Source organism: Cetorhinus maximus, chromosome 14 (assembly GCF_964194155.1).
Source record: "Cetorhinus maximus chromosome 14, sCetMax3.hap1.1, whole genome shotgun sequence".
Lineage (NCBI taxonomy): Eukaryota > Metazoa > Chordata > Chondrichthyes > Lamniformes > Cetorhinidae > Cetorhinus > Cetorhinus maximus.
Window position 1 is genome coordinate 78,059,427 of NC_135892.1, and position 568,149 is coordinate 78,627,575.

General features: G+C 43.0%; 4 protein-coding genes and 1 long non-coding RNA gene across 16 annotated transcripts in view; 2 read left to right on the forward strand and 3 right to left on the reverse strand.

Moving 5' to 3' along the window:
- Nucleotides 1-119,349: 119,349 nt before the first annotated feature.
- Nucleotides 119,350-135,625, reverse strand: LOC144689752 (SERTA domain-containing protein 4-like). Of its 4 annotated transcripts, none has more exons than XM_078557124.1 (5): nucleotides 135,338-135,624; nucleotides 134,411-134,517; nucleotides 133,809-133,983; nucleotides 122,119-122,234; nucleotides 119,350-121,185 (listed from the first exon to the last, which is right to left on the reverse strand). In XM_078557124.1, the coding sequence occupies exons 3-5, from the start codon at nucleotides 133,966-133,968 to the stop codon at nucleotides 120,394-120,396; spliced, it is 1,068 nt and encodes a 355-aa protein (XP_078413250.1). In that variant the 5' UTR covers nucleotides 133,969-133,983; nucleotides 134,411-134,517; nucleotides 135,338-135,624; the 3' UTR covers nucleotides 119,350-120,393. The 4 variants fall into 4 exon arrangements, with proteins under 4 accessions (XP_078413250.1, XP_078413251.1, XP_078413253.1 ...); XM_078557125.1 differs by lacking the exon at nucleotides 135,338-135,624 and adding an exon at nucleotides 134,745-134,798; XM_078557127.1 differs by lacking the exon at nucleotides 133,809-133,983 and having other exon boundaries at nucleotides 135,338-135,625.
- On the forward strand, nucleotides 134,899-246,594 carry LOC144689755 (uncharacterized). The gene is made up of 3 exons (XR_013578699.1): nucleotides 134,899-134,982; nucleotides 231,599-231,721; nucleotides 246,352-246,594. It is a non-coding gene; the product is annotated as an uncharacterized LOC144689755 (long non-coding RNA).
- Nucleotides 222,973-487,205, reverse strand: LOC144689751 (synaptotagmin-14-like). Of its 3 annotated transcripts, XM_078557123.1 has the most exons (8): nucleotides 486,998-487,205; nucleotides 471,713-471,760; nucleotides 394,882-395,046; nucleotides 377,643-377,864; nucleotides 303,742-304,019; nucleotides 293,746-294,195; nucleotides 245,930-246,119; nucleotides 222,973-231,685 (listed from the first exon to the last, which is right to left on the reverse strand). In XM_078557123.1, exons 1-8 carry the CDS (start codon nucleotides 487,008-487,010, stop codon nucleotides 231,372-231,374), a joined length of 1,680 nt encoding a protein of 559 aa, XP_078413249.1. In that variant the 5' UTR covers nucleotides 487,011-487,205; the 3' UTR covers nucleotides 222,973-231,371. The 3 variants fall into 3 exon arrangements, with proteins under 3 accessions (XP_078413249.1, XP_078413248.1, XP_078413247.1); XM_078557122.1 differs by lacking the exons at nucleotides 471,713-471,760; nucleotides 486,998-487,205 and adding an exon at nucleotides 390,999-392,371 and having other exon boundaries at nucleotides 394,882-395,008; XM_078557121.1 differs by lacking the exons at nucleotides 394,882-395,046; nucleotides 471,713-471,760; nucleotides 486,998-487,205 and adding an exon at nucleotides 390,999-392,698.
- A 43,495-nt stretch (nucleotides 487,206-530,700) lies between these two features.
- On the reverse strand, nucleotides 530,701-559,956 carry utp25 (UTP25 small subunit processor component). Its single transcript, XM_078557120.1, has 12 exons — nucleotides 559,824-559,956; nucleotides 555,475-555,514; nucleotides 554,255-554,483; nucleotides 553,848-554,057; nucleotides 549,082-549,167; nucleotides 547,941-548,351; nucleotides 543,475-543,688; nucleotides 541,682-541,884; nucleotides 537,270-537,452; nucleotides 536,432-536,544; nucleotides 532,259-532,504; nucleotides 530,701-531,536 (listed from the first exon to the last, which is right to left on the reverse strand). The coding sequence occupies exons 1-12, from the start codon at nucleotides 559,931-559,933 to the stop codon at nucleotides 531,290-531,292; spliced, it is 2,292 nt and encodes a 763-aa protein (XP_078413246.1). The 5' UTR covers nucleotides 559,934-559,956; the 3' UTR covers nucleotides 530,701-531,289.
- A 256-nt stretch (nucleotides 559,957-560,212) lies between these two features.
- LOC144689754 (uncharacterized) overlaps nucleotides 560,213-568,149 on the forward strand; it is a 25,178-nt gene continuing 17,241 nt past the window's right edge. For all 7 annotated transcript variants that reach the window (XR_013578694.1, XR_013578695.1, XR_013578696.1 and 4 more), the window contains exons 1-3: nucleotides 560,213-560,379; nucleotides 563,451-563,484; nucleotides 564,546-564,719. Coding sequence is in view for 2 of the 7 variants with exons in the window: in XM_078557128.1 (XP_078413254.1) it covers nucleotides 560,370-560,379; nucleotides 563,451-563,484; nucleotides 564,546-564,719 (218 nt within the window). In the remaining 5 variants the exon portion in view is untranslated. The remainder of the gene's footprint in view (nucleotides 560,380-563,450; nucleotides 563,485-564,545; nucleotides 564,720-568,149) is intronic.

Below are 568,149 nucleotides of genomic sequence, written 5' to 3' on the forward strand. Positions count from 1 at the left end.
TACACTCAATGACCTGGCCTCCACAGCCTTCTGTGGCAATGAATTCCATAGACCACTCTCTGGCTAAAGAACTTTCTCCTCATCTCTGTTCTAAAAGGTCTTCCCTTTACTCTGAGGCTGTGCCCTCGGGTCCTAGTCTCTCCTATTAATGGAAACATCTTCCCCACGTCCACTCTATCCAGGCCTTTCAGTATTCTTTAAGCTTCAATCAGATCCCCCCTCATCCTTCTGAACTCCATCGACTATAGACCCAGAGTCCTCAAACGTTCCTCATACGTTAAGCCTTTCATTCCTGGGATCGTTCTCATGAACCTCCTCTGGACCCTCTCCAGGGCCAGAACATCCTTCCTGAGATATGGGGCCCAAAATTGCTCACAATATTTTAAATGTGGTCTGACCAGAGCCTTATAAAGCCTCAGCAGCACATCCCTGCTTTTATATTCTAGTCCTCTCAAAATAAATGCCAACATTGCATTTGCCTTCCTAACTACCGACTCAACCTGCAAGTTAACCTTAAGAGAATCCTGGACTAGGACTCCCAAGTCCCTTTGCACTCCAGATTTCTGAATTCTCTCCTCATTTAGAAAATAGTCTATGCCTCTATTCTTCCTACCAAAGTGCATGACCTCACACTTCCCCATGTTGTATTCCATCTGCCACTTCTTTTCCCATTCTCCTAACCTATCCAAATCCTTCTGCAGCCTCCCTGCCTCCTCAATACTACCTGTCCCTCCACCTATCTTTGTATCATCTGCAAACTTAGCCAGGATACCCTCAATTCCTTCATCTAGATCATTAATGTATAAAGTGAAAAGTTCTGGTCCCAACACTGACTCCTGCGGAACTCCACTAGTCACCGGCCGCCATCCTGAGAAGGACCCCCTTATCCCCACTCTCTGCCTCCTGCCAGACAGCCAATCTTCTATCCATGCTAGTACCTTGTCTCTAACACCATGGGCTCTTATCTTACTGAGCAGCCTCCTGTGCGGCACCTTGTCAAAGGCCTTCTGGAAGTCCAAGTAGATAACATCCATTGGCTCTCCTTTGTCTAACCTACTCGTTACCTCCTCAAAGAATTCTAACAGATTTGTCAGGCATGACTTCCCCTTGATGAAACCATGCTGACTTTGCCCTATTTTACCATGCACTTCCAAGTATTCTGAAATCTCATCCTTAATAATGGACTCTAAGATCTTACCAACGACCGAGGTCAGGCTAATCGGCCTGTAATTTCCCGTCTTTTGCCTCACTCCCTTCTTAAACAGGGGGGTTACATTAGTGATTTTCCAGTCCTCTGGGACCCTCCCTGACTCGAGTGATTCCTGAAAGATCACCACTAACGCCTCCACTATCTCTTCAGCTATCTCCTTCAGAACTCTGGGGTGTAATCCATCTGGTCCAGGTGATTTATCCACCTTCAGACCTTTCAGTTTTCCTAGCACCTTCTCCTTGGTAATGGCCACCATACTCACCCTTGCCCCCCGACTCTCTTGAACTTTGGGGATGTTAGTTGTGTGTTCCACCGTGAAGACTGACGCAAAGTACCTATTCAGTTCCTCCGACATTTCTTTGTTCCCCACTACTACTTCTCCAGCATCATTTTCCAGCGGCCCAATGTCCACTTTTGCCTCTTTCTTATCCTTTATATATCTAAAAAAAACTCTTGCAATCTTATTTTATATTACTGGCTAGTTTACCCTCATATTTAATCTTCTCCCTCCTTATTTCTTTTTTAGTTGTCCTCTGTTGGTCTTTGTAGGCTTCCCAATCCCCTGGTTTCGCACTGCTCTTCGCTGCATTGTATGCTTTCTCTTTAGCTTTTTTGCTGTCCCTGACTTCCCTTGTCGGCCATGGTTGCCTCGTCCTCCCTTTAGTATGCTTCTTCTTCCTAGGGATGAATTTTTGCTGTGTCTCCCAAATTACTCCCAGAAACCCCTGTCATTGCTGTTCCACTGTCTTTCCTGCTAGGCTCATCTCCCAGTCAATTCTGGCCAGCTCCTCCCTCATGCCTCTGTAGTTGCCTTTATTCAACTGTAATACCATTACATCTGATTCCAGCTTTTTCCTCTCAAATTGCAGGGTAAATTCTATCATATTATGGTCACATCCTCCTAAGGGTTCCTTCACCTTAAGCTCCCTTATCAAATCTGCCTGATTACACATCACTAAATCTAGAATTGCCTGTTCCCTAGTGGGCTCCACCACAAGCTGCTCCAAAAAGCCATCTCGTAGACATTCCACAAATTCCTTTTCTTGGGATCCACTACCAACCTGATTTTCCCAGTCTACCTGCATATTGAAATCCCCCATGATCAATGTAACCTTACCTTTCTTACACACCTTTTCTATCTCCTGGTGTATCTTGTGCCCCACATCCTGACTACTGTTCGGAGGCCTGTACATAACTCCCATTATGGTTTTTTTACCTTTGCAGTTCCTCAACTCTACCCACACAGATTCTACATCATCTGACCCTACGTCATTTCTTGATAACAAAGCAACCCCACCCCCTCTGCCAACCTGCCTATCTTTTCGATAGGATGTATATCCCTGAATATTTAGCTCCCAGTCCTGATCCCCTTGCAGCCATGTCTCCGCGATGCCCACCACATCATACCTGCCAATTTCAATCTGTGCCACAAGCTCATTTACTTTATTTCGTATACTGCGTGCATTCAGATACAACACCTTCAGTCCTGTATTACCCGTCCCCTTTCTCATTGTCGTCCCTTTATCTGATGTGCTTGAAGTTAGATTCCTAGCCCTTTCCAAACACTCTGTCCTATTTTGTGTTCTGGGGACTTTAATAGCCTCTCCTGGGCTCTTCTTTCTTTTCAGTTTTTTCATAATTTTCCATGAAATTGAATCCACCCCCCCCACACGCTAACCTGCTGCTTTGTTTCCCATTAGTCATACTTCTTGGAGTTTTACCCTTTCCTCCCCCCCCACTTTCTAGTTTAAGTGGAGTTAAGGCCACAATCAGATCAGTCATGATCTTACTGAATGGACCAAGCTCGAGGGGCCAAATAGCCTACTCCTGTTGCTGTTTCTTATGTTGTTATGTGTGACCAAAAACCTCTTGCTTTCCACCCCACCCTTCTTCACCTCAAAACTCCCCTTTTGCTTTTTTGCTTTCAGGTACCCAAGATTTGCCACTTGTCTACTTAGTGCAGCTTCACATGAAGGGCAAGATCTACAGCAGACCTCTGATGAAGAAGCATCATCACTTGATCTGATACTGCCACCAGCTCGGATTCTGGTACTGTGCATAAGTTAGAGGGTGACATAGAGTCGGAATCAGCACGTGGTGACTCACCGGGTATGAGTGGCAAGACTTGAGAGCGTGGGGTGCACAAGATGGAAAACATTGAGGCCTGTGCCCTATAGGGGCCCAGACTCCAGCAAATATTTTACACCTATCTGATTGATTGCCTCATGACTCAGGCAGTTCCATAATTTCCTGAATGCCTGGGCAGTGCAAGGAGGTTGGACGGACGGTATATGGCTGTCAATCATAGGGGTTCCCAGCGGCTTTGATTCAATTGGATCAAGATAAGGCAAAATTGACTACAATCTCCAGAATTCCGTGGGCCTTGATCCTCTCCGATGATAGGTCAATATGTGTGGGGATGGTCCAATCAGATGTGGAGGTCCAACCAGGACTTCAGGTTAGTGATGCTCCTATTCATTAGTTTTCTATCTCAGTAAGAGCATCCTGGTCTGTAAGGTAAGGCAACTAAATATGTCCAATAAAAACTAGATTTCAATTGAAGGGTGAGTAAAATAAACATATTTGGCTTCTTGATGATAAACATTATAACAAGGTGCAAGACCTCAATGTAACTGTTAACTCTGATCCGTCGAGTAATTAAATTAAAAACTTTTACATTAACAGCTCTGCCATGAACTTTACATCAGCCAGCTCATAATAAGAAAGTTCAAGCTGGACTTCAAGAGCATGACTTTCTAAGCTGCAGTCTATGGACCCTAGGAGGGAAGTGATTCCCAAAGAATCCAGGAAGTCATTAGCTTTCTATCTGGAGTTGAGCTCACGATGCACAGCAAACACAGACAGGTAAATCTTCAACTGTCCGCCCAGGCATAAAGCTGGTGACGTGGATTGGCAAATAAAAATCAGTGATTTCCATTAGGGCCGACCGATCGAATGGTAGACTTACACCAGGCAACCAGTAGAAAATCTAGAATTTCGCGCATATTTCTGTTGTTTACTGCTAATAAAAAGCAGGTTTTCTGCAATGATGGCAATGTTTTCTTTGGATATCTCATACTATCAATCAGGAATGAGGACAGGAGACCCTGTGAGGATATCAATATTTACAGAGCCTACCCTATACTGGAAACTTTGAAAGCTGCTCTTTTAAACTGTTGCAGTTATCCTGGTGTCTCAGCATCCACCCTGTAGCACTAAAATAATGTTTTCCAGGATTGGGTGGCTTAATGAAAGTATAAGGCTAGTTTGAAGTCCCAGTCTCAGTCCCCAAAGCTTTCAATGGAGCTGCTCTGGGTACTTTGTGATTTGCAATGCCATAGCAAGTACTTGCACATAGTTATTCAATTGGGTAAGGTCTCGGAGGTAAAGATTTGAGTTTTCAGAGATATGGCACTCATTTTTATAACAATCATTTTTTCATCAAATGGTAAAGTACTTTGAATAAAAAGTACCTTCTTCAAACACTGCTTCCTTTTTAAGCAGAATGGATTATAATAGTGTGTGGATTCTAATATTGGTTTCTCACATTTAAGGCTGAGGTAGACAGATTTTTGTTCTCTCAGGGAATCACGGGATATGGGTAGCGGTCAGGAAAGTGGAGCTGAAGACTAAGATCAGCCATGATCGTATTGAATGGCAGAGCAGGCTTGACGGGCCATATTGTCTATTGCTGCTCCTATCTCTTGTATTCATGTGTTATGATATCAAGAGGTATTGGTGAAGGATTTAAATGTGGACATTGGGATTATTGTAAACCTGATATGCTAATTTGTGGGGAGGTTTAATTAATTTTCTCACATGTAACAATATTGAATGCAGACATGATAAATGATGAAAAAGCATTGTGAAGATACACTTGATGATAGGCTTAATGATGATGGTAAGAAAAATAAACACATAATATATTCATGGTTTTTTAACCAAAACAACACATTTAATCTTAAATAAAAGCAAAATACTGCAGATGCTGGAAATCTGAAATAAAAACAGAAAGTGCTGGAAAAATTCAGTCAGTCTGGAAGCATCTGTGAGTTAATGTTTTAACTTCTTTAGAACTAAGGAAGAGAATGAGTTTAATCTATTGTATCTGAATTATGGCAAATCATAATGAGGGACAATGCATATCTCAAATTTAACACAGACCTCTGAAAACTAAATTAAATGGTTGTAAATTAAATACCATCTCTGTATTGCAGTCTGTTAGAATTAAAGACTTCAATAGAGTTCACATAGCAGGTTTTTTAATTCATTCTTGGGATGTGGGCTTCGCTGGCTGGGCCAGCATTTACTGCCATCCCTAATTGCCCTTGAGAGGTGATGGTGAGCTGCCTTCTTGATCTGCTCCAGTCCATGTGGTGTAGGTTATGTTAGGAAGGGAGTTCCAGGGTTTTGACTCAGCGACAGTGAAGAAACGGCAATAACCAAGTCAGGATGGTGAGTGACATGAGGGGAATTTCCAGGTGGTGGTGTTTTTCTAGATGGTAGTGGTCATGGGTTTGGAAGGTGCTGTCTAAGGAGCCTTGGTGAGTTCCTGCAGTGCATCTTGTAGATGATACACACTGCTGCTACTGTGCTTCAGCGGTGGAGGGAGTGAATGTTTGTGAATGTGGCACCAATCAAGCGGGCTATTTTGTCCTAGACAGTGTCAAGCTTCTTGAGTGTTGTGAGAGCTGCACTCATCCAGGCAAGTGGAGAGTATCCCATCACACTCCTGACTTGTGCCTTGCAGATGGTGGACAGGCTTTGGGGAGTCAGGAGGTGAGTTACTCATCGCACGATTCCTAGCCTCTGACCTGCTCTTGTAGCCACAGTATTTATATGGCTAGTCCAGTTCAGTTTCTGGTCAATGGTAACCCCCTGGATGTTGATAGTGGGGGATTCAGTGATGGTAATGCCATTGAACATCAAGGGGGCAATGGTTGGATTCTCTCTTGTTGGAGATGGTCATTGCCTGACACTTGTGTGGCGCGAATGTTACTTGCCACTTGTCAGCCCAAGCCTGGATATTGTCCAGGTCTTGCTGCACTTGGACATGGACTGCTTCAGTATCTGAGGAATCGCGAATGGTACTGAACATTGTGCAATCATCAGTGAACATTCCCACTTCTGACCTTATGATGGAAGGGAGGTCATTGATGAAGCAGCTGGAGATGGTTGGGCCGAGGACACTACAGTTAAGAATCCGCAAGATAACTTTATATATTGGAATTCAGTGTACCTGCAACATAATAAATGCTGGAGGAGGGTGCATGGCAAGGAGGCAGAGGTGCCAATATATCTGACGTCAGAATATAAAGTCTGTAAGGAAACAGACAATGCAAAACTGGTGGTGGTTAAAAAAAAAGTATATCCCTGAGCTTGTCAAAATTGGCTTAACATAAAAAGCAATCATGTTTTAGATATATTCACTTCAGGTTAAGATGTCAAACATAAATTGAAGAAAATTCAAAAAAATGAAATGGAATAATATGCATGATTGAGGGAGCTGACTAGAGTGGTGGGGGTGGGGGGAAATAAGGGGCCTGGAAGCTGGAGAAGCACCAGGGCCTTGGGCCATGATTTCAGACAGGCCAGGGTCACTGGAGGGCAAGGTTGCACCTGAATTCTGCTGCAGAGGGCATAGATGGGGACGTCGATGGGCTGGCAGACAGAAGAACACTGATGGTATGCACACTGAAAGCGTGCACTGGAGGGCCTGCATAGCATCTCTTGTCACAGTCAACGGCCATGAAGGAGTCAAACTTGGCACAGGATTTTGTGCAGAGCTTGGAGCCCATCGTTTCCAGCGTGGAAGTGGTGGGCATCTCCATGAGAATGCTTGCAGGCCCATTTGTGATGCAGCATCTGATGACCGATACCTCAGCTTCCATCCAGCTTCCAGCACAAGGAGAAACCACTCCAGGTCTCGGTGCTGTGGTGGAAGCTCAGACTGAGGTCATGAAATCCATGCTTGTTGCCATGCAAGCCCAGCTTGATCCTATGCAGACTCAGAGTGCTGCCATCATAGTTGCGGTACCAATGCTCAATAAAGATGTGCGGATTCTCAAGCAGTCCGGCAGTCTGACCTCCAACAGATTACTAAGATTGTTGAGGTGCCACCCCATGGGAGTGGCATGGGCTTGATGGTGTGCCCACCACTGCCATTCTGCTAGTGCACTTGTTGATGCCTTTCAGCCAGCCAGCCCATGCCGAAGTGAAGCCTAGCTGGACCCACAAGGCCCAGAGTTGCTCAACATCATTAGCCAGGTGTAGAACAGGTATCCTTTGTCAACCAGCAGGCAGCCTCTGGTTCTTTGTGCTAGGCCAAAGATGGTGAGTGCATCTGACTGGCACAGGATGAATATGTCATTACTGCTGCCAGGATAGGGGGCATTCATCACCAGGTTCTTCTTGGCATGAGTTCCACACCAACTGAACTAAGTGGAATGGTTGCCCTTGCGATTACAAAAAATCTCCCCATTATTATGCAGGGCCTACAGAGCCACATGTGTACCGTCAATTCCGCCCTGCAGCATTTGGAATCCCACTAACCTGGCAAAGGCACAGATTTATTCATAAATAAAAGCAGAAAGTGCTGGAAAACTCAGCAGGTCTACAGCATCTCTGGAGAGAGAAATAGAGTTAACGTTTTGAGTCCAATATGACTCTTCTTTGGAACATATCACTCCTCCTGCTTCCCTCTGGTCAGTGGGAAGATGATGAAGTAACCACTCCTTCTGTCACCTATCTGAAGCAGTGATGGACAGAGATGCTAATGTCCCCTGTTCCCACCTGGAATGATTCACTAGTGTTATGACCAGGTGAGAAGAGGTGAACTGGCTCCCCTCCATTCAACCTCTTTGGTTGGTCACAACAAAGGTTTAAGTTTCTTTTTACAAGGCTGTGCCTTTTCAAAATCAGAATACATTTAACTATTTAAGCTGTGAGCAATAAGGAGCCAATTAAACAAAGAACGAGCATATTTATTAACCTTTACCCCAAAAAAATAATAAAAATGTGACGTAAAGTGTTTGGCCCTCATGCAGTCATTAAGGCCCTCCCCCACACACACACACACACACACATATCAGAAATAAGGGGAGTAAGAGTCCAATGAAAGAGTAGAAGAATTTACGGTTAAGTGTCCTTTGATTGTCCTTGAGGCATGGTCTTAATAGATTTGAAATTTTGTGGCCAATTTAGGTTAGCTGGTTTCTTGGATGCGGTTAGATGTAGAAGATGTTGCAATTATTATGAGATCTCAATTAGCTGGTAGGTTTCTGGTAGAGTTGGCCTCTTGAACTGGGTGACATGTTTATTCCAAAAGAGAGAGAGGGAGAGAGAGCAGCCTTCAGCCTGTTTCCTCTGCTAAGGACTTTCTTGACACCACCTATGTCATTTACAATCTCTCTCTATTGCATCCATTGTGCAGTTCCAAGAGATTTTTGGGTGTGTCTCTCTGTGGCAGCCATTGTTTCAATATCCAGCACTTTGCATTTTTAATGTCTCTTCCTTAGACAGTTACAAGTTTCAATGGGTGTCAGGATTATAGGAAATATCTTTCTCTTCACACTCCCCTGAGGACGATTTGTTTGTTTATCACCTTCACCTTGGAATGTGGCCTTGTGTTTTTTGGCAGTTTGCTCTGTCTCAGTTCAAGTTGCAAACATTCCAGTCAGTTGAAAGTTGAAAAATCATATTTTCAAAATTAAAGGGGCATAGCCTCATAACACCTCCCATCACAAAGAAACAAAATGAGATTCACTCTCATTTCACTACAAGGCATAAAAACACAAAGCAAAAGAAAACACATTCACTCTGTTCACTCTCTTAGTTTATTGGTCTGGATTATCCCATCAGTTCTAACTTTAAGTTCTGGACAGGGTGTCCACAATCACATTTGATTTCCCTGCATTGTGGATGATTTTTAGCTAATATGATTGGAGAAACAAACTCCAACGGAATAACCTTGCATTCTGAGTTTTGAATTTCTCCACAAAGGTCAAAGGATTGTGGTCAGCATATACTGTGGGCTCTCTGTATCTATTTTGGACATATGTCTCAACATGTTTGAGAGCCAGTAATAAATCTAGGGTTTCTTTTTCTACTATGGAATACAGTTATTGGTGTTTGTTCAGGTTTTTGGAGAAGTACCCGACTGGTCTCTCTATTCCTGATTCACCCTCATGGAGAAGGGCAGCCCCTATCCTGAGGTCACTCGCAGCAAGAGCTGCTTTAAATGCTTAGTTAAAGTCCGGGGCTGCTAGCACTGGTTCATTTATTAAAATTGCTTTCAGCTTCTCAAAAGCTGCCATGCTACCTTTGCTATTTTCTGTAGTAGGTCTGTCAGCAGGACAGCCACCATGCTGAAGTTTGGGACGAACTTACGGAAGAATACATACATCCCTAAAAATCTCATGATTTCCTGTATTGTTGTGGGAATGGGAAACTGTACTACTGCTTGTACCTTTGCAGCTCTGGGCAGTACTAGTCCCTGACCCACCATGTGTCCTAGGTAGGTCACTTGAACCTTAGCAAATTCGCTCTTTGTGAGATTGACCACTAAATCAGCTGACTGCAATTTCTGGAAGAGGGCTTCCAGTTTCTCTAAGTGAGTTCCCCAGGAGTCACTGTACATTAGGAGGTCGTCTAGGCACCCTGCCCAATTGGAAAAGCCTGCCACTACCTGGTTCATCAGCCTTTGAAAGGTGGCTGGGGCATTTCAGAGTCCAAATGACATGACTCGACACTGGTATAACCCGTCCTGAGTCACAAAGACGGAGGCTTCGTTCGCACAGGCAGTCAAGGGAACGTGCCAGTATCACTTGAATAAATCTATCTTTGTAATGCAGGCTGCTTTACCTATCCTATCTATGTAGTCTTCCAGGTGGGTGATCAGGTAGGAGTTGGCTCTGGTCACTACATTAATCTTTTGTAATCAATGAAAAGCCTTGTGGAGCCATCCAGCTTGGGCATGAGCACAATTGGCGAGCTCCAGCTACTGCTGCTAGGCTCTATGTTGGTGCTCCAGCATGTAGTTAATCTCCTCTGAAGCATGGGCCAGCTTTTCTGGGCCTAGATGGTAGGGATGCTGTCTTATGGAAGGGGCCTCTCCCACCCACATCATGTAGAGCTAAAGTGGTGCAGCCTGGCTTGTCTCTACAGATGCTTTTCAATGCAGTGAGCAGCCTTGTCAGGTCTCCTCGCTGTTCTGCATTTAGATGGGTGAATATGGTGTCCAATTTCGCTAGAATTTCTGTGTTTGCTAGCTGGACTGTAGGGGGTTCATGCTAAGATAAAAGGAAAAAACTGTGGATGCTGGGAATCCAAAACAAAAATAAAAATACTTGGAAAAACTCAGCAGGTCTGGCAGCATCTGCGGATAGGAACACAGTTAACGTGTCGAGTCCGTATGACTCTTCAACAGAACTAGTAAAAATGGAAGAGAGGTGAAATATAAGCTGGTTTAAGGGGGGGTGGGGCAGGTAGAGCTGGATAGAGGGCCAGTGATAGGTGGAGATAGCCAAAAAATGACATAGACAAAAGAACAAAGAGGCGTTGAAGGTGGTGATATTATCTAAGGAATGTGCTAAATAAGGGTAGAAAGCAGGACAAACAAGGTACAGATAGCCCTAGTGGGGATGGGGTGAAAGGAAGGGATTGAAATAGGCTAAAAGGTAGAGATATAACAATGGATGGAAATGCATTTAAAAATAATGGAAATAGGTGGGAAAAGAAAAATCTATATAAATTATTGGGGGTAAAAAGGGGATCGGAAAGTGGGTGGGGATGGAGGAGAGAGTTCATGATCTAAAATTGTTGAACTCAATATTCAGTCCAGAAGGCTGTAAAATGCCTAGTCAGAAGATGAGGTGCTGTTCCTCCAGTTTGCGTTGAGCTTCAGTGGAACAATGCAGCAGGCCAAGGACGGACATGTGGGCATGAGAGCAGGGTGGAGTGTTGAAATGGCAAGCGACAGGGAGGTCTGGGTCATGCTTGTGGACAGACCGAAGGTGTTCTGCAAAGCGGTCACCCAGTCTGCGTTTGGTCTCTCCAATGTACAGGAAACTGCATTGGGAGCAACGAATGCAGTAGACTAAATTGAGGGAAGTGCAAGTGAAATGCTGCTTCACTTGAAAGGAGTGTTTGGGCCCTTGGACGGTGAGGAGAGGGGAAGTAAAGGGGCAGGTGTTACACCTTCTGCGGTTGCATGGGAAGGTGTTGTGGGAGGGGGTTGAGGTGGAGGAGGTGATGGAGGAGTGGACCAGGGTGTCCCGGAGGGAACTTTCAAAAACAGTTCCTCTGACATGTCTTCCTTCTTCCTTTACCGAGGTTTTCCACCCACGGTGTTTGACAGGGCCCTCAACAGTGTCCGGCCCATCTCCCGCGCATCCGCCCTCACACCTTCCTCTCCCTCCCAGAACCATGATAGGGTCCCCCTTGTCCTTACTTATCACCCCACCAGCCTCCGCATTCAAAGGATCATCCTCCGCCATTTACGCCAACTCCAGCATGATGCCACCACCAAACACATCTTCCCTTCACCCCCCCGGCGGCATTCCGCAGGGATCGTTCCCTCCGGGACACCCTGGTCCACTCTTCCGGGTATTTTTATTTTTGTGTAGCGGATTCATTGTGAGTCTCACCGATGTCACCCTCCAATTCATCCTTACTGTTCCTCTCGTCCTCCAGGCCTGTTGTTATTGGTCAGAACGTTACCTGTTTGTCCCCTTCTCGACTGTGATATTGTTTAATCATGTAGACATGACACAGCCTTTGCTTTTTCCTGTGGTCTGGGGTGTCTTAAGGCCATTAAAAAGGCAATTGATCCCAATTTTACATTGCCTGTGCGATTTCACACTGATCGCATGGGAAAACACGCAGGCAGGCAGCCACATTTTGCAAAAGCTCATCCAAGGGCAGGATAAAAAGGGTCAGCAGCATTGCCAGTGTGAGTAGTGAGGAGTTTAGGAGATAGTTTGCTGTTGCTTGCTTATTTGAACTTGACAGCTTCATCTCTGTTCTGAGCTTCATTCTTAGCATTTCTAGGCTTCATTTCAGGATTCATTGGTGTCTCCAAGGACCCCGGAGGATTTTGACCATGTGGACCCTTCCAGGTATCAGACAACCTTCTGTAACCCTGGTAATGGGGTTTGTGGTCTCTGCTGGAGGCACCTCCTCTGAGGAGGAAGAGAGGAGCAGAAGGGAGAGGAGGCCAGGTTTCCCATTGCAGTTCCAGGGAGGGACCTGTGGGAGGAGGGGAGCAGGCACAAGGGGCGCAGGGCCAGCAGGTAGTCCAAGCTGGAAGGGGCCATAGAACATGCCACTATCCTGCTGTCAGGATTTACAGGTAGCAATGCAGCTACCTCAGTATGTCTGAGGGGCAATGCCGAAGGAGGCTCCACCTCTCCAGAGAGACTGTGACCTCCATTTGTTATATGATAGGGCCTGAGATCACCTCCAACTGTGTGGGTGGACACCTGATGCCAGTGGCTCCGAGGGTCACAGTGGCCCTCAACTTCTATCCCTCCGGCTTTTTCCATTGGTCAGTGGGAGTAAACCATGTGAGCTTTTCCTATCAGCTTATTCGGCAACAGCAGGGACCAGTGTTTGACTGGCCTCTTTAACTGCTGTGCTACCCTTTCAAAAGGGATAAAGAAGGTGTCACTATTTTTCATCAAGCTTAGGGATTAAATGGGCAAACTTGAATACCTCAGCCCTTGAGTCTGAACTAGAGGTGGTTCCCTCACCAGGAATGGACACAGTGGGATCCTGCCTTCTCAGCACAAGATGTTTTAATTTAAACATCCTTTCCTTTTCTCTTTCCTCTTCCTGGAATTCTCCCTTCCATTCCTATCTCTCTCTCTGTTTCGCATTTCAGCCTCTCCCTGTCTCTTTCCTCAAACTCCAGTTCCAATTTCCGTTGCTCCAATCTTAATTTTTCTGCCACCAATTTTATCTGCTTCAGTGTCCTCAACTTCCATTTCTAAGGACAAAATTTTGCCCTTGGTGGAGGCGGTCGGCGGGGACGAGTGGGGTGGTTGGGAAGTCGCCCACTGCCCACAATCGGCACCGCACAGCGATTTTACGTGAACGAGCCAGCGTGGAACGCGAGTGGCAGCCCAGCGGGGGAAGGAGTGTGAGTGGGCTAGCATGAACTTCACACATGCACGCGAAAGAGCGCTTCAATCTCCCTGAGGCACAGAGCTGCTTCAGGGCGATGAAGAGCTGTTTAAAAAAACTAATGCACAAAATGCAAATATCATAAAACACGTCCCCTCATGTGACTGTCACATGAGCAGGAACACGGTATTAATTCATTTTTAAAACTTTAATTTTATTTTTATTTGCTTTAAGAAACCTCATCCCGCCCGTGGATGAGGTTTCCTAAAAAATGCAAAAGCCGCTTGGCCTTTTCGCCTGCCCATCATCTGTTAGGTTAAATGGGCAGTGGGAATTTCAGGACGATTGTTAATTTAATGGCCTTAATAGGCCTTTTAATTGTTGGCAGGTGTGCTGCCGACTCTGGCGCACGCCTGGCGGCCTAACTATCATGGGACTACGCGATGACGTTGGGACGCTCGTCCGACATCATCATACGTTATTTTATGCCCAGCCGGGTCAGGAGCGCGCCCACCACCACCACCACCCCACCCCACCCGAGCTCAATATTCTGCCCTAGATATTTCACCACTTCTAGATTTTTTTAAATTTCCGTTTTTCTGGCTTTTGGAAGGAACTCCACCTTTAAATGCCCAGCTACACCTTTTAATTCCTTCAAGGACAGTGCCCCTAACTACTCGCCAGTTATCTCATCCTGCTCTATGAAAGCATTGACATTAAATATGGATATTTTAGCACTTTAGCATTACAGACCCAAGAAAACATTATGCAGTTTTTAAGTTGCTTTCAAAGGAAAAATTTACTTTCCCCACTCCAATTCTTTCATCAGTCTGTGGGAACAATTCTGGATACAAACCCCCAATTTTGTTATGGTGAGAAGGGATGAACTGGCTACCCTCTATTCGACCACCTTGGTTGGTCACAACAAAGGTTTAAATCAGATTGCATTTAACTGTTTAAGCTGTGAGCAATAAGGAGCCAATCAAACAAGGTTTTTTTGTATCAAAGAAAGAGCAAATTTATTAACCATTACCTGAGAAAAATAATAAGAATGCAACGGCAAATATTTGGCCCTCATGCAGTCATTAGGGTCCACACACATACACACACATGTATCAGAAATAAGGGGAGTTAGAGTCCAATAAAAAAAGGTTAAAGAATATACGGTGAAGTGTCCTTTGATTGTCCTTGAGATGTAGATCTTAAACGTTGCAGCCAATTTAGGTTAGTTGGTTTTTTTGGATATGGTCAGATGTAGAGGATATGGCAATTATTACGAGATCTCAGTTCACTGGTAGGTTTCTGGTAGAAATCAGGCGACACTCTTATTCCAAAAGAGGGAGAGGGAGAGAGAGAGCCCTCAGCTTGTTTCCTCTGTTGAAGACAGAGACCTGTGTCACTTGCGATCTCTCTCTATTGGCTATTGAAATACTTCACTCATTGTGTATTTCCAAGAGGTTTTTGGGTGTGTCTGTCATTAGCAGCCATTGTTTCAATATCCAGTACTTTGCATTTTTAATGTCTCTTCCTTAGACGTACGAGTTTCAATGGGTGTCTGGATTATAAGAAATATTTCTCTCTTCACACTCCCCTCAGGGTGATTTGTTTGTTTCTCATCTTCACTTTGGAATGTGGTCTTGTATTTATAAGCAGTTTGCTCTGTCTCAGTTCAAGTTGCAAAAGTTCCAGTCAGTTGAAAGTTGGAAAATCATATTTTCAAAAATAAAGGGGCATAGTCTCATAACATTAGCACAGAAATCTAGGGACACAGTGGCAGCATTGCTGTCTTCTCCCTCCTGTGTGCTTGGATGTCAGGTTGCAGGGGGTGGAACAATGTAGTCACCAGCCCCTCGGTGAAGTGCACATGCCAGATGCACTGCTCCTGCAAAGGTGGAGAATTGAGAATTGCTCCTTAAAGATCCTTGTGGGAGGGCTTCTGCTGAGAATCCTCCTCCTTCCTCTCCTCATGCTTCACTTCAATGCTGCCTGTGCTCCATTTTTAACTCACGCTGCAGCTCAAGAGGCACCACGACTATGGTTCCCATTGCTGAAGCAGTCTTTCTCCTGAGAGACCTGCCAGCTCTTCTTCTAACCTCCTTGTCAAAATCCAGCCCCAATCCCTTCTAAATAGAAAAGTTTATAAAACTCCTCCAATGACAATCAACACAATACTTCCCCTAACTCTGCACCAGGAAAAGAAAAGGAGTGGGGCTGGGGGTTCCTAGGGCAGCGGAACACATGTTCATCTAGGAGTGTGTAAGAGAGGGTGCTAACAAGACATATACTATCCAAAATGGAAGATCATGCACCAGATCACTGATAGAAAGTAGTTAGGGTCATAATCTGTCCACTATGCATCTTTTTTTTTATTCTTTCGCAGGATGTGGGCATCACTGGCAAGGCCAGCATTTATTGCCCATTCCTAATTGCCCTTGAGAAGATGCTGGTGAACTGCCCTTTTGAACTACTGCAGTCCCTGTAGTGTAGGTATACCCACAGTGCTGTTAGGGAGGGAGTTCCAGAATTTTGACTCAGCGACGGTGAAGGAACGGCGATATAGTTCCAAGCCAGGATGGTGAGTGGCTTGAAGGGGAGCTTGCAGGTAGTGGTGTTCTCATGCATCTGCTGCTCTAGTCCTTCTAAGTGGCAGAAGTTGCGGGTTTGGAAGGTGCTGTTGAAGTGTCCTTGATGAGTTGCTGTAGTGCATGTTGTAGATGGTACACACTGCTGCCACTTTATGTCAGTGGTGGAGGGAGTGAATGTTCAAGGTGATGGATGGGGTGCCAATCAAGCAGGCTGCTTTGATATGGATGGTGTTTGGCACACACACAACATGACAATGCTAGTGTCCTTACAGTCCAGGCACACCTTGTGAGAAGTGACTGGAAGATTCTCAGCTGGCATTTTATGAGCTTAGGGCTGCTGTAACACTGGAGCTGGCGGCATCACAGAGTCCATTTTGAGGCCTCTAACTTCACTGTTGTAGAATTTCAACATCACACAGAAATTCTAATATCAAAATACCAGCCCCATAGATCGAGGTGATAAGTTGACCTGGCGTGTAAGACAACCCCATTTTTTGGTGCCAAAATTTATGTTTAGGCCTGTATTCTGCATATAAGTAACTCCCTTTCCTGCTATGAAATGCTGCCTGGGATTTTCCAGTCCCAACAGCAGCGGGTTTATTGGCGGGTGGGGTGGGGGAACAATGCAGCGGGAGCTGAAAAATGGGTTTCCTGCTAGCGTGAAATGACGGAGGGAACATGCGCTCCCGCCCGGCATGGCCGGTCACCATTCCCACCAGAGGCCAGTATGAAGCCGTTTTTCATCCCGTTAACGGAATGCAGATGAAGCCCCAACCAGATTTGCCCCCCCTGCCGTCCAATTATCAGTGCTGCCAGCAGGATATCACACCAGTCTGGAACACATCCAGACCAATGTGGCGTGAACATGTTGGAACTCACCTGGAAGAAGGCCTTGGGCAACAGGGGGAAAGGGTCCAGAGGGAGGGGTCCATGATGTCAAATGATGAGTCCTGGGGGTCATACTGAGGGAACTGTTGATAGGAAGGAATGATGAGGATTAAAGGGGGCAGTGGGAGCCAGTCGGGTGGGAAGTTGAGGGTCCTGAGATGATGGGTGAAGGGACCCTAAGGGTTGTTGGAGGGGACACAAAAATGAAACCGGATTCTGGGGGTCGGCAGGATGAGGAGGGAATGTCTTGTCACAGGGGTGGGCTCCTCGGGAAAATATGGGATGTGGACATTCACCTGCACAGGGCAGAGGGTTATGGGGGAGGGTTGTAGAGTGACTATGGAAAGGTCAAAGGTCACACCCGGAGGGTCAATGGTTATGAGGGGGAGGGTGTGGGTCACAGGGGGAGGTTGGAAAGCGTTGGACTCAACCTGAAAGGTCACGCACACCATGACCACTCGCAACTATCCAGAGCCTTGAGGTGGAACTCTCAAGATGCTGCATGCGAGTCGGTTCAGCATGGGTGGGCAGAATGGGAGGTCAGCTCAAGTGGACAACTGAAGGGGAACCCCAGCGTGTAGTACTGATAATGCTAAGCCGATTCAACAGATGAGCACATCCATGGGACACTTCTTGCACATGGCTCACAATGGCCCTGGCAAAGATCCTTGCCTTACTGTGCCTGCCTGATTCAGGGGTACATGAACCCAGCATGCCTGGGGTTGCCCCCTGAAGATGGGTGGGGTAGGGGTGCATAGGCGTAATGACTAGAAATCGCATTTAAGCCACATCAGACTTTATTAAGTGCAAGTGGAGACTGTGTACAAAAGTGTAAGAACATTAACAATTATAGTGCACCTGTGCAACCACATGAAATCATAACTTCTTAATGTTTCATTCCTTACCATTCCTTCTAGGTGCTCCCCGAAATCTGTAGCAGGGGTGGAGGCAGCCTGCTGACCAGTTTGCCCTGTTGTCTTGGATGACCATGGCGAGCCTCTGGAGACCCGATACCTCGAGGGCCCAAGCTTACTTTGGCTGTCCTGTTCTGGGGCAGCTGCTCCCTGTGGGGTCACAGAGAGCAAAGCTGAAGAGGTCACAGGTAAGGGTGATTCTGAAGGGCCGGACACCTTCAGAGAGTCCTGATTGGAGGTCCAAGGGGTGTCTAACAGCTACCCTTCCTCCCTTTGATTGCCCGAGGGCCCCTGCCTGACTCCTTGAGGAGAAGGGGCACTTGGACGGAGGTTGAGGTGCCCAACCCTGTCTCAGGTAGCCATAGCAAGATCTCACCCAGCAATGGAATGCAGATCTGCACACATCTCTGACAGAAACATGGCATTCTGGTGGACAAGGTTCTCCATGGCGTTCACCATCCCCCTCGTGGAGACCTCCATGCATGCACAGGTCAGAACAACTTCATCTGAGAGCAGGCAAATGGACTCTTCTGCCTCACGTGCCACTCTGCTGAAGGCCCCCATCACCTCTGCTTGATGTTTCCCTGCCTCTCACAGCATCTCAAGCGTCTCATGCAAGGCCAAAACCAGAGGCTCTTCATCCAACTTGGATGTTGCAGATGCCTCTTCCTCAGGAAACTTCCAAATGTTGGTGAATTTGGGTGACCCTGCCTCTCCCTGGTGCAGAGACGTGCCTATCCTATGACCACCAGAATGTGAGACCCTGTCTAAATTAGATCCAGTACCCACTGATGTGTGTGTCTCTGCACTAGTGGAGGGTGCTGCTGTGACTGCTCTATAGATGCACTTTCTTCTTCCTCCCCGACATCCTCGGCTCTCTGTGGGCTGTAGGAATTGCTGGACAGGGCTTCTTCTTCTGGCCTTCCCCTCTTCCTGCTGGCACCTGTAAATGAGAGAGAAGAGAGTGAGTGACTGCATGAGCAGTCTCCGACATGGAGGAACGTGTGACCCTTAGGTTTCTATGTGTTATGATATGGCAGGTGGCATTTGCCAGGCTGACCCAAATTGTAAAGGGAAACTTAACCATGCTATCACAGCGATTCTGCAATTTGTATTTATTACAAGAAGGCTTGAGCACTGAAGTCAGAAATAACGAGTCCGCTACCACCTTTAGAGATTTTAAGATTAAATTAATCATTTATTATCAAAAGAAAAGAAAATGTAAACACACAAGGCTACAGTTACACTGTCACATTTAGTTTTATAACTGTTCTCACAAGATTTCCATTTAACTCGACTCCCAACTACACACCCCTTCCAGGCAACAATCCAAATAGATTCTTAATCTTAATCTAATCAAACATCCAGCAATATTACCACAAGCACCCATGGTTGCTATAAGGTGGGTATTTCAAAGCATCTTTCTCCCTCTCACTCGACAATGGAATTCCAAAGGCTTTTAACAAAATCTTGATTACTGGAACAGCAAACTTCTCCAGGGGCAGAATTCTTTACTCAGCGTGCAGGCGCGGGCCCAACCCGCTCAAGTGTGAAATAGCACGTGATGACTGGGCGAGCGTCCTAACATCATTGCGCACTCGCACAACATTTCAGCTGGCAGGCATGCGCCAGAGTCGGAAGTGCACCCACCGACAATTAAAAGGCCTATTAAGGCCGTTAAAGTTGTAATTAACAGAGAATTTTCATTGCCCGCCCAACATTACAGTTGGTGGGTGGGCATTGCATTTTTCAGGAAACCTCATCCACAGGCGGGATGAGGTTTCTGTTAGTAAATTTTTTTTTAAATTTAAATGGGCAGAATTTTCATCTTGTATATGTTCAGGTGACTGATTCTGATGTGTGGACATTTTTTCCGGATTTTAACATTTGTTTTTATTGCATTTAAATTCTTCAGCTCCCTGAGGCAGTCCTCTGCCTTCAAGGAGCTTTCATTCCGCGCACCCCCGTGCCCCTGCTGACTTCAGCGCCCGCCCTCCTCCTGTTCCCATCCCGGCAGCGCTGAGCCTTTCAGCGTGTGTTTGGGTTGGGGGCCAAGCACGGCCGGGGGTCTGTTCTGGCCGCTCCTGAGCCCACCGATCGCACATGCCTGCCGAACAAAAGATCCTGCCCCAGGGTGGTTAAAGGCTTTTCCACGGGTCTGTTTCACACAGTGCACCTTCCAAGATCTCAAATGGCCACACATTACACAGCTTTCCATCTTTCTTTAAATATATGTTCTCCCTTTTGATCTGTAAATCCCATTGTTTCAACCTTTCTTTGGAAGTTACTTTTCCCAGAATATATAAAACCTTTCATTATCATTTCGATATCATTATCGCCAGCCCTTTCAAGAAAAATAAACTTCATAACTTTGCCTTATTTATTTTGCCAGTTATAAACATCTTTTGCCTTATGACCCTTTAAAAATCAAACAACCTCTCAATTTATCCAAAAATGCAAATTCCATCCACACTGTATCTGCTGAGAATTCATCCTAGCTTATCCACCTCCATTTCAAATGCCTGTTTTACACTTAACCCCTTTTTAAATTCAAACCGTGCAGCCTGACTGACTGCAGTTTCATTCAACTGGACACACACAGACACAGCCCCAAAGCCTGCTTCAAAGTATCCCACAGTAATATTAGGGAAAAAATGATCTTACCTTTACACTATGTGGCTACATTGTGCATGGATTCTTACTGGATGGCGGCCGCCCACTGATCTCTCCATCTGCACAGTCTTGGTCTGGTTCCTTCCCTACTCCACGCGGCCGCCTGCTTCCCGAACTCTGTAAGGTTCCTGAGTTCAGGTGGCACACCTCCCCCACCTCCCCCCCCCCACCCCGCGCCCCTCTCATCTCTCTCTCTCTCTCTCCCTCCCTCTCGCTCTCTATCTCCTGTTATATCATAAATTTTCCTGCACAAAGAGAGAATATGGGGCTGACAGCAATTGGGATTCAGGTATCTTTCTCATGCTTCCACTCTTACAAATAACCCACTGGATTGAGTGGAATGTGATTGATACACTGCAGGGTGTCCACAAGGGTCTGGGGCAGCACTCTCCAGAGCGGTGAGCCAATGAGATGGAAGGATAAGGCTCACAGAGGCATATCATTAGTGGTGCTTGCTAATGTCCTCAACACCTAACCCCCCTTCCCCCCTCAGCCCCCAAACAGCATCTGGTGTCAGGAACCCGCAATGGCCTCTCCACCTGCAGACTAGATGGACTACAGTTGGGCTGTGAGGCATCACCATATCATGTTGAGTAGCTCTTTTATGCATGGGCTGCACGGATAGTGTCCTTGCCACTGAGACCCACGACCCCTCTACCATTCAGTGAGGTGAGTGTGAGCAGTTGAGGATCCACTTACCTTGGCGGCATGGATGAAGTCATTCATCCGTTTTCAATGCTGCAGGGCAAATTCCTCCCATGCGGGCTTGGTCGCCTCCTTCCATCCTCGGGGTACAGTATGCCCCTCCTGGCCTCACTGAGTGCATAATTAATGAACCCAGCATTGCGTGATTTGGTATGAATTCCCACTGGTCTCCGCGGTGGGAAACACTCCCCGTTCCCGCCCCAGCCATGGGACTTAGGCCCGGATTAGAAAATCCCAGCTGCTATCCTCACAATAGGATTTGGCCTCAATTTTTCACATCAGAAATGCATATTTTACTGACCTTATAAGTTGGCGCAAGGGATCAAGCAGATGACATGGGCTGTATTGCCAAGAAGTTGTGTGGGAATTTAGACACGCCCACACAGAGCAGACCACACATGGCAAACACTGAAGAGAAATGGATCTTCCAGCAGAAAGAATGAAGTACAAAGTTGGCTTCAAACTAACAGTTATCACATTTGCTCACTCATCAAAAAACTGTGCTGCAGCCAGGGAATTCGGTGTTAGTGATAGACTGGTGTGAGAATGGGAGAAGACGGAATCCGCCCTGAAAAAGATGCCCGAAAACCAAATGCACCACGCCAGGGACCTGCCACCAGCCTGATCTTGAGACACGTGTATCAGAAAGGGTCCTTAAAAATTGTCAGAATAGTTACATTGTCACCAGAAATGCAATGCTTATATGCACTTAAGGGAGCCAAATCAAATCCTGAATCTAGCCAAGGTTTCAGACCAACAGCTAGTTGATGGAGCCACTTTATGGAATGAAAACATCTTGTGTTGTGACAGAAGACCAAGATCACTCAGACATTACCAAAAGACCTTGATGCCAAAATGACCAGTTTCCAGTGATTCATCATCAGATAGAAGCAAAAACACAAGTACCTGTTATGTCACATCGACAACATGGATGAAATGCCCATGAATTTTGTCCTGCCCCAAAACCAAGCTATGAAGTGGAAAAATTCGAGAAGAGTTCCATTGAAATTGACAGGTCATCAGAAGACAAGATTCATGGTGTCACTGATACTGTGTGGAATATGTGTCCCGCAGCCTATGCAAAGTATACAGCTTAGTGTGGGACATGTTCAGACCTCATGTAACTGATGAAATCAAGAGGCACCTGCGAAGAAATAACACCCAAACTGCAGTTATACCCTATCACCCAAAGTAACCTTTGGATGGGTGCCTCAACAGGCCATTCAAGTTTCATGTTCGTGCCAAATGGAATAGGTGGATGGTTGACGGAGAAAAGGCCTTCACAAGGAGTGGGAATATGTGTGCTGCCCTGCTAGATGTTTTGTGCGGTTTCATCATCAAATCGTGAGATGCTATTAATGCACAAACCGCTATCAGATCATTGAAAAAATGTGAAATATCTAATTTAATGGATGGAGACAAAGATGATTTGTTGTGGAGGGATGATTCTGAAACGGAAAACACCAAATCTGATCCAGAGTGGGATCCTTAAGATCCTCCATAGTCAAAGTGACTCAGAATGAATTTGGTGAACTCTGCGTCAGATGCTGAAGGTAAAGAATTTGACAGTTTTTGAAATGTTTTGATTTTGGCTAAAGGTATCATTGTAGAATCAATTCATTCAATGAAGCATGTCACGTTGATTTAATCTGAATTACTCTTGTTATTTTTTCCACATTTCAAAATGTTAAATACCTACACCAACAGTTCACATTTTGTACTCAGTGTATAAGTTGAACCCCATTTTTGGAAGGATTTTTCAAGACTTCACTGTTGACTTATGCACTGTGATTTACGGTATTTGTTATCTTCAGGACAGAGTATAATAGTAGCAATCTGTTTCAGAGTTTACGACTGAATTACCTTTCTTTGTGTTCTTTTGAATTGTGCTTTGGCTGATGAGTAGGGAGAGAGGTTGGGCAGAAATTATGGCCTGAATCTTCTGGTTGGCACGTGGGGGCGGGACCCGCTCACGACGAATAAAATGATGCGCAGTGACATTGGGCGGGCGTCCCGACATCTCCGCGCGTCATTCAGACCTTCAGTTCAGCGGGCATGCACCAGAGTCGGCTGCGCGCCCGCCGAACTGTTAAATGCTTATTAAGGCCATTAATAATCTAATTAAGCTGGTTGTCTGGGCTGCCCATCCAACCTTTGGGTTGGCGGGCAGGCGAAGAGCCCAGGCAGCCTTCACATTTATCAAGAAACCTCATCCATGGGCGGGATGAGGTTTCATGAAGTGTTTATAAATTATATTTTTATTAAAATTTATTGACATGTCACAGCTCACGTGACACTGTCACAGGAGGGGACATGTCTGAATATTTTTTTTTCTTTATTTTAATTCTTCATAATCAAACTAATCTCCCTGAGGCAGCTCTGTGCCTCTGGGAGATTTCTGCGCTCTTTTGCGCGCATGCGCGAAAGAGCACAGGCCCCGATTCAGCCTCCTCCCCTTGCCTGCACAGGGAGCACTCAGCGCTTCTGGGTGCACGTCACGCTGGGCAGGCCTTAATTGGCCTGTCCACGTAAAATGGCAGCGCGCAGCTGATCACAGGCGGCGATCGGCTGTGCGTCCACCTGCGCCCGCTCTCACTCCCACTCAGCACCCCCGACGGAGAGAAAATTCTCCCCTATGTCTTTCTTTCTGATTTCTGTGCAAGACTTATGTATAAAATTAAAAGCAGCACCAAAGTGACACGAAATCTTTGTTGGCACTCATGTTAAAAAAAAACAAACTGAGAACGAACTGTGAAAACTTCACAACCTGCACCTCCAGAAAATGACTTTCTCGTCTGCTTTGATAATCCATGAATATGGGAGATTGCATTGATTCACTTAACTACATCCCGTGCAATTTGATAAGTGCTCCAGATCGGACATTGCCTCAGGGGCAATTGGGGCAACCGTCCTTTGTACCACCTCCCCATGTATAACACTTCCAGAACAGCATGAACAAAAGGAACAATTTTCCACCTGTCCCTTCTTGCTGTCATCCTGAACTTCTATCAGCAAAACCTTCCATTGGCAATGTGCAGCTGTACTTTAACTGTGGGCAGCAGGCATTATAAGCTATTGAATTGTGAAATGCCTTATGCCTTTGTTATATTGTTACCTTATTCCAGAATGAATTACGAACTATATTGTCATACGCATGTGCACATGTATATCCACGATGCCACACCACTCACTAATATACTACCAAACCAAAATTGGATCATTCCGCCACACACATGAAGGGATCTGAAAAATGTACCTGATGCAAGCTCCAGTATCTGCGTTAAATACTGTAGTGTGGTTATTTCAGATTTCAGGATACCACAAGACATAACACTGTGCATCAGACAGTTTGTGCAAGTAACCAATGCCAAATTGTCAAATGAGCTGACTTCATCAAATAACATGAGGTGACTCTCCTGGTCACTCAATCAAAGTGAGCATGATGAATTGCAAGCCCACATGCATTGTAATAGGGTCACATAAATTAATAAAAACAAAAAACTACTGCGGATGCTGGAAATCCAAAACAAAAACAGAATTACCTGGAAAAACTCAGCAGGTCTGGCAGCATCGGCAGAGAAGAAAAGAGTTGACATTTCGAGTCCTCATGACCCTTCAGCAGAACTGAGTATAGTTAGGAGAGGGGTGAAATATAAGCTGGTTTAAGGTGGGGGGGGCGGCGGGGGTTGGTGGGGGGGCAGAAGTTGGGTGGGGGGTGGTTGTAGGGACAAGCAAGCAGTGATAGGAGCAGATAATCAAAAGATGTCACAGACAAAAGGATCAAAGAGGTGTTGAAGGTGGTGATATTATCTAAGAAAATGTGCTAATTAAGAATGGATGGCAGGGCACTCAAGGTACAGCTCTAGTGGGGGTGGGGTGGAAAGACTGACAAGGTATTAGTTGTAGATTTAAAAATAATGGAAATAGGTGGGAAAAGAAAAATCTATATAAATTATTGAAAAAAACAAAAGGGAGGGGGAAGAAACGGGGTGGGGATGGGGGGAGGGAGTTTAAGATCTAAAGTTGTTGAATTCAATATTCAGCCCGGAAGGCTGTAAAGTGCCTAGTCGGAAGATGAGGTGCTGTTCCTCCAGTTTGCGTTGGGCTTCACTGGAACAATGCAGCAAGCCAAGGACAGACATGTGGGCAAGAGAGCAGGGTGGAGTGTTAAAATGGCAAGTGACAGGGAGGTTTGGGTCATTCTTGCGGACAGACCGCAGGTGTTCTGCAAAGCGGTCGCCCAGTTTGCGTTTGGTCTCTCCAATGTAGAGGAGACCGCATTGGGAGCAACGAATGCAGTAGACTAAGTAAGGGGAAATGCAAGTGAAATGCTGCTTCACTCGAAAGGAGTGTTTGGCCCCTTGGACGGTGAGGAGAGAGGAAGTGAAGGGGCAGGTTTTGCATCTTCTGCATGGGCATGGGGAGGTGCCATAGGTGGGGGTTGAGGAGTAGGGGGTGATGGAGGAGTGGACCAGGGTGTCCCGGAGGGAACGATCCCTACGGAATGCCGCTGGGGGGGTGAAGGGAAGATGTGTTTGGTGGTGGCATCATGCTGGAGTTGGCGGAAATGGCGGAGGATGATCCTTTGAATGCGGAGGCTGGTGGGGTGATAAGTGAGGACAAGGGGGACCCTATCGTGTTTCTGGGAGGGAGGAGAAGGCATGAGGGCGGATGCGCGGCAGATGGGCCGGACACGAATTAATGTTCACACTCAGATTTGCCGGCCATTTATAAATGGTTCTTCAGATTTTTTATTTTTTTATTTTTGTGGAAATTTCTCTTTTATTTTGCAAAAAAAAGTCAGTTGAAAAATCAGAGGAAAAGAAATGTAAGATCTCCAAATAAAAATCGAAAGGGAAGTTTAATCTTTTGTAGCTTAGAATTTACAGCACACAGACAGACCACTCAGCCCAACTGCTGTATGCTGTGTTTATGCTCCAGATGAGTCTCGCCCCATACTACTTCATCTAAGCCTCTCTACACAAAGATTTTTAGGCCTCAATCTATGCCTACCTGACATGCCAGGGTGGGGTGAATAACAATGGGGGAGATGGCTGCTAATCCTGAGCCCTGGGGAGGAGGGGATTCTAGGATTCTCATCCTAGGTTCCACCAGGGAAGGTCAGAGGTTTTGGTGGAGGAGCTGGGAGGCTGCAATGGGGATTGGAGGCCTGTGGGTATCGGGGGAATCGAAACCCTTCGGTCGGGGTGTCGGGGGGAGGTTTGGATGCCTGGTGAGGAGATTAGAGACCTGGGAGCTGGATCAGAGACCTGGCTTGAGGGTGGTGGGTGGTGGGCAGGGTGGTGGTGGATATTGGTAGTGTCATGGGTAAGGACAGGGGCAGTAACTGTCCAGGAGGCATGCACACTGGATCCTGCAGTAAAGGCACTCAACTCTTGGATCCACCAGCTCTCACCTGGATGTAGCTCCCAGGGCTTGGGAAACACAGCCAGCCAGAGTTAAAGTTGAAAAGCTGGATAACAATGAGGCTCACAGCCTCATTATCATATTTAAAGTGGCAACCCACCTCTTTGGAGTGCCTCACCCTCCCACCTACCTCAGTTAAAGCAAGTTGGAGGCAGGTTTGGATCAGGATTCTGTTTTTTAAGACTTTAATCCCACCCATCACAACATGACTCAAATCTGCCCAAATTTCTAGTTCAAATTCCTCCCTTAAAATCAATTATTCTCATCACCAAGGAGAGGGATATAAGGGCTATAAAATGGAACAATGTTAGCATTTAGTATTAGTATGAAGCATGCCAAGATCAGCAATAGCATACAAACTTTTGGTCTGATATCGTGTTGGAGAGAAACAAAAACATTACCGATCAGACCAAATGTAATCTCTAACTGCAACTGAAAGAGACACAATGAACCAAACTCCATGGGATCCACTAAATGTTGGAAACTTAAATGGGTTATGTTATGACCACCTGAAGAGGGCTAAAAATGACTCCTCTGTTCTACCACTCTAGGTCTGACTGTAACAGGGATTTTTTTGTGAGCTTAGAGAGGATGTGATTTGCCAATTCTGCAGAAGTCCCACCATGTACGCTTTCAGATTATAAAGAATTAGTCGGACAGGTTTCCTGAGTTTAAACAAAGAGCAAGATAAGCTCATTGAACTACTTCCCAAATTAAAAAATAACTAGATAAACCGCAATCACTATTCATGTGTCACACACATTCCCACACACAGACCAGTACAGATGGTAGAATAAGAGGATAGGCTTAAAAGTTTTTTTTCACAGCTCGTGAAGAAGATAAAACAAAAGTTGGGATTTTCTGGTCCCACCCACAATGGGAAAGGTCACGAGCGGGATGGAAAATTTGGAGAGGCAGCCGAAAGTCCATTGACTTTCAGTGGCAATTTTTGGCCTAATGGAGTATACAGTTATCTGTCCTTTGGCTTGTCTCAATGTGGTGATTCCACGTTGTGGCCATTTTGTTCAGTTACCTTCCTGGGTGTAGTTGTATGGAGCAGATTTCTGCATTTTATCCGCAAAATATTTTGGTTTGCAATAGAACTCACTTCTCAGGATGGTTACTTTGCAAATCCGGGCACAATACTTTTGAGAGAGAGAGAGAGAGAGACAGCTTCTTTGTAGTCTTTCAGTTCAGCATTCTGATCTCATACCTCTCTGGCTTCTTAAACAGTTCTCAAAGTCCTGCTGGCTGTATATTCAAGATGAATTTGATTAATCCTTGTCTGCTGCCGTCATTGTTTTTAGAACAACTAATTGAATTTTGAGGTCTCATCTCAGAAACGTTTGAAAAGTTTTAGGATGGTGTAAAAGCCAACATGAGATAGGGTCATACACGCTCCCTAGGGGGTTAGAGTGCCCATTCTTTTTCATTCCACTTGGTGGAATGCAAAGTTTGTATATTGTAGCTGGTTGGCAGTTTGTCTTGACAGGATTTCAGTTTATTGTTTTTTAAATCCAGCAAGAGAAAGAAGAATTAGAAATTGTATCTTTTTAAAAAAAAATAACATCCTCATAACAGTTGGCAAGCCTATTTATTTTAGTTGAAACACAACAAGGGCTGATCTGTAATCATTTTCAATTCCAGAAATTTGTAAAAACTAAAAATCGCATGACTTCATGGATCACAATTCTGCAATCCCCAGTTAAGTAAGTAAAATTAACTGGTGAGGCTGCTGATTGGGGTATCGAGTTCAGGAGGTTCACATAATGGAGGTGAAATTCAACTTCAGCAGGAGCACAGAAGGTGCTGTAATGAATCAACCACTTGTTATATGGTCTGTCGGATTTTCCATTCCAATAAAATAAATTGTGCGGGTGTGTAACATGTGGCCAATTTTCTGTAGTTCATTTCATATCCCCACCAAAGTTGAACTTCACCCGTGATATGGTTGCATTACACCTCCTCTTCACCTTCAGGACTTTGGACGAAAATAAGAAATTATGATTTGCCCCTTTGGACAGAAATATTTGGGGAACTTCTAATAATCATACAGCCCTAAAAGACTGAAGTGATAAAAACAAAATAATAATTGAAAATACAGCACATTTGCCAAACCAAGTAGTGAATTGCAGGATGATGGCATGTGAATTTCACACATGTTGAACGATTAAGCCTGGCTGAGCTATTTTGGAAGTGAGAGGGGACATAAACAGGACAGTCTTTCTGGACCAATTTTGCATCCAGTTACAAGCAAGCTCTGGCAGAGGCCTGGAAACAGATTGCCTATTTACTCTCCCATTGGTCTGTGAAATATTGGATGTCCTAAAATGAAAATCACACTGCACATACACTGAATTGTACAAGAATGCAAGGTTCCAGCTGCAGCATCTAAAGGGTACATTATAGTTACTATTTAACATAAGAATGTGTGTGAAACGTTTGGGAGGGATCCTGAATACACCTCCTCCCATGAACATTGGAATAATTAATGAATAAAAAGGTGACAGATGTTAATAAAAGGAGGGCAGTGATGTGTAAATAGATTTCAGTACATCAACACAGTGAGAATTTGTTTATTTCCTTTCACTTTTGTGAATTGCTGACTTTTAAACTTGTTGAAATAATGAACAAGATAAAACATTGAGCTAAATTTTCCCACCCAAGGGTGAAGGGCTGGGAGGCAGGAGCCCAGTAATATGGCAGGAGAAGGCATCGGAACCCGACGTCTTCCCGCCACCATGGCATATCACCAGAGGTGGAAGCCTCAGTGGCAAGGCCCGCCCATTGGGACACTTGAGGGCTCCAGCATTTTCTCTGTATTGGGAGGGCCTGCCAACGTGTAGGGAGACCGCAAGGTGAACCCCGGCAGCCTTTCACTGGGTCCCCGAGTGGACCCTCCTTAATGACCATTCCATGGCCCATGGAGGGGCACCCCGGTGGCAAAGGCCGCCTACGCAGCTAAGGCACCACCACTGTAATATGAGCCACCAACCTCCTCCAACCCCACCCCACACGCTGCCACCATGATCACCGGGGCCTGCCTGCCTGGCCCTGGCTTGTGGGAAAAGTCTTATTTGGTCTTCAAGGCATTGAGGCCACTTAATCAATGGCCAGGATTTTACGCCTCAGAAACAAACGTCAATGGAGGTGGAGGTTGGGGTGGGGGAGGGAAGTCCATAAAATTACGTAGGATGGTGTCAGGTTGGGCCCACAGCATCTTCAAGCCAGGCCTGAATTTTACGGGCGATGGATAGCAAGCCGTGTGGGACACCATTTGCACTTCAAAATCAGCAATTGAAAGTTACTTAAGTTCATTAATGATGCAATGGACCATGATTTTATGGGCCTCTCTGGATTTAACAGTGAGTGCACGGGGGCCTTGGGGGTTGGAGCTATTGTGTTTTAAGCCTCAGATATATGCAGAGATAACTCTCACCAGGTTCCATGTATGAACAAGACTTTATGGCAAAAGCTTTTAAAACGACTGCAGCTACCAGCATATTTTCAGTTTCTCTTTCCCTGTAAAAACACCTATAGACTTGACTTATAGCACACCTCACTGAGAACAGTCAACTGACATACACAGTAAAACACCTAATGATTGAACACCACAGGAGCCTCAGCAGCTTTTAAAGGACAGCAACAGAGCAGCAGCTGTTGGTATTGCTGCACTCAGCAACTGAGCAGTGATCCTTTTCTCTTTACTTCCCTGAATAGAGCTGGGCAGTCATTGAAAAGAGACCCTTTTTATGAGATCACACTTTTGACAGGGGGTTCACTGGGAAGAGATCTGACAGGATGGGGGCACTGGGCAGCATTGTGGGCTGCTGGCAGAACTGGCCAGTTGTCCCAATCAGACTGGCAGTGCCCAAGTGGGCATCATGCATTCCCGAGGAGAGTGTGGGAACATGGATCAGGGCAGCAGCAACCTCCTCGCCACCTGCAAGGGCAGCCATGTGATGCTATCGGATAGCGGGAAACTCATTGTAATACATCTGCATATCGTTATAAGGCCAGCCTACCAGAATCATCCTCCCCACGCTGGATCGGCCGCCCACATCAACGATAAAACACGCCAGTACAGAACACGTCTTGACAAGTGTCAGCAGTCGGGACTTACCTCCAGGGCCTTGCTCACCTTGCGGACATCCGAGGAGCAGAAGATGCTGGAGCTCAACAGCAACGGCACACTGGAGGAACGTCCATGGCATGCTGGGTGGATTCTCATGGACATGGCTCTGTGGCGAAGCAGCTCGCAGAAGTTGAAAAGTCACTGTTGAGCGTCTGCTCACGACAGATGATGGTCGAGGGGGTGGAGAGGAAGGTCCAGCTGTGTTTGGAAAAGGAAGATGTACCAGGAGTGGAAGAGGAATGTCTAGGACTGACTGGGAGACAAAGAGGTGTCGGAGAGTGGTTGTGGGTGAGGTTGGGGGGCGCGGGGACTCAAAGGTGTTGGGTGGGTGAGGTTGGGAGGGGAGGAATCAAAGGTGTTGGGGGGTGAGTTTGGGAGGTGGGGAATTAAGGTTTCGGGGAGGTGAAGTTGGAAGGGGGAACAGAAGTGCCGGGGAGGGGAGGTTGGGAGAGGGAGGGAGTATGGGGGAGGAGGGGATAATGGGGAGAAGATGGCAACTGTAGAGGTAGGTGTAACAGGGGTGGAAGGTGTATGGGAAGGAGTTTGGAGAAGGGAAGGAGTGTGGAAAGGGGAGGAGTACGGGGGAGGAAGGAGTGCAGAGAGGGGAGAGAGTCCAGGGGGAGGAATGAGTGCAGAGGGGGAGGGAGTAAGGGTGGGGAAAGAAGTAAGGGCAGAGGAAGGAGTCAGGAAGGGGGCAGGAGTAAGGCTGCAGGAAGAGGTAAGGCTGGAGGAAGGAGTCAGGATGGGGAAAGGACTAAGGGTGGCGGAAGAAGTAAGTGTCTCTGAAGGAGTCAGGGATGGGGGAAAACTAAGTGGGGGATGAGGGACTTCGGGAGTCGGGGAGGAAGGAATTCTGGCAGGGAAGGAGTTCCAAGGTGAGAAGGGATTCCGAGGATGGAAGGAGTTCCAAGCAGGGAAAGGGTTCCATGGGAAATGAGTTCCGGGGGGGCAGAATGAGTTCTGGGGGAAAGGGGTTCCAAGGGGTCCGGGGGGGGGGGGGGGGGGGGGGCGGGGGGGGGGGGGGGGGGGGGGGCGGGATTTCCAGGTGAATGTGCAAGAGAAGGCTCTGATGAGTCCATGACTGACTCCTGGGGAGCGAACTGATAGTGGGCATGGTATGAGGGAATGGTGAGAAGGACTGAGAGCAGAGTGAGGCGGTAGGGTAAAGGTTTGACAGTATCGATAGACAGTGGGTGGTTGGTGGGAACTAGGAGGCAGTCACAGACCCTAGGCTGGGAAGGAGGAGGTCGGGGAGGTTAATGCGGATGGGGTGGAATTTTTGGGAAGGAAGGGAATGTGCATGTTCACCTGGACATCCCCGAAAGTAAAGGGTTGTGGCTGGTAGGTCATGGAGGAGAGATGAAAGGTGTTGCCAGGGGGGTCAACGGTGATGGGGGAAAGGAAATGGGTGACTTGGGGAGGGGAAAGGATGGGGGAGTGAATGAAAAACTGAATCACCACCATGCTGCTTAAATTGAAAGTGGTGGGCGTGATGAGGTGCTGCATGGGGGTGTGATCAGTGGGTGGGTGGAGATACAGGTCAGCTCAGGTGGACAACTGAAAGCGAACCCCAGCAGGCAGCATTGTAAATGCTCAGGACATTGAGATAGTTATGATATGGGAAGGATCCGCTTGTGTGGGAGAGGCTTGCACGAGGCTCCAAAAGGACCTCCCACAGACACACTTCTCCTTCCAGAATCACTGTTGGGCCAGCTACTCCCTCTGTGGTGACAGAGGACGAGGTTGAGGGGGGTCACAGGCAAAGGGGACTCGGAGGGAGAGGACAGACTCTGAGATTTCTGAGTGGATGACCCAGGCGTGTCCAGCTGCCACTCCTCCTCCGTTTGGGTGCCCGGGGGCCTCGACCTGACTTCTTGAGGGGAAGGAGCACCTGGAGGAACACTGAGGTGCTCCATTTCCCTCTCACGTTGCCACTGCAGTAACTCACCCATGGCTCCCGCGATGGAGGTCAGGTCTACACACCTCTCCGTGTTCTCCTGGACCAGGGTCACCATGACATCTGCCATTCTTCCCATGGAGACCTCCCAATGCACACATATGGGCACCACTTCATCAGAGAGCAGGCAGATGCACTCCTCCAACTCACAAGCCACTCTGTTGAGGGCTTCCAATAGCTCTGTGTGATGTCCCCCTACCGACTCTCCAGGATGAGTTAGAAGGCCAAATCCAGAGGTTCGTCATCTTACTCGGACAGATGCCTCTTCCCCAGCAGTCCTCCGAGTGTCAGGGAGTTCGGCCGCACCTGCCTCCTCCTGCTGCGGACACGTGTCCATGCGGTGACCACCAGATTGTGAACCCGAGCCTGCTCTATCTCTAGGTCCCACCGAGGTGTGTCTGCACTGGTGGAGGTTGTGGGTAAACACTATGACGGGTGTCCTAGGCTGCTTATTTCTAGCTCTTTATTGGAGGACGAGTCCTCTTGGCTGGAGGAGAGGACATAGATTGAGCTGAGGGACTGGCTGGCTGAGGACATCGGTCACTTGGCAGAGCTCCCTGTGAACCAAAGTAGAGATAATTAGTGCATGGCAGCAGAGTCAAAAGCAGGAGAGAGAACACTCACATTTGGATTGAGAGAGGGATGATATGGTGCAGGATCCTCATGAGGGTGTTCACTGCCGAACTCACTGTCACCGCAGGCATGGTCCATGTCCTCACCAGTCAACGTGATGGCACACTCCTCAAAGTGAGTGAGGGCCTAATGTGGGCCACTCCACCCCCAGTCTGAGACCTCTCCCTGCTGATGTGAGCAGGCTTCTCCTGCATGAAAACAGATGGAGAGAGTGTGAGCAGGATGCATGGTACTGCATGGAGTGATTGTGTGGTGAGTGGAGCCATGGACAGAATGAAAACACGAACTCCAGAGGGTATGAGTCTGATGGAGATGTGAGGGTGTGTGTGCGAGTTAGTGGTGTTGTCCCTTGAGGTGTGAGATCCCTGTGGATGTGTGATGGGTTTGTCAGTGTGTGAGTTGAGAGTGATGAGGAGAGTGACTTACCCTGGCGGAACAGATAAGACAATTCATCCTGTTGTGGCACTGGGTGGCTGTCCCCTTGCAGGGTATTGGCATTGACCACCACTGCCACCGCCTCCCATGCTGGATTGCTGATGTTGCTGCCCATCCTGCAGCTAGAGTGGGGGTAGAGGACATTACAGCGAGCCTCCACTGCGTCCAAAAGGCACTCAAGGGATGCGTCACTAAACCGGGGGTGGGGGGGAGGGGGAAGGCTGCAGTCTTTTTGCCTTTCGGGGCCATCTCTCTTCTCATCACTCTCAACTTACCACTGACAAACCCATCAGACATGTCTCTTCATCTTCATCTTCCTCCTCGTCTGAGCTTGCCTCACGCTCCACAATGAGCAGAATCGTCTCAGACTTGCACTAAATGCGGTAGTGGGCGGGAAAATCAAAGGTTTGCCCGTTGGCCACAATGGCAGCTTCTCACGCCATATTGCTCCAAACCCGCCGCATTAATTATGCAGTCCCGGGAAACACGCTGTTTTGATGGCGGGCGTGCTCTTATTCGCCTGCCACACCATCACCCCGCCGCTTCATCATGCCAAGCGCCACATTTAAAGTGAAGCCGCGTGCACACCTCTCAGTGCTTCCAGCCCAGGACTACTCCACAGAAGACAGGATGTGGTCTTCCCCCTTCACTGTCAGCTGTGGTGGAGGCAAGCTGCTGACCTTGATGCCTCATGGCCAGGGATGACTTTAGTGACTAATCTCTAGTTGCCTGAGGCCTGGAGAGCCCTGACATACTGAGGAATACTCATGTACAGGTGCAAGGAGCCTCCTCCGTCGTTGTGGTTACCTGAGGCACTGGTGACGCTAGGAGAGGAACTGAGGAGCTGCTGGACTGAGAGGGATCCCCAGATTTATAAGACAGCCACCTTTACTTGGATGTAAGGCAGACTTGAATCTCCCTGCTGACCTGAGAAGGACAAGGACATGGTGAAGACTCCTGGTGCCTCATACATCCCCCTCTCATCTTACCACTGCTCCCTTGAGCTCATAGACAATGCAACAGTTTGCAGATCTTAATGCAACTCTGGCATCCACCAACTGGTCTGCTGGATCTGGTTCTCACTGAGAGTCACCTAGATCTCAATGAAGGAGGGCATACATGCAAACGAGAGAGAGATTGCAGCATTCATTGCCTGGATGGACTCCTCCGCTGTCCGAATCAGTGTGCAAGTACCCTCTGGATGCTCTTCAAGCAACTGCCATCTCACGAATGACTCCAGAGGCACATCATCAGCCTAGGGCTCAGCATTGGCCTGGCAAGCCACACTTCTCCGGGTGTTGGTTTCTTCAGTTGACACAGCCTGATCAGGCACACATGTAGTGCTCGTACCAAATTGTAACCCAGAATCTAATTGCAAGCACATATTCACCGAGGTAAAAGGATCCGCTCTGGTGGAGGGTGTCGGGGAATGATGTGATGCTGCACCCTCTGAAATCCCCTCCTCCTCCTCAGAGGTAGATGCGTGTTCCCTGGAGATGACAGCTCTCTATTCTAGTAATTGACCTATGAGAGAAAACAATGATCAGCACTTCTTGCTCGCCTAGATAGGAGCCTGCAGGGCCAGCAACATCTGACATAGATGTCTGTACTTTGGAGGACACATCAACACCATCCCTCATGCTTGCCTGAGGCTCCCTTGTACCTGGTGATGAAGCTACTCATCCTCCTGCAACTTCACTCCGGCCTCACTGTTCCTGATGGAGCGGCCACCCTTCCAGCTCCAACTTCTCCTCCTCCCTGTGAGTCAGGACAGTGATGATTGGAACTCCACCACTGGTCCAGGCTCTCTATCTGGCATTCTGGGCTCTCTTTTTCTGCAGGAACACTGATCAATAATATTGGTGGCTGAACACAAGCAAACACACTGCTTAATAGCCTTGCATGCTTGTTGCTGTGCCTGCAGCCAATGGCATGCATGTGACATTGTGCCACTCTGGAGCCACCCTGTGAGGGTCAACAGTGCCGGGTCCCCGCGCTTTGACAGAATTACAACTATTCTTTTCCAAGGAGATGCTGCAGCCTCCACTCATTGCCACCGACATGGTGGGCTTTCCCTCTCCAGGTTCCACACCCTCAGACTCAATAATTTGCTGCCCCCAAAAATGGAACCGTGTGGTACTAACACTTAAAGAGGGGAGAAGGTCCTTTACCAACTTGTGGCACTGCAGCCAGGTTCTTCGATGAACTCATGGTTGCTGACCTTCTCTCTGACCTTCATCCAGCCATGCTTGGTTAGGTGTGGTTGTCTCCTCCCCCTGTTCCTGGGGAAGAGGACTTCCCGCCTTGCCCAAGTAGCCTAGAAGAGAACACACAGGAGTTATCACTGAACCATGGGGCCCACCTGGGATCTTGCTTTTGCCATGCCGACAAGTGCTTTTCCATTGTGATTTTCTTGCAAGGATGCTGGGAGTTGGGGTTGAGGGCTCCTGGGTGCTGACAGGCCTTGGTCTTCTCAGGATGTTTGCAGGGAGGATTGCTAAGGCATCAAAGCTTGGATGCTGGTGGCCCTTTAAACATGGCGCCAGCACGTCCTTCTGTGTCAGATGATGGTGCGGTTGCTGCCTCAGCACCTCCCTCTGGCTGCTGATTGGCCGGCCACTATGCTGTTGGCCATTAATTGGCCGACAGCACAAGTTTGTGCACGAGCGGAGTTGGACATTTGCCACTCTTTTCCAGTTCTGCCTCCCCATTCCCGCCAGTTCCAAAAATCCCAGCCACTGCCTCAAGTAGAGTTATCTACACCAAAATTTGTGCTTTAGTTGGTCAGGAAGTTACAAACACATTGCAGTTGAGGATTCTAATAAAATGTAGCTTTCCCCCAAGCTTTAAACAGTAACTTCAGTGTAGCAATCAGAGTATCAGAACATGTCTTAATTTTGTATTAGATATGTATACCAAGCCTTTCATTATCCACTTCATAAATCTTTGCTGCTATTACTCACCCTTATTCAACCTATCATTCCAAATTACATGGCATGTGAGCACAGATAACATGAATTCATAATCAGGCTAGCAACTTTGTTATAAAGACCTTTGCAGGTGTGAAATTATAATTACTGTGATATATGAGTTTCACACTTTCTGAGGTTGGTGGTTTTCTTCCACTGAGACTTTAATTCATGAAACCTAAAGCAAGAGATGTTGGACCAATTCTGTGAATGACCACTAGATATCCATCAAAAAGCATAAAACCACGTTGAGTAATCAATGAGAATTTATTGTCCAGAAAAATGAACGAAAATACCTGAAAAATAAACAACCACTAAAAATAAATTAAAAGTTGAAAAATATGTGGCATGCCAAGATACTTTATGATATTTAAGCATATTTAATCACAGAAGGAGACTCAATAATGACATTCACGCTGTAAGATCCTGTGCGTTGGTGCAAACTGGTTATTTTTTCTGAAAATATTTACAGCACATCAGTGTGAATGAGATGCCATATCAAATGGAATAAAGTTTCAGAACAAGTTGTCCCTGGTTGTTTTGTGAATAAACTTGCAGAAAAACTCCTCAATAACTGTGATATTGACACTAAAAATTTTGCTTCACAACAACACTGTGGTTATATTATAAATGTAGCCTGAATCTGGTGTCAGGGCCCAACTTGAAACTGGAATTAATGAGTGTGAGGCTCTTTGGAGGACATGGTGTTACTCTGATCCACTTTGAAGTCAGTTCGAATCTTGCCCCTAATGTACACTTCATTATAAACTCGTGGAGGTTAATTTTAGTTTTGGATGAGGTGCAAAATGGATGCCAGCCGGTTCTACACACCATAATATTTTCTTTTCCATTGAAGTCAATTGAAAAGGAATATAAGACAGAATGTAAATTTGGCTGCCAATTCTCTATCATCCATTTTATACCAGTATCACCAGCATGAAAACAAAACTGCTTGGCACAAATGCTAAACTTGTAGTGTGAATGGACTGTAAACTGTCAGGAGGCAGAAGTCTTACCTGTTCGGATTTGAAATGAAATCAGTTCTACATTTCCCATCTGGCTTGCTGTAATCATGTGACTATGCCATAAGGCAGTCTCTCTGAGACTACCATCTTGAGATCAGTTCAATAAAGACCTCTCACTGAGACAGACACTAATGGAGCACTGCTGTCTTTAAACATAAAACATGGGACAGAATTGTCCCCCCGTTGGGGGGGAAGTCCAGGAGCGGGTGCATGGAGACGTGCCTCCAATCGGCACCCCCGATCGGGGGCGCGCCGCAATTTTACGTGGGCTGGCCAATTAAGGCCTGCCCAGCGTGACATGCACAAGGAAGCGCTATGCGTTCCCTGTGTGGGCGGGGGACGGGGGGGATTCCCTGAGCATAGTGTGCACTCTTTCGCACATGCGCGCGAATGAGCGCATTCATCTCCCTGAGGCTAAGTGCTGCCTCAGGGAGATCGGCTCCACATTAAAAAATGTTAAAGACAGAAAAAAAAATTTCCCTGCCATGTCCCCTCATGTGACACTGTCACATGAGTTGGGACATGTCCATCACTTTTAGTTACACTTTTATTAAATTTTTTAAAAACCTACAAGAAACCTCATCCCGCCTGTGGATGAGGTTTCATGCTTTTTTCAATGCCCGCCAGGGCTCCTGGCCTGCCCGCCAACCTTAAGGTTGAACGGGAAGGTCCACTAATTACGTTAATTACTTTGTCAATGGCCTCAATAGGCCATTAACAGGTCGACAGGCACACAGCTGATTCGGCTGAGCCCCCGCCCACCTGAAAATTGAAATGAGGCGGAGTGACATCGGGAGTTCCGCCTCATTTTACATTTTAAAATGTGTCATTTTACATGTTGGCAAGTGGGCCCCGCCCCCCGCTCGCCGATCGGGAAATCCTGGTCATGGTGTCAGGAAGTGGAAATAAAACAGAGCTTTAAAAGTCCTGGAAATTCTGCGGAGAAGACACAGCTCAGACAGGCACACAGAAATGTTCAACTCTGCTAAAAGCTGCTGAAAAAGGAGAAGGAACAGCACATACTGAAGGCAACAAGTAAAATACTGAGTGAGTAACACGGTTGCTGTAAACTTGCCCCTCCCCAGCTCCAGTCAAAATGAAAGGTGATACATGGCAGAATTAGCAGTTTTCCCATTTGCAATGGCAAAACTATGAGCTAGCAACAGATTTAATTAACAAGCCAGAACAAATAAAAGCAGCCACATTTCTAACATTACTGGGGACGGACTGCTACAAATTGTATACCAATCTTTAACCTAACCAATTAGCAAAAAATTGGATGGCAGAGATTTTGAATGCCTTGAAAAAATGTTTTGAGCCCCAGGTGATTGTTACATATGAACGCTATGTATTCAACACTGGAGCTCAAGGTGAAAAGGAAATCATTCAACAGTATGTGATTTGTTAGGAAATAGAGATAGATAAGTGAGTTATATTTGTATTTGTGGGTGTTAGGAATGAGTTTTAGTTTTAAAGTTTAAGTTTGATTTGTATTTCTATATCTGTCTGTTAAGAGAGGTCAAAATGGAGTTTTAGTTTCACTTTAAAATTCTGCTTGCATTTCTAATGAGAAGTTTACGGCCCCTATAAAGTAAAAGTAAATACACGAGTAGAAAGAATAGTGCTGTTGCCTAGTAACAGTGAGGCCAGATAGGCAGGTTCCTCCCACATATAAACATAGAACTAAAGAAACAACAGTTTTAAGCTCAGTTGAAGCCAGGGGCCCAGAGAGACTGGACACTGGGAGAGGGAACTGCAGATTTCCCAAAAGAACAACAAGGTCCCAAGCTAAAGAAAAACCTGAAAAATTCTGGAGAGTGGAAGAGGAGAAAGCCCAAAGAAGACCTTCTAGTTAAAGGAAGGACAGGAACCTGGGAAAAGAGCCTGTTAAGTGAAGTTTAGAGTGAGGGGCAGAGAGAAAGGCTTCAAGCTTCAGATTTAAAGTAAGAACAGCTTGCAAGAAGCAAGATGGTTCAAAGAGAGAACTGAAGGTCTGTAATTCTTTGCTATGGGCATATAAAGCAGTGGTGTACTGTTAAGGCTGAGTTGGTGAGAGAGAGTGCATGGAAGACAGCTTGAATGTATGTAGTGACCCGAGGAAGAGGAACATCAGGAGAGTTCGAAACCCTGGAGGAAGGTGTCTGAGAAAGCATTGATTTGGTAGAGTGGAGATTGGAAACCCTCATGTGAAGGACGGAACTCAGTGAGACTGGTTGGCTCATGGTGTGACAAGGGTCTGGGGGGAGTTGAGGAGAGATCCATAGCATCTGGTTCAGATGGCATCTGTCACTTGAGGTCAGAGTGTGGTGTGTCTGACCACATGGTGCCATAGGTTTACATGGACTGGGTACTTACTGTGTAAATACAATGTAAGATAGCTTTTGCGACTTGTGTTACCCTTACAAATCTGTATATATCTGTAAAGGTATGGTTGTGAGTGAAGGCGTATTGTAATATAGTTCATCTTTTCTTGTTGAATAAATGTTTTATTCTTCTGTGTAAAAAAATGTTCATCAGCTGACTCCTGTGACTGTTCAGTAGCTACTCTGCATGTATTTAAACTAACAAATAAAAGTTAGGATATATCAGGCTGGGTTCCGCCCTGGGATCAGGCTTGTCCAGGGGTAATCTCAGCTGGGGATCATAACAGATTGCAGTAACACAGTTTGCAGAATCCTGTGAATTCAGACAGCTAAAAGATGATCTGATTAAAGATAGATTAATCTTAGGCATATGAGACCCCTTGGTGAGAGTCTACTAAAAGTTGAGAAACTGATGCTCAAGAATGCGATAGACATGTAGAAATGCAGAAGTAGTAAAACGTCAGTTAGAGCACACATATGGCAGAACAGACCAGGAGATACATTATGTCGCGAGACATGCTAGGTTGAAAGAGCAGTGCAATCGCAGACAAAGGGCAGGATGCAAATATGCGGAGGACATTATGCAAAGGAAAAGAATACTGTCCAGCATGGCAAAAGCAGTGTTTTAACTGCAAGAAGGCAAATCATTTTGTACACAAGTGCTTGGTTAGGAAGAAGCAAAACAAGCCTCTTGAGATGGCCACTGGATAGATATCAGAAGTGTCTGATCAAGAACTATACATGATACAATAGGTTGGTTCCATCAAGTCTATAGGTAATAAGTGTACAATGTTGCGATGATGACCACAGAATGAAAGTATCAAGTGAAGGAGTAGTGTCAGATATGCGCTGGTGTCTGATGCAACATCATGACTACAGACCTGTGCAAAGTAACTCAACACGGTGATCCAAAAATGAAACTTTTGAAAGTAAGGTCGAGGCTATATGATAGCACGATACTCATACCGAGAGGACAAATTAGTCTGAGAACCCAATGCAATGACAAGAAGGAAGACCTAGAGTTGCAAATCGTAGATGGGACACAACGGCCACTGATCTCAGCTGAAGCAAGTCTAAATCTTGGACTGATAAACCCTGAATGTGCCAACAGAGGTTTACAATGTGTCACAGCATACAAAATCATTGAGGGCAGAACAGATCCTAGAGGAGTGCGGAGATGTGTTTACAAGGCTGGGATGCCTACCTAGAGAATATCATCTAGAAGTAGGTGAGAGTGTAAGACCCATTCAGCATCTGCTGAGAAGTGTTCCAGCTGCCCTCAAGTCAAGCCTAAAAAACAAGATAGAAGAGCTGGAAAAGAGGAGAGTAATCAGGAAAGTGACAACTCCTACAGACTGGATTAGCAGCATGGCAGCAGTGAAACAACCTGGAAAGCTGTGGGCATGCTTAGACCCAAAGGATCTAAATAAAGCACTGAAAAGATCTCATTACCCCATGCCAACCATTGAATGAATTTTGCCACAATTTGCCAAGGTAAAGATCTTTACTACCCTAGATGTGAAGGATGGTTACTGGTAAGTAAAGCTGGATGAAAGTAGCAGCTTTCTAACGACATTCTGGATGCCGTTCAGGAGATAGATGATTGCACATGCTATTTGGCATTTTCACAGCTCCAGGAGGGTGTCAACGCAGACAGCATGAGATAGTCAGTGATCTTCCTGGAGTGGAAGCCATAGTGGATGATCTATGGGTGTGGAGACACAATGGAAGAAGCCATAGCTGACCATGCTTGGAACTTAATACAATTGCTGGAGAGAGCTCACCAGATGAACCTGAAGTTGAACAAGAAACAATTGCAACTGAAGATGCCTGAAGTCAAGTACATAGGTCATGTATTGATAGCAAAAGGCCTTTGCCCAGATCCTCACAAGGTGAGAGCTTAAGCAGTGATGCAGCGACCAGCAGATGTGAAAGTAGTACAACGATTTGTTGGATTCGTGAACTACATAGCAAACATTTTGCCTAATTTGTCATCAGAGTGTGAACCATTACGAAGCTCACTGCCAAGGAGGTGCAGTGAACAAGGAGCAGCATTCACTGAAATCAAACAACTAGTGGTGACGATGCTAGTGCTGAAGTACTATGATGTCAATGAGGAAGTCACCATTTTTGTGATGCCAGCGAGACAGATCTGGGAGCAACCCTAATGCAGCCAGGACAACCGGTCGTATTTGTATCCAGGGCACCAACACAAATGGGATTACATCGTGCTCAAATTGAGAAAGAGTGTCTGGCTATTGTTTTTGCTTGTGAGCGTTTTCATCAATACCTGATTGGGAGAGACAAAGTAACAGTGGAGTCCGACCACAAGCCACTTTAAAACCTTTTTCCTTAAACCGCTACTCTCTGCTCCAAAGCGCCTGCGCAGAATGTTACTTGATTTACAAAGATATCTAGGAATATGACAGACAAGCAAGGGAAACATGTATATCATTGGTGTGCCATCAAGAGCAGCGCTTTCCATGAAGAAAGTTGGGGATGTGAAATTTTCCAAATTTAACACGAAGCTGCAGCTTGATATGATCTGGTAGTCATCAATCCAGCAGCTACAGTGATCCTGACAGACAAGTACCTTGCTCAAATCAAGCGAACTACACAACACGACGCATCTCTCCAAGCGCTACAAGAAGTAGGAATGAAAGGGTGGCCTGAGAGCGTCTAGGACACACCTGTGGTCACAAAAGCATATTAGGCATACCAAGATGAATTGACAGCCCAAGATAGTATCTTGTACAAAGGAAATAGAGTCATCATCCCGAAGGAGATGAGAGGAGAGGTGCTGAAGCGCATGCATGCAAGCCATCAAGGAATTGAATTGAGTCTGAGGAAGGCAAGAGAAGTGCTCTACTGGCCAAACATGAGCAATGAAATTAAAGACCACACTGGCCAGTGCGATGCGTGTAATGAGTACCAAGCTAAACAAGCGAGAGAGCCGTTGATGACACATGGCATCCCAGACAGAACATGGATGAAGCTGGGAGTAGACCTCTTTACTATAGCAGAAACTGATTACCTTTTCATGGTAGACTACTATTCTGACTACTGCAAGGTAGCTGACTTCAACGACAATTGGAGAAATGGTAGAATGCCTGAAAGCACATGTCGATACTATATTTCAGACATTGTGATGAGTGACAATGGTCCTCAGATCATGTGTGAATAATTCAGTCATTTCACAAAAGTTTGGGAAATTCAAAGCTACAGATCATCTCCGCACTATCCCCAGTCAAATGGAAAGACTGAGGCGGCAGTGAGAATCACCAAAGGACTTGTCAAGAAGTCAAGCAAATCTAGCACAGCTGTACATCAAGACAATCCTCAAGTGGAGAACACATTGACTGAAGGCATGGAAAGTAGTCCAGTCCAAAGACTGATGTCACGCCACACACAAACTACTCTTCCAATAGCAAAAAAGCTACTGAAACCAGAAGTAGTAACAGGCATGAGTGAAAAAAAATCAAAGTTAAACAGCAGAAAGCCAAATTTCATTTTGACAAGACAGCCAAACCATTGCCAGAGCTGAACATTGGAGAACCTGTCAGGGTAGAAACCTTCAACGCTCTCAACAGGAGTTAGCCCACATGGAAACTTGGGACATGCATAGAGAAATTATCAACTCGACTGTACGTGGTGGAAGGGAATGACCAAATATACTGGTGCAACTGTGGCATGTACGCCAACTAACAAAGCTGTTCCTTCACAGCACGAAGCTGTCTCCTTCACAGCAATCGGCCAGCCAGGGACAAGGGATTTCACTAGCTGTGCACTTACTGAGTACAGAACTACCACCAATCCCAGAAGCCAATGACTCCCCAACAACTGCAATGGAACAACAACAGTTACCATGGCAACAAGTGCCACGGCAACAACACTCTCCCGAACAGGAACATCACCCAGATGAACAGCCAATCACAATGTGTACACGTACCATTTAAGAGACCTGCACAATTTAAAGATTATTGCGCAATGCAGAGGCAGATACTGACTGGTAGAGCAAAAATTTGTTAATACATGAGAACAGTGGGTAACTTGGGTAATTCACAGCTGCACATGATCGCACATGCAAATTTGTCTTTTGTTCGCTAGGAAAAGGGGGATATTTCTGTCTTTGTTTGGTAGGAAAAGGGGGTTGCTTGGGTTTGAAATGCAGTCAGTTATACGTGTCCTATCTGGCTTGCCATAGTCATATGACTATGCCATAAGGCAGTCTCTATGGAGGCTGCCATCTTGGGATCTGTGAAATAAAGACCTCTCACTGAGACAGACACTGGTGCACTATAATGCAGTAGGATTTGTCTCACACTTTGTGTGAAAAGTTTATTACAAAGGTTTAGAGAGCAATTTTTACTGGATATTTGGGAACTAAAGAGCCTCCTAAATAGCCAAGGTGAAATTTTGAGCTACAACACTAGCTTAGCCTGATCTTGGTAAAGGAATACTCGTTTGGTTAGTGCCAAGAATGTCTGCCCAGAGGCTTGTTAAATAGCTGAATGCAAGTTTAAAAAAAACTTCCTAGTCCCCATTAAAGAGACTGCAAGGCAGTTTTGGTAGCTCTCACTTCAACTAAGGTTGTCTCCTAGCAGCCTTTTCGGAGTAAACATGGTGTTGATGTTGGTTTCAAGTGTTGCTTAAAGGGCTACTAGACTTGAAAGGTTACTCGACTAATACCTGGAATGGGCAGACTGTCTTATGAGGAAAGGTTGGACAGGCTAGACTTGTATCTGCTGGGGTTTAGATGAGTAAGAGATGAATTGATTGAAACACATAAGATCCTGAGGGGTCTTGACAGGGTGGATGTGGAAAGGATGTTTCCTCTTGTGGGAGAATCTAGAACTATGGGTCACTGTTTAAAAATAAGGGGTCACCCATTTAAGACAGAGCAAAGGAGAATTTTTTTCTCTGAGGGTCGTGAGTCTTTGGAACTCTCTTCCTCAAAAGGCGGGAGGAAGCAGAGCCTTTGAATATCTTTAAGGCAGAGCTAGGTAGAGTCTTGATATGCAAGGGGGTGAAAGGTTAACGAGGGTAGGTGAGAATGTGGAATTGAGGTTACAATCAGATCAGCTGAGGAATATAACATCAGATGTAGGCCATTCAGCCCTTTGAGCCTACTTCACTATTCAGTAAGCACATGCTCCATGTGTTCCTCAACTCTGTTTACCTGCCTTTGTATCAATTTCCTTGATACCAAAAATCTATCGATCTCGGTCTTGAAGATCTCAGTTGACACCATATCCAAAGTCTAGGGGCATCAGTTAATTTAGTTGGCTAGATGGCTAGAGTGTGATTGTCACAGAATTTGTGTTTTATTATGCCCGTGATCAGTGTGCTCTATATGTGAGAGGTGTGTCTTTTCTTATCCTTATTTATTATCACACAATTGTGCTGGAGATTTAAACACAACATCTCACTCACCTGACTTGCTCACACTATCACTCACAAAGATTAGATAGATGAAGAAGAAAACAATATAATTACAATTTATGATTGTTTCATCTCTTTCATAGCAGGCCTGTAGTTTCTTAGATGAGTTGATGCTTTGGTTGAAGTGAAGATCATGTAAAGCAGAGGATTTTCAGTAAGCTGTAAAGCTTCTTCTAATTGATTTTCCAGGAGGTAAAAATGGTGTCACAGTGATAACGTCACTGGACTAGTATTCCAGAAGCCGAGGCTTACGATCTGGGGACGTGGGTTCAATTCCCACATTCCACCCAAACCTCCTGTGTATAAAATTATGACGGGAATAGATAGAGTGGACAGGATAAAATTGTTTCCCTTGATGGAGAATTCTAGAACCAGGGGACATAAATTCAAGATAAGTGGCAGAAGGTGTAGGGGGGACATGAGGAAGAACTTTTTTACGCAGAGGGTGGTGGGTGTCTGGAATTCGCTGCCCAAGTTGGTGGTAGAGGCAGTAACTTTAAACTCTTTTAAAATGTATCTGGATCTGCACCTAAAGTGCTGTAAACTGTAGGGCTATGGGCTGGGTGCAGGAAGGTGGGATTAGAAAGGGCACCTGGGTGTCCTCGGGCTGACATGGACAAGATGGGCCAAATGGCCTCCTTCTGTGCTGTAATTTTTCTATGGTTCTATGGTTGGTTCTCAGGTGATCTTGAAGTTGGAACATGTTGGGTAGAGTCCTTCTCCCACTTTCAAGGTGTGGCTGTTTATTTCCTTTGCTGCTTAGTTGATGTACAGCGTGTTTGATGGTTGTCTGGTGGAATCCTGTACAGAACAGTTTCTTACTGTTTTAAAAGCAGGCAGCAAACATGGCTGTCTTACCACATGACCTGTTACAAGTCCAAAGTCATTTCCAAATAAGATGGGTGTCTAGGTTGAATATGCATCCTGTGTGGTGACTTTCACTTGTTGAGAGTTTGAGACAGATAATGCCTTTGTATCTGAATGACCCATTCAATTTGAAATTACTCTTTTGAATTAGTTTTAGGAAAAGGCAGTCAACATCAGCCTGGAAAATTCCTTTTGTTCCCTCTGGAGACACGAGTGTTTCAATCCACAAGAGAAGTCAGGTGATCTTTGGGCAGCCATATTTTTCTAGCCTTTTGTAGCTTTTTCAAAATATAAAGTATTGACTGAAAGTCCATATATATACTGGACCATAACAGTGATACAGTTTGATGCCAAATGCATGGGTCCGATTCCCACACCAGCTGTGGTAGTTAATGGGGTTAGCTAATATAGCTAATTACCATAGCCACAGACTTCTGGGAGACAAAATTCCATATTTCCACAACCTTTGTGTGAAAAAGTGCTTCCTGATTTTAATTTTGAATGGTCTAATTCTCATCATTATTGCATCTAATGCTTCTACATACTGATTCTACACGCTAATGCACACTGCTGTTGATTTCCATTATACTAACCCTATCGGTGTAACTTTAGCCTTGCTCTTAGTATTATTTATAACTGCAGTTGTCGCTACATAACTATTCAGCAATTACAGTACAGAAAATTCCACAATCCATCCTGCAAGCCAAGTATTAGTTTAATTCATGTTTTCTGGTCACTGCCACTAGAAATTTACATCTGTTAAATCCATGTCAGAATTTGTAAATTGACATAAATACCACTAAAAGCCTTGCCTGCCATTTTCTGCATGACTGGAATGTTTTTAAAATAGCAGCCTCACAGTAACTCACTCTAATTAAAAATTAGGGGATTAAAATAAAATATTAAAAATGATACAACTTAAAACGGAGTTACAGAGAAATACATTAACCAAATCAAGTCTATTATTATGATACTAAATTGCTTCCTTTCCATCATTATTGCATTATTAGTCGTTATCATAATGGACATATGTCAGCTTTCATACATTCAGTTCTAAGCTGGTGATCTCAGTGAAGCTGGGTTGATTTCTGAGCTCTAGTATTTTAACACTGGCCTAGAGCCATTTTCACCCATCTGGTTCTACTAAACAGAGCAATACAGGCACACAAGGAATGAACTTTTTTTCTAGTCCATTGCTCTGTGTAGCTAGCTGTCAAAACTATTTAACTGGGTACCTGGATTAGTCATGCACTACCAATTGCACCCACAGCAGTTTTACTATGTTGCTCGCACATAGTGTGTACATGGGATTGGGCAAATATGTGAGTTAAGCATTACCTTTAAGGGTAACTTTATTAATGTTGCATTTATATTATGGAAATGTTCCATAATCTGCTGGCATTTTGAATACTCTAGATTTGCCTGTTTAAATCAGTTGCACAATGCAAATTACTGGAATTGTATTATAACAGTCTGGCACATATAGGGTTAACGTGGGACAGAGTACAGTACCACCCACACAGTGATGTAAGAGAACACAAGACCTGAACAGGGGTCAGTCAAATCACAAAAACAGAAAATGCTGGAAAAACTCAGCAGGTCCAACAGCATCTGTGGAGAGAAAAAAAGAGTTAACGTTTCAAGTCCATTTAACTCTCCTTCAGAGCTAAAGAGAAGTAAAATGTGGTGAAATTTATACTGTTTAAGGGGGGGTGGGGCAGTTGAAGCTGGATAGAAGGCCAGTGGTAGGTGGAGCCAAAGGAGAGATTGCCAGAGATGTCATGGACAAAAGGGAAAAAGGCGTGTTAATGGTAGTGTTACTGGCTAATAGAGGTGCTGATGGTGGCAGTAAAGTCAGAAAGCAGAATGAGATAATAGCAGGACAAGAGTAAGCACTCTGGAAAGACTTTAGCTCCAAAGACGAGTCATACGGATTCAAAACGTTAACTCTGTATTTTTTCTCTCCACAGATGCTGTTAGACCTGTCGAGCTTTTTCCAGCATTTTCTGTTTTTGTTTCAAATTTTCAGCATCCACAGTATTTTGCTTTTATCTTAGGGGTCAGTCTAGTGTTGGTCAGAGCTTTATATATGTATATAGTTCTTGTAGTTAATAAATATATACAGTTAACCTGCTCAAGACTACGAAAACTTCATTAAGATCAATCAAATGGTATCCAACACCCTACAACATGGCAGCAGTGAATGGAAAAACCCCCCAAAACCTCGCAAAAAATGCAGAGAAAAACCAAAATCCCGCAAGACTAAAGGAAAATTCAAAGAAGCATTCTGACCTGAGGGAAGCTTAAGAATCAGACGTGCAGAGGAAAATCACCAGGGGAAAGCTCCAAAGAAAGGCTTGGAAGCTGAAGGCAGAAATTTAAAACCCTTCACTGCAGCAGACGACTCCATAAGATCTCCTGAATGCCCAGCTTCAATTCCCAGGGTGCAGAGTCAGTACATCTAGCAGGGGGGAACTGAAGCTTTTAAATTCCAGGATAAAGTGAGTTGTGAGAAACCTTTAAATGGCTTCGTGGTCAGAGATTACCATTTAAAAACGCCGCCAGGGAAACCAGATTCCCGAGTTGGCACCTGAACACATGGGGCCTGAATTTTATGCTCCCCCGCCAGCGGGTTTTTACACAGGGGTAGCTTGAAGTGGAAGGAACGGGGTTCCCTCTGGGTTCCTGCCTACCCTGACCACACAGCGATTTTATGCTGGAGTGGGCAAGGCATCAGACGGGAAGCCTGCCCTTGTGCCATTTGAGGACCTTAAGAGGCCAATTATTGGTTTCTTAAGGGCAGTTTCCTGCCCAGCCTCAATCCTTAGGCTGGCGGGAGGATTGACCTTACGTGGGGGAAGCCCGAAAATCAACAGACTTAGATCTTGGGTGAGTGGTGGGGGAACGCCTCCATCAGGACCCCTCTTCTGAAGTCGGGTATCCCCCCACCCCCACTTAAGGTCCGGTGGCCTCTGGTTCCCTCTCTCCCCGCCCCGGCCTCTCCCCTGAGATCCCGATCGCCCCCTTCATGACCCCCCCCCAGGCCTTCCCTACCCACCCTGCCCTAGGACCCTTTAAACTTACCTGGGCCTCCGGTGCCCAGATTTAGTCTCAGGCATCCTCATGCATTTCCTCTTCTGTCCTCTACAGCTCTTGTTGCTACAGGGACTGGAGAGCTGCCAGCCAATCAGGTTAGCTGGCAGCTCTCTAAGGCGGGTCTTCCTCCTGAGTGAGGAGCGGTCGTCCTGCCTGCAGCCACTTAACGCTGGTTTAAGTGTGAAATGGCTGCGGGGCACAGAGTCAGCAGGGACTCTTTGAATGGCAGGAAGCGAGACCCTGCCATCCAAAAAATTCAGGCCATGTTGTCTGTGCTCACTTGGAAAAGGAAAAAAAATTAATTAATTTGGAATAATTATGATTAAAGAATCAGCTTTAAAGACCAGCAAAGACCAGGATTCAACGCTTTTGTGACCCTAAACCATAGCACTGAAACAGAAATCTGCAGTTAGTTAATCCAAACAGTCATTGTTTAAAATGTTTTCAAAGCTAAGTGCGAGAGCCATTGCAGCAGGAGCCCGCCAAAACTGGCAAGTGCAGTAAAACCCTTCAGCTTCAAATGAACGGTGGCGCCATCTTGAATTTCAGCAACTTCTCAAAGCTGAACCTACACTTTAAAAATTTTTTAACCATGGATCAAAAATCCAACTTAGCAGATCAGTATGGACTCATCCATACCTTTCCTCTAGGCCAAACCTAATGGAAAGCTGGGCACCCTGGAGAAAACTTTTTAACTACTGGAGTATATCAGGTCAAAGTAGAAAGTCAGAAAAAGTCCAGATTAATACCTTAGCTTGGTGACCTTACTGATGAAGTAATCCTAATGCAGTGCATTGACGCATCTTCCACCAGCTTCGATTAAATATTTAAAGCCTTTAATAGTGTTTTATCTTCAAGTTGTGGAGCATGCACAGCTTAAAAAGAGGTATGGAAAACCCCCAGTAAAGCACAATGGAAGGGTATAAAGACAATACTCAGGTAAACCACACAAGGACACCAGAGAGGCAGGGAACTTTCCAGAAGTCTCAAAAATATATCTTTTTAGAAATCCTGATACACGACCTGAACTGCAACAGCAGGTGACAGTGTGGAGCAAGCAGCTGGCTATGAATGAATGAAAGCTATCTGATGAAAGCCAAAATAAACAAACCCTGCAAAAGGAAGATGAAATAAGGTTGGAAAATGTTTGTATCAGAACTGAGTTGGAAGATTTGAAACTCAAGATTCAGGCTGAGTATATACTCTTGGAAATGCATGAGGAACTAAAGTCATCAATGAACCAAACTGTTCAAGATCTGAACAAACATATTTTTTGAGATTTCACAGAGGTACAAGAGACTATAGAGCTGAAGAAAATTGTTGGACATTTGGAAGAAAACCCGTAAAAAATATTACATTTCCAAGGAGATATATGGAAATATGAAGATCAAGAACTAGAATGGCAAGAGAAAAGTAGAAGTTCTCACAAAAGAGCTTGAGGAGTCTCAAAAACAATTAGCAGATGCACAATTACAGCATTCAAGCTTGAACGGTAGCACAGAGAAACTGTACTCTGCCAATGAAAAACTGATCAGTGTAGCGAATCAAGCTTCACATACAAAAGATGCATTTGATGAGGAAAAACAAGAACTAATGAGAACACTGGAATGTCGCTTCACAGGATGTAGAAGACTCGGGGCAGAATTCTTCTCTCGTTGGGCGGGCATGTGCCCGACCCGAATGGGAGTAAAATAGTGTGTGATTATGGCAGGCGAGCGTTCTGATGTCATCGCGCACTCTTGCGACATTTCGCTTGGCCCGTGTGTGCGAGAGGTGGCAGCACACCCACTGACAATTAAGAGGCCTATTAAGGCCCTTAATTTATTAATTGAATTGAATTTTTCGCTGCCTGTCCAACTGTTTGGCTGGTGGGCGGGTGAATAGGCCAGGCACCCTTTGCATTTTTAATGAAACCTCATCCTTGGGCGGGATGAGGTTTTGGACTGTAAATAAAAAACCAATAAAAAATTTTAAAACTAATTTTTAACATGTCCATTCTCATGTGACAGAGTCACATGAGGGGACATGTTTTCCTTATTTTGAAATCTTTATTTTTAATGTTAAAAATCTTCAGCTCCCTGAGGCAGCTCTGTGCCTTCAGGGAGCTTTCACTGAGTGCACCCCTGCGCATGCGCACACTTCAGCACTCGCGCTCCTCCTGCCCCCACCCTGATAGCGCTGAGGTTATCAGTGTGCGTTTCACGTTGGCTGGTGGTTAATTGGCTAGCCAGCGTGAAATCGCATTCAGGCCCGATTGCAGGCAGCAGACTGTTACACGGCTGCTCCCAGGCCAGCCCCCCGCACCCACCCAACAAGGTAAAAATTCTGCCCTTGAAAGGGGACTTGAAATGTTTAAATGATGAACTTGTAGAAACAAATTCAGCAAAAAAATGGATCTTCAATTAAAACTGAATGAACTTCAACCATCAGGAAGCATCATACAAAATGTTGGGAACAGGAGAAGGAATTTCTGATAAATCAGAAACATTGCTTGAAAGCAGAATTAACAACCAAAACTGATGGAACTTCTTGAACTTCAGTCCAATCTGAACAACATGAAGGATGAGATGTGCAGTATGGAAATGCAAATTCAGACTTTAAAAGCAGAAAAGGTGAATTCTATGGAACAGATTGAAGACCTAATGGCTAGAATTTTCCGGCTGACGTGCGGATGGCATAGTCCGTGCGTCAGCGCGTAAAATGCCGCGCACTGATGTCGCGCTAGTGTGCCGATGTCAGCGCGCACCATTGTGATATTTTGGTGGGAGGGCGCAATCAGTTCGCCCGCCATTAATTGAAGGGCTCGTTAACCCCTTAACTTGCCAATTGTGTACGATTTTGAGGGGCCCGTGCGAACTTCGGGTCGGAGCACGGACCCAACGGGAAGGCGGGTAGGAGATTATTTAAGAAAACCTTTGCAATGTCAGGATATGTGGACTCAGAGGGGTTGTTCATGTTTTTCACGAAGTTATAATTGATGAAAGTGTTTAAAACTTGCCTGTGTGATTGTTAGTAATTCTCATCGATGTCCAAGAGGTTTTTGTGTAAAGTGAAAGCATTCTGCAGACAGCATTCTTTTTTGACCTTGCAGCTTTCCGGAAGCCTCCATTTAGCCTGGGGCTATGGGTTCTGACCTCTCCAGTGGAGGCAGCTCCCCTGAGGAGGAAGGGAGGGATAGAATCAGGAGAAGGCCAGGACTGGACAATCAGCCTCCAGGGGAGCCACCTTTGGATGTCCAGGCGCAGGCACAAAGGGCACAGGGCCAAGAGGTTGTCCAAGGTACAAGGGGCCGCAGATGACGCCACTCTCCTGCAGCCAGGGTATACAGGCGGCGAAGCAGCTACCTCAATATGACTGAGGTGCAGTGCCGAAGGAGGATCCGACTCTCAAGGGAGACAGTCAACTATATCTGTCAGATGATTGGCCCTGAGATCTCCCCTAACTGTGTGGGAGGACACCCCATGCTAGTGGCTCTGAAGCTCACAGTTGCCCTCCACTTCTATGCTTCTGGCTCCTTCCAGGGCTCGGTGGGTGATCTTTGCAGTGTCTCCCAATCAGCTGTCCACACTTGTGTCAAGCAGGTTACAGACACTCTGTTCAGACGGGTATCCACCTTTATCCACTTCCGCTGCGACCATGCAAGTCAGGCACAGCGAACCAGAGGCTTCGCAGCCATTGCTGGATTCCCCGCGTCCAGGGTGCTATAGACTGTACACATGTGGCCATCAAGGCACCAGCAGGTGAGCCCGGTGCCTTCGTCAACAGGAAGGGCTTCCACTCCATGATGCAGATTCTGCAAGTCTGCGCAAGGTACCCAGGCAGCTCCCACGACGCCTATATGCTCAGACACTCCCAGGTGCCGGGGCTCTTCAGTGCTTCAGCTCAGCTGGATGGATGGCTGCTGGGTGACAAGGGCTATCCCCTCAGAAGGTGGCTCATGATGCCAGTACGCCATCCAAGAACAGAAGCTGAGCATCGGTACAATAGGAGCCAGGGCTCCACAAGGGCTGTGGTGGAGAGAGCCATCGGTCTTCTCAAGATGCGCTTCCGTTGCTCAGGGGGCGCACTCCAGTACTCCCCAGATCGCGTCTGTCTGATCGTGGTAGTCTGCTGCGCCTTGCACGATCTTGCGCTGCAAAGGGGGGATGCAATTGATGATGAAGACCTTGACGCCCTGGATGAGGCTGCACATGATGAATCCAGCAGTGCGTCAGAGGATGAGGAAGCACAGGGCGATGATGAGGGCCGCAACGACAACCCGCAATTACACCAAGGAGGCAGGGACACCCGGGACAATTTAATCCAAAGAACCTTCAGCTCGCTCCACACACATATATCAGCAGGAGCAGCATTGCCTGGAACTTCCACACGTGGCACTTAGGTGCTACATCTTCCACCTGTTCAGCTGCAAGTACAGAAACATCAATCTCCACTCTAACACTCATGAAAATTATGTGAAAATGAAAAAAGCACCACAATGAAAAGATGCTCAGTTACGGTAACAAAGGTGGACTTTATTCTGTCCACAATTAAAGCCCACGTGATTATTCGACAATGGTACAAGAAGGGGTCCCTATTCTAAGGCCAACACAAAATCACCAGTGACATACCCGGGGAGTGCCTAAGGTGCCTTATGTTTTTGTTTCCGTGTGCTACAGCTAGGTGCCGCCCCATTGCTCGGAGTGGCTTGTGAGACAGCCTGCTGACTCTGCTGTCCTATTGGCCTAGATGACCTTGGCGGGCGTCCTCTGGCCCGTGGAGCCTGTGATGGCCCCGCCTGGGAGGGAGTGGCCAGCTCCTAAACTGGCACCTCCCCAGTTGTCGCAGCCTCAACGGAAGCAACGTTGACTGGCAGAGGGACGGAGGAGCTGCTGCCCTCATCCGGAGCACCATGAGAGGAGCTCGCAGCGACAACAGGCAGCTGCTGCGCCGACGTGAGGTCCAAATCTACCTCCCTGCTCACCGCAAATGCATGGGCACCGAGTGCCGGCGCTTGGTGTCCACAACATCTCCCACAATGGAAAACACCACCTGTGACCAGAACCGCTGTGAGGGCTTGCAGGTCAGAGCATAACCCAATCATATTTTGATCCATTTGGTGGAAGCCCCTCTCTATGAGAGTCGCCAATCTCTCATTGCAGGAATCCTGATGCTCTGCCCTGAGGGCGGATTCTTTGTGTGCACTCTGCCTAGACTCCTCCGTCGCAGAGAGCAACTGAACCATTCCCTCAAGCAACCCTGTCAGATGCAAACGCACTTCCTGCCGCCTTTCCTGCAGCTGCTGCAGTGGGGACAACTCCAGAGGCACTTCATCAATGCCGGACTTAGCATGTGCCTCGTCCCCTGCAGCCCTCCGACTGCTGGAGCCATCAGCACTCTCTGCCTCTCCTCCAGCGATTGTGATGTGCCCTCTCCACTGTGACTCGGGACACTAGCCGATGGTAAATTCCCCACCGAGGTGTGCGTGTCTGCGCTGGTGCCTGGCTGGCTGAAATGATGTGCTGCAAGTTGCACATGTTGCCCCTCAGGTGTGGAGGGGGGGCCGCTGGGTCGAGGTGTGGGTCGCTCTGGTGGTGATGCTGAAATTAACAACAAGGACAGTGCATCAGTTAGTGTTCATTCACTTCAACCTTTCATCCCTTTCCCCCTCACCCTCATAAGTAGCTCACCCTTAAAGACCCTTAAAAGAAGAACATTGGTGAGGTCCAAATGAGTCAAGACGGGCCCCAAGCATTAAACGCACATGCAAACAGGCTGGTTAGATGGCCTCATGAATGGCACATGGCTTGTAAAGAACCAGAGGAGTGGGGAGAGTGCAGAGGTATCTGATGTGGATGTATTGTTGCCTGGATAGTTGCACGGCTGAGGAAACATTTCAAACAGTTGTGTCATTTTCCGCCGAACTCAGGAGACTGAGAGGTCATATTATTGCCCTTCATTCTGTGAGGAGCATAGATCGGGTGGCCAGAAGGTAACATTTCCCCTTGGCGCAGGGTTGAGTAACGTGGTGGCATTCATCTAAGTTGAGTGCCATGAGGTTCACAGCTGAGGTGCTGAGGACCTTCTGGACAAAGTAATGTGGGGCGCACTGACTGAAAGGGTGTAGGAGGTCCCAAACCCCCGAAAATGGAATAAGTTTTTGGATGTGCAGCGGCAATCCAATGGCATGTGAGACCATGATGATAATGGTCACAAATGGGATAAGGTGACTTTGGAAGGTGGTGGAGAGGCTATTCCTCAAGGGGACGAGGGTGCCTCCTGTATGACCCAGACGTCAGAATGTCTCAGTCAGTGAATGAGCATTGTTGCAGCATTAACAATTTCAGCAACCATCAGTGGCTTGGATGGTGGGCAGACAGAGTGGATGGGACTGGGGACCTCAAATACCTGCCCGCTTGTCCCCAGCCTCGCCACCCTGGCCTCCTGCCTCCTGCCCAGCAACATGGCCTGCTCCTTGAATGGAGTGAGGTGCTGGAGGAGGGCGCGCCCACCACCAGTCCTCAGGCGCTCCCGGGCATTGTGGTTACTGTTTGCCTGTAAAACACATAAGAGGATTTATTGGGGCGGGTCGCTCATGTACTCTGCACGCACACCCCGCACCCCAACCACAAGTGGGCCATCTGAGGCCGCCAGCGGCTCCTGTCCACACTACTAGTGATGAGTCCCAAAGATAGTACGGCTGGTCCCAAATCCCTCCCCCAACAGTCCCCTTGGACACATTCGGTGTCCATCACTTTGAATATCATACGGGTCCTAGCACCCATGGAAAGGAGGATCAAATAGGTGCGGCGCCGATGCCAGCAGATGGGACTTGCCCAAAAGACCTTGAGACACCCCTTGGACCATGTCATTACCATCAATATGACATGTGTTGGAGTTCTGAGTATGTCTCTACCGGCCTCCCCTGCAGCTTGCCCCCAAACTACTCAAATGCCACAGAAACCAACATATGCTGCGCAGAAAGCCCTTCTTCTCCTCAACCACTAAGGCTGATATAAGCATTGTCATTACCCATTTGCCCACCCAGCGTGTGACAGATGCCTTATGCAGTAACGGCAGCCATACATGGTGGGTGGGGAGGTGGGGGGGAAGGGGTGCAAGGGCTGAGGCTGCCTTTTGCCTCAAATAGCCCAGACAGACATGGTTCTCACCCGCTCACCCGTCCAGAGCACAGCAAATTATTGAAGCGTTTTCGGCACTATGTGCCAGTGCGTCTGACGTCATCAAGGGCACTTACAGCCTCACCCACCTCCTCCCATGCCTGGCTGGTAACATGGGGGGCCCTCCTCCTCCCATCTTCAGGATACAGAACATCACGCCGCTGGCCCACCTCTTCCAGGAGGACAGCAAGGCAAGCGTCTGAGAATCTGGGTGCACAGTGGCCCCCCCGCTGGCCTCTCCTGCAGCCTGCCCCCCTCCTCCTCCACCTCCTCCTCCTCTGCCCTCCTTGGAACATTTCTATCTCTCTGAGTGGCCATGGTGCACTGCTTCAAACAGGCTGCCTGGCCACTCTTTATACAAGCTGCCGGCTCCCCATTGCAACTGGCAGTCTGAGGCCGCCCGCCCCCCCGACTATTTTCCCGTTCCCCACGGGAGTCGCTTACCCATGGGATGGGCCTTAATTGGCCCGCCCGTGGAAAATGGCGGCGCGGCCCGTTTCGCCAGCGGCAATTGGCTGCCCGCTTGCCGCTGAGTTGGTCGGGCCCGCCTGACCGACGAACGTAAAATTCTGCCCAATGAGTGAATTGAAAGAATCCAAGGAGCAGTCAATGACCATGGAAGATACATTCCAGAAAGAGCTGAATGCCCAGGCAGACATGTTAAAATTTATATGAGTTCCACAGATGACTCTGAAACAAAAACAACTCAACTTACCAAAGTTCTTGCTGGGCTGAATGAAAAGATTCATAAGCTCGAAAAACAACTGGAAATAAAGAGAGTAATCAAAGGTTTGGCTACAATTGTGAAACAAGTGGGAATGATGAATGGATCCATTGCTGAAGTGTGGACCTCCATATGCGTCACAACAAGCCACAAAATGAAAGATGAGGTAAAAATGCTATGGGCACAAGCACAGCATTCGTCGACCCCATAAAAAAATGGGATAAATCAACAACTAGCTATCAACAAAAGTGCAGAATCAACAAAGAGCAGTTCAATACCAAGGAATGGAAAAAAGGATGAAAGGATACCCAAATGCCAAAACAACCTCCAAATCAACAGAATTTACTTGCAATGACAGAGCTTACCATTCCTCGGGCAGTAGTCCAAACTACCTGAATCTATGAACTCAGGGACTAGAAGGGGCAGATGGGGTAGTAATAATGATGTAAATACATGGGGTAAACTAGAATAACTTGAAATATATTGGATAAAAGCTTGGGGGAGATGTAGTATAAGGGTCTGGCACATATAGGGTTAACATGGGGCTGAGTACAGTACCATCTAAACAGTGATGTAAGACAACACATGACCCACACCTCGGGGTCAGTCTGGTGTTGGACAAAGCCGTGTGTACCAACAAGCATGGAGACAGCTCCCAGCTTGAACCCTTTACTATATATAAGCACATAATTCTTGTAGTTAATAAATACATACACTTAACCTGCTTAAGGCTACGAAGACTTCATTAAGACCTAGCAAACAGTATCCAGCATCCTACAACAGTAATGACATTAAAACAATTGCGCATGAATAAGATTGTAGCTAAGTTTATGGTTGCTAACCTGTTCCAATGTTGGAGAAGATCCATATAGGTCAGCAATTCAAAATTTGGATTATTAGCCTGTACTGTGTTGTATATGCCTGCATGTCATTGTAATGTAAAGAGGCTCGGCAGAGCAAAGGTTAATGTGGAACTGGAGAATAGCACCACCCATGGTATGATGCAGAGAGTCACATGATAATAGACTGAATGAACAATCTAGAGAGAACACTCTGGAACCAGCCTGCATGGAAGTAACAGCAGCACGCACGACAGTAACCTGGGATCTGGGAAAGTTAACAATAAAGAGTTCATGTTTAAATATACAAGTCTCAAGATCTCATCGTTAAGACACCACCGCGCATCATATTACAACATGATTGGCGGCGGTGGGATATCAGTGCTTTCAGAATACTACAACACAGTTGGCAGGGGTGATCACTTCTATAAGATATCACTTCAGAGATATCATCATGTCATATTATGGTACTCCGGGTGATATGAAATATGACAGCTAAATGCATGAACCCTGAATAGCATCCCAATGTATGAAAAACTGCAAGCAACTGAAGCCTAACTAGAGAGACATGCATCTAAGAAGAAAAACTTTTTTTAAAAGTTGAAGAAGTTTCACTACAGCTTTAGAAGTTGAGGAATCTACCAAAGTGAGTGGATGTTTATTGCAAGACCCGCGAGTGATGGAGAGTAAAAAGGAAAAAAAAAAGCCTGGTCAGATTGCAGAGACGGGTGAGCAAAAATACAGAAAAAACAAGATCCTGAGTGATGCAGAGTTAAGGAACCTGGCCACGGGACGGTGAGCAAAAATTATAAAAAAGTAGCTGTACTTACATTATAGAATTGGTAGCAGTTCCAAGGCTCAGCAGATTACAACAGTCATGGCCACGCTGCACTGAAATTAAAAACAAAAGCAGTTAAGTAAAAATCGGCGACAGGGTCAAAAGTTTAAGAAGAAAAACTGCAGAGTAATAAAGAAACTGCTGAAAAAAATTTGCCTGAAAGAAAAACAAAGGGCAGGCAGTGCAGAGGAGAAAGTGCTGTCACTTTAGGTTAAAAAAAAAAGAAAAAGAGAGCGAGAGAGAGAGAAAGGGCAACTCCCAATAAAGTGCCAAGAGCAACAAAAGACCCCAGAACAAGGGCAATAAAGGACTACAGAGTGAATGCGACAGAAGACCCTTGAGAGCGGGAGCCAAATGACCCAACAGCAAGGAAGACAGATGCCAGGGCAAAGTGAACAGGTGGCTATGAATGAAGCAAAGCTATGAGGTAACTCAAAAGAAGCAAAACAAAGTAAATGAAACTTTTCTACAGGAAAATGTTTGCATCAGATCTGAACTGGAAGATTTGAAGTGCAAGATTCAAGCTGAGCATGATAAACTGAAGTCTCCAATAAACCAAGCTGTTCAAGATCTAAACAAGCAAATTTCAGAGATGAGACAAAGGTACCAGGAGGAAATAATGACCCTCAATTCCACAGTTAGCAAATCAAAGCAATTTTGGAAAACTCAACCAGATGTGCAGCCAGGCAAAACAGCAGGCAGAAAAGGCATGCAAGGAAGTTGCAACCCTAAAAGACTCCTTGAAGAATCAATATATAGCCATGGAAAGACATGAGGAGCTACAGAGTAAGTTGACTATTACTTCAGAAAATGCTGCATTGGAATTATCAGTAGCAACGAAATGATGCACTGAAGGCCAGAGTGAGTTAGCAAGAGGTCAATAAGAAAATAAACAGTTGAAAGAACAGTTGCTTGTCCTTCAACATCAAATGCAAAATGAATGTATAACCATTCAGCAATGTGAAGAAATGAAGACCATCTTAAACAACACAGCTAAAGAAACTTGAGGAGACTCTACTGAATTACAGGAAAACTCAAAGTGAAGCATGCAAGCTTGCAAAGAAAAGGAAAACCTGTTGAAAAATCTTCACATGTTACAAAAATCCCTTAGGTCAAAGTTTATTCTTCTGGAAAATTATGAAGAAAAGGTTATGCACTTGGCAGGAAGAGTAGAGGAGCTGAATATTATTTAAATGGAAAAAGACTGCAGAAAGCTTCAGCGCAGAGGGATTTGGGACTCCTCATGAATGAATCCCAAAAAGCAAACATACATGTTCAGCAGGTAATAGAGAAGGTAAAGGCAATGTTGCCTTTATTTCAAAGAGATTGAGTATAAAAATAGGGAAGTCTTGCTAAAACTATACAAAGCACTAGTTAGGCCACACCTCGAATCCTGTGAACAGTTATGGTCCCCTATCAAAGGAGAGATATACTGACATTGGAGGGAGTCCAGTGAAGCTTAATCCCGGGTATGGAGGGATTTTCTTATGAGGAGAGGTTGAGTAGGTTGGGCTTGTACTCATTGGAGTTCAGAAGAAGCAGAGGTGACCTTATTGAAACATATAGGATTCTTGGGGGTGGGGGGTTTGACAGGGTAGATGCTAAGAGATTGTTTCCCCTTGTGGGAGAGTCTAGGACCAGAGGGCATAATCTCAGAGTAAGGGGTCACCCATTTAAGACAAGGATAAGGAGGAATTTCTTCTCTCAAGAGGGTAGTGAATCTGTGGAATACTTTACCGCAGAGGGCTGTAGAAGCTGAGTCATTAAGTATATTCAAGGCTGAAAGACAGATTTTTAATTAGCAAGGGAATCAAGGGTTATGGGGAAAAGGCAGGAAAGTGGAGCTGAGGATTTCCAGATCAGCCATGGTCTCAGTGAATGGCGGAGCAGACTTGATGGCCTGAATGGCTTACTTCTGTTCCTACGTCTTATGGTTTTATGGTCTTAAAAAAAATAAATTTAGCTTCACACTGAACAAACTGAAGAACCAATTGGCAGAGAAGACTCAGCAATGGTCAATATTCCAGGAGGAAGCCAACAGCTACAAGAAACAGACTGGAGAGCTGAAGAAGCAGTTGAATGGGAAAGAGGAGGCATTAAAAGGAAAAACCATAGAACTTTCCAAGCTGCAAGTGAATAATGAAGCCAAGAGTAGCACAATTACAGAACTGAAACAAGTTAAGACTTTGCCAGAGACAAACCTGGCCAACAGTGAATCCAGGATGAAAGACAAGGGGGAGAATTTTCTGTATGTTGGGTGGGCCAGTCGGGAGTGGGCGCGGGCCTGATCACTGCCCGCGATTGGCTGTGTGCTGCCATTTTACGTAGGCGGGCCAATTAAGGCCTGCCCAGTATGACGCACGGCTGGTAGCGCTCAACGCTACCTGTGAAGGCGGCGGGAGGAGGGAGGGTCGGGGCCTGCGCTCTTTCGCACATGCACGCGAAAGAGCACAGAAATCTTCCTGAGGCACGGAGCTACCTCAGGAAAATTAAGTACATAATAAAAGTTCAGAAATAATTAAGTTAAAAATTATTTAGACACGTCCACTCATGTGAGGTGGGACATGTTTATGAATTCTGCAAAAATATTTATTTATTTAATAAAACCTTCAGGATACCTCATCCCGCCCGTGGATGAGGTTTCCTGAAAAACGCAAAGGCCGCTTGGGCTCTTCGCCTGGCCGACAACCTTAAGGTTGGACGGGCAGCGTTTATAAGTATTTTAATTGGGTTTTTAATGGCCTTAATAGGCGCACGCCCGCCAAACATAATACCTAAATGCCCGACATCACCATGCGTCATTTTACACGTCGGCATACTGGGTCCACCGACGTCAAAATTCCGGCCAAGGCTAAAGTTCTGTTGTAGAGAGAGAAAGAAAAGACAAAAATGAGATCGGAAAATATAAATCCAACACTGAAGTGCAAAGCACTAGAAGAAGAAAAAGCTGAGCTGAATGAAAAGATTCACAAGCTGGCAAAAGGATTTGAAAATAAAACAGCAAACAAATGTTTGTCTGAAATTGTGAAACAAGTGGAAATGAAGGGAAGCCAACTGCTGCCCGCCCTCTGGGCCAGACTGTAATTTCATGCTGGCGAGCCAGTTAAGGCCTGCCCAGTGTGAAGTGTATGCTGCAGCTCTCAGCGCTGCCTGCATGGGGGGGGGGAAGAGGAGGGTGAGCGCGAACTTCCGTGCATGCATCAAAGTGCACGCAGGAAAAGTTCCCTGAGGCACAGAGCTGCCTCAGGGAGATGAGGATAGGAAAAATTAAAAGTAAAGCATTGTAAGAAGTTAAAAAACATGTCCGTGCATGTGACTCTTGTCAGGGACATGTTAGAAATTAGTATGAACATTTTTCTTGTTTGTTAATGATGGATCGAAACCTCATCCCGCCCGTGGATGCGGTTTCACAAAAAATGCAAAGGCCGCTTCGCCTTTTCGCCTGCCCACCAATAAGGTTGGACGGGCAGCGAAAAATTTAAATCAATTGGATTGTTGATGGCCTTAATAGGCCTTTTAAATGACGGCAGGCCCGCTCCCAAATCCCATGTGCGCCCGCCGACAAATATCGCGCGAGTACGCAATGATGTCTGGACGCTCGCCCAAAGTCATCGCGCCTCATTTTACGCTCGTTTGGGTCGGGCGTGCACCCCGCCCCCCCACCCCACCCACCCACCCCCCGATGAGCAAAAAATTCTGCCCTATGTTTAACTATATAAGTCTCAAGATCTCATCATTGAGGCATCTAAAAAACCCATAATATAACGTGCTGTACTGTTGGACTGAGAGCTCTACTTTTCTATTGCCAAAGCAAAATGGCAGCCTGAAAAGCTATTTAACTTTGCTGGCTCCGACAGTTGTCTCGAGCCACAACTTCTCTGTTGCACCAGAAGCATTTCTGCCCTCTTGTCTGTATTACAGCTGTGCTGCTAGAGCCAGGGTTCCCTCTGACAGTATCGCTGAAATATAAATGCTACATTAGGGAACAATATACTTCAACCTGCATTCATCAATAAACTCCTTTATCTAATGCGTTCAACTGTATACATTACGTTATAGAGCATCACCCAAGTGGTGAATTGACATAGTACTTCGTGTTCATGTTTCCTAGGTTAAAATGATGTCAGGTGGGATACATTTTTCAGGGTGGTTGAATGCAAAGTATTGTCTAGCCATCAATTAGCAGTCTCACCAGATTGTTACCCGCTACTCTGGTTACTGTATCCCAGATGGGACCATTTCTACTAGGAAACTTGACCTGATTTAGAAAGCTTAGCAGATCTGATAAAAAACAGATTCATGCAATTTATCTACTGTAGCTGAGGTCTTTTTCCTGCAATGGATCACTCGCAGAAAAATTTCATCTAACAGCTTGGCAGAAACAATGTGGATGAAGAGCTGTGCCAGTATGGGAGTGTGTGGGGCCAGGCATGTCAAGCAATACAAGATATGCTGAAACAACCTGACAGCAATGTGCATAGAGCAACAGAAGCCCCAGAGGTGTATAGAAAGTGCAGGGGGTTACTTAAAAAATAAATTAGGAAAGCAAAAAGGGGGTATGAAAAAACACTGGTGGGTAAAATAATGGAAAGTCCAAAGGTATTTTATAAGTATATTAGGGGCAAGGGGATAACGAGGAAAAGAGTAGGGCCCATTAGGGTCCAACGTGGCAATCTGTGAGAGGAGCTGGAAGATGTAGGTGAGGTTTTAAATGGATACTTTGCATCTGTATTTGCTATAGAGAAGGACAATGTAGGTATAGAAATCAAACAGGGAGACTGGGATAAACTTGAACAAATTAGCATTGAGCGGGAGGAGGTATTAACGGTTCTAGCAGACTTAAAAGTGGATAAATCCCAGGCCCAGATTAGATGTATCTCAGTTTGCTGTGGGAGGCAAGGGAAGAGATTGCAAGGGCCCTGACATTAATTTTGAAATCCTTTCAGGACACAGGAGAGGTGCCAGAGGACTGGAGGACAGCTAATGTGGTATGCTTATTCAGGAAAGGTGGTAGGAATAAGCCAGGGAACTACAGGCCAGTGAGTCTAGCATCAGTGGTAGGGAAACTTTTGGAAAAAATTCTGAGGGACAGAATTAATCCACACTTGGAGAGGTAAGGATTATTCAAGGATAGTCAGCATGGCTTTGTCAGGGGGAGATCATGTCTAACAAATTTGATTGACTTTTTAGAGAAGGTGACTAGATGTGTAGATAAGGGTAGTACAGCTGATGTAGTCTACATGGACTTCAGTAAGGCTTTTGTCATGAAAATATAATTTTCATAATATTATTGTGATTTATTCTAAACATACATCAATAGTGGATTAGTTTTTCCGTGTGTATGTGTGATTGGAGGGATTTAATTGAATTGGAGACAGCTGGTCTGGAACTTTTGGTTTATCAAAAGGGAAGCTAGGTATGAAATACTAAATACGTAAACATGGCTGAAGTTTTAGAATGTGAGGTGTGAGAATAATTTGCATCTTAGATAAATTAGGTTAGTTTGAATTTCAAAGAGATGGTAAGATGTTACACCTAGCTAAAAGAAGCTAAGCCAAACAGTGTGTTTATTATTCCCAAAGATTACCGATAATATGAGCACTATGAAAGATTTATATTATGAGAAAAGTAAAGATGCAAAGACATATTGGAACAATGGAATTTGCATTAGAAGGAAGAAGCATGTATAAAGGAGATGAGGTTATGGGTAGAATTTTAACCCTGTCGGGGTGTTGTGCGAGGGTGGGTGTGGGCGGGCGCAGACCCAATCGGCACCCCCGATCAGGTCCGTGGCACCGTTTTACATGGGTGGGAAAATTAAGGCCCACCAAGTGTGAAGTGCACCCAGAAGCATCCCTCCAGTGGATGAGGTTCCATGAAAAATGCAAAGGCCGCCTGGGCTCTTCACCTGCCCGCCAACCTTAAGGTTGGACGGGCAGCTCCGTTAATTATTTTAATTGTTAGTTATATGGCCTTAATAGGCCTTTGACAGTTCGGCGGGCGTGCAGCCGACTCAATTGCGCGCCTGCCGAACTGAAAATCTAAATGATACGCGGTGATGTCAGGACGCACCCCCAATGTCACCCCGGGTTGTTTCACGCCTCGGCAAGCGGGCCCTGCCCCCACTCGCTGAGCCAAAGATTCTCCCCTATGTGTAAGGGAGAAAGCATTCTAAGGACTAACAAGTGGGAAAAGACTCCAGCCTCTGTGCATCAAGTTGCTGTCTACAGGAACCAAAGCTAAGAAAACTCACTTTGCATATCACTGTCCAGGGTATTGTGTGTTTTGCCTGGGTCTGTTTAATCTATTTGTTTTTACTGTTGCCTTAACGGAGGTGTAACTAGGAGTCAGGTTAATTAGGGGATTTAGGAGTCATTATAGTAGTAATTTGTAGACCTAAGTATGCGCTTAAAATCTTTTCTTTTACTAATAAATGCTTAATTTGATTTTGTAAAAAACCTCTAAGGGCAGGATGTTACATCCTGTGGGCAGACGCGCGCCCAACCCGACTGGACGTAAAGTTGCGCACAATATTTCTTCGCTCGGCGGGCACACACGAGAGTTGGCAGCATGCCCACTGACAATTAAGAGGCCTATTAAGGCCATTAATTTATTAATTAAAAGAGATTTTTCATTGCCAGTCCAACATTTCAGTTGGTGGGCGGGCAAATCGGCCAGGCATTCTTTGCATTTTTGAAGAAACCTCATCCATATGCGGGATGAGGTTTCCGACATTAATTTTAAAAATATAAAAATGTTTTGACTTAATTTTTATTATGTATATGTTCATGTGAGTGAGTCCTATGTGGGGAAATTTGTTTCAGATTTTCTAAGTCTTTATTTTTGATTTTAAAATTCTTCAGCTCCATGAGGCAGCTCTCTGCCTTCAGAGAACTTTCATTGGGTGCTCCCCCGCACCCGTGCAGACTTCAGCGCTTGCCCTCCTCCCACCCCCACCCCGGCAATGCTGAGCCTTTCATTGCAAGTTTCACTCTGGCTGGCGGTTAATTGGCCAGCCAGCGCGATATCGCGGCCAGGGGCCAATCGCAGGCGGCTGACTGTTTCCCGGCCACTCCCGGCTCGCCCAATGCACCCACCAGAAAGTCCTGCCCTAAATCTCGGTTTGGGATTGGTGAATCTTAAGGTTACGAGTACAAGAAGTACTTTGAATTCAGGAGCTGCTGTGAGACTTTTTTTTAAAGTGATGAGACTGCGACATGGCTTTGGCAGTTGACTCAGACATGTCTGGGAGTTGAAGTTATAACTTTGGTTGGTTTATAAAAGGTAACTAAAGCTAAGTTAATGAAATTGGCAGATAAGTTACAATTAGGATTACCTGCAGGGGTGAGGAAATCAAACATAATTGAAGGTATAGCACAGCATTTGAAATTGGAAGGAATAACCGAGAGATCAAGTTCTCCCAGGGGTGGGTTGTTGGAATGGGCTCAAATTCAGTTGCAAATGAAAAAATTGGAACCAGAAGCAGCAGAAAAAGAAAAGGAAAGAGAAAGGGCATTTTGAAGGGAACAGGCAGAAAGGCAGGAGAGAGAAAGAAAACAGAAAAGGGAATCAAAAATGGTGAGATTAGAAAAGGAGGAAAGAGAAAAAGAGACAGCGAATTCCAGTTTAAAATGCTTGCAGTTAAAAAAGAGACACCAGAAGGTGAGGAAGGAGTTATTTCCAGATCAGAACCCAGTTGGGAGATGTTTAAACTTGTACAAGCTCTTCCGAAGTTTGAAGAAAGAAAAACAGAAGCATTCTTTATTTCATTTGAGAAGATAGCTAAGCAGATTAAATGGTCACAGGAAAACTGGACATTGTTGTTGCAATCTAGCTTGGTGGGTAGAGTCATGAGGTTTATGCTTCATTGTCAGAAGAAGTGTCAGTGAACTATGATGTGGTAAAAAAGGCTATTTGTAGTGCATATGATTTGGTTCCTGAGGCATACAGGCAGAAATTTAGGAATATGAGAAAACAGCCTAGGCAAACTTTTATTGAGTTTGAGAGAGTAAAACAAAGTAATTTTGACTGGTGGATATGGGCATTAAAGATAGAGATGACATATGCAGCTCTTAGAGAAGTAATTCTTCTGGAGGAGTTTAAAGATTCAATTCCTTTGGTAGTGAGAACTCATGTGGAGGAACAGAGGGTTGAAATGGTAAGACAAGCAGCAGAGATAGCTGATGATTATGAGTTAGTTCATAGATCTAAACCTTTTCATCGGCACCCTTTTAAATCCGAAAAGGAAAGAAAGTGCGGAGCTGAAAAGAAGGTGGGTAGTCAGAGAAAATAAGGAGTAGGCAGAAAATCCCAGAAAGTTTTTTCTCGGAATAAAAAGGAAGATGCTGAGGGTAGAAGTGACACTTGAAAATGGAGGTGTTTTCATTGTAAGGAAGTTGGGCACATGAAGTCAGTGTGTTGGGTATTACAAGGAAAATCTGTTGGGATTATTGGGGTGCAAAAATGTTCTGGAAGTATAAGTACTGTGGGTTCTGAGGTTGGACACAGGAATAGCCAGTAGTTTGTGTACAGGTAAAACAGGAAGAATCAGTGATAGGTAAAGAAGTGGGTATGGGTTCATAATTTACCTAAGGGAGTTTTGAGGAGCAAAAATGGTTGCAGAAATGTTTAAAGATTTTGTATGTGAAGGGGAAGTCTTTCTACATATACAGGGTGGAATAGATTAAGATCTTAAAATTTTAAGAGACACAGGGGCTAGTCAATCCTTAATGTTGTGGGATAGTGATATTTGTTGTTCAGAAGGAGTATTGCAGGAACAGGTGATAATAAGTGGGGTTCACAGAGATGCTAAACCTATTCCCTTGTGGAAGGTAAATTTAAAAAGTAAGTGGGAAACAGGTGAGGTGATTGTTGGAGTAGTGGAGAAATTGCCCATTGCAGGGGTTCAATTTATTTTAGGTAACAATATAGCTTGGTCACCAATGTGGGTGATGCCTATGGCAGTTGGGCAACCTGTAGAGGTGTTTTCCACAGAAGTGTTGCAGTGAGAGTTTCCTGGATTGTTTCCAGATTGTGTGATAACAAGATCACAGGCTCATAGGTTGAAACAGGAAGAACAGGAAGTTAAAAGGCAGGGAGAAGATGTGAAATATTACAATAAAGAGAATTGTGGAAGAGTTGACTAAATGTTTTACAAGATATGGTTTATCTAAAGAAATGCAAGCAGATCAGGGTTCAAATTTCATGTCACAGTTGTTTGAGGAAGTAATGAACAGTTTGGGGATAAAATAGCTTAAGTCAACAGCTTACCATCCTGAGTCAAGGGGATTTGGAAAGATGGAATCAAACTTCAAAAACTATGATCAGGGTGTATAGTCAGGACTATCCACAGGATTGGGATAGGGGAATTCCATTCTTGTTATTTGCTATTAGGGATGCTCCCAATGCATCGGCGGGTTTAAGTCCTTTCGAATTAGTTTATGGTCATGAGGTAAGAGGACCACTGAAATTGATTCATAAGAAATTGGTGGGTCAAAATTCAGAAACTACTCTCCTGGATTATGTATCATACATCAGAGAAAGATTGGACAGAGCATGTGAGTTAGCTAAGGAGCATTTAAAGATATCACAATAAGTGATGAAAGTGAAGGAAAACAGGAAAGCTACAGCTCATAGTTTTGTTGCTGGGGAGAAAGTGCTAGTTCTGTTACCAGTACTGGGTGACTCATTAAAGGCAAGGTTTAGTGGGCCTTACAGGATTGGAAAGAAATGAGGGAAGTAAATTATTTAATAAATACTACAGATAGAGGCAGAGGTTGTGTCATGTAAATATGATTAAAAAGTACTTTGACAGGGAAGAGGATCAAAAGGAGGTATTAGTGATGGTAGATAAGGAGAAAGAGATAGAAATGAAGGATTCTGAAATTGAATTACCTCTAATCAAATTGGATAATGAGGGGGTACTTGAAAATTTATATGTAACATTGAGTTACCGTCCAGACAAGTGTCAAAGTGATTTGCAGAAGCTATTGCAGTCACACAAACCTATTTGTGGGAATAAGCTGGAGAGGACAAATTTAGCTATACATGATGTGTATGTAGAAGTTTCATCTTCAATAAGGCAACATCCTTAATCTGGCAAAGTTATCACCAGCACAGAAAGGAATTGAATTCATGCTTCAAAATGACATAATTGAGTCTAGTTGCAGTAATTGGAATTTGTCCATTGTGCTGGGACCAAAACTGGAGGGAACAAAGACTGTGTGTATTTTTAAATGTATTTCCATCCATTGTTTTGTCTCTACCTTTTAGCCTATTTCAATCCCTTCCCTCCACCCCACCCCTACTAGGGCAATCTGTACCTTGCTCATCCTGCTTTCTACCCTTAATGTCACCTATTAGCACATATCTTGGCTAATGTCACCACCGTCAACACCTCTTTGTCCCTTTGTCTATGACATCTTTTGGCAATCTCCACCTATCACTGGCCCTCTATCCAGCTCTACTTGTCCCACCCGTCGCCCCCTTAAACCAGCTTATATTTCACCTCTCTTCTATTTTGCTTTAGTTCTGTTGAAGAGCCATACGGACTCGAATCGTTAACTGTATTCCTCTCCGCAGATGCTGTCAGACCTGCTGAGTTTTTCCAGGTATTTTTATTTTTGTTTTTGTTTTGGGTTTCCAGCATCTGCAGTTTTTTGCTTTTATTAAAGAAGGGTTTGATTTCATTTACAATGCAGAATTTTCTGCATTGTGAACAAGTTATTCAATTTTAACTCAAAAGGACAATTCCTTATCGAGGATGGTTGGATTTCCCTCTGGGGTGGATTCACCACTGAAAAATCAGGGTGGATTTCACCCTCGACCTCAAAAAAAAGCAATTGAGATATGAGGAGAAACTTTTTCACACAGCAAGTGATTAAGATTTGAAATGCGCTGCCTGAGAGTGTGATGAGGCAGGTTCAATCAAGACATTTAATAGACAATTACTCTCTGAAATACAATGGCAAAGACTGCCAATCTTGGCCAGAAAATAAGCAATTATAAATGTGGTGTCTCATTTATTTCAGTTGTGAATTGTATTAGGAGATTTTTAAAATGACACATTGAGCATTTTTACTTTTTTTTCTTATTTTTCCTTCCTGTCTCTTTCTCTCTCAAGCCAATCTTCTTTCCCCCTCTTTATTTTTCTCTCTGTGCTGATTGTACAACACCCATTCAAATTCACCCTCCTTCTCAGTCCTCCCTCTGTTTATTTCTCAATCTTTTAACCTCATTGTTAAGGCGATACCATTGGTTTCATTACCTTCCAGTGCTCTGTTGACCTCCCAATGCTGTTATCAACTCTCACTTCCAGCAGCTCAATGGACAAAATTTTTTTTAAATATAAACATCCCATTGTAAGTTTAATAAACAGCAGACTGCAAGATGCCCTGCAAAATCTGATCCCTTGTGTATTCCTTTTTATTGTTTGACAGGAATGTTCAGATACCCTGAAAAATAAAGCAGCTATTACCACTAATTTGAATGTTATATTTGCCAAAACATCGCTGTCTCTCTCCAAGCAGGTCTCTCATCAGCTCATGGAATTAAGAGAAAATGATTGGCCTGGTTAGGAAATTGGCTGAGTGGCAGAAGACAGAGAGTAGCTATAATGGGCAGGTATTCTATTTGGCAGGATGGGACTAGTGGTGTGCCACAGGGATTTGTGTTGGAGCCTTAACTATTCATGGTATTTACTAATAAATTACACGGCAGGATAGAGAGCCACATACCCAAGTGTGCCAATGACACAAGAATAGGCAGCATTGTAAGCAGTGTAGATGGAAATATAAAGGAGGCTAAATTGAATAGCCCTCCAAATCAGGCAAAGGGATTGTGATATGTGAGTACATCAAAGTGGTACACGCAGTTCACAAACTTTATGCTACCAGCTCATTTCCATGTTTGTGGCATGTAGACCAGTGCTTAACGTGCTGTTCAGTGGATACACATCTCAGCTGGTGGCCCAAATTTGTGCGAGGCGAGCACCACTTAAAGCTCTCCAGCACTACTTAAAATCAGACTGTTCTACTTAAATACAATATCTGAACAATGCTTTATCTGCTCTGAAACTGAAGCTGGCTTCAAAAAAGTAGTTCAGTTTAATGCAACAATTTATATAGTGCTCCTCACTCCTGTGGAATACCTTACAGAGCACCCTACAATAATGAGGGAAATGATTCTATGGACACCAAACATATGCAAAGAGGGGAGAAATGAAGGAACCAGCTTGGCAATGCCATGATTGAAGGGGAGGGTTTCGAGGAGGTTTTAAAAAGCAGGGAAGAAAGTGGCAGTGTATGCGGTAGTGAACTGGATTGAGAATCCTAGGACTGTACTGATTGAATAAGTGGGTCCCAATGGTGAAGCGAAGAAAGAAAGGGATGAATAGCCTTGTATTGGAAGAGTAGGGAGCATGTGCAGAGACATAAAGGAAGAGGGGATTACTAACATAGGATGGTGTTATGTTTGGGACTGATTTACAAACAAGGTTAAGAACTTTACACTGATACATGGGGATCCAATGTTGCATGACAGGGACATGGATATGGAAGTTTAGTGCAGGTCAGGGGCAGGCTTCCGTACTATGGTTAAGATAAAGCTTGTTGAAAATTGATATGAGAAAGTCAAGCCTTTGAGGGAATGGATTAGGATTTTGGCAGCAGAAAGCGAGAGAGACAGAGATATAGGCAACATTGCAGTGATATAAGAACATGGTTTTAGTATTGAATTCACATTTGAGCAGTGTTGCTCAGGTTGTATAATTTCTGGTTTACCTTGAGATGTATCCCATGCGACTGCTGGAATCAGGATCAGAGGTATGGAGCTGAAGCTTGGATGTACAGAGGATGGTTTTGGTTTGACTAAAATTAAGCTGGCAGATGCTTTGGTTCATCCAGGTTTTGATAGCAGCCAAATAGTTTGAGTGTATGGCAAGGTAGTTTGGGTCATTGGAAAAGTACAATATGCTGTCACCAATGTACATATGGAAGCTAATCCCATGTTTCTGGAGAATGTCACCAATAGATATCATGCAGCTTATAGGGAAGAGAAAGGAGCCATGGAAGGATATTTAGGGTGCACCTGAGGTAGCGTGGGCGGCAGAAGAGAAGCTGTTATGACCAATGTACAATAGTCTCCATGTTGAATTAGATAGGAGCAGAAGCAGAAGAAATCAGTATCCTGGAAGTGGACTGAGAAGAAGAGGGATTGGAGGAAGATGGAGTGGTCAGTAATGTTAAATTTGACAGATTAGCAAAGGAGAATAGTAGGAGAATGACAGAATGCTGTTTAGTTTTGACCATTGCACTCTCAGTACTGTGGATGGGCAAAAGTCAGATTGGAGTGTGGTCTAGGATTCAAGAGTAGAGCCACAACTCAATAATATGGTCCAAGATGTTGAAAAGAAGAGAACATTGGAGACGGGATGATAGCTGGATAAAGAGAAGGGCATTTTTTGAAAAGGGCAATAATGGTTTACAGTTTTAAAGAAGGTATGAATGTTGTCAGATAAGAAAGAGAGGTTATTGACGTCATCAAGCATAGAGTCATAGAGTCATAGAGGTCTACAACACAGAAAAAGGCCCTTTGTCCCATCAAGTCTGCGGCAGTCAAACAAGTACCTAACTACTCTAATCCCATTTTCCAGCACTAGGCCCATAGACTTTTATGTCATGGCATCACAAATGCACATCCAAATACTCCTTAAATGTTATGAGGGTTTCTGCCTCTACCACCCTTTCAGGCAGTGAGTTCCAGATTCCCACCACCCTCTGGGTGAAAAAATTCTTCCTCACATCCCCTTTAAACCTCCTGCTCCTTACCTTAAATCTATGCCTTCTGGTTATTGATCCCTCCACCAAGGGGAAATGTTCCTTCCTGTCTACCCTATCTATGCCCCTCATAAATGTATACACCTCAATCATGTCCCCCCTCAATCTCCTCTGCTCCAGGGAAAATAACCCCTGTCTATCTAATCTCTCCTCATAACTAAAACTCTCCAGCCCAGGCAACATCCTGGTAAACCTCCTCTGTGCTCTCTCTAGTGCAATCACTTCCTTCCTATAATGCGGATTCCAGAACTGCACGCAATACTCTAGCTGTGGCCTAACCAGCGTTTTATACAGTTCCAGCATAACCTCCCTGCTCTTATATTCTATGCCTCGGCTAATAAAGGCAAGTATCCCATATGCTTTCTTAACCACCTTATCTACCTGTCCCGCTACCTTAAGGGACTGGTGGACATGCACACCAAGGTCCCTCTGATCCTTGGTACCTCCCATGGTCCTATCATTCATCGTGTTTTCCTGTGCCTTGTTTGTCCTGCCCAAGTACATTACCTCACACTTATCCAGATTAAATTCCATTTGCCACTGATCAGCCCATCTGACCAGCCCATCTATGTCCTCCTGTAATCTAAGGCTATCCTCCTCACTATTTACCACTGCACCAATTTTCATGTCATCCACAAAATTACTGATCAACCCTCCTACATTCAAGTCTAAATCGTTTATATATACCGCAAACAGCAAGGGACCCAACACCAATCCCTGTGGAACCCCACTGGACACAGGCATCCAGTCAGAAAAACACCCCTCGACCACCACCCTCTGCTTCCTGCCACTCAGCCAATTCTGGATCCAATTTGTCAAATTGCTTTGGATCCCATGGGCTCTTACCTTCGTTATCAGTCTCCCATGCGGGACCTTATCAAAAGCCTTGCTGAAGTCCAAATAGACTATGTCAAATGCATTGCCCTCATCTACACACCTGGTCATCTCTTCGAAAAATTCAATCAAATTGGTCAGACATGACCTCCCCCTTAACAAAACCATGCTGACTGTCCTTGATTAATCCCTGCCTCTCCAAGTGTAGATTAATTCTGTCCCTCAGAGTTGCATCCAAAAGTTTCCCTGCCACTGAGGTTAGACTGACTGGCCTGTAGTTCCCTGGTTTATCCCTTCCTCCCTTCTTGAATAACAATACCACATTGGCTCCAGTCCTCTAGCACCTCTCCTGTGGCCAGAGAGGTATTGAAAAATTTTTGCCAGCGCCCCTGCTATCTCCTCCCTTGCCTCACTCAACAGCCTGGGATACCTTTCATCTGGGCCTGGAGATTTATTTACTTTTAAGCCTGCCAGACCAGTTAGAACCTCTTCCCTTTCTATGCTAATTTCTTTAATTATAACACAGTTCTTCTGCCTGATTTCCATACCCACGTCGTCCCTCTCACTTGTGAACACTGACACAAAGTATTCAAAGTATGTCTTCCGGCTCCACACACAAATTACCACCATGGTCCTTAATGGGCCCTACGCTTTCCCTATTTATCCTCTTACCATTAATGTAGTTGTAAAATAACTTTGGATTTTCCTTTATTTTACCTGCCAATGTTTTTTCATGCCCCCTTTTTGCTCTCCCAATTTCCTTTTTAAGTTCCTCCCTACATATTCTATACTCCTTTAGGGCTTCTGCTTTTTTGAGCCCTCGGTATCTGCCATAAGCCTTCCTTTTTCTCTTTATCCAATCCTGTATATCCCTTGATGTCCAGGGTTTCCTGGATTTGTTGGTCCCACCCTTTGTCTTTACTGGAATGTGTTGGCCCTGTGCTCTCCATATTTCCTTCTTGAATGAGTCCCACTGCTCTGACGCAGATTTACCTAAAAATAGCTGCTCCGACTCCACGCTGGCCAAATCATATCTGATCTTATTAAAATCGGCCTTCCCCCAATTTAGAACTCTGATTTCTGGCCCATCCTTGTCCATTTCCAATAACAACCTTGAATCTAACGAAGTTATGATCACTATCCGCAGGATGCTCTCCCACTGATACCTCTACTACTTGCCCAGCTTCATTCCCTAAAATTAAGTCCAGGACCACTCCCTCTCTTGTAGGACCTTCTACGTACTGGCTTAAAAAGCTCTCGTGGATGCATTTTAAGAATTCCGCTCCCTCTAAACCTATCACACTATGACTAACCCAGTTAATGTTGGGGAAGTTGAAACCCCCCACTATTACTACCCTATCATTTTTACACTTCTCTGAAATTTGCCTACATATCTGCTCTTCTATTTCTCTCTGACTCCCAGCAATGTGATAGCTCCCTTTTTTGTTTTTCAGTTCTACCCATATGGCTTCATTTGAGGAGCCTTCTAAGATGTTTTCTGAGATCTTCTAAGACCAACAGAAAGCAGAGAGTTGGGATAAATGGGTCTTTTTCTGGATGGCAAGCTGTAACTATTGGGGTGCCACAGGGTTCGGTCCTTGGGCCCCAACTATTTACAATCTATATTAATGACTTGGATTCAGGGATAGAAGGTACTATAGCTAAGTTTGCAGATGACACCAAAATAGGTGAGAAGGTAAGTTGCAATGAAGAAATAAGAAATTTACAAATGGATATGGACAGGTTAGATGAATGGGCCAAAATTTGGCAGATGGAGTTTAACGAGGATAAGTGTGAGGTTATCCATTTTTGTCAGAAGAATTAAAAAGGCAACTTATTATTTAAATAGTGAGAAACTTCAGAATGCTTGAGTGCAGAGGGATCTGGGTGTCCTCGTGCATGAATCGCTGAAAGCTAGTATGTAGGTACAGCAGGTAATAAGGAAAGCAAATGGAATTTTGGCATTTATTGATAAAGGAATAGAGTATAAAAATAAGGAAGTGTTGTTGCAACTGTACAAGGCATTGGTGAGACCGTACCTCGAGTACTGTGCACAGTTTTGGTCTCCTTACTTGAGGAAGGATGTAGTTGCATTGGAGGCGGTTTAGAGGAGGTACACTAGATTTATTCCAAAGATGCGGGGCTTGTCTTATGAGGAGAGATTGACCAGTTCAGGCCTATACTCGCTAGAGTTTAGAAGGTTGAGAGGAGATCTAATTGAGGTATATAAGAGGCTAAAGGGGATAGACAAAGTAGATGTGAAGCAGATGTTTCCCCTAGTGGGTCATTCTAGAATGAGAGGCCATAGCTTTAGGCTAAGGGGTGGTAGATTTAAATCAGGGACGAGGAGGAATTACTTTTCTCAAAGGGTTGTGAATCTGTGGAATTCACTACCTCAGAGTGCAGTGGACGCCGGGATGCTGAATAAATTTAAGGAGAAGATGGACAGATTTTAAATTAGTAACAGGTTGAAAGGTTATGGTGAGAGGGCGGGAAATTGGAGTTGAGGTTGAAATGAGATCAGCCATGAACATATTGAATGGCGGGGCAGGCTCGAGGGGCTGAATTGCCTACTCCTGCTCCTCGTCCTTATGTTCTTATGTCATCCCTCCTTACTGCTGTAATTGATTCCTTGATCAATATTGCGATACCCCCTCCTCTTTTACCTTCTTCCCTATCTCGCCTGAAGATCCTATATCCTGGAATATTGAGCTGCCAATCCTGCCCCTCTCTCAACCATGTCTCTGTGACAGCAATGACATCATATTTCCATGTGTTAATTTGTGCCCTTAACTCATCTGCCTTATTTGTCAGACTCCTTGCATTAAAATAAATACCATCCAACCTTGCCAAATTCCCTTGTGCCTTAACTGGCCTATAATTTCTATGCCTTCTAGACTCACTTGCTCTCTCTTCTAATTTTGGCTGTGCATCTAACACTGCTGAACCTCCTCTCAGGATCCTATTCCCCTGCCAAGTTAGTTTAAACCCTCCACAACAGTACTAGCAAACCTCCCCACGTGGATGTTGGTCCCATTCTGGTTCAGGTGCAACCCGTCCGCCTTGTACAGGTCCCACTGCCCCCAGAAACAGTCCCAATGTCCCAGAAATCTAAAGCCCTCCTTCCTGCACCATCTCTCCAGCCACGCATTCATCTGGAATAACCTCCTAATTCTATACTCACTAGCGTGCCACACCAGTAATCCAGAGATTACTACCTTTAAGGTCCTGTTTTTTAATCTGTTTCCTAGCTCCCTAAATCCTGCTTGCAGGGCCTCATCCCTCTTTCTACCTATGTCGTTGGTACCAATATGTATCACAATCTCTGTCTGTTTGCCCTCCACCTTTAGAATGCCCTGCAGCCGTTCAGTGACTTCCTTGACCCTGGAACCAGGGAGGCAACACACCATCCTGGAGTCATGGGATGAGGTGGTGATTTTGGCCCATCAGAAGCTGGAACGGTGGGACCTCAAGATTGAGTCTAGAAGCTGTAACATCATGCTACTCAAAATCTGAGCCTGTAAATTCCTATTTTCCATTTAAATGTATTATTCTACTATTATCAGCCCCCTCCCACCACCTCCACCAATTCATTACTACGCAGAACTGGCTGTGTTGCATTAACCTTACCCCACAGACTTCATCTGCGAAGACACTATGGAATTCAAAGTTTAAAATTAAAAATATCTGTTTTCCCTTCTCCACCACATACTATTTTTCATGTCCCTTACTTACATCACAGTGCCTGTATTACCCTCATTAACTTGTTTGGTTAAATTCAGCTGTCACAGTAAAAGATGCAAGCCCTTGGAGGGAAACCAGATGAACAGTGACATACAACAGCTAAACCTTGAAACACAGAGCTAGGCTAATAGAAACTTTAGAAGTTGTCCTTTGTCCAATAAGTTTGTAGGTCATTAAAGAAACACTGTGTGAAAAAGTTGCAGTCTCACAAGAAGCTCCAGTAATGTACAATTCTTACATGGAACCCATTTCCGGGGTTTAGGGTTTTACGTTAGTCAGGTTTGAAAAAAATGATATTTCCTACAAGTGACCCTATTCCTTTTGCAATATTATTAACAAAATACTTTTCTCAGTACTGCCTTGGGAGCTGTAAGTGCCTGGAAGAAACATTGGAATCTGGCATTTGTTTTGACTCTCCCATCTGCTTGACAGGATCCAGATGATGTTGTTGCTGAACAGATTTATTGTTCAGACAATAAAATCAGAAGAACTGAATAGTTCAACAGCCTATAATGGTAAGATGTTGATGCAAACAGTAAAAAATATGTTCTTAAATAACCCCGCTGCATAAATCCTGTTTAGAACAGGATCGGAGGTTGTGGGAACAGGTTTTCGCTACCAGGTCAGTTAACAGGAACTTTAAAAATGGTCACCTGCAGTTGGGATTTTCATTCCTGCGTACGGGGTGGTTTAGAGGTTTGGCCCACTGCCCCTAGAACAAGTAGAGTGGCTGCTGGGTGCAGAGGTGGGCTGGACAGAAGGCCTGCCTCTGTGCTAGGGCACTTCGTTAATTTAAATTTTAAAACGCCTTCACTCCGCACCACCTCTCACCACCCCCCCACCCCCAACACACACGCTCCCTCTACCCCATCCATGCAAACCTACACCACCTCATGCCCCCAGCCATGCCCATGGCCTCTTGTACACCCTATATCCCCACATCTTCATGGTCCTATATAGCCCCATTCCAACTTAATGCCAATTCATACCAACCCATGCTCCCCACCCACCAGCCTTTGCGCTTACCCCCTCCATGGCAACTATCCAATATCCTTTCACAGCTCTGATAGTTTCTTGACAGATTTGACAGTTCCTTGACAGTTTCCAGTTCCTTGACAGTTCTGCCAGATTTCAGAGTTCCTTTACAGCTTTGACAGTTCCTTGGCAGCATTGACAGTTCTGACAGTTCTTGACAGCTTTGACAGATTTGACAGTTTCACAGTTCCTTGACAGCTTTGACACTTCCTTGACAGCTTTTTCAGTACATTGACAGCTTTGTCAGATTTGACAGTCCCTTGACAGCTTTAACAGTTCCTTGACAGTTCTGACATAGTTGAGAGCTCCTTGACAGCTTCAACAGATTTCAGAGTTCCTTGACAGCTTTGGCAGTTTTGATAGTTCTTTGCAGCATTGACAGCTCTGACAGTTCCTTGACAGCTTTGACAGTGCCTTGACAGCTTCAACAGTTCTGACAGTTCTGACAGATTTAACCATTCCTTGGCAGCTTTGACAGTTCCTTGGCAGCTTTGACAGTTCCAATGAGTTTGTGCATAAAAAGTGCACAATCATGTTTGCTTTTAACTTCCCCAAAGGATGCTTTATCTCTCCCAAAGGGTGCCTTTCCACTCCCAAAGATGTCCTGGGACCATATTCAGTGGGGTACCCTGGCTATCCAAATTAATCCACCAAGTTCAGACTAGCTCTTCCCTGGTCTAATCTGCATACTGTGGGTTTCACACTCCTGGCTTACCAAAATCCTGCTTCGATAGAGGCAGCTGGTGATTCTGCCTCCATTTAAGTGGGATTTTGGTAGCTGCCTCCATAAATCACACATGCACATGCTCTGACTCCAGTCTCACCCTCACGAAAATTGGAAGTGCTCTGTTCAGGGGCGGGACTTAGAATTTTTAGCCACTTCTGCCATTTTCATCATGATGGAGAGGATTTCCATCATGGTGAAAATCTGGGCCTAGAATGATCAAACAGTGTTTTGGATGCACTGGTCATCTGCAACTCTTTCTATTTAAATATTATTGGAAGTCTTGCAAATGGAGCATGTTTCCTGTTAATAAACCTTACTTCTGCCTTTCATAATTTTTGAGTAGTGCTTTTTATCTCAAGTTTTTAAAAATTCATTCACGGGATGTGGGCTTCGCTGGCTGGGCCAGCATTTATTGCCTATCCCTCGTTATCATGGCAATTACTAGGTAGCTGTTTACATTGGGGAAAGCTATTAAAGACCTTTGAAAATTATTTTATAATGGGAAAAACCTATCATGTTGCATTGCAGGACTTCCACTGCAGTTTTTCTTTTTACATAATTCCTAGCCCCACTCTCACCTGTGAGTCATAGGGTCCATCCCCTGGCTGGCTGCTGGCAATTTGTTTCATGTTTGACTCCACTCAGCAGAGATCTCACTCGTAGCTTAGCTCTTCAATCCAGCTTGGCCTCATTGATTACATTCTTCTGCCTGCAGAAGCCCAGCCCAATGCCTTTCGTGTTTTTTATAATGATATAAAGGTGCCAATCACTCATAAAGAATGGTGTAAACATGTTGTGCGTTCATCTATTAAGACTAGGCACATGAGAACATATATACATGGATAGAAAGCTAGAAGGCATCAGCAGCAGGCTCTGTGTGCTGTGTTCTGCTCACAGGCCAAAGTGAAACTGAGGTTGGATCACATGACACACTTTCCTTCTAGTGATGTCATGCTGCTATTCCTTAAAGGCATATTGCAATAATGTCCTTCAGCTAACTAAAAGAAAGTAAGAGGTTGCATTTATACATCACCTTTCACAACCTAAAAAGTGCCCAAAAGCGCTTTACTACCAATCTGGTGGAATGCCAGGAAGATTTCTTTTTGTAAATTCACAGCCTATTTTATACAGCGACATAAGGGTGGAGGGGATAATGAGGATTAGGAATCAAACGTGGTGATAGGTGTTGAAGGAAGCAGGGTAGGTGGGAATGGGAATGGGAATGGAAAGGGCTCTGGGCTCTTGAGGGGAGATGGGGGATTTGGGCGGTAGTTGATAAGGCAGAGGATGAATTTAATTGACAAGGGGGAGGATCAAGTATATGACGGCATGAGTTAGGGGAATTAATGAGACAATTCAGGTGGTTAGGTAGAAGAGGTGGGAAAAGGTGGCTGGGTAATGGCAAGGAAAGTAAGGGGAGTGCCTTAGAACCCACCAGAATTTTGGGCCCTGTGGATCTACTTGTATCTCACCCAACATTTTCTTTGCCTTTGTAACTGCTGGTTCATATCATGAAATCCCTTAACATTTGATCAAATTTAATTCCAGGGACTGAATTTTCCTTGTGGGCTTCTGAGCCACAATTTGGGCTAAAATGTGGGAAGCAGTCACTCACCTTGATTTTCCTTGAGGAAGGCCAATTAATGGCCAGAGGGTGGACTTGCCATCCAATTAAAGATGGTGTGTGGGCTCTTGAAGTTAGAGAGCCAACCAGAGGCCACTCAGTTTGAAAAGTGCAGCAAGTTGCAATGCAAGTTAAGCGAGGGAGAGGACACTTCAAAAAGGAGGCACCCTCTATCCCACTTTTTAAAATATAAATTTAAAAATGGCTTTTGCCACTGTAGTGGGGTGTATGGTGGCAGTGGGAAGCAGGGTTGAGTCCCTCTGCAGAGCAGCCAATGGCTGCTGCTGCACCCAGGCGAGCAGTGAGGCCTCTAGCCTTTCCTATAATGCTGGCACCCCCCCGTTCTGCCACCGAGAAGCTGCTTCCAGGCAGTTAAACTGGCTCACACCTCCTGCGGGGGAGCGAAAGCGACTGGAAAATCCCAGCCCACCTCCTTTAATTGGCCTTAAGAGACTCTTAACGATCTTAATCAGCTACCCACCGCACGTGGATGGAGAGCCCTGCTGCTCCCTCATCCCTCTGCAAAAATGGCCTGGGGGTGGGATGGAGTAGGGGAACTGGCACACAGACCAATAAAATCAAACCCCAGGCCTTTTTTCCTGAATCACATTTTTTAGTATTAATTGCTCTTTATTTAGTATTCTTTTTGCTATTTTAAAATTGGTATATTTGACTCAACATTTCTCAGTATTAAATAGTACTCATGATGTTGTCCAATTTACTGTTCCTCCTCCATCCACAAAAATGTTCACATCAGCCACAAATTCTCGTGAGGTATTTTGTCAAATATCTTCTGAAACTCAAAGCATATAATACAATATTCACAACATTACTGAACCATTATCTACAAATCTGTTGCATCATCAAACAATCCCAAAGAATTTGATCTGCTTTTCTTAAAACCACATAGAATTAGATTTATTAGCTTCATTCCTGTTTAATAGTCCTATATTGCTTTCATTATAACAGACGCCAATGACTTTACTATTATAATATGATTTGCTTAGGGACAATCTCTGCTGGACTGTGGCAATAATCATGTTAAAACCAAGTCCGCCGTGTTTTTTTGGTGTTAGGCTTTTATGTTTCCCATTTCTCACATTCCCCTCCTTTCTAAAAGTAACAGACCTCAACTCATTCACTCAATGGTTCCTTTAAAAGATTTTCATTACATTCCAAAAAATGCATTGCTATCCCCCATCTGTTCTGCTTCATCTGTACACTATCCTATTGCTCCAATATATCCTGTCATACATGTTGTTATGTTCATGCTATTCACTGCTCTACCCACCACAGTTGCCTCCCCTGCCATTAATTCCTTACATAAATTATTTATTGCATTTTTTAGAGCTTACATTCACATTTATATTTTATGAATCCGCTCTGCATTTTGATTAGTTTGCTGTAGCAGTACATTATTTTTGCCTATGGGGATCTTGCAGACTTAAGTTCGAAGCATTTTTATCATCTCTAGGGTTTAATTGCTCCTGAAGATTAGGTCCCAGTCCTGGCTGGAGATGGATTATTTCCTCTCCAATATTGGTCCACTTTCTTCTTCAGGAAAATGATTTGAATTGTACACCTCTAGTGGCAATGGCCACCCCACTGCAATAAGTTCCCGCCCTCGTCAAGGCCTGCCTGGCTGGCCCCAGTGGCCTCCGACCTCACTTACCTTCTTGCTGCAGGGGTGGCGTCCATTGCTGGATCTCTGGGCTGGGTGCAACCCCGTCAGTGATTACTGCTTCCAGTGGAATTGTTGAGACTGAAGAGCTGCCAGCTTCCAATTGGCCAGCAGCTCTTGGAGGTGGGATATCATCCCTGAAAGGGATGGGAGATCCTACGGCAGCTCAATTGCTGTTTGATATACATAAAAAAAAGGTTGGGGCTCCTCCAAATGTCCGAGGCGGGGTTGCCCTCAGTTTTATGGCCCATTGTTGGGGACACCAAAATCCCAACCATCTATCCTTTCAAGCCCTTTCATAATATTAAAGACCTCCACCAGCACACCCTTTGGCTTTCTAGCTCTTACCACAACATGTTCATTCTTTACTAAGAAGTATTTTTTTTATTCATTCATGGGATGTGGGCTTCGCTGGCTGGGCCAGCATTTATTGCCCATCCCTAGTTGCCCTTGTATGTACCCCATAGTTTTGGTATCATCCTTGTGAATTGTTTTTGCACCTTCTCCAGTACCTCTACTAGAACTGTCCACAATACTTCATTTGTAGTCTATCTAAGATTCTATACAAGCTTAACATAATTTCTCTGATTTTTTTAATTTCTTCCCTCTAGAAATGAATCTCAGTGCTTGGTTTGCTTTTTTTTATGGCCTTATATAACATGAAAGGAAAATCATGTTTGACAAACCTACTGGAGTTTTTTTGAGGAAGTAACTAGCAAAATAGTTAGGGGAGAGCCAGTGGACTTGGTGCATTTGGATTTTCAGATAACTTTTGATTAAGTCCCGCATAAGAGGTTACATGGGATTGGGGGTAATATATTGGCATGGATTGAGAATTGGTAGCAGACATGAAACAGAATAGGAATAAATGGATCTTTTTGGGAGTGGTAGGCGGTGAGTAGTGGGGTGCCACAGGGATCAGAGCTTGGGCCCCAGCTATTCACGATACGTATCAATGATTTGGATGAGAGAACCAAATGTAATGTTCCCAAGTTTGCTGACAACACAGAACTTTGTGGGAATGCAAGTGGTGAGGAGGGTGTTAAGAGGCTTCAAGGTGACTTAGACAGGCTAAGTGAGTGAGCAAATACATGACAAATGCAGTATAACGTGGATAAGTGTGAAGTTATCCACTTCAGTAGGAAAAACAGACTGGCAGAGTATAATTTAAATGGTGATAGATTGGGAAAGGTTGATGTACAAAGGGACCTGGGTGCCCTTGTACACCAGTCACTGAAAGCAAGCATGCAGGTGCAGCAAGCAGTTAAGAAGACAAATGGTATGTTGGCCTTCATTGCGAAAGGACTTGGGTACAGGAGCAAGGATGTCTTACTGCCGCTATCGCTATACAGGGCCTTGGCAAGACCACACCTGGAACATTGTGTGCAGTTTTGGTCTCCTTACCTAAGAAAGGGTATACTTGCCATAGAGGGAGTGCAGCAAAGATTCATCAGACTGATTCCTGGGATGGCAGGATTGTCGCATGAGGAGAGATTGGGCCGACTAGGCCTGTATTCACTGGAGTTTAGAAGAATGCGAGGGGATCTCATTGAAACATATAAAACTCTGACAGGGGTCGACAGACTGGATGCAGGGATGTTGTTTCCCCTGGCTAGGGAGTCTAGAACAAGGGGTCACAATCTCAGGATACAAGGTGGACCATTTAAGACTGAGATGAGGGGAAACTTCTTCACTCAGAGGGTGGTGAACCTGTGGAATTCTCTACCACAGAAGGTTGTGGAGGCAAAGTCATTAAATATATTTAAGAAGGAAAAAGGTAGATTTCTAGACGCTAAAGGTGTTAAGGGATATGGGGAGAGAGCGGGAGTATGGCGTTGAGATAGAGGATCAGCCATGATCATAATGAATGGTGGAGCAGGCTCGAAAGGCCGAATGACCTACCCCTGCTCCTATTTTCTATGTTTCTATATGAGATTATGTGTGTCTATACGTCAGATTCCTTTGCTACTCTACTTCATTTAGACTCTTAGGCCTGAATTTTTCAGCTGGCGGGCAGGCTCGGTGGGGGCAGGCGGGGGCGGCCACGGAGCTGATCGCCGCCCACGATCGGCTCCGCGCCGCCATCTTACATGGGCAGGCCAATTAAGGCCCACCCGGCGTAACACTCGAACTGTAGCACTACCTGTGCAGACAAGGGGAGGAGGGTGAGTCAGGGCCTGCGCTCTTTCGCGCATGCGCGTGAAAGAGCACTTCAATCTCCCTGAGGCACAGAACTGCCTCAGGGAGATTGAATTGATGTTGAAATAATTAAATAAATGGTTTAAAAATGTATTTAAACCTGTCCCCTCATGTAACAGTGTCACATGAGATGAGACATGTTTTTACACTCAGGTAAAAAAAATTATTTATTTAATAAATACTTTAGGAAACCTCATCCCGCTCGTGGATGAGGTTTCCTAAAAAACGCGAAGACTGCTTGGCCTTTTCGCCTGCCCGCCAACCTTAAGGTTGGAAAGACAGCGTTAACAATTACATTAATTACTTTCTTAATGGCCTTAATAGGGTGCGCAGTAGACTACGGTGCACGCCCGCCTAATGAAATACCGCAGGACAGCGCGATGATGTCAGGACACACGCCCGACGTCATCGCGCGTCACTTTACGCATCGGCGTGTCAGGCCTGCCCCCGCACACTGACTGAAAAATCCTGCCCTTATTTTCCAAGCAGCTTGTAGTCTCATCTTTTCTACCAAATGCACCACCCCACACTTAGCTTGCTATGCTTCCTGTTACTAATCCCCAGACTCCAGATGCTCTGTCATTGTTCATGAGTCCACTATTTGGTCCCATATCAAAGGCCTTTTGGAAATCCAAATATATTATATCTACTTAATTACTGTTGTCTTCTAAAAATTATCTCTTAAGACTGGACACTACAAAGGAATACATAATTAAGAGTTTCACTCCGGGGTGAATTCTGCACACCACCACACTTTCCCCCACCCCCACGGGAGGAAATGTCAGTCCTGAGCTGATCGACGTTAAAAAAGGCCACCCTGCAGCTGTAATGCAATCCAGGCAGCCTAAAGTAGGCGACAGTGAGGCTTCCGCATCTCAGTGGGAGGAAGTGAGAGCTGCCGGCCAGTCTTAATGGCCGCCAGCACTCCCTGCAGCACCAGAACCCAGTAGTGGGTGCTGCTGGGACTGCAAGTAGGGCCTGGGGTTGAAGACAACATGGATCCTGGAGAGAGGTGTGTTGGGGTATTGGATGGGGAGGGATTGGGAGACGAGGGAGGGGTTTGGGTGGGTGGGTTTTGGAGACCAGATGGGAAGTAACAAAGGGGCGGTAACAGTTGAGGAGGTTGCCCCCAAATCACATAGGACAACCCCCTGAAGGACGTACATACCCTCCCCCCATCTTTCCTGCCCTTTAACCAGTTTGGTTAAAAAAATGGCCTACCCACTCCAACCCGCCTGTCCAAACCACCATAAAATTTGGGTCAACTGGCTTGTTAAGCTCAATTGCCCGTTAATTATCTTTTTAAAAATGGCAGGTAGGTTGCTGAATTCAGTGCCCTCATGCCTACCGTTTTAAGGGGAATAGGTTGGGGGCAGGCAGGAAGGTGTTGGGGCTAGCTGCCCATCATTTTTTATGTGCAACCCCACTGAAAATACACCCGAGGCCATAAAATCCACCCCTCTGTTTCTCACACTCTCTACATGAGTGCTTAATTAGCCATTTAGCTAATTTAAGGCTACCTTTGGGGGAGGGGGAGAAAGGGTTAAAATGTTTTCATCACATTTTTTTGCAAAATGATAAGCTGCTCATGCAAATGCTGAGTAGTACATGGGGATTAGAGAAAAGTGTTGAGAATATGTAGCCCAGGATTCTGTGGAGAAAATTGAATCCTTCATTTTTGATCTAGTGCATAAATGCTACTGAAGCCTATGAATAATTACTCTGAAAAGACATCAAAGTTTTCCTGCAGCTTGCTCGCAATATAACACAGTTCTCTGCAGCCATGTGTTTGTGTAATATAAAGGGGCACACACTGCCCATGTATACATGTTTAGAATATACATGATGAAGCAGAACATGAAGATGCTGGGGGCAAAGACCTGTGAGTTTACAACATAGTATTTAAACTGACAACTTTATACAGAGGATGAGGTGGTTGTTTTAATATTTTTAAAATTACTGCATTGCACATTTTCAACGTAATCTTCTAATTCAGCTTCTAAACTTTGTTGCAGCAATCCTTAAATGTTAACAAATTAGTGTGGGAAGGAATTAACCATATTAACCCTACTAAATGGATTTTGGTTCCCATGAGGCTATACCAAGTTTCTAAATAGACAATATACATCACTTAACTGGCCACAATTTTTGTGGTTGTCTGATTTTTTAAATGCACTGAGGTTTTCCTATTGCAATGAAAATTCCTCTTATCAGAAAATAATATGGTAAACTCACAGAAGAATTTTTGAGAGGACTATTCTTGCCTGTTTCAAAGTTCACTGTACAATGACAAAACACTTTCTGATTAAAAAGATGATTTTTCTATGATGAAGGATTTAACTTAGGAAATAGGAGCATGAGTAGGCCATTTAGCCCCTTGAGCCTGCTCCTCCATTCAACCAGACCTTCTGCCTCAATGCCATTTTCCTACACTATCCCCATATTCCTTGATATCATTAATATCTAGAAATCTATCAATCTGTTGAATATACTCAATGATTGAGCCTCCACAGCCCTCTGGGGTAGAGAATTCCAAAGATTTACCATCCTCTGAGTGAAGAAATTTCTCCTCATCTCTGTCCTAAATGGCCTACCTCTTATGCTGAGACTGTGTCCCCAGTTCTAGAATCCCCAGCTAGGGGAAACATCCTTCCTGCATCTACCTTGTCAAACCCAGTAAGAATTCTGTAGACTACCACTCATTCTTCTAAACCCTGAAGAATATAGGTCCAGTCTTCTCAATCTCTCCTCACAGGACAATCCTGCCAATCCATGAATCAGTCTGGTGCACCTTTGTTGCACTCCCTCTATGGCACATATCCTTCCTTAGATAAGGAGATCAAAACTGTACACAATAATCCAGGTGCAGTCTCACTAAGGCTCAACACAATTTCAGTAAGACTTCTTTACTCTTGTATTCAAATGCTCTTGCAATAAAGGCCAACATACCATTTGCCTTCCTTATTACTTGCTGCGCCTGCGTGTTAGCTTTCAGTGACTTATGAACAAGGACACCAAGGTCCCTTTGGACATCAACACCTTTTCCCAATCTCTCATCATTTAAGAAATACTCTGCATTTCCGTTTTACCTATCAAAATGGATAACCTCACATTTTTCCACATTATATTCCATCTGCCATGTTCTTGCATACTCACTTAGCCTTGAGGCCTCTTTGCATCCTCCTTACAGCTCACATTTCCACCTAATTTTGTGGTCATCAGCAAACTTGGAAATATTACATTTGGTCCCCACATCCAAATCTTTGATATAGATTGTAAATAACTGGGACCCTAGCACAGATACTTGCAGTCACCTCACTAGTCACAACCTGCCAATCTGAGAATGATCTGTTTATCCCCACTCCCTGTTTTCTGTCCTTTAACCAATCCTCAGTCTGTGCCAATATATTACCCCCAATCCTACATGCTCTAATTTTCCTACTAGCCTCTTTGGTGAGACCTTATCAAAAGCTTTCTGAAAATCCAAATACACCATATCCACTGGTTCCCCCTTTTCTATTCTGCTAGTTATAGCCTCGAACATGGTTTCCCTTTCATAATTCCATGTTGACTCTGTCCAGTCCTATTATTATTTTCTAAGTATCCAGTTGCCACATCATTTATCATGGATTCTCGCATTTTTCCTACTATTGATGTCAGGCTAACTAGTCTGTAGTTCCCCATTTTCTCTCTCCCTCCTTTCTTAAATAGTGGGGTTACTTTTTCTAATTTCCAATCTGCAGGAAGCATTCTAGAATCCATAGAATTATGAAAGATAACCACCAATGCATCTGTAATCTCTACAGCCACCTCCTTCAACACTCTGGGATGTAGATCACCAGGTCCAGGGGATTTATTAACTTTTGGTCTCATTCATTTCTCCAGGACTACTTTTTTACTAATACTAATTTCCTTCAGATCCTCATTCTCACTAGTCCCTTAGTTCTCTAGTATTCCTGGGAGGTTTTTTGTATCTTACTTTGTGTTTGTCTTCACAGAGGATTTGTCTAGTTCCTCTACCATTTCCTTATTCCCCATTATAAATTCTCTTGTCTCTGCCTGTAGTGGGCCTGCATTTGTCTTTGGTAAGCTTTTCCTTTTTACATATCTATAGGCCTGAATTTTTCCCGCGTTGGGCGGGCTCAGTAGGAGCAGGCGGGGGGGGGGGTTGGGGGGGGGGGGGGGGCGACCGCCACCTGCGATCGGCTCCACACCACGATTTCACGTGTGTGGGTCACTTAAGGCCCGCCCTGTGTGGATCGTGAGCAGCAGCGCTGAGTGCTGGGGGGAGGAGGGAGAGCGGGCTGCCTCAGGGAGATTGAAGTGCTTTTTGAAAAATTATTAAAGACAATAAAAATTTAATGTGTGACTGTGTCACATTAGATGGGACACGTTTTTAAATTCAAAATAAAGCTTTTATTTAAAGTAGAACACAAAGCAAATAATGAAAACGAACAGACACTTAAATGTTGATTACACCCTTATTAGATGTAAAAATGAAAATATCATTTCTGCTGAACTGGTTTCTAGGGATGGTATTCAATCAATGAAGTGCCATTCCTGATGGTGGAACCAGAAATGGGCACCACTTCTGTTTTTGTGTCAGGAACTGGCTCCTGCACTACAAGCCTCCAAACAGTCAGGGGGAGGTAAAGGAGCAGATGTGCATGCAAATCTCAGAGAAGTGTAAAATATTAGGGTAATAACAGTAGGGGATTTCAACTTTCCCAACATTAACCAGGATAGTCTTAGTGTGAAAGGCTGAATGGGGGCGGAATTCTTAAAGTGCATCCAGGAGAGATTTTTGAGCCAGCACGTAGAGAGTCCTACAAGAGGAGAGGTGGTACTGGACCTTAACCTTAGGGAATGAAGACGAGCAAGCGGTGGAAGTGTCAATGGGGGAGCATTTCGGGGTTGGTGGCCATAACTCTGTAAGATTTAAGGTAGTTATGGAAAATGACAAAGATGCACTGGAAATAAATATGATAAGACAGGATCTGGCCAAAGTGGAATGGGAACAACTACTTGTAGGAAACCTTACATCAGACCAGTGGGAGTCATTCAAAAAAGAAATAGTGAGAGCTCAGGGCCAACATGTTCCTGTAAAGGTGAAGGGTAGGACCAACAAGCCCAGGGAACCTGCTGGGGCAGGAGGTTTAGAGGGGAAATGAGGAAATAATTTTTCACCCATAGGGTGGTTGTAATCTGGAACACACTGCATGAGGGGGTGGTAGAGGCAGGGACCCTCACAACATTTAAAAAATATTTAGATGAGCACTTGGAACGCCAAAGCATACAGGGCTACGGGCCAAGTGCTGGAAAATGGGATTAGAATAGACAGGTGCTTGATGGCTGGCATGGACACGATGGGCTGAAGGGCCTGTTTCTGTGCTGAGTAGTCTCTCTTTATCCCCTTTGCCATTGATTCCATTGCCTCCAGTAGGTGAGGCCAAGGAGGATGCTCCTGCACCAGTGCAGGACACACCCAGTAGATCGGAGCTCTCAAAGCCTTGGGCTTCCAGAGGTCAGAAAACCAAGATTTTGGCTCCTGCCTAATTAAGTCACCCCGCCTGCCACGTTTCCCACTCATACATGCTCTATTAAATACCACTCTTGGGTGGTGTGCTTTTTCTCTGACTTTGTCTATGAGTCACCTCTTCATCTCTTCTGTAAATGCAAGCGAATTCTGGTTTACCCTTTCATCATTTTATTTCTGATTTCTGGGAAAATTCTATGATCCATAATTTCTTTTTTTTGGTCCCTATTGTGTGCCTAATCTAGCTGTCTGTATATCCTTTCAGGTCTCTCCTGAGTGCCTGCTTCTATACGGTTATTTGTAAAGAAGCATTTTTATGTTTGTAGCAGTACTATACTTCACAAAACATATGTATGTATTTTTTTCTGAATGTAAGTTACAAAATGAGTCCATATCCATTGTTTCTGTATCTTAGAAAGAAAAAGATGATTGCAAAAGCCTAATTTCAATATCATTTTCATGCCATCGTGTTAATATTAGACGGCAAAAAGTATTTGCAGTAGGATAGAATGAGATCTGCACAATCTTGTTCTGCCTGTTTGCTCCCATCCAACAGGTTTCAATGAATGCATTTTACTACATGTGAAATCATGTCTTTTCCTGTGCTGCATGTCCACCAAACCAGCTTTAATAATAAGTAATTCCTGCTTCTGTAAACCTCATTTGCAGATCTCCTCTTAAATAGCGGCAGTGCTACTTTCAGCTTCTCTGTTCCATTGTAAAATGAGTTTGCCTCAACAGAAAAGCATATCTTTCCAGTGTTTGTGATTTTAATGACTTGTTGCAGAAGTTTATCTTTCAGTCCAGCACCTGTTTGTAATCGATAAGACTGTTGCCTAATGTTAGTTAGAAACAAGTAATCATTGCCCTCTGTCTTGCCAAAGGACATCCCTCCAATCGCTGATTGCTGCAACTATTAAACCAGAAAGATTTTGCATAAACAAATGGCTTGTCTCGATTACTAGGTAATCTGTGCAACGTAACTGAGATGTACAGTTCTGTTGAATATTTAAAGTATATTTTCAGTTCTGTTGAAAGAGACTTTTTATTGTGAAATTGAAATTTTACACATCTGCTATCAGTCTTCTCTGCAATACTAGCATTGTTGACACTCGGACATTGCTTTTTCCATGAATCTTTGAACTGCATTCTCCCAGACAACAAAATATTTTTAAAAGTAAAGTTTATCTTTGGATGAGTTCCATGTTATTAATGGAGCACCCATGACAAACATGTGCAATATTGGCCTGAGGCAAAAAAATTAAGAGTTTGAATTTTGTGTTATTTTTGGATGAAAAGCAGAATGGCTGCTGAGGTTTTACAATGCAGGGGGGGTTTAAATAAATATTTGGAATTTCCATTTAAGCCGACAGAACTCAGTAAAGTACCATGGACAGTAATAGCTCAGATGTGTAACTAAGGTTTGTTCTCCACTCTGCTAGGTTACCTGAAGTCATTTGGGACTACAAAAGGATGCAATTGGCCTCAGTGCCTCTAAGCTTAGAAGGGGAATATTTGCCAACATTTCTGCTCCTGATTACTATCACTGACTAATGCTGGAAAATGCATGTCTGCGTAACAGGTAAGAACAGAATTGAGCTTGGTTGTCTCCACATTTGAATAATCTTCTCACATTCATTCTCTCAATGAAGAGTTGGCAGTTAGATGAGATGCTGGAAGGTGGTTGTTATCAATGGAAACATATGAGCCAGTGCCTTTAGGGAAGAGAGGGTGTAGACAAGAAAGAGTTTATTTTTAAATACATAATTTCATTGTCATTGATAGCTGGGATTTTGGCTGACGTGGTCAGAGATATATTTATATTTTAATATAATCCATATCTCAAGTTCACAGCATTTAGGATTTGGTTTCTTTAGATCATCATTTAATCCCCACAATCATCTGGAGGCGATTGGTTGGAATGAGCCCATATGAATAAGGAAATGATGGGCAATACACAGCTGAAAATTATTGTTGCACTCGGTGAAATAGTGGATGTGTCCATGCACATTTGCACACAGAATGGAAAATGTTGCCTCAGGGCATTTCTAGGCGGAGATCAAACACTGGCACTCTTTGGAGGAAAATAAAAACTTATCACAAATATTCAAGTTCGCACATCACAACTACATGCTGGCTATTATCAGTAGCATTCAGGGAAAGAGATTAAATATGTATCATTTAAATCAAATTTATATAACTGTGTCAGTTCTTAAGTTACAAGGCAAAGACTGTAATGAGCCAAGAAGGACTGCATTATTAACAAAATACTAGTTCCCTGCATGGTTTTGAAACATGAAAAGGCAAATTATTAAAACAGAGACTCAGAGAATAAAACAGTGGGTTTTATAGCACAAAAAGAGGTCATTCACCCATTGGGAAATATTTTAGCTGCCAAGTGGGGCGGTTTCGGGTGAAGGTGGGGCAGCTTCGGGTGACGGTGGGGTGGTTAAACGCACAAAAAATGCTGATATTTTGGTAACCTGAGATCCTGGTCACTTCCAACTTTAACCAAAACATGCTTGGAAGTGTTGGGTCTGTAATTTAAATGTAAAGTGCCATTAATTCTGCCTTTGACTGAGCATTCTGGCTTTAACATTTAGTGCACGGATTTCCCAAGTAATGTGGAACCCGCCAAGGTCAACAAGGCAAAAGAACAGCTGGGAACCACTGATCAGTGAAACTGATGGGCTGGAGTGAAACTGCATAGCTGCATTCCTACCTATGTGAAAGGGCTTTGCTCACAGCACTTTGTTTGAAAGTCTGCTTTTTAGAAGTCATTTCACCCATCTTGGACTTTGTCCACTTTAATCTGCACTTTCCTGCCATCAGCCATCAGTGCAGCTTGGAACAACTTATGCAGCTATCCCACGGACCTCTGATGAATAATAAGAGGAGAAGCAACAGCAACATGAACAGCAAGAGCAGCAACAAAAGCAACAATGGCTGTCTTCTCCTCAGCCACATGTCACCCCACAGGACAGAGGGGATGGACACACAACTTCAGCTCGAAGGAGGTGATACCCCGGCACAAGGTGTACAGGCAGAGTTCCACGACATGATGGAACAACGATGCCTTAAAAAGCTCAGGCTTTCATGGCAGGTAATTGCTGGCATTTGCATCCTCCTGAAACAAGAGCTCCTTCCAAGGGGGCCACAGGGGTATGCATTGCTAGAGGCTGTCAAGGTCACCACAGCCTTGAATTTTTTCATCTCTGGCTCCTTCCAGAGATCTGCTAGTGACATCTGTAGGATTTCACAATCTGCTGCCCACAAGCATATCTCCCAAGTGACTGATGCCATGGTTGTCAAGGCAGGTATTTAAGTCCACTTTGACACGAATGAGACCAGTCAGACCCAAAGGGCTCTTGAATTCACTGCAATGGCCGGATTTCCACATGTAGAGGGCAATCAAGGCACCCTGAGATCATCCAGGAGTATTTATCAATTAGTAGGGTGTCCACTCCATTAATGTTCAGCTGGCATGTAACCATCAGGTTTTCATTCATGTCAGCACGTGACACCCTGGAAGCTGCCATGATTCCTTCATTGTGCAACAGTCACATCTCCCGTAGATCTTTGTACCTTCAAACAGAGTGAGCATGTGGATTCTTGGAGCCAAAGACTACCCACCAAGGACCGGGCTGATGATGCCTGTGACAGTCCTTACCACTGATAGGGGAAGATACAAAAGGAGCCATGCAGCACAAGGGCCATCATTGAGCAAGTCATTGGGTTGCTGAAAATGTGCTTCATGTGCTGGGAAAATCTAGGGGTAGCCTTCAGAATGCACCTGCAAGGGTATTGAGAATGGGAGTGGTTTGTTGTGCCTTGCACAATATTGCTCTGCAAAGAGGAATTGAGGTGTGGTAGGAATTGAGGTGCAGGAGGAAGATGCTGATTGCTCTGCATTCTTTGATAAGGGAAAGGTGGAAGAGACAGGTGTGGCCATTTTTTACATGCCTGGTTGCCAGAGAAGTACGTCTCAGCTAACCTGAGTATGTGAAACCACATGGCACCCCACCTCAGCCACCACACATTTCACTATCACAGTCAAAAATCTCTCCATCACATTCACATCCTTTGCTTAACTTCCACTCTGGTCATACCATTCTCCTGAAGGCTAATGTCCATTTGGAATTCAAGAGGCAACAATGGAAATTGCAGGATGACAAAGATTTCAACTAAAATGCTTGATTCATTGAAATATATACATAATATTGTCATACAGCTGAGGCACCTTCCTCTTTCGCTTTCTATTACTCCTACATGGTGTTACCTTCAACAAGCAGGCTGTTCGTTTCCCTGCTCTGACTGCTGTGATGCCCATGGTGGATCCCTCTGCCAGCAAACACTACCCCCACCTATCCTGTGCAGGGCCAGACTTGATCATTGGGGTTAGAGGTAGCATGTGGGACTCTGTCTGCAGACAGAGGGTGGGGGATGCAAGGGATGAGAAGTGGCAGCACATTGAGAAGAGTCCCTATTCCCATGTGCCCTTTCTCTTCTTTGTCTAGCCCAACTACACTTCCTGCTAGCCAAGCACTGGAAAGCATTTTGCTGCACTTTGGTGAGACAATGAAAAAGGTGAGGTATTGCTCCATCCTGTTTACAATGGCAGACCTTTGGTCAGTGTCAGCATACACTGGGTTGCTTGCTGTGTTTGATGCTCCATGCATCCCTTGGAGGTGGATATCAGCACAAATCCCTGAGACATGATGGCGCTCATGGTGGAGGAGGACTCTTCCAACCTCTCTCCAAGAGTATGCAGTGCCTCTGGAAATACTGACAGAACAATCACAGTTTCCTGTAACTGCTCCAGAAGTTTGCTTTACATGGTGACCTCTAAGGCACAGCATTTGGTTAGCTGAGTAGAGCTTTGTGTGCACTGCTCCCTCTGAGGGGCCCTCTCTACTGCTATCCCTGTCCCCAACAGCTGCCCTGCTCACTTGTTCTGTGCACCTCACAATGTGACAATCTAACTATCTCTATTGGAGTCTCCACCAAAGCCTGTGTTTCTGAAATGGTGGAGGGTACACATGAATCATGTTACAGTGCTTCCTCTGAATGCGGAGCCTCCTCCTGCACCAGCTCCTGTGTCACACTTGAAGGACCTGTGGGAGATTAAATAGGACTGACATGGGGAAAGGGTTCAAAGTCAGCATTGTGCAGCTGTTCACGTTTCAGTTAATGGTGACAGCAATTCAACATGATTGTTATGTGTCATGTGGCAGTGCCATATCTAATTCTGTCACCAGGTGTATGGGACTCTCCATTGCCAATGATCATCAAATCTGCCACCCTGCCCATCGCCATGGCCTCCTCCTCTGCAGCGGTCAGGGTGGCTATGACTGGAGGGACAGTCTTGGTTCACAGCCCCTAGGTGGAATTGTGCGCTCTCCTCCTATAAGGAGAGAAAGCAAAGAGCTGTGAATGTAAGAAATAGAATGCTGGGAGAGGATAAGAGGGCAACATTGGTGGAGGGTGACTGTGAGGAATGGCTCTGAGATGGCATTAAGATGAGGGTGAGTGTGTGTGTTGACTTTTCAGATGGGAAGATGGTTCAAGAGAAAGGAATGAGTGGAGCACCGAGGTTCTGACCTCTGCTGTGCAGGAGAATGCTGAAGAAACCAGAGACTAGGGGTTGGTATCAAAAGCCACTCATCTTTCCTGCCCTCATGAGTTCACTAACTCCAGGTTCTAGGGACCACATTCTTACTGTTCACTGTTTCCACGACTTCCAGCCACACCTGCTTGTTCTGCAAGGCTGGCCCCTTCCTCCCTTCCACTGGAAACAACACATTTCTGCGGACCCTCACAGCCTTCAGCATCCTCTCCAGAGAAGAGTCAGAGAACCAGTGGGGAACAGCCTTCCCACATTTTGCTTCTATGTTCTTCCTTCCTGAAACCAATAGAGCCAATGTAGGATGCAACTGTTCTGACCCCTGCCAGTGTCCCTTTAAATAGAAATCTTTCCATTGACAGGTGTAGGTGACCATCTTAGAGATGGGACTCTAATGACATGGCTGAGTTAAACAGCCACAGCAAAGCCCAGTGATACACAATTGGGTTCCTGAACCGTTGATGGAAGCCCCCCTCCTTTCTCCACTGTAAGCGGTTGGCAGCTAAGCATATCCCTGCTTTCTCCCATGGATTTGTATCTCTTTTGCCAGAACCTTATATCCTTCTCCCACTTTCTTTCTGTTTGTCAATCAATCTCTTCTTTTCCTCTCACTTGCCAATATGAGCCTGGGGGTGGAATGAAGTGTTGGACCTGGCAAGTACGTGGATATTCCTCTCCCTCTGATGGGTGATCTGTTTTTGTAGTTGTGGATCTGGAATCGTGTCACCTACATCACCTATATACCTACATACATAGAAGATGGGTTGCTGGATAAGAAATGTAGAAGTGTGCTGATATTGTGCATCTGTGGCATATTGCTATTACTATTCCATGGAAAAGCACCACTCTAACACATGATCATATAATCTAGGCTGACACATCAGCGAAGTACTGATGGGGTGCTGTACTGTCAGATGAGATATTAGACCAAAGCACTGTCAATCTTTTCAGCTGGTATGAAAGATCCTATGCCATTGTTTGAAAAAGAGCAAGGGAGTTCTCTGGGTATCCTAGCATTCTTCTCCCAATCAACACCACTAAAACAGATTAACTAATCCTTTACAACAAAGACTTATGTTTATATGGTGCCTTTAATGCAGTAAAACGTCTCAGGGTGTTTCACATGTGCATTATCAAATAAAACTGACACCGAGTGTCAAATTTTAAATTTTGGTAGATGACCAAAAGCTTTGTCAAAGAGTTAAATTGAAAGGAGCATCTTAAACTGTAAAAGAGAAAGAGGGGTGCAGAGGTTTAGGAAAGGAATTCCAGAGTTTAGGACCTTGGCAGCTGAAGGGCTGGCCACCAATGATGAAATGGTTAAAATAGGGGATGCTCAAGAGTCCAGAACTGGAGGAGTGCAGATATCTCAGAGGGTTGTGGATTACAGAGGTGGAGAAGGTCAAGGCCATGGAGGGATTTGAAAATAAGGATGAAAATTTTAAAACCAAGCCAATACTGGTCAGTGAGCACCAGGGCAACAGACTTGGTGTGAGCTAGAACACGAGCAGCAGAATTTTGGATGACCCAGAATTTACAATTTTACTGTGTACAGTTTGACATGCTTGCCAATTAAACAATAGTGATTATATTTCAACAGTGATTCTTTAGCTGTGAAGATTGAGGTGTCTTGAGAATTTGAAAATCAGTTATGCGATTAAAAGTTGTATCTTTAATAACTGCAGTGTGAAGCTGGTTTGTACCAACAATACAGGTGTAATGCAAATTCATTCTTAAGATATCTTTCACTCATTCAGTTTCCTTAGGCCAGAATTTTTCAGGTGTCATGGCGGGCCCGGGGTGGTGGGGGGGGAACAATATGGTGAGAAGGCCAAAAACTAATCGTGAAACCAGTTTGCAATCGTGCGTTCCACCCGCCAATGATGAACCGTGTTTCCTGCCGCCAGGTGTCAGGAATGTCATTTTAATACATTTGCATCTAATTATAAGCCCTGCTAGCAGGAATCATACCCCCATGCCAGATCATCTGGGCACGTCAGCATGATGGCACACTGAGGTATTTCACAACTGTACATAAGTAGCATGCACCTAGCAACCTGAACATCGAGGGGAACTTGGAGGTGAGTGCACACAACCTTGTGCAGCGCTCATGAGATGCTCGTAGGACATCAAGGAAGTGGCGCCGCGCATTCATGGGGGGCATACGGAAGTTACTTTTTCCCAGTTGACTTTCAGTGCAGTGCCAGGGTAAGGGCTCCAGTGTGGGTCAGGCCGTGTGGGGGTGGGGGGGATGGCGGTGGCAAGGCAGCACAGACTGAAGGAAATACTCAAACATATGCCGGGGGGGTGGGGGTAGAGGGTTGAGGGAAGCGGTCACGCACTTGGAAAAGCTTGTCAAAAGTGAGCATTTTTCTGCAGCTGAGACTGTTCAGCTGCAGCTCCATTGACATGCTGGGAGTCGGGCCTCTGAAGTATATCTGCCCACTCAAGCAATGCAAAAGCATGAAAGTGCCACCAAATGCTCCAGCACTTTTCGCCCCTCGGGGGCAGACTGCAAATTAATGTACGTTTTAGGGGACAGTAGCGCAATCGGCCGACTGGGCAAGTTGTAGAATCCCCTTGCAAAAGGTGGCCATGGAGCAGTAACTGGTGGAGGTGCTCACAGCCCCTTGCAATGTCTTTATTAAGTGTGGGTTAGGAGAGTTCCTACTCCTGAGTCGAGAGCGTAGCACACTGTCCAGTGGCTGAAGCTGCTGCCAATCAGTCAAATTGAGTGGGGCAGGGGTGGGTGGGGTTTCAGACAGCCAATGGCAACACTACACACTGGCCATCCAAGTGGTGGCCAACACTCTCCTGCATGCATGAAGGGGCTAACCCACACATCTCGCTCTTTGATCCTGCAGGAGAAGAACATCAGGATCATGGAGCCTGGTGAGTTAGCAGTATGCCTCATGCTTTACAGGCAGCAGAGAAGAAGAAGAGAGAGGCAGAGATGCCTGGCTCAGCAAAGGGAGGAGCACCTCCCTCTTCTAAACTCCAGTGAATACAGGCCTAGTTGACCCAATCTCTCCTCATATGACAATCCTGCCATCCCAGGAATCAGTCTTCACTGCACTCCCTCTATGGCAAGTATGCCCTTTCTTAGGTAAGGAGACAAAAACCGCACACAATATTCCAGGTGTGGTCTCATCAAGGCCCTGTACAGCTGCAGTAAGACATCCTTGCTTCTGTACTCAAGTCCTTTTGCAATGAAGGCCAACATACCATTTGCTTTCTTAACTGCTTGAAGCACCTGCATATTTTCTTTCAGTGATTGGTGTAGAAGGACACCCAGGTCCCTTTGTACATCAACATTTCCCAATCTATCAACAGTTAAATAATACTCTGCCGTCCTGTTATTCCTACTGAAGTGGATAACGTTACACTTATCCACGTTATACTGCATCTGCCTTGTATTTGCCCATTCACTGAGCCTATCTAAATCACCTTGAAGCCTCTTAACACCCTCCTCATCGCTCGCATTCCCACCAAGTTTTGTGTCATCAGCAAACTGGGAAATATTACATTTGGTTCCCTCATCCAAATCATTGATATATATTGTGAATAGCTGGGGCCCAAGCATTGATCCCTGTGGTACCCCACTGGTCACCACCTGCCACACTCCGAAAAAGACCCATTTTTCCTACTCTCTGTTTCTTGACTGCCAACCGATTCTCAAACCATGCCAATATATTGCCCTCAATTCCATGTGCTTTAATTCTGCACACTAATCTCTCATGTGCAACTTTGTCAAAAACTTTCTGAAAATCCAAAAATCCACTGTTCTCCCTCATCTATTCTGCTAGTTAGGTCCTCAAAAAACTCCAGTAGGACAACATTAAATAAATGTAATATTACTTTAGGTGGAATTGTCCCAGATTTGCACTAAGTGCGGTAGTGGGCAGGTAAAACATTGTTTTATCCGCCAGCGGCTTTACACGCCATATCGTCCCAAACCCACCGCATTAATTATGCATTGCCAGGGAACATGCCATTTCCATGGTGAGCAGGTTGTCATTCGCCTACCACGCCATCGCCTCGCTGCTTCATCACGCCAGGCATCACATTTAAAATACAGCCACGCTCAATGCTTCCAGCCTAGGACTGCAGCAAAGAAGACATGGCCCTGATAGGCAAGAAGACTGCAGCTCTTTAGTGCCTTTTGGATGTCATGGAGGCCGGCTGTGATGTTCTTTACCCCCACTCTGGCTGCAGGACGGGCAGCTACATTATCACTCTGGCTTGGTAGGCGATGGCAGTGGTGGTCAGTACCAATGTTGCACAGAAGAGGTCGGCCATCCAATGCAGAAAGAGGATGAATGATCTCATCCGTGCAGCCAGGGTATTGCAACCATCTCATCACTCTAAACTCACACACTCAAGCCCATCACACATTCACTGGCATCTCACTCACTGCCAGCTCAAGGGACATCACCACCCATTCTCACACATATACCCTCACATGTCCATCTGGCCTCATCTCCTCTGGAGACTGCCTCCTCAGCCCTCACCATCTTGAGGCCACTTGCACAAATCAGCATGTGCCCCCACACACACACTTCCCCAGTACATCAGTCGTCCAGCAGCCTCTTCCCTTGCCTGAGGCCACTTCTCTCCCTTCCCCAAACAAGACCTTGCCCTGCAGCCATGGAAAAGCCACCCACGTATGACTGATCTTGTAGGTAGAGACCTACCTGTGAGACCCCTAAAAGTGATGCGGTGCTGTCTGTGAAGCCTGGCACTGATGACTGCGAGTGCTGACCAAAGCAAGGTAGGCAAACAAACCTCGAAATCCCAAGCAAAGTGTAGCCCACCAAGTGCACGCCTTATATATGCTGTAGTGAAACACATCAGCGTGTTTTCCCACTGACGTGGGTAGACAATCCAGTGTGGGGGGATAAGTCCAGCGGGCTGGCCTTATAATAATATGCTGATGTATTACAATGAGGTTCCCGATGTCCGATGGCGGAGAACGCAGCCCGCCATCGGCAGGCGGAGTGGATGATCACAAACTGGTTTCACGACATCAGGAAACCGACTTTTGGCCTACTCATCATATTGTCCGCTCATGACACCGAACACATCCGACGCCAGCGTGCACGGAAAATCCCGGCCTCTGAGTATGAGAATTTGTCGATGTTCCCTTAGCGTCAGAAAATATTTCAATTCGAATAAAGGAAGTATAAGAATAAAAGATATTCTCACAATCTTGCAGTTAAGGACAACCAGTTCAAACCAGACTGGAGAAATTGTTCAATCTGCCAAATGGAGGCTGTAAACAAATATTTAACCACTGCAATAAATCTAGTTGTTATTCCGTTATCATTCAATGCTGGAATGGCAGAAACTTTTAATGGTCAAGATTTCCTGACTGTGTTTAAGATCAACACAATAAGCAATTGGCAGTGATGCAATACTTCATTAAGGCCCAGGATACCAATCCATAAATACTCACTATATTTGCCTAAAGGTCCACTCCACTATTTTAGTTGTTTGACCCTTTAAAGATACATGGATTTACATATTTAGTAAAATAACAGAGAAATTTCGAACTCATGGGCTAAAGAGTTGTACATTTGTAATCTGTGGTATGACATTAATATCACAGCTTCAATTTTCTCCTCTATGTGGCTGATTTTACAATCCAGTTGCAGTGTTAAGCTCTCCATTATCACTGCAACCTAATGTGAGGTCAGGTCATTAACTTCCAACACTCATCTGATAATGCAATTGAAAATGCATCCAAGTCAATGAGCGAGATATCCAACACCATAAATGTTTAAAGGGCTGCTGGTTGCCCTTAATGTTGTCCTGCTGCCTTGTTGGGAGAAATGGCACGTCATCCTGAAAGGAGAGAAGTTATACTTAAAGCTACAACTTTAGAGGTCCTGCTGGAGGAAGCTACTGGAGGCGGCTGAGTAATTGTGGTAGTAGATGAGCAATAAATTTAATGGTCTCCACATGATTGCCAATGTAAATATGCTCATAATCATGTCTTGTATTGTTTGCCAACACTTCACTGTAAGATTGGTGCAGCTTCACAGAAAAATACTCAGCCCTCGGGCAGCAGGTAACCTGCTTTCTTGATTTGTTCAGGCATGCCCATGTTTCTGTGTGGAACACTGTATTTCTGTTATATAAATGTGCTGATACCTTGCAAAGTGGTAATACCAAATATGCCCCCAACTTAAGCTATCTTCATACCTACATAGATGGTTAATGGGCCAAGTAACTGAATTATATTGATCTTCTCTTCCCTTCTTAATTGTCCTTTTATCTGTTCTTGAACAAAAGGGCCACACACTTTAATAATGAAAGGAAAAAAGCTTGTTCAGATAAGACCTTTGAATGTTTATAAGGAAAGGATACTCCAGATCCTGGACCTGGAGACAATGAGAGAGTGAGGAACAAAATGCCTGTTATTTTTATTCCTCATCTAACTCACTCATTAACTTTTTCACGCATGCATACACTGCAGTGCTAATACACTATCAACTCTGCTTGATAGAATGTCAATAGAATATTATACTCTAAATATTCTAAAATATAATCTCCTTATGATGTTGTAGATTCCCAACCAAAGGAAGAAGTATAAAAACACTGTACTCTGAACTCTAGACTGAACATTGCACAGGATCCTGCGTCAGTCAATCCTGGAGTAGCTAGCACCAGCAGAAATGTACCCCTTCTAGCAGCAACACTCAGGAGTCATTCAGCATGAATGAGAAGGAGCAACTGGAGGTGGAATGGCAAGAAAAGCAACTTGCTGCCTGAAACCAACTAGAAGACTTTTCCAGCCACTCCAAATGTGGTTTGACTTTTCAGCCTCAATATCTTATCAGTTAATTGATGAGTGTTTCAGGTGGCATTTCAAACTGGGTGACACCTAGGCAGCAATTCACAGCCTGTATCTATCTAATCTGCAGCCCATATGGAGACATGCCTACTCTTGTGCTGTCTACAGTTGAGCCCTTCATGACTGAGTTGCTAAGCTTGGACATGCTTTACATCATAAGTTCCCAAGGATTTTAGAGACCTTAGGCTCCAATTTACAACAGTCTATCTTGACTGGATTTATTATATGGTGGAATCAGATAGAAATAGCCATAATGTTGGGGTTTGGCAACCTTATTGTTTTCTAGTGACGACTCTAACGCAGCTCTGGACATGCTAAATGAGTGTCCAGCAACAAGGAAGTGGCAGCTGCTGGTATGGTAGTCACAGATGTCTCTCAAACTGACTGTACAGGACCAGTTTTCTTGCCTCCCCTGCACCTGGATGCCAGGCAGTTGAAACACAGCTGAAGTGCATTCTGCCTGATCTGACACAAACCCACCTCTATTTTTCAGTTGAAGTCATAAGCACATAAGAACTAGGAGTAGGAAGGAGCAGGAGTTGATCATATCATCCTTCACAAAAACAGAATTACCTGGAAAAACTCAGCAGGTCTGGCAGCATCGGCGGAGAAGAAAAGAGTTGACGTTTCGAGTCCTCATGACCCTTCAGCAGAACTGAGTAAAGTTAGGAGAGGGGTGAAATATAAGCTGGTTTAAGGTGGGGGGTGGGGTGGGGGGGAGAGAAGTTGGGTGGGGGTGGGGTGGGGTGGTAGTAGGGACAAGCAAGCAATGATAGGAGCAGTTAATCAAAAGATGTCACAGACAAAGGAACAAAGAGGTGTTGAAGGTGGTGATATTATCTAAGAGAATGTGCTAATTAAGAATGGATGGCAGGACACTCAAGGTACAGCTCTGGTGGAGGTGGGGTGGAAAGACTAACAGGGCATTACAGGTATAGATTTATAAGACTTGAAACGTCAACTCTTTTCTTCTCCGCTGATGCTGCCAGACCTGCTGAGTTTTTCCAGGTAATTCTGTTTTTGTTTTGGATTTCCAGCATCCGCAGTAGTTTTTTGTTTATATCATCCTTCACGCCTGCTCTGCCATTCAATGCAATCATAGCTGATAGTCGGCCACAACTCCACTTTCCTGCCTGCTCCCTATATCCCCAATTCACTGAAAGACGAAGGGCGGAATCCTCCATACCCACTGGCATCAGGCATGCTCGGTGGCATGAGCAAACAACATGGCGAGAAGGACAAAAATCGTTTTCACGATGTCGTGAAACCAGTTTGCGATCGTCCGCTCTGCTCATGGATGGCAGGAACCTCATTGTAATATATCTGCAAATAATTATAAGTCCAGCCCGACAGAATCGTACCCCTTCCCCCTGCACTGGATCACCGCCCAACCATGCTGACATGTTTCACAACGGCATATAAAAGGGGGGCTGCACTTTGAGGGGAACTTGGAGCTGAGTACACAGTAATGTTCCAGAGCGCCCGCCTGGGTCGCCTGTTGGACTTCAAGGCTGAGGTACTTTTGGGGGGGGCAAGAGCTGCCCTGCGGTTGAGGTGACTTGGGGGTGGGAGTGGAAGGGCTGCCCTATGGCTGAGGCGCGTTTTGGGGTGATGGGGCAACGACTGCCCTGAGGTTGAAGGTGGCACACAAGAATGTGTGGGGTTGGGGGGGGTGGTGGTGGGTTGAGCAAGGGAAGTGGCAACGCATTAAGGAAACCTTATATAAAGTGACCATTCCCCTGCAGCTGATCCAGTTCAGGCGCAGCCACATTGATATGATTGGAGTCAGGCCTCTAACTTCGCTGCTCATTCAAGCAATGCACAGGGATAAACGTGCCACCAAGTGCTCCAGAGCTTTTTACCCCTTGGGCACAGACTACAAACTAATGAGTGTTTTAGTGGACTGCAAAACACTTGGACAACTGGTACAATCTCCTGCTAAAGCTGACCATGGAGCAGTCACTGGTGGAGGCGCTCACAGCCCTTTGCAATGTCATCCTCCCGGCTTGGACCAGTCTTCCCCATAGTTCAAACTAACAGGGGAGCCTTGCAGCGCAGGTCAGGAAAATGCCTGTGCCTGAGCTGAGAGCACAGTATGCAGTCCAATGGACAAAGCTGCCGCCAATCAGTTGGGTGGAGTAGGGCAGAGATGGGTGGGGTGACTTAATCAAGAGAGGTTCTTCGTACACCAATGCTAACTCACGCATCCTTTTCTTTCATCCTGCAGGAGGAGTACATCAGGATCATGGAGCCTGGTGACCTAGCTGTATGACTCGTGGCTTACAGACAGAGAAGACACCTGGGAAGAGCACGACTGAGGTGCTTGGCTGCGCAGAGGGAGGAGCAGCACCCACTGGGAGAAGGGGCGGCTGAGGCCACCGAAGAGCCACAGTGAGCCATCACTGGTCAGCGTCTAGCTAGACCCAGGGTCTAAAGACGCCACCTTTCATTCCTGCAGATGACCGAGAACCAGTGTCGCCGAAGATTGTGTATGTCTAGAGAACTGGGCAATCACATCTGCAGGATTTGATGCCCCAGAGACATGGAGGGCATCCACTACCAGTGGCCATGAAAGTGACCGCGGCGCTCAATTTCAGCATAGTGGTTCCTTTCAGGGCTTCACAGGCGGCCTCTGTGGGATATCACAAGCCTCCACCCACAACTGCATCCATGAGGTCATGGATGCCATCTTTGCGAGGGCACACAACTTTGTGCAATTCATCCAGGACTAGGGCAGCTGGGATGCAAGAGTGATGGATTTGTCCAGATCTCGAGTTTCCCAGAGGTGCAGGGTGCCATCGACTGCACTCATGTGGCGCTCAGATCTCCATCGCAACATGTGGTCAACTATGCCAACCACAGGGGATTCAATTTGCTGAATGTGCAGCTGCTGTGCGACCACCACAAACACATCCTGCAGGTCTGCGCACAGCTTTCAAGGAGCGTGCACGACTCCTACATTCTCAGTTGGTCACAGATCCCTGACATCTCCCAGGATCCAGAGAAGCTGCAGGGATGGCTCCTCAGGGACAAGGGCTACCCACAGAGGACATGGCTGATGACACCCGTGCGGTGGCCTCAGGCTGCAGCAGAGTGAAGGTATAATGAAGCTCATGCTACAACTCGCAACTTGGCGGAGCAGACCATCGGGTTGCTGAAAATGAGGCTCCGGTGCCTGGACCGGTCTGGCGGGGGCCTGCAATATAGTCCACAGAGGGTGTCACATATCGTCATTGTCTGCTGCATCCTTTACAACCTGGCGCTGCAGCGGGGAAAGGAGATGGCTGAGGAGGAGATGGAGGAGCTGGAGGTCTCCTCCAATGAGGAGGACAGCAACGGGAATGAGGGTGAGGAGGTCCTCGAAGGCGACGATGATGGGGATCAGGCCCTCGCACTGGCCAGATGGGGTAGGCATGCTCAGGAGGCCCCTATCAGCTGCTAGATTTGTGGAGGATTATAACGAAAAGGAGTGAGGAGACACCATAGATCCTCACATTGCACCTATGAATGTTTGATTCCAGTTTGGCTTATAGCAGCGCACATACCCTCTGTGATGATGCACCTGTCACGGAGATGCAGTGGAGGCCCTAGTAGTCACTTGATTGCAGGAGGATGAATATAACATGCAGTGAGGACACGCCATAGATCTTCACATAGCCTCTGAGAATGACTCCTGTCTGGCTGAGGGCAGCTCGCTTGCACTCCATGATCAGGGCCATCTCAGAGACGCAGCCATGAAACTTTAAAAGCATCTGATCCTTTGTCCGTCTTCAGCACCTGAGCCCTTCAGGAGCACAGTGTCACTGGTCACAGAGGCTGAAGAGTTGAGGGCCAGCCCCAACTTAAAGCTGCTGAGAGCACACACGGAGAATGAGAGAACTCTGTGACGCCTGCCCATGACATTCTGGCAGAAATGACAAGCCACATCGAGGTGCAGGCATCAGTAATGTGTCCAGTGAGTGTGAATCCGGACCATCACTTTGGTCTGAATGCTGCACAAAGCACAGGGGAGAGGCCCTGGACTGAGACACCTGCCTTAATCTTGTCCCGAAAGGTTTCACCTCTGAGTGACATGAACACTGCTCATCAGAACAAGGAGGCATAGGCAGGGTGACATTCCTGGGAGTTTATTGACAATAGTGAACAGTATGTACAAGTGATTAACATCTATGCCCAGGCTGTGCAAATACATCTTCTTAACTTTTCTAACCCTGCTGCTAAGTCTTGGCGCTCCCCGACCATCCACAGTGAAGGTGGAAGCAGCCTGCTGACTGCTACACACTGTCTGTCATGACCTTGGCGGGCGTTCTCCGGAGGGCCGAGACCTAGAGGGCCCCAGCCTACTTTTGGGGTCCTGCTGTGTAGCAGTGGCACCCTCCTCGGCCAGTGAAGCTGGAGCTGCTGAGATCACGGGAAGAGGGGATTCAGGTGGGCCTGACACTCCTGGAGTCACCTGGATGGATGGCTCTAGGGGATACACCTGCTGATCCTCCTCCCCATGGGTGCCCAAGCTGACTCCTTGAGGAGAAAGGGTAGCTGGAGTGAGATCAAGCTGCCCCGCACCTCTCTGCTGTTGGAGGCCAACTATGGTGTCAGCGATGGAGTTTAGCTACAGTGCAGGAGCGATGTCCTGGACCAATGTCTCCATGGCAGCTGTCATCCTACCAGTGTTGACCTTGGTGCATTGGTATACTGGCGCTATCACCTCAGCCTGAAGGTGGACGGACTCTTCCATCGTACCTTGCAATCTGACTCCGAAGCTATTGTAAAGCTAAGTCCCACAGAGGTATGTGTCTCTGCGCTGGTGGAGAGTCTGGGTGAGCGCTGTGACGGGTCTTCAAGGATTGTGTCTCCAGATTCCTCTTCAGAGGTTTCTTTGGGGCTTGATTGGAGGCCCTAGGTCGTGGACTCTCTTGGCAGTTTCCCAGATGTGCCTGCGAAAGCAAGGGGAGATAATTAGTGCATGGCAGTGGCCTGTGAAACAGGACATATCACTCACAGCATGGTTGTCTGATGGATGTTGCACTGCTGGATCCTCACTTGGTAGAGCACCGCCGACCTCACCGTCAGCACAGGAACGATCCAGATTCTCACCAGCCAGTCTAATGGCTCTGTTTTTAAAGTCCATGCGGACCTTGATTTCAGACTCCACCAGTCTGCGACCTCTCCCTCTTGTGCACCAGCTTGTCCTGCATGAATAGAGATGGAGTGAATGTAAGCAGGACTCCTGCCAGGCCAGATTATAAATATGTCTGGCATGTGTGGGCGGTGAGTGATCCCATGGTGGGATGAGGACAATGAAGATGTGTGTGAGAGAGTGAATTATGATGTCCCTTAAACTGGCAGTGAGTGAGGGCCCTGTGGATGTGTGATGCGTTTTATGAGTGTGTGAGTTGAGATGATGAGAGGAGTGACTTACCCAGGTGGAACGGAGAAGATCATTCATCCTCTTTCAGCACTGGGTGGCTGTCCTCTTTTGAAGGACGTTGGCACTGACCACCGCTGCCACTGCTTCCCATGCTGGATTGGTGATGTTGCTGCCCCTCCTGCAGCCAGAGCTGGGGTAGAGGACATCACGGCGAGCCTCCACTGTGCCCAACAAGCGTTCAAGGGACGCATCATTGAACCTGGGGGCTGCAACCTTCTTGACTTTCAGGGCCATATCTTCTTTGTGGCAGTCATGGGCTGGAAGCACTGAGATGTGTGCGCACAGCTGGACTTTAAATATGGCGCCCAGCATGCTGAAGTGGCGAGGTGATGGCAAGTGGGCAAATGAGAGCCCGCCCGCCGTGGAAATGGCATTTTTCCGGGGAATGCATAATTAATGCACTGGGTTCGGGACAATATAGCGTGAAAAGTCGCCATTGAGGCTGGCAGGTAAAACGTCATTTTACTACCACACTTGGTACAAATCTGGAACGATTCTGACCCAAACGTCTGTCCACCTCGGCCTTAAATATATTCAAAGATGGACCATCCACAACCCCCTGAGGAAGAGGATTTCAAATTTTCACAGCCTGTTGAGTGAGGAAATTTCTCCTCATCTCAGTCCCTATGTCATTTACATAGACCATAGGCTTTGCAAAGGGCCTAGCATCTGGATGTGAGAGAAGAAAAGCAGCCATTGCTGCTGGCTGCTACCCAACACGCAGTCAAAGGTCTCTAGTAGCAAACTCAGTCCTAGAAGGAAATAGAGACTTATAATGGGTCCTGTTGCGTTTGTTGCCAGCATCTTTACAATCTTCTAATTGGAGAGAGCTGTGCCAAAGGTCTAAGACCTACTTACTTGGTGCACTTGTGAAAATCAGGTGGGGGGCCATAAATGCCTCCCACCTGCCTTATCTTGAAGACAACATTTAGCCCACTCTTCAGTGGAAGCTCACAAATATCCCAGAGCAATAGAGGGCAGAATTTTTAGGCCACTCGAGCGTAAAATAGCGCATGATGACGTTGGGCGAGTGTCCCAACATCATCCTGCGCTTGCACAATATTTCAGTTAGCCGACGCGCCCAGAAGTCAGAGGGCTGCATCTTCCAGTCAGCGAGCGGGGGGCCGGGGCCCGCTTGCCAACGCGTAAAGTGATGCGGGGGGGGTGACATCGGGCGTGCGTCCCGACGTCATTTAGACTTTCCATTCGGCTGCGCGTCCGCCGAACTGTCAACGGCCACTTAAGGCCTTTGAGAAACTAATTTAAGCCAATTAATGGACCTGCCCATCCAACCTTAAAGTTGGTGGGCAGGCCGGGAGCCCAGGCAGGCTTCTGAAAAAGCATGAAACCTCATCCACGGGCAATTTAAAAATTTCAGAATATTTTATAGTAAAAGTTATGGACATGTCCCAACTCATGTGACAGTGTCACATGAGGGGACATGTCAGTAAAATTATTTCTATTCTTTAAATTGCTTTTCACATTTGAGTCGATCTCCCTGAGGCAGCACTTTGCCTCAGGGAGATCTGTGCGCTGTTTTGTGTGCATGCGTGAAAGAGCGCACCCCCGGCTCAGGGAATCCCCTCCCACACCCGCACAGGGAGCGCACAGCGCTTCCGAGCAGACGTCATGCTGGGCGGGCCTTAATTGGCCTGCCCACGCAAAATGGCGGTGTGCCCTCGACTGGGGGCGCCGATTGGGAACCTGCCCACTCACACCTGCTCCCACACATCCACCCCAATGGGGGGAAAATGTTGCCCAGAAGCATGCCAGCCGACAATTAAGAGGGCATTTAAGCCCATTAAAGTCCCAATTGTCCCTGATTTTTCGTGGTCTATCCAACCTTATGGTTGGCAGGCGGGCAATTCTGCCAGGCGGGCTTTGCATTAATAACGGAAACCTCATTCAAGAGCGGGTTGAGGTTTCTGTTATTGAATGAAAATAACTATGGACAGAATTTTCATCATGTATATGTTCAGGTGACTGATTCTGATGCGTGGACATATTTTTCTGGATTTTAAGATCGTTATTTCTTGGTTTTAAATTCTTCAGCTCTCCGAGGCAGCTCTCTGTCTTCAGGGAGCTTTCATTCCGCGCTCCCACCGCGCTCGCACTTACTTCAATGCCCGCCCTCTTCCTGTCCCCACCCTGGCAGCGCTGGGCATTTCAGTGCGCATTTCCCCACTGTTGGGGATCAATCGCGGGCGGCAGTCCGTTCCCTGGCCGCTCTCGGGCCCGCTGATCACGCTCGCACGCCAACCTAAAAATCCTGCCCATAAGATAGATGCAGACCAAACATCACTAGCCCGTAGTGTGTTTTCCAGTGCTGTCTGCCCCTAGAATAAGTGTTTCCCAAGGACAATGCACAGAAAATGAGCTCTATCCTTGTAGCCTCAGTCACCTTGTTTAAGTTAAACTACGGGCAGAATTGAATGCCCCCCACCCCACCAGTTGGGGGAGGGCTGTAAAATGGGGCAGAAAGGCTCGGAGTGGAGAATCCATCATCTTCCAAACTCTCCTCAATTAAGTCTGGGTGGGAAGGGTTGAGGGTGGCCTTCATGCCTAGATGCCAAATGAGGTCCTTAACGGCTGTTAAGGACTTCATCCTGCCACTGTTGGTATTCAACCAGCAGCGGGGTGGGGGCCACGCCATGCGGCAAGCCACCAGGTAAACCCTGCGGACATGCCTTTGGCCTGGTGGTGCAGCCTGCAAGGGCTGCACTCATGGTAAGATACCCCCTGACCCCCTTACATTGGCCCCGCCACCCCCCACCCCATGCCTGACTGACTGCAGTGACCCTGCCCTATTCCTAGGGCCTACTACAGTTCCAGCAGTGGCCACCAGTCCCGGTGGTGCTGTCAGCACTGGAGAGCTGCTGGCCTTTGATTGGCCGGCAGCTCTTAGTTGTGGGAAATTTCCCATGCAGGACCCAGGCACCCCAAAGACAGCCAGCAGAGTGCCTGATTGGCATTTAATATCTTTTGGACTCCCAGAAATGGTTGTGGCAGGGTCGCCATTGGCTCTCCAGCTGGTGGTTGGGCCCACCACTGCAATTATTAAATTCTGCCCTAGATGAACAAAATAGCCTATAGGTCCAGGAACCCATCAAAGTTATCTTTGCTGGACAAACGCCCTACTGACTTATGCCATATTGAATATTTTCAAAAATTGTTGCAACATAATTTTATAAATGAATATAATTAATAGCAACAATGCCTTGCTGTTCTAACAGGTCAACTGTCAAGTATAGGGACATTAGAACTAAAGATTCTTCTTTTGAAATGTTTTTGATATCCATGAAAGCTTTTATTCAAAAGAACTCTAAAAACTAGTTGAAAATGAACATATTTTCCAGGTGAAAATCAAAATGTAATCTTAAATAAGAATTAACTAGTATTTTTGCACAATGCTTCTTTTTCTTATAGTTTTATTTAAGGTGCATAGATCCAGAATTGTCACGATTCAACATAAATCTGGTAACATCCCATATCTTCTCTTATTTAAGAATGAGCTACTCGTTTTTCCAACTTTGGGGCTGACCAAGTGGACTTCAAGCTTTCCTTCAGGCCCCATATATTTTCATCTCCCTATAAAATGCAAAGAGTCTGGATGAAGACAGCACAGAGCACCACCACTGACCACCCTTTGCCCTTACACCATCCATGCCAACTCACCCAGTATCCACCATGGGCAGACCTCAGGAATCATGTTGAGATAACGTAAAATAAAGGTCTAAATATATATTAAAGCCTTTATTATAGTAAAGAAAAATGTGTCCATGAAAACATTTAAGTCCCCTCAAGTACTTCATCCTTTACAAAAGCAACCCAACAATCCCACAACAAACATAGCTAATCCTTTAATAACATCTTTGAACTATCAGTCAAATTAAGAACTTCAGACCCTCTACTGAGATAATGATAGGTTGTGGGAAACAGCCAAGCATTAATAGTGGCATAATGATAGTCTTTGGGATGATGTCAGCAAACATCTGTTCTAGCAGTCACAATGGCTCTCTTTCAACTCTCACTGAGATTTTAGAATTGTTGTAAATGCTCTTGAAGAATGAATGAGGGCAGATCCAGCCTTTTGAAATGATTAAAATAACTTTACAGCTTGAGTTTTTTTTCCCCTCACTGACAAAAGCAGGTTTTTTAAGTTTTCAAAGGCTGGGGATTTAAATAACTTCACAGCTTGGCAGTTCTACAGGCCTTACCTGCTCTTCAAGAGCATTTGTGACCACTCAAAAATTTTGTAACTCCCACACTTTGGGATGGGACTTCCAGAGTTGGGTCTCACCCGCCATTTTTAAAGGTCCACGGGGTCTCCACAACCCTCTGAAAATCTGGGCCTCAGTGTTAACAAGCTGAAAATTAAATCACAAGAATTCACACTTTCCTAACAAGTGATTGTGGGATTGTGATTTCATTAAGACAAAATGATGTAGTAAATCATCACACATCTGCAATAATGATACCAAACGCTCAACCACTATAAGTGTCCCAAAGATTGATAGTCCAGTTGCAAAGTGTACCATTTGTTGAACAGAAGGTTTGAACAGGGAAAATGTAGTTTTAGTAATGAAACCCTGGTAAACACAGTAAGAGTGAAATGTGTCACAAATGTGTAATCATGATATTACAGATTTTAAGGACAACTATTTTAAAGGTACTTATCTGTTTTCAAACCTTTAAATTGAGTTTAAAAGTCTTTTTCAAAATAGACAGACAACCTGGCACCTTTCCGTGTTTGTTCAAACCTTGTCTGACTTTTATCTTTAGGATAACCACCCCCACCCCCACTAGAGATGTACCTTGAGTGTCCTGCCATCCATTCTTAATTAGCACTTTTCTTAGATAATATCACCACCTTCAACACCTCTTTGATCCTTTTGTCTGTGACATCTTTTGATTATCTGCTCCTATCACTGCTTGCTTGTCCCTACAACCACCCCACCCTCAACTTCTCTCCCCCCGCCCCCCACCTTAAACCAGATTATATTTCACCCCTCTCCTAACTATACTTCAGTTCTGTTGAAGGGTCATGTGGACTCGAAATGTCGACTCTTTTCTTCTCCACCGATGCTGCCAGACCTGCTGAGTTTTTCTAGGTAATTCTGTTTTTGTTTTGGATTTCCAGCATCCGCAGTAGTTTTTTGTTTTTATCTTTAGGGCTGACTATGAAGAGTTATTAAAATGCAAAGACCCCTCCAGGGATGTCCATTGAATCTTTTGAAAGGTGTGAAAACCCTTTGGCTTTTACGGGAACAGGAGACAAGAAGGGACTTCAAAGGACCCCAACCTAATTAACTTCCTTGTTTGTTTGAAACAATGGCTTACTGAAATGTCATCTTTGTAGAGTATCTATTTTCCTTTATCTTCATTTTGACCTTTGGGTCTGTATTTTAGTTATTAACTTTATCACTTCTACTTAAGTAACTTTCAGCAGTAGTTTTGTAATAAACTAACCTTTACCTTGCTTAAGGATAAAACTAGACTGCTGGGTTATTTTTAAATTGAATCACTCAAGAATTATAAGGGCTCTTCATACACACACAAATTCTTAGCTCATGGGCCACTTTGAGCTTTTATATGGTCATGAGAATTTGAGTGCAGGTTTGAAAGAGGAGAACCCAATCAGTAGCAGAGGTGTGTACTGTGGCAATATCTGATGAACAGTGTTTTCATCACTTTGGTAACCAAACAATTGTCCAGAAGAAATATATTATTGAATGAAGAGCGCAAAGAAAAAGCACCAATACTAATGTAAATTAGGAGCACAACTTATATATATACGAAAGAAACTAGGGGTCATGAAAGATATATCAAAAGCTCTGCTGGTGCAGGGGAATGCTAACAAGGATATTGAAAATCAGGAGTGAAAGATAAAGACCAGGATTTTCTGGCTCCGTTCCAGCGGCCCATCCAAAAGTCCATTGACTTTCCGCAGAACCAGACAATGCCGGTGGAGGGCGGGGCCGGAAAATCCCACACGAAAGTAGCAAGTTTATACAATCTGCAACACATACGAAAATTATATATTTTGAAAGGGTACAGATGTCCTGAGCAAAATCTAGACAGATTCCCCCAATTGATTCCACCACACGTTTTTTTGCTGGAATGTGAGTGCCCAAGCATTTTCAATATGTTTCTATGAAAAATAAATCGGTATTGAATAGTATTTGCATCATTACTGGATGCATCTGCATTAAGATTAATATGTTTTAAGTATAGTAGGACCTACAATGATGCTAGTTTCTTTTTTTTGGCACTGTAACAAACTGACACTGTAAGTGTCAGTTTGGCTCATGGGTAGTATTTATGGGCCAGAATTTTACGGCCCTCTGCTGGGCATACGCCCGACCCAAATGCTCCTAAAATTGTGCAGGGTTATGTTGGGTATGCGTCCCAACACCACTCTGCATGCGTGCCATATTCAGATAGGTGGGAGTCAGAGCCGTACCCGCCGTCAATTAATGGGCCAATTAAGGCCATTAAAAAGCCTATGAGCACAGATTTTGGGTTGCCCGTGCGATTTTACGCTCGTAGCACGGACAAAAAGGGCAGGCGGGCATTAAAAGTCCCCTGGAGCACAAGCACTTTCATTTTATTTGTGATTTTGCTGCTGTCATATTTCTGGGTTTTGCCAGATTTCCTTTTGATTGCACTAGCTTTCTAAGCTGGTCCACCATAAATCTGTGCCAAAGTTCTAACAAAATGGATCAGCCTGTACAAACCATGGGGAACATTGATGTTTACAAAACATCAAAAAAAATGGAAAATCCATGGCCATTTAGCATATTGCCACTGCAATTATATGGAGAGGTGAGTGGGTCGGGATGGTTGAGCTGAGAGTAGGGGCTCACTGAACGTCAGACTCTCCATAACCCAGACCTTCATTATGACCCAACACACAGATACTGCAGGTTTGTCATCGGAGGTGTCCCAACTGACCCAGCAGTAGATAAGAAATATGATCAGATCCCTGCATAATTCAGAACAGTTTTTGAAAAAGGGTTCCCCTACATAAGGGAGCAACCACACTTCATTTGCAGCCCCCAGCACCCCCTCCCTCACTCCCACCCCCCCCCCTCCCCCGCCCTGCCCACTGACCCCCCACCCCACCCCCTCCCACCATGGCCACAAGTCCTAGCTGCATCACCTCAGCCGGGCACTCCAGAGTTACTGCAATAGCAGGTAGACCAGATGCATCCTTGATGGCATGGGTGTCTACCACTTGAAGCATTCTGCTCTTTGGAGTTCAGTAGGTTGAGTTCAAGTCCCACTCCAGAGAGCTGAGCACGTGGGCTTACAGTCCCAGTGCAGTCCTGAGAGAGTGCTGCACTGTCTGTGGTGCCAGTGTTCAGGTGAGATGTAAATCTGAGACTACTTCTACCCTCTCAGATGGGTGTAAACGATTCAAGATTGTTGTCTGTAGGAGCTTGCTGTGCACAAATTGGCTGGCCAGCACATTTTCCACATTATAGTACTGACTGAACTTCAAAAACAGTGAGGCCCTCTGGGATGTCCTGAAGTCATGAAAGGTGCTGGAGAAATGGTTATTCATTATTTTTTCCTTTCTTCACTGATATAAGTAGATGAAGGGAACCTCTTCCCCAATTCTTTCCCCCATGCACCCCCCCCACCCACAGCTTCCTCACTGCTGCCACAAAGTTTAGTTGGATCAGTGACAAATGCTGGGCATGACCTGTAGATCTTCGAGGCATATTTCAGAGCTACTGTGTACAAATACATTGAGTCAGTGAAGGTTTTAGTCAGGATCAGTTCATTGCCGAAAAGCCGCAGTATTAACACCAAATTCGTTTCCATGTTGTAGGACTTCTCTGTTTTTCCACTGAAAGTTTAATTGAAGTTACCGAAGTCCTGGGGGATACCATTGGACCCGGCACCCTACTCATTTCCCTGTCCGCATTGTCAGACCAACCGGAAGACATGTTTCATGCTGGGCGGGACTTAATTGTTCACCAAATGTGAAATTGCATTGAGAACACGATCATGCCCGGGATTCTACGTTCATTTCCGGGCCCTTTGATTCGTGCACACGCCAAGTGTGAAATTCAGGCCATGGGTTCACTCCACATTCCAGGACTTTGGTACATAATCTAAGCTGACACTTCGATGCAGCATTGAGAGTGCATTACTGGAGGTGCTATTCTGCAGATGAAATATTAAGCAAAGGTCCTTTCAGCCTGTTCGATTAGACATCAAAAACAATGTTTGGTAGCATTGGGATTTGCTAGCATTTATCCTCAACCAATATCACCAAAATAGACTTACAGGGTATCCATCTCATTGCTGTTTGTTGCATCTTGTCATGAACAAGTATTTCACCAACAAAGCAACAGTGACTACACTTCAAAACTAATTAATTGGCTGTGAAGTGCTTTAGGATATCCTATGTGAAAAGTGATACAAGAATGCAAGTAATTTTTTTGTTTTTCTATGAACTTAGAAAGTAAGTGTGACCTAAAACACCAGTAGGATCTCCAATGGAAGGTCAGTGGGTGGAATTTTGACTGAATAGACCCGCACAGAGCAGGGAGGCTGGTAGCAGGTTGGGAACTCATTTACAATTGATGTAAACGTTGCTGTGGGACTTTAACTCAGCCACGGCACTAGCATCCCACTTCTGGTTTTCCTGGACAATCAGAGAGGGCAGTAGGATGGCTCACCAAATCTGTCAAACAAATGACTTCTAGTTAAAAGAGTTTTAAATGACTGAACAACAACAATGATTTCAGAAACTACTACAGTCCCCAGGAAAGCTGGCCCCTGGCCTCAGACTCCTTGAGGCCCTGCTATGGGATCTGAGAGACTGAAGGGAGGTGATGTTTACCAAGGGCAGGAGGAAGAGGCCAGATTCTCCAACTAAGCAGGTATGGATGGAAATGGCCGAGGAAGTGAGCTGTAGGAGTGTGGTCCTCGAACCTGGAGACAGTGCCTCAAGAGGTTCAAGGATCTAAGAAGCCAATGACAGGTGAGCATACGCTTTAAGGTGCCAAGGCCACACTCTGACTTTACCAGCATTCTCCTGCCTAGCACTCCTCAGAACACACCTTGTAGCTACAGTCATTCCTCTCTCTCCAGGCAACTCCTCACATCCTCATTCGAAGATCCAATACTCACACTCATTTTTGTGCTATCTCATACCCACACCTCTACAATGTTGCTCTCCCTCGTCTCCACACAATCTATTTCTCACACTCACAACTCTGTGCATTGGCTTCTTTCTGAAGAAAGTGCAGAGCTTCAGGGGAGCAGCAGAAAATCAGTGTGGCGGCCCTACAATGATAAGTCACCTAGACAGCTAATGGCAATGCACATCCTCCTGCTCCATTGGGAAGGAGGTCATGGGGAGGTTGCAGATGTCAGTAATGACCTGCCATGAAAACCCAACTCTCCTGAGGTACTGGTGCTCAGACATGTCGAGCGCTGATCCTCTGCCTGTAGACCCGGTATTGGGGGTCTCGTCTCCTTTGACCTGTATCTCTGTGTCCATCCCCTCTGTCCTGTGGAGTGGCATGTGGCTGAGGAGAAGGCAACCGGTGTTGCTCCTGCTGCTCCTAAAGTTGTTGCTATTGCTGCTCCTCCTGTTCCTCAAAAGAGGTCCAAGGGAGAGCTGCAAAAGCTGCTCCCATGCTGCAGTGAAGGCTGACAGCAGAGAAGTGCAGATCAAAGTAAGTGAAGTCCAAGACAGGTGAACTGACTTCCAAGAAGTTGGAAATCAACTATCAAGCAGTGGGAACACAGTGTCTGAAGAAGTGCTGGGAGCACCAGTCTCTCACCTAGGTATGGCTGCAGCTCTTCAGTTTTACTGTTTGAAGGCTTTCCAGCCTGTCAGATTCATGAAGAAGCACTCTCCTTTGTACACTATCCTCATTGTTCATGGTGAATTGCAGAGAGGTTGGAAAACCTGCCCGCTAGCTGTTAAAGTCAGAATGAAAAGTTAAATTCAAAATTAATTACTTGTTTGCGCATTATAGTAGCTTTCCTGACAACTACATGGGGATTCCCTGCTTGCCTGCAAACATACCCAGGTGAATGACCAATTCATACAACTCATTGCATAATCAAACAATGGCAATGGATGATGACAGTATTAGATGCATTTTGCTTGTTTATGTTCTTCTTAGAAATTAAGTCATACAAATGGTTAGAAGTTGCTATTTTCAAATGTTGACATAGATGGGTTAACAGACTGGGGGATAGCTAAATTCAGTTACTCTGGTAAATGATTCATTAAAGGGAAATATTTGCAAAAAGACAATAATATGCCATATTCTGCAGGCTCTGAGTTCTACTGAGTTTTCAGATTGCCTGTCGACTTCAAAGCCATGTTTATAAATTTGCCATGCCAATAAATCAAGCTCCATGGATTAGATATTACATCAAGTATAATTTTGCACTACGAAGGTCTAAGGAAGACCATTTCATCCTGCCCTGCCGTTTATCAAGCAAGAAATATGTAACTTGCAAGGTTTGGTAGATTTTACAAGAGGGTCCCAACGCAATCATTTTCTGGATGGGAATGTAGTTTGCAGAATCAGGCCTATAATGTAAGTCACCTATCTGAACAAAGCCCCTGTCCAGCAAGGCTCCATGTTGCAAACCTCATCTTTCAAAATTCACTCTGACATGTTTTATGGCTTTTGTGTATTCGTGAATAAATCTGAATATTGATTTTAGCCTATATGCTTTAGTTTGATGTTGTGGTGTTTTTCCCACCTTTCCAAAGTAGCAGGAAGAATATAGTGAGCACCTCATGTGATCGACAGTGGGTGATATCACAATGAAAGAGTAGCAATTAAAGCTGCAAATACTCTCTCAGGCACAGCATGCATAGGGTTCAGAGGAGACTGGATCCCCTATTGCAATTTGCTTTCTTCACTTAAAACAGGACAAAACGATTGTGATAAAATCAACATTGTATCTGGCACACCCTATTAGTGTCCACTCAAAAATCAGAGGTCCTAATGAATTGTTTTCACCCATAATTTGTTTTTGGATTTTTTGATTTATTTATACCAGGAATAAATGCAAGTGCTTTCTCAAACCAATCATGCTGTTTCTTAACAAGTGAACTCGTCCAGGAGAAAACCTGATTAACTGTCTTTAATAATTTTCCATTCTTTCTCGTAACCTACTGATTTAGTATTCCATGTATCCCAAGAACAATTAATATCAAAGTACTCAGCCTGTGTAAGATGTTCTACTGTTTAATAAATATTTTACATGTAAATCACATTTTACTGTAAAACACTAATATGTACCAATTTATCATACCACGTGGAAAAGGACCCCATATATTTTTGTTTTTTTTTGATTGTAAAAAAAGCATGTACAATTTGCATTGGAAACATAAATGTTGGCCACGATCACAATAAAAAAGCTTAAGGTAAAGGATACAGTCATTTTGAATGCAAGTGTTTTATGGGGAGCATTTTCCATTTCTCATAAGAACTCGTACTTCTCCCAAAGTTTTAATATCCAGTTACAATTGAAGGTCTCTACAACCAAGACATCATGCTACAGTCCTCACTGATGGCTATGTCATTAAAATGGTTCGGGATTTTCAGCAAATAGCAGGATATTAGCTTAAAAAATTGTTAACTTTTGAGTTCAGAAGTTGAATAGAATATTGCAGTTAAAAGAAATGTAGATGAAATATAAAGTCAGCCAACAATTCACAGACCTTACAAAACAAAATTCATTCTCTGCAACAGTCTATCTGTTGCTATGGAAATACTCAAGCAGCTAAATGCTTGCTCATGGGGAAGATCACTCCATTGTTGGATTACTGGAGAATACTGTCCACAGAATAAATTGAAATTATACACATCATCTGTTCAAATGTGAATTTTAAAATAAAGTCAAAAATTTTTCCTCTGAATGCACTGGATCATCTTACATTCTATGGCAAGTCAACATTTAAGAAAATAGTATAAAACCTCATACAACTAACCCCAACAGATGACTTGTATTGTCCTGCAAACTTTAACACTGTCATAACAAATTTAAGGCACCTTTGATCATATGCTTGTTACTTTCAGTATAAACCAGTTTATTATGTAAAATCTCAACACGCTGTTTAGACAATCTGAGTAAACCAACCCACAATGCGCAGGTTCATTTTCTTTTGTGATTATTTTTCTCTTCAGGATTTTGTCTCCATAATAGCATAAAGTGCATCAGCATGATGATAAAGATTCAACTGATTCAAGTTTTTGTAATGGGCATTTATGCTAATATGTGTCACTGACTCGGCATGTGCTCTTTGCTATACTTGTTAAACTGCTGGCCCCTGCCATCACAAAACAAGATGATTCGAATTTTGCTTCCTTTACAGAACAAAGTTTGCGATCACCTACATGTTGCTTTAATATGTCAGGATCTAACGGAGATTCGGCTGGATTCATTCCATCGTTTCTGAAGCCAGTTGTACTACAATCAACCTCCTTATCACTGCACACAAGGGGGAGGGCCCTTTCACTGGAAGTATGTTTTGCTGAGCTGCTTCCCTTTTGATGCTCATCTTCCTCATTGATTTCCTTATCATATAATTTTCCAATGTTCTCATAAATGTCAGATACTGCACTGGTTGCCACATCAATCCTGGGATGCGCATTATGGGCTCCATAAACTTCAGAACAGTCCATGCCCTGGCGAGAACAGCTAGGCAGGGAAGAGGGAGCCCCCTCCCCATTATAAACAGAGAAAGGCATCACTGAATATTGATTACCACAGTCTTGGTAAAAGCAACAATCATGCAGGCTGCTGTCATACTCTTTGGCAATCCTCAGTCGCTTCCTATAGGCTGATTCCTGTGATCCGAACCAATCATTAGGTGGTGTCTCACCAAAAGAGCAGGCTGACAAGTACCAGTCGTTCTGCATTTCCCCTCGAATCCGTTTCAGTAAATTGTTGATCAGCACTGATCGTCGCAGAAACACTTCTGGATCTTCAATAAACCTTAATTTTTCCAGTGATAAACGAAGTATGTGGGTGCGATCCTCAGGAACAGGCAAGGTCCGCGCCTAAACCACAGAAATAAGTCAACAAATATTGCAAAAAGCTATTTATTCTCTACGATATGGCAACAATGAAACTTCTGGGCTATCATTCCCATGCCTATGTTTATTGCACAAATTTAAGCCATTGTTTTTAGACAATCCAATTATAATTGAGATCAAATATGTAAATTCAGCATCCACCAATTATGGACATCTATATAAACTCCAACGTTTTTCTGCAACAGTAGGTGGAAAGGATAAATATATATCAAAATATTATATTTTTCTTTGCTTCTGAGAGTATGTTTTCATCATAAAATATGTTGTCAGTTCCCAACCCCTACATAATTTCCTTTTGTCAGTTGCTCACACCTTAAATACCGCCTGCATTCGAGAAGACCCAAATAAATGCTTCTCTTGATCAGGTTTTGGAAGATGTGTATAAGTAGCAGAATAGAAACTCCTCATATAATAACCTTCTTCATTTAAGTCTCTCATGAGTAATCTAGTCTAGTCTCACATTATTGGTTTCCAAAAAATGGAGAGCTCAGTGGAGTCGTGATGACAATTACTAAATTAACCAGACTAAATGTTGACTTAAATATTGACACTTAATATAGTTAATATCCTGTTTCCTTGAGTTAATTCCAAGAATGTTGAAATGTTCAGTTATCTATAAAATACTTTTTCACTTACATATTCTATTAGCATATTAGTTGGAGAAACAAAAGCACATGTGAAATTTCAGTAATGATAGGTACACAACAAGAACAGGCACAATAATTTATATTATTGTAAAGGCCAAGTAACAGCCATAGATTTAATATAAGCCCCTATTCTATTCCCAAGAGATGTCGATAGAAGAAATAAAGAGGCGGCAAAATGAAGCTGTATGTAAGCTAATACCAAGCTAGAAGTTAAATTAACATGGAATTGTAATGAATTTGTGTAACCTACTCTTTGGCAGCAAGTGTGAGCAGGTGGATGAAGATCTCCATCTTCCACATATTTCCGTTTGAAGTATGCTATCTTGGACGTTGTTAGAAAATTTGAGATACCTTTGCAAGGTGATTCTGTGGAAATAAATCAAATATAGCTGCTACATATGTTTGAAAACTTTCTCACATTTTAATTTTAATTTCTTCCCATACAAAATGATTGACAATACAGTTAATCTCATATTTCCTTGGGTTCATTCCAAGATCACTGAAATATTCAGATGCCTATAAAATAGTTTTTCACTTATATATTCTATTAGCATATTAGTTGGAGGGAAAAACATATCTAAAATTTGAGTAATGATATGTACACAACAGTAAGAACAAACACAATAATTTCTGGTGTTTTAAAGGCCAAGTAACAGGGTTACATTTCAGTATAGATGTAATTATTAGGCATTCCACTTAATTATAATAGCAGCAATCTTTTTCATTTTAATATTTTATTTGAACAGTATTCCAAGGGGAATTTGAATGAGTCGGTTCTACTAGGCCACTTTTGTCTCAAAGAATGGGAGGCAAGACAAAACATTGGCTCTTTATTATGTACTCCTTTAATTATAGTATCTATTGTCAGTTAGGCCAATTTAATAGAATTTACTATAGCCTGCAAGGTGGATCCAATATTGTTAACCTCCGATCTATTTTGAACAGCTATGCCTCGTGATGAGATGCTTGTTAACAATGACAATGGCATTTCAAATGGCACAGAACGATAAATACAGATACTCATTTTCATTACTAATATAACTAGTATAAGGCATTAGTGGCAGGTTTTTTTTAACTATTCTTTACTAAGCATCAAAGATTCCAAGGGAGAAAAATTGCTTTTAGCTCACTGGGAACGTTAGGTGAGGGTTAAAATCTATTTGTTGTGCACACACTGGAAAGCACTATATTACTCATGACTTGCTGCATGATAGGATGTGTTTCATCCAGTGTTAAAGGAAAAAAGAAATTGCAGTTATGTAGTACCTTTCACAACCTCAGGACATCCCAAAACACTGTACAACCAATTAAGCACTTTAAGTGTAGTCATTATTGCAATTGAGGAATCCTAGCAGCCAATTTGCACACAACAAGCTCTCACAAAGAGCAATAAAATAAACAACAAGATCATCTGTTCACATGTTGGTTGCAGAAAATATGTCAACCTGGACACCGGAACAACATCCTTGCTCTTCTTCAAATAGTGCTTTAGGATCTTTTAGAGGATGATGACTCCTCAATTTAACATCTCACCCAAATGAAAAAAAGTAAATCCAACATGTAATATAGATTGCTAAAGTAAAACAACGGGACGTAGATTCAAACTGGTAAAATGCAAATGTAGGACTGATATCAGGAAATTCTTCTTCATAAAGAGTAATGAATCTCAGGATTGGGTTCCTAGATAAAGGATGGAGGAAAGGTTCCTTGCATCATTCAAGATTGGATGCTAGTGAGGGATGTCTTTGGGGTACTTCTGAATAGATAAATTAAGATATCCCAATCCTCCTTAAGCCATAAATATCTTTTACTCTTGTGAATGTCAAATTTAGTAAATTTCAGTTGATCTATTAATGATGTACTAACTCAGTGTACACAATTATTCATAATACAATACCATGTTTAGAGAACTATTTGGTACTTTTCATTAGCCCAGCCTTCTCTCGTGCAGATCACAGCAATATAACTAATGGCCATAAAATTATTGCTTGCACATTCTTTGGATTTAAATGTGATATGTGAAGTGGAGGACATCCTGCAGTTTTCTGCAATTTCCTTTTTACTCAAAACATTGCATCATCTTCCTTGTCTATTCACATGCTGGATTTAGTCTTTTCAGGTCATTTTAAACACCTTTTAATTCTGCCCACTGTTCCAACAGTCTCTCCCAGGCATTGTGTAAGACTAAGATAAAATACTGTGGACGTTGGAAGTCTGAAATATAAACAGAAAATGTTGGAAATACTTATTAGGTCAAGCAGCATCTGCGAAGAGTGAAATTGAGTTTGTGTTTCATGTTTTTTTCTGGCCAGTTTTTATGATTCATCACTGACCTGAAATGTCGAAACATCTATTTTCATGGATGCTGCCTGACCTGTATGCATTTTCTGTTCATATGGCTTATATGCATTCATCATTATGATTTCAGGGAATAAAGGTTTTAATTATGAGGACAAGCAGCAGAACCTAGGCATTTATTCCTTTCACTTTAAGCAGTTGAGGGGTGATCAAAGTGAGACCTCAAGCTGTTAAAAAGATTTGATAGAGTAGATACTCAGAAACTAAAAACTCTGATGGGGGAGGATCCAGAACAAAAGGGCATAATCAAAAATGAAAGCAAGGCCTTTTAGGAGTGGAATCAGGAAGCATTTTTTAGACATGAAAATATGGAAGTCACTTCCCTAAAGGGCTGTTGATGCTAGGTCAATTGAAATTTTCAAGATTGTGATTAGTAGATTTCTCTTAGGCTACATGTGACTCCAAACTCTCTTGGCCTACATGTGACTCCAGACCCACAGCAATGTGGTTGACTCTTAAAATGCCCAAGAGCAGTTAGGGTTGGGCAATAAATGCTGGCCTAGCCAGCAACGCCCACAACCCATGAATGAATGAATAAATAAACAAATAAATAAATGGGATATAGAATTGAGGTACAGGTGAGCCATAATCTGATGGAATGATGGAACAGGCTCAGAGACTGCCTAGCTTATATCTCTTTCTTCGCTCCTAAAATACTTTCTCTTATGTGATAGAACACTTGTAATGCGATAGACTAAACCCCCAATATTATGAAACTCTGCGAAATCAAGTTTCATTGTCAAGCAACCTTATTCTGCAGTGGTCCCAACTTTTCAGCCATTGAAGGAATAGCCAGAAAAATGAAAGCTTCATGTGTTGGGCGCACTGACCTAGATGCCTGTTTCTCTGATCCGTGCTCCCCATGCGAAGACGCTGTGCCCGGACCAAATCTTTCAACTTCAGGCCTTATTTATTTGTACTGGTGAACTGGAGGTTCAGAATGCAAAAATTGAGTCACATAGAGATCACAGTACACTCTACTTAAATGCACATTTTTTTAAAAATAAAAAGGCTAAAACTTCCATTCATTTGTTTAACAGCCTACTCTATTAACCAAAAAGCATAATGTTTTTACCCTATTTCTTCCCATTTTCTCCCTTCCTTTCCTGAAGATGTTGATTTGGACTAGAGTAACAGTACCATACAAACTAGCCATCCATCAGGTAGACTTACTGAAATCCCCGTTGTCTGTGGGTAAAGCTTGTCTCAACGCACTGGAAGGCTGAGATAGCAAATCACTGAAACCAGGCTTATTCTCACGAAAAATCAATGTGTGAAAATATCTTGCACAAGTTGTTAGACAGCAGTTTCTGCTTCTGCTTTAGTTGTGACGGCATCATAGACCAATACCTGCATTCCACCAACATTTATATGGGTAGTGCTAGCTAAACCAGGGATGACCTGCTGAAATGGTCGTCCTGATAATGAAAACTTTCAAATGGAAGTAATCTAAAGGTGGATCTTGAAGATTTCAAGTGATGGGGCTGTGATCATTTTCGCTGGCAGTTTGTTTCATTGTGGGATTGTCGTTGGGAAGAAAGACTGTTGAGACACTGTCTTGGAAATAAGTGGTCTTTGTTTGGATGCCTACCTCCTGTTGTCATTGTCGGAGAGCACCAGGTTTTCTGTCAATTCCCACCAGTCCATTCCATATTTTATAGAACATGGTCAGTCTGTTTGTTTCCTCCTTTGCTGGAGTGATTCCCGTTCCAAATCTTTGAACACGGATGTGACACTGGTGTATTTCCCATGCTGATTCATGGAGAATTGTTGGATTGCTTCAATCTTATTTATATCTCTCACCATATTAGGATACAACACACAACTTGCATACTCCAGGACTGGAGGAACAAATCTTTGGTAAGCTAAAACTCTGAATATGTTGGTGCAATACCAAATATTCCTCCTCAGAAATCTAAAAACCCTGTTTGCTTTGGAGGTTATCTGCTGAATCCCAGCAGTGGAATTCTACTTGATATTTCTGTTCAGGAGCACAGGACCAATTATTACATAACTATTAAGTGCATAAATTTGCAATCCACATCTGAATTCTCACTGTTCCAAATGATGATTTGTTTGCTCACTGATAGTTTCCACTAGTCCTAAATTATACTAACATTGCACAAGTTTGAAGATTTTATACCTGAGCCATGTTTTCATTTTATGGTAAATTAATTTATCACTTAACAATGGAATGCAAGGTGAATGCAACATGCATATGGACACTTTTATTTTGTTTCCTTATTCTGAGTTATAATTGCTGAATACACCAGTAATGCTCACAGAATACAATGAGAATGACATGACAAAACTGAGGATACCTCCAGCTGAACTATAAGATTCCAACTGAGGCATTCAGAACATTTTGTAAACTATAAGAGAAAAGATGAAACAGTTTACATTAGTCATTAAAGCATAAAATTCTAGAAGTGCACAGAAGCCCACTCACTGATAAAATAAGTTAACATTGAGATGGGGCACTATATCAAAAGTGGTTAACCTGAAAAATTGGCCTATAGTAATTATTTCAGAAGATGACTGACCTCCTGTGCATTCCTATCAGTTTTCGATCCTATTTCAGATTAAAAGCATTTATAATTATTCCTTTTATCACCGTTTATTTTTATTCTGGATACTAAGATCACTGCCTTAACTTCACTGAGAGTATTCAGGTTAGTGAGCTTCTTTGCTGTTAATTATAATTAACCATTTGGTGTCAAGGCTATTTCACAATGTTACATGATGGAGAATCTGAGGGAATAATGGATCTGTCATATAGTACAGTGTATTATTATTCTGACAGATAATTATGTATTATTTATAGATGGACAGCGTAAATTGCAAACACATTCATGACCTTGTGTGTACTTGACACCAGACCATAGAATGAAGAGCAACATGCAAATCTTTAATTCGCCTCCTGACCATCATATATTGTATATTGCACTCTGTGTACACTTCTCTTTTTTGCTGAGGATCCAGTGATAAAAATGCAAAGGACATTGAAATGAAACACAAATTTACGATGTCCAAGATGAAGTATAACAATAAAAATCTTCCATCCCGAGGGTACAAACACAGAAACCACAATCTACTTCAAGGGCACATATTATAAAGTTATAATTTCCATAGAATGCAGAATATAGTACCAAGCATATATTAAACAATAGCTCACTAGTTATCGTCAGCTATGGCTTGTTTATTATGAATTTGAAAATTTATAATGAATGAGTTAAAATGGATTTTCATACTAATGAAATGGTGCATTAAACTGACCTGCATCAGGAAGACATTCAAGTCCTGAACTTCCACAGGGTTTTCCCCAACCTCCTATCATAGGAGATAAGCAGAACCCTCAAGATGCAGTGTAGGTTGCTGGTTTAAGCCAAATATATCTCTTCTCCAGGGATTTTGTCAATCTCAGACTGGAGGACCCAACAGAGATTCCAGGTTTCACAAAGCTCCGACTGTAAATTTAAGTGCATTTTCAATGGCTCCTGGAACACTGATTGTGAATTATAATTTTGTAACTTTCAAACAGGTGGAATCATGTGAAATACAGAATAATAAATACCTAGGCCTTATTACAAGAAAATAATCATTTTAGCCTGAAAATTATTGGGCCACTATTCATGGGTAAAGAGCAGGTTACTGAAAGTTTCTGGAAAAATTTACTCCTTCTGCCATACCCAATATTAATGTTTTTCAGCCTGTGGGCAAAAATGTAAGCATTCTCTCCCAGTGAGTGGGCCAGTCAATGAGAAGGAAGCAGCAACAAATCAGCTGTAAGTTGTAATGAAAAGTTAGTTTGATTTACCAGCAGCTATAAGCCTTGTCCAAGTGCTAAAGAGAGAAGGTAAACAGTTAAAGGGATGATAATCTCCCACAGAAGGTCCTGGTGCACCAAAAATGGTAGGAGGTAACTTGAAGCTGGGAACACTAATCAGTCAACACAGTCATAATGTAGGTGGCTCACCTACAGAGCAATCACAATATATAGTTCAGGGAAGTCTAGGCCAACAGGAAAGCACTGTAATCTTACAAACTGCCAAAGTACTTTGGGCGGAATTTTCCACTCAGGTTACTAAGTCCACTGGCAGGCGGGAAAGTCGACGGGAGGTGAGTGAACATGTGCCATCTTCCACTTTTGAGCTAATTAATTATGCATCAGCAAGAAGCTTGGTGAATCTCGTGGTGGGGACAGGCAGGAAATCGCCTGCCCCACAGTTACTTCATGGGGTTGAAGGCCCTGGCACCATTTTTAAAGGGCACTCGGATAGACAGTCACTCATTCCAAGTCAGGAGCTCAGCACTACTTGTCCAGAGTTGCTGTGGCTGCAGGTCGTACCGGAGAAGCTGGCAGATGTGAGCAACCACAACCCAGGACAAACGAGGGAGCTTCTACCCATTGCCTTGCACTCATCTTTAGACAAGAGCACCACTGTACAAGACAATGCTTGCCGTTCCAGAGGTCCATGTTCGCCAGCATCTTGGCGTTCTAGAGGCCCTGCTGCCTCTTGCTCCTCCTGGCCCTGTGCCAACTGGCAACGGGCCCTCCTCCCCTCATCTGAATGAGAGCCATTACCATGGCAGCCTGCATCATCGATGCCTCAGTGCATGTGTGAACGATTTGAAGCGATGCTTTTAGCAGCCATGTCCTTTACAGGTTTCCCTCCATCTCAAAGCCAGCAGGCCGGTGCTGAGCCCTTTGCCTGGCCTTTGTCTAGACATGGCAACCCCACCTCACCCCTTCCAGGTAAAGAGCATCCTGAAGGACCAGAGATGGATGTCCCTCCTGTTCGTACATGAATGCGCATGGAGACATTGCTCTTTGACCAGGGTGATAAGAGCCATGTGCAAGAAGCTTCAAGTGGACACTTATCCGTTTGTCCCCATTACCCTTGAAATGCAATAGAGAGACACTGACATTGCCTTGGCAGCATAGAAAGACTAACTGCATGATGTCAGCCGTGACCATTCACCCGGGAGGATGGAGGTTTGGAGTTGCAAACTGGCTGCTGTCCACCAGTCATGCCCCTTGGAGTCATCCAGTTCCCTCCCTCCTTTCACCCCTGCCTCTGATTGCAGCCAATGGTAAATGGCACAGAATGATTGGCAGCTCCAGACCTTGCTGGGATCTCGATGTTATAAAACCCATGAGTCGGTAACAAACCAGCTGCATTGCAGGCTTAACCAAAGAGAGGAGAACACAAGTGACCACCTTTGACATCCAGGTGCCTCATAATTATTAGGCTGTCCCTCTAGTCGGCCACTTGTACTGACCTTGAACTCCACCCACCTGAAAAGACCATCCTCCCATCTGGAGGGATCCCATTGGCTAACTAACTGCGTGGTCAAGGTCAGTTTGGAAAAATGGTGCGCATCATTTTTCAAAATCACTCCACCGCCTTCTACCCTCCCCTGCCATCCACCAACCTCCCCCCACCACCATAGACCCACCCAATATCACCATTCCTCTCTCTTCTGTCACCCCTGAACCTCTCTCCTGGGCCCTATCTTGCTCCACCTTCACACGCCTTTCCTCCCCTCAGAGCCAACACTCATTACTATCCCCATGCCCACCCTGACCCTGCCCCCTCCTGTTATCCGAGCCACTCGTCTTACCCCACTCTGTGGCCTACCCCATGAGACCTTCACCTACCAGACTCTCACCCTGGACCCTATCACATCCTACTCCCCGCTCTGACCAAGACTGTTCCTTCCAATCACCCCACAAGTTCTCCCCTAGGACTCCGCTGTCAACACCACTGACGCCACCCTCTAAGACATTCCCCTGCTCCCCCTTCCCCATACACTCTCCACGCCCCTCCTTCCCTGGACACTCTCACCCTTCCCCTGAAAGCCTGCTTCCCCTGTTCAGCCTTTGCTCCACCCTACTCCTCCCCTCCCAGCCTTCACCTGCCTCCTTATCCAGCCTTGGTGCAGCACTTGCCAATGGCACTCGAGTGAAGTTATGCGAGATCCCCAAGAAGGGGAAAGCAGCATCTATGGAACTCAAAGTAGTGGAAGAGGTGAAGCGCACTAGATCGATGCCACGTATATATAGTCGTAAAACTGAATATTCGAAATTCTCACTGATGGGGAACTTAATTTCAGCGAGGTGGCTTTTTAATGAGCGTGCATGAGATGCTAATGCATACAAATAGGGTTCCCAACATTGTTTGTTGGGGAGCTTAACCTGCCTTGAAAGTCAGGAGAACAGAATTCCAACAGATTATCCCAGCGTTGAGAAACAGATTTTTCACCTCCCGCCAAATTAAGTGACTGCTCCCGCCATGATTCCCACCGCTGGCAGGAGTGGAAAATTCCGCCCTTCCTCTTTCCAAAACGATTCACATTGGAGGAAAGATAGTCTAGGTGTCACACAGCTAAAAGATAGTACAACCTCCAAGAAGCGGCATGATGCTAAGCCAATCTGCCAACATTCATCTACTATGCAATGGAGAAAATAAATGTCTTGCAGTTGTCGTGAATGTTGTGCTGGATATTTATGCCATTTCCAAAAGCACAAAAAGACAATAAATAGAATTTGAAGAACTAAGTATGAAACGGCCATTTTTGCATGGTTATGGTTTACCGCTTTAAGAAATGTTGAAGCAATGAAATAGGTCCTGGTATGTCAGTCTTCCTTGCTGCATTGCTGGTAGTGCTGTTAATTTCATATTAGTGTTTTCACCCTATTATGTCATCCTGGTGGTCAATGTGAAAGCCAAGGCCTTGACATGGAGCATGAAGCTCTGCTTCGAGGTACGCCTAACAAAACTGGAGTCAATGGGAATCAGGGGGGAAACTCTCCGCTGGTTGGAGTCAAGGAAGATGGTTGTATTTGTTGGAGATCAATCATCTCAGTTCCAGGACATCACTGCAGGAGTATCTCAGGGTAGTGTCCTAGGCCCAACCATCTTCAGATGCTTCATCAATGACCTCCTTCCTTTGGCTGACAAGTGGCAAGTAACATTCGTCCCACACAAGTGCCAGGCAATGACTATCTCCAGCAACAGAGAATATAACAATCACCCCTTGACATGCAATGGCATTTACATCATTAAATCCCCCACTATCAACATCCTGGGGTTACCTGTGACCAGAAACTGAACTGGGCTAGATACATGAATACTGCGGCTACAAGAGCAGGTCAGAGGCTAGGAATCCTGTGGTGAGTGGCTCACCCCCTGACACCCCAAAGCCTGTCCACCAACTACAAGGCACAAGTCAAGAGTTTGATGGAATACTCTCCACTTGCCTGGATGAGTGCAGCTCCAACAACATTCAAGAAGCTTGACAACATCCAGGACAAAGCAGCCCACTTGATTAGCACCCCTTCCACAAACATTCACTCTCTCCATCACCGACAAACAGTGGCCGCAGTGTGTACCATATACAGGATGCACTTCAGAAACTCACCAAGGCTTCTTAGATAGCACATTCCAAACCCACAGCCACGACCGTCTAGAAGGACAAGGGTAGCAGACACATGGGAACACCATCACCTGGAAGTTCCCTTCCAAGTCACTCACCATCCTGACTTGGAAATCTATTGCCGTTCCTTCACTTTTGCTGGGTCAAAAACCCGGAACTCCATCTCTAATAGCAATGTGGATGTACCTACACCACATGGACAGCAGCAGTTCACGAAGGCAGCTCACCACCATCTTCTCAAGGACAATTAGTGATGGGCAATATATGCTGGTCTAGCCAGCGACGCCCACATCCCATGAATAAATAAACCCAACCTCCATGTTTTATAAGTCTGAAGCAGCATAAGCTTCACTGTGCCTTGTGCTCTGCTTCCACACATGGTAGATGCATGGGTATCATGAGCATTTACTGTATAATGCAGCCTTGGTCTCCTGATGTCATCCTTCATTCTCTTTCAAATAAAATGGTAGCTAGGAAATAAAAGGATCCTGAGCACTTCTGGGGAAGCAGGCATTCTGCACGGTTCTGTGCTACTCATTATGTATAATATCCTCACTGAAATATTTTAAAAATCACTTTAGGAGGGTCAAACAATGCTCAACATTGTGTGCAGGAGCTTGAATGGCAACTAAAGAAGCAGTCACTGATCCTCTACACCCTAGGTGCTACAGAATTGTGTTGCCCTCTCAAATTGCTGCTGTTGGTCAGTGGCAAAAATAATACAATTATTGGCTTGCTGAATAAAGCAAATGTGACATCCTTGATACATTGTAGGCTGCCAACCGGCTGACACTGTGTGTTGAGTTGGAAAAGCTTTGAACATACCAATTAAAAACTAAAGAACCAAACTGACTTTGCTGGCCACAGGCAGTGTTATTATGATGTTACATGTTCTACAGAGGTCTTGATGAAAGCACTGTTTTGCCACAGTGTCCCTATTAAACCTAAATTTCATGGTCTTATTATCATTACTGGAAAGCTGTGCCTGATATGGGATAGTTGTTGCATAACAGTGGTAGAACTTGACAGTCTACAACATTTGCCACCCTGGTATCACAAGCAGTCTTTCCTTGTTCTTGCAGGCCCTGCAATGCCAAATCCAGTAATACTGAAGCCCCATTGTGTCATACAGCTGGAAAGTGGGAAAAAAATATTGATCCAAATTACCTTTAAATGAGGACTCCAGCTTGCTTCCTGTAACTTCACATCTGTTCCATGTGGATGAGATAAACACTTCGCACCAGTGGTGGTTTCCAACAACAATATGGTGTGACTGCCCCTTAGGTATCAATCCAACCAGTTAACTACTTGATTGAACTAGCTGATTGCAACAGCGCTCCTATTAGGATTTCTCCCTCCAGCAATTTTGGCTAGGTCAGGAAAAAAGCAGTAGACTAGAACTACGTTCCACATTACTGCCCCCTCTTGTTCAGTTGGCACTGGTGCAAATGTATTATGGCACCAGAAATTTCCAGACAAATATAAGGTTTAAATACAGTGAGGCTGAAACGAAAGTCATTTGAATCCCATCATGATATTACGGGCTTGAAGTCCCTGCCTGGGATTCTTTTATTAACACATTTACTGTGAACCTAATTTTATTATGAATCACATCTGTCTTTGTGTTGAAACTGGCTGGCAATGTGGGTACCAACTTCCACTGCCCATTTTGCTGTTAGTGTATGATGCTGTTTGAAATGAAATATTAATGACTGTGACATTATAACTGCCGTTTTATTCAGAAGTAATTTGCAACTGGTTCCTGCAGAATTATATGCCACACAATAACATACACATGTAACAGAAATTGGATAGGTATCCAGTAATATTTTAAAAACATGCATATACATCTGTGAAGACTAATTACAAGCAACACATCAGAAGTTGAAACCCTTTAAAACGTACAGCAGGCCACTAATGTAAACAGGCAGTTGTAAGATGCCAGAGAAAGCAAAGTCTGTTTTCTCCTGTGAAAAGCACATTTTTTTTTTCTGCCCATCTCGGCCCTCCCACTCACCCCTGCTTATAAATTGTGGTTGACTGGCGCAAATTCACAGCTTGGAGTGTACACAGACCCGCACTCACACATACACACGATTAGAACCCAAAAGAAAAACACAACCGAATCAGATGTCTGGGTACCTGCTGCTGAGTGACCTGTGGGCTCTCCGTATTTAGTCTGGTTTGAGATCGCTGCGGTTTTGCTGAAAGATTCTTCCCAGATGGGGACGTACTCCGGGATGTCTGAGGGTTCTTCAGTGGGAAGATCGCATAGTCTGCTCATCGAAATCACCAATGTCATTTCTCAACCGCGGTACTGCAGAATCAAACAACCACAATCGGTTGGTCCACTTTATATGTGGAGAATATGCTACTGAATAAGGAAAAGATCTCTGCATTTTATTTGCTGCAACGCCTCGGGTTATTATAGCTCCCTACCTACCCCCCCGCCCCTTTGAATCCCCCCTTTCATTAAAAAACCCCGATTCAGTCTTTTCTCAGTGGGGCGATTCCCTCCCCCCGCCCCCCTTCCCCGTCCATTAACTTTAAACCCTAGGTCAGAAACCATTCGATTCGCGCGGTTCTGATTGTTTCCATCGTTAACACCACAACTACATTTCAGGATTTTTTTTTTAACATTTTGCATCTGCCGAACTGGAGGGAAACGTATCTCGTCGCCTTCCCTGGAAACAACCCCCCACCACCAAACCCCTGCAAAAAAAAGAGAACCTTTAACATCTTACCAGTCATTCAGAGTCCACTCCGGCTGGCAGTTCAGCTTGGGAAAACTTGAGAGAAATCGATCGGATGTGAAGCGACCAGCAAAGCCCGGAGTCCTGGAGTCACAACACTGAGAATGGGACAGGAGAATTAGCTCAGAATTGGTTGTGTGAGAGTGTGTGTGTGTGTGTGTGTGTGCCGAGTCCCGGAGGAGCCAAGCACAACGTCAAAAGCATGCAGATTAAACAAGCATTGGTATTTGGGGAGAAAGAGCTACCCTTAGATCGAAGATAAACAAAACACATTATATCATCCGTGTCCTTTTTCAGCGACACGTTCTGCAAAAGAGTGAATAACCTGCTGTAAATAACTGGATTTCCAGGGGCTTCCGCCCCAGAGATTCCTTATTTTGTCCTATTTCACCACCAGCTTCCCCCCACCCCCCCCAGCAATGATTATTTTTTTTTATAATACAGGCTACATCCTGCATTCCGTGAGGAGCACTGGTGCCAAATATACTTTGCAATCCAGTTCGTTCTGGCGTGGAATATTTTTTAAGCAGGATGCGTTTGGAATTCCAAACCACAGGCAAAAGGTAAATCCATTTTAATGTGAGTTCAGCTTGAGCAGAGAGGAAAATTAAACTTTTAAACTGGATCCCAAAGCAGCTGGGACAGGTCTCTCAGGAGGGGGGGTTGGGGGCACACACCGGACTATCGCCTCGCCTGTCTGGTCAATGATTTAAAATGGTCAATGAATTGCGAACAAACTTTTATTTTCCGGTTCTGCTGCAAAAAAGAAAAAAAAAAACACCTTCCCAATAAGCACACATTGGGTGGGAGGGGGTGGGGGGCTGCAACGCAAGCCATGTTTTTTTTTCCCCCCTCTGTCCGAAACTACTTCAAACATGATGGTAAAAAAGGTTTTAATTAAAAATCCCAAAGACATACCTAATTGTGTCAGCAGTTCGCTTGGTAAAACTGGCCTGGGACGCGGGGAGCTAATACCAACATTTCTGAGTGCTTACACTCATATCCCCAGGAATCCTACCTACAGTATCCATTTCCCCATAGAAGGAAAAGCCGAATGAATGCTCCCAGTATTTGTGTGAGGAATGGGGCGGGGCCGCTCTGAGGATTGGTTCCCAAGGAGTCCAGCCATGCACCAACCCTTCATTGTCAAAACCACTGGAACGGGCTCCAAGAAAGCAAGCTCTCCGATTCCTTTTATAGAGCATATTTTATACCCGCCTGTGACCACGCGGTCAGACGTGGCAACAAGAGGTTTTTTTTTTAAAAAAATATGTAACTTGCTTGCGTCTCTGTCCGATCTGATTTCCGGATATCAGACGCCTCAGAGATAAATAAAAACAGACCAGGGATTCAACCCTGCGCTCGCTTCCCTCAAGTCTCTCAGCTTCAGCCCATCATTTCTGTTTGCACTGCTGGATCTTGCAATCGAACTGCACTCGATCCAGCGCGATTTGCATCAAACGCGGCCAGCGCATAAAAGGCTACATAACAGGCATCTCCGTGCAGCCGTAAGAAAGTCTGGGAGATTACAACAGACCCACCTCCCCCCCTCGTCAAATCTTCCACTCAATGCTGTGGCGGACATGCATCAACAGAGGCTTTTGTGCCGGCACAGCACCTCCTTCCAACACCTTGTGCTTCAGGGGATGGCCGTCTGGATCACACTGGATCCAATGTGCATGCAACAATCCCCACTGGCTCACATCTGGAATGCATGTTTGAAGTGACCCAGACGCACAACGTTAATTCCCCGCCTGCCGTTTACTCACGGACCTGGTGTCCTCGGTCGGCGAATGTTGTAAAACATTTACGGTTTCGCCCAGATTTCTGCAGATTGACATGCAGGGCGTTTATTATTGCTTCACATTCAACACTGCCTTGTTCAATAAGCCTGACAGACCGCACCTCGCCCTCTCATGTTCTTTTACATGCTCGAGCAAGTACTCGGATTAGGGCGGCCAAATTTGGGTCTGGCAACCGCTCCCTTTGAGAGGTTATTTCACTATCTTAAAGGCGCTACATAAATGCAAGCTCTGGCGAAAGGTCACCAGCCTGTAGCATGAACTGTTTCCCTGTCCACAAATACTGCCAGAACTGCTGAGTATTTCCAGAATTTTCTGTTTTTATTTCAGATTTGGAATCGGCCACTTCACCCATTAATACTCCAATTGACACAATAGTTTCAGTTAAAAATCTTGCAAGACAGCCAGCACAGAATTGGAATTGTTTGTGCCCACTTTGGGTGCTACAAGTGCTCTTAGATGCCCAGGATGGCATCCATGGTCCGTGCATACACTATTGGGCACATGGTGCTGGACTCTATATTGGTGAGGCCAATGGCACGTGTGCAGTGAACATCTGTCAGAAATGTGCTGAACTAGGCAGATCGTGATGTCAAGCGGTGTGCCAGTGGTGTCACTTTGGAATGCAACATTCCAGGTAACACCTCTAACTTTGCACAGGTGAACACAGGTTCAGCTTAGTGACCCCCTCCCCCTCCCCTCCGTGTCCCCCACCAGCATGATTGAAAGGGGCCATGTTTGCTGGATGTTTTCTTCTGGCTGTTGGTTTGATTCTACAGACATTTGCTGCTTTCTATAGTTGCTTAAAGTTGTTGAAGTCTGCAGTGAGCAGTGTGGCAGGTGCCAAAAGAGTTTATGCTGAGTTTAGGTTTCTGCACTAAGCAGTTGGTCGTGGACATGAGTGCACTAGTAGGCATTTTCTTTATTATTTGTTCATGGGATGTGGGCATCGCTGGCTGGGCCAGCATTCATTGCCCATCCCTAATTGCTATGAAGCAACCTCATTGCTGTGGGTCTTCACCTGTAGGCCAGATCAGGAAAGGATGGCAGATTCCCATCCCTAAAGGACATTAGTGAACCAGATGGGTTTTTATATCAATCGACAATGGTTTCATGGTCATCATCAGACTTTGAATACCGGATTTGTATTGAATTCAAATTTTACCATCTGCCATGGTGGAATACAGTGTGACTTGAAGAATGATTAGAGGCATATAGAGCAAGACAAGCTGCTGGAAGAGGAGGGGAAGAAGGGCTCTCAGCAGAAGGCCATATATGCCCTGGGTTTTCAGGAAGCAATTCTACCTGAACCTCAGCAAATGAACATCGTGTGCGATGCCTGTATTTCAGTAAGGATGTCCTCACTGAAATCTACCACATGTTGCAGCCACAATAACAACCAAGGATTGCCCTGCCTGTGGCTGCAAAGGTGACCTTTGCTATGAACTTTTTATGCATTGCACCTCTTTGTGGCCGGAGCTGGAGATATTTGCAACATCTCTCAGTTTGCCATCCACTGTTGCACAAAGGAGATCACTAAGGCTCTCTATTCATTGACAGTGAATTATCTTTCATAACAAAAACAAAAATACCTGGAAAAACTCAGCAGGTCTGGCAGCATCTGCGGAGAGGAATACAGTTAACGTTTCGAGTCCGAATGACCCTTCAACAGAACTAAGTAAAAATAGAAGAGAGGTGAAATATAAGCTGGTTTAAGGGGGGGGTGGGACATGTAGAGCTGGATAGAGGGCCAGTGATAGTTGGAGATGACCAAAAGATGTCACATACAAAAGGACATAGAGGTGTTGAAGGTGGTGATATTATCTAGAGCAGGACAAGCAAGTACAGATAGCCCTAGTGGGGGTGGGGTGGGGTGAAGGAATCAAAAAAGGCTAAAAGGTAGAGATAAAACAATGGATGGAAATACATTTAAAAATAATGGAAATAGGTGGGAAAAGAAAAATTTTTTAAAATTGGAAAAAAAAGGGGGAGGGAATCGGAAAGGGGGTGGGGATGGAGGAGAGAGTTCATGATCTAAAATTGTTGAACTCAATATTCAGTCCGGAAGGCTGTAAAGTGCCTAGTCGGAAGATGAGGTGCTGTTCCTCCAGTTTGAGTTGAGCTTCACTGGAACAATGCAGCAGGCCAAGGATGGACATGTGGGCATGAGAGCAGGGTGGAGTGTTGAAATGACAAGCGACAGGGAGGTCTGGGTAATGCTTGCGGACAGACCGAAGGTGTTCTGCAAAGCAGTCACCCAGTTTGCGTTTGGTCTCTCCAATGTAGAGGAAACCGCATTGAGAGCAACGAATGCAGTAGACTAAATTGAGGGAAGTGCAAGTGAAATGTTGCTTCACTTGAAAGGCGTGTTTGGGCCTTTGGACGGTGAGGAGAGGGGAAGTAAAGGGGCAGGTTGCATGGAAAGGTGCCTTGGGAGGGGGTTGAGGTGTAGGGGGTGATGGAGAAGTGGACCAGGGTGTCCTGGAGGGAACGATCCCTGCGGAATGCCGCCGGTGGGGTGAAGGGAAGATGTGTTTGGTGGTGGCATCATGCTGGAGTTGGCGGAAATGGCGGAGGATGATCCTTTGCATGCGGAGGCTGGTGGGGTGATAAGTGGGGACAAGGGGGACCCTATCATGTTTCTGGGAGGGAGAGGAAGGTGTGAGGGTGGATGCGCGGGAGATGGGCCGGACACAGTTGAGGGCTCTGTCAAAGCACGGAGACGAAGGCAGCGGAAGAAGAGTTCAGCATCGTGCCGAGCCCGAAATTCATTGAGGTCAGGGCATAAGGTTATGAAACTAAGTCCTTTGCTGAGCGCTGAACGTTCAGCATCGGAGAGGGGTAGGTCAGGGGGTATGGTGAATACACAGCCGGGGCTGGGCAAAGGACTTAGTTTCATAACCTTACGCCCTCATCTCAATGAATTTCGGGCTCGGCACGATGCTGAACTCTTCTGCCGCCTTCGTCTCCGTGCTCATTTCTTTGGGCAGGAGTCCTCTCCCCGTTCAACAGATCCTTTTACCCACCTCCAATGTTCTCCCTCCACCTGGACCCCTCCCTCTGGATTCTTACCTTCTCTTGATCTTTTCATTGAGAACTGTCGGCGTGACATTAGTCGTCTTAATTTCTCTGCTCCTCTCACCCATTCTGACCTGTCTCTCTCTCAACTTGCTGCACTCCGTTCTCTCAGGTCCAACCCTGACATTGTCATCAAATCCGCTGACAAAGGTGGTGTTGTTGTTGCCTGGCGCACTGACCTCTACCTCGCAGAGGCTGAGCGTCAACTCGCAGACACTTCCTCCTGCCTCCCCCTGGACCATGACCCCACCACTAAACATCAAGCTATTGTTTCCAGGACTGTTACTGACCTCATCTCCTCTGGAGATCTTCCTTCCACAGCTTCCAACCTGATAGTCTCCCAACCTCGGACGGCCCGATTCTACCTCCTACCCAAAATCCACAAACAGGACTGCCCCGGCAGATCAATCGTGTCAGCCTGTTCCTGCCCCACGGAACTCATTTCTTGCTATCTTGACTCCATTCTCTCTCCCCTTGTCCAGTCCCTTCCCACCTACATCCATGATTCCTCTGACACCCTACATCATATCAACAATTTCCAGTTCCCTGGCCCCAACCAGCTCCTCTTCACCATGGACGTCCAATCCCTCTACACCTCCAGCCCTCACCGGGATGGTCTGAGGGTTCTCCGCTTCTTCCTCGAACAGAGGCCCGAAGAATCCCCATCCACCACTACTCTCCTCCATCTGACTGAACTTGTTCTCACACTGAACAATTTCTCCTTAAACTCCTCTCACTTCCTCCAAATAAAAGGTGTGGCTATGGGTACCCGCATGGGCCCCAGCTATGCCTGTCTCTTTATGGGGTATGTGGAACATTCCTTGTTCCAGTCCTACTCTGGCCCCCTCACACAACTCTTTCTCCGGTACATCAATGATTACTTTGGTGCTGCTTCATGCTCTCATCCGGACCTGGAAAAATTTATTAATTTTGCTTACAATTTCCACCCCTCCATCATTTTCACATGGTCTATCTCTGACAATTCCCTTCCCTTCCTTGACCTGTCTGTCTCAATTTCTGGTGATAGACTGTCCACCAATATCCATTACAAGCCTACCGACTCCCACAGCTACCTCGACTACAGCTCCTCACACCCTGCTTCCTGTAAGGACTCCATCCCATTCTCTCAGTTCCTTCAACTCCATTGCATCTGTTCTGATGATGCCACTTTCAAAAACAGTTCCTCTGACATGTCTTCCTTCTTCCTTAACCAAGGTTTTCCACCCACGGTGGTTGACAGGGCCCTCAACCGTGTCCGGCCCATCTCCCGCGCATCCACCCTCACACCTTCCTCTCCCTCCCAGAAACATGATAGGGTCCCCCTTGTCCTCACTTGTCATCCCACCAGCCTTCGCATTCAAAGGATCATCCTCCGCCATTTCCGCGAACTCCAGCATGATGCCACCACCAAACACATCTTCCCTTCACCCCCCCGGCGGCATTCTGCAGGGATTGTTCCCTCCGGGACACCCTGGTCCACTCCTCCATCACCTCAACCCCCTCCCACGGCACCTTCCCATGCAACAAGAGAAGGTGCAACACCTGCCCCTTTACTTCCCCTCTCCTCACCGTCCAAGGGCCCAAACACTCCTTTCAAATGAAGCAGCATTTCACTTGCACTTCCCTCAATTTAGTCTACTGCATTCGTTGCTCCCAATGCGGTTTCCTCTACATTGGAGAGACCAAACGCAGACTGGGTGACCGCTTTGCAGAACACCTTTGGTCTGTCCGCAAGCATTACCCAGAGCTCCCTGTCGCTTGCCATTTCAACACTCCACCCTGCTCTCATGCCCAAATGTCTGTCCTTGGCCTACTGTATTGTTCCAGTGAAGCTCAACGCAAACTGGAGGAACAGCACCTCATCTTCCGACTAGGCACTTTACAGCCTTCCGGACTGAATATTGAGTTCAACAATTTTAGATCATGAACTCTCCTCCATCCCCACACCCTTTCCGATCCCCCCCTTTTTTTCCCAATAATTTATATAGATTTTTCTTTTCCCACCTATTTCCATTATTTTTAAATGTATTTCCATCCATTGTTTTATCTCTACCATTTAGCCTTTTTCGATTCCTTCACCCCACCCCACCCCCACTAGGGCTATCTGTACCTTGCTTGTCCTGCTGTCTACCCTTAATTAGCACATTCCTTAGATAATATCACCACCTTCAACACCTCTTTGCCTTTTGTCTGTGACATCTTTTGGTTATCTCCACCTATCACTGGCCCTCTATCCAGCTCTACTTGTCCCACCCCCCTTAAACCAGCTTATATTTCACCTCTCATCTATTTTTACTTAGTTCTGTTGAAGGGTCATTCGGACTCGAAACGTTAACTGTGTTCCTCTCCGCAGATGCTGCCAGACCTGCTGAGTTTTTCCAGGTATTTTTGTTTTTGTTTTGGATTTCCAGCATCCACAGTTTTTTGCAATTATCTTTCATTTCCACTTACCAGAGAGAAGCAGGCAGAGTAAGCACAACCCATGCACACATGGGCAGCATGCATACAACGAAAGCCATGCTGCCATATGAAATGTGATAGTGCATTGTATTGGCATTCTGAAACTTTTCCACTGTCTGGACTGCAGCATGGGTGTGAAGATTTGTGGTGATCTGCTGCATGCTACACAACCTTGTGAGTGACAGCCTTTGCCACTAGCTGTATGATGACTGGTTGAGGAGCAGGAGTATGAGCATGAGGAGGCACGGAGAATGGGGAGTAGGAGGAACAAAGGAGGCAACCTAGACAGAGCCCTTTTCCCCAGGCTGTCCATAAAGAACTCACCTGAGTGCAATATCAGTAACTGGAACTCAATTTCCCATTCACTACACCTTACCCTCAATCTGTAGCTGACCATCACAGAGTCACGATGTAAAAATAACTAGCACAAAATTAATATTTCAAACCAAATTTATTAATAAGATCATTCTATAAGCATATAAACATCAACTAATCGTTTCTGCATTCCCTTAATGCCTGCCTACCATGTGCCTTTGACTGTCTTAATGTTCCTATGCAGTGCTAGCCTGGTAGCTACAGCATGGTTGGTGGAAGGCTGCTGACTTTCAGTAGGAAAAACTGCAGGTGGCCATAGAGGATGACCTCAAGCAGCTCTGCCATGGACTGCACCATCTGGACAGCAAGGGCACTGGTGGGGTGGCAGTGGTGCGATGATGAATGCTGTCATCCTGAGAGAGGACAGCAGGTTCATCATATATAGAGCCACTGCCTTTCCCCTAAGCAGCAATCCTAGCAGCCTGAGGACAGATTGCTGAACTTCTGTGACGCCATCCAAACCTCTTTGAACACTGGTATCCACTGGCACAATGGCAGCAGTCTGATCTTAGATGGCAGCAAACTGACTTTGCATAATTTCGGGCTGAACTTTCACTCTTGGTGGCAGTTGCCTGTACTGTAATGGAAGCTGAGGGATTGACTACGGCATGCTGCAACCTGGCTGGGCCTACAAGTGTGTTGGTGGAGTTGGCCACCACCTTCAAACTGGAAAGGATAGGCCCCAAGCTCTGCTCAAAGTCCTGTGCCAAGTTGGTGCCCAACTCCCCCATGCTTCTTGACATTGACCAAAGGCTGTCTGCCAGATTTCCCAATACATTGTCCATAGCCATCAGCTTTGTTCTGTAGCCTGGCCAATCAAAGTCCTTGTCTATGTCCTCCACAGTAGAATACGTGTGCAATCTCACCTCCCTGTGTTATCCTTTTCCCCTGCCCTGGCAGCATTGTACCTGTACTCGATGTCTCACCACATGCAGTTGCAGCCTCTAGTCCATCCTCTAAAATATGCACAGTGTCAGGATCTGAGCTGGTGGCAGTGAGTGTGAAACCATGTACTGGCCTTCATCATCATCACTGTCTTCTTTGTCTTGCCCCACTATCTGGCCAGGCTGCACTTCTTGAGTATCTGAAAGAAAAAAAGGATCAAATGTAAAGCTGTGATGAGGGGAGGGGGAAAGTAATAGGTGCATTTTTATCACAGCGAAAACAAAAATACCTGGAAAAACTCAGCAGGTCTGACAGCATCTGCGGAGAGGAATACAGTTAACGTTTCGAGTCCGTATGACTCTTCATCAGAACTAAGGAAAAACAGAGGTGCATTTTTATGCCATTTGCAGCTTGCAAACTAGAAGAGAGTGTGGGATAAGGGGAAGGTGAAACATGAGAAGGAGGATTACGTACGAGTATACTGTCATCTGCTATAGTTTCAGCCCCAGTGCTGACCATGGCCTCAGCAACGGCCATCCCAACAATGGCCAGCACATTCACCTCCATGGGGTTAGGCCCTGCAGGCACTCAGCAGGGAGAAGGGGAGGAGGGATTAGCTCCTGCTGTCTCCAGTTGTGCACCACCTTTAAAATGAGACAAAGAGAGGGAAGTGTGTCAGTGAGTGTCGTGCAATTTGTTTGCACTATGTGGCTGTCAATGTGGAGTAGTTTGCAGTGTTTTCAGACTGTGAGATGTTGGTGTGAGACTTGCAATAGTGCTAAGTGCCTGAGGATGCAGCCAATCATATGAATGTTAGGTATGAGTCGCAATTCATAGAGATGGTTAGCAGCTGAGTAATGAGGGTGTGGTAAATTGAGCAGTGTTTGAGGCTAGTAGTGCAATTGGTAGGATTTGACATTTGAAGGTGCACTCACTGACCTTGATCACTTACCTACGGGTGTCATTGAACTTCTTGCATTCAGGTCCTTGGGGTTTGACTCCTGACAGTGACCTCCAAGGCTATCTGCTCCTACTGCCTTCTGAGCATGTGTCTAGAAGGCCTTCAGAACATCTCTCCAACATTCCACGTCCTCCAACACGCCACCAGTACATATTATTTATAATGGCCTGAATCTTCCAAGGATCGGCAATCATCATTGGATTGAGCTGGTAGGTCGCTGAAGTGGTAATCGGGTCTAGGGGGTGGTCGGGGGGATAGTCAGGCCGGGTCCAGAGGGTTGTCAGGTCAGTTCAGGGGGTTGTCGGGTCGGGACGGAGGCCAGATGGGTCAGGTCGGGGTGGTAGCCGGGTGTTCGGGGTGGTCAAGTCAGGTTGGGGGTTAGTCTGGTCGAGTCAGGAGGGTAGTCAGGTTGGGTCAGGGGGTTTGTTAGGTCGGGCCGGGGGTGTAATTGGGTTAGGGGGTATTCGCATCAGGTCAGGAGGGTAGCTAGGTGGTTAGGGGGTAGTCGGGTGGTCGGGGGGTAGACAGGGAGTCAGGGGGGTAGTTGGGAGATAGTCGAGTGGTCAGGGGCTAGTTGGGTGGTCAGGGGATGGTCGGATGGTCAGGGGGGTAGTCGGTTGGTCGGGGGGTAGATGGGGAGTCGGGGGATAGTCGCGTGGTTGGGGAGTAGATAGGGAGTCAGGGGGTAGTCAGGTGGTTGGGGGGTAGTTGGGTAGTCAGGGGATAACTTGGTGTTGGCCAAGGGGGTAGTTGGGTGGTTGTGGGTGTAGTTGGGTGATCGGGAGCAGTTGGGTTGTCAGGAGGTATTCAGGTGGTTGGGGGATAGTTGGATGATTGGGAGGGTGGTCGGGTCTGGTCAGGTCGGGCGGTTAGGGGTTGGATAGTCGGGTCAGGTCAGTGGGGTAGTTGGGTGGTCTGGGGGAACAGTTGGGTCGGGTCAGGAGATAGGTGGTTTTGTTGGGGAGTTGGCTGTTCGAGTGGAGGTAGTCGGGTCAGGATGGGTCAGTGGGGTAGTTGGGGGGAGTCAGTGTGAGTGAAACTTCCAGGGCAATTCCCACATAGGTCAGCACACCAGGACTTCCACAGGGTCCTGACGCACATCTCAGTCATACATCCGGTATCCAATGATCCTATCTTTCAGAGACCGAAAGATTTGGGCCAATATTTTGATATATACACCCTGGAGGTCATGTCTTACCTGTGTTCTTACCTGACTGTCTGGATTGTAATTGTAATGGTTTAAGATTTTATGTACAAAGAATGTTTCTTTTCTCTGGAAGGTACGTTGATTGCAACTTCTACAGATCATACAGAGAATTGCTTCGGTTGCAAAGATTTTAGAAAAGTAGTAAGTCCTGTTTGGTATATTGCTCAGCGTTCTGTGATAATTTGATGGACCAAGTGTAGTTGTCTTCAGCATCTCCTCAGAATGGCTGTGCTCAGTGGCTGGTGAGCTCTGCTTTGTGCATTTGAGAGGGGAGGACAGAGAATAGAGTTGCAAAATGGGTCAAAGTGAAAGGTTTGCTCTCCTAAGGGCTCAGTTGGGTAAGGTAGTTAGTGTTGTAGGGTTTGGATACAGGTTGATAAATCTAAAGAAGTCTTTGTAGTCATTAGTAGGTTAACTGTAAGTCTTTATTGACTCTGATAATTATTTACAAATATACAGTAAAGGGTACCAGTTAGGAGCTGTCTCCATGCTTCCTGGTACACATGGTTCTGTCCAACACTAGACTGACCCAGGGTATGGGTCATGTGCTCTCTTACATCACTGTCTGGGCGGTACTGTACTCAGTCTTATATTAACCCTATATGTGCCAGACACTTATAGTACACCTCCCCCCCAAGTCTTTATCCAATGCATTTTTAGTGATTATAGTTTACCTTTTGTTTTACATTGTTATTACTATCATACATTTACATTGTCATTATCACGACCCCATTTCCCCCTTTCAAGTGCTTGAATTCAAAGGTTCAGGCAGTCTGGAGGCCTAATAACCCTTCCATATCTTGCTCCCACAACTGTCAGAGGTGGTGTAGACTCTGTCCCTGCTGGTTCTCCCTGTAGGTTTAGAGGTTGTTCTGGCATCTGGGTATATTTTTATCCTTCTCCTCCATTCTTTCGTGTTCAACCGCACTTGGTCATTTCGGCTGTTGCCCTGGTCAGTGGTTGCTACCCTAACTTGTCTTTTGTGGGGTGGACGAACATTGTGCTCATCTCCTTGTCAGTCTTTTCACTTCTTCTGTCGTCGAGTGAGTGGTGGCAATATCCTCTGTGGCGGAGGATGAGCATTCCTATGACTAGAATGAAGTTTAGTGGTACATTCAGCTCTGCGTTTCACTGTCAGCAATGGATGGCTGCTACCAGGTTTCAGCATCTTATGTGGCTTTGGCATGCTGACTGGGAGTTGCAGCATACGTTCAGTGGTTGCAGTGTTGACCTGCTGTACTGTCATTGGGGCCGGAAGTAGAGGGTCATCAGACTGCTGGTCGCGCTCTTTTACATCCTCCACTGGAGGCATCATGGTTACCTCCTGGGTGGTTGGCTGGCTGACCATTGAAGGTTTTCCAGCACCTATGACAAGAATGGACAAACCTGCTCCGCAAAGAGAGAAGACAGTTCTTAGCTGAAATCCCAGTCAGGATACTCTTTTTTGTTTGAGTACTTGGGAACTTGCTGTTCTTTATGATTAACAACAACCATTGTCTTGACATCTTCTGCCGTTTGAGAAGATCCAGGGCTACACAGGCATCCCTGCTCATGAGAGAGAAATGCTGGTTATGGATAACGTACATCAGCTCGAAGATTTGTTAGCCGCCATACCTTAGTGGTTCCAGAATCATGCCTATGACTGAAAGTCGAATTCCTCCAGGCCCATAGAGTGGTGTGTCTGTTGTTCAATGCCAGAGGTCTTTTAGCCACAGTTCTTTGTCTGTCAGAACTGTTATGCTGGCTCCTGTGTCTAATTTAAAATTTGTTAAATTAACATTGACTGAAATGTCCACATTCCAAAATGAGAAACCAAGATCTTTGACTTCACCAAAGAAGCGTGACTGTGTGACTTCCAGGCATACAGTCTCAACCTCGTGGATAATCGTTGGACCTTGCATGCGTTTCAGAGTTTTTGTCTTGCACGGTTTGCCGTAGTGTCCAATCCTGTTGTACTGAAAGCTTTGGGCTGAAATTGCAGGACATTGGTCTCACCTGTGTGGATGCTTTGCTTCACAGCATTGACATGGTCGTTCTGCTGGCTGGTCAGGTTCCCTGGCCGAGAGTGTCCCTGTGACTTTGTTGCTTAAATAGCTGAACTGTGGGTTGGCCCTTTCACCAGGGTTTATTTTCTCCCCTTTAAATGGTTCTGTGCTACTCACGGAGTTCTGGCTGCCTAATTATCTGGATTGCCTTTTCCAGAGTTAGATCTTCCTTTGCTAGCGTGAGGTCAGAAAATGAGTCGTCCGCTACTCCTGCCACTATTCTGTCTCTGATGAGTTCAGATTTTAAGTCACTGTTTTTGCAACCTTCTGCCATCCTGTACAGATCATTGATGAATGAATTAACAGGTTCTCCTGGCTGTTGGATTCGCTTGTTAAATTTAGCTCTTTTGAATATTTTGTTGCTTCTTAGATTAAAGTGAATGTCAAATGATTTTCATACTTCTTCAAATTTAGCAGATGATTCATTGATTCTCTGTCTTGAAATAATGTCATTCGCAATCGGGCCTAGCGAGTGAAGCAGTGTTTTAACCTGCTCTGCTTCTGACTTTTTGTCCAAACCTGAAGTGATGCTGTATCTTAGGAATCTTTTCCTCCAAATCCCCCAATTATACGAACATATGAATTAGGGGCAGGAGTAGGCCACTCGGCCCCTAGAGTCTGCTCTGCCATTCAATAAGACCATGGCTGATCTGAATGTAATCACATCCCCACATTCCTGCCTACCCCTGATAACCTTTCAACCCCTTGTTAATCAAGAATCTATCTAGCTCTGCCTTAAAAATATTCAGACTCTGCTTCCACTGCCTTTTGAGGAAGAGAGTTCCAAAGACTCGCAACTCTCTGAGAGAAAACATTTCTCATCTCTGTCTTAAATAAGCAACCCCTTACTTTTAAACACTGACCCCTAGTTCTAGATTCTCCCACAAGAGGAAACATCCTCTCCACATCCACCCTGTCAAGACCCCTCAGGATCTTAAAGGTTTCAATTAAATTGTCTCTTAACTCTTCTAAATTCCAGTTGATACAAGCCTAACCTGTCCAAACTTTCCTCCTAAGACACCCCGCCCATTCCTGGTATTAGTTTAGTAAATCTCCTCTGAACTGCTTCTAACACATTTACATCTATCTTTAACTAAGAAAACCAGTACCGTACACAATACTCCAAATGTGGTCTCACCAATGCCCTGTACAACTGAAGCATAGCCTCCCTACTTTTGTAATCAATTCCCCTCACAATAAATGATAAAATTCTATTAGCTTTCCTAATTACCTGCTGTACCTGCATACTAACCTTTTATGATTCAAGCACCTGGATACCCAGATCCCTCTGAATCTCAGAGCACTGCAATATTTCACTATTTGGATAATAAGCTTTTTTATTTTTCCTATTTCCCCTATGATCCATGCATCTATTGTTTAAAGCTTTTACAAGGCTGAGTGCAAGCACCATTGCAGCAAGAGCCCACCAGGGCCGGCAGACATCAGTAAACCCTTTGTCTTCAAACAAATATTGGTGCCATCTTCAATCTCATCAACTTCATAGCAGGAACTACGTTTTAAAAATTTAACCATGGATCAGAATTCCACACTTCCAAATCAATTCAGACTAATCCAAGGCCCAGCTATTATTAAAGATGTTATGGCAGGGCATTTAAAAAAATTCAAGACAATGAGGCAGAGTCAACATGGTTTTGTAAAAGGGAAATCATGTTTAACCAATTAATTGCAGATCTTTCAAGGAGTAACATGTGCTGTGGATAAAGGGGAACTGGTGGATGTACGGTACTTAGATTTCCAGAAGGCATTTGATAAAGTACCACAATCAAAGGTTATTGCAGGAAATAAAAGCTCATAGTGTCGAGGGTAACGTATTGGCATGGATAGAAGATTGGTTAGCTAACAGGAAGCAGAGTTGGCATAAATGGATCTTTTTCTGGTTGGCAGGATGTGACAAGTGGTGCGCCACAGGGATTAGTGCTAGGGCCTCAACTTTTTACAATTTATATAAATGATTTGGATGAAGGTACTGAAGGAATGGTTGCTAAATTTGCTGACAACACAAAGATAGGTAGGAAATTAAATTGTAAATAAAACTATAGGCTAACTGGCCTATAGTTTCCTGCTTTCTGTCTCCTTCCTTCTTTGAATAAAGGAGTTATATTGGCTATTTTCCAATCTAGTGGAACCTTCCCCGAAAATAGGGAATTTTGGAAAATTAAAACCAGTGCATCAACTATGGACCTTAGGATGAAGTCCTTCCAGACCTGGAGATTTGTCAGCCCGCAGCCCCAACAATTTGCTCAATACCGCTTCCCTGGTGATTGTAACTTTTCCGAGTTCCTCCCTCCCTTCCATTTCCAGATTTACAGCTATTTCCGAGATGTTACTTGTGCCCTCTTTTGTGAAGACCGATGCAAAATACCTGCTTAATTCGTCCGCCATCTCCCTACTTTCCATTATCAATTCCCCAGACGCGCTCTCTATAGGACCAATGCTCACTTTGTTAATTCTGTTCTTATTTAGATATCTATAGAAACCCCTGATATCTGTCTTTATATTACTAGCTAGCTTTCTCTCATACTCTAATTTTTCCCTCCTTATTAATCTTTTTGTCATTCTTTGCTGTCCTTTATATTCTTTCCAATCTTCTGACTTGCCACCTGTCTTATGTGATTGATCTGGGCCTTGAATTAGTCTGAATTGATTTGGAAGTGTGGAATTCTGATCCATGGTTAAATTTTAAAAAGTGGGTACTGCACTCAGCCTTGTAAAAGCTTTAAACACTAGCTACAAGGATCAAGTGGCAGCAGACTTCTCCATCACAGCACTATGCTTTAGGGTGTGACAGAGTCAAATTCTGGCCTTTGCTGGTTTTCAAAGCTGATGCTTTAGTGGCAATTTTTCTGAATTACTTAATTTTTTTCCCTTTTATGAAGTGGGCATGACTCGGGGATTTGGCTTTTCCAATGGAGTTTTTAAATGGCAATTTCTGCCCACTGAACTATTTAAAAGTTTCTCAGGACTTGCTGTAGCCTGGAGTTTTAAAAGATTTAGCTCACCCCCTCTTGGACAGCTGACTCTGCACTCTGGGATCTGAAGCTGGACTTCCAATGGAGGCTTCTGCTGCAGTAAGGAATTTTAAATTTCTGCCTCCAGCTTCCAAACCTTTCTTTGGAGATTTTTTTTCCTGGTGATATTTCCTCTGCCCCTCTGCTTCTGGAGCTTCTTTTCAGATCAGACTGCATTGCTGAATTTTTTCTCACTCTTCCAGCATTTTAGTTTTTCTCTGCATTTTCTGCAATGTCTTGGGTTTTTCCACCAGCTCCCACCATGTTGTGGGGTGTTGGAAACAGTTCGATAGGTCTGAAGAAGTCTTCATAGTCATATGTAAGTTGACTATAAGTTTTTATTGATTCCTAGAACTATTTGCAAATAGATAGTAAAGGGTACAAGATAGGAGCTGTCTCCATGCTCGCTGGTACACACGGCTCTGCGTGCGGGTCATGTGCTCTCTTACATCATTGTGTGGATGATATTACACTCAGTCCCATATTAACGCTATATGTGCCAGAGACTTATAGTACAGTCAGTAGCCAAACCTTTCAGAGCAGGGAGGTCCTTACTTTCATCTATCCTAAATGAGTTGATTACAACTAGGGTAATGGAGGCGATATTAAATTTGCCCTCAGTCTTTGGGTTTAAGAGAGGCACTGTTCAGTGACGTCTATGAGATTAGTTCAAGGACAAAATCAGATTTGGCTTTGGTACCTGCTATGACCCATCAATCTAGTAACACTCAGACCTAGAAAACTTTCAGGGACTCAGTGACAATGGTGCCTGGATTGCACCCACTGATGGCTTTCATTGAGTCAGTTGAAGTATACGGAGCCATTGGGATGTCACCAAATCTGCATCCAATACCTTTATCATTAGGTGTCAATTCTGGGAGTGTCAAGCCACTGCCCTAACCTGGACCCCCAAGTTGGTCCCCACATACACCAGGAAGGACACTACTATGCCTCTTTTTACTGGAAGTGCCCAGCTTTGAGGATTTCCCAACCATTTTTGAGGCTGAGGTTGGGGGAATTCTCAATGTAGGAAGTTCCCATTCTTGAGGTCACCCTTGCTTCCTCTATGTCAGCGGCTTTATAAAGAATGGGTGCAAGACTCATTCCTGGTAAGGCTGAATAGGAATTCCAACATTAGGCTGGGATGTGATGAATCCTGGGCATATCCTATTTGCCATTTGTCCTCCCGCATTCCCATTTGAGGTACAGTGGTACTGCACCTGATGGGTTTAGGATTTTAGCACCTGACTGTGAAAGGTCACAGGAGGAATGATTGCTTGAATAATGTACTAGAAGGTGTCTGTTGTCTACTGGAGAAATATTCTGTAGGCCAGTCTGCTGGTGCAATCGCTGAAGGTATCAAGTTCCTGCCAGTAATTGTTTTAGGACAGGCATTAAATCTGTTATTTTAAACAGGCTAACACTGGCATAAAAATAGCTTACACATGATTGTGTATAAGGAAATTAAAGATTTGCATTAAAATCTCTACCCTAAAATTTTAAGGCCACAAATTCAGCTCCTGAGCACCTGGTTCAGTGATTTATTGGCTGTTTTGTCTCCAAAATGACATCGACAGCGCATGCATGATACTCATGGTGTGAGTAGTACTGGATACCACTTTGGTGAGGGTGTTAGTGGCATACACGGCCAGAGGTATACAGAGTAGGAAGATCGTGACATAAATCAGCATGTAACACTTTACACCAGCACTGTCACTTTGGCGCTCAATGCTCAAGCTAACGCCATCTCTTAGACACGTCTTCAGCAGCAGGAACGATGCCACCCAGCCCCCACCCCACCCCACCCCAGCAGTGCTATTTATAGAGATCATCCACTGCTTTCAGGTCATTGCTGATTGATTTCTACTGGCTCTTGCTGCAATTGTAGTAGCCTTTAATGGTTTCTAGAATTGTTAAAAGTTTCTGAAGTCCACAGCGAGTGATGTAGCATGTGCTGAAGAATACTGTCCTGACTTAAAGGATTCTACACAAACCCACCTTCTCCCAGATATGGGTACAGTGGTTTACATTCCCCTTGGAGTACAGCTTGACACAGAGAATGAGTGGAGACAGTGCAGTGCAGGACAACCTGCATGGAGAGGAAGGGGTTGGGCAGGAGAAGGTTTCTCAGCAGGAGGCTATATCTGGCTGGGGTCTTCAGAAAGCAATTCTCTTACCGGAATTTCAGTGATGAACAGTGTATAAGACATCTACGTTTCAGTAAGAATGTCTTCACTGAAATCTGTCGCCTGCTGCAGCCACAACTGCAATCCTGGAGTGTGGCAGGGTAGCATTGCCAGTGGCTGTGTAGGTCACTGAGGCTACAAATTTTAAGCGTCAGGGTCCTTCAAGACTGAAGCAGGCCATATTTGCAATATTTTCCAATTTGCTGCCCCCTGTTTTGTAAGGGAAGTCATTGTTTTCCAAGAAAGCTGAATATATTTCATTCTCTCTAGTCAGAGAGAAACATGTGGAGAAAATGCAAGGATTTCAGGCTTCCCCATGGTGCAGGGTGTTAATGACTGCAAGCGCATTGCTTTGCAGCGCCACATGCAAACTCTCCAATTCGAAAGAATTCCACGCCCTCAACATGTAGCTGATGTGGAACCATACACAATATAACATGTTCAGTATTCTGGCAGTACTCATGATGCCTTCCTCTACAGCAGTCCACTGTGCTGTCTGAATTTAAGCCATCACAGCAAACCAGAGGCTGGCTATCAGATGACAAGAGGTATCCTTTGATGACATAGCTCTGAGCTTCGGCAACACAAGATAAATATTCCAAACCAAATTTATAAGTCAAATCATGCCATAATTCAAACAAATGTCAACTAATCACCCTTGTGCATTTCTTTAGTTACTGTCTTCTGTGTGCCTTTGTCTGACTTAGCACTCCTGTGCAGTGCTAACCCAGTAGCTGCAGAATGGTTGGTGGAAGGCTACTGTCTTTCAGTAGGGGAGACTACAGATGGCCTTGGAGGGTAACCTTGAGCACCTATGGTCCTAGAAGTTCTTTACAAACTGGACAATCATGGCATGAGTGGCAGCAATCAGGGCTAGCTGGCAGACTGGCAATAGCATGGGCACTGGCGGAGCGACAGTGGTGGGAGGACAAAAGCTGTTATCCTGAGAAAGGACAGCAGATTAATGCTTCATGGAGTGACTGCAACTCTTCCAGAGCTGAGCCTCAAAAATCGTAGTAATATGTTGGAGACAGATTGCTGCACTGCTGTCCTACCCTGAAAGCCCCTTTGATACTGGTATCTGCAGCCACAATGGCAGCAGTCTGAGCCTGCATGGCAACAAGCTCAGCTTGCATGAAATTAGTCTGAGCTTCCATGGCAACAGCCAGACGTACAGTGGTTTCTGCTTGTGTTGCAATGGAAGCTGAGACATTAGCCATCAGGCACTACATCATCGATGGACCCATGTGCTAATGGGGTTGATCACTGCTTCCACACTGGAAAGAAGGGCTCCAAGCATGACACAAAGTCCTGGACTTTTCCATATTCCTCGACATTTCACGCAGGCTTTCTGGTAGTCCAGCCAATGCGCCAAGCATTTCATTGAGCAGAGCCATCAGCCTTCTGCCGTAGCCCGCTCCATCGAAGTGCCCATCCGAGTCTGAAACCTTAGCCTCCAGCAAGCTGGCAGTTGCAAGTGTGACAGCAAGTGTTGTTGTTTCTTATTCATCACTGTATTTCTTCCACCATTACCTGGCCAGGTAGCAGTTCTTGGGTATCTGAAAGAAGAAAGGCAGAAGGGTAGGGTTGTAGTGGAGGGAGGGGGAAAGGCAAAAAGATGCATTCTACCCCATCTGCAGCTGGTAAATCAGAGGAGATTACGGAATGAGGGAGAAGTAGGATGCGAGAATGTGGATTAGATAGGAACTAACTGTTCCCCTGTATGGTTTAACCCCATGCTGGTCATGACCTCAACAATGGCCGCTTCAATGATGGCAACCATCATCCCCTCCACCAGGGAAACAATATGGAGCCATGCCTGTCCCCCACTGGTTAGTCCATGCTCCCTCCAGTTATGCCGAAACTTGTCCTGCAAGAGGGAGGGGACTGTGTCATTGAATGTGGTGCAATCTGCGTGATGTATCAAGGTTTAATAGCTGGCAGTGTGTGCAAGCTGTGAGATGTGGGTGAGAGGGATGCAGCAGTGCCAAGTGTATGAGAGTGAGGTGAAGCTATGAATGTTAGCTATCAGTCGGGATTGATAGAGATTGTTGGTAGGTGAGAGATGGGGATGTTGTGCATTGAGCATCGTGTGAGGCCAGTGATGTAGCTGGTGTGATATGAAATTTGAAGACATATTCATTGTCCTTGATTATTCGTATGAGGTCACTGAACGTCCCGTGACACTGCATCCTGGTTCACAGTGCTTGACTCCTGGTACTGACCAGCATGGCTATCTGATCGCATTGTCTTCACAAAGTGTGACTGGAGGGTCCCCTGTGGATAGATCACATCTCTCCTCTTCTCTGCCTCTTCCACCAAAGTATCTCTAAGTGACAGGCAATGACCATCTCCAACAAGAGAGAATCTCACCATTTCCCCTGGACATTCAATGGCATTACCATCACTGAATCCCCCACTATCAACATCCAGCTATTAAACCTTGATACATCACACAAACAGTTTGTACCACACTCAATGACACACGTCCCTCTCGCTTGCAGGACAAGTTGCTGCATAAGTGGAGACAGCAGGAGCTAACTGTTGGCGGACAGGCATGGCTGCATATTGTTAGCCTGGTGGAAGTGATGATGGTCACCATCATTGAAGCGGCCATTGTTGATGCCATGACCAGCAGTGGGCTGAAACCATAAAGGGGAACAGTTTGTTCCTATCTAATCCACATTCTCACGTCCCACTTTTCTCTCATTCCACAATCTCTTCTGGGGGTTACCATTGACCAGAAACTGAACTGGACTAGCCATATAAATACTGTGGCTGCAAAAGCAGGTCAGAAGCTAGGAATCGTGTGACGAGTAACTCACCGCCTGACTCCCCAAAGCCTGTCCACCATCTACATGGCACAAGTCAGGAATTTGATGGAATACTGTCCACTTGCCTGGATGAGTGCAGCTCCAACAACATTCAAGAAGCTTGACAACATCCAGGACAAAGCAGACCCCTTGATTGGCACCCCTTCCACAAACATTCACTCCCTCCACCACTGACAAACAGTAGCAGCAGTGTGTACCATCTACAAGATGCACTGCAGAAACTCTCCAAGGCTGCTTAGGCAGCACCTTCCAAACCCACAACCATTACCATCTAGAAGGACAAGGGCAGCAGATACATGGGAACACCACCACCTGAAAGTTCCCCTCCAAGTCACTCACCATCCTGACTTGGAAATATATCACCGTTCCTTCATTGTCACTGGGCCAAAATCCCGGAACTCCATCCCTAACAGCATTGTGGGCTGCAGCAGTTCACGAAGGCAGCTCATCACCACCTTCTCAAGGGCAATTTGGGCTGGGTAATAAATGCTGGCCTAGCCAGCAAAGCCTACATCCCATAAATGAATAAAAAGAAAATAACATTAACGCACACTCTCTCCCCTGTTGTACCACCTTTTCCTGCTACCATAAAGATTTCCAGCACCTGCTCCAGCCAGAATGCACCTTCTCTTAAAGAGGTGTAGGCTGGCTTTAAATAGTGCAGGCTATCTTTAAGTGCTGCTAGTCTCACATGGACTTGGGCTGCTCAAAATTGGCAAACTGCCGGCGTCAGAAGAAACAGGCACAGCTTGATCACCATGCCCGTTTTCATGGGCTGTCCAAAGGCCCCCTAAATGTTTTATTTGAAAGGGTTGTCACAAGGAGGAGTCTCAGCTATCAGGAGTTGCAAAATTACAGAAAAAAAACAGTAAGATGATTGAGCAAAGTAGAGAAATGCCAAACATCACCATAAACCATTTAAAATTATGTTACAAAGTAACTGAACTTTTGACATATTGGACTGTAGGCACTGACCCAAGACTGATAGCTGTAGTTTGGTTTTCAGCTGGGCAGTAGCCTGTCAACAATGTTTAGTTGAAACATTGCCCAAGAGAGAGCTATTGCTTGCATGCTTACTCACTTGTACCGAGCTTTTCTCCCATGTTTCAAGGATGTGTTTGCATTATCTACATAATTAAATTAATTGTGGGTAGGCTTAAAAGTGTCCAAGGTTCTCCAGCACACATCTTACACCCAACCTAATGGATTAAAGGCTACTTTACAATGTTGCTTTAGGTATAATATAAACACTTTCATGTTTAGACAATATAACATAAAGCAGCATATTAAAAACATTGAACTTGGGAATTTTTAAAATATCAACTTAATATATTTTCCAATATTGTGAGAATAGACCTCGTAAAACTCACTTAATGTCGGTGACATCTGCTGTCTCTGTTGTAATTTATTAAATAAATATAGAGAGTCAAGCTATTGGTAACCATTTGGATTAGCTTAAGATGAAACTTAATATAGGAGCAAAAGACTAGGCAATATCTTTGAATCTGCCATGAGCAACCTGTAGCAGCTGACAGAGAATGTCAACTTCCACTATCACTACAGTCATGCAGGAGGAACATACTAAAATGCAAAATACCACAGAGCGAGTGGCACTTTCAGAGCCATCTGTAGGTTTGGGGGCGGGGGGCTCAAATCACAGAGGGAACAAATACAGAACAATGTTTTCCCATGAACAATGTAACTGACACCACTGAATCCTTGGGCATTCAGTTCGAGGAATGTTACTCCACCAGTGCTTGGAGCACTAGATCATTGAATTATCTTAGTTCAGACTCCAAAATGGATCAACATCAAACTTGTTTTAAGAGACACTGCAAAGCAGGAGAAACCTGTTTAACCTGCTCTGCTTTTCACTTTTTGTCCAAACCTGAAGTGATGCTGTACCTTAGGAATCTTTTCCTCCAAATCCCCCAATTATACGAACATATTCACAAACATATGAATTAGGGGCAGGAGTAGGCCACTCGGCCCCTTGAGCCTGCTCCGCCATTCAATAAGATCATGGCTGACCTGAATGTAATCACATCCCCACATTCCTGTCTACCCCTGATAACCTTTCAACCCCTTGTTAATCAAGAATCTATCTAGCTCTGCCTTAAAAATATTCAGACTCTGCTTCCACTGCCTTTTGAGGAAGAAAGTTCCAAAGACTCGCAACTCTCTGAGAGAAAACATTTCTCATCTCTGTCTTAAATAAGCAACCCCTTACTCTTAAACAGTGACCCCTAGTTCTAGATTCTCCCACAAGAGGAAACATCCTCTCCACATCCACCCTGTCAAGACCCCTCAGGATCTTAAAGGTTTCAATTAAATTGTCTCTTAGCTCTTCTAAATTCCAGTTGATACAAGCCTAACCTGTCCAGACTTTCCTGCTAAGACACCCCGCCCATTCCTGGTATTAGTCTAGTAAATCTTCTCTGAACTGCTTCTAACACATTTACATCTATCTTTAACTAAGAAAACCAGTACTGTACACAATACTCCAAATGTGGTCTCACCAATGCCCTGTACAACTGAAGCATAGCCTGCCTACTTTTGTAATCAATTCCCCTCACAATAAATGATAAAATTCTATTAGCTTTCCTAATTACCTGCTGTACCTGCATACTAACCTTTTATGATTCAAGCACCTGGATACCCAGATCCCTCTGAATCTCAGAGCACTGCAATATTTCACTATTTGGATAATAAGCTTTTTTATTTTTCCTATTTCCCCTATGATCCATGCATCTATTGTTTAAAGCTTTTACAAGGCTGAGTGCAAGCACTATTGCAGCAAGAGCCCACCAAGGCCGGCAGGCATCAGTAAACCCTTTGTCTTCAAACAAATGGTGGTGCCATCTTCAATCTCATCAACTTCATAAAGCAGGAACTACGTTTTAAAAATTTAACCATGGATCAGAATTCCACACTTCCAAATCAATTCAGACTAATCCAAGGCCCAGCTATTATTAAAGATGTTATGGCAGGGCATTTAAAAAAATTCAAGACAATGAGGCAGAGTCAACATGGTTTTGTAAAAGGGAAATCATGTTTAACCAATTTATTGCAGTTCTTTGAAGAAGTAACATGTGCTGTGGATAAAGGGGAACTGGTGGATGTACGGTACTTAGATTTCCAGAAGGCATTTGATAAAGTACCACAATCAAAGGTTATTGCAGGAAATAAAAGCTCATGGTATAGGGGGTAACGTATTGGCATGGATAGAAGATTGGTTAGCTAACAGGAAGCAGAGTTGGCATAAATGGATCTTTTTCTGGTTGGCAGGATGTGACAAGTGGTGCGCCACAGGGATTAGTGCTGGGGCCTCAACTTTTTACAATTTATATAAATGATTTGGATGAAGGTACTGAAGGAATGGTTGCTAAATTTGCTGACGACACAAAGATAGGTTGGAAACTAAATTGTGAAAGTAAATTGTAAATAAAACTATAGGCTAACTGGCCTATAGTTTCCTGCTTTCTGTCTCCTTCCTTCTTTGAATAAAGGAGTTATCTTTGCTATTTTCCAATCTAGTGGAACCTTGCCCGAATATAGGGAATTTTGGAAAATTAAAACCAGTGCATCAACTATCTCACTAGCCACTTCTTTCAAGACCTTAGGATGAAGTCCGTCCGGACCTGGAGATTTGTCAGCCCGCAGCCCCAACAATTTGCTCAATACCCCTTCCCTGGTGATTGTAACTTTTCCGAGTTCCTCCCTCCCTTCCATTTCCTGATTTACAGCTATTTCCGGGATTTAACTTGTGCCCTCTTTTGTGAAGACCGCTGCAAAATACCTGCTTAATTCGTCCGCCATCTCCCTACTTTCCATTATCAATTCCCCAGACGCGCTCTCTATAGGACCAATGCTCACTTTGTTAATTCTTTTTCTTATTTATATATCTATAGAAACCCCTGATATCTGTCTTTATATTACTAGCTAGCTTTCTCTCATACTCTAATTTTTCCCTCCTTATTAATCTTTTTGTCATTCTTTGCTGTCCTTTATATTCTTTCCAATCTTCTGACTTGCCACCTGTCTTATGTGATTGATCTGGGCCTTGAATTAGTCTGAATTGATTTGGAAGTGTGGAATTCTGATTCATGGTTAAATTTTAAAATGTGGGTTCTGCTTTACGAAGTTGATGAGATTGAAGATGGCACCGCCATTTGTTTGAAGACAAAGGGTTTACTGACGCCTGCCGGCCTTGGTGGGCTCTTGCTGCAATGGCGCTTGCACTCAGCCTTGTAAAAGCTTTAAACACTAGCTGCAAGGATCGAGTGGCAGCAGACTTCTCCATCACAGCACTATGCTTTAGGGTGTGACAGCATCAAATTCTGGCCTTTGCTGGTTTTCAAAGCTGATGCTTTAGTGGCAATTTTTCTGAATTACTTAATTTTTTTCCCTTTTATGGAGCGGGCATGACTCGGGGATTTGGCTTTTCCAATGGAGTTTTTAAATGGCAATTTCTGCCCACTGAACTATTTAAAAGTTTCTCAGGACTTGCTGTAGCCTGGAGTTTTAAAAGATTTAGCTCACCCCCTCTTGGACAGCTGACTCTGCACTCTGGGAGCTGAAGCTGGACTTCCAATGGAGGCTTCTGCTGCAGTAAGGAATTTTAAATTTCTGCCTCCAGCTTCCAAACCTTTCTTTGGAGATTTTTTTCCTGGTTATATTTCCTCTGCCCCTCTGCTTCTGGAGCTTCTTTTCAGATCAGACTGCATTGCTGAATTTTTTCTCACTCTTCCAGCATTTTAGTTTTTCTCTGCATTTTCTGCAATGTTTTAGGTTTTTCCGCCAGCTCCCACCATGTTGTGGGGTGTTGGAAACAGTTCGGTAGGTCTGAAGAAGTCTTCATAGTCATATGTAAGTTAACTATAAGTCTTTATTGATTCCTAGAACTATTTGCAAATAGATAGTAAAGGGTACAAGATAGGAGCTGTCTCCATGCTCGCTGGTACACACGGCTCTGTCCAGTACTCAACTGACTCTGCGTGCGGGTCATGTGCTCTCTTACATCATTGTGTGGATGATATTACACTCAGTCCCATATTACTGCTATATGTGCCAGAGACTTATAGTACAGTCAGTAGCCAAACCTTTCAGAGCAGGGAGATCCATATTTTCATCTATCCTAAATGAGTTGATTACAACTAGGGTAATGGAGGCGATATTAAATTTGCCCTCAGTCTTTGGGTTTAAGAGAGGCACTGTTCAGTGACGTCTATGAGATTAGTTCAAGGACAAAATCAGATTTGGCTTTGGTACCTGCTATGACCCATCAATCTAGTAACACTCAGACCTAGAAAACTTTCAGGGACTCAGTGACAATGGTGCCTGGATTGCACCCACTGATGGCTTTCATTGAGTCAGTTGAAGTATACAGAGCCATTGGGATGTCACCAAATCTGCATCCAATACCTTTATCATTAGGTGTCAATTCTGGGAGTGTCAAGCCACTGCCCTAACCTGGACCCCCAAGTTGGTCCCCACGTACACCAGGAAGGACACTACTATGCCACTTTTTACTGGAAGTGCCCAGCTTTGAGGATTTCCCAACCATTTTTGAGGCTGAGTTTGGGGGAATTCTCAATGTAGGAAGTTCTCATTCTTGAGGTCACCCTTGCTTCCTCTATGTCAGCGGCTTTATAAAGAATGGGTGCAAAACTCATTCCTTGTAAGGCTGTATAGGAATTCCAACATTAGGCTGGGATGCGATGAATCCTGGGCATATCCTATTTGCCATTTCTCCTCCCGCATTCCCATTTGAGGTACAGTGGTACTGCACCTGATGGGTTTAAGATTTTAGCACCTGACTGTGAAAGGTCACAGGAGGAATGATTGCTTGAATAATGTACTAGAAGATGTCTGGTGTCTACTGGAGAAATATTCTGTAGGGCAGTCTGCTGGTGCAATCGCTGAAGGTATCAAGTTCCTGCCAGTAATTGTATTAGGACAGGCATTAAATCTGTTATTTTAAACAGGCTAACACTGGCGTAAAAATAGCTTATACATGATTGTGTATAAGGAAATTAAAGATTTGCATTAAAATCTCTACCCTAAAATTTTAAGGCCACAAAATTCAGCTCCTGAGCACCTGGTTCAGTGATTTATTGGCTGTTTTGTCTCCAAAATGACATCGACAGCGCATGCATTATACTCATGGTGTGAGTAGTACTGGATACCACTTTGGTGAGGGTGTTAGTGGCGTGCAGGGAGCATCGGCCGGAGGTATACAGAGTAGGAAGATCGTGACATAAATCAGCATGTAACACTTTACACCAGCACTGTCGCTTTGGCGCTCAATGCTCAAACTAATGCCATCTCTTAGACACGTCTTCAGCAGCAGGAACGATGCCACCCAGCCCCCACCCCACCCCACCCCAGCAGTGCTATTTATAGAGATCATCCACTGCTTTCAGGTCATTGCTGATTGATTTCTACTGGCTCTTGCTGCAATTGTAGTAGCCTTTAATGGTTTCTAGAATTGTTAAAAGTTTCTGAAGTCCACAGCGAGTGATGTAGCATGTGCTGAAGAACACTGTCCTGACTTAAAGGATTCTACACAAACCCACCTTCTCCCAGATATGGGTACAGTGGTTTACATTCCCCTTGGAGTACAGCATGACACAGAGAATGAGTGGAGACAGTGCAGTGCAGGACAACCTGCATGGAGAGGAAGGGGTTGGGCAGGAGAAGGTTTCTCAGCGGGAGGCCATGTCTGGCTGGGGTCTTCAGGAACCAATTCTCCTACCGGAATTTCAGTGACCAACAGTGTATAAGTCATCTACGTTTCAGTAAGAATGTCTTCACTGAAATCTGTCGCCTGCTGCAGCCACAACTGCAATCCTGGAGTGTGGCAGGGTAGCATTGCCAGTGGCTGTGTAGGTCACTGAGGCTACAAATTTTAAGCGTCAGGGTCCTTCAAGACTGAAGCAGGCCATATTTGCAATATTTTCCAATTTGCTGCCCCCTGTTTTGTATGGGAAGTCATTGTTTTCCAAGAAAGCTGAATATATTTCATTCTCTCTAGTCAGAGAGAAACATGTGGAGAAAATGCAAGGATTTCAGGCTTCCCCATGGTGCAGGGTGTCATTGACTGCAAGCGCATTGCTTTGCAGCGCCACATGCAAACTCTCCAATTCGAAAGAATTCCACGCCCTCAACATGTAGCTGATGTGGAACCATACACAACATAACATGTTCAGTATTCTGGCAGTACTCATGATGCCTTCCTCTACAGCAGTCTGAATTTAAGCCATCACAGCAAACCAGAGGCTGGCTATCAGATGACAAGAGGTATCCTTTGATGACATAGCTCTGAGCTTCGGCAACACAAGATAAATATTCCAAACCAAATTTATAAGTCAAATCATGCCATAATTCAAACAAATGTCAACTAATCACCCTTGTGCATTTCTTTAGTTACTGTCTTCTGTGTGCCTTTGTCTGACTTAGTACTCCTATGCAGTGCTAACCCAGTAGCTGCAGAATGGTTGGTGGAAGGCTACTGTCTTTCAGTAGGGGAGACTGCAGATCGCCTTGGAGGGTAACCTTGAGCACCTGTGGTCTTAGAAGTTCTTTTCAAACTGGACAATCATGGCATGAGTGGCAGCAATCAGGGCTAGCTGGCAGACTGGCAATAGCATGGGCACTGGCGGAGCGACAGTGGTGGGAGGACAAAAGCTGTTATCCTGAGAAAGGACAGCAGATTAATGCTTCATGGAGTGACTGCAACTCTTCCAGAGCTGAGCCTCAAAAATCATAGTAATATGTTGGAGACAGATTGCTGCACTGCTGTCCTACCCTGAAAGCCCCTTTGATACTGGTATCTGCAGCCACAATGGCAGCAGTCTGAGCCTGCATGGCAACAAGCTCAGCTTGCATGAAATTAGTCTGAGCTTCCATGGCAACAGCCAGACGTACAGTGGTTTCTGCTTGTGTTGCAATGGAAGCTGAGACATTAGCCATCAGGCACTACATCATCGATGGACCCATGTGCTAATGGGGTTGATCACTGCTTCCACACTGGAAAGAAGGGCTCCAAGCATGACACAAAGTCCTGGACTTTTCCATATTCCTCGACATTTCACGCAGGCTTTCTGGTAGTCCAGCCAATGCGCCAAGCATTTCATTGAGCATAGTCATCAGCCTTCTGCCGTAGCCCGCTCCATCGAAGTGCCCATCCGAGTCTGAAACCTTAGCCTCCAGCAAGCTGGCAGCTGCAAGTGTGACAGCAAGTGTTGTTGTTTCTTATTCATCACTGTATTTCTTCCACCATTACCTGGCCAGGTAGCAGTTCTTGGGTATCTGAAAGAAGAAAGGCAGAAGGGTAGGGTTGTAGTGGAGGGAGGGGGAAAGGCAAAAAGATGCATTCTACCCCATCTGCAGCTGGTAAATCAGAGGAGATTACGGAATGAGGGAGAAGTAGGATGCGAGAATGTGGATTAGATAGGAACTAACTGTTCCCCTGTATGGTTTAACCATACCTCATCATGACCTCAACAATGGCCGCTTCAATGATGGCAACCATCATCCCCTCCACCAGGGAAACAATATGGAGCCATGCCTGTCCCCCACTGGTTAGTCCATGCTCCCTCCAGTTATGCCGAAACTTGTCCTGCAAGAGGGAGGGGACTGTGTCATTGAATGTGGTGCAATCAGCGTGATGTATCAAGGTTTATTAGCTGGCAGTGTGTGCAAGCTGTGAGATGTGGGTGAGAGGGTTGCAGCAGTGCCAAGTGCATGAGAGTGAGGTGAAGCTATGAATGTTAGCTATCAGTCAGGATTGATAGAGATATTTGGTAGGTGAGAGATGGGGATGTTGTGCATTGAGCATCATGTGAGGCCAGTGATGTAGCTGGTGTGATATGAAATTTGAAGACATATTCATTGTCCTTGATTATTCGTATGAGGTTACTGAACGTCCCGTGACACTGCATCCTGGTTCACAGTGCTTGACTCCTGGCACTGTCCAGCATGGCTATCTGATCCCATTGTCTTCACAAAGTGTGACTGGAGGGCCCCCTGTGGATAGATCACATCTCTCCTCTTCTCTGCCTCTTCCACCAAAGTATCTAAGTGACAGGCAATGACCATCTCCAACAAGAGAGAATCTAACCATTGCCCCTTGAAATTCAATGGCATTACCATCACTGAATCCCCCACTATCAACATCCAGCTATTAAACCTTGATACATCACACAAACAGTTTGCACCACACTCAATGACACACGTCTTCTCGCTTGCAGGACAAGTTGCTGCATAACTGTTGGCGGACAGGCATGGCTGCATATTGTTAGCCTGGTGGAAGTGATGATGGTCACCATCATTGAAGCAGCCATTGTTGATGCCATGACCAGCAGTGGGCTGAAACCATAAAGGGGAACAGTTTGTTCCTATCTAATCCACATCCTCACATTCTACTTTTCTCTCATTCCACAATCTCTTCTGGGGGTTACCATTGACCAGAAACTGAACTGGACTAGCCATATAAATACTGTGGCTGCAAAAGCAGGTCAGAAGCTAGGAATCATGCGACGGGTAACTCACCGCCTGACTCCCCAAAGCCTGTCCACCATCTACAAGGCACAAGTCAGGAATTTGATGGAATACTGTCCACTTGCCTGGATGAGTGCAGCTCCAACAACATTCAAGAAGCTTGACAACATCCAGGACAAAGCAGACCCCTTGATTGGCACCCCTTCCACAAACATTCACTCCCTCCACCACTGACAAACAGTAGCAGCAGTGTGTACCATCTACAAGATGCACTGCAGAAACTCTCCAAGGCTGCTTAGGCAGCACCTTCCAAACCCACAACCATTACCATCTAGAAGGACAAGGGCAGCAGATACATGGGAACACCACCACCTGAAAGTTCCCCTCCAAGTCACTCACCATCCTGACTTGGAAATATATCACCGTTCCTTCATTGTCACTGGGCCAAAATCCCGGAACTCCATCCCTAACAGCATTGTGGGCTGCAGCAGTTCACGAAGGCAGCTCATCACCACCTTCTCAAGGGCAATTTGGGCTGGGTAATAAATGCTGGCCTAGCCAGCAAAGCCTACATCCCATAAATGAATAAAAAGAAAATAACATTGACGCACACTCTCTCCCCTGTTGTACCACCTTTTCCTGCTACCATAAAGATTTCCAGCACCTGCTCCAGCCAGAATGCACCTTCTCTTAAAGAGGTGTAGGCTGGCTTTAAATAGTGCAGGCTATCTTTAAGTGCTGCTAGTCTCACATGGACTTGGGCTGCTCAAAATTGGCAAACTGCCGGCGTCAGAAGAAACAGGCACAGCTTGATCACCATGCCCGTTTTCATGGGCTGTCCAAAGGCCCCCTAAATGTTTTATTTGAAAGGGTTGTCACAAGGAGGAGTCTCAGCTATCAGGAGTTGCAAAATTACAGAAAAAAAACAGTAAGATGATTGAGCAAAGTAGAGAAATGCCAAACATCACCATAAACCATTTAAAATTATGTTACAAAGTAACTGAACTTTTGACATATTGGACTGTAGGCACTGACCCAAGACTGATAGCTGTAGTTTGGTTTTCAGCTGGGCAGTAGCCTGTCAACAATGTCTAGTTGAAACATTGCCCAAGAGAGAGCTATTGCTTGCATGCTTACTCACTTGTACCGAGCTTTTCTCCCATGTTTCAAGGATGTGTTTGCATTATCTACATAATTAAATTAATTGTGGGTAGGCTTAAAAGTGTCCAAGGTTCTCCAGCACACATCTTACACCCAACCTGATGGATTAAAGGCTACTTTACAATGTTGCTTTAGGTATAGTATAAACACTTTCATGTTTAGACAATATAACATAAAGCAGCATATCAAAAACATTGAACTTGGGAATTTTTAAAATATCAACTTAATATATTTTCCAATATTGTGAGAATAGACCTCCCAAAACTCACTTAATGTCGGTGACATCTGCTGTCTCTGTTGTAATTTATTAAATAAATATAGAGAGTCAAGATATTGGTAACCATTTGGATTAGCTTAAGATGAAACTTAATATAGGAGCAAAAGACTTTAGGCAATATCTTTGAATCTGCCATGAGCAACCTGTAGCAGCTGACAGAGAATGTCAACTTCCACTATCACTACAGTCATGCAGGAGGAACATACTAAATTGCAAAATACCACAGAGCGAGTGGCACTTTCAGAGCCATCTGTAGGTTTGGGGGCGGGGGGCTCAAATCACAGAGGGAACAAATACAGAACAATGTTTTCCCATGAACAATGTAATTGACACCACTGAATCCTTGGGCATTTAGTTCGAGGAATGTTACTCCACCAGTGCTTGGAGCACTAGATCATTGAATTATCTTAGTTCAGACTCCAAAATGGATCAACATCAAACTTGTTTTAAGAGACACTGCAAAGCAGGAGAAACCTGTTTCCCCATCAGATGTCAATTTTATGTGCTCATGGTCAGACCCTTACACAAACTTACAAACTTCTGTGTGGGGTCCAATTTAAATAATTTAGCATTGGAAATATGAGTTCTGTGTGTCTACAGCTCTGACTCTTAAATCACAAATTTGATAACTGCTTACCACCATCTAACTCTCTATGGATCTTGTGAGCCATGAGCCAACTAACACCCCTAAACCTAGATTTTCCTATAACAATATTCAGTTGGGTGGGGGTGGGAAATGAGGCAAATGGTCTTTTATCCAATGACTGACAATCAATTGCCAAGTACATAAAAAAGACTTGAGGTGGGCAAGACAGGCTAAGTGTCAAGAGCTGACTACTTTAATAGCTCCCCTAAAAACTGTGTGTATTTAAGTGAGGCATAATGAAGCAGTGGCATCAAAAGTTCCACTTTCTGTTATCACAGCCATTTACATTTAGCAGTAATCTTCTATCTCTACATTGGGCATTGTGTATTCTAAGCACCCAGGGAATGTAGAAATGCATCCACAGTGCAAGCTCAGATATTTAAAAAGTTAGCAGAATCCTTTCTCTTTCAATTATAGGTTTATTTTTTGACTTCTGTCAACTAATTTATCATCTGCTTTTTTGCTCTTTGGCGTGGAGCAGCCTCCCTGCCTCCAGGTGGGTTACAAAATGGGTATCACACTGGGGAGTCCTTTGCATCCTGGAATTAACAGGAGGAGATATGGAGGGAGGCCAGGCTGGACAGTTTCCACTGAAAACAAATGGCATCTACCCACTGACAATACTGGTACCAGCGTGTAGAATGTAGGGGTAGATTGTCCTCATGCCTGACTCCTAATCTGGCAAAGCAGATTATACATCCGCTGTAGAGTCCACCTGATTTTCATTCCAATGAAATGAATGGATTGAAAATTGTGAGGTTCCGTAAAGGTTAGGCAATCCATTCCTACTCCTCTTTGGTGCAAGTGGCAGCAATGAATGTGATGGCTGACTGTTTTATATGAATTTGAACTTCCTAGGCCTGCTTCTCACAGCAGCTAAGACCTGATGCAGCTACTCAGGTTGCACCTCTTGAGCTGCTCTGTGAACAGCCTGACTGCTACCTTTCTGCCTCATGTGTAATAATCTGAGGGGACTGGCAACAGAACTGATATCTGCTGCTATCCTGAGAGAAAGCAGTGTCGTGTGAGCACATGCTTTCCACTAGCACAGAACTCTGGCTCTGCATATCCATTCCCCTGCATCCCCACCTCCACCACTACACAAAGTAAATCTAATGGCACCATAAGATCAATGAAGCTTCAGAAATATTTGTCTGTATCCTAGGTCCAATCATTTGAGGCAGGAAGAGGCAGCCTGCTCCAATTTGGTACTACAGCCATCCCTAGAGGAAGTATGGACTATTTTTGGGGTCTCTGTTGAGGGATCTTCTGTTGCAGGTCTGCTTGGGGCTGGCACACGCCCCAGGGTGGCTTGCAGTGCTGAGAAGCCATTTATCAGAGTACAGTAAATATACTGGATTCCTCCAATTGAGCTGCCACCTGCTGTATAGTGTGGGACACTGTCTCTCTCCCTGCTTGTATATTTTATGCTCTGCAGAGTTTGTTTTTTGAAAAGTAGGTCCCACCATATCTGGGTCTACAGGGTTTCCCCAGAGCCCGTCAGTACCATTAGGATAACCAGTTGGATAGCCAGGAAACATTAAGTGAGCTCCCTAAAAGGAACAGTATGGCAAATAGTATATTTCTTTGTTTTCAACTTAACTATAAATAAATGATTAAATAAATGTTCAGAATTATTAATAACGAATGTAAAACTTAGTTTAAAAAAAGTGGGCAGAGAAACCAATGTAAGGGAAACTCTGAAAATGTGAGGACAGAGTGAGCACCGAGGAGGATCTCTGCAGATGAGTAAATCAGGTGAGTAAACTGTAAGTAATTTTCAAACAAAAGTATCTATCTAATTTTAATTCAGATTATCAATAACCAAGTAAATAAAAAAACTAGAGATGGTAAGACAAGGCCACCTGTCAGGGTTGTGGAGTTAGTAGACAGTTAGACTGTCCCAGATTCCTACTTTTGCAGTGTCTCTGTTTTGAGTCCCTCCGGCTCAGAGACATGCTGCAGTACAAGTTCTGGATCCTCCAAAACACAAGGGAGGGGAGGGCTACCTTTGTATTGTTTTATACAGAATACAGTTACACTAAGAGAAAATCCCAGGTTGAGGAAGGAGAGGTAAGTGTGACTCTCAGAAAGCCGGATAGAAGGACCTTAGGAGATGTTAAGAAGGAGGACCCACAGAGATTGGTCCTTTCGTACACGTATGATTGTACTCGCTACCTGTTAGGACAAGGTTAGGACGTGGGGAGAACAGTCACAACAATGCAAACCAAGGCTGTCCAAGGGGAAGGAAGAGCAGAACAGAAATGTGGTACTGTTAGGAGATTCTATAATTAAAGGGGTAGAGAGCATTCTTGGCAGTCATGAACAATAGTCCCAAGTGCCTAACTGATGCTATGGTAAGGGCTATCTCAAGGCAGTTGGTGAGGAACTTGTAAAGGAAGGGGGGCAGATTAAGTTGATGTGGTTCATATTGGAACAAATAGCATTGGTAGAAACAGGTCAGCGGTCATGCTGAGGGAGTATCAGGAGTTAGGAGTTAAAAAGCAGGACCTTGAGGATTACTGACTGAACCAAATTGGCATAGAAACATATAGATCAGGCAAATTAACACATGGATAAAGGTGTGAGAAAAGGGGGTTCTTTTTCATGGGAAACTGGCACCAACACTGCAACAGGCAGGAGCTGCACTAATAGGACAGGCTGCAACTGAACGTAGTGGAACCAGTGTCATAGCAGAAGGGGTAAGTAGGGAGTATAGGCAAAGGCTTTAAACTAGTAATATGCAGGAAGGGATCTAGAAGAAATGAAACAAACATAAATATAAATTAAATAAAAACAGAAAGTGTTGGAAAAACTCAGCAGGTCTGGCAGCATCTGTGAAAAGAGAAACAGAGTTAACATTTCAAATTGAATATTACTTCTTCAGTTTTGAAGGGGAGTCATATTTAACTCAAAGCATTAATTCTGTTTTTGTCTCCACATATGCTCAGATGCTGCCAAACCTGTTGAGCTTTTCCAGCACTTTATTTTTATTTCATATTTCCAGCAGCCGCAGTATTTGGCTTTCATTTTAGTAAATATAAATGAAACAGGAAAGGAAAGCATAAGACAGACTAAACAAAGAGAGGACATAAATGGCCAGGAAATAAATAGAGTTACAGCACAGCACCACATAAAAAAGATGTTTAAAAATAAAATGAGAAGAACTGATTTAAAAATTAGTTAAACTGCCTTTACAACAATGCAGACAGTATCCGTAATAAAACAGGGGAATTGGAGGCAATAATGCATTACAAGGAACAAGATATAGTTGGGATTACAGCAAGCAAATAGGAAGGCAAATGGCACATTGCCCTTTATTGCAAGGGGAATGGAATACAGGAATAAAAAAGTCCTGCTGCAATTGTACTGGGTTTTAGTGAAACCACATTTGGAATATTGTGTACAGTTTTGGTTTCCACATGTAAGAAGGGATATACTTTCATTGGAGGCGGTACAGTGAAGGTTCACTAAATTAGTCTCTGGGATGAGGGGGTTGTCGTATGATGAGAGGTTGAGTAAATTGAGCCTGTATTCTATGGTGTTTAGAAGAATGAGAGGCAATCTTATTGAAAAACACAAGATTCTGAATGGGGCTTGATAGGGCAGATGCTGAGAGATTGTTTCTGCTGGTCAAGGAGTCTAAAACACGGGGGCACAATCTCAGGATAAAGGGCCAATTATTTAGGACTGAGATGAGGAGAAATTACTTCACTCAAAGGGTTGTGAATTTTTGGAATTCTCTATTCAGAGGGTTGTGGATGCTCCATCATTGAATACATTTAAGGCTGGGATAGACAGATTTTTGTTCTCTCAGGGAATCAAGGGATATGGGCAGCGGGCAGGAAAGTGAAGTTGAAACCTAAGATCAGCCATGATCGTATTGAATGGCGAAGCAAGCTCAAAGGCCATGTGGTCTACTTCTGCTCCTATTTCTTGTGTTCTTGTGTTAATAAATTATTGAGGCATGGCTACAGAGACATCAGGACTGGGAATTTAACATTCCAGGATATAACATATTTAGAAAAGATAGATTGGGGAAAAAGGAGCTGTGGAGTAGCCATGTTTATTAGAGATAACATGATGGCAGTAGAAAAAAAGTATCACAGCCATCAGTAAGACAGAAATAGAATCCATGTAGACAACAATCAAAGATAAAAAAGAATTAATCATACTAATTGGGGTAGTCTACAGACCATTTAATAATGAATAATAAATGAGTAACAAACACAGAATAATAACATGGGGGATTCAAATACACTGAAACTAATTGGCCAGAAGAGATAGGGAAAGAGATAAGAGAATGGAGTTGCTACCATGTATACGGGAGTCATTTCTAACCCAGTGTGTTATAAGTTCAGCAAGGGAGGATTCACTACTGGATCTGGTAATGGGGAATGAACCAGAGCAATAGATATTATGAACAATATATAATTTGTAAGTTGAATATTTGTGTGTTAAGAAAGGTAAAATGGTTTCAGTATCATTTAGGTTGTTTGTGACCCTTGGTGCCTGGAAGTCTGGATAGATTCCTGACTAAAAAGTCAGGTCTTTTGTGTTTGTTTGTGTGTGTTTATACATTTTTAATGCAATTTTACAACCCCTGAAGTTAAATAGATGGGCTAAAGGGGGTTATAAGTTTAGTGATTCTGGAAAAAAAACAATGTAGAAAAACTTTATTGTTGCTTAGTGACAGTGGTCAAGTGACAGACACACAGAGAAAAGACAGGGAAAAAAGAGAGCTCAATGTGTGTCAGAGAGAGGGGACAGGAATTTTAAGCTCTCTGGTAAGAAAAACTACAAGGCTGTTGGGACAATAGTTAACTGAGTTATCAATTATAGGATTCAGTAAAGTGATCAGTTTAGCAAAGGTACTACTGGAAAATTGAGTTTAGGGAACTCGTCTGTTTGCTCTGCAGTTGAAGGAAAAACCACTAGTGTGGTTTTTGGGTGCCTCAGAGGGAGATATGAGTTCAGTGAGAAGCATCAAGTAAATGCTCAGGAATTCACTGGAAGAAAACTATTTGCAACTGTGCCAGTCCTAAGTGAGAAGCCTTTGTGCCAAGCTAGTGGTAACTTTTCACTGGTTTATGTGGCTGTAAAGATATTGCTGGGGTAAAGGAAGGGGATTTGAATCATCTTTCCAACTTTTTTGCCTGGTGTAATATAGTTCATTTTTCTTGTTCAATAAATATTTTATTATTTGTATTAAAAGTTCATGAACAGACTCCTATGAATTTGTTCAGTAACTTACCTACATGGTTTCTAAACAAAAAGTTAGGATCTATCAAGCCAGGTTTCACTCTGGAACCTGACTTGTCCAGTATTAATATCAGCTGGGATCGTAACATAAAGGAGGAAGAAAGTTAGGGGAACACCTAAGCATTAGTGACCAGAATATAATACAAGGCGGAACTTAATGGAACCTGTTGGAGAGGGAAGTAAGGTCGGATGAGACGAAGGGAGTGCAGAATCACCTGGGAGGTCCTTTGCCCAAAGTCTGACGCAAGGAACTCTGGGCCATATTATACCAGCGGCAGGGAGGAAGCGATGTGGAGATACTGCAAGGAGTAGTGGGAAGGCAACTAAGCTTGTTAAATTGATAATTATATCTCATTTGCATACATCTGAATGGAATTTAATGTTACCTTGTGATTTAAATGTGCAGCACATGGGGATCATGGGCCATCAGACCCCCAACCATTCAACGGTGGTGGTATCCATGTGAAGCAGAATCTGAGCGGGAGGTCAACCATTGTGTAGCTGTCTTCCATTGAAGTGGATTGGGGAAGCGGTTGAATAGTGGTAATATCATTGAATTAGTAATCAGTAGTCTTGGTAATGATGATCATGAAACCATCGTTGATTGTTGTAAAAACCCATCTGGTTCACTAATGTCCTTTAGGGAAGGAAATTAGCTGTCTTAACCTGATCTGACATACACGTGACTCCAGACCCACAACAATGTGGTTGATTCTTAAACACCCTCTGAAATAGTCTAACAAGCCACTCAGTTGTATCATCAATAAGGAATGAAGCCAGACTGATCACCCAACATCGACCTAGGAACCAGAAACAACAACAGCACACCCAACCCTGTCGACCCTGCGAAGTCCTTCTTACTAACATCTGGGGGCTTATGCCAAAAATAGGAGGCTGTCCCATGGACTAGTCAAGATGTCCATCACCAAGAGTGGCTTGGTAGCATCACTATTGATGAGTTGGCCGAGTCCTAAAGGACATAGCTTCTAGGCTAGGTCTGTGGCAGTGGCAAGGGAATCAACAAGACCTACGAAAAACCTACTTGACCTCATCCTCATCCACCTACCCGTCACAGATGCATCTGTCCATGACAGTATTGATAGGAGCGACCACTGCACAGTCCTTGTGGAGCTGAAGTCCCATCTTCACATTGAGGACACCCTCCATCGTGTTGTGTGGCACAACCACCATGTTAAATGGGATAGGTTTCCAAGAGATCTAGCAACTCAAAACTGGGCATCCATGAAGTGCTGTGGGACATCAGCAACAGCAGAATTATGCTCAACCATAATCTGTAACCTCATGGTCAGGCACTCTGACATTACCATCAAGCTGGGGGATCAACCCTGGTTCAATGAAGAGTGCAGGAGGGCATGCCAGGAGCAGCACCAGGTATACCTAAAAATGAAGTGTCAACTTGGTGAAGCAACAACATAGGACTGCTTACATGTCAAACAGTGGAAACAGCATGTGATAGAGCTAAGCCACCCCACAAACAACAGATACAGATCTAAGTTGTGTAGTCCTGCCTCATCCAGTCAAGAATGGTGGTGGACAATTGAGCAACTAACCAGAGGAGGAGGCGCCACAAATATCCCCATCCTCAACGATGGGGGAGCCCAGCACATCAGTCCAAAAGACAAGGCTGAAGCATTTGCAAATATATTCAGCCAGAAGTGGGATGATTCATCTCAGCCTCCTCCTGATGCAGCCTTCAGCAAATTCGATTCACTCCACAAGATATCAAAATGGGTGAGGCACAGGATACTGCAAAGAAGATAGGTCCTGACGATATTCTGGCAGTAGCACTGAAAACTTGCACTCTGGAACTAGCCATGCTATTCCAGTACAGCTACAACATTGGCATCTAACCGGCAATGTGGAAAATTGCTCAGTTATGTCCTGTCCACAAAAAGCAGGACAAATCCAACCCAGCCAATCAGTCCTCAATCAAATCCCATCAGTCTACTCTTGATCATTATCAAAGTGATGGGAAGTGTCTTCAGCAGTGCTATCAAACAGTACTTAAAGAGCAATAACCTGCTCACTGACGTTCAGTTTGGGTTTTGTCAGGGCCATTCAGCTCCTGACCTCAAAATAGCCTGGGTCCAAGCATGGACAAAAGAGCTGAACTCAAGAGGTGAGGTGAGAGTGACTGTCCTTGACATCAAGGCAGCATTTGACTGAGTGTGGCAAGAAGGAGCCCTAGCAAAACTGGAGTCAATGGGAATCAGGGGGAAACCTCTCCATTGTTTGTAGTCATACTTAGCACAAAGGAAGATGGTTGTCATTGTTGGAGTCAATCACCTCAGTCCCGGGACATTGCTGCAGGAGTTCTTCAGGGTAGTGTCTTAGGCCCAACCATCTTCAGCTGCTTCACCAACGACCTTCCCTCCATCATAAGGTTAGAAGTGGGGATGTTCGCTCATAATTTCACGATGTTCGATGCCATTCACAACTCTTCAGATACAGAAGTAGTCCGTGTCAATATGCAGCAAGACCTGGACAACATTCAGGCTTGGGCTGATAACTGACAAGTTACATTTGCACAGCACAAGTGCCAGGTAATGACTATCTCCAACAAGGGAGTATCTAACCATCACCCCTTGACATTCAACGGCACTACCATCACTGAATCCCCAGCAATCTACATCCTGGGGTTACCATTGACCAGAATCTTAACTGGACCAGTCATATAAATACTGTGGCTACAAGAGCAGGTCAGAGGTTCAGAATTCTGTGGCGAGTAACTCACCTCCTGACTCCCCAAAGCCTGTCCATCATCTACAAGGCACAAGCCAGAAATATGTTATACTCTCCACTTGCCTGGATGAGTGCAGCTCCAACAACACTCAAGGAGCTCAACACCATCCAGGACAAAGCAGGCCACTTGATTGGAACCCCAAGCACCAACTTAAACATTCACTCCCTCCGCCACCGACCCACTGTGGCTACCCTCTACAAGATGCACTGCAGCAACTCACCAAGGCTCCTGTGACAGCACCTTCCAAACCTGCAACCTCTACCACCTAGAAGTACAAGGGCGGTAAATACATAGGGACACCACTACCTGCAAGTTCCCCTCCAAGCCACACGCCATCCTGATTTGGAACTATATCTCCATCCCTTCACTGATGCTGGGAAAAAATACTGGAACTCCCTTCCTAACAGCACTGTGGGGGTATCTACACCACATGGACTGCTGTGCTTCAAGAAAGGGGCTCACCACCACCTTTTCAAGGGCAATTAGGGATGGCAACAAATGTTGACCTTGCCAGCAATGCCCATATCCCAGATCCCAAAGAATAAAAAAATACATTTTCTCAATCTTAGCTTTAAAATCGTCCCTCCCTTTTGCCTCTTTATTTTCTACTATTCTTGGGATGTTTTTTGTGTCTTCTACTGTGAAGACAGATACAAAATACTGATAAGAATCCTCACTTTCCTGATTTCTGAGTAGAGGCTGGGAACTACTAATCCCATCATGCCCTGGAAGTTTCCTCACAAGCACAGATTGGGAGTGGGCTGCGCATGTGCTGTCCAGCGTTCCAGAGATCTTCAGGCCAGGAGCAAGTGCCCAGTGCATGTGTGTAGGAGAAAACAATGCGAAAACCTCATCACAAGGCCTAGGAGTGGGATGCCATACCAGAGAGGAGTCCATGGATAGGGGATACGGAGAGGGAACAGAAAAGAGGGAACCCAGAGAGGGAATCAGGTGTAGGGAACAGAGAGAGGTCCCAGAGGGAGAGAGAGAAAACCTGGGGAGAAGCCATGGCGGGAGGAGGGGGGAAAGGGAGGAGGAGACAACCACGGGGGGAGGAGCAGAGAAAGAGTCTCCAAGTAGTATAAGTGCTGTGGTTGAGATGCTCCAAGTAATGAGGGATCAGGAGAAGCCCTGGAGAGTGAAGAGTCAGTGGAAGATTGGTGACTCCATGTTGCAGGCTGTGGGGGCAAAGGTAACCCTTTGGAGCAGTGATGTTCAGCTCAGCATGGCTGAAGAGCTGAAGTTTTGCTTGCGAGTTGGTGCTGGAGTGTAGACTTGGGAATCAAGGGAAAGATAGTCTCAGATTGAAACCTTGGGAGGTGAGCTGTTGTTGAGGCTGTCTGAACAAGAGTGACTTTTGGAGGGAATTCCAAGTCTAGATCTTCGAAAGGGAAGAGTGAAGACTTGCAATCCCTCATAAGGGAGACAGAGGTTTACTGATGTCTGGGTGAATTGCTGAGAAATCCCTGGGATCTGTCTTGGTGACATCTGCCATTTATTATGCAGTGTGGTGTGTTCAACCATAGTTTGCCTGTTAATTTACATGTGCATCATGTTGATTCTGAATGCTAGGGTATAAAATAGATATTGTAAATTGTTTTACTTTTCTGACTGTGTACATTAAAGTTTATTTTGTTTGTTCAATAACTATGGAATCTTATAGCTTAGTTCTCTTAGCAAATACCTGGGATCCCAAACTTTGTCTGCTCTAGACAAAAAATTACTGGCCTCTAACCGGATCGCACCAAAAATTTGGAGGTCTGGTCCATGATCATAACAATACTTGTTCAAAGTCTCTGCCATTTCCTTGTTTCTCATTATTCATTTCCTAGTCTTATACTCTAAGGGATTAACACTTACTTTAGCTACTGTTTTCCATTTTATATACTTGTAGAAGCTTTTACCGCCTGCTTTTATATTTCTTGCTACTTTACTCTCATACATCAATTTCTCCCTCTTTATTATTTTGTAGTTATCCTTTGCTGGTTTCTAAAAATTTCACAATATTCTGGCCTACAACTAATCTTTGTAGCATTGTGCGCCTTTTTTTTCAATTTGATACCATCCTTCACTTCCCTAGTTAGCCTCAGATGGCGTATCCTTCTCATAGAATCTTTCTTCTTCAATGGAATATGTCTTTGTTGGGAATTATGAAATATGCCCTTAAATGTCTGTCACTGCTTCTCTACCATCTTACCTTTCTACCTATTTTCCCAATCCACTTTAGTCAACTCTGTCTTAAGACCCTTCTAACTGCCTTTATTTAAGTTTAAGACACTAGTTTCATACGCCAATTTCTTACCTTCAAACTGAATATGAAATTCCATCATATTATGATCATTCTTGGCTAGAGGTCATTTATTATAATATCATTACTATGAGGTCATTAATTAATCTTGACTCATTATTAGGTCCTAAGTCCTATGTTCCTATTTCCTATGTAGGTATAAATAGCCTGCCTCCTGGTTGGTTCCAGAACATATTATTCTAAGAAACTGCCCCAAGTACACTCCATGAACTCAACCCCCAGGTTACCTTTGCCAATTTGATTCATCCAATCATTATGGGCATTAAAATTGCCCATGATTATTGCAATATCTTTCTTATATGCTCCATTTTTTTCTTGATTTGTACTCTGTTCTACAGCGTTCTTACTGTTCAGGGGCCTATAAACTACTCTGACCAGTAACTTCTTTCCTTTTCTGTTTCTTATCTCTACCCAAACTGATTCTGTATCTTGATTTTCTGAGCTAAGATCATTTCTCACTACTGTATTGATCTTATCCTTTATTAAAAGAGCCACACCTCCTTTTCCTTTCTTACTATCCTTCCAAAATGTCAAATTCACTTGAATATTCAATTCCTAGTTTTGGTCACCTTGCAACCAATTGCTATCATATCATATTCATTTATTTCTATTTGTGCTAACAATTCATCTATCTTGTTGTGAGTGCTGTGTACATTCAGAAAAAGGGCCTTTAAATTTTGCTGCCATTTTCCATACTCTGACCCTATCTGCTAGTGCTCTCTTATGTTTGCACACTTGGGCCAGGATTTACCGTGCCTACCGGCAGGGGCATATTCGGTGGCATCAGGGACAATGTGGCGTGATCGGTTTCACGGCATGAAACTAGTTCACGATCGTCCGCTCAGCCTGTCAATGGCGGGCCATGTTCTCTGCCATTGGACGTCAGAAACCTCATGGTAATACATCAGCATATCATTATCAGGCCTCCCCACCAGAATCATTGCCTCCCCCCACACCCCTGCCCACTTGCTAGATCGTCCGCCCACACTGGTGGGAAAAGATGCTGGCCTGCTGATGTAGAACATATCTTGACAACTGTCATGCGCAGAAGTCGGGACTTACCCGCCAGGGATTTGCTCATATTGTGGACATCCAAGCAGCAGAAGGTGCTGGAGCCCAACATCCATGGATCCCAACATCCTTCCTCCAGGGGGAGGAAGGGGTGTGGATAGGGGAGGGTGTCCGAGGGGAGGAAGGAGTGTGGAGAGGGGAGGGATTAAGGGTGGAGGAAGAAGTAAGAGCGGAAGGTGTCAGGAAGGGGGTAGGAGTAAGGCTGAAGGAAGAAATGAGGCTGGAGGAAGATGTGAGACTAGAGAAGGAACATTGAGGGGCAGAGACGAAGGGTGGCAAAAGAGGAATATCCGTGGCATGCTGGGTAGATTCTCATGAACATTGCTCTGCTGCGAAGCAGCGCACGGAAATTGGATAGTCACGGTTGATGCTCACAATGGATGATGGTCGAGGGGGTAGGAGAGGAAGGGCTAGGATCGGCTAGGAAAGGAAGAGGTATCAAGGAGGGTGAGGTTGGGGCGGGGGGATGAAGGTGTCAGGATGGGGTGAGGTTGAGAGGGGGGAAATGAAGGTTTCGGGGGAGGTTTGGTGGGAGGTAGAATGGGGGATGAGGGGATAACGGGAGAAGATGGCAACTGGGGAAGTAGGTGTAAGGGACGTGGAAGATGCAACCAGGGGAGGGAGTGCGGAGAGGGGAGGGATTAAGAGTGGAGGAAGGTATCAGGAAAGGGGTAGGAGTATAGCTGGAGGAAGAAGTGAGGTTGGAGGAAGAGAGAAGGCTGGAGGAAGGAGTAGGGAGGGGGCAGGGACAGAGGGTGGCGGAAGAGGTAAGGGTGGAAGAAGGGGGAGGGACTAAATGGAAGGGGAATCTGGGGGGGTAGGGGTGGGAGGACTTGGGGGAGGGAAGTGGTTCCGGGGCGGAAAGGATTCCAGGGGCGAAGGGGTATGAAGGGGGGAAAGGGTGTGAAAAGGGAAGGGGTGCGGAGGGGATGGGGTGCAGAGGGAGGATGTGCAGGCAAATGTGCACAAAGGGCTCGGATAGGTCTATGTCTGCCTCTTGGGGGGTGAACTGAGGGTGGGTGTGGTATGGAGGAAGGGTGAGAATGACCAAGGGCAGATAGTAGGGTGGGAGGCTGAAGGGTTCAACGGTAGCAATAGAAGAGACGGCAAGGGTGAATGGTGGGGACTGGGAGGCAGTCAGGGATCCTTAGGGTGGGAAGGAGGAGATCGGGGAGGTGAATGTGGATGGGGGTGGGATTTTTGGGAAGGAAAGGAATGTGCACATACACCTGAAGGATGAGCTGGGGCTGGTAAGTAAGGGAGGGGAGGTGGACTGTGATGCCGGCTGGGAGGGGGGGTCAACTGTGATGGGGGAAAGGAAATGGATGACTAGGAGAGGGTAAAGGATGGGGGAGTGAAAATAAAACCGAATTAGCACCATGCTGTCTAAATCGAAAGTGAAACAAGAGTTGTGGTGGACGAGATCATGTGCTGTATGGGAATGTGATCAGTGGGTGGGCAAAGATGCAGGTCAGCTCAGATGGAGAACTGAAAGCGAACCCCAGCAGGCAGCATTCAAAATGCTCAGGACATTGAGATGAGTGTGATACAGGAAGGATCTGCATGTGTGGGAGAGCGCTTGCATGAGGCTCCAAAAGGCCCTGCCCCACACACAATTTTCCCTCCAGAATCACTTGTGGGCTGGCTGCCTCCTCTGCGGTGACGGGTCTTTCAGGCTTCTCATTTCCACCTCTTCACTGGAGGAGTCATCTTGGCTGCAGATGAGGACGTGGATGGAGCAGAGGGACTGGCTGGATGAGGGTGTTGGTCCCTTGGCAGAGCTCCCTGTGAACCAAAGTAGAGATAATAGTGCATGGCAGCAGAGTCAAAAGCAGGAGAGAGAACACTCACAGTTGCATTGAGGTTGGGGTTGGGTGAATTGAGTTTTATTCAAGCTTTAAAACAGGGGTTTACCTTGGAGATCCTTGGAGCTGCAGCTAGTTAATTAGATAAATGGCTTAAACTGGTTTTCGGAAGCTTGAATAAGGGAGCATAAAAAGAGACCTACTTCATTGCTGCTTCTCTGCACTGGAGTGCTGCTTTGGATGCATTAGGGTGCTAAGTTGGAGTTTGGCGAGTGAGGGAATTCGGTGAAGTGGGGAAGGAGGTGCTCCTTCCTTTTTCTACATGTCATCAGCCTCCAGTAGTTGGCTGTTACTTTGCTACTGGGGAAGGAGGTGATTGAATGTCATCCATAAAACAGCAGAGAGAAAGAAAGTCTGGAGTTTACAGATAAAAATCTAAAAGTGACATCACAGGAGTCCCGTAAGTTGATTGGTTGATAAGTATAGGCCTTCCGGACCCGGCACAGAGGAGATGATTGGTGAGTGACACGTGAGGTTTGTATTATACCATGCTGTAGTTTAAGGTATGTCAATGCAGCTTGACCATGTGGAATGTGCATCCTGCAGGATGTGGGATGTTGTGCAGGCACAAATTGCCCTCAATGACTACATCTGCAGGAAGTGTCACCAGCTGCAGAAACTTGAGCTCCAGGCCTCAAGTGGCAATTGGACTCGCTATGGTGCATCCGCTTTTCTATTTTGGATACTAGTGAGTGAGATGGTTCCTCAGAAAGCTGTAGCAAGAGCCAAGTTCGTGGCACAATGGGTGGCTCAGCTGCCCAGGAGAGGAAAAGGAAAAGTGGAAGTGCTATAGTGGTAGGGGATTCCATAGTTAGGGGAGCAGACAGACATTTCTGTGACCATAGGCTTGACTTCAGAATGGTATGTTGCCTCCCTGGTGCCAGGGTCAAGGATGCCACAGAGCGGCTGCAAGGCATTCTTTTGGGGGAGGGTGAACAGCCAGAGGTAATGGTCCACAATGGGACCAATGACATAGGTAGGTGTCCTGAAAGCAGATTTTAGGGAGCGAGGAAGGGAATTAAAAAGCAGGACCTCAAGAGCAGTAATCTCAGGATTACTCCCAGTGCCATGTGCTCGTGAGCATAAGAATAAGAAGATTGGACAGTTCAACAAGTGGCTGGAGAAATGGAGTAGAAGGGAGGGCTTTAGATTTCTGAGGCATTGGGACCGGTTCTCGGGTAGATGGGACCTGTAGAAGAAGGACGGGTTATGCTTTAACAGGATGGGACCAGTGTCCTCGCGAGGAGGGTTGCTAGTGTTGTTGGGGAGGCTTTAAACTAAACTGGAGAGGAGAAAAAGTGGTAGTGGCAAGTAGAGACGTTTTCATTGATAAGGAGGTTATATCAGACAGTAATATCAAGGTAAATAGAACACTTGGAGAGTTCGATAGAATTAGAGTAGGCAATAACAAGTCATTAGATGGGGTTAGATTAAGGGGGAAAAGTGAAAAAGCCTAAATTAGGGCTAATGTGCATGTATGTGAATGCATGGAGTGTAGTTAATAAGATTGATGAACTTCAGGCACAGGTTGACAAATGGAATTATGATATTATTGCTATAATAGAGACCTGGCTCAAACAAGGGCAGTACTGGACGTTTCTGGGTACAAGATGTTTAGGAGACACAGGAAAGGAAGAAAAGTGGGGGGAGTGGCAATATTGGTTAAAGGTGGCATTACAGTACTGGAGAGAGAGAATGTTCCAGAGTGACCAAGGGCAGAATCTCCCTGGCTAGAGGTAAGGAATGGGAAAAACGCAATAACATCGATTGGTGTAGTACATAGACCACAAACTAGTGCAAGGGATGTGGAGAAACAAATTTGCAAAGAAATTACAGAGAGGTGCAAGAGTAAAAGAGTACTTGTAATGGGGGACTTCAGTTATCCAAATATAGACTAAGATAGGAATAGTACAAAAGGACAAGAAAGGTGAGAGTCCCTGGAATGTGTTCAAGGTAATTTTCTGCAGCAGTATGTTTCCAGTCCAGCGAGAGGACATGCACCTTTGGACCTGGTTCTGGGGAATGAGTTGACCCAAATGGATCGAATATCAGTGGGAGAGCATTTAGGGGACAGTGATCATTGTATCATAAGGTTTAGGTTGGCCACAAAAAGGACAAAGAACAATCCAGAACAGGGAGAATTAATTGGGAGAAAGCCAACTTCAAAGGGATGAGAATGCATCTGAGTTGAATGAGTTGGAATCAAGTGTTGGCAGAAATGACAGTGGCTGAACAATGGGCCACCTTTAAAGAAAAGGTATTGCAGACAATGTCAAGGTATATTCCCTTGCAGGGGAAAGGTAGGACAAATAAATCCAGAGCATCCTGGATGACAAGAGAGATAGAGGTGAAGATGAAAAGGAAGAAGTGCGCATATGACAGATGTCAGGTAGAAAATACAATGGAGAATCAGGCTGAATACAGAAGGACCAGAGGGGAAGTGAAAAAACTAATAAGAAAAGTAAGGCAAGAGCATGAAAAAAGACCTACAGCTAACATAAAGGGGAATCCCAAGGTCTTCTATAAACATATAAATAATAAAAGGGTGGTAAAAGAAAGAGTAAGGCCAATTAGAGATAAAGAAAGGGGATTTGCACGTGGAGGCAGGAGAAATAGCAGAGGTATTAAAAGGGTACTTTGTATTTGTCTTTACAAAGGACGAAGATGCTGCCCAGGCTGAGGGAGAGAGGAGGTAACTGGTACACTAGATGAATCTACAATTCAGAAGGAGGAGATGTTAGAAAGGCTATCTATACTTAAAATAGCTAAGGTACCAGGACCGGATGAGATGCATCCAACGATGCCGAGGAAAGTGAGAGTGGAAACTGTGGAGGTACCAGTGATAATCTTCCAGTCTTTCTTAGACACAGCAGTGGTGCCAGAGGATTGAAGAATTGTGAATGTTACACCCTTGTTTAAAAAGGGGTGCAAGGATAAAGCTGGCAACTACAGACCAATCAGTTTGACTTCAGTGTTAGGGAAACTTCTGGGAAATATATCTTGGGACAAAATTAATAGTCAATTAGGCAAGTGCAGGATAATTAAGGAAAGACAGCATAGATTAATTAAAGGAAATCATGTTTAATTAACTTTTTTGAGGAGGTAACAGAGAAGGTTAATAATTACAAAAGGCATTTGCCACAGTGCCACACAACAGACTTGTGATTAAAATTCTAGCTCATGGAATAAAAGGGAAAGTCGACACTTGGATAAGAAATTGACTGAGTGACAGGAAACAAGAGTAGTGATAAACGGTTGCTTTTCAGATTGGAGGAAGGTTTGTAGTGGAGTTCCTTAGGGGTCAGTATTGGGACCCTTGCTCTTCCTGATATATATTGATGACCTAGACTGTGGTGTGCAGGGCATGATTTCAAAATTTGCAGATGATAAAAAGATTGGAAAAGTTGTCAACTGTGATGAGGATAGTCTTGAACTTCAAAAGGACATAGACTTTCCATATAGGTGGATTGGGCAGACAAGTAGCAGATGAGGTTCAATGCAGGGAAGTGTGAAGTGATTCATTTTGGCAAGAAGAATATAGTGAGACAGTACAAAATAAAGGGAGAGGCCCTAAAGTAGGTGCAGGAACAGAGGGACCTCAGTGTATATGTACATAAGTCATTGACGATGGCAAGGCATGTTGAGGGAGCAGTTAATAAAACATATATCTTAGGCTTTATTAATAGGGACATTGAGTACAAGAGTAAGAAGGTCATGTTGAACTTGTATAAGACACCAGTTAGGCCTCATCTGGAGCACTGCGTCCAGTTCTGGATACCATACCTGAGGAAGGATGTAAAGACATTGGAGAGAGCACAGAGGAGATTCACAAGAATGATTCCAGGGATAAAGAACTGTACCTATGAGGATAAATTGGAGAAGTTGGGACTGTTTTCCTTGGAGAAAAGAAGGCCGAGAGGAGACTCGATAGAGGTATTCAAGATTCTGAGGGATATGGACAGGGTAAATAGTGAGAAACTGTTCCCACTCAAGAAAGCATCAAGAATTAGAGGGCACAGATTCAAAATAATTGGCAAAAGGAGTAAATGTTTTGTAAGGAAAAGGTTGTTCACCCAGAGGGTGGTTGTAGTCTGGAATGAACCCCTTGGGAGTATGGTGTAGGCAGGTTTGATCGAGGTATTCAAAAGAGAATTGGATTGCTATCTGAAAAGAAAGAATGTGCAAGGTTATGGGGATAAGGCAGGGGAGTGGGACTAAATAGAATGCTCACTCAGAAAGCCGGTGCAGACTCGATGAGCTAAATGGCCCCCTTCTGCACTGTAAAGTTTCTGTGATTCTGAAGGAAAGGGACATCACTAAGTGTGTGGACAAGAGGTAACCACGGCAAGGAAAACATTCAGAGATTAGGAGAGAAGTCAAAAAAAAGCAACTAGGAAGACAAAGGGGAACTATGAAATTAAATTATCAAGCAACATCAAACAAAATCGTAAAATATACTACAGGCACAGAAATAAAAAAAGGAAAGTGGGGTTGGGAATAGGAACACAAAGTGGCAGCCAGGCTGGAATTTTCCCTGAATTGCACTAAATGCAGTGCCGGGCGTGAAAAAAGACGTTTTTCTCGCTAGCCGCAATGGCAGTTTTTTTCCCCATATCACCTATTTCCTGCCTCATTAATTATGCAGCCACAGGAAACATGCCGTCTCACTGGCGGGTGGCCTCTGAATCGCAAACCACGCCATTACCTCACCGTTTCCTCACTCTGGGTGCCATATCTAAACTGCAGCCCCACACACAGTTCTTAATTCTTGAAACCCAGGACTGCTACAGTGAAGACCTGGCCCTGAAAGCCAAGAAGAGTTCAATAACCCATCACTGGAATGTCTTTTGGAGACCCGCTGTGATGTCCTCTACCCCTGCTCTGGCCACAGGAGGTCCAGCAATCTCACCAGTCCGGCTTGGAATGCGATGGCAGTGGTGATCAGTGCCATTGCTGCACATGAGAGATTGACCATCCAATGCAGAAAGAGTAAGTCAACCATCTCATCACTCTAAACTCTCACAAGGCCATCACACATTCACTGGCATCTCACTCACTGCCAGCTCAAGGGACACTAACCACTCACTCTCTCACAGACAACCTCACATCTCCGTCTGGCCTCATCTCCTCCGGAGACTGCCTCCTCAGACCTCATCATCTTGAGGCCACTTGCACAGACCAACATGTGCCCCTATACATGCCCTGGGATACCCCCCTCTCCGCAGTACAGCTTTTGCCCTGCAGTCTCTTCCCTTGCCTGAGGCCACTTCTCCCATTCCCCAGTGCAGCCCTAACCCTGCAGCTGTTGAAAAGCCAACCCCGCCTTACCTCTGGTCTGGTAGGTAGGGACTTGCCTGTGAGCCCCCCTAAAAGTGATGTGGTGCTGCCTGCGAAGCCTGGCACTGATGACCATGAGTGCTGCCCGAAGCAAGGTAAACAAAGCTTTAAATCCTGAATGAAGTGCCGGTCTCCAGGTGCACATCGCTTATGTACCATTGTGAAACACATCGGCACGTAATCATGTCGATGTGAGCTCATGATCCAGTGTGGGGTGGGGTGGATGATTCTGGAGAGCAGGGCTTATAATGAGATTCTAATGTATTGAAATTAACTTCCTGATGTTCGGTGGTGGGAAATGCGGCCGCCATTGACAGGTGGAGCAAATGATCACAAACTGGTTTTACAACGACATGAAACCGATTTTTGTGATCTCTCGATATTTTCCACTCCCACCCACTATGATGCCCACCACAAACAGGAGTGGAAAACCCTGGCTTCAAGATAAACTCTCAGGCATTGATAGCAGAGTGCCAGAAATATTAATATGAAATAACTATTTTGCCTCAGTATTTGCCAGAGAGATGGATCATGTGGATATGACATCTGAAGATGAGATAGAAATTATATAACTGCATTTAAAATATGAGGAGGAGAAATATTAAATAAACTAATCAAACTCAAAGAGGGTAAAATCCCTGGAATTTAGGGCAGAGATAACAGATGCACTATTAGACAGATTTAATAATGTTAGAAAAAAGGTGTCATGCCAGAGAACTGGTGGACAGCTATCACTATACCTATGTGTAAGAAGGGCGACAGAACATGTCCAGGGAACTGTAGGTTGCAGGGAAAATAATGGAATCTCTACTAAAGGTGAAAGATAGAAAAACATCTCCAAAGCAAAAATATAATAATGAATAGTCAATGTAAGGCTTGACAAATCTCATTGAATTCTTTGAAGAGGTAACAATGAGAGTAAACATGGGAATGTGGTAAATATAATATATCTAGATTTCCAAAAGGCCTTCGATAAGATATAATGTTATAAGCAATGAATAAGGTCAGAGTACATAGATTTATGAGGTAATTAGCTGAATGAAAAGTTAGCTGGTTTGAAAGACAGAAAACAGACAGCTGGGATAAAGGATAGCTATGCACAATGGCACAAGATGAAAAGTAATGCCTCATTAGGATCAGTGCTGGGATAGCTGTTGTTCCCAATTTATATTAGCAATTTAGTCTTTGGAATAAAAAGCACAGGAATAGAGATACATCTTGGGCAGTGGCGGGAGCAAAATGAGTAGTGTCAGATTGGCTACCCATTATGTGCAGTGTCTGATATTTAATTTCATTGACTGCAATGGAACTGAAAATCAAGCGGTACATGTAACAGGCAGCCAATCCAATACATCTGCTTTGCACCACTGCTTGAAACAAATTTCAACCACACGATTCTAAATATCCAGACATCAAATTGGCAGGGAAAATCAGCACTGAGGAGGTCCGCAACAAATTATAAGAAGACATTAATACATTTGAAGAATGGGTATATAATTGGCTGGATATTCTATTTAAGCTTATGTACTGCAGGACTGGGGCCATTGGTTGCTGTTTCTTACACAGCCCTCCATTTTGTTGCCAGTTAATGCTGTCACAATCATGCAGCACCGTACAACGTTTTGTGCCCTGATTTGGAGTGAACACTGATTTCCAGGTGGCATGACTTGTCTTGCTCAGAATATTTAAAACAGCTGAACCTGTTAAAAAAACAATTGTGTTCAACCAAAGGCAAATTGAGAACTGACTTAAAGTGCACCAACTGAAGCTAGGGAGAAAAATCAGTCCCAGATAGAACCGGTCATGATGGATGACATTCTACTGATCCATTCTCAAGGTTCTTATCATTTTGTGTGTAAACTATTTTTAGTTTTTCAGCTTCAATTCATTTCCATCCTTAAGAGATCTCAATTCTTCTTTGATAATTCTTTTGCTTCTGCATTACTAAAGGTATTTCTTGTTGATTTGTTTGACTTTTACAACAATGCTCATTTCTAACTCCCTCTTAACCTCCCTGATTGCCTTTGGTACAGTAGTTATGAAAGTTCCTGTACTTATCCCAGTTTTCTATTTCACATTTCTTCCAATAGGCTTTATATAGTTTGTTTCTCCTATTTATTTTGCTTTGTACTGTTTTATGAATCTATTTTGGGTGTCATTTCTTTAACATTCACTCACTAGTCCAATCCTGCATGCTCAATACTATGTCCTTAAAGGTACTCTATTTGTTCTTGGCTGATGTTTTTCTTGCGCACTCTCCTCCTGAGCTTGTTCCTAGAAGTCACTATGTCAGGAAGTAGTCATAAATTACAATAACTAACTCAGATGCTAAATCACTTGAGTTGTCCAGTTTTATATTAAAAGTATATATTGGTTTACACATACAGTCACTATCTCTTCATAAGTAACCTGTCCATTTTTTAACCCGCTTGACAATGGGAAACCTCTAGAAATAGTTATGCTTTTTTTGCAGTTATAAATTTCATCAAGACTACTTCTTTGGAAATTTTATTATGTACTGATGGGCTCACTTTCTTTTATCTCCCAGGTGTTCCTGGCATATAGAACTACATCATTTCCTATAACTCCATCTCCTTTCCTGTCTAGTCTTTCCTTAGTGTATTGGAATCATCAGGCAGTGCTTTCCAAATCTTAAGCACCCATTGCATAAAAATATTTTTCTTCATGTCGTCTCTGGTTCTTTTGCCAATCACCTTAAATCTGTTCCCTCTGGTTATTGACCCTTCTATGATTTTGAAACCATTTCTCTTTATTTACTGTATCTAAATCTTTCCTGGTTATTAAATCTCAGCCTTACAAACATCCAAGCATATGCATTAGGAGCAGGAGTAGGCCACTCAGCCCCTCAACCCTGCTCTGCAATTCAATAAGATCATAGCTGATGTGATTGTAACCTTCCACCCAGGCCCGATAACCTTTCATCTCCTTGCTTATCAAGAATCTATCTACCTTTGCCTTAAAAATATTCAAAGACTCTGCTTCCACTGCCTTTTGAGGAAGAGAATGCCAAAGACTCACGACCCTCTGAGACAAAAATATTCTCCCCACCTCTGCTCAAAGGAGAACAACCCAATCGTCTCCAATATATCCAGGCAACTTTAGTCCCTCATCACTGAATTCATTCTAGTGAGCCTCTTCCGTAGCTTCTCCAAATCTTTTATATTCTTCCTAAAATGCGGTGCCCAGAATTGGGCACAATACTCCAGCTGAGGCCGAACTCATGTGTTACATAGGTTTAGCATAACTTCTGAGATTTTGTACTTTATGCTAGCAGAATCCCATATGCATTATTAACTGCTTTGTTAAGCTGTCCTTCAAAGATATGTGCACAAACACCCCCAAGTCCCTCTGTTCTTTCACCTCCTTTAACATTTAATATTTATGTTTTCTCCCCATTCTTCCTACCGAAATGAACTCACACTTTTTTTGCATTGAAGTTCATCTGCCATATGTCCGTCCACGCCACCAGTCTGTTTATGTCATCTTGAAGTCTATTACCATCCTCACTGCTCAACCATATTTCCAAATGCCTTTTCATCTGCAAATTTAGAATTGTGCCCAGTACCCCCCAAGACCAAGTCATCAATATGTATTAAAAACAGAAACAAAAACAAAAATACCTGGAAAAACTCAGCACGTCTGACAGCATCTGCGGAGAGGAATACAGTTAACGTTTCGAGTCCGTATGACTCAGTTCTGTTGAAGAGTCATACGGACTCGAAACGTTAACTGTGTTCCTCTCCGCAGATGCTGTCTGACCTGCTGAGTTTTTCCAGGTATTTTTGTTTTTGTTTCGGATTTCCAGCACCTGTAGTTTTTTGTTTTTATCTTAGTGTATTAAAAACAGTACTGGTCCAATTACTGAACCTTGGAGAAATCCACTGTAGACTTCTCTCTAGTCTGTAAAACAGCCATTCACCACAACACTGTTTTCTATCCCTTAGCCAACTTTTGTACCCATGCTGTTGCTGCATCCTTTATCCCTAGACTTCACTTTTCTGAAACATTTATTATTTCAAAGTTCTCAATTGTACAACAGCCTTAGGTTTTTCACTACCTTCCTGCAAATGCTTCTGGTGTGCATCTATATGGGTTATGCCTTTTTTAGGAGCATTCCTTTTCTTATCTGATTTTTCTGCTTTAAATTTCTTTTCCTTTTTGCGTCTAATTGCTTTTATAATACATATTACCATTTATATTCAATAGCTCATTACAAACTGATCAAATTGACCAATGCCATATAAGGAGAAATTGATTTGAATTAATTAAAATGCTTATTAATCTATCCAGTTTTGATTTATATCTTACTCTGGCCAACATATTTTGTTGTCAATGTTACCTTATCAAAAAGTGGTGATTTACCTTAGAATATCACTTTATTCTGGAATTTCATTACATTCATTGTATACATGAAGCCATTGCTCCTGGGATCTAATTGTTCTCTAAGCACAGTGAGAGGAACACAAGTGCCCAGATTTATCAAATGATGTCATCGAGAGTCTTTACATAATCCCTTCCAGATATCCTTTTTTCTTCCTTTATTAAATTCAGTGGCACTCACCTAGGACAAGATTGATTATTTTCAGACTGCTTTTCCTTGGTGTTAAGAAGTGTGAAAATCACCAATAACAAGTGATATAACAAAGGAAAGCAACAATCAAATGCACAGATATGAAACAAGACATTCTGAAATAATTTCTTCCACCATTAGATGCATCCACATCTACCTTTCTACAGATAACTGGTTTTAATGCAGAACTGTCAACCTAATTTTGCAATATATCAATTAAAAAAGCAATGCCAAAATCAGGATCCCTTTTAAAAATCAAAAATTATGAAAAATAAGTGATTGATATTCTAATATTTTCTTCTGTCCAATTTTGGCAATTATTTTAACTATTTTTGTTTAAACAGTAATGATATCATCAGGCGTGCGGACATGGGAGAGCGATTGAGTCCTGTGGTGTGATCGGCTGGTTGAACACACACAATTTCAGGCTGTATGTCTGTTTATAATTTAACATTTTTAACAGTTGTTCTCTGTAACTCATTCAAACCACCGTCCTCAGTGATGCTATCCAGCACTCCGTAAAAATATTCAAAAATTTGACAAAAAAGGATGCAAAAGAAACATTTTTAAAGACTCCTGTGGTGAATGCTTCTCCTTAATGAAGAGCTGCCAGCCTTAGCTCTTTTGTTGCACTTGGTTTCTGAATAAGAAGGTCATCCATACACCTGAAACTTGATCACATAAGAAGATTAAGAGGTGATCTAATTGAGGCATGCAGGTTGATCAAAACAGTTGATAGGTAGACAGATGGAAACTATTTCCTTTGATAGAGAAGTCCATGAACTTAAAATGAGAGCGAGGCCATTCAAGGATAATGCCAGGAAGTGCTTCTTCACACTAAGTCGAGTGGAAATCTGGAACTCTTTCCCTGGAATAGCTGTTGTGGTCGACTGAGGCCAGAATTTTCCGGCTGACATGCAGGTGGCGGAGCCCGCACATCAGTGCTTAAAATGTCGCGTGCTGATGAGCAAGCATGCCGACGTCAGCGTGCGGCATTGCGATATTTCAGTCGGCGGGCACACTCAGCAATTCGTCCGCCATTAATTGAAGGACTCGTTAAGGCCCTTAACTTGCCAATTGTCCTGGATTTTGAGGGGCCCGTCCGAATTTTGGCTCTGCGCACGGGCCCAACGGGCAGGCAGGTAGGAGATTTTTTAAGAAAACTAATGCAATGTCGTGATATGTGGACTCAGAGGGGTTGTTCATGTTTTACACGAAGTTTTAATTGCTGAATGTGTTTAAAAGTTGCCTGTGTGATTGTTAGCAGTTCTCATCGATTTCCAAGAGCTTCTTGTGTACTTTGAAACCAGCCTGCAGACAGTAATCTTTCTCGGGCTTGCAGCTTTCCGGAGGCCTCCATTTAGCCTGGGGGTATGGGTTCTGACCTCTCCACTGGAGGCAGCTCCCCTGAGGAGGAAGAGAGGGATAGAATAAGGAGGAGGCCAGGACTGGACAATCAGCCTCCAGGGGAGCCACCTTTGGGAGGCCAGGCGCAGGCACAAAGGGCGCAGGGCCAAGAGGTTGTCCAAGGTGGAAGGGGGCCACAGAAAACACCACTATCCTGCTGCCAGCGTATACAGGCGGAGAAGCAGCTACCTCAATATGACTGAGGTGCAGTGCCGAAGGAGGCTCTGACGCTCAAGGGAGACAGTCAACTACATCTGTCAGATGATTGGCTCTGAGATCTCCCCTAACTGTGCCCCATGCCAGAGGCTCTGAAGCTCACAGTTGCCCTCCACTTCTATGCCTCTGGCTCCTTCCAGGGCTCGGTGGGTGATTTTTGTGGTGTCTCCCAATCAGCTGTCCACACTTGTGTCAAGCAGTTACAGATGCTCTGTTCAGATGGGTATCCACCTTCATCCACTTCCGCTGTGACCAGGCAAGTCAGGCACAGCGAACCAGAGGCTTTGCGGCCATTGCTGGCTTCCCCCACGTCCAGGGTGCTATAGACTGAACACATGTGGCCATTAAGGCACCAGCAAGTGAGCCCAGTGCCTTCGTCAACAGGAAGGGCTTCCACTCCATGAACATGCAGATAGTGTGTGATCACAGGATGTAGATTTTACAAGTCTGTGCAAGGTACCCAGGCAGCTCCCACGACGCCTATACCCTTAGACACTCCCAGGTGCCGGGGCTCTTCAGTGCTCCGGCTCGGCTGGATGGTTGGCTGCTGGGTGACAAGGGCTGTCCCCTGCGAAGCTGGTTCATGACGCCTCTCCGCCATCCAAGAACAGAAGTTGTGCAGCGGTACAATAGGAGCCAGGGCACCACAAAGGCTGTGGCGGAGAGAGCCATCGGTCTTCTCAAGATGCGCTTCTGTTGCCTGGACTGCTCAGGGGGCGCACTCCAGTAGCCCCCAGATCGCGTCTCTGTGATAGTGGTAGTCTGCTGTGCCCTGCACAATTTTGCGCTGGAAAGGGGAGATGCAGTTGACGATGAAGACCTTGACGCCCTGGATGAGGCTGCACATGATGAATCCAGCAGTGCCTCAGAGGATGAGGAAGCACAGGTCGATGATGAGGGGCAGAACGACGACCTGCAATTACACCAAGGAGGCAGGGATACCCGGGACAATTTAATCCAATGAACCTTCAGCTAGCTCCACACACATGGATCAGCAGGACCAGCATTGCCTGGAACTTCCACACGTGGCACTTAGGTGCTACCTCTTCCACCTGATCAGCTGCAACTAAGGGCTTAGTACAGAAACATCAATGTCCACTCAAACACTCATGATAAATGTGTGAAAAAGAAAAATGCACCACAAACAAAAGACCCTCAGCCATGGTTACAAAGGTGGACTTTATTCTGTCCAAAAGAAAAGCAAACAACACTCCATTGCAATAAGAAAAATTTTGGTCCCTATTCAAAGGGCAACACAAAATCACCAGTGACATACCCGGGGAGTGCCTAAGTGCCTCATGCTTACGTTTTCGGGTGCTACGTTTAGGTGCCACCCCATTGCTCGGAGTGGCTTGTGAGACAGCCTGCTGACTCTGCTTTCCTGTTGGCCTCGATGACCTTGGCTGGCATCCTCTGGCCTGTGGAGCCTGTGATGGCTCCGCCTGGGAGAGGGTGGCCAGTTACCTGAACTGGCACCTCCCCAGTTGTCACAGCCTCAACGGAAGAAACATTGACTGGCAGAGGGGCGGAGGAGCTGCTGCCCTCATCCGGAGCGCCCTGAGAGGAGCTCGCAGCGACGACAGGCAGCTGCTGCGCCAACGTGAGGTCCAAATCTACCTCCCTGTTCACCGCAGATGCATGGGCACCGAGAGCCGACGCTTGGTGCCCACAACATCTCCCACATTGGGAATGACCACCCGTGGCCACTACTGATGTGAGGGCTTGCAGGTCAGAGCGTATCCCAATCATAAAATGTTCCATTCGATTGAAGCCCCTCTCTATGAGAGTCGCCAATCTCTCATTGGAGGAAGCCTGAAGCTCTGCCCTGAGGGTCAAACCTTCACGTGCACTCTGCCTGGACTCCTCCGTCGCAGAGAGCAACTGAACCATTTCCTCATGCAACTCTGCCAGATGCAAACGCACTTCCTGCTGCCTGTCCTGCAGCTGCTGCATTGGGGACAACTCCAGAGGAACGTCATCAGTGCCGGACTCAGCATGTGCCTCGTCCCCTGCAGCCCTCCGGCTGCTGGAGCCATCGGCACTCTCTGCCCCTACCATCTCCTCCAGCGATTGTGATGTGCCCTCTCCACTGTGACCCGGGACACTAGCCGACGGTAAAGTTCCCACCGAGGTGTGTGTGTCTGCGCTGGTGCCTGGCTGGCTGAAATGATGTGCCGCAAGTTGCACTTGTTGGCCCTCAGGTGTGGAGTGGGGGCCGCGGGGTCAAGGTGTGGGTCGCTCTGGTGGTGATGCTGAAAGTAACAACAAGGACAGTGCATCAGTTAGCATTCATTCGCTTCAACCTTTCATCCCTTTCCCCCCCAGCCTCATAAGTCGCTCACCCTTCAAGACCCTAAGGAGACGAACATTGGTGAGGTGGGAAAGAGTCAAGAGGAGCCCCAACCATTAAACACATGCAGACAGGCTGGTCAGATGGCCTCAGGAATGCCACAGGGCATGTTATGTACCATTGGAGTGGGAAGAGTGCAGAGGTACCTGACCTGGATGCATTCTGGCCTGGATTGTTGCGGGGCTGAGGAAACATCGCAAACAGTAGCGACATTTGCCGTGGATCACAAGAGATTGAGGGTCACATTATTGGCTTTCATTCCATTAGGAGGGGCATAGACCGGGTGTGCAGAAGGCAACATTTCCCCTTGGCGCAGGGATGAGTAACGTGGTGGCATTTATCTCAGTTGAGTGCCATGAGGTTCACAGCTGAGGTGCTGTGAAGTAATGTGGGGCGCACTGGGTGAAAGCGTGCTGGAGGTCCCAAACCCCCTAAGATGCAATAACTCTTTGGCTGTGCAGCAGCGATCCAATGGCATTTTAGACCATGGCGATAGTGGTCACAAATGGGATAAGGTGACTTTGGAAGGTGGTGGAGACGTGAATGCTCAAGGGGTCGAGGGTCCCTCCTGTATGACCCACACGTCAGAATGTCTCAGTCTGTGAATGAGCATTGTTTCAGCATTAACGATTGCAGCAACCATCAGTGGTTTGGATGGTGGGCAGACAGAGTGGATGGGACTGTGGACCTCAAATACCTGGCCGCTGGACCCCAGCCTCGCCGCCCCCGGCCGCCATGGCCTCCTCCCGAACTCCATGACCTGTTCTTCAAAAGGCGTGAGGCGCTGGAGGAGGGCGTGCCCACCTCCAGTCCTCTGGCGCTACCGGGCATTGTGGTGAGTTTTTGCCTGCAAAACAGAGAAGAGGATTTATTGGGGCTGTTTGCTCACGTACTCTGCATGCGCATGCCGCACCCCAACCACAGTGGCCCATCTGAGGCCTGCAGCGGCTCCTGTCCACACTACTGCTGATCAGTCCCCAGAAGATAGTACGGCTGGTCCCAACCCCCTCCCCCAACGGCCACCTTGGACACATTCAGCATCTATCACTTTGAATAGCACACGGGTCTTAGTGCCCATGGCAAGGAGATGCAACTAGATGTGGCACCGATGCCAGCAGATGCCACTTGGCCAAAACACCTTGAGGCACCCCTTGCACCATCTCATTACCATCAATATGACATGTGTTGGAGTTCTGAGTATGTGTCTAGCGTCCTCCCCTGCAGGTTGCCCCCAGACTACTCAAATGCCACAAACACCAACATATGGTGCAGGGAGAACCCTTCTTCACCTCAACCACTAAGGCTGGTGTAAGCATGGTCAGTACCCATTTGCCCACCCAGCGTGCGCCAGATGCCCTATGCAGTAACGACAGCAAGACATGGTGGAGGGGCTCAAAGGTTAAGGCTGCCTTTTGGGTCAAATGGCCAAGACAGACATGGTACTCACCTGTCCAGACCGCAGCAAATCATTGAATCTTTTTCTGCACTGGTTGTCAGTGCACCACACATTATCATGGGTGCTTACAGCATCACCCACGTCCTCCCACGCCTGGCTGGTGACATGGGGGGCCCTCCTCCTCCCCCCATCCTCCGGATACAGCAGGTGCCAACGGATAGACACCTCTTGGAGGAGGGCAGCAAGGCATGCATCTGAAAATCGGGGAGTACAGTGGCCCCCCGCTGGCCTCTCCTGCAGCCTGCCCCCCTCCTCCTGCTCATGCTGCTCTGCACTTGCACCTCCCTCCCTCTCTCCACAAGTGGCCATGGTGCATTGCCTCAAGCAGGCTGCCTGGCCACTCTTTATACAGGCTGTCCGCTCCCCATTGGAACCGGCAGTCTGAGGCCGCCCGCCCCCGCGACTATTTTCCCGTTCTCCACGGGAGTCGCTTACCCGTGGGATGGGCCTTAATTGGCCCGCCCGTGGAAAATGGCGGCGCGGCCCCTTTCGCCAGCGGCAATTGGCCACCCGCCCACTGCCAAGTTGGTCCGGCCCACCCGACCGACAAACGGAAAATTATGGCCCTGAAAATTTTAAAACTTGATTGATAAATTTTAAAGGTTACGGAACCAAGGCGAATAGATGGAATTAAGATACTGATTAGTCATTGTCTGCTTGAATTGTGGGACAGGCTCAGGGAGCCGAAAAGCCTACAACTGTTCTCATGATCCTGATCTTTGCTGACACTGAAGGAGTGCTGTGCTGTCAGAGGTGCCATCTTGCAGATCTTACGTTAACTCGAGGCCCTGTCTACTCCAGGTGGATGTGAAATATCACACGGATATATCTGAAGACCAGCAGTGGAATTATCCTGGCTAATGTTTATCTCTCAGCCAGTATTACTAATAAAAAAAGTTAATCTGGTTATTTATTTTATTGCTGTCTATGGGACCTTGCTGTTGTGTTTGTCTTTGGCTGGAATTTTCCTTCCACATTGGGCGTTAGACGTCATGGCAGGCGTGAGCCAACAATATGGCAGGAAGGCCAAAAATCTGCTTCATGACATCGTTAAACTAGTTTGCGATTGTCCACTCCACCTGTCAATGGCGGGCCACGTTTCCTGCCACCGGACGTCGGGAATGTAATTTTAATACATTTGCATATTATCATAATTCCTGCCCACCGGAATCATTCCCCCACACTGGATTATCCGGGCACATTGATGTGATTGCACACCGACGTGTTTCACAACTGCAACATGCACCTGGCGAGCTGCACTTCACTCGGGACTTCGAGGTTTGTTTGCCGACCTTGCTTCGGACATCACTTACGGTCATCAGCGCCAGGCTTCGCAGGCAGCACCATGTCACTTTTAGGGGGGCTCATGGGCAGGTCCCTACCTACCAGACCAGCCATAAGGCGAGGGTGGTTTTTCAACAGCTGCAGGGCTAGGGCTGCCCTGGGGAATAGGGAAGAGTGGCATCAGGCAAGGGAAGAGCTTGGAGGGCAAGGGCTGTACTGGGGAGGAGGTGTGTCCCAGGGTGTGTGTGGGGGCACATGTTGATCTGTGCAAGTGGCCTAAAAATGGTGAGGGCTGAGGAAGCAGTCTCCAGAGGAGATGTGAGGGTGGGTGGTGATGTCCCTTAAGCTGGCAGTGAGTGAGATGCCAGTGAATGTGTGATAGCCTTGTGAGTATGAGAATTTAGAGTGATGAGGTGGTTGCCTTACCCTGGCAGCACGGATGAGATCATTCATTCTCTTTCTGCACTGGATGGCCAACCTCTTCTGTGCAGTGTTGGCACTGACCACCATTGCCACCACCTCCCAAGCCAGAGTGATGAGATTGCTGGACCACTTGTGGCCAGAGTGGGGGTGAAAGACATCACAATGGGCCTCCAAAAGTCATTGCAGTGATGGGTCACTGAACACTTCTTGATTTTCAGAGCCATGTCTTCACTGGAGCAGTCCTGGACTGCAAGCATTGAGAACTGTGTGTGTGTGGCTGAAGTTTAGATATGGCATCTGGAGTGAGGAAATGGTGTGGTAATGGCGGGCAGGTGATTCAGTGGCCTCCAGCCAGTGAAAAGGCATGTTTCCTATGGCTGCATAATTAATAAGGTGGGAAGCAGGTGATACGACGTGAAAATCCGCCATTGTGGCCGGCGGGTAAAATGCCCTTTTTCCCACCTGCAACTGCACTTGGTGCAAATCTGGGACAATTCCACCATATGTTACAATAGTGACTGAACTTCAAAAATGCTTCGTTGGCTGTGAAACAATTTGGGATGTGCCAAGGTTGTAAGCGGAGCTACAAAATACATGCTCTTTTGTCTAATCCTAGGTGTTATTGCACCACATAAAGTAGATGATAAGACACTAAAGTAACGTTTTAAAAAATCAGCAGCAATGCAGCAATATGTTGTCCAAACTGCAATACATCAAAAAACCAATTGCGTGTAATGTGGCTTTCTACTGGCAGTAGCAATAAACTAAGTACTTCCTGCACAGGGAGCGAAAATGATTTGCAGCTACAGGAAGTAAGTTGCATGCTCCCCTCAGCTGGGAAGTGGTGATTGGCACAGAGGGATATAAAATAAATGGTTTAATACACCTTAAAATAGCAGAGGGTTGTCATCCGATAACTTAATCAGCAATAGTAATTTCTATCCACAAATTACTTTGGATTTAACATTACTTATTCATAACATTTTAAGCTTTGTGCATACCAACAAAACTACATTATGCCTTTTATAATTTATAAAGAAAGGCTCTGTATCTACAGCACAATAACTGTGCGTTCCCCATTCCCATCATGCTTGAACGATTTCCAAAATTTTTCAATGAACCTTTCTTGCTCTTTTGCCTGTGTTGTGTAACATGATTGTATCTCTTTTTGGTTTTAACTTCATGAAATGTATTAACACAAGTCACTTTAATTGGCCCAAAACAAATACACTAAAATTTTTCTTTTGAACCTCTGCCAAAAATAGAGTGAGGCCAGAATATCTAGGGAAAGTTTTATTGGAGAACACTTGCAATTTTATTTTTTTGTAATCTTGTTAAATTGCATTCCTACTTCAAAAAGTTTACATCGGATGTGTCACTAATAAAGGGTATGACATTCCATGAGGACTCACATGTTCACTATAACTTTGGTGTCTACTGCATGTAACCCCAATGGAAATTCATCCTCAATAGTTTTATAAAAATATTTATATGCTGAGATGTTTTAATTACTATCCAAGATAATATATCTAGCCCCTGAAACTAGTATATGCACATACATAAGGATGGAAAACAGCTGTCCAGTTCATCAAGCTTATCCCAATCCTGCAGCTATGTACACTATTGGTCACTACCCCACACTGCGACTCCCAACCACCACCACCACCTAATCTGCTGGAGAGGCAAAACAAAATCATCTGAGTCTAATTTAGAAAACCTCCGTGAAACTCTTATCAACTCCCTAAAACAATCAAGCAAAGCTTCAGGAGACCATGGGGTTTCAAGAATTCCAAAATTCCAAGCCACCTAGCAACAGAGGTGCTTTGGGTACATTTCCTCGAGGGGGAAAGGTAGGAAAACAAAGCCAGAGTTCCCTGGATGACCAAAGAGATAAGAAAGTAAGATGAAGCAGAAAAAGGATATGTATGGCAGATGTCAGGTTGATAATACAAGTGAGAACCAGGACAAATAAAGAAAAGGGGTTGAAAAAAGAGAGGCAAAAAGAGAATATAAGAAGGGACTGGCAACCAACACAGAAGAGAACCCAAAAGTCACATAATAGGAACATAAATAGTAAAAGGAAGAGTAGAAACAAAAAGCTAAAAGCTACTGCGGATGCTGGAAATCCAAAACAAAAACAGAATTACCTGGAAAAACTCAGCAGGTCTGGCAGCATCGGCGGAGAAGAAATCAGTTAACGTTTTGAGCCTTCATGGCCCTTCGGCAGAACTGAAGCATAGTTAGAAGAAGGGAGAAATATAAATTGGTTTAAGGTTGGGGGGGGGCGGGGGGGGTGGGGGTGGGGGGGTGGAGGGAGAGAGACACATTGAGGGTGTGGTGATTGTGGAGATGAGCAGATAATCAAAAGATGTCACAGACAAAAGGATCAAAGAGGTGTTTTGTCTGAGAAAAGTGCTAATTAAGAATGGAGGACAGGATATTCAAAGTACAGCTCTAGTGGGGGTGGGGTGGAAAGGCTAACAAGGTTTTAGTTTTAGATTTAAAAATAATGGAAATAGGTGGGGAAAGAAGAATCTATATAAATTATTGAGAAAAAAAAAATTAAAGCGGGGGGTGGAAGAAACGGGGTGGGGATGGGGGGAGGGGGAGTTTAAGATCTAAAGTTGTTGAATTCAATATTCAGCCCGGAAGGCTGTAAAGTGCCTAGTCGGAAGATGAGGTGCTGTTCCTCCAGTTTGCGTTGGGCTTCACTGGAACAATGCAGCAAGCCAAGGACAGACATGAGTAGGGCTGGTTAGAGAACAAAGGGTGTGTGTGGAGGGGGGGGGGGGGTGGGGGGGCGCACATGGCGGAGGTACTAAATGAGCACTTTGCATTTTTATCAAGGAAGAAGATGCTGCCAAAGATGTAGTGAAAGAGGAGGTAGTTGAGATATTGGATAGGATAAAAATTGATAAAGTCATTTTAGAAATGTTGGTTGTACCTAACGTTAATAAGTCACCAAGACTGAATCAGATGCATCCAAGGATACTGAGGGAAATAAGGGTGGAAATCATGGAGGCACTAACCCTAATCTTCCAATACTCCTTAGACAGATGGGTGGTGTCAGAGGATTGAAGAATTGCCTTGTTCAAAAAAGGCTCTAAGGAAATGCTTAGCAACTACAGACTAGGCAGTTTAACCTTGGTGATGGAAAAGCTTTGTGAAACAATGGCCTGGGACAAAATTAACAGTCATGTGGACAAATGTGGATTAATTACGGAAACTCAGCCTAGATTTGTTGAGGGAAAATTGTGCTTAACTAATTTGATTGTGTTTATGATGAAGTAACAGGGAGGATTAATGAGGGTAATGCGTTTGATATGGCGTACGTGGACTTCCAAAAGGGGTTTGATAAAGTGCTACGTAATAGACTTGTCAACAAAGTTGAAGCCCATGGAATAAAAGGGACAGTGCAGGATGAATATGAAGTTGGCTGAATGATAACCACCCCATGCCAAGTTAGTTTAAACCCTCCCCAATAGCACTAGCAAACCACCCTGCAAGGAGATTGGTCCCGCCTCTGTTCAGGGACAACCCATCTGGCCTGTACAGGTTCTATTTCCCACAGAACTGGCTCCAATGTCCTAGGGATCTAAATCTCTCCCTCCTGCACCATCTCTCTAACCATGCATTGATTTTCTCCATCCTCCTAATTTTATACTCAGCAATGTCATAAGCTCCAGTTTATGTTGCTGGTGCTGATAACACTTCCTGCACATGTGGTTGCCCAGGTTATAAGAAGTATCATGGAGGGAAAAGTATGTGCATTCCACCGGACTGAGATGCCCTGCCATTGCTCCCTTTCTTAGACCAACGCAGTCTTCAGGAAACTAATAATAGGTTTGTTTTTGGTCCCTTTGACGATGGTGGAAGCAGACTGATAGAGGTCAACTGTGTCCAACACATTTCCCGCACTTCTGCCCTCACCCCTTTCCCTCCCTCCTAGAACCACAAAGGGTTCTCCTTGTTCTCACTTTCCATCCCACCAGCCTCCATACTCAAAAGATCATCCACTACCATTTCCACGACCTCCAGCATGGTACCACCGCCAAATACATTTCCCCTCCCCCCGCCTTTCAGCATTGTGAAATAACCATTCCCTCCACAACGCCCTGGCCCACTCTCCTATCTCCCCCAACACCTCATCCCCTTCTCATGGCACCTTCCCATGCAATCACAGGAAGTGTAATACTTGCCCCTTTACCTCCTCCCTCCTCATTGTCCAAGGCCCCAAACACTCCTTCCAGGTGAAGCAGCAATTTACTTGCACTTCTTTCAATTTAATCAATTTAATCACTGTTCACAATACAGTCTCCTGTACATTTGGGAGACATCTCCACTCAGTCCAGAAGCTTGACCCAACCCTCCGATTACTTGTCATTTCAATTTACCACCTTGCTCCTATGCTCACATTTCTGTCCTTGGCCTGCTACAATGTTGAAGTGAATGTTGAAGTTAAGCTTCAACAGTGAAACCTAACGCAAGCTGGGGGAATAGCACCTCATCTTCCGATTAGGCATTTTACAGCCTTCTTGCCTCAACATTGAATTCAACAATTTCAGACTAAGAACTCGGCCTCCATTTTGAATGTTTTTTTTCCAAATGCCAGTCTGTATCTCATTTCCGCTTTCAGACTGAGCTAACCTTTATTCTGCTATTAACACCTACTCTGGGCCTAGGCTTTGTTTCTTTACTACAACCATTACCACTCCTTGCCTTTTTTACCATGACATCTTTGGTATTTAATCTCCCCACCCTCTAACCCATCCCTGACTTTCCCTTTTGTTCCCCCTGACTCTCTCCCCTTTCTCAACATCACATTTCTACCTCTCTTCAGTTTCAAAGACGAGTCATTTTGGACTGGAAACATTAACTGTTTCTACCTCCACAGATGCTACCAGGCCTGCTGAGTTTTTCCAGCACTTTCTGTTTTTATGACAGATGTATAGTTGGCCCTGTTCTCTCTGACTAGCAAAATCCACCCTATGGCTGTGAAGCCCAGAACTGAGAGGAAATATGCAAAGAAATCCACAATTATCAGCCACTAATATTTCCCACACTGCAGTGTGAAAGCTGTTAATATCGTTGTTTCTTTATCCCAAGCCTGCACCCAGAGTGACCAACCCAGAATTTGTGTTGCTGTCCTGAGTTCCACATGGTTGATGCGGGGCTAGGTAGTCCCACAGGCCTGGCTGGACGCCGGTGGTAGTGGGGTTGTCGGGGGGTGTCAGGGTGGGTGAGGGTGTCCAGTGGCCACGTGGGAGAAGGTGTGGGGCATCCAACAGGCCGGGGAGTGCGGGATGACATGCTTGTGGATGCAGGAGATCCAGCAGACCCAGGGGTGCAGGAGGTCTGGTGGACCCAGGGGTGGCAGGCTTGGGAATGTGAGGGTCCAGCTGGCTCCCTTGAAGGCCCTGCCCTCGCCTCCCAGCCCAGGTCATTAGTGTCAGCAGCATCCCCCCCACCCCAACAAAGCGTCCCATATTTTTTCCAGCAGTTTGACCCGCCTCCACCTTTCAATCCAATTAATTCAACTGGCACAGCACAATCAGATTTGCATAAGACAACTCAAATTCCCAGGAGTCTGTATAGCTTCTGCAGAAAATGCTTCCCTGACCCTGCCCAAATTCTCCACAATGCACTAGTACTACTTCTTCTAGGCCATGTGGCTGCTGACTGGATGCAGCTCCAGGCTGGCTTTTAAAATACTCAGTACAAATTTCAAGTATTTTGGACTGAATTATGTTAGACCATAAAATGCAAGAAGCCTCACTGTAAACAAAAAAAAACTTCTCTCTATTCTGGTGTAAATACAACAAACTCTTTAAACAAATTAGAATTTGAATTCCCTAGATACAATTTTCATCTTGAAGTTTTATCAAAGGAAAAAGCTGGCTGTTCTATCTGAAGGGTTTAATAGACTATGGGGAGTGGGTTTTTGAAAAAGAGTCATTTTTTTTATTCTTGGGATTTGGTCATTGCTGGCAAAACCACTTTTTTTATTGCCCATCCTTAGCAGGCATGAAAAGGTGTTGATGGTGGACCTGTTCCTTGAACTATTGCAGTGTTTCTGTTCCCATGATGGCTTTCGGTAGAGATTTCAGGATTTTGACCTAGACTTGATGAAGGGTCAATGGAATATGTACAAGTCACTATATAAATTTGAAGGTGATAAATGTTCCCATGATGCTGCTGCTCTTGCCCCTTTTAGTGGTGGCAATCACAGGTCTAAGAACTGGTGTTGATGTAAGACTTGTAGCAGTGCATCCTCTAGATAATACATTCTGCAACCACAGTACACCACTGGTGGAGGGAGTTCAGTGGCAGAGGTGCTAATCAAGTGGACTGCTGAAAGTTGTCAAACTTCTTGAATGTTGTTACAGCTGCATCCATCCAGACAAGTGGTGAATATTCAATCATACTCCCAACTTGAGCCTCATAGCTGCTGAATTTGTGGATTCAAGATGTGAATCATTCATCCCAGAGTACTCAGCCTCTATCCTGCTCTTACAGTTAAATTTTTGATACAGCTAGTTAAGTTTCTACTCCATTTTCAGTGCCCTAAAATTTTTGATGGTGGTGGATTTGAAGATGATGGTGCCATGGAAGGGTGGAGGCGGGAGTTGGACATTATCTTGTTTGAGGTGGCCATTATATGGCTTAAAGGTTACTTGCCACTTGTTAGTCAATAGAGTCAAGGGTTATGGAATGGGAAGGGTGGCGGGTTGGGGGGGGCGGGGTGATTGGGTAGACAGGAAATTGGAGTTGACATCACACTAAGATTAGCTATGATCTCACTGAATGGCAAAGCAGGCTTGAAGGGCTGAATGGCCTACTCCTGCTGCTATTTCTTATGTTCTAGTCCAAGCCTGGATGTTGTCCAGATTCAGCTGTAAGCTGAAATGGACAGTTTAATTATCTATGGAATGTGAATGGAGCTGAGAACAGTGGAATTATCGGAAAAAATATGACTCCCAATGTTATGACCAGGCTGAATACATTCTTTTGGTTTTAAAAATTATGCTATTTTATTATCTTGTTTGTCTTCTTTCTCTGAACATTATATTATCTATAAATAAATCTTTCTAAATAGTTTTAGCTTGTTTACATTTATCTGATACATTGGCTGGAATTTTGTCAGGCTGATGAGGGTCTTGTCCACTTGTCAAGAACCAACAGGGAACCCTGTAAGGGGGAGGCCCAACTGGCCACCATCAGGCCTTCCCCACAACATGAGGTGGAAGTCCTGCCCACCTAGAGCTGCTGTCTAATCAAAGGCCAACGGGAGCGGTGGCTGCTGGAGGCACTATACCCACCCAAGGTCCAGAATTGTGGAGCAACCCAGGCCACAAATGAGTGAAGGTGGGATGGGGCGGGTTCACGGGAGAGGGAGGGAGGTCAAAGGCAAGGGTAGCTTTCAGTGCCACCCCCTTGTCCGATGCTGGGTCACTCAATCAGGCAAGTGCCTGATAGTGAGGGACTCTCCTTGGGAGGCCACTTGCAAACCTTACAGGTTTTGCTGGGCAGCTTTCCAAGGGCGCAGGAAGCCCATGCAGTCTCCAGTTAATTCCTGAGCCACCACTAATTGTGGTGGGCTAGGGATAATGGGTGTCAAGTCCAGCTTTGGTTTGGTCAAGTCAGAATGTAGTTACAGCTACAGTCAGTATTTTGCACCCAAGCTTAGCATGATACAAATGCTTCAGTTTCCTTCAGTCATCTGTAAAGCTTACGATTTGTTCATTTGTATGTAAAACAGCCAAATGTTTTTGAATATGACCAAAAATTTCTCAAATCCAGAAAATCCCAATAATTTTTCAGCATTATTTAAGGAACTTTGGCTGTTCGACTCTTTGATCAGATTTGAAATTCTCAGGGGAATAATTTAGGTCACTCTCAGCTCCTACACAGGTAAGAACTACAAAAAAAGGCATATTTCAGGTATAAAAGCATTCTACAAAAGAATAGCACTCATCAGGACACTCGTAAGTTTACCAATATAAGGGGGAAAACAACAATTTCTACTGCATGTTAAGAGAGTGTGATTGGTTGGCAAGTAAATAGGGCCCGAACCATTTGCTCACCATGCAAGCTTGATGCTAAAATAGGGCACATCAAAGGCATCCTACAGGATAATAGCTACCCTGATCAGATCATTTTGTGCTGTATATCATGCAAACTCATGGACAGGCCTAAAGCCGTCACTTTCGGCCCTGAAAAGTGCCCAGTTAACTCAGATTATTCTGGAAGGGCAAGGTATCTCAAAAAATTTGAGCAACAGGTGAAGCTAGCTGTTTCACGCTGCTGCTATGCAGTAGCAATGCGAGTGGTATTTGCGACTACAGGATGCTGCTGTCGAGCCAAAAAGATGTTCTATCTATCACACAAATGAGTAAGGTGGTATATGAATTTCAGTGCCAGTGTGATGCTAGGTGTGTAAGCCATATGTCCAAAAGACTGGCGATCGTATCCAACAGCATGTCCCAGCCACTGTTCGCAACGGGCAGGGTACAGACCGTATCCAACCAGCCCGTGCTTGTTAAATGCAAAACACAGTGTCCAACATTAGATGTAATTTCGTGATTGGACAACATTTGCTAAATAATCCTCAATGTGCTAAGAATTATGCTGATAACGAATTTAAGATTGTCAGTCGGGTTCGCAATGTGGTGCATTTGCATGTACTGTAAGCTACATATATTAATACACAAGGCCCTGCTCTTTACAGACAGAAAGAACATGTATATACATTGTCAACAACAACAACATTGTTTCAGCTAAACAAAATAAGTGGCAGCTATTCGCTGACTCATTCCTCAGGGCAATGCCTTTACCGATCAGGGTCAAGCTGCCTGGTTTAAATTCAAACAATGCTTGACAGTTAACTGTCAGTCACCATCAGCGGTGCATTTTCCATGGCAATGTCACATGCCAATCAATCAACACTTTCTTCACATACAGTATAAATTGCTGTTTTCCCCCTTATATTGATATTCTTGCCAGTGTCCTGATGAGTACAAGACGAAAAGCTTAGACATGTCTCTTTTTTTCAGCAATACTCAAGTTCAGTACTACCAAATGCCTATTATTTAATCTCATTTGTCCATAGTTTACAGATACATCTTACTTACTGAGTAAAATAGAGTATTTATTTTAGAGGAAAGGACTTGAATTTATATAATGCCTTTCACAAGCCAAGGTCATCCCAAGGCATCTTGCAACCAAGTCACTCACCATTCTGACTTGGAATTATATCGCCGTTCCTTCATTGTCGTTGGGTCAAAATCCTGGAACTCACTTCCTAACAGCACTGTGGGCGTACCTACACCACATGGAATGCAGCTGTTCAAGAAGGCAGCTCACCATCACCTTCTCAAGGACAACTAGAGATGGGCAATAAATGCTGGCCTACCAGCAAAGCCCACATCCCGTGAATGAATTAAAAAAAACAATGAAGTACTTTCACTTCTGTAATGCAGGGAAATGTTATCATATCAAGATCCCACAAACAGCAATAAGATATGTGACCAGATAATCTGTTTTTAATGATGTTGGTTTAGGGAAAAATATTTGCCAGGAGAGCTCCCATGCTCTTCTTCAAATAGTGCTATGTAATTTTTTACGTGCATCTGAGAGGGCAGAAAGAACCTTATTCAAAAAATGGCACCTCACAGTGCTGCATTAGAGTATCAGCCTAGATCATGTGGTTCATCACTGGAGTGGGACCTAAACTCATAACCTTCTGACTCAGAGGCAAAAGTGCTATCGCTGAGTCAAGTCTGACACCTTGGACTGTATTAACTCCTACCATCGCAGCACCCGCTAGGTGGCCTGGAAGCTGTTGGGGATCTGGTGCGGGTTTGCTGAACTCCGTTACGTAGCAGCAAGATCAGGAACGCAGGTGACACGGACGTGGTGAGGGGACGGCTCTGACATCAGGAAGCCGCATCACCTGATGGCTGTGTAGGAACTGGTACAACAATTAAAAGGCAGCCAGCCCTGTGGTGGAGTCGGAAATTTTCTTGCAGGCTTTTTAAGAAAGCTTTGCAATTTAAATTTCCTGCATCTGAATTTCTGTGGCTTCAGCACAAATAGATGTGACAAAATCCAGGGATAAGTTTCTTCAGCCATCACACAAAATCATTTGGTGGCATCAATGGGTTCAACTGAGGTCTGAAATGTCACAGTCCAGCGAGCGTATCCCATCCAGCACTCAAGAATGAACAAGGACAGAGTGGATGATTCCCATGATGCTATTAACTCTCAACTGGCAGCCTCTTTTTTTATACATTCATGGGATGTGGGCATTGCTGGCCAGGCCAGCATTTACTGCCTCCTAAGTGTCTTCTCCTTAGGGACTCAGATCTGTGATATCACTTTAAAGGATGGCCCCTCTGCACTTCAGTTGTGCGCTACCCCTTTAATTTTGGATCCAGTACTGCTGGGTTCTGAATTTCCTGCCTGAGGCTCCACCCCTCAGAGTGTTAGCTCAGCAGGTTTTTATGCAGCGAATTTGTTTCCTGGAAGTCCAAAGGACTCTCACAGTGAGTCATGGAAGCCACATATAAGTCGCCAGCTTTCGTGGGTTACTGAGGGCATGACAGACACGTGAGTTTCACTAAATCAGGGAGGCAGGATTAAATCATGTCCAATTGCATTTAAATTATATGCAAATGACCAATTAAGCATATTAATTAGTTTTCCGCCACTAACAGGTGAGTCTCCCGTTTTCTTACCTTGCTGCCACTGACTTAATCACTTACAGTTTCCCTGCCACCAGGAGCCTGATGCACAGCCTCCCACGCAATTCTCCTTGCCCCCCGCCATCTTGCCTGCTCCAGTGTGCTCTACAAAACTCAGCCGTTTAATTGCAAATTTACACGTTACCAACGCTTTAAAGGTCTAATATGAATCAAAATAGCTAGCCTGTGGCCAGAATGTATGGTTTACATTCTTTTCCAAAAATAAGGGTAGAAGTTATTGTTTGTAATGTTATTGTACAAATGCTTAATCATCTTATATCAAATTCATACTTCCATTAAAATAGAAAAGAAAGGAAGTGACAAGATCTCTGTTAAAATAGCAAACAGTAGATTTTGGTACAAGAATGATAAATGCTTGTATAAAAACGTGAACAATAGTAATTTCAATCCTTACGTGCTCAACCTCATTGTGAGGTTAACATGAATAAAGCATAAAGCTTCCATAACTTTGCCAGAGGTCATTGCTAGGTCATAACAGAAAAGGTGAAAAACACAAGCATCATTCTTAATTAATACAAAAACTGATAAGGATTTAACTCCAAAACCATCACTTAAAATTACTGTTTTATAAAAACAAATTATCAACCTAAAAGGTCATCTTCATTTACATCTAAATCTAAATCAAACCAACACTAACTGCAGAACAGAATTGTGTTAGAATTGCTGGTAGGATGTGAGTTGACTTTCATCTTGGTCATGCTGGATGAGGGAGAGGAGGCATTTTTACATAGGAAGCGAGAAAAATCAACAGATGAGCCATAGAACTGTATTATGCAGTTCTTAGAGGGCGGCTACTGAATGCCATTAGCAGAAGCCTGCTGAAGGGCACGTCATCTGTCAATTCTTACTGGGGAATAGTGTACAGAGCAGGAAAAGGGAGAGTGCAAATATAAAATGGGTGAAAATAGCATTCTGCAACGTCATGAAAAGTTTTGTATGCTCACAAGCATAATTTGTTGGATATGAAAGCTTCTGACAGATTTTTGATACTGAACCTTAGAATTAAATACAAAGTATAATAGCATCTGTATCATTAATTATAACCAAGAAAAGTGAACAATTTGAAACAGTTATATTCTGTTTAATTCAAACAGCACTTACATTAGGTAAGAACATCTCGGACATGAAACATATCCATTACAATAGTAAGAATTACAAGATTAATCTTATCCACTGCTTTCCAGCCCTTTAAGATGCAAAGAACAAAGCAAAATATTTTTGGAACTAAAGCAAAGTTAAATCTTTTTGGGGTATATTCTGTTTTGTTAGGAGAAAAAGTTTGATTACGCTTTTTCCTAAATATAAACACCCACCAAATTAAAATGGTGTCTAGTGGTGATTTCCCTGCCATCAAATTCATTAAATATGATTTGTTAGTGGGGAAATGGCAGAATACTGCCAAATCCCCATGGACAGCTGATAGTGCTTAATTCACATTCCACAATCACCTAGATTGCATAATAATAGGTATAAATGCCAAAAGTTTTGTTTAGCCAACTGTGGAGTGCACATTAGAGAGCAAAGTTTTGTCCTCATGACTAGTCATCAAATTTTATAAGCCCAATTTACTGATTGGGCATGGAAGCAATGGTCAATGTCATTCTTGAAAAACAAACAACTTTTTTTCAGCTTTGTGCAGCAAAGATAATGAACACAGCAACACATCCAAAATCAGCTGAACTTGTAGTCCTAATTGGCTGAATCAGGCAGGAAGTACCAATTATATTCCAGAAAAGACTCCCGGAAAATAAAACTCAGTGTAGGTTATAGTTTAACAATGTAGTATCATTAAAAGACATGTATGGATATGATGGGTTGATATGGTGTAAAACTGTATTTATGATTAACATTAAAATACTAATGGCCCAGAGTTTGTGGTCAGTGGTGCAGTGATGGCGCTCACCGCTGACCATGATGAAAGTTGATCACAAAGATCGAAAGTATAGATTTCCCTTTTCCCAACATCAGTTTGCATCTGGCGCCAAGTCAAGGAGATCTTCAGGAGTCCAGCAACACTGATGTCACCAAGCAGGGTAAGCAGCCAATCACATTAAAGCATTCTCACAGACAGCAAACCAGAAAATAAAATGGACTGAATTTTTCACATTTTTAAAAATCTTAAAGAGAATGAAATAAATGATTGGGACATACACAAAGGGTTAAGGTAGAAGCTGCAATGTCATAAACAAACCTTTAAAAATAACGATTTTAGTTTAAAAATGATTTTTTTTTATCATCATGAAGACATTGGACATTCCACAAATATAAAGTTAGTTTTTCAGGGACAATGAGGCTGCTCACCAATAACTATGAACATTGTACACTGTTAGAAACCTAGTTATACCTTATTCAAACAAGGTGTAACTTTTCAAGGGTTTTTACAGTGAAGCTAATGGTATAAATGGGCAAGTTTTCACCAGTTCAATGATTTCTATTTGATTGCAGTCTGGGTGAACTTCAACAGCACACCCAAACGTGTAAGCGTAGAATCACTGATAGCAACTTCTGATTTCTGTGTTTAACAGCATATGTGCAGACCTCAAAAGTTGCTGCCAGTCACAGAGGTGCAATGATGGTGAATACCTCCAGTTTTACCATCATTACCACCACAAAATCTGGGCCAATGTATTTGAATATACCAAATAACCTCTATTGAGATGGACAGAAAGGGCTGCAATGAATATGGAATTGACTCACTGGGAGGGAGTGGGAGTGGGGATTTTTGTTTTGAGGTCGGTAAAGCCAGAAGTACTGCAGGGTGTCTTAAAAATGTGTTTTCGTAGGTTACCAGCCAACGGCCTGCCTGACTGACAGAGGTGGACCATCGAGATCACCGAGTGACAGAGATCACGGGAGTGGGTTTGTATTCCGGGTTCTGATTGTGGGGGTTGTGTCCAATCAGTCGGTAGGATCCAATTGTCGGGGGTTCCAATCAGGGGAAGGTGAAGCAGACAGATTCAGGGAAGTTTACTGACTGGGTTGTTGGCCCTGGGCGAAACACTTCTGCTCTCCTGACCTAAGCAGTGCTATAAAGGCACTTACCGCATGGATTCAGCCCTTCTTGCCATCTTTCACCTGCCAGGTTTCCTGAGGCCAGGGAAATCCGGCTGAATGTAATTAAGAGTAGTTTCACTATTAAAATGAAGGTGTGCACACTCATTACATTATTTAAATGATCATCCAGGCTCCTGTGAGCAGATTGGTCACCCACGACTCGTCTTGCCTCCGTCAAACCCGGAAGTGGGCCCGTTTGAGGCAGGTTGGGTTCCCTGTTTAAGACTTTTAGCTTTTCAAATTTCCAACTAGAACAAACCCATCTGTTTTTTGGGATTAAATCTCTTCCCATTGAGACTAACTGAGAAATGAATGAATTTCATCCTGTCAATTCACCCTACTTTAATTCATACAGTTCTTCTAGGCAAGAGTTGTACACAATAGGAGGACAAAAACTGCAAGGGGTTGTAGGGCTTCCCAGAAAAATCATTGAACATTCATTGGGAAGGAAGTCCTTTGAAAGCTTTGGCCCAGTGCAGTTTGAGAGAAGCACAGATGTGTGAACCAACTGGTGTGTACTACAATAACTTTGTATTATATGATGTTTCTACTTATGTTGCATCAAAGTGTCAGTAACATTGTTGTGCACAAGTGCTTAACAATTCATACAAGGACAATACAGGACGCAAATGGATGAGGTTGCTTATGCATTCACAATGTTCCCTCTGCTCTCTTTGCAGAGCTATGGGAATAAAGTGTTTGCAGCACTCAGCAGCACCGAACAATCAGAACAGCAACAACTGTCAGCACACAATCTTTACCAAACACTTTGCAACATTTAGGTGGTTACATCTTTCAGGAGACACTGGATATAACACTGAATACTGAAGGTGAAGGGACAGAAGTACAAGATGATGAACGACAAGTTGGTACAGGGCAGAGGACCCACGGGCTGTCTAACCTCCTTTAGTTATCACAGGACATAGACATTTTGGGGCCTCCTGGTATACGCAGAATGTTAGAATACAGACATAATTGAAAAGTCACTTCTCCATACAATCAGTAACTATATCCATAGAAAAGTGAAATGGATATTTTACCCCAAGCAATCATGGCCAGCTTCAGCTCACTTGGAAAATGCAGAGAGGCGACCATAGAGGAAGGGTTCATAGGATTCATGCTCAGAAAGAGCAGGAGGCCTTATGAGGGTGATCCCCCTCCCAGCAGTGGCTTGCGTGCAGAAGCACAGGAGCAGCCAGTTGGCTCTTGTGTCAGCAGCAATTCTGGGCGATTATGTAATTCTGCACAAGGGATGGCAAGTAATACATCCGGAATCACTAAGCCCACACATTCAAACAAGTTGCAGCAATTCAGTAGGTTTTACAAATCACATACAGCTGGCCAGTTTTCTAAGGGAAAACCTACTACCTCTCCCTCAGCTTTGGAAGCATATAGGATCAAACACCTAGAGAAGTGGCACAAAGCAGTGTATGATTCAAAAACAATAAGTGCACAGAAAAATATGCTGAACACCTAGTAGAGCACATGCACTTAAATAGCACATGTACTCAGACATCACATGCATTGAAAGACAATATAAAATTCTGTTACTTTGAAGATCTATTGCAGTCTGTCATTCTTATTTTTGTGCAGTAAAGAGTCAGCTGTACAAAAGCAAAACAAACTGAGTATATTCAATTCTGAGCAAAAACTATACAAGAAAGATAAGTAGCTACTCTGAAAAATTGAAAAATGCCCAATAGGAAGTAAAAGATAGTGAAATTGGTCCTCGGTGAAAGCATAAGACAGTCGACAGCAAATCAGCAGCATGTTTTGCACTATTCTTTTGTGGAAAAATGAATCAGCTGTCACCTATTTTGCACTTTTGCTGAAGATCAGCTTCACCACCATTACATCAAAATGTAGTGCTCACTTAGATTGGAGAAAGAACTGAGTAAAGAGACCCTTCCACACACTCATCTCCCTGTCTACAAAATCTGGTCTGAGATTGGTGGTTTTTGAATACCATTGTCTTCCTTGTCTTTCATGGCTTGCTGCTGCTTCTCATTGAAGTCCATAATTTGTGTCCATGGCAATATAATGTAGCATGCAGTATACTGTTTTCATTTCCTGGTCCTCTAGGAGTCATATTTTAAGATCTTCCTGGTCTTCCATAAGAAGTCCAAATACTGAAGCATTGCTTCAGCACCCAAAAAAAAATCTCTTCAATGAGAAACATAGTTCTTCCATATAATCTTTATGGAAGAACTATTTAGGATATGGGGTTGGGGAAGCCACCAAATTTGAAAATTGTTCACTCGCTCTCCTCCTTATACTTTCTGCTAAAACGTGTGTAGGTAGGTGAGTGCATGATGGAACAGGGTTTCAGCTACGTACCTGCTCAATAGTGACAAGACTGTTGTGATGCCCTTTAAGAGTGATTCTATAGTGTATGAATAGAGTGTAGTTATGACCTTTAGCATCATTAAATGAACTAATGAATGATTGACTGCACATGCAAATCTTTGTGGATCAGGTAGTATGCCTCAGTCAGAGTGCTCCTCATGTGCCTCAGCCTCTTAATACTCCACATTTATGAGTCAAGTTCTCTAACTCTTGCTGCAATACCATCAATACACCTATTCTGTGGGGCTGAAAAATCCTCTATATAATTCACTTTTGGAAATGGTGTACTAGTACTTGCAAATCTTCTCCTTTCAGAACTCTAATCCCAGTTCTGAATGCAAATTCAGAACACCCTTTTTGTTTATCTGCACCATGCTCAAAAAAGCACCTGTTTTTCTAACATAAATCTTTACCAAGGCATTATACACATTAACAAGACTTTAAGAAGCACTTTTTCTCTTGTTCTTTCACCAGTCTCTTTACAAACATTTTACTTAGTGAGCAAACTGATACAGGTAACAACAATAGAAGAAAAACCTGTTGCACATTTGTGGACTAGTTATATCTATTTTTCATTCCTATTAACACAAGAAGAAAAATATACCCTTTTATTCCTTTTGGTTGGGCAACAAGAGCAACAAATAGTGCATTTAAAAGTTATCAAAATATCTGCTGCCTAATACCCATGTTTGTTCGCTCTCCTTGTGAGGTTATATTTTGTTCTGTTATTTTAACATTTATTAATAGTAGCAATAGAGGAACAGAACAGTTTTTGATCCTTTCCTCCCGGGAAATATAATATCACTGCTTTGCACAAAAAATGTCTACAATGGACAATGGGTTGATGTGAATGCTTTGAATGAAACAATTTTTCAAAGTAGTTATTCAAAAACAAAATACCATGGATGCTGGAAATCTGAAATGAAAACAGGAAATGCGGGAAAAACTCAACAGGTGAGGAAGCAACATTCTGACGAAAAGTCACAACCTTAAACGCTAGGTGGAATTTTCAACTTAGTCCCTGGTGAAACAGTAGAACCTATTGTGGGTCAGGAATCTCCAGCAGGATTTATCATGGCGTTTTAACTGAGCCATGGTATTAGCATCGCGCTTCCAAGTTCCCTGACCAATGAGGGAGAGTGGGTGGGTTCACACACCAGATCTGTTAGAGGAAAAATTTCTAATTAAAGGGACTTCAACAATGTTCAGAAAGGTTCAACTGCACATGATTTTTTGAAGCTGCAGCTACCACAGGAATAGAAAGGAGACCTGGGAAAGCTGCTCCTAGGGTTTCTGACTCTTTCCTGGAGGTGCTGCTGCGAGGTCTGAGGGGCTGCATTTAGTTGACCTCTCCCAAGGATGGGAGGAAGAGGACTACCTTTCCAACCAAGCAAGAATGGATGGAAAGTGCCAAGGAAGTCAGCAGCAGAGTATAGTCCCTCCAATGTGGAGACAGTGCACCAAAAGGATCAAGGACCTCAGGAGGGCAGGAAAGGTGAGTGGCACAGCACTTTCAGGTGCCAAGTCACACAGCATTCTGCTGCATGCTACAGAAGAACATGGGCTGAATTTTATGGGCCACACGCGGGCAGGAAAACAGGCATGTGGAATCATAAATTAGGGTGCCAGGCCATCGGTGGCATACCCACCATCATTCCACTCACCCTCAGCCCCTGCCACAATTTTACAGGCAGTGGGGTAGGCATCAGCTGGGCACCCAACAAGGCCCAATTGAAGCCCTTAAGTGGCAGTTAATGCCCAATTAAGGGCCTCATTCCACCGCTGCTCTGATATAACAGGCAGCGGGAGAGCCCTGCGCCCAACTTGCAGCTCAGCAGGTTGCTGGCTGTGGGCTGCTGGCCAGTGGAAGGAAGGGGTGCCTCATTCAAGAAGCCTTGTGTCAATCGGAGGCTCCCCCCCCCCAACAGTATTGCCTCCCCGTATCCACTGTCCCCGACTTCCCTGTCCAACATGCCCCACAACCCATCCCCTCTTCCCCCTGCCCTACTGGGGCCTGTCAGCCTGGTCCCAGAGCGATCTCGGACTTACCTCAATGTCTAGGTCCATCACTGTACATCATCTCCTACTACGGGCAGCATCAGCAGAGGCCACTGCTGCTGTTTGGGCATGCAGAGCTGCTGGCCTCTGAATGGGGGAAGAAAATTCAGCACAGTGTTAGCTGAGGGAATTCTCAAAGGAAAGGGTAGGGTGCTTGGGGGAAATTAAATCCTCTTAACGTGACGTCAGGGTTGGGATCCCAACATTAGCCCAGCCTCTTCCAGGTTTCACATGCTTCACATGGGTTTGAAGATGAGCAGTGAATGCTCTTGGAGCTGCTGGGGAGGTTAATGGATTATGTAAACAGGCAATTAAGTATATCTTTAATCTTGTACTTTGACTTTACCAGTCTTCAGACCTATTTCCTGAGCTGTCAGCAAGTCACCAGGTCGACCAGGTGAGTGTTTTTTCAGTGAAACTGACAGACCAAGGAGCCTTTGATCAGTGAAACTGAAGAGCTGGCCAGGTGAGAGGCTGCTACTCACAGCTCTCTTCCTCAGCGAATGCTTTCATTGTTTGACAGGTTATTATTCAACTTATTTTAAGTCACTTCACACCTGTGTAACACTTCACTCACCCTCAGCTGCATTTCCCTGCTGCCAGCCTTCACCACAGCTGCATATGCTGTTCCTTCACCTCTGATGAAGAGCAAGAGGAGCAACAACACCAATAGCAGCAGGAGCAACCCCAATACCACTGCCTATCCTTCAGCCACATGCTGCTCTGCAGGGCAGAGGGGGTGGGCATAGAGATTCAGTTTGGTGGAAGGGGAAAATCCCAACACCGAATCTACAGGCAGAGGATCAACACTCTCAACATGTGAGCACCAGTGCCTCAGAGGACTCATGTATTCATGGCCGGTCATTGCTGACATCTGTAGCCTCCTGGAACAAGACCTTCTTTCCAGTGGAGCAGGTGGTCACCAGGTGTCCAAGGACACAAGGTAAGGCTTCCCACTGCCGAGACCGAAAGTGGAACCCAACCCCGAGCCAGAGAGTGGCTGGACCCCATTGGGGTCAAGAACCTGGGCCAGCATTTTACCAGCAGTGGTCAATTAAGAGGCTGTCACCAGAACTGCTATCCAATTGAAGTCAGCAGCCTGCCTCCCTGAGCTGCTTGGAAACCTTGGCAGCACCACTGTTAGAGGTAGCCACAGCTGAGGCTGCAGGACAAAGGAGCCTTCATGCTGAGGCGCACATGAAGATAAGTATGTTTAAGTTGAGTACTGGGGCCAGGCAGGCAGACCCTGGCAATGGGAGGCAATGCACTGATCATCAGCAACACCATAGCCACATTGATGATCACTGCTGCAGGGGGAGCCACTTCTTTGGGTCATAGAATGACCAAAGAGGAGCCCCCTCGCCCCACCCCAAGAACCTGCTGGACAGCAGCAGGGTTTACTTGGCAGACTCCCCACACAACAGTGGCCTCTTCTGATGTTGGTAAAATGCTGACGGGTGTGGGATGTGGCCTTTCATTGCCTCAACTGGCCACCCAGCGGGCGACCGTGCCTCTTAAGGTGCCCGTCACTGGTAATATGACATGGCAGTGGGAAGGCATTGGGCTCCCTTCTCATAGGCTTTCCCTGCCATTTTATCAGCCATCCTGCCTCCCAGACACCCTCTCTGGGCTGGTAAAATCCAACTTTCTCTCTCCACAGATAATGCCAGACCTGCAGAGTATTTCTAGCATTTTCTGTAAAAATGGTTATTTCTTGTTTGAAATTATCCTTAATATAATGTTCTAATTATTTTTTTAAAACAAATGAATACAACAAATATTTACTGTTAATGTTATAACATCCCCCCTCCCACATAGGTAGAGGAGAAAAAGACAAAGAGGTAGCCTGTCCTGAAATTTATGAAGGTTTCTTTATCCAATGAAATAGCAATAGCACTGGCTTCAGAAATGTGCCTGCAATAATTTTATTGAATTATCTTGTCTGCCAAATGCAGCCAATTATGTTGTTTGGATCACTTTTTTGGACAATCAATTTTTGCAGCAGAGTCAAATTTACTATAATATTCCATTCACAACTATTCCTTTAAAAATATTCCCCAGTTTGTTAAGTAGCTTATATAGCTATTCTACATGAGACTGTTCACACCTCTGTTCAGCCCACATAGCCCAATCAAAAGGATGGAGGATGAAAGAAAAGATAAATTTAACATTTCTGTTGTTGTTCATAAGCAGTATCAACACATCCTTCAGAAGCAAACTGTAAACTAACCAGGTATAAGCTGAAAATAATATTTACAATGTAAACTGAACATAACATGCACATGATTTAGATTGCCAAATCCTTCCCCATTAAGTTGTAGCCATTAGAAATGTCTGGATTCCACAATAAATCTATATAAATTTATATTAAATAAATTTAAGAGCTAAAGACACCATTACAAATAGATAAGTCTTTAGATTTACATTTCTAACACACACCATTGTAAAGTTTTATTTACTATGATAAAAATAAGGCACCGATAAGATCGGTGTTTTGTAGGCATTAAAATGTGAGAGAACACAGGAATTATATAATGTGAATTTGTACTTCAATATAAAATTCAAACATACTCAGCATTTTATCTATTGTGTTGTGTGTTACTGTGCCATGAAATGTGCTTCTGACATTGATACCACAACAAGCCACAATGTTACTTTGTTATTGCATCCATGATGTCAAATTATTCGTTAATCATAACATTTATAGAAGTTGTGTGGTAATACTTTTAAAAAGAGGTGAAGTTATAAAAATATGATTACACCCATTCTTATTGGAGCTATTTAAAACATGTGCTTGTAGGACAAAGAGCAAAGCCAAAAGCACATTACTGCACAGCACTCCACATGATGCAGAAAAGATTATCTTTAAAAATGTTTATTTATTATTCTTTTAAAACAGTCATTATTTTACACTTATGTAGATTGAACCAGATTCTTAATAGGGAGTAGCAACTTAAGTACAACTTATTACAAATCTTATGTGAGTTGATAAAATTTGGAGAGCCAACTTTAACCTCTCTAGAGGATTTTGAGAATGCAAAGTGCACTCTCTGACCTAAGTTTGAGGCCTGGGGTATTTGACATGCTTACTGGCAAACATACAGGTTTTGGGGAGGGATTTAAGGGAGGGAAAGGGCAGGGAGGCTGTAGCTTTCCTTGTGAGGTCCTCTCTCCTCCTGCTCAGACACAGAAGCTTTCCACTTTCCTTGGAGGGTCTTTTATTCATCTTGACAGTTGCCAACTTGCTTTCATCTAACAGGAAAGCCACAGCAACCTCTTACTTAAAGCCAGAGTTAAAATGAAATTGGAGTCCTATTGATATAATAAATTCATGAAGCCCCTGCCTGCTTAAGGTGGGCACCTTAGGTATCAGTAGATCCTTACAGGTTCAGATCACAAGTGACATGAAAGGACCAAGCTTAGAGTGAGTAACTAATCTGCTTGGTTTTAACTGCCCCCACATCTGGTTTCAGCCTGAGCTAGTAGAGTAAAATCTTCCCTGTGTTCAACTACTCCCTATTAGGAATTTCCTGTTAATATATTATAATTTCAGTTCTGGTTGCATTTTGTGTAATAACAAAATTTATCTAGAGGTTATAAATTGTTTTAATTATGCTCACTATATCCTTCACAACATCAGCATTTATGTTTGATCATTGGATGATGAATCTGTAATTATCAAGTAATATCAGAATCTGTAACAAGGGTACAATAAATATTTGATTATATGTTAATGATGGCTATGGATAAACTCCTATTTCAACATGGTTGTTACAAGGCTAGTGGTGCTTTTAACTTAAAATGCATCATTCATCCAGACTCTTTCAGGCTATTTGCATAAAGGCACTACAAGTAAACCTGACAGCAAAATATTGTAAATTTAAATATGATGTTCTTCAATCCTATTTTTCTATGTTGCCAGTAGAATTTTGTTTAATAATGTATTGTTTCATCTTATTTGATGCAACTATATGACTCTAACTGGCAACAGGACAATGTAGTAAATGTGTTGAGGGTGTTTAAGATGTTATTGTCCTTGAACATATTACAGAAAGGCTTATATTTGAATGAAAAGGCACAATGATACATAGTCATACGTTAGCAACTATACAGTACATTGTACTCCAGCAGAAAAATCAGTTAGCACCTTGGTTTCTTTAATTTCTTTCCATCATTTTCTTGTCTCCCTTAAAGATTTTTTGCTCTTTTCCTTTTTTCTGTTTTTGATTTCAGTTTTACTGTTTTTCTTATAATTTGATTAATTTATGTTTTTGGGTTATATTCAGTTTCTTTCACTGTTCTTTTCTAATCTATTTCTGTTCTTTCCACATTTTTTTTGAAATTTGTGCTGGCCTACATGAGGAATGTTGGGACTGAGAATTAGAACTCTGCCCATTTTGGTATACAGTATCAGCATCAAGCACTTCCAAATATAGATTGACTAGGACATGTCAAAGTTCTCATTAATCTCTTAACAATATGCCTCAACATCTGAAAAATACACTATCCCTGATGCATCAGTATATCATATTTTACACAAAAGCCTTTCCTGTGGCAAAAGCAAAATACTGCAGATGCTGGAAATCTGAAATAAAAACTGAAAATGTTGGAAATACCCGGCAGGTCTGGCAGCATCTGTGGAGTGAGAAAGAGTTACTGGGCAGAATTTTACATTGTGCCCCTCCCTCCGCAGCATAAGCGTCAGGGGAAAACACGCCCCCACTCAGGTGGGTTGCCCCACCGCCATTTAATGCTCAGTGGGGCATTAATTGGCTCAGGGCAAGACTTTTGCCCCCACCTGGGGGAGGAAGTCCCGCCTCCAAGAGCTGCCAGCTAGTCAAATGGCCAGCAGTTCCCTGGTCCTAGAAGTGTCACTGGGAGCGGTGGCCACTGCTGCGACTACATGCATCCCCAACAAAAAACGTCTCTGAAGCCAGATATGGAGGCATGTGGAGGTTTATGGTGGGGCCAGGCTAACAGGCCTTGATGAAGGGGGAGGGGGAAGGGGTGGGGGTGTGGTGGGGGCCAGGGTGGATAGGGAAGAGGTGGAGGGGAAAATGGGGAGGGAACCCTGCAATGGATCAAGGGGACCTCTAAAGGTGGTGTCCCCCACTTACCCACCAGCAGCCCGAACAGTGAAAACTGCTGAGCTTCTCATTCAGCACCAGCCTCTGCCTGACATGGGAAAATTTGCAGTGGGGGCAGCAACAGGCCCTTAAATGGCCATTATCGCTCATAAAGTTGGGGTGAGAGCAAGTGGGTTGCTCCGGGGATGGCACCCATAGTATTATGCTCAATTTTAAACCCCCTGCCTGCCTGCCAATCTGCCCCAGGGAAGTGTACAATTCTGCCCAACGTTTCATGTTGATGAGCCCGTTTCTCTCTTCACAGGTGCTGCCAGCCTTGGTGAGAATTTCCAGTGCCTCTGTTTTTTCCTGTGGTCTGTGATTGCTAAGTCAGTGCCAACTATGGGCAATGTTGTGCTGTGGGTCTATTCTCATGAGGTATTGGATTGAAACTGCCCAAACAATTTTATATGTAGGACCCTTACAGCTACAGACAAGCAAAACTTTCATCCTATCAGTCTGACCTGGTTTTGACCCAAGTGATCCTTAGGCCTAGATTTTCTCCATGATGGGGAATGGCACTTCCCATTTTTGCGAAGGTGGGAATGGGGATGGGGTGTGTTTCATGCATGCATGGTTTATGGAGGCAGCTGGCTATTTACATTACCAGTTGCCTCCACTGAAGTGGGATTTTGGTAGGTCAGGAGTGTGAAATCTGATGTTGCAGGTTAGATCAGGTGGATTTGTTTGGATAGCCCTTGGGAAAGGTAAGGTACCCCTTTGAATATGGTCCCAATGCACCTTTGGGGAGATAAGGTGCCCTTTGGTAGAGGTCAGATGCCCCTTGGAAATGTTAAATTAGGCATAAATGTGTGTAAAAAGTGCATAAACTCATTATTGTCAAGCTTATTGGAACTGTCAACAGAACTGTCAAAACTGTCGGAAGCACCTGTCAAACTGTCAAGGCAGTTAAAAGTCCAGCCCTTTAAATTTTGGGGAAAAAAAATGTCTGCAGTGTTAAATAATAAGTGGTTGCTATTTCATAAGCCTGAGGGTTTCTATTACTGGATTACTGCTGCATGGCAGATTTTACAACCATCTTTTATCACAAAGGGCAGAATCTACGGCTTGACGAGTGGGGGCGGGGCCCGCTCGCCAAGGCATAAAATGATGCGCGGTGACGTGGGGCATGCGTCGATGTCACCGTGCGTCATTCAGATTTTCAGTTCAACAGGTGTGCACCCGAGTCGGCTGCGTGCCCGCCGAACTGTCAAAGGCTCATTAAGGCCAGTTAACCATCAATTAAATCAATAAACTGAGCTGCCTGTCCAACCTTAAGGTTGGTGGGCAGGCAAAGAGTCCAAGCGATCTTTGCATTTTTCATGGAACCTCATCCATGGGCGGGATGAAGTTTCATGAAGCTTTTTAAGGTTTGAAAAAATTTTTAATAAAATTCATAGGCATGTCCCAGCTCTTGTGACAGTTTCACATGAGGGGACATGTCCTAAAAATTTTTTTTTTCCTTTAGTAAAATTTTTTAACTTAAATTAATCTCCCTGAGGCACGGAGTTGCCTCAGGGAGATTTCTGTGCTCTCACACGCATGCACGAAAGAGCGCAGGCCCCGACTCAGGCAACATCCCCCCGCCCGCACAGGGAGTGCTCAGCTATGTGCATGCCCGTGCCCGCACAACCCCCCAAATGGGGAGAAAATTCATATCACAGTTTTATTGACAACTATAAGTGGTTATAGACTCTCTGATGTGGGACTCTAAACTCCAATGTTTTTTGTCATGAGGGAATGTGCACTTGAATGAAATGTTTGTTGTTATAAGATTTTATTTAGTTGAAGGGATGCAAGTGTAGTAAATGTTTTTAATGAGATTGTTTTACAATTTACTGAAGTCTGCAATAGATACTCGGAAATTCAAAACTTTATTTTATCTCATTTTTGCATGGGTCCTGTAGTCTGCCTATGCTGGATACTAGACGAGTCAGCATGGTAGGTGTAAAGGCAAAGGGTGGTGGATGAGGGGAATGGGTTAGCATGAGTTGGCACTAAGTTGCCACAGAGGATATAAAGGGCTATGGGGGTGGGTAAAGGGGCATAGACTGGCATGGAGGGTTTGAGAGGCCATGGGGAGTGGTTACAGGGGCATAGGGACTACAAAGGTCCATGGGGGTGGGCACAAGGCATGAGGTGGCATGCATTGGCATGAGAGTGGCATAGGGAGTGTGTGGGGGAATTGAGGGGGTATAAGGGGTTAAGGCTGGAGGGATGTTTTATGTTTTAATCTTATTATTATTTTTGGACACAGTGCCGGAGCCCCAAAGCAGGTCTTCTGCCAAGTATGCCTCCACCCTTGGCAGCCTCCTCACTTCTTCCAGGGTCACCTGCCCCACCTCCTATTCTAGCCCCCCCCCACCAACACCTTACCCCCATCCCCCACCAACCAAAAAGCCAATGTCTGGGCAGCCATTTTTAAAGGTCGGGTGTGCAGAACTGGGAATTTTCCTGACTCTGTGCACTTGACCTGGGAGCAAAAATCTGGACCTTAATGTTTCTTATGTCTTGCTTTCACTTGGCATCTCTATATATTTTGGAAGTTTACTAAAATTTCTTCTCATTTATTTCTCTTCTTTCTTATATTCCTTTATTTCCTTCTCTATTTTTCAGAATTTCATTTCCTCAGGTATCTATATTTAAGTTTCTCTTGTCTCTTTCATTACTAAGAATATATTATATTGCTAGACAAGCTCATCCAGTACTTTCACCTTACCTAGAGTCTAATTCCTGTTTTGGGATATTCAGCTTTTCGTCCTATTGCCATGTCTTTATTAGCTTTCAGTTTCTCCAAATTGCTTTTCTTTTTCTAAATGTTTCCTTCACTTATTATTTTTTATTTATCCCCATCTCATCTTTCTGCTTCTATTATTTCCTAATTTTTTTTCTTTCTTTCTTTTCTTAGCATTTATAATGATACACTTCCAGGGAATTCTGTACACACTCAACCTGGCCATTTTAAAAATTCATATCCATGAGGCTCAAAAATCATTTAATATTACATATTAACATAATAATATTACTAAGATATCTGCAGTAGCGTTAGTACTATAAAGTTAACATATATATTTATGGGTGTGTAATTATATGTAGAAATAATTATTAAATCATTTTCTCTTTTCATCCACATTTTCTGTTCTCTCTTCCACATTCTCATTTCTGTCAACAGCAAATTATTCTCCTGTAGCATCTTTGACTTAATGAAATATCGCACACTGCTTCAATGATAAAAGGCCAAAAAGGAATTGGAAGAGTTCCAATGAAGCAATCAAAGAAGTGATTAAATATACAGGTTTTAAAGGTGGACAGAGATGTTCAAGGAGATTTAAGGAAGGAATTCCAGAATACAGTTCTGTGCTGAGTAAAGGCAGCAGGATGAATTTCCTATGTAGTAAATGTTTGAGTACTTTCTAAAGGTTTCAGTGAGAATATTGTCTGTTCTCAGCTGGCGTAAGTACTACTGAGGCCTGAGGGTCCTGCCCGTGAACATAATGGGTATAATTCCCAAGGAAACTGATATCTCTTCCAGCCACTCTGCCTTGAGTGCTGATGGAGCCTGGCCAGTCGCCCATGGATCCCTCCCCACCTAGAGTTCCTAACCCTCCCATTTTCGATGGGAGTCTACCAGAATGGGTGAAAGAGACAGAGAGAGAAGAGCAATACAAACTGGGGATGTGAATTAATTTGAACCTATGATGTGCTTTGTTCTATAATATGTTTTATTACAGGTGTCAGGCAGTTCTGCTGCTTCTTTCTGAGGACTGAGCCTCACCTCCATGAAGATACAAATCAGGGGTTGAATGTGGGAGTCAACAAAATGTATGCAAATTGAATTAGGTTAGGTTTATTATTTTTATAACGTGCTGTGGATTGTGGGAAAATATCAGGTGTTTAAATGTCATGTGATTAAGTTTTACTGAGTGGTGTCACATGATTCACTGACATTTGTCAAATGTCACTTGATCAAATCTGCAGGGATATATTAAACCTACTTGGCAGCCCTCATCTCCACTCAAATTTAAATAAGCAGTGCAAGTGAGGTAGAATCTCGACAGAAGAAACATGTTGGATGGAATTTATTCCAGGTCACTGAGGTCTCGCCCACCGGCTGAAGAAGAGCTGGTGAGAACCCCACATTACGTCCTTTAGGGAAGGCCCGCCATATAAGGAGCCAGTCAGGCACCTAAATGTGTAGGCTGTCCTTGGGATTGGAAATTTCACCACATGACAACTGCCGGCCAATGAGGGGCCAGCAGCTCCTCATTGCCATCAGTGCCACCAGGACAGCGGGGTTGCTACCGGCAATACACCCTCCGACTAGGCCCAGGCCACAGGTGAGGGAGGGCAGAATGGAGGTGGTGGGGAGGGGATTGCAGGCTGTGGGCAGAAAGAGGGGGGCGGGTCAGGTGAAAGGGCAGGGGGTGGATCTCAATGAGCCCCTTTCCAATGCTGAGTCCCTAGCTCAGCCACTGCGTGCCTGACAACGAGGGACACCGCACACACCCCCTCACCTCCCAGGAGTCCAAAAGCAAACACAATAGGGTTTGCTTTTTGAGCTCTCTGCACAATGGCTGCCCCATCGCTGCCCCATCTGCTGCTGGTTGAACACCAGCGGAGACGGGATGAGGCCTTTAAGTGGGCATTCATTGGAATTTATCAGGGCTGGGGCGGGAACGGGGTGGGGTGCCTACTCGGGACCCTCCTACCCAATTAAATGTCTCCCCACCTCCAAACATGTCTTGGGGGAGGGTATTAAATTCTGCCATCAATGTTTCTAAACTGAAAAACCTGACAGTACTTGAGTGCACTTCTTATTTCCTGCCCTCTCTAGCCCCAGGCATTTCAAGGTCTATATGTTCTCTCACACTGAATCTGTTGCTTCTGCGTATGGAATGTGGAGAGAGCAAGATCATTTACCAGCAGACTCCCTATAATGAATTATCTTATTGGAAGGAGGGGCAGGATAATTGCTACTCTTTCCGTAGTTTTAATTCCTTACATCTATATTATGGGTTATTTAATTTCTTTCATCTGTGTATTTCTTTCTATAGCTTCTGCCATTATCTTCTTTTTCTTTGTTTCTCTAATCCTCTGTACTTATTTATCTTACATTCCTGCTTTACCCTTGTCCATTTCTTCATTTATTTAAACTTTTTTCTGTTATAACCTTTTTTGATTTGCATGTTCTTTTTCTTCTGTTCCACTTATTTTTCTTATTTTTGACTTTCTATTGGAATCTTTCATAATTTCTTTCCACTGATTTGCATTTCTTCTAAGCCATTTTATTTTCAACCTTATTAACCTGCCTCAGCAATTTCCTAACACTGTGATTAATTATTGTCCCTGAAGTTAGGTCTTAGGCTGCTACCTGACAGTCTTTTTAACCCTTGGTCTGCTGGTTTCTAGAAAGAAAACATTATTCTCTTATGCTATGTGAATGGTGATACTGACGTCATTCTTGTCATTTTATCAGTGTCTTCAAGATAAACAGTCAGCCAAGTTTCTTCCTTGAGTGCTTGCTTAACATGCTGACAGTGTTCCCTTTCCTCTTACACCCATACACATACCACCATGCTCACTGTACTACAGCACAGACGGGTTTATCACAGTACTTTGTGAATCAATTAGCCCTGTACTGTAAATAGAGGGGAAATGTTGGAAACTGCAGCCTGGCATTGCCAGAAACTCCAAAGATTGGGGCTATTGCTGAGAAGAAAGCAATTTCCAGAAGAGGGCACTTAGGTAATAAGAGCAGAGGTTCAAGCTCTTTCTGGTATTGTCATTGCGACCTGCATGAAAACCAGTGTGTAGACTATTGGTGGGATTTTTCAGCTTGAGGCTGTTAACTTCAGCTTGACAACATTGCAACACATTTTTCTTAACTTTATTTAAATTACATTCCAAACAGGTGTCACATTAGAACCTTTAGACACCCTTTTAATGTGTAGTTTACTAACCTATAATACACTCTATGACATTACAAATTGACAATAATTAACTTTAAACTGAGTAATAGAAGACTTAACAATGTGAACATGGTCATCATACAACTTTTCGTGCGTTAAATTTCATTTCTTTGCCCTAAGGTCCCCCAATTTGTGTACTATTAGCTGCTTGAGCAGAGTCAAATTGCTCACTTTTCTCCATACATAGAGCTCTGTGAGCATTCATGCAGCTACAAGGAGATGTGGATTGGCATCAGTCATCTATCATTATCCCTTCTTGTGCATGAGCACCTGGCTACTAGTTTAGTCACACTAGGATATAATTCAGCTGAAATTATGGGCTAGACTTTCATGGGCCAGGATATTGAGGTCGGTGATTGGGGGGGCGGGGCCCGCTCACCAACACGTAAAATGACACGGGATGATGTCGGGCGGAACTCCCGACGTCACCCCGCGTCATTTCAATTTTTGGGTCAGCGGGGGCACAGCCAAATCAGCTGTGCGCCCGCCGACCTGTCAACAGCCTAGTGAGGCCATTTAAAAACTAATTCAAGTAATTAATAGACCTGCCCGTCCAACCTTAAGGTTGGCGGGTAGGCCGGGAGCCCTGGTGGGCTTCAGAAAAAGCATGAAACCTCATCCACGGGCGGGATGAGGTTTCATGAAGGTTTTAAAAAATTTAATAAAAGTTTGATTAAAAGTGATGGACATGTCCCAACTCATGTGACAGTGTCACATGAGGGGACATGTCAAGGAAATTTTATTTTTGTGCATTGACCATTTTTAAATTTGGCACTGATCTCCCTGAGGGCAGCACTTAGGCTCAGGGAGATGAGTGCGCACTTTCGCACGCATGCGCGAAAGAGCGCACTCTCGGCTGAGGGAATCCCCCCCCGCCCGCACAGGGAGTGCATAGCGCTTCCTGGCGGACATCACACCGGGCGGGCCTTAATTGGCCCATCCATGTAAAATGGCGGCCAATTGAAGGCGCGCATGCACGTGCCCACTCTTGCATTCCCTCCCCCTGCCGATGGGGGAAAATTCTTCCCATGAAGTTAGAGGACTCCATGGAGGGGTGAAAACGTGGCCGGGACCCGATTCTGGGATTCCCGACCCCATTCCTGGGGTTTCTGATTTTCAGAAGAGCCTTTTAAGGGTGTGGGTTAGATCAGTTGCATGACCGCATCTGGCACTCCCGACCTGACTGGCTCCATTGTATGGATAGGCATGTCCTAGTCTTCCACAACTTTCATGGGCCAGAATTTTACCTTCGGCATGCAAGCGAGCGCCCGACACGTCAGAATGTAAAATGACATGCGATCACCGTCGTGTTATTTTGTTCGGCGGGCACGCGCCAGAGTCAGCTGCACACCCACCAATAATTAAAAGACCTATTAAGGCCATTAACAAGGTAATTAAGTTGAAGTTTACATTTTAGGACACCTCATCCATGAGTGGGATATAAAAACTTTCTTTTTGAAATTAAAAACATATCCCATCTCATGTGACATAGTCACATGAGGGGACATGTTTCACTGAATTTTTATTGTATTTATTAAATTTTTCAAAAAGCACTTCAATCTCCGTCAGGCAGTTCCGTGCCTCAGGGAGATTGAAGCGCTCTTTCACGCACCTACGCAAACTGCATACCAGGCTCGCTGTCCTTCCTCCCTCCGCCTACACAGGTAGCGCTTGTGCTACCGCTCGCGATCCATGCAGGGCGGGCCTTAATTGGCCCGCCCACGTGAAATCACGGTGCGGATATGATCGCAGGCAGCAGTCAGCTTCCCAACCGCCCCTGCCTGCTCCCACCGAGCTCGCCCAATGCGTGAAAAATTCAGGCCATGAAGTCGGGCCAGCCTTTCAAAGAGTCGTACTTCACGGCAAAGAATGCATAATGAGGCTTGGCTGAGAGCCCAGAAATTCATTAGGCTGTTGAAACAGCTGAGCCACAGGGAAAACATTGCTTGATTGGCAGCTCTGGCTCTTTGTGCAATTGACAGAAGAGGTCAATGTTTATTTACACAACTTAAAGAGGTTTCAAGTGCTTGCAGTTTCTCCCTTTGATACTTTAAAGGGTCCAGATGATTGACGCTTGCATTGGCCTGTAGTAATGGAGTTTCTTTAAAGAAAGTGGAAAGCTATCAATGAATGACTTTTTAAAAGTGTTTTTTTATACATCCTATTGTCACTATAGGGTTCATTGGTTCTATACAGTGTATAATGGGTGAATGCACATGGAAGTGCCTAAGCCTGGTATGGGAGGCATGAGGGGTCATGTATAGAGGGTGGCTGGGGACATACCTTGGCATGGGGGCATGAGGGGCCATGGGGAGTGTGTAAGGAGTTTGAGGGGACCTTACATTTTTCATTACAACCACAGAACCAAGGCAGACGTATTAAACAGCTCAACTCAGCACCCGGCAGCCCCTGTAGCTGCCTCCGAAGTTTTTCCCGGGTTGGTTGGCCCAGCTGCAGCCCACATCTGCGCAACCCCCCCTCCACCCGCCCGCCATGATGAAAATCCTGTCTTTCCTGTCACTTTTTCCCAAGCTGGGTGGGCTGAGCCAGGAATTTTCCTGACTCCCACTACCTGCTTGAGGATGAAAATTCTGCCCTATATCACACATAACTAGCTGGGTATATGAGATGCCAACAAAAAAAATTACGCAATTTGGTAGAAGTTCAGCGGTAGTGACCAGTTACAGAGATTAACATGCATTTGATAAAAATGGCAAACGGGGTGGAATTATGTAGATTTTATTATTTCACCCATCCTTACCCACATAAATCTAAATTGTTTGGCCAACAGTCTGAAAGTGCCTGGATTTTCTTCCAAATAAAATGATCAAATCAAACAGTTAAAACATTTGTGTTTTTTTTTTAATGCCGGAGCTAAAAACTGAGAAGCTTACACACGGTACGGATAATTAGTACCTAAATATAAAGTCCAAAATGTCAAGGTGAATTCTGGCTTCCAGAATTATTAAAGTACTCAGTAAACCCACAATGCAAATAATTTCTAACATGGTCTGACAATGTAATTGTAGTTATTCCTATACTAGAAAGGACTAATACAAATTGGGCATATTTTTCTCAGATAATTTGCATGTACCTAGCAGCTACTTTCCCAGTGTTGCTACCAATACAAATCAATAACTGGCCAGATATCTAAAAGTGATTGCTCATATACTATTTCTCTCTGTTTTTTTGGCGCAGTTTACTAAAAAATCGCATTTACTCAGATCTTAAGCAGTTGCTTTGTTGCTCCAGCCAATGTGCTTTAAAAGAGTGGCTGCCAGATAGCAACTGCTTATCATATCAAAGTATGAAATATTGAAGTTTGTTGCGATATTTGATAATTATATTAACCCTGTATAAAAAATCTGAGTCATATTTCAATGCAGCTTAATAGAGGATAAATTCAACAGTGCTGAGTAAAACTGATCTTATTTGATGTTCCTATAGTGTTTGAACACACTATTCGTATTTTTTATAAATGGTATCCCATTGACAATTTCTTTGAAAGATATGAACTAAATCTGATTTTATCCCCCCCCTAAAATTATGTACATTGAAATATGGTGTTATGAACTTGCTTTGTGCTCATAGAATTAACAATGCTGGTGATGGGAAAATTAATTTCCTCCAGTGTCATATTATGGCAGTCTATGCTACATCTAGGTCATGTACAGAATGATGTGGGTGTAGGTCAGTTCTCAGTAGACATTGTGGAAAAGCTGGCATTGGTAAGTACATATCTATCATAAAGAGGCTGTATATCATTTGTGCAGCAAATGCACACTGTTTATGCAACTGCTATATCTATCTGAGATACTGGATAAATGAATACTAGTGCTCCCCCATCAGCAATGTACCATGTCCTGCTCTCAAATAGAAGTTTCTTTGCTTTGGTGACCAAATATAATGCCATTTTACAGCATCCATGTACAGGAAGGTACATGGTCAAGACATCAGCCATAGGGCACAGCTACAAAGAAATTTTCAGCTTTTAGTCCAGTGAGTACTAAAGGCACCTTCACATACCATATAACTAATTATTCTGGCGAGTGGTTATTTTTCATTGTTTAAATGAATCAATTAAATTACCGAGAAATTTAATTTTAGCATAATTAATAATTATTTTAAATTAATAATTGTGGCCAATTAGTTTCTAATACATTGACCATTCAAAAGTATTACTGTGCTTGCATTCTGTGGTACTGGCATTTGGCGCCCTGCTTTGAATGCAATTTCTCCCTGTCACAAAGTTTGCAGTGGGCAGCTACAGGAAATCAAGAGGAACTCACTTCAACAAATATAAACAGATTGCAACATTGGTGGCTGGACATAAAAAATGTTAAGAGCTGAATTTCTTACTTTTGAAATCACTAAAAGATGATATACTAATATTTCACTGTCACATCCATTTGACAGTAAAATCGCTAAATTTATGCCTCACCAAAATAATTTGCTATATGGTAGTTTCATTTATTATGTAGCCTACATTCCAACATCACAGAAACATCTTGTGTCGTAAGTTATGACCACTATCTTACTGCACATCCTCAACTAATGGTTTGAATGCTGTAGACCATGTTATTTGGGCTTTTCAAAAAGTATATTCTTTCTCTAATTCTCTAAAAACTTTTGTGCCTCATCCTATATGTTGCACTGATAGTAAATGATACACATTATACAGGAAATTGTGTTCCCTCACATTTTCCTTAAAGTCATTTCCAGCATTATCATGAACTGAACCAATAATGAGGCAATTGTAGTGTTTTGCAACCGTTAGTTTGGTTAAGAAAGAGTCTGAAAGATTTGTTTTGAACCCCTGAGCCAAAGCCCACTGCAGTCCACAGCATATTCATTAGGATTCCAATAATGAATGCCACCGACAAACTTGCTGTCCCTTTGATTCTTTCATTTCAGTCCAATGGTTCAGCTCTTCCTCACCTGAGCTGTTGAGGCCTAGTGAAATCCAGCCAATCATTTCTTTGCGTTTCATGCTCCGTTTGTTATACACAGATAGTATGAGTGTCACATCAGAAAGCTGAAACAGTGCTACCTGGAAAATGAATGTTTCTTTGTACACAGGATTTGGTTGGCCTCGACGGATGGACGTCTTACATTTGGACATCTCCTGACCCATAGAATTCAGCAATGTTAACTTCACATATGTGTCTGGAAAAGCAATTCGGTTTAACAGAGGCATCAGAGGCAAGAAAATACTCTTCTTATAATCACTATATGTTACCAATATCAAACACTTAGCAAGCTTCCACTAGCCACAACACTTTGTAAGCATACTAGTCAGTCTCCATTGCGGAGTATACAGTACGTAGAAGAAATGAAAAGGTATGCCTAAAAGACAGCAGAGGTGATGAAAATGAATCAGGAACAAGGGGCAACAGGGAGCACAAAGAATGCCATCAAAACAATTTGGCATGGGATGGACATTAAGTATAGCAACAGCTGGAATAACAATCTCTCCATTTCGTTTTGTTTAAATTCTGAACTAGCTAGCAACATATATGAGAACATAAATTTGTTATGTGAAAATAACTGAACCTGTTTGAGAAACATCATCAACTTGAATCTCGGTGAATCTGAATGTCAGGCATAACCTTTTTTCTTGCAGTAATTTGTTTACCTTTTTTTCCCAACTTTGTACTGACCAGGGTGAGGGTTGACAGTGTTCAAAATTGTTAAAATATTCTCTTTGTTGAAAGTGATATATCATCAGGCATTCACAGGCTATAGTCTAGGCTTCATTCAGTATACAACTCCTTTCCTGGCTCAACAATATATGTCAATCCCAACTTCAGATGAACACTGCAAAATTTTCATTTATGATGAGCTTGCTGACTAAGATTACCTGTATTGTGCCAATCACTCCTGATTTTCAGGCAGAATTTTTGCTGTGGTCTCTTATCTATGCTATATTGAAACTGCTAAGTTGACTTCACGTAGAACTGATAATAGCAATCAGTCTATTCTGGATTTAAAAACAGATCCAAGAATTAAAAAGATGGTATACTAACATAACACGCCCAGTAGAGCTATCTTTACTTAAAAAAGGAAGAAAATCTATTTTGTCTTTAATGCTCCTCAAGCATAGTATTACGTTGAAATTACTAAGCAGAAACATCATTCAGTCCAACCAGTCTGTGTTGATGGGCAGAATTTTCTGCCTGCCGGGCGGGCGGGCCCAACCCAATCTCCGGCGGGCAGGGAGCCGATCCCCGCCGGAGAAGAGGGCCCCGCCGCCATTTTACGTGGGCGAGCCAATTAAGGCCTGCCCAGCGTGACGTCCGGTGGGAAGCACTATGCGCTTCCTGTGTGGGGGGGGGGGGGGGGAATTCCCCAAAAGCGAGAGTGCGCTCTTTTACGCATGCGCACGAAAGAGCGCACATCTCCCGGAGGCAAAGTGCAGCCTCAAGGAGATCGCTGACACTTTTCAAAAGATTAAAAATAGAACAAAAAATTCCTTAACATGCCCCCCTCATGTGACAATGTCACATAAGATGGGACATGTTCATAATTTACATAATAAGTTTATTAAACTGTTTTAAACCCTACATGAAACCTCATCCCGCCGCTGGATGAGGTTTCATGTTTTTTCTATTTGCCGCCGGGGCTCCTGGCCTGCCCGCCAACCTTAAGGTTGCACCAGCAGGTCCTTCAATTGTATAATTGATCTGTCAATGGCCTCAATTGGCCATTAACAGGTCAGCGGGCCCGCAACTGATTTTGCTGCGGGTTCACCTTTCTGAAAATTTAAATAGGCCAAGATGACGTTGGGGGTTCCGCCCGACATCATCCCGCGTCATTTTATGCGTTGGCAAGCGGGCCCTGCCACTGCTCGCCGATGGCAAAATTCTGCCCGATGTGTATCTCCACATTAGAGCACACTGTAGTTCAAGTCCCTTGAGCCTCTTTCATCCTCTTTCAAAATCACCGCTTTAGCCTTAAGTATTAACTTTGTCACCTAATGGTCAACTGGAAGAGCAAAGTCTGTGGGCACCTTGGACAATCATTTGCATGCATGATTCAATTTTCAGCAGGTCTTTAATGGGTGTGCAGCACTCCCATCCCATTCAATTGGTGGGACTCTGTTTAAATATGCAAATTAAGGTTTAAGGTAAGGGGCAAGAGGTTTAGAGGGGATGTGAGGAAGAATTTTTTCACCCAGACAGTGGTGGGAATCTGGAACTCACTGCCTGAAAGGGTGGCAGAGGCAGAAACCCTCATAATATTTAAGAAATATTTGGATGTGCAATTGTGATGCCATGGCATACAAGGCTATGGGCCTAGTGCTGGAAAATGGGATTAGAATAGTTAGGTACTTGTTTGACTGGCGCAGACTCGATGGGCCGAAGAACCTTTTTCGGTGCTGTAGACCTCCATGACTCTATGACTATGTCTAAATAGGAATCCAGTTATACAAGGCACGAAGGTGTCTTACCAGTGATTCTTAAAGGAACTACTAAAGACCACTCAGGATATTTTTTAGAAAGATATTTGTGCAACAAGGAGCCATGTTCCATTCACTGAAGGCTCAATGTCATCATTCCTCCAGGATCCACAGCCCCAAAATAGGCCCTACTTTTTGGCTGGCTAATTTTCTGTCACCCAAAACTGCTGAACTGCGGTGTAGTGTATGTTTGGTGATTCTAGCTCATCAGTAATATTCAAATAAAGCCTGAACCCAAAAATAGTTTGAGCCTCTTGACCGTGACCTTGAGTGAGTGCCGCAGGTGCACTTATTTTTGCCAAAGCTGAAAATCTGTTCCCATCACTAATTTTGATAGTGTATTCCATAGCCTTATGGCCATCTGTGTAAAAAGAATTCCCCTGATTTTTATCCTTAATTCCTTACGTTTCAACTTTTATCTATGTCCTCTCATTCTAGATCTTTCAGTCACTTGAAACAGTTTGCTTCTATTTACATTGATCTATTCCTTCATAATTTTAAATAGCTCTTCATCTGTACTGTTTAGATGGTAGATAATAATTGAACTAAATAATAGTTTGCCATTGTCAAAACATAAATATTACTGTGATATTTTTATTGAAAATCAGGAGAATTAGAGCAATAATATCGATAGAAAAAGCTTTTCTGTTTGCCTGATTTGCTGGAGTTCAATTATCTACTTGAATTGGTTTTCAGAATGTGAGCAGAGTTAATTTAGTATAGCCACAGTTTAGTGGCAAATTGTCACTTCCTCTACTTGGATCTAGTGTGATGTGATTAACGTGGTTTTCTCAGATTTACCTGCAATTTCTTAATTTTGATACCATTTCCCACAATATGTCACAGAGTTAATTATAAGGTGAATTTGGATTTAATTTCTGCTGCTTTCAGTGTTATGTCGGTACAATTATCCCTTGGGGTCAATTTTCTGGATGACTGATTCATCCAGATTATCTGGTAATTTTGTTTAGAGTTCCAAATGTTATATTTTGCAATCTTTCACTATTAAAAGTAAATTATCATTCATATTTATCATGCATGATTTCAAGGCATAAAACTCCAATAAACCAGATCACATTATTTCTATGAAATCTTGATCTAGGCCCGGATTTTGTGGTCAATGGTGAAGCGATGCCACTCGCTACTGATCTGGAAGAAAGCCACCCACCAAGGTCTAGCAATCTCTGTAGCGTGAATTTCCCCTTGGCTGACATTAGTGGTGCCAATTCAAGGGGATCTCCAGGCATCCAACAACAGTGATGTCATCAAGCAGGGTAAGCAGCGAATCACATCGAAGTATTCTCACAGACAGCAAACCAGGAAATAAAATGTATTGATTATCCTTCACTTTTAATGAAATTTTATAGAGCATGAAATAAATGATCGAAACATATACATGGGGTTAAGGTAATAGCTGAAGTATCTTAAAAACTTTTTAAAAATATATTTTAAAAATGTATCGAACTTTTTTTTATCATAATGGTGAAATTTGACATTCCACAAGGATAAAGTGAGTTTTTCAGGGCCAGAGAAGTTTTCAGCAGTGATTATGAACATAGTACACTATTAAAAAATAGTTAAACCTCATTCCACAGGATTTACAGCCAAACTAATAGCATAAAAGGGCAACTTCTCCTCAGTTCAGCGATTTCTAATTGATTGCAGTCTGGGGGACTTCAAAAGTGCACCCTATGGAAAAGCACAGAATCGTTGACAGCAAATTCTGGATTTCTGTGTTTAACTGTGCATGTGCAGATTCCAGAAGCTGCTGTCAGTTTCAGAGGAAAAATGACGGTGAACACTGATAGTTTTGCCATCATTACGACCTCAAAATCCGGGCCTGTACTTAAGTGGAAGGTCTGGATCTAAGCATGAGTCATTGCCAGTTCTTAATTTTCAAAATATTAATTAGGAGCTAACAACTGTCAAGCATCACCCACCGTGAGCAGTACGTTTTACAAATAGTATTAAATATATACACAATGGCATTAAATGTTTCAGTTTTACTTTGGCAACTATTAAACAGTTAAATAAATGATTTGTTGACTAATAATTAGGTAATAAAAGATAAAAATCCAGATCAAAGCATTCAATCTTTTGGCAAAGCAAATATGTGTATTTATCAGGGTTCAACAGCACCCTTCACTTCATATCCTCATACTATACACAGCAATGATGGATAGAATATTATACCTAGTCTGAATGACCTTTCCCACAGCTTTTTTCCTTAAGGAGAGATGGTTAGTTCCAGCAGTATAGATTATCCTGATCACAGGAAATAACATTAGTTAAAAGTCTCTTAATAAGCCAGCACGAATGGTGGACAGCTTCACTGCTGGCGGGTTTCTTTCACATGAAAGAGACAAGAGCCACTAATAGCGTTCCTGTACTGCAACTCACCTCGGATTATATAAACCTGCCCACCTATCAAGTGTTTTAGACAACAGAACAGTCCATCTGACAACAGGGGGTGGAAAGCAGTAAAAGAAATAATGGCCAGATGTCAATAGTTGGGTGAGAAAGGGTCATAGGTCAAAAGTTAAAACGAGGAACACTGTTTACTACAGTGGTAAAAGTACAAGAGATTTAACAGTATAATAACAAGAGAGGGTTCAACAGAGAGGATTATTAGTTTTCTGCTGTTATAACTTAATTTTTCATTATCATGCTACAAAAGTGTACACTTACAATTTTTTAGAAATCTAATTACATTGCAATATCAGTATATTACTATCCCTTCCCTCTTCATAAACGAGAAAGTCAAAGGTCCTTGTTTTCCTTGTACTGCATAGTGACATTGCATTGCCCATTTTATTGACCATTATGTCTGGAATTGATTTGCTTTGTCATTCAACTAAGTTTGTGAATTGCAAGACAACAATTATCAAATGAAAACATTAATTTATCTGTGAATATGTAGGATGGGCCTTCAAATATCACTTGAAGTAGGTTAACAATTCCTTTTGAGATAAATACATTTTCAGAATTAGCTTCTTGTCAAGTGCAGTTTGTCAGTTTGTTTTCACACAAAGTCATTGTGCAACAATTACAAACCTTAATGGTACAAGCAGTGGGAAAATATTGTTAACTTTTTTTTTAACCTCTGGTCATGTAGTATATACTGTTATACTGCAACCAAACCAACAAAATAGGTTTCAAAAAATGTTACTTCAGATACATGACTGAAAAAAATGTTGCAGGAATAAATTATGATGATCAAATTTAAGTCATATATGCAATTGTAGACAAAAGTGGTGTTTTTAGTAAGAAAATTGTTACACTTCCACTGCTTTTAACATGGTAATTATGTTTATATAATAAAATGATACAACATTATTACCTACAGTCCAATGCATACAACTTTTGTTTTATGAACTTCCTGCGGTTTTACCTCTGAGTGCCAATATAACATGTGAAATCAATGTTTTTTGTGAAAGGCAAACATTTTCAAAATTTCTGCTGATCTACCAAAGCTCTTTTTTCAAAAATTTGCCTGAGAAGTTATTTCCAAAATTATTGCAGAAAAATCTAATTATATGCAAAAATTGGCAATTTTGTAGATTTGAAAACCATTTTTTCAGAATCAGAGCCAAAGCTAGTAAAAGTCAATGGATTTAATGATACAGCTCAAATGCTATGCCAGCAACAATGGTCCTGCTCAGGCACATTATCTGGTCGATGCTTCATTTATATGGAGCTTTGGTGGCTTAATGAACCTAGCATAAAATTGTGAGCAGAGTTGTGAATTGTTTTTGTTTAATGTGAAGTTACTGAATAATAAAAATGATTGTGTTTGGAGGTTATTATTTTATAATATATTTTACACCTCGTTAGCAAATGCCAGCAAGAATACCTTTTGAATACATTTTTTTAGAAGTCACTTTTTTAAAATGTGGGATTTCAAAGCATATGAAGGACCCAAAAATGTTTACAAGCTGATCCTAAAATCAATTATTGCTTGAGGGCTTATGCAATTAAGTAATATCGTGTAAACTTAGTTTAGTTTTGGTCATTCTGCAACAGAATGTGACTTGAAAGGAAAATATTAAATTAATATATACAGAACTTTTATTGATATTTTTCCGGATCCGTTTAATAACGTGGGCCAGGAACTAGCTCAAACAACACAAGATTTAGGCAAAATATTTTCCCCCATGAGCAATTGTACTAACTGTAGAAAAGTATGCAATATTTAAATAGTAAAAGTTCTAAATTGGGGGAAGACAAATTTTACAAAGCTGAGAGGTGAACTGGCGAAAGTGGACTGGATACAGCTACTAGGAAGGAAAACAGTGTCAAATCAGTGGGCGGTATTCAAAAGCGGGATTCTATTGGCACCTTGTAGACATATCCCCACAAAGAAAAAGGGTGGTACTGTCAAATCTAGAACCCCCTGGTTATCCAGACGCATACAGGGTAAGATAAAGCAGAAAAAGAAAGCTTATCACAGTTACAAAAAGCTTAATACTGTAGAAAAACTAGAGGAGTATAGAAAGTACAGGGGTGAAGTAAAAAAGGAAATTGGGAAAAAATATTGGCAGGTAAAGTCAAAGAAAACCCAAAGATGCTTTACCAGTACATCAAGAGCAAGAGGATATCTAAGGAAAGGGTGGGGCCTATCAGAGATGTACATGGTAACGTGTGTTGATGCTGAAGGTGTGGGCAGGGTTCTCAATGAGTACTTTGTCTCTGTCTTCACTAAGGAGAGGGATGATGCAGACATTCTAGTTAAAGAGAAAGAGTGCAAATTATTAGATACAATAAGCATAATGAGAGAGAAAGTACTGGAGGGACTGGCATCCTTGAAGGTGGATAAGTCACCATGGCCGGATGGATTATATTCCAGGTTGTTAAAGGAAGGCAGGGAGGAAATAGCGGATGCTCTGAGGATCATTTTCCAATCTTCACTAGATACAGGCGAGATACCAGAGGATTGGAGGTCTGTGAACATTGTACCAATATTTAAAAAGGGTGCAAGAGATAGGCCAGAAGAAAAGAAGCCAGTCAGCCTGACTTCGGTGGTGGGCAAATTATTGGAATCAATTCTGAGAGACAAGGTAAATTGTCACTTAGAAAGGCACAGATAAATCAGGGATAGTCAGCAAGGGGAAGATAGTGTCTTACTAATTTAACCGAAATCTTTGAGGAAGTAACAAGGAGGATTGATGAGGGTAGTGCAGTGGATGTTGTCTACATGGATTTTAGTAAGGCATTTGACAAGGTCCCACATGGCAGACTGGCCAGAAAAGTGAGATCCTATGGGATATAGGGGAAGGTGGCGAGTTTGATCCAAAATTACACTACCCTCTGATGTCCTTTAGGGAGCGAAATCTGTCGTCCTTACTGGTCTGGCCTACATGTGACTCCAGACCCACAGCTGCTGTGGTTGACTCTTAAATGCCCTCTGAAATGGCCTAGCAAGCCACTCAGTTGTAACAAACTGCTACAAAGACACAAAAAAGGAATGAAACTGGACAGACCACCCAGCATCGACCTAGGCACCGGAAACGACAATGGCAATCACAGCCCTGTCGACCCTACAAAGTCCTCCTTACTAACGTCTGGGGGCTAGTGTCAAAATTGGGATAGCTGTCTCACAGACCAGTCAAGCAACAGCCTGACATAGCCATCCTCACAGAATCCTACCTTACAGATAATGTCCCAGACTCCATCATCACCATCCCTGGGTATGTCCTGTCCCACCAGCAGGACAGACCCACCAGAGGTGGTGGCACAGTGGTATACAGTCGGGAGGGGGTTGCCCTGGGAGTCCTCAAAGTCGACTCCAGATCCCATGAAGTCTCATGGCATCAAGGCAAATATGAGCAAGGAGACCTTCTGCTGATTACCACGTGCGCCCTCCCTCAGCTGATGAATCAGTGTTCCTCCATGCTGAACATCACTTGGAGGAAGCACTGAGGGTGGCAAGGGTGCAGAATGTTCTCTGGGTGGGGGACTTCAATGTCCATCACCAAGAGTGGCTTGGTAGCACCACTACTGACCGAGCTGGCCGAGTCCTAAAGGACATAGCTGCTAGACCGGGTCTGCGGCAGGTGGTGAGGGAACCAACAAGAAGGAGAAACATACTTGACCTCATCCTCACCAGCCTGCCTGCTGCACATGCATCAGTCCACTACAGTATCGGTAGGAGTGACCACCGCAGTCATTGTGGAGACAAAGTCCTGCCTTCACATTGAGGATACCCTCCATCGTGTTGTGTGGCACTACCACCGTGCTAAATGGGATAGATTTCGAACAGATCTAGAAACTGATCCATGAGGCGCTGTGAGCCATCAGCAGTAGCAGAACTGAACTCGAACATAACCTGTAACCTCATGGCCCGGCATATCCCCCACTCTACCAATACCATCAAGCCAGGGGATCAACCCTGGTTCAATGAAGAGTGCAGAAGGGCATGCCAGGAGCGGCACCAGGCATACCTAAAAATGAGGTGTCAGCCTGGTGAAGCTATAAAAAAAACAGGACCACTTGCATGCCAAACAGCATCAGCAGCAAGTGATAGGCAGAGCTAAGTGATATCAGATCTAAGCTCTGCAGTCCTGCCACATCCAGCCATGAATGGCGGTGGACAATTAAATAACTCACTGGAGGAGGTGGCTTCACAAATATCCCCATCCTCAATGATGGGGGAGCACAGTGCAAAAGATAAGGCTGAAGCATTCGCAACAATCTTCAGCCAGAAATGCCGAGTGGGTGATCCATCTCGGCCTCCTCCGGAGGTCCACAGCATCACAGATGCCAATCTTCAGCCAATTCGATTCACTCCACGTGATATCAAGAAATGGCTGAAGGCACTGGATACTGCAAAGGCTATGGGCCCTGACAACATTCTGGCAATAGTACTGAAGACTTGTGCTCCAGAACTTGCTATTCCCCTAGCCAAGCTGTTCCAATGCAGCTACAACACTGGCATCTGCCCGGCTATGTGGAAAATTGCCCGGGTATGTCCTGTACACAAAAAGCAGGACAAATCCAGCCCAGCCAATTACCGCCCCATCAGTCTACTCTCCATTATCAGTAAATGGAAGGGGTCATCAACAGTGCTATCAAACAGCACTTGCTTAGCAATAACCTGCTCACTGATGCCTCATTTGGGTTCCACCAGGGCCACTCAGCTCCTGACTTGGTTACAGCCTTGGTTCAAACATGGACAAAAGAGCAGAACACCCAAGGTGAGGTGAGAGTGACTGCCCTTGACATCAAGGCAGCATTTGACTGAGTGTGGCATCAAGGAGCTCTAGCAAAACTGGAGTCAATGGGAATCAGGGGGAAAACTCTCTGTTGGTTGGAGTCATACCTAGCACAAAGGAAGATGGTTGTGGTTGTTGGAGGTCAGTCATCTCAGCTCCAAGACATCACTGCAGGAGTTCCTCAGGGTAGTGTCCTTGGCCCAGCCATCTTCAGCTGCTTCATCAATGACCTTCCTTCCATCATAAGGTCAGAAGTGGGGATGTTCGCTGATGATTGCACAATGTTCAGCACCATTTGCGACTCCTCAGATACTGAAGCTGTCCATGTCCAAATGCAGCAAGACCTGGACAATATCTAGGCTTGGGCTGACAAGTGGCAAGTAACATTTGCACCACATATGTGTCAGGTAATGACCATCTCCAACAAGAGAGAATCCAACCATCGCCCTTTGATGTTCAATTACGTTACCATCACTGAATCCCCCACTATCAACATCCTGGGGGTTATCATTGACCAGAAATTGAACTGGACAAGCCATATAAATACTGTGGCTACAAGAGCAGGTCAGAGGCTAGGAAAAGTGTGACGAGTAACTCACCTCCTGACTCCCCAAAGCCTATCCATCATCTCCAAGGCACAAGTCAGGAGTGTGATGGAATATTCCCACTTGCTTGGACGAATGCAGCTCCTACAACAATGAAGAAGCTGGACACCGTCCAGGACAAAGCAGCCCACTTGATTGGCATCACATCCACAAACATTCACTGCCTCCATCAATGACGCACTGTAGCAGCAGTGTGTACCATCTACAAGATGCACTGCAGGAACTCACCAAGGCTCCTTAGACAGCACCTTCTAAACCCATGACCACTACCACCTAGAAGGACAAGGGCAGCAGATAGATGGAAACACCACCACCTGGAAGCTCCCCTCCAAGTCACTCACCATCCTGATTTGGAAGTATATTGCCGCTCCTTCACTGTCGCTGGGTCAAAATCCTGGAACTCCCTTCCTAACAGCACTGTGGGTGTACCTACACCACATGGACTGCAACGGTTCAAGAAAGCAGCTCACTACCATCTTCTCAAGGTCAACTAGGGATAGGCAATAAATGCTGGTCCAGCCAGCGAAGTCCACATCCCGTGAATGAATACAAAAAAAAATTGGCTCAGTGACAGGAAACAAAGGGTAATTGTCGATGGATGTTTTTGCGAGTGGAAAGTGGTTTCCAGTGGTGTTCCACAAGGCTCAGTGTTGGGGCCTTTGCTGTTTGTCATATATATTAATGATTTGGACTTAAGTATGGGAGGCATGATTAGGAAATTTGCAGATGATACTAAGGTTGGCTGCGTAGTTGATAGTGAAGAGGGTAGCTGTTGTTTCCAAATGATATCAATGGTTTGGTTGAGTTGGCGGAAAAGTGACAAATGGAATTCAATCCAGAGAAGTGTGAGGCATTTGGGGAGGGCAAACAAAGCAAGGGAATACTCAATAAATGGGAGGATATTGAGAGGGGTCAAGGAAATGAGAGACCTTGAAGTGCATGTTCACAGGTCCCTGAAAGTGGCAGGACAGGTGGATAAGGTTGTAAAGAAAGCATACGAAATGATTTCCTTTATTGAACGAGGTATTGAGTACAAAAGCAAGGATGTAATGCTGGAACTGTATAAAATGCTGGTTAGGCCATAGCTGGAATTTTGTGTACAGTTCTGGTCACCACATTACAGGGAGGATATAATTGTTCTGAGATTTACAAGAATGTTGCCAGGGCTTGAAAATTGAAGCTATGAGGAAAGATTGGATAGGCTAGGGTTGTTTACCTTCGAACAAAGGAGGCTGAGGGGTGACCTAATTGAGGTGTACAAAGTTATGAGGGGCCTAGATAGGGTAGACAGGAAAGACTTGTTTCTCCCAGCTGAGGGGTCAATTACCGGTGGCATAGGTTTAAGGTGATTAGCAGAAGGATTAGAGGGGACATGAGGAAAAACTTTTTTCACCCAGAGGGTGATGGGCTTCTGGAACTCACTGTCTAAGTTGCTGGGTGAAGCTGAAATGCTCAACTCATTTAAAAGGTACCTGGATACGCCACCTGAAGTGCTGAAACCTGCAAGGCTATGGACCAAATGCTGGAAAGTGGGATTAAAACTGAGTGGCTAGCTTTTCACTCTCTTTTTGTGGCTGGCACAGACATGATGGGCTGAGTGGCCTCTTTCTACGCCGTAACTTTTCTATGGTTCTATTACCCTGTAAAATGATGGGTATGCAATGGGAAGAAGTGTAAGTTGGACCATAAATTACATTTTTCCCACATTTGCCTTTAATTTTAGTTTATTTAATTTGCTCATATAAAGTTCTACTTTATTGTAAGTGTAATTACAGATAATGACACTAGCATGAATAAAGACTACATATCTGGCTGACACAAGGCTAAAAATTACTGTAGGCATCAGTGGATGAACTATTGTATTTGTGTGACATTATAATGTTCACTGTTTTAATGGAGCTATTACCCATTTACAACAAATATCACCAGTAGTGATTTCTAGCCTGTAAAGAAATTATTGGGCAGACTTGAATATTACTGGCTGGAGTTTCATCCTTGAGATGGGGAATGGGAGTCGGAAAAACTCCCGGCTTGGCCTTCCTGCCTTGGGAGAAAGTGCCAGGAAGGATAGGATTTTCATTCAGGTGGTGGGTGCAGGCTGCAGTCGAGCTAGCTGATCCAGGAAAAAGTTCAGAGGCAGCCACAGGGGCTCCTGGGTGCAGAGGTGGGCTGTTTAAAAGGCCTGCCTTGGTGAAGTGGGACTTCGTCCCAGTTACAATAAAAACAAAGTCCCTCCAGCCCTCACGCCTCACACTCCCAATGCCTCATCTATGTCACCATATGCCTTCCACCCACTCCCTATGGTCTCCCATGCCCAGCTATGCTCACCAACCAACTGCTATGGCTCTTCATGTTCCCCAAATAACCCCTATGGCCCATGTAAAGCAATGTTTTACCTGGGGGCTCAGGTGTTTCAACAGTCTAATGAATGTCTGGGCTCTCAGTCAAGAATGCATAAAGAGGGAAAACATTGCCTTATTGACAGTGCTGGTTTTCTGATCTATGCTGCCAATTGCATAATGTTTATTTACATAAGGTAAAGAGGTTTCAGGTGCTTGCAGTTTCTGCTAATTATACTTTAAAGGATATGATTATTAACACTTTCATTGTGCTGGAGTAAAATGGAGTCTTTTTTACGAAAGTAGAAAGCTTTTAATGAATGACTGTTTTTTTAAGCTTTTTTATGTGTCCTATCTTCACTACAGGGTTCATTGGTTCTATACAGTGTATGGTGGGAATGAGCATGGAAGTACCATAATTTGGCATGGGGGGCATCAGGGTACACTGATGGCCCACACCCTTAAAAAGCCCCGGTGAAAATCAGAAACCCCGGGAATGGGGTCGGGAATCCCGGAGTCGGGTCCCGGCCACCGCCTTTAAAGGTCCACAGAGACTTGCCAACTTCGTGAAAATCTAGTCTTATGCTTTTTCTTGGTTAGTCAAAAAATGAATATTGCAGTAAGGCCTTCATGGGCATAAAGTGTCATTTAAATTGCAAATTAGGCAGCAACCTAAAGAAGATTTGCATGTATGTACAAATGTAACAGAATATTTAGCTCTCTACTTTATTCAGTAGGGGAATATATCATTACTGTGGAATGAAACACTTACTGCTTTGGGCATCCAATGTTACAGCAAGTAGGTCAGGTACAGGACAATCAGCTACAGATTAAAGTTCTTTCTACACTTCCCCAATACTATATCTTCATCCCAATTTCATAGGATCATCCATTACTGCACTAATCTAAGTCTTTCCACTTCTCTCACCAGTCATCTCTTAGGGACTGAGAATACCCAGTTAGTGACAAATCATTGACAGTGTTGTGTCAGTGATTACCATTTACTTGTAACTGATATTGAGAAAACCGTTTATTTTAAGATTATTAACAGGCTCCAAAGAGCAGGGACTTTCATCCCATCAATCTAAACTGTAAACTTGAGCCTTAGAAGCAAAAGAGGACAGTTTTAAATCAAAGCAATTAATGAATCCATTCTATGCCAGACACTTCTATATGGATCAAATGTAATTCAATAAGTAGTCTGAAATCTATTTTTGTATTTTTATGGATCTGACTATTGAGAAGCAAAAAGAATGTCAACTACTCATTAGTTATAATCTAGTACATAATATTATACTGTAATATGAAATTTTCAATAAATGATGAAGTGGTTACTCTCTTTTACTACAAAACTGTGTGCAGGATCTGATACTGGTAAAATGTGGAAGTAATAACAATTTAACACATATAATTAAAAGCAATCATGAGGAGAATGCTGATTAATATTTCATCAATGTATAGACCCAAATAGCTTTTAAGCACTAATGACAGTCTTCCTATTGAAATAAGAGTTGGGACTTTATTCCTGACCATGTGTTATTCAATACATATACTTTACTAAATCGGCATTACTAAAGATGAAAAAGTCAGGATTTCTCTACTGCTATACCCAATTTCCAATGAACATTATATATTTTTTTTAATTAATAACAGAGGAAAATATATCTTCATTTGGTGCCCAACTGAGTGCCTGCACCATTTCAATGAGGTTTTTTTTAAATTAAATGTTTTATATATTTTCAGTCTACACAAGAGTCATTCATCATTTTTGGATTCTAGACAAGCCTTGTACTCACTAGGTGGTCTGTTCACTGCCAAGTTTTTGAAGTGGCTTCCTTTTATGACTTCAACTGACAGTCTGCCAGTGGTGGCATTATACAGCAGACCAACTAGGATTTCTGGTGTTGAGCCATGTGCCAGAGACTGGCAGGAAGAAGTGCTTTCACTGCAGGACATCTCAGACATGCTCATCTGGGAGTCACAGCCCTAGGAGCAAAATATGAAAATATTACTATTTAAGGTATATGCACGAAACAAATGCACTGAAACATTGTCTTCACCTTACAACTAATTAATCAGAATTCCACTTTCCATAGTTTTTTTTAAGCATGTTTTTACAAGACCTCATTAGCTGCTGACTGAAATTAGTGTGTTTGCACCATTTTCTGTTTTTCTTTTAGATTTTTAGTAATTATATGTTTTTATACTTCTTTCATAGGCCATCAATTCATTAAAAAGTTACACACTGAAGCAAGAGGAATTTTGGCAAAAAGACTCTTGAAAACCCTTATGCCTGCTTTTCTCTGATCATTGTTAATTACTATTTTCCTTCAAAATAGGAATACAAGATTCACCAGGTTTTATCAACGCAATGAAAGTGGCATTAAAGAGCAATCACATAACATGTATATTTTTCAGGACAACTCATACAGATGCATTGTAATTCTGTTACTTGGTTCAGGAAACATGCTATAGTTTTAAAGGCAAAGTTAACTCTTCTTTTTGTGTTGAAATGGATATTGTAACAACACATTGACTACACTGATGGAATTTCGATTGTTAATCTCCAGCTATAAATAAGTGATCTTGTACTGTAATAAAACCTTCGACTGTTGCCATGGTACATCCCTATTCCCTAATAATGGTGCTAAAAACAATTCATAGCGATGTGAATGTAGCACAAGTAAACAGGCAGCTTTATAGATATTAATAGGCATGAGCTGATCAAACAGCATTTGTCATCCAGTAAGAAGAGGTGCTTAGCCTAATGGCTTCTGACACTGTGGTCACCAAAATGCACTCTCAGACATTCCAGGAGCCTTGGGGATAATAATCTTGCTTTGTATCATTAAATATTGTCCACTAGTAAAATAACTCACATCAAACTTAAAAGTGATCTGTATCTCCTCACAGATTCTGCAGCTTTTAGAAGTATCTTAATTATCATGTAAGTTAAAACAGAACATGAGAAAAGTACTTTTATATTACAGTATTCAAAAGTACATATTGTATTTGTTATCCTCTCTTACTTTAGGCCTTCCCACAGTTTGAAACTAAATGGGAGAAGTCTGAAGGCAGTCTTTCAGTTGATTGTTATGAGGTCCACAAGAGTGGCCCGGTAGCATAAACTGGGGTCGGTTTGATTTTTGGTGAAAGTGTAAAATGGGTGTATCGATTTGGCCACTTGATTTTCGGGAGAGATGAATAACTGGCAGCTGAACAGATATCATCCAACATCAAAATTACCCTCACCATTCTTCCCCAAAAAATATTTTGAATGAATGAGAGATAAGTTTTGAAAAACATGAGGCAGAATTTTACACTCCCCTGCTGGCGAGTTTGTAGGTGGGGGGTGAGCGTAAAATTCTTTGGATGGGCTTCCTGCTGAGTTCCCACGCATCCCAACCTCTCCACAATTTCATGCTGGGGAGGGTGAGGCCTAGGCTGGCCTTCCCGCTCATGCCCCAATTGAGGCCCTTAAGTAGCCAATTATTGACCACTTAGGAGCCGTTTCCCACCCAGCCTCGATTTCCCAGCTGGCGGGAGGAGTATCGGGGTGTGAGGGAAGCCCAAAAATAAACTGGGTTCAGGTCACGTGCGGGAAGTGGGAGGAGCGCCTCCATCAGCAGCCCCCTTTTAAAATCAGGGCCCCCCCCCACCCATAAGGTCCAATCACTGAAGGTCTTCCCTCCCCTCTCCAGCCTTTTAGCCAACACCCCAAACCCCTCTTGTCCACACCCACCCCCTTCCCCCCCAGGCCTCACCTTCCCTCCCTGCCCTGAAAGCCACACACTTGCCTGGTCCTGGACACCTGGGACTTAGGCTCTGGGAACTGCTTGCAGACCCAATTCTGTCCACTGCATCCTCTGGCGCTGCTGGATAATCAGATTGGCCAGCACCTCTCTGAGGTGGGACTTCCTCCCAAGTGAGGGGCGAAAGTCCCGCTTCCAGCCAATTAATGCCTGTTGGAACGTTAAATGGCTGCGGGGCCAGGATATGTTACCTGCCAACTCTTCAGATGACAGAAAGGGAAACCCTGTCATCCTAAAAATCCTGACCATGGAAATTTATGTGGCTGCTTTCACTCCAATTATACCAATGACATTAGCAAATCCATAAATCATTTCAAGTTTCTTCCCATTCACATCAAAATATTAACTTCAAAGAGAAAAAATGAGAACGTCAGTAGGTAGCAGGTGAGGCTATAGGCTAGACATTTGGGAAACCAACGTGTCAAGGGCTCAAAAGATAAAAACAAAAAACTGCGGATGCTGGAAATCCAAAAAAAAACAGAATTACCTGGAAAAACTCAGCAGGTCTGGCAGCATCGGCGGAGAAGAATAAAGTTGACGTTTCGAGTCCTCATGACCCTTCAACAGAACTGAGTAAAATTAGGAGAGGGGTGAAATATAAGCTGGTTTGGGGGGTGGGGGGGGTGGGGGGCTGGTGGTTATAGGGACAAGCAAGCGGTGATAGGAGCAGATAATCAAAAGATGTCACAGACAAAAGAACAAAGAGGTGTTGAAGGTGGTGATATTATCTAAGAGAATGTGCTAATTAAGAATGGATGGCAGGACACACAAGGTACTGCTCTAGTGGGGGTGGGGTGAAATGAGGCTAACGGCATAAAAGGTATAAATTTAAAAATAATGGAAATAGGTGGGAAAAGAAAAATCTATATAAATTATTGGAAAAAACAAAAGGGAGGGGGAAGAAACGGAAAGGGGGTGGGGATGGAGGAGGGAGTTCAAGATCTAAAGTTGTTGAATTCAATATTCAGTCCGGAAGGCTGTAAAGTGCCTAGTCGGAAGATGAGGTGCTGTTCCTCCAGTTTGCGTTGTGCTTCACTGGAACAATGCAGCAAGCCAAGGACAGACATGGGGGCAAGAGAGCAGGGTGAAGTGTTAAAATGGCAAGCGACAGGGAAGTTTGGGTCATTCTTGCGGACAGACCGCAGGTGTTCTGCAAAGCGGTCACCCAGTTTGCGTTTGGTCTCTCCAATGTAGAGGAGACCGCATTGGGAGCAACGAATGCAGTAGACTAAGTTAGGGGAAATGCAAGTGAAATGCTGCTTCACTTGAAAGGAGTGTTTGGGCCCTTGGACGGTGAGGAGAGAGGAAGTGAAGGGGCAGGTGTTGCATCTTTTGCGTATGCATGGGGAGGTGCCGTAGGTGGGGGTTGAGGAGTAGGGGGTGATGGAGGAGTGGACCAGGGTGTCCCGGAGGGAACGATTCCTACGGAATGCCGCCGGGGGGGTGAAGGGAAGATGTGTTTGGTGGTGGCATCATGCTGGAGTTGGCGGAAATGGCGGAGGATGATCCTTTGAATGCGGAGGCTGGTGGGGTGATAAGTGAGGACAAGGGGGACCCTATCATGTTTCTTGGAGGGAGGAGAAGGTGTGAGGGCAGATGCGCGGGAGATGGGCCGGACACGGTTGAGGGCCCTGTCAACGACCATGAGTGGAAAACCTCGGTTAAGGAAGAAGGAGGACATGTCAGAGGAACTGTTTTTGAAGGTAGCATCATCAGAACAGATGCGACGAAGGTGAAGGAACTGAGAGAATGGGATGGAGTCCTTACAGGAAGCGGGGTGTGAGGAGCTGTAGTCGAGGTAGCTGTGGGAGTCGGTAGGCTTGTAATGGATATTGATGGACAGTCTATCACCAGAAATTGAGACAGAGAGGTCAAGGAAGGGAAGGGAAGTGTCAGAGATGGACCATGTGAAAATGATGGAGGGGTGGAGATTGGAAGCAAAATTAATAAATTTTTCCAGGACCCGACGAGAGCATGAAGCAGCACCGAAGTAATCATCGATGTACTGGAGAATTTCCGCCAACTCCAGCATGATGCCACCACCAAACACATCTTCCCTTCACCCCCCCGGCGCCATTGCGTAGGGATTGTTCCCTCCGGGACACCCTGGTCCACTCCTCCATCACCCCCTACTCCTCAACCCCCACCTACGGCACCTCCCCATGCATACGCAAAAGATGCAACACCTGCCCCTTCACTTCCTCTCTCTTCACCGTCCAAGGGCCCAAACACTCCTTTCAAATAAAGCAGCATTTCACTTGCATTTCCCCCAACTTAGTCTACGCATTCGTTGCTCCCAATGCGGTCTCCTCTACACTGGAGAGACCAAACGCAAACTGGGCGACTGCTTTGCAGAACACCTGCGGTCTGTCCGCAAGAATGACCCAAACCTCCCTGTCGCTTGCCATTTTAACACTTCACCCTGCTCTCTTGCCCCCATGTCTGTCCTTGGCTTGCTGCATTGTTCCAGTGAAGCTCAATGCAAACTGGAGGAACAGCACCTCATCTTCCGACTTGGCACTTTACAGCCTTCCGGACTGAATATTGAATTCAACAACTTTAGATCTTGAACTCCCTCCTCCATCCCCACCCCCTTTCCGTTTCTTCCCCCTCCCTTTTGTTTTTTCCAATAATTTATATAGATATTTCTTTTCCCACCTATTTCCATTATTTTTAAATTTATACCTTTTATGCCCTGTTAGTCTCATTTCACCCCACCCCCACTAGAGCTATACCTTGTGTGTCCTGCCATCCATTCTTAATTAGCACATTCTCTTAGATAATATCACCACCTTCAACACCTCTTTGTTCTTTTGTCTGTGACATCTTTTGATTAACTGCTCCTATCACTGCTTGCTTGTCCCTACAACCACCAGCACCACCCCCCCAGCCCACTTCTCTCCCCCCACCACCTCCCCCACCTTAAACCAGCTTATATTTCACCCCTCTCCTAATTTTACTCAGTTCTGTTGAAGGGTCATGAGGACTCGAAACGTCAACTTTATTCTTCTCCGCCGATGCTGCCAGACCTGCTGAGTTTTTCCAGGTAATTCTGTTTTTGTCAAGAGCTCAGTCGTTTTATCTAGATAGAAATTAAAGTTTATTTTCATATTTTTCAAACCTTAGATAACTTATTCAAGCACAAAGTCTGTGTGCACTATGCTGTCTGCTCTTTCATAAAATTTATTGCATGGCTTTTGATCAGTGCTGGACATGGAATTCAACTTCAGCAAGGGTGAAAAACAACAATAATGGATCAACTGCCTGTCATACACACTGTCAGGTTTCCCCTTCCATTGAAGTCAATGGAAATTAAAGTCAAGTGGAATGTATAATGAGTGGCCAATCTGATACCATCTGTTTGGTTCTCCTACAAAAGTGGAATTTCATTCCTGCTGAGTTCAAATTTCACATAAATATTCCTGCGAGGTGTGGGGGCTGTTCTTGTTCATTCATTTAAATGTGCTTTTTAAAAAAACTTCCTAGCATTGCAGATTCTTTTTGTCATTTATATACATTACATGTTTCAGAAACCATGCTTCCCATAATTTGGAATATCACAAATTTTTCATCCCAATCTATGTGTTAAGTATGTGATTTGTTTGAAAAAGAAAATAATTATTAATTTGTGGTGAAGGATTTTTGAACTTGTAGATTGAGTTAATTACTTTCCCTGTCCTCCTTTAAAATTCACCTTCATTTGTACCTCAATTAGTCCTGAAAATGAGGTCAGATTTCTCAGAAGTCATATCTGGACCCATCGCCTGTTCCCCTCTTGCTTTGTGCATTCACTCCATTTATACGAAATAGGGGAGGTCTTGTGGCATCCCAACCTCTGGGCCAGAAGCTCCGGGTTCAAATCCCACTTCAGGACTTGATGGCCAAGGAAGGTGCGTACATAAAGTGTCCAAACAGGTTGATTACTAGCCTGTAACTCCTTCTAATACACCTGATGGCAGTCAGTAAGGGCAGGAGTGTTCCCTGGTCAGCCATACTGCAGAAGGAAACAGAAGACAATACTTTGCCAAGCATAACCGTGGACCAATCCAATGGAAATCCATGGTCGCAATGCCTTCTTAGGGCATAGTACCCAAAGAAGGAGGATATGATGCAGAGCAAATGGCGGCCAAACCATGGTTACTTCAAAAGCTGTCTCATTCCCCTGTACAGTGGATGGAATGTTCCATGCCCGCTGGCGTCGGGCGTGTTTGGCGATATGAGCGGACAATATGGCGAGAAGGCCAAAAATCGGTTTCATGCCGTTGTGAAATCTGTTTGCAATCATCCATTCTGCACATCAATGCTGACATGTTTCACAACTACATATATAAGGTGTGCAGCTGGCAGGCTGCACTTCAAGGGGAACTCGGAAGTGAGTGCACAGCAATGTTGTGCAACACTCATGAGAGTTACCTGTTGGACCTCAAGTTGAGGCGCTGTACATTCAAGCGAGGACTCAGGAAAGTTGCTTTTTCCTGGGTGGCTGACAGTACAGTACTGGGGCAAGGGCTGCACTACAGTTGATGGAGTGAACAAGCATGTGCTGGGGTGGTGGTGGGGGGGTTGGAGGGAAGTGGCCATGCATTAGGGGAACCTTGTATAAAAAGTGACCTCCACAGCTGAGACAGTTCAGTCGCAGCCACATTGACATGCTTGGAGTCGGGCCTCTAGCTTATCTGCCCACTCAAGCAATGCAGAGGCATGAAATCGCCAGCAAATGCTCCAGAGCTTTTCACCCCTTGGGCACAGACTGCAAACTAATAAGCGTTTGAGTGGAATGCAGAACAGTTGAATGACTGGGCACATTGTACAATCTCCTTGCTAAAGCTGGCCATGGAGCAGTCACTGGTGGAAGCGCTCACAGCCCCTTTAATGTCATCATTCAGGTTTGGACCAGTCTCTTCCTTGGTTCAAGCTAACAGTGCAGCCTTGCAGTGTGGGTTAGGAAAATGCCTGCGCCTGAGCTGAGAGCACAGCATGCAGTTCAGTGGATGAAACTGCCGCCATTTGGTCAGGTGCAGTGGGGAGGAGTTGGGTGGGGTTTCGGGCAGCCATGCAGCGCACTAAACTCTGGCCATCCAGGTGGTAGCCAGCTCTCCGAGATGCGTTAAAGAGCCTTCAGACTTAACCAAGAGGGGTTCCTAGAACACCCATGCTAATCCACACATCTCTCTCTTTCATCCTGCAGGAGGAGTATATCAGGTTCATGGAGCCTGGTGACCTAGCTATATGCCTCATGGCTTACAGGGGGGAGAGACGAAGGAGAACAGAGCGACAGAGACGCCTGGCTGCGCAGTGGGAGGAGCAGCACCCTTAGGAAGAAGGGGCGCTTGGGGCTCCCGCACACGCTGCTGAAGAATGACAGTGAGCCATCGTTGGTCAGCACCTAGCTAGACCCAGTGTCTATAGGCGCAGCCTTTCATTCCTGCAGATGACTTAGAACCAGTGTTGACAAAGACTGCGCATGCCTAGGGAACTGGTCAGTCACCTGCTGCAGGATTTGGTGCCACAGGGATATGGAAGGCATCTACTGCCAGTGCCCCTGAAAGTGGCTGCAGCGCTCAATTTTTATGCCAGTGGCGCCTTTCAGGGCTCCACAGGTGACCTCTGTGGGATAGCACAAGCCTCCACCCACAAATGCATCCATAAGTTCACAGGCGCCATCTTCACAAAGGCACACAACTTTGTGCATTTTGCCCAAGACCAGGAAAGGCAGGATGCAAGAGCGCTGGGATTTGCCCAGATCACAGGTTTCCCACAGGTACAGGGTGCCATCAACTGCACTCACGTGGTGCTCAGATCTCTGTAGCAACAAGCGGTCAACTATGTTAATTGCAAGGGCTTCCCCTCGCTGAATGTTCAGCTAGTGTGCGACTGTCACAAACCCTGCATCCTGCAGGTCTGCACACAGTTCTCAGGGGTTGTCCACGAATCCTACATTCTCAGTTGGTCACAGATCCCGGATGCCTTCCAGGGTCCAGAGGCTGCAGGGATGACTCCTCAAGAACAAGGGCTACCTGCAGAGGACGTGGCTGATCAGAGCCGTGCGGCGGCCTCAGACTGCAGCAGAGCGAAGCTACAACAAGGCTCATGCTGGAACTTGCATCTTGATGGAGCAAACCGTTGGGATGCTGAAAATGAGGTTCCTGTGTCTGGACTAGTCTGGTTGAGCCCTACAATATAGTCTATAGAGGGTGTCACGCATCGTCATTGTCTGCTGCGCTCTTTACAACCTGGTGCTGCAATGGGGAGAGGAGCTGGCTGAGGAGGAGATGGAGGAGCTGCACATCCCCTCCAATGAGGAGGACGCCGATGGGGATGAGGAGATCCAGAAGGCAAGGATGATGGCAATAAAGCCATCGCCCTGGCCAGACAAGGCAGGCGCGCTCGGGAGGCCTTCATAGTTGCTAAATTTGTGGAGGATGATAACGTCATGCAGTGAGGAGCCACCACAGACCCTCACATTGAATCGGTAAACGTTTAACTCCAGTCTAGTTCATGGCAGTGCACATATCCTCTGTGATAATACTTATGTCATGGCAATGCAGCGGAGGTCCTAATATTCACTCAGTTCCAGGAGGATGATGATGACATGCAATGAGGACACTCCATAGATCTTCTCATAGTCTCTGACAATGTCTGACTCCTGTCTGATCGAGGGCAGCTCGCTTGTACTCTGTGATTAGGGTCATATCATGGGGACACAGAGTGAAACTTTAAATGCACCTGATCCTTTGTCTGCCTTCAGCACCTGAGCCCTTCAGAAGCACAGCATCATCGGTCACAGATGCTAAAGAGATGGGGGCCAGCCCCACCCTCAAGGTGCTGAGTGCACACAGACAGAACGACAGAATTCTGTCCACAACATTCAGGAAGCAATGACAAGCACCATCAAGGTGCAGAGGTCAGTAATGTGTCCAGTGAGTGTGAATCCAGACCATCACTTTGGTCTGAAGGCTGCACAAAGCACAGGGAAGAGGCCCTGGACTGAGACACCTCAGGAAACAAGGTTTCACATCTGAGCTGACTCAGAAGGGGAAGCTGGAGTGAGATCGAGCTGCCCCGCACCCCTCTCCATTGACACTGCTGGAGGCCAACTATGGTGTCGGTAATGGAGTTATGCTGGAGCAGCAGTGCAGAACTGATGTCCTGGACCAAGGTCTCTATGGCGGCACCATCCTTCCAGTGTTTACCTCGATGCATAGGCATGCCGGCGCTATCACCTTGGACTGCACTCCTCATGAGGCATGATGTTCTCGAGCTTACCTTTGCAGCTCCAGCAGCTGAGGTATGACCGAGTCTAGAAGTTCATTATCTGACCCAGACTCAGTAGATTTCTGGCCTCCAGCAGTCCTCCGAGTGCCGGAAACCTAAGAAGCCCCTGCCACCGCCTGCTGTGGATCAGACAGCGCGATGTGCTCAACAGATTGTGACCCTGAGGCCACTCTAGAACTAGGTCCCACCGAGGTATGTGACTCTGCAGGGTGCAGGGTGAGCACTATGGCGGGTCTTCAATGAGGGTGCCTTCAGATATTTCTTCCGAGGTGTCATCGGGGCTTGACTGGAGGCCCTAGGTTGTGGACGCCCTTGGCTGTTTCCCAGATGTGCCTGCGAAAGCAAAGAGAGATATTTAATGCATGTCAATGGCTGTGAAACAGGGCACATCACTCATAGCATGGTTGTCTGATGGATGTTGCACTGCTGGATCCTCACTTGGCAGAGCATCGCCAATCTCACCGTCAGCACAAGAATGGTCCAGATCTTCACTGGCCAGCTGGATGACTTGAATTTCAAAGCCCGTGAGGATCTGATTTCAGGCATTCCTTCACCAGTCTGCAACCTCTCCCTCTTTTTGTGTGCCAGCTTGTCCTGCATGAATACAGATGGGAAGAATGCAAGCGGGACACCTGCCAGGCTAGATGATAAATATGCCTGGCATGTGTGGTTGGTGAGTAGTCCCATGAATGGATGAGGACAATGAAGGTGTGTGAGAGAAAAAATGAATGGTGATGTCCCTTGAACTGGTAGCGAGCGAGATCACTGTGGATGTGTGATGGGTTTGTGATTGTGTGAATTGAGAGTGATGAGAAGAGTGACTTACCCTTGCAGAACGGAGGAGATCATTCATCCTCCTGTGGCACTGGGTGGCTGTTCTCTTTTGCAGGGTGTTGACACTGACCACCGCTGCCACTGCCTCCCATCTGAGATTGGTGATGTTGCTGCCCCTCCTGCGGCCAGGACATGGGTAGAGGATATCATGGCAGGCCTCCACGGCGTCCAAAAGGCACTCGAGGGACACATGACTAGACCGGGGGAGGCTGCAGTTTTCTTGCCTTCTGGGGCCATGTCTTCTGTGCAGCAGTCTTGGGCTGGAAGCACTGAGAGGTGCGCATGTGGCTGTACTTTAAATATGGCGCCCGGTGTGAGGAATTGACAAGGTGATGATGTGGCAGGCGAATGACAGCCTGCCTGCCATCAAAACAGCATGCTTCCTGGGAACGCATGATTAATGAGGCGGGATTGGGAGGATAAGGCATGAAAAACCGCCATTGCGGCCAGCGGGTAAAACATTCTTTTTCCCGCCCGCTACCGCACTTAGTGCAAATCTGGGATGATTCCGCCTAGTGTCTCCAATTTCCCTAGCATTCTTGCTGCACTAATACCACCTAAAGAAAATGCCAAAATAACACCTGCATAAATTTATGTATGTCTTACATACACTGACACTTTCTGTGCTCACAGGAAATATTACTTTGCTTACTTTTGCCTTGCCGAGTTGTCACACCCTGGAATCAAGTTTAAACTATTAGGTTGAAAGTTCTAATATACCTAATGGGTATTTATCTTTTAGTTCTCACAGCTTCCAGTTTACATCCGCAAGGTAGATGGACTTACTTCAAGTTTATTTCTTCCTGACCTAAATGCTCGGGCTCCCTTGTGCCTGAGGACAGATCTCTCCTTTTACCTGTGACCAGAAAGTTGGTCTGCAATTCCACCACCCCAATTTTTTTTTTTTTTTATTGATCTATGCATGGAATGTGGGTTTCGAGCATTTATTGTCCATCCCTAATTGCCAAACGAGAAGATGGTGGTGAGCCACCTGCTTGAACCGCTGCAGTCCCTGTGGTATAAATACACCCATAGTGCTGCTTAGGAGGGAGTTCCAGGATATTGACCCAATGACACTGAAGGAATGGCGATATATTTCCAAGTCAGGATGATGTGTGGCTTGGAAGGGAACTTGCAGGTAGTGGAGTTCCCATGCATTTGCTGCCCTTGTCCCTCCAGGTGGTAGAGGTTGTGGGTTTGGAAGGTGTTGTCGATGGAGCCTTGGTGAGTGCTGCAGTGCAGCTTGTAGATGGTGCACACTGCTGCCATTGTGCATTGGTGGTGGAGAGAGTGAATGTTTAAGATGGTGGGTGGAGTGCCAACCAAGCAGACTGCTTTGTCCTGGATGGTGTCAAGCTTCTTGAGTGTTGTCAGAGCTGCACTCATCCAGGCAAATGGACAGTATTTCAACACACTCCTGATTTGTGCCTTGTAGATGGTGGACAGGCTTTGGGGAGTCCAGGAGCGCATTATCCACCGCAGACTTCTCAGTCTTTGACCTGCTCTTGTAGCCATAGTATTTATATGGCTAGTCCAGTTCAGTTTCTAGTCAATGGTAATCTCCAGGATGTTGACAAGGGGGATTCAGTAATGGTAATGCCATTGAATGTCAAGTGGAGATGGTTAGATTTTCTGTTGTTACAGATGGTCATTTCCTGACACTTGATTGGTGTGACATGTTACTTGCCACTTATCAGCCCAAGCCTGAGTATTGTCCAGGTTTTGCTTCACATGGACACGGACTGCTTCAGTATCTGAGAAGTCGTGAATGGTGCTGAACATTGTGCAATCATCAGCGAACATCCCCACTTCTGACCTTATGATTGAGGAGAGGTCATTGATGAAGCAGCTGAAGATGGTTGGGCCTAAGAAACTACCCTGAGGAACTCCTGCAGCAATGTCCCCGGACTGAGATGTTTGACCTCCAACAACCACAACCATCTTCCTTTGTGCTAGGTATGACTTCAACCAGTGGAGAGTTTTCCCCCTGATTCTCATTGACTTCAGTTTTGCTAGGGCTCCTTGATGCCACACTCGGTAAAATGCTGTCTTGATGTCAAGGACAGTCACTCTCACCTCACCTCTTGAGTTCAGCCCTTTTGTCCATGTTTGGATCAAGGCTGCAATGAGGTCAGGAGCTGAGTGGTCCTGGCAGAACCCAAACTGAGCATCAGTGAGCAGGTTATTGCTGATAAGTGCTGCTGGATAATAGCACCAGTGATGCCTTCCATCATTTTGCTGATGGTCGAGAGTAGACTGACGGGACAGTAATTGGCTGGTTTGGATTTGCCCTGCTTTTTGTGGACAGGACGTACCTGGGCAATTTTCCACGTTGCCGGGTAGATGTCAATGTTGTAGCTGTACTAGGACACCTTGGCTAGGGGCACAGCTAGTTCTGGAGCACAAGTCTTCAGTGCTATTGCTAGTACTAGTCCCAAAGAAACCAGAAAAAAAGTAGAGAAAGACAGAGAGATAAGCAGAAGACTATAGAACGAGAGAGAATAACAAGACAGAGATAGAAATAGGTGGTAAGAAAGAGAACAGGACAGAGATAGAGACAGAAGTAAATGAGAAGTGGGACAGAAAAACATTAGAGATTACAAAGAGAGCCAAGAAACAAAGATGGGGAGAAAAATACAAGACAATAATACAGATGGGAAAGGAGCTCAGATTGATGCATCCTCCTCCCCCAATCATGAAGATGCCAAAAATAGGTAAAGAAAAGAAAGAAAATCCTTCAACTTGTGGTCATCATCGCCAAGAGAATCATAAATATTAGTTTTCTTCAGCTGGTAGCGACAGGTATGAAAAGAATCACTGTACTGAGAATTGGAATAGTGACTGATTTGATGCACGTGCTTCAAGGTTTGGGTATGAAGTCATAATAGCTGCTCTCTCCAATCTCATTGAACTAGACCAGAGCTCAAACCTAGATTAGAGCCAGAAACATGTGGCATTCTCCAGGTTTGCTATAGAAATTAAAGTTAGATAATCCAAATTTACATACGAATTAAAATTTGTATTGTATAGTAAACAAGGTATTATTCTCTTTTCACTTGGAGGCCTTTGGAAATAAGCCATGGATTTTCAATGCCAATATAACTTTGGAACCAGCTTGCACAGGAAAATTTTATTTTGCCAGAGAAATTATGCCCATTTCCTTCAAACTTCCTTCTGAATCAGGTTTGTATCTGGGCCAATACCCCTGCTGGTGCATATTTTAGCACTATCAGTATATTCTGCACTTTGTAAATCTTCCTTCACAATTATGCTTCTAAAAATTGAAAACTACTGGTAGAAATTGGATCAACTCATGCCGGTTGTAATATGTAAAGGATAATTTATGGAATTAAGTTCATTTCCAAATATATTTTAATTAGTCACATTCACATAACCCATAAGTCATCACGTTCAGCATTGAACTGTTTTCTTGTAGCTCAACACAAAAGTCCTGCAATTTGTTGTATGAGGCATTGAATATATGATCACCTTCAAGTGATTTGCTTAATCAGAATTTGTTGAATTAGTGTTTTGTATAAAAATGCACATATACTTGCAGACACCTCCATGTTTACATTTTGCTGGAATATTTGACAGAGTTTTAACTGGAAAGAGAAATGAGTTATGGTGGGGAGGAGAGGGGTTAAATTGCCAAAAAATGCTGGCGTGTTGGAAACCTGACATGATCCGGTTTACTGCTGGCTTTCACCAGAGAGCATTCAAGGCATATGGGAAACATTTGAGGAGATATAAGGTCTGTCATTTAAGTATACTAAAAGTCAACTAATTCTCTCTTTAACAACCAGCACACGAGTTTCCTGAGCTGTGTGAAATTGCCACGGTCAATAAGGCAAGAGCACAGCAGGGATTGATCACCCTGTGAAACTGACAAGCTGGAAAGCCTTTAAAGGTTGAAACTGCGCAGCTGGTTCATTGCCTGGATGGAAAGGCTTTGCTCACAGGATTTGATCTGAGAGTCTGTTTTCACCATTTTACATGTGGTTTTCAAAACTTTGGAAGTCATTTCTGCTATCTTGGACTTTGTTCACCTTGATCTGCACTTCCTTGCTGAGAGCCTTGATTGCAGTACAGAAGCAGCTTATGTGTTTCTACCTTGGACCTCTGATGAGGAACAAGAGGAGCAGCACAAATGCCAGCAGTTTCTCCTCAGCCACCTGTCAGTCCACAGTATGGAAGAATGGGCAGATAGCTCCAGCTCAAACGAGGCAACACCCCTACTTAAAGTATACTGGCACAGGATCAGCTTTCTCAACGTGAGTGAGCAACAGTGTCTCAGAAGGCTCAGGCTTTCAAAGTAGCTCATTGATAACAACTGTTGCCTCCTGGAACAAGACCTTCTTCCCAGTGGACCAGGTATGCACATGCATTGCCAATGGCTCTTGCCTCCAGCTCCTTCCAGAGTTCTGCTGGTTACATCTGCAGAACTTCACAATCTGTTACCCATAAGTGCATCTCACAGGTGACTGATGCCATACTTTCCAGGGCTGCCACATACACCCACTTTGTTACTTGGATAAATGTGAAGTTATACGCTTCGGTGTGAAGAACAGAAAGGCAAAGTATTATTTAAATGGTGATATATTGGGAAATGTGGATGTACAAAGGGATTGGGTGTCCTTATATGTCAGTCAATGAAAGTAAATAGGCAGGTGCAGCAAGCAATTAGGAAGGCAGATGGTATGTTGGCCTTCATTGCAAGAGGATTTCAGTTCAGAAGTAAGGATGTCTTACTGCAGTTATACAAGGTCTTGGTGAGACCACACCTGGAGTATTGCGTGCAGTTTTGGTGTCGCTACCTAACAAAAGATATACTTGCCATAAAGGGAGTGCAGCAAAGGTTCACTAGGCTGATACCGGGGATGGCAGGATTGTCGTATGAGGAGAGATTGGTTCAACTGGGCCTGTATTCACTAGAATTAAAAAGAATGAGAGGGGATCTGATTGAAACGTATAACAGGGCTAGACAGACTGGATGCAGGGAGGATGTTTCCCTTGGTTGGGGAGTCTAGAACCAGAGGCCAGAGTCTCAGGATACGGGGAAGACCATTTAGGACTGAGATAAGGAAAAATTTCTTCATTCAGAGGGTGGTCAACCTGTGGAATTCTCTACCACAGGAGGCTGTGGAGGCCAGGTCACTGAGTATACTCAAGAAAGAAATTGATAAATTTTTGGATATTAAGGGCGTCAAGGGGTATGGAGAGAAAGTGGGAATATGGCGTTGAGATAGATGATCAGCTGTGATCATATTGAATGGCAGAGCAAGCTTGAAGAGCTGAATGGCCTACTCCTGCTCCTAGTTTCTATGTTTCTACGTTGATGAAGGCAGCTCTCACATTTACTGCAGTAATTTGATCTCAGAGGTATAGGGAGTCAAAGAACTGCACACATATGGCAACCAAGGCACCTTCAAATCAACCAACAGTCTTTGTCAATCAGAAAGGATTCTACTCCATCAGTGTTCAGTTGCTATGTGGCCACCGAAAGTGAGGAGCCTACCATTGATGCAGAAACTTACAACTGGAGCCATATGAGCATAAGGTCACTTATTGATCAAGCCATAAGGTTACTGAAGTTGCAATTCAGGTGCCTGGATAGATCTGGGGGTGCCCTTCAGTGTGTACCAGTAATAGTATCCAGAATCATACTCCTTGTGGCCTTGCACAACATCGTGCTGCAGAAAGGACAGGAACTTCAGCAGGAAGAAGATGAGGACTGCTCTGCATTTTCAGAGGAAGAAGAGGCAAGCAGGATGAGAAGGAGCCTGATGTGTCCAGGATGCCTGCAGCTACATTGACAGAGAAACTCCCCTCACAGAGTTGCCAGCCAATCAGAGATTGGGAATTCTTCAGTATTGGCAGTGTCACAGGAACGATGGCCACTGCCGGTCCTGTACCTGAGGTTTGAAGAGACAAGCTGTGCTGGATCCAGCCCATAAGTGAGTCAGGGGTCATCCTTATCTAAGGAAAGATATACTGGCATTCCACAGAAGCATCGCGAGGTTAATCCCGGGTATGGAGGGATTTTCTTATGAGGAGCAATTGAGTATATTTGGTCTGTACCCATTGGAGTTTAGAAGAATGAGAGGTGACGTTATTGAAACATATAACGCCAGCCTTCACAGCCAAAGTTGCGTGGCTTCCTGCATGGTGTGAGCCTCCCACTGCTGTGGCTAACATACGAGTAGGAATGGGATCATGCCCTAAGTGGCTACTAATTTTAAGGGCTTCAATAAGCCCAAGAGTGAGCAGGATGTCCAACGACTCTCTTGCCCCCCACCACTTAAAATTTCAGAAAGATCAGAGGGGAGCAGGTAGGTGGCAGGAAGGTCACCCACTGGGTTTTAACAAGCCCCACTAGTGGGAGAGAGTAAAATCCAGCCCATGGAATAGAAGTCATGCTTCAGCTGTACAAAGCTCTGATTAGACTACACCTGGAGAATTGTGAGCAGTCCTGGGCACCACACCATAGGAAGGATATATTGGCCTTGGAGAGAGAGTGCAGTGTATGTTTACTAGAGTAACACCTGGACTCCAAGAGTTAATTTATTAGGAGAGATTGCACAAACTAGGACCGTAACCAATGTTCCTTCTAGGCTGTGCAGCCAAGCTGCAACCCAGAGGTTCCCATGCAGGCTGTGCACTTGTTGGACCCTTTAAGATATCATGTGTGTGCAGCCATGCAAAAAAAATTAAAGGCCTCTCACTTAAATAAAATCACCTGCACACTACGAAAAAAAATACAGAATTTGTTAGCTGTATCCCCTGGAGTTTAAAAACTCAGGGGATCGTTTGACTGAGGTTTTCAAGGTATCAAGGAGAACAGATGGGGTGGATGGAAAGAAATTATTTCCATTTTTTTGTGTAAAAATTAGAGCCAGATCTTTCAGGAGTGAAAGTAGAAAACACTTCTATATGCAAAGGGTGGTAGAAGCTTGGAACGTCTCTGCAAACAGCAATTGATGCAAATCAGTTGTTAATTTTAAATCTGAGATTGATAGATTTCTATTAATCAAAGGTATTAAGTGATATGGGACAAATGCAGGTATGCGAGACTGGATACTATGCTCCGCTGCCAGTAGGTTTGTAGGCGGGAAGCATGTAAATTCCGGCAGGCAACCTGCCTGCCCCTTTCCCTACCACAACTTTACCAGCAGTGGGGGTGTTGTCGGGCCAAGTTTCCCTGCACGGTCTGGTGACAGGTGGGATGGGCCTCCTAAATGGGCCCCATGGGCCTAGTGGAGGACACTCCCCCCATGCTGTTACACCGCCTCCCCACCCCCCCCAGTTCCCTTCCCCTGCACCTCAATGGCCTCTTAAACCCCAGCCCCCCACCCCCTTCATCAGGGCCTGCCAGCTTGGTACCTGGCAAAACGCCTAGACCATAAGACATAGGAACAGAAGTAGGCCATTCAGCCCATCGAGTCTTCTCCATCATTCAATGAGATCATGGCTGATCTGATAATCCTCAACCTCACTTTCCTGCCTTTTCCCCATAACCCTTAATTCCCTTACTGATTAAAAATCTGTCTATCTCAGCCTTGAATATACTTAACAGCCCAGCCTCTACAGCCCTCTGCGGTAAAGAATTCCACAGATTCACTACCCTCAGAGAAGAAAGTCCTCCTCATCTCTGTATTAAATGGGTGACCCCTTACTCTGAGATTATGTCCTCTGGTCCTAGACTCTCCCAGAAGGGGAAACAACCTTGCAGCATCTACCCTGTCAAGTTCCCTAAGAATCTTATATGTTTCAATAAGGTCACCTCTCATTCTTCTAAACTCCAATGAGTACAGGCCCAACCTACTCAACCTCTCCTCATAAGAAAATCCCTCCATACCCAGGATCAACCTAATGAACCTTCTCTGGACTGCCTCCAATGCCAGTGTATCTTTCCTTAGATAAGGGGACCAGAACTGTTCACAGTATTCTAGGTGTGGTCTAACTAGTGCCTTGTAAAGTTTTAGCAAGACTTCCCTATTTTTATACTCCATTCCCTTTGAAATAAAGGCCAACATTCCATTTGCCTTCCCTATTATCTGCTGAACTTGTATGCTAGCTTTTTGTGATTCATGCACAAGGACTCCCAGATCCCTCCGTGCTGCAGCTTTCTGCAGTCTTTCTACATTTAAATAATATTCAACTCCTGTATTCTTCCTGCCAAAGTGCATAACCTCACATTTTCCCACATAATATTCCATCTGCCAAGTTTTTGCCCATTCACTTAACCTGCCTATATCCCTCTGTAGGCTCTTTGTGTCATCCTCACCACTTGCCTTCCCACCTATTTTTGTGTCATCTGCAAACTTGGTGATAGCACATTCACTTTCCTCATCTAAGTCCTAAGGGCCTCATCCTGCCACTGCTGGGATTTAACTGGAGGCAGGAATGGCCCATGCCAAGCTGCCAGCCCAGCAGGTTTCCCTGAGCAGGCTAGTGGTGGGCAAGTGGGGGGTGGAGGAGAATCCCCCCCAGGTAAATGATGTCATTTACATCATTTGGCTGTCTTTTTTGGCAAGTAGAGATCTTGCTCCTCATACAAGAGTGTGAATGGCACGACAGAGTTTGTGATGATGCAAAGATGCATCAATCCAGAATGTGTAATATAACTGGCCTTCTGGAATACATGAATTTGAACCACAGTACTCAGGGTTCTTTCCTTAAAGAAAAACACAAGAACGTTCTGAGCTGCTTAGCTACATGATTTCACAAAAAGATGATTTTTCATTGCAAGGGGTTGTCAACATGTTTGGATAAATTTAAAATTGCAATGCCAACTATAATACATTTAGTGAAATATCATTTTGCTTATAGCGTTGTAATGTATTCCTGATAGACAAAATAGATTGGATATTTGCATGAGTTACATTCAATGTTGGTGAAGGTTTCAATTCTATCCAAAAATATGTCACTTGCCAGATTATGTAAGAAATATAATCTAAAAATTTAATCACTTATGGATTAATTCTAACTTTATCATTTTATATATTTCAAATAATTTGCTATGCCTTACTAATTATGTGTGCTATTATACTTCTAAATAAATCTTTTTAGTTTTAGCCCATATGCTTTAATTGGATGATGTGAACTTTTCTGCCTTTTAGAGGAAGCAGGCATCCTATGGGTATTCTACATAATCTCCAAAGGCCAGTGTCCTAATAAAAAGCTATTTGCCAAACCTGGGCATATTATTTTAGACATGGCATCCACAAGGGAACTGGTTTCGGTTTGTAGGAGAGTTGGACTTCTGATGAAAACTGTTCCAAGTGGTGGATCAAATGGCTTCTGCTCTCAAGTCTTTATACACTAAGGATGAAATCAGAAGTTACATGACTATGGCAGGCATATGGTCATCACGTATGTTCCAAAAACTGGTCATTCTAGTCTGACCCACTTTTGTCTGTCCCTACACACGCATTGCACACATAATCTTTAAAATGTTCAGGTCTTCTAATGGTACGTGTGTGGGTTGCTTTTGGCTACTTGTCTGGTGCCTGCTTATTACTGGGCTGATGTTTTCTCTCTGGGGAATTTTGGCGAGTGTTGCTGCTGTGGTAATTGTTGTTGCTCATCCGTTGCCTTTGTTGGGGAATGGTTGATCTTTGGGAGTGATGGTTGTTTAGTTCCTTGTTCAGTTGGTGAACTCACATCTTCTTCATCAGATGTCTGCTGTGAAGGAGCAGCTTCTCTAGTTGTACGTATATGTCTGCAGTTACAACAATACATTTGATCGTTCATTTTCACCGTGTATGATCGAGGTGAGAACTCCTCTACAGAGGTAACTGCCAAGTTGCCAAGTGGGCTGACTTTTGTTAAGAGTGTTGAATGTTTGCACTCTGACCGGCTCGCCAATTCTCAGCTCTGGCAGTGATTTGGCAGCTTTATCAAAGTGAAATTTGGCTTTCTGACGTTTCATCTTGATTTTGTCACTCACACCTGTTACCACTTATGGCTTCTTTACATGCCCTCAGCAGGTGTGTTTCTCCACTCTAGGATTCCATGTACACATCTGTGCTGTATCTACTCAATTTTTTGACAGTCCCTTTCTATTTCCAGTTTCCATTTGACTGGGGATAGTGTGGAGATGATGTATAGTGCTGAATTTCCCAATCATTTATGAAGCGCCTGAATTCTTCACTCGTGAACTGAGGACCATTGTTACTCATCACAATGTCAGGAATGCCACAATGCTGGAAGTGTGCTTTCAGGCATTCTACAATTTCACTGGTGGTCATCAACATCAGCTTTTCTAACTTCGAGTAGTCTGCATAATAGTCAACGGTAACAAGATAGTCAGTTCCAAAGAGAGTGAAGAGATCTACTCCATGCTTCATCCATGGTCTGTCTGGGACTTCATGAGTCATGAGTGGCTCTTTCGCTTGCTTAGCTTGATGTTCATTACAAGCACTGCTTTGACTTATATGGTTAGTGATCTCATTGTTCATTTTTTGGCTAGTAGAACACTTCTCTTGCCCTCCTCAGACTAGACTTGATTCCTTGATGCATAGATGCACTTCAGCATCTCTTATCTCATCTCCTTAGAAATAATGACTCTAGTTCCTATGTACAAGATACCATCTTGGGCAATCACTTTATCCTTGTATGCCCTATACTCTCTTATAATAGATGTGTCCTTGAAGGCTTCAGGCCATCCTTCATCCCTACTTCCTGCAGCACCTGGAGAGTTGTGTCCCGTTGTATAGTTTGCTTGGTCTGAGCAAGATGCTTGTCTGTCAGATTCAATGTCTCTGCTGGGTTGATGACTTCCAGAGCATGGCATGCTGTTGCTTCTCATTGAATCTGGAAGATTTCACACTCTGTACCAGCCTCATCAATGTTTTTCAAAAGGAGTGCAACTCTTGACAGCATATTGGCAATATACATCCACCTACCCCGATTGTCCTTCACTTCCAAATGGTATCTCTGCAAAAGAAGTAATATCTTTTGCAGACACTTTGAAGCAGATAGAAGTGGTTTGAGAAAGATGTTTTGAAGTGGCTTGTGGTCAGACTCTATCATCACTTTATCTCTTCCAAACAGGTACTGATTAAAATGCTCACAAGCAAAGACAATAGCCAGGCACTCTTTCTCAATCTGTGCATAGCGTTGTTCAGTTTGTGTTGATGCTCTGATTGCAAATGCAACTGGCTGTACATGAGGATTGCTCCAAGTCCTGTCTTGCTGGCATCACACTTCAGGGTAACCTCATCATTAATACTGTAGTACTTCAGCACTGGCATTGTCATCACTAGTTGTTTGACGTAAGTGAAAGCTGCATCTTGTTCTGTGCCCCAATACCACTGAACATCCTTTACAGTGCAAAAGATTAGGCTGAGGCATTTGCTACAATCTTCAGCCAGAAGTGCTGAGTGGATGATCCATCTCAGCCTCCTCTGGAGGTCCCCAGATGCCAATCTTCAGCCAATTCAATTCACTTCATGTGATATCAAGAAACGGCTGAAGGCGCTGGATACTGCAAAGGCTATGGGGCCTGACAATATTCCGGCAATAGTACTGAAGACTTGTGCTCCTGAACTTGCCGCGCCCCTAGCCAAGCTGTTCCAGTACAGCTTCAACACTGGCATCTAACTGGCTATGTGGAAAATTGCCCAGCTATGTCCTGTACACAAAAAGCAAGCCAAATCCAACCCAGCCAATTACCACCCCATCAGTCTACTCTCGATCATCAGTAAAGTAATGGAAGGGGTCATCAACAGTGCAATCAAGCGGCACTTGCTTAGCAATAACCTGCTCACTGATGCCCAGTTTGGGTTTCGCCAGGGCCACTCAGCTCCTGACTTGGTTACAGCCTTGGTTCAAACATGGACAAAAGAGCTGAACTCCCAAGACAAGGTGAGAGTGTCTGCCCTTAACATCAAAATAGCATTTAACCAAATGGGGCATCAAGGATCCCTAACAAAAATGGAGTCAATGGAAATCAGGTGGAAAACTGTCTGCTGGATGGAGTCACACCTAGAACAAAGGAAGATGGTTGTGGTTATTGGAGGTCAGTCATCTCAGCTCCAGGACATCACTGCATGAGTTCCTCAGGGCCTAACCATCTTCTGCTGCTTCTTCATGATGTTCCTTCCATCAAAAGGTCAGAAGTGGGGATGTTCGCTAAATGTTCAGCACCATTCGCGACTCCTCAGATACTGAAGCAGCCCATGTCCAAATGCAGCAAGACCTGGACAATATCCAGGCTTGGGTTGACAAGTGGCAAGTAACATTCGCAACACAATTGTCGGGCATTGACCATCTCCAACAAGAGAGAATCCAACCATCACCCCTTGATGTTCAATGACATTACCATCACTGAATCCCCTACTATCAACATCCTGGGGGTTACCATTGATCAGAAACTGAACTGGACTAATCATATAAATACTGTAGCCACAGGAGTGGGTCAGAGGCTAGGAATAGTGCGACGAGTAACTCCCCTCCTGACTCCCCAAAGCCTGTCCACCATGTACAACGCACAAGTCAGGAGTGTGATGGAATACTCCCCAGCTGCCACAACACTCAAGAAGCTTGACACCGTCCAGGACAAAGCAGCCTGCTTGATTGGCACCACATCCACAAACATTCACTCCCTTCACCATCGACGCACAGTAGCAGCAGTGTGTACCATTTACATGATGCACTGCAGAAATTCACCAAGGCTCCTTCGACAGCACCTTCCAAACTCACAACCACTACCATCTAGAAGGACAAGGGCAGCAGATAGATGGGAACATCACTACCTGGAAGCTCCCCTCCAAGCCACTCATCATCCTGTCTTGGAAATATATTGCCGACCCTTCACTGTCCCTGGGTCAAAATCCTGGAACTCCCTTCCTAATAGCACTATGGGTGTATCTACACCACATGGACTTCAGCGGTTCAAGAAGGCAGCTCACCACCACCTTCTCAAGGGCAATTAGGGATGGACAATAAATGCTGGACCAGCCAGCGAAGCCCACGTCCCGTGAATGAATCATTTTTTAAAAAGTAAGCTTGCATAGAGGTTCACACTCTGATGACAAATTGGGCAAGAACTTTGCTAGAATAAAAACAGAAAACACTGGAAAAACTCAACAGGTCTGGCAGCATCTGTGGAGAGAGAAACTGGGTTAACGTTGAGTCCGTATGACTCTTCTTCAGAGCTAAAGAGAGGTAGAAATATGATGTATTTTATACTGTTGAAGGTGGGGGGGGTGGAGCAGGTGGAGCAAAATAGAAGGTCACGGATAGGTGGGAGCTCAGGAAAGATTTGACAAAGGTGTCATGGACACAAGACAAAGGAAGTGTCAATAGTAGTGTTAAAGACTAAAGAAGGTGCTAATAATGGCACAAAGGTAAGATTGCAGAACATGTTCATGGCAGAACAAGGGTCAGCGCTCTGTGAAAGCAAAACATAAGAAATTGTGAGGGGAGGAGGTTGGGGAAAAATTTTTTAAAAGATCAAAATGGAGGACAGCGTTCATTGTCTGAAGTTGTTAAACTCAATGTTAGGTCCAGAGGACCGTAAAGTGCCTCATCGGAAGATGAGGTGCTGTTCCTCCAGTTTGCGTTGGGCGTCAGTGGAACATTTGAGCAGGTTAAGGACGGAAATGTGGGCATGATGAGAGCAAGATTGTGAATTGAAATGGCTGTTTGAATTGAAATTCTGTTTCTTTGGCCAAAATTTTCCAGCCCCCCCCCCCCCCCCGCCCCATAGCGGGCTTCCCCACGGCAGGGCCAGTGAGCCATTGAAACCTTCGTTCACCTCGGCAGGACCGGAAGATCCCACCGGCATGAGGGGCTGGAAAATTCCAGCCTTTCTCCACAGATGCTGCCTACCGCTGAGTTTTTCCAGCATTTTCTGTTTTTATTTCAGTTTTCCAGCATCCACAGTATTTTGCTTTTATTTAAGAACATCGCTAGGTAGTTCACAAATCCAACAAATCATTGCACCACCTTCACATCTGTTGGTTGCTGCATCTCTGCTATAGCTCTCACCTTACCAGGATCAGGGTAAACCTCTTTCACTGTCAGTACATGACCTATGTACTTGAATTCAGTCATCTTCAGTTGCAGTTTCTTCTTATTCAGCTTCAGGTTCATCTGTCAATCTCTCTCTAGCAGTTTCATTAGATTCTGATCATGGTCTGAAATGGCTTCTTCCATCATACCTCCACATCCATAGACTAGCAGATCATCCACAATCACTTCTCCTCCTGGAAGATCATTAACTATCTCATGTTGTCAATGTTTTTACTCTTTCTGAGCAGTAGAAATGCTGAACAGCATGTATACCTTCCAAATGGTGTCCAGAAAATAGAAAGCTTCTATTTTCATCAAAATTCACTTGCCTGTATCCACCCTTCATATCTAGGGTAGTAAAGAACTTTGCGTTGGCAAGTTGTGGAAAAATTCCTTAATGGTTGGCATGGGGTAGTGAGATCTCTTCAAAGCTTTATTGAGGTCCTTTGGATCTATGCACAATCTCAGCTTTCCAGGTTGTTTCACTGCTACCATGCCTCTAATCCAGTTCGTAGGAGTTGTCATTTTCTTGACTACTCCCATCTTTTCAAGCGCTTCTATCTTGTCTTTCAGGCTGGACTTGAGAGCAGCCTGAAAGTCTCCTCAGAAGATGCTTAGTTGATCACACACTCTCATCTACTTCAAGATTATATTCAACAGGAAAACATCCAAAACTCATAAAAACATCTTTGTAAATTTTTAGGACTTGTTCAGCAGTCAATGGTGTTGTGCCATGTGAAATGCTGCAAACCTCTTCTGGTACATGGCGGGTTACCAGTCCAAGCTTTTGAATTGTTTCAACTGAGATGAGTGAATTTTGATTGTTGTCTACGATTTGGAATTGAAAATCTTCTTACTTCCCACTATATTGGGGTCTCAGCTCAGTTTTCCCTTTTTGGGGTGAGCATTGGTCAATAATACAGCCTCAGCTTTACCTTCAATGGCTTTGTATTTGGGTCACCACCTTGAGCAACTTCACTTAAGTCTGCGAAGCTCATGATGTCGCACAAAGCACTAGTGCCTATCTGACGCTTCATATTGACTTGATGCTCTCCTTCTGAAGTCATCATTCCAATAGTCATAAGCCATTTTTTCCCTTGAGACTTGAGGGAGCCAACCTGTTCTAAGTGATTTGTCAGGTTCACCGTCCGACATCTCTCCAGCAACCATCTTTATAGGCTTGTTTTTCATCTTTCCAACAAAGCACTTGTGTGCAAAGTGATTCAGCTTCTTGCAGTTAGGCACTGCTATCCCCATGCTGGACATGTTTCCTTTTCTTATGCATGGCGTCCTCCACAATATTTACATCCAGCACTCCGGCCATGACCTTTCTGCTGGCCTTTCTGCAAATAATTCCTCCTTCTCTCCATTGTTTTCTAAATTGCCTCTCAGCAGAGTGCAAAGCCTTGTCAGTTCTTCCATCATTACTCTGCAGCTGATGATTGACCACTTCAGAGCTTCTGCACATGTCAATAGCTTTCTTGACAGTAAGTTTCTCTTCTCTCAGCAGACGTGCTCTCACAGTGTTCTTGTTTTGTTCCTAGGACAATCGTGTCTATGACCAGATCATCCTTCAATTGCTCAAACTCACAAAATTCAACTAGGCATCTCAATGCAGTCACATACTGATCAATGTTCTCCCCGTCTTCGTGACCTCTGGTGTTGAATATGTAGAGTTTATAAGTAACATTAGTAGGGGTCGCAAAGTATGTCCCGAAGGCCTCCAAATTTCACAAGACTGGCTTTTCTGCTGCTTAGTGAGGTCTAGCCTACAATATAGCTTGTAGTACCCTCCCCCAGCACTGATAACAAAGTTGCTATTCTTATTTGTTCAGGTTTCTTGTTTAATGCTGTGGCAACTTCTTAGTTTTGCCACTAAGACTGGAAGAATTTCCAATTTATTTTCAAACCTGCCTTTCCATAGCAGCGGGCACTGAAATATTCAAAGCCATACTGACTTACCAAATGATCAATGTCCTATACAAAGTTTCAGACTGAAGTTTTAATTATTCTCTGCTGTTTCTTATGGCTATCAAAATCAACTCAATTTCAGCTGCACACTACTGACACCATGTTCCAAGTGGTAAATCAAATGGCTTCTGTTCTCAAGCCTTTTACACCAAGGATGATATCAGAGGTCACATGACTACAGCAAGCCACATTACACAAAGGCACTTCTCCAAACAGAAACTACCTTTTTACTGTAAAAACAAGGTAACATGGCGGCTGGAAGCCTGAAGTGCACAAACATTAAAAAAAAACTAAATGAAAACCAGATCTTGAAATTCCATTTATGGTTTATTTTCATTTAGTTTTGATTTTTCTGTGTGTTTGAAGGTGAGTTAGGTTTTAATTCCTCTTGTGGCATAGTCTTGTGTATTTCATTCCCTTAGCTTATTTATGGTCATAATGATGAAAATTTGTCCTAACATCTATTATACAAAATTAATGAATCTTAGCTGCAGCACCTCAATTGAGATTCACTCCATGTAATAGTCCTGCAATTGAGCCGCCTTATACTGTCTCTAGTATATAACAGCTTGAGAAACATTATGGATATATGTTCATCTGATCAGTGCTGGGGTGGCCACCAGATGGGAGAGACAATCCATTTTGAGGACCAGGTCTTATTAGCATAGGACAATGGTTCAGGGTATTTTTTGTGAATCTCAGAGGAACATTTCTACTGCAGAATGTTTCATGCAGTTTTTTTTTATTCATTCACAGGATGTGCGCTTCACTGGCTGGGCCAGCATTTATTGCCCATCGCTAGTTGCCCTTGAGAAGGTGGTGGTGAGCTGTCTTCTTGAACCGCTGCAGTCCATGTAGTGTAGGTACACCCACAGTGCTGTTAGGAAGGGAGTTCCAGGATTTTGACCCAGCGACAGTGAAGGAACGGTGATATATTTCCAAGTCAGGATGGTAAGGGACTTGGAGGGGAACTTCCAGGTGGTGGTGTTCCCATCTATCTGCTGCCCTCATCCTTCTAGGTGGTAGTGGTTGTGGGTTTGGAAAGTGCAGTCTAAGGAGCCTTGGTGAATTTCCTAAATTGTCCTAAAATAGTAATCAGGGGTCTACATGTGTCATAGGACCTCAATTTGCCTATTAAAAGAGCCTAGCACCTGACTCAGGTGGGCACTCCAGCCTGCCTAGTAGCAATAGAGATGATACCATAGGCAGTATTAGGGTGATAAGTCATTCCCCATCATCGTTGGGGCAAGACCATCTCATTTACATTATACGGGAAGCCTTAAAACCTCCCACTATACTTTAGGATACAATACATAACAGAATATAACACCATGGCATACATTAAAAATACCATATAGCTCACCAGTGTGCACCTGAATTCTTCATTTCAATATATGGTATAATAATAGTAGTATGCTTGTTGGAAACACTGGCAACTTCTAAAATGCAGAACACTACACTCAGATTCAAAGTACTTTTAAAATGGCATTAGCAACATAGTAAAGCCATTAGGGAAGCTTTTCCAGTTTGACTGTACACATTTATTGGTTAAGTTTCCGACCAATTGATACATTTTCTGCCGGTACAGAATCTTGATGGCTGGAAGCACATGTTAAAAATTTGTCTTAAAGTGGTGGCAGCTAAGATACAGCATGAATGGAGCGGGAAATGCCTACATTGATTTTATCTGTCTGCCTGCTTCATTCCAGTGGGTAGGCAAGGTTAAAATCATCCCTAGAGCCTGATTTTCAATCCGGGATTGGGAAACCAACACCATGATCATTCTTACGTCCTGACCTTGAGCCACTACTTTGAAATGAAAACCCACTAATTAGGCCACAGGCAAGCTCACTGCCCAATGAATGGCCCTGGGTGCTGTATGGAGGCAGGAACTGGCTTGCAATGCCCAAAGGCAGACAGCAACCATGACAGGGCTAACCATTGTCTTACATAATGGGGGAGCCAGGAGATCAGAGAGGTGCATACAGTGGTCAATTGAAAGGTACTTCACTCTCTCTATTTATCTTACCCTATTTCCCCATGGCTCCCTGTATTACTCTCAACAGCTAAGCACTAAGTACTGAGTTTTTCCCAGTTGTTACGATCTCGGTAGAGGCCAGTAACTTTTTTTAAAATAGAAGAAATACGAAATCCCAGTTATTTATTAATGGAATGAAACCACAAGATGCCATAGTTTAAAACAAGAATTTTTACTATATAGGTCAATAAAGCCAACACTAAATACTATCTATCTTATATTCTAACATTCAGAATTAACATGAGTTAAACATGAATTAACAGGAAAATTCTGGTCAAATATTAGCTATAAATTGCACTTTAAATGGCAGGTACAACTAAGACAGATCTTACAAATTGGCTCAGCAGTCCACTCAGATTTTAGTGATCACAGTGAATCACAAAGTCTTTCAAACTCTGTCTTCCTCATGAGGTCTTTCAGTTCTTCTCCTTCTCGGAGCTCATCTGATCCCCAGCAAACAGCACAACTGACTCAAGTTCCACGGACATAGTCTTCACCACAAATGGCACACATCTGCAGAAACTGTTCAACACAGTCTGGATGGCGTAGATCCATCACTGTTATCTTTAAGTAACAGAAACAGCTGCAGCAACTTATTCTCTTTGCTTATTTTCAGCTTCTGGATTGAGCCTCTTCTTCTTGAGTCTTCTTCAGCTTGTCTGTTCTGTTCCAGTGGACTCAACATCCGCTACTGCACAGCTTGGACTGGTCTTTCAATAAGATTTCAGTTTCGATTTCTAAACCTCAGTTTGTTTTGGGTTTCCTTAGAAACTGGGAAGTTCAGTTTCATATCTAGGTTTATCTTCTCTGCTTGTCTTTCATTTTCAGTTCAGCTTCTAAATTGAGGGAGGGTCTGCCTCAAAAACATACAAATTAACATACACAGTCTTCACTTTGAAAATCTCCCTCTGGCCCTCCCCAGGCCATTAACAAGCTCTTCAAGGAGTTAACAGGCCATTAATTGGAAGCAAATGGGTTGCAGGCTACCCCCTCCCCCTACCCTTACTTTGAGAATAGCAGCACATCCCAGGGGCATCGGAAGACTGACATACCATCCAGGAGCACTATTTTCAAAGCGTACCCACACCTGACCTTGGCCCCACGAGAAACATCAAACCCCTAATGTCTTATCTTTAAAGAAAGAAAAGGAAGAAAGACTTGCATTTATATAGCAACTTTAATGGCCTTGGAACATTCCAAAGTGCTTTACAACCAACTAAGTGCTTTTGAAGTGTAGTCACAGTTTTAATGTAGGAATTTTCAGCAATTAGATGGCCAGAATAAGGAATGTAATCAATCTACACTGAGATCAGTTATCTTTCCTAGTGCAGTCCTGGGACTTTTACCAGGACTTCAAAAGAACTCATGTCCATTTTCCATCCTTATGGACAATGGAATTTCAGCCCCTTTGAGTTTAGAGAAGTCCATCATGTCCATACTGATTCTTTGTTGGGCAATCCAAAATTAATCTAACTGTCCAACTCTCTCCCCATAGCCCTGCATCTTCCTCTGATTCAACTATTTATCTAATTTTCCCTTAAAAGGGATTGTAGGCTCTGATCAAATATTTTCTTTAGCAAAGCTTTCCATGCTCCAACAATGCACTGCATGAAGAATTTTATTCTCAAATCTCTCCTTACTTTCTTAGTAACAATTTTAAATTGATCATTCATCCTCACTGACTCTCCATCAAAAGGAAAATCCCTAGTCACCAGTAAGCTCTTCCATAAATTTAAAATCCTTGAATAAAGTGCATCTTAGCATTCTTTTCTTTGTTCTTCAGCATCCTGTTGCAATTTTAATCAAATTCTTATGCCAGTATGTATATATCCACATTTATTGTTGCCTTGACCAAAAGCTCAATTCCCTGCATATTTTAGAAAATAATTATTTCCATGTATTAAGTTCAGACCTGACTATTTCTGCAAAGCAGCAGTACCAAAATGTCTTTGAGCATGTAGAATTACAGTTCATTGGAATGCATCAACATTGCTTATAAGAATTCAAATTATAAGTAGATTTTTATCAATTACAGGCATACCAAGTTAAGCACGCTTGTCTTGAAACATATGTTGTTGTACTGTTTTCCATAATTGTTACCATAATTAAGCTCAATGTTCACTCTTCTGCTTTCACAGAAACTGGAACTATTATCACAGTAAAGGCTACACAATAACACTGTTTTATTCACTTTTCTGTGTCAAGTATTGAGCTCAACAAGGATGAGAGTGCTTCTGTTAGGAAATGGAAGAGTTTTCTATTTTAGGCCCCAGTCTTGAACACTCTTAACTCAGATATAACACCAATAGATGCAGTATAAAGGATTCTCTTGGATAACAGGCCAGATATTTGTCGAGTTGTGGAAATTCCAGGGACCTTTAAAAATGGCGGGTAGGAACCAGATGAGAAGCTCCCACCCCACCGTCGGCCATTTCCAACAGGTCCCGTTTTTGCTGGGAGAAAGAGGATGGGACGTGACTCCCACATGAGGGAAACCTGAACTCAGCTGGACCATTTGAACTCAGTGTTGAGTTCAAAAATACCTCATTTTCACTAGAGCGTGGCCTTATCCCACAGTGTGGGGGTTACAAATCTTTGGAGGATGGATAAGGTCTGTTGAACTGTCAAGTTGCGAAGTTATTTAAATGACCAGCTCTTTAAAAATTAAAAAAAGTTGCCCGCCTGTGTCTGTGAGAATTGAAAATTAAATCTGTTCTAGCAGTTTCAATAGTTATTTGTTGACATATCCATTAGTGTTATTATAGTATTATGAATACTTGGCTGTTTTCCACAACCCATCAGTATCACAGTGGGGGGTTGCAAGTTTGCAGCTTGACTGACAGTTCAATGAAGTTATTAAAGGATTAGCTGTCTTTGATGTGGAGTTATGAATATATATGTTTGTTTTTATAAGGGGTTAAGTACTTGAGAGGATTTAAATGTATTGAATAGGCTTTCATGAATGTTGATGTTTTTTAGATAGTGAAATCCATAATAGATATTTAGAATTTCATTTTATTTCATCTCAGCATGTCTCATGAGGTCTGCCTATGGTGGATACTGGATGTGTTGGCATGGAGGCCAATTCCATGGGCAAAGGGCGGTGAGTGGGGAGCATGGGTTGGTATTAAGTTAGCATAGGGGCTATAAGGGACCATGGAGATGGGTGGGGCATAGGTTGGCATGAAGTGACATGTTTGGGCATGGGAAATGGGGGAGATAAACGGGTGTGAGGGATAAAGGCTAGAGAGCCTAATGTTTAACTAAACAACTGGAAGGAAGTTGCAGAGAATTGAGGCAAGCTTTTTAAGCCATCTGCCTCGGCACTTAGCAGCCATTGTGGCTGCCTCTGATCTGCGTCTGGGGGCAGCGGGCGCAAATCTATTGTGCACCCCCTACCCCACCCCAGAGCAGAAATCACGCTACTTGGGGCACTTTTTTCTCGAGGCAGGTGCACCGAGCAGAGAAATTTCTCAACTCAAGCTACCTGCTTCGGGAGTGAAAATCTGGCCTGACATGTCTAAAACAGAAACTTGAAATGTCAGGTGATGTTGTCACACAGCAGATTAAGGTATTAACATGCTGTATCTTGGAACATAAAATTGTACCTGATAACATATGAGTGGGGATAGAGGGAGGGTTAAGTTCTCAATCTTATCCATGGAAGATTTTGGTTCAGATTTTGCAATTGTAATGACTATAAACTGGCAGTGTTTGCTGTCATTACCCAGTGAAACTGACAGCAACTTCTGGTCTCTGCATATTCACAGTTAAACACAGAAATCTAGAAGCTGCTTTTAGTAGGTTGGGCCTGTATTCATTGGAGTTTAGAAGAATGAGAGGCAACCTCATTGAAACATATAAGATTCTTAGGAAGATTGACAGGGTACATGCTCCTTGTGGGAGCGTCTAGGATCAGAGGGCATAACCTCAGAGGGCATAACCTCAGAGTAAGGGGTTTCCCACTTAAGACAGAGATGAGGAGGAATTTCTTGTCTCAGAGGGTAGTGAATCTGTGGAACTCTTTACCGCAGAGGGCTGTAGAGGCTGGGTCATCAAGTAGATTCAAGGCTGAGATAGACAGATTTTGAATCAGTTAAGGGAATCAAGAGTTATGGGGAAAAGGCAGGAAAGCGGTATTGAAGATTATCAGATCAGCCATGATCTCATTGAATGGCGGAGCAGACTCGACAGGTCGAATGCTTCTACTTCTGCTCCTACGTCTTATGGCCTTATAGTAATTCCCTGCTCCACCACTGGGCATGCTGTTAAAGTCTCCACAGGAGACAATCTTTAGAAATCTTTGAACCGACTTGAAATTCCCCCTTTATGGTGGAATATCGCTATTAAAAATCCCTGAAAATATCATGCCTTGTTAATGAGCTGTCACTTGGTTTTTCACAGCCAAGTCATAACTACTCCTGAACAGCCTCTCTGGCTTTGGAAAGCTAACCTTTGAATTGTATAATGTCACATTTTCCATTTTCATAAAAAATTCCTTGTTTTCAACACAATAAAAAAGTTTGTTTATATTTCAACTTCGAATATGCATGCCGCAATATATATTTCGCTCTCTGTAAAATTTATGAAAAGTGAAGAATAATCATTGCATTTTCTTCCTGGTATGTGGTCTGTTAGAATACTTCAATGTAATTGACTGCTTACCCTTGTTATGATCAGACAAGGAGGGTTCGAGTGGCTCCCCACTTTTCCCTCCTTGTATGACTGCAACAGGATTTTTAAAAAAAACAGATATGCTTACCCATTCTGAGTGTTTAACTATACTGTACAAGACATGATCAGATAGGTTTTCTTGAGGTTTTTTTAAAAAGATAATTTTTATTTTACTTAATCCAGTGTCAGGAATGTGCAGTTATGTTATATCATCTTGCTAAAAAAAAAAGCATTAAAAAAACTTTTGTTCAGAAAAAGGGTTTATGGAGATACAACTTTTCACCTTTCTGTGTTGGTTCTAAAATCTTATCAAACTGCTTACCTCAAGAAGGATCACAAAAGACTTTACTCAATGAGTGTTCTACAAGTGTAAATGAGATCCTTCCACTTGCTGGTCTTCTTTCAGAACAAAGACAATTACTGATAAGGATCTTAATGAAAAGCGAAAAAAGGACCCCAGGTGGGAGAAAGGCTGTTTGAATGGCCAATACCTAATATGGAAGCATGAATCATCAGTTTGGGAGCAGCCATCTTTGAGTTTCATAGTATATGAAAAGGCTAGAAGCAGCCTAAAGAAAGAACCATCTTGAACATCATGAGAGAGACCTTTGAAACAAAAGCTGCTCCTCAACAGGGAGAGACTAAGAAAGGTTTCCAGAAACAGCTATTGGACTGCTGTACTAAATCAATCAACCAGGATGGTGAGTGACTTGGAAGGGAACTTCCAGGCGGTGGTGTTCCCATGTGTCGTCTGCCGTTGTCCTTCTAGATGGTAGCAGTCGTGGGTTTGGATGGTGCTGCCTAAGGAGCCTTGGTGAGTTCTGCAGTGCATCTTGTAGATGGTGCACACTGTGCATTGGTGGTGGAGGGAGTGAATATTTGTGGATGGGGTGCCAATCAAGCGGGCTGCTTCGTCCTGGATGGTGTCAGGCTTCTTGAGTGTTGTTGGAGCTGCACTCATCCAGAGAAGTGGAGAGTATTCCATCCCACTCCTGACTTGTGTGTTGTAGATTGTGGACAGGCTTTGGGAAGTCAGAAGGTGAGTTACTCGCCACAGAACTCCTAGCCTCTGACCTGCCCTTGTAGCCACAGTATTTACATGGTTAGCAGTGCTAGAAAAATATAAGTTGTTGTTGTTGTTGTTATTAATATATCTGGACCCCAAACCTCTTTCGACCTCCAGTGTTTCTGGCACCATTTAGAAAGTACCCTGCTCTCTCCTTTTTAGGTCCAAAGTGGATGACGTCACCTACTTTGAAGTGTGTTTCCCACAATTCAGCCCTCAATATATTAATATCTCTTTGTAATTTGCCACCTAGCTTTGTGTCATCCATAAAATTGGAGATGGCTTTCTATCCCATTATCTAAGTCATTAATAAAAATGGTGAATAGTTCAAGTCTCAACATAAGAACACCATTAGTCACATTTTGGAATGATATCATTATGGTTATGTTATTAGACTAATGGTCCAGAGGTGAGTTCAAATCCTACCACGGCAGCTGGGGAATTTAAATTCAATGAAAAGCTAGTATCAACCATGTGACCACAAAACTACCAGACTGTCATAGGGGGAGGTAGTGGTGTAGTAGTCATGTTACTGGACTAGTAATCCAGAGGCCCAGGCAGTCAATTAATAAATCTGGAATTAAAAACTAGTCTCAGTGATGGTGGCCATGAAACCTCTTCCTGACGTCCCCAGCAACACAGATGCCAGTCTTCAACCAATTTGAATTTGATTCACTCCACGTGATATCAAGAAATGGCTGAGGCACTGGATACTGCAAAGGCTATTGACCTGACAACATTCCGGCAATAGCACTGAAGACGTGTGCCCCAGAGCTAGCTGCGCCTCTAGTCAAGCTGTTCCAGTACAACTACAACACTGATATCTACCTAGCAATGTGGAATGTTGCCCAGGTATATCCTGTCAAATAAAACAGGATAAATCCAACCCAGCCAATTACTGTCCCATCAGTCTACTTTCGATCATCAGCAAAGTAAAGAAAGGGGTGCCAACAGTGCTATCAAGCGACACTTACTCAGCAACAATCTGCTCACTGAGGCTCAGCTTGGGTTCCGCCAGGGAAACTTAGACAGACTTCATTACAGCCTTGGTCCAAACCTAGACAAAGGAGCTGAATTGAAGAGGTGAGGTGAGAGTGACTGCCTTTGACATCAAGCAGCATTTGACTGAGCATGGAATCAAGGGCCCAGCAAACACTGAAGTCAATGGGAATCAGAGGTAAAACTCTGTACTGGTTAGAGTTATACCTAGCACAAAAGAAGGTGGTTGTAGTTTTTGGAGGTCAATCATCTCAGTCCCAGGGCATCGCTGCAGGAGCTTCTCAGGGTAGTGTCCTAGGTCAAACCATCTTCAGCTGCTTCATCAATGACCTTCCCTCCAGCATCAGCTCAGAAGTGGGGATTTCGCTGATGATTGCACAATGTTCAGCACCATTCGTGACTCCTCAGATACTGAAGCCGTCTGTGTCCATATACAGCAATAGCTGGACAACGTTCAGGCTTGGGCTGATAAGTGGCAAGTAACGTTCACACCACACATGTGCCAGGCAATGACCATCTCCAACAAGAGAGAACCTAACCATCTCCCCTTGACATCTGTAGGAGGCCACTGTATTTTCAACAGACTTATACCTAAGTTTATGAACTAATTAAACCTGAGGACAATTTAGCTGACCTCAGTAAACCACAGAAAGAGCTTTGACCCCAGAACAAAAGGACATTGCTAAACCATTTAGCATTATCAAACACCAATACTGTACTGTTTCAGCCATTGCTGTGCCCTATTATAATAAATAATCAATCATTTCTAAACATAAAGGCCAGGACTTAAGTTGCTGAAGTACTGAAAAAATTAGATCACACTGAGTTAAGGCCACAATGGACGAGGACACCCACCAACTGATCAGATCACTGTGGTCACACAAAATCCTGCCTACATGAAAAGAACCCTGCAGCAAAGAGCCTGTCACCTTTAAGTCAGAGAAGGGGAAAAGAAGAAGAGAGAGAGAGAAGAAAGAAGGCAGCTGATCTGCAGGCAGATGTAGGAAGAGGGGTTTGGCTGGTCACTGGTTCCACAGAACCCACTTCACCGACGGAAGTCAGACCGGGCGGGTGATAGTGAGTATAACTGAACACTAAATAAATTCTGTCCATTGTATTTTTACTCAATAAAGAGCATTGAGAACAGGTTTGCAACCAAATTCAGGTGTTGGTGTCTCATCTTATAATTCTAGTATTTAAGAACTAAAAATGGGAATTAAACGGCCACATGTCAGGGCTGTGTAATCAGAGAATACAGCCGCACATCAGGGATGAGTAATCCAGGGGATACGGCTACAGGTCAGGGATGTGTAATCCAGGGGATTTGGCCACAGATCAGGGATGTGTAAACCAGTGGGATATTGGAATTGTTCCCACACATTCAATGGCATTACCATCACTGAATCGCCCACTATCAACCTCCTGGGGGTTACCATTGACCAGAAACTGAACTATACCAGCCATATAAATGAGGTGGCTACGAGAGCAGGTCAAAGGCTGGGAGTTCTGTGGCAAGTAACTCACCTCCTCGACTCCCCAAAATCTGTCCACCATTTACAAGGCACAAGTCAGAACTTTGATGGAGTACTCTCCACTTGCCTGGATGAGTGAAGCTCCAACAACACTCAAGAAGTTCGACACCATCCAGGACAAAGCAGCCTACTTGATTGGCACCCCATCCACCACCTTAAACATTCACTTTCCCCACCCGTACAGTGCCAGCAGAGTGTACAACCTGCAAGGTCCACTGCAACAACTCACCAAGGCTCCTTCGATAGCACCTTCCAAACCCACAACCTCTTTCGCCTAGAAGGACAAGGGAAGCAGATGCATGAGAACACCATCAACTGCAAGTTCCCTGCCAAGCCACTCCATCCTGACTTGAACTATGTTGCCATTCCTTCACTGTTGCTGGGTCAAAATCCTGGAACCCCCTTCCTGTGTGAAGGAATGTAGCTATAAATATGAATATATAGAGAATCCAGCTATAAATAAGGAGTTATAAGTTTAAAAACAGTGATTTTCCTATGAAATAGGAATTAAAAATTAAAAACAGAGTTCATCTGCTGGGCAAAGGTTCAGAAGTTTATAAACATGTCTGGGCATAATTTTGTGCTCAAGGACACTAAAATCCTGTGGCATAGGATGTGGCATATCCTCTAACACAAGGCAGTTCCTGAAAACACACAAAATTGCTTCTATATCACATCAGCAAGGCACTGATGAATTGTTAAGATACCACAATCTAAAAATGGATAACCTTAGAATGCCCCTAAATCACTTGTTATCTGAATCCTGGAAACTGAATGACCATCATCGGCACCTCTCAGTATCCTGGTTGCTTGAAAGATGTTGACTAAAACAAAGCATGTTGTCCAGCATGTATGCTCAAAATGCTTCCTGCTGGTTTAGCTCTTTTATGGTATAAATATTGGAACCACACAGTAGGATTTTTAGATTTGTTGGAGTCACTCCAGTATCTCTCAAGGGAAAGATATGGCTGCTGTAGTGTTGAGATGATAGTTCTCCCCTTAATTGGTATAGAGGTATCTCACTAGACTCGGTAGCCTTCTGCTCAGAGATTTAAGGTAAATGCTACTTCAAATATTGATGGCTATCTTAAATATCTCTCCGTAACATTATTAAGACCTGGATTCTCTCAGAAACAAGACAATACTTTCTTTTCCTAGAACTATCAATGTTGTGATCGACTTACCATCAAATGTGAATTGCATGTTCAGTTCTTTAATAAACTTTTATATAATTTAGTAAATATATTGTCTTATGTAGTCCTTTGTATCCAAACTTGAGAACCCATCTCCATACACACTTCAGTGGAGAGGTCCATTGTTGAGGAGAGATGGCTAGACCCTTATAGTATCCGGCTTGTTATAATCTAGCTAAAACTTATTAAAAAGGTTATATGGAAGACAGTAATATTCTTTGGTGGTTCCTTTCCTTTGGGGAGAGTTAGATCAGTTCTTTAGACCCACTTAAGTGCCTGTGAGGCCTGTCTTTCTCAACCATAAGTGACAACAATCATCTGGGGAGTACGCCTGATCCGGAATAGTCCCAAAAAGGAGCTAGGGTTATAATACGCTTCAACAGGACTGTGGGTGTAGCTTCACCACATGGACTGCAGCGGTTCAAGAAGGCAGCTCACCACCACCTTCTCATCCCATGAACAAATAAATAAAAAAAAAAACATTTTGTTTACTAATCTCCTTTAGGGAAGAATATCTGCCATTCTTACCAGATCTGGTCAATATTGTATCTGGCGAACATGTCACACCAAACCCGCAGCAATGTGGCTGACTCTTAATAGCCTTCTGAAATGGTTTAGCAAACCATTCAGTTGAATGGAACAGCAATGAAAAAGTCTCATAAGAATAAACTCAAAATACTATGCTGCATCAACCAAGCACCAGACAAAGCAAAGACACACCCAGTCGACCCTGCAAAGTCCATTGTCCTACAAACTAGTCAAACAACAATCAGAAATATTCATTGTCACAGAATTATAGCCTTCAGTCAAAGTCACAGACTCTTACATCAGCAGGACAAACTCATCAGATGTGGCAGCACAGTGGTATATAGTTGGGAGGGAGGGGCCCTGTGAGTCCTCAACACTAACTCAAGACCCCATGAAGTCTTTGGCATCAGGTGAAACATAGGCATGGAAACCTCCTGCTGATTGCCACCTACTGTCCTCCCTGAGCTGATGAATCAGTGCTCCTTCATGTTGAACACCACTTTGGAGAAGTAATGAGGGTAGCGAGGGCACAGAATATACCCGGGATGAAGGATTCAATATCTATCACCAAGATAGTAGTGCCACTACTGATCCAGCTAGATGGGTCCTGAAGGACATATCTGTGCAAATTGGGAGTACCAGCCCAGAATCCCTACTCTCTGTCCCCTGTCACTCAGCAAATTTCCTAAACAGGTTTACCTTCAAATGCCTTCTGCAAGTCAATATAAGTAACATCCATAGACATTTCTCCTGTCCACTACTTTAGTTACCTCAATCAGCTTCATCAGGCATTACCCAAATGTTTATAAATCCAAGCTGGCTCTCTCAGGTCAGCTGAAAATTTGCAACGTGTTCAGTTACCCTATCCTTAATTAGGGACAGTAGTAATTTCCCAACACCAGATGTTAGGCTGACTGGTCTATAATTCCCTGGTTTCTTTCTCTCACCTTTCTTAAATAGTGAAGAGATATGTGCATTTTTTCAATCTAAAGGAACAGTAACTGAATTAAGAGAACTTTGGAAGACTGTAGTTAGGGCATCTGAAGTATTCTCACTTATTTCCTTCAAAACCCTGAAAAATATGGATGAAAAATCTCTGATCCTGAGGACTTGTCATTCCTTAGTGTAATTATTTTCCATATTATTGTTACTTATGTTAAAATCAGTGAGTCCCTGATTCAGTATTAATTTATTTGGGATATCTGGCATATTAACCTCTTCCTCTGCTGTAAACACAGGCTCAAACTAATGATTAAGCTTGTCGTCATTTCCTTATTTTCATTAGCAATAGCACTGTTATCAGTTTCCAATTGCTTTTGGCCATTCGCTTTAATATAATTGTAAAAAATGTGCTGAATTTGATATCCCTCGTAAGTTTCTTTTCATATTACCTTTTTGTACCTTTTACAATCAGTTTTGTCACCATTTGCTATTCTTTGTATCTCTTCCATTCGCCAGGATCTTTCCTTTCTTGTTGCATTTATGTATGTATTTTTCTTTTTGTTTTATGTGGTCTCTTACCTCTTTTATTGTTTTTTTTTGCAAGTATATCTCTTATCCCTTAGGAGTATAAACTAGTTCTATATCACATTATTTTTTTGGATACTTCCATTGATCTGTTTTTTTACTCATTTAGAGTCTTGCCCGGTTTACTGTGAACTTTTCCTGCCTCATTGCATTGAAGTCCACCTCAACTAAAATTTGAATCTTGATAGCTATTTCATGTTTCTCCTTTTCAAACATTATGTTGGACACGATCATATTATGATCACTATTAGATAGGTGATCACACAGCATTGGGGTGTTAACTAAATCTGGCTCACTACCCCTTAGTAAATCTAATATGGTCCCCCTGTTGATTCTAGGATATACTGCAAAAAAAAAATTACTCTGAACAAACTCAAGAAATTCATGATCTTTCTGACATATGTTAGGCTGCTTATCCCAATCTACATGAAAATTAAAATCTCCCATTAAAAACCCTCTACCTTTGCTGCAAGCATGTATAACCTCTTTAGTTATACATTCTCCTACTTCACAGTTGCTACCAGGGAATCTATGCACAATTCCTACAACAGTCTTATATCCTTTTCTAATTCTTATTTTGAGCTATTGAGCAGAATTTAATGCCCTCCCTGTGGCGAGTTTGGTGGAGAGGGGGCATTTAATTAGGCAAGAGGGTGACAAGTCTTGTCAACCAAGGGCTGCCGGCTAGGAGCAGAGTGGGGATTCTGTCACCTTCCTACCTCAACCCCTATTAAGCCTGTGGCAGGAAGGCTGATGACAGACTTCCTGCCCCGCCATCAATTGAGGCCCTTAAATGGGCAATTAATGCCCAGTTATAGGCCTCATCCTGCTACTGCTAGTATTAATCCAACGGCAGGCGAGAGGCTCACCATGTGGGGAGCACAAGCAAACCCATGCGGGGTTGCTTGCTGGATCCCAGGGGGTGTCCCTTGTTGAAAGGCGCACAGTGCCTGATTGGGTGAGTCTCTGTCACCTCCTTTACATCCCATCCATAAAGTCTCCGCTCATGCCTACCACTCATTATATCCTTTCTTATCATTGATGTGATTTATCCTTAATCAACAAAGCTACAGCATCCCCCCCACCCTTTAGTATATAAGGCCTACTGAGTAGGCCTTATAACCTGGTGTATTTAGTTCTCTGTCCCGACTGTCTTGCAACCATGTCTCAGTAATGGCTACCAGGTCATACCCTCCATGTTCAATTTGTACCTGCAATCTATTCAATCTTTTCCTTACACTCCATGCATTTGTATAAAGAACATTTATTTGAGCCATACACACTAACCTGTCTTCAGCTGTCTTTTTCATTCACATGCTTCTTATTTCTTTCTCCTGCTTTAATTACTTTGTACCTTTTAGTTTTCTCTTTATTGGTTAAAGCACTATTTCAGACTGTCATTCTGCTATCTTTCCTTCTGGTTGTTTTCAAAGTATTATTTATGCTACCTTTGTCACATTAGCCCTCACCCACATTTCCTAGTTTCATGTCCTCATGACTGTTTCAGGATAGCCCATGTCAGTGTACTGTCCAGTATTATGCCACAGTCCCATGAAATGGAACACCTCTTTCCTACACTAGTCTTTCTACGAATACAAGTTCAAACGGCTAATTCACTTAACCCTTTGCCAATTTGCACATAGCTTGATTAATAATCCAGAAATCATAAACCCTGAGGTCCTGTTCTTTATTTAGATCCCAGTTCCTGGTACTCACCAAAAGGACCACCTACCTAATTTTTGCTATATTGTTGGCCCCAACATGAATCACAATGACTGTCTCCTCCCACTCCCTCTCCAGTATCCTTTCAAACTGGTTTGAGGCGTCCCTAACCTGGCACCAGGAAAACAACCCTAGTTGTGACTCCCGATCCTGTTTACGAATGATATCCCTCCCCTTATTATTGAATCCCCTACAACCACCACATTACCTTTCAGTACCACCTCCCCACCCCCCACCCCGCCCCCCTCCTCTCCCTCCACCTTTAGATAGCCTAATGCTTCAAGATGCCAAAGTCAGTATTCTGGTTGTCCTTCCAACAGTCTTTATCCTTATCCTCATAGGTAGCAAGTGCATTCCTAGTGGATGGGATCAGTTTTCTGCAGATCCACATTCCCTATCTCACCTGGCTTCTCCTTACTCTCTACACGATCAGTCACACCAATCACATTTTGATTCTGCACCTCTCTACAGTGTGTGACCAAGATCTGAAGCAAACTTTCCGTGTGCTTCTGCCTCTCTTTTATATGTCAAAGTATCTCCAACTCGAACTCCAGTTCAATGGCTCTGAGCTGGAGAGTTTTACTCTGTTCCCTCAGAACAGCCTCACTGTCCTCAAATCCCCAAATACTGCAGTCCAGACACATAATCTGCTCTGTCATATCTTAGTCTAGATTATTTATATGTACTTTTTTGTTTGGTTATAAACTTTTTTCTACACACTAACTTGCACTAAGCACTAAAACACTGGGTAAAAATTTTAAATATTTACTGCCTTTAGCTTACAAAGCATTACAAAGTATTGGAGGTAAAAAAGCAGCACCTCATTATACTGCTGCACTAAATTCCCACTCTCAACAAATTTCCAACTTTTACACTCAGTTTATAATTAACCATGTTTGCAACCAATATGCATCAGTAGATACTGTTTACTTTTATACACTTTTGTGCTACACGCAAGTTACAAGTGCTCACCTAGCTTCCTGCTCACAGCAATTAGCCTTTATTCAGGCAATTGATAGTTAGCTGCCACTAACTGGCAGTTTCTCTTAACTAGCTTAGTTTCATTTACAGTTTTTAAAGTTCCAAGTTATATTCAAAATGTTAAACTAAATTTCTGTTTGAGATCTACTCGTCAAACACTTACCAGAGAATTCCACTCTCACAAAATTCCCAGCTTCTACACTCTGTTTGTGATGAACTTCGTTTATGATCACTCTGATGGGTATAAGTCTAAATGCATTAGTTTCCTTCTCTCTGAAACCCAAAACATGGATAGCCCTGCTAGAATAGGGTAGGAATTGAGAAGGGGCATAAGGCATGAACATACAACTCTATCTTGAATGTTCTTGGTGATTCAAGATGCAATGGCCTCAATAACACCGGCCCATGATGTGGAGCACCGTCTTCTCCAGGGAGCTCTGTCAATATGGCGTGCCTGCCCCTTGCCTGTTCTCTATAGTTATGTAAAGATACCTTGCCTTGCAAATAGAGGAGGAGAATAGCAGCGAGTGTTTTGCAATGTGTTTAGGTGAGATGCCTGCTATAGTTAAACAGCTGGAGATATGTGGAAGCAGTGAGAGGTGGATGTGAGAATGGCAGAATGAGTATGTGTGTCTGTGAGAGAGTGAAGCGTAGTATCTGAATATTCAACATGAGTCCAGATTGAAGAGTGAGTGACAGGGTGTGGTGCATTGAGCAGCATGAGATGTTGGTGCAGTGGTAGGTAGGAGATGCCATGTGAGGATGCTTTCACTGATCTGGACTACCCACGTGAGATCATTGAACTTTTTCCCGGCACTCATGCCAGGTCCTTGGGTCCAGACCTGCTGCCATCCCCTTCTCTGGGTGTGCCACCTGGCCCCCTTCAGGATCATGGCATCTTTTCTCCTCTCCACCTTCATTATTGCCTCCAGGTCGGCATCAGAAAACCTGGGTTGCTCCTCCCTTTTCTTGCTTCATTTGCTGTGCTTTTCCTTCCAGCCAAGTTTTCCAGAGATAGACTTCAGCAGCTCCTGTTGCACGAATGCAGCTCACCTTTAAGAGGGGCAGGTTGCCTTTAAGATGCCTAGGTTAACCATGCACACCGCTGAGCTGCCTATTCAGCTAGTCAGCAATGCATTCTGCGCTGGGCTGCACGCTTGAGAAGGCAGCGTTTAGATGAGGAGGCAGCACATTTATGCTACCTGCCTCAATGGGACTGAGTGCAGGGTAATCGCGCATTGTGGTTAACCTCTAGCTGCAATTTTTCCCCCTACATTTCAATAATTTGAAATAAGGCACCAGCCTACATTTCTATTTCTACTAGCCCTTTAACTTAAATACGTATTTGATTCTTTATCTCATTTTTCCCCTTTTATTTCCCACCTCCCTTGAAGGTGCTTACTTTTGGTTCCACCGGTGCTACAACCTTCTGGTACCTCACCCAAGTCGGCATTTTTTTTGTGAGCCCAATGAATGTAAGTAAGCTCTCTTAACATGAAGAGTTTCACAATTAGGCCTGGTCCATACATTCTAACCTAGAAAACTAACAAAAGCTGACCCCCAAGAAGCTGAAAACTTGAAAACACTCCTGAATATAGTCCTATGATTTGTGAAAAACAGTAACACTGAAAGTGCAGTGGCAGCATTTCCTTTTTGTAGCTTAAGCTACAAATACACCCAGCATTTGTTACTTATGTTGCAGAGACGAAAAGAAAAATGCTCCAATTTTTTTCGAAAAAAATCTGTGTAGGGAGGTGTATTTGTTAATGCAGAACAGGTACTACAAATTGATGGGCACCAAGTTAGAATCATATAAGCCATTTATCTCTTCTGCTATGATTTACAGGTATGACAACTGTTAGCCTTTATAGAATTTGATGACTTGTTTTAAATTTAAGAACTTTCACGAGCTAAAATTTCTATATATTTGATGTGGATTTGACGTCTGTATCTAAAGAGGTGTAGACTACAGACATGCACATGCCATTTCTAAAATATCTAGGCTATTTTAAATTGACATTAGTTAGAACTTGCGTTAATGGGGCATTGTTTATCAACCCCAAAACCCACCTCATTAATGCTGATTTTGGCTTGCTTAAGCTTGATCTGTACTACTTAATAGAGAAAATGTACGGGGGAGTCTAACAAAAGAGAAACAAGAACAGTTAGAAAAAACAGAGGGAAAATGAGAAGTGAAAAATAAGAGAGAAAAATTAAGGAGCATGGGAAGATAGATGGAAATAAATGATGAAGGTAAGGGAAAAAGAGCTAGAAGGGAGGGAAATTAGAGTGATGGGGAGAGAAGCCTGGGGTGTAGATCCACCTCATTAGTTATTGTGACACTGTTTTTAATTTGTTCAAGCTGCAACATCACATCAATGAGTGTGTTGGGAATACTGGAACAGTAAAGAACAATAAGTGCTGGTCCCGCTTGGAAAATAGAAAGATGGTATGAAATTATTTGCTCCCATAATACACTTATTCTTTTAAATTTGAATTGGAGCAGCCAAAGAAAATATTATCTCCCTATATCACTGTTACTCTATTAGCTACCTGCCAACTGTCCATGTTTTAAATGGATAGTCAGTGTTTCAACCCAGTGTTGGATTGTCTTGTTTGCATCTGAAGATCTGTGGGGCTTCAAATGGTATCTTATGAACCAATGTGGCTCTTTTGTAATGTGCATGCACTGCTACTTCCTGTAACTCCTGCACTAAATGGGTCAGATCTAGTTACGGATTGTGATTGGATTTCCTCTTTGGAGTGGCTATATGTAAAACAGGGGCTACAGCTTTAAAGTTAAATTACTGCTTGGCTAATTCTTTCTTCTATAATTGCATGCTATAAACTATATTTAATGTTTTTTGTGAATTGTCAGCTTTTTTGGGTTGTGCCTTTAGTCAATCTCTGCTTTTTTTTTTGGTTTGCATGTATGTATACACCTAATGAGAGTCATCATCATTAGAAAATGCAATGATAATTTCTAGAAATGGCCAGCTTTCCCAAAGTACGAGGCATCATTGATGAATACACGTAGATATCTGCAAGCTTGCTATCTACCATTTTGGCATATGTAACTGGAAAGGCTGACTATCCATGAACACAGGAAAACAAAAATGCACCAGATTGCACAACTCATATGCAATATGGATTTTGCTTTTATTTCGAAACATAGCCCTTTGAAAGAGCAAAGCAGGTTTAACTCTTCTAGTAGCTGTGGGCTACAACTCCTGTACAGATACAACAAAGCATATATGCAAACTAGAGCTGTCATTAGCATGCCAAAGCAATATTTTAAATCCTTGAGCTAATCAAACAGGAACTTTGCAATATATGCAGCGAAAGTCTGATTTTGCAAAATGTTGCTGTAGATAGAGGGCCCACATATTGTCATGAGCCACAGAGTTTATCACGACAGCACGTTATATGTTGTACAATATTGCCATGGATAGTGAGCGCACCACTGACTGAAGATGACCTGCTATCTTGGACCTGCTATCTTGGACGATATAGCATCCTTGTTTGGTTTTTGATATATAGCACAGTTAAGTTAAGCTACGAACTTGAGTTAATTTAAGGGACAGGTAATAATGCTCTCTGAATTTCCCTTAATAAAGGATCCCATTAGATGAGTTTATCATAAATGTTCTGACAATGAACTATGCTATCAGTAAGCCACTACTGAAATTATGAACTTAATGATATTTCAATATGTGACACAAGATATTCTCATTGATTGTATTCATATTTTTAACTGAAATGGCATGAATATTCCGTCCTCTTCTCATCTTCTTTAATTCATTCTCAGAATATGGATGTTTCCGGGAAGGCCAGCATTTATTTCCCAACCTTAGTTTTCCTGGTGGTTGAATCACTGCAAGCAGTTTGGTGCAATTGAGTGACTTGCTAGGCCACTTCACAGAGCAGTTAAGAGTCAACCACATTGATGTGGCACTGAAGTCACAAATTGGGCAGACTGAGTAAGCATGGTATGTTTCCTTCCATACAGACAGTAGTAAATCAGTTGCATTTTTGCAATAACACGTGGTGGCTTCATGGTCACTTTTAATGATATCAGTTCTTTTTTTAATTTTCAGATCTTTTAAAAACTGAATTCAAATTCTCAAATTGCCATGGTGAGATTTGGACTCATATTCTCTGCATTACTAGTCGTCTGGACCAGTAGTCCAGTCTCATAGCCATTACATGTATTGTGATAAAAGCACTAATAAAGGGCCAAAGATATAGAAAAATTATTTTACTTCAGCAATTGTTCCAGCACTATCTGAAGATGACAAATGGACCCCCTGGTGACTAACTGGTTGATCATAAGGTGTAAGCTAAACAATACAGTCGCAAGATTCTTGAGGATTATTTTAATCGTCAACATGAGGTGCTATCTTCAGGACATAAGAAGCGAGTGAAAGAGGGAAAAATGTAATACATAACATAAGATTGCTAAATAATGGAAAAATAAACATTTTGTGACTTAATATTACTTAACTCATGTTTTTCTTTGACCAGTCAGCCTTGGTTCACTGATGAGATCTGGGAGGGTAGACCTGTCACTCAATGCTAGGATTATGCCTATTTAAGGTAACTTGGCCAATCAACTGCATAATGGTTAGGATACATCCTCATTGACAAGCCATACAAAGCTTATAAGTGTCCTGTGCAGAATTAGTTGCTTACATCTCAACAGTACCCTGAGTTCACTAGGGAATCCCTAAACTTTGGCTTCTGCAAACTTTCACTTGAATTCCATGGGATTGGATAAGTGGGGTATGTCCTTATGAGGAGAGTAGTGTGTTCCAGAAAAACAGTTATCACAGAATCACAGAATTGTTACAGTGCAGCAGGAGGCCATTCAGCCCATCGTGCATGCACCAGCTCTCTGAATGAGAAATTCACTTGGTGCCATCCTACCTTAGTGCCTTCTCCCCATAACCCTGCACATTCTTCCTTTTCAGATAACAGTCTAATTCCCTTTTGAATGCTTCAATTGAACCTGTTTCCACCACACGCTCAGGCAGTGCATTCCAGAACTTAACCAAGTAACTGCGTGAAAAGATTTTTCCTCGTGTCTCTTTTGCAAATCATTTATGGATTTCTTAGCAGTTTATGAATTTGTGTATGTCATGAAATATTATAATTTAGCTCACACAAATATATCTTTTAGCATTCATGAAAACCTATGTAGTCTGATTATTTTCTATAGTTTGTCACTTGTCAATTTGAAGGCCATATGTTGCAGAAAATCAAATCAAAATATAACCTTTGTTAAATGGCATGTAAGAAGGTAACACAATTGTTTTCATGTTCAAACATTATCCAGTGGCTCTGGTAGCCTTATTGTATTGCTCATTTAACCAATAACGTAGTAGAACACAGCAAATTTACAATTACTACAACCATTTCATTTTATTTGAATTACTTACAGTGAGGCTGCCACAAGGCTCCAGCACAATTGGAACGGACATCTTGCCTTGTAGATTTAGCTTGGTGAGATAGAATACCTTTTCACCAACAATCCTTTCTTTTTTCATCCGACGTATACTGTAGAGCCTAAATCGCACTGCATAATTACCAATCATCTCAGACTCAATGCGATTAAACCTAAAGGCCTCTGTGAAGACAGGGCAAGGCCCTCGCTGGACACTTGTTTTTGATCTTTGTTTCTTTGTGGGAAGAAGCACAAGATGTACTTGCCATGAGCTGTTGCCAGTTCGGTTATGTGTTGGAATGTCTGTAACAGCTGTTACTGTTACCATAAGTTTCTGTGCTTGCGAGTCAAAATCAAAAGTGACATCCAGTGTGCCATACTTTGATATAGGTTCTGGATCGTAAGCTTTTGGTAGCTGTGCAGAAGATCCTCTAGCTGACATGTCCTATGGGGTATAAAAAAAATACAAATAACTTCAATCCTCACAAAGCCAAGTTCTTTTTTTGGCACAGATTTAACCTCCCTTCCCACCAACATAAATATCAGCTCCTTAATCTCTATGTTTCCAGCAAGTCAGTACACTAACTGTTGTAGGTGAACTAGTGAACTGTGCTCAGCTTTCCAGTAAAAGTTAATGTTCATAAGCTTTAACCCTGTGAGTGTGACTGGGTCTTCTTACTGATCATAACAATACAGTAAAGTTCCGCCTTTCGCGACTTCCTTGTTCGCATATTCACTTATCCATCCCAAAGCCTTTGTACACTGCACTGCCCATCACGTGAGCAATTGTTTGCTTATCCGTGTTTTATTTCCCCTCTCTCCTCTTTCCCTGAGATGACAGCCATGACGGAGCAGAGACGTCAACATGTTTTAACGTCGAAGTCTCTGGAAGTGGATTCCTCCATTAGTCCTGGCCATGGACATTTAATTCTCTCTTTTTTAAGCTCCTTTCTGAGAGGCATGAGAAGCAGTGCCTGGAATGGTTGCAGCTGAAGTGCAGCCTGAATGGAGAGATTAACCTGGAAATGTCCAAATCTTAGTCCAGAGCTGCAATAATAGCTCTGTTCAATTTTGAAATGTTCATCAATTTTGTCAGCCAGTGTTGGAGTAAATCATGTTTTTCTTAAATGAGGATTGTCTCTTTTGAAAATTTTCAATGTGTGTTGTATTGCTCAGAGGCTCGCCCCCCGCCGTCTGTCATATACAGGTACCACAATTTGCTGTACAGTAACTGCACAAATCAATGTTGCCCTCGCATTGCTGGAACTTATCTGACTCCCATTGAAAAGCATGTTCGTTGTTCACAATTTTGCCATTTGCGAGATTTTGCGGGAATGTAATCCCTGCAAACGGCAGGACTTTACAAAAAAGCATGATTTCTCATAATACATTTTATTTGAATGTGAACTATTTCTTTAAGTGTGAATACTTTGTAATACAACATATGAAAGAGTACTAGAGTCAATGTTCTAAAAGATACCATACCCCCATTTTTCTTTTTTTGGCACATCCATCTTTCTCTTCATTGATGCATGCCCCATCAAGTCTGTTCAGTAATTCTCCTTTGCTGTTCAATGCCTTAAGAGGCCATCAGTACTTTCGCCCCCCCACCCCATTTTCCCTCATATGCTCCTAGACCCCAGCTCCATCCTACATAATCCTAAAAACGCTTTTTCTCCTTAGTGTACATAGACCCCTCTGTCAGTCATTGCTTCTACAATCCAATCTGAGTGCCTCACCATTCCTAGTACCCCCACAACATAGGTACCATCTTACTCCTACACGCAGCCTTCTTCAATGTTCACAGGTCTTCTGTGTCCCAATCTCCCCTTACTCCAACAGTGCTCTAAACCCTCAGCCTCTTCATTTCCCTCAGACCCATAACCTCTGAATCCTTTCAGTCTGTAGGCCTTCTCTTAAATGCACTTTGAAAATTTCACTACAATTTCTTCCTGCTAACAATTCCCATGTCTATGTCCAACCTGGTACATGTTGCCTCTCATCCTGCTGCATATCATAGGTCTTAGAAAAGTATAAGAGTTAGTACTGGATATATCAGTAAAGGAATATAGATGGAATCTGCTGCTCTCGCTCGTGGCGCGCTTGCAGGCGGGAATGGCATTTACTTAGGCAGCATGGTGGCGTAACTGAACTCCGCAGCCAATCAACCACCAAAATTAAGTTCTGGGTGGGAAGACCAATGGTCTACCTTCTCACCCTGCCGCCAAGTGAGGTCATAATGTGGCCAGTTAGTGACTACCTAAGGGCCTCATCCTGCCGCTGCTGAGATTAACTGAGCTGCAAGTAGGCCTGTCATCATGTGGCATGTACGACAGGTGAACCTGTGCTGGTCGCTTGTCACCTCGGGAGGGAGGGTCCTTCAATCAAAGGAATCAATGCCTGCTCAAGTGACTGGACAATGGGAGAGGGCGGGGTCTCGCTGAGAGCCATCCTCCTGACCTTGCTTCAAAGCCCCTTGTCCCCCTCTCTCTGTCATCCCCGCCCCATGAAACTCCTCCCCCTCCACATTACTTACCTGTAGCCTGGGTGCTCTGCAATCCTGGAACTCCGGGTGTCTTTCTAGCAGCAGCCATGGCCTTCTCAGTGGCATTGCTGAGCACAAGAGCTGCAGGCCTCTGAATGGCCAGCAGCTCTCGCTAGGCGGGACTTCTGCCCCTGGGGTCTTGATTCCATGGAAAGGCCCGTTGGTGGCCTCGCCACTGCCTGATGGGTATGTGTTTCAGCGGGCCATCCTGTGAAGAGGCACCATGGGTTTCTCGCCGGGACTCCATGCAGACGAGACCCTGACACCACAACAAGACTTCGCTCTGAATGTGAATGCCACACAGTGACATTGATGACATAACAAAGAGGGAGGCGATGGAAGGGGAGAGGACACTTACAAAATCAGTTCATCAGAAACAATGTACGAACAAATCAGAAACAGAAATTAGGTCATTTTGGTATTTGGTGTTCATTGGGAAGGCTGTGGGTGGGGTAGTAAAGCGTCAAATGTTGAAGTATTAATACTTAGCAAAGGTTGAAAAGAAATACAATATGAAATATATTTATTCATTATAGGTCTGTAATCAATGTAATGTTGTATTCAAGGTTATTTAAACACTGAAACAATTCCAAGGGCACTTGATCAATTCAAACCAAATACCTGTATATGCCTTTTATAAATGGGTGGTAAGTGAAAGCCAAATCTGAAACATTGGATGTCATTTTGGACATTAATTCTCATAATGCCAACTATGCCTCAAAAATTAGTCATGGGTTGTGAAGCACTTTGAAACACCCCAGGTCTGTGATAACACATTTTATAAATGCGATTTATTTTCTTCTCAGGGATATTGTTATATTAGGGATGCTTCAGAGAAAAGCAAAGAGGATGATTCTGGGACTCAGAGTTTTAAGTTATGAAATGAGGCCCAAAGAACTGGACTTATTTGTTAGAACATGGATTTAGATAACATTATTCAGGTCTCCAAAATGTGAAACAGCATCAATAATGTGAACTGTATGCAAGCTTTTAACTTAAACCTTGAATGGTGAACTGGAGGATGCAAGAAATAATATTAGTAAATCTCAAGCAAAATAAGAATTTAGCAATTTTTCTCCCACAGAATAATGGATATGTCAATGCAACAAAAGTTCTTAATGGTTTGTCAATTAATTGTTTCAAAAAAAAACCTTTGTATATGTATTGTTAGGATTGGGATTTTAAGTTATAAGGGTAGAAAGAGAAAAAGATAATCAAATATGCCAAATAAACCAGTGAATGCATGGAAGTCCATAAAATTGTATGGAATACAAAAAGGCCATTTGACTAATGAAATCCATTCCTTCCACTAATCATGTGGAATTTGCCAATTGCTTCTCTGGCTTCCCTCAAGGCAATTGAATGAAACTCCATATTATTTATCTAATCTTACAAAATTACATTATTATTGCTTGATTTGTTATTTTTTGTGGAATTATTTAGGCCACAGTAGGAATATTGTCTGCCGTTCTGAGCACCTTATTATAACAAATATATACAGTAAAAACAATGGAAATGTTACAGCAGATATTCATCATGATGTTACTAGGAATGAAGAGAAACTTGAGAAGTTGGGGCTTTTTTTTTTCTCTAGGACAAAAATGGTTAAGAGATATACGAACATATGAACATGATTTAGGAGGAGTAGGCCACTCAGCCCTCGAGCCTGCTTTGCCACTCAATAAGATCATGGCTGATCTGACTGTAACGTCAACTCCACATTCCCATCTACCCCCAATAACTCCTTTCACCCCCTTGCTTATCAAGAATCTAAGACCCTCAGAGAAAAAAAATTCTCATCTCTGTCTCGAATGAGTGACCCCTTATTTTAAAATAGTGACCCCTTAGTTCTAGATTCTCCCACAAGAGGAAACGTCCTTTCCACATCCACCCTGTCAAGACCCTTCAGGATCTTGATCAGATATCTTGATAAAAGCTATCAAAATTACGAAAGATTATAAAGTACATTGTCTGCACTGACTGATAAAACACAAACAAGGAAGCACAAATTTAGAATACATCTTCAGCACTGAAAAGGTGAATGGCTCCTGATGTACACAGGTGCTTCTTAAATAATTTTATGGATACAGATATAACTGTTACATTGAATATTTCACACATCTATAAATGTACATGCATAATTAGGGACAGTACAATATCTATGTAAGTAATTCTCTCTTCTAATCCCAATCTGGTACTGTATATTAATCATTAAAATTATGAAACTAAAATGAAATATTCCAAAGTGAACAAAGTCCTTTTCCAAGTTTTAAGAAAAATAATTTGTAGGTGCTTATGGGCCCATCCAGAAAAAGGGTAATGGCGTTTGATATATCAAAAATAATTATATTGCATCAGTTTGAAAATATTAGGAAGTCTTAAATTTGATGCAGAGGTTAGGTGCAACACAGATGCCCCATTACATAATCACAATAATATGTCTCAATTCACAAAGATTGACCTGCAGTCTCTAATACTCCCACATAATATAATTGGGAACAGGACTGAATCCGTCAAAATCCAATTCATTTCGACTGTCTAACAGTCAGCAGGAAGGACGTTTTTGTTTCATCTCTATAGTTTGGATTGGAATCAAAGTCCCAGATGTGAAAGGGCGAAGTCCTGATCCCAACACCACCCATAAGACCAAAACCTCAAAAGCTTTCAGTAAATTTTACTTTGGTCAAAAAAAACTATTTAATCAACTTCTCTTTGCCAAACTTTCTATTTTTATTCTCTATTATAAGAGTAAACATTAGATATGCAGGATTAGTCAGTACTCCTACATTATTGCTGAATGATACACTAATAAGATTTTAATCGAAGATTATTCCAAGTCAAGTTCTACAGGTTTGTTGGGTAAAATAACCTAGACTTTTCTTGGATTGCTAAGCTTATTGTCTGGTTACTGTCATTCTGAGAGGAATAAAATACAATTTGTCCTGCATAAACTGCAAAATGTTGAAGGTTCATAACAAAGAAGGTCCTCCAATAACATCAGATAATTGACCAAAAGTAATCTACCCATAGTTAATTTTGTATTTAAAATATAACCTGAATAGGTAAATATATTTGGCCAAAAACATAGTGAATTTGAAATCACAAGATATTGTTAATTGTTGTCCATTATTTCCGTAAGTCAGCACAATGTAGTCCTACTTACTGAGGTTTTATTCATTGATGGTTATGTTAACTTCATAACCTGCTACAATTTACAGCTATATATAAAACCTCCCTGGGAGTATGACAGATATTAACTGATGTATCGATGCTTCAGCAAAACACTGCTGTTATGTCTGTCTTCTTCCTTATCACTGTGCACAGTGATATGCAAGGGAACAACTATGTTCACAATCACATTCCTGCTCCAAGATCAATCAATAAATCATGTCTTTATAAGAATATCAGACAATGGTGTAACCCTGGAGCTTAATGTGAATATTATACGGTTGTACCACAGCATTGGTGAAAGCCGTTGTATCCAGTTCAGTATCAGAAATAGATAGATCCAAAGCTGCTAAATTTAAAACACAGTAATTGTTTTTTGCAATTCAATTTGCAAAGAATTTTGTTTCACCAGGTTACATTGGAAATATTTTATCCACATTATAAACTAGTGACATTATAATCATTTGAATCAGCAAGGTTAATAGAGAATTCTATATGGCACAGTTATAAGATTACATTGTTAATGAAGATAAAGATATCACATCAAACCTCAAGAATAAATAACCTGTAACAAGGCAATGTTATCCCACAAAAATGCCAAGTAACAATGCAATTGATGTGGCGACCTGATGTCATGGCACTTTGGTATAGTTGTGCACAGTACAAAAAGATGATGAAATTTAGGTTTGTACTCATGATTCCCCACAGGTCACGTTCTCATCTATTTAGGTCATTTAAACAGCCACTGAGCAGAGATGAGGTATCTCAAAAAAAAAGACGGAGGGAAAAAAATTGAAAGAGGAATCAACTCATCTCTCTTACTCACTTTTCACTGACCTGCACAATGTGACTTTGATTAAGGACTGAGGCAAAGTCAACTATCTTTCCATCATAGGCTGGGAAGGGAGTAAAACAACAATAGTCTCATGTGCTGAATTATTTAAAACAGGAAATGCTGAAAATATTCAGCAGGTCAAGCAACATCTGTGGCGAAACAGAGGTGAATGTTTTAAGTTGAAGACCTTTCATTAGAACTGGAAAATGTTGGAGATGTAACAGGTTTTAATCAAGTACAGAGACAGGGAAAGGAGATGGGGAGGAAAGAACAAAATGAAAGATCTACGGTAGGGTGGAAGGCAGAAGAGATTACATGACAAAACGGAAGATGGTGCAAGTCAAAAGCAGAAGTTATTGCAACTAGTAAAGAAACAAACAAAATGGTCTAGAGAATTATTACCAGTAACTATTGTCCTAAAATTGGGAGCAGTAGCTATGATCTGAATTCAATGTTGAGTCCAGAAGGTTATAAAGTGCTTTTGAAAGATGAGGTGTCCTTCATTTAGCTTTTGTTCAGCTTAATTAGAGCAGTGTAGAAAGCCAAGATCAGAGTGGGACTGGAGTGAAGAATTCAAAGGACAAGCGATTGGTAGCTCAGGGTCATGCTTGCAGTCTGGACAGAGGTGCTCCTGGATATGGGAGCAAGTGATTTAATGACCTTATCAGGGCAGAAAAGGTCAGTGGCATGGTCGGTTCAAGTACAAACCAATGTTTCCTCTAAACTGTGCAGCCATGCAGCAATCTGGAAATTCCTGCACAGGTATGGGTTATCTTTTTGTACTGTGCACAACTACACCAAAGTGCCATGACACCAGGTCACCACATCAATGGCTTTGTTACTTAGCATTTTTATGGGGTAATATTGCCTTGTTACAGGTTATTTATTATTGAGGTTTGATGTGATATCTTTATGTTCATTAGCAATGTAATCTCATAACTGTGCCATATAGAATCCTCTATTATTCTTGCTGATTCAAATGATTATAGTGTCAATTCCCAAGCACAAGTTGGCTCCTTTAAATTACAACGTGTGCACAGGCATTCAAAAAAATTTAAAGGTCTCATGCGCTTAAATAAACAAACAAAAAATTTAGTGGGAACATTGGTACAAGTCCCTTTATTTTGCCTTCCCCAGCCTTCTCCTGCACATCACTCTTTAGACCAACAAACCTTGCAGGTATACTCGTCCCTCTGTCTTGGGGCACCTCCTCACACCCCACCTGATCAGCCACCACTGACACTCACCCACATCTTGTTACAAAATCACATTCATCCCTCACAGTGATCCTACACAAATGCTGTTTTTCCATCCTATTAAAACACTGCTCACATCTTGTTTGAGTATTTCATAAAATCAAAGGTGAATACAATAATCTTGTCTCAGTGCCAACTCTTTTTTCCTCTTTGATATATACATAGTTTGTATATGTTATAGTTAATTAAGTAGACATAAATGTTATATGCATACCATCCACTAATATCGTAATGTTAAGCTAATGCTCTGCTAGTTGTCTAGGTTGATGTCTGTTGTAGAACAGTGTTGCCCAATACATTAGCCATAAGCCTCCTTTGGCTAATTGGGATTCCAGATGTGGTTAATTACATTTTTGATTAGTAAATAAAAAATGGCTCGTAGACACTGCTGTTGGGCATGTGATGCACGTATACTTTAACTGTTTTTTGTGTGTGTTGGTAAAACGGTAAGATGAAAAGCAGATTGTGCGAATTATTTTTCATTACGTGATCTTTACTTCTTTGATTACTGCCAATTGACTATTACAATAGTGCATATCACAGATGAAAATGTCGGACTTCAGCATTATGGAAACATCAGCAACATTGTATGGAGAAATGAGTAACAACAGTGGTTAGCTTGGCAAATCAGAATAACCGTTCCAAACCAGCAGAAGAAAGCAAGCCCAACAAATAGCAACTCCAACATGGCACATAATGGCAAAGGATAAGCAGTAATCCAATTATGTTCTGGATGGAGAGCAGGGGTAGGTTTGCCACATCTCATTGTGCAAGTCAATATTCTCAGCAATAATGCTAATGATGTTAAAGCCCTGATTGCAGCTAGCAGAGAAAAATCTAGAATTTTCACTAAAATGTGGTGTATCTGATAAATTCATCCCTACTTTGGTGAAAGAGGAAGACTGCAGAGTTTTTCCACTGTATGGTTAGTAATAGATGTTTATTGAGTAAATATACAAGTACATTTACCTATATTATTTGTAAGACAATTTCTACTAAAATTAGTGAATGTGGCTAAAATGGTGTGGCCGAAGCCATACCTGTAACACTGGTTTATAATCTCTGCACAAATGGAAACCATTTGGCCCGTCAGGCCAATGAATGGTACTATCTTTAAATCAGAGCTAACTAACCCAATCTTACTACCCTCTCTGACACATATCTTTTAATAGTTCTCGTCTCCAAGGATCAAGAATTGTTTTGATTTCTATATGTAGTGACACTAAAAACATAATCTTTTTTAATTCACTGACAATATCCTTAAGGATAACAAGCCGAGCAATTCTTTCCCTAAACAAAAACAGAATTACCTGGAAAAACTCGCAGGTCTGGCAGCAACGGCGGAGAAGAAAAGAGTCGACGTTTCGAGTCCTCATGACTCTTCAGCAGGAACCTAACTTCACTCAGTTCTGCTGAAGGGTCATGAGTACTCGAAACGTCGACTCTTTTTTTCTCCGCCGATGCTGCCAGACCTGCTGAGTTTTTCCAGGTAATTCTGTTATTGTTTTGGATTTCTGGCATCCGCAGTAGTTTTTTGTTTTTAATTCTTTCCCTACCCGTTTATATAATTCTCTTTTAAATGGGGTTACCGAATCAGCTTCAATAGCCACTTGCAGATTCTCATAGGAAAACAATTCCTTTAAACTCTTCTTCAATGATTTTAGTACTAATCATAATCTTATGTCCCCTTCATACTGATTCACCAATCATAGAAAATATTGGTTAGGAATCTCCTCAGAAATGCTCCTACTCCACTGCTGTAAATTTGCTGGAAATGCAGCAGAAAACTGCACTTATGGTGAAGTGATGGTGGCAGAGCAGAAGCAGTTCTGAGAAAATTTCTGTCCATTCTTTCACTATTTAATCTAAAGATAATTTTGAAACATTTCTATTGGACCCTTGCTTAAATGTTGAAATCAGGGAGAGAAGGGAATTCAGTTTGGTTGCTGGATGAGGGTCTATCTTTTTAATAATTGAAAATGCATGAGGAGATGAAGTATAAATACATGGACTACAGAACAGTATGAAGGTAAAAAATCTTTTTAACTCGAGGAAGGATAAACACGTGCAGAAAACAGTACAATGAGGTATTTCAATTTGTTTGCAAATCATTGCAACTCCTGTATTATGGTTATTTTATATGAAACATAACTCAGTAAACCAGGAGAATACCTCCATTTCTATTACCTCTGGACTCAGGATGGCAGTGCTGTCGCTTGGAACATCTTCCTCGTATCCTTTGTGATGGTAGCTTTCTGTCTCATGGCCTACACTTCCCTCGCTAGGGCACTTACTGTATGAACAACGTGGACTGTTGCAATCTGCACTGGAATGAGACAGTTCACACTTGTCATCCAGTTCTGATGGTGTGTAGGAAAGATGTGGTGATCCATTATCATCCTGATAGGGGGGAGGTTGAAGTTCATCAAGTGGGGGTGTCCTCCTCATCCTCTGAATACAGTGTTCTAGTTAGAATATAACATTATAGATTAATAATAAAACACTTTTACAAGTTATATATTTTTTTAAATGCTGATAGAATGGTGTGTTACTAACCAAATGATTAGTTGGCACACATTTTATTGTACAGAAATATGTAAGTGGATATTAACAGAGTCAGGTTACGTAGAAGGTGGGGGAGGGTTGGAGGCAGAGTTTCAGTTAGGAAACCCAGACATTCAGGTCTCCATGCATTCTGTGGAGTTTTAACTCTAAAGCATGGATCTTCTGATCCTGACAGGTTTCCTGTCTGGAAATGAGTCTGCTTGACTTCGAACCAGATGGAGAGCACACAGGGCAAGCCACCGTAGTACAGTCCAACACACGACCACAGAGGGAATTGGGGATTCCAATATCCAATTCCTGACCCTAGAGGCCTTTGTATGGATGGAGTGTCTGGTGGGCAGGAACTTGGAGGGCCAGGGGAGAGCACTCCATTCCTCCTGGCCCACCTGCAGTGCTGTGAAGACACTCACCTTTTCCCTGAGGCTGTCCTCTCCTTGCTTCAGCTGCAAAGTTTCCTGAGGCCTGTGAAATCTGGTTGCCCAGGCGTAAACCTGCACAGCAGCTTAAATCTGAGGCTGTCAGCTCCATTAACATATTTAAAATGCAAGGCATCCTCCTGGGAGTTGGTTGGCACCCGTCCCTTGTCCCATCCCCAGAAGACCTGGAAGACGGTGGGACTCTTAATCTTCCTCAGCTTAATCCCCACCCACACCTAAACCTACCTGTTCATCTATGTTAAAATGCACACCACATTTTCTAAACTTTCCAGAGCATTTAGCCTTGCTACTCTTTTTGTATTCTAAGCAATTTTTAATCCATTTTTATTAATGTTTAGCAGTTGTTCCATATTTTGGTAATGATGCATGATAAAGCATGTGTAAACTCAAGCTTTTACCATGTTAGCAATTATTTTGCCTTAAGATTTGATCACTGTTATGGAGAACACCTGACATATTCAATGACCCTGGCTGGTAATGCATCGTTGTTGGGAGAGGACAGATTTAAACTCAGCTTTGCAGCTGAAAAGTCATTAAATACAAGCAGACAAGATAGTTATGGATGAGGATGGTCCTTAGCAGAACCATCTTCATTCATCCATTCTGAAAGATCTATTCTAACATCTAATTGTTTCTTAAATTATTCCAGAGCTTTTGCCTCCACTGTGCGTGGAAGTTTATTCCGCCTGTTAATTGCTCTTTGTCTGAACAAAAATTTCCTGATATTTATCCCGGAAATTATCTTTTACTGGTAAAAATACCTTTCTTCTATTCCCGAAGTTTAATGTAAAGTAATATTCCAAGTTAACCCTGTCTATACCTTTAACAGTTTTATATAAGCTCTATAATATTACAATTTAAATGCCTATTGAGGCTGAAATGCCCAAGTTTTTAGTCTTTCTTCAAAACTCAGACACTAACACTGGGGTTCAGCCTGATGGGTTTTCTTATACTACCTCCAGTGCTTGAATGTCTCCCTCATTTCTTGGCAATGAGAACTGGATGCAGTATTTGAAGTGCAGTCCAACCAGGGTACTATAAAGTTTTATCATTACCAGCTTTGACACATATTCTGCTATTCTGATTATGAAATTCAACATCCTCTTGGTTTAAAAACAAAAAACTACTGCGGATGCTGGAAATCCAAAACAAAAACAGAATTACCTGGAAAAACTCAGCAGGTCTGGCAGCATCGGTGGAGAAGAAAAGAGTCGACGTTTCGAGTCCTCTCGACCCTTCAACAGAACAGATGGGTCGTGAGGACTCGAAACGTCGACTCTTTCCTTCTCCACCGATGCTGCCAGACCTGCTGAGTTTTTCCAGGTAATTCTGTTTTTGTTATCCTCTTGGTTTTGTTGATTGCTATCTAGGTTCAGCACCAAATCCACTAAAGACCTAAATCTCTTTCAGCTTCATCCAAAACTATTTCAACACTATTCATGAAGTACACGTATCATGTAGTTTTCCTCCCGATGTGGAGCATCTTACACTTATAATAAATAATCAGAAAACGGCAGATAACATTTCGCTTTGGGGGCAGGAAACAGGAGCTACAGCTTTTTCTGGGTCCCAAATCTGCCCCCAGGGGGAAGACAGTTACTCCTTGGAATTTTGACTGGGACTACAGAGGTTCCCTGTCTAATTCAGGCAGTAGGTGGGCCCTTGAAGCTGAAGGGCCAATCAGAGCTAAATAAAAAATAGAAAAAACAGCCAGGCCACCAGTTTTGGGGGGAAATCCCTGTACAGGGTGGTTTTTGGCTGCACCCACATGCAGGACCTGTAGGCCTGCCAGAAGCATTGGCACCTAGCGGTTGAACTGCCACCTTTCACATTAGGAAACTGGAGGCCAACTCTAACATCCCAGTCAGCCTCCTTTAACAATCATTAAAAAGGCTTTTAATGAGCCTAACTGACGTCCACCTCATCAGGAAACCAGCACACCAGCCAGCGCCAGTATTTTCGGGTTCTGTCTACCAACGTTCCCAAACTTACCAGGACCCAAAACCTTGCCCAATTTGTCTAATTAATTCCATAATATTTGAGCTGCTACCTCCAATTCCACTGACTTCTTAGTTTGGTTTCACCTGCAAACGTGGCTTCTTTGCATTGTGTATTTGAATCCATGTCATTCATGTAAATTAGAAACAGCAGCAGTCCACAATGTTGACCTCCAAGGCACCTCACTTAGTATTTCACTGCACTCTGAAATAACAACTAATCATTTCCTACCCTGCAGTCAATTTCTCATCCATTCCAAGGGTTTGCCCTAAATCCCTGTAGCTATGATTTTTAATGAATAGCCTTTTGTATGGAGATTTATCAAAAGCTCTTTTGATATTAACTCAGCATTTAGGCTCACAGATGACGAATAGCCAGTCGGCTAGGTGTTGGAACACTGCCAGCATCCATGGTGCTCTGAAATGAGACTCTTAAGAAGCAGAATAAGACAAAAAAATTGGAAGACACAGATTTGCCCATGCCTTGTTGTTCATTATTGCTGATTGCCAATTCTTTTTTTGTTGTCAATAATGTTTAAAAGGTTCTGCTTCACATTTTTACCAATTAAATAAGAAAACTTAGTTTAGTCACAGTCACGCAGCAGTGGAAACAAGAAGCAAGCAGAGTGAATGATGAAATTCAAAATGATTACAGTAAAATGCATTAGCATTTTATAGCACTTTATCACTGTATCTCACTGAATGTTTTTGTAAAAGGAAAATAAAATAAATTTTAAATTATTTTTTCCTTTCTCATAGGTAGTAATGATACATTCTTGCCACAAACCATTAGTCCAGTACATTAGAGGAAAGGTATGATTGCACTGGAACTGTATAAAATGCTGGTTAGGCCATAGCTAGAGTATTGCTTGCAGTTCTGGAATCTGTGTTATAGGAAGGATGTGATTGCACTGGAGTGAGTGCAGAGGAGATTTACCAGGATGTTGCCTGGGCTGGAGAGCTTTAGTTATGAGGAGAGATTGGATAGACTGGGGTTATTTTCCCTGGAGCAGAGGAGATTGAGGGGGTATATGATTGAGATGCATAAAATTATGAGGGGCATAGATAGGGAAGACAGGAAGGAACTTTTCCCCTTGGTGGAGGGATCAATAACCAGGGGGCATAGATTTAAGGTAAGGAGCAGGAGGTTTAGAGGGGATGTAAGAAATATTTTTTTCACCCAGAGAGTGGTGGGAATCTGGAACTCACTGCCTGAAAGGGTGGTAGAGGGATACCCTCATAACATTTAAGAAGTATTTGGATGTGCACTTGCAATGCCATGGCTTACAGGGCTATGGGCCTAGTGCTGGAAAATGGGATTAAAATAGTTAGGTACTTGTTTGACCATCGCAGACTCGATGTGCCGAAGGGCCTTTTTCTGTGCTGTAGACCTCTATGACTTTATGACACTAGAGACGGTACAGGGATTTAAGAGGACTGGAAAACTTTAGCTATGAGAAAAAATTGGATAGTCTGGCACTGTTTTCTTTGCAACAGAGGAGGCCAAGAGGAGATTTCATTGAGGTTTATAAAATTATGAGGGGCCCGGATAGAGTAGATAGGAATGATCTATTCCCATTATCAGCAAGGTCAATACTGGGGTGCACAGATTTCAACTAATTGGTAGAAGGGTTAGAGGGAGCTGAGGAGAAATCTTTTCACCCACAGGGTGATGGGGGTGTGGAATTTATTGCCTGAAGGGGTGGAAAGCACAGAAAATCCTCATTGTACTTAATAACTACTTAGACATACACTTGAAGTGCCATAACCTGCAAGGCTCTGGACCAAGAGCTGGAAAATGGGTTTCGGCTAGAAAGCTCTTTTCCTGCCAGTACGGACACGAAGAGCTAAATATCCTTCTCCTGTCCCATAGAGCTCTGTGACTGTGTTTATATTACTAACTATATAAGCATTATTCTGATTTCTGTGTCATGATTTTTGAATAATACTTTCTTACCAATTACAGTGGGAAAAACCCATATTAGCATTTGTGTGCCAATTTGTAAGTTCAGGCCTTCCACATATTATTATGCTCTTTCACCCAGCTTCCCATTTTTTTTTTAAACCTGATCCTTGGGAAGCTGACCTATTTCTGGCTGCATGATTCCAATTTGGTCCTCTAGTCAGAGTTCATCTACTCTTCACCAGTCCTATTTCCTTTCTTCAGCTCTACTGACTGGGCTTATACCTAACCCGTGGGCCCATCTGCCCAACCCAATTCCAGCTGGAAACTAGTGTTGAAGCTTTCTCCTAATTCCCCAAATCCCTGTTTCATATAGCTATCAGAAATTGTTGGACCTCAAACCTACTACCTCAGACCCTACACTCCCTTGCATCACAACCCCTGACCTTCCATCCTCTCATATTGATTGGCACCCCATTCACCACCTTAAACATTCATTCCCTCCATCACCAATGCACAGTAATGCCATATACAGATGCAGTGCCGCATCTCACCAAGGCTCCTTCAACAACATCTTTCGAACCTATCATCTCTACCACCTAGAAGGACAAGGGCAGCAGATGCATGGTAAAGCCATCACATGCAAATTCCATTCCAAGCCAAACATCATCCTAATTAGGAATTATATCACCTTTTCTTCATCGTTGATGGGTCAAAATCTTGGAACTCCCTCCCTAACAGCACTATGGGTGTACTTACACCACATGGACTGCAGCAATTCAAGAAGCAGCTCCGCACCACCTTCTCAAGGGCAATTAGGGATGGACAACAAATGTTGACCTAGCCAGTGTTGCCCACATCACATGAAAGGATAAAAATAAAATTCCTTTTGACCTTCCTTGCCATTTGGAACTCTTCTCTGCATTCCTGTCCAAATACTGGCTAAACCAGCACCAATTTCTCATAAGGAGAATCCTTTATAACCGCTTAATCTAATTATAATATACAAATATTAACTCTTTAATATTAACTCCTTAATAAACTAAATACCTTTTTTAGCTCACAGCTTTTAGGCACTCTTTTAGGTTTTTTTTTAAACTTAGTTTTAAAATCATGCAAGTGGCACAATGAAATCTACCAATGGGAGACAATTAAAATGACCAGAAGGACAGCAAAGCGGCCACTGCAGATCTGCTAGTCATATATTGAAAGTAGTGAGTGTGGTATGCAATTCATAAATGCATTGCCCTTAGTTCCACAATTTTCAGCTAACACTTTTTATGTTGCCACATAATAGGAAAGCCCTTTGCCAACATTTATACAGTAATGGAAATAATGTCAATTATTACAAAGGAAAATCACATTTATTGACTGACCCAAAGTATAACTGCAGCAACTTAGAACTAAAAAGATAGGAAATGTACAATCCAAAAGTAGGGTAAAAGGCTAGAAATCTCCCGGTGAGACACAACTAAGGACTTATAGGAGTGAATTTTACTGCCCCTCCACGGCATATTTAAAGGCGGGGGACACACAAAATAAAGTAGGTGGCCAGCCCACTGCCTTCTCTCCCACCAACATGTCCCCCATATTACGGTGGATGGGTAAGGCATCAGGCAGCCCGCCCGTCTTCAGGCCTATTAAGGCCCTTAAATTGACGATTAAAGGCTACTTAAGGACACCATTTCACCTCCACTACCATAATACGTTGGTCAGGGGAAGGCAGAAGGAAGGTGGCCAGCCCACAACTTCACCAACTCAGGGCGAAAGGCAAGAAGGGGGGTGGTACCTCCTTTGGGGGGGGGATCCTCAGTTTGTGCTTCCCTCCTCTGCCCTCAAAACCCAACAGACCCATCCATCTCCCTCCCTTCACTAAGGTCCCCGATCCCTCCCTAAACAAAATTCCTGGACTTACTTCTAAGTTCGGTATCCATGGGGAGAATTTTCTCCCCGTCATGGGGGTTTGTGCGGGGATGGGCGCCCAGCCGAACGGTGGTCCTAATCAGCTGGGCGCCGCCGTTTACGTGGGCTGGCCAATTAAGGCCCACCCAGCGTGACACGCGCCCAGAAGTGCTGAGCGCTCCCTGTGCGGGCGGGGGGGTTGCCCGAGTCTGTGCCTCAGGGAGATTACTTCACATATAAAACATTGAATAACGCCAAAAAAAAATTTTAAGGACATGTCCCCTCATGTGAAACTGTCACATGAGCTGGGACATGTCCATTAGTTTTATTAAAAATTTTTCAAACAGTTTAAAAACGTTCATGAAACCTCATCCTTCCTGTGGATGAGGTTCCATGAAAAATTCAAAGGCCGCCTGGACTCTTTGCCTGCCCGCCAACCTTAAGGGTGGACGGGCAGCTCAGCTAATTGCTTTATTGGCTTGTTAAATGGCCTTAATAGGCATTTGCCAGTTCGGCAGGCAAATCTAAATGATGCATGGTGACGTAGGGACGGACGCCCGATGTCACTGGGTGTCATTTTATGCCTCAGCGAGCGGGACCCACCCCCACCCCCACTCGCCAAGCCAAAGATTCTACCCCATATGTTCTTCCTTCTCTGGACTCCTTGTAGCCCCAGCAGCGGCCACTACTGTGTTCTGGCACTGCTGGGACTACTCAGCTTCCAGCCAATCTAATTGGCTAGCAGCTCTTGAAGGTGGGACTTCCTGTGCCTAAGGGGTAGAAGTCCCACTCTCACCTTGTTAAGGCTGTCCCCAGCATATTGTCGTTGGGAGGCAGTCCATTTTAAAGTCAGTGAGCTGCCAACCAACTTATCAAATGGGGCAAGGAATACACCCCCTCACTCCCCCTAGTATTAGGGTGTTCGGGGTAGTATGTAAATATTATTATAAATAAATTTGGATAAAGACGGGGGGGGAGGTGTAGTGCCAGGGTGTTCAGATCTCTAAGGGTTAATGTGCAACTGGGGAAACAGTACTGCCCACATTATGATGTAGAGTCACATGGGAGTAGTAGAGTATGGGAGTGAGTCTGGTAGAAGTTGGCATGAAGGACTGTATGCTGTATATATGTCTATAGTTATGTATTATTAATAAAGTTATTGTTCAACCATACAAGCCTCTAGACCTCTTCATGAGGCAACACAACCGTACAACACCCAACCACCACCCCCCACCCCCCCCCACCTCTGTAATCAATCCTGAAGGACAGTCTGGAAAACTTACTGATACTTGAAAAAAAAAGCTGAACTAACCAAATTACTTCAAGCGAAATTGGCTGCCATTTTTTTGAAAGTCATTGAAATTTCTGGTTTAAAAAAAATCAAAAATTAAGTATTTCATTATAAAATGATTAAATTAACCCACTAAAATGGCCTTTGTGTTTTTAATGCTATCACTAAATTTTCCACTTAAAGTCAACGTTTTCCAAAAGCCTTTTCTTGAACTTGATATTTCTGCCCAGAGCTGTGACCCTGTTAACTGAAGACAGATATTGCTATCTGACCATGTGCAGTATGCACAATTTCCTAATGGCATTTAGCCACCTCTATTGATGTAACATCTATCTTCAGTTTCCAACAATATTTACTTAGTTGTTTTTCAAATTATTTGAAGAAAAGCTAGAGGAGAAATTGCACAAGCTCTATTTGGGAAAAGTTTATATTAACTGTTCTTTTATAAAATAGAGGCGCTGTCTTTATAAGTAAGAAAAAGAGAGAAAAATACACGATCATTTCAAAATAATTAATTACTGTTTACGCATGTCATAGTTTTGGTTAATGTTCCAAAATATAAACAGTGTAGTATTTATTTTTCAGTGGAAAAATCACTTATGTCCTTAACAGTTTCTTATTCTACTGCCTGGCAGGAAGCTGGCAAGAACAGATAGCAATTCCATGTGGGAGTCTACTAGAATGCCATCAGTCAACTGTTCACTGGTTTTAGTGAAAAGCAGTAGCTAGCAGCAAATGTTAGGGGTGTGTGTGTGTGGGCATGGTGGGAGGGGGTTACGGAGTGATGGTGGTAAAGATCAGTAGCCTGGAGGATGCCTGCTGGCACCAAAAAAAGGCTGTCAGCAGTAAAGTAAACTTGCAGGTGATTGGTGTTGCATTGGCCTCATAGCTGAAAGGCAAACCCAGGGGACCAAAGGTCCACACATTCCTTGTGCTGCACTGGGCCCCATTAAGGAAAGAATTGCAACTCACTTAGACTTCCAGAAAGCATCTGATAAGGTGCCACATTAAAGGTTACAATGCAAAATAATGGTGTAGGGGGTAACATATTAGCATGGATAGAGGATTGTTTAGCTAACAGGAAACAAAGAGTAGGCATAAATAGGTCACTTTCAGGTTGGCAGGATGTGACGAGTGGAGTGCCACAGGGATCAGTGCTGGGGCCTCAACTATTTACAATTTATATCAATAACTTGGATAAAGGGACCGAATGTATGGTTGCTAAATTAGCTGATGACACAAAAGTCAGTAGGAAGGTAAATTGTGAAGAAGACATAAGAAGATGCAAAGGAATATTGATAGGTTAAGTGTGTGGGCAAAAATTTGGCAGATGGAGTATAATGTGGGAAAATGTGAACATGTCCACTTTGGCAGGAAGAATAGAAAAGCAGCAATTTATTTAAATAGCGAGAGATTGTAGAACTCTGAGGTGCAGAGGGACCTGGGTGTCTTGGTGCATGAATCACAAAAAGTTATTATGCAGGTACAGCAAGTGATTAGAAAGGCAAATAGAATGTTGTCGTTAAATGCAAGGGGAGTGGAATTTAAAAGTAGGGATGTTTTGCTACAATTGTACGAATCATTGGTGAGACCACATCACGAGTACTGTGTGCAGTTTTGGTCTTCTTATTCAAGAAAGAATATAATGCGTTAGAAGCAGTTCAGAGAAGGTTCACTCGACTGCTACCCGTGATGGGGGTTTATCTCATGAGGAAAAGTTGGAATCCATTGGAGTTTAGAAAAATGAGAGGTGATCTTATTGAAACAAATAAGATACTGAGGGGACTCGACAGGGTCCCTGCTGAAAGGACATTTCCCCTTGTGGGAGAGACTAGAACTAGGGGACACCATTTAAAAACAAGGGGTCTCCCATTTAAGATGGAGATAAGGAAAAATATTTTCTCAGATGGTCATGAGTCTGTGAAAATGTCTTTCCCAGAGAGCAGTGGAGGCAGGGTCATTGAATATTTTTAATGCAAAGGTAAATAGATTCTTGACTAACAAGAGAGTCAAAGGTTATCAGGGATGGGTGGGAATGTGGAGTTGAGGCCACAATCAAATCAGCCATGATTTTACTGAATGGCGAAGTAGGCTCAAGGGGCCAATTGGCCTAATCATGCTCCTAATTTGTATGTTCTCATATATATTTGTATGTTCCTAGGGCCTTGGTTGCCTCCCAACAATTTTACTCAGCATTGTTACTGCTACGGAATCCCACTCCTGTGTCTGGCAGTGAGTTTGTAGATGTTGGAACTCCTAGTGTAGCAAATTTCTGGCCCACCCACAATCACAAATTTTGAAAAGCACCATATTTACAGAATTATTTGCTGTTAATGAGCTCCACTCATACGAGCAGCATGACTCAATTTTGCCTCCAAAATCAATGCCTGAAAGTAAAGCACTATGAACTGCATTCCCTGCTTGCAAAGCTCCACATCATGGGTGGGGTCTCAAATAATACCCCTTTAATGTCATATCAAAATTTATTCATCTAGATTGAAGAGCACAAAATGCATAGCAATGCAGATGCCTACCTGCTCTCTGGCTATGGCATCGAACCAACAAGTCAGCAAGCATGAGCTTATATCTTCACTATAGCAAATTGTGAAATTAAATTCAATAAATGTGGTCATTTGTCAGCTAATACGAGAAAAATGACTTTATATACACACACACATACATACACAAACTACAGTTTCAAGCAGCTTACTTTGCGAGAATAGACAAGCCACAAAGAACCCCATCTAGACCTGAACACATGATGAAACATGGTGGCAGTGGACAGTGAGTAAAAGATGCAGAAAAGATTCAAAGAAGCAGCTGCAGACCTGGCAAGTCAAGAGATCCTTAAAATGAGGATGAAAAGAACAGATTCAAAAACTCACCAAAAAGTCGGAGCATGGCGGATATAGTAGATGCAAGCTGAGACACAGGCCCAGAGTCCGGACAGCAGTGAGCACAGACTAGAATCAACAAGCAACACCAATGAAACAGCAACTATTCTGGGGCTAGATACAAGGATGCAATCTACGCTATCACTCCCAGAAGCATTCCAGAGCACTGAAGGCTTGCAACAGGCTCAGCACTTGGACAACTGGAGAAAGAGGTTTTCCAGGTGTAGAACCGCTTCTGGTTTGCACAAAAAAGGACAAAAGGATTGGGTCAGTACATTGCTCTATGCAGTTGCAGCTATTGCTGACGATGTAATAGTGAGGCAGTGAGTCAATAAGACTTCAACTTCTTACAAAGAAGTCCTGTTAGCATTTGGTTCATATTTCAGCATTCACAAAAATTTCACTGTAGAAAGGGAAAAATTTAACAAGCAAAAGCAAAGACCAGGTGAAAGCATGGATTCGTTCATCAATGATCTATACAGGTTAGAATAAATACGTGAATATGGAATATTAATGGAAGAACTGATTCGTGATTGCATAATAGTTGAGGTCTTAGATGAAGCACTGTCAGATCTCTTGCAAATGAGAGAAGATTTAACTCTAATCAAGGCAGTACAAATCGCAAGACAACCTGGGCTCAGAAAGCAAAATAAAGAGTTTGTTCATGGGGAAGGCAAGGTCCCATGGAAACAAATGAGTGAGGCCTTTCAGAATATAGGCCAGAAGAGGGAAAGTGCACCAAAGCAGAAGCCGACGAAAATGGGGAAAAGCCAACCTCCACCTTGAAATGGCCTGAGTGTGGTGTGAAAAGCCTGCACCAGCAGGAAGAATGCCCAGCTGGGGAGCAGAGTACCACAACTGTGGAAAAATAGGACATTTTAAAATTGCCTGCCGATCTAAAACACAGGTAGCCTGCAAAAAGGACAAAATATTAAAGCCAAAACACATACAAGAAGTGGAGGAGCCACGTAAAAAGGAAATAACTTTCCTAGGGGAAGTAAATGAAAAATAAAATAAATACTGGAGTATTAAACTTGAAGCGGATAGACATTAAATTAGATACAGGGACAGGAGTTTCTGTCTTATCTGACAAAGTAAAATGGCTTAAGTACATTACACTACAGGCTACACTACAGCCTTCATCTATCAACCATAGGGTCCAGATGAAACTACACTGAAAGTCCTAGGCCAACATATGGCAAAATTGAAGTACAAAGATAGAGAAATTATTAAATCTCTGTATGTCATAAAGAATCAAGAATCTTCTTTACTAAGCAGAAAGTCATGCTTAAAATTGAAGCCAATCTATAAAGTTGATGAAGTTGCTGTTGAACATTGCAGCAATACATTCAGGAATGAATTTCCAAGATTATTTACAAGCTTAGGAAGACTGACGACTGAGTACGGTGTTACCCTAAGAGCTGACGCTTAACCAATTTGCCTCTTCACATAAGGAAAGTCCCTCAACCACTCTTGGAGAAAGCAAGGGTGAAATTGAGAACATGCTATAGCAAGGGCTATCTCACCAGTAACCATGCCAACAAAATGGTGTTCAGGAATGGTCACAGTCCCAAAGCCAAACGGCTCAATTAGAATTTGCATGGATTTAACTCATCTAAACAAATTAGTGGAACATAAGATCTACCCGATGGCCTCAGTGAATGAGGGTCTTGCCAAACTAGCCAAGAGTACACTATTCACCAAATTGGATGCAAACAGCAGATTTTCACAGTTATCCCTGGGCAAAGAATCCAGATTGCTGACCATTTCTATAATACCATTCGGTCATTATTGCTTTAATAGATTACCATTCAGAATTGCATCTGCACCTGAAATTTTCCACAGAACAATGTCTCAAACCCTTGAAGGCATGGAAGGAGTAATGTGCCATATGGCTTATACATGGCTCCACTATAGAAGAGCATGACTGTAGAGTCAGAGCAGTCCTGAAAGTTTTACAGGATGCAGGCCTGACATTGCATGAAAAATGTGAATTCACCAAACCTATGATTAAATTTCTATGTCACATTGCACAAGCCTCTGGAATAACAAAGGTGATCAGAGAGTTCCCACAACCCAGGAACATTACTGAACCTCAGAGATTCCTCGGGATGGGTCAAGCAAGTATACAGTTCCTACCAAATTTGGCAGAGATCAATAAGCCTTTGAAACAGCTCTTGAGACTTTTGAGAAAATGGAAAATTTTTAATTTCCTTTCAGATTTTAGCATATATTACAAACCAGAGTTATTGATCATAGTAGTAGTAGATGCATCATCTACAGGTCTAGGTGCAGTATTATTTCAAGTAGAGAGAGACGGTAAACACAAACTAGTTTACTATGCCTCAAGGTCACTCAGAGACACAGAGAAAAGATATGCTACAATTGAGAAGGAAGCATTGACAGCAACATGGACATGTGAGGAATTCTCGAACTTATTGATGGGATTGGGGTTCAAAAGTGAAACAGACCATGTGAGGAATTCTCGAACTAAATGATGGGATTGGGGTTCAAAAGTGAAACAGACCATAAACCACTCTTCTGAACATAAAAGAAATTATAAAAATGCCACCTAGAATGCAATGATTCTGACTGAGGCTAATGAGGTATGACTCCACAATCGAGTACATTCAAGGAAAGTACCAGATGACAGCAGATGCATTATCAAGGATACCAACTGAAGAACCCAATCTAGAAGACTTGGATTTGATCAAGGAGGTGAATTCCTTTACATCTCTGATTACTCAATACCTACTGGCTACTGCAAAGAAGTTGCAGGAGATAAAACAAGCACAGCAGGAAGATGAAGATGAATGTGTCCAGAGAAGAAAATGCAGTCTGTAAGGATGGCCAGACTATACTCCTAATAATCCAGTACTGCTGCAGTACTTCAGACAGAGAAAGCATCTCACAATCATTGATGATTTCCTAGTTTTTAATTACAGAAGTCATTAAAACTGAAAACATTTCAGTTTGATATTATTCAAAGACGTCGCTAAGGTCACTCCAGGATAGCAAAATGTTGAGTGAGTCCAGCAATCAGTCTGGTGGCCAGGCATTACTTGTTCTATAGAAAAAATGATTTCAAATTGCCTTACATGTGCAGTGAACAGCCAAGAGCAAAAAGAACCACTGTCACCTTCTACTTTTCCATCAAGATAATGGGAGTGCCTGGGAATGGATTTATTTGATTTTAAAGGCAAGATATTCCTTACTGTCATTGATTGCTACTCAAGTGGACAGAAGTAAACAGATTGCACAGCATCACAGCAAATGTAGCCATTCAATCACTGAAGGGAATTTATGCAACACACAGCATTTCAGACATTGTGGTGTCAGATAACGGTCTTCATTTGCTAATGAATTATTCCAAAATTTTGCATGGAATATGGATTCATTCACATAACCAGCTCACCTCAATATCCTCAAGCTAATGGAGAAGCTGAGAGAAGAGTGCGAGCTATCAAAGACTTGATGAAGAAGAATGAAGGTCTTAATTTAGCTTTACTGAGTTACTGAACCTCACTGCTACAAAATGGTTTCTCACCATCAGAGTTGTTGATGGGAAGGAGACTAAGAACACAACTTCCAGCTTTGCATCAGAAACTAAAACTCAACATTACCTCGAATGACCATGAGAGAGTAAAACAGCATGAGGAAGAACAGAGAAACAAACAGGTTCCTAACTTTAATGTCAGGCACAGAGCATGAAACTTACCAGTGCTGAAGCCCAGGGAAAGAGTATGGATGGAGTATGGAGAGAGTATGGATACAAAGAAGGTATAATAATTGAAAGAGCTCCACAACCAAGATCATATAGGGTTGTGACAGACCAGCAAACTATAAGGAGAAACCTCTGCACTTTAATATCCTTGGGGAAAAAAGCCAATAGAAACTTGGATTTACTACTCAGATCTTATGCAGATAAAGAAGAAACAACAAGACAAAGCTCTAAGCCACCCAGGAGAGGGACACTCATTCGGATAGAAGGGAGAGTGTGGAATGTCCCTGACCTCAAAAATAGACCAGAACAAGGTCAGGGAAATTGGCCAAAGCACCTCAGAAACTAACCCTGCAAAGTCTAAGATTTTGTGGGAAGATGTAGGAGGATGTATATAATTGGGATAAAGACTTGAGGGCAAATGTAGAGTAAAGGGTTAATGTCAGAAGCACATGGTACAGATGTAATACCGCATGATTAAGTAACAGAGATCTGGAGGAAGGAGAATTTCCAACCTCGTACAGAGGACTGAATATATATGGTAGCTGTAAATAAAGAGAAAGCTTTAACTGAGTGTAGTCTTGGAGTCGGCAGGGGCGGGGGGGTGTTTGAAGTGTTTTGTTCTTAAATTTTGCTCTTAAAATCTAATCTAGTCTGTAATAAGCAGTAACTGGAAAGTAATGTTTAAGCAAGTTAAGTTCTTTCTTTCTTTCTTGCAGCTTAGACAGGGTAAACTCACTCTCTGCTATGTGAGCTGAGTAGCTAAGTAGCTAACTGATTGAATCTGGTTACTCTAGCCCCAGTTCAGTTGGCTAAAAATACAAGCCTCTTTAGTGCGGCCTTGGCAAACAAATGCACCTGAGGAAACTGAGTGCAGATTTAGGCCAGAATTTTACGTCCCACGGTGGGTGTGTGCCTAACCTGTCCAGCCGTGAAATAGCGCGAGATGATGTCGGGCAAGCATCCCGACATCATCTCGCTCAGTGGGCATATGCAGCAGTCAGAAGCGCACCTGCCAACAATTAAGCGGGCAATTAAGCCCATTAAGGAGGCAATTGAAAGCAATTTTTCGTGGCCCATCCACTTTTATGGTTGGCAAACGGGCCAATCGCCCAGGCAGCCTTTATATTTTTGCTCAAGCCTCGATCCAGGGTGGGATGAAATCTCCGTAGAGAAATAAAATGGGATATCAGGGGACTATTTTTTTATGAGGTATGCTTTCAGGTGCTTGATTGTGCTGCATGGACATATTTTGCAAAATGTTTGTTGTTTTGTTTATTCTATGGAGGTCTGCAGCTCCCTGAGGTAGCTGTCTGCCTTCAGGGAGCTCACTGGAAGCGCTCACCAGCACTGGCAGTGACGTCGGCGCCCACCCTCTTCCCACCCCCACTGGCAGTGCTGAGCCTTTCTCAGCACGTGTTTCACACTGACTGGCCGTTAATTGCCCAGCCAACGTGAAATTGCAATCAGGGGCCGATCGCGGTTGGGGGCTCGTTTCCTGTCCGTTCCTGGGCCCACCGATTACACGTGCCTGACGAGCGAAAAATTCAGGCCTTGGAGTATCGTAAGAGGGGGAGTTCGGTGAAGGGGGGAAAGGAGGTATTAATTTCCTTGTTCTATATTTCTTGGTTCTTGCTCTTCTACAGGGAAAGGAGCTAGCTGTTTGGTGAGTACCTGGTGAGTGGCTAAGATCTATTCTATTCCTAAGGTTTAAAATAGTATACAAATTGGTGGTAAAGTTAATAAAATATATAAAAAAGCAACATAACTAAGTGAATAATATAATTAAGTAATTATTTAAAACACATTAAGGATGGCAGGATAGGTGATATTTCAAGGCAGCAGGATGTGGGAGCTCCTGGATAATATTGTAATCCAGGACAAACAGGTCTGCAGTAAATTTTTGCAACTCGAGGAACTTTGACTCAGAGTTATTGAGCTGGAGGCTGAGCTGCAGACTCTGCAACACTTCAGGGAGGAAGAAAGTTACATGGATGCTTTGTACCTGGAGGCAGTCACAGTACTTAGGATAGTGTATTTCGATTTGGTCAGTGGTCTGGGACAGGAGGGTGTGACTGCGAGTGAGGCAGGTAGGGGGACCCAGAGGGCAGGAGTGCAGAAATGTGATCCTCTGCAACTGTCCAATAGGTCTGAGGTTCTCTCAGCTTGTTTGGAGCGGGAGCTGCAGGGTCTCTGACCATGGCACCGTGGTACAGGAAGCCATTCAACTGGGGGGAGCAAAAAGGAATGTATTGGTAGTAGGGGACAGTATAGCGAGGGGGATTGACACTGTTCTCTGCAGCAAAAATAGAAAGTCCAGGTGGCTGTGTTGCCTTCCCAGTGCCAGGGTTCAGGATATCTGCTCAGGGCTGGAGAGGAATTTGCAGTGGAAGGGGGATGATCCGGTTGTCATGGTCCATGTAGATGCCAACGACATAGGTAGAACTGGGAAAGAGGTTCTGCATAGAGAATATGAGGAGCTAGGTACTAAATTGGAAAGCAGGATCCCAAAGGTTATAATCTTTGGATTATTACCTCAGCCGTGTAAAAATTGGCATAGGGTACATAAAATTAGCAAGTTGAACACATGGCTCAAAGACTGATGGGCAAGAAGTGGGTTCCAGTTTGTGGGGCGCTGGCACCTGTACTGGGGAAAGTGGGGGCTGTACCATTGGGATGGTCTACATCTGAGCCGTGCTGGGACCAGCGTTATTGTGAACCACATAACTAGGGAAGTAGAGAGGTTTAAACTAAATAGTGGGGGGGGGGGGGGGGAAATGAGGGTCGGAGAAGGGCAGGGAGGGACAGAAAAAAACCTAAGAATGCACCAAGAATCAAGACTAGATGTCGCAAAGATAACAAAAAGACAAAACTAAAGGTTCTGTATCTGACTGCGGGTAGCATTCATAACAAACAAATTGATAGCACACATTGAAATAAATAAATATGATCTGATAGCCATTTTGGAGGCATGGCTTCAAGATGACAAAGACTGGGTCCTGACTATTGAGGGGTATATGACCTTCAAGAAGAATAGGAAGCTAGGTAAAGGTAGAAGGGTAGCACTGTTAATCAGGCATGACATTTGTGCAATAGTTAGAGATGACCTTGGTTCAGGGAATCAGGATGTAGAATCAGTTTGGGTGGAGATGAGGAATAGTAGAAGAAGTCACTAGTGGGAGTGATCTATGGGCCCCCTAACAGCAACCACAATGTAGGACAAAGTAAACAAGAAGAAATATTGGATGCTTGTGATAAAGGGATAGCAATAGTCATGGGTGATTTTAATCTACATATAAACTGGAAAAATCAGACTAGCAGTAGCAGCTTGGATGAGGAGTTCATAGAATGCTTTCAACATAGTTTCTTAGAGCAGCGCATTCTGGAATCAGTCAGAGAGCAGGTTATATTAGACTTGTAGGTTTACTTGTGGCTGAAGGAGTATTGTAATATAGTTCATCTTTTCTTGTTTAATAAATGTTTTATTATTTTGTTAAAAGTTCATTAGTTGACTCTGGTGACTCTGATCAGTAGTCCCTCTCCACGTATCTAAGCAAACAAATAAAAGTTAGGATTGATCAAGCTGGGTTCCACTCTGGGATCAGGCTTGTCCAGTGGTAACCTCAGTTGGGGATCATAACACAACATCGTGACACCAGTTTGCGATCATCCGCTCAGCCCGTCAATGGCGGGCCACGTTTCTCGCCATCAGACATCAGGAACCTAAATATAATACATTACATCAGTATATTGTTATAAGGCTAGCCCGCCGGACTCATTCCCGCACCCGCCTTGTGGCTGGATCATCCACCCACGTCAGTGTGCAATGTTTCACAACAGCATATAATAGGCATGCAGTTGGCGGGCTACACTTTGAGGGAAACTCGGAGGTGAATGCACAGTAAAGTTGTGGAGCGTTCGCAAGGGATGCCTGTTGGACTTCAAGGTTGAGGCGTGTTGTGGGGAGAGGGCAAAGGCTGCCCTGTGCTTGAGGCAACTTTGTGGGGCGGGGGGGGGGAAGAGGGCAAAGGCTGCCTTGTGTTTGAAGGTAGCTCACATGCAAGTGCGGGGTGCGCAAAGGAAGCGGCCACGCATTAGGGAGACCTTGTATAAAGTGACCATTCCTCTGCAGCTGAGATAGTTCAGGCACAGCCACATTGATAATGATTGGGAGTCGTGCCTCCAGCTCATCTGCCCACTCAAACAACGCAGGGGCATGAAAGTGCCGCCAAGTGCTCCAGAGCTTTTCACCCCTCGGGCACAGACTGCAAACTAATGAGCATTTTAGTGGGCTGCAGAACAGTTGGACAACTGGGCACATTGTACAATGTCCTCGTTAAAGCTGGCCATGGAGTCACTGGTGGAGGTGCTCACAGCCCCTTGCAATGTCATCATCCTGGTTTGGACCAGTCTCCTTCATGGTTCAAGTTAACAGTGCAGTTTTGCAGAGTGGGTTAGGAGAATGCCTGTGCCTGAGCTGAGAGCACAGCATGCAGTCCAGTGGGCAAAGCTACCGCCAATCGGTCAGGTGGAGTGGTGGCTAACACTCTCCGGGATGCGTTTAGGGGCCTTCAGACTTAACCAAGAGAGGTTCTTAGTACACCCACGCTAACCCACATGTCTCTCTCTTTAATCCTGCAGGAGTACAACATCAGGATCGTGGAGCCTAGTGAACCAGCTGTATGCCTCGTGGCATACAGAGAGCAAAGACGACGGAGAAGAGAGTAACTGAGGCGCCTGGCATCGCTGAAGGAGGAGCAGCACCTTCTGGAAGAAGGGGTGGCTGGGGCTCCCGCACAAACCGCCGGAGAGCCACAGCGAGCCAACGCTGGTCGGTGCCTAGCTAGACCCAAGGTCTATAGACACCGTCTTTCATTCTTGCAGATGACCGAGAACCAGTGCCACTGAAGACTGCATGTCTAGGGAACTGATCACGTCTGCCAGCTACTGCAGGATTTGGCGCTACAGGGACATGGAGGGCATCTACTGCCAGTGGCCATGAAAGTGACAGCAGCACTCAATTTCTACGCCAGTGGCTTCTTGTAGGACTCCACAGATGACCTGTGGGATATCACAAGCCTCCACCCATAAATGCATCCATTAAGTCACAGTTGCCATCTTCGCAAGGGCATACAACTTTGTGCATTTCACCCGGGACCAGGAGAGGCAGAATGCAAGAGCGATTGGGTTTGCCCAGATCTTGGGTTTCCCACAGGTGCAGGATGCCATCGATTGCACTCACGTCAGATCTCCGTCACAATACACAGTCAACTATGTCAACTGTGAGGGATTCCATTGGCTGAGTGTGCAGCTAGTGTGCGAGCACCACAAATGCAGGTCTGCATGTGGTTTCCAGGGAGTGTGCAAGACTCCTACATCCTCAGTTGGTCACAGATCCCTGACATTTTCCAGGGTCCACAGAGACAGCAGGGATGGGTCATCGGGGATAAGGGCAATCCGGAAAGGACGTAGCTGATGACACCCTTGCGGCAGCCTCTGACTGCAGCAGAGCGAAGGTATAATGAGACTCATGCTGCAACTTGTAACATGGTGGAGCAAACCATTGGGATGCTGAAAATGAGATTCCAGTGCCTGGACCGATCTGGTATAGCCCTACAATATAGTCCACAGAGGGTGTCACACATCGTCATTGCCTGCTGAACCCTTTACAACCTGGCGCTGCAATGGGGTGAAGAGCTGGCTGAGGAGGAGATGCAGGAGCTGAAGGTCTCCTCTGATCAGAAAGATGTCACTGGTGATGTTAAGGAGGTCCTCAAAGGCAGCCTTGATGGCGATGAGGTCCTTGCACTGGCCAGACAAGGCAGGAGCACTCGGGAGGCCCTCAAAGCTGCTAGATTTGTGGACGATGATTATGACATGCAGTAAGGAGACACCATAAGATACTCACATTGCATCTATGAGTGTTTAACTCCAGTCTGGCTTCTGGCAGCACACATATCCTCTAATACTCCTGTCATGGAGATGCAGCAGAGGCCCTAATATTCACTCTATTCCAGGAGGATGATGACAACATGCAGTGAGGACACGCCATAAATCTTCACATAGCCTCTGTGATTATCTGACTCCTGTCTGGCTGAGGGCAGCTCGCTTGCGCTCTGTGAACAAGGTCATATCATAGAGACACAGCCATGAAACTTCAAAAGCATCTGATCCTTTGTCCGCCTCCAGCACCTGAGCCCTTCAGGAGCACAGCGTCACTGGTCACAGATGAAGAGATGGGGGTCAGGCCCACCTTAAAAGATGCTGAGAGCACACAGAGAATGACGGAATTCTGAAGCCTGCCAGCCACATTCTGGCAGCAATGACAAGACCGTGGAGGTGCAAACATCAGTAATGTGTCCAGTGAGTGTGAGGCCAGACCATCACTTTGGTCTGAAGGCTGCACAAAGCACAGGGAAGAGGCCCTGGACTGAGACAGCTGCCTTTATCTTGTCCAGAAAGGTTTCCCATCTGAGTGACATGAACACTGCTCATCAGAACAAGGAGTCATAGGCAGGGAGATATTCTTGGGAATTTATTTACAACAGCGAACATTATGTACAAGTGATTAACAACCGTGCCCAGGCTATGCAACTATATTTTCTCAGCTTTCTTAATCCTGCCAACTACATCTTGGTGCTCCACGGACAACCGCGGTGGAGGTAGAAGGAGCCTGCTGAATACTACGTCCCCTTGTCTGTGATGACCTTGATGGGTGTCCTCTGGAGGGCTGAGATCTGGGGGGCCCTGCTGTGTGGCAGTGGCACCTCCTCGGCTTGTGGAGCTGGAGCTGCTTGGATCACAGGAAGAGGGGATTCGGATGGGCTGGACACTCCCAGAGTCACCTGGGTGGATGGACCCGGGGTGTGCACCTGCCGATCCTCCTCCCTATGGGTGTCCTGGCTGACTCCTTGAGGAGAAGGGGTAACTGGAGTGAGATCGAGCCGCCTGCATCCCTCTTGCGTACACCCTGTTGGAGGCCAACTATGGCGTCAGCGATGGAGTTTAGCTCATGCAGCAGTATGTCCTGGACCAAGGTCTCCATGGCGGCCGCCATCCTACCAGTGTTGATCTCAGTGTGCTGGCATGCCGGCGCTATCACCTCAGCCTGAAGGTGGACGGACTCCTCCATCATGTCTTGCAATCTGAGGAGTGCCGCGGACATCCCTTCCTGATGTTCCCGAGCTTGCCTTTGCAGCTCCAGCAACTGTGACATGACCGAGTCCAGAGGCTCATCATCTAAATGACTCAGCAAATTCCTGGCTTCCAGCTGTCCTCTGAGTATCAGAAACCTGGAAAGTCCCTGCCACTGCCTGCCGTGGATCAGAAAGTGTGTCGTGCTCACCAGATTGTGATCCCGAGGCTACTGTAAAGCTAGGTCCCGCCGAGGTGTGTGTCTCTACGCTGGTGGAAGGTATGGGTGAGCGCTGTGACAGGGCTTCAAGGAGGGTTCCTGCAGATTCCTCTTCAGAGGTTTCCTCCGGGCTTGATTGGAGGTCCTTGGGTCGTGGACTCCATTGGCTGTTTTTCAGATGTGCCTGCGAAAGCAAGGAGAGATAATTAGTGCATGGCAATGTCCTGTGAAACAGGACACATCGCTCACAGCATGGTTGTCTGATGGATGTTGCACTGCTGGATCCTCACTTGGTAGAGCATCACCAACCTCACTGTGAGCACAGGAACAGTCCAGATCCTTGCCGGCCAGTTGGATGGTTATGTTTTCAAAGTCCGTGTGGATCTTGATTTCAGGCATTTCTCCACCGGTAAGCGACCTTTTGTGAGCCAGCTTGTCCTGCATAAATAGAGATGGAGAGCATGTAAGCAGGATGCCTACCAGGCCAGATGATAGGTATGCCTGGCACGTGTGGGTGGTGAGTGGTCCCATGGATGGGATGAGGACAATGAAGGTGTGTTTGAGAGAGTGAATGGTGATGGCCCTTGAATTGGCAGTGAGCCCAATGGATGAGTGATGGGTTTGTGAGTGTGTGAGTTGAGAGTGATGAGAAAAGTGACTTACCCTGGTGGAAAAGAGATCATTCATCCTCTTGCAGCGCTGGGTGGCTGTCCTCTTCTGAAGGGCATTGGTGCTGACCACCACTGCCACCGCCTCCCATGCCGGATTAGGGAGGTTGCTGCCCATCCTCCGGCCAGAGCGGGGGGTAGAGGACATCACAGCGAGCATCCACTGCATCCAAAAGACACTCAAGGGACACGTCATTAAACCTGGGGCTGCAGTCTTTTTGGCTTTCAGGGCCATGTCTTCTTTGCAACAGTCTTGAGCTGGAAGCACTGAGAGGTGTGGCGTGCGGCTAGACTTTAAATATGGTGCCCGAGGTGATGGAGTGGCGGCAGAATGAGAGCCCACTCACCATGGAAATGGCGTGTTTCCCAGGAATGCATAATTAATGTGGCAGGTTTGGGATGATATGGTGTGAAAAACTGCCATTGCGGCCTACGGGCAAAATATTGTTTTACCCACCCACTACCGCACTTACTGCAAATCTGGGACAATTCCTCCCAGGGAGTTTGCAGATGGATATAGATAAGTTGGGTGAGTGGGCAAAAATCTGGCAGATGGAGTATAATGCGGGAAAATGTAAAGTTATTCGCTTTGGCAGGAAGAATAAAAAAGCAGAGTATTACTTAAACGGAGAATGACTGCAGACTTCTGAGGTGCAGAGGGATCTGATAGAGGTATATAAGATCCTGAATGCTCTTGACAAGTTATACATGGGAAGGATATTTCCTCCTGTGAGTGAGTTCAGAACTAGGGGGCACTGTTTTAAAATTAGGGGTTGCCCTTATTGGACAGAGATGAGGAGAATTTTTTTCTCTCTGAGGGTTGAGCGACTTGGGAACTCTCTGCCTCAGGGTCACTGAATATTTTTAAGCAGAGGTAGATTGATTCCCTTGCCTAACAAGAATCTAAGGTTATTAGGGTAAATGGGAATGTAGAACTTGAAACACAGGCAGATCAGCTATGATCTTACTGAATGGCGGAGCAAGCTCAAGGGGCCAAATGGGCTACTTCTGCTCCTATTTCGTATATATGTTCAGAAGGAAAATCGGACACAGGAAATTCAAAATTCAACTCCTTATCCTTGTTTTATCCATTTTTTAAAGAGTAAAATAAATGTTGAATTTCTACCCCCCACCCCAAATAGTTCAAAAGCATTTACTCAGGTTTTAACAGACTGACAGACTATTTCTAACCACTGTGTAGATATACAGACAATGAAGTATAAGCTTGTCTGTCAGATATAACAACCCCTGGCTGCAAGACTCTTTAATATATAACAAACTTTGATATCACATGAATTATTTATGGCCCTAAATCCTGGAGAAAAAACGGATAAAGCATCCTGTTTATAACAAAGTCCTTACTATGAAATATTTGTTGTTTCACTCTTAGAGACTATTATGAAGCAGTCAGCTGTATGCAGATTTATAACAACTAAGGATTTATTGTAGAAAAGACTGTTTATGTGTCCCTTGTGAAATCTTTTTTTAGTCCTTCCTTGAAAGAAAACTCTCCAAAGTAATGCTTCATAATGCAGTAAAAAATTAAGTTTGGTTCACGCTGGTGTATTCACAATTTTGTATCCTAACAGCATTCTATATCTGAGTCTACCAGCCACATGAGTTTCACTTTTCATCAATGTCATGAGGCAGTGTCCATGTAAGGGGAAACATGCTAGCTTGTTGATCCTAAGTTTCAGTGTCTCCCTGAATATGATAAGGATTATGTTGAAGTTGCAAAGAGATTTACTACTGGTTTGTGCAATTTCCAGGTTAAAAGGAGAATGCAACAAAATGAATTAGTGACTCGACAAGTGGCAAGTAACATTCTCGCCATGCAAGTGTCAGGCAATGACCAAGCATCCTCTCCAACAAGAGAGGACCTGTCCATCACCCCTTGACGTTCAATGGCATTGCCATCACTGAATTCCCCACTATCAACATCCTGGGGATTACCATTGACCAGAAACTGAACTGGACTAGCCATATAAATACTGTGGCTACAAGTGCAGGTCAGAGGCTAGGAATCCTACAACAAGAAACTCACCTCTTGACTCCCCAGAGCCTGTCCATCATCTACAAGGCACAAGTCAGGAGCTTGATGGAATACTCCCCACTTGCCTGGATGAGTGCAGCTCCCACGCCATCCAGGACAAAGCAGCCCACTTGATTGGCACCACATCCAAAAACATTCACTCCTTCCACCACTGATGCACAGTAGTAGCAGTGTGTACTATTTACAAGATGCACTGCAGGAATTCACCAAGGCTCCTTAGACAGCACCTTCCAAACCCACAACCACTACCATCTAGAAAGACAAGGGCAGCAGATAGATGGGAACACCACCACCTGCAAGTTCCCCTCCAAGTCACTCAACATACTGACCTAAAATATATCCTTCACTGTTGCTGTGTCAATATCCTGGAACTCCCTTCCTAACAGCACTATGGGTGTACCTACACCACATGGACTGCAGCGGTTCAAGAAGGCAGCTCACCACTGCCTTCTGAAGAGTAACTAGGGATGGGCAATAAATGCTGGCCCAGCCAGCAAAGCCCACATCCTGTGAATGAATTAAAAAAAGGATTGCAATGAGATTTGTTCTTAATCGAACCATGAAGTATTCGGTATGAATTACAAACATGTGAAAGTCCATTTCATGATGGGCAAAGTGTATATGAATGGAAATTATAAATGGTCAAAATAGTGCCAATGGTCAACAGCAACAAAATCTTACACTTTTATCTCATTCCTCATGAGGGGGGTTGGTTATCTCAGTTGGCTAGATGGTTGGAGTGTGATGCAGAATGCTGCCAACTGTGTGGGTTCAATTCCAATGCTGGCAATGGTAGTTCATGGCGGCCTGCTTCCTTACCTTACTCCATGTTTGCAGAGTGGTGTCCCTCAAGCTATATATAACCAATTGTTTCTCTCTAAGGAAGAGTTCTTGATGGACTATAGCCAATTACCTACAAATAGAAAAACATCTAAGAGAACTTTAGATGAAGTGAGGAGGCCACCAAACAGGAGATAGGAAGCATTAAGGGTAGCATCAAATGCATAGGTGAAGACAAAGGTTATTAAGTACATAGAGTATACAGTATAGAAATTGACCATTCAACCCAACTAGTCTGTGCTGGTGTTTACACTCCACACAAGTGTCCTCCCATTCCATCTGCCTCAGCTCAGTCTTTCAGCTTATCTTACTATTTGCTTTATTCTCATGTACTCATCTAGTTTTGTTTTGAAAGAATTTAAGCTACTTCCTCAATCACTTCCAGTAGTCATGAGTTCCACATTCTAACCAGTCTCGGAGTAAAGAAATTTCACCTTGACACCTTATCAGTTCCATTAATAATTAACTTGTATTCTTGGATCCTAGTTTTGGATTCTCTCAAGTGAAAACATTCTTTACACATTTACCCTGTCTAACCCATTCATAGTTTTAAAGATCTCCATCAGGTCCCCTCACATCTCTTTTCTCCAGAAAAAGTCCCAACATGTTCAGACTTTCCCAATTGCTGTCATGTGCCAGATCTGGTATCATCCTTATAGGTATTTCATTACAATTTTTCGGGTGCTTCTATGACCTTTTCATAAAATGGAGATCGGAACTGTGCACAGTACTAAGAGCAGCCTGATCAGGGTCCCATACAAGCTTAACATAACTTCACTACTTTTGCTAAATTGCTTTGTTGACCTAATTTGCTACTTTTAATGATTTGTTCACTTGTTTCCCTAGATCCCTTTGCTTCTCTATACCATTCAGATTTTATTTTCTAATGTTAAGGTTTCTATTTTTTGAACCGAAGTGCATCGCCTCACATTTATCTGTGTTAAATTTCACTTTCTATTTAACAGCCTAGTCTGCAAGTTTTCTAACATCTTCTTGTATTATGTTCTGCTCTTCCTCAATGTTAGCTATAACCCCCAGTTTGTTTTTATCTATATAAGCTGATAGTTATTTGTTCCTAAATTTAAATCATTAATGTAATTTATGGATAACAGTACTGAACCTCATTGAATACCACTTACTATCTTCCTCCCATCTGTATAATTATCCTTTCCCCATGTGCTTTGCTTTTTTATTTTTAGCTAATTTGCCTCCTGGGGAGCGAACTGAGAGTGGGTGTGGTAGGAAGGAATGGTGAGAATGACCGAGCACGGAGTGAGCCGGTAGGGTGGGAGGGTGAGGGTTCAACAGTATCAGTAGAAGGGATGGCAAGGGTGGTTGGTGGGGACTCAGAGGCAGACACGGACCCTGGGGGCGAGAAGAAGGAGGTCACATGGCACTGCATGGAATGTTTGTGAGATAAGCGGAGCCATGGACAGGATGAGGACATGAGCTCCAGAGGATATGAGCCTGATGGAGATGTGAAGATGTGTGTAATAGTTAATGGTGCTGTCCCTTAAAGTGTGAGATTCCCGTGAATGTGTGAATGGGGTTTTCAGTGTGTGAATTGAGAGTGATGAGAAGAGTGACTTACCCTGACGGAACGGCTGCGACCAATCATCCTGTAGCAGCACTAGGTGGCTGTCCTCTTTTGCAGGGCATTAGCGCTGACCACTGCTGCCATTGCCTCCCATTCTGGATTGGTGATGCTGCTGCCTCTCCGGTGGCCAAAGTGGGGTTAGAGGACATCACGGTGAGCCTCCATGGCATTCAAAAGGTGCTTGAGGTACGCGTCACTAAACCAGGGAGCTGCAGTCCTTTTGCCTTCCTGTCTTCTGTACAGCGGTCCTCGGCTGGGAGCATTGAGAGGTGTGCGCATGGCTACACTTTAAATTTGGCACCCACATGATGAAGCGGCGAGGTGATGGTGTGCCAGGCAAATGAGAGCCTGCCCACCATTGAAACGGCGTGTTTCCCGGGAATGCATAATTAATGCGGCGGATTTGAGACGATAGGGTTTGAGAAGCTGGCATTGCCGATGTTTTCCCTGCTGCTACTGCACTTAGTGCAAATCTGGGACAATTCCACCCTTAGTCTAACAAAGACCAAGCTTTTTTAAAATTCTTTTTTCTGTCTCTAGATGCTCTCCTATCACTTCTTTAGTATAGATTCCAACCTCATTCCTATTACTGATGTTAAGCTGGTTGGTCTATACTTACCAGGTTTTTTCCCATTTCCCGTTTAGTATATTGGAACAAAATTAGCTCTCTGTCAGTCCTCTGGTACTACCTTCTCTTCAATGGAACTTCTGAATATAGTCGTGTCTCTCTCATCTCATCCCTAGATTTCTTGAGAATAAGTAGGTCCATACCATCTGCATCTGGGCCCAGATTTTTATCCCTCCATCCAGGTCAGAACAGAGGCAGGGCGACAAAAAAAAATGGCGGACTGGGTGCAGAGGTCCTGTCCACATCCTGTCTTTGTGTGCAAACCCACACCCTGCACTCCCAATCTGTCCGGTTCCATTGTGGGTGGACCCCTCCACAATTTTTGTGGAGTTGGGCCAGTTTCTGGATGACTCATGGTTCACGACTTCTCAGAAGAGCTGTGAACCATAGTCTGCATTCAGAAGCCTTTTATAAGATATGTTAAAAAGGTCTTACCCATGCCCCCTACTCCTCCCCCACGTCCCCTTTGCCTCTTCCATGCCCTCCATAACCCTTCCATGTCCATTTGGGGAAACAGGTGTCTAGTCATCTGTCTCTTGATACAGTTCCCAGATAACCTCATTGTGAATGCTTGGTTGAGCTCCAAGACTCCCAAATGGATTAGCTCAGCAAGGTTCTGTTTTGACAGGTATGCTTTGATTGATTGACATCTTTATGAAATTATACTAAGTTATTCTTTCTTAGCTCTTTTTTGTCAATGTCTATATGTCTATTTGGACAAGATTAAGAGGTATGAAGTGAGGGAAAACTTGTGTTATTGATACTATGAATAGTTCTGTCTAATTGATAGGCCACCTGGCATTCGACCAAGGCACTGGAAACGTCAACTACAAACCGAGTCCTGTCAACTGTGTAAAGTCCTCCTTACCAATACCTAGTGGTTTGTACCAAAATTGGGAGAGTTGTCCCACAGACTAGTCGAGCAACAACCTGACATAGTCATACTCACCATACCTTACAGACAATGTCCCAGACACCACCATTATCATCCTTGGGCATGTCCTGTCCCACCAGCAGGACTGGCCCACCAGAGGTGGTGGCACAGTGGTATACAGTCAGGAGGGAGTAGCCCTGGGAGTCCTCAACATCGACTCCAGTCCCCCTCAAGTTTTATGGTATCAGGTCAAACATGGGCAAGGAAACCTGCTGCTGGTTACCACCTAATGCAACCCTCCTGAGCTGATGAATCAGTACTCCTCCATGTTGAACGCCACTTGGAAGAAGCACTGAGGGGGTCCAGAGCACAAAATGTACTCTCGATAGGCAACTTCAATACCCATCACCAAGAATGGCTAGGTATTGCCATTACTGACCGAGCTGGCCGAGTCCTAAAGGTCATAGCTGCTAGACTGGGTCTGCAGCAGGTGTTGAGAGAGACAAGAGGGAAAAACCTAATTGATCTTATGCTCTCCAATCTATCTGCTGCAGATGCATCTGTCCATGACAGTATTGGTAGGAGTGACCACAGCACCATCTTTGTGGAGACTAAGTGCCATCTTCACACTGAGGATATCCTCCATCGTGTTGTGTGGCACTATTACATGCTACATAGGATAGATTTTGAACAGATCGAGCAACTCAAAACTGGGCATTCATGAGGTGCTATGGGCTATCAGCAGCAACAGAATTGCATAGAACTACAATCTGTAGCCTCATGGTCTGTCATATGCTCCACCCTACCATTATCATCAAGCCAGGGAATCAGCCTTGGTTCAATGAAGAAGGTATGCCAGGAGCAGCACCAAGCATACCTAAAAATGAGGTGTCAACCTGGTGAAGCTACAACTTAGAACTACTTGCTTGCCAAACAGCAAAAGCAGCATGCAATAGACAGAGCTAAGCGATCCCACAACAAACCGATCAGTTCTAAGCTCTGTGGTTCTACCACATCCAGTCATGAATGGTGGTGGACAATTAAACAACAAACAGGAGGAGGAGGCTCCACAAATATCCCCATCCTCAATAATGGGGAGACCCAGCACATCAGTGCAAAAGAGACCGCTGAAGCATTTACAACAATCTTCAGCCAGAAGTGCTAAGTGGATCATCCATCTCGGCCTCCTCCTGAGGTCCCCAGCAACACAGATGTCAGTCTTCAGCCAATTTGATTCACTCCATGTGATATCAAGAAAAGGCTGAAGGCACTTGATACTGCAAAGAGTATAGGCCCTGACAACATTCCAGCAAAAGTACTGAAGATTTGTGCTCCAGAACCAGCTGCGCCACTAGTCAAGCTGTTCCAGTACAGCTATAACACTGGCATCCACCCAGCAATGTGGAAAATTGCCCAGGTATGTCCTCTATGCAAAAAACAGGACAAATTCAACCTGGCCAGTTACAGCCCCATCAGTATATTCTTGAGTGATGGGAGGGGTCATCGACAGTCCTATTAAGTGGCGTTTACTCAGAAATAACCTGTTCACTTACACTCAGTTTGGGTTCTGCCAGGGCCACTCAGCTCCTGACCTTATTACAGCCTTGGTCCAAACATGGACAAAAGAGCTGAACTCAAGAGGGGTGAGGTGAGAGTGACTGCCCTTGACATCAAGCAGTACTTAACCAAATGTGGCATCAAGGAGTCCTCGCAAAACTAAAGTCAATGGGAATCAGGGGGAAACCTCTCCACTGGTTGGAGTCATACCTTGCACAAAGGAAGATGATTGTGGTTGTTGGAAGTCAATCATTTCAGTTCCAGGACATTGCTGCAAGAGTTTCTCAGGGTAGTGTCCTAGGTCCAACAATCTTTAGCTGCTTCATCAATGGCTTTCTCTCCATCATAAGTTTAGAAGTGGGGATGTTCACTGATGATTACACTATTTTCAGCACCATTCACAACACATAAGGTACTGAAGCAGTAAGACCTGGACAACATTCAGGCTTGGGCTGATAAGTGGCAAATTCACAACACACAATTGCCAGACAATGACCATTTCCAACAAGGGAGAATCCAACCATTACCATTACTGATTCCCGACAATCCACATCCTGGGTTACCACTAAGCAGAACCTGAACTGGGCCAGCCATATAAATACTGTGGCTACAAGGTCAGGTCAGAGTCTGAGAATTCTGCAGTGAGTAACTCGCCTCCTGACTCCCCAAAGCCTGTCCACCATCTACAAGGCACAAGTCAGGAGTGTGATGGAGTACTCTCCTCTTGTCTAGATGAGTGCAGCTCCAATAACACTCATGAAGCTCAACACCATCCAGTACAAAGCAGCCCGCTCAATTGGCACTCCATCCACCACCTTCAACATTTACTCCCTCCACCACTGGTATACTGCGGCAGCAGTGTGTACCATCTACAAGATGCACTGCAGCAACTCACCAAGGCTCTTTTGACAACACCTTTAAAACCCGTAATCTTTACCACCGAGAAGGACAAGGGATGCATGGGAACACCACCAACTGCAAGTTCCCCTCCAAGCCACACACTACCACCATCCTGATTTGGTACTATATCACCGTTCCTTCACTGTCACTGGGTCAAAATCCTGAAATTCCCTTCCTAACAGGACTGTGGGTGTACCTATACCACATGGACTACAGCGGTTCAAGATGGAGTCACACCACCACTTTCTCAAGGGAAATTAGGGATGGAAAATAAATGCTGGCATAGCCAATGATTCCCACATCCCGTGAAAGAATTTTTTAAAAGCCCCAATAGCCAAGGTTGGAACTGCCCATCTGAAGATAGAGAAAGAAGGGGCAGGCAACGGTAAGTTTGTTTTTATTTTCTAAAAAGCAGCTGCCTGACCATGATCCAAGAGGGGCAACTACCCCCACAGGGGACACCTAACATTTGTGGCCCTGTGGCCATTACAGATCAGTTGGGGGAATTCCAGTCAGCATGGGAATGTAACTTAATTTATTGGCCTCAATTAGCTGTCGACTGCTCCCAGCAGGAAATTGCCTGCAAATTGGCTGCCGCATATCCTACATTACAACAGTAAGTACATTTCGAAAGCATTTCAATGGCTGTTTAGAGTTTTGAGACTCCTGGTGGTCATGAAAGATGCTATATAAATGCAAGTCTTTCTTTTTTTCTGCTTGGCATCACTGTTTAATAATTTCCAATGGACCCATTAATTAGTGTGTGTAGTGAACTTTTACGAATGGCTAGATTTCCCCAGGTTCAAGATGCAATCAATGGAACCCTTATCTCAATAAAAGCTCCACATGAACACCCACTAGCTGGATCACATCAACAGGAAATATTTTCCCTTCAGCTGAAGTGTAATGCCAGCTGCAATATTCTTCATGCGAATATATACTATCTGGGAGGTTGCCACAATGGTTTTGTGCTTTGCCTGTTTATTATCTCAGGATTATTCAGCCAGAGGCATGTATCTAGATAGTTGCTCAGTGACCTGTGCAACCATGGCTACCTTCAAAAGTTCTTCATGATTGCAATGTGTTTTGGGATGTTCTGAGATCAGGAAAGATGGTTATGTAAGTACAAGTCTTTCATTCTTTCTTTTACAAGTAGCAACCCTTCCTGCATATTGATATCATGTAGGCAGCAGCGAGCTATAATGATTCTGGACACACTTGTTGGACTTTACTGCAGGGGTCCACCAAATTAACCGTGGCACATAAAATTAGACTTCAATTCAATAGGTTCCATTAAAATTCTTCTAGTCCTGTAGACCTCACTGTATTTGTTTCTTTTTTAATTCATTCACAGGATGTGGATGTCACTGGCAAGGCTAGCATTTATTGCATATCCCTAATTGCCTTTAACTCAGCAGCTTGCTGGGCCATTTCAGACGATAGTGAAGAGTCAACTACATTGCTGTGGGTCTGGAATCATATATAGATCGGACTATATAAAGAAGGCAGTTTCCTTCCTGGGAAGACATTAGTGAACCAGATGGGATTTACAATAATCCAATAGTTACATGGTCACCATTACTAATACTGGCTTTTTAATTCCAGATTTTATTTATGAGTTGAATTTAAATTCCCCAGCTGCCATACTGGGATTTAAACCTCTGTTTCCAGATCATTAAGCCAGGCCTCTAGTAAAGTAACCACAATGCTATCATTCTTTCTCTATGTTCTGCAGATACCTACTGGAGTTTTAATGCAGGGGTTATCCATAATCACTAATTACTATCCTGAGACATGGCTCAGAGTCCTCAAGGCTGGCATGATTAATTTTCACAATATAAATGCGTCATGACAACTAGGAATTAACATGCATTATATGGCGATTGACATCAACTTTGAAGTTTATTGAATGAAAATCTTTCTTATTAACAACGTTAAGAGGGTTATCAAATGGAGCTTTCAATGCCACACTGGTTCCATCAATTATATTTTGCACCGGTGGAAATCTTGTCTATCTATAGAATTAAACCATTTGTTCTCTTTGTTTTGCCAAATCCATGGAGAAGGTAATGAACTGCAAAGCCCCCCTAAACTCATACCCTTCCTTATGCAATCATATGCAGCTACCTGACTAATGTGACAAAAGTCACCTGAAGTTGCCTGAAAAAATCTGAGGGCAAAAAATTCAAGCTCACTTTTGTTGCCATATAAGACACTAATATCTTGATAGAAGTGGGGCTACAAGTCTTTGGCTTGCAGCTACCCTAACTGCCCTTAAGCCTCTGATTTGAATTGCAGCCTTTTGAGGCAATGTCAAGCAAAGACAACTAAATGGGGAACAGCTAGATCTATAAAGCCCAGGGAGTGTGTATCAGCATGTTGGATTGGTGCCTCAGTATATCAGGGCACCTCACCCTATGTGGGAACAGGACTGCTGTAACATCACAAATCATCTTAAAGGGTGTCCTTTTATGCGCTTTTCCTAAAATAATAACTTATATTTATGTAGCATCTTCAACATAATGAATGTTCCAAGGCGCATCACAGGAGCATTATAAAACAAAGTATGACACAAAGTCAGGTAAGAACACATTGACTTGAATCTTCCAATATGGGAAGTGGCAAATGACTCATCTTAAGTCGTTGATGTGCCTCGGTACCCTGAGGAAGTCTCGATTCGCACACATATGCGGTACGCGGGAAGCTTAAACTTCCAATTGCTGGTTTTACCCTGCCCGGACTGCTGCACAATTCATTATGACGGTGAGATCAGATGGCCATAGCCACACAGACTTGAGTTGTTTGCCTATGCTTACCCTGGTTTTCACACTGACTTCCTTAGAGCATTTCCTGATAAAAAGCCTGCTGAACAGTGCAGCTCAAAGTAAATTAGTTGGAGTGTCAAAGCAATACAGCACCCACAGAAACTCCTGACTATGCTCAACTGCCCCATCAATCCCCCCACCACTGACATTGCTCACCCCATCCTGACAATGCTCAACAGCCACTCCTGACAGTGCTTTTCCCCTCCTTGGACAACGCTCGACCCCCATTGACTGTGCCCACCCCACTTCCCACTCACCTTCTGAAATCCCTGGTTCCTGTTTAGCTGACATCGGAAGAGTCAGATTGTCCGGGATGTGCAGGGAGTGGGAATGAGCATTGTTTGGGGTTGAGGGGTGGGGTGAACCAAGAGGAGGTGAACGGTGTCAAGGGGGGTGGATGAGGATTGTCAGAGGAGGTAGGGAAGGGGTGAGAGCTTTTGGGGTGTGAGGGAGGAGGTGAGCATTGTCAGGGGTTGAGGGAGGGGGATGATCATTGCCAGGGGTAAGACTGTGCACTTTCAGGAGGTTGACAGGTCCATTTAAAACCAGTACAAATCAATGAATTTGAAGGCAGGCCTTAAGAGTTGCATCGTCAGTTCATGACGTGGCTTCACTGGAATTACACTCACCTCGAGTCCCAAATCAGTTCATTGCAGGATTCAAACTGGGGCCAGAACCAGAAAGAGTAAAGGCTCCTGCATAAAATGTTAACTGGTCAATTTAAATCTCAATCAGCTGTGGGTGCACCCGCTCTACCACTGACCAGAAAATCTGGGCCATTAGGTCAGAAGACCAAAAGTCAAAGGGGTAGGTTTTTTTAAAATTCTTTCATGGGATGTGGATGTCACTGGCTAAGCAAGAATTTATTGCCCATATCTAATTGGCCTTGAGAAGCTGGTGGTGAGCAGCCTTCTTGAATCGCTGCAGTCCATGTGGTGTAGGTACACCCACAGTGCTGTAAGGAAGGGAGTTCCAGGATTTTGACTCAATGACAGTGAAGCAGTGGCGATATAGTACCAAGTCAGGGTGGTGCGTGGCTTGGAGGGGAACTTGCAGTTGGTGGTATTCTCATGCATCTGCTGCCATTGCCCTGCTAGGTGGTAGAGGTTTCAGGATGGAAGGTGCTGGCGAAGAAACCTTGATAAGTTGCTGCAGTGCATTTTGTAGATGGTACACACTGCTGCCACTGTGCATCAGCAGTGGAGGGAGTGAATGCCAAAGGTGGTTGATGGGGTGCCAATCAAGCAGGCTGTTTTGTCCTGGATAGTGTCAAACTTCCTGGAAGTTGTTGGAGCTGAAAGTGGAGAGTATTCAATCACACTCCTGATCTGGGCCTTGTAGATGGTGGACAGGCTTTGGAGAGTCAAGGGGTGAGAATTTCCAGCCTCTGAACTGTTCATGTGGCCACAGAATTTGTATGGCTTGTCCAGTTCAGTTTTTGGTCAATGGTAACCCGCAGGATGTTGATAGTGGGGGATTCAGTGATGGCAATGCCGTTTAATGTCATGGGGAGATGGTTAGATCTTCACTTGTTGGAGATGGTCATTGCCTGGCACTTGTGTGGCATGAATGTACCTTGCCATTTATCACCCCAAGCCTGAATGTTGTCCAGGTCTTGCTACATATGGACATGGACTGCTTCTGGAGTGCCTTAAAGAAGGAAAGCATGGTTGAGAGGTGAAGGGAGGGTATTCCCGAGTTTTGGGCCTAGGCAACTGAAGTCACAGCCACCAATCATGGAGAAATTAAAACTAGGGATGCAAGAGGCCAAAATTGGATGGGTGCAGATATCTCGGAGGGTTGTGAGGCTGGATGAGGTTACAGCGATAGGGAGGGGTGAGGCCATGGAGGGATTTGAAAACAAAGATGAGAATCTAAAATCAAGGCAATACTCCCAGGAGCCAATGTAGGTCATCAAGCATAGTGTTGATAGGTGAATGGGACTTGTTGCGAGTTAAGACATAAGCAGCAGAGTTTTAGCTGACCTCATGTTTACAGAGGGTAGAACGTGGGGGGCCAGCCAGAGCTGAGTTGGAATAGTCAAGTCTAGAGGTAACGAAGGCATGAATGAGGGTTTCAGCAGATGTGCTGAGGCAAGGTAGAGTCAAGGAATGTTGCGCAGGTTGAAATAGGTGGTCTTAATGATGGCACGAATATAAGGTCAGAAGCTCATCTTGGGATCAAACATGACATAAAGATTGCAAATAAACTGGCTTAATCTCTGAATGTTGCTTTGGAGAGTGATAGATTCAGTAGCTAGGGAACAGAGTTTGGAGGGGGGCCCTAAAAATACTGGCTTCAGTCTTCCAAATATTTAATTGGAGATAATTTCCACTCATCCAGTACTGGATGTTGAATAAACAGTCTGATAACTTGGCAAAGATGGAGGAGTTGAGGGTGGTGGTGGTGAGGTAGAACTGGGTGTCATCAGCATACATATGAAAATTAATGCTGTGCTTCAGTTTATGTCACTGAGGGGTAGCATGTAGATGAGAAGTAGGAGGGGGGCCAAGGATAAATCCTTGCAAAACAGTGTTCCTATTGTTGGAGCACCCTGACAGTGTATTGAGGATATGATCTGTAGATGAACGTATTTTAAAAATTCAACATGTACTTTTCTCCTGAATTATTTAGCATCCTCTAAGCTTCCTACAGACAGTCATGTGAAGCAAAAATTGAATTTTCATGTTTTATGAGCTGCACTAACACTGACTACAGCTCATAAATCATATCAAGTGTGCCCCACAGGGCAACAGAAAAGCCCAGTAACAACATAAACAAATCAAGAATCATGATTTACAATTGCCTTCTCTACATTTATATATTTTTTAAAAAATCATGCGACTACATTGGCCACAGTGGGTGTTTAATTCTTTTGGAAATTACTAAAATGCAACCAGTTGAAATAATTAAATATTGTAAATTAAATGTTTCATGCTTTGCAATGTTAAGTATTTACAGTATGCACTTAAAAATTGTACTTTTAGCCAATTACCCATACATTTATCAACAGCCTAAGAAATATTATTGTCTACTACAAAAAGGGAAGTTTCACCTAAAGTATTGTGTTAGTCTAAATGACCTTATTTTTATTTAAAGTTTTGAATTCACTTTAATTCTCAAATAAAGTTATTGCAAAAACACAAAACAAAATCAAAATACTTAAGATGCTGGAAATCTGAAACAAAAATAAAAACAAATGCTGGAAACACTCAGCAGCTCAGGCAGCATCTGCAAAGAAAGGAAAAAAAGTTATGTTTTAGATCAAAATGGATACAAAATAACCTACTGGTTTCACTCCTGAGCTATTGCACTCAGCTAGATAATGGATCTAACCCTAAAGTTATACTGTCACATTTAGTAATAAATAAATAATACGTGTATTTATATAGAGCATTGAAAGTGTTCAAAGGAATTCATAAAGTAAAAAATACAGTGACTGTTGTTATGTAGGTAAATGTGGCAGATATTCTGTGCCAGTAATATATCACAAGCAACAAGATTTTTAAAAACTTCATTCACAGGGTATGAACACTTATTGCCCATCCCTAATTGCCCTTGAGAAGGTGGTGGTAGCTACCTTCTTGAATAAAACTGAGTGGTACTCTAGGGTAGCAACCATATTGCTGAGAGTCTGGAGTCACATATGGGCCAGACTGGAAAAGGGTGGCAGATTTCCTTTCTAAAAGGACATTAGTCAACTAGATGGATCGTTATAACAATTTGGTAGTTTCATGGTCATCATTACCAATAGTAACCTTTTATGCCAGATTTATTTAATTGAATTTATATTCCCCAGCTGGCCTCTGGATTACTAGTCTTATAACATAACCACTATGTTACTGTATACCAGGTAAATGATAAACTATCAGTTCCTCTCTTGTTTTAGTCATATTAGTTGATGGAGAAGTATGAGAAATGCAGCTGTGATTTTTAACCAGTTTAGAACTGTTTAAATAACACCATGGCAGCATAATTCCCTGTAAATTGCTTTTAATTTTATGATCTAGAATTTCCATATTCACACTCCAGTGTTCTCACTTTAATGGAAGTGCAACAGAAACTCAATTTACAAGAGTTGTCAAAGTTATTGTTGTTGCAATGTAAGCAGCTCTCAGAAAATTCCAGGCCTATCTCATTTTGCTAGGGTAAAACTAAGACATTTTGAATGTGAAGTACTTATTATATGAAAATATTTATTTACAGGTATGCAATATTACTTTTAGAGCACATCTATTCAATCATTTTTTGTTGAAATTCTCCCTGTCTCCTGCTGAGGTATAGTTTCATAGATGTCAGCCACTTTATAAAATCTCACCCAAGTGGGCATTCATCACATGGGAGCCTAGACAGGGAAAAGCACCAGCTAATTCAACAACAAGGCACATCACAGTGAGCTTAATCCTGTACTCATTCAACATTCATCCATAAACTCTCCAACAGAATTCCCAGCAAGGTTCACTGGATATGAATTACAATTGTATCTTTAATTGCAAAAATAAATAAAGCAAAGCAAAATACACTGGTCACAACAAACAAAAGTGAATTTGAACCTATTTGGCTGGTGAAATTTAGCCCAGAATTCTGAAAGAGACTGGGAGATTTGTGAGGAATTTCCATTCTTCATGAAGGAGTCACTGCACTGGGCAGTGGGGGCAAGGTTGGAGCATTGGGGGGGTGATGGGAAGGAAAGGTGTACCAGTAGATTCCAGAAGAATAACAAAATAAAAATAGATGACCCCAAACTCATTAGTTTCATGTAAAATAATGGAATTGATCAACAGAAGTAAACTTGAGGATTATCTGTAGATAAATAGTCATTTGGTAGTACAGAACTTGAGTATTGCTGAAAAAAAGAGACAAGTCTAAGCTTTTCATCTTGCACTCATCCGGACACTCGCAAGAATACCAATATAAGGGGAAGAACAACAATTTATACTGTATGTGAAGAGTGCTGATTGGTTGGCAAGTGGCATTACCATGGAGAATGCACCACTGATTCTCCATGGCAATGCCACTTGCCAACCAATCAGCACTCTTCACATACATATAAATTGTTGCTTTCCCCTTATATTGGTATTCTTGTGAGTGTCCTGATGAGTGCAAGATGAAAAGCTTAGACTTGTCTCTTTTCTCAGTGATTATCTGTAGAATAATCGGGGTAGAAATTGGACCTCTTTGTGTCCATTTTGTTAACGTACCCCACCTATGGACGCCCCACCAGACACTGGGGCAGGCATTTTTCATCTAGCAGCCACCTGGGATAGATGGTGGACCCCTTACATGTATACATTTATAAGGTCATTTACAAGATATTCAATGACATGGATGAGGTTAATCCAGAGCACTGCTTCAAGGTACACCAGAATATGAGAACAAAGGGGCATAGGTTAAAATGGGTGAAAGGAAAATTTTAGGACAGATTTCACAAAGAACCTCTGCATGTAAAGAGTGACCTTCCTGGTGGGGACTAACAATGAAGTTCTTAACAACTGCTCAAGAAGGAGTTAGAATGATATGATGGTGGGGAATGACATTTTTTTCAATTAAGGTGAAGGAGCTAAGAACGGCTCAACGACTTCCCTTGTCTCCATCAATCTTGTGAATTAAGGCCGCTTAATCCTGTCTTGGAAAATATCACCCTTTCTTTTAAATGAAAGGTATTTTCTGTAACCAAATAGAGGCATCAGGTATGTTGTTTTAAATGGCTTAGATTGGGTTCCAAGGAAAACTTACAATAGAAGAGGGACAGAGAGAAAAATGTAGTGAAAATTAAGCATTCTCTATCAGGTAGGGGATCCACTCTGCCAGATTACTACTCATCAGATGAAAATGAAAATTTATCTCACCATGTCAAACAGGAGTCAATCCTTCATTAATTTGGCTGGTATTCATAAATATACACAAGGAATTAAAAAACCATGGAAACACATTATTCCAGGTAATTAAAAGGAGAAATATTGACACTGCAACAAGAACAATTCCTAATAAATGACTCCAAAGCAATTCTGAAAGCTCTTAGAGCAACTGGCACATGCCAAGAGAAGATGAAAAGTACCCAAATGTAGGCTGATTAAAAATGCTCAAGAATATCAAGTCTGATATTGAAAGCCCTGAACTGAGTAAAAATTTGTCTAAAACAGTAGCTGTTACAATATATATCGTACACTTTCAATGGTGAATTGAAGTATAATGGTCTAAACATTTTAGAAATTGCAATATTATTCCTAGTAAATCAAGAATGATGGTTGCCAGCTATCAAACCACCGAGATCTAAACCTGAATCTATTCTGTTGACAGGGAGAATGGAGGAGCTTTTAAGCCACTGACTGTGTGATTTGTTGCTTAGCAACCCACAGATGCTGTTAGCATTTGTGGTTCCAAGTGGTTAATCTTGGGTAAGTGCCAACCGTAGATGGAATAGTTGTAGCATATGTAATTGATGGGCTGCGAAGAATCTGCCTCTTCAAAAACAAATACTGTAACTGACCATGGAAAGTGGCAGAAGATGTTTGTCTTTTGACAACTCCTGAAATTTTTTCTTCTTTTCACTGGTGAATAATGGGAAAGATTTTTCATTACCTGAAATTGTTCCAGATTAGAGGAATATGGAGTGGAATTTAATGCCCTCCCCCGCGGTGAGTTTGGCAGCAGAAGGCATTGAATCAGGCAGTATGGTGGCGGGTGGGGACCCACTTTCCTAGCTCCGCCCTGATTAAGTCTGTGGCAGCAAGGCCCATGGATGGCCTTCCTACCCAGTCACTAATGAAGGCTTTGAGTGGGCAATTAAAACCCACTTAAGGACTCATCCCGCTGCCCCTGGAGGGGTGGGGGGGGTGGGGAGGAGTGTAGCACCTTGCCATGCTGGGAGCATGACAAACAAACCCATGAGGGGTTGCTTGTAGGCTCCTGGGCAGGGAGGTCCCTCATTCAAAGACACTCAGTGCCTGATTGAGGGACCTGTCATCGGGGGGGCTTGGGGGGCTGCTGAGAGCCATCCCTTGCCCCACAACCCCTGCGATCCCCAGCCCACAACACCCCTCCCGCCATCACTCACCTGTGGCCTGCGATCCAGCAATGATATTCGGCCTGAGGTGGGTGTCATATCGGCGGCAGCCACCAACCATCCAGTGGCACTGCCGTTCAATATAGCTGCTGACCTCTGATTGACCAGCAGCTCCTAGCAGGTGGGACTTCCAACCTCAGGCAATTAATATGGCGAGCATTCCCTAAAAGAGGCGACATAGGGCTCCAGCTGGCTCTTCAGCCTGCAGCCAAGAGCCCCTTCGCCTCCATTAAACACCACTCATGAACTCTTTTGTTAGTTAGCTAATACAGTAACAATAACTTATTTTTAACTTTAATGTGGTAATCCTCACATGACACTTTGCAGAAAAGGAAGAAAATGATAACTAGGAATAGGTAAGGAATGTGGTTGTAGACTGTGTTGAAAATATGTTTTTAAAGGCTTTTAAAGGTGAAGAAAGAAGTAGGGTGGTGAGGCATTAAAGGAGGAAGAACTGAAAGTATATATGAGGCAGCTGAAAGTTATGTCATGGATATTGGGATAACAGGAGAGGGCTACATAAAAGGAGGACCTAAAGGTGTGAGAGGGATTATAAGACTGAAGGAGGTGCATAGATAGTGCGGACAAGGAAGGGATTTGAAGACAAAGACTATTTCAAATTTAATGGGTTGCAGCACTGGGAGCCATTATAGCTCTTTGAAGATGGGTGTTAGGGAAGCAAGACTTAATGCAGGTCAGAATACAGATGACTGCACTTTGGATCAGCTAAAGTTTAGTGAATTTGGAGATAGGGGTGCCAGCACAGAAGATCTTAATGAAATAACTCTTGGGGTGACTAATAAAGATTTCAGTGGTGGTGCTGGGTGGGGGGTGCTGGTCTAGGGGTGAAGGCAGCAAATATTGCAGAGTACCTGTGTTCCCAGCCCAAATTTCAGATACAAGATTCATGCCAGAGGAAGGTCTGTGCCAAGGTGTAACTGAATATATAACTGAATCCAGCCCAATAAATGTGGGTACTCCATGGCCTCGGTAGGCATAGCACATTTTAAATACACTACTTGTGTCTCACCCAAGGGGAAGAGGGTTAGGATATACATCATGGCCTATGTTTGGTGTTAGTTTGACATTGTTGGTATTCTTAAAATGAAAGAGCTTTTTTCTCTATTATTTTTCCTATTTTGCAGGTGTTTACTCTTGCTGCAGTTCAGATCCAAAAGCACCAAAAGACGCCCAGAACCTTAAATAGTGGTTAATCTCCATTTGCAATAAGTATGGGCTTGTTAGTTAACTATTTAGGCCACCAAAGCCAAGTGCAATCATTACCTTTCCCAACATTCACACACAAATGCGCGCACACACTTTGTAGGTTACTGGATATTGACTAAGTGTATGAACCCTAGCTGGTGTTGCCACTCTGTACCCAGGAATGCTGCAGAAATTGTAGTATCCCCATATCTGTTTCAGCCCAAATGTGGAACTTGCATGGTCTGTATGGGCCAGGAGGACAATATACACAAGGTTCGCTTTAATACTGTTGTGCAGTATTTAGCCTCTTATGTAATTATATTTAAATTTATTTTCATTCTATAGTAACTTAGTAAATGCAATAGAACTGTAGACAAGTTGGTTTTAAGAAAGGTCAGAAAAAGAATTTGTGCAACATGGGCGAATATTTAGGTAATCATGGATTTGTTTCCCATACTAAGGCATTACTGCCTACCTTTCTAACAAGTAAAAACATTTTCCTAAATAATACTTGCTGCTCTGCAAAGATCTAAATAAAAACAAACTTTCAACACTTACTAGGTTTCTGGCTTGATTTAAAAATGCTTTTCAGGTATTGCTATATCCACAAATTAAATCAGATAAATAGGTTTCAAACATCATTGTGATTCTATTATTATAGCAAGTACAGTACTACAGCAGGTTGTCAGGTTATTCCTTGAAGCTTTTAGTTACTATAGTTACAGAAACAGGCACACACACATAACACATGAAAGGTATGATCCCTGGGTTTATACGTTACATATCTAACAAAATGTTGGTAAGTTATCAGGTTATTTTTTAAACATAATTTATAGGGGTAAAATTGAATTAGGCCAGTAATTGTGTACAGGAATTGCTATTTGCAATTAACTAGTGCCTGTTCATAACGACGCAGGAAGCACCCAAATTTCATGCTGCCTGATAAGTTAAATGATATTGACACAAAGGCCAGTGCTAAGCATGTTGCCGAATGGCTGCATACCTCAGCAGAAGGTACAAGTTGTGCAAGCTAGCCCCACTTAAAGCTAGCCCGCACCTCTTAAAGGTGCAGTGAATTCTGGCTGCAACAGCAGGTGGAATTAGTTCAAGAAGGGTCTCTGAGCAGAAAGAGACTAGAAATGGCACAACAGGCCAGAAAGTGTGCCCCTAGGTTCTCCAATGCAGCACCGAAGGCCTTGGTGCAGGAGGAGAGGCGATTTTCCCCCTGAGGCCCTCCAAACAGACATAATGAAAGCAATAGGAGTAGATAGCCATCCCAGTCAATGCCATTTTCCATTTCTTGCTCCACATTGCTATTTTGCAAAAAAAAATTGTGGCTTTAGGCTGTAAATCTCTGATCATTGCAGTAATATGTAACATTTCAAAGGGATTTGGATCGAATTCAAATACAAAAGAAGCTGTAGATTTATTATTGCCTGTGGATCCCTCAGGAATTTGTTGAGTGGACAATGTTTGCATATTGATTACTAACTGGCATCCTTGACAATACTTTTCCCATATTCATATTTCATATTGCTGTTTTGTCCAAGAATCCGAATTTCTGTTATAGCACCTGAATAGCCCAACACAAAATTGACTTTTGGGATGTCATGGCATTTAAACTTGCATAATATTATTCAAAGTTTACGTTAGTATACAATATTCCATGATACTGTCCCTCCCTTGGACAGCACCTTCCAAACCCACTACCACAACCATCTCGAAGGGCAAGGGCAGCAGACACATGGGAACACCACCACCTGGAAGTTCCCCTCCAAGCCACTCACCATCCTGACTTGGAAATATATCACCATTCCTTCACTGTTGCCGGGTCAAAATCCTGGAACTCCCCCCTAACAGCACTGTGGGTGTACCTAAATCCCATGGATTGCTGCAGTTCTAGAAGGCAGCTCACCACCATCTTCTCAAGGGCAATTAGGGACTGGCAAAAATGCTGGTGTAGCCAGTGATGCCGACATTCCATAAATGAATTTTTTTAGTTGTATTGATAAAGGTTTATGTGCTTACAAAGATAAATAAAAAGCTGTTTATTCACATTATTTAATTCAGAAAGATAAGGAATCACTGCCATAACCTTTTAAAGTTCTGCGTTAAATAGTATAGAATGATGGCACAATGCAATTGATCTGTAAATTAATTTTAGTTTTGTTTTAAATAAATGACCATTACAAAAAAGCTTGCAGTGCAAATTAAAAATATTACAATTTTCTCCTTTCTCTGCCTCTCTCTTATAGGCCTTATCCATCTTGAATTTCCAAATAGCTTCTTTTAAATATTCCAGACTTCTCTTGTCATATTGCTCATCCATGGATTATACTCTTCCCTCTCTTTTCCAGTCAACAGGAATCTGATTTAAGTGAACCTCTAGCCCACTTCAATCACAGTGTTCCTAGTTGTCATCAACTCATCACATTTACAAAGACAGAATACAAGAAGGTCTAAATTAAGTTTACAATGCATATATGTAAATATATATGCAAATGCACAAAGCATGGTAAATGAGAACTGCAAGTACAAATTGACAGGTGGGAATTTGATGCTGTGGCGATAACAGAAAGCAGGTTCAAAAAAGGGCAGGAATGGGTACTAAATATTCCTGGATGTAAGATGTTCAGGAAAGGTAAAGAAAGAAAGAAGAGGGCTGGCAGTATTGATTAAGGAGAACAAAAACAGAATTACCTGGAAAAACTCAGCAGGTCTGGCAGCATCGGCGGAGAAGAAATCAGTTAATGTTTCGAGCCTTCATGGCCCTTCGGCAGAACTGAAGCATAGTTAGAAGGGAGAAATATAAATTGGTTTAAGGTGGGGTGGGGGGGGGGGCGGGGGGGGTGGTGGGGGGAGAGAGAGAGACATTGAGGGTGTGGTGATTGTGGAGATGAGCAGATAATCAAAAGATGTCACAGACAAAAGGGTCAAAGAGGTGTTTTGTCTGAGAAAAGTGCTAATTAAGAATGGAGGACAGGATATTCAAAGTACAGCTCTAGTGGGGGTGGGGTGGAAAGGCTAACAAGGTTTTAGTTTTAGATTTAAAAATAATGGAAATAGGTGGGGAAAGAAGAATCTATATAAATTATTGAAAAAAAAGCGGGGGGGGGGGGGGGGAATAGGGATAGAAACGGGGTGGGGATTTTACAGCCTTCCGGGCTGAATATTGAATTCAACAACTTTAGATCTTAAACTCCCCCTCCCTCCATCCCCACCCCGTTTATATCCCCCCCCACCACCCCCCGCTTTTTTTTCAATAATTTATATAGATTCTTCTTTCCCCACCTATTTCCATTATTTTTAAATCTAAAACTAAAACCTTGTTAGCCTTTCCACCCCACCCCCACTAGAGCTGTACTTTGAATATCCTGTCCTCCATTCTTAATTAGCACTTTTCTCAGACAAAACACCTCTTTGACCCTTTTGTCTGTGACATCTTTTGATTATCTGCTCATCTCCACAATCACCACACCCTCAATGTCTCTCTCTCCCCCCCCAGCCCCTCCCCTCCCCCCCCTCCCCTCCCCCATCCCCCCCCCCCCCCCCCCACCTTAAACCAATTTATATTTCTCCCTTTTTCTAACTATGCTTCAGTTCTGCTGAAGGGCCATGAAGGCTCGAAACGTTAACTGATTTCTTCTCCGCCGATGCTGCCAGACCTGCTGAGTTTTTCCAGGTAATTCTGTTTTTGTTTTGGATTTCCAGCATCCGCAGTAGCTTTTAGCTTTTTGTTTTTACCTTGATTAAGGAGAACATTACCAAGTTAGAGAAATTCCTGGAGGGGGCCAAGGACAAACTCTATTTGGTTAGTATTAAGAAAGAATGGAGATACTATTACACAACTGTCTGTATCCTATAGGCCAGCAACTAGTGGGAAAGATACATAGGAGCAAATTTGCAGGGAAATTACAGAGAGATGCAAGGGCTATAGAGTAGTGATTATGGGGAACTTTAATTCCCCTAATATAGACTGGGATAATAGTGTAAAGGGCAGAGAGATAGAAAAGTTTCTCAAAGGTGTTCAGGAAAATTTTCTTAATCAATATGTTTCCTGCTCAACAGAAAAGGAAGCACCGCTGGATCCGGATCAGGCCAGTTAGCTTAACATCTGTCTAGGGAAAATGCTGAAATGTATTATTAAGGAGATTATAACGGGGCACTTAGAAAATCTCAATGTAATCGGTCAGAGTTAACATGGTTTTCTGAAAGGGAAATCCTGTTTGACTAAAGTTCTAGAACTAGAGTTCTTTGAGGGAGCAACAAGCAACGTAGATAAAGGGGAACTGTAGATGTGGTGTATTTAGATTTCCAGAAGACTTTTGACAAGGTGCCACATTAAAAGTAACTGCACAAAGTAGGAGCTCACAGTGTAGGGGTAACACATTAGCATGGATTGAGGATTGGTTAGCTAACAGGAAACAGAAAGGAGGCATAAAGGGGTCATTTTCAGGTTGGCAAGATGTATAGAGTGGAGTGCCACAGGGATTGGTGCTAGGTCCTCAACTATTTACAATCTTATATTAATGACTTGGATGATGGGATCGAATATATAGTTGCCAAATTTGCTGATGACACATAGGTAGGAAAGTAAATTGTGAAGAGGACATAAGGAGTTTGCAAAGGGATATAAATAGGTTAACTGAGTGGGCAAAAAGTTGACAGATGGAGTATACTGTGAGAAGATGTGAACTTGTCTACTTTGGCAGGAAGAATCAAAAAGCAGCATATTATTTATAAAGAGAGAGACTGCAGAACTCTGAGGTACAGATGGATCTGGGTGTCCTGGTACATGAATCATAAAAAGCTAAGTGTGCAGGTACATCAAGTGATTAGGAAGGTAAATGGAATGTTGTCCTTTATTGCAAGAGGAATAGCATATAAAAGTAGGGATGTTTTGCTATGGTTGTAAAGGTTATTGGTGAGACTACATCTAGAGCGCTGTCTACACTTCTGGTTTCCTAATTTAAGAAAGGACAAAATTGTGTTAGCAGTTCAGAGAAGGTTCACTTGGCTGATTCCCGGAATTAAGGGGTTATCCTATGAGGAAAGGTTGGACAGGTTGGGCCTGTATCCATTGGAGTCTAGAAGAATGAGAGACGATCTTATTGAAGCATACAAGATCCTAAGGGAACAGGGTGGTTGCTGAAAGGATGTTTCCCCTTGTGGGAGAGACTAGAACAAGGGTACAGAGTTTAAAAATAAGGGGTCTCCATTTCAGACAGAGACGAGGAAAAAATGTTTCTCTCAGAGGGTCGCAAGTCTGTGGAACTCTCTTCCCCAAACAGCAGGCAGGTTCACTGAATATTTTTAAGGCTGAGTTAGATAAGATAGATTCTTGATTGACAAGGGAGTCAAAGGCTATAGGGGGTAGAAAAGAAAGTGAAGTTGAGGCCACAATTGGATCAGGCATGATCTTATTGAATTGCATAGCAGGCTCAAGGGGCCGAATGGCCTACAACCTGCTCCTAATTCGTATGTTCTGGGGAATGAGGTGGGTCAACTGGGTCAAGTATCAGTAGGGGAACATTTAGGAAACAGTGCTCATAGTACCATAAAGTTTAGATTAGCTATGGAAAAGGACAAGAAGCAAACTAGAGTAAAAATGCCTAATTGGAGGAGGTCCAATTTCACTGCATTGAAAACAGATCTGCCTTGGGTAAATTGTAATCAAAGATGGGCAGGCAAAATTGGGATTTAACAATAGGCTGCCTTTAAAGATAAGATGGTGTGGGTATACTCAAGAACATTCCCACGAGGGGGAAAGATAGGGCAACTAAATCCTGAGCTCCCTGGAGGATGAAAGGGATCGAGAGTAAAATAAAGCAAAAAAAGGGGGAGTATGACTGATATCAAATTAATAATACAACTGAGAACCAGGCCAAATATAGAGAGTTTACAGGGGAAGTGAAAAATGAAATAAGGGGGCAAAGAGAGAGAGTATGGGCTGGATTTTTCCAAGGCTTCGAGACCCTTACGTTGGGACCAACTGGAGGCCCCGAGCCTGCACTTGCCGGCATCAAGATCACAGCACAATCTTCCAGGGGGCAGCTCCCTAATTGGCCACCTCCAGGTAAGCTCCCAATGCTGCTGGCAGCTCTACAGCCCCACCAGGAGAGGTGGGAACTGCTGAGGCAGACTGGGGACCACAATGACACCTCAACATCGAGGAGCCCTCACTGACCAACACAGAATCATTCAACTGAAGACTCATAAGGGCAGAAAGGACATCAGGATGGAGGGAAATCCTTTCACCAGCCTTTCATACCCCAGATCTGTCACTGGGGCATTGAGTCTCTGGTTCCATTGGTTTCCAAGCCTGCCATCGTAAGGCCAACTCGATTGGGTCAGCAGCCTCAGCACATGGCAAGGGGCTGCACCAATGTCAATAAAATAATGGAGCTGGTTCAAAATAATCCATAAATGGGCCTTAATGGGACTAATTTGGCTGACCACCTCCACGGAGCAGGCAACTGACCTAGTTGCCAGCCTGCCCCTAAGAAAATTTATCCACCCTCCTTGAAAATCCAGCTCTGTGAAGGAGACTGGCAGCTAACATAAAAGGGAATCCAAAAATTTTCTATACACCTATAAACAGTAAAAGGGTAATAAATGGAGAGGTGGGGCAGATTAGGAACCAAACTGGAGACCTAAGCATGGAGCCTGAGGATATGACTGAGGCACTAAAGAAGTACTTTGCCAAGAAAGGGGATGCTACCAAAGTCATAGTGAAAGAGGAGGTAGTTCAGAACATAAGAAAAAGGAGGAGGAGGCCATCCGGCCCCTCAAAGCTGCAACCCAGTCAATAAGATCATGGCTCATCTGATACGGCCTCAACTCCACTTACCTACTTGCTCCCCCATAATCCTTGACTCGTCTGTCCATCAAAAATTTGTCCAATTCAAATTGAATATATTCAATGATCCAGCCTCTACTGCTCGTCTGGGGAGATAATTCCAAACACTAATAACCCTCTGAGAGGAAAAATTCCTTTTCATCTCAGCCTTAAATGGAAGATCCCTTATTTTGGAACTGTGCCCACAGTTCTAGATTCCCCCACAAGGGGTAACATTCTTTCAGCATCTATCCTGCCAAGCCCCCTTAGAATCTTATATGCTTGAATAAGATCATCTCTTATTCTTCTAAACCTCAATGAGTATAAGTCCAACCTGCTCAACCTTTCCACATAAGACAACCCCTTCATCCCAGGAATCAGCCTACTGAATCTTCTTCGAATTGCCTCCAATGAAAGCAAGGTGGAAAAAACTGCACACAGTACTCTCACCAATGCCCCCCCCCCCACCCCCAACATCTTCCCGACATCGAGTCCCTCGATCAGGTATTGAGTGCATTTGATTGAGGGAACCCCAATCTCCTACACCCCTATTGGTAACAAGCTGGCTGCACAGTTTTACCTATAATGCACGCCGCATGGCAACAGGCCCACCTGCAGCTGGGTTAATACCAGCAGCGGCCAGGTTGAAGCCCTTAAATGGTCATTAGTTTGCCACTTAAGGGCTCAGTTGGCAGCGAGGTGGAAGGTCGCCCATGGGCTATCCCACCCGGAACTTGATTCTGGCAAAGGCGGGGGGCGGCAAGGTTCCAGCACATTACCATCCCGCCTGATTAAAAGCGCTCCCGCATCCAAGCTCGCCACCAGTGACAGCACAAGATTCTGGCCAACCTATCTACATCCTTTTGCAGACTCTTTGCATCCTCCTCACAACTTGCTTTCCAACCTATCTTCATATTGTCAGCAAATTTGGCTACCATATAGTACTAAGGGATATAGCCTGGTAGTAAGAATGAGGTCAGGCAATATAAACTAAAGGGTACAATTCTAAAGTGGGTACAAGAGCAGAGATTGGGGGTTTATGTGCACAAATCATTGAAGGTGGCAGGGCAGGCTGACGAATTGGTTAAAAAAGCATATGGGATCCTGGGCTTTATAAATAAAGGCATAGAGTACAAAAGAAAAGGCATTACAATGAGCCTTTATAAACACTGGCTCAGTCTCAACTCTAGTATTGTATCCTATTTTGGACACTGCACTTCACAAAGGATATGAAAGCTTTGGAGAGGGTGCAGAAAAAAATTACAAGAATGGTGGTAGGTACAAGGGACTTCAGTCACAAGGTTAGATTCAAGAAGCTGGGGTTGTTCACCTTAGAGAAGGCAAGGTTGAAAGGAGATTTAATAAAGGTGTTCAAAATTATGAGGGGTCTAGACAGAGTAGATAGAGAGGAACTATTCTCATTAGCAGATGGGCCGAGAAACAGATTTAAAGTGACTGGCAAAAGAACCAATGACAATACGAGGAAAACTTTTTTTTATGCAGCAAGTGGTGATATGATCTGGAAGGTACTGCCTGAGAGAATGGTGGAGGCAGATTCAATCATGGCTTTCAAGAGGGAATTAGATAAGTACATGAAGGGAAACATTTTGCAGGCCTATGGGAAAGGTCAGAGGAGTGAGGCTTGCTAAATTGCTTTTGCAGACAATAGGCACGTGCTTGACAGGCTGAATGCTGTATGCCATAACCATTCTATTCTATTCTTTATGGCACTTTGGTTCAACAGTGCCCTTTAATCACTTGGGCTCCACTGGTTTCTGTGGTTTACTCTATTTTAATGTTTTTATTTTCCATGTAAGTCACTAGCTGGTGTATATAGTGAATGGATACATTTGCTAATGCAATGAGTTGTAATTAATGTAATGATTAGAATCTTTGCAGTTCTCAGCATATTCTATCGATGATATTTCAGCACATCAGTATTTTTCAAAATGAAAGCAGTTAAACACTACTATTGTAGGGATTGATTTACATCCTTTCCCTATAAGCTTGAGGATGCCTTCTTTTACTGAAGGCTGATGCAGCTCGAGGCATGGCTATCTGCAATATCACAGCAACTATGCAATTAACACTAGAACCCATCTAACAGTCTTCTCCCGATAAGGAAAAATGCTTTGCAACTGTGAGGAATCTTATGGAGAGTCTCAGATCAGAACAATCAAATGACATCACAACTGTGGTTAGTAGATTCAGTGACAGATAGATCTGGGACTTAAATCTGCAGCTTTCAAATTCATTAAATGATAAATAATAAGGTTCCATGGTCAGTAAAAAGTAATAACTACAAAGATATGTGAAATAAGTTTGAACAGTTCCTAACTGATATGCCCACAGGAACATGGCACAGAATTGGCCCTAATTTTAATTAAATTGGTAAATATCCAGGAAAGGATCACCAAAATAATTGGTATAAGAAATGGAAAATAGTCAAGCAATACAGGTAAAAAAAAGTGTGGCACATTTTGAGGCTGAAAAGAAGAAAAGTGCATCCTAATGGAAATACAGTATTGCAGAAGTTGGAAACCCAAAATAAAAAACAGAAAAACACACGCAACAGCTCAAGCAACATCTGTGGAGAAAGGAAAGTAGGGTTCATGTCTTATGACTGTTCACAAATATTAACCCTACCTATCTAGCTCTCTCAACAGATGCTGCCTGACCTGCTGAGTATTTCCAGGGTTTTTTTCTGTTTTTATTTCATGCTGTGTCTGACTTGGGAGTACATGATGTTAACATTGGTGCCTGAAATAGAAAGTGTTTCATTCCCCAGCAATAACAACTTTTACCTTGACAACCACAGAATTCACAAAATAATTTCTGATTTTTTGTTTTAATGAACATGTTTTCTTCTAGGTCAACAGTCAGAGTGCAATCCCAACTGCTTGTAAGAATTATCACTTATCACCAAGTGGTTTAACAGGGTTTGAATTGAAGAGCTAAACTTGTACTCAGCTATTTTTAACTTGCCAAGTGTTTAGTATATTTAAAATTCAGAGCATGTTTAAATTCTCCATCTAGAAGGGTAATGGAACTGTGACTCAGGCAGGCATGCATAATTCAAATCAACATCCTCAGGCTTATAACTTGATGCTAAGGTTGGCTTTGAATGAATTGAAATACGACTGTACCATTAAAACCCATTATATAAATTTGGTAAAGATGCTTCTTTTTCAACATGCAAATTAACAACAACTGACTGTTTGGGTGGGAATACCAAGTATTTTGTACAGAGCCTCTGAATTACAAATGTTCTACTTTGCACATATACAATGCAAAATCAACAGGGGGAAGCATTCTCCACTAGCAGCATTTTGCAATAAAGTATTTTTAAACAATTTTTATGGGATCTTTATTTACGATAAACTAATGTTTCATATCTACTGGATATTCGTTACAACAAAATATCACCACTATGCTACAGATTCCTCATTTATTAAGTGGGGAACAGTACGACTAGAAGATTATCCCTGCCATTAGAAACTAACAAGCTAACATAAAAGCAGTTCTCTGAACATAAGTATGACATGGAGTGTGGCACTGTCGTGGGTTGGCCATCCCCAAGCAGCATAACAGCTAATATTTCACCATTTCATTGCAAGCCAAAAACTCAACAACTCCATTTGCACTACTACTTGAATCCTTTTGATGCTGTTATTTAACTTGTTACTTACACTATCACTTGGGAAAGAAAGAGATTCAGAGCAGACATCTCAGGATTTGACATTGTGAGAGGCATGTCTAGACTTCAATGTGCATAGCCAGCCATCCTGGGTTGTCTAGTTCAATCTCTGAGGAATGATTGGTACATCATGCTGCAGGTCAAATCAAACATCTGCAGAGCAGGCACAGATCTGGGACTTACAAGAATCCTTATTCAACTGTAGGGTCACAAAATTCAATCACATAGCACCATTTCAAGCAGCACTACAGAGGCTCACCTTCATTCCCAGGAGCAGGCAGTGCTGCAGGCTGCTCCCTGTGTGATGTTCATCTTTTGATATGGGTGCATGCAGTTATGTCAGTTCATGCATCTTAACACATGGAAATGACAGCCAAACCAGTTGATATTGTGCCAGGATACTAAAGTGGACAGTGCAGATTCTGGCAAAGCTTGCTATGTCCACTCTTGTGTGAAACAGCAAGATGGACCATGCAGTAGCAACCTGATTACAGGTAAATACAATTTATGGAACTTTTTCTATTAAAATGTGCCTAAAAGTAGTCTGGGGTGGTTTTGGAGGTGGTTTGGTGTACTTGTCGCATTTTTACTGGGATGGCAGAGTAGTCCACATAAAGGCTCCAATAGGTATAGGGCCAGCAGTGAGAGTGCCTCTGGGTCTGCAGCACAGCCGAGAGATATGGCAGTGGCTGCAGGGAGGGCAAGCTCCGTGCCATGCCCTCTGACAAGTTTGAGCTGGATTCGTCCAAATTCCTTTACAGTGATAGGAGGCTATGAATGTTGAAAGCAGGAACTCAAGGAAAAAATTGGTGTGAGGGGAAATGGGTGGGGAGGGAAACAGAGATCCATGGTCATATCTTTAGCAGTTTGCTCATCATGTTAGATATCAGGATAAGGGTGTGTTGGTAATTCAGAGGGACATAAGGATGGAAGGTGCTGTCATCCTCAATGTTCTCAACAATGTTGGACTGAGGTGGGCAATGTTACAGCAGTGAAAGTAGCCAATTTTGATGGAAACTAGGATATGGAATTTAAGCTCAACTCAGGATTGAACAGAAAGCTAAGTTCAGTCTGAGAGAATGACTGGGGAGGGGAATTAAGTCAGTGCTGAAGGAGTGCAATTTTTTTTTTGGAAAAATTATTTCTCTCCCCATAAGGTGTCACCAAGGCAAAAACTGCTCCACAGTTGACTGGTCTGCTAGGAACTGATTTAAAATCCAGTTTTCTCTCCTCTGGTGTGGAAAGTCCGCTTCCCCTGACAATGGGGATGGACAATTTATCATGGGGATTGGTTATGGGCACAAACCTATGTCCTATTATTCAATGACAGTGCACTTTTTGCACCACTGCATAATTAACTTGGCACAGGGTGGTACAGAACTTGAGTATTGCTCTAAAAAGAGATGTGCCATCGAAGCTTTTCATCTTGCACTTAAGACAGAATCGCAAGAATGCCAAATTGCAAAGGGAACAACAATTTCTACTGCATGAACAAAAGGGTACTGATTGGTTGACAAGTAGGCTCTGATTGGTTAGGGTGTTGCCATGGAGAATGCACCAGACAACAGTTATTCCCAAGCTTTTGTTTAAATTCAACTAGGCAAGTCAATTCTGATTGGTCGAGCTGTTGCCATGGGGATTGCTCAGGGAGAAGTTGCCCCCAAACTTTTGTTTAGTTAAAAAAAACACGATGCTTAGACATGTTCTTTCTGTTTACAGAGGACAGGGGGCCCTGAGTGTGAATATGTGTAGTTTCCAACAAGCGTAAGTGAGCACCACTGCGAGCCCGACTGATAATCCTGAATTAGTGGTTAGTGTAATTCTTAGCAAACTTGGGATTGTTAATTAAGTCATAGAGTCATAGTCATAGAGGTCTGCAGCACAGAAAAAGGCCCTTCGGCCCATCGAGTCTGCGCTGGTCAAACGAGTACCTAACTATTCTAATCCCATTTTCCAGCACTAGGCCCATAGCCTTGTATGTCATGGCATCACAAGTGCATATCCAAATACTTCTTAAATGTTATGAGGGTTTCTGCCTCTACCATCTTTTCAGGCAGAGAGTTCCAGATTCCCAACACCCTCTGGGTGAAAACATTCTTCCTCACACCCCCTCTAAACCTTCTGCCCCTTACCTTAAATCTATGCCCCTTGGTTAATTATCCTTCCACCAAGGGGAAAAGTTCCTCCCTGTCTACCCTATCTATGCCCCTCATAATTTTATACACCTCAATCATGTCCCCCTCCCTCAATCTCCTCTGCTCCAGGGAAAATAACACCAGTCTGTCCAATCTCTCCTCATAACTAAAACTCTCCAGCCCAGGCAACATCCTGGTAAAAGCAAAAAACTGCAGATGCTGGAAATCCAAAACAAGAACAAAAATACCTGGAAAAACTCAGCAGGTCTGGCAGCATCTGTGGAGAGGAATACAGTTAACGTTTCGAGTCCGCATGACTCTTCAACAGAACTAAGGGAAAATAGAAAAGGGGTGAAATATAAGCTGGTTTAAGGGGGGGGTGGGACAAGAAGAGCTGGATAGAGGGCCAGTGATAGGTGGAGATAACTAAAAGATGTCACAGACAAAAGGACAAAGAGGTGTTGAAGGTGGAGATATTATCTCCACTGCTGAGTTTTTCCAGGTATTTTTGTTTTTGTTTTGAACGTCCTGGTAAATGTCCTCTCTAGTGCAATCACTTCCTTCCTATAATGCGGATTCCAGAACTGCACGCAATACTCCAGCTGTGGCCTAAACAGTGTTTTATACAGTTCCAGCATAACCTCCCTGCTCTTATATTCTATGCCTCTGCTAATAAAAGCAAGTATTCCATATGCCTTCTTAACCACCTTATCTACCTGTCCCTCTACCTTAAAGGACCGGTGGACATGCACACCAAGGTCCCTCTGATCCTCGATACTTCCCAGGGTCCTACCATTCATCATGTATTTCCATGCCTTGTTTGTCCTGACCAAGTGCATCACCTCATACTTATCCAAATTAAATTCCATTTGTCACTGATCAGCCCATCTATATCCTTCTGTAATCTAAGGCTATGCTCCTCACTATTTACCACGTCACCAATTTTCGTATCATCCGTGAACTTACTAATTAACTCTCCTACATTCAAGTCTAAATTGTTTATATATACCACAAACAACAAAGGACCCAACACCGATCCCTGTGGAACCCCACTGGATACAGGCATCCAGTCACAAAAACATCCCTCAATCATCACCCTCTGCTTCCTGCCACTCAGCCAATTCTGGATCCAATTTGCCAAATTGCCTTGGATTCCATGGGCTCTTGCCTTCGTTATCAGTCTCCTATGCAGGACCTTATCAAAAGCCTTGCTGAAGTCCAAGTAGACTACATCAAATGCACACTCTGCCTGTTGCGAACGGTCAACAGGGTGTGCTGTTTGATACAATCCATTAGTCGTTGGGACCTATGACCTAGATACCAAGCATCACACCAGCACCGAAATTCATACACATTACTCATTTGCGTGGTAGGCAGAATGTCTTTATGGCTTGTGGGAGCATCCTGTTAGTGCAGAATACCACTCGCTTTGCTACTGCATAATAGCAGTGAGAAATGGCTAGCTTCAACTATTACTCAAATTTTTGAGGCACCTTACCCTTCCAGGGTAATCTAAGGTAGACTGGGCATTTTTCAGGACCAAAAGTGGCAGCCTTCGGCTCCTTCGTGACTATGCACAATACACAGCAGGCAATGATCTGATTGAGGTAACCATTATTCTAGAGGGTAGCTTTGATGCGCCCTCTTTCAAAATCAAGCTTGCATGGTGAGCAAATGGCTTGAGCCCTATTTACCAAGCTGCCAAAAGTGCCAATCTTATAACACACACAAATGTACGAGTCCCAATGCATATATTGACCAGTGAAGGTAGGTTTGCAGTAGAGGGTAATAACCCATGAGCAGATTTCTCAATTAGCAATTGAGTAAAGGGAACTCATTAGGCTGTTCCATTTCAAAGGTGAATTTGAGCATAGGGTGGACCCCATTAAGGTGTGTAAGGAAATTCTTACATGCAGTTGCAGATTCAAATATAGCAAACTTATCAACATATTGAAAATATGCAAGGGGAGGAGGTTAAGGGCCATTCCATCGAAGACTTATTTCTCGTGGAAACCGACAAAAATGTTAGCGAAAGCTGGGCCTAGAGGGGATTCCATGGCAACACATCTATTTGGGCATACATAGTGTCATTAAAGCTGAACTGTGTTGCTAGGTTCATAAGTCAAATGAATACAGATTCAGAACATAGTGGAACTGCTAGATTACTATGATACAATGATGTGGCGCAAATATCTATGGCTTCCTTGAGTGGCACATTAGTGAACAAGCTAGCAATGTCAAACGAGCACATGGACACAGCATTGTTATTGATATGCAAGTCTTGTATAGTCTTTGCGAAGGTGAAGGAATCCTTCTCCGTGTATGTGGAAATCTCACTCAGAACTGGTTATAGCAACTCATTCAACCAGTTGGCAAATTCATGCTGTGCAGAACCAGTCATTGATAAGATAGGGCATAAAGGGACATCACTGTTCACAACAGGCAGAGTACAGGCAGTACTCAACAGTGCTTGCAAAACACAGAACATAAGGTCTAACAATTGATGTGATTCCCCAATTGGGCCGCACTTAACAATCCCAAGTGTGCTAAAAATTACACTAACAACCAATTCAAGATTATCAGTTGGGCTCACAATGGTGCTCACTTACGCTTGCTGGAAGCTTCATATATTCAAATGCAGGACCTTATCCTTTGTGGAAAAAAAACATGTCCAGGCATTGTACCTTTTTAACCAAACAAAAGCTTAGGGGACAATGTTTCTCTGGGGCATTCTCCATGGCAATACCTTGACCAATCAGAGTCCGCTTGCCAACCAATCAGCACCCTTTTAATGTACAGTATAAATTATTCCCTTTGAAATTTGGTATTCTTGCGAGTCTGTCCTGTTGAATGCAAGACGAAAAACTTCGACAGCATGTCACTTTTTACAGCAATATGCATAATTAACTCCATAATTAACATTTTTCAGCCCCCTTTCAATTGTTGTAACATCAGAGTACCAGAATTATGTCCTCACTGCCAATCTTTGAACAGTGGATGCAGGGCTGAGCAGGCACTTTGAATCTGCACTCAAATTAAGAAAATGTGGGCACCCCAGTGAGTCACACTCTAAGCTGGAGACTTGCAAGGAAGGCTTTGGTTGGTTGTTGCAGCAATCGAAAGAGGCAGCTAGTTCAGGAATTTTTTTTAAGGAGGCTAAAAAAAAATGTTAATTCTGGTACTGAAGCCTGTGCATTGCTGCACCCTAAGAGCACTCTTCTCTAGGCACCCGAAAGTTCCTGCCATTAATCTTTAGATAGTGGATGAAGAGCCTAGCAGGTTGCCCCTGCATCAAACATTCGAATTGGGAAAACACAGGAAGCAAAAAAGAAAGCTACGTTTCTCCCATTTGCACCATATTATCATGTGGCCACCGACAAAGAGACAGGAATACTTGAGCCCACTGCATCTGTCCCAAGAAGCAGCATATCCATCAATTGATTTCCACCTCTGCTGCTCAGATCTGCTAAAAAATATTGCCGGAAACCTAGGCCTGTATTTGGCATTTGATTTGCTATCCAGCATAGAAATACTGATTGAAATCATATCTATCTGCACAATAACAAACAACCCAAAAGTTTATCATTTTTAGCAAAACAAATTGGGCTTGACACCAGATACATTAGATATTCTGAAAATCCAGGAGGTATAATTTGTTACAAATACCAATTACAAATATTGTGTTACAGGCATCCTTTCATTAGCATGAGATATAACATTTCACATGAATAAATAAACCTATACAATGTGGTCTTAATAGTTTAATATTCTATTGATAAATATTAGTTTGTTAGTACAAAATTTAAGTATTGCTGAAAAAAAGAGATTTTTTGTCAAAGCTTTACGTCTTGCACTCATCAGGACAATTCGCAAGAAAGTACCAATGTCCTGGGAAACAACATATTTATACTGTATGAAAAGAAAGTGCTGATTGGTTAGCAAGTGGACTCTGATTGGCAGAGGTGGTGTCATGGAGAATGCACCAGTTGATGGTGACTGACAGTTAACTGCCAAGCATTGTTTGGAATTTAAACCAGGCAACTTGGCTATTATTGGTCAAGGCATTGCCCTGGGGAATGACCAAGCGAATGACTGTCACTTACTTTGTTTAACTGAAACAGGCGCAATGTGTGTACATGTTCTTTGTGTCTGCAAGGAACAGGGCCCTAATATATGCAGCTTCCAGTACACGCAAATGCACCACACTACAAGCCTGACTGTCAATCTTAAATTGCTTGTCAGCATAATTCTTAGCACACTGAAGATTACTTAGCTAATGTCATTCAATCATGGAATAACATCTAATGCTGCACACTGTGTTTTGAGTTTTGCAAGCACGTGCTGGATGGGTACAGTCCGTACCTTGCCCGTTGCAAACAGCAGAAGGGACATGTTGTTTGATACGAACTGACAGTCTTTGGGACGTATGGCCTACGTACCTAGCATCACACTGGCACTGAAATTCATATACCACATTACTCATTGTGTGATAAGCAGAACGTATTTTTGGCTTGATGGCAGCATCCTGTAGCAACTTGTGTTGCAACTGCATAGTAGCAGCATGAAAAGTTTCGACAAAAAAAATGTCTCTTTCTTCAGCAATTCTATTGGTATACCCTTTTAAATTACTACTGAAATATAAAGTACAATACAGGTCTTTAAGTGGCAACTAACTAGTTAGATCTTACTTGTATTTTCAGGTTGGTCAACTATCATTTTAAAAGTTAGTGATAACATCATTAACTGTTATATCAAAAATATGAATAAATTACAAACTTTTCAGCAAATCATGACAAATCATCTAGGATAGTTATTCAGAAGACTTATTTTCATACTGGACCAGAGTGTTTTGAAAGCCACTGAAATAAGTGGCTTTCAAAATTACATGTACAATAAACCAAAAAGGCTTATATTATGCAAACTATTTAGTACTTGCGGACATAGCTTATACATACATTTACCTATCTATCTATTCCCAGCGGGTTTGAAACAAATTCTTTAAACCCTATACACTGTAAATAACTTTTATTGAAGGGATCATATAGAATGACTTGCACCTTAATCAGTTTGCTGTCATGCAGTGCATTATTACAGCTTGCACTTACAATTTCTAGCTCCTTTGTTTTGTCTTTCATTTTTTTACTTCATGATCTCCTGAACTACCCCTCCAGGAGCAGGTTATTTTGATTGCAACCTGGATGGTTACGAGAAACTTGTACATATGTGGCCACCTAGTGGATAAAATATCATCTGCATATACTGCCAAATCTTATGTCATATTTTCTTTCATAGCACAGATGACATATGGATCGGGAAAGCTACTCAGCTCAAATTAAATTATTCACTTAGAAGGAAATTATACAATACCCCACTCTCACCATCTGTTTTCCAAACGATTCAAATTGGACCATATAGCACCTGTTTTCCAGGTGCTACATGGTTCCCTAAAAAAGAGGGGTTCCAAAAAGGGGTACAGGAAGTGTGCGCACACTCGGCTAGAAGCACACTGTATACCATATTAGATGTCTTTTAGCTTGACATAAAGAAGCAGATGTTAGAAACTTTGCAAATACAAATAAGGGGCCTAATGCCTCCTTCATGCCCCTGCTGCAACTTTGGTTTGTCCCAAGGCATTACTGGCTACCTCAGGAAAAACCAACCCCAAGCATCAGCTAAATAGTAAAAAGTAAATAATCACCACAGTCAGCACCTCATTACCATTGCTGGATTCCCCCAGATGTAGGGCAGCAATGATTGCACCCATGTGGCCATCAAAGCACCCAGCAACTGCCCACTCATTTATCAAGGGGAAGGGTTTCCACCACTTCAACATCCAACTGGTCTGTGACCACAACAAGAGCTTCCTCCATGTGTGCACTCACTTTCCTGCCAGCTGCTACAACTCTTTCGTCCTCAGCCAATCCAGGCTGCCTCAACCTCCAAAGTGTGTGCATGGATCCTAGGGGGAAGGGATATCCCTTGAAGACAAAACTATTTACTCATCTACGGGCGCCCCAAACAGAGGCACAGAGGTGATACAACCAATGCCACCAGTTCAGCAGGACAACCACTAAGCAGGCCATCGGGCTACTGAAGATGAAATTCTAGCTCCTGGGCCAGCCAGGTGGTGCCATTCAATACCCTCCTGCAAGGCTCTCAGTCACTGTGGTGGTCTGATGTGCTCTCCATAACATGGTCCTCCAGAGAGGTGTGGACCTTGAGGACAGTGAAGCCCTGAAGGAGACAGCTCATCCAGGGAGGAGCAGGAGCAGGTGGGTGAGAGAGGAGGAGGAAGAAAAGATACATGGAGATGATGCTGAACAGAGAGGTGCCCCTGCTGCTCTACAAGTTAGCATCCTCCTGCCACCCTCCAGGAAAAAGACCTCTCTCCTACATTAGATCCAGATTGGCATCAATAAAGCAAAGGGTTTCATTTTTAGGTAAGCCTAGCGCTGCACCTGGCATGCTTTCCTGCACTCATCATTGACCAGGGATGATTCCCCTGGCTTGATGTTAATGGTGGAGTGAGGGGTGAGGTTATAGTTAATGGTTGAATACAATTCTGCTGCTGCTGATGGCTGACACACCTCATGGGTTCTCAGTTTTGAGCTGCTAGATTTGTTATGAATATATCCCATTTAACATGTTCATAGTGCTACAGAAAATGATGGACAGTATCCTCAGTGTGAAGGCAGGACTTTGTCTCTACAAGGACTATGTGGTGGTCACTCCTGCCAATACTATCATGGACAGATGCATCTGTGACAGGTAAAATGATGAAGATGAGGTCAAGCAGGTTTTCCCTTTTGTTGATTCCCTCACCAACTGCTGCAGGCCTGGTCAGGCAGATGTATCATTGTGTTACTAAACCACTTTTGGTGATGAGCATTGAAGTCCTCCATCCATAGTGCATTCTGTGCCCTTGCTATCCTCAGTGCTGCTTCCAAATGATGTTCAACATGGAGGGATACCCATCATCAGTTGTAGGAGTGTAATATGTGGTAATCAGCAGGAGGTTTTATTGCCTATGTTTGACCTGTTGCCATGAGAAAGGAGCCCTGTCAACACTGTAGGATCTCCATTCCCTCATCCTCTTTACTTAGCTCTTCTGTCCAATTAATATTGGGGTAATTGAAATCCCCCAAGATTATTATTCTATGTTTTTCACTCAATTCCCAAATTTGTCTGCATATTCCTTCCTCCACCTGTCTTCTACTATTAGGGGCATCTACAAGATACACTGCATTAATGGGGGAGGCAGTGGCATAGTGGTACTGTCACTGGACCGGTATTCCAGGGACCCAGGGTAATGCTCTGGGGACCCGGATTCGAATCCCACGACGGCGGATGGTGAAATTTGAAAGTCTGATGATGACCATGAAACCATTGTCAATTGTTGTAAAAACCCATCTGGTTCACTAATGTCCTTTAGGGTCTGGCCTACATGTGACTCCAGACCCACAGCAATGTGGTTGACTCTTAACTACCCTCTGAACAAGGGCAATTAGGGAAATGAATAAAAACTCACCAAAGCTTCTTTAACACTTTCCAAACCCGTGACCTCTACAGCCTAGAAGGACAATGGCAGCAGATGCATGAGAACAACAAGTTCCCCTCCAAGTCACACACCATCCTGACTTAGAACTATTTCGCCCTTCCTTCATTGTTGCTGGGTCAAAATCCTGGAACTCCCTTCCTAACAGCACTGTGGGTGTACCTACACCATATGGACTGCAGCAGTTCAAGAAGGACTGGAATACCAATGCCACTATGCTCACCATCACTTTCTCAAGAGCAATTAGGGATGGGTAATAAATGCTGGCCATTGATGCCCACATTCCATGAACAAATAATAAGATGGTCTGTAGACTGAACCTATTAGGGTGTTTGGTCCTTTGTTATTTTTTATCTCCATCCATATGGATTCTGTTTTTGTCTTGCTGATAGTTATGTTTCTTTTTTCTACTGCCATTAGGTTATCCCTAATAAGTTTCTCCATCCCCCCTTTTCCAACTCTGTCTTTTCCAAATATGTTATACGTTGCAACGTTTAATTCCCAGTCCTGATTTTTCTGGAGCCATGTCTGTGTTTTCCACTTGGGTGTGACTGTATTCCAGATAAGACTATCCAGAAATTCCTCTCCCTCTTTTCTGTGTCAGAGTTACTCCAGCTCAATGTCTCTGAGCCGGACAGATTTGAGATGGAGACAATCTGCAGACGTGTTTGCTTGGGACAGTCTCACCAGCCACAAACGCCTAAATTCTGCAGTCCAGATACACCACCTATCCTGCCATATCTTTGACTAGCCTTATTTTACTTATTTGTATCTCAAGCTGTTAAGGGAAGCAAGGGAGGAAACAGCAGAGGCTTTTATGTTTCCAATCCTGTCTGGGTACAGGCACGGTGCCAAAGATTGGAGAACTGCTAATGTAATGCCACTGTTTAAAAAGAGAGAAAGAGATAGACTGATTAATTGCAGCCAGTCAGCCTAACCTCTGTGATGGGCAAATTATTGGGAAAAATTCTGAGGGGCAGTATTAATTGTCATTTAGAAGGGCATGGATCAATCAAGTAAATCAGCATGGATTTGTTAAGGGAAGGCCTTGTCTGACTAACCTGATTAAATTTTTTGAGGAGATAACAAGGAGGGTCGATGAGGGTAGTGTATTTGGTTTGTTCATCTCTCACCCTCATAATGAACAAACTCTAATTACTGTTAAGCTTTGAACCCTGGTAACGGGGAGAGCCTAATCTAATGAAAGTTATGTTGCGTTACTCAGTATCATTTTTGTATTTTTATATTTTACTTGGAAATACTGATTACAAAGCTCACCTCATTTCAGTCCCTGGTTGCTACAGAAATTGATTCTTAAATAAATAAACTTTTGATTATTATTATTATTAGTCTAAATGGGTTTTTAGCAAGGTTTTTGACAAGGTCCCACATGGTAGACTGGTCAGAAAAGAAAATGCCAATGGCATCCAAAGCAAAATAGCAGTTGGAGCCAAAACTGGCTCAGTAGCAGAAAGCAAAGGGTAATAGTCAAAAGGTGTTTTAGTGATTGAATGACTGTTTCCACTGGAGTTCCATAGGGCTCAGTACTAAATACTTCGCTTTTTGTGGTATATATCATTAATTCAGATATAAATGTAGGGGGCATGGTTAAAAAGTTTGCAGATATTGGATGTGTGGTTGACAGTGGGGAAGAAGCTAAAGACTGCAGGAAGATATCAATGGACTGGTCAGGTGGGTAGAAAAGTAGCAAATGGAATTCAATCGGGAGAAATATGAGGAATACATTTGGGGAGGGCAAACAAGGCAAGGGAATGCACAATACTGAAAATTGTGGAAGGACTCCAAGTTGGCTCTGCAAGGATTTTAATAAGATCTGGGGGCTTGTGCCAAGATTGGGAGTCCTACTGAATAGTAAAGCGACAGGCTAACATAGTCGTACTCACTGAATCATACCTTACAGCCAATGTCCCAGACACCTCCATCGCCATCGCTGAGTATATCCTGTCCACTGGCAGGACAGACCCAGCAGAGGTGGCGGCACAGTAGTTTACAGATGGGAGGGAGTTGCTCTGGAAGTCCTCAACATTGATTCCTGATCCCATGAAGCCTCATGGCAACAGGCCAAACGTGGTACCTACACTACATGGACTGCAGCAGTTCAAAATGCAGCTCACCACCACCTTCTCAAAGGCAATTAGGGATGGGTAATAAACGCTGGCCTAGCCAACGACATCTACATCCCACGAATGAATTTTTAAAAATCACCTGTTGATTACTACCGATCACACTTCTTCAGCTGATGATCAGTACTCCTCCATGTTGAATACCATTTGGAAGTGGCACTGAGGATAGCAAAGGTACAGAAAGGTATGGGTGGAGGACTTCAATGCCCATCACCAAGAGTGGTTTGGTAACACACGGATATATCTGCCAGACTGGGCCTGTGGCAGTTGGTGAGGGAACTAACAAGAGGAAAAAGGCTATTTGACCTCATCCTCACCATTCTGCCTGTCGCAGATGTATTTGTTGATGGCAGGAATAGCCACCACACAATCCTTGTGGAGACAAAGACCCATTTTTACAGAGAATACCGTCCATCATGTTCTGTAGCACTTAGGACCATGCTAAATGGGATGAATTCACAACCGATCTAGCAGCTCAAAACTGGGAATCCATGAGGTGCATTGGGCCAACAGCAGCAGCAGAATTGCATTCAACCATAATCTGTAACCTCTTGGCCCATAATATCACTCACTCTACCATTAACATCAAGCCAGACGAATCAACTCTCGTTCAATGAGGAGTGCAGGAGAGCATGCCAGGCATATCTAAAAATGAGCTGCCAACCTGGTGAAGCGACAACACAGGGCTACTCACATGCCACACAGTGGAAGCAGCATGTGATAGACAGGGCTAAGAGTTCCCACAAGCAATGGATCAGATCAATGCTCTGCAATCTTGCTTTATCCAGTCATGAATGGTGATGGGCAATAAACAATTCAATAGAGGAGGAGTATCCACAAACATCCCCATCCTCAAAGATGGGGAAGTCCAGCATATCAGTGCACAAGACAAGGCTGAAGCATTTACAACCATCTTCAGCCAAAAGTGTTGAGCGGATGATTCATCTTAGCTGCCTTCTGCGGTCCCCAGCATCACAAATGCCAGTCTTCAGCCAATTCAATTCACTCCATGTGAGATCAAGAAATGGTTGATGGCATCGGATACTACAATGGCTACGGGCCCTGACAACATCCTGGCAGTAGAATTGAAGACATGTGCTCCAGAACTGCTCTGCCCCTAACCAAGCTGTTCCAGTATGGCTACAACATTGGCATTTACCTGACAATGTGGAAAATTGCCCAGGTATGTCCTGTCCACAAAAAGCAGAACAAATCTAATTGGCTAATTACTGCCCCTCAGTCTACTCTCGATCATCAGCAAAGTGATGGAAGGTATCATCAACAGTGCTATCAAGCCACACTTACATAACAAGAACCTGTTCATTGATGTTCAGTTTGGGTTTTGCCAGGGGTCATTCAGCTCCTGACCTCATTACAGCCTTGGTCCAAACATGAACAAAAGATCTGAGGGATGGGATGGGATTGACTGCCCCTGACATCAAGGAGAGTCACTCTTACCTCATCTCTGTCGTCATCGTAGGAGGCCATTTGGCTCCTTGTGTCTATGCTGGCTCTTTGAAAGAGATATCCAATTAGTCCCACTCCCCTACTTTTCCTCATAGCCTGCAATTCTTTTCTTTTCAAGCATATATATCCAATTAACTTTTAGAATTTCCTTTTTTTGATCACCATCTTCAATTTCACTATGAGGGGTTAATAGTGAGTGACAAAGAGATGAGGTGATAGTGACTGCCTTTGACATCAAGGTCAGCATTTGACCAAGTGTGGCATCAAGGAGCCCTAGCAAAATTGAACCAATGGGAATCAGAGGTAAAACTCTCCACTGGTAGCAGTCATACCAGCACAATGGAAGATGGTTGTGATTGTTGGAGATCAATCATCTCAGTTCCAGGACATCACCACGGGAGTTCTTCAGGGTTGTGTCCTAGGCCAAACCATCTTTAGTCGCTTCATCACTGATCTTCCCTCCGTCATAAGGTCAGAAGTGGGGTTGTTTGCTAATTATTGCACAGTGTTCAGTATCATTCACGAATTCACAAATACTGAAGCAGTCCATGTCCATATGCAGCAAAACCTAGACAACATTCAGGCTTGGTTTGGTAAGTGGCAAGTTACATTCGCACCACACAAGTGCCAGGCAATGTTCATTGATCCGTTCTGTTGTCACTGCCCATGATGTGTACTGCTTGGACACCATGAAGCAGTCTTGTTGAAGTTACAAAGAAGTATTTGTTAACATTGCTGAATTATGTATATATTTACAGTACAGGGCAAATGTATAGCGGCAGATCCTTCCTGATCATTGTGGATTACTACTCCAGATGGGTGCAGGTAAAGAAACTCCACACAACCATAACGAAGGACCCCATTCTAAGTCCTTACATGTTGCTACCTATCTCTGGACTGACCTTAGTTCTAGGTCATCTGCCATCTAACATCACTGTGTGGGTGGTACTGTACTCAGTCCCATGTTAACCCTTTAGGTACCCAATCCTTTTACTTCACCTCTCCCCAAGTCTTTATCCCCTGGATATAGATTTACATTAGTTCATTTACATTTTGCTTCAAGTCTCACATTACTAGAAGTCTCGTGTACTTAACGTTAGTGTTGCAACTATAAACTATTCTAACTCTAAACTACTTCATGATTAACATTGCAGCATTAACAGCTTGCATTAATGATGTTCTTACTACTCCATCTGCTCCCTTCAAGTCTTTGACCTCAGAGATTCAGGCAGTCTGGAGGTCTTACAACCCTTCCGCTTCTCTTTCGCCATTCATTGGGAGAGTGGTAGGCTCTGGAGGTGCTTGCTCTTGCCATTGGCTTGGAGGTGGCTCCAGCATCTGGGCATCCTCATGAATTGTGCTGCATCTTGCAATGGGTAAAGTCTGGCCATGGAGAGGGCGGAGGCTTCTCCTGTTGTGCCTGTGCTCTCTGGTGTACCGATTTGGTAGGAACGCGGTTGTTCCTCGTTTAGGCCTTGTCGTGCCTTGGTCCGGGATCCAAACATTGTCACCCTGGTGTGGCTGTGGTAGGTGCCTGGTGTGGTGTTGCCTATTGTAGGTGGAGGCCTGCCTCTGCCTGTAGGCCAGTTCTTTCTCCCATACGGCCGGGTAGTCTTTGGCGACAAACCCTGGTAGGAGTTTCTGCGGCAGGACTGGAAGTTGAGTGTGCAGTTGCCTACCCATCAGGAGCTCTGTATATAAGCAGGACAGTGGGAAAGTCCTCATTCTTCTTCAAGAGGGCACTTACCATGCGGACCCAATGTTCTGCTTTGCCACTGGACTGCAGGTGCTTCAGGGAGCTGGTTCGGAATCCAGCAGCTGCAGTAAAATTCACAAAGCATTCGTCAGCAAACCGGGGACCATTATCAGAAATGAGCTTGTCTGAGATGCCGTGACTTTCAAACATCTCCTTGAGTGCCTTGATGACCATCTTCGTTATGGTTGCGTGGAGTTTCTTTATCTGCACCCATCTGGAGTAGTAATCCACAACGATCAGGAAGGATCAGCTGCTATACACGAACAGGTCCACTGCCAGCCTTTGCCATGGCCTGTCAGGTAACTGTGAAGGAATTAGTGACTCTCTCTGGTCCTGGCGGTGCAATGTGTGAGTGTGACAGTGTCTTCCATTGCCTTGAAAATACCTGGCTACCAGACTGCAGATTGGGTTCGTGTCCTACATCATGAGATGCCCCAGGTGCATCCTCTGGAGGACTGCCGCCCACAGACGGGGGTGGAATGACTAGCCGCTCCGCATAGATCAGCAGGTCATCTACGACTGTGAAGTGGCCCTGTCACTCAAACCATGCTTTGGCTGACATGCCACTTGGTCGCTAACAAGGCCATCCTTGTAAGCAACAGGAGTGGGCGCGGGCGCATTCTTCATCGTGGAGCTGTTGCAGCCAGGTCATGGATTCCGGAAGGAGGATAATCGTGGTCTGGGAGAAGGCCTCCACTGCATTGACAAAGGTGATGTCATGGCCGATCACGCGGTGGCCCTTGAAAGGGCATCAGCTGTTGTCTGGTTCTTTCCCTGGACATAGAAAGTCTCATAGCAAAATGCCTGAGGCATAGACAAAACCACTAAATCCAAGGTGGCATCTTTTCCAGCTCCTTCTCATTTAGCGGGGAGACCAGTGGCTTGCGGAGTGTCTCAATGGTGATGTTAGGACCGATAATGTAGTCTGAGGACTTTTCACAGGCCCATGTGACCGCCAAAGCTATTTTGTAATAACAGCAACAAAGTTTCCACGTCAGATAGTCCTCTTGAAGCATAGTAGACCAGTCGCCACGTGCCGTCTGATTGCTCCTGAAAGAGGACTGTTCCGAGGCCTGTGGAGGAGTCATCAGCTCCAATTGGTGGGTAGGACGGGGTCATAGTTGGCCAGGATGTCGGTAGGGAGCAGCATTTCCTTGATGGGGTTGAACACCTGTTTCTGTGGGGAATCCCACACCTAGGCTTGGTCCTTCCTAAGTAAGTGTCACTGTGGCTCCGTGACTTGTGCCAGGTGAGGCAAAAACTTTGACAGCTGGTTCACCGCGCCCAATTCCCAGCAGTGATCACCTTGGTTTTCTGGGGATCTGCTGTCATACGGCTGCTGCTGATGACATGGCGCAGGAACCAGATGGAGGTTTTGAGAACTTGCATTTCTCATTCAGCATTAGACCTGCCTCTTGTAGCTGTTCCAGGACCACTGTGAGCCACTCGACGTGCTCTTGCGCCTTGGTCTCGTGGACCAGTTTGAAAAAACGGTGCTGCATGAAAACTTGGTAGGGTCTCGTCCACCGAAGCCATGTGGTGGACCTCCCTGGCCACTGCTTAGTTAAGCTGTGTGAGGTTGAAACAAATGTGGAGAAAGCTGTTCAGTTTACGAACCAGAACCAACCCCAAGCACCATGTGGTGGGTTACTTCACTGAGGAAATGATTCCCAGAATCACCATGTTATCGAGCTAGCATTGTACCTCATCCATGAGGTGGTGAGGAAACTTCCTCAAAGTGAAGAGGCACACTAGCTTGGCGTCACTGCTGAGCGTAATTTTGTCGGCGGCCCAGTGCTGAGAAGGAATTTGGGATCTGCTGTCTGCAATTTGAGCCTGGCTGTAGCTGGTTGACTTCACCGATGCATTGTAGGAGGTTAGGATCAATGCGGGCGTCTTGGCTTAGTAGTGAGTAGTCCTGGTTGAGGACCATGAAGAGGGTTTGCGTGAATAGATTTGCCCCCATATTGCCGTGTAGCTTGGAGAGTACACCCTTGACCATCAGGTGGAGTCCTCCCGCTGTGCGGAGCAGGGTGCTCATTGGTTGGCGCTGTAGGTCCTTAAGCTTTGGTACTTTATCGGAAAGGACAGATACCCTGGCGTCAATGTCTAACTTAAAATTGGTCAGATGGCCATTTATCAAGATGTCCGTGTTCCAGAATGAAGCATTGCATCATCTGATGCTGCCCAGGAGGAAAGGCTGGGTTGTCTTCTGGGTCAGCAGCTTCTACTTCATGGGTGGCTGTCAGGTTGTCTGTGTGGTGCTGAGGTCTCAAACAACACAGCTTATTGAAGTGTCCCTGTCTGTGGCAGTGGAAGCATGTGGCAGCATTCGCAAGACATTGGTCCTTCCTGTTCGTGTGCTTTGCACCGCAGCACTAGCACAGTCATTCGGCCTGGTGGTTGGAGGATGGCTTACCCTAGCTCAGATGGTCCCTGCACTCGTGCACTTTGATGTGGTGGACCGAAGTGTGGCTTCTTCTCCATGAAGCACTTTCCCCTCTGAGAACGGTCCTATGTTGGCCTCGCAGATTGGACAGCTGGACAGTCTTGTCGAGGGTAAGGTCATCTTGGCTTGGAGAAGGTCGGAGAGCGAATCATTTGCGACATCGATCATGATTCTGTCTTGGGAGAGTTTGGATTTCAGGTCACTATATTCACATCCTTTGCGGTAAAGATCATTGATAAAGAAATCAACAGGTTCTCCATGCTGCTGGGCTCTCCTGTTAAATTTGGCACATTCCAAGATCTTGCTAGATCTCAGGTTGTAGAAAAGGTCGATAGATTTTAAAACATTGTCAAATTTAGGTGATTCATCCAAGGCTTAATTGCCTGGCGATGATGTCGTCTGCAATCAGCCCAATAGAATAAAGTAAGGTGCTAATTTGTTCTGCCTCTGATTTTTTATTTAATCCTGCAGCAGTGCTATACCTCAGGAACCTTTTCCTCCAATAACTCTAATTGTGAGATTAGTCAGGGCCATAGGCGAGGCCCATTGGTGATGATTGTGAAGAATTGTGTTCCATCTTTAAAATATTTTAATGTGTGGATGCCCCTTTAAGAATTAAGGGGATTTCAACATGGCATTGGCAGTATTAATAAAGACAGGATTTTCATACGCTTCACAGTTTTGGCACGAAATTCAAAATGCCGGTAACAGTCCGCTGGGGAAGAAGCAGCCTCAAAATGGCTGCGGGTTGGGTTGCTGCTGAGGGTCATTTTAGTTGTAATGGTGCGCTGAGGGTCAGGGATGGGTCAGGAGGCCAGAATTCTCGCTGGCCAGGAGACCCAAGAATCGCAAGGCACTTGATTAGTATTTTAAGAATTCTTCTGTGTTCAATCTCTTTTTATTCGTTATTTTTTCTTTTCTTACTTTCCGGACTTAGGGCACCATGTGGGAAGGGCGGCGTCAGAGATCGAGCTGGCAACAAAATGCACAATGGAGTTTCCATCTTACTGACTTTTTTAAAAAATGATTCACAGGACTGGCTTGCCTGGAACTTTGAAAGAATTTTCTCTCACCCTGCAGGCTGCTGGCTCTGCTTTGTGGAAGTTGATCTTCCACAGGATTAGGTGGAGACTTTTGCTTGAGCTTAACTTCTGTCTTTTTATTGCTGCCAGGCTCTCGTGTCTCTGGAGCTTCTGAGGTGAGATTCCTCTGGGTCTTGCTTCTTGAGTGAGGTTGTTTCAGTGCGGAATCGTTGCAGGTGTCCTTTTCTTGAGAGTTCTTCAGTCTTTTAGAAAAGATGTGGATTTTTATCTCCTGCTGCCACCATGATCTGTTCTATTGTCACTACCCATGATGTGTATTGCTTGGACACCATGGGGCAGTCTTGTTGAAGTTACAAAGAAGTCTTTATTAACATTACTGAACTATGCATTTATTTACAGTAGAGGGTAAAGGTATGGAAATGACTCCATTCTAGGTCCTTACATGTTGATACCTATCTCTAGACTGACCTTAGCTCTAGGTCATGTGCCTTCTAGGTTGTGTGGACGGAACTGTACTCAGTCCCATGTTAACCCTTTATGCACCAGATCCTTCGACAACAATCATCTCCAATAATAGAGAATCTAACCATCTCCGCTTTCAAATGCATTAGCATAGTTAAATCCCCCACCATCAACATTCTGGGGGGCTACCATTGACCAGAAACTTGAACTGGACCAGCCATATAAATACTGGGGCTACAAGAGCAAGTCAGAGGCTAGGGATTTCACAGCGAGTAACTCACCAGCCCGCCCACCACCTACAACACACAAGTCAGGAGAGTGATGGAATAATCTCCATTTGCCTGGATTAGTGCAACTGCAACAACTCTCAAGAAGCTGAACACCATCCAGGACAAAGTAGCCTGCTTGAGCAGCACCCATCCTCCACCTTAAACATTCACTCCCTCTACCATCTACATACAGTGGCAGCAATGCGTAGAAAATGCGCTGCAGCAACTCACCAAGCCTCCTTTCACAGCATCTTCCAAACACACGACCTCTACTACCTAGAAGGACAAAGGCAGCAGAAGCATGGGAACACCAGCAACTGCAAGTTCCCCTCCAAATCACACACCATACTCACTTGGAACTACATCACCGATCCTTCATTGTCACTAGGTCAGAAACCTGTAACTCCCTTCCTAACAGCACTGTAGATGTACCTACACTACATGGACTGAAGCGGTTCAAGAACGTGGCTCACCACCACTTTCTCAAGGACAATTAGGGATGGGCTACAAATGTTGGCTTAGGCAGTGACACCCACAGCCAATGAATTAATTTTTAAAATGCCTTCTTTGGTGCTGTAAATGTTTTGGATTCTATAAAAGTAATGCTTACTATTTCACTGAACATAAAACTAGAAATATGAAAAGAACTAAATCAACAGCAAATTTTTAACATTTTATGTTTTAGGTTGAACCTCTCCTTAATCTCTCTCTATTAATCCCTCATAGTGAAATTGAAGATGGTGATCAAAAAGAGGACATTCCAAAAGCTAATTGGATATATACTTGAAGAGAGAAAAAAATATAGGCTATGAAGAAAAGTAGGGGATTGGGACCTCCTTCGGTGCTACAAAATGCTACGGTTTGTTGAATTTAAACACAGCCTGCCTGGTGCTTACCAGGCATCCGGGCACTGAAAATCATCTGGTGTACTTACCCACCAATGGCCAACTCCCTCCCTGCAAAAATAGGTGGGAAGCTTCTTTAAATCTGCAGATCGGACTCTGGTGATAAAATTGGACTCAACTGTTATTTTAACCAAGGGTCTAAATGGTGAAGCATTTGTGGCTTTCCCACCAAGTTAGCCTAGCATAAAGAGGAGCCAAGGCCAAGAGGTCAAAGATGCACATTTAATTAACATTTTTCTACCTTCCTTGTGTGGCTAGATGGAGCAAGGATGCCCATCTGGACCCCACAACGAAAATTTAGGTCTTTGCTGCTCTGGGCTTCCCACTCCTGACCGCTTACTCACTAAAATCTGAAAAGTTATGAGTTAGTTCTCTAAATTTAAATTAGTGCTGATTAAATCAATGTAACTTTATAATCACATTTCCAGTTCAGATAGAATATCTAATGTTGAGTTCTGTTAAATAAATTTCATGTCCAATAATTTACCACAAAGCATTCCTCAAAAAAGAAATACCAAACATATTTAACAATGCGATATGTATATATGAGAAGTAACCAGTTTAAAAAGTAATAAAAATACAGGGGTAAGCCTTTTTTTTAAATATTATTAACAAAATATTGTATATATTGGATATCAATGTGTATGTATATATATATATATTCTATATACATAGAATATATATATATATACACACAATGATATCCAATATATACAATATTTTGTTAATAACATTTTTAAAAAAGGCTTACGTAAAATATACATAGAATATATATAAAAATTGAGAAACAGTAACTAATAGTAACTAACATGAACCTATTTCAAGCACTGACACAGGCCAATTTTGCTTTTTTTCTTCATAGAGTGGAAAAGTGATTTGTAATGAAATAATACAATTGACAGACACATCGTATTACTGAGTTATACAGTAAGAAACCTCGTCATCATTTGCTTTAGGTAACTACAAGTGTTCTACAATTGGCTGAACATAAATAAAAAATTATACCTGAAGTAGGTAATTTCTCAATATCTCAAAATATGTAACATTTTTATTTTTAGCTATAGCTGTGAAATGATATGATTCATCTTACCTTCATCTGCAGATGCCTCACTGCTGTATCCATCATATTCTGCTGACAGAGGACTATATTTGAGTCTGGATTCCCACATGTACCCTTTCTGATGGTGTCTGTTGTCTGATGCTGCACCAGAGGCGATCTGTGCTTTGGACAATGCCTCGTGGTATTTGCCAAGCACCTCATCTTCACTGTCTGATGAGGAACCATGGTGGTCTCCATCACCATAGCTGTTATCTGGTCAACACAACAATGACAGTAAGCATCAGACACCAACCCCAGACACACCAGAATGATGAACAAGAATAAGTCACCTGCTTTGTATGATATTTGTTATTAAATGTCTCAAGGTGTTATCCCTTTTTTAATATATCTTTTTACCAGATTTGATTAGCTCATTTGAGAAATATTTCAGACACTAATAACAATAATCATATTTGTGGCTTTGATTAGGAATAGATATGATGGGAGCAAATTTCCATGAGGTTCCCTTGTTCATTTGCTATCACTTCAGCAGATGAAGAAACCCTAGGAAAATGGCTCAGGTTACAGGAGATTCCTCCTGTTCCACAGTGATATCATCCAAAGACATGGCAAGAGGTTCCATGCTCTGCTCTAGTTCTCAACTACTTTTCTAGTCAGCTCCACAGCCCCATGCTGTCAGTCTGCTATTCTGACATTTTGTTCTGAATGAGTTCCAACTTTCGCCAGTTAAATTTAGGAAGACAGAAGCTATCATCTTCAGCTAATTCTGCCACAAACTCAGTACCCTTGCCATTGATTCCATCTCTTCCCCAGCCATGGTCTCAAGTTGAAGTCGACTGTTCTCATCTTCAGTGTCCTATTTGGCCGAGGTTGAGGTTCTGATCCCATATTCTCTACATTACAAAGACTATCTTCTTCTATATTCATAACATTGCCTGCCTTCATCCTTGCTCAGACCATCTGCTGCCAAAACCTTCATCCATGCTTTTGTCGCCTCCAGACTCAACTATTCCAATGTTCTCCTCGCCGACCTCCTACCCAACGTTCCATAAGATTCCACTTATTCAAAACATTTCTCCTACTTTCTAATCCTACTCACCCATCATCCCTCTGTCACTAACCTACATTGGCTCATTTTCCCCCAGTGCCTCAAATTTAAAATTCTCATTGTGAACAGTTCTGGTGAAAAGTCATCATCTTAAATGGCAACTGTTTCAGTCTCTCCATGGATGTTATCTAACCTGCTGAGTGGTTCCAGCATTTCCTGTTTATTTTTCTTTAAATAGCTTCCCAAACTTTCCTCCCAAATGTGCAGCTCAGAAACTGCTAAAGAAAAAAAGAAGTGAGCACTTTTATGTTGTTTCATTCATTGCTCTTAGCTCAAAATTGTCATTAAATGTTTATGCACTCAATGTGCTGGTAAATACCCATTGGACTAATGATGAGGAACCTTGCCCACTGCTAACGGTTATCAGCAAATTGCAGGTGCATTGTCCACAATTTTCTATCCACATGAATGAAAATTCACAGGCAGTGGTTTTATAATACGACACTATATGCAGGCAATGGACAAGCTTGTCACCAGCACATCAAAAATTTAGATTGAGAATTAACCTCAAGATTAACTAACTAACACAGTTAACTAATTAAGGACAATCAGCAACTCATTAGTAACATTATTTTTCATTTAGATGTTAGATGGTACAGATTAAACAACATTATGATTAAGACAATTTTCTTTCAATAATGGAGAACTGCCATTCAATGATCAATACAACTGAACTGTATTGACACCAAGGGAACTGTCTGATCATCTCTAAATAGTACCATTGTGGAAGTAGAACAAGTAGACAGAGCTCTAATTAACTTTTTTTCAGTAATGATAAGGACAGCCTGTAACTAACATCTTTTATTAGGATGAACACAGAAAGTGAAATAATTACAATCCATCTGCCTCAATGCTATAAAGCAGAAGGCCGTGGGTTCAAATTCCTCCAGGAATTTTAGCATGTCATCCAGGCAGACACTTCATTGTAGTACACAGGGGGCATAAAATTGTTGATAGTGATTTCCTTTGAACTACATGTTCAAAAAAGGCCCTATGCTTGTTTGGGATCATATGGAGAAGGGCAGATAGTACTCCTGATTTCCTGGCTGACAATTACAACTCAATTTCGACCATCAAAATAAGTTAACTGATCATTTATCTCAATTACTGTTTGTGGAAGGTGATACTCTTTCGAGTTATCAACAGTCACAGATTGCAACTCTTTTCGAGTACAATCACAGTTCTTGGTTTCCGGGAGTGGGACATGAACCCACAACCCTCTGATTCAAAGGCGAGGGTGCTATGAACTGAGCCACAGCTGACACCATGCACAAATTAGTGTTGTATTTGCCTACATAACAATTGTGATTACACTTCAAAACCAATTCATTGGCTACAAAGTGCTGTTGGATGTTTTTAGAATATGGAAAGTGCTATATAAACGCAAGTTCTTAAATTTAAGATAAAACTGTTAAGAGTGTAGATCACATTGTAAACAGGCTTCTTGAAGAAGATGAAGCTCCTGTTTTCGCTTTAAAAAGCAGACACAGGTATAAAGTAATGGAATGCACTTGCAGTAAAATTAGCGAAGACAAGAATTTCACCTTGAGTATGGTAATAAAATTAAGAATCCTCAAGTGAAACCCTAAAGTGGAAAATGCTGTGCCCAAGGAAATGTTTCATAAGTAAAAATCGGGGGCATCCAAAGAAGTTAATGCTACATGAATTGATTTCTTTCAAAAAGAAACGTATAATTGGAAGTGAATTGCAGATTATACTGGTCAGGGCAATCCGAGACAAACAAGTGCTTTAGAAAGTAGGATGCTTCCTGTGGCATTGAGAACCCTTTAAAAATGGGGGGCAGTTCATCTGGTGGGAAACTGACAAGATTGGGTTTGACGCTGGTCTTGCACTGCGCCTGATTTTACTCTTCACTGAAGTCAATGGAGTTGAATATCAGGTGGGTTGTAAATCTAGTGTTCTACCTATTCCCGTCAGTTTCCCACGAGGCGTGTAAGGTTAAAGGTGCTCCCCAAATCTCTGGAAAACAACCAGTTATGGTTAAACAATGCAGTTTGTAATTTTGTAATGCTGCCTTGAAGTTTCACTAGATTACCATAGAGGCTTTGTGAAAAGGCTTTACAGAGATTTGTCATCTCAGGGGTTTTGGACTTGATCATGAATTACAGCTGATTTATTTTGTTGGTCAGAATCCATGATAGCACAAATTGCACGATTAGTGGAAAGAAGGGTCTTGCTCTTCTTGTTCATGTTGAGTTTCACATTTTTTACTTCAAAAGATAACAAATACCATGCATGAATTGCATTTCGTTCCTTATTGTAGCAAACAATGCCACCTAATATTTTCTCGAAGTAGCACTCAGAATTAAAGTTATCCTAGTATATTTGCTACCAAGGTAGTCTTAGAAGTCAAAGTGCATATGAGCCAAAACTACAACACACAGCATAAATATATATATATATATATTTATGACAACAGTATGTAATTCTTTACTTTGGTGTTAATAACCTATTATTTATCACAATGTAACAGAATTTCACGTCAACTGTTACGCTAAAAAAAACTTCTGTTTCTGCTTGAACAGCCTTCTACCTCCTGTGAAGATTAAATAGTGCTTGTCATTTCTACTCTTAAGTGATAACTAGGAATCGAAGGATACAAATTATAGTGCAATTTGAGTAAATGACATTAGTGACTATTTGATATCCATATTAAGTAGCATTTTGTTTCTTTTCTAACTCATATAGCTCTATTGCCATTAAAAAGAATAGTGTTTACTAGTAATTAATGACAAATTGCACTATCTTTAAAAACTTAAAGACTGAAATGGTATCATTAATTTGGGAACGACATTCAAACAGTAATATGCCGCTTAAAAGACTCAAGCTTAGAGAATTAACTGAAAGGTTAGAAAAACACCTTAGAAAAAATGCTTTTAATAGCAAAAACATTAAGCAAAGGAAGAATCAATAGTGACTGGTCGCATAAGTACTACAGAGTTTTCTGAGTGAATTATTACTTGGACTAGGATTGCTAAATGAATTACAAATAACAAGTATGAAATTTATCCACTAACATCAGAAAGCCTGTCCTTTGAGTGGTGACCTGTGCATGTGGATTCACATGAGCCTTTTGAGTCCCAAATTCCACCCCTCTCCCAATTGCTTTTTAAGAAAATGAGTTTGGTTTTAAATATACATTACTAGATAGATCATCAGTGTTAGATTAGTAGGATGGGGCAACAGACAGATATTTCCTGTTGAACAGAATGCAAAAATTGTGGGAGTCCATTTGGTAAGCTTTTGAATCCCTTTAAAAGTTTATCACAAAGTAGTATTAGCAGACAAAAGGAACTTCAAATACCAAAATGTCTGAAGTAAAAGTAGAAAGATAAAGAGATCTCTTAGCATCTAAAAAGACAAAAGTTTAGGTTAAATTTGAGATAAAATCCTTCATCAAAACTGGAAAGGGAAGATAGATGTACTCCTTTATAGGACTCAATAAAATAAAGTGCAAAATTACAAACAACATAGAAGACACTAGTAACATACAATAAGTGTGCACACAAATAAACTGTTTTATTAGCCTGTGAATTTTCTTCTTTAAACAAATTGGAGATGTGTGAAAAATGATGGATTATATTCAAACATCATTTTAAACAGCCTAGGAAAAGACCTAGGAGGGCAAATATCAGCAAAATGGAAGGGGTTAAAGTGAAATATCAATGAGAGAACAGAGAGAAAAATAGCAGAGATATTTGAAGTTGAAGCTGCTGAAGTCAATGCTCAGGTCAGGAGGTTGTAGAGTGCTCCAGAGGAAAATCAAATACTCTTGCTGAAATCTATGTTGAGCCAATTTAGAAGGAAAGATCAAAATAGTGAATTGAAAGGGTCAGCCACGGGGGGATTAGATTATTCTCGAGGATAGATCAGAGGTATTCACAAACAATCTTGATACATATGACCTTCAAACCTTTTTGGCAAAATTATGATCTACAGTGTCAGGGATACAAGAGAGAAAAATGAGGGAAGCAAATCTATTTGATTAAAAATATTGCATATAACACATCACATATTAAATGCACATTAAAGTCCCCACGGCATGAAAAACCCTGTTAGCAGTGTTGATTAAATCAAATGTAGACAGGTACAAACAGCTGCCAATTATATACAAGCTACTAACCAAAAGTGAAGAGCTCACACAGAACCAACCAATTCAATCATTCAATTTATTTCCAAACTGGTACGAGCAGCCACCACCCACAAACCAATTACATTGCTCAAGTTATTTTTTTCAAATTGATTTCAGCTGCCATTTTAAATTCCAGTCAAATTAAATTATAGTCATATTCATTAAACAATTAAATGCAAAAATTAAATCATTGAGAGAAAATACCGTTCATATGATAAAATCAACGTTAGAAAAATCTCTAAAGAGTACCCTCGCACAATCCAGTTCCTTTAATTAACTTTTAATCTGTGTGTTTTTGTATTCAGTGGTGTCCTCCACCACTGACCCAGTTAGAGTTTGCAGGGATCAAATAGAAGTGTGTTCCAATTTACTTCTGTGTATAGTAAAGAAAAATATATGCCGACTAAAGCAGAACATCATGATATTGTTCAGGAATGATCAGGTCATGGTGTTTTAAATGACTGTTACTCTTATCAAAAAGAGCAGATTGAGAAAGGGCTACAATTGTACTATATAGTTTAAAAAACAATGCCTGTTAATAGAGCTGAATTCAATGCTAATACACAGTAGAAAGCTGTGCACCAAATATTCGATAAATCTCAATAACATTGCCACCTACAGGTATAACAGGTATACTGCAGGTACATGTTGGCATTTTTAAAATGGGTTTTCCATGAGAACATAACAAGTAGGAGCATACAGGCCATTGAGCCTGCTCCATTCAATATAATCGTGGTTGATCTTCTGCCTCAACACACTTCCCTGCCCAATATCCATAACCCTCAATTCCCTGAGAGATCAAAAATCTATCCCAGCCTTGAATATACTCAAATAAAAGCAAAAAACTGCAGATGCTGGAAATCCAAAACAAAAACAAAAATACCTGGAAAAACTCAGCAGGTCTGGCAGCATCTGCAGAGAGGAACATGCTGCCAGACCTGCTGAGTTTTTCCAGGTATTTTTGTTTTTGTTTTGAATATACTCAATGTTGGAGCATCCACAATCCTCTAGGCTACAGAATTCCAAAGATTCACAATCCTCTGAGTGAAGAAGTTTCTCCCCTCCTCAAACCTAAATGATCAACTCCTTATCCTGAGACTGTGCCCCTATGTTCTAGATTCCCAACCAGGGGAAACAACCTCTCAGTGTCCACCCTGTCAAGTACCTTCAGAATCATGTATGTTTCAATGAGATCACCCCTCATTCTTCTAAGTTCCAGAGAGTACGGACCAACTTTACTCAACTTCTCATCATAGACCAACGATCTCATCTCTGGAACAAGTCCAGTGAACCTTTACTGAGCCAACTCCGAGTTGGTTATGAATCATGCACAGCATTTCAGCTATGGTATCACCAAAGCCCTCTACAATTGTAGAAATCCTTCTTTATTCTGATATTCCAATCTCCTTGCAATAAAGACCTACATGCCATATGCCTACCTAATTACTTGCTGTACTTGACTGCTAACTTTGTGTTCTTTGTATAAGTACACCTAAGTCTCTTCGGACATCAACATTTACAAGTTTCACATATTTTTAATAATACTCTGTTCATCTATTCTTAGTACCAAAGTGAACATCCTCACATTTCCCAAAATTATATCCATCTGCCCACTCACTTAACCTGTCTATATCTCCCTGTAGTCTCTGTGTCCTCCTCACAGCTTACGTTCCCACCTAGCCTGGTATCATCAGCAATCTTGGATACACTATTCTGTGTTTCTTCGTCTATGTCATTAATATAGATTGTAAATAGCTGAGGCCCCAGCACTTGCGGCATTCCATTCGTTACAGTCTGTCAATTTGAAAATTGCTTGTTTATCCCTATTCTCTGCTTCCTGTTCATTAACGAAATTTCCATCCAGGCTAATATATTACCCTCTACTTCATGGGTTGAATTTTATACTTCCTCGCTGGTGGGTATGAAGACGAGAGCATGTAAAATTCAGTGTGTGGTCTTCCTGTTGCCTACCCGCCCGCTCCAACCTGTCTTAAATTTTACCGGAGGCAGAGTAAGCGTTGGACACCCTGCCCATCCTCAAAAAATCCTAATAAATTGGTCAGACATGGTTTCCATTTTGTAAAACCAAGTTGACTCTGTCTAATCCACCATGATTTTCTGAGTGCATTATTAAGACTTCCTTAATAATACCTTCCAGAATTTTCTCGACGACTGATGTCAGGCTAGCCTATAGCTCCCTTTTTTCTCTCTCCCTCTTATCTTGAATAATGACATTATATTTACTACCTCCCAATCTGCTGGGACTGTTGTAGAATCTAGGGAATTTTGAAAAATCATAATCAGTGCATCTGCTATTTTTGTAGCTAACTCTTTTAGAACCCCAGGATGTTTTTATTTATTCATTTACGGGACATGGGCTTCGCTGGCTGGGCCAGCATTTATTGCCCATCCCTAGTTGCCCTTGAGAAGGCTGTCTTCTTGAACCTCTGTAGTCCATGTGGGGTAGTTACACCCACAGTGCTGTTAAGGACAGGAGTTCCAGGATTTTGACCCAGCAGCAGTGAAGGAATGGCGATATATTTCCAAGTCAGGATGGTGAGTGAATTGGAGGGGAACTTCTGGGTGGTGGTGTTCCCATCTATCTGCTGCCCTTGTCCTTCTAGATGGTAGTGGTCGTGGGTTTGGAAGGTGCTGTTGAAAGAGCCTTGGTGAATTTCTGCAGTGCAAACCATCAGGTCCTGGGAATTTGTCAGCTCCTAGTCCTTTAAGTTTCTCTAATACTATTTCTCTTTTATTATTGTTCATCACTCTCATTAGTCCCTTGGTTACCCTTTATTTCTGATTTGTAATTTGTGTCTTCTACTGTGAAGACAGACACAAAATATATGTTCAATGTCTCTGCCATTTCCTCATTCCCCATGATAGTTTGTCCTGTCTCTGCCTCCAAGAGACCAAGTTTTGGGAAAGGATGGGTTGGGCTGCCAGGATCATCATCCTAGAAAGTTGTCTAACTAGGGCATTGGATGGGGCAGTGGTGGGGGGGGATCAGATCAGAGGAAAACTTAGAAATCCAAAGAGAAAAATGAAGGCAATAGGGTAGTGCAGCAATTTAGGTAAAGACAAGCAGAGTGGGACAGGAAGGGACACAGAGTTTAACGATAATAGTGTATCAGTGAATAAAATTTATCACAGAACTTAAAAAATAGTGTAGAAATAGTTCAACACTAAAGTCACTGTCTCTGAGCCATTCAGGTCAGAGAAGGTTTAATGCAATCCTTGGGTGAAGTCAGTTCATTGGTCTCAACTGAGGTGCTACAGTAAGTTACAGACAAAAGGCTGGGTTTTTATCTTACCAATTTACATTAAAAACGACTCAATATTAGGTGCTACTTTATATATTAAAAATGCTGAGTGAATTGCAAAATTCAATCCAAAATGCATTGAATGCTCCTGTGTCAGGTTTTGTCCATATGTCATTCAAGTGTGGGGAGTAAAAAAATATGGTAGTGGTAAACAAAAGTATAGATGGAAGAACATGCAAATAATAGTGGATAAAAAAATAAAAATACTCTTTATCAGACTGCAGGAAGCATTTAAAGTAGGATAGACAAACTAGTGGTACAAATATCGATAAATGGGTTTAATCTAATCACTAATACAGGGATATGGAGCTGGATTTTTATTTGTCGATAGAGGCAGGAATGGGTGAGGGCGACATTTGAAAACTGCATTTCTGGAGGGTGTCACTGGATCCTGCTACCTCAGGGACAGTTTGCAATTTTGAAAAGGCCTGCAGTGGGGAGGGAATGGGAAACCCAGTCACTGCCAATTAGCAACATTTTAAGCTCCTTAAGGAGCTTGTTAAGGGGCCTGTCTAGAACAGAATGGGATTTTCAATCTTTTTTCCAGATGAAGCTAAACAAACTGGTGCATGTTAGTACACAGCTGTTCGAGTCATCACGGGGAAAAAGGAAGTTAATTTCCAGCTGTATGTTTTTGAGAAATTATGGGGGTCAACTAGCACTTGGTCGAGCACTTTACGTCAACTTGGCGTCCATGATCATTTTGTGCTAGCTTTATCCCCCTGGCCCTTTCATGAGCCGCCTGATCCCCTCAGCAAGACAGCTGCAGCCTCCAACTTAGCTACTGCCTGCCTTTGCTGCTGGCATCAGGCAGGCAGCTCCTGCCTACTGGTGGTGCCCAGCACCTCTAATCGAGTGCTGAGTTTGCCTGCTTCCCAATCAGCAGGTTAACATTTAAAATTAGCTTCACAAAAGTGATGCAATTTAGGCACAGGGTCTGGACCTAGAATTCATTTGGGTGTTGGGCTCCAATCCCACTTTGAAAATCCAGCCCATGGCTGAGGTTGGGAAATAAACATTCCAGGGTACACAATTTCAAAAAGACAGACAGCATGGAAAATGAGGACGAGGATCCCTGATAGTAAAGGATGACATAAGGACAGTAGTGAGAAAGGATCTTGGCTCGCAAGGTCAGGAAGTAGGATCAGTAGTTACAGATTAGGCGGAGAATTTTTTCCCCGCCGGTGGGGGGGGGAGGGGGGGGTTTGGGGCGGGAGCGGGCAGGTGCGCAGCCGATCACCACCCGTGATCAGCTGGGTGCCGCCATTTTGCGTGGCCGGACCAATTAAGGCCCGCCGAGCATGACGCGCATCCAGAAGCACTGAGCAATCCCTGCACGGACGGGGGGAATAGGCTGAATCGGGGCCTGCGCTCTTTCACGCATGCAAGCGAAAGAGCACAGAAATCTCCCTGAGGCACAGAGCTGCCTCAGGGAGGTCAGTTTGATTTTTTTTAATTTTAATGAAGTAAAGAAAACATTTTTAAGACATGTCTCCTCATGTGACAGTGTCACATGAGCTGGGACACGTCAACGAATTTTAATTTAAAAATGTATTTAATTTATAAACCCTTTATGAAACCTCATCCCGTCCGTGGATGAGGTTTCATGATAAATGCGAAGGCCGCCTGGGCTCTTCGCCTGCCTGCCAACCTTAAGGTTGGACAGGTAGCTCAGTTAGTGATCTTAATTGGAATCTAAATGGCCTTAATAGGCCTTTGACAGTTCAGCGGGCACGCAGCCGACTCCACTGCGCCCCTGCCGAGCTGAGGATCTGAATGACGCGCAATGACATTGGGATGCACGCCCGACGTCACAGTGTGTCATTTTACCCGTCGGCAAGCGGGGCTCATCCCTGCTTGCCGAACAGAAGACTCTGGCCTAGAAATAACAAGGGTCAGAAAATGTTGGTGTGAATAGTTAAACTGGTAGACAGAGCATTAAGCAAGAAATAATTGAAGTTTGTGATAAAAGTGAGGTCCTTAATTTTCACATAGATTGGTAAATTAAATTGGAAAAGGTAGCCTGGAAGACAAGTTTTGACAGTTTCCTAGAACAATACATTGCAGAACCAATTAGCGATAAAGCTATTGTAGATCTACTGTCATGTAGTGAGGCAGGGTTAATTAATAATCTCATGGCAAAAGATTCTCTGGGAGAAAATGATCATAATACAATTGAATTCCATATCAATGTTGAGAGCAACATAGCTGAGTCCAAAACAAGAATTTTAAACTTAAACAAGCCAATTATGTAGGTATGAGGGGAGAGCCGACTGAGACCAATTGGGTAAATAGGCTAAAAGGTGTGGCAGTAAATTAAGAGTGGGAAACATTCAAAAGTTTCAACATAAGTACATTCTATTAAAAAAACTCAGCAAAAAATATCTAACCATGACTTACTCAGGAAGATAAAGATGATATTAGATTAAGAGAAGAGGTTAATAATGTTGCAAAGAACAGTAGTAAGTATGAGGATTGAGAAAGTTTTAGATACCAGAAAAGGGCAACCAAAAAGTTAATTAAAAAAAGAAACAAAATGAGAGTAAACTAGCTAGAAATATAAAAACAGATTGAAAGAGCTTTTCCAAGATAATAAAAAGGAGAGCAGCTAGAGTAAATGTTGCTCCATGAATCAAAACCCTTCTTCCCACACCACTCTTTAAGCCACTTATTTAATACTCTAACCTGCTTGATTTTATACTAATTTGGCTCTGTTAGTAATCCAGAGATTATTACCCTTGGGGTTCTGCATATAATTTAAAACCCAGTTCTACATATTCCCTCCACAGAACCACATTCTTAGTTTTGCCTATAATACTGGTTCCTACACAGACCATGGCAACTAGATCCACCCCTCCCACACCAAGGGTGAAATTTTATGGCCCTCCCAAGAGTGGACTGGCAGGCAGGGGGCATAAAACCAGGTACCATTGCAGCAGCATTTTGCCCATTACCTACCTGACTCTGCTGGTATTTTACCAGCAGTATGGAAGGCGCATGCGACCTTCCCACCTTTGGGCTAATTGAGGCCCTTAATAATGGCCATTTAAGTGCTTCTTCCTGCCATCATTGGTATTTTACCAGCAGCGGGAGGTGTCTATGCTACCTGGCAGCCTTTTTGAGGGCTGAGAGAGGGTTTCTCTAGATCGGGCACCTTGTGCCCAATGGAGACCTCCCACCAAGGCAGTCTCCTGCCATGACCCCCATGTTCCCTCCACCCCTGCCCAACCCAGACCCCAATTCCCTCATTGGCGACTACCACCCTAGCCCCTGTTTAACCCGACTTACCTACATGTCCAGCAACATGGCTCCTCTTCATTGGGGACTGCCTGTAATCCCAGCAGTAGCCTCCGCTCCCCATGGCGCCGATGGGAATAGAAAGCTGACAAATCACTATGGGGTGCCAGCCATGCAGAGGGAGGGCACCCCCAACTTTTCAATTAGAGGATGGGACCACTGCCTCTGCATAATATTCCAACCCAAGCTCTTCTCCAGCCAAAACCCAAACCCTGGCACCAGGCAGGTAACTAAACCATTGAAACACCCAAGCTGGAATTCTCCTGTCCCAAATCCAACAGGAACGGAGGCAGTACAGCAAACAAACAACGCGGTCAGAAATTCCGCCTCCATTTCCGTCCTCCACCATTTTCCCCAAAAGTGGGAGAGGAAGCAGGCCCTGAACAGTCATGCTCCTATCAACAACCTCATTTAAATCATGGGAGGCTCATCAAGAGTGAAGATTGGATGGGTGAGGGCTGGGGAAAAATATATTTAAATTTAAAATACTTCTAAAATGCTTTTAAAATGCATTTAAATACTTTTTGAGGCCTTCCCAATAGAGTTCTACGTTCACTGCATATCCAAGCCAATGTATTTGGGAACAGGTGAAAGGAAGCATGTCTTTTGACCTGCCCTCTCTGGAATTAGCCCACCTCCAAACCTGCCTCGGGTTTGCTTAGATGGGCAGCAGGCCCACTCCAGGCTAAGTAAGGCTCCAGTGACTGCAAAGTTGTGCTCCCTGGCAGCCTGGAGACCGAGGCAGGAATGCAACTCTGGTTCGGTACCGACTCCCACCTCCCATGGGAAAATTCCGACCCTGGTCTCGGCTCCAGAGAACAGTGTCTATTCCCATGACTATACCATGCCTTACCATTATCATATTTCTTTTTAGACCCCAACTTGAATGGGTTATTAACAAACAATCCAGTGCATTTTGAGTTTGAATGTTGCAACTCACTCAACATTTTTAAGATAAAATAAGTGTTTTCATTGAAGTAGCACCTGATATCCCACAGTTTTTTTTATGTAAATTGGGGGGATAAAACCCCAGACGACTTTGGTCTAAAACTCAAAGTCTACAACTTACTGCAGCACCTTGGCTGAGATCAATGAGCCAAATACAGACCAAGGATCACATTTAGCACTGTATGACCTGATTAGCTCAGAGATAGTGACTTTACCAATGAACAGTTTCTACACAATTTTTAAGTCCTGTACTTCTCACATAATGCTGCAGACATGAATAATGATTTCAATTGCATATATAATGTTTGAAAGAATTCTTGCAAAACATCATCAAAAGTTGTACAACCTGCTACATGGAAAAAATTTTACTTTAGTTATCCTTGAAAAGTAGGGAAAATGAAATAGAGAACTTCTCTAACACAAGGTCAGAAATAGGAATGTTGCCACGGTTCCAAAAGTTAGATTAGAAGGTTCGGGAATCTTTGGATAGTACTGATGACAGCAGAGTAGTTCAGGCTGAAGTTATAGAGCAGATCAAGTTGAAAAAATGCTCTCACCTTTGTCTGAAGTTTTCTTTTCTTTTTTTTCTTTCTTGGCCTTTTTGTTTTTTTCTGATATTTTGGTACAAGAGACTTCACTTTCTCCTTTTTTATTAAGTTCTTTTTGTATTTGTAACTCATTTTTAAGATCTGTGGAGTGTTTTTTAACATTTGAAAGGCTTTCCTCATGCTTTTTAGACAATTTTTCTGAAGTATCAGGCTTATTAATGGCTAATTTTTTTGCACCTTGTGATAGCCAGGTAGATAGGGACTTTTTCCCTTCATTATCTTTTTTTTGCCCTTCCATGTCCAGTACTACAGCAGTTTGGTTAGTTGCTTTGTTATCCCCAATATCAATTACTGATGACTTCCTTTTGCCCTTTTTATGCACCTGCTCTTTCTGTTTATTCATAGCTAAATATTCATTGTTGTGCATTTTACTATTTGAGGCTTCAGTATTAAGTTTGCTAGACTTGGCTGAACTATTCCTTTTGTCTTGTAAAGGTGGATTATTAACTTCATTGTTGGTCTTCAAAGCTACATCAGATGACATGCATTTGAGCTTTTTGGTCTCTTCCTCTATTGTTTGAGATTCTGATGCTTGTGCAGCACTGCTGCAATCTGAAATAGTATAATTAACTTTCTCGCATGGTAATCTTTTAGCATCTTCATGATTCTGTCCTTTCTGCTTTAGGCTGTTCTTGATTTCTGTGTCTTTTAGCTTTTCTGATTCCGTAAGGTCACTTTTTGATGTTTTGTGCTGCTGAGCTTCCTTTTGTCCCACAGTAACATCTGAAAGATCTATGTATTGTGGAGAGGAAATATTTTCCACTGGTTTAAAATTATAATCTCTTGCACTTGTCTCTGCAGAAACACCACTTGTTAAACTACTAACTGAAGATTGGTGTTGTAACTGCTTTTGCCTTTTTTCTTTTTTAACTTCTGATTCAACGTACCTTGCAGTATCTTGCAACTCTCTTGAGTTAACACTATTTGTTGCATAGATTTTTGTTTCTTCGCCTTCTTCAGCAGACAGCGTCTTTGTTTCAACTTCCGAGCTGCTACTTGGAGATGCTGCACCATCGTCTGCATAAACTTCAGAAGATTCCCCTTCTGCACGCAAACCATTTAGCATTTGTGTTACCTGCTCTGTGACTGTATCAGCCACAGTGCACCCAGCCTTCTCAACTGCATCACTCAGGTCCCCTACAACATTGCTAAGCTGCTCGACTAAAGAGGACATTGATGGCAAAGTCACACTTTGTTGAAAACTCTTGAAAAACGACATTTAAATCAAGCAGTCTTTCTATCCCCAAGAAAGCAAAACCCCATTCAGATGCATAGAGTAATTGGTTAACGTTGCCAAATTGGTCATCCTTTTCAGCTTACCTCTGTCAGTAAATAAATGCAAAAGGGTTTAAAATTAATTATATATGATATATAATAAACATTTAAGTACAAATTTTCAACAATTAGCCTAAAATCAGCAATGGCACATTTATTCATAAGCCACTGGCCTAGGGTCCTTATTGCGGATTTAAGAAAAAGCTGTTTTTGTGGAAATAGGAAATATGAGCTCCACAGACTAATACAGAAACTTGGATTTGCAAGCAGCCTGTATGTCCATCTTGAGGTGCCACAAACAAGCACTTAAGTATCAGCATTAGGGACAACGTTCTTATCTTTGTATTATGGGAAGAAAACCTTGCCTGCCAAGTGCATAAATGGGGAGTCAGGCACCTATCCCATGATTTTACATCCATTGGTTCCCCAGTGCCAACCCTAAATTGGAAAATTAACACTCCATTACCCTTCCCCCCCACCACACTGCTGAGATTTTTTTTGGGCATTAGGAAATCTGTAGATAAGGAGTTCTCAGGTATTTGTTTCTTAGAAACATGCAAAATATAGGAATCCACATAGCAGTAATAGAATAGCATTAGGTGTAATGATTATTGAGTAAATTATTTGGAGCACTGAATTACGACTCACTATTGTGATGTAATTAAAGTCATCTTGAATTCACAGAATCACACAGTGCAGAAGAGGCCCTTCAGCCCAGCGAGTCTGCACCGACACATGAGAAACACCTGACCTACCTACCTACCTAATCCCATTTACCAGCACTTGGCCCATAGCCTTGAATGTTATGACGTGCCAAGTGCTCATCCAGGTACTTTTTAAAGGATGTGAGGCAACCCGCCTCCACCACCCTCCAGGCAGCGCATTCCAGACCATCACTACCCTCTGGGTAAAAAAGTTTTTCCTCACATCCCCCCAATTTTGAATCCACCTTATCAAATTACCCTGTATCCCGTGTGCATTTGCCTTCTTTATAAGTCTCCCATGTGGGACCTTGTCAAAGGCTTTGCTGAAATCCATATAAACTACATCAACTGTAGTACCCTCATCTACACACCTGGTCACCTCCTCAAAAAATTCAATCAAATTTGTTAGACATGACCTCCCTCTGACAAAGCCATGCTGACTATCCCTGATCAAAACTTGCCTCTCCAGGTGGAGATAGATTCTCTCCTTCCGAATTTTCTCCAATAGTTTCCATACCAATGACGTGAGACTCACTGGCCTGTAGTTCCCTGGCTTATCTCTACAACCCTTCTTAAATAGCAGGACCACATTAGCTGTTCTCCAGACCTCTGGCATCTCCCCCGTGGCCAGAGAGGAGTTAAAAATTTGGGTCAGAGCCCCTGCGATCTCCTCCCTTGCTTCCCTCAGCAGTCTGGGACACAAATCATCTGGACCTGGAGATTTCTCCACCTTTAAGCCTGCCAACACCTCCAATACCTTGTCACTCCCTGTATCGATACCTTCATCCTCATTCTCTTGGGTGAAGATGGATGTGAAGTATTCATTCAACACTCTTGCAATGTCCTCTGGCTCCATCCATAGTTTGCCCCCTTGGTCCCTAATGGGCCCTACTCTTTCCCTGGTTATCCTCTTCCCATTGATATACTTATAGAATATCTTGGGATTTTCCCTACTTTTATCCGCCAGAGCTTTCTCATATCCCCTCATTGCTCTCCTAATTGCTTTCTTAAGCTCCACCCTGCACTTTCTGTACTCCACTAATGCCTCCACTGATTTGCTTCCCTTGTACCTGCTAAAAGCCTCTCTTCCCAGTCTACCATAGCCAGATCCTGCCTTATTTTACTAAAATACACTCTCCCCCAGTCCAAAACATTTTTTTGCAGCTTGTCTATTTCTTTGTCCATGACAAACTTAAACTGTACCATGTTGTGGTCGCTATCACAAAAATGCTCCCCACCACCACCTCAGCCACCTGTCCGGCTTCATTCCCCAGAATTAGGTCCAGCACTGTGCCGTCCCTTTTTGGACCCTCTACATATTGACCTAAAAAGTTCTCCTATACACATTTCAAGAAATCCACTCCATCCAAGCCCTTAACACTTTGTCTATCCCAATTAATGTTGGGAAAGTTGAAATCACCCAATATAATTACCCTATTTTTATTGTCTTTACACACCTCCGCAAATTGAGCACATATTTGCTCCTCAATTTCCTGTTGACTATCTGGGGGTCTATAATAAACACCTAACAATGTGGCTGCCCCTTTTTTATTACTAAGATCTACCCACAAAGCTTCATTCATTGAAGTCAAGGATTGAATAGAATAAAAATGGCCTCTAGGTTATCAATGATTTTATTCAGAAGAATTATAGAATTCAAAATAATTTCATTCAACTGGAATCTGACACTGACATTTTAAAAGAGTTAATAGGATATTTTATTTCTAACAACTTTGCAAAGAAATTGAGTTAATAAAAGTTCAATTTGCTCATTCTAGTCTTTTTCTAGCATAGTGAACATATTTCTACTGTCAGAAAACTAAAAAGGTTAAGGCCTAAAATAAAGCACTTACGGGTATTGTCTTGTAAATCTTTGTTGGCCCTGTATTCTGCATCAAGGCACGGAAACTCTCCTATATTCTCAATACACAGTCTTTTGTTGATATATAGAAAGAGAAGGATCATGAGAATGACAATCACCCCAACAGCAGACAGGAACCCAACCGCCTCTGGAGATACTGAAAGAGAATGAAAGATATTAAAATAATAACTCTAAAGTGACCCCATGGGCACTGCAAACAAATGTATATTTATACAAATATCAATTGTCACCAAAAAGTGTCAGCTTTGGCTCAGTGGTAACACTCTCACCTTAGTTGGAAAATTGTGAATTCGAGGCCTATGCAAGAGAATTCACCACCGTAATGCTCTGTGCAATGGGGGTTGGGAAGGGTGATCAGTGGTCAGGGCTGGAGAGCCTAGAGGTTGGGTACCTCAGGTTCTGCAGAAGGAAGATCGAGGACCTTGGAGCCAAGGGGGCTGAAGTGGCAGCAATTGGGTATGAACTTCCATATGGATCGGGTACAGAACTTTTACTACTCCCGGCTCCACGTTCACTGGGAAGTAACTTAACTCTTTTGTTGTAGGTGATCTGTGGAGTTCGATTGCCTGAGTACAGAGAATTCCCTGATCCCTGATGGTGCTGGGATCTGAAGCAGGAGCCAGTCCCTTACTCACATTTGCAAACATCCTAAAACTTGCTTCATGTTTAAATAAAGAACACCAATTTTCTTTTCCATCTAAGTCTATGGAAAAGAAAATCAATAGCGGTGAAAAGTGGGTTGTCAATTTGTTACACAATTGCGTGTTAGGTATCAAAAGGTAAAGCCACAACATCTATGGAAGGTATAATTATTTCCAGGTCCTACTATACATACAGTTGTTATTTTGTGAGAAACTTCAAAGTGCTAGATCGTCACACATGATGCTGCTGATGGGCAGGCGTGGAAGTTGGGCTATGTGTCTTATGATTTGGGAAGTGCGATTTTACACTTATACAGCGTCCTAATACATCTTTAAGAAACTTCCTACACAATGGGCAGAATTTTTCTGTCGGCGAGCAGGGGGCGGGGTCCGCTCGCCGACACGAAAATGACATGGGATGACGTTGGGCGGAACCTCCGACATCATCCTGCCCCATTTAAACATTCAGGAAGGCGGGGGGACTGTGCGATCAGCTGTCCGCCTGCCGACCTGTCAATGGCCAATTGAGGCCATTGACAGGATCATTAAGCCAATTAAAGGCCCTGCCCGTCCAACCTTCAGGTTGGTGGGCAGGCCAGGAGCCCCAGCGGGCTTCTGAAAAAATATGAAACCTCATCCACCGGCGGGATGAGTTTTAATGTCGGTTTTAAAAATCTTTAATAAAGTTTCTGTGATATTTATTAACATGTCCCATCTCGTGTGACATTGTCACATGAGGGGGACATGTTAATAATTTTTTTATTTTTCTATTTTTACACTTTCAAAAACTTTCAGCACTCTCCCTGAGGCAACACTTAGTCTCAGGGAGATGTGCACGAAAGAGCGCACTCTGGCAGTTGGGGAATCCCCCCCCACATAGTGCTTCCAGTCGGGTGGCCCACTGGGCGGGCCTTAATTGGCCCACCCACTTAAAATGGCGGCAGGGCCCGTTTCAACGGCGGCGATCAGTTGCTGGCCCGCCCATCAAGGGCAAAATTCTGCCCAATAAGTTACTTTGGAGTGCAGTGACCACCTTTACGTAAACAAAGATGGCAAGCTTTTTATGCAGCAAGGCTCCATAAACAGCAATGAGATGAATGGCCAGCTCCAACCATCCCACTGAATGCTTTTGTTGTACTTGACTGAAACAGGAATGCTCAATATTAATAATCTCAGGGAACTGTTGATATGAAAGCAGAGAAAATTACCCTTGTTTGTTTCAAATTGTTTCCTGAGATCTTTAATATCTACTTTGACATTTCATCTGAAGGAACATCCAACAATCCAGAACTCATTACAATAGCACTTAAGTGTCAGCATACATTATTGGCCTGGAATTTGCAGGTGGCAGCTAAGGAACTGTGCTCGCCATTCACCTTGCTGCCAGCTGCACACAAAGTTTTGACAGGCTTTTGAAAGGAGACTTGCTCTAGTCCAGCATCTCGTCCAGCATGCTGCCCTCTACAGAAGATCTGTGGTTTCTGAGAGCATAGCAAGAGTCAGCCAAGCTTTTCAATCAATCAGATTGATGAATCCTCACTAACATATAGAGTATAAAATTAGAATTAAATTAATGTGCAGAAAGTGGAATGAAGATTGCAGAAGACAATTGGGATTAAGGAAGGAGAGAGATAAAAGAGACAAAGACCCAGATCGTCTGGTCAGCGGTACAGTGAGAGCACACAGAGATGACAGTGTTCAAAACTGTGACCTTACCTTTTCACTCTGGAGCCTTTGGACCTTCCTGTCCTGGCTGCAGAGTGGATCCATCAGCAAGGTGAATTGGGAGGCAATTCCAGCAACGCCACGCCCATTCAGGTCATAAACTAAAGACATGTCTTTTGAGGTCAGCCTTCAGTTCATTGAACTTCACTATTTTTAAATGTACCTATCATCTTTTTTAAATTCTAGGTACCCCCACCCCGTTCAACTCCATCATTGCTGACACAGCTCATCCCCCTGCATCGCAACACTGCTCACTACCCCCAGCATCCCTGACACTGCTCACCCACAGCCCTGCTCCACCCCACCCCTCACTCCTAACACTGCTCATCCCCTGCCAACATTGCTCATCCGATACTGCTCAACCAGCCCCTACACCCCCAACACTGCTCACCCTATCCCAACATTGCTCACACCCCAACACTGCTCAGTCCTCCTCCCATACCCCAACAATGTTCACCTAATCCCTCATTCCTGATACTGCTCCCACCCCGCACCACTGACACTACTCAACACCCCCACACCCCCAACACTGCTCATCCCCTCCCACACCCAAAGGAATTCCATCCAAGCTCATCCTTGATAAGCCCAACAGAACCTATGCTTAGAGAGCCAATGCAGTTTGCATTCTGGACCTTCTGAAGGCCCCAATACTTAAGAAAACAAAGGCAATTAGATCATCTGGGATTGATTATCATTTTAAGGCTGGCTCTATACATCCTGCCTAAAATTCTGATATTATCTTTCATAACTTCGGTTTGCTTCAAACCTCAGGCATCCCTTTTCAAAGTTACAAGGCTCCATTGCAACAATCACAGCAGAGCAGGCACCTCTGATGCACCACTTTGGCACAGCTGCTCATTCTCAATATTAAAATAACCCCATCTTCAAGACACTGAATCTGGAGTGAACAACGGCTCAACTGAAGACATACACTGGAGAATCTATACAGGTAAATGGCATCGCCTGTGTCCTATAGGCAACTAACAGCCCAGCTTCCAGTGATCATCATGACAGGTGAAGGACCTAATTTTCTGGGCCAAGACTGATTACAAAAAATTAAGCTCAACTGGTCTGAAATATTTCACTTGAGAACAGAAGGAGTTCCTAAGCTTCTAAGGAACTACAACAGTGTATTTTGTCACAAATTAGGAGAGTTAAAAGGCTTTCAAGCAAAAATATATGGGGATTCTCAGGCAACAACTCATTTCTTTAAGGCCAGACCTGTGCCTTATGCTTTAAAGGAGAAGGTGGATGCAGAACTATGCCGGTTAGAAAAGCTAGGTAGTCATTTGTATTGATCTAGACCTCTTGTGTGTGCTGATGTATACTTCTTGAAATCAACACTCAGGTGCATTTGCAAAAATGCCTGTGATAGGTCCAGCTTTGTGAATAATTCCCCTCCATTCAGAACAGCGAACAGGTGCTCAATTTTTGGTAGTGTGTACTGATGTACTTCCAGGAAAGGGTTAATGGTGATTTTATAGTCACCACATATTCTGATAGACCCATCATCCTTCACTACTGGGACTATTGGAACTACCCATTCTGCATAATCAGTTATCTGAAAGTTTTCAAGTCATTCTAGTTCCTGCTCAATTTTCTGTCCCATTGTGTAGGGAACTGAATGTGGTTTGAAGAACCTTGGAGAAGCTTCAGCCTTCACAGCAAGTTTGGCTTCAACGTCTTTAATAACTCCAAGACCTTCTTTGAAACCATCAGTGTGCTTGTCTAACAAGGACTGCAACATGGGATTGCAATGCACTTTATTTTATTCCAGTCCAGCTGAATTTCTTTTAGCCATTTCCTGCCCATAAGCAATGGATAATCCCCTTTCACAATGATAAGTGGCAACCTTGCTATTTGATCTCCATAATTAGTTTGAATGGACATTTTTCCAAGTATATTCACAGGCTCGCCTGTGTAGGTGCTAAGCTGGAAGAGGGTTTTCTCCAATGGGCATTTCTTGAAAATTTTCTCCCATGACTTCTCTAAAGCAATAGAAACAGGTGCTCCAGTGTCACCCTCCATTTCAACCATTTTACCATTTAAGGCAATGCCAACTTTTAGTCCTTCATCTAGTTTCAGATCAAACTGAATGCAATACAATTGCTCTTCTGCATTGTTGCTGTTAGTTTCACTTTCTGTCTCGTTATGCACATTACTTCTGTATTTGTTTTCAAGTAATGCGTCTGTTTAAACTGCCTGTTTATTTTCAAGCGTGACTTGTCCGTGTGCTCCTCATAATGCCCTTTTCTTGGTGGTACTGCTTTACTGTGATCAGCCTTTGACCTACATGCACGCTGTATGTGTCCTTTTTTTTCCACAGTGGCGACGATCAATGGTTTTCCACTTACAGGCTTCTGCATTATGTCCTATTCCATTACAGCGGTAACATGTTTGAAAGCGATATACCCTGACTTTACTATTTTAACTTTGGCATTGCTAGAATGCGCTTTCAAATCTCCAGCTTGTTTTTCTGTCATTTCTATTCTTTGTGCAATCTCAAATGCTTTCTTCAGTGTTAACTCTTGCTCTGTGAATAATCTACGCTGAATTCTTTCATTTTGGTCCACAAACCAAGCGATCACGCAAAGTTTCTTCCAGGTAACCTTTGAAGTCACAATATTCTGCTAATTTTCTCAACTCAGCCAGGAACTGGGAAACGTACCCACTCTCATGCTGCTCTCTTTGGTGAAACTTGAATCTCTCGGCAATAATTGCTGGGTTGGGATCGAAGTGCTTTTTTAAAATGCCCACAAGCTCTTTAAAGTTTTTATCTGCTGACTTGTCAGAAGCAATGAGGCTTCTCAGTAAAGTGAAATTTTTCATTCCGTTGACTGTAAGAAACACTGAGGCCTGCTTTTCCTCTTCAATCTCATTCGCAATGAAAAACTGTTCCATTTGCTAGACATAAACCACAAAGTCCATAGTAGCTGGATCAAAAGCATCCAAAGCCCCTAATAATGATGATCCCACCCTTGTCGCCATTTGAAGTGTTTTGTCACTTCTTAACAACTAAGAATACACACACAGATATCTGCTTCTGAACCCCAGCTTCCTGTGTAAAAAACAAAAGGTTCCTTTATTCCTTATTCTACACCAGTGGGCAATACATCCGGGGCTTAGCACACCCTACTGTCAGAGTTTTTTATATAACACTTCTATTAAACTAAAATGCCCTTTTACAAAAAAAGCATAAATGTTAAACACAAACATCACATGGGCCTTGTGGGGGTCCTGGTGCAATTGTCTCAGAAACTGGTCCCTTGTCATTCCAGGTGGAAGTGGAAGACCGAATTGTTCATAAATATGTGGATCATTTTAGGAGTAGAGGGACATTCCAACAACCAGCTATTCCGCCTGAGATTAACTTCAAACCATTAATCCCTGAGGTAACAGATCAACCTAGTATATACGTGCCTGATGTCTCTGTAGAGTTGCCAATCCCTGAACTGCCACTTTGTAATGATGTATTTGGTGGTGCAGATCCTGGTCATGTTGATCCAGTGGAAGAACCTCAAGTGGTAGAGCTGTGCCATTCTAACTGAATAAGGAAACCACCTCAGAGACAATCCCTAATCACCTGAGTTGAATATATGTGTATGTCGTAGGATATTCAAATGTTCTCTGTAAATAGAAACTGTAAAAAAACTAAAGGGGCAGGAAATGTAGTAATTGAAGCCTTTCCTACTGCCTATCAGGGGTCCCGTGATTGTCCTTGGAGGCTCCGACCAATGAGCCCTAAGCGTGGATAATCATGGCGGGGGAGGGGGGCTTTTCTTGTCAAGAACCTGATTCAAACATGTAGCTTCTGAAGTAGCTTCTGAAAAGTTCTCTATGATAAAGTCATCTGTTTCAAGTAGAAACCTGCCTGGTATGTCAAGTTATTACAGGCATCCAAAAGCAACTGGAAAATTCAATCAAGATATCTGGCAATGTCAGTGATCCTTTAAATACCTTTGGAACAGGCCATTTCTCAGCCTGTGTTATCATGGTTTGTGAGCAGGTTTAGAAAGCAATATTGGTAGAGCTGACTGACAGGAAAAGACATCTGGATCCTAATCACATTTATTAGATTCTTGCCTGTTTGCAGCAGGAGCAATAGTCACCTTAAGCAAGGCAGACTTGAAATAACAAGGAGGCCTCCGGCAGAAACACAACGATTTTGTTCATAATTTCCATTGTATTATTGCCCTCTTTACACAAAAAAAAGGGACAGTAGGCAGATGAAAACTGGCCCTATATTAGTGCATGAATTTTGAACTACTTCCAGCAAGATCATTGTGGACAGTTATTTCATGGACCTATTTTCAATTAATTAATTTCCCTGGAAAATATCTTCATATGTAACATAATATTTTGTATTCAAAGCTGAGCTGAATTTTTAATAAACACTGGGAAATTTTCCATGTAGTTGCTCATGGCAATCCAAGACCTGCAGTGCAGTTTCTGATGGTTACCATGGTTCCAATGCATTCAAAACGTGATGTCACTGTAATACAGCACATTTAATGAGGAAATATATCACATATCTGAGTGAAGGTAAAATATTACATGCCTTATTGATACTTAATTCAGTATTGTTCACCTATCAATTTGCTTAAGATGTAATTAACATTGATCTTCCCAAATACTCTTATCCCTGGTTACTTACATGAACATATATCTATATTCGTTAAAGCTGCAAGTACTTTATTTGTTTATGCTTTCCTCTTCCTTTCCAAGATCTTCTTTCTTTCTCTATTATTTACATAATGCAAAACACTCAAGTTTTTGTGTCTCGATGTAAAGAAACAAAAGAAGTGATGTGCAACATACAGGAGAAACGGCCCAGCAATAGAGAACTTGGGACTTTAAACTCCATTCACCATGCATTACACCACATCTGATAAAAAAACTGGACAGGAAAGGCACTTAAAAAAGACTAGGAATTTCACTGGCTGGATTTTGTGCTCCCCACCTCACCTTCAAACCCGCCGGTGGGTAAAATCCAGTGGGCAGTATCTCACCGCAGACCTAGCCACCCTGACCTGTCTGAAAGTTGACAGGGGTGTGGACACCAAGTGATGTTGAGCGACCCACCCTAGGGTCAATTGAGATCTTTAAGTGGCAATTAACGGCCACTTAAGTGCCTTTTACCACTACGGGTGGTATTTTACCCACAGCGGGGGAGAAGGCCCCCGCCATATAGGAAGGATGGCAGCTTTAGCTGTACAAGCTGCTATCGGCCAAGGGGGAGTGACCTCCTTTGCGGGTTCCCTTGGCCCATCAGAGACATCCCTCTGTCAAGGACATTCCCCCACTTTATCCTAAACCCTCGGCCTCTTGAACCCAGTTCTCTCACTCCCTCGCCGAGACACCCAGCTCCAGACTTATCTGGGCTCCTCAGCTTGGTGTGATCATGGCTGGCACTGCTGTCCTATTGGCCTTCAGCTCTCTAAGGCAGGACCTCCTCCTGAGAAAGGGTCAGAAGTTTCACCTAAAAGCAATTAAAGCTACCACCTAGAAGAACAAGGGCTGCAGGGACATAGGAACATCACCACTTGAAAATTCTCCTCAAAGTCATATACCATCCTGACTTGGAAATATATCCACCATCATTCTGGATAGGGATATTTCTCTGCACATTACCTGTTTAATTGTCTGGCACCATTCACAACTGAATGTGGCATGGCTGCAGAGGTTTGATCAGATCCATTGGTTGTGGAATTGCTTAGCTCTGGCTATACTATGCTGCTTCCACTGTTCATCATGTTTGTAGTCCTGTGTTACAGCTTCTCCAGGCTGATACTTCACTTTTAGGTACAACTGATGGTGCTCCTGGCATGCTCTCCTACACACCTCATTGAACTAGGCTCAGTCCCTTGATTTGATGGCAATAGCAGAGTGAGAGATATTACAGACCATACAGATTGTGGTGGAATACAATTCTGCTGCTGACGATGGCTTACAGCACCTCATGGATGCACAGTTCTGAGCTGCTAGATCTGTTCTGAATCTATCCCATTTAGCATGGTGGTAGTGCCACACAACATGATGGCGGGTGTCATCAAGTGTAAAGACAGGACTTTGTCACCACAAGGACTGTATGGTGGTCACTCCTGTTATTGATAGATGCATCTCCAACAGGTAGATAGGTGAGGACTAGGCCAAGTAGATTTTTCCCTCATGTTAGTCTCCCGCCACCTACTTCAGGCTCAAACTGGCAGCAGTGTCCTTCAGGCCTCAGCTATGTCAGTAATAGCGTTACCGAGTCAGTCTTGGTTACGGACATTGAAATCCCCCACCTGGAGTACACCCCTGGCTACCCTCAGTAATTATTCCAAGTGGCGTTCAACATGGAGGAATACTGAATCTTCAATTGAGGGACGACGCCAGGTGGTAATCAACAGGACATTTTCTTATCCATGTTTGACCTGATGCCATGAAACTTCATGTGGTCCAGAGTCAATGTTGAGGACTAATAGGGGCCACTCCATCCCAACTGTATACCTGTGGTAGGTCTGTCCTGCTGGTGGGACAGGACATACCCAGAGATGGTGATGAAAGACAACAGCCATAACTCCTCCATTAACAATCTCCAGAATGCCTCTACAAGGCAGACAAAAATGTCAATGGGTCGCTTAAGGCTCTGTTTACACTGCTGCTCTGGCTTCTGTCATCTTAAGTATGTTCGTGAGTTGGTCAGCTAGAGTACTCATCTGGTTCAGGTGCGAGACCTCTTGCAATACGCAATATAGATTACCTGTGATGTACATAGGACTCTGATTGCAATAGGTAGTGAGTAACCTAACCACAAGTCCTTGAAGAGAGGAACTGCCGGATCTGGCTCAGGGGAATGAAGTGGGTCAAGTAAATGAAGTGTCAGTAGGGGAACATTAAGGAAATAGTAATCATAGTATCCTAAGGTTAAGATCAGCTATGGAATAGGACAGGACAAGGAGCAATCTAGAGTTTAAAAAACGATTAGAGGAGGTCCAGTTTCAGTGGGTTGAGAAAAGATCTGTGCCGGGTAAATGGAATCAATGATTGGCAGGCAAAACTGTAAGAGAACAATGGGCTGCAATTAAAGAGGCGATCACAGAATCACAGAATTGTTACGGCACAGAAAGAGGCTATTTGGCCTATCAGCACCAGCTCTCCACATGATCAATTCACTTAGTGCCGTTCTCCCACCTTCTCCCTGGAATCGTGCACATTCTTCCTTTTCAGATAATAGTCTCATTCCCCTTTGAATGCTTCGATTGTACTACCTGCCTCTACCACAATCTCAGACAGTGCATTCCAGGCCTTAACCATTCACTACATGAAAAGTTTTTCTCATATCACATTTGCTTCTTTGCCAATTACTTTAATTCTGTGCCCTCTCATTCTCGATCCTTTCATGAGTGGGAATAGTTTCTCCATATCAACTCTGTCCAGACCCCTCATGATTTTGAATACCTCTATCAAAACTCCTCTCAGCCTTCTTTTCTCCAAGGAAAACAGTCCTAACTTCTCCAATCTATCTTTGTAACTGAACTTCCCAATCCCTGGAACCATTCTGTAGTTGCTGGGCTTATCTTTACACCCTTTCTTGAACAGGGGTGTAACATATGCAATTCTCCAGTGCTCTGGCACCACACCTGAGTCTAAGGAAGGCTGAAAAATTATGGCCAGTGCCTCCGCAATTTCCACTCACACTTTCCTCAGTATCCTTGGATGCATCGCATCCAGATCTGGTGCCCTACGAACTTTAAGTACAGACAGTCTATCCAATAGCTCCACCTTGTCAATGTTAAACTCTTCTAGCATCTGAATTACCTCCTCTTTCATCATGGCCTGGGTAGTATCTTCTTCCTTGGTGAAGATAGATGCAAGCTGTTCATTTAATACCTCAGCTATGCCCTCTGCCTCCATGCGTAAATCCCCTTTTTGGTCCTGAATCGACCCTACTCCCCTATTTACCACCCTTTTACTATTTATGTGTCTATAGAAGATTTTGGGATCATCATCTTTTATGTTGGCTGCCAGGCTCTTTTCATACTCCCTCTTTGCTTCACTTATTTGCTTTTTCACCTCCCCTTAAACCTTCTATATTCAGCAGGATTCTCAATTGTATTCGCTACCTGATGTCTGTAATAAGCACACTTTTTCTTCTTTATCTTAATTTCTATCTCTTTTGTCATCCAGGGAACTCTGGATTTGTTTGCCCACCTTTTCCTTTAGAGGGAATATCTCTTGATTGTGCCGAACTCTCTCTTGTTTGGAGGTAGCCTTGATTCCTTTGATTACAACTTATTTGGCCCAGATCCATTCTTACCTCTTCGCCTTTGAAGTTGGCTTTCCCCAGTTAATTATTCTTGCTCTGGATTGTTCTTTGTTCTTTTCCATAGCAAGCCTAAAACTTATGATATAATGATCACAGTCCCCTAAATGTTCTCCTACTGGCACTTGATCCACTTGGCCCACCTCATTCCCAAGAACCAGGTCCAGCAGTGCCACCTTTCTTGTTGGACTGGACACATAACTGCTGTAGAAAATTTTTCTGAGTACATTCTAGGAACGCTTTCCCCTCTCTGCCCCTTTCACTGCTACCATCCCAGTCTATGTAAATTGCCCATCCTAACTACTCTATAATTCTTGCACCTCCCTGTAATTTCCTTCCAAATTTGTTCCTCCGCATCCCTCCCATTAGCTAGTGGCTTATTGACTACACCAAGCAATGTAATTGTGTCTTTTTGTTCCTTAGCTCTAGATGAATAGATTCTGTCCTTGAGCCCTCTGGAACATCTTCTTTCTTCAGCTGCAATGCTCTCCTTAATCACTTTTCTTCCCACTTTTCTTCCTTTCCTATCTTTCCTAACACATTGTATCCAGGAATATTTATCACCCGATTTTGCCCTTCTTTGAGCCAGGTCCCTGTCATAGCCACATCATCATACTTCCAGGTGGTAATCTGCGCCCGTAGCTCACCAATCTTACTTACCACACATTCATATAGATGATATAGACTTTATTACTTTCTCCCTTACTCTGACCCCACCTAATAACATGCTATTCCCATTTCTAGCACTATCTATATCTCCCAGTATTCTGTGCACCTTGGTATTCCTCAGTCCTGGTTCTATTTTGGGGCAAGCCTTCCGGCCTATTCAGGTCCCATCTCACCCAGAGCTGGGGCCAAAATCCCAAGAATTTAAAGCTCTCTCTCCTGCACCACCTCTCCAACCATGCATTAATCTGCTTTATCCTCCTATTTCAATACTCACTTGTGCATGATATTGAGAGTAGTCCAGAGATTACTACTTTAGAGGTCCTGCTCTATTTTCCTACCTAACTCCCTAATTTCTGACCGTAGGATCGTATCCCTCTTTCTGCCTATTTTGTTTGTACCAATGTGTACCACAAGTGCTGGCTGTTCGCCCTTGCAGCTTTTTTCAAATTCATTAACGGGATCTGGGCGTCACTAACTAGGCCAACTTTTGTTGCCTATCCTGAATTGCCTTTGAGAAGGAAATGATGAGCTGCCTTCTTGAACTGCTGCAGTCCCTGTAGTGTAGGTACACCCACAGTGCTGTTAGGGAGGGAGTTCCAGGATTTTGACCCAGCGACAATGAAGGAACAGCGACATATTTCCAGGTCAGGATGGTTAGTGGCTTGGAGGGGAACTTCCAGGTGGTGGTGTTTCCATGTATCGGCTGCCCTTGTCCTTCTAGATGGTAGTGACTGTGGGTTTCGAAGGTGCTGCCTAAGGACCATTGGTGAGTTTCTGCAGTGCATCTCGTAGGTGGTACACATTGCTGCCACTGTTCGTCAGCGGTGGAGGGAGTGAATGTTTGTGAAAGGGGTACCAATGAAGCAGGCTGCATTGTCCTGGATGGTGTCAAGTTTCTTGAGTGTTGTTGGAGCTGCACTCATCCAGGCAAGTGGAGAGCATTCCATTACAGTCCTGACTTATGCCTTGTAGATGGTGGACAAGCTTTGGGGAGTCAGGAGGCCAGTTACTCGTCACAGGATTCCTAGCCTCTAACCTGCTCTTGTAGCCACAGTATTCATATGGCTAGTCCAGTTCAGTTTCTGGTCAATGGTAACCCTCAAGATGTTGATAGTGGGAGATTCAGTGATGATTCGGTGATTCAGCTCAGGGTGCTCTGTAGCTGTTCAGAGGCATCCTTCATCTTGGCACCAGGGAGGCAACACACCACCCTAGATTCACATCTGAGGCCACAGAAACACCTGTCTATTCCCCTATCAAATCATCTATCACTATTGCTCTTCCTGTCTTCCTTCCACACGCAACCTCACACCCACCTCCATACAGCTAAGCCACGTGTAGTGCCATGGACTTGGCTCCACTTCCCAGATGAACCATCACTCTCAGAACTGGAGAGTGGGATGCACTCAGGGGACTCCTGCACTACCTGCCTATTTCTACTTCACTGCCTGGTTGTCACCCATTTTCTCTCTCCCTGCATAATCTTAAGATGCAGGTTTACCACATCTATAAGCATGCTATCCATGAAGCCCTCAACCTCACGGATGCACTGCATTGACACCAGCTGCTGCTCAAGTTCCAAAACCTGGAGCTCAAGCTGCGGCAACTGATGATACTTCCTGCACAAATTGTTATCCAGGAGGTGTCCTGGATTCTGACATAGCACAGGATGTGCACTCCAGAGGGATGGATCAGCCCTGCCATTCTATAATCTATCAGTTAATAACCTTGCTCCTGCTAATAACCCTTACTAATGCCTTTATCAATACTAATAAATCTTCCCAATACTAATAACCCTTACTAAAGTCGATAAACCCTAATAATACTTGGCAGTAATAAACTTTACTTTAAAATAAAACAAAGATAAGACTCACTAATTTATTCCCTAGTTTAGATAAGATAAATAGGAAACATTTATCTACAACAACTACAACACTGGCATCAACCCGGCAATGTAGAAAACTGACAGGTATATCCTGTCCACATAAAAGCAGGACAAATCCAACCTGGCCAAATACCGCCCATCAGTCTACTCTCGATCATCAGCAAAGTGATGGAAGGGGTCGTCGACAGTGCTATCAAGCAGTACTTATTCAGAAATAACCTCACTAACGCTCAGTTTAGGTTTTGCCAGGGCCACTCAGCTCCTGACCTCATTACAGCCTTAGTTGAAACATGGACAAAAGAGCTGAACTCAAGAGCTGAGGTGACAGTGACTGCCCTGGACATCAAGGCAGCATTTGACCAAGTATGGCATCAAGGAGCCCTGGCAAAAGTGGAGTCAATGGGAATCAGAGAAAACCTCAATACTGTTTGGAGTCATAACAAAGGAAGATAATTATGGTTGTTGGAGGTCAATCTTCTCGTCCCAGGACATCACTACAGGAGTTCCTCAGGGTAGTGTCCTAGGCCCAACCATCTTCAGCTGTTCATCAATGACCTTCCCTCCATCATAAGGCCAGAAGTGGAAATGTTTGCTGATGATTGCACAATATTCAGCACCATTTGTGACTCCTCAAACACTGAAGCTGTCCGTGCCCAAATGCAGCAGTACCTGGACAACATTCAGGCTTGGGCTGATAAGTGGCAAGTAACATTCACACCACACAAGTGTCAGGCAATGACCATCTCCAACAAAAGAGAATCTAACCATTTCCCCTTGACATTACCAAAGTTAAATCTCCCAGCATCAACATCCTGGGGTTACCATTGCTCAGAAACTGAGCTGGACCAGCCATATAAATACTGTGACTATAAGAACAGGTCAGAGGCTCAGAATTCTGCAGCAAGTAACTCATCTCCTAACTCCCCAAAGCCTGGCCGCCACCTACAAGGCAGAAGTCAAGAGTGTGATGGAAGACTCTCCACTTGCCTGGATGTGTGCAATTCCAACAACACTCAAGAATCTCAATGCCATCCAGGACAAAGCAGCACTCCATCCCCAACCTTCGACGTCCACTCCCTCCACAACCACCACACAGTGGCAATAGTGTGTACCATATATAAGATGCACAACAACAACTCACAAAGGCTCCTTCGACAGCACCTTCCAAACCCACGACCTCTGCAACGTAGAAGGGCAAGGGCAACAGATGCATGGAAACACCAGCACCTGCAATTTCCCTTCCAAGCCAGACACCTAGAACTACATCACTGTTCCTTCACTGCCGCTGGGTGAAAATCCTGGAACTCCCTTCCTAACAGCACTATGAGCTGCAGCAGTTCAAGAAGGTGGCTCATCACCACCTTCTCAAGGACAATTAGGGATGGGCAGTAAAAATGCTGGCCTAGCCAGCGTCGTCCACATCCCATAAAATAATTTTTAAAATACTTACAACCAATCACCTACCTACTTCTCTGTGATGTCACACCTCAATTTTTCTTTCCAAATGTGAGCTCTGAACATAAAGACTGTTTCCTGTGGAGTATAGTCCTGCTGAGTCTCCAAAGTCACTAGCGCTCTCTCTCGCTCCTTTAAGCCCCACTGTATCTTTGAAGTCTCTCTAGCTCCGTGAGTCCCCACTGTCCCTCCAAAGTCTCTTGCACACTCTCTCATGCTCCTTTAAGCCCCACTGTGTCTCCAAAGTCTCTCTCTCTCTCACTCCTTTAAGCCCTGTTGTGTCTCCAAAGTCTCGAACATTTTCTCGCTCATTAAAGCCTCAGTGTCTCTCTGAGGTCTCTTGTGCTCTCCCGTTCCTTTAAGCCCTGCTGTGTCTCCAAACATGGTTCGACAACAGTCGAGTTACATTCCCATGAAGAGGAAAGATAGGGCAACCAAAGAAAAAACTCCCTGGATGATGAAAGAGGTAGAGGGTAAGACGAAGCAGTGAAATGGTGCATATAGATAGCAGGTTGATAATGCAAGTGAAAACCAAGTTGAATTTTTTTTTACATTCATGGGATGTGGGCTTCACTGGCTTGGCCAACATTTATTGCCCATCCATAATTGTCCTGGAGGTGGTGGTGATGAGCCATCTTTTTGAACTTCTGCAGTTCATGTGGTGTAGGTACACCCACAGTGCTGTTAGGAAAGGAGTTCCAGAATTTTGACCCAGCAACAGTGAACGAACAGCAATAAAGTTCCAAGTCAGGATGGTGTGTGGCTTGGAGGGGAACTTGCAGGTGGTGGTGTTCCCATGCATCTACTACTCTTGTCCTTCTAGTTGGCGAGGTTGGGAGCTTGGAAGGTGCTGTCACAGGAGCCTTGGTGAGGTACGGCAGCGCATTTTGTAGATAATACACACTGCTGCCATTGTGCGCTGGCGGTGGAGGCAGCGAATGTTTAAGGTGATGCATGGGATGCCAATCAAGTGGGCTGCTTTGTCCTGGATGGTGTCGAGTTTCTTAATTGTTGTTAGAGCAGCACTCAACCAGGCAAGTAGACAGTATTCCATCAAACACATGACTTGTGCCTTGTAGATGGTAGACAGGTTTTTGGGGGAGACAAGTGGCAGGCAATGTTCAGAAAAGAAGTAAAGTTCAGAAAGGAAATGAAAAAGGAAACAGGGAAGGCAAAAGGAGTATGACAAGAGACTAGTAGCTAACAGAACAGGGAATTCAAAAGTCATCTACTGACATTTAAATTGTATAAGGGAAGGGAGGGGAGAGGTGGGGCTGATTAGGGACTAAAAATGGGATTTACACATGGAAGCACAGGACATGGCTGAGGTACTAAATGAGTACTTTGCATCTGTCTTTAGAAAAGAAGATGCTTCCAAAGTCATAGCGAAAGAGGAGATAGCTTAGATACTAGATGGACTAAAAATTGATCAACAGAATGTACCGAAAAGACTGGCTATACTTAAAGTTGATAATCATGAGGACCAGATGAAATACATCCGAGGATGCTGAGGGAAGGGTGGAAATTTCATAGGCACAGGCCATAATCTTCTGATTCCCCTTAGATACAGGAATGGTACCAAAGGATTGGAGAATTGCAAATATGACACTCTTATTCAAAAAACAAGTTTAAGCATAAACCCAGCAACTAAAGGTCAGTCAATTTAACCTCAGTGGGTGGAAAAGCTTTTAGAATTGATAATCCAAGGCAAAATTAATAGTCACTTCAGCAGGTGTCAATTAATTAAGGAAAGCCAACATGGATTTGTTAAAGGCAAATGCCGTTTAACTAACTTGATTGACTTTTTTGTTGAGGTGACAGAAAAGGCTGATAAAGGTAACGTAGCTGAAGTAATGTATGTGGACTTCCAAAAGACATTTGATAAAGTGCAAATAGGTTTGCCAACAAAGGTGAAGACCATTCAGCTTGCAAAGAACCAGCAAAGGTTCGAGGAGCCAGTACCATCATTTCGTGTTATAACGATTTTCTGATTCTATGGCCTGAATTTTCCCAATTCCACATAAGTGGCTTTGGAAGAAAGGGCATGGAAATTCCGATGGAATTGCTTCAGGACAGCTCCATGACTGAGCGTTTTTCCCAAAGGCTGGCTCCCAGCAGCGACAGCTCCTGACCAGCTGCAGCAGGCACCCACTTAGGCCACTTAATAGGATAGTCAGTCCCTATTCTTAGTGGATTGAAATTTTCACAACAGCGCAAAGGCCTCCTGCTGTGTCAGAAATCCAGCAATGCAGTGAGGTGGCTTTTGAGCAGGAGGTCCAAGATGCAATCCATTTGAGGCCTTTTCTTAATTTTCTGGCAGTAAGACACGACCCAGGATGAAACAGTTAAGAACTGGGAAGTAAGAATACTGGTCCGAACTGGTTATGTATACCTTAAAATGGAACACCAGCAAAAACTGGGAAATAAGGAATACTAGTCTGAAATGTTTTTCCTTCTGGGAATGCTCAGGTAGAGCAGACATGCCATTGCAGCCACTTTACGGAGACTCTGCTGTCTTGACTAGTGCTGTTTCAGCTACACTAGTTCCCCTCCTACTCCAATGGCACCACTGCTGCTCCTGCTGCTGGCCCTCAGCAGCACCCACTTTTTGAAGGAGGCTGGCAGCTCTATCCACAGACCACATTGTACGGACCTCCCAATGCTGGAGCCACCTCAAGAAAGACTGCGACCAATGGCCCGCCATAGGTCCCCAACTCCCTACTGAGGCTACGTGGAGATTATGACCCACCCACCAAAATTCAGTCCAACGATTCTATAATGCATGGAACATAGAGCTGGAGCAATGATGGGGCAAGATCACAGTATACCTGATTTATGATTCCCATCATTCAAATTGTGCCAGCAAGAACTGTGCCATTGATTAGAAAATACACCCCCTTGTAAGAAGTTGCTGGAAAGTTTGCCTAAACAGCTGATATGCAAAGTGTAATCTGAGAGTTATAATATAGCTGACAGTGAGCTAGCTATCCTTCTAGTTCCTGCAAATTAAGATTGCACACAGTGACAGAGCATACCTCATTTGCTGCTGAAACCCTCAATAATGCCTTTGTTACCTCTAGTCTTAGCTATTCTGATGCTCTCCTGGCCAGCCTCTGATCTTCCATTCACCATAAACTTGAGCTTATCCAAAACTCTGCTACCTGTATCCTAATTCACACCAAATGCCATTCACTCAACACCCCCGAGCTTGCTGACCTACATTGGTTCCCAGTCTGGCAATGTCTCAATTCAAAAATTCACATCTTGGCTTTCAAATGCCTCCATGCCCTTGCCCCTCCCCATCTCTGTAACCTCTTCTAGCCCTACAACCCTGCGCTCCTCCAGTTCTGCCCTATTTTGGATCCCCGGTTTTTACGACTCCACCAATGGAGGCCATGCCTTCAGCTGTCAGGCCCTAATTTCTGGAATTCCCTCCATAAACCTCTCTGCCTCTCCACCTCGCTCCTCCTTTAAGCCTACCTCTTTGACCAAACTTTCAGTCATCTGTCCTAATATCTCATTATGTGGCTCAGTGTCAACTTTTTTGAATATTTCTTGTAAAGCACTGTGGGGTACTCTACAAGGTAAAGGTGCCATATAAATGCAAGCTGTTGTTGCTGTAAAATGTCCCAAGGTGCTTAATAAGATCAATTGTTAAACAAAAATTGTGAGCCCCGCAGCACACCAGGACTTGTATGGTATAATCCTTTATTTATTATACTGAGGTGCAGTGTCCAATTTATCATTCTGCATGCAATTTTACCAACTGCTAATGTAAAAAGGACCCATCAATTTGCTTTGCAACAATATTAAAACAATTTCAGTTTACTGTATGGAATTCAGGATGGAAAGAAGCAAACTGTTTTACCAAACGGCAGCTGGAGAATTTGGTATTATATTCCAATTTTTAATCTTTAAAGCACAGATAAATATTCATGCTACTCCTATGCTGCAATCATTGTACTGGAGTTAACAAAACTTCATATTTGCCAAGGGGATTTTCAACATAGTGGCTGTTTCCATCTGGAGTGTCAGGGATGAAATGCAAAGGAAAGTTTGAAAATACCCCAGAGCTTTAAGAATGTCTATTTTTCATTTGAATGGATTATACAAAATTAGTATGAACAGAAGACAATGCTGTACAGTGAGAAGCATGCCATTCTCACCAGAGCAGCAGGATTTTTTGGATGGCAGAATATCCCACTCTGCCCCCTGAAGAGTCGATGGGGAACCCATCCCCACTGATGCCAGCTTCCATGCAGCCATTTGACATTTGGCAGGGCATTTATTGGCTAGGGGTGAGGCTTCCGCCCCATTTGGGAAGGTAGTTCCACCTTAGAAAGCAATCCGATTGGCCAGCAGCTCTGTAGTCCCAGCAGCGCCATGTTCAAGTGGTGGCCACTACTGGCAAGGGGAGGAGAGTTAAAGGGGGATATGACCTTGGGGGATGCCTCCGATGGGCACAGACAACCCTCCAAAGAAGGTGCATCCTGTTTGCCCAACAATGCCCACACAACTAAAGTTGCTGGGTTACCCACATGGATTGGGCCTCCCCCTGCCGCAGGTAAAATAGCAGCAGGAGCAGGATGAGGCACTCAAGTAGCCTTTGATTAGCCAATTAAGGGCCTCAATTGGCCCAAGGTCAGGGGCCTGCCTGACACCTCCACTGCATTCCTGTAAAATGGGAGAAACATCAGGGGTGGGGGTGGTAGGTGATAGGCAGGCCTCACACTGTATTTTACTAGCTTCAACCTCACCAGCAGGGGATCGTAAAATTTCACCTGAGGAATAACTTGCTTCTCTGGTCTACAGTTTGCCTTTTTCGTGTATTTGTTATTAAGATACTGATACTCTGCTAACTCTATATTAAAGACATTTTTAGGTCACATTTGATCTTATACAATGTTGCATTATTTTTTAAACATGTTTCATAAATACAAGTAGTCTAAGTATTCAATATTTTGATCTGATATGTTAATATGTAATGATTGAAGAAATGTACATTTCATAATATTTTGAAATCATGCATATTTTTCAAACAATTTAAAGGCTCAGAATGATACCTCTTAAACAATTTTGGTCACTTAAGATATTTTTGTAATAATTAGTGAATTTGACCATTTTCGTGTATTTGTTATTAAAATATTGATACTCTACTAACTCACATAGTGACCATTATGGGCAGCCATATTTTAAAGAAAAGTTCTGAATTTCTGATAGAAACCTCAAATGGCATGCATGTAAGTCATTTACAGTCAGCCACCATATAAAATTTGTTACTCTATGTTACTCATCCTGATTTTATTTTTCCTCTTACTTTCAAATCTTAAATTTTCAGTTGCATACCCTAAGTTCTGAGACATTCAATAGCACTTCCTCAATTGTTTCAGTTTGCTGTTTGTACTCATGATTTGATATTTGAAAGACAACAGTTCATTAAAATATTTTGGTTTCAAATTCAAAAATTCTCTTTAGCAGTCAGATGTCAGTAAAAGGATGTCTTTGCCTACAATATTATGGAACATGTACTAAATACACCTAAAATTATTTCCAAAATAAAATGACGAGCTTGTTTCAAGCCTGTTGTAACCAGAGGTCATCTGTTAGTGAACCATACACCCTTCTGCTGTATTGGGTGACACCATATGGTTAACTGCCTTTATGTCAAGGAATATGAATTATTTATGTGATTGCTGCAACATTATCCTATTCATACACAAATGAGCAATCAAGAAAGGGAGCTGAAGTAATGAAAATAAATATTCCAGATACCACTTGAGGTACTTTTATAATTAGCTACTGGAGGCAGGTGTGCAGAAAATGATATCGCTTCCACTTCTTCTTTTATAAGCTTTGCTCTATGTAAAATTTTTACAGAACTGGTAATTTTATTGTGAAACAAATAGTAAGATTTTTGTGGGCAATTATATCTTCAAAGCTCTTAAAACATGAGCTGTGCAAAACCTGAAGATAAATGATGCAGGAAAACATGCAAGGACATAAGAACTTAAGAAATAGGAGTAGGCCACATGGTCCCTAGAGCCTGCTCCAGCATTCAATAAGATCATGGATGAACATCTGCATCAGTTCCGCTTTCCTGCCATATCAAAATATCCCTTGATTCCTTGAGTCCCAAAAATCTATTGATCTCAACTTGAATGTACCAATTGACTGAGCGCCCACATCATCTGGGATAGAGAATTCTGAAGATTCACAATCCTCCGACTGAAGATATTTCTTCTCAGTGCTAATTATCCTTATCATGAGACTCTGACCTCTAGGGCGGAATTGTCCCAGATTTGCGCTAAGTGTGGCAGAGGGCATGAACAAAGACATTTTTTCGTCCCCTCCTCGCTTCAAAGCACTGAGGGCATATCTGTAGGAAGCCCTTGTGGTTGACATAGTTTTTTTAACTCATTCATGGGATGTGGGCGTAGCTGGCCAGGCCAACATTCCTAGTTGCCCTAGTATTTAAGAGGTGGGTCTGGAATCACATGTGACTACATAAGGACATTAGTGAACCAAGTGGGTTTTTACAACAATCGACAATGGTTTCATGGTCATCATTTAGGCTTGTAATTCCAGATTTTTATTGAATTCATATTTCATCATCTGCCATGGCGAGAGCCGAACCCAGGTCCCCAGAGCATTACCCTGGGTCTCTGAATTACCATTCCAGTGACAATACCACTACTCCATTGCCTCCCCACTGCTTGTTGCCACAGAGATCTAAGCGCGACATGAGTGCAGTCGATGGCACCTTGCGCCAGTGGAGAACCAGAGATCTGCGCAAATCCCAGCACTTTTGCTTCCTGGTTTTCCTGGTCCCAGTCGAAATGGACAAATTTCTATGCCTTCGTGAAGAAAGCGTACATGACCTCTGGATACACTTGTACATTAAGGCTTGTGAGATCCCACAAAGGTCATCTGTGGAGCCCTGGAAGGAGCCACTGGCGTAAAAATTGAGCACTGCAGTCAAGTGGAGTGGGGTGGAGGTGGGTGGGATTTCGGATAACCATGAAGTGCACTACACACTGGCCATCCAAGTGGTGGCCAGCACTCTTCTGCATGCATGAAGGGGCCTTCAAACTTAACCAGGAGAGGTTCTCAGGTCACATATGCTAACTCACTTGTCTCTCTCTCTCTCTTTGATCCTGCAGAAGGAGCACATCAGTATCATGGAGCCTGGTGATTTAGCGATATGCCTCATGGCTTATAGAGACCAGAGAAGAAGAAAAAGAGAGTGGTGGAGGGGCCTGGCTCGGTAAAGGGAGGAGCACCTCCCTCAAGATGAAGAGGCAGCACGGCCTGCTGCGCAAGCAGCTGAAGGTCCACAGAGAGCCATCACTTGTAGGCACCTCGCTAGACCCAGAGCCTATAGATGGCGCCTTTTATTCCTGCGGATGGCTGAGAGCCAGTATCGCCGAAGTCTGTGCATGGCTAAGGAACTGATTGGCCACATATGCCACTTGCTGCAGGGTTTGGCGCCAAGGGAACATGGAGGGCATCTACTGCCAGTGGCCGTGAAAATGACACGGCGCTCAATTTTTACACCAGTGGCTCCTTCCTGGGTTCCACAGGTGGCCCCCGCGGGATCTTGCAAGCTTCCACAAGGAGGTAATGGACATCATCTTCGTGAAGGCACAGAACTTTGTGCATTTTGCCCGGGGCCAGGAAAGCCAAGAAGCAAGAGCACTGGAATTTGCGCAGATCTCAGGTTTTCCACAGGTGTAGGATGCCATCGACTGCACTCACGTGGCGCTTGGGTCTCCGTGGCAACAAGCAATCAACTATATCAACCATAAGGGCTTCCACTCATTGAATGTTCAGCTAGTGTGCGACCACCACAAACACATCATGCAGGCATGCGCACAATTCCCAGGGAGCGTCCAAGATTCCTTAGTAGGTCACAGATCCCGGACATCTTCCAGTTTCCAGACAGGCTGCAGGGTTAGCTCCTCAGGAACAAGGGCTACTCACAGAGGCTGATGACGTCAGTGCAGTGGTCTCAGACTGCAGCAGAGTGGTGGTACAATGAGGCTCATGCGTGACCCAGACTTTAGTGGAGCAAATAGGCATTTATCTCTACAACTGGGGAATCAGCAAAGGGCGATTCAATGCCAAAGAATGGAAAAAGAGGATGAAAAGACACCCAGATGCCAGAACAACCTCCATTTCAACAAAGTTTACCTGCAGCGACAGAGCCTACCACTCCTCTGACACTAGTGAGACCAAGATATGGAAGGGTTATAAGGTGTCCAGACTCCCTGAACCTATGAACTCAGAGATTGAAGGGGAGGAGATGGGCTAGTAGTAATGATGTAAATGCATTAGGTAAACTGGGATAACTTGTAAATACGTTGGACAAAATCTTGGGGAAGGCGTAGTATAAGGGCCTGGCACATAAACGGTTAATGTGGGATTGAGTACAGTACCATCCACAGTAATGTAAGAGAACACATGATGTGCACTTAGGGGTCAGTGTCGCATTGCACAGAGCTGTGCGTAGAAGCAAGCATGGAGACAGCTCCTAGCTGAGACCTTTACTGTGCCTATGTGTATAGTTTCTAGTAGTTACTAAATGCTTACTGTTGAAATACCGAAGACTACAAATGCATTAATAAGACCTACCAAACTACCCCCAACATCTTACAACAGTCTCTGTAACAAGTAGGTTACATGGGTTTGTTACCAGGTAGTTTTAGTAAGAGGTCACATCTCCCTTTCCAAACTAGCTCATTTTACCTTGAATTAAAGGAGACAGTGTAGAACATGTCTGTCTCATAAAGCCCAGTGGTCATAACAACACGCAAATCATTCGAAGTGTTAGGTGATAGACAAAAAATTAGACTTGTGTTGCCCATGGTTTCCTATTATGTGAAGTCTGGGAGTGCAGAACTGGCCCTAATATGAACTCCCAGGGGTAAATAATAACTTTGTGATAGTGTAAAACATGTTAGGAAGCTCACTTTACATCTCTTCATTTTTATTTTCAATGAAGCCAATGAAAGGTAATTATGATTAGTGATCAGTACTTATTAGAAGAGTTCCTACTTTGTTACAGAGTTGATGAAACTTGCAATTCTAAAAAAAAGTATAGATTCACTCCTCAATGAATACTCTAAACATTCATTTGTGAAAACAGGGGGGTGGATTTTGTGAACCGTGTGCCATTCCTACCAATGTAACCAGAAGAGCGTGCCACTTCTGCTCTCTTCCTTTTTGTCATTTCCCACGCGATTACATTTAAATCTTAAAGTGCTGGCAGCGTGCTTGAGAGACACACACCATCAAGCATGGTGGGGGATGGTTTTCAGTGATGAAACTTGCCATCAACTGACAATGCTGCAGCTAAGGGTGAGCTATAAAAGAGCCTCCTGGTCAAACAGGGAGACTCTTCTTCATGCCATAACAATCTTGCCCCACTCCATTGCCATTAACATAAGACTTGAGAGCACAAAGGTGTTTTTCAAAACTAAATTTCACTTGTAAATATTTCACATTACATGGTTTTACCTTATTCATATGTGCATCATCGTTATTTGTTGAGACTAGCTTAGTCAGAAAGCTAACTGTACTGACATGCCTATTGGTTGACACGCATTGATGGTTTCAGGGAGTTAGGGACAATCCTTTCATTGTGAAAGCAACAAAATTGGGTTTTTTAGTTCACTCTTATTGAATGTTCATGTTAGTGCCAGTGTTGTACTCGCCACTCTGTGGGACATGACCGAACTTGCAGGCTCAACTGGACTTCCCTTCTATGTAATATAAAAGAGATTGTCTGAGATCACTCTCAGCAGAAATAATTGAAATGTTGTAGGTGAACTCAAAGATTGTTAAGAACTCTGCCAGCCAACACCCTGAAATGGACCCACATTTGGACAGTACTGACACCACCCTTTAGGCCCCTCGTTTTCTTACCTTAACTGACTATTCCCACCACCCTTCCCCTCACCACACTCAATTCCAGGCCCTTCACATTTCATTCCTCCTTGCCCCCAACCCCATCCTCTGACCTCCCCTGCATCCCTCTTCCATTCCTCTATGCCCCTGACCCTACTCCTCACCCCCCGCCCCCATCACCAACTCACCCTTGCTGGCCCAAGCCTCCATGCAGCCTACCATTCTCCTGCTCCCCTCTCCTATGCTGTAGAGTTAAACAAGGAAAACTACTGACCTAACTGCACAAAGCCGATTGGGGCACACCGCCTTCAAATAAAGGTGAACCGGGTGCCAAGAAATTCTCGTGCACTGCTGACTTTATATTGAAGGTAGGACGTAATTTTTTAAAGTTTTACGCTAATGAGTATTTATGGCAAGCATGAAACCACCACAGGTCAGCATGAGAGTCAACATACCGCAAACATGCCGCTGACTTTATCTCTGCATCATCACATCTCTACCATTAGAAAATGGAGGTTTCGCATCCTGTCTAATTAGGCCACCCAGCATGCCACATTTCCTGCTCTTGCACGTTCCATAAATGCCGCCCCACAGTGTGTGGAATAGACTTTCTGGAGAGACATCAATGAGGTTTATGCAATCCATTTCATCCCTGTTCCACATATAACAGATTCACTATAACCAATATCACTAAAGTTTGAAACAAATCAATCGTATGTGTACAACCCCTCCCGCATACCACTTCATCACCCATCCCAGGTCTTAGCAAGAATTAGGTAATATGTGATTAATAATTGATTAAATAAAATAATACATGAAAAATAATTCAATGGGTGAATTTACTCTGTTATGAAACATATTTATTTATTGTTTTCATGCTGTTTAAAATCTTATTTTGGATATTGGAAATTCAATTGCTGAGAAAAAATGGTGATAAAAGTGTTTTCTAAAAGCATCGAGTGATTTAATTAAGTTACTATCTCTTTTAGTTATGGTCAAACATAAGAACATAAGAAATATGAGCAGGAGTAGGTCATTCAGCAACTGGAGCCTGCTCCACCATTCAATACAATCATAGCTGTTCTATTAATTCAACTCAATTTCCTGCCCACTATCATTACCCTTTGATTCGCTAAGAGACCAAAACCCTATCGATCCTCAGTCATGAATATACTCATTGATGCAGCATTCAGAACCCTATGGAGAAGACAATTCCAAAGATTCACAACCCTGAATACATTTCTCCTCATCTCAGTCCTAAATTAGCAACCCATTATCCTGAGATGTGCCCCTATGTTCTAAGTTCCCCAGCCAGAAGAAACAACCTCTGTGTGTACCCTGTCAAGCCCTTTCAGAATCTTGTATATTTCATTGAGATCACCTCTTATTCTTGTAAACTCCAGAGACTACAGGCCTAATTTACTCAGCCTCTCATCATAGGACAACCCATTCATCCTAGGATCCAATCTAGTGGATCTTTGCTGTACTGCCTCGAATGCAAGTATATCTTTCCTTAGGTATGGAGAACAAAGTACTCCAGGTGTGGTCTCACCAATGCTCTATACAATTATAGCAAGGCTACCTCATTCATCTGCTCAAGTCCATGTGTTCCTTGTACAAGTACACCCATGTCTCTTTGAATATCAACATTTAGAGGTTTTCCACCTTTTAAAAAATATTCTGCTTTTCTATTCCTACTTCCAGCGTCAGCTGTGGCTCTGTTGGTAGCATTTCTGTCTCCAGGTTACAGGCTTCCAGGTTCAATTCCTATTCTAGGATGTGAGCACAAAGATTAAAGTTAATACTCAAGCGCAGTACTGAGGGAGTGCTGCATTGTCAAAGGTGCCATCTTTCAGATGAAATGTTAAACCAACGCCCCATTTGCCAGGTTGGGTGGATATAATAGATCCTATGGCACTATTTCAAAGAAGAGCAGGGGAGTTATCCCCAGTGTCCTGGCCAATATTTAACCCTCAGTGATCATCAGAAGAGAACAGGTTATCCGGTCATTACCACATTGCCACTTGTGGGAGTTTGCCATGAGCAAAATAGCTGCCGCATTTCCCATATTACAATAGTGACTAAACTTGAAAAATACTTCAGTGGCTGTAAAGCGCTTTGAAACATCCATTGGTCATGAAATGTGCTATATAAATGCAAATCTTTTTTTTACCAAAGTGAATAACCTCACACTTCATCACATATATTCATCTGCCACCTTGTTGCCCACTTACTTAATCTGTCTATATCTCTTTATAGCCCCTTTTGCATCCTCCTCACAGCTTATATTCCCATCTAGCTTTGGATCGAAAGTGAACTTAGATACATTACTTTTTGTCTATTCATCTGTCATTAACAAAGATTGGAAATAGCTGAGGCCCAAGCACTGATACTTGCAGCGTTCTGCTAGTTACAGCCTACCAATTTGAAAATGCCCTGTTTATCCTGTATGCTAACCAATCCTCCATCCATGCTAATGTATTAAACTCAACTCCAAGAGCCCCTATCTTGTATATTAACCTTATGTGCGGCACCTTATTGAATGCCTTCTTGAAATCCAGGCATATAGCATCTACTGGCTCCTTTTTAACTATCCCATTCCTTACATCACAGAAACACAACATTTTTACATTGCAGAAGGAGGCTATTCAGCCCATCGTGTCTGCACCAGCTCCCCGGATGAGCAATTTACTTAGTGCCACTCTCCCACCTTCTCCCCTTAACCCTGCACATTTCCTTTCAAATAACAGTCTACTTCACTTTTGAATGCCTCAATTGAACCTCCGTCACACTATCGGGCACTGCATTCCAGACCCTAGCCACTCACTTGCTTTAAATCTGTGCCCTCTTGTTTTAGGTCCTTTCACCAGTGAGAACAGTTTCGCCCTTTCTAATTTGTCCAGGCCCCTCCAGATTTTGAATACCTCATCAAATCTCCTCTCAGCCTTCTTTTCTCCAAGGAAAACAGTCCTAACTTGTCCAATCCATCTTCATAATTGAAGCTCCTCATCCCTGGAACAATTCTCATGAATCTTTTCTGTACTCTCTCCAATGCCTTTACATCTTTCCTAAAGTGAGGCGCCCAGAACTGAAAGCAACACACCAGCTGAGGCCAAACTAGTGTATTATACAAGTTCAACATAACCTCCTTGCTCTTGTACTCTATGCCCCTATTAATAAAGACATGGGGCAGAAATTTTCGCTCGGCAGGCAGGCGGGCGCGCACCCAACCCTGAAATGATGCACGTTGACATCAGCCGAGCCAACATCAACACGCAGTCGCGTGATAGTTCAGTCGGCGGGTGCGCGCCAGAGCCAGCAGTGCGCCTACCGACAATTAAAAGGCCAATCAATTAACTTAGATTTTTCGCTGCCCGTCCAACCTAATGGTTGGTAGGCAGGCGAAAAGGCCAAGCAGCCTTTGCACTTTTTTTGGAAACCTCATCCACAGATGGGATGAGGTTTTCAAAAGCAAATAAAAATAAAATAAAATCTTTAATTTTTCATTATGCCCATGTGACGGAGTCACTTGAGGGAACAGGTTTCATTACATTTTTATTTAAAAAAAAATTTTTTTTTTTAATAACTCGTCACCTCCCTGAGGCAGCTCTGTACCTCAGGGAGATTATGCAGTGCTCACTCACACGCATGCACGAAGTTCGCGTTCGGCCCACTCACCCCCCTCCCCCCCGCCGCCACTGGCGTTTTATGCTGGGCAGGCCTTAATTGGCCCGCCAGCATGAAATCATGGTCCAGTGCCGATCGTGGACGGTGGTCAACTTCCCGACCGCCCCCACCGAGCCGACCCGCCAAGGGCAAAATTCTGCCCAAAGATACTGCATTTTTTTTAAACCACTCTCTTAATCTGTCCTGCCACCTTCAATGACTTACGTACATATAAACCAAGGTCCCTATGCTCCTGCAACACCTTTAGAGTTGTATCCCTTATATTGTCTCTCCAAGTTCTTCCTACCAATATTAATCACTTCAAATTTCTCTGCACTGAACTGCATCTACCACTTGTCTGCCTATTCCACCAGGTTGTCTATGTCCTTTTGAAGTTCTACACTATCCTCCTCACAGTTCACAATGCTTCCAATTTTTGCATCATCCACAAATTTGAAATTCTGCCCCATACACCAAGGTCTAGGTCATTAATATATATCAAGAAAAGCAAGTGTTCCAACACTGACCCCTAGGTACCTCTACTACAACCCTTCCTCCAGCCCAAAAGACATCCATTAACCATTATTCACTGTTTCCTGTCACTCAGCCAATTTTGTATCCATGCTGCTACTGTCCCTTTTATTCCATGAGCTATAACTTTGCTTAGAAGTATGTTGTACAGCACTGTATGAAATGCCTTTTGGAAGTCCATGTACCCAGATCAACAGCATCGCCCTCATCAACCCTCTTCAAAAAAACTCAGGGCGGAATTTTATGGCCCCTCCTGACAGTGGGGTCTTCTGTCCTGCTGAAGTCAATGGACTTTTGAATGACCTTCCACATTCTAGGGCTCCGCCGCCACCACAACAGGGCTGTAAAATTCCACCCACAAGCAAGTTAGTTAAATGCGATTTTCCCTTAAGAAATCCATGCTGGCTTTCCTTACTAACCCACAATTGTCCATGAGACTTAATTTTGTCCCTAATTATTGTTTCTAGGAGTTTCCCCACATTCCTCAAAAAACTCTAATAAAGTTGTAAAATACGATTTCCCTTTCTTAAAACCATGTTGACTCTGTCTGACCGTGCTATGATTTCTATTGTTAAGTCATCCTTAACAATAGATTCCAGCATTGGTCCTCCATGTAGTGAGTCTGGGGAAGTAATAATGGAAAATAAGGAAATGGCAGATGAATTAAACAGTTATTGTGCATCTGTTTTCAATGTAGAGGGTACAAATAACATCCCAGAAATAATTATGCATCAAGAGGTGAAAAGGAGGGAGGAACTTTAAACAATTACAATCACTAGATGTGGTAATCTGATGTGTAATATACCTTTAAGAAGAATGTTACAATGTGAGATCACAGGATCTTAGTATCCAATAGGACAGTAGCACGGGCTTCCTTAGTAGTCAGTAATGAGTAGTGTAGAGTTAGAGTCTATAATGTAGACTTAGGGTTTGAGTTGTAAGCACACAAGTGTAGCTGCTGAGTCCCTTTGTAAATAAATAAAATGTGTTCTACATAAGAACTGTCTGCTGATCTACTCTGTTTATGGTACCAACTTGGCCATCCCGAAACAAACGTGCAAACCTGGGTCCATTAGTCCAACTAGTGACCAGGATCCAACAAAGTGGCAATGAGGAAAAAGCAAGGAAGGATGAGAAAAAAAGCAAGAAAAAACGAGGAAGGAAATCAAGTGAACCAAAATTGGTCCATACCTCGCATAGTAATTGTAAGTGGAACTTCCGTCCTAATCGTTGAAGCAGTCCCCTCAAAGCATGCCGCAGTTTGAAAGAGTTATTTCTTTTGACCCAACCGCAGACAATTGGTCTCATCATGTTGAGCGCCTTGCGTTCCTTTTCCAAGCTAACGACATTGTAGGGGAGAAGAGGCGAGCAATCCTCTTATCCATGTGTGGGAGTAAGACCCAAATTTTAATTTGAAGTTTGACGGCACCCAGTGTCCCAGATTCGAAAAGTTTTGATGACTTAGTGAACCCTGTTAAGAGTCTTTACCAGCCCAAGCCCTCAGTAACGATGCAACAGTTCAAATTTAATTCAAGAAATAGAGCCTCAGGAGAAACAGTTGCTTGTTATGTGGCAAGTCTGAAACAGTTAACAGAATATTGTGAGTTTGGTACATCTATAAATGATATGCTTAGAGATTGTTTGGTGTGCGGTATAAATGAAGGTACAATTCAGAAGAGATTACTGTTTAAAACAAATTTGGATTTTCAGAAGGCTCTAGAAATAGCACTGGCCATGGAAAGCGCAGTGAGGGACTCGTAAGCCACACAGGGAGCACAAAATGGCACAGTCCTCCACATTGGGCAGACAGCCCCAGTCAAAAAGGGTGCAAAAATGCACAGCTCTGATGAGAAGCGGGAAGCAGCCACCACTTGCAGGCAAATAAAAAGAAATTACTTTGCAGCAAAAAACATGGAATAATGGTAACAAAGGTGGAAGCAGACAACCTTATAATGAATGGAAGTTTTTTTAAAAATCAAATATTTTTACTGTCATCGAAACAGACACCTCTTGAGACATTGCAAGGATAGGATCAGGCAGATTTTCAATCAAAAGAAAAGACCCTGTGAGATCCACAATGTAGAAGAGCCTGAAGTAACAGATTCAGATATTTATTCGTTGTATAATTTACAGGTAGGAAGAGCAGAACCAATCTATGTAACAGTGAGAATGAATGGTGGGCCTGTCAGAATGGAGGTGGACACAGGAGCTTCCACTACGGTAGTAGGTGAGCACACCATCAAATACCTGAATTATGGAGAATGTAAATTAAATTTGGAAGAAACAGATGCCAAATTGAAAACTTACACACAAGACATCAAAATCAAAGGTATAAGCAGGGTTACTGTACAGTATGGAAACCAATCAGTAAAATTACCCTTGATGCTGGTAGCAGGTGAGGGGTCAAGCCTCCTTGGATGAAACTAGTTGAAAGAAATTAAATTGGATTGGGCTGAGATCTTCCAGCTGAGAGCCAATGGACTACCTGAGCTATTACAAAGATGAAGTCGGGAGATCCAGGGGCTACAAGCAAAAATTCATGTGGGTCCAGATGCTACCCCCACCCCCCACCCCCACCCCGACTTATGAAGGCAAGACCAGTACCTTATGCAATGCAGGAAAAGGTACTGTGCAGTTTTCAGAATGGGCAGCACCAATAGCCCCCGTACTTAAACCCAACCAAAGCATTTGAATTTGTGGAGGTTACAAATTGACTGTTAATAAAGTGGCTAAGTTGGACAGACACACTATACCAAAAATTGAAGACCTGTATGCTAAACTGGCAGGTGGAACCACCTACACAAAGCTTGATATGAGTCATGCTTATCAACAATTGGAGTTAGAGAAGGCCTCCCAGGAATTTGTCACAGTTAATACACACAAAGGGTTGTACCAATATAGCTGTTTGCCTTTTGGTATATCCTCAGCTTGCGCCATATTTTGGAGAACAATGGAAAGTTTACTGCAAGGGTTGCCCCGGTTGTAGTTTATTTAGATGACGTTCTGGTGACAGGACTCACTGAAAAAGTGCATTTGGCAAACTTGGAAGAAGTTTTGAAATATTTCTCACAGGTGGGAGTGCATTTAAAAAAAGAAAAGTGCATGTTTCAAGTGAAAGAAGTAATTTATTTAGGTCACAGGGTAGATTCACAGAGCTTCCACCCGGTTGAGGAAAAAGTGAGAACCATTAGACAGGCACCAGCGCCAAAGAACACCTCCTAGCTCAAATCACTCTTGGGGATAATCAATTACTATTGATGCTTCTTGCCTAATTTTTCGACAGAACTGGCACCCCCATATTACTTACTCAAGAAAAACCAATGTTGGCCTTGGCAAACACAGAAAGAAGCTTTCACAAAGGTGAAACAACTGTTGCACTCATCTACCCAAATTAGTACATTTTGACCAAAGAAAAGGGTTAGTTTTGACAATGATGCACCTCCCTATGGTGTTGGAGCAGTGCTCTCCCATCAAATGGACGATGGCTCAGAATGGCCTATTGAATATGTATCAAGAATGCTCAACACAGTGGAAAAGGGATACTCACAGATAGAAAAAGGCCTATCAATCATCTTTGGTGTCAAGAAATTTCACCAGTGTATACACGATTGTCATTTTACTATCGTTTTGGACCACAAGCCTTTGCTAGGATTGTTCAGTGAGGACAAGGCTATACCACCCATAGCCTCAGCAAGAACAGAGATGGGCATTGATTCTGGCAGCGTATGAGTACACTTTCATCCAAAGGCCTGGAAATCAGATTGCAAACCCTGATGCACTTAGTCGTTTGCCTTTGAAAGAAAACAATGAGGATGTTCCAGTTCCTCAAGGACTTGTTTTATTATTAAACCTCTTAGATTCATCACCAGTATGTGCTAGACAGATCAGAGATTGGACAAGTCGAGACCCAGTCTTATCCAAAGTACAAGAACAAGTTCTTCACGGTTGGTCACAAGAACAGGAATCTGACGAAATGAAACCATATTTTCACAGAAGATATGAGATAACCAGCCAGGATGGTATCTTATTGTGGGGAGCTCGAGCGATTGTTCCTCCAAAAAGACAAAAGCCATTGTCAACTGGACTACATAGTGCACATCCAGGTATTTCCTGAATGAAGACCATAGCATATAGCTATCTATGGTGGCCTGGAATGGATGGAGAAATAGAGAGCTTAGTGAGAAGTTGTATGCAGTATCAGCAAGTGCAAAAGTTACCTCCAGCAGCTCCGTTACACCCTTGGGAGTGGCCAAGAAGGCCATAGGTGCAATTACATATTGACTACGTGGGACCTTTTATGGGAACAATGTTTCTCCTTACTATTGATGCTCACTCAAAATGGATGGAAATATACAAGGTGAAGTCACCAACATCTTCTGCTATAACTGACAAGCTAAATCAAATTTTCGCCATCAACGGACTACCAGAAGTAGTCATATCAGATAACAGCACAGCGTTTATGAGTGCCAAGTTTCAACGGTTTATCAGTCTCAACGGTATCACTCATGTAAAAACTTGACTGTACCACCCTTCCTCTAATGGGCTGGCCGAGAGAGTGGTTCAAACATTCAAAACTGGCAAGAAGAAATTAACTGGAGATTCCATAGCGACCAAGCTAGCATGTTTTCTTTTCCATTATAAGACCACCTCTCCAATGACAATAGGTGTCACACCTGCGGAATTGTTGATGAAACGCCAACTCAGAATGAGATTGAGCTTAATAATGCCAAATTTAGGGCGGGGGGTGGAGGTGGAAAGAAGTCAGGGACGTCAGAAAACTGGTAATGACTGGCATAGTTGTGACAGAAAGTTTACCGTAGGAGAGATGGTATATGTGAAAAATTTTGGAGAAGGACCCAAGTGGTTATCAGGTGAAATAAGTGGTGACTGGACCTCTTACCACATGAAAGTGGAAAACTGAGTCATACGGAGACATATAGATCATATGAGGAGGAGAGAAGCAAAGTATCAGGAAATGATTCCTCCAGTGTTCAAGACTACATCAACGTCTCCTGTTGAAAGAACTCAACTGAATACAGGTGTGTCTGAAGGATTGGCTGTACCTGCAAGAGTTGAGGAAACAGATTTGCAGGTGCTCACCGAAGAATCTGATGTTCGGACAACACCAGAAAAGGAGATGCTTGACAAAACATCTGAAGCTATAGAGCTGAGACATTCTACTGGTATAAGGAGTCCCCAGAAAGATTGAATTTGTAAATTACATATCCATGTAAATAATATGATATTTTGAGAAAAATTGTAATTTTAACTGAAAATGTATTTCTGAGTAAAGCGGGAGGGATGTGGTAATCTGGTGTGCAATATACCTTTAACAAGCATGTTATAATGGAAGGTCACATGATCTTGGTATCCAATAGCAGGGTAGTGCGGGCTACCTTAGTAGTCAGTAGTGAATAGTCTAGAGTTAGAGTCTGTAATGTAGAGACAGGGTTTGAGTTGTAAGCACACAAGTGTAGCTGCTGAGCTCCTTTGTAAATAAATAGAATGTGGTCTAGATGAGAACTGTCTGCTGATCTACTCTGTCTATGGTACCAACTCGGTCATCCTGAAACAAGCGTGCAACCCGGATCCATTAGTCCAACTAACCTAGTGACCAGGATCCAACACCAGGGAGAAAGTACTAAGAAAATTATTAGAGCTAAAAGCTGACAAGTTCCCAAGTCCTGATGGACTTCATCCTAGGGTCTTAATAGAAGTAGCTGGTGAGATAGTAGATGCAGGTTTTAATTTTCCAAAATTCCTTAGATTCTGGAAAGGTCCCATCAGATTGGAAAATTGTGAATGTAAATCCTCTATTCAAGATAAGAGGGAGACAGGGAGCAATAAGCTACAGACCAGTTATCTTAACATCTGTCATAGGGAAAATCCTGGAATCTAGAGGGACACTTAGAAAATCTCAATGCAATCAGTCAGAGTCAACATGATTTTGTGAATGCGAAATCATGTTTGCCTAACTTAGAGTTCTTTGAGGAAGTAACAAGTAACATGAATAAAGGGGAACCTGTGAATGTGGTGTATTTAGATTTCCAGAAGGCTTTTGACAAGGTGCCACATCAAAGATAACTATACAAAATAAGAGGGGTAACATATTAGCATGGATAGAGGATTGGTCAGCTAACAGAGAATAGGCATAAATGGGTCATTTTTGCATTAGTAGATGTAACGAGTGGAATGCCACAATGATCAGTGCTTGGGCCTCAACTATTTAATAATTTATATTAATGACTTGGATGATGGGACCAAATGTATGGTCGCTAACTTTGCTGATGACACAAGGATAGGTGGGAAAGTAAGTTGTGACAAGGACATAAGAAGTCTGCAAAGGGATATAAATAGGTTAAGTGAATGGGTAAAAATCTGGCAGAGAGAGTATAATTTGGAAGATGTGAACTTGTCCACTTTGGCAGGAAGAATAAAAAAGCAGCATATTATTTAAAAGGTGAGAGATTGCAAAACTCTGTGGTACAGAAGGATCTGGGTGTCCTGGTACATGAATCTCAAGAATGCAGGTATGCAGGTACAGGTACCCAAGTGATTAGGAAGACAAATGGAATGTTGTTGTTTATTGCAAGAGGAATGGAATATAAAAGCAGGGAACTTTTGCTATAGTTGTACAGGGCATTGGTGAGATCAGATCTCAAGTACTGTGTATACTTTTGGTCTCCTTATTTAAGGAAGAACATTCATTAGAAGCAGCTCAGAGAAGGTTCACTTAACTAATTCCAGGGATGAGGGGAATATCCTATGAGGAAATGTGGAAAGGGTGGGTCTGTATCCATTTGAGTTTAGAAGAATGAGATGTGGTCTTATTGAAACATACAAGATCCTGAGAAGACTTGACAGGGTGGACGCTGAGAGATTGTTTCTCCTCGTGGGAGAGTCTAGAACTAAGGACACAGTTTAACAAAAAATACGGAAATGAGCAATATTTATTTTCTCTGAGGGTTGAGTGTCTATCAAACTCTCTTCTCCAAAGAGGGGTGGAGGCAGGGTCATTGAATATTTTTAAGGCCAAGTTAGATAGATTCTTGATTGATAAGGGAGTCAAAGGGTATAGGGGGCAGAAAGGAAAGGAGTTGAGGCCACAATCAGATCAGGCATGATCTTATTGAATGGCAGAGCAGGCTCAAGCAGCCGAATGACCCACTCCTGCTCCTAATTCATATGTTTGTATTTTTCCAGATGATTGACGTCAGGCTAACTGGCCTGTAGTTTCCTGTTTTCTCTCTCCTTTCTTGATTGTACTATTAAATTAGCTAACTTTCTAACAACTGGGATTGTTCCAGAATTTAGGGAATTTTGAAAAATCATAACCAATGCATGTACTATCTCTGCAGCTACCTTTTTTATAACCCCAGGATGTAGGCCTTGAGGTCCTGGGGATTTGTCAGCTTTTTGTCCCTTAAGTTTCTCCAATACTTTTTCTCTGCTGATATTAATTATTTTAAACTTCTCAATCTTATTGTCCTTCAGTTACCCTTTATTTCTTCTATGTAATTTGTAACTTATGGAAATAAAATTGGAGCCTCTACCTTCATTATTCATAGCTCTAGACTACAACATGCATGTAAAGGTGCATGTTGCCACAGCAACTCAAAGCCAGTTGACTCAGTTGGCTGGATAGCCGATGTGGATCAGATTGATGCCAACAGCATGGGGTTTGATCCTGTTCCAGTTGGAATGAATGCGGGACCTGCACCTACCATAGTGGAAGTATTGGCACTGTGGGTCAGACCTGCCTTCAAACAGAGAACAGAAGAAGAATCCGTGCCTTCCACTGAAGACTGATATAAAATATTTGTTCAACATCTCTGCCATTTTGTCATTCTCCATGGTAATTTCTCCTGCCTCGCCTCTAAGGGACCACCAGTTACTTTAGCTGCGCTCCTTTTCACAAACTTGTAAAAGTTCGTACAATTTTTTCAATATTCCTGGCTAGTTTACATTCATATTATATTTTTCCCATTTTATCAATTTTTGGTCACCCTTTGCTGGTTTCTAGAACACTCCCAATCCTTAGGCTTACTACTACTTGCAATATTATAAGCCTCTTTTAATCCACTGGGGCTAGGGGGCCCAATTTGGTGGCCATAGAGTATACAAGTCATTCAGTCCAACTGCTCCATGCCTTCTTTATGCTTCACATGTGCTTTCTCATCTAAATCTACCTTCATAACCATTTATTCCATTCCCCCTCATATGCTTGTCTGGTTTCCCCTTAAATGCATCTATACTATTAGCTTCGCCTCTGGTCGTGAGTTCCACATTCTCACCATTCTTTGGGTAAAGAAATTTCTTCTGAATTCCCCATTGGATTTCTTGGTGACTATCCTATATTGATAGTCTCCAGTTATGATCTTCTCCACAAGAGGAAACATTCCCTCTGTATCCACTCTATCAAAATATCTAATAACTTTAAAGACCTCTATTGGGTCAGCCCTCAGCCTTTTTTTCAAGACAGAAGGGACCCTGGCAGGAAATTCTTTCTTCACATGTATACACACCCACTTCTGATATAATTTGTATGAATCTTCTCTATACCCTTTCCAATAGCTCTGTATCCTTTTTATAATATGGTGACCTGAACTGCATGCATACTCTAAGCATGGTCTAACCAAGGTTTAATACAGGTTTAGCATAAAATCCCTATTATTCAATTCTAGCTCTCCAAAAATAAAACCCAGTGGCTTGGTTTGCTTTTTTCATGTCCTTGTTAACCTGTGGTACAACCTTTAGTGATTGGTGTATTTGTACTCTTAAGATCCTTTGTTCCTCTACCACACCTAGACTTGCATCTTCCAGGTTGATGTTCTTATACTTGTTACCAAAATGTGCTACCTCACATTTATCTGTGTTGAACTTCATTTGCCAATCATTTGCTCATTCTGCAAGTTTGTTAATGTCCTCCTGTAATTTTTTGCAGTCCTGCTCGGTATTGAATAACCCATTCCCAATTTAGTGTCCTCCGTGAATTAAGAAACTGTGTTCTTGACTCCAATTTAGAAAGTGTTTTTGATTCAATTATATTTTCAGTTGCTACACGTTTTCCTATTACATCCTTGAAAAAAGATTCCATTATCTTTCCTATTATAGGAGCTAAGCTCAAATACAAAAGCAAAATACTGCAGATACTGGAAATCTGGAATGAAAATAAAAAGTGCTCAGCAGGTCAGGCTGCAGAGAGAAACAGAGTTAATGTTTCAGGTCAGGATGGCCTTTGGTTCTCTTGCTATTCACCTTAAATCAGGGTCCTCTGGTTCTTGATCCTTCTGCCAATGAGAACAGTTTCTCCCTATATACCCTGTCCAACCCCTCATGATTTTACACACCTCTATTAAATCTCCTCTCAACCTCCTCTTTTCAAAGGAGAATAGCCCCATCTTCTCCAATCTATCCAATTAACTGAAGTGCCTCCTCCCTGGAACCCTTCTCATAAATCTTTTCTGTAGCCTGTCTAATGCCGTCACATCCTTCCTAAAGTGTGGTGCCCAGGATTGGACACAATACTCCAGTTGAGGCCAAATCGATGTTTTATAAAAGTTTACCATAATTTCCTTGCTTTTGTACTCTATGCCTCTATTTGATCTTGCATGCCTTATTAACCACTTTCTCAACCTGTCCTACCATTTTAAACGATTTATGCACATATACCCCTAGGTTCTTCAGTTCTGATCTGTCCCTTCAATTCTAATAATCTGGACAAATGGCCAGGTTTCCAAAGAGAATAAACAATACACAGGGTTGAATTTTAAACCCCCTGGAGCTCATGAAATTCAGCAGCTGAAGGGGACTAGAAAGGCAAGTTAGAGCAGTAAGTGCCTTTGCAGCACTGCTTGTGGGCCAGAAAGAGCAGCAGTGTTTATCCCCAGCCCACTAAGCATTCTTACTTCCCTCCCTCTGATCTCAATCTCCACCATGCAATCCAAAGCCACCTGCTCCATTAATATCCCCCCATCTCCACCTGACCTCCCATCCAACCTCCATAATCTCCCTCCAACCCAATGTTCACAATCTCCTCCCTGACCAATCCACAATCTCACCCCCCACAGACCTTCATAATACCTCCCTGACCTACAATCTCCCCATAATCTCCAACATCACTCCCCTGACCTACAAGACCATAAGGCTTGTACAGTTTTAGCAAGACTTCCCTATTTTTATACTCCATTCTCTTTGAAATAAAGGCCAACATTCCATTTGCCTTCCCTATTACCTGCTGAACTTATATGTTAGCTTTTTGGGATTCATGCGCAAGAACTCCCAAATCCCTTTGTGCTGCAGCCTTCTGCAGTCTTTCTCCATTTGAGTAACATTCAGCTCCTCTATTCTTCCTGCCAAAGTGCATAATCTCACATTTTCCCACATTATATTCCAGCTGCCAAGTTTTTGCCCACTCACTTAACCTATCCATATCCCGCTCACCCCACTGACCTCCAAAATCACTCCCATGACCTGTATGATATTGCCTCTTGCCTACAATCTCTACTCCAACCTCCCCCCTCCACTCCCCAATCTTCATGATCCCTCCTGATCTCTCCCCCATCCATTTAATAAACAGAAAATCAAGTAGGCTCCATAAACTAGAAGAGCCTTACTACAGAAAAGTTGAAGACACTGATTTTACAATATATATGTTAAACTCTACCTGCAAGTTTTGTACTGCCAGATGGCAGAAGTGAGTAACTTTCTTCCAATGAGTCAGAACCTCCACAGCTATTGCTTCTCTGCAAGACTTAGGTAGTTCCCTCTGTTGCAGTATTGCAGGGAAAACTGCCAAGCCCTGGTGTTCTATCTCCTATCTCCCAAACCTGTTACTTCTACTCAACCCTGCCAACCATCTGGTACTCAAAGTTGCATCATGTTGTGGTACACCCGAAAATATATTTCAGTCAGTGATTCTCTGGCTGTCCTGTTCTATGGTGGAATACCCCCAGCTTCCTATGCTGCTCTAATGCCAGAGTCCCTATGCTGTTTTAGGTCATGGCACAAACATGGGAGATTAGATTTTCAGAGGTGTTACTTTAACCAGTGTTAGCCTATTGAAAAACCTAGGCTAAGAAATTCAAGCTTGCAGAATTTTAAACATGATCCTTTTGACATGACCTTAGCAGATTTTCCCCAACAATTTGCCTTGCTATTTATTAAACTCATTTATGTAGCAAGATCCCAGAACGGAAGAATTTTACAAGAAGCATTAGAATGGACAAATAGTTCACTAGTACAGTCTACAAACTGCTTCACATTATCAGTTCTTTCTTCTGGGATAATTATAATGACTGGGATTTTTTTTCCATAGAATGGTTTTGCAAGACGAAGATATTTCAGATTTCTAGGACAGGGTAGGGAGAAATGTTTCATAATAATAGGAAAACACTTTATTTAGATACAAGGTCAGTCGGTGCCAAAAGTGGTCAACTGCACAGCAATATTATCAGGACTCTCCTGCTTTCTCCATTTCCTCACTTCAGTATTGCTAAAATTCCCTATATTACATCAGTTAAATGTGCATGTAGAAAGCGCACCATTCTTACTTCCACCTTTTTCATATTATTGTAATCTTTCTCTTTTTTTCCACCCCTCACAAAATGTTTCCTTTAATGTTTCCAGAGTGGAGGAAAGTAGTGATATCAATGGAGGACTCTACAATCTCAGCTGGCTATACATACAAAAATGTGACCATTGCTTCTCTTGTCATTGTTGTTTATGATTACTATGGAGCACAAATAACCCAGGAGCAACCTCTGTGGAACTCTCTGTTTGACCTCAGAAATGCATTTTCTTGATTTATCTCTTTCCTTATGGTGAAGCCAGTTTCAATGTAGCTAACTAATTTGACACTAATTTCTTAAGCCTTGATAGTCTTCAAAAGCTTCATGGGCAGAACTTATCACGTACCTTTCAAAATCCAGCCATTAATGCAGTTATCTGCTCAAAATATTGCAGTATCTTTTTGAAACACAACTAATTGGTATTTATACATGTGTTTATTACCCTACCAGCATCTGTGCACTCTTCATATGAATAATTTGTCAATATTCCATTTATTTTGTAAGTAATAACATCCCATGCACTCCATCTGGATTTGACATTTATGTCTTTCTTATTGTTTACAAATAGTACAATTTTCCTATCACCTGCTTAACTACCATCTGCCTCTCCAGAGAGACTGCAAATGCTGGAAATACAAGATAAACGCTGGAAAATGCTGGAAATGCACAGCACTTTAGCTATTTTCTGAAAGGGAAAAAACTGTTAATATTTTGGCCACTTTTCATCATTAGCATCCAAAACATCAATCTTTCTTCTTTATGTTGATCAATCTGTCATAGATTTTCAATGTTTTCTGTTTTTATTTCTGCTAAGGTTTTTTACAATGTATCAGAATTTTTTGCACCAGAACTCATAAATATGCCTTTCTAAAGGCCAAAAAGGGTAATTTCTTAATGAATGTGTTCATCAGCATTGGTTAATTGTACCTTTATTCCATTCCATATCTTATTTTTCACAAGTGAAAATATTGATCAGTTGGCAAAATTATTGTCATGTTTGATGATATAGCAGAGAATAATAAGTGGTTGTTTTTTTTTTCAAAATCAGTATAAAATCCACTGCACAACCTTTCTCATACACAATCTAGACTATTACCCCAATTCTATTCCAAATATTATTAGGTTACTTGCTATATTAATAAGGTAAATGAGCTTGTGACGCAGATTGAAATTGGCAGGTATGATGTGGTGGGCATCGCGGAGACATGGCTGCAAAGGGATCAGGAATGGGAGCTAAATATCCAAGGATATACATCCTAAAGAAAAGATAGGCAGGTTGACAAAGGGGGTGGGGTTGCTTTGTTAGTAAGAAATGAAATTAAATCGATGGCAAGAAATGACGTAGGGCCAGATGATGTGGAATCTGTGTGGGTAGAGTTGAGGAACTGCAAAGGTTAAAAAACCATAATGGGAGTTATGTACAGGCCTCCGAACAGTAGTCAGGATGTGGGGCACAAGACACACCAGGAGATAGGAAAGGCATGTAAGAAAGGCAAGGTTACATTGATCATGGGGGATTTCAATATGCAGGTAGACTGGGAAAATCAGGTTGGTAGTGGATCCCAAGAAAAGGAATTTGTGGAATGTCTACAAGATGGCTTTTTGGAGCAGCTTGTGGTGGAGCCCACTAGGGAACAGGCAATTCTAGATTTAGTGATGTGTAATGAGACAGATTTGATATGGGAGCTTAAGGTGAAGGAACCCTTAGGAGGAAGTGACCATAATATGATAGAATTTACCCTGCAATTTGAAAGGAAAAAGCTGGAATCGAATGTAACGGTATTACAGTTGAATAAAGGCAACTACAGAGGCATGAGGGAGGAGCTGGCCAGAATTGACTGGGAGATGAGCCTAGCAGGAAAGACAGTGGAACAGCAATGGCAGGAGTTTCTGGGAGTAAATTGGGAGACACAGCAAAAATTCATCCCTAGGAAGAAGAAGCATACTAAAGGAAGGACGAGGCAACCATGGCTGACAAGGGAGTCAGGGACAGCATAAAAGCTAAAGAGAAAGCATACAATGTGGCGAAGAGCAGTGGGAAACCAGGGGATTGGGAAGCCTATAAAGACCAACAGAGGACAACTAAAAAAGAAATAAGGAGGGAGAAGATTAAATATGAGGGTAAACTAGCCAGTAATATAAAAGAAGACTGCAAGAGTTTTTTTAGATATATAATGGGTAAGAGAGAGGCAAAAGTGGACGTTGGGCCGCTGGAAAATGAGCTGGAGAAGTAGTAGTGGGGAACAAAGAAATGGTGGAGGAACTGAATAGGTACTTTGCGTCAGTCTTCACGGTGGAACACACAACTAACATCCCCAAAGTTCAAGAGAGTCGGGGGGCAGAGGTGAGTATGGTGTCCATTACCAAGAAGGTGCTAGGAAAACAAAGGTCTGAAGGTGGATAAATTACCTGGACCAGATAGATTACACCCCAGAGTTCTGAAGGAGATAGCTGAAGTGATAGTGGAGGTGTTAGTGGTGATCTTTCAGGAATCACTCGAGTCAGGGAGGGTCCCAGAGGACTGGAAAATCACTAATGTAACCCCCCTGTTTAAGAAGGGAGCAAGGCAAAAGATGGGAAATTACAGGCCGATTAGCCTGACCTCGGTCGTTGGTAAGATTTTAGAGTCCATTATTAAGGATGAGATTTCAGAATACTTGGAAGTGCATGGTAAAATAGGGCAAAGTCAGCATGGTTTCATCAAGGGAAGGTCATGTCTGACAAATCTGTTAGAATTCTTTGAGGAGGTAACGAGTAGGTTAGACAAAGGAGAGCCAATGGATGTTATCTACTTGGACTTCCAGAAGGCCTTTGACAAGGTGCCGCATAGGAGGCTGCTCAGTAAGATAAGAGGCCATGGTGTTAGAGGCAAGGTACTAGCATGGATAGAAGATTGGCTGTCTGGCAGGAGGCAGAGAGTGGGGATAAGGGGGTCCTTCTCAGGATGGCGGCCGGTGACTAGTGGAGTTCCGCAGGAGTCAGTGTTGGGACCACAACTTTTCACTTTATACATTAATGATCTAGATGAAGGAACTGAGGGTATCCTGGCTAAGTTTGCAGATGATACAAAGATAGGTGGAGGGACAAGTAGTATTGAGGAGGCGGGGAGGCTGCAGAAGGATTTGGACAGGTTAGGAGAATGGGCAAAGAAGTGGCAGATGGAATACAACGTGGGGAAGTGTGGGGTCATGCACTTTGGTAGGAAGAATAGAGGCATAGACTATTTTCTAAATGGGGAGAGAATTCAGAAATCTGGAGTGCAAAGGAATTTGGGAGTCCTAGTCCAGGATTCTCTTAAGGTTAACTTGCAGGTTGAGTCGGAAGTTAGGAAGACAAATGCAATGTTGGCATTTATTTCGAAAGGACTAGAATACAAAAGCAGGGATGTGCTGCTGAGGCTTTATAAGGCTCTGGTCAGACCACATTTAGAATATTGTGAGCAATTTTGGGCCCCGTATCTCAGGAAGGATGTTCTGGCCCTGGAGGGGGTCCAGAGGAGGTTCACGAGAATGATCCCAGGAATAAAAGGCTTAACATATGAGGAATGTTTGAGGACTCTGGGTCTATACTCGATGGAGTTTAGAAGGATGAGGGGGGATCTGATTGAAACTTACAGAATACTGAAAGGCCTGGATAGAGTGGACATGGGGAAGGTGTTTCCGTTAGTAGGAGAGACTAAGACCCGAGGGCACAGCCTCAGAGTAAAGGGAAGACCCTTTACAACAGAGATGAGGAGAAACTTCTTTAGCCAGAGAGTGGTGAATCTATGGAATTCATTGCCGCAGAAGGCTGTGGAGGTCAGGTCATTGAGTGTATTTAAGACCGAGATAGATAGGTTCTTGATTGGTATGGGGATCAAAGGTTACGGGGAGAAGGTGGGAGATTGGGGTTGAGAAACTTATCAGCCATGATTGAATGGCAGAGCAGACTCGATGGGCCGAATGACCTAATTTCTGCTCCTATGTCTTATGGTCTTATTCTTCCAACAAAAGTACTGGAATGGCTTTAAATGGAAACATTTACTTACTGAAGGCAAATAATGGCAGACAAATTGCAACTGTATTAGAATAATTTACGATTTGATAACAGGTTGCTTAATCCTTAAGAATCCTGGCACATTCACATGTAGAATTTTGTTTCCATGCCAACCAGGTTACCAAAATCTGTAGTGATAGATAGTAAGAAAATAAGAATTTTTCAGAATAGGTGAAGGGCACAAGACCAAACTACTACTTCTTGATGGATCAACAGCTGACTTTTCATCATAATCGCTCATCCCTCCTTTCACCAGGAATTGCCTCTTAAATTCATTTATACAGTAGCTGCAGTTATTTTTCTTGGTAGTTTAGATAAAGCAAGCATCTATTTCCCCACCCAACTACGCCCCATCCCTCCCACTGCTATCCAGGTGTGGGTCCTTTTGTTTTCAAGACAAGAAGTCAGATCAGTTGAAAGCTAGGAGGCTGTCAACCAGGTCTATATTAACAGTAATATATGCAGTTTCTGAAAGTATATCCAAGTGAATATGTTTAAATAGTTAGAAAATTACTTTATAAAATATTTGAAGAGACAGTAACATTGTATCAAAGCAGGGACTTGAAAGGTCATGGCTGTCTACAGGTCTATGAGGCAGCACGAATTTCGCTTTCCAATGTGGCCAGGTTGAAAAAGTCAGTCAAAGTGTTTTGAGATGTGAGCATTAGAATTTTTTCTTAAAAGGGAAATAGTCAATAAAATTAGTACCATATATTAATTAAATCTTATTCAACTCATCACCACTCAGCTCTCATTCCTGGCCCCTGGTAGCTGATATTATCTAATAGCTTCCTTTCCTCAAGTACAGACGTTTTTCCCTTCAAAATCTTCATGATCATCCCAAACTCAGAAACTCACTTCTAATTCCTCTGTCCTTCCTAACTATAGCCCCACTTCCAAACTTCCTTTTCTTTCCAAGGTTTGCAAATGCACCGTCGTCTCCTAGTTCCAAACACATTTCTCCCATATCTCCTCTCTCAAATCATTCCAATCCAGCTTCTATGTTCTCACAGTTGTTAGAATAACCACAAACAAAGTCAAAAATAAATTCCTCTGTGACCGCCCCCTGTGCTTTATCCTTCAGGTTCTCCGCACCATTTATTGCAATCATATCTTCCTCCCATTCTTCACAGCTCTGTGGGATGAGTATTGCATTGTTCTATTTCCATAATGCTTCAAGCAATGCTTTCTTTTCTCACCTCCACACCATCACTTTTTGACCCCTTTTTTTCCTTAAATATCGCCTGTGCTTTCATGAAATCATGCAAAAGTATGGAGGCAGTTTTCACATATACACTAATGACCCCCAACTCTACCTCTCCAACATCTAATTCAATTCCTGATTCTTTCCTGCCACACTGATTAGCCAATATTCACTCTTGGATGAGTTTTAACTTGCTAGAGTTCAGTAGTGGGAAGATCAAAGCCATCATCTTTGGCCCAAGCAGCAAATGCCACTCGCTTCCCACTAATTCTGATCCCCCTCTCCTGCATTCCTGTGGACTGAAATACAGGGCGGAATTTTCCATACCCACTGGCATCGGCGTTATGGCGGACGTGAGCAGACAATATGGTGGTAAGGCCAAAAATCAGTTTCACTGTGTCATGAAACCAGTTTGAAATCGTCCCCTCTGCCAGTCAATGGCGGGCTGCATTTCCCACCGTCGGATATCAGGAACTTCATTGTAATATATCTGCATATCATTATAAGCCCATGTCGCCGGAATCATCCCACCACGCTGGATCATCCGAGCATGTAGGCGTGATTGCATGCCAATGTGTTTCACACCAGCATATATAAGGTGAGCTGCACTTTGAGGGGAACTCAGAGGTGAATACACAGTAATGTTTCACAGCACTCGTGAGGGTCACCAGATGGACTTCAAGATTGAGGCACCGCACATTCAGGGGAGGGCACAGGCAACTCACTTTTTCCCAGCTGGCTGACAGTACGGTGTCAGGGCAAGAGCTGCACTACATGGTGCACTACAGTTGATGGCAGTGCACAAGCACATGTGAGGGGTGGTGGAGGAAAGCAGCCACACATTAGGGAAACCTCGTATAAAGTGACCACTCTCCGCAGCTGAGACAGTTCAGGCGCAGCCACATTGACATGCTTGGAGTCATGCCTCTAGCTTATCTGCCCACTCAAGCAATGAAGAGGCATGAAATCGCCAGCAAATGTTCCCGAGTTTTTCACCCCTCAGGCACAGACTGCAAACTAATGAGCTTTTTAGTTGACTGCACAACAATTGGATGCCTGCGCATGTTGTGCAATCTCCTTGCTAAAGCTGGCCATGGAGCAGTCAATGGTGGAGGTGCTCACAGCCCCTTGCAATGTCATCATTCAGGTTTGGATCAGTCTCCCCCTTGGTTCAAGCTAACAGCGCAGGTTAGGAGAATGGCTGCGCCTGAGCTGAGAGCACAGCATCCAGTCCAGTGGGCGAAGCTGCCGCCAATTGGTCAGGTGGAGTGGGGCGGAGATGGGTGGGGTTTCAGGTAGCCATGCAGCGCAATAAGCTCTGGCCATCCAAGTGGTGGCCAGCACTCTCTGTGATGCACTAAGGGGCCTTCAGACTTATCAAGAGAGGTTATTAGAACACCCATGCCAATCCACACTAACTCACACATCTCTCTCTTTCATCCTGCAGGAGGAGAATATCGGGACCATGCAGCCTGGTGAACTAACAGTATGCCTGGTGGCTTACAGAGACAAAGGAGATGAGAGTGATGGAGGCGCCTGGCTAGGCAGAGGGAGGAGCAGCACCCTCAGGAAGAAGGGGTGGCTGGGGCTCCCGCACATGCCACTGAAGAGCCCAGCAAGCCATCACTGGTTGGCACCTCACTAGGCCCAGGGTCTATAGACGCCACTTTTCATTCCTGCAGGTGACCGAACCACCAAAGGCCGCACATGTCCAGGGAACTGGTTGGTCACATCTGCCACCTACTGCAGGTTTTGGCGCCACGGGGATATGGAGGGCATCCACTGCCCATGGCTGTGAAAGCGACCACGGCACTCAATTTTTCTGCAGTGGCTCCTTTCAGAGCTGCACAGGTGACCTCGCAGGCCTCCACCCAAAAATACACCCATGAGGTCATGGAGGCCGTCTTCACAAAGGAACACAACTTTTTGCATTTCGCCTGGGACCAGGAAAGCCAGGATGCAAGAGCACTGGGATTTACCCAGATCTCAGGATTTCCATAGGTGCAGGGTGCCATCGACTGCACTCAATGGTGCTCAGATCTCCATGGCAATAAGCGGTCAATTAAGTCAACCGCAAGGGCTTCCACCCGTTGGATGTTCAGCTGGTGTGCGACCACCACAAAAACATCCTGCAGGTCTGCGCATGGTTCCCAGGGAGTGTCCACTATGCCTACATTCTCAGTCAGTCTCAGGTTCCTGACGTCTTCCAAGGTCCACAGAGGCTGCACGGATGGCTCCTCAGGGACAAGAGCTACCTGCAGAGGACACCCATGCGATGATCTCAGACTGCAGCAGAGCGAAGGTACAATGAAGCTCATGCTGCAACTCGCACCTTGGTGGAGCAAATCATCGGGATGCTGAAAATGAGGTTCTGGTGCCTGGGCTGGTCTGGTGGAGCCCTGCAATAAAGTCCACAGAGAGTGTCATGCATCGTCGTTGCCTGCTGCACCCTTTACAACCTGTTGCTGCAACAGGGAGAGGAGCAGATGGAGGAGCTGCATGTCTCCTCCAATTAGGCCATCGTCAGGGATGAGGGTGAGGAGGTCCTCAAAGGCGAGAATGACGTCAGTGAGACATCGCACTGGCCAGATGAGGCAGGTGCCTTCGGGAGGCCCTCCTAGCTGCTAGATTCGTGGAGGATGATGACAACATGCAGACAGGAGACACCATAGATCCTCACATTGCATCTGTGAACGTTTGACCCCAGTCTGGCTGATGGCAGCACACATACAATCACAGAGACATAGCAGAGGCCCTAATGGTCACTTGATTGCAGGAGGATGATGATGGCATGCAGTGAGGACGCACCATAAATCTTCACATAGCCTCTGAGAATGTCTGACTCCTGTCTGAACGATGGCAGCTCTCTTGTGCTCTGCCATCAGGGTCATATCATAGAGACACAGCATGAAACTTTAAAAGCATCTGACCCCTTCAGGAGCACAGCATTACTGGTCATTGATGATGAAGAGACAGAGGACAGCCCCACCTGAGAGCACACAGAGAATCACAGAACTCTGTGGCACCTGCCCGCAACATTCTGGCAGCAATGACAAGCACCATTGAGATGCAGGCATCAGTAATGTGTCCAGGGAATGTGAGCCGGACTATCACTTTGCTCTGAAGGCTGCACAAAGCATAGGGAAGAGGCCCTGGACTAAAACTCCTGCCTTTATCTTGTGCGTAAAGGTTTCATATCTGATTGATACGAACACTGCTCATCAGAACAAGAAGCCACAGGCAAGGAGACATTCTTGGGGGTTTATTTACAATCGTGAACATTATGTACAAGTGATTAACACCCCTGCCCAGGCTGTGCAACTACACCTTCTTAACTTTCCTAACCCTGTTGCTACGTCTTGGTGCGCCCCCGACATCCACAGTGGGGGTGGAGGCAACCTGCTGACTGCTACACCCTGTCTGTGATGACCCTGGCGGACATCCTCTGGAGGGCCAAGAGCTGGCAGGCCCAGCCTGCTTTCGAGATCCTACTGCATGGCAGTGGCTTCCTCCTCAGCCTGCAGAGCTGCTGGGGTCACAGGAAGAAGGGGTTCGGATGGGCTGGACACTCCCGGAGCTACCTGGGTGGATGGCCCCAGGGTGTGCACCTGCTGATCCTCTTCCCTATGGGTGCCCGAGGGCCCCTGGCTGACTCCTTGAGGAGAAGGGGAAGCTGGAGTGAAATCGAGCTGTCCCACACCCCTCTCGCGTTGACACTGCTGGAAGCCAGCTATGGCATCAGCGAAGGAGTTCAGCCCATGCAGCAGTGTAGGACCGATGTTCTGGACCAAGGTCTCCATGGAGGCCACCATCCTGCCAATGTTCACCTCGGTGCATTGGCATGTCTGCGCTATCACCTCAGACTGAAGGCGGATGGACTCCTCCAACGTGCCTTGTGATCTGAGGCATGCAGCAGACATCCCTTCCTGATGTTCCCGAGCTTGCCTTTGCAGCTCCAGTAACTGAGGTATGACCGAGTCCAGAGGCTCTCCATCTAACTCGGACTCAGCAGATTTCTGGCTTCCAGTAGTCTTCGAGTGCCGGAAACCTGGGAAGTCCCTGCCTTCACCTGCTATGGATCAGACAGTGCAATGTGTTCACCAGATTGTGATCCCGAGGCTGCTCTGGAACTAGGTCCCACCGAAATGTGTGTCGCTGCGCTGGTGGAGGATGTGGGTGAGCGCTTTGAGGGGTCTTCAATGAGGATGCCTTCAGATTCCTCTTCAGAGGTTTCTTTAGGGCCTGACTGGAGGCCTTGGGTCATGGACTCTCTTGGCAGTTTCCCAGATATGCCTGTCAAAGCAAAGAGAGATAATGAATGCATGGCCAGGGCCTGTGGAACAGGACACATCATTCACAACATGGTTGGATGCTGCACTGCTGGATTCTCACTTGGTAGAGCACCGCCGACCTCACCGACAGCACAAGAACAGTCCAGATCTTCGCCGGCCAGCTGGATGACTCGATTTTCAAAGTCTGTTAAGACCTTGATATCGGGCATTCCTCCACCAGTCTGCGACCTCTCACTCTTGCTTTATGCCATTTTGTCCTGAATGAATACAGATGGAGAGAGCGTAAGCAAGATGCCTGCCAAGCCAGATGATAAGTATGCCAGGCATGTGTGGGTGGTGAGTGGTCCCATGGATGGGACGAGGACAATGAAAAAGTGTGTGAGAGAGAGTGAATGGTGATGTCCCTTGAACTGACAGTGAGTGAGGTCCCTGTGGATGCATGGTGGGTTTGTGAGTGTGTGAGTTGAGATTGATAAGAGTGACTTACCCTGGCAGAACGGAGGAATCATTCATCCTCTTGTAGCACTTGGTGTCTGTCCTCTTTTACAGGGCATTCGAACTGATCACCCCTGCCACTGCCTCCCAAACCGGATTGATAATGTTGCTGCCCCTCCTGCAGCCAGAGCTGGGTAGAGGACATCACGCTGGGCGTCCACAAGGCACTTGACGGACACATCACTATCGGCGGGGGGTGGTTGCTGTCTTCTTTGCAGCAGTCCTGGGCTGGAAGCATTGAAAGGTGTGTGTGTGGCTGCACTTTAAATATGGTGACTGGTGTGATGAAGCAGCGAGATGACGGCGTGGCGGTCAAATTGGAGCCCACCCATCATCGAAACGATATGTTTCCTGGGAATGCATGATTAATGAGGCAGGATTGGGACAATACGGCGTGAAAAGCCGTCATTGCAGCCAGCGGGTAAACGTTCTTTTCCCCGCCTGCTACCCGCAATTAGTGCAAATCTGGGATGATTCTGCCCACATTGTTCAGCTTTCTGTTCAATCTTACCTCTCCCATGTGATATCTTCCCATTACCTTAACCAAGCTTTTGGTTACCTCTAGTGTTTCATGTTAAAGTTCAACTTCTGTTTTCCATATCTCTAATGTCACTTGGAATTTTATTTTACACAATTAAAAATCGTTTTAATGGAAACATTTTGCACGCTACCATGTGCTAACCTGCTACAGAGTTTTACACTGAACATGAACATAAGATATAGAAGCAGGAGAAGGTAATACGGCTCATCCAGCTTACTGCACCATTCAATAAGATCATGGCTGATTTGATCTTGGCCTCAGCTTCACTTGCCTGCCTGTTCCCCATAACCCTTACCTCCCCTATAGTTCAAGAATCTGTCTATCTCAGACTTGAATATTCAATGACTCAGCTCTCTGGGGCAGATGCCAAAGATTCATGATATTCAGAATAAATTCCTCCTCGTCTCCATCTTAAATGGGCAACTCCTTTTTCTGAAACTATTCCCCTAGTTCTGGATTCTCCTGCAAAGGAAAACATCCTCTAAGCTTCCAACCTGTCAAGTCGCCTAAGAATCTATGTTTCAAGAAGATCACCTCTCATTCTTTTAAACTCCAATAAGTATAGATCCAACCTGCTCAATCTTTCCTCATAAGACAATCCCTTCATGCCATGAATCAACCTAGCGAACCTTCTCTATATTGCCTCCAATGCAAGTATATCACTCCTTAAATAAGGAGGCCAAAATTGTACACAGTACTCTAAGGACAGGATTTCCCAAAGAGTTGGAAGGAAACACATCCCCACCGATGCCGCCTGCCCCGAAGCCACTTAATGCTGCATGCAGCATTAATTAGCTGAAGGTGGGATTTCCACCCCTCAATCAGATTGGCTGGCAGCTCTGTAGTCCCAGCAGCGCCAGCAGGAGCTGTGGCTACTGCTGGGATGCTGGGACTACAAGCACTCCCACCAGTCTAAGTGCCAGAGCCCACAAGACCAGGTAAGTCCGGTGTCTCGCTATGGGATGGAACGGAGGGACCAGGGAGTGTTGGTGGAAGGGGGTCGGGATGGAAAGGCCAGTTAGGGAGGGAGCACGTGGGGGGGAAGATCTGGGAGAGAGCACCCAATCAAGAGCACTCCATCTATGCCCAACACAAGGCCTGATCTGTCGGGCTTCCTCTCATCCCTGAACTCTTCCTACCCCAGCCTCAAAATTGTGGTCAGGCAGGGAATTGGCCTTAATTGGCCAATGATTATGGTGAGGAACGGCAGGCTGCATTTAGTCTTACCAGCCCTCATCCTAAAATTGCGGACAGATCAGGGGCAGGCAGAAAGGTGACAGATAGGTTACCTGGAGAATTGTACAGGAAAAGCCTGCAAATCCACTAGTGGGGGTGTAAAATTCTGCCTTAGGTATGATCTTACCAACACCCTGTAGAGTTGTAGCAAGACTTCCCTACTTTTATACTCCATTCCATTTGACTTCCTAGTTACTTGCTGTACCTTCATGCTAACCATTTGTGTTTCATGTACAAGGGCACCCAGATCCCTCTATGCCATAGCATTCTCTAGTCTCTCTCCATTTAAATAATATTTTGCTTTTTTTTTCTTCCCTCCAAAGTGGATAACCTCACATTTCCTCACAGTCCATCTTCTAAATTTTTGCCCAGCCACTTAACCTATCTATATTCCTTTGCAGACTCTTTGGCCTGAATTTTCAAAGCACAGTGAAGGTGGGACCAGAGGCAAGCATGCTGGCAAAAATCACATCACCGAACAGTTTGCCAGCTTCCCAACACAGTCCCACCTCCCAGCGACTTTGGTGGAGGTGTCATAAAGGAAGTAGCGCAACCCGCCTAAAAGTGGTGGGTCATAAATTAAGGATGCATACTAATCAATTTAGAGCTCATTGAAGAGCAGAATGAGGTTTTAGAGGGGAGGTACTGGAAGCATGCAGGGTCCCAAGTACGTCCATGGAGAAGAGGCAGCAACGCGAAAGAGTCAGTCAGAGGCGGGAGCAATCCCTAGTGATGAATAAAAGGAGAAAGATGCAGAGAGAAGTACACAGACGGCATTGCAGAAGCAGAACTCAGAGTTTAATGTGTAGACACTGGTGTAATTGAGGTGGTGGGGAGTGGGAGGTGCAACTGCAGGGGTTAATGGGGTGTAGCAGGGAGTCCAGGAAACCACTGGACTGCAGTTGGTGACAAGGGGCTCAGCTACTCAAGAGTTGGTGATGAGCAGTGATGAAAGGTAGCTGGTCCAACAATTGCACCCCCAATCCTGAGAAATGCAGAGGTGAAGCACAAGAGGTATGGAGGGCACAAAGGCGATATGCATACCCAAAGGTCTACCAGAGACTACATCTATCAAGACAATGGGTTGCTAACTTAGGTGTCTCGCCAGTCATGTAGGAAGCCCTTCCAGTAGTGGTAAAATTGACAGTGGCGCTGAACCTCTTTGCTTCTGGATCATTTCAAGGGGCATCAGCAGATCTGAATGGCATATCGCAAGTGGCTGCCCATGATAGCAATAGGCAGGTGACAGATGGCCTGTATGAGAATTTCCAACCTGATGGTACCATACTGTCACAAAGGGATGTGCATTGCTTGGTCACTGGATGCCATTTGTTGGAGGAGGTTATCAGTTGTAAACATGTGGCCATCAAGGCACCAACTGAGCAGCTAATGGCATTCATAAATAGGAAGGGATTCCACTTCTTCAACATCCCGCTGGTCTGCGGCCAGGTGCATTTTCTAAAGGTGTCTGCTCAGGGTGTCTTATCCTGAGGCAATCACAGGTGCCGCAGCTGTGTTTTTTTTTTAATTATTCGTTCATGGGATGTGGGCATCACTGGCTAGGCCAGCATTCATTGCCCATCCCTAACTGCCCTTGTTCAGGGCATTTAAGAGTTAACCAGATTGCTATGGGTCTGGAGTCATAAGGACAGCGGATTTTCTTTGCTAAAGGACATTAAGGGTTTTTACGACAATCGGCAATGATTTCATGGTCATCATCAGACTTTGAATTCCAGATTTTTTTTAAATTGAATTCAAATTTCACCATCTGCCATGGTGGGATTCGAACCCAACTCCCCAGAGCATTACCCTGGGTCCCTGAAATACTAGTCAGTGACAATACCACTATTGGTATAATACCACTATATGCCACCACCTCCCCTGCAACCATGCCACCAAAAAGACTACAAGGTTGGCTGCTAGGGGTAAAGTGCTAACCATTGAAGAAATGGCTGCTGACACCTATGCACAACCCTACAATGGAGGCAGAGGTGCACTGCAACTGCTGCCACCTCAGCTCAAGTGACACCATGGAGAAGGGCACTGGACTTCTAAAGTTGCAGTGCCAGTACATTGACTGGCTGGAGGGCGCATTACACTCCTCAATGGTTTCTTGCATTCTGGTGATACGATGTGCTCCTCGCAACATGAATCTCTACAGAGGTGTCGACCTCCAAAAAAGGGAGATGCGGAGGAGCGGCACATATCTTCTGAGAAGGTGGAAGATGCGGTGTAGTACAGTGATCTTGCATTGCAAGGGCCTTCCACAGGTCTGGCTGAGGCTTCAAATCATTTACCAGGATGGCAGAGAAGCATGGGCTACACTAATATAGGTACATTTCTCCTCAGGGTGTCTCATCCTAGAAGGCAGTTGGCTCAGAAACCCACCTTTCTCACAAGCAAGCAAGTGTATCCAAGACCCATACAATGTAGAGAGGTGGCCTTTTTTCCCACCATTCCTGGAAGACAAGTTGCCGCTGGCTGCAAAATGTCCCCGTAATAAACTTGGTGTACCAGTCAGGTTTCTTGTTAGAAACAGTTAACTTTATTTACAGAGCTCCTGAAGGAGCTACATGCTTGAACCAAGTCCACGACTAGAAAAGCACCACCCCTAAGATTACCCACACTTAGTGCTGATTCATCAGTACAGTCACATGATCCCTAAAACAGTATGAAAAGTTTTACTTACAATTACTACAGTCCCCAACCATTAACCTCTGCATTGCATACCTACTTCATCATTCTGGTGTCTCAAAACATTGCATTCACAGAAGTCTGAGTTCAATCATGAACCATTTTATTATACTGAGTCACTATCATATAACACAGCCATAATATATGTCACCCTAAGCACCACAAAGTGAAACTATAGAGGTGAAAACTTTCACCTGCAGCCACTCCTACAGGGTGCTTCCCCAGTGGCTAAGGCTGAAGTGGAGGGTAGGCTGCTCGCTTGTGACTGCATGTGGCTGAGGTGTTCGCGCTGGCAGTCTTCAGCTTCATGGTCGTCATTAGGGATACCACCACAGGCTGCCCTACTTGCGACAATGCAGGAGCAGCCTCAGTCATGGGGCCTTGCTGTACAGATGGTGCCTCAGTCAGAGGGGCATAGGAGGTGGCTCATGATGACGGTGCCCCATGAGGGATGGCCCCTCAGCATCACTGATGACTGCGCCACCCCTACATGGCATACATGCATATCTGAAGGAAACAAGCGCTGGGGCACAGCTGGCAGCCTCTCCATGCATCTTTGCACCACCATTGCCAATAACTGTGCTACGGAATGTGGCATATATTTCGTGCATGTCAGTGCGCTGTTCCTGCATCCTCTCAGCTCGATGCTGCGTATGGCTCTCCATGAGATTGTCCACTCTTTAATGGATGAGCTCATGCACTCATATGCCTGACACATGGTGGAGCACATATCACTGAGGAACTCCTGCATTCTCTGCCCATGACACTGTGCTGCTTCAAGGAATACTAATGTTGGGCACAAATCTCCCACTGATCCAGGAAGACCCAGCTTGTGTGTGACCCCTGAGGCCCTGCATCTCCACCCAACTGAGCTTTTTTTTTTTAAATTCATTCCTGGGATGTGGGCATCGCTGGCTAAACCAGCATTTATTGCCTATCCTTAACTGCCCTTGAGAAGGTGGTGGTGAGCTGCCTTCTTGAACTGCTGCAGTCCATGTGGTATAGATACGCCCACAGTGCTGTAAGGGAGGGAGTTCCAGTGTTTTGACCCAGCGATATATTTCCAAGTCAGGATGGTGAGGGGCTTGGAGAGGAACTTCCAGGTGGTGGTGTTCCCACCTGGAACATAGTTTGGCTGTGTCTGTCCTCCATCATCAAAGGGGAACGAACCACACCTGTCTCCATCTCCTTCACATCTCTTGCTCACTCTTGAAGTATTGGTCATCCTGTGCTACCCATTCTAAACCTGCATGAAGCCCCACCAAGGTGAGTGTATCTGCTTTGGTGGAAGGTGCACTTGTCTGACATGATTGCGATCATAAGCATCTTTGTCAATGTCACATTGGCTTGCAAAAGCTTCCCTTTCACAACCAGCCCTCCAAAAGACATAAGAATTTGTTTAGGAAAGCTTTCCTCTGTCAGAAGCTACAACTGCAGAGCTGCAGCAGGCCATTAGAGCTTATGTCCTGGTGTGGAGGAAACAAAGGATAAGAGAGCTCCATTTCCACCACCTGGAGATTTACTTCCTCCCTGTCTTGGACAGATTCTCATCTTGCCATTGCCACCTTCCTCATGAACTGGCGATGTCAAGGGCCTCCTCCTCTATAGGTGTCAGAATAGCGAGATGTGCCATTCCACCACCAGACTGACCCCTTTCTCAGGAGCTGTGAACTCCTGTTCCTGCAAGGTCAAGAGAGAAAGTTAAGACCATGGTGCCCTCCTTTGCCACATCCAACGGTTCACTCACATGCAATGTCACTATCTCCAATGTAGCCTCCTCAAGTACTTGTGGCGTGAGTTTTATCAACAGCTCAGGAGTGCACCTGGACACACATATGGTCATTGTTCGTGAGACTGGGTGCCCTCAGGCTGTTCCTCTCATGGGTCTGTTTCTGATCTAGATCTGCCAGATCTATAGATCTGGAGGCCCGTCATCTGAGTGTCACATTGCACTCACCTTGCCAGGCCGCAGAAGGTTCTTGAAGGGTTTCCTGCCCTGCACCCACATCCTGCTGACAACACTGCACTGCTCACCTTCTAAGCCACCTCTAGCCATGCTTGCTTTGTCTCCTGACACTCTCTGGAAACAGGGCACTCCACTGGGCTGCCACCGCCTCTAAATAGCACATTCAAGAGGCAGCAGTAAATCCTAGAACCGCCCTTCCACAGGTGCCTGACATTCTATTGCTCCGCTGCTCTCCATTCTCTGCCATTCCGATGAATGTGGAATACATATTACTGACTGCAGGGTGCTCGTTAAATTGGGCCCACCACATCTAACTCCCATATCCTCACCATAGGTGTGGCAAATGCACCACTGGACCACTAATTGGCTGCCTCCTTGAAAATTGCATCTGACATCAGCCACCAACATATAACCCTAAAATAAATACCCAGCCCTTTGTATCCTCCTCACAGCTTGCTTTCCTACCTATCATTTTATCAGCAGCAAATTTGGCTACAATATATTCGGTCCCTTCATCCAAATGATTAATATAGATTGTAAATCGTTGAGGCCCCAACACTGATTCCTGCTGTACCCTACTATTTAGTTTTCCAACCTGAAAATGATCCATTTATCTCTGCTTTATGTTTGTTAGCCAATGCTCTCTTCATGCTAATATATTAGCCCAAGGCCATGGTCCGTTACCTATTGCAGTAACTTTTTATGTGACATCTTATCAAATGCCTTTTGGAAATCCAAATGCACTACATCTACTGGTTTCCTTTCATCCACCTGCTCATTATGTCCTGAAAGTGCTCTAATAAATTTGTCAAACACAATTTCCATTTCATAAAGCCAGAAAATAAAACTGTGGCCTCATAGATTGGCAAATGCTGGAACTGCTAACACTATAAAATGTACAGCATTACAAAAAGGCACCATGGGGATAATTTTGATTGTGCAATAGTGTAAAATGGATGATAGCACATTTTGCATCTCTCTCAATTTTTACTCCTTTGAACGTTTACTGAGGAGGAATCATGGGGTGAAGGAGTCATGGCTAGGGAAGTGAATTTGAAGTTATAGGAATAATGCTTTCAATAGTAATATTTTACAGTATCCAATATTTATATGGCATCTGTTTCAAAGAAAAATATGATCTCACTTTCAATAAATATTAATGAACTAGTTAGACACAGAACTGAAGCTTTTCAATATTTTTAGTTTCATAAGGCTTAAATCCAAATTTATAAAATTTAAAAAATCTAACTTGAGGGTGAAAACATATTCATGGTTCGAAGAATGTGGCTATTCATAAAATTAAATGAGGACTGTCTTAAAAGTATTCAGGTGCTTCAGCCTGTCTTTCAACCATTAATATTTAATCAGTTTTATGTGACTCTACAATTATCTTGCAGTCTGAATGTTTTTCTTGCATCACACCTGTGTGTTTTGGATTTCTGCCAGTGCTTGTTTTTGCTTGTTGTTTGGTTGTATGTTCTCAGTATTCTTGTCCATATTCGTTCCCATTTGAGATTGAATTGTTTTCTGGTACCTTACATATCAAGATATGGCATGGTCCTGCACCACATTGAGTTAACGGAAGCTGATGGAGTACAATGACTGATCTGCCCTATTTTGTACAGTTTTTTAATTATTTCAATCGCATTTTGATGACTCTCTTTCTGCTTAATTTAGTTGTTATTGCTTGTGAAAAGGAAAGATTTGTGTCTAATGCAAATTGAAAATTGTGAAAGCATAGTGATCAATCATACAATTTTGACATTGCTTATATCAATATACTGAAAAAAACATTCATAAGCATAATGTTTAAACTTAACTGGAGCAAAGACATGGCCCCTGGGAAGATGGCGTCTCAGTTTTTGATAGTTAAGTATGCCAGGCAAGTAAGAGTATTTCTTTCCTTTCCGTATGCACCAGTGAGTATTTATGTCAGCTGTAGGTAGCCAGTGAGAAGTGTCATGTTATTTTCTACTTCTCCTATATTTTTGTTTTGGTAGGTGTTAAGAAAATTATCCATACTACCATTTATCACTGCTCACACAAGGGTGCATCCTGCATATTCAAATCTACACCTGGAGCTATACATAATTACGATTTTGAGCTGATTTTGTAAATTGGTTGCAAATACCCAACTTCCGTCCAATCAATGCAAGGCCCAATTTTAGTCATCCAGGTGCAAACTGCACCCATGGCAGAAAATCTTGGCTCTCCTATTTCCAAGTTATATAAGTTCATTTGAATGCTTGTTATTTATGTTGTCAAATTCTGGGACTCTAGAATAGTTTGGTCATTTAAAAATTTGTCTTTTGATTGGTTAACTATTGTTCTTAACTGTCTCAAATGTGTGCATCATCACACTTCAACAATATTTACATCATTGTTAGTTTGTGGTCATGTACGCCAAGAAATCATTTAAAAAAGTTTCAGAAATCATTTACCAGAAATTAACAAGCTCAAACCTACTAGCACATTTTGGGTTCCAGCTCATGGTGATTGCCAACTCATTAAGTCTTCGACTGTGTTGATCTTTGTCAGGAATTCTAGGGAAAGTTTTGGTAACATGCCCAGGTTAACAAATAGCAAACTCTTTGGTAACTGCTATTAGACACTGGGCTTTCTTATGTTGGCATGAGATTTGACTTTGATCTTTGAAAGCAAATAGAATCCTACTTAAAAAATTTTTTAAATGATAAAAATTTATGAAATAGAAAAGCAAAAAATGTGATATAACACAGTAATGAAACCCTCAGAATGATAAAACAAAACATTAACTCAATTTCTCTTTTTACAGATGCTGCAAGACCTGATTGTTTTCAGAGTTTTAATGTTTTAATGTCAGATTTCCAGCATCTGCAGCATTTTCTTTTTGATTTAGTTATGTCACACTTTGGACCTCAAACTTGCTTTAGTTCCAAATGACAGATTGTAAGGGTCACATTTTCCTCTTGGCTGCACTGCCAGTGTCTCTGATTGAGCAGAACTTCCAACTGTCTGTTGCCTGTGCTCTTGAACACCAGCCCATTTCCCTGGGTCTCGATAATTTAAATATGTAAAATTGGTACTGGAGCCAATAATGGCACCACCGCAGAGCCTATGCCAAACGTTGAGAGAGGACAATTGCTGCAGCACTTTGCAGCAGCACAAGAAGTATTGAAAAAGGTTTTTTTCAAACTTTAAGTTTGAAATTGCAGTTTGACTAATATAATTGATTGTCTGTTGGAAGCCAACAGCACACCAACATTCTTTGCGTTCACAGAATCAGAGTGCAGAAGAGGCCCTTCGGCCCATCGAGTCTGCACCAACACGTGAGAAACACCTGACCTACCTACCTAATCCCATTTACAAGCACTTGGCCCATAACCTTGAATGTTATGACGTGCCAAATGCTCATCCAGGTTCTTTTTAAAGGATGTGAGGCAACCTGCCTCCACCACCCTCCCAGGCAGCGCATTCCAGACCGTCACCACCCTCTGGGTAAAAACGTTTTTCCTCACATCCCCCCTAAACCTCCTGCCCCTCACCTTGAACTTGTGTCCCCTCGTGACTGACCCTTCAACTAAGGGGAACAGCTGCTCCCTAACTGCCCTGTGCATGCCCCTCATAATCTTGTACACCTCGATCAGGTCGCCCCTCAGTCTTCTCTGCTCCAATGAAAACAACCCAAATCTATCCAACCTCTCTTCATAACTTAAATGTTTCATCCCAGGCAACATCCTGGTGAACCTCCTCTGCATCCCCTCCAGTGCAATCACATCCTTCCTATAATGTGGCGACCAGAACTGCACACACTACTCCAGCTGTGGCCTCACCAAGGTTCTATACAACTCCAACATGACCTCCCTACTTTTGTAATCTATGCCTTGATTGATAAAGGCAAGTGTCCCATATGCCTTTTTCACCACCCCACTAACATGCCCCTCTTCCTTCAGAGATCTATGGACACACACGCCAAGGTCCCTTTGTTCCTCAGAACTTCCTAGTGTCATGCTGTTCATTGAATACTTCCTTGTCACATTACTCCTTCCAAAGTGTATCACCTCACACTTTTCAGGGTTAAATTCCATCTGCCACTTATCTGCCCATTTGACCATCCCGTCTATATCTTCCTGTAGCCCAAGACACTCAACCTCACTGTTAACCACCCGGCCAATCTTTGTGTCATCCGCAAACTTACTAATCCTGCCCCCCCGCCACATAGTCATCTATGTCGTACATATAAATGATGAATAATAGGGGACCTAACACAAATCCCTGTGGTACGCCACTGGACACTGGTTTCCAGTCACTAAAACAGCCTTCTGTCATCACCCTCTGTCTCCTAAAACTAAGCCAATTTTGAATCCACCTTATCAAATTACTCTGTATCCCATGGGCATTTGCCTTCTTTATAAGTCTCCCATGTGGGACCTTATCAAAGGCTTTGCTGAAATCCATTTAAACTACATCAACTGTAGTACCCTCATCTACACACCTGGTCACCTCCTCAAAAAATTCAATCAAATTTGTTAGACATGACCTCCCTCTGACAAAGCCATGCTGACTATCCCTGATCAAACCTTGCCTCTCCAGGTGGAGATAGATTCTCTCCTTCCGAATTTTCTCCAATAGTTTCCCTACCAATGACGTGAGACTCACTGGTCTGTAGTTCCCTTGCTTATCTCTACAACTCTTCTTAAATAGCGGAACCACATTAGCTGTTCTCCAGTCCTCTAGCACCTCTCCCATGGCCAGAGAGGAATTAAAAATTTGGGTCAGAGCCCCTGCAATCTCCTCCCTTGCCTCCCTCAGCAATCTGGGACACAAATCATCCGGACCTGGAGATTTCTCTACTTTTAAGCCTGCCAACACCTCCAATACCTTGTCACTCCCTATATCAATTTGCTCAAGAACCTTGCAGTCTCTCTCCCCAAGATCCATACCGTCATCCTCATTCTCTCGGGTGAAGACGGATGTGAAGTATTCATTCAATATTCTACCGATGTCCTCTAGCTCCACCCATAGATTGCCCCCTTGGTCCCTTATGGGCCCTACTCTTTCCCTGGTTATCCTCTTCCCATTGATATATTTATAGAATATCTTGGGATTTTCCCTACTTTTACCAGCCAGAGCTTTCTCATATCCCCTCTTTGCTCTCCTAATTGCTTTCTTAAGCTCCACCCTGCACTTTCTGTACTCCACTAATGCCTCCACTGATTTGCTCCCCTTGTACCTGCTAAAAGCCTCTTTTCCTTCTCATTGTATCCTGAATATCTCTGGTCATCCATGGTTCTCCGGGCTTGTTACTCCTTCCTATCACCCTAGAGGGAACATCTTGAGCCTGTAACCTCCCCATTTAATTTGTGTATATATGTATATGGGGAATACATCATAAAACAACTTACATTTACATCCTTTTATCATCAGTCTCCATATTTTAATATATGTATTATACAAAGGGAATATCCCAAGACTGAAGGCTTCCTGCTATCTGCTAGAATGAACTGGTATGCATGGTTCACTACAATGAACTCCTCAATTCACAGCAATGATTGCCCACATCAGACTGCCACTGGCAAGTGTCAAGTGGATATCAAATATTTCCACATGGGTATAAGGAAGAAAAGCTTTGGTAGTTATCTGTTTCTTTATACTGGTATAAGAACCTTGCTCATTAAGTTACAAAATACAATTGAAGCCAATTGAATTTTAGGCCTGTTCAACTCATCTACTCAGCTCTCCATTTTTCTACTATCCATTTTGGGCCTTACAGTCTATCTCACAAATTACTTCATGATCAAGAATGCCAAAACAACTCTTATACCAACCACTAGAAGTATACGAAACTTGTTCATGTGAGCTGCCTACTTTGGTTATCCATTGGCCATCTGCTGTGCGCCTCTCAACAGCATAGACAACAACACTATGTGAGGAACTACAAGCACAGAGCCATATCTCTCCACTCAGTGGTGCAAGATATTACATCTCCCATCTGCAACACTACACTATTGCCCTATACCCAATTATTTTATCCTGACTGCAGGGTTTTTCTTATTGCAAATGATATATCTCTACATGCATTGTATTCAAACTTCTAAAAATTGCAAATTAATTCTTAGAAAATCCTCCAAATAAAATGGTTAAACTTTTCACCAGCAACATATAAAAATTACAAACAATAAAAAATTATACTCAAATTATACACTTCATACAATATTCCACTTCCGCACAACATCCAATGTAATACTTCTGAACTTGAAGTTCTCTTAAGGTCCCTGAATTAAAATCACCATTTTTTCAACAAAAAAAAAATCAATTAATGACATACAAACCATTGTCATAAACTACTTGCAAACTTAGTTTCAGTTTGAAATGTATTTGTGAGGGCTCTACAATTCAATCCATCAGTATGGATGTGCCTGTAACACCAAGTATATAGGTTAATGTATCTAATTTATCATGGGAGCTAAAGTCAGCCCAGGGAATCTCTTTTTAAAAACGTAATGCATAAAGATCCTTCTGTTTTTCCCCCTCACAGTATTAGGAATTTAATTACCAAAGTTATTAACTGAGTGTTTGAGTTTGATTATGTGAATTTAGCTCCCTCATGCCATTAGGTAATTGCGGCTGCTCCACTTCCTAAGCCAAAGTACATAATTTCAAAAAGCCTAATATAAGATACAATATTTGACCTGAAAAAATGCAATTGGACAAGATAGCGACTAGAAAGTAGGAAAACACTTAGAGGTCAACTGTCATACAAATTTAGTTTACAGTCAAAGTAGTCAAAATCAAATGCATTGGGCTGGAAAAGAAGTGTTTTAGCAGTGTAGCCCAAATTAGCTCAACCAAAGGTTGATGAGGAAGTGTAGAGTAAAGGGTCAACGTTAAAAGTATAATATAATAATGATGTCCGATCACATGACTGAGAAGTAAGCGAGATCTGGGAGGAGGAGCTGCTCCAACCTCATGTAGAGGGCCAATTGTGTAAATACTTGCTGTAAGTAAAGAGTAACAGTTTTGAGAAGCTACACACTTGAGCAGTGTATTTTGGGAGAATAGACAATCCTTAAAACCACCATCTAGACCCCAACCACACAACAAAACAAAAAGCAGATCAACATTGGGAAATATTTAAGTCTCAAATGGGTAGAATATCAACTAAAAACATTCTGACCAGGAATAAAAGGGTGATAGCAATAAGTTCTACAGATGAATGAAATTAAGGCAACAACTGAATTTAAGAAAAAAGTATATGATAAACCTAAGGCTATTAATACAGAACATCAAGACAAATACCAAAAACATAGATGAGAACCAAAAACAGAGGTGAAAAAGACTAGGAAAATACGAAAAAATCTGCCTGTCGACCCAGAATTCAGAGCTGGATCTCTGGTCTCCACCCACTGGGACTGTCTGCACCTTCTGACTCAGAAGCAGAAATGATACCACTAAGGCAAAAATTCGCTCCGTGTAAACACATGAAACTCAAAAGAATAGTCAAAAAATGGTGGTACCATTTAAGAATGAAGAAATCAATCATACAGAATAAAATAATTTTGTCTCCTTCTTTACAGGTGAACAAAGTACAGTTGGAGTAACAAAGGAGAGTGTCGAGGAACCATTACTTAATATAAATATTAAAAAGGAAACTATACAAAAAATATGTAATGCAACTTAAAATTGCTAAGTGAGTGCAGGCAAAATTTTCAGCATCAGTGCTTTTGCACACACAAACTTCCACATGCCTCTCCTTATAATAATACAAGCTCTCAGCCTTAAAAATGTGAACCACTGAGTCTTTGTAAAATGTGGAGGTAGAATTTTCTGAACTGTTGCTGCAGTTATTTGAAAGGAACTACACCAATTATAAGTTGCATAATTAAGAGCATAATATTCACAGCACAAAAACAGGACATCCATCCCAACATGTTCATGCCAGTACTAATACTCGACACCTCATTTCTCTTAATGCTTGTGCCTCCTTTCACCCTACTTCATCTAACCCCATCGATATATCCTTCTATTCCTTTCTCCCTCATGTGTTCATCTAGCTTCCACTTCAATGTATCTATGCAATTCATCTTCCAACTTCTCCTCGTGGTAGTGAGCTCCATATACTAACACTCTCCAAGTAAATAAGTATTTCCAGAATTCTCTATTGGAATTATTAATGATCTTATATTTGCAGTCCCTAGTTCTAATCTCACCTGCAAGTGGAAACTTCTTCTCCATATCTACCCTATCAGACCCTATCACAATCTTAATGACCTCTATCAGATCACCCCTCGTTCTTTTCCTTTCTGGAGAAAAGCTTGTTCAATCTTTCCTCATAGGTATATCCTCTCAGTTCTTGTATCACACTTGTGAATCTTTCTTACACTTTCTCCAGTGCCTCTTTGAAAATATGAAAACCAGAACTGCATACAATACTCCAAGTCCAGTTGAATCAAAGCTTGAAACAAGTTTAATATAACTTCTCTGCTTTTCGATTCTATTCCTCCAGTTGAACTCCAATGCTTTTTCAATGGCCTTGTTAAACTGTGTGTTAGGGACATGTATTGATGTCAAATATTCAATTTCAGTTTCATCTGCCAGATTCACATATGGAACTTTTTTAAAAATGCAGTGTCAACTGTTAAAATAAAGACATTGACTTAAGATGGCTGCCACAGGCCACTTGTTGTTTGGGGCTGCAAGCTGGCTAAGCTTTTGGAAGCTTCTAAAAATGAACATGCAAGACCACATCCTTGTGGAATGTTGCACCTGCCCTTGACAGGACTTACCCCACAGCAACAAGAACAAGAAGACCTCAGAATTTCTGTCTCCAGGACTACCAGGTAACAAAGGAGAACTCATGAAGCTGATTATGCACAAGGGAAGTGCTAAGGACCACCTACTGCCTAAAATGTAGGTCAATGGTTTTGACCATGGGAGGTAGAAACTCCTTCATTAACATGAATAGACTATCGATTGTTTTCCATCATGTATCAATGGCTAGTCGCCACATGGCCAAAATTCTTTGATTTTTGAAAGTCTTTTATTATAAAACCCTGCTGGCTTTGAGGCAGTCTAGAGAAGGAACATCTAAAGGCAGCAAAAAGCTGCTTGCCTCTCCCCCTCTTTCAACTAAATTGAAACTTGCCTGCTTATATTGTACTGTGGACAGCAGACAGAGAAATTCTAAAGAAGGCCTCAAATTCCAAAGCAGCGTTTTCGGCAAAAAAAAACAAGGACTACCGCTTTAAAAACTGCCTCAAGCATGAGCAACAGCAAAGGACTCAATCAGTGAACTCTTCATATTTTTGCCTTTTATCCTTGAATCTTAAGTTGGCCAAAAGTTAACCTCCTCTACTTTGTAACTTGTATTTTTGCATGCATTGCAACAGTCAGGACTTGTATTTACCTTTTATTAAATATTTTAATATCTTTACCTGAGTGAGATTTTAGCACAATAAAAATTAATCCCTTACTCACTTAAACTCAAGAAAAGCCTGTTGGACAGAGTTCTGTGCAATCAGCACATAAATAGTAAAGTACATACACTGAATTGGCACATTCATTCTTATAAATTTCAAAAATACTCTGTTACGATCAACCAAGGTGTGGTGTGCGCCCATCCTCACCTGGTCATAACATATGTCACTATTTTTAATGATTTGTTCATCTGTGTCTCTGGATCCATGCTGCTCTACCCTATTAAGATGCTAGTAATACAAGAAGTATAGGCCTCCTGATTTTTCTTACGAAAATGTACCACCTCAGCTTACTATATTGAAGTTCATTTACCAATTATATACCCATTTTGCAAGTTCATTAATGTCTTCTTGTATTTTGTCAGTATTCCCCCGTACTAACTACAACCCCAAATTTGGTGGTTTCTGCAAATTTGGTCATTATACTTCCTATTCCCAAATCCAAAACATTTATATAAATGATAACAACTGCAAGTGATGCAGAACATCATTTTCCATCTTTTGCCAGTCTCATAGCAGCCCTTAACCCCTACTCTCTGATTCCTGCTTTATAATTAAGTGGCTAAAGGTTGTATATCGAAAAATAATTGCATGAAAAAAAGTTCTCAGAAATAATCAGATGTCATCAAGTATGTGGCCAAGAAAAAGAACAGGATGACACTTACATCTTTGGAGTTTATATTAGACATTGTCCTCAGGATCAGCATCTCCAGTCACTCTCCTACACAAACTCCATGTTCCCTAAGAGCCAGAGTGCTTTTTCCTATCCAATTTTCAGATGAACAGAGAAGTCCTGCCACGGTATTCCAGCTTGCTGGATCATATTTTGTGCTACCACATGACCTTGACTTTAGAAGATGGGGGAACATTATGCTTTATTAGACAATGGCTCATGCTGTAAAATAGGAAATACATTTATTTGACATTAAACAGGTAAATGAATAGAATTCAGCTATTCAGTAAAAAGAGTAATACATTTTGCTAATCTTGAAACGTCAAAGACATTCTCTCCTACACTAACCCTCAATATTAAATTGATCCTCAAGACATGTTTTCTCATTTCCTATATTTCCTGCCTCAACAGTTGTTTGTCCTACTTTTCTTTTCAATTTGTATGCATATGTTTGGTACCTGTGAGAACAATGAAGCATTTTTGTCCATTTTAGATTCTTTCTTGTTGGTCTAAACAAATCCAGATTTAAAGTCGATATTATTTAAAGTTGCATTTAATACATAGTTCAGTCTGGCTGATGTTCATACTTGAGCACAAAGCACGGACACACATAGCTCAGCAAGGCCTTGACCCTTAATTTCACTGCTGCAAATTATATTTAGAGAAGTTCTGTCAAATAGGTCAAAGTATTTGCATAGATCAATGAATGAGGCCATTCTGTTCAATTCAAACACCCATGTAATTGAATACCTGTCTATCCAATATAATTGAGAAATACACCGTTTCTAATGTCCTAAATACCAAAATACTATCACAGAGCCCCTGATAGATCAGTACACCTGGCAGTTACAGACTTACTGCTGACAGAGGATACAGGCAACTGTAAATAAACCATTCCAGTATATACTGAAACTATGAACATTAAATATTGTAGTCTGAGCCCTGACCAGGGAAGAGAAGTTGATGGGGTCTGATTCCCGTCTCCTCGGTTGGGATGTTCCGATGGTGGGGTGTGGGGAGCTTGGGGAGGGCCAGGAAGAAGCACTCCGGCTCCTCCTGGTCCTGAAGAAGCTCTTCCCAATCCTGACCTCATCTTGCTGAACCTGTTCGGTTTTCTGAGGCCAGGCACAGTTAAACCTGCAAGGTTAAATCTGAGGCTTCCAGCCTCATTAACGTTTTAAAATGTCAACCCACCTCCTGGGAGCGGATTGTCCATCCACTTTTTCACCAGAATAAAAGTCAGAAGTCGGTGGGTTACAGCCAGCTTCCCAGTACACCTCTATTTTTTGGGATTTTAACTTCCCAACGCACCCAATCCCACCCACCCTCCTTGTTGAAATTCCCCCCATAGTCTTTGGGCAAGTGATGGAGCAATGCAGGGCTGTAATCTCCTTTGAAGGATAGTGAAGTTGTGGTGCTACTGCATTTGGTGAATGTTAGAAGGGTTGCTCTGTTTGAAACCAGAGCACTTCCCACAAAGTCAAGCAGTGTTGCATGTTTGGCAGGTGGTTAAGGGTGTGTGATATCCATAGGGTTTAGTAACAAATGCTGACAAATGACACATCAAAGCTGCCAAAATACAGCCATCAGCCATGGTTGTGAGGGTTCAGCCTAATTTCTCAGTAGATAACTATTTATATGATTTTCTTCCCTGAAGACGGAGATCCAAATTTCAGAGGATGAAGGCACCAGGGCAACTTCCTATATATTGGGCATTGACATGGATGATAGCCTCAGTGGCATTACAAACTGAAGTAGTATCCCTTCCTGTTCACATAAGTGAGAGATGATCTGTCAACATCTTCAACTAAAAATGTTGCCATCTTGTACTTTGGGGAGCCAGCAACCCCACAGAACCATAGGCCTCTTCCTCTCTGCTGCCTCACTGTTATGCCAAAGCTAATGACATGGGCTACTTTGCCATACATGGCAGCAATGCATGCCCTTACAAATTCCTGACTTTTGTCCCAGAGATTTCCTGCAGCTGCATCAAAGGAACCTAAGTCATAGTTGAGGGCAGTAGTAATCTTGCCAGCCACAAGTAAATGAGCATGGCTTCCAATCTTTGATCAGAGCATCACAATGACAGACAATGGCAGCTTTAGAAATGTAATCTATTCTGACGCAGAACTCCTCAGAGGCGTATTCATAAGACCTGTGCTGCCTGCAGATTCTTTGATTGGCGCAGTGGGGAAGGTGGAATATCTAGTTTGCTGCAGCCTTCTGCCAAGCAACCCAATTTTCCTTCTCTCCAAAAGCTTCTGGCTCTTTCTCCTCCATAGCATGGAGAGGTATGCCCAGGGGAAAAGCTGGTATAGGTTCGTGATTCATTCTGTCTTGGGGGAATGGGGGGGAACGTTAGGGTAAAAAAATCTGTGGGTAGGTGAACAGTACCACTTGGTCAAAATGCAGGTCTAAGTGAGTGCACAGCAAAAATAAAGGATGAAAAAACATCTAGAAGCTTATAATGAGTGAGCAAGTTTGGGGACTCCTCAAACTTCTGAATGAGGTGACATGGGGGGTTACTATGCCTCTTATTTGGAAATCAGTAAACAAATCATATGTATGGTCAAAAAGATTGAAGGAACTCAGAGGGAGCGATTTTAAGTTGCACAAGCAGTGGAAATCACTTCCATTTGAGTTTCCTCATTTGAAATCATTCCTGCATGGTAAGTGTATCGGAAACATTAAGTAAATGCACCACCTATGTGTCCTTAGACCATCAGGAATTCTACCACTCCATAAAATTAAAAATTTTATTATGCAGCTGCCAGTTTTCCATGGGGAAATTAAAGAAATAGCTTGCTGAAGCAAACATTGCATCTGTGAACAATTGATTGGCTAATGTTAGTAATGTCCAATGTAGCAGACTGAAAATTATTCCATAGCATCAATGTTGAGGATATTTGTGACCTTTCCACTGTAGGCCAGATTGCAGGATGTGACATAACATATTTTTGAAACACAGCCTGTATAAGCAATGCTTCTGAGACAATTGGAAATAGAATATTAAAAGCAGAGGTGCTTCTAAAGTGAAGGTATCGATGAGTGCATGCCGTATGCTACTGACGTTCTAAGGCTAAACTGGCTTCCTTCCATTGGTCCTCCTTGCAGTCCTCAAAAGAAGATGGGAATTGTTAATCAAAAACCCAATGTGCCTTCTCTACAAATGGGGCTAGGTAATAAATAACCCCAAGCCCAACTGTTAAAAACGCAAAAGTAGGCGGTTAAGCAGCTGCCAGAACAAAAAAGTAACAAAAGCACATGAGAAATAAGGTTTTAATAAAGTCTTGTAATGTATTTTTGGGCTCCTTTCACTTTTGCCTTTACTGTGCAATTAGTAACCCTGCATGCCTATTTAATATACAAAACCATGACAAGGCATAACTGAAATGGCAATAATAGGAAATGGAACAAATTGGCTCTGATATTATTGGGGAGGTGGGGAGGCTACAGAAAACATGGTAATGTGAGAAAAACCCAGCAAGGCCGAGGATTTTGAAACCCTGCCAATCTTAATGGCTGAGCTTTGTTTAAATAATATGCTGCAGTCTCACATCCCCTTGGCCCCTGCTCTGCTCAACCCCACTGAACAGCTGGCCAGACCAACAATGTGATCAGTGAGTGGGAGCATAAACAAGCAGGAGAAGTTGGCAGCCTCATCTGGTCTGAAATTCAACTCTCAGCAGGTTTGGCTTGATGGGGGAAACTGACACTGCCACTCCGTCCCCCCGTCTCCGCCGCCGCCCCCCCCCCCCCCCCCCACCCCCCACCAGGCCTGGTTGATATTGCAAATTGGGTCTGATTATGTCATCAAGATCCAGTATGTGTATTTAAAATGGGACCTCACTTACTTCCTACAGATAACCTGCTTATCTTTTCCAAAGTGTATGTTAATATGGAGACACGGTAGGAAAGGAGCAGAATTGGTGGGGATAAATCACTCCTCTTATTTTTAACTGCCCATCTCCCACCAACCACCAAGTTTCTACCAATTGGGGACAGTTAAATTTAGGGCCATTGTTGCACTGTGTGATTCCACTTTTGTTTGCATTCACCCAACCAAAAATGATCAGGCACATCTAATTCCCCAGAAAAAAATGACAGAAAATTATGATTAGTACTCAAGTGACACACTGCATCCCTATCCCATTTCCCATCTCCACCTGTCCAAACCACCTGCTAGACAGGCTACAGGCAGAGAAAGTCCAAGCTTAAAGTGCCAGCAGCTAACATGTTAGAAAATTATAGATGTTCTTTATTTACCATATAAACTGAAAGCATTAAACATAGAAAATGATCAGAAATTTCATAAATCAGAAATAATTTACTTTAAGTCTGAAATTAACTTCTGTCACCTCTTAAACCCTGAAATAAAAAGTAAAATAATTAACATATGTCTGTTACTACGCAAATTTCTGTGGCAGGTCTGAAGGGAATGTCAATAGTAATTTCCAACCTACAAGTCACAAACATTTGATTCAGATATGACTTATAGTGTTAATAGGGATGCAAACCTGGTAATAATCATAAAACATAAAGGTGCAAGGATCTAGCCTTCCATGATGTTTTATTTTCCAATTCAAATCGCCTTGCTTTACAGTATTATTGAAATTGTATCCAACAAAGTGTTTTGGGTAGCCTGCAACATAGTATGTGACCTGGGCTATATCTGATAAAAAATTCCTTTTCTTGAATCTCAAGAAATTGATTTGTCTTATCAAACTAAATCCAGCAGAGCAACAAAAAAAAGGGTGGTGGCATCCAAGGTTTTGCCTAACACTGCCAACACTGAAGATAAAGGTGGAAGCCAAGCGAGCACCCCGCATACTACAAACACGCATTAGTAACGAGAATTAAGGGGGTGAGTGGTGTCATATTATTGCATGCTGTCTTTTTGCCTCAAGACCTGATATCAAAACCAGTCCAAGCTGATTAAAGTATCTTCCTTCTCTGTTAACTGTAGAAGTTGAATGTTATAAAACCTTTGTGAGAGAACTGTGTGTAGTATTGTGTTCCACACAACAGAAAGGATGTTGAAGCTGTAGAGAGGCTACAACTCAGATTCACCAGGATGCTGTCTGATATGAGAAAATAAAAATATTAAGAAAAAATTGAAAAATCAAATTATTTCTTCAGAATGCAGATTACAAGAAAATATGATAGAAGTGTTTAAAATTCTGGAAGAATGGGACAAGGGTGATAAAAGCAGACCGTTTCCATTCGTAATTAGGCCACAGACACTAGACTAAACATTAGAGATTTAGAATAGAGGGCAGGGGAAGCTTCAGTTGTGGAATTCACTTCCGGGGTTAGTGATTGAGGCAGTCAAGATTAGAGTACATGGATAGGTGGATAAAGGAAAAGGGATGGAAGGGATGCAAGAATAAGACGGATTGGTTGAGCCAGATGGCATGTTTGCATGTTTTAACTTTTATCTCCCTAGTAATGTATTACATCATTCTATTCAGTCTCAACTCATTTTCCAATGACTGTAGTCCTAAATCATACAAGTGCACCAACCAACACTTAATTGATAGTTTGCCTTAAAAAATCCATTACTATCGCTGGCTAGGGGATAGAAAACAATCATATGGAGCAGAATTTTGCCCTTGACGGGGGTGCTCAGCGGGGGCGGTCAGGAAGCCAACCGCCACCCGTGATCGGCACCACACCGCGTGGAATGCGAGCCGCAACACTCAGCGCTGCCTGTGCAAGCGGGGGAAGGAGGGAAAGCAGGCCTAGTGCAAACATCATGCATGCGCACGAAAGAGCGCTTCAAGCTCCCTAAGGCACAGAGCTGCCTCAGGGAGATGAAGCACTGGTTAAAAAATCTAATGAAGAAAATAAAAATGTCATAAAACATGTCCCGTCATGTGACAGGGTCACATGAGCAGGGACATGTTTTTAATTCAAGTGTAAAATTTTTATGTTATTTTTATTTGCTTTAGGAAACCTCATCCCGCCCGTGGATGAGGTTTCATGAAAAGTGCAAAGGCCGCTTGGCGTTTTCGCCTGCCCATCAACTGTAAGGTTGGGTGGGCAGCGTAAATTTGAATTTAGTTACCTTTTTAATGGCCTTAATAGGCCTTTTCATTGTCAGCGGGTCCGCTGCCGACTCCAGCGCATGCCCGCCAAACGAAATATCACGGGACTACGCAATGACGATGAGACACTCGCCCAACGTTACCACGTGTCATTTTACACTCGGCTGGGTCGGGCGCACGCCCACTCACCGAGCTCAATATTCTGCCCATGGATACAGTAAAGGACACTATTGGAGTAAAGTACAGGATCATTACATAGTATCTAGCTGTGCTATTCATGACTTTGGACTGTTTGATACTATTACTAGATGCTCAAAGATTGAAAGAAAAATTATGTTCCATTTCCTAGTATGCTCATCTCTCACAACTTCAGCTAGCCCTTTCAATTTACTATCATCCAGTGAAGTCACTGAGGTTAAAATTTGCCTACTCTGTTGCAGTCACCAAATAATTCAAAGATCAATCACAGCTAGTTAAGTTGCCAACTTTTGCAATGCCAATGTTCAAGAGAGAGCTGGACAAGTTCCTAGAGGAAGCTGATGCTGCAAAAGGTACATGGGATGTGGGGTAGTTAATGTACCTCATGGTTATTGATATCTTCTAGAATTCAATTCTGATTGCCTTCAGGATATGAGAGGATTTTCCCAGAATTCTTTTTCGTTGAATTGGCCTAAGTTGTTTTTGTTTTAAATCTTGTTTTTTGCCTCTCCTGTGAGATTACATGGCTGTTGATGGGTGGAGATTGTATTGCATAATTTACAACAGGGCTGAATGGATTAGATTCAATATACCAGCTGGTCTTTTCCCGTCCATCTTTTCATATGTTCATATGTATCAACATCATTCAGTTTAACCCTTGCACAGTGGCCACATAGTAAATTAACTCTAGAAATACCATATGGCCAATGTGCATACATAAGGACATACACCACAAGTTCTACAATTATCTGCCTGGTAATTTACCAACTTTTAGGGGCAGCTACAGCACTAATAATCTGGTCAGTTTAACTAGCAATGTATTGGTTCCAAAACAAGAAAATGATGTACTGATTATATTTTCATTCTTTGCTAATGTTGACAATTTCCCACTTTCATAGAATGATGGCAGCACAGGAGGCCATTCTGCCCATTGTACTTGCGCCAGCTCTTTGAAAAAGATATAAAATTAGTCCCACGCTCCTGCTCATCCCCACAACCCAGTAAAGTTACTACTGGATCTGCTCCATCCATCCCTTCAGGCAGTGCATTCTAGATCATAATAACTTGCTGCATAAAGAAAAATCTACTCATCACCCCTCTGATTGCACAGGATACATCAATACTGTTTAATCAGCTACACTGATGGATTTTTTAAATTTATTAATTGGATGTGAGCATTGCTGGCAAGGCCAGCATTTGTTGCCCATCTCTAATTGCCCTTGAGAAGATGGTAGTGAGCTTCCAGTATTTTCTACTTAGTAGTTTTCCTTCAAGTAATTTTGAAAAACAGAAGTGCAAATTCAAAGCTTACTGGAGCAAAAGTTAATTTCAATAGTTTAATAACAGGGATTGGTGTTGGGTCCCTTGCTGTTTGCGGTATATATAAACGATTTAGACTTGAATGTAGGAGGGTTGATCAGTAATTTCGTGGATGACATGAAAATTGGTGCAGTGGTAAATATTGAGGAGGATAGCCTTAGATTACAGGAGGATATAGATGGGCTGGTCAGATAGGCTGATCAGTGGCAAATGGAATTTAATCTGGATAAGTGTGAGGTGATGCACTTGGGCAGGACAAACAAGGCACAGGAAAACACGATGACTGGGAGGTACCAAGGATCAGAGGGATCTTGGTGTGCATGTCCACCGGTCCCTTAAGGTAGCAGGACAGGTAGATAAGGTGGTTAAGAAAGCATATGGGATACTTGCCTTTATTAGCCGAGGCATAGAATATAAGAGCAGGGAGGTTATGCTGGAACTGTATAAAACGCTGGTTAGGCCACAGCCAGAGTATTGCGTGCAGTTCTGGAATCCGCATTATAGGAAGGATATGATTGCACTAGAGAGAGCACAGAGGAGGTTTACCAGGATGTTGCCTGGGCTGAAGAGTTTTAGTTATAAGGAGTGATTGGATAGACTGGGGTTATTTTCCCTGGAGCAGAGGAGATTGAGGGGGGACATGATTGAGGTGTATACATTTATGAGGGGCATAGATAGGATAGACAGGAAGGAGCTTTTCCCCTTGGTGGAGGAATCAATAACCAGAGGGCATAGATTTAAGGTAAGGGGCAGGAGGTTTAAAGGGGATGTGAGGAAGAATTTTTTCACCCAGAGGGTGGTGGGAATCTGGAACTCTCTGCCTGAAAGGGTGGTAGAGGCAGAAACCCTCATAACATTTAAGGAGTATTTGGATGTGCACTTGTGATGCCATGACATAAAAGTCTATGGGCCTAGTGCTGGAAAATGGGATTAGAGTAGTTAGGTACTTGTTTGACCAGCGCAGACTTGATGGGCCAAAGGGCCTTTTTCTGTGCTGTAGACCTCTGTGACTCTAAAAGCAGAAACTGAGGGAGACGTGTACAGTATTGATCTCCTTAATTAAGGGAGGATGTAAATGCATTTGAAGCAGCTCAGAGAAGCTTTACCAGACTAATACCAGGCATGGGCGGGTTGTCTTATGAAGAAAGGGTGGACAGGCTAAGCTTTTATCCACTGGAGTTTAGAAGAGTAAGAGGTGACTTGATTGAAATATATAAGATCCTGAGAGGTCTTGACAGGATGGATCTGGAGAGGATGTTTCCTCTTGTGGGAGAATCTAGAACTAGGGGGTTACTGTTTAAAAATAAGGGTTCGCCTATTTAAGACAGAGATAAGGAGGTTTTTTTCCCTCTCAGTAGGGTAGCGAGTCTTTGGAACTCCCTTCCTCAAAAGGCAGTGGAAGCAGAGTCTTTGAATATCTTTAAGGCAGAGGCAGATAGATTCTTGATAAACAAGGGGGTGAAAGGTTATTGGGGGTAAGCAGGAGGTTATAATCAAATCAGCCATGAATAGCAGAGCAGGTTCAAGGAGCTGAGTGGCCTACTGCTGCTCCCAATTTGTATTCATCGGCTGAGAGCCTGGGGCCGAATTGAGTGGAGTCACAGATAAAGAGTACCTGCTTCAATTAATATTGCTTTAATTTTCAAAAGAAAAAAAGCACCAGTTGAACTTTGAAGCCAACTAACTATCTCCATATGTATTTTTTAAACAGATAAGGTGAATGCTAATTTCATATACACGAGACAAAATTTTCACTAAAGTCAATATTATCGAGAATTGACAGAGGTGTGTAATAGATGGCCGGTCAGATATCACACATTTTACGCATTCGTCTAAAGTCGAAATTACTCCAGGAGAATCAAAAAGATTTGAGGAGAGAGTTTTGGAAGAAAATAAAAAAGACAGAAGCCAAAGGAGAGAGAAAAACTGCAACTCAAAGACATCAGAGCCAAGAAAGACAGTGAGCACTTTATCCAGTTTACCTTGTACAACATTGTGAGAGATTGACTAGTAGAAATTAAATACTCAATTTAAGATTATGGACAGAAATTTTCTCTGTATCATAAAATTGTTACCCCATTTATGGAGATCAGACCTTACTATCCCTTAGAATCATAGAACATGTAAGGACTTTTCCCTGTGGATGGTTAAAGCAAATACTAACCAAACTAATCTCAAAATCAACAATTAATCACATACAACACCAAGTTATTAATTACATTTTTCTATAAACTCTCACTTTCCCCAAACGGATTTATAATGTTGTTAACCTTTATCGCAATTTACTTACCTTTGCGGATGCATATAAGTTCATGAACTCCACAAGTACGTTCTCCACCTGCGGAAAGATAAATTTATCATTAAAGGTATTTTTACTTAAATGCTGACTAAAAATTTGTGCTGTGCTTCATGACATTTGCTTTAAATGAAAGGAAATAACAAAGGAAGAATAAAAATAAGTTGTATTCCTTTAGCACCTTTCATATGCAAAGCACATGCTCTGTCAAGGTGTACACCTAAATTGCATTGGATAGTAATAAGGTTCCCATCTGATTCATACCGATGGCTTCAGTAAATGCTGGACAACATCCAAGGTGATAAATGGTAAGTGACATTTATGCCACGGAAGTGGTAGGTAGTGAGCATCTCCAACAAGAGAATGCCTAACCACTTCCTTCCGACATTCAATGGTACTACCAATGTGAAATCCCTCATTATGAACATCCTCAGCAAGTTACCATTGCCTAGATACTCAATTGAACCAGCCACCCAAATGCTGTAGTTGCGACGGCAGGTCAAAGGCTGGGTGTTCTATGATAAGTGGCTCATGTTAGCAACATTATTCTCCATTATCTTAAATGGATGCAGCTGCAACAACACTCAAAAAGTTAGACATTATCCAGGACAAAAGTGTCTGCTTGAATGCACCTCATTCACTCGGCTAAACATCCACCTCCTCCACTACTGTCATACTGTGACCCGTCCTATCTACACAATGTGCAACAGCTACTCACCAAGGCTTCTTCAGCAGCACAGCCCAAACCAGTGACCTTTCTACCTAGAATGAGAACAGTAGCAGGTACAGGAGAATATTACCACTTCCAAGTCACATACCATCTTGACTTGGGAATGAATCTGCTGCCAATCCTTCAATGTCATAGGCCAGGATCTTCCGTTTGGCATGCAGTGGTGGACCCCGCAAGCCGACGCGTAAAATGACGCACGGTGACGTCGGGTGTGCATCTCGACGTCACCGTGCATCATTCCAATCTTCAGGTTGGCGGGCAGGCGAAAAGCCCAGGCAGTCTTCAAATTTTTCATGGGGGGGATGAGGTCATCACAGGCAGGATGAGGTTTCATGAAGGTTTCGTTAATTAAATATAAATTTTTATGAAAATTCATAAACATGTCCCAGCTCAAGTGACACTGTCATGAGAGGACACATCTGAATAATTTTTTTTCTGTTTCTCACTGTTTCATATTGAAATTAATCTCCGAGGCAGCTCCATGCCTCGCATGCGCGTGAAAAAGCGCAGGCCCCAACTCTCCCTCCTCCCCCCACCCGCACAGGTAACTTCCGGGTGCACATCACGCTGGGCGGGCCTTAATTGGCCTGCCCACGTAAAATGGTGGCACAGAGCCGATCGCAGGCAGCAATCGGCTGTGCACCCGTTCCTGACCGGCCCACCCGAAGGAGAAAATTCTCCCCTTAGAATCATCGAATGGTTACCACACAGAAGGCCATTCAGCCCACCAAATCTGTGCCAGCTCCTGCAAAAGCAATTCAGCTTGTCCCACACCACCAACGTCCATCCTTTCACACATTTATCATCTTCAGGTGATTATCTAATTTCCATTTGAAAATCACAACTGAATCTGCCTCCACCACTTTTTCAGGCAGTACATTCCAGAGCCTAATCACCTGCTGAGTAAAACAACATTTTCTCATGTCGCCTTTGGTTCTTGTGCCAATCACATTAAAACTGTGCCCTCTGGTTCTTGACCCCTCTGCCAAAAGGAACACTTTCTCTCTATCTATACTGTCTAGATCATCCATGATTTCAAACCTCTATCAAATCATCTCTCAACCTTCTCTTATCTAAAGAGAACAACCCCAGCTTCTCCAATCTATCCTTGTAATTGATGCTCGTTGTTGAGTCAAAATCATGGGTCTCCCATTGGATCAACTTCACCACATGGTCAACAACAGTTCAAGGCGGTGGTCAACCACTACCATCAGCACAACTAGGGGCTGACTATAAATGCTTGTCTTGACAATGATGCATGTGTGCCAAGATTACATTTTTGAAAACTGTCCATACATGATTACATTGCTTCAATATTCTTCAACTTTGTTACATTGAAGACCAGCCAGCTGGGCTGCAATGGTTTTTCTCATTCTGTACTTTCCTTCCTAATATATTTTATGTCTATTTTTTTTCTGTCTTCATGAACAAGCACTGGCAACACAACTTTGTACTGAACCAATAAGACATGTTGAAAAATGACCTACAGTTGAATATAGAAACCACCAACATTATTACATTCTCATTGGTAGGAATCATGACTTCCCTTGACAATTCACTCAAGAGTGGAAACCTAACAGCAGGGAACATGAATGCAAATGGCAATTAATCTGTAATTTATACCAGAGTATCTTAATCTGTGATAAAGCATTAAAAACAAACTCCCATTCAAAAGTAGAGCCTGTTAATGTTACTCACCATTTGATACATACTGCAAAGTAGACTCACTCAAATATGTCACCTTAAAGGAAATTTCATCATCTCAGTGATGTCATTTCCTTTTGTAAATGAATATGTTAACTAATCAAGACAAAAATAATCCAGCAGGTTTGCAAAATTATATGCAGGTATGAACTTCTATTCTTCTAGGTCATTTCTAAATTACTTTTAAAAAAAAGAGTAGAATTTGACATTTATGCAAAATGGGATTAGTAATGACGGCAGCTTCAGAGGTTGATGCTGCAACATCACAACAACAGCTTGTATTTAGTTAGCACATTTAACATAGAAAAAATTCAAAAGGGTACTCAAACAAAAACTGAGACTGTGTCAAAAAGGGAGATATTAGGAGGGGTGGCTAAAGCTTTGCTCAAAGAGGCGGGGTCAAAGGAACAGAAGGAAGGAGAGAGGCAGTCAGTTCTTTGTGATGGAATTCAGGAACCTAGGTCCCAAATGGCTGAAGTAACAGGCTCCAATGCAGAAGCAAAGGGTCTGGAGGGTGCACAAGAGACTAGAGTGAGAGGAATACAGAGCTCTCAGAGTTACATGGCTGAAGAACTTTACCAAAATAGGAAGGGCTAAGGCCATGAGGATATTTTAATCATATGGATGAGAAAATTAAATGTGAGGCACAGGGGACCAGGTCAGTGAGCGCAGAGGTGATGGCGAGAAGGGCTAGGTGAGAATGGGATATGGGCAGCAGCGTTTTGGATAACCTGAAGTTTATGAGGGGTGGAGGGTAGGAGACTGGCCAGGGAAGTATTAGAATAGTCAATTCTGAAGTTACCAGAGGCATAGGTGAGGTTTTCAGCAGAAAATGTGCTGTGCTGGGGGGAAGACAGGCGAGATAAAGGAGATGGAAGTAGGATCTCTGTGATGGATAGAATATATAAGATTAGAAGCTCAGTTCAGGTCAAATAGGACACTGAGGTTGGAAACATTCTGGTTCAACATGAACCAGGTCTTCCTAATGTTTGAGTGGAATAAATCGGACAAACAATATGATGACATAAAGGCAGTGGAATTAGAGCTGGGTGTCATCAGCGTACATGTGGAACTAGATCCCAAATCAATGCAAGAAGTCATCAAGAGGCAGCACATAGATGAGGAAATGCAGAAGGCCATGGATGGATCCTTGGATGATTCCAGATGTAATTGTCTGGAGGCAGGAAGAAAAGCCCTTGCTGGAGATGCTCTAGCTATGGATAGGAACGAAGCCAGGGCAGTCATATGAACATACAAAATAGGATCAGAAGTAAGCCACTTGGCCCCTCGAGCCTGCTCCGTCATTCAATACAATCATGGCTGATCGGTTTGTTTCAAGTTCCACATTCCCATCTACCCCCGATAACCTTTGATTCCCTTGCCAACCAAGAATCTATCTAGCTCTTTCTTTAAAATATTCAGTGACCCTGCCTCAATACCTTTGCAGGCAGAGAGTTCCAAAGTCACACAACCCTCAGAGAAAAAATTTCTATTATCTCTGTCCTAAAAGGGCAACCCTTAATTTTAAAACAGTGCTCCCTAGTTCTTGACTCACCCACAATAGGAAACAACCTTCCATGTCCACCTTGTCAAGACCATTCAGGATCTTATATGCTTCAATCAAGTCACCCCTCACTCTTCTAAACTCCAGTGAAAACAAACCCAGCCTGTTCAACCTATCCTCATAAGACAACATGCTCTTTCCAGGTATCAATCTAGTAAATTTCCTCTGAACCATCTCCAACGCATTTACATCCTTCCTTAAATAAGGAGACCAAAACTGCATACAGTATTCAAGATGTAGTCTCACCAATGCCCTGTATATCTGAAGCATAACGTCCTTACTTCTATGTTCAATTCCTCTAGTAAAGGGCAGCATTCCATTAGCTTTCTTGATTACATGCTGTACCTGCATACTAACTTTTTGTGACTCATGCACAAGAGTACCTAGATCCCTCTGCACCTCTGAATTCTGCAGTTGTTCTGTTTAAGTAATACTCTGCTCTTTTATTCTTTCTGCCAAGGTGAACAACTTCACATTTTCCCACATTATACTCAATCTGCCAGGTTTATGCCCATTCACTCAATTTATCTATATCTGTCTGCAAACTCCTTATGTCTTCTTCACAACATACTTTCCTTGTTATCTTTGTGTTGTCTGCAAATTTAGCTACCATGCCTTCACTCCCCTCATCTAAGTCATTGATGTAAATTGTAAAAAGTTGAGGCCCCACAGACCCCTGCAGGACTCCAATCACATATACCAATCAGACAAAGACCTATTTATACATACTCACTGTTTTCTGCCAGCTAGCCAATCTTCTATCCAGGCTAATATGTTACCCCTACAATATAAGCTTTTATTTTCCACAATAACCTTTGATGTGGCACCTTATCAAATGCTTTCTGGAAATCCAAGCACAGTATGTCTAAAGGCTTCCCTCTATCCACCACACATGTTACTCCTTCAAAGAACTCTAATAAATTGGTTAAACATAATTTCCCTTTCATAAAACCATGCTGACTCTTCCCGATTACCTTGTGACTTTCTAAGAACCCAACTATAATCTCTTTAACGATCGACTCTAACACCCTCCCCACGTCAGACATCAAGCTAACTGACCTACAGTTTCCTGTTTTCTGCCTCCTTCGTTCTTGAATAGAGGGGATATATTTGCTACTTTCCAGTATGATGGAACCTTTACAGCATTTTGGAAAATTAACACCAATGCAACTACTACCGCAATAGTCTCCTCTTTTAAGATCCTAGGATGAAATCCATCCGGACCCACAGGCTTGTCAGCCCGCAGCTCCACCAGTTTGCTCAGTACTGCTTCCCTAGTGATTGTAATTTCACCAAGTTTCTCTCTCTCCTCCACTTCCCGATTTACAGCTATTACTGGAATGTTTTTTGTATCCTCTATAGTGAAGACAGAAGTAAAATACTTGTTCATTTCATCCTCCATTTCCTTATTATCTACTACGAACTCCCCATTCTCACTCTCTAGAGGATCAACATTCACTTTACCTACTCTTTTCCTGTTTAAATATCTGTAGAAACTCTTGCTATCCGTTTTTATATTTCTAGCTAGCTTCCTTTCATACTCTAATTTCTTTCTCCTGACTAAGCTTTCAGTCATTCTCTGCCGTTATTTATATTCTGACCAATCATCTGACCTGCCACTGCACAGTAATATGCTTTTTCTTTAAATTTGATGCTTGCCTTAACTTCTTTAACCACGGACGGTGGGTCCACCCTTTAGAATTTTTCATTATGGTAAGAATATACTTATTCTGAGTATTCTGAAATATCCCCTTAAATGTCTGCCACAGATTCTCTATTGATCTATCCCCTAGCCTAGTATCCCAGTTCACTTCAGCTGGCGCAGTCATTCATGCCCACATAGCTGCCCTTATTTAAGTTTAAAATACTAGTCTTAGACTCACTCTTCTCCCTTTCAAACTGGATGTAAAATTCGATCACATTGTGGTCGCTACTACCTAGGGATGTCTTTACTCTGAGGTCATTAATTAATCCTGTCACATTATACAATACCAAATCTAATATAACCTGCTCTCTGGTAGGTTCCAAAATGTGCTGCTCTAGGAAACTCTCTCAAAAGCATTCTATGAACTCTTCATCCAGGCTACTACTACCAATCTGATTTTCCCAGTTTATATGTAGCCCATGATTATTGCCATCCCGTTATCACAAGCACCCAATATTTCTTCTTGTATACTTTGTCCTACATTGTAGTTACTGTTAGGGGGCCTGTAGACCGCTCCCACTAGTGATTTCTTTTCCCTACAATTCCTCATCTCCACCCAAACTGATTCTATATCCTGATTCCCTGAACCAAGGCCACCTCTAACTATTGCACAAATGCCATCCTTGATTAACAGTGTTACCCCTCGACTTTTACCGAGCTTCCTATTCTTCTTGAAGGTCATGTACCCCTCAATATTCATGACCCAATCCTTGTCATCTTGCAGCCAGGTCTCTGTAATGGCCATCAGATCATATTTATTTACTTCAATATGCACTATCAATTTGTTTACTTTGTTATGAATGCTATGTACATTCAGATACAGAGCCTTTAGTTTTGTCTTTTTGTTATCTTTGTGACATCTAGTCTTGGTTCCTGGTGCATTCTTAGATTTTTTTCTCTCTGTCCCTTCCTGCCATTCTCCAACTCTCATTTCCCATATTACTATTTTCCTCTCTTACCTTGTCTCTACTTTTTGATATACCACATCTTCCACTTTAATCCTTTGCCCCCACTATTTGTTTAAAACCCTCTCTATGTCCCTAGTTATGCGGTTCAGAAGAACACTGGTCCCAGCATGATTCAGGTGTAGACTGCCCCAAAGATACAGCCCCCACTTTCCCCAGCACTGGTGCCAGTGCCCCACAAACTGGAACCCATTTCTCCCACACCAGTCTTTGTAGCCATGTATTCATCTCTAATTTTATGTACCCTGTGCCAATTTGCACACAGCTCAGGTAATAAGCCACAGATTATAACCTTTGAGGTTCTGCTTTTCAGTTTAGTGCCTAGCTTCTCATACTCTCTACACAGAACCTCTTTCCTAGTTCTACCTATGTCATTGGTACCTACGTGGACCACGACAACTGGATCCTCCCCTCCCACTGCAAGTTCCTATCTAGCCCTGAACAGGTGTCCCAAACCCTGGCACTGGGCAGGCAACACAGCCGCCTGGACTCTCGCCCTTTGCCACAGAGAACAGCTAGAGTATTGTGTGCAGTTCTGGAATCCACATTATAGGAAGGACGTGATTGCACTAGACAGAGTGCAGAGAAGATTTACCAGGACATTGCCTGGGCTGGAGAGTTTTAGTTATGAGGAGAGATTGGATAGACTGGGGTTATTTTCCATGGAACAAAGGAGATTGAGGGGGGATATAAATGAGGTTTTTAAAATTATGAGGTGGATAGAAAGGGCAGACAGGAAAGAACTTTTCCCCTTGGTGGAGGGATCAATAACAAGGGGGCAGGAGGTTTAGAGGGGATGTGAGGAAGATTTTTTCACCCAGAGGGTAGTGGGAATCTGGAACACACTGCCTGAAAGGGTCGTAGAGGCAGAAACCCTCATAACATTTAAGAAGTATTTGGATGTGCACTTGCGATGCCATGGCATACAAGGCTATGGGCCTAGTGCTGGAAAATGAGATTAGAATAGTTAGGTACTTGTTTAACCGGCACAGACACGATGGGCTGAAGGGCCTTTTTCTGTGCTGTAGACCTCTATGACTCTATAACAGCATCAATCCCCCTCACTATACTGTCCCCTACTACCAATACATTCCTTTTTGCTCCCCCCACCTGAATAGTTTCCTGGACATAGTGCCATGGTCAGTTTGCTCATCTACCTGCTCATCCAAACAAGCTGAGAGAACCTCAAAACTATTTGACAATTGCAGAGGCTCACACTCCTGCACTCCAGTCCTCTGGGTCCCCATACTTGCCTCACTCACAGTCATACCCTCCAGCACTTGACCACTCACCAAATCAGAAGACCCTATCCTAAATGGTGTGACTGCCTCCTGGTACAAAGCATCCAGGTAACTTTCCCCACCCTGATGTGTCGCAGACACTGCACCTCAGCCTCCAGTTCAATGGCTGTGAGCCAAAGTTCCTCAAGCCGCAAACACTTACTGCAGACGTGTTTGCCCTGGATCACAATGTTATCCAGGAGCTCCCAAATGCTGCTGCCTAGACACATCACCTGTCCTGGCATCCTTAATGGTGTTTTAAATAATTACTTAATTATATTAATCACTTAGTTATGTTGCATTTTTTATGTATTTTAATAACTTTGCCACCAATTTGTGCTTTTTTAAACCTTAGGGATAGAATAGAACTTACCCACTTACCAGATACTCACCCTGTAGTAGAGCAAGAACCAATTCCTACAGGGTGAGAAAGATAGAAAAAGGAAACAAACACCTCCTTCCTGCCCCTTCACTGAACTTCAAGTCTTCACTCAGTTACCTCAGTTGCATTCCATTTGCCAAGGCTGCACTAAAGAGCCCTGAATTTATAGTAAACTAAACTGGGGCTACAGTAACTAGATTCAACCAGTTAGCTAATTAACTACTCAACTCTTACAGCTGAGAGTGAGTTTACCCTTTCTAAACTGCAAAAAGGAAAGAACTTAGCCTGCTTACACAATACTTTACAGTTACTGTTAATTACAGACTAGATTTTAAGAGCAAAATTTAATAAAATTAACACTTAAAACTCCCCCTCTGACCAAACTCCAAGTCTTCACTCAGTTACCTCAGCTCCATTCCATGGATAATGGAGGAGAAGCAGCAGAAGCAGTTAATATTGTTGACCGTGTCAAAGGCTGCAGGAAGATAAAGAAGTATGACAAAGAATCAAGCACCATGGTCACAATCACCATAAATATAATTTGACACCTTTATTGAAGTCATTTCAGTGCTGAATTGGAATGAAAACCTGACTAGAAAGTTGTGGAAAGGGTGGTCATAGATTTGGTGACAACACATTCAAAAACTTTAGAGAGGAAAGTGAGACAGAAGGTGGGGCAGTTATGTGCAAGAACAGAAGAGTCAAGGGTGATATTTTTGAGGAGGGTGGTGAATAAGGTAGTCTTGAAAGAGAGGAAAACAATTTCTGAGGTGAGGAAAGAAGTTACAATGTCAGATATCATAAGAACAAGAAAGGAATGTAGCAAGTGAACAGGAGTTGTGTCTCATGGACAAAATAAACTAGAGAAAGAAGCAAGTTCAGAGCTTGGGCAAGGGGAACATCGGTTGGGGGGGAGATTTGCCATGTTGGGAAAAGGGAATGGAATGGAATGCAGCAGGGGCAGCTGAACAAAAGTTCATGAGCTCCATTCAGCTGTTGCTGGAGGGGTGAGATAGTTATATGCTTGGCTTTGCTTTACAGGATATTCTTGGAGTCGCGAGTGCTTTTGACAGAGGCGAGCAAAGTGCAATGCTTGATGTGGTCCATTCAGGTCTAACAGTGGATGGTGAAATCAGTTATGCACCAGATACATTAAAATCTATACCCCTTGAACTAGAGGGAGTAAGATAAGGGTCTTACCAGAGGGAAACAACTAGAATGAGAGAATGTAAGAGTTTTACAGGGGGCAATGGCATCATGGGTGAAGGTGAGGAAGTTGAGCAGATCAACAGCTGCAGAAGTAGGTTAGTCACTAGAAAGGCTCAAGTTAGACAGTTTGGAGTTTGAACATGCAAGTTGTGATGGCCCATATGCTTTTGGGGAGGAAAGAAACTATATTTTATGTCAGGGTCATGGTCACTTTAAGAACGAGATTTCTCTAGGCATTGATATCTGGTAAAGTACCTGGCTTCCAGTAAATGATGTGACCAAGTTACCTGGGAAATAAGTAATAGAAAAAGGGTCAACGAGAAGTTAATAATAGAGTAGATTGTGGGTGTAGTTGTTTCAAACAGGGTTTTTGGAGTTTAGAACAGTCTGGTTGCAGCACAGGGAATCTCTTCCAACAGAGTTCATTTGAAATTGTGTGTGCTGGCTAAGAAAGTTTAAAATTCTTGTTAACTGAAGGACTCCTAACAGTGAGTTGAACTTCTATGGAGGAAAGGAGGAAGGGAAGGGAAGGAGGAAGGGAAGGGAAGGGAAGGGGGAAGGGAAGGGAAGGAGGAAAGGAAGGAGGGAAGGGAAGGAGGAAGGGGGAAGGAGGAAGGGGGAAGGGGGAAGGAGGAAGGGGAAAGGGGAAAGGGGGAAGGGGGAAGGGGGAAGGGGGAAGGGGGAAGGGGGAAGGGGAAAGGGGGAAGGGGGAAGGGAAGGGGGAAGGGAGGAAGGAAAAGAGAGAGAGAGAGACACCTGACATGGAGTGGTAGGACAAAGATTCACTCTCACACTGATGCATCTTGACCTTTGTTTAGTAGCTATGGGGAGATGTTGAGGTAAGGTCTTTCACCTTCCGATAGGGAAAAGGGAAAATTGGAGAGAAAACCATTTCAAATTGTGTTTGGAATGTTTTTAATATTATGAAAAAAGAAAATTAATGGTTTGAATAATAAAAATGTACAGAGCTCTTTTATGGTTGGCCTTACTGCAACCCAGAGAGAAAATCAACAAGTATATAACTTCAGTCAGAAGCTGATACCTGCAATATATTTGCAGCTTATATGAATGAGCAAATCAAAAGTCATGAAGCCATAGTGAGCAGAGGAAGAATCAGGAGCTGGGAAAGCACAAAAAAGTCAGCAAGAGAAAAATGTAAAACCTGAAATAACCTGTCTGATTGTGAACTGGCATTAGTCTCAGTTTTTATACTGTTTTCTAATTTTTTGCTAATCCATGTTGGTCTTTTTAATTGATAATGTGCACATTCACACAAATGTCATCAATGTCATTCACTTTAGTAAATTCATCAACATATAAAGCAATTATTCCCAAAATTTCCACCCTACAGTGGCTAATTTAATAAAGCAAACTCATTCTCCAAGGAAGTATGAATAGTTGGCAATATTTCTTCCTGTAAGAAAAAAACCTTAGGAAAAATAATCTTCAATAAACATTAGCCCCATAGTATTTACAAATTGAAGCTTGTTTACTGGCAAGTCATTACTCAGCTTGAACAAATGGTCTTACTTCTATGACTAACCTTATTTGGGTTAAAGTTGCGGATTTAAGATAAATATTTATCTAATCATCATTGCAAAAAATTTTTTAAATCTGCTTAATTACAGTAACTATTTAACCTTTTTTCGTTAAAACTGTATACTTTATTACACTTAACTTTGTCTTTAATTTAGGCAAAGTAGAAAAATTGATTTAAAAAAAAATCATGACATACTGAGTTTTTAAAAATACAGAGTCTTCTTCTGTAAAGATGTGCTTATCTCACTGCATTTAGCAGTTTCTAAAACAGAAGTCGAAGAAATAATTTCCTCAGGCTTTCTATGCATATAACAGCACTACCCACAAAATTAAAGTTACACACATTTTTATGTTTGAAGATTTTCTTTTTTTATTGATTCTATCTTACTGACATGCAAAACCATGTAACTTTTGTCATAAGATTTTATCAGGATAACATGCATGGAAAAGCTGAGGAAATTATTTATTTTAATTTCTTTTAGAAAATGCTAAATACAGTGAGATAATCATAACTTAATAATGCAATATTCTGTATTTAAAATTGATTCATTTTCAGTTTACACCATATGTTTCACAGTGTTCCTGTCACTATCCATTTCCACTTACAATTTCTGTGTATGTGCAAATGTTTGTATTATAAGTCCCCGAATAAAACAGCCGCTTTAATACGAGGCTGTGTAAAAGTTTTCATGCTCTAGATCATTAAAAGTTGTTACAGGAATACGTACATTGCAATCTGCATAAATCCCATCTCAATGAAATAATTGCACATCAACATTCTAATATGTGAAGATTTTACTGCAAAAAAAATTAGCAAAGTTATATGGATTATGTAGTAAAACTCCATTCTTCAATCCACATTGTAACATAAATCTTTTCTGTTCCAGTTTGTAGCTGTTAGAGTAGGTACAATATTCAGACTATTTTTAATAGTTCTACCATTGTACCATCGAATCACAGGACATAAATTCATACACATCATCATCAATATGCTGAGCTCCTTTTTTGCTCATTAATTTTTCTCCCCTCCTTATCTCCCCAGGAGGTGTTGACTCCTTGCAAGAATATGATATCACAAACAATGGTATTCAAATAATTTGTGCAAGTGGTGATCAATTGTAAATGAGTATAAAGTGAGTGCTGCTAGGTTGTTTGACTTTGAGAGGCATCACAGCTGAGCTTGGTCTCTTGTTGACCTCACAACTACTTCTAGCAGACTCAATTTATAAAAATTAGAAGGTGAAACCTGGACAATCTTTTTCTTTCCCTATAGCAAGGTTCTGAGGCCAACTGCAGTGCCTCAGCACACCATTTCCAGGAATGCTGCTGTTAGGAAATTCTAGACTTACCCAAGTACTACTTCTCAAGGATGGAGAAGGAGTAAATAGGCAAGGTCATCTCTGAACCACTAATGTGCAATTCCTCATGGCCAACTGAGAACAACTGAGTAACACTGATACAGAATAACTAAGAAAGGCTGACTGCTTGCCCTCTTGGGAATAGTGCATGGTACTTTGTGAGCCAGGAAGGGGATTTAAAATTATTACACACACACACACACAAACAAACACACACACTGCCTAGTTATGTAATGCTGAAATGTGAAAATCTTATTTTACTTTATTTATAAATTTCCAAGAACACAGACACATGCACAAATCTACATTTATAGTGTCTTTATGTTAACAGTTCACCCGTCTCCTCGCTAAGTCAAAACTGATGCATAGCAAATACATTCTTAAAGGGGCAGGTTTGAAAATAACTTGAAAGTGTATATATCTCAACAACGCATTTAGAAATACATAGCAAAAAATTATAATGGTGAAAGATTATGGGCCCAATTTTAACTCTGTGTAAGTGGATGGGTTTAAAATGATTTTAGATCTTACCCTATATGCAAGAATGTCTTGCATGGGACATTGGGCAACACTGAAAACATTTACAAATCCACAGTTACAATGTGCTAAAAAGATTGCTTTCTTAATTTTAAAAAGGGTGGAAAGATTTAAATGTATCAGCACCTTTATAGTATAATTAAACTATCCAACCAATATTCAATTCATAATTCACTGACAAAAGTTGCTCCTATCTCCCTGTTCACCTTATGTTGTATTAATGACTTTTCTTAAGATATTCAACATATCCCACGCACATATGCTCTATCAATTGGTCATAAAGTAAACTCTTATTTTATCCATTTATTCCATCATCATGCTATTTTTGGAACTGAAAATAGTAACAACCCTTCTATTGCAATTTAACAATTCAAGTATAGACCTGAAAATCTCAGTGACATGTCCACTCTATAGAACAACCACAGCCTTAGTATTTTAAAAAATGTAGATTCTAGAAGTATATAAATTTCTCACGTATGCAAAAGCAAAGAAAATAATTAGAAGAACAATTTTTAAAAAAACATTCTGGCAACTGAAGTTTTCTTGCCAGTAGGAAGAACAACTGAAATCGATAGTAGTGCGCAATTATTCTTTACAGCAACATACTATTAAATCTCAGATATTTTTAAAATATGAAGACAGAAGTGATCTTGAAATTATGAAAAGATATATTGATTAAACTGGCTAAGGCCATTTCTCCAGCACTATAACTACAGTCTACTTCAATAACCTTTGCATGTAAGAATAAACCCAGCTCTGAAACAGCAGTGAAGCAAAGGTAATGTGGCAGTAACCACGTGTGATATTCTTTATATCAGTGCCATTAGTGCGAGGTATAGTAAATTGTGGATAGTGACACTGTACAACAGAAAATAACAGTATAAAAGATGGCAACAGAATATGTAATAGGAGCAAAATGAAATATAATGACATTGCTACACACAGAAACAATGGACAGAATTCTCCCATGCCCCCATGGCAGATTTAATGATGGGCAGGGAGGAGTATACGGCAGAAGGTCCAAATATTGCTTTCACACCGGGGTAAAACGACGGCAGGATCTTCCGCTCCTGCCAGCTGTAGCGAGTCACAATTCTCACCAGAGGCCTGCAAGAAACCGATTTGCATCCCACTAATGCAATACAGATTAAGACCCAACCAGAATTGACCACCCCCACCCCCCCCCCGCCCCCGCCCCCGCCCCCAATATCCCTGCTCAATCATCCGTGCCACCAGTGGGAAATCATGCTGGCCCAGAACACATCTGCAGCAGCATGGCATGTACATATCGGCACTTAACTGAAAGAGGCCTGGGGCTGCCTTCAGAGTTTGGGATGGAGGCCTCCAGCCACCGTCAACCCTGGAACACGCAGCATTGGGTGAGGGGAGCATCTATCAGGTGAATCTTCCAACTTCAGTGTCTTCGAGGAAGTCCATCTTCCAGCTTCAGAGTGATCCTGACATTCCATCTTCTTTCTCCAACTATGTCTGGACGCCTTTTAAAAATGGCATCCAGATATGAGGGCGGGGCATGAGCCATCCAGCCCACCCCACATCAGAAAAAAAAACCCCCGATGCATATTTAATGAGGCCGGCGCCACGTGATCCGGCGCGAGTTCCTGGCGGCCTCCACGGTGGGGAAACACTCCCCACCCCTGCCCCTGGACTGAACAGCAAATGGGAGAATTCCACCTCTGTTTTTTTCTAGTGCAGTCTCATGACCCCATCCCTAATCCTAACAGTGAGACTCAGGAGTAAAGGGGACTGACACCTGGGTGATGGGGAGAGAGGTAACCGGGGTCTGACATTTGGAGCAACAGGTAGTAGCACTTGAGGTAACAGCACTCTGGGGTAACGGGCAATGATGCTCTGGATAAAGGACACGGCCGTGGCTACGATGGGCTAAAGGGAACCAGGTGCATATTCACCATTGCGATCGTTCACCCGCTCCCGGGCAATCGGTTTGAAGGAGCGAGCCGCCCACAGCAACTTGGCTCAGACTCGGTCTGGTTGGTGCCAGCGGCGGCCGCTTTCAGCACCACCGGGAGCGGACAGCAGCCGAAAGATCTGCCGGCGGAGCTGCTCCGACTGTCCGCAACGATGGCGCCGCCGCCCCCAGGCTCCGTCTCCCTGCCCGGCCAGGCCAGGCCGAACCGGCCTGTCAATAATCCGCCGCCGCCTCTCACAGGCGCTGACAGACCGGCCCTGCCGCCTGCCAGGTTCTGGGAACCAGGTCGAGAGAGAGAGAGAGAGAGAGGGTTATCCAGGCCAGTCAGTGGGAGCTGGGCTCCTTGTGGCCTACTTACCATCAATCGCCATGATGCTGATAATCCATCCAGACCGACTCTGCCACTACCGCCGCCGGGGAGCGGGTTGCTGGAATCAGAGGAGGGAGAGGGGCTGTGGCGTCGCCACCGAAAAACACCGCCACAAACATGGAACCTTCCAGGCCAGGCGCGCTCCCATCGTCTGGCGCGCGCATCCTCGGCCATGCGCGTCCACCAGCAAGAGCCGGCGTCCTTCTGAAAGCCAGTGTGCGTGTGCACGCGTGAGCTACGATGTCTGCTCGAGGAAAACAGGGGCAAATACAAGTTCAGTTTCTTGAAAGTTCGGGGGCGGATACATAGGGTGCAAGTCATTGAAGGTGGAGGGCAGGCTGAGAAAGTGCTTAAAAAGGCATAGGGGACCCTGGATTTTATAAATAAAGGCATGGAGTACAAAAGCAATAAAGTTATGACAAACCTGTCTAAAACACTAATTTGGCCTCAACTGAGAATGGAGTCCAGTTCTGGGCACCACACTTTAGGAAGGATGGGAAGGCATTTAGAGAGGGTGCAGCAAAGATTCAGGAGAATGGTTCCAGGGGCTTCTGTTACATGGAGAGATTAGAGAAGCTGGGGCTGTGATCCGTGGAAAAGAGGGCATTAAGAGGAGATTTTATAGAGCTGCTCAAAATGATGAGGGATTTGGAGTGAGTAGATAGGGAAAAACAGTTCTCATTGATAGAAAAATCGAGAACCAGATGACACCGCTTTAAAGTGATTGGCAAAAGAAGTAACGGCAACTTGATTTTTTTTTTACGCAATGCATGCTTAGAATCTGGATTTCACTGCCTGGGAGTGTGGTGAAGGCAGATTCAATCGTGGTTTTCAGAAGGGAATTGGATAATTATCTGAAGAGAAAAATTTGCAACGCTACAGGGTAAAGATGGAGCAGTGAGACTCGGTGAATTACTGTTGCAGAGAGCTGGCATGGATGTGACAGGGCAAATGGCCTCTTTTTGTGCTGTAACCACTCTATGATTCTATTTCTAGCACAAAAATAGGCCCTTCAGCCCAACCAGCCCATGTCAATGTTTATGCTCCATTCACACCTCCTCCCATCCTTCCTAATCTAAACCTCCATTGTAAACCTCCATTTCCCTCTCCCCATTTGCTTGTCTAGCTTCCCCTTAAATGCATCGATAACATCAACCAATCTCTATGGTATTGAGTTCTACATTCTCACCACACTTTGGGTAAAGAAGTTTCTTCTGAATTCCTTATTGGATTTCTTGGTAACTATCTTATATTGATGGCCTCTTCCCCACAAAAGTAAACATTCTCTCTGTATCCACTCTATCAAAACCTTTCATAACTTTAAAGGCCTCTATCAGGTCACCTCTCAGCATACTTTTTCAAGAGGAAAGAGACCCAGCCTGTCATCCCTACTTGATATGTATACCCACGCATTTCTGGTATTAATCTTGTAAATCTTCTCTGCACCCTCTCAATGCCTCTATATCTTTTTTTATAATATGGCAACCAGAAATGCATGTAGTACTTTATGTGGAGTCTAACCAAGATTCAATACAGATTTGGCCTAACTTTCCTACTTTTCAATTTTATCTCTCTAGAAATAAAGCCTAATGATTGGTTTGCTTTTTTATGGCCTTGTTAGTCTGTGGTGCAATTTTTAATGATTGGTGTATTTGTATTTTGAGATCCCTTTGTTCCTCTTAGACTTTCACTTTCCAAGTAATAGGTAACCTCCATTTTCTTCCAAATAAAATGTACTACCTCACATTAATCTGTGTTGAACTTCATTTGCCACTTATTTGCCCATAATACAAGTTTTGTCAATTATTTGCCCATTCTACAACTTCAGTATATGAGAAACAGGGGCAGAGGCAACTTCAGTGTAGGTGAAACAAGGGCAGCTACTACTTCAATGTGTGACAGGTAGTAGCAGATACAACCTCAGTGTGTGAGATACACAGTGAGCACAAATTCAGTGTGTAAGAGACAAATGGCAGATGAAACTTCAGTATATGAGAGACAAGAACAGATACAACTTCAGTGAGTGAGAGACAGGGTTAAATACAACTTCAGTGTGTGAGAGACAGGGGTAGATGCAACTTTAGTGTGTGATTGATGGTGGCATGTACAATTTCAGTATATGAGAGACAGAGACAGATAAAACTTCAGTATATGAGAGAGAGGACAGATGCAACTTCAGTGAGTGCGAGAGAGATGCAGATAAAACTTCAGTGTGTTTGTGAGACAGAGAAAGAGAGAGGTGGCAGGCCCAGATACAATTTCAATGTGTGAGAGGGCATATACTTCAGTGTAGGAGAGAGGGGCAGATGAAACCTCATTGTGTGACTCAGAAAGCTTGAGCCAAGCACAGCTTCAGTGTGTGCAAGAGAGAGTAGGGATGGTGTAACTTCAGTATATGTGACAGACTAAGAGACAGCTATGTACAACTTAAGTGTGTGAGACAAAGAAAAAGAAAGCTGTTGTTATGATCTCAGAGGAGACTAATAACATGTTTATTTACTTTTTAGAATCTGAAAACCCAGGTATTTACTAAAAGAATGAAGACTCAAGGTTCGTGGTTTAAATTAAAAGAATTTTACTACGCAAAAAAATCAAACAATGTGAATACTAATAATTACATTCTAACTTAAATAGTCAGTTACATTAAAGATATTAAAAGTACAATGAACACAGATGCTTTAATTTAACTGAACTTCTTAGCTTAACTTTCCTTCTGCACCCAGACTTAGGACCCCAAGCTCAAGTCAGATACATATCAGAAATTGGAAGATTAACATTTGGTCTGAGTACGATTTCAAAGATGCATAAAAGGATTGAGATTTATTGGGCCTTCCACTTACTTCCAGCAAGGTTTTCCCTTCAAATCTCCTCCAACCATCCCAGTTCAACACAGACGTCACTACTATCCTATGCATAGTCACCTCAGATCAGAACTCTCCTCGTTCTAATATCCTTTAACTCTGGAGTCTTGTATCTCTCTCTCTCTCTCTCACACACACACACACAAAAACACACAACCTACTCCCCCCTATAATTAACTTCTTGTTGACCAGTTTCCTATCATTCATCTCCCAGGCAGCTTGGTCACATGATGAGTTCCAAGTAAGGTGCTTTACAAGAAATGCTTCAGAGAAACCTAACTCCTAAAGTGGTCATCACCCCAACATAAAATATAGTTTTTTTCCCAAAAGCACATGGGCCACCACGCGCCCCTCTCAAAAGAAAAAATCCTTACTGATGTAAGGATTTTTTCACAACCTCTTAAATATTACACATTCTAACATTGTAAACACTTTAGCAACCATCTTATTACATGCAAAACACACAATTCACTCCCTATACTTCAATCAAAATTCAATTGTCCCACATCTCTCAATCCTAGGTCCTTGATCAAAAAATGATAGCATTTAAACAGATGGAGAGATTACATCCAAAGTTTTTGGAATATAAATAAATGTTATAACTTTTCTTCATGCAGTTATGAGGTATTTAACTGAAAAGTCAAACTCTGGATAAAGTGACTGCAATTACATTGTTCCTTCCTGCAACTGCACAGCTGGGAAGGAGAAAGAGTGGAAGTGCTATACTAGTAGGGGATTCCATAGTTCAGGAAACAGACAGGCGTTTCTGCGGCCATAGATGTGACTTCAGGATGGTATGTTGCCTCCCTGGTTCCAGGGTCAAGGATGTCACAGAACGGCTGCAGGACATTCTTTTGGGAGAGGGTGAACAGCCAGAGGTCGTGGTCAAAATTGGAACCGGTGACATAGGTAGGAAAAGGGATGAGATCCTGAAAGCAGATTTTAGGCAGTTAGGAAGGGAATTAAAAAGCAGGACCTCAAGAGGAGTAATCTCAGGATTACTCCTCGTGCCACATGTTAGTGAACATAAGAATAGGAAGATTGAGCAGTTCAACACATGGCTGTAGAAATGGAGTAGGAGGGAGGGCTTTAGATTTCTGAGGCATTGAGATCGGTTCTAGGGCAGGTGGGATGTGTACCAGAAGGACGGGTTACACCTTAACAGGACTGGGATTAGTGTCCTCGCGGGGAGGTTTGTTAGTGCTGTTGGGAAAGGTTTAAACTGGATTAGCAGGGGGATGAGAACCTGGGGGAAATTCAGAGTGGAGAGGAGAAAAATTGGCGATTGGAAGTAGTGAACTATCAACTGATAATGAGGATATATCAGAGAGCTGCATCAAGGTAGATAGAATACTTGGAGAGTTTGATAGAATTAGAGTAGGCAACAGTAAGTCATTAGCTGGGGTCAGACTGAGCAGGAAAGTGAAAAAAGCCTAAATCAGGGCTAATGTGCATGTATGTGAATGCATGGAGTGTGATTAATAAGATTGGTGAACTGCAGGCACAAGTTGACAAATGAAATTATGGTATTATTGCTATAACAGAAATCTGGTCCAAAGAAAGGCAGGACTGGACGTTAAATATTTCTGGTACAAAGTGTTTAGGATGGACAGGAAAGGAAGAAAAATGGGGGGAGTGGCAATATTGGTTAAAGGTGGCGCTACAGTACTGGAGAGAGAGAATGTTCCAGTGTGGCCAAGGACAGAATCTCCCTGGCTAGAGGTAAGGAATGGGAAAGGTGCAATAACATTGATTGGTGTAGTATATAGACCACAAATTAGTGCAAGGGATGTGGAGAAACAAATTTGCAAAGAAATTACAGAGAGGTGCAAGAATAAAAGAGTAATCGTAATGGGGGACTTCAGTTATCCAAATATAGACTAGGATAGGAATAGTACAAAAGGACAAGAGAGGTGAGAGTCCCTGGAATGTGTTCAAGGTAATTTTCTGCAGCAGTATGTTTCCAGTCCAACGAGAGGCCATGCACCTTTGGACCTGGTTCTGGGGAATGAGTTGGCCCAAATGGATCAAATATCAGTGGGAGAGCCTCGAGGGAACAGTGACTATTGTGTCATAAGGTTTAGGTTAATCATGAAAAAGGAAAGAGAACAATCCAGAGCAGGGATAATTTATTGGAGGAAAGCCAACTTCGATGGGATGAGAATGCATCTGAATTGAGTGAGTTGGAATTGAATGTTGGCAGAAAAGACAGTAGCTGAACAATGGGCCACCTTCAAAGAAAAATTATTTCAGGCAATGTCAAGGTATATTCCATTGAAGGGGAAAGGTAGGACAAGTAAATCCAGAGCGCCCTGGATGATGAGAGAGATGGAGGTGAAGATGATAAGGAAGAAGCGCACATACGACAGATGTCAAGTAGATGCAGAATCAAGCTGAATATAGAAGGACCAGAGGGTAAGTGAAGAAATTAATAAGAAAAGCAAGGAGAGAACATGAAAAGAGGCTGGCAGTGAATGTAAAAGGGAATCCCAAGGTCATCTATAAGCATGTAAATAATAAAAGAGTGGTAAGAGAAAGAATAGGGCCGATTAGGGACAAAAAGGAGGCTGGAGAAATTGAGGAGATGTTCAACGAGTACTTTGCATCTCTCTTTACAAAGGAAGAACTTGCTACCCAGGCCGAGGTGAGAGAGGAAGTAACTGGTACACTAGAAGAACTTATAATGGAGAGGAAGAGGTGTTGGAAAGGCAATCTTTACTTAAAATAGATAAGGTACCAGGACCTGATGACATGCATCCAAGGGGACTGAGGGAAGTGAGAGTGGAAATTGCAGAAGCACTAGTGATTTTCTAGTCTTCCTTAGACACAGGGGAGGTGCCAGAGGACTGGAAAACTGTGAATGTTACACCCTTGTTCAAAAAGGGGCGCAAGGATAAAGCTGGCAACTATAAGCCAGTCAGTTTGATCTCAGTGGGAGGGAAACTTCTGGAAACTATAGTACAGGATAAAATCAATAATCACTTAGACAATGCAGGATAATTAAGGAAAGCCAGCATGGATTCATCAAGGGAAAGTCATGTTTAACAAACTTGCTGGAGTTTTTTGAGGAGGTAATAGAGAAGATTTATAAAGGAAATGCTGTTGATGTGGTGTATGTGGATTTTCAAAAGGCATTTGATACAGTGCCACACAACAGCCTTGTGTGCAAAATTCTAGCTCATGAAATAAAAGGGAAAGTAAGCACTTGGATAAGAAATTGGCTGAGTGACAGGAAACAGAGTAGTGATAAATGGTTGCTTTTCAGATTGGAGGAAGGTTTGTAGTGGAGTTCCTTAGGGGTCAGTGGTGGGACCCTTGCTCTTCTTGATATATATTAATGACCTAGACTGTGGTGTGCAGGGCATGATTTCAAAATTTGCAGATGATACGAGGATTGGAAATGTTCTCAACAATTATGGGGATAGTCTTGAACTTCAAAAGGACATAGACATGTTGGCGGATTAGGCAGACAATTGGCAGATGAGGTTCAATGCAGAGAAGTGTGAGGTGATTCCTTTTGGTAGGAAAGATATGGTGGGACAGTATAACATAAAGAGGGAGCCTCTAAAGGAGGTGCAGGAACAGAGGGACATCAGTGTATACATACATAGGTCATTGGAGATGGCAGGGCATGTTGAGAGAGCAGTCAATAAAGCATGTAGTATCTTAGGCTTTATTAATAGGGGCATTGAGTACAAGAGTAAGGAGGCCATGTTGAACTTGTATAAGACACTAGTTAGGCCTCATCTGGACTACTGCGTCCTGTTCTGGATGCCATACTTGAGGAAGGATGTGAAGGCATTGGAGATAGTACATAGGAGATTCCTGGGATCAAGAACTGTATCTATGAGGATAGGTTGGAAAGGTTGGGACTGTTTTCCTTGGAGAAAAGAAGACTGAGAGGAGACTTGCTAGAGGTATTCAAGATCCTGAGGGGTATGGACAGGTTAAATAGTGAGAAACTGTTCCCACTCAAGAGAACATCAAGAACTAAAGGACACAGATTCAAAATAATTGGCAAAAAGAGTAAATATGATGTGAGGAAAGGTTTTTTCACCCAGAGGGTTACTGGAGTCCGGAACAAACTTCCTGAAAGGACGGTGGAGGCAGGTTCGATTGAGGTATTCAAAAGGGAATTGGATTGCAACCTGAAAAGAGAGAACGTGCAAGGGTACAGCAATAAGGCAGGGAAATGGGACTCGGTGGAATGCTATTTCAGAGAACCAGTGCAGATTCAATGGGCCGATTGTCCTCCTTCTGCACTGTAAAGATACTGTGATACTGTGAACTTGAATAATTTTTAAAGTAAGTGGTTGCAGCATCAAACTCCAGTGAAACAAACAGAGATTCTTGTTCTGGAATTTCTCCAAAAACACCAGTAGATTATGGTCCTTGTAGATCACAATCTCCTTGGAATTTGTGGAAACATATATTTCAAACTGTTGAAGAACCAAAACGAGGCTCAACACTTTCTTTTCAACCATGGAGTACCTTCATTGACAAGGATTAATTTTTCTTGAAAAATAACTGACTGGAAACTCTACGAACATACGAATTAGGAATAAGAGTAGGTCACTCGACCCCCCGAGCCTGCTCCGCCATTCAATAGGTCATGGCTGATTTGAATATAACTTCAACCCCACATTCCTGCCTACCCCCCTATAACCTTTCACCCCCTTGTTAATCAAGAATCTAATCTAATCAAGACTCTATCTATCAAAAATATTCCAAGACTCTGCTTCCATCGCCTTTTGAGGAAGAGAGTTCCAAAGACTTACAGCTGCTGAGAGAAAAGTTTTCTCCTCATCTCTGTCTTAAATGAGCAACTCCTTATTCTTAAACAGTGACCCCTAGTTCTATATTCTCCCACAAGAAGAAACATCCTCTTCACATCCATCCTGTCAAGACTGCTCAGGATCTTAAAGGTTTCAATTAAGTCACCCCTTACTCTTCTAAATTCCAGTAGATACAAGCCTAACCTGTACAGCCTTTCCTCATAAGACAACCCGCCTATTCCTAGTATTAGTCTAGTAAACTTTCTCTGAACTGCTTCTAACGCATTTACATCTTTCTTTAAGGAGACCAGTACAGTACACAATACTCCAGTTGTGGTCTCACCAATGCCCTATACAACTGAAGCATAACCTCCCTGCTTTTGTAATTAATTCCCCTCACAATAAATGATAACATTCTATTAGCTTTCCTAATTACCTGCATACCAACCTTTTGTGATTCATGCCCTAGGACACCCATATCCCTCTGAATCTCAGTGCTCCTCATTCTCTCACCGTTTAGATAAAAAGCTTTTTTATTCTTCTTGCCAAAATGAACAATTTCACATTTGCCCACATTATACCCATTTACCAGATCTTTGCCCACTCACTTAACCTATCTATGTCACTTTGTAGCCGCCTTAAGTCCTCTTCACAATTTACTTTCCTTCCTATCTTTATGTCATGAGCAAATTTAGCCACCACTCCTTTGGTCCCTTCATCCAAGTCATTTATATAATTTGTAAAAAGTTGAGGCCCCTGTACCGATCTCTGTGGCACACCACTCATCACATCCTGCCAACCAGTAAAAGACCAATTTGTGCCAACTCTCTGCTTCCTCTTAGCTAGCCAATCTCCTATCCATGCCAATATGTTACCCCCTACACCATGAGCTTTAATTTTCTGCAATAACCTTTGATCTGGCACTTTATCAAATGCCTTCTGGAGATCTATATCAGCCTCATCATCATGTAACCATACAGTTCCCACACCCATGTTACAGGCATCAATTACTATATTGAATGGTTTGTTGAAATTTGGAACAGCCAACACAGGCTCATTTACTAAGACAGCCTTTAATCTCTCAAAGATTCTGGCAAGATTCCCTCCAATGATATTTGACTTTCTTATTCAATAAGTTTGTTATTGGAATAGCTATTGTGCTGAAATCTGGGACAAACTTCCTGTAAAATCCATACATTCTGAGGAACTGCAGTTTCTCTCATTTGGTTTTAGGAACAGGAAAACCCACAACTTTAGCTTCTCTGGGTAACACTTGACCTTGCCTCACTACATGCCCCAAATAATTGTCCTTGGCTGTGGCAAATTCATTTTTCCCCAAATTTATCCCTAAATCAGCTATTTGTAGTTTCTCTAATAATGTATTCACATGTTTCACATGGTCTTCCCAAGTGTGGCTGTAAACCAATAAATCATTGATATATACAACACAGTTCGATAGCCCCATTAATACATTGGGCGGAATCATCCCACATTTCCAATAAGCGCAGTAGCAGGTGGGTAAAACAATGTTTTATCCGCCGGACGCGATGGTGGGTTTTCACGCCGTACCGTCCCAATCCTGCCACATTATTTATGCATTCCCAGAAAACAAAGGGATGTGGCTGAATCTGCAAGACATGTCACACATGTTAACTAGTTTAAAACCCCAGCCAAACCAGCTATGTTGATCTCTATACCTGCTTTCGCTGAACTTTTTATAGGCTTCCAGTGGATTGTGCGGGACCCTTACCTGAAACCAAAACGGTGTATCTTCTAACTATCATTGGTTTGTCTACGAGATTCCCAGAGGTCATTCCTTTAAGAAGGATTGCTGCAAAGATGGTAATTGAAGGGTTAGTTCAGTTTTTCACTAGGTATGGATTGCGCAGAGATGTTCAATCTGACCAAGGATCAGATTTTGTGTCACAGGTATTCCAGAAAACAATGTGCAGTTTAGGAATAAAATAACTTAAATCAACTGCATATCACCCACAGTGGCATTGTAAAGATGCCACATAACTTTAAAGATATGATCAAAGCTCATTGTCTTGAATATCCAGAGGACTGGGATAGAAGAATTCCATTTTTATTGTTTACAATTAGGGATGCACCTAATGAATCAACACGTTTCTGTCCCTTTGAGCTATTATATGGACACAAAGTAAGAGGAAGCCTTAAACTTAACAAAGAGAAATTTATGGATCAGGAAGAGGAAATTACTCTCTTAAACTATAGGGAGGATTTTCCCCTCATTGGGCGGGCGTGGCGGGCCCAGGAGCAGCCGCACAACGGTCTGCCTCCCGCGATCGGGTCCCAACCACAATCTCACACTGGCTGGCCAATTAAAGGCCAGCGAGCGTAATACGCACGCTGATAACCTTAGCGCTACCATGGTAGGGGCGGGAGGAGCGCGAGCGCTGAAGTGTGCGCATGGGCAGGGGTTGCGCTCAGTGAAATCTCCCTGAAGACACAGAGCCGCCTCAGGGAGCTGAAGATTTTTAACCTGAAATACAAAGAATTCAAAAATAAAGACATCATGTCCCCACATGTGACTGTCACATGAACAGGGACATGTTAAAAACAAGTTTTTATTGATTTTTTATTTATTGTCTGAAACCTCATCCTGCCCGTGGATGAGATTTTGTTAAAAATGCAAAGGCTGCCTGGTCTAGTCGCCCACCTACCAACTGAACGGTTAGACGAGCAGCGAAAAATTCAATTTTATAAATTGATTAAGGGCCTTAATAGGCCTCTTAATTGTCAATGTGTGCACTATCACCTCTCGTGCATGCCCACCGAGTGAAATATTGCAAGAGTGCACAATGACGCTGGGATGCTTGTCTGACATCATCACGCACTATCTCACTCCCGTTCAGGTCAGGTGCGTGCCCATCCACAGGACGAAAAATTCTGCCCTAAGTGTCCAAGTTGCAATATAGACTGTCAAAAGCATGTATATTTGCTCAAGAACACCTTAAGGCTTCCCAATACGTAATGAGAAAACAAGCAGATGAGACAGCTGAAGAACGCACTTTTAAATCTGGGGATAAAGTATTGGTTCTGTTACCTACCCAGGGTGAACCATTGAAGGCCAGTTTTAGTGGACCTTATTTGGTTAAAAAGAAATTTAAGAGGTAAACTATTTTATTAGTACACCAGATAGAAGGAGAGCTCAACAATGGTGTCACGTAAATATACTGAAATTAGTTTTATGACAGGGAGAATACAAACTTCTTTATCTATGCATGATGTCCATGTGGGAAATATTCCACCCATTCAACAAAACCCTGAAACTGAACCTGGAGCAATTAGCTCAAGTCAGAGAAGAACCAATTTGATGTTGGATAACAATATAATTGAACTCAGGGTCAAAGCAGTGGAGTCCATTAGTTGTGTTGGTACCAAAACTTGATTGAGCTTAAAGATTTTGCTGTAACAAAACTGATTCTTGTCCTATACCATGAACTGAAGGCTGCATCAATAAAATTGGAAACTCGGAGTTTATCAGCAAGATTGACTTATTAAAAGGATATTGGCAAGTGCCACTAACAGATCAAGCTAAGTAAATCTCTGCCTTTGTAACACCAGATAGCCTGTATCAATGTAAAGTGATGCCCTTCAGAATGTAGAATGTGCCAGCTACTTTTCAAAGGCTAACAAATCAGTGGTTCAGATTTTCCATGCCCACCGGCATTGGGCCTGTTCGATGGCGTGAGCAGACAATATGGTGCGATCGGTTTCACAACAGCCTGAAACCAGTTCACAATCATCCGCTCAGCCTGCCAATGGTGGGCCGTGTTCTCTGCCATTGGAAATCTCATTGTAATACATCAACATATCATTATTAGGCCTGCCCGCAGGAATTGTCCCCCCCTGCTGGATCATCCACCCACATCAGTGGGAAAGCATGCCGGTGTAGAACACATCTTGACAAGTGTGACGTGCAGAAGTTGGGACTTACCCGCCAACACTTTGCTCACGTCCGGACATCCGAGGAGCAGAAGATGCTAGAGCTCGACACCAAAAGTCACACACTGGAGGATCGTCCATGGCATGCTGGGTGGATTCTCAAGAACATGGCTCTGCTGCGAAGCAGCGCACAGAAGTTGGATAATCACCATTGATGCTCACAACGGGTGATGGTCAAGGGGTTGGGAGAGGAAGGGCTAGGATTGGCTGGGAGAGGAAAAGGTGTTGGGGGGTTGAGGAGGGGAATGAAGGTGTCAGGATGGGTTGGGGTTTGGAGGGGGGGAATGAAGGTGTCAGAATGGGGTGAGTTTGGGAGGGGGAAATGAAGATGTCAGGGAGAGGTTGGGAGGAGGTGGAGGGAAAACGGGGAGGGGAGGTGGTAACAGGGAAGAAGACGGCAACTGGGGAGGTAAGTGTAGGGGCGAGTGGAAGGTGTAAGGGAAGGAGTGCAGAGGGGAGGGTGTCCAGGGGGAGGAAGTGGTGCAGAGAGGGGAGGGAGTCCAGGGAGAGGAAGAGGTGCGGAGAGGGGAGGCTGTCCAGGGGTAGGAAGGGGTGCCAAGGGGCAGGGAGTAAGGATGGAGGAAGAAGTACAAGTGGAGGGATGAGTCAGGAAGGGGGTAGGAGTAAGGCTGGAGGAAGAGGTAAGGCTGGAGGAAGGAGTCAGGAAGGAGGAGGGACTAAGCGGGGGTGAATTCAGGCGGTGGGAGGACTGGGAGGGGTGGGTGGCGCAAAGGGGTTCCAGCAGGGAAGGGGTTCCGGGGGGGAAGAGATTCTAGGGGTGAAGGGGTGTGAAGGGAGTAAGGGGTGCAGAGGGGCGGATGTGCAGGTGAATGTGCACAGGAGGAGTCGGATAGGTCCATGTCTGCCTCCCAGAGAGCAAACTGAGGGTGGGCATTGTATGGATGAAGGGTGAGAATGCTGAGGGCGGAGTGAGGCGGTAGGGTGGGAAGGTGATGTTTCGATGATTGGGATAGAAGGGACAGCAAGGGCGGTTGGTAGGGACCCAGAGGTAGACACGGACCCTGGGGGTGGGAAGGAGGAGGTCGGGGAGGTGAATGTGGATGGGGGTGGGATTTTCAAGAAGGAAGGGAACAAACACATTCACCTGGACATCCCCGAAGGAAAAGGGTTGGAGCTGGTAGGTAATGGGGGTGGAGGTGAAATATGATGCCGGTGGGGTGGGGGGGTCAACTATGATGGGGGAAAGGAAAGGGTGACTGGGGGAGGGTAAAGGATGGGGGAGCGAAAGTAAAACCGAATTAGCACCGTGCTGTCCAAATCGCAAATGAAACGAGAATTGTGGTGGGCGAGATCATGTGCTGCATGGGAATCTGATCAGTGGGTGGGTGAAGGTGCAGGTCAGCTCAGATGGAGAACTGAAAACAAACCCCAGCAGGCAGCATTCAAAATGCTCAGGACATTGAGATGAGTGTGAAACGTGAAGGATCCACGTGCGTGGGAGAGTGCTTGCATGAGGCTCAGAAATGCCCTATCTCACACACACTTTTCCCTCCAGAATCACTCATGGGCCGGCTGCTTCTTCTGCAGTGACGGGTCTTCCGGACTGCTTATTTCCACCTTTTCACTGGGGGAGGATCCTCTTGGGTGCAGATGAGGATGTGGATAGAGTTGAGGGACTGGCTGGCTGAGTGTGTTGGTCCCTTGGCAGAGCTCCCTGTGAACCAAAGTAGAGATAAGTAGTGCATGGCAGCAGAGTCAAAAGCAGGAGAGAGAGCACTCACAGTTGCGTTGAAGGAGGGATGAGGTGCTGCAGGATCCTCAGGTGGGTGTTCACGGCCAACCTCACCGTCACTGTAGGCAGGGTTCACATCCTCACCAGGCAGCGTGATGGCACGCCCCTCAAAGTGAGTGAGGGGCCTAATGTAGGCCACTCTACCGCTGGTCTGGGACCTCTCCCTGCTGATGTGAGCCAGCTTCTCCTGCATGAAAACAGATGGAGAGAGTGTGAGCAGGACACGTGGCACTGCATGGAATGTTTGTGTGGTGAGTGGAGTCATGGACGGGATGAGAACGCGAACTCCAGAGGATATGAGCCTGATGGAGATATGAGGATGTGTGTGAGAGTTAGTGGTGCTGTCACTTGAGGTGTGAGATCCCTGTCAATGTGTGATGAGTTTGTGAGTGTGTGAGTTGAGAGTGATGAGAAGAGTGAGTTACTCTGGTGAAATGGATGAGACCATTCATCCTGTGGTGGTACTTGGTGGTTGTCCTCTTTTGCAAGGCATTGGCACTGACCACCGCTGCCACTGTCTCCCAAGCCTGGTTGGTAATGCCACTGCCCAACCTGTTGGCCAGAACGGAGGTAGAGGACATCATGGCAGGCCTCCACAGCATCCAAAAGGTGTTCCAGTGACGCGTCGCTAAACCTAGGGGCTGCAGTCTTCTTGCCTTTCGTGAATGTCTTCCCTGCAGTAATCGTGGCCTGGAAGCACTGAGCTGTGTGCACGCATCTGGACTTTAAATATGGTGCCCGGCGTGATGAAGCGGTGAGGTGATGGTGGATGGACGCCATGGAGCCGACACCATGGAACCGACATGTTTCCCGGGAATGCATAAATTATGTGGCGGGATTGGGACGATCCAACGTGAAAATCCGCCATCGTGGCCAGCGGGTAAAACGATGTTTTACCCACCTGCTACTGCACTTCATGCAAATCTGGGAAGATTCCGCCCACCATTTATTTCTTCACCCTGCAAACAAAGCTTTCTCCTTCCAGGGCAAACAGTCTCTCTTCTCTTTCTCTTTGAGCCTCTAAATCAAGTCTTTTAAGTTCCATTTACTGAACTCTTCCCTCCTTTGCTGTCATTTCCCTATCTCTTTCTAGATCGAGCTTCTTCAATTCTCTTTCTTTTTCTATTTCAAGCTGCTTCACCTGCAACTGAATCCTAGCCAACTCAACCTGTGTTGGATCTGGGTCAACCTTTTCTTCTTCCAATTCCAAATGCTGGATGTTTGCATCAGATATCTCTTTTTTTTTAGCCCCTGCTGTTACCTCCAACTTCAACTCTCCTGTTAATTCTATTAACCTCACCTTTGTTAATTGCTGCAAATCGCTCGAACAAATCTTCCCTCTCCAGAAATGTCTTAGCAACTGACAGAGCCATTCTGCTGTTCACTTAATTTAGTAAAATTCACCATGAATTCCTGATAGTTTAAGCCTTAACCGATCCCAGCACATCCATTACAATCTGTGAATTGGGATCCAGGATGAGTCTCCAACTGTTATGACCTTGCTGGAGAACAATAACATGTTTGTTTTTTTTTATAATCCGAAAACCCAGGTATTTACTAAAATAATGAATCCACAAGGTTCATGGTTTAAACCAAAATAATTTTACTACACAAAAATCAAATAACATGAATACCAGTAGCTATATCCTATCTTAAGTAGTCAGTTACATAAAAAAATGAAAAGTACAATGAACACAGGTGCTTATGCTTTAAGCCAAACTTCTTAGCTTAATTTATCTTCTACACCAATATGACTTACATCAAGTTAGATACTTATCAGAAACTGGAAGATGGAGCACTTGGCCTGAGCATTGCTTCAAAGATTTGTTTAAAGGTTGAGATTTCTTGGACCTTCCGCTTACTTCCAGCAAGGTTTCCCCTTCAAATCTCCTCCAAAGATCCCACGGTTGTAGACCCCCACCTCAGATCAGAACTCTCCTGGTCCTAATGTTCTTTAACTCTGGAGTCTTGTATCTCTGTCTCTCTCTCTCTCTCTCTCTCTGTCCCTCCACTGTTAACAAGAGTGTTATGCCCAATGAAGGCACTTCCTATTCATAACGTCAAATGTGGGCTGTGTTTATATGGAAGCATCCAGAACTATATTTTATGTTTTAAAATGGACACTAACAAGGTGGTCAAGGGTCAGGTGACTTTTGCAAATTCAATAGCCAACCTCAAGCTCTCAGAAGTTCCTAATTGAATCACTGTGGGTGCACCCCACCACCCCTCCCCAACAAATGCACATACCCAGGCAGAACCTATCTGTGGGATTTACATCTGCTATTGCCTGTGATTTACCTGAAACTTAAAGTCAATAGACCTCGAGACTTCACCTCTCCAAGGTCAATGTTTAATGAAAGGGAGCTGAAGAGACCAGTTATCCATAAGTAAGTGTGAAAGACCACCATCTCCTATTGTGTTACAATGGCTTCAGACTTCCAAACCATTCTGGTTGGACAATGCCAGTATTGGTTATGTGACCAAAACCAGTTTGAGATTGTCATGAAGGGATTAATGTCTATAATGTTATTAGAAATTATTTTTAAATTGGACTTGTAGTAGGGTATGTGTCTATGTGTTTGTGTCTGTGTGTGCCTTAGTTGGATTAAAGCCAGCTAGCCTGGGTACTTTGATGTATAGTAGCTTGAGATGTTAATTAGATAAATGTAAGGATAGAAGGTAAAGAGTATATTTGCATTTGTTGAATGAGCTATTTAGAAGAATAGGTAAAATCTTGCACCTATCTGGGAGACACCAAGCAATGTGTTTATATTACTAATAAAATTTGTGGAATGAAAGGATTAGGAAAGATAAAAAAAAATTTAAAACTAGTAATACAATGGAAAATTTACATTCAAAGGGAAAGCTAGGTATAAACCGAAAGGAGTATGGGTGTGGGTCAGAGGCATGTAAGATCTAACCAGCCTGTAAGCCTAGGACTGTGCCTGCAAAGGAACCAAATTGAAATGAACCTCATTTTGAATTCGTAAGGTCAAATGTGCTTTGCCTGGTGTCTGTTTAAAGTCTATGGGTTATTGTTGCCTTGGTGAAGATTTACCTGGGAGTGATAAATTTGGGGATTTGTTTATAAGTTATTATGGTCGTAATTTGTAGACATGTGTATGTGTTAAATTAGTTGTTAAATTAATAAATGTTTAATTTAATTTTTAAAAAAATACCTTGAGGCTTGGTGATCTTATTACTGAATTCAGAGCTGCATCTCAAACATACCAATTGAAAATATAGGTTATGACAGTTGTTCGGGTTTCGCTCTGGGATTTATACAACTTAACCTTTACCAGCTGCTGTGTCATAACAGAATTAACAAGTTTTATTGTCCAAAGACCCAGAAAGACCTGGGCAATCTGTAAAGAACACCGCTGCAGGGTATCAGCTGCAGACCAAGGCAGTAACACCAAAGTGTTTTTAAACTTGAAGGCTGCTACATCTTAAAAAACCTCCCAGCCTGATTGCTAAATCCAAGTCCATCTGTAAAGAAATTTGACCTCCTGGTACAAAACTACAAGTGCCTAACTTCATGACATGCTGAATATTCATCTCTTTGAGGGAATCCTGCAATAATCCTGATATCTGACTTCAGCTATTTGAATTCGCCTAAAGTACAATTCGAAAGTGGAGAAGACTCCATTCTTTACCAGGACCACAATGACTGTTCTCCTACAACAAGCCTATGTGAACTATGAACTATTCTTCTGTTTACAACTTGTAAAAAGTACCCTATTCTCTTTAACTGTATTTTTTCTTGAGTGTAAGTGTATTGAGTGCTGAGTGATTGATTGCGTGAATAAATAATCCTTTTTATTTAAACCCACAAAATACTGCTGCTGTTATTTAAATTTACAATACACTCCAGGGGCTAGGAAACACACACATTTTCCTTTCCAAAATCCACACTAATTATGGACTGTAAAGGAAAGGGTACATGGGGTTCGGCTCACTCCCAACCCTTTCTGTAACAAAGAGGTTATACTCTTTTAACCAGCACCCAGGATTTCAACTGAACTCTGCTGGAAAGAGATGTTCTCTTTTCTATAGCTAGCTCTTTCTAAATTCAAAAATCCCGCTTGAACATAAACCCACACACACAATATACTCCACCAATACTTAACTTCTTATTGACCCTTTTTCTATTGTTTATCTCCCAGGTAGCTTGGTCACATGATCAGTTCCTGAAAGTATGGTGCTTTACAAGAAATCTTTCAGAGAAACATATCTCTTAAAGGGACAATCAGCCCAACATAAAATATAAGTTTTCCCCCAAACACACATGAACCATCACACTACATACAACTTAATTGTGTGTGAGACAGAGAGCGAGGCAGGCAGATACAGCTTCAGTGTGTATGTATGTGGGGTAAAGGGCAGATACAACTTAAGTTTGGCAGAGCAATGCTGATATAACATCAGTGTGTGTGAGAAAGATAGGGGATGATGCATTGTGTGTGTATTTGAGAGATGGAGACAGAAACAATTTCAATATTTGCATATGAGAGAAATGGGCCAAATGTCCCTCAAACTTTTAATGTCTGACAGAGTGAGTAAACGGCAAGGACAAACCGAACCTCAGTGTATGTCAGTGTAGAAAAACAGGATATGCAGATACAGCCTCAGTCTCTGTGTGAGAGAAATTGGGCCAGCACTCAGTATGTATGAAAGAGAAAACAGGCTAGGTACAACCTACAAGAGCACTTTTATCCCTACCCATTTGGTAGAAACTAGGCAAGTAGGTAGTTAAAATGCCCCACCATGAAGCCCCCAGGATTCCATTGAGATTTAACCCGGTTTCCTGAACACACCAATAACAGTTCTGTCCAAATTGTCAAGGTCAGTCTTTACATATGCATATCAGCTTCACCCCCAGGCCATTTCTGGACAGAAGTGGAGCAATCTGAGAAGAGGCCAAAAAGGTAAGTAATTTTCTTTACAAAAGCAAAATGTTGCAAATGCTGGCAATCTGGAATTAAAAACAGAAAATTCTGGAATTACTCAGCATCTTTGAAGAAAGAAGCAGAGTTAATGGGCCAAATTTTCATTTTTGGGGCGGGACCCCAACGTCTGGATAGCTTCTGAGTCCGAACCCTGCATGGTATCAGGGAACCAAAGGCCAATTAATAATCAAAGGACATGCTCGCTGTCTAATTAAGGATGGTGGGCAGGCTTCAGAAACCGGAGGGCCAATAGGAGGCCTCCCATCACTGAAGGAGCTGCAGCCTCCTGATGCAGGTAAGGGAGAGAAAGGGTGCCTCAAGATGGAACCACCCTCCCAGAACTCTTACAAACTTTTTTAAAAGTGACCATTACTGCCGGAGCACCATTTTGAAGGTAGAATGGTAGGTACGGCACCATGGGCTATGCCTCAAATTGACCCTGGAACACTGGTTCGCAGGTCTGCTGCAGAGAGGTTGTTCCAGGCATCTGTGGCCGCAGTGGGTCTGCAGGCTGATCAGAATTCTCAATCGGCCTCTGATCATTGGCCTAATAGGCCTTTTAATTGTGTTAACAAGCCATCTGTCGTTTTCTGGCCGGTGCAGGGAAATTATGGGCTTCCAAAATCCAGGTTTCAAGTCGCTGACTTTTCATCAAAATGGTTTTTATGTAAGTATTTTTATTTCCTATTTGGGACCAGATGGAGCAAATGTATTCCTTTGGGCTCCATAAGAAAATTTCAGGCCAGCTGTCCTTCGAACTCCCTCGTATCCTGCCTGACCATGAGTCACACACAAGATCCTATCTTGTATTGCTGTACGACCTCATGGCCAATGATTTTACACTGCTTCCTGTTGACTTACCACCCATTCCAGGTGAAACTCTATTCCTCTTTTCATGCAAACTAACAACCAATTTGCTTTCTTGATGGTTAAACACTGACTTTATGTCTTGAGAGGTTTATTTAGTGTTTCCCAGATGTCCTTCCTGATTAATTTTTGATAGTATTTTCTCTTTAATCCTATCTATAACCTATGGTTATATTTTATCCCCAAAGAGCATGGTTTTACACTTAACCACAATAAATTACATAACTGTATTTTTAGGGATAATACCTATTGTTTGCAACTTGAGAAATATGTTCCAAAGTATATAGCCAATTTTCAAGGAAGCCACCTTCCAAGTCAAATCTCCCCTCGCCATCCCATTTTCTACAGTGTTAATCTTCCTTGATATTTTTGTGTCATCCATAAACGCTGAAGTGAACCTATCAAAATTTTCTTCTGTAATATTGATGAAAACATTGAAGAGTATCTTTCCCAACACTGAATGTGCAGGATCCAAATTTCAACCCCTCTGCCAAGCAGGAACAGGGTATCGTATGATTAAAACAGCAGTGTAGCATTTCCCATCCCATTTCATCTACGTTTGGGTCACCACATCAGATACAGGAAAGCCCTCATTATTCAACACAACTTAGGCTGTGTGATGTCTCGAGGGTGCAATTTTGAACTGCCAGTGGGCAATATCTGCATCATACGTGATGCACCTATCATTACTTGGCATTGAGCAGTCCAACCAGTATTCCTTAATACTGGAGGCCATTTAAAAACACAAAGATAATTTTTAAGGTGATATCTGGGGGGGTCAGGAGGAACATTAATGTTCTTTCTGGACTCACAAAAATCAACCTCTATGATGTCAAATTCTCCATGACCCTTCCTCGGAATCACCTCTCCTAAGTAAGTCACTTGGACCAGATGGACTTCACTGGATTTTCAGTACCCCCTCCCCCACCTCCCCCACCTCTCCAAGCATCAAGCTTTTCCAAGTACATGAGAAGTTCCTCAATAGAATAATAATGAGGCCCGACCATGAAATGCCAGAAGACAGCAGCTATGGCATCTCTCCATTAGCCTGGGATGAGTCACTGATCTCAGAAAAGTGCAGAACATTGGAAAAGATTTTTTTAAGTATATTTAATGTGGCAATTCATTTCCAATGGGCCGGAACAACATGTTAATAAATACATTGTGAGAATTCATTGTGGCCCCAAGAGACATATCACACCTGCACTGTTACATCAGTTATAAAAATACATTGATAATTAAATGTACAGTGAGGTGCCACATCTGTTGGAGTATATCTAGTCTCTTGAGTATTTAGGGGCATTGTCAAATTAATTTTTTTCAAGAAAATATGTTTATGTTAATATGTATTTTATCCAATTGTATTTGTGCTGTATGTTGATATCATTCTATCAACTCCATTTATGTCAGTTTGTTTTATTATTTTATTTTAAAAGCAAACCTTTGGAGAATGGATTGCAATGCAATAGACAGAGCTGATGCTTGTTTGAAAGTATAAACTGCTCAGGCACAAACTTTTCTTAGGTGCAATCATGGCACATTTACAGCACAAACCACTTTTGGTGTTCAAGGAACTAAGGCTATCCACAAACCTTGCTAATTGAACACAGTTTCAAATTGACTGGTCCCAATTTGGAAGAAGTAGTAACTTTAGAAGCAGTTTGTGACCATGTGCTTGATGACAGACAACAGCAATGTCAGCAGAGCACATCCACCCTCATTATACAATGCTTCACTTCATCAGCATCTACAAAGGAGCCATTCAATACAAGTTTACGTTTCTCAGTAAACAGTTTGGGCAGAAATTAGACACTGTGGAAAATAAAAGAAGATAAATCTTAGACATCTGTGACATAAAATTAAACATCTGTGGAAAATACCTCCTTTGCAGTAAAATTTTTGTTTGAATTGGCATTTGGAAACAATAATGATACTATCTAAACACACAACTAACCTTAATTAAGCTTAAGAGGAGTTCATATATGTTTGTTTTTGCTTATATGCAGTGTCACTTTTGTAATTCCTAAGGAAATTTTGAAAATATAAAGATTCATGAGCAGTGCTGCCACCCCATGTAGCTGCAAAGGAATGAGCTGATCTTATTCTATAATGCAAGGTCAGCTCATTTCAATATTTTGGCTGTGCATTCTTCATCTAAACCATGTTGCAGTGGGAATATGAAAGGGCGCACAGACAATGGCTGCACATTCAGCACCAGCCGGATTTTGTGAGGTTGGGCAGGGAAGCAAAGGTACATGGGTTGGGCCACAGGTGACAAGCCTGTTTTTTTTTTAATTGTCTGAATTGGTACTTTGACTTCAGTGCTCATTCTAAACTACCCTGGTGCTCTAGTTGCATTGTTGGAACAATCCCTAGCCACTTTTGAGACTTGATAAATCTTGCAGAGGTTTATGCATAGGCTTTCTGTACTTGGATAGCCATTTTGGAATAAGCACGTTAGATATGTTACAGGCCTTCATGCCTGTTAATATAGGAAATGGGCAGATATTCTGCTAAAGTCTATGGAGTATCCACCCTTTTCTGCCCTTACTCAAATGCAAGAATGATCTAAGTTCTTGAAATACATTTTTAGCTTCACTGTCTGGTTGACAATCTAGCAGAGCAACTCACTCACCTGTTATAAAATCTGCTCAATGCCCTGCCTCAGGGCATCCATGAGTACTGCTGATACAGTCATGATTTAATACGTAGTACGCTCACATGTGAGTCAGAAGTTTAATTCCCACTCCAGAGACTTGAGCACAAAAATCTGGACTGACACTCCTGTTGCAGTGCTGAGGGGATCTGCACCATCAAAGATGCCGTCTTTCAAATTACAGGTTAAACCAGGGCCCCATCTGCTCTCCCTCAGGTGAACACAAAAGGTCCCGTGACACTACTTTAAAGGAAAGCAGGAGAGTTACCCCAATGGTCAGGTGATATTTCTCAATCAGCTTCACGAAAACAGATTATCTGTTCTTTATCACATTGCTGCTTTTGGGAGCTTGCTGTGTGCAAACTAGTTACCGCTTGACCTACATTGCAACTTTATGATCCCAGCTGATGTTACTACTGGACAAGCCTGATCTCAGGGAGGAACCCAGCTTGATAGATCTTAACTTTTTTTTAGATAGGTGGAAAGTTGCTACTGAACAGAGTCACAGGAGTCAGTTGATGAACTTTTAACAAAAGAATAAAACATCTTTTAAACAAGAAAAAATGAACCATATTACAATACTCCTTCACCAACAACTATACCTTTACAGATATATACAGATTTGTTAGGATAACACAAGTTACAAAAGCTATTTTATACTCTAATATTCACAGTAAGTATGCAGTCCATGTACACCTATAGGCAACCTGTGGTCAGACATACCACACTCTGAAACCAAGTGACAGATAGTGTGCAGGGCATGATTTCAAAACTTGCAGATGATACGAAGATTGGAAATGTTGTCAACTGTGATGGAGATAGTCTTGAACTTCATAAGGACATAGACATGTTGGTGCATTAGGCAGAGAAGTGGCAGATGAAGTTCAATGCAGAGAAGTATAAGGTGATTCATTTAGGCAGGAAAGATATGGTGAGACAATATAAGTAATTGCCCATCACTAGTTGCCCTTGAGAAGGTGCTGGTGAGCTGCCTTCTTGAACTGCTGCAGTCCACGTGGTATAGGTACATGCACAGTACTGCTAGCGAGGGAGTTCCAGGATTTTGACCCAGCAACCCTGACAGTGAAGGAACGGTGATATATTTCCAAGTTAGGATGGTGAGTGACTTGGAGGGGAACTTCCAGGTGGTGGTGATCCCACCTATCTGCTGCCCTTGTCCTTCTAGCTGGTAGTGTCGTGGGTATGGAAGGTGCTGTCTAAGGAGCCTTGGTGAATTCCTGGAGTGCATCTTGCAGTTGGTACACACTGCTGCGACTGTGCAATAGGGGCATTGAGTACAACAGTAAGGAGGTCATGTTGAACTTGTATAAGACACTAGTTAGGCCTCATCTGGAGTACTATGTCCAGTTCTAGATGCCATACTTGAAGAAGGATGTGAAGGCATTGGAGAGAGCACAGAGGAGATTCACAAGAATGGTTCCCGGGATGAAGCTATGAGGATAGATTGGAGAGCATTTTCCTTGGAGAAAAGAAGGCTGAGAGGAGACTTGATAGAGGTATTCAAGATCCTGAGGGGTATGGACAGGGTAAATGCTGAGAAACTGTTCCCATTCAAGGGAACATCAAGAACTAGAGGGCACAAATTCAAAATAATTGGCAAAAGGAGTAAATGTGACTTGAGGAAAAAAATTTTCACCCAGAGGGTGGTTGGAGTCCGGAACAGACTCCCTGAAAGGGTGGTGGAGGCAAGTTTGACTGAGATATTCAAAAGGGAATTGGATTACTACCTGAAAAGGGAGAATGGGCAAGGTTATGGCGATAAGACAGGGGAGCAGGGCTCGGTGGAATGCTCTTTCAGAGAGCCAGTGCAGATTCGATGGGCTGAATGGCCTCCTTCTGCACTGTAACGATACCGTGATAGTGTGATACTGTGAGATGCCACTCCAAACAGATGCTATGGGTTCTCCTCAAAGACCCCCCTCCTCCCCTACTCCTAGACGCTTGTCACACCGTGAGCCAGCCAGTCTCACTGAACTCCATCTTTCACACGGGGGTTCCAATCTCCACTCTCGAAGAACTCCCTCTGGATTCTTCTCCCAAGCCAATGCTTTCTCTTAGATGCCTTCCACAAGGGTCAATCTCCAGGGTTTCGAACTCTCTTTCCAATGTTCCTCTCCCCAGGGTCACCACATGCATTTAAGCTTTCTTCCACACACTCTCTCTCTCACTGACTCAGCCATGTGAACAGAACACCACTGCTTCACATGCCCATAGTAAAGAGTTACAGACCTTCAACTGTCTCTTTGGATCTTCTGACTTCTCACAAGTTTTTGCTTTAAATCTGCTTCCTGAAGCTTTTCTTTGCTTTAAGCTTGAAGCTTGGAACCCTCCTCTCTGCTCCTTACTTTCACTTCCACAGAACAGAACTTCTTCCAGGTTAAAGGCAAATGAACCTCTTCCAGGTTCCTGTCCTTTGACTAGAAGGTCTTCTTGGGACCCCTCCTTTCTGTCTCACTCCTTGGTTTGGGACATTTCAATTCTTTTGGGAAATCTGCTTTCACTCTGTAGCTCCCTCCCCCAGTGTCCAGCCTCTCTGGAGTCCTGGCTTCAAACTGAACTTTGGTTTGGGGCTGGCTATCTGTCCTTTCTAGGCTGCTTCTGCTGGCAACTGCTTCCAACTGAATTCAAACAGTGTTTTTTGTGTGTGGGGAAGGGTGGGCCCTCCTCTGGACCCCCTGTTGCTAGGCAACAGCACAGTTTTTTTTCTCTACTCTTTTAACTCTCCTTCAAGTGTCATAAAAATCTCATTAGAAATGCAAGTATACAAACAAAGCTTTAGACCTGCAGTCTCCATTCAGAAGTGAAACTAGATCCCAGGCTTCACCTTTTAACCCACAATAGAAAAAAATATTAATCAAACTTAAACTTAAAGATATACCTTATTCTTAACACACCCAAATATACACATAACTTCCTTAAACTATCTTTAATTCCTAACATAACAGTGACTACCTTTCAAAAATACTTCATTGGCTGTAAAGCCCTTTTGGATCCCCTGAGGCCATAGAAGGTGCTATAATACAAGACTGTCTTTCTACTCCCTGGTAGATGTTAACACTGCCATTCTCGGCAGCAAGTTGAGGCAGCTGCAGGCATTCAAGTTCCACAGGGGCAAGTCTGGTTTCCCAGCTGCCCATGGAGAATTCAGTCTGAATATCTAGGGTGCAAGTCTTTGACCTGGGACCTTTGCCAACCAGCCAGTAAACAGCAAAATGATTCAAGAGGTTAGATATTTAAGTATCTCTGTCAGGCCTATGCCAACTGCTTGAAGTAAGCCCATTTCTACCCTTATTTCATGAAAGCCTTAAAGTTCTTAGATAAAATAAAAGGAGAGATTTGACAGTCTGTGTCTTCTTCTGTGACCTGAACCTTTGTACCTGGGAAACTGGGGGGAAAAATCCATAATTTTTAGAACTTTCTCCAGAACATATATACAGGTACAGATTCTCACTACTGCAAATACTAATATGGTGTTAATTTGACTATCTACTGATATCTAGCAATTATGAATATGATATGCCTTTCAGGCAGTGCAAAACTGTCCTATAATTGTAAATATGTTTTTTCCAGGCAAATTAAAATTTGCCTTCAAAACTCTAATTATTATACTGTTAATTTCATAAGTATTTTTTAAAGTATTTAAGATTAAACCAGCATTGACTTAACAAGTGCTCTCTACACACCGAAATACACTTTAAACTATTCTCCCAAGAGCATCTTATTTTTATGTCTTGTAACATAGATTGGGTTCACAATTCTATTTTCAGATAAATATCTCTTTTATATATAATTTTGAGTTGCTTAATATCAAGATTTACTGTCTTTTCCTCTAGTCTTTATTTATTTTAGTTGCTGCTTATACTTTTTAAAAGGTTTTTCAATACTCTTTGGTCCCTCAAGTGTTACGACTGGTCCTCGAACGAGGTTCCCCCAATTTGTTAGGATCCTGGACGAGCTACCCCAAATTGTTATGCTCCCAGATGAAGAGGATTAAACTGGCTCCCTTTCTATATTCAACCCCTTTGGTTGGTCACAACAACGTTACTTTAAAAAGTATCCCTTCCCTCGTGGATTCCTTTTCCCAATCCAAATGTATTTATGTTTTAAAAGGAGCCAATTTAACCAGGCTTTTTTGAGTTAAAGAGTTTATTAGTTACTAAAACGTGAGAAAAAATATTAAAACACAACAAACATACACACAGATTAAAAATGAGAAGTGAGTCCAGAAATAAAAGTTAAAAAATATACGAATCAGTCTTTAGCTGGTCCGTGAGGAGTAGACGATGAAATGTTGCAGCTGTTAAATTGGATGATTCCAATAAAGCTGACTTTGGCCAGTTGAGCAGTTGGTTTGGAGATTCTGGGTTCTGCAGGTTAGCTGAAGGGAGTTGTCCTGGTTACTTTTCGACTGTGGCTTTGCTGACTTGTGACTTGCTTTGAGCAATCAGAGAGATTTTTTTTAACCTCAAGCCCGTGGATGCCTAGTTGATGTTCTTCAGCTGTGACCTTCACAGCACACCTTGCACACCAGGCCCAGAACACCAAAACTAGCACAGAGAACCAGGGTTGAAGTTGTCGCTTAACCCCTTTTGTTGTGTATTCCTGAAAGGGATAAAACAAACATGTCTTTCGCCCAGATCTGCTTTCTTTTCAACTTACATCATGTCCACAGTCTGGGATATACTCACAGCAGGTGGTTTCTTCTGAGATGGTAAACAACCACAGGAGATTACAGTTCAGTTTTTGCATTATACCTTTCTTTTGAAGTGTCTTAAGAACATAAGAACTAGGAGCAGGAGTAGGCATTTCTGCTCTGCCCCGCCATTCAATACGATCATGGTTAATCTCATTTCGGCCTCAACTCCAATTTCCCACCCTCTCCCCATAACCTTTCAACCCATTACTAATTAAAAATCTGTCCATCTCCTCCTTAAATTTATTCAGTGTCCCGGCATCCACTGCACTCTGAGGTAGTGAATTCCACAGACTCACAACCCTTTGAGAAAAGTAATTCCTCCTCATCTCTGATTTAAATCTACTACCCCTTAGCCTAAAACTATGGCCTCTCATTCTAGAATACCCCACAAGGGGAAACATCCGCTCCACGTCTACTTTGTCTATCCCCTTTAGCATCTTATATACCTCAATTAGATCTCCTCTCATCCTTCTAAACTCTAGCGAATATAGGTCTAAACTGCTTAATCTCTCCTCATAAGACAAGCCCCGCATCTCTGGAATCAATCTAGTGAACCTCCTCTGAACTGCCTCCAATGCAACTACACCCTTCCTCAAGTAAGGGGACCAAAACTGTGCACAGTACTCCAGGTGCGGTCTCACCAATGCCTTGTACAGTTGCAACAACACTTCCCTATTTTTACACTCTATTCCTTTAGCAATAAATACCAAAATTCCATTTGCCTTCCTTATTACCTGCTGTACCTGCATACTAGCTTTCAGCGATTCATGCATGAGGACACCCAGATCCCTCTACAATGAAGCATTCTGAAGTTTCTCTCCATTTAAATAATATGTCGCCTTTTTATTCTTCCGACCAAAATGGATAACCTCACACTTATCCATGTTAAACTCCATCTGCCAAATTTTGACCCATTCACCTAACCTGTCCATATCCATTTGTAAATGTCTTATTTCTTCATTGCAACTTACTTTCCCACCTATTCTGGTGTCATCTGCAAATTTAGTCTCTGTCTGAAGTAGGCCTTGACACTTTCTAGGTGCAACATTCCATTCTCTCTGGGCTAGTTGGTCAAGTGTAATCCACGTAGGAATTTTCCAGCAAATGGTTACTTTACAGCCTCAGCCAGCTTTTGCTTGTAGGTTTGCACCCTTGCCACCCTCAGTGCTTCCTCCAAGTGATGTTCAACATCACTTATTACATACATACATAATATAAAGGATGTAATAGCAGAGCATTTAGAAATCCATAATATGACCTAGCAGACTCAGCATGGTTTCATGAAGGGGAAATCATGCCAGACAAATTTATTAGAATTCTTTGAGGAGGTAACAAGCACGATAGATAAAGGGGAACCAGTAGATGTAATATATTTGGATTTCCAAAAGGCATTCGATAAGGTACAGCACATAAGGCTGCTTAATAAGATAAGAGCCCATGGTGTTGTGGGTAGTATATTAGCATAGACAGAGGATTAGCTAACTAATAGAAGACAGAGAGTTGGGATAAGTGGGGCACTTTCAGGATGGCAATCTGTAACTAGTGGAGTACCACAGGGATCAGTGCTGGGGCCACGATTATTTACAATATACATTAATGAGGGAAGTGTATGTACTATTGCCAAATTTGCAGATGACACAAAAATAGGTGGGAAGGCAAGTGATGAAGATGACACAGAGTCTACAGAGGGATATAGACAGGTTAAGTGAGTGGGCAAAAACTTGGAGGATGGAATATAATGTGGGAAAATATGAGGTTATGCACTTTGGCAGGAAGAATAGAGGAGATGAATATTATTTAAATGGAGAATGACTGCAGAACAGAGGGATTTGGGAGTCCTCGTGCATGAATCCCAAAAAGCTAACATACAAGTTCAGCAAGTAATAGGGAAGGCAAATGGAATGTTGGCCTTTATTTCAAAGGGAATGGAGTATAGAAATAGGGAAGTCTTGCTAAAACTGTACAAGGCACTGGTTAGACCACACCTAGAATACTGTGAACAGTTTTGGTCTGTTTATCTAAGGAATAATATACTGGCATTGGAGGCAGTCCAGAGAAGGTTCACTAGGTTGATTCCAGGTATGGAGGGATTTTCTTATGAGGAGAGGTTGAGTAGGTTGGGCTTGACCTTTTTGAAACATAGATTATTGGGGGGCTTGACAGGGTAGATGCTGAGAGGTTGTTTCCCCTTGAGGGGGAGTCTAGGGCCAGAGGGCATAATCTCAGAGTAAGGGGTTGCCCATTTAAGGCAGGGATGAGGAGGAATTTCTTCTCTGAGGGTAGTGAGTCTGTGGAATTCTTTACTGCAGGCTGGGTCATTAAGTATATTCAAGGCTGAGATAGATTTTTAATCAGTAAGGGAATCAAGGGTTATGGGGAGAAGGCAGGAAAGTGGAATTGAGGATTATCAAATCAGCCATGGTCTCTTTGGATGGCGGAGCAGACTCGATGGGCTGAATGGTCTAATTTTGCTCTTATGTTTTATGGTCTTATGGTCTTTTTTAAAAAAACACATGTCTTACTTAAAAGCTCAATATGTCCGTAAGTAATTTTGGGCCATGATCTGTGGTCATGATACAAGTCATGCACATCCTGGTTGCTCAAACCTCTTGGGTGGAAGGTGTAGACAGTCATTTTTTCCCATTCCTCCAAAGCTGCTTTATAACAGTTACAGGTGAAGCATAAGAAGGTCTGGTGCTGTTTCTAAAATATTCTTTTTTTCTTGGAGGAAGGGTATAACTTTTGGCTCAGAGTTATTGGAATTGAAGGTTCAGCATGTGAATTTATAGATATTATTCAACCTTGATGACTTTTGACCTCTAAGCAGTCCAGTAACAAAAATTAATATTTGTCGAATCGGTAATTGTTTTTAAGAGTGTTTGAAAAGGACTTTTAAGAGTTTGCACCAATTGTAAAGGGATCCATAGTAATTTTCTTGGATAATGAGAAATATTAGTCAATGTGACCTGGTGACCCTGGATCTGGAAGCTGTACCAACAGGAAGGAAATAAATACAGGAAAGCTGTGTGGCTGGCAGACAAAAAGGAGAGCTGGACGGAGAATAAGATCACCACAGGTGCAGGTGCGCATGGGGACACTGTGTAAGTGAACTTAAAAGGTCTAAAACTTGGAAGGCTGTGTGAATAGCTCAGAGATGTTAAAGAGCTGGGTGTTTCACTAGAAGTGGCCAATCCATGATCCAGGGTATTATTGGTTGAAAAGGAATTCTGGAGAACTGCACCATCAGGACTGCCCTGACCCAAGGGAGAGGGGGTTTGTAGAAGTGTGCCTTACTGATGATAATCATACCCGTGAAACTGGGGGGTGAAAGATGTTGTTTGCGAGGACTTCTGACCTCCCTACATGAATAAAGAACAGCATATTGTGGAACTGTGTAGCTACAGAATGCCATACATGTTGAAGGGGAATGCTTGTGGTTGTATAAAATGTATCTTTATAGAGACTATTTATGTGAAATTTACATTTTTATTTGAAGTATTATTTACCTTTTAATTCATGTTTACTTTATGTTGGTTCTGCTCACTTTAAAGTAAAAGTTACAAAAGTGAAATTTGGTGATAATTCCTTCATTTGGGAGTCATTCAGTAAATTTGTTCATTGGTTTCCCCACATGGGATCATAACACAACATTCTATCATTTTTACTCATAGTGGATTATAAATTTAGTAATTTGCAGTGCCTTTTATAATTCCTCCTCCTCCTCTTCCTCCAGGTACCATGCCCTAAGAAGACATTAGCAACCATGGACTTCCATTGGATTAGTCAATGATTATGCTTGGCAAAGTAGTGCAGTGGTTTGCCATTGCCTTCTGTGGTATGGCTGACCGGGAAACGCTCCTGCTCTTATTACCTGTCATCAGGCATATTGGAACGGTTTACAGGTTGGTAATCAAGCTGTTTGGCCACATTGTGATCACACCTTCCATGGCCATCAAGTCCTGAGTGACTTGAACCCAGAACTTCTGACCCAGAGATAGAGACGCTACCACTGTGCCACAAGACCTCCATCTTTTGTAATTACTATGTCTAATTAATTTGAAAAGAAATTTAGTAATGGAATATGGTGGATGGCTTCCCAGTTAGAGCCTCATCTTCTCAATATTTCCAAGGTTTGGCAAGGATCTCTCTTTACTTAACCTCTGCTCCCAGAACCCTAGATACTACACTTATCCGCTGAAAGCCAACTGAATAACCAAAGCTGAGCAATGAAACATCATATATTATATTTAACCTTGAATGTGTATAAAAGCATAAGGTTCCAATTGGAAAACCAACTGTTACATGATGATTTTATTTCAAAATCTCACTTAGAATTTACAACACAGAAACAGGTCATTTGGACCAATTGGTCTAAGCCTGTGTTTATGTTCCATTCAAACCTCCTCCCATCTTACTTCATTTACCCTATTAGCATCTCTTTTAAAATTTATCCATGGTGTAATTCAATGCAGGATTTTTTTTTCTGGTAAATAGTTGAAGATAATATCATTATTGAATAACTTCCTGGAGTCTTGCTTCAAAAAGGAAAATATCATTGGATTAGATCTGCAGCTTGTTGACAGATTTTGAGGGCATTTTCTGTGGCATCTTCTGTTAAAAATTGATAAATGTATACTATTCTTTTCCTGGCAGTCTGAAAATGGACTCCAGCACCATTTAAATCTCTTTTTGATTTATAGCCTGTGCACAGCAAGATTAAAACTGTTGCTAAATTAAAATATACTTTGGATTTAAATGTGTACTTTGTGTTAACAAGTGCATTGGAATCATAAATTGCATAGAGTTTATTATTTTGCCATGTTAAGTGTCTCTGGCAGATGAATAATTTGCTTACAGCTTCTGTAAATCACTGGGAGGAATTCTGTCCATCTGTGTAAGTAATGATGCTCAATATCATCCCTGACATAGGTAACCAGCAACCATTCTTTTAGATGAAGCTTTTCAGACTCGACAGCTAGCATCATTCATAATATCTGCATTCCATAGAATAGATTGCAGCTGCCCTGCTGACTAAATGATGAATGTTAGGCTACTGTTGGAATGTTGGATCAGGGCTAGTAAATTAATTGCTGGATCTGGAACTTTAATTTGGGTGTTCTTCCAATAAATGCTCAAAGGTCAATCCCTGAAATTCAAATTAAACTAGCGGTGGGATTTTTCACACCCACACGCCGCCTCAATCTTCCAGTCCCGCCGCAAGTCAATGGACTTCTGGCTGAGGCGCCACCTCGGCTGCAGCAGGTCCTGCCCACGGCAGGGCCGGAAAATCCCAGCCTAGATGTTGCCCATTGTGCAGAAGACAAAGCAAAGGGTTGATCTCCGACTTACTATAGGTTCACATATATAAACAGAAAATGCTGAGAGACTCAGAGTAGACACAGAGAACAAGGCTCAGAGCAGAGCAGTCACAGAGGGCAAGAGGGTTCACAGAGGCCGAGGGCGAAAACAGAGCCATTGCAGAGGATGAGTCTCAGAAAAGCACAGTCAGAGAGGGCAAAGCTCAGAGTAATGTGCTCAGAAAAGGAGGCTGTGTGGAGCGGTCAAAGAGGATGAAGCTCAGAGATGAGTGTTCAGAAAGAGGGGCTCAGTGTAGAGTGGTCAGAGAGGGCGAAGCCGACTAGGAGAAAAACAATTGCATAGCAATGTCATAGCACAAGGAGGCGCACCGGGGTAAGTCTCCAGGTAAACATTTAACTAAATCAACTATAAGCTACATCAATTAATTAGTATAAAAATTAAAAGTAAGTCAATTTTTTAAAATGCAGAAACTTTAAATATCATATTTTATACATTATATATTCTAGAACTTATCATATAATTACAATCATTATTCAATTAATCAGACCTAGGGGATTAAGTTAAAATTAAATAAAGACAGATACTACCATTAAAGGTTTCCTAATCTTTTGTTAAATTAAAATCTGAGATACATAAATGATAAGAGTTAAGTAACCTACCCATAAAATAAAGTGACATCAGCACAAAGGAAGAGGCTGAGTGGTGAATGTTTATTTAAGTCCTAAATTAATTTCTCTTAATTTAGTTAATAGTCTAATAAATAGAGATATGGCAGGGGCACCTCAGGCCTTGAAATGTACATCCTATGCTATGTGGGAACTCCAGAACGCTTCTCGTCTCTTGGACAACCACATGCGCGGAAAGTATCATCATTTGGAGGAGCCGGAGCCCAGGGTTTCGAAGCTTGAGCAACAGCTAGAATCACTGCAGTGCATCCGCAATGCTGAGAGATACATGGATAACATGTTTCTGGAGATGGTCACCCCACAGCCTAAGAGTGAACAGGCAGATGGGGAATTGGGGCAATCAGTCAAAGAGGACCAGGCAGTGCAGCAACCCCCTGAATACATCTTGGTCTCAAACCAGTATTCTGATCTGAATTTTGGTAAGGGCGATGGTTCCTCTAGGGAGTGCATCCAGAGCCTAGTCCATGGCATCAAGAGGGGCTCAGCTGTACAGGTGGGAAAGGGGAAGACTGGGACCGCAATAGCGATGGGGGATTCTATAATTAGGGAATTGACAGGTGTTTCTGTGGCCGCAGGTGTGATTCCAGGATGGTATGTTGCCTCCCTGGTGCCAAGGTCCAGCATGTCACTGCTAATAATTATCCCTCAGTCAATACCACCGAAACAAATTAACTGGTCATCAAGTGTCTTGGCTGGTATTTATCCCTCAATCAATATCACAAAAATAAAGTAACTGGTCATTTACCTCATTGTTGTTTGTGGGACATTGTTGTGTATAAATTGGCTGCTGCGTATTCCTACAAAGCAATAGGAACTTTGCTTGAAAAAGTGAATAATATATCTGTCAAATACTTAGGGGCTTTCTGAAAGGTACTATATAAGTGCAAGTTCTTTCATTCAAGACACCATTTAGTACTTTCCCTTGCATTTAGCTGTGGCATTATAAGAACTAAAAGATGCAATTATCCATTTGTTCTATGATTCCTCACATCAATGTTTTGGAGTACTAGTGCACACAAATTCATTTCATAGTGCTGATTAAATCTTGCCATTGCTATGGTAACATTCCGAAGATCTGTCTCTGTTCTGACCATGCATTATCTAAATCATGTTCATAGCATTTTTATACTGAAACCTCATTAAGCTGCAACCTTTTGAGTCAATAGTGCGATATTTTGTAGAACCAGTGGAAGACAGATTCATTTTGTTAATCAATTTAAACAATTCTACTTTCACATGATTCTGCTGCTGTAGCCTATGTAAGTATCAATGTATTAATATGTACTCTACTATGTAGAGAAATTATTGTACCAGTAAACCGCAAAAAAATGGTACTGTTTACAGTTTTCTACCAGTGAAGTGATTTTTCAGTGCCTACATTAAACATGGATAAGAACTAGATATAGTTTATTCAGTTGCAGCCTTTGGCTGAAAAATTGGAGAAAAACATGTGGCCATCTCGCCAAACTATTAAAAATAGTAGCTTTAAAATGTAGAAAATGTTTGCATATTTGACAATGGCCAGTAACCATTTATCTGATAAATAAATAGGATTGGCTAGAATTTCCACCATAAGCTTGGCTACAAGTTATGTTTTATGCATAGGATCGGAAAGTGTAACCATGTCAATAGTATGAAAAATCCAATTTATTAAGTGCAGGTGTATATTAAATATATGTGTATATTAAGTGTATATTAAATATATAGTGAAAAGACTAATATTAAATTCTATAGTTAGGGAATGGATAGGCATTTCTGTGGAATGAAAACGTTAATTGTAATGGAACTTTACATTGCTCAAATTTTGAAAATGTTTCTATTTATTTTCGTTTCTAAAGTTGTTTTCATTAATTAATCTTTCTGTTTTTGAAACATCTCATTTTTTTCCTTTTTCAGTGCTCAATTATTCTAATGGATGTTTTTCTTTCACTTTTCCTGTAAACTTATTAATTTAACATGAAACTCAGTTTTAGCAGTAAATCTGTCTCTAAATTGGCTCCACAGAAGTTTACTCAAGTATGTGGTTTGGGGTGGAGTAATGCTGCATTGACTACAGCGCATCAGCTGAAGCTGACATGAATTCATTCCACATTATAATATCGCACCATATTATGATGTGCATTTAAACTCCCCACCAACCACTGTAGGTAAATAGACTTTACATTTACAAATGGATTACAGAGGCCGTATATCTTATTTCCTTTAAAACTTGGAACAACACTGTGTATACGCAAGCTTGTATACATATAGTGGTCTGCGTTTCAGGGGCAGCCAAAGCAGCGAGTGTATGTAGAGAATATAGCCTGGGAGCATGAGTTAGGCAGTATTACCCATAAATCTCACTTAAATCAATCAGCTCATTAACACAGTTAGATATTTGACTGCATTCTGTAATTTCTGACCCATTTCTGTGACTTCTGCTTCCTTCTAATTTATAGTCTGACTTTTATATTTAGTCAGCCAATTTCCACATTGCACAATACCTAATGCAGTTAAAATTTTGCTGTGAAAAGTAGGATTTCAATTTTAAAAGTTGCACATAAAAAGATAATGATTGTAAATTAATCTCATATCAAAGGATACTATAAACAGATCGAGCTCTTTTAGTCCATCTTGACAACATAATAAGGAAGAATTGTAATTGCTTCTCAGATGTCAGTGTAGTTATAAAACCTGCTTTAGCCCAAGCTTGTAAGATGTTTGTCCATCCTGTGACATCAAATTGAGCACTTAAGATTTAATATAGTTGAAAGGACAACAGTAGTGCTAATTACTGATTTCAAGCAGTAAAATTATATCAGCTTGAATGTTTAGATAAAAGAAATAAACAAATATATATAATAAAAGATCTAGTAATATTTTCACATTATAGTTCTGGTTGTATAACCTGAAGCAATTCTTTGTAGAATCAGACATGCTTTTCCACTGGAACAGTTATTAATTGTGTAACTGAGAGCTGTACCAAACATCCTAATATTGTAAGACTTTAACATTGTTAATATCCCTAAATTAAGTGTAAATATAGATATGTAAAAGTGTAATTAGATTTTTTGCTATTCATTTGTGGGATGTGGGCATCACCAGCTAGGCCAGCCTATCCCTAATTGCCCTTGTTCAGAAGGCATTTTTAAGAGTCAACCACATTGCTGTGGTTCTGGAGTCACATGTAGGTCAGACCAGCAGATTTCTTTCCCTGAAGGACATTAGTGATCCAGATGGATTTTCACAACAATTGTTTCATGGTCATCATTAGACTTTTAATTCCAGATATTTATTGAATTCAAATTCCACCAACTGCCATGGTGGGATTCAAATCTGGGTTGGCCAGAGCATTACCCTCGGTCTCGGGATTACCAGTCCAGTGGCAATACCACTACACCATCATCTAATGTAGGCATTAGGCTCTTCTTATGCTAAGCTATATATTTTGTTTCAAGTAAAGCTGAGACAGTCATTAAATTGTTAAATACGAAGTTTGCCTAAAATTTGACTTGAATGTTACAGGGTTTACATAAAATGATTCAATGTACACACCAAGAGGTAGAGACTGAAAGGCCTTCATCAACGATCTTACGTTAGTATTAAGAAGCTTAATTAAAGGCAGCCAGATTTATTTTTTTTAAAATCTGTGTGATTGATTCTCCTAAAGATAAATGTGAGGCAAAAGTTTTGAGCTATAAAATTAGGCAACATATTTGTACAATGACAACACAGACTTAGTGAAGTCGCATTGCAGTATGTGCTTACACCAAAGTTTAATTTAACTAAGAGAATAGGTGAAAGGGGAATTAATTTTTGCACAATTCATTATGACCGGTGAGAAAATGGGCCAACACCCTTTGCATCTGGTTTCTTCCCTGCTTGCACTTGATGCACATTCCCAGTCAGGGACAGAAAGCTCGTGACTGCAATAGGTGTTGAGATGGGATTTACTCTATGTCTCTGTTTTATTAGGCCAATTATCCCGCATACTTTTTTAACTGCCTTCTCAACTTGTGCTTCCATCTTCAAAGATTTGTGTATGTACACCTGCAAGCTTCTTTGCTCCTGTACGCCAATTAAAATTATACCCATCCTCAATCTTCCTATTGAAATGGATCACTTGGCACCTCTGTGTTAAATAGCATCTGCCATGGTCTTCCCATATTTCACCGATATATGTCCTCCTGTTACCATCCTGCTCATTGATTATTACATTTCTGAGTTCCATGTCAACTGAAGACTTTGAAATTATATCCTCCAACAGCCTGGAAAATTTCCGTCCTTTGGTTTTGTATGCAGAAGCATACAATTCAAAAACAAGATGGTAATGCTGAGTTTGCACAAGAGCTTAGTTAGGCTGCAATGGAAATATTGTGGGGCCCTAATTGTAACAATAACAACTTATATTTATGCAGAGCCTTTAACGTAATAATTTAACGTAGTAATCATAAACACTTCCCAAGAGCATAATAAAGCATTGAGTTGCTTAAGGAGGTATTAGGTCAGATAACCAAAGGCTTGGTCAAAGACTTAGGTTTTAAGTAGTGCCTTAAAGAAGAAAAGCAAGGTGGAGACGTAGAAAGGTGTAGGTAGGGAATTTGAGAGTTTAGGGCCAATTGAAGGCCTGGCCACCAATGGCAGAGCTATTAAAATTGGGGATGCTCAAGAAGCCAGAATTAAATTAACACAGGTATCTTGTAAGGCTGAAGAGATTACAGAGGTATGGATGGGTGAGACCATGGAGGTATCTGAAAACAAGATGAGAATTTTAAAATCAAGGCATTGCTTGGCCATGAGCAAACATGGGTCAGTAAACACAAGGATGCTGGGTGAGCAAGACCTGGTGCAAGTTATGACACGGGCTGCAGAGTTTTGGATGACCTCAAGCTTATAGAAGGTAGAATGTGGGAGACCAGGCAGGAGAGCTTTAGAATAGTCAAGTCTAGAGGTAACAAAGTCATAAATAAGGGTTTCAGCAGCAGATGAGCTGAGACAGGGTCAATGTTATGAAGGTAGGATTAGGCAGTTGTGAAGGCATGAATATGTGGTTGGAAGCTCATCTTGGGTCATATTAGACATCAAGGTTGTGAACAGACTAGTTTAATTTGAGACTGTTGCCAGGGAGAGAAATGGAGTCGGTAGCTAGGGAAGGGAGTTTAGAGTGGGGATCAAAAACAATGGCTTCAGTCTTCCTAATACTTAATTGGAGGAAATTTCTGCTCATCCAGTACTAGATGTCAGATAAGCAGTCTGATATTTCAGCAACAGTGGGTGAGTCAGGAGTGATGGTGGTGAGGTAGAGATGGGTGTCGTCAGCATACAATGTGGAAACTAACACTATGCTTTCAGAAGGGTATTTCTCTTGACAGATGCTGTTGAACCTACTGTACATTTCCATCAATTGTGGTTTTATTTCAGATTTCCAGAATTGGGAGCTTTCTAATTTTATTGGGCCTTTTCTGCATTGTAACATCAAATGATCTTACAAAGTGAATGGTTTATCTAATATGTTTATGATATAAAATAAATGCATTCCTAGCAATTGACTAATCATTGCTGTACCATAATCTGGAAATATATTAGTTAAAATTCATAAATGGCTAATAATTACAAAGACCATATTTATATGATTCCAGTTTACAACCTCAAAACTGATCATTCAAATTTGTCACATGAATATAAATGCATTTTAGTTACAGCCAGATTGTGTAATGACTAATTCTGTTTCCCTGTGTGCCATGAAATATGAACATGGTTTTGTTTTAATGATCCTACTGAATCACTCAATGCAATAATTCTCTTTGCTGCAAGCCATAATGACATTTATTTTTAAGATGTGCCGTTGAACATAAATTCCCAAACCAGTAAATTATCAGTATGTTTATTTTCACTGTTTGAACTAGATGTTGTAATAAAAATATTTCCTGGCAGTATGAAAATCTCAGGATGTACAAGATGAAAGCTAGATTGAAGCACAAACCAAAATTGTAATATAATCGAGGGAGTTGGATGATGTAATTGCAAAAACTCAAGTGGATTGTCATTTGAACCATGAGATTGTGTTGCAACCCAAAACTCATTCCAATCCATCTGTTTGTTTATCTGGTAGATGCTAGTTTATTATTGAACTTATAAATATTTAGTGATGAATTGTCCATTGCAGCTCTCTGTCCAATCCACCAATGTCTGCATATATCTGCCACAACAGTCTTCGACAAACCACAATAACTGTCTAATGGAGCAGTTTTCTGTGTTTTTATTTCAACTTATTCACACTTCTATTATAATTCCTTGAATTGGCAACTTTAAGATAGACTGGGCCATTGACCTGATGCAATGGCATTCGTGTCACAAGAAGATCACTTAATTGTTCTTTCTCTTGTATTCATGCCTCTCCTTGCAGGGTGAATTGTGAAATTCTGACAATACTATCCTAAGAAAGAAAAACGGAAGAGGAAAGAGTAACTGATCTTTGCAAACACTTCTTTTCACACTGTTTCCACTTGCAGTTTCCATACATGCTAATCTTTTAATACAACATGTTGAGCATTTTATTAAGGGTCCTAATCAGATCCTCTCCTTGAGCCCTTTTTCATTGCATTGCAGGCAGCGTTGCTGCTGTCTTCTGTTATTACTTTGAACATGAGCATTTAACTATGCTTCCAATTTCCACCCAGTATTTGGTTCACCTTGGACTCTTCCCTTCTTGCATTTCTTTTACTTGGCAATGGGCTTTCCACCAGCATTTTAAAAAATTCTTTTGTGGGATGTAAACATCACTGGCATGATCAGCATTTGTTATCCATCTTTAATTTCCCTTAAGGTGGTAGTGAACTATATTCCTGACCCACAGCTCTGTTAGGAAGGGAGTTCTAGGTTTTTGATCCAGTGACAGTGAAGGAACGATGATATAGTTCCAAATCAGGATGGTGTGTGGCTTGTCTTCAGGAATGAAGGTAGAAACATGATGGGTTTTATGCTGTTAAAAAACTGTTGAAAAGATGATTGGGCCTAAGATACCACATTCATTACAAGCCCACCAACTTCCACAATTACTTTGTGTTACATTCCCAATTGTGTTCATTTACAATGATTATTTACAAAACCTGTATTATGAATGCCTTACTGAGGTGCTATTGGCAGGATTTTCAGGAGCCAGTTCGTTTTTTTCAGAAACTGCCTTGTTTTAGGGAATGAGAACTATATTCTATCCCTCATATTCCTTTCTTCCAGTTTCCTTATCACCATGCATCAGCTCTTATGATTGTACCTTCCAATTAAGAGATATCCTTTTATCCACATAAGGGCTTCCTTCACCAAATCCTTGACGGCATTCATCCTAATTCCTATGCTTCTACTTTCACCACTCCACCAGCACCCACCCCAAACTTTCTCACAATTGGAGGTTTCCATAGTAATATGTTTTATCTAGAGGGAATGAGTGGAGTCAAGAATTGCTCAAGGTAGGAACAACTTCAGCCATACTGTTGAGGGTAGTAATACATGTGGACTAGTTTGGTTCCCATTCAAGAGGCAAAAAGGCGGAGAGCGCATCTAAGTGATGGATGCGGATCACGAGTGAATGGTGAAAAGGAGATGACTGCCATTGGAGAAACTGAAATTGATGTGGTAGAAGGCATTATAAAAGAGTCCTAACCTTCCACCCCATCAGACTCTGCATGCACCAAGTTATCTTTCCATCACATACGTTATTCCAACACCAGCCATTGAATCCAGTTGAAAGATCAGGGAAGGGGCATTTTCTCTATTACATCCTGGTTCAAAATGTTCTGAAGAAGGGTCATACAGACTAGAAACATTAGCTCTGTTTCTCTCTCCACAGATGCTGTCAGACCTGAGTTTTTCCAGCATTTTCTGTTCTCAGATTTCCAGCATCTGCAGTATTTTGCTTTTAGCAAAAACCTACTTATCATTCTCAACAGGCTACCTGTCAGAGATCCATCTACCCCATGACAGTATTGGTAGGAATGACCACTGCACAGTCTTTGTGAAGACAAAATCCTGTCTTCACATTGAGGATACCGTCCATCATGTTGTTTGGTACAATCACTGTACTAAATGGGGTGGTTTTTGAACAGATCTAGCAACTCAAAATTAGGCATCCATGAGGCACTGTGGGCCATCAGCAGCAGAATTGTATTCAACCACAATCTCTAATCTCATGGCCCAGCATATCCCCCACTCTACCATTACCATCAAGCTGAGGGATCAACCTGGTTTGATGAAGAGTGCAGGAGGGCATGCAAGGAACAGCACCAGGCATACCAAAAAAAAATAGATCAGATCAAAGATCTGATGTTCTGCCACATCCAGTTGTGAATGTTTTGGACAATTAAACAACTAACTGGAGCAGGAGGCTGTACAAATATCTCCATCCTCAATGATGGGGGAACCCAGCACATCAGATAACACTGAAGCATTTGCAACAATCTTCAGCTAGAAGTGCAGAGTGGATGATCCATCTCAGCATCGTCCAGGAGGTCCCCAACATCACAGATGGCAGTCTTCAGCAAATTCGATTCACTTCAAGTGATATCAAGAAACTGAAGACTCTGGATACTGCAAAGCCTATGGGCCTTGACAACATTCTTGCAATAGTCCTGCTCAGAACTAGCTGCGGCCTTAGCCAAGCTGTTCCAGTACAGCTACAACATTGGCATCTATCTGGTAATGTGGAAAAGCAGGACAAATCTAGCTGGGACAATTACTGCCCCATCAATCAACTCTCAATCATCAGCTCAGGTGATAGCACTGTCAATGACATTTTCTATCAAGTGGGACTTATTCAGCAATAACTTGCTCACTGACGCTCAGTTTGAATGCCACTAGGGCCGCTCAGCTCCTGACCTCATTACAGCCTTAGTCCAAACATGGGCAAAAGAGCTGAACTCCAGAGGTGAGGTGAGAGTGACTGCATTTGACATCAAGGCAGCATTTGACCAAGCGTGACATCAAGAAGCCCTGGCAAACTAAAGTCAATGGAATCAGGGGGGAAAATCTCCACTGGCTGGAGTTATAACCAGTACAAAAGGAAGATGGCTGTGGTTGTTAGAAGCCAATCATCTCAGTCCCAGGACATTGCTGCAGGACTTCCTCAGGGTAGCATCCTGGGCCCAACCACCTTCAGCTGCCTCATCAATGACCTTCCCTCCATCATAAGGTCAGAAGTGGGGATGCTCCCACAAAGTTTAGCAACCGTTCACGACTCCTCAGGCACTGAAGCAGTGTCTACATGTAGCAACATTCAGGCTTGGGCAGATGAATGGCAAGTAACAGTCATGCCAGGCAATGACCATTTCCAACAAGAGAGGATCTAACCATCTTCCCATGACATTACCATTGCTGAATCCCCCACTATCAACATTCTGGGGTGGGGGGGTGTGGGGTTACCATTGACCAGAAACTGAACTGGACCAGCCGTATAAATACTGTGGCTACCTGAGCAGGCCAGAGACTGGGAATTCTGCAGAGAGTAACTCACTTCCAAAGTCTGTGCACCATCAGGAGTGTGATAGAATAGTCTCCACTTGCCTGGATGAGTGCAGCTCCAACAACGCTTAAGCTCGACAACATCCAGGACAAAGCAACCTGCCTGATTGGCACCCCATCCACCACGTTAAAACCTTCACTCCCTCCACCACCGACACAGTGGCTGCAGTGTGCACCATCTACAGGATGTACTGCAGAAACTCAAAGGCTCCTTAGACAGCACCTTCCAAACCCCTGACTTCTACCACCAAGAAAGACAAGGGCAGCAGATTAATGGGAACACCACTATCTAAAAGTTTCTATCCAAGCCACACACTATACTGATTTGGAACTAAAATTCCTTCATTGTCACTGGATCAAAATCTTGGAACACAATTCCTAGCAGCAGTGTGTGTGTACCTACACCACATGGACTATACCAGCTCAAAGCAGCGGCACACCACCACCTTCTCAATGGCAATTAGGGATGGACAATAAATGCTGGCCTAGCCAGAAACACCCACATCCAGTGAATGAATATAAAATAAGTGTCACAGTTTATGGATTAACTTGGACTTCTTGTTGTCCAACTCCTGAAATGTTGTGTCTGTGTTGATGCAATTTGTTTCAGTACTCCTTGGTTAGGAAGAGTTAAAATTATCAAGGGCTCCCACTATGCAAGTATGAATGTTGGACAAGAGTAAAATTGCTTTCAACCATAAAATTCCCTTGTGCGCAATTAACCAACACCACTCAATTCATATATATATGTTTACATTAAAAGCATGGAATAAAATGTAACTAATGAAACGTAACTAATGAAACTTGACAAAAAACTGCAGTTTGACAATTACATTCCAAAAATGAAGCACAGATGAACCTTAAACGTTATATTCTTTCCCTTCTAGGTACTGTGCCCTTTCCAAAACAGAGGGGAAGCCAATTATCTCCTCCTCGACATCCATTAACTTTTCTCTGAAAATAACCACTTAAGCCATAAAGGCAGCAAAGTGATAACTCTAGTTTCCCCACCAGTGGGAAATTACAAGACCTCCGCTCTTCTCCAGATTAAGAAATCATAATAGTGGGTTAAACCTGCATTTAAGTAAGTATTGCTGAATGAATGGCCAGTGTTTTAACTCGCTGCATCACCTCATGTTCCAGAGGCAATTTTCTTTTTAAAATGTTTAGCACCCACATATAGCTATTAAATATGGGATATTCCAATTAACAAAAGTGGGATATTCTCTTTATCCCCAAAATACTTGGGAGCCAGAGAGCAATGAGTGACAGTCATATCTATTTCTGCAGTCCTCGGTCTCTGAATTGTCCACCCTTATGAAACTAGGCTAATGTACAAGCAGTTTCATTTGACTTTGAAAGATTGGCAACTAAATTCATTTTGCTGAGAACCATTCATCTTCTTTGGCTGTTGCAATATCTATGGTTCAAACTGAAGCTAAATGACACAATAAAGCTAAAATTCCACTAACTTAGGAGGTTGTAACTTATGTTTAATAACAATAATCAATAACTATAAAAAGGAATGAACTTGCATTTATATACCATTCACAACTCAAGACATCCAAAAGTGTTTCATAGCCTATGAAAATTAGATTGAAAAACATTAAAAAGAAAAACATTAAAGAAAATAACAATTGACCATAGTTACTGGAAATTATAAACAGAGCCAAAGTTTATTTGAAAACTCAAGTATTTTCTGTTTCACAATTGTTTATTGCTGCTAGTCTAATCTCAGGATGTTTCCAGAAAATAGCCTTACACTCTGATTCAGAAGAAAACAATTGATTAAAATAAAAACCACAATGTGTCATTATTTACATTAAATGAAATATTATCTACATGTTTGAAAAGCACAAAGTTTTCACAAAATGGAGATAGTAAGACCAAGTGTTACAGTCCTGAAGTATAAAGACAAAAAATGTAGAATAGAAAATGCTAGAAATATTAGAAATATTCAGCAGGTCAGGCAGCATCTGCAGAGAGAAACAGAACAGACTCATTAACTCTGCTTCTCTCCACAGATGCTGCCTGATCTGCTGAGTATCTCTCCGGTACTTTGTTTTTATTTCAGGTTTCCAGCATTTGCAGTATTTTGCTTTTACAAAAAAAAATGTACTGCAGGCTTGTCAATCCCCAAATAAGAATGATAGGCTAGTCATTGAATATAATCTCAAACATGACATGACTCTAGTGATCACAAAATTGTTTGAAAATTGCTAGCTCTCAGTTCATTTTATGAATCTTCTCCAGTTACAAACAAATGCACAGATTTCTTTGACTGAATCATCTGCGCAGCACGCTCTGTTCCCACCACTCGGGTCAGCTTATGAGCATCATACTTGGAATACAAAACGGTGCAAGTCCATGTAGCTTCATCACCTCTATTTTCTGCTTTCAGCATATTGCAAATGTCACTGTAGAAATGTGGATATGTAGGAAGCTCATAGAAAATAAGATGTCTGATGCCCTTAATTGTGTACCTATGTTGAAAATGTTTAAATTATTCACATTGAAACACACTTAACAGACATGACAGATCACATTAAACAGTTCCGAAAATTCAGGACATAATGATTAATATGCCATTAGATCGCGGCTGCTAGAGCATGCTGGATTACTTTTTAATAGAGCAACACTTATTAGATGGAATTACCAACAGGGGAATTGTGCGTACACTTATAAATTGATTTTACATACTTAAAACCAGTTTTCATAACATCTTTAATTTGAAGAGAAATTCTATTGAATTGGGCTAAGAAGCTAAAAAGGACAATACCAAAGTACATCTAACTGCCTACACTTTGAATAATGATAAAAAATTTGGTTGTGGTTAAGGTGGTAAACTATAAGCCCTGACCACTGTCTCTGTCACCTGTTCTCAACTTCAAAATTTCAAATAGACCCAAAGGGAATGCAAAGTAGCTCATTTTAATTAACCCAAATAGTTTTGCCTGTTGATCTTTAATTCTGGTATTAGGTTTCAACACAAGGGTATGCTGATCCAATTTATCTAAACTTATTCTTTGATATAAATCAGCTAGTTTACTCAACTCCTGCAAGCCTGAAAATTGTCTTTGTCAACATCACAGATGTAAAAAAAATACTATTCAATGTTTGCAGAGAGCATGAGTAAACAATGTAACTGCAAAACTGAATAACAGGGTTCTACTGTATGAGCTTTTTTGAATTACAGAAATCGTACCTTTTGTAAAAATGGAAACGTTCAGTAAATAAGAGGAAAGGTTTCTCCCCCTTCAGGAAATGATATCTTGCTCGATTAATAGTGGATTTTTTGCTGTATTCACAAATATGAGAAAAATTCATTTCTTCGCGGTTAAAGTAATTTCTCAGTCGCACATAATCAAAGTAGGCGGGTACATAAATTAAGGTGTGGGACATGACAGCTTCTCTATATTGAGGTAAAATCTTCTTGATAAAGAATTCAAACCTTTAGGAGCAAACAAAAGTAAATCAATGTATTGAAAACATTACAAGATTTGATATTAAACACAACAATCAACACTGTTGGGTTACTAACTGATAAGATTAAATAAACATTCAGTGCCATCAATACTTAATATTGCACATTTGGGCATTTTGTTACAATGACTTAAAAAGTTGCTGTTTAATTGATTTTAGATACTACCAGCAGAATCAGGATATTTGCATCCACAGCTTTTTCTTTAACAGTCAAAGCCTCAGCTTGTTTACCAACTGACTCACGTCCCTTCTCACATTAGAGTTCTGATCAATCTTGTAAACCAAGGTGACCAAGGCTGGGAAATGAATATCCAAGGTTCATAAAATTGAGAAGGATGGACAGAAAGGAAACAGTGAGGTAGCTCTGTTAATGAAGGGTGAATTTGGTGCAGTTTTTTACATTAGTACATTCAGGAACCAAACAAGGAACAGGCTATTTTAGATCTGGTAACATGTAATGAAACGGGACTAATGAATGAGCTCATAGTATGGGAACAGTGATCATAACAATGAATTTCACATTGCTGAGATCTCCAAACTTAACTCGTCATCGGGAGGCTGGGAACTGTAAGTCCCAGCATGCCTTGGGAGTTTCTGCACATGTGCAGCACAGCTCGCAAGTTCTCAGGGCGCCTGCATGAAGTTTAAAAAAAAAGAAACAGTGCAAAAAACCCAGTGATGTGACCAGAGTGGGGCACCATGTTCAGAGAAGAGTCCCTGGTAGGGGACAGGGAGAGGTACGAGCTGAGATAGAAGTGGAGCACAGAAAGAGGCTCCAAGCAGAAAAAGAGCTGCGGTTGGCAGACTTTAAGTGAAGAGGGCTCGGGAGAAGCCCTAGCAATCAAAGAGGCAGAAGGCTGGTCACTCCATGCTGCAGGCCTTTTGAAGTAGTGGTGTTCTACCTGGCGCAGCTGAAGAGCTGAAGTTGTGCTCATGATTTTGTGTTGTAGTGCAAACTCAGGAGTACGGGGGAACGAAGCTTCAGGAGATGAGATCAAAACCCTTGGAGGTGTGCTGTCATTGAGGCTGTCTGAGCTGGAGGGACCTTTGGAGAAAATTCCTCATCGAGATCTTCAAAAGGTGAAGACTGGAATCCTCAGTGACAGTTTCAACAAGATTAGCTAACTCACTGTGTTTATGACGTCTGGGTGGATTTTTGAGGAATCTGTCTTGGTCGCATCTGCATTTATAGTGCAGTGTGGTGTGTTTGACCACAGTTGGCCTGTTAGTTCACACTGATGTCATATTATCTATCTTTTACTCTAACATTCAGGGTTGGTGTAAATTGCTTTGTCTTTCTAATCTTGTAAAGTTTATTTGTGCTTGTTCAAAACCTGTGGCATCTTCTGGCTTGATTCTCGTAGCACGTGTTAAATTTCAAACCTTGTCTACTTTAAAAACATTATTGGACCCAAATCGGACCGTACCAACAACTTTGGGGTCTGTTTCAGGATTGTAACATTCGGTTCGACAGTGAGAAACTTGGGTCTGAAACTGGAGTCTCAAACTTAAAAAAAGGCAATTACAAAAGTATGAAAAAAGGAGTTGATTAAAGTGGACTGGGAAAATAGATTTAAAAGATAAACCAGGAGACAAGTAATAGCAGACATGTAAGGAGATAGTTCATAATGCTAATCAAAGACATATTCCATTGAGAAAGAAAGACTATGAGAAGGATGAACCACCATGCTAATTAAGGATGCCAAGGATGATATCAAATCGAAAGAAAAGGCATAAGATGCTGTGGAGATCAGTGGTAGGCCAGAAGATTGGAAAATTTTTAGAAACCAGCAGATGATTACTAAAAAGAAAATAAAGGAGAAAATAGATTATGAGAGTAAATTAGCAAGATATAAAAAGACAGTAGGAGTTTCTATAAGTATATAAAGAGTAAGAGAGTAGCTAAAGTAAATGTTGGTCCCTTAGTAATTCCCCAATCTCATCCTCTAATGAAAAATAAGGAAATGGCAGAGATTTTGATCAAATATTTCATATCTGTCTCCATGGTAGAAAACGCTAAAAGGATGCCAATAGTCAGGGCAGGAAAGGGACAGAGGAACTTGAAACAAATAACATTAGAGAAAAAGTACCAAGCAAACTGAAGGCTGACAAGTCCTCTGGACTTAATGGCCTACATCCTAGGGTCTTAAAAGAAGTTGCTGCAGAGATGGTGGAAACATTACTTGTAAACTTCTAAATTTCCCTAGATTCTGGTAAGGTCTCTGGGGTTTGGAAAACTACAACTGTCTCCTTTTTTGGCTAGGAGTGCTACAACAGAAAGCAGGAAACTATAGACCAGTTAGCCTAATCTCTAATTGAAAAAAATAGTTGAATTCATTATTAAGTAGTAGGACATTCAGAAAGTCAAAATACAATTAAGGCAGAGCCAACATGGCTTTGTGAAAGGTAAATCATGTTTGACAATTTTATTAGAACTCATTCAGGGTGTAGGGAGCAGAGTGGATAAAAAGAGGAACCAGAGGATGCAATGTATTTGGATTTCCAAAAGGCATTTGATAAGAGGCTACATAAAAAGTTACTGCACAAGAGCCCACGATGTTGGGGGTAATATGTTAGCACAGAGGATTGACTAACTAATAGAAAATAAGACAGTCAGGATAAATGGGTCACTTTCAAATTGGCAACCTTTAACTAGTGGGGTGTCATGGATTCAGTGCTGGAGCCTCAATTATTCACAATCTATATTAATGATTAGAATGCATTTGCTGACAGTACAAAGATAGGTAAGAAACCTAGTTTTGAGGACGACAAATAGTCTGCAAAGAAATATAAATAGGTTAAGTGAGTGGACAAAACTTTAGTAGATGGAGTATAATGTGGGGAAAATTTTAGGTTATCCACTCTGGTAGGAATAGAAAAGCAAAATATTATTTAAATAGAGAGAGACTACAGAATTATTGCAGTCTTACAAACCTCTGTTATTTCTTGACTTGTACTCTGTCTTACAGTGTAACTACTGTTAGGGGGCCTCCACACTACACCCACAGTAACTTCTTTCTAATCTCCATAAGTTAATGCAGGTACAGTAAGCAATTGTGAACGCAAATGGAATATTGACTTTTACTGCAAGGGGGATAAAGTATAAAAATAAGGAAGTGATGCTACAACTGTACAGGGCATTGGTGAGACCACACTACATAAAGTTTTGGTCTCTTTATTTAAAAGGATATACTTGAATTGGAGGCAGGTCACAATAGGTTTACCAGGTTGATTCCTGAGATGAGGAGGTTGTCTTATGAGGAAAGGAAGGGCAGGTTGGGACAATACACTCAGAAGTTTCGAAGAATGAGGGGTGATCTTATTGAAACGTACAAGGTTTTGAGGGGGCTCGACAGGGTAGAAGTTGAGAGAATGTTTCCCTTTATGGGGGAACTTAGAACTATGGGAGCATATTTTCAGAATAAGGGGTCTCCCATTTAAGACAGAGATAAAGAGCAATTTCTTCCCTCAGTGGATCTTTGGAATTCTCTACCCCAGAGAACTGTGGAAACTAAGTCATTGAAAATATTTAAGGCTGACAGATTTTGTTGTGAATTGAAATGAACTCAGTCAGTCCCAGATTTACAAAAAATGTTGGGCTGCAACACTGTTTCCTAATCCTCTACAAATTGCGAGTATATTCAGATAACCAAAAGGACAGCTGTTGTGAGGACTGCAAAACCATACAGACCTTCTCCCAAATTTGACACCGATGCTTCTGTTATGACAAAGTATTTATGCTGCCTGATTTCGGAGCATCAACGGCATGTGCTTGAAATGGTGAAGTGACCCATTTATCTGACCTCCCCAACACCCAAGTGACATTGAAGATATACTTCAAACTCTATCTGATTCTCTTGGAAATGGAAGAGAATCCCTAAACGTAATGGGTTACCTTGCATCAGGCAAGCCTGTGAAGCTGGAGACTTCCACTCGCTGGAAAACATGTGGTAACTGCACAACAACATGGCAGATTGAACCAGTTCGAAGTACATTACTTACTGCCACCTAAAAGACAGAAGCAAAATTGCTAACTTTGTCCCGTTGACCATTTGGTGATGTGGTGCATTCGAACAACCATATGCTGCATCACAAACATAGTGACATACAAATCATCCAGGTCCCCTACACAATACACTTATGATCATAGTCTTGCAGTGGACAAGTTACAAACAGAAACTATCACTGCTGGAGAAACTTAATTGGGGGAAAAAAAAACTATTCAAGATAAAATATATGTTTCTTTGGAAAAAAAAAACTTCACTAAAATGGAACAAAATGAACACTGAAAACTATCCAGTGACTTCACATAAAATGTCTTAACCGAGAAAAATACCCTTTATTGGATGCTATATGTTGAAGTTGTAGAATGCACCTATACCTCATCATCCAGGAAATACTGACACAAACGGACCATTTATTCTAGTCTATTCTGGCCTCAATATAGATTATTTCTTCAGGGCCACTCTTCAACAATTTAAATGCAGCACAGTTCAGAACCGAAGCAGTTTTAGAGAGAGAAAAGTTTGGGTAGAATCATAGAATGTTTACAGCACAGGAGGCCATTTAGCCCATCTTGTCCATGCTGGATCTCTAAGAACTACTCAGATTTCCACTCCCCTGCCTTTTCCCCCATAGCCCTGTAATTATTTTTCTTCAAATCAGACTGAACAGTATTCTCCAAAATCTATAATAGCCAATAAAAAAGTTCACAATAAACAAAATAAACAAACCTGTCCTCTGTAATTGAAGCAGTGTTTACTGTAAATAGCATTAACTTGTGGATCTTGAAGTGCACTGAAGATCAAAGTCTGTCTGTAATACTTGGACCAATTGTTCAGACTCCACATCCGCACACGAGAGAAATCCACTCCATGTGGCTCATGAGGTTGCTGGTTAAGATGTTTCAGTAGGTGCTGCAACAAGTGATATTAAGGCACTGAAAATGACTGAACACAATGTTAAACTTGTATAGTGGAATCACTTGCAAAACCGTACTAAGGTTTCTAACTTATCTGCTCTTGACATCTGGGTGACACCGACAAGGTAGAGAGAAAGAGAAGCGAGATGGTGGAGAGAGAAAGAGTTAACGTTTCAAGGCCAATATGACTCTGTTTCAGACTGATCGAGAACAAGAGGACATAGATTTAAAGCCATTGGCAAAAGAAGCAATTGTCGATTGAGGAAAAACTTTTTCACGCAGCAAGTGGAGATTGGAATGCAATGCCTGAGAGAGAATGTGGTGGAGGCAGGTTCAGTTGTGGCATTCAAGAGGGAATTGGATTATTGTATGAAAAGAAAGAAATGTGCAGGGCCACAGGGAGAAGGCTGGGGACTGGCTGTTCCAAAGAAGTCATATTGGATTTGAAACATTAACTCTGTTTCTCTCTCCAAAAATGCTGTCAGACTTGCTGAGTTTTTCCTGGCACTCTCATTTCAGATTTCCAGCATCAGCAGTATCTTGCTTTTATTACAGAAGATAGATGGTGTGGTCATGGGGCATTAAGAATGATCTACATAGTATGGGATTGGAGACACATGTATGTCAAGTTCTCCCTGAAGTACATTAGCCCCTGCAATGCTGGTCCAATACCACAACACACTATTCTACCTATTCAAATTAGACAAATGGGTCCTATTTTCTTGCTTGCTTTCCAAAACCTAGTGATAGAAACTGTTCTGAACTGAATCTCAGAATTGTTACAGCATAGAAGGAGGCCATTCAGCCTGCTTTGTCAGTGCTGGCTTTCTGAAGGACCAATTCACCAAACATCACTCCATCTTCTCCCTGTAGCCCTGCACACTCCTCTTCAGATGATAATCCAATTCAATCCCGAATGCCTCGACTGAACCTGCCTCCATCAGCTCTCAAGCAGTTGATTCCAGATCCTAACCACTCACTGGAGAGAAAGTTTTTCTTCATGTCGCCATTTCTTCTTTTGCCAATTACCTTAAATCTATGCCCTCTTGTTCTTGATCCTTCCACCAATGGGAACAATTTTTCCCTATCTATTCTGTCCAGACCTCTCATGATTTTGAATACCTCCATCAAATCTCCTTTTAAACTTCTCTTATCCAAGGAAAACAGTCCCAACTTCTCCAATCGAAGTAACTGAAGTTCCTCATCCCTGAAACCATTCTTGTGAATCTTTTCTGCACTCTCTCTAGTGCCTTTACATTCATCCTATATTGTGGCCCCCAGAATTAGACGCAATACTCCAATTGAGGCAGAACCAGCGTTCTATACAAGTTTAGCATAACTTCCTCACATTTGTACTCTATGCCCCTATTAATAAAGCCTAGGATGCCGTATGCCTTACTTAACCACTATCTGTCCTGCCACTTTCAATAATTTATGCACATATACACCCAGGTCCCTCTGCTCCTGAACCCCCTTTAGAATTGTACCCATTATTTTATATTGTCTCTCCACATTCTTCCCACCAAAATGAATCACTTCACACTTATCTGCATTAAATTTCATCTGCCACTCATCCTCCCATTCCATCAGCTAGTCTATGTCCTTCTGAAGTTCTGCAACACCTTCCTCACAGTTCACAATACTTCCAAGTATTGTACTGTCTGCAAATTCTGAAACTGTGCCCTGTACACCAAGGTCTACGTCATTAATATATCAGGAAGGTCAGGAGTCCGAACACTGACCCCTGGGTACTCCACTGTAAATCTTAATCCAGTCTGAAAAACATCCATTAACCATTTCACTCTGTTTCCTGTCTCCCAGCCAATTTCATATCCATGTTGCTACTGCTCCTTTTATTCCACAAGCTCTAACTTTGCTCAAGTCTGTTGTGTGGCATTTTATCAGTGTCTTTTGGAAATCCATGTACACCACATTAACAGCATTACCCTTAATAATCCTCCGTTACCGCATCAAAAAAACTCCAGCAAGTTAGTTAAACGCAATTTGCCCTTAACAAATCAGTGCTGGCTTTCCTTAATGAACCTGCATTTGCCCAAATGACTAATAATTTTGTCCCAAATTATCATTTCTTGAAACTTCTCCAACACCAAGGTTGACTTGATTGGCCTCTAGTTATTAGGCATATCTTTACTTCCATTTTTGGAAAGAAGGTACACTTCAATACTTCATTCTTCTGGCACCACTCGAGTCCAAGGGTGACTAGAAAATCTGTGGCCAGAGCCTCCGCAATTTCCACTCCCACTTCCCTCAGTATCCTTAGATGCATTTCACCCAGCCCTGGTGTCTTAACCACTAAGTTACAGACAGCCTATCCAATGCCTCCTCCTCATCAATTTTAAACCTTTTAAGTGTCTGATTTACCTCCTCTTTCACCATGACCTGTGCAGCACCATCTTCCTTAGTAAGTACAGCACAAAGCATTTATTCAATACCTCAACCATGCCCCTGCCTCCATGTGTAAATCCCCTTTTTGGTCCCACTCTGCCTTTTACCACCTTTTTACTATTTATATGCCTACAGAACTGGTTGTCACTGCTTCAGAAGCAGGTGCATAACATCTTAGAAGGCTTTTGTAAGGATAACTAAAACTTCTGCAATCCCTTCAGATGGGCACGGTCAACAAATAGAACAGTTCTTTGAGCAGACAGCAGTGGTTGTTTTGTTTCTTTCATTTGGTGAATTCAGTGCATAGTTTCTCTTTATGACAGTTATTCAAATAGTTATTTGGTAGACCAGAACTTGAGTATTGCTGAAAAAAAGACATTTTCTCAAAGCTTTTCATCTTGCATTTATCAAGGCAATCGCAAGAATACCAATGTCAAGGGAAGCAACAACTTTATACTGTATGAGAAGAGAGTGCTGATTGGTTGGCAACGGACACTGATTGGTAGAGGCATTGCCACCAGTTAAGTGACTGACAGTTAACTACTAAGCATTGTTTGAAATTTTAAAATCAGGCAGTTTGACTCTGACTGGTCAAGGCATTGCCCTGAGGAATGAATCAGCGAATGGATATCACTTATTTTGTTTAGCTGAAACAGGCAGTATGTATACATGTTCTTTCTGTCTGCAAGTAACAGGGCCCTGTGTATTAGTGTGTAGCTTCCAGTTCACGCAAATTTGCCACATTGAGCCTGACTGACGATCGTAGATTGGTTGTCAGCGTAACTTTTAGCACATTGAGGATTATTTAGCAAATGTTGTCTAATCGCAGAATCACATCCAATGTTGGACACTGTGTTTTGAGTTTTGCAAGCACAGGCTGGTTGGGTACAGTCTGTACGTTGCCCGTTGCGAGCAGCAGAAGGGGTATGCTATTGGATACAATCTGTCAGTCTTTGGGACGTACAGCCTACATACCTAGCATTACATCAAATACATATACCACATTACTCATTCATGTGATAGGCAGAATGTCTTTTTGGCTTGACGGCAGCACCTGTAGTCGCAAATACCACTTGTATTGGTACTGCATTGTAGCAGCGTGAAGCAGCTAGCTTCACCTGTTGCTCAAATTTTTGAGACACTTTGCCCTTCCAGGGTAATCCGAGGTAGACTGGCACTTTTCAGAGCCGAAAGTGACGGCCTTAAGCCCATTCATTTGTTTGCGCGTGAAAGGATCTGATCAGGGTAGCCATTATCCCGCAGGATGTCTTTGATGTGTCCTGTTTCAGCATCAAGCTTGCGTGGTGAGCAAATGGCTTGGGCTCTATTTCAGAGGTTGCCATTAAGGTCAATCTTACAGAACATGGAATTGTAAGAATCCTAACATGTGTATTGACCAGTGAAGGTAGGCTTGCAGTAGGCCATGGTAGAGATCCCTCTGGCAGATTTCTCAACTAGTACGTAATAGTTATTGCAAAATAGCATGATTTTAAACAAAATTACATAGGACTGGTTGCCACACAACGCAGTAAATCAGTTTGCTGTGTGGTGTTGGGCGAGTAAGGAGGAAGTGAGAGTATGCTAATTATTCAAACTAATTTGTGCGTGCTACTTCAATTTTAATTTCCATGTCAAAATACCAACAAGTTTATAGATGAACTTCAAATTTACAAAATCTGAATGTATAACTCCATCTTTATAATTTTGACAGTCAGGATGTTAAAGCCTAAAATGCCTTTAAATAAACTTCCATTTATTAAAAAAAGTGGAGTTTCTCAGATAATTCACTGAAGAAAATTATTGAAACAAGTTTCTTACCACAATATGTTCCCAGTTTTGCATAAGGTAAATATCAGCTTGGTCAATAATTAATATTTCAATAGAGGAGAGGAAATCAAAATCCCTCATCTTGTCACCCTCAGCTTTGATAACTGTCCGCAAGCCCAGGGGAGAAGCAATGATGATGTCACTGGAATAAAATGGCGCATACAATCTCATACTCCTCCGAAGGATGGCCACACCTGATTAAGAGAAACGAGCACACACAAATTAGTTTATCAATAATAAGCATATTCTCACTTCCTTCTGCTTCATCCAACACCACGTAGCAAACAGATTTATTGTGTGGTGTGGCAACCAGTCCTACAGTCCACATGGCCCCAGGGAATCAGCTAGGTCAGGTATGAAGTTCGGCAATTTCAGTCTGCACACTCCAAACGACCTCAGTACTCCCAACCAGGTCATGGTAAAAAAGCAGAGTTCAATTCATCAGTGAAGAATGGACAACATACAGAAGGGCCACCACCTTTGAAACTATACCAAAAACATATAGGAAGGCAGAATTTATTGGCAAAAAACACATTTTCTCATGTTCACTGGTGACTTGCAGCTAGCTAGAAAACAAATCCCTTTATATTCCAGAGTTACAGTCCTAGTTACATTTAGTCGTAATGTAAAATCTAGAGCATATCCAACTGAAAGTCCTGGTCTGTTTACGTTCAGGTCACTGGATTCAATTTTTTTTTATTATTTGCTCTTCTTTGGCCCCCACACACCATAAGGAAGCTGTGTTTGCACCACCCCAGTCAAGAAGTTAGATGACAAACCCATTTCCAGATCTCTACAAATAGAGCTCCCCAAGCAGATACAAAGAGCATGCATCAACAACCTAGGACAGGTCTCAGAATCTCTTCCCTAACTATAGGGGAGACCCTATCCCATGGACCATATCTATCCACCATTGCTGAGAGGTAGTACACTGTGCAGCAAATCATGGATATGAATCAACTTCCTACCTCATCACTTATACTCCCACATTTGGTTATAGAGAGGTATAAAAAGATTGGGAAAAAAAAGAACTAATGATATAGAAATATTTCCTTCCTTCTAAATCAAAGCAAAAGGGATTCAGCTGAACAATCAATATACTGGATGAACTGAAGAATTACTAGAAATCCTTTGAGATTATGTTTTAAAATTGATTTCTCGACATTTACTTGTCTTAAGTAAGATTTGGTTGTGTAGTACTCTAGCTAACTTCTTCCATAAACACATACTAGGTGATTTTGTGGTGAATAAAACTTTAATCAATAGCTTGGCAGCAGTACAAGATATATGGTTCAATATATTTACCACTCAAGATTTGAAGCTCTAGATTTTAATTTCACATTTCTACTATAGACTCCTACTTAAATCCTGCTACAGAAGTGGTGTTACTAGGTATATTTAGAAAAAAAAATGTAGAGAAACTACTTTTGATAAACTTTAAAATTCACCACCTCAAATTGCTACCATAACTATAGTTCAAAGTATCTATAAATCAAACTTTGGAAGGGACCAAATCTAAAAATTCTACTGGTGGGTTTTATTTTCATTTCAGCAAGTGAAGATCTTCAAATGACCATTTTTACTTTACTGAAACCCTAGTGACAGCACTGTGCAAGGTATTATTTGTAGAGGTGTCCTGTAAACTGAAGAGTGGGAAAGAATAAACACCAACATTAAGAGCAGTTCTATCAACTTCCACTGTTGATTTGAATACTGAGGTAGGACAACAATGTTATAAATACAATTTCTTGTAACTTCTCCAACACAGCAAACTCTATAGTTACCTATTCGGAAGTGGTCGTCAATATTACCAGCAAAAACAGCCTCATAATCTTCAGGTCGTTTTAGATTTGGTGGTCTGTCTTCTGCACTGGAGCCAAATTCGTCCTTAAATCTTTTCTTGTTGCTCACTTCCAGCTTGTCTTTCACGTCAAGAAGACCAATCAAAGTTTGTACCACTCTTAAAGCAGACTCTCTAAATGGCACCACAATAAGCACCTGGTGAGATACAGATATTTTCTTTTTAGAACTTAAGGCTCTATTATGGAGCCAATGCCCAGATGTGAGTGTATGCAGAAGGTCTGTGCTTCTTTATGGCCAGCCTCTCACCAACCCATTCAGAAAACATCAAGGCCCTGCAATTACATTAATACATGGTTTTAAACATTTAACACATTTTGTAATATTGCATGCAATTCTGGTCGCCACATTACCAGAAGGATATGGAGGCGTTGGAGAGGGTGCAGAGGTGGTTTACCAGGATGCTGCCTGGTTTGGAGGTTATTAGCTATGAGGAGAGGTTGGATAAACTCGGATTGTTCTCACTAGAGCGGCAGAGACTGAGGGACGATAGAAGTTTACAAAATTATGAGTGGCATGGACAGAGTAGATAGTCAGAAGCTTCTTCCCAGGGTGGAAGAGTCAATTACTAGGGGACATAGATTTAAGGTGAGAGGAGAAAACTATAGAGGAGATGTGCGGGGCAAGTTTTTTACGCAGAGGGTAGTGAATGTCTGGAATTCGCTGCCAGAGGAGGTGGTGGAAGCAGGTATGATAGTGGTGTTTAAGAGGCAGCTTGACAAATACATGAATAGGATGGGAATAGAGGGATACGGACCCCGGAAGTGCAAAATGTTTTAGTTGATGGGCAATATGATCGGAGCAGGCTTGGAGGGCCAAAGGGCCTGTTCCTGTGCTGCACTTTTCTTTGTTCTTTGTATATCTGAAATTTCTCGCTCCATTATTTTAGTGGAGGTCTTGACACATTTGTGGGAAATTATCAGCCAAATTAAATGGGCAGGCAGGAAGTTTCAGACAAAAGCAGTAAGCATTTGTATAAGTATGAGACACTATAATTTGAGGTTCATCGTTTTTACTCAGAACTGTGCCAATAACACACATAAGCAGAAAAGTCAGAGTGTATACATCCACTGGGTCATATCTTTCTATACTTCAATCTTTTTGCAACTGATTACATTCCAAGATACTATGCCTTCTGATTGGACACATCTCTCTCCCTTCTAATTCACAAATAAACCACGTTATAAATGTCTAAACGTTTCAGTACATATTGCTTCCTTTATAACTCTTAAAGATGGTGTATGTTGCAATTTTAATGAAACATTTTTACTTAAACACCATCATGGATATTAATCATTACTACCGAGTCTGAAAACAGGACTAAGGCATTGAATACTTTCTGCACAAATTTTAAAAATACTCACTACCAACTAATGCTCAATTTCAACTTTGGGTCTCCAACATTGCTTGAAGAGTTGTATACAATTTATTTATATTTATGTTTACTGCTAACATCATTAAAATTTCATAGACCTCATTAATTTTGTAAACTGCGGCAAACATTGATTCTTAACAAGGAAGCTTTATTTAGGCATCAGCAATCCAGCCTACTTTTCCAGATGAATGATTTGTTAAAGCATAAAATATTTAAGAATTTTTAGGTGCTACAAATTAAAATTTTGTTGGTTTTAAACAGCTACTCATCACTTTAGTGGCGCAGAAGATAAAAAAGAAAGTGAAACAAAAATCTCTTTTCAAAGGTGCACATAAAAAAAGAGTACAAAAAGGAACAGCCCAATGGATAACAAAGAGGCAAGAGATCAGACTCAACTGCATCATCCTCTACAATCAAATAGACAGCTGACATTCAGTGCCAGACCAATATAAAGAATAGACACCCAGGTGGACACCATGGAACCTCATCTCAAAGAGTCAAGTGCCTTCAGGAGAGAAGGAGAATAAACTTAATAAGGGCCACCATTTCAATTATTTAAAAATTAAACAATTATTAACAAATTGAATTCAAATGTAAGCTTAACTTGTGCATTGTTATAACTTGGCTCTTTTTAAAAAAATTAAATCAAACCACATTTATTTCAAGGTAAACATGCTGTGTAAAATATTTAAATATGAAAAAGAAGCATATGATCTAAATGGAGAGAGATTGCAGAACTCAGAGATGCAAAGTGATCTGGGTGTCCTAGCGCACGAATCGCAAAGGGTTAGTATGTTGGTACAGCAAGTAATAAGGAAAGCTAATAGAATATGATCATTTATTGTGAGGGGAATTGAATAGAGTAGGGAGGTTATGCATCAGTTATACAGGCCATTAGTGAGATCACATCCTGAGTACTGTGTACAGTATTGGTCTCCTTATTTAAGGAAGGATGTAAATGCATTGGAAGCAGTACAGAGAAGGTTTATTACACTAATACCTGGAATGGACGGGTTGCCTTATGAGGAAAGGCTGGTGTTACAACCACAGCTGGCGTTATTGCTGAGCAAGCCAGACCCTAGAGTGAAGTCTGTATCGCTGATCATAAACTTTTTTTTGTGAAAATATGGAGGAAGAGCTACTGACCTCAAAAGCATAAAAATAAACACCTTTAGAATTTTAAAATTTAAAAGATTTAGAAAAAAGAATAAACTTAAGCACAGAAGATAAAAGTTAGTTAAAACAGTATTACAGAACAACCGCCAAAAACATGTTTGGTTATAAATACACAACTACCTACCTTTTTGGCAATAACCCCTTATAGATTTTTAACCATAAAAATCCAGTAAATATTACCCAAGTCAAGGAATTGTTGTCACTTTAATAAAGATACATCTCAGCTTTTCAGACACTTCCATTCTGTTGTGGAATCCAAAAGGAAGTTCAGAAACAAGCTGTTTCCAGGCACAGGGCAACTAGAGTTAATCAGGCTCTCCAGCTACAAGATATAGCAGACCCTTAATTTCCACCACATGTAGCATTTACCAAGAATATAAGAAATAGAAGGTGTAGATTATATGGTTCCTTGAGCCTGCTCTGACTTTCAATATGATCTCAGCTGATCTTCTGCCTCAGCTTCACTTTCCATCGCACTCCACATATCCTTTGATTCCCCAGAGATCAAAAATCTACCTACCCCAGCCTTGAATATGCTCAAATATACCCAAAACCCTCTGGGATAGAGAATTATTTCTCCTTATGCCAGTCACAGGCTGTGCCTGTGTTCTAGGGGGAAACAACCTCAGTAGCCATCTTCCTTCAAATCTGAAGAAAGGTCCTTGACCTGAAATGTTAACTCTGTTTCTTTCTCCACAGATTCCACCAGACTGCTGAACAAATGCAAGCATATGACATCCATATCTACCCTATTGTCACATCCTCAAAAACTCAAATTTGTCAAACAATTTTCCTTTCATAAAACCATACTGACTCTCTGATCATTTTCTAAGTGTATTGTTAAAACTCTTAATAAATTCCAACATCTTCCTGATGAAAGGCTATCTGGTCTGTAATTCTGTTTCCCCCTCTCCTTTTTTTCTGCCAACTTTTAATCTGCTGAGACCATTCTAGAATTGAGGGAATTTTGGAAAAGCATAACCAGTGCAGCCACTACCTCTACAGCTCTCTTTTCGAACCCCAGGATGTAGGTATCAGGTCCTTAGTTCCTAAAGTGTCTCTAATACTTTTTCTCTGATGTTAATTACCTTAGCTTCCTCATCTTATTAGCCCCTTGGCTACCCTCTCTACAGTGAAGATAGGCACAAAATATTTTTTCAATGTCTCTGCCATTTCTTCATTTCCCTGTCTCTGCCTTGGGATCATTGGCTTTAGCCATTTGCCTCATTTTTATATACTCAAAAACTCTTACTAGTTTACTTTCACATTCTATTTCTTTCTTTTGATCAACTTTTTGATCTCCCTTTACTGGTTTCTAAAACTCTCCCAATCTTCAGGCTTATTACTATTAGTTGCAACATTACATGCCTCTTCTTTTAATCTAATACTATTAACTTCCCTAATAAGCCACTGACAGATCTTTCTCAGTGAATTTTTGTTTTTAATAAATGCATTTTTGTTGAATATTTTGAACCATTTCACAGTGTTTATTTACTACCATAGCTTTCAGTCTATTTAGCTAATCCTTAGCCAGCCCTTCCCTCATACCAATGGACTTTGAACACAGGCTTCTAGCATGCTAGTTTTATTCCTGCCTATATCTCCATTACTGATCACATCGGACATGTAGGCCAGATTATAGGCAGCCTTGACTTGGGTGTCACAGAATACATTATTGGTTGCCCATGGCAACATTCCACTTGATGACTGGTTCCACCAATATTTACATTTAGTGAAGTTTCAAATTACACCAATATTTCATCTGTTTATAGAATTATGTGCAAATAACCCTCATATTGTTACTACCACTTTCTGTTGTCACATTGTAGTGTTCCTTACCTTGGGTCTTGTAAGTCCCTGATCCCTCAAGTCATCATCAACTTCTGTCTTTCGATCTCGGTACTTTGCATTGTTGCTCAGCACCTGTGAATTTGCTTTCAACACATGATTTATTACATGTAAGCAGTAGGCACGACGGACTTCTTCCCCATTTTGAATAGCTGTTCTTTCTGGATAATACAAGTCCTTGTAAGCATTTATTATATTAAAGAGTCCTTGTTGAAGTGGTGTGAAAAATTCTTGCTGATTCAGTTGATCTTCTGCTGAAAGACGTTGAACATTAATCTTAGGCCACGTTTTTTCTAGAGGTTTATGAAGATGGAGATTTTTCAAACATTCACCCGACAACTCTTTGATAAGAGTGTATTTTGGTAGACGGCTGGACCATACTAGCTGCCCGAGAGTAGTCCACTTGCAAAAAGACAAAAAAAGGAACATGTGCAGTATTAGCTTGGAAAGAGCCTGTTTGAATATTTCTCAATTATAGTTGCTTAAACAAAGTCACTATACAAAAGGAATTTAGTACAAAATTTCAGTCCATTTGCTAGCAAAAGTTTTCAAATAACTATTGTACAAAGCCAATTTAAATCCTGTAACTAAATATATTTAAGAGTTCTTAAAAGATCTTAATCTTGAATACAGAAATATACTGCCATTTAAAAAAAATTACAGAACATGATCAGTAAACACCAGTAACTGGGGGCTAGTCATTTATTTCTGCATGCAAAACTAATGCAGGGTGTACGCCTCCATCACTGTCCAATTTTGTGGCAACAGTTTTCATATTATCACTAGACCAATGAGTCAGAGCTACAAATTTAACTAAATCTGCAAATTTAAATATATCTTTGCAGCAAATAGTTGGCACTGAATAGTAGGACAGCAGTACCAGTAGCTAGAGATGGGTTATACAAATCAGAACCTACAGAATTACTGCCTCCTTAACATCAAGTCCACAGAAATGTGTTATCTATACCAACCCATTTCCTCAGGGAGAATATATATATATCAAACATCTTTAGCCTTTTGACCCTTAAATGCTAATAACACCAATGATAAACCATCCTCCAGAAAACTGAAAAGATGGAAACCATTTCAGCTTCCTCAGAATTCAAAGGCTGAAAAATTAGTTGACAATTACCTTGGACTGTATTGTACTTTTAACCTTGGTTATAGTTTTCACATCATCATCCTCTAGATCTGTGTCCATATGTTGCTTAAATGGATCTGAAAGAAAATGGTATTGCTTTAAACAAAATTAGGAGAACTTCCATGTTCAATACTTAGATTTCCATAATTCAGCCATGCACTGAGCTATCGAGCTTATACGCTGAAATTGAGTTAATGAAGGTTAGGCTATTCTGGCTGCTCCATAGGTATGTTCAGTATTCCTAATAGGTGTTGCTTTTCATGGTTGAAGGATGTGTTTCAGATTCATACAGCCACAATATGACCTCACCTAGAATACTGTGAACGGTTTTGGTCCCCTTATCCAAGGAAAGATATGCTGGCATTGGAGGTAGTCCAGAGAAGGTTCACTAGGTTGATCCCAGATATGGAGGGATTTTCTTATGAGGAGAGGTTGAGTAGGTTGGGTCTGTACTCATTGGAGTTTAGAAGAATGAGGGGCGACCTTATTGAAACTAAGATTCTTAGGGGGCTTGACAGGGTAGATGTTGAGAGGTTGTTTCCCCTTGTAGGAGAGTCTAGGACCAGAGGGCATAATCTCAGAGTAAGGGGTCACCCATTTAAGACAAATGAGGAGGAATTTCTTCTCTCAGAGGGTAGTGGATCTGTGGAATTCTTTACCGCAGAGGGCTGCAGAGGCTGGGTCATTAGGTATATTCAAGGCGGAGATCGACAGATTTTTAATCAGTAAGGGAATCAAGGGTTATGGGGAAAAGGCAGAAAAGTGGAGCTGAGGATCATCAGGTCAGCCATGATCTCATTGAATGGCAAAGCAGACTCAATGGGCCGAATGGCCTACTTCTGCTCCTATGTCTTATGGTCCTATACACAACTTCAGGCCTAATCATTATAACAAATACCTAATCATTACAACAGATACCAAGTGTTCTCCTTAGTTTCAAATAAACTAAAAACTTAAAAGGTTCCAAAAATGATAACCTTAACTAAATCAGAAAATGGGCTGAACCAAAACCAAATTTCACAATTTTAGTTGGTTTCAAGACAGAAGAATATGCATTTCTGTTATTTCTAGTAAAAAAAGATGCTTTTCAGTCCCTGCCTCACCTCAATTCCCCTTGAGAAAAGGACAGCAGCTCATACCAAGGTATAGATTCATAGGTATGGAGCCATCAACCCCCTGTTGTTTTTTTAAAAATACACAGGATTACATAGAATATACAAAAGGTCTGAAATTTTGTTCGACAAGGAATCATGTCACTGTAGCATTTATGATCTGTAATGAATGCAAATGCTTGTAGACCACTTCAAATGGTTGAAATTATTAGACTTCAAGTGGATAGAAATGTTAATTTTCCCTTTGTTTACCTTCTATTACTAGTAAAACTGTGGATCACCAAAATGCCCTGAGCATTTCAACATTTAATGCAGTTAGACCAGTAAATACTAACACCAGATCACGACCTTGAAAACTTAAGTCAGTGCAAAATTTTTACAAACACTAACTGACTGGTTTGATTTTCTCTTTTGTAGATAAACACACAGCTATAACATGGGCCTTCCTAGCTTTCTTAGCAGCAACCATCAAATGTGCTTTGGTAGAGCATTTTATGGCCAGCTTCTGGTGTGATTTCTAGCCTTTTCCTGTTCTTTTTTCATTTCTCCTCAGTATACATCTTGTGGGCCTCTTGCATACAGTTCACCAGCTTGCCACTGACAGGATCACTAGTCTTGTGCCTTATGAAGTACTCCAAACTTGATTTGTCCTCTGCCCTGACTGAATATTTCAGTTTGGATGGCATTTCATTTTGGTATACTGTGTCAATGATGTTATCCGTGGTGCAGAAAGAATCTTCAGCCATAGGTTCATGGAAACAGCTCAAAGGAAATACAAGTTTGCAAAGAGTGTTGTACTTGTCCCTTTTGTGTATTTTATTCCACCATAAGTATAACCTTCCTTTTTGAATGGGGAGATCTGTTTGTTTGTACGGAAGTATCTGACCACCGGCTTGAAGCTCTGTAGTTCGCCCTTAGAGTGCACATTAGAGACAAATGTTGACAAGGATTTCATGTACCTCATTTGACACTATGCCCAAAAGCAAGAGGTTCCAATGTGGACATGCATATCAGTAAGTTATTAATGGGAAGCTTCTTCAGAACATATGTGGCAGTGTCTTTGAATGCACGCTTGCCTCTTGCTGAAACTTTTTATTACTGGATCAGATCTTGATTCTGCAAATATATTCTCTGCAGCTTGGCCAACAAACATGTCCTGCGTGGCAAGGATGTTTCTGCCTTCCTTTACACTGGTTTTATGAGCTGCTTGTTGGTTTTGGCTCCATTAACTAGCTCTAGTTTCAGAAAACAGGCCAAGGACCTCCTGACTAGGTTGATGTGCTCATCATTCAGCATGTGAATCATTGGCACTTTACTCTGCAAGAGAAGTACATACTCCATTAACATAGGAAATACAGTGGCATAGAAAATGTAAGATTAGTAGTGTGTACTTCCTTCTGTGAAAGAGCATGAGAGAGATTCTTGCTTGGCACTATTGTCCTTCTGGAGTCATATTCTTTTTGTGTAGTTCTTTTTTCACCTGCAAGATCTCAGCTTTGAATTTCTGGCTGGCATGACATTTATGGTAGATTCCTTTACACAGGTCCATGTACAGAATCCTTTCTGCTTCATCCAGAAATGAATGGCAGAAGATGGAATAAGTATCCATCATGTGCAGTGTACTCATAGTGACATCAAGCACACGCTTCACCCCAAGACACATGCAAATCTCACTGAAGAACTCTCACAAGTTTAACTCACACCTCTTAAAGTCATTAAAATGATCACATAGAAAACATTCAACATGGAAATCAAGATTTGCAGAGCTTCTCATATGCATTGTTAATGTGGTAACATGAATCCCCACCTACATCCAGCAAATGTGGTTTTTTCTCTCTGCGAATATGCACTTCTACACCATTTTCTGTGTCCCTCATTGCATTGCAGGAGTCCATTAAGGTAGACATCAAATTGTTCCATGTAAGTTGATATTTGTCAAATATATCACCTAGTTTATCAAACATGGATTCAGTATTGATAAAGAACTGTTACAAAATCCAGATGGTGATTAAAAACCTTTCCTAATGCTGATGAAAAGTAGTTAGCTAGAATTCCAAGTGCTCTAATGCTCAGTTTCAGAGGTTGCTTCAATGTTCAGAGAAGAAACTTGTGCCCAAGTCTTCATCCAGTTTTTCTTGAAAGGATCTCCCAATGCCAAATCTCATTTTACATGAAGCTGATGTGTGACGTGCTGAAAGTTCGCTGGGCACTTCTGGATCTTTTCATAACTCAAGTGTCTTAAAACAAATTGTAACACTTCCACTGTAGCCCTTGCCTAAATCAGGTAGCAAACATGGGATCTTTCTGCTCTGCAAGATGCAATACGACACTAGACCCATCAAACCATTTGAACACTTTCAAAACTCCCCTCAAGGAATTACTTCTCATTTCCTTTGCCATGGATCTTCTCAACTTAGTATGTGGGTAGGAAACACTTGGCAAAGCATTCTTGGATAATCTTCCATTCAAAGCAATGACCTCTACTGGTTTTTGCCCCATGAAGGCACAGAATAATACAGCTGATGTTTGCTGCTCTGCCTCACCTCCACAAATTATTTCAAGTGTCAGGGATTGAACAAGTTGCCCAATGTTGCACTTGTTTCAGTGCCATGGCATCTTTTGTCATCTGGGAAGCAGAACTACACATATTACTCCAAGTGGGGATGATCGACTGCATTGTATAGGGTCAATATGTCCTGTAATTTTTATGTTTTCTACAATTTAGTATTCTATTTGCTTTACTAATCACTGCCACACACTGTACAGGCAGTGTCAATTATCTCCCAATGCCACCAAATTATTTCACTATGCCCTTGTCAATATCAACTTTAATTTCAGCTTTTATACCTAACTTCCCATTTTATCCAGATCTCTCAGCACCTGATCTTCCAGATTTCCACTGGAATTCCAATCCAATCATAATTTCTTATAGCATATATTATATATATCATATATATATAGAAAATAGGGTTTGCCCAAATTTCCTGTTTTTCTCAATCCACAGAATCAGTATATTAATCCTTTACGCCAATAACAAGGTTCCAGTGTAGTACAGAATAAATAGTATTTAACTACTCCTTTTGCCTTTACTGTTCAAAGAGATTAACAGGTGATTGGACAGAGGCGTTTAAAAGTTATAAAGGGGTGTGAGAGGGTGACTGAGGACCTAGATACAAAATTAAATGCAAGGGATTTAGGGCAGAGAGCAGAATTTCTTTTTGAATAGAGATGATTATGAGGCTGGGGAATGCATGATTGGAGTTAACGATTGAAGTAGACATCATACCAACTTAAATGTACGTAGATTAACAGGTACGTAATTGAAAGAAAGAATAAATGGAAAAATAGTGGACTCATGAGTTCAGGTTACCTGCTCATGTGATGAATAAGTACCAATACGAACTGCTTCAACAGTTTTGTAATTTCTATGTAGTTTAATGAAAGCTTACACGATATTCTAAAAATGTAAAAAAAAACATATTGCATATCTAAACTACAAAGTAGGCATCTCAGTCCCCTCATGCTCATCAGCCTGCTCAATCCACATTAACTTATAGAATACTATTATCTTGGTCAAAATTGTAGACCATGGAACCCAACTAAGAGGTCTAATGCGAGCACAAATGCAAGTCAGAAAAGTCATACCTTCAGAACTGTTCACATAAACAACTTTATCATTTTCATCTTCACTTCCATCTCCAATGAAATTACTTTCTAGACAGAATTTGGCTTCATTCTTTACATCACTGAAATCAGCTTCTAGCTCATTGGCATTTTCATCATTGTGTACCATCTCAGCCTTTCCAAATTCTTTTCCTGCAGCGTTGCTTTCCTTTTCATCTTTACTGATTGCATCTGTTAACATGAAATAAAAACCAAGGAAGATAAAGAAAACAACCAGTCAGTTTAATGGCAGATTATGATTTAATGTGCAGAATACAAGATCTTTTCAATGAATCTTGATTTAAAAAACACAATTTGCCATTTATATACAAGAGCCACCTCTTCCATCTGTCATTTAAAAAACAAATAACAAATAATTGGAAAAATACCTCTCTCTTCTTGATTATTTGCATCATCAACTTCACTACCATCCTTCTCATCTTCATCTTGGTCCTCGTCCTCCTCCTCTTCAAATTCACTTTCACTGTCAGTGTCAGAGACAAAGTCTTCATCCTCTGCAACATTTTTTAAGGTGGAACACAGATGTTGGTAGGCAGTCACCTGTTCTGTGCCAGGTTCTGCATCGCTCTCTGAATCTGACTGCTCAGAGCTGTCAGCCTGAAATTATTTGGATTAAAATTAATCTCAAGAATATCTCTGGTCACCATCTTCAGGCATTTCATAAGTGAACTCCATGCACCTGACTAGCCACTGACTTGGACTGAACCAGAATGTTCACAATTTTGGCATCTTATTCGGCACCATGGTAAGCTTCCAACCCTATAGATTTTCCATTGCAAATACTGTCTGAGTTATGTTTTTGTGCGCCACTGCCTCAGCCCAACTGCCATTAAAAGTCACACCCATGCCTTTTGTTATCTTCAAACTCAAACTATTTCCAATTCTCCTCTCTATCCATAAATTTTCAGCTCATCTAAAACTCTGTTGGCTGTATCCGATCCCACACCAATTCCTATATAGCTGGCATCCCTATTCTTGCTAGGATACACTGGTTCCAATTGCCACAACACCTCAATTTTCAAATTCTAATTCTTATGTTCAATTCCTTACTTCATTCTGTCCTTTCTTACCACTAATCTTCCCCATTCCTAGAACCCCTCTCCACAATCTCTACATTCCTCCAATTCTGACTTTTGTGTGAATCCCCCCACTCTTTTTACCTTACCTGGCAGCTGTTCCTTCAGCTATCTAGACCCCCATGCTCTGGAATCTCTTTTCTAAACCCTCGCCTCCTTTAAGTCCATTCTGATCAATTTTTGGTCTTGCAGCCTATTTTGCCTTGTTTTGGTGTATGTTTGTTTGATTATGCTTCAGTTAAATGCCTTAGATTTTTTTTTACACTTTTTCCATTCAGGTGCACCATCAATGCCTGGTATTGCTGTTAAAACAAACATATATGGTGAAGAACTTGTGCTTTCAGTATATCTAATACTGTGTGATGGCACATGCAGGGATATTCAGTTCTAGCTGCAACTTAGTTCAATGCTTGTTGTTTAAATAAATTTAGCATCCACATAAAGCATTCTATCTTTGAGAAAGTGCCATCAACAGATACCCAAAAAAACACAAAATAGTAATTGAAACTCACCACTTCAACAATTTGAGCTGGCTCTGCTTTTTCCAATACCCTGCAAAACAATACCTAAAAATTACACAAAACTGAGTACAAGATAGCCTAATTTTAAGGCAGGATTTAGATTGCATCTATAAATCCAATAACAATTGTGCAGAAATATTGTTGCTCCTTCAACATAAATGTCATGTTTTTCTACTAAAATATAAAGGCACAAAGTAAGCATATGAATGCAAAGTTGGCAATGGCAATTCAAATCTAGATCAAGTCAACAGCTGACATTCTGTATAAATCGCTGACATCCTGTTCCCTAAATCTGCTCTAGCACCTATAAGGCATAAGTCAAGAGTACAAAGGAACATACATACGAACAAGGAGCAGGAATAGGCCATTCAGCCCCTCGAGCCTGCTTCACCATTTAATAAAATCATGGCTGATCCGATAGTAACCTCAAGTCTGCATCCTTCGATAACCTATCAACCTCTTGTTTATAAAGAATCTATATACCTCTGCCTTAAAAATATTCAAAGATTCTGCTTCCACCAGCTTTATAGGAAGAGTGTTCCAAAGACTCACGATGCTCAGCAAAAATTTCGCCTCATCGCCGTTTTAAATGGGCGACCCCTTATTTTAAAATAGTGACACGTAGTTCCAGATTCTCCCACAAGAAGAAACATCCTCTCCACTTATACCCTGTCTAGACCCCCGAGGATCTTATATGTTTCAATCAAATTGCCTCTTACTCTTCTAAACTCCAGCATATACAAGCCTAGCCTGTCCAACCTTTCCTCATAAGACAACCTGCCCATTCAAGGTATTAGTCTGGCAAACCTTTTCTGAACTGCTTCCTATGCATTTACATCCTTCCTTAAATAAGGTGACCAATACTGTACACAGTACTACAGATGCGGTCTCATTAGTGCTCTGTATAACTGAAGGATAACCTCCCTACTTTTGTATTCAACTCCCCTCAAAATAAATAGTAACATTCAATTAGCTTTCCTAATTACTTGCTGTACCTGCACACTAGCCTTTTGTGATTCATGCACGGATACCCAGATCCCTCTGCATCTCAGAGCTCTGAAATCTCTTACCATTTAGAAAATATGCTTCTCTTTTATTCTTCCTGCCAAATGAACAATTTCACATTTTCCCATGAGCTTCTATTTTCCGCAATAACCTTTAATGTGGCACTTTATCAAATGCCTTCTGGAAATCTAAGTACAGTAAATCCAGCAGTTCCCCTTTATCCACAGCATGTTACTTCCTCAAATAACTCCAAAAAGTTGGTTAAATATGATTTTGCTTTCACAAAACCATGTTGAATCTACCCAATTACCTCGAACTTATCCAAAATGTCCTGCTATAGCTTCTTTAATAATAGATTCTGACATTTTCCCTATGACAGATGTTAAGCTAATTGGCCTGTGGTTTTATTGCTTTCTGCCTCCCTCCTTTTTGGAATAGAGTTACATTTGCTATCTTCCAATCTCATGGGATCTTCCCCAAATCTAGGGAGTTTTGGAAAATTAAAACCAATACATCAACTATGTCACTAGCCACTTCTTTTAAGAACCTAGGATGAAGTCCATCAGGACCCGGACACGTGTTGGCCCGCAGCTCCAACAATTTACTCAGTACCACTTGGTTGGTGATTGTAATTTTCCCCGAGTTCTTCCCTTCCTTCCATTTCCTGGTTTATAACTGCTTCTGGGATGTTACTTGTGTCCTCTATAGTGCAAAATACCTGTTCAATTCATCTGCCATTTCCTTGTTTTCCATCATCAATTCTCCAGACTCACTTTCTATAGGACCAACACTCACTTTGTTAACTCATTTCTTTTTAAAATATTTATAGAAACTCTTAGTATCTGTTTTTATATTTCTGGCTTGTTTTCTCTCATACTCTAATTTTTCCCTCCTTATTAATCTTTTAGTCATCCTTTGCTGTTCCTTATATCCTGTCTAATCTTCTGGCCTTCCACCTATCTTTGCACAATTATATGCTTTTTCTTTAAATTTGGAACTACCTTTAACCTTTCTAGTTAACCACAGATGGTGTCCATCCCTTGGACTTTTTCTTACTCATTGGAATATGCCTATTCTGTGTATTCTGAAATATCCCCTTAAATGTTTGCCACTGCATCTCTATCGACCTATCCCTTAATCTAATTTGCCAATTCATTTTAGCCAGCTCTGCTTTCATGCCCTCATAATTGCCCTTATTTAAATTTTAAAACATAGTATCAGCCCCACTCCTCTCTTCCTCAAACTGAATGTAAAATTCAATCATATTATGGTCGCTGCTACCTAGGGGCACCTCCACTATGAGGTCATTAATTAATCCCATCTCGTTGCACAATACCAGGTCTAGTATAGCCTGCTCTCTGGCTCCAGAACATGCTGTTCTAAGAAACTATCCCGGAAATATTCTCCTCCTCATCTAGGCTACTTTTGCCCAAGCGACTTCTCCAGTCTATATGTAGATTAAAATCTCCCATGATTATCGCCATGCCTTTCTGACAAGTTCCCATTATTTCTTCCTTTATGTTCCATCTTACCATGTGGTCACTATTAGGGGGCGTGCACACGACTCCCACAAGTGATCGTGCCTTTACCACTTCTCATCTCTACCCAAACCGTTTCCACATCCAGCTTTCCTGAACTTGGGTCATTCCTCTCCTACTGTGCTAATACCATCATTAACTAACAGTCAGCACTCCATCTTTTCCTCACTTCCTGTCCTTCTTAAATGCCCCAACCATTTAATATTAAGGTCCCAATTCATGTCCTTCTACTCTCCACTTCCCTAGATAGCTACCGCTTCAACACTCAGAGGCTAAACTGTATCAAGGACACAGTCTACTTGATCAGCAGTCCTTCCACCCAATTAAAAGCCCACTCCCTCCGACATCATCGTCGTCAGCTGTTCATCAATTCAGGATGACATCTACTCAGATTCACGAGTTTCTGCATGGGTTTTTATGTGACCGAACACGCTGATTCTTAACATGCAGATCTTTGGCAGGACATCCCCATGATGTAGGTGTGCAGGATTTGCTTCCTTTCTCTACCACCACATTTCCTCACAATAAGGCACTTGGACTCAAAAGCACGATGCAGCTTGATGGACATCAAAGCCGTCCAACACCAGCACTTCAAAGCTGCAGTACCATCTGAAACATGCACTGCATTAACTTGCAAAGGCTTCATCAGACACACCTCCCAAACCCACAACTTGACCTCTCAAAAGAACAGGGGTAGAAGACCTATTGCTGCCATGTTCCCTTCCAAGTCTCCTATCATTCCAGCTTAGATACATATCTCCTTTCTTTCATTGTCGCTGGGTGAAAATCCTGGAACTTCCTACTCAACAGCCTTGCGAGAGCACCTTCAGTAGCCTTTGGTAGTTAATTGGCTCACTACCATCTTCTCAAGGGAAGCACTTGGGATGCATGATAAATGAATTACAGAAATCACAAAATAGTTACAGCACAGTAGGAGGCCATTCAGCCCATGATGTCTGCATCGGTTCTCCGTATAACCTTTCCCTTGCCTTCTCTCTGTACTCTTGGTATTTCCCTCTTTTCAGATAAGTCTAATTCCCTTTTGAATGCCTCAATTGAACCTGCCTCCACCACACTCTCTAGCAATGCATTGCAGACCTTAGCCAGTTGCTGAATGAAAAAAAGTTTTCTTCATGTCACTCTTGCTTCTTTTATCAATTACATTAAATCTGTGCCCTCTCATTCTTGATCCTTTCGCGAGTGGTAACATTTCTCCCTATCTACTCTGTCCAGACTCGTGATTTTGAATACCTCTATCAAATCTCCTCTCAGCCTTCTCTTCTCCAAGGAAGCAGACCTAAATGCTCCAATCTATCTTCATAACCGAAGTTCCGCATTCCTGGCACCATTTTTATGACTGCTTTCCAGGCGACGCTCACCTGTCCCAAATTAACTTTTAAAAGTTAAAACAAGAATAGAAGAAACAGGAGCAGGCCATTTGGCCCTTCAAGCATGCTCTGCCATTCAGTAAGATGGCTGATTTTACAACTCAACTCAATGTTCCCGCACTATCCCCATATCCCTTGGGATCTCTATCCTGAATATATTTCACGACTGAGCATCCACAGCACTCTGGGGTAGAGAATACCAAGGATTCACAACCCTGTGAGGGAAGAAAACATTAGACCAGAACAACGAGAACTTCCAAAAAAATCTCAAACAAACATGGACTTAATACAAAGATTTGAAGGTGGGAAAATCACCCTAAATCACATCCGACTTCAGGACGAGACGGCCCTCAACTTGTTGTAAGACTGGCAGAGGATGTCAGTTTAAGGTGATGGCAGGTACACTCACTTATCGTGAAAGGGATGTTCCTCCCCAAATTCCCGCAAGTGTTTTTTCTGTTTCTTGGTTAAGTTGCTCACAAGTGCTCGCGACTTTCCGCCGCTCTTCCTTTTCCCCATTCTCCACACCACGCGACGCTTTAACTGATACGGGCCACACGCGTTTGCTGCGATCTGATTGGATGGTTTCCGATGGCTCGTCCAGCGCTACCTCCCAATACGGCCTCGCGCCATTGGTTTACCCGACTCCTTAAGGCCTAACTTGATCAATTCTGCCCAATGAGGCCGCGGAGAAATCTGACTGACATAGGAAGTATCCAATCAATGGGCCGTTTGGAGAGAAGGCGTTAACAAATGGAGAGCAACACACCAATCAGATGACCAAGAGGGAGGTGGGATTCCGAGTGTCAAGGTTGATTGAGCTCAGGTGTAACTCGCCATTTTGTGGTCGGTGGTTACCGTTAGTTTGCTTCATTGGAAGTTCAAATAAACCTGACTCGAGGGAACTTTAATAAAAATAAAGAGTGCACCATTTATCTTTAATCCCACCTGCACAATGGAGGCAAGTATGCATCAGAGAGCGCCTTTTCTCATTCTATGTCGCTATCCGAGTGGTGCGGGGGTTACAGTCACGGCCAAGCTGCTTCTCAATCGGGTTCTTTGTGTTGAGCTGGAATCTCACTGACTGACCTTCCTCGGTCCTGAAAGTGTTTCAGACAAACTTTTCTCATATTTGACAATGTGAAAAAATACCGGGTTTTGTGCAAATATCAGTAATACCATTCGTTATAAATATGAAATATTCTTCATTTAAAAAAATTCCCCCATTTATGTTAATTAGAAAGCCGAGGGAGTGTATTAATAACGGGCTACTGTGCTTTCAAGCTCCCATTTATTCATGGTCTTTAAGCGTCAAGACAGCAACAGGTAGGGTATGTTTCCCATCCCCTCATTCCTCCTCAGTTGACTTCAACCTGATTCCTCTCACTGTGTTCTCTCTACGGCATTCCCAGTCTTCTGGTACATTTACAGCTGGTGTACATGAAATGATCCTCTCACCTTTTAAATATAAATGGATTGTTGTCGATAACCTAGAGTTAGATTTCAGGATTGGTGTGACCCCAAATTTCACTTGTCTCTTTTCTCTGCTCGAAACAAAGCTGATGTACCTATGTAAATAGAGGATGTACAGATGCGGAAAGAACTCAAAAATCTCATTTTACATGCAATACTTGTTCTACAAAACTTCAGAATAATTGTAATGATTGAGTGACTTTATATAGTTTACTCAATTTACATTCTTCAATAATTCCATAAAACAATTTTACTGTTCTGTTATCTTTCAAAACCAATTATATACTTATGGCCTCTTCTCTGTGACAGACATTTTTGCCCCACATCCCCACCCTAACCTTGGATACCAGTTGTGATAGTCTTATGATTTTCTTGGCCTCAGATTGAAAATGTTATGCAGCTGCTTCTGACATGACCTCCTCTGGGCATCTCTCCAGTACCCTAGTCAGTGTAATCCCAATCCCTATTATGTTATAGTTTCTCTCTCCCATTGCCACACCTCTGCACTCTCTCTAGACTCATGTCAACCATTTTCTGCTCCCTCATTTCCCTCCCCACTTAACCCCTAGTCATAATCAATTACCTCACTTGACCATTTTGCTAGCTGTCACTGTTAATGTTATGGTTTGTTCATTGAGCTACTGTCTATCAACTATCATTAAATCCACTTTAAAAACCATCAGACTATCCATCCTCTTTAACTGCCTTTCCAATCTCTAGCCTTCCCTTCCTTTCTAAGGTCTTCAAATTGTCCCCAATCAACTCTGCCCCATTGTGCAAAAACTCATTATTTGAATCCTAACAGTCCATTTTCTGCCATGTTTGCAGGTCTCAAGGCCACAATGACCAAAATCATTAATGACATTTCTATAACTATGATTGGTGATCCTCCCTTGACTTCATTAATCTCTTCGTAGTATTTGATGTGGTAATTCATGCCATCCTTCATTGAAAAAAAGAATCTGCAATTATATAATGCCTAAAGGACCTCACAATGTCTTAAAGGGCCTTATGACGAATTAGGCACTTATGGGGACACAGTCACTCCTGCAATCTGGAGAAATGTAGAGCCAATTTGTGCACCATAAGGTTCCTCAAACAGCAATGAAATAAATATCCAGGTAATCTGTTTTTAATTATGTTGGTTGGTGTTCAAATGTTGACCAGGACATTTGGTGAACTCCCTTCCTCTTCCAATACTGTCTTTGCTTCTTTGTCCAATTGAAAGGGCAAATTAGGCTTTTGTTTACTTTATCTCCTGAGAGCCGAAATCTTTGGCAGTGCAGATCGTCCTTTGTAATACTGCTTGATACTGCACTTAAGTATCAATGTACGTTATGTGCTCAGATCTATCAATTGGGGCTTGAACCCACAAGTTTCAGAATGTAAAACAGACTGAAACTTAAAGGCAGTCTTTATTGCCCATGACTAGTTTGCCTACCAGCATTGGTCAACTATGTGGTACAGGACTGGACAGATAGTGTCTTGTTTGACTTAAAGTTAAGCTTCAAGTGTACATCCTGTCCATCACTAAGACGACCCCTTTCCACCTTTGCAACATTGCCTGGTTCTTCCCCTCTGTTCAGTTCCATTGCAACTGAAATTCTTATATATGCTTTGTCACTATTAGACTCCATTTTTAACTGTCTCTTTGTTGCCGCCTTAACATTCATCAACTGCAGCTTGTCCAACATTTAACTACCTATATTCTGCCAGATACTCGGTGCATCTAGTTCACCTTTTACCACCTTGCAGTGGAGGAAGTTGGAGGCATAGACATGTGATGATGCACAGGTGGCATGGTAGAGCGGGTATCATCAGCATACATGTAAAAGCTGATCTCATGCTTCTGGTAACATTACAAAGGAATAGCTTGTAAATGAAGAAGAGGAGAGAGCCAAGATTGAAATGCTAGGATACACCAGAAACAGATGTGCAAGGAGAAACCAGTTGAGACAATTGAATGTCTATGGTACAGTAGTAAGGAATTGAACCAGCCAAGAGTCGTGCCAGAAATATGAACTTTGGAGAAGAAAAAAATAAGGACAATGGACAGAGTTGACCATATTGATGGTAGTGGGTGGTTGAGGAGGGGCATTCATTGGTCACAAAAATGATGGATGTTGGTGACTTTGACAAGTGTTTCTTTGCTGTAAGAAAGATGAAAACACGGCTAAGGGCTTTTAACAGGAAGTGGTGTGGGAGCTGGGAGGGTAGTTGCAACACAACAATGTTGTTCCAAGACTTTAGAGAGAAAGGGAAAGTTACACATCAGTAGTTGGAGAGAATGAAGTGATGGAGAATAGAGTTTCTGATGAGAATATTGGTAGTAGTTTTGAGAGATGTGGAACTGACTTGGAGGATAGAACCAGGTTGATATTACTGACCATGAAAGTGAAAAGAAGTTGGGTGGCAAGAAACTGGGACAACAATCATTACAGTACAGATACGAAGCTAGAAAGAGCATGTTTTTGTAATGGAGTTCAGTTGGGAGTTTGTTAACGTGTTGACATGTATTAAGCAAGGTAACTTGAATTTTTTTTAAATTTTGATTTGCAGGCGGATTTTGATGAACAGACTGGCAGTGACAACTTTAGGTAAGCTAATGTGTGGGAATATGGCCTTGGACTATTTGATATAAATAGTGAATTTGTTAAATGAAATATGGTAAAGATCCATTTGAAATAAGGTTTTGAAAAAGCTTCAACACAACAGGTTTAGAAAGACATGGAGATATAGTCAATCAAGTGAAATTAGGTGACTGATTGTACAAGATGATGTAGAATAGTTTGTGACCAACTTGGAGTCTTCAAATTGCTGTCGTACGTTAATAGCATTAATGTCTAGATTTGGTTGCAGTAAAGGAACCAATCTCAATTGCTGCAGACCCTATTATATTATGAACACTTTGAAAAACTTTCAGCTCAATTATGTCATTTAATGAATGTTATGAACTATGCAAGTTCTCTCCTTTGATTTAATATCATCCACTCAAATCAGATTTTTGCTTTGGAACCACTGTTATTACATACAAATTCCTGTTTGGGCATTTTAGTGGTTTATAAACTAGTTGTACTTCCTGTAAAAAGTTCTTGAGGGTGGGATGTTACAAACCTTATGATGATTGAGGATATATCATATTAGAAATAACATGGACATCCATAATGTATGAGGTGTAACGAGTTGAAAATTTCAACACTTTATAATGAACTCCACAAACTTATGCTATTCTAAGATATTTTGAAAACAAAAATACTTTATTTTTTAGGAATTTTCCTGTACTTTAAGTGAAGCCTTTGATTTCATATTTAATAATTTATTTACTGAAAAATACCTGTGAATCATAAAAATAGTACTCAACTTGTTTCTTCGAAGCTAAATGGCTAAAATTGTGCATTTATCTGCTGGCCAATTTCTAAGAAGTATATTCAAGAAAATTGCATTTGGATATGAGAAAGGTTTAACTTTTTATGCAAAGATGGATAGTTGGGCAAATTACCTTACTAATTAGTTTAATTTTGCAATTGTGCTGGAGGGGCTTAATTATTAACAATTCAAGTCCTTGAACATTTTCTACCATATAGATTATAGTGCCATTTTATATTAAATATAATGTGTAGTAAAGAGAAGTAGAATGTAATACTACTATTTTGAGCAGGGGCAGAGGAGGTAAAGGAAGAGGAAAAGGTGGGCGGATGGCCAGAGGTGGCAGAGGAAGAAGCAGCAGAGGTGTTTTTGGAGGACCTAAGAACCTAGGGCCACCAAGTAGAGGTGAATCATCTGGCAGATTTGGGCGAGGACAAGCAGCTGCTAATGGATTTGGCTCGGCAAGGTATTTCTCATTTTTTTCCCCTCCTATGCTTAAGATGGTCATTTTATCTGGGTACACTTCCAGAAGCAGTAGCCCTTCAGTGCTTCACCCAAGAGAATATTCTTTATTGGTGATCGTGGACATTTATGTGTTGGTAGCATATTTGACTTGGGGGCCAACAAAGCCACTGTCAGCCTGCCCTCAGCCAGCACTCTTCATATGTGTATTTGCAGAAGATTACTTGATAGTGATCAGAATAGTTGCCCACTCTTTTTTTCTCTACTCCAACTCAGAGACAAAAGCTAATTGTGTTTGTACATCAACCAGCCCTAGTTATGATAGTATAATTCCAAACAGATCAGAGATCAGGCATGGTCTCAATGAGTATACATTCCCTTGAGGAATAAAATCTCCACTGGAAAAGTGGTCCAAACGTGGCTAGCTAGAGATGTTAAGGATAGTACTAGATTAAAAGAAGAGGCTCACATTGTTGCTATAAAGAGTAGTAAGCCTGAGGATTGGGAAATTTTCAAAACCAATAAAGGGTGATCCAGAAACTGATAAAGTGGGATACAATAGAATGAGAGTAAACAAGCAATAAATATAAAAACAATTTTTAAGAGTTTCTACAACTATTAAAAGAAAGATATTAGCAAAAGTAAACATGAGTCTGTTGTTAAGATGAGTAGTGAGAAACTTAGTTAATGTGGTGAGGCACAATACCTTTTCTTCCCTCTGTATGCAAAGTCATTTACAAGCAGAGGAAAGTTAATGGAACATAATACAGTCTGTGCACTAGAGCATTGTACTAACCTTTGGAGCACAAAATGCCTCCTTTTGTACCTTCTTCCTTTAACAAGCTTAAATTTACCCCCTTTCCTTTGATTGGCTTCCTTTACACTGGACCTCACGATACTTCCTTTCAATAATTTTCCATTGGTTCCCAGACTGATCAAAATTCTGCACATACACCTTTCCCTTGTCTGTTTTTATTTTCTCATCTGTTTTATTTTCTGTGTGAAAATTACACGTCTACAGTCTCAGGCACCTTCTTATTGTTCTGAGCTACTACATTCAGGGGCTGTCTTCTTGCTGACTTTCAAGGTCCAGCCACAATCACTTATTCAGTACACCATTGTTTAATTGAGCGGGTACACTATCTTGCAGTGTGATTTCTATATGCCAAACTGATCTTTAACTTTCCATCCACCTCTGTTGAGCTAATTTTAACTTCTCAATTACCTCTCTATCTCCCCTTCTACCCTATGTTCCAACAGGGTTCCTTAGAGGCAGAGACAGGAGAAATTATAATAGAAAATAAAGAAATGGTAGAGATGTTGAATAAATATTTTGTATCTGTTTTCACAGTAGAAGATACAAAAAACAATAGGGAACCGAGGGTCTAACTAAAGTGAGGAATTTAAAGGAATTAATATTAGTAACGAAAAGTTACTGGATAAATTAATGGGACTAAAATCTGACAAATCCGCTGCATCTGATGGCCTACATTCACTGAGTTTTAAAAGAGGGGGCTGTGGAGATAGCGCATGCATTGTGTTTGACCTTCCAGAACTACTTAGATTCTAGAATGGTCCCAGTAGATTGGAAGATAGCAAATGTAACCCTGCTATTCAAGAAAGGAGGCAAAGAGGAAACAGAACTACAGGGCAATTAATCTGATATAAAGTAGTAGGGGAAATCCTAGAATCTATTATTGAGGGAAGTGGTAACAAGACAGAAAATCATTATATGATTAGGTAGAATTAATACAGTCTTATGGGAAAAAAATTGTGTTTGACAAATCTATTCAGAACCCAAAAGAAGATTTGATAAAGTGCCACACATAAGGTTGTTACACCATGGCTCATTAGATTGGGGGTAATGTATTAGCATGGAATGAGGATTGGTTAACGTCAGAAAATGGGCCATTCTCAGGTTGGCAGCTTGTAAAAAAATGGAGTTTCCCAACAATCAATGTTTGGGCCTCAGCTACTTACAACCTGAATCAATGACTTAAATGAGGTGACCGAGTAGAATATATTCAATTTGCTGAAAGTTAGGAGGGAAAGCAAACTGTGAGGAGGATGCGAAGAGGCTGCAAATAGATATAGATTGGTTCAGTGATTGGGCAAGAAGGTGGCAGATGGAGTATAATCTGATAGAAATGTGAAATTATCAACATTGGTAGAAAGAATTGAAAAGCAGTTTTTTTTAAAAGGTGAGAGATGAGTAAATGTTGGTATTCAGAGGAACTTGGATGTCTTCGTACATAAATCACAGAAAGTTAACATGCAAGTACAGCAAGCAATTAACGAGGTAAATGTATATTAGCCTTTATTGCAAAGGGTATTGGAATATATAAGGTAAGGAAGACTTGCTTTAATTATACAGGGCTTTGGTGAGACCCTACACCTGGAGTACTGTGTTCAGCTTTGCTCTCCTTACCTCAGGGAAGATTTGCTTGCCTTTTGAGGGGATGGAATAAATGTTCACTAGATTGGTTCCTGGGATGTGAGGGTTGTCCAATGAGGAGAGATTTGAGTAGAATGGGCTTCTATTCTTTGGCATTTAGAAGAATGAGAGGCGACCTCGTTGAACTGTATAAGATTCTTATAGGGCTTGACAAGGTAGATGCTGAGAGGCTGTTTCTCCTGCCTGGGAAGTCTACAACTGTGGGTCATAGTCTCAGGATAGGAGGTCAGCCATTTAGGACCGGTACAAGGAGAAATTTCTTCAATTACAAGGTTGTGAATCTTTGGAATTCTCTATCCCAGAGGGCTGTGGATGTTCAGTCTTTGAGCATATTCAAGACTCAGATTGATCATTTTTGGTCATGAAGGAAATCATGGGATAAGGATGGAAAAGTGGAGTTGATGTAGAAGATCAGCCATCATCTTACTGAATGGCGGAGAAGGCTCAAGTGACTGTATGGTCTACGCCTGATTTGATTTTTTAATGTTCTAATGGTCTATATGTCACACAGGCAAGCCATGTGGTGCATTTGCTCAATGAATCATTGTTTTGTGTCAAGGAGAATAATGGAATCTTACAGCACAGTAGGAGGCCATTCAGCCAAATGTACAGGATGTTTTGACTCTCCATCCAGATCGCCGAAGTTTTTAACATTCCCCATTATTTTAATTGTAACATGTCAAATACTTAAAATGATATTTTGTTGGAGTCGATTAGAGAGGGATTCAGAATGTTCTTAGTTGATTGCAGTAAGAACAGCAAGTTCTATTTTCTTCGTGCTAACATCCCTCATTTAAATTAACAGGAAAAAGACGGTTTAATTTTAAAAATGATTTTATGTGCAGTTAAAATTGTTAACTTTATATTAATTGTGTTTGCTCATTTGAGAGTTAAAATGCAGCTTTCTGCTTTAGACGTGGTATAGGAAATACTAGAATGCGCCCCTACCCAGATCCTCGTGGACGAAGAGGACCACCTA

Excerpts from the sequence above, each read along its gene's own strand:
- LOC144689752 (XM_078557124.1), bottom strand. The coding sequence starts at position 133,968 with ATGACATTGGTGATTTCGATGAGCAGACTATGCGATCTTCCCACTGAA. Across the intron at positions 122,235-133,808 it reads CACAGGTCACTCAGCAGCAG|AATCACCTTGCAAAGGTATC; the intron begins GTACCCAGACAT and ends TTATTTCCACAG. Across the intron at positions 121,186-122,118 it reads CTCACACTTGCTGCCAAAGA|GCGCGGACCTTGCCTGTTCC; the intron begins GTAGGTTACACA and ends TCTGTGGTTTAG.
- LOC144689751 (XM_078557122.1), bottom strand. The coding sequence starts at position 392,268 with ATGTCGTTTTTCAAGAGTTTTCAACAAAGTGTGACTTTGCCATCAATG. Across the intron at positions 304,020-377,642 it reads TGAGGCATCTGCAGATGAAG|AACACTGTATTCAGAGGATG; the intron begins GTAAGATGAATC and ends TATTCTAACTAG. Across the intron at positions 231,686-245,929 it reads GGCAGTGAACAGACCACCTA|ACACATATGTGAAGTTAACA; the intron begins GTGAGTACAAGG and ends TTGCTTTTCCAG.
- utp25 (XM_078557120.1), bottom strand. The coding sequence starts at position 559,933 with ATGGGGAAAAGGAAGAGCGGCGGAAAGTCGCGAGCACTTGTGAGCAAC. Across the intron at positions 554,484-555,474 it reads CAGCTCAAATTGTTGAAGTG|GCTGACAGCTCTGAGCAGTC; the intron begins GTGAGTTTCAAT and ends AAATAATTTCAG. Across the intron at positions 554,058-554,254 it reads AAATAATCAAGAAGAGAGAG|ATGCAATCAGTAAAGATGAA; the intron begins GTATTTTTCCAA and ends TCATGTTAACAG.